The sequence below is a fragment of the Melospiza melodia genome, chromosome 1 (assembly GCF_035770615.1).
Source record: "Melospiza melodia melodia isolate bMelMel2 chromosome 1, bMelMel2.pri, whole genome shotgun sequence".
Classification (NCBI taxonomy): Eukaryota; Metazoa; Chordata; class Aves; order Passeriformes; family Passerellidae; genus Melospiza; species Melospiza melodia.
This window is the reverse complement of record NC_086194.1, coordinates 122,695,914-123,271,809: the sequence shown is the minus strand read 5'-3', so window position 1 is coordinate 123,271,809 and position 575,896 is coordinate 122,695,914. Positions and strand designations below refer to the sequence as shown.

At 38.3% G+C, this 575,896-nt stretch overlaps 2 protein-coding genes and 1 long non-coding RNA gene across 11 annotated transcripts; 2 read left to right on the top strand and 1 right to left on the bottom strand.

Annotated features, from left to right (window-relative positions):
- Positions 1-10,172: 10,172 nt before the first annotated feature.
- LRRC30 (leucine rich repeat containing 30) lies at positions 10,173-12,445 on the top strand. The gene has a single exon (XM_063166425.1). It carries the CDS (start codon positions 10,275-10,277, stop codon positions 11,301-11,303), a length of 1,029 nt encoding a protein of 342 aa, XP_063022495.1. The 5' UTR covers positions 10,173-10,274; the 3' UTR covers positions 11,304-12,445.
- A 51,260-nt stretch (positions 12,446-63,705) lies between these two features.
- On the bottom strand, positions 63,706-66,300 carry LOC134430172 (uncharacterized). The gene is made up of 2 exons (XR_010030758.1): positions 66,197-66,300; positions 63,706-64,311 (listed from the first exon to the last, which is right to left on the bottom strand). It is a non-coding gene; the product is annotated as an uncharacterized LOC134430172 (long non-coding RNA).
- Positions 66,301-111,744: 45,444 nt separating this feature from the next.
- Positions 111,745-553,033, top strand: PTPRM (protein tyrosine phosphatase receptor type M). 9 transcript variants are annotated; one of them, XM_063166369.1, is made up of 34 exons: positions 111,745-112,064; positions 211,658-211,780; positions 246,453-246,718; positions 258,472-258,550; positions 261,526-261,641; positions 276,796-276,970; positions 284,945-285,238; positions 340,129-340,437; positions 343,530-343,639; positions 345,923-346,124; positions 349,433-349,535; positions 375,883-376,156; positions 377,297-377,333; positions 382,497-382,571; positions 400,078-400,210; positions 407,101-407,130; positions 459,218-459,369; positions 461,920-461,994; positions 462,221-462,247; positions 466,722-466,909; positions 491,930-492,017; positions 497,926-498,002; positions 500,765-500,801; positions 518,862-518,959; positions 531,234-531,350; positions 535,674-535,828; positions 536,148-536,283; positions 536,868-537,017; positions 537,487-537,660; positions 540,417-540,548; positions 543,593-543,718; positions 545,509-545,672; positions 547,740-547,875; positions 552,138-553,033. In XM_063166369.1, exons 1-34 carry the CDS (start codon positions 111,992-111,994, stop codon positions 552,189-552,191), a joined length of 4,485 nt encoding a protein of 1,494 aa, XP_063022439.1. In that variant the 5' UTR covers positions 111,745-111,991; the 3' UTR covers positions 552,192-553,033. The 9 variants fall into 9 exon arrangements, with proteins under 9 accessions (XP_063022439.1, XP_063022461.1, XP_063022448.1 ...); XM_063166391.1 differs by lacking the exon at positions 382,497-382,571; XM_063166378.1 differs by lacking the exon at positions 407,101-407,130.
- Positions 553,034-575,896: the final 22,863 nt, after the last annotated feature.

Genomic DNA, 575,896 nt, shown 5'->3' with positions numbered 1-575,896 from the left:
AAGAGACTGTTGGTCTACCACGGCTGATGTTCTCACAAATCAGTGGTGCAGAACTGTGCTTACTACACAGAATCTCTTACAAAATCAGCTAACATTTTTGCAGCAGATGTTATACACTGCACATGTCATCTCAAGATGACAGTCTCCTTAAATGCTTTTCAGTGATTGCCTGGATAGTTCAATAAGTTATCTGGATACCACTTCTGCAAGGATGTTATGGCTGTATACTGCTGCTAATGGAGAATTCACTGTAATTTATGACTTCTACCTTTGCAGCATCTTTTTTTCTTTCGAAGCACTTATTTGAAAACTAATAAAGCATGTAAGCATTATAGTAATAGCTAAGATTTGTTCATGAGATTTACAGGGTACAGTTTGAGTTGACACAAATAACATCTCTAACTAGTTAATTACTGTACTTCCCAGGAGACTGATCCAGCAGCAATTATCAACACCAATGCAAAACACTATGTCCAGTGCTTTCCATTTTACCCAATGTGTTCATATTTGTACACATTGTTTTGCTAATTAGAAACAAAACAATGTTCCCTTGGCATGTGAGTCTTTCTGTATGAGGCCTGGCTGGTGCACCCTCCTTTCAGCCCCGTCTTCAGCAACAAGTGCCTCCAAGGAAGGCAAATGTACATCCAATTGGCAGCTCCTTAGGTTGTCCTCCAACCTACAGTTTCCTAATCCTCAGCACCCACAGCCTGGCTCAGTCCCTGGGGCCTGAGATGTATTCTTGAAGCTTTGATACAAGCCAACAGGTGAAATCTTCCCCCCAAAAGACCAACATAATTCTCAAGTCTATATATTGCTCTATCCAAATCTATGCCCCTTTTATTTGCCACTCCTTCCTGTGCGCTTCTTTCTTCCTGCGCTTCTCTCAGGGTTAGCAATTTACAACACCTTTGAGCAGCAAACCCCATCTCTCCCTGTTTAAATGCTGATTCAGAGTAATTATTGCTCTTGTGTGAGTGTAATTTAAGGGATAATCCTGCAGCTTGCTGCTGCTTGCATTCACCTTTTCCTTCTTGTTTAGGAAGCAGCCTTGTTCAGCACAAACATTCATACAGCTCATATAGGAGAGGGCATATCCTTGACTTATCATCATCTGCGATTCTTTTCACTTGACAGGTTGAAAAATGCGTACACCTATTTTCTCTGATGGTTCCCTTATCACTGTGGGCCTTCCCGAGGCTAAATCTGCTCAACCATTCAATTTTGATTCTGGAAGCAATGTTAAGGCCATTAGCTGTGTCCACATAAGGATGCTGTTATAAAACTTGACACGCTTATTAATCATAAATTCAGTAGACATTCTGCTTCAATCTTTCTGGGGTCTGCTTATGCTTCATTTATGATGTAAAGTGAGGGTTTAGGGGGAAGATGGTGTATTTTTAGATCAGTATTTATGTCAGGTAGCAGACAGCGTGCAGTATTTCCATATTGCTTTCCACCCAAGGAAATGCACTTAGCTCTTTCCCACTTGGATTGCACATAGTTTGCTCCAGAGTGAGACTGAAAAAGTGCAGTTAGTGAAGTTCAAGAACAGGTGGCTGCAGACAAATGTTCACTCTGCCCTATCAGTGGGGGACTAGCACCATCCCTTTGACACCATATATTACCATTTATTACTTCTGGATCATGATACCATCATTTGAGGGGGAGGTAAAAACATCATATTAGAGTCACTTTCCTTGCTGCTGAATTCCACTAGTGGCTTTTAAAGTGAAGCTGCCAAAACCTGCATTCCTAAAATGGTACTCGTCTAAACCCATAGAACGCTGTTGGTTTCCAAACTGCTAGTTAAATACATCTCACAGCAATAATTTTTGGATTGCCAAACTGACTCAATTAAGACATTTTTAACACATTGTATATTCAGCCTGGACTCATGAAATGGCTTAGCAAAAACCATTAGCCTTGGAAAACAAGAATGTATTTCCATGGAAGAGGGAAGGAAATAGACTGTAACCTCCTGTTAGCATCTGCCAGCACATTGCTCTGAGCCCACCAGCCCAGGTTATATCTGCACTCGGCTCTGACTACAGATAAGACTTCTTGTCACTTGGAAAACATCTGTCTGCAACTCTGTTATAATTGCATTTTCCTCTAATTGCCTGCATTTGTTCAAATCCGATAAACTAAAAGTGAAATGCAGCGAGGCAGAAAATGTAGAGATCAGCACCAAAGATAATATGAATGCAGTGGCCTGTGAACCAAGGCTCCTGAATTTTGCTCATATAGGAGAGTTGAAGACAGCAGAAGAGGTCAGATTTAAGACCACAATATGGGAAGAGACAATATGGGTCACCCTGCTTAGTCTCCAATTTCACAGGCAACCATATAGTGGAATTACTTTAATCAGTTTATTGAGTTCTGCGTGTAGAAAATTTTAATGACCAACGCACAGGCTGACTGCTGTTTCAAATCCTCTGCAAATATTTCTTGTCATCTTCCCTGGTCCAGGAAGATATGATTAAAAATAAAATACTCCAACTTCTTGCCCTGCTCACCCCAATCCAACCTCCTATTTTAATTTCATTTTTAAATAACATTTGCATTCCTTTCGAGCCACACATCATTTTCCACCTTTTTGAAGATCCTTGCCTTGTTGTTAGCTGACCTGGCCACACATCAGAGCATCAGTGCTCCCCTTCCACTTACCTCCATGGCTGCCAAATGTGCTGTCGTTTCACCTCAGGTGGAATCATTAACTACAATCCCCTGTCTTCTCACAGCCCAATAAGTGCTGAAACCCTGTGGTCGTACACCACAATTAATCTCTTCTGATGTTCAGGTACAGAAGAGATTCATGTTTGATTCTCTCTATTGGGAAGTTGCTCATTAGAGGTAGTAAAATAAGAGAGATGACTATTATGGGTGGGCTTTTCTTTTCCTTTTTCCTGCACTTGGGCTTGAAGATCATATTTTTCTCTTTGATTTGCTCTGTTTTATTACTTTTAAGGTAGTTTTTGTATGCAAGTTGCTTTTCATGTGCTTTTTTCACCTACCAGGCTATATCTTCTGCCTCCAGGCTGTGCTCTGTGTGATGTCCTCAGCCCCCCTTACCTGCAACCTGGCTCAGATCTCACCAGCTTTTGTTTGACCACAGAGTGACCTGTATTATTTCACAGAATTTCAAGTATCACTGTCATACTAATAATACCTAGATGCATTGCTTTACTGATTGCTTGAGAAATTTTATTTGTTCACTAAAGCCCCTTGAGCTAAGCATTCAATATGTTTCCTTAAGTTAGAGCTTGGAAATTTAAAAGTCAAGCTATTAATTGTCAGCATTGAGTCTTCAAATGTCTAGAGGGATGTCTGCCCTTTCCTTTGATATTGTCCCTGAAAAATCCCAAACTGAGACACTGGTATGTGTTTTAGGGAGTTCTAATTAGATTCTGTTTTATCATGTATCAGGCATATGAAGGTAAATGCAGAATTTCTTCTTATATCAGTAAAATTTTTACAAGAGTCATGGATCTGAGATTAAGGCTCCACTACAGCTTTCATTGAATTATTTCCTAAGTTCTTTTTTGTAATCATTATTGTAATGGATTCTGGATGGAAATACCTAAACCCCTTCACACTGGGTCCCACTGATTTACAGTACTGATTTACCAAATTTCATGAGGACCAAGATAAAAAGGGCTTGTGCTTTCAACTGGAGAATATATAGTGTATATACTTAGTATATACACTAAATCAGGCACAAAGATCTGGATCACTTAGTGTTTTATTGTATTTCTGAAATAAATTTTCAACTGTTCTCTGGGTTTTTCCAGCATTTTCAAATACACCTAAATTATTAGAATAAAAATGAGGGTATTGGTACAGTAGCAATGAACTTTACAATAGCTAACATTGAGTCACCTGGTCTTTACTGTGCCATGCAAAATCTCATGGAGCCAGAACAGAGGCACATTGACATTTGTCAGTGAAAGAATTGCAGATTCTAAAAATTCTGTTAAAATCATCATGTTGGCAGATTGAGCAGGGAAAATCTTAAAGACTCTTACTAGATAATGATGAACTAATAGTCTTGCTTAAGTCCCAGCTGTCTCTGAACTACAGGCACCACAAGTAGGACCCCATGGAAATGCCTCTCTTCTCATGGGACCCTCAGAATTATCTCTGCCTTCTGTTTCCAGAACAGAAGTTGGATTTTCATATTCCTGAAAACTAGGCAACTGCAACGACCCATTAACTGTGGAATACTAAAACAGTCTTTGGAGGAGGGACTGGGAGTTTTGCCAGCAGCCCATAGAGTCATGCTTATTTTTGGACTCTCAACACACATGGATGTTTAAGAAAACCCTGCTAATCTTGAGTGACAGCTTCATAAGAGGTGGGGATAGTCCCCTCATTTCAGAGTGACACATAAGCCCTGGGTACAAGATGCTTCAGAAATCTGGAGGTTGTGCACCAGAGGCAGCTGGACTGAGTCTGCTCCAGGCACTGAAATAAATCTGGATGAGGGAGGGAGGGAGGGAGGGAGGGACGGAGGAAGGAAGGAAGGAAGGAAGGAAGGAAGGAAGGAAGGAAGGAAGGAAGGAAGGAAGGAAGGAAGGAAGGAAGGAAGGAAGGAAGGAAGGAAGGAAGGAAGGAAGGAAGGAAGGAAGGAAGGAAGGAAGGAAGGAAGGAAGGAAGGAAGGAAGGAAGGAAGGAAGGAAGGAAGGAAGGAAGGAAGGAAGGAAGGAAGGAAGGAAGGAAGGAAGGAAGGAAGGAAGGAAGGAAGGCCAACCATGTAGGCATGTGATGTTTTCTTATCATGCATCCAAAATATAGAGCAATTATCTTTAAGAGCTCTGTCAAAAAGAGTACCTGTGGCAGAGATCATGTGGCAGCAGTTACAATAAAAGTACTTCATCCAGTTTGAACAATCTGTTCCAACTTTTTTTTCCAAATTTATTCAGAAAGCCATGGACTTTGGGTAGCATTTAGCAAACATCCATATTGCTACCAGACAGGCACAGGCTATTTTACAGAAATTTATGAATGTAGATGTGACTGCTCATAAATGTAGTGATGAAAAATAGAGCAGTGTGTGCTTCTATATTGCAATGGTATCCTCTGTGTAATGACTTCAGATAGATTTGTAACTGGTGTCAAAATCTGTCATCACTCTAGCCGTAAGGGAAGGAGAAGGCTGAGTCATGGAGGCTGTGTGCAGATGGCTAAATAAAGCAGGACAGAGCCCTCTGTGCACTCCTGCAGGGTGGTGGTGTTCCCTAGGGCATATTTATGTGCTACACACCCCTTTTCCTCCAGAGGAGTGGGCAAGGACCTAGAGAAAGCAAGTTTTGGTGGTGCCAGGGAGAACTGCAGGGGGCAGGAGATGAAACAGTGCCCCAGAGAACATGGATGATGGCACAGTGCAGGATCATGGCCTGCCTCTGTTTAATATGGAAGACAGACCAGCTGGTTGGCTTTTGTACACACAGGGAAATTGTGGCAGAGGTAGAAGGTGCCAAAAGAGTTATTCATGTACTTGCTGGAATTTCAAAATACTATGGCAAGTTTGCAAAAAAAGGAATAAAACTTCCTCTAATTCCATGTCATATAACAATTGCTGCTGTCCCTGACTACCAGGAGGAAGAGCCTGTCATTTCTAGGCTACATACAAACACAGCCTAAAATCTCTCTATTTTTATTTCATACTAGGTTTAGTTCAAGCTTGTCTTCTGTCAAGAGGTCTGCAGAAAAATGAGCCCCTGCACAGGCAGCCATTCACCTCCAGGTCCCATTCTTCGTGGGTCAGGCAATCCAGCAGCTCCACATGGGACCTTAATGAAACATTCCAAGAAAGCTCCAGGGACAGATAGTCATTAAAAGCTGTTAACAGCACCATAATTAAAAACAAATTAACAGGAAATCTGAAATTGCCTGAAGAATTGTTTATGTCTTGTGTCACATCTCATAAATCTCAAATTACCATTAAAATTTGACTTAGTATTTCAGAATAGCTGCAAGATCAACAAGCTACTACAAAGTAGTTAAAAACCTACAAAATTTTCTTTCTTAGCAGTAAGACCAGGGGATTTCTCAGACAGTCTGAATGGCATTGATGCTTTTAAAATCCTTTATTTACTGTATTTTAGAGAAAGAAATAGCAAAAGAGAAGATGGTTCAGTAGCTGCAGCTGTATTTGTAATGAATATTTCTCCAGCATTGCTTGTTTTCTGCTGAACTTGAAATGAGTTAACCCTTTTTAGCCAAATCATCCTTCCTGTTACAGGAAGTATTAGGTAGTTTCTTCATCCTCATTTAACAGGTGTTTATTAAGACCTAGATAATGAATTAAATGAAATTTTTTTACAAAAGAGTGTGGGTTGAATTTCCCAGCATTTTATAAATGGTTATAGTTAAACATTTAAAGAATTTCTTCTTATATTAATACTTTGTAAAAATACTGAGATAGAGGAACTATATAAGGTTTTGACTCCATAGAGAACATAAAACTTGTTTCAAAATAAATTATGAACCTAAACATATGTGATAATGAAACTATAGGTATCTATTGTAAGCTCAACAATTTAAAAGACAATGACAGGATCAGTTTTGAGCAAAACAAAATTTAAGCTCAGTGTGTCAAAATAGCTATAGTTTTGTTAAAAGCATGATTCTCTCAGATATTTCATTAAAAGCTCAAATCCTATGGAAAAATAATTCTGTGATGATCTCAACTTTTACTTAAAACCAATGCAATTGACTTTATGGCAAGTCCTGCCTGGATGCAGAAAAAAAGCTAGAAAATGTATCCCAAATGCATTCTACAGACTCAAAACCTGAAGGCAAATAAAAGATTCTATAGATAATAGACTTTAAAATTCCAAGTCTTTTGTGAACCCATCTTTAGATTTTTTTAGGGCTGACAATCCTGATTCCTTAAGAAAAAAAAATCGAATAATTTGCATTGTCAAAGAATGTCAGAAAATATAGCTTGTCATTTTTGTCAGCTTACCAGTTTTTTATAATTGTTAATAATGCAGTTTCTTTTATTATACTAGTTAGACTACAAAGTTCTTCAGCAAGCTTTGGGTTATTTTTTTCCCTTGAACACTAACTTTTTTGTTTAATCTACTAAGTGATTATCAAGTACACTGAGTCATGTAATGCCCACCAATCTGGGCTTCCAAACTTGCATGCATGAAATTCATTTCTGCTTTCTGCCAGGCTCTGTTGGCACAGGTCAGTGCTGCCTAACAGCATTCCAAACTAAGGGATCCATCCTCACAGTGCAGCACAGCAAGGGCCAGGGCAGGGCAGCAGGCAATACAGAGTAAAGGGAAAAGAAAAGTGTTTTAACAAAGCCACTCCAGGACACCAAGAGACAAGGGACTATTTTTGTACAGAATTTTAGTTCCTGAAATGTCCAGATGAGGCCACTGTGGTTTTATTATCTCGATTTAAAAAAAAATTTAATTTGTTTAACTCAGAGTTTCCAGTCTTCACAATGGCAAGCATACTTAGTAGCCTGTTTTTCTGTTGGAAAACAAAGAATAGGAAATGGTTTGTCTTTTTTTTTTTTTTTTTTTTTTTTTTTTTTTTTTTTGTTTCATACAGTGGTTATGATGCTCACAGAGGCAGGAAGGGAACTGGACAATGAGAGCTGCAGATGTGGAATTTCTTTTTTAAATCCCCTTTGCTGTCTGGCAGACAGTGGAGATACAGCAGGAGATGCTGTGAGACTGAAGCAGAACAAGCATTTTTCTTTGATAGAGATCCCCTGGTGAAGCTTTCCAGAAACAGCCCAGCCCAGGCTCTGCTGGGCTCTGTCACAGGCCTGGTTTCAAATGGACAGTGTGATGCAAAGCCAGGGAAGGGTACAGAGCACTTTGGCTGAGTCACACTGTTAGGAAATGAGGATTTCTGTGGTGAGAAGCCACAGCTGGCACTTCCAAGTCTCCAGGCAGTAAACTACAGTGTGTTTTGGAGATGGGGACAATGTTCTCATCCAAAAATATCTGGCCAGCCATGGGGGGAGGCAGTGGCTACAGGGATGCTGTGCTTTCTTTTGTTTTGTTTTCATTTGTTACTAAAAGTGAGCAGCAGAAGAAAGAGCTCTGAAGTGACCATGGGGCCATGGTCACAGGTGAGAGCCCAGCCACAGGGAGCAAAGCCAGTCTCTGCAGATTCTGGCAGATTCTCTGCAGCAGATTCCTCATTTCAGAACTGAGACAAAAAGAAGGGAAATGACTAATCCTACCAATGCTCTCTAAAAAGCCTTTTTCTTCCTACTGCAGAAGCAAAATGCTATGTTCAAATCCATAGAAGCTCTCTGATAATAAGTGCATTTTTAACAGCAGCTGGGCAGACACCCCAAAGGCAGAGATCATGAGGGGCTCATGCTTTCACCTCTCCACTCATGTGGGATGAAGTGCCACATTTTAGGGCCCCACTCAGTCTTGCCCAAGCCACTGGGTTTCCCCTTCCCCCTGAGCATCTCCTCTGCCTGCAGCATCAGAGTTGTCTCTGGCACTCTGGGCAGCATGTGGGATGCTGGTTAACAAGAACACTGAGTCAGTACGGCTGCGACGGCAATTAGTAAAACATTTGTATGTAAACTGACAAATACTGGCAAAAAGTGCTTGTGAGTGCTGTGACTCACAGGCTGCCAGCTCACTCTAACCAGATACAACTGGCCTCAGCCTTTTTCAGGCTCACCCAGGCACTCCAGAGAATGCAATATTTCAGCCCCAGCACCAGCTGGTTTTATGCCCCTCAGCCCTGTTCAAACACAGGTTTTAATTGCGTGGCTCACTCAGCTCCCCCCGTCTCACACTGCCCGCTGTGGCCCTGACTGGTGCAGGACCCACTCATCAGAAGCACCTGCAGGAATGCCCCCTCTCCTCCCTCTCTTCCCTCTCTTCCCAAGCAGATGCAGTTCTGTGAGGGACCCAAAGCTCAAAGGAGACTGTGTGGTGCTTAGCAGTAAGAAAAGGCTGTGGGGATTGACTCAAAGTGGTTTCTGGAGTGCCTCAACTTCCAGCTACAGTTTTCTGCATAATCCTTTAGCATCAGTGCTAACACAAGGTTTTAAGGTGAGGATTCTCTGAAATGGGATGGAAAGGAGGGTACATTCATCACCAAATCTCTCAGAAGGCAGCAACACATCTTCATCACCATGGATTCAGTGGAGAGGAAAAGCCCTGAAAGCCTTGCACGATTTGTTGCAATTTTCACCTAGTTTGGATGATACTTGAAGTTTTTGCAGATCCTTTTTGTGGTCCCTTTGAGTTTAAACTTAGTACATAGGTATTCCTCTAGCAATACAATTTCCTTTCACCAGCAGAGCTCACTTCAGCTGTTGTTGGGTATTATTAAACCTCACTGCTCCTTTCCTCTTCCACCATCCCCTCTGTATTGGATCTAAATGTCATTTATAGTTCAAGCTATTTGACTGCTAGTCCCCCTGTACCCCAGAATAGCCCAGGAAGACCTGGAAGCTCACAAGGAGAGGGACATCAAGAGGCTTCATTTTATAGAGTACAAAAGAATCAGACCCCAAAAATCTGATTGATAGATGTGAAAGTAGCACAGGACACTTAGGACAGAGTAATTTGGTTAGAACTGTGTGGTATGACTGCTCACACTTGGTGCTGTGGGTAGCAAGAAATGATCCAAGTGGGCACAGATACTACTGGGCAAAATGTCACTGCTGCAGTGAATTTGGCAACCTTTCTGGAAAGAAAGAGGCCAATCCTCACTGCAAAGGACATATCAAAGCTAAAACTTTTTGTGAACATTATTTTTGTTTAACTTAGCAGAAAACAAGGACTGACATAAAAAGGCTTTATCAGTGTTTTTGCAGCATGCAAAATGTTCTGGTAGACCGGTAACTACTTCAGAGAAATCAGGAACCAAAATAAAAGTGATTCTGAAAAACATCCTTTAAATCTGAGCTGAAGTGATGGCTTCTTTGCTTGTTCCCTTCTTTAGCTTGCTTGTTTGGTTTTTTTTGGAAATCTCTCTTGCTAATTGTCCTGCAGTCATGGTATGTACCAGATAGCCAAGAAAGCTGACATGGTGAAGTTATATACAGCATCCTTGTGACCTTTTTGCAGTGAAGATACATGTCTGTCCAATAAAGCCCAGGCCAAATGACAGTGACAGCTGTCTTGTGGCATTCAGTTTGAATTAAACAGGTTTGCTCACAAGTCAGGAGCAAGTGTTTCATTACAGACTGTGCACCAAGATCAACATAAGCCCCCAAAAGTGAAACTTTCCCTCAGCAGCTATGGAAACTGTTCCGCTGGACTGAGATGCACTTCACAGGCTCCTCCCTGTCTCCTTGCTTTGACTTTCCCACCTCCTGCAGGCTGTCATCCTCTGTTGGCATTTGCATATTGCAAGGGAATAAAACCTCAGTTCTCTCAGGAGTGAACCAGAGTGTTATGGGAAGTGAGCACTCGAAGAACGAGGAGCGAAGGAACATGGTTTTCCTCAGGAAAGGCCCGAAGATGCCTGCATGGGAAGACGCCCTTCTGGCAGGGAGAGAGCCCAAGTCACTGCTGAAGCGGGGATTGCGTTATGTCAGCTTGAGCCTCATCATGAAAGGGATGACCACCACGCCTGACTTCTTGTGGGGACTGCATGAGGTGCAGAAGCTGAACCTCTCACACAACCAGCTGGTGGTGATTCCTCCTTCCCTGGGGAAGCTGGACAGGCTGGTAGTGCTGAACTTGGGTGGCAACTGCCTCAAGTGCCTGCCTAAGGAGATCGGGCTGCTGAGGAACCTGAAGGTCTTGTTTGTCAATATGAATTGCCTGAAAGAAGTGCCAGCAGAGCTCAGCTTGTGCAGGAAGCTGGAGGTTCTGAGCCTCTCACACAACTGCATCTCACAATTGCCTTTGAGCTTCACCGACCTGACAAATTTGAGGAAACTGAACCTCAGTAACAACCGCTTTGTGCAAATTCCCCTCTGCATTTTCGCCCTGAGAAGCTTGGACTTCTTGCACCTCGGGTCCAACAAGCTGGAAAACATCGCAGAGAGCATCCAGTATCTGGTCAACCTGCAGATCTTTATCGTGGAAAACAACAACATACGCAGCCTGCCGCGTTCCCTGTGCTACATCAGCACCCTGGAGCTGCTGAACGCCGACTACAACGCCATCCAGACGCTGCCGGATGACCTGTACCTGCTGCGCCGGCTGCGCCGCATCGCCTGGAACCCCATGGACAAAGGGCTCCACATCGCCCACAACCCCCTGGCCCGGCCCCTGCCCGAGGTCGTCGAGGGAGGCCTGGATGTCCTCTTCAACTACCTTAGGGACAAAAAGGAGCACAACTGAGCTTCCGCCCAGCTCGGGATTAAGCCTGTCATCGAGACGCAATCGCATCGGAGAGCTTTCCTGCACAGGCATTTCCACTTCATAATGCTTGGATTTTGAAGGCTGTGGATGGCTTTAGTAACAGTTGGAGGAAAGCAAGTAAAGTATGATGGTCTTGATTAAGTGTGGGAAGAGCAAACTTTCTAAAAATAGCCACCTCTGTAACCTTCGCTGTTGCGGTACTTGGGGGTTTTTATAGAAAAAAAAATACAACATGGTTGTGATAAAATATTTGCTCTTCATTTGACAGAAACAAATTAAAGCAGACTGCAAATATGCAGAAATGTGTATTTGACAGCTATTAGGCTGAAGAAATATTAACATAAGTCAGACTTTCTCTCTGTGATTGCAATTGCATTTGTACTCCTGGCTCACTTCTTCATACACAGGTAAACCACAACGTAAACAAACACTGCTGTCCAAGTGAATCTCAAGAAAAATGTTTGCTGTTGGCAGTGAATATATCCTGAGCTATATTAGCTCACAGACAATATATTGCTGGTCAGTTCAATACCACTTGTTGTTTACCCCACAGCTGTTCTCTGGCCTGTATAAATTCCAGGTAGAGATTGCCAGTGATGAGGCAATTTGCCAGCTCTTTGGAAGGAGATCCCAAACTTCCCCAAAGCTCCTACTTCCCCCGGTAAGACAAGCAGCCCTTCACATGGAGCCTCCTAGGATGCTGATAGCAGTGCTTCTCATCAGCTGGGAGCAGCATCTGCACAAAGCCCAGAAAGGACTGTGGCTTCTTCCCTCACACAAAGGATGGAGTTGCTCATTGCTAAATGTACAACTGCTCTCCTTTCCTGTATCCCTGCAATCCAAGCTATGGAGCAACTTTACTCAGGAGGCAGAACATCTCCTCAAGGTGAAATATTTCTTTCAGGAGAAGCAGCATCAACCCAGTCATCACCTTAAGTAAGAGCTTCAGAAACAAATAGTTTTTGTTTGAAACAATATTTCTGGGATTTTCAGTATCAGCCGGTAGCATAGAAGTCAGGTCTTATGTGGTTTCTCATATTGATCTTCTGTGAATGTCCTTCATCAAAGTTTTATCTGGTAATAAAGAGGCAGTATGAAAGAGCTGTTAACAATTTATGCAACTTGGGGTTTTTTGTTCCTTCACACCAGAATAAAACAGAAGCAGCTCTGTTGAAATCTGTTGAGATAAATGCTTGTAATGGCAGTGTAAGAGAGGAATGAGACTGTAATTCTTGAGCTAATTATGAGTATTCAAAGCCATTTTCAAAGTGATTCCTATGTCAAATCTCGGGAATCAATTGTTTTCTAAAACATAATTTGTTCAAAATTATGAAAGGCTGTGAAAACTGATCCTGCTTCTAGTGAAGTTAATGGACAATGCCTGGCTGAGGGAAAAACTCCTCAGCAGATGTAGAAGCAGCTTGATAATAGCACACATTTATGTAATTCATAGGTACATGTGAGTAAAGGCAGCACCTTTGGTTACACTGACATTATTGGTGTGATATTGAATGCCAGCAATGAGGAATCAGTGCTCACAGAATATGCCTGCCCTGATATTTTATGGTGGTGGATTGTTTTGTGTATGATTTGTTATCTTAATTGAGAATTTCAGTGTTAGGCCCAGAAATCACAGTCTCCAAGTGTGCAGTCAAGGACAAATCTTATGTTTCCAGCAAACATGAAACAATTTTGAAGGGTATTTTTGCTCAAGCATTAAGAAAACAAAGCAAGAAAACAAATATTTTGTGAATTTTTAAAACTTATCACTTGTTTCAAATGCAAAGGAATTTTATGTGTAGCTTTACATATATTTATTTCACCCATGCAAAATTCCAAGTATTTAATGAACAATGCAAGTAATAATATGTGAATCCATTAGCGACAAGGAATAATGCTGCAATTATTTTTAGAAATACCAACAGATAATTCTTGGAGGGGATTAGGGCCAGATTATTAACTTTCCTAAATGCCCATTTCATATCCCTAAGTCTGGCATTCACATAAACACTGCAATATTGCTTTGCAGGAAAATTAGATGCCTATGGCATTAATCACCTGAAAAGATTTTCCACATGTCAGTCCCGAGGATTATATGACACCGGATAGCCTCTGATATGATGTGACTAGAAGAGGTATGCACAGTAATTTACATGGAAGATATGAGGCTGGACTCTGTGTGTTCATTAGGATACCACTGCGAGGGTGAGAAACACCGAATGATTCAAGAAAATGATCTCCAGACAGAAGATTAAAAGGCAAATTTGACATAATCAAATGCATCTGCAAAAGCAGTTATAATATGAAGTTCAATACCAATAATTTAAAATTAAATTATTCAATTGAATAATAATGACCTTTTACTCAAGCTAATAAACCTTTGCAAGCATATGAAACACATAAAAGTGACTGCCTTTTTAAACAGAATAATAAAATTGATTGAACAAATGGTGCTTTAATGTATAATTCAGATTTTGCCATTAAGAAAATAATTTCTACTGATCTGCTTTAGTTTTTTTTTTTTTCATTCCTCAGTCAAGGCACCTGCAAATACCTTTCCTGAGATACAGAAAATTATCTCTCATGACTGAGGGCAGTGTTCTTCCTGTAAAAAGAGAAGACTGTATACCACTGTTACTGTATTAGAAGCATGCATGAAAGGCAAATAATGACATATATATTTGCATCTGAGTGGGAGCAAGACAGAACAAGCAAGCAAGGGCACAGGAGGGAGATAGAATCTGTGATGTCACATGCTGGTTCTAGTTTTGAGCAGGGCATTAGAAAAGAATTGGTGGATCTCAGTGTTGTCATCTGATATTAGCTGTGCAGATGACAGGGGAAAAGGAACTGAAAGGCTGCAGGGTCTGTAGTCATATCTCATCATCTATGACAACAGTACCACTTCTGCGTGTATCAAATGATACAAGTTTAATTTCATAACCTTTCAGAGGACTGAATGTGGAATATTGCTCTTGTTTCTGGTAAGCACTGAAGTTTTCTCGTCCTAAGCCTCACAGCAGCATAACTTTGGGTGCATCTATTATTTTTAGTGGTGGTAGTGTTCTTCCTAGGGAATGGAAAATGTGGGATCCACTCATGGAAAGAATTCTTTTCTGACACAGTGGCTTTTCTATGGCTGGCACTCAGAGAAGCTCTCAGGTGCTTAGAGAAACTCTTGAGGTGGACAAAAGAAAGAGAAAAAAACAAGAAGAAAGTAGAAAGAATATAGTCAGGGGTCAAGTTGGTTGGGATAAATGTAATATACAATAGGGTTATAGAATTTGCTTCTCAGCTGTCATCAATCACGCTGGCTGTACATTTGGTCAGATCTGGTGAAAAGGCTCCACCTATTCTTATTTGAAATTGAAAAGAAAGCTGCATTCTGTGTAAAATTTAAAGTCTAGTCAACAAGCAAAGCCTTTGAAAAGTGGAAGGCTTCAGGCTTTTGGCCTAACCAAAGTTAGTGATTCAGCCTTTGACTGAAAGAAAAAAAATTCTTCTGAAGTGTTGCAGTAACTCCTGACTGGAAGCTAATGCTGAAATGTCCTGTACCTACTGCTCTGAGGCTACTCCCAGCTCTGGGCCAAATTCTTAAGGCCACTTGTGACTGGTAAATTCCCAAATGCATTCCCTTGTCCCAGCAGCCACTTGGGGCATGTCATCTGGCCAGGAACAGCACTCCACTGCATGAGCAAAGCAGCAAGAGCAACCTACAAACACCAATTTCCAAGATGTGGAAAGTTTCCAAGATGTGGCATTTCAAAACAGTTTTCAGAGCCCAATTGAAACATCTTGAAATTCAGATTTAAAAGTTTGTGATTATTAATCTGGATGAAAAATATGTGAAATTTTTATTTCGGCCAAATTTCCAACATTTTTTCCATAATTTTTTTTAAAATTTTCATCAAAATCCTCCTTTTTTGTCAAAATAAAGAACAGTTTCTAGTCATTTTACTATAAAAATATGCATTTTGCAGTTTAAACTTTTTGGGACATCAATGAAATAATTTCTTATTATGCTACAGGTAGCTTCAGCAAACCAGATCTTTCAGTTAATAATTTAAAATCAGTGAAGGAGGAGAAATCTAAAAAATATTAAATCGACTCTGGAGAGATAAGGACTTGTTATTTACTTCTCTAGGCAAGCACATTACTTGAAAAAACATAACACAGTACATAAGTTCTTCAGGTAGAAAAACCATTGATACTTCAGCTTATTTCTTTAAACAATGAAAAAGCCTCAAAGGTCTTTGTCACATGAGAGATGGAAAGAAAGGAGGAGGGAGGGAGGAAGGAAGGAGGGAAGGGGAAGGAGGAGAAAATTATTTGATTTCACCAAATTTCAAGGGTAAATTTGCTGCACAGCTTTCAGACAGCAGTTCCTGTGTAATTCAAGGACTGTTTTGAACTACCTGGCAGAGTTTTAATTAGTAAGCAGGAAAATAATTACGTAAAAATAAAAATATATAATAATTCAGAAAAAAATTAGGAAAACATGTATATTATTATGTCACAGGTTCTTCTGCCATTCTTTTATGTGGGAGCTGAAATCTTGAAGTAGTTACAGATGAAGCAAAATTCTGGCTCTAGAAGGGCTTGTATTTATATGAGAATATATACTCTTCCCATTTTATATGCAGCAAACCCCAGATTTAAGAACTCAGTAAATGTTCAAATGGGAATAAGGCTTTAGATATATTGGTACAGAGATAGACTTTAATACACACATATGGAGTAAGTCTGAAAATCCTTTTATAAAATTGCATGATCATTCCTCTGTACAAGTAAGAGGCAGAAAAATAATTATAAAAGATGACCCTCCCTCACTGATTCCATACATTTATCTGTGGTGCACCAAGAGCCAACCAGCCTTCCAAACCCACCCCTCAGCACTGCCCAGCAGAACTGCACCATCCTGCACCAGTACAGCTGCCTGCAGCACAGGATTATTTTGCAGGCTTTAATGACAAAGCCTGAAATTTATACCTCAATGTATGTGGAGTCACATCATGCATGGCTAAAGAGGTGGTTTCCAGCAAAGCAGGAAGTGTATCAACAGCTTCAGAAAAGGTCACTGCAAATTATGCTGCCTCATAAAGTGAGCTTACCCAGGCAGAGTGAAAAGAAGACCAAAGGGCAGAGCTATATGTTTTCCTAGGGCTCAGAAGAGTTTCAGATACCATAAATTCACTGATGAAAAGCTTGCTTTTAATTTATACTTCCCAGACATTGAAAAATAAAAATTAATCCTTCGATACAACTCTCTGAGGGAAATATGCATTGCTTCATTTTCTTTCTGCTCTCCAGCCTTTGCATCATTGACATGTTCCCAGAAGCAATGAATTGCTTTTCTCCTCCTGCAAAGGTAGCATTGTCAGGTGTGGTCATCAAAATCTATGGAGGGCTTTACCTCTTACCTTCCATACAAGGGGTGCAGAACAGAGGAGCCTGACAGGCTTCACTCCGTCCTGGTGACAGGATGAGTAACATACCCCAAACTGGTGTCCCGCTCACGACACCAGCTTCATGCACTTCCCTTCGAGGGATCAGGCAAGGCAGTGGTTATTCTCCAGACTCTGTTTCCATGGCTGATAGAGAGAGATGGATACAGAGAGCTCCAGGTCATCTGCAGACTAATCTAAGCATGTGAAGCAGGGTCAGTGAAGCTGTAGGGTACCAAATGCCTCCCTTTGCCTGGCCTTCCTTGCCTCTGCAGCATGTGTGCAGAGGGCAGAAAGCACCATTTCTCAGCATAGTACAACATTCAGATTTGCTGAGATGTGTCAGAGAAACAGCAACACACCTACATTGCCCTGTGACAAATGCTTTTGATGTCAGAAATTCCTTTCTCCCCAGCTATCAAAATGTTCCGCCTCAAAACAGGTGTAAGCAGGACTTGTTTAAAAGAATTCCTGTGGTTTTTTAGAAACAGCATTCCAAAATCAGCTAAAAGAAACTACCAAGTGAGTAACAGCAAAACTGTAACAGTAAAAAATTGCTTCCACCTAGAAAACATGGTTAATATCATTATACTTTCCTTGCTTGTTCTCTGTCCTTTTTTTTTTAACAGAATGAAAGTCTCTGTATGTATATATAGGTTTCTGTACTGGCCCATGCATGTATACATACTTTCACTGCAGGGAACAACACAGGCTATTATTGGCTCCTAAATTGTTTGTGTAAACAGAGAAGTCTCTCTGGTGTAGAGTAATGTAGTGCCCTGTGAATGGCACTGATAGGAGAGCTGAAGAATACAGAAGAACAGAACCTTCACTTTGGGAAATTCATTCAGCCAGGTGTGACTTGGTTAAGATAAAGCCTTTCTACAGCTATTGCTATGCACAAGGGTCCTCTATATCTTTCACCACACTAATGTTCTCTTTCCAGTTTGAAAACAACACTGTGAAGAATGGCATTTGTGTGCTCTGTCTACCTACAAATGAAGCCATAAAAACACCAACTTTGAGTTCAATTCATTAAATTAAATCTCTCTGAGCACGTGTGTGTGTGACTTTGTGTACGTGTATGTTTGGAGGAATTTGGGAGGTCGTTACCATGCTTTACAATGCAGTATATGAAGAATATGTATGAGCCATATGAGAATATGTATGAGAAGCAGCATATTCTGCAGCAAATAAAATGCTGATAATTTAGCATCTAAACAGGACTTAAAACATATGACAGTTAATTATGTTGCTTTTGAGTTAGTTATACATTGGTTTTCCTCTGTGGTTTTTACCATTAGATATGACAAAGTTCTGTGGCATTTTTATCAATCTATATGGAGGCTTAAAATATTGAAGAATTCACATTAGGTCTTTTTTTTAATTGATCAATAATCACACAAGAAGACATATTCATTTTTTGTCACTAAAATTTTGGTGGCTCTCACAGTAAACAATTTGAAATTAGCTCTTTATCCCATAAAAGAAGAAGTTAAATTTTACACAGCCTGCTTGTCTAAGCAAAATGTATATATCTGGATGCTTCTGGACTCCACTTTGGCTTGGATGTTTGTAGAAGGCTCAAGTGGAATCTTCACAATAAATTGTCTGGGCTGCTCCTAGAAACAGTTGATTCAAAATTTTATTTAACTTCAGAAGAACTTTTGTAGGTGATTGTTGGAAAAAAGCTGATGTATGTCTTTTAACCCCTGCCAGTCAATATCCATATTTTATTTGGATAAGCAGTCTTTACTATGAATCTACATAGCCTCTTCTTATACAGTGTAAAATCATAAAGCCAGTATCTCACAGATTTCAGGTACTACATTTTCTAGTCCCGCTTGGAGGAACAGAGATTGCCCTGGTCTAAATGATGTCCCAGAGACTGGAACAGAAGGGAAATGAATGTTTAGAAGCATTCTTAGAAGTGGTGAATTTTTGGTATCACAAAGCTCATGTCAGACATAGATTTAATTTGTTTATCATTTGGCTCAAAGGTATGAAATTACAGCAGTTAAGATGTTTCATCTTTCTTAGACTAGCATGCAGATATTGAAATGTATGGGTGAGAAAATTCATCCAGTGTGTCCAAATTGTCATAGTGGCCAACCTTAGGGGAGAATGTGGAAATTCACTCAGAATTCTTCCTGATATATCAGATGTCCATTAGAGAGGCTATTTAATGTTCTTTAGCAAGGCTAATACATTGCAAAGCAGTGACATTTCAGGACTTCTCCATAAAGCTAATAGCCTTTCTCAGTAAGTAATTTTCACATTTACATCAATTTAGCACACTCTAGATTTGGATAAAGACAAGCAATGCTTTTCTCTTGCCAGTGTTGCCAGGGGGATGATCACCAAAGTGTCCCAACAGTCCTTCCTCCCCTGTACTCCCCAAACCAGCACCTGGCTATTCTGGGGAGGGACTTAGGCTTGGGTGCATATTCAACAGCAAATGCACAGCAGAAAAGCCCCACAGTCGCCTTGCCACAGTTGATATAAGCAACGAAATGTTTTAAAATATCAGATAATTAATAAATACAAGGAGAACAAAGGGAAAAGGATTACAACTTTAGTGGATGTTGCCAGGCATTTCATCACTGTAGTAAGAAGCCAGGAGAATTGATGTACAGTTTCTCCTGTACTAGCTATCTGCATTTTCCCATTAATTTTGTTGCTTTTTCCTTTCATTTGTCCATTCTTTCTGATTATGTTAATTAAAGTTGACTGCTTGACTGATGCCAACTCAACTCTTCTTTTCTGGATTTGGCATCCAGATCAAGTTAATCATTAGTAGAGGCCTCTCTTCATTAACTGCACAGAGGGATAACAAAAAAAAAAAAAAAAAAAAAAAAAAAAAAAAAAAAAAAAAAAAAAGACAAACAAAAATAATAAATGAAAAATGGAGAACGAACTTCAGGGAGCAGCAACCAATCTGAAGAGCAGAGTATACTTTGCACTTAGTGGCATTTTTCTCCCTGTACCTCCTCAGTTTCCATTATGATTCTAGATGGACATTATTCTTAACCAACTCCTGAAGGGCTATTGCAATGCTAAAGGCATAGGAAAGAGTCAATGCACCACCATGAAGAAAGAAGAAGTCCTGTCCTCTCTTGACATTCTCCAGAGATCCCCTTCTGTTTCCCATGAAGCCCCCTGTAAATTCACTGTCCCTGTTACTTTGGAAATGAGGAATTTTGGACCCCTGTTGTCATGTTGCTACAGAATGATTTAGAAACACATAAAACAAGAACAGATTCTGTTGTCTAGCCCCAGATTTTACCATGTGCTGTAGACAGTGAAATTTATGTCTAGTTCTCCCTCTCTGCTGTAAAAACATGCCTGCCTCCGTCCCTTTTGTGTCAGTCCTGTAAAAGGGAAGCTGCACTCTGAAGCAGCAATGCATAGCCACAATTACAGACACCAGTAACAATTATCCTGTTCACAGAGAGGTACTCACCTAAAATTCAGGGCAGGAGGAAAAAAAAGTAGAATAAAGAAAGGAAAGACAACAGGATCCAGTAAGAAGGCACCAATTTGCTTGGATGGTGTGGACTGACCTCTGTGCAAGTGTGGTGTGAAGCTCAGAACTCTCCTGCCACGACTGTCAGGTGATTTTAATTTTTTTTGGGAGGGGGTCTCCTTGCAGAGACTATGAGGTATTGACCCCAGCAAAGCAGGAGCAAGGGAAAAGCTCCTGTCAGCTTCACCTCTGCTGAGAACAGTGGGGACTGTAGGTGTACAGCAGTGGAGAGGGATGGACCAGGGTACACAGTCTGTTGTGGCACAAGGTGCAGTAACAGCATAATAGTAAAATCTATTCACTGGAAGTTCTGGAAGGAATCAGTCAGGGTGGAAAATAGAGTTGTTTGTTACTGCTGGGTGCCTGAAGGTGCATCTGGCTCCATGGAAGGTGGTGCTGCACCAGTTTTACATTTGAAGGAAGGACACAAAAACTCTTCTGCCTCTGAGGAGAACCTCCTGTTTCAAGATCCATAGAAACTTGGGGGTAGATCTGCCCTGACTGTGACAATTATTTTTAAAATATCTTCTCAGCCTGACACTACAAAATATAAATCAAACCACTGTACAGTATCATTGAACAAATGCAGTTAGAGTTCTATTACATAAAAGCATGGAAATAATATGACTAGAAGGACATTAATACATTATATTCATTACATGGTAGTTTGATGTCAAATATATTAAATATTAAGCAAAATATAATAATCCCTCTAGTAATGTAAAAATGTTCACATTTTTAATCTAGAGATCTCACTGATGAGGCATGATTGTTCAACATCCTAGAAGGCAGCTTTCTAAATTATGCTATTCCCTGTGGCAAGTGCAGGACAGATCACAGACTTAATGGAAGGAGCATTTTCATTTTCTCTGTTGCACAATGGGATTTACATTTCAGCCCTCCAGCAAGCAGAGTTACTCATGATACCTTCTAAATTAGTACCACCTTATAAGTTGCACTCAGGGTACCTCCTAAATTAACAAGTAATACATTTAGGAATCCCTGAAAGGCTCATTATCTCCTGTCTAATATATTATTATCACTGTATATAATTTCTGACACAGTGTGCCCACGCCTTCTTTTAGTGAAAGATTCCCATAGGTTAAGTAGGGCATTGTAGAGGCCCATTTCTGGCTCCCCATTATTCCTCTACATCTACAGAGGAAATAAGGACAACTGCAAAAGAATAATTCCTCTGGCCTTTCAGTTTATGTGCTTCTGTACTTGCAGAATAACAGCAAAAGTGCTGGTCCATTATGTTATCTTTTCTATTTGATGGTACAAAAATAAATGCTGTATTCATAACCCCATCTTCAGATGAAAGAGAGCTGTCATTCATCCCAAGGCTGGGATATCCGCTTCCATATCCCAAGCCCTCCTGGCTGTTTTAGGTACCTGCATTGCTGAAGTCACCTTTGAGCTGCTCATGCACCTCTGTGTTACTGCCCACGACAGCAGCAGGAAACAGCAAGGGGAGAAGAAATGCTGATATTACAGTTCCTGTTGGGAAGAAGCTGCTCATTAATATGCTCTCAGCTGTCACACTTTGAGATGTTGGTCAAAGGTGTTTGCAAAGCTGAAAAATCAAGGAATGTTCACCTCTTCAGCCTTGTCTGCGCTAAGAATTTAACTCATTGCTGACAGAGCACAGCAGCAGCTGGAGCAGCACTCACAGAGGTTTAGCCAGGGCATGGAGGCATTGCTAACAGCTTAATACACCATTCCCAAACCTTGCCTGAGTTACCCCTCCCCACCTGCTTTTACCCCAGAACATGCCTGTGGCACTGGGATTCAGTTGCTTCCAAAGGCTTTGTTCACTTAACATGAGTGTCAGATGTCTTCATCCCAAAGAGAGGGCTGCTGGCAGCAGAAAGCTGTTCCTGGGCAAACTGGATCCCTGACGGCATCTGCTGTGACAAAGGCACCTGATCATCCATGGCTTCCAGGGGTACAGCCATTCCTCACTTCTCACACACAGCTGCCACAGCCATCCCTCACTGAAGTCCTGTTCTTCTTTCCTCCACCAGGTGTTAGGCAATGAAAATGCTGAAATGTCTGACTTCAGATGGAATAACCACAATTTTATTTATTTAGGGTTTATTGTGCTACCTGGAATAAATTGCATCTGCGAGCTTTTAATAATGTTTTTAACTGCAGTTAATAAGCATTGGCACAAAGGTGTCCATCACCTTCTTGGAAAAGGGCAGCCAAGGGTTTACACAATAGGAGGGTAGAGTTTCTTTCAGGCTCACAAGAAGTCATATATTGTATTTCTTCATGGAGATACCTTTCAGCTGCTCAGTGAGGTAACAAAGAAACAAATCCATCTACAGACTCCCTGTTACTTCTTTTGTGAACAGCCACCATTTGCATTATAAACAATTTAACAAAGACACATTGAGCTAATTTTAACCCTACGACTTTGATGAGTTTAGTCCATTGACTTTGTGGAGGCAAATACAGAGCTGAGTCTTGTTTTTGATTAAGCTCATGAGTACAGAAAACTCTCTCAAAAATTGCCACTGTTGGACCTCAGCCAGCAGAGGCCTATAACCAAATAATGAGAACTTGTTATTACACTTTGATTATAACTGTCTGTTGGCTAATTATGCACAAAATGAGTGTCTCTTCTTTTTAATAGATAATCTTACATCTATTTTTAAAGGACAAAGTCTCTGCTCTCCATTTTTGAAGGTCCTGCTAATCAGTTTAAATAGGGTAGATTGGATTCCGGTATGACTAAATTTGATTTGCAACAAGAAACAGATTAACAGATTTTTCTTATCTCAATTTAAATGTTCCCCATCCATGTGAATTAGGAGTCTCAGTAAACTCTGAGTTGACTCTCACAAATTCCTAGAATTCAATTTCCTGAGCAGGAGACAGTATAGATTAGTTTGATTTCTAATAAATTTCAACCCTCCCAAGGTAGCTACTGCCAGCAGTGTCTCCTTTTTCAGAGCTGTAATTCTTAAAATATAGGAGTTGGATACTGAGGTTAATAATTAATGTGAAGCCTCCAGATCTTATGGCTATTCCAATCTAAAGTAATCATATAAACTTCCAAGAAGCCAAAAAAAGAGTCCAAATCAGAAGAAATGCATCCTTGATGCAGCCTGTGTGTGCTAAGGCAGAGATTCAGGTACTTTAGTGATGGAACGTGTTCATTCATTACCAGTAGAGACTGGGATTCATATTTTCAATCAATGCAGGAGCTGATTTCTATCCCTAGAATTTATGTCTCATCATACCAAACACTCCATCACAAGCTTTTCTCTCTCTGAAATTCAGATTTGGACCCTTAATTATGAAGATCAGGTCTGCAATATGAAGGATCTCTGAGTTACCACAGAGCATCTGTTGCCCCAGTATCCCACACTGACTAATTCCAGGAGTCTTGCCTCTGTGCATCGCTGATGAGTCGAGGAACAGCAGCAGAGAACACGGAGGACAGCTTGAAAGCAAATCAGCAGAAAACCAAAATCAGCAGAAAACCAAAGTTGAACACCCCCAGCAGATCCCCTGCCTAGACCTGGTAACACAGGTAGAAAAAGAGCAGGCACCTGAGGAGTGGCCTAATGAGGAGAATTGGTAGATGCTGGAATATGCCAAGAACAGCCTTTTGCCTACAAACACTTTTGAAGCCAAGTATCCTAATATGGGGGATTTTTTTAATAGGGCCTATTAAATCAGCACCTCCCAGGCTAATGATGTTAGACTATCCCTCCTGCAAAACATCCTTAAAAAATAGGTTAAATATCCAGAAGGAGGTCATATGTAAGGGAATCATTTAATCAAAAAACCATTTCTGATTTGTCCTGGATATGTTTTTGGGGAAGTCTTTAAAAAAGTAAGAGTGTTGAATAAAGACTAAAATTATTAGATACATAAAATTAATATGTGGATTATAGAATTAAATCCACCACAATTGTACATCGAGTGGTTACACCTGTATTTTATGAGTTCTATCAGGTTCAATATTTAGAAATGGGTTTTGAGAGCTATGATGGAAGGCATTATAAAAAATTCATAATATTGATTAGACTTTCCTGTTATAATTGCTTCTGATAATATAATGTATAAAGGCATTCAGAGATGTAATGAACACTGTGAAAAGGACTGTGTATAAAAGCATGGATTGAAACTGACACCAGATTTGAACAAGTAGCAGAAAGCCCTTTTACAAGGTGACATAAATCCATCATAGGAAAGAGATTGGCCAGCAGTTGTTTGGTTGCTTACACATGCACAGTGCCTGACACAAGCTCACTGACAGACAGCTTTAGAGTGGACTGATCTTTCAAAAGTGCCTGAGCACAGGGTCCTGCCACTCTGAGAGAGAGACAGCCTTTTGTTTGTTTATTTTTTAACAGGGAATGTCTCTAGCAACAGTAGTCCAGAAATGTTTTTCAGGAGGCCTGTAGACACAGTTAGGTGCTGGGCCAGAGGGAAGGCTGGATTTCATCTTGCCCTCCTCAGCTCAGGGCTACATGGGGGCTCTCAGATTTGCTGCCGTCCCTGCAGCAGAGCAGGAGGAGGCTGAAATCATTTGGCTTTCAGAGGGTACTACGCAGCAGATGGCACTGTTGCTTTAGCAGTCCTGCATCAGTTTCTTTTCCCCTTTGTAGGAAGTCTCGGGTACAATTTTCCTTCCAACTCTCTCTTTCTGGGGGAATTTTACCCTGTCTTTTTGTAACCAATTCCATCCACACTCAAGTATGATGCTTCTGTGCCAGGATCCCTCAGTGTGAGCAGCCCTGCTTTCACCCCACTTGTTGTTTGCCACCACAACAACTCCTAGCATTTGCTTTGTGTAGGGAAAACTTTGCTTTTGCATAATAATTTTATTCCCATTGGTTCCCATGCATGCCCAATTTAATTAGTTTGTTACATTTCAGTAGTGTTTTTTCTCAGACATTAATAGCATCTTGGGGAAGCTGAGCACGTTTCAGCCATGTCTTTACACTTGGAGCACACATGGACTTTTATCTCTTTCCATAACTTTATCTCAGTGATTTTTTTTTTGTTTGGTTTTTCATGCAAGGCGCCTTGAGGTTTATCTCCATTCATTTTAAAATTTTTATGTCAAGCAATTTTTTAAAAGGCTAATACTTCTGTGTTTTCCTTACCTCCTTATAACATGTCATTTAGATGTTAAATTAGTTTAGACTTTCCTAGCTGTGTTTTAATTAGAGAGATACTTGTTTATTTACCACTAACTGCATATGCATGAGCTGGCTTTTTAATGCTGTCCTATTCTGAAAGATGCTGAAAGTGTCCACTAAAATCAACCAGCATCAAGGCAACTGGAATGTTATTGAAGAAAAAGTCTTAAAAGGAAAAAAAAAAGGAGGAATTGCAACTGCTTTATGCCTGTCCTGGCAAATTCTTAACTCCGCCCCTTTAAAAACAATAGGCTCGGTGTCAAAATGTGTAATCTTGAGGTGCCTGGTCACCTGCATGGAAACTGAAATGCACTATTTGGTACCACTTAAAAAAATAGTGTGGTGTTTCAGATTAGGAGGGTAAGAGTCCATAAGGGGAATGGGAGCTGCCTAGGATGGGTATTAGGAAGCCCTGGGCACAGAGAGGTGTCTGAACCATTCCCCACAGTTCAGATCCTGTGTTCTGAACCAAAGCTGCAAGCAAGAGCTGCTGTGCCCCTGAATCCAACAGGTAGATCTCTTGTCTGAGGTAGTGACCCACACAGCTTCTGCCCTGGAGCTGGGCACAGAGCACTGTTTTACTCTGGAACACGGGAGGAATGTGGGAGGTGTGGGTACTGGCACAGAGTTTATATTTGTCTGAGTAGTAGGAAACCTTCCCATCAAGCTGAGATTTCCCATGCCATATTTTTTGTCTCTTGCTGTGAAGTGTGGGAGCAGTAAAGAAATAAAAGTGACCTTCATGGAAGATACAATGTCAAAGCAAGCCTGGCTTGAGATCCTGGATGTCAGCATCCCCTCAGGTGGTTGAGGCATTGCTCTTCTTTGCACATCAGCTTCCCAGTACTTTATGTCAAAAAGAAGGTGGCAAAATGCCACCAGGATTGAGTGACTGCTGAGTGCCAAGGTCACATCATAAGTTTGAAATTAGACACTAAATCCTGTTTTGATAACCAAAGTTATATCTACGCAGTGGAAACAGGAGCTCTTCCCACCTCCTATTGAGGTAAACCGTAATCATGCTCTGCTGTCATTGTGAGACAAATATCCATCATCTTGCTGAGGGGTTCCTTTGTGCCCTGAGTTTCTTGCAGGGTGAAATTCAGCATATCCCAGCCTAGGTCTGGTGGGCACAAGGATTACTGAAAGTATTACATTCCTCATCACCTTTGCTTCTAGCTTTGAGCTAGAAGCATAAGTGAGCCCCTGCAGTGCAAGACACATTTTGTATCTGTCAGAAGCCCACACATCTTCCAGAACTGTAATTCTCAATGAGCTGCAAGGCATGATAAAACTTGGGGATGCACATGGGAGCAGTGGACTGGCTGAAATAGGAGCACCCATGACTGCAGGTGCAGGAGCCTCCTGGCTGCTAGGACCATGCAAAGTATAGGAACTACTAATTTGGAAACTATATATAGGAACTACTAATGAAATTCTATAGGAACTATAGGAACTACTAATGAACTTCTAAAAGTCTGTGCTGCCCTTTTGACAATCTGTAAATATTTGGTCCTCTTGTTAGTTTATAGGAGTTAATTGACATTAAGGGATTTAGAGAGTGAAGACCTATAGTTAGTTCCTCCCTTCTAAATCCAGGAATTTTCCTCACAGCACAGAAATATTCATCCTCTTAGGCAAGAAGTGTCACCCTTTCAGTTTGTGTCTGGCTGCATTTAGCATAAAAATTAATCTTACTATGAAAGCAATCTCAAAAAAAAAAACAAACTATGTGTGTTTTGTAAGAGAATGTACACAGAAGAAAAATCAGGCAAAACAAAACAAAAAAAAAGCAAAATCTTTAGATTTAATTATGTAATCCTCACTCACATTAACTGCACATTAACTAGAACTATTCTCATGAGTAGATGTTGAAAAAGCAAATCAGTATCTCATAGGCTTGCTTTTGTTTGAAGACAGCTGGAAAACAATGTATTCTTTAATGACATATGCATGTTAATACAAATTGTATACTCTCCACTAATCTAATACTCATGAAATGAGCACATCCATCATGGAAATTAAACAATAACTTCTTACTTGAACACATTCTGCAATGAATATGTTACAAAAATAATTAAGAGATAACGTCAATTGGCTAGCACTTTATCATGACAGAATGGTCTCTATTTGTAAAATTTAAAAAGTCCAAGACAAATCATGGGCAGTTATAAAATGAAATCTCATTAATAGTTTTTCAAACTATGAAGCATATTCTTTTACAGTGTTTTATTATATTGATATTGTTTCTATTAAATCCCTTGATTGAGGATTGCTTTAGACAGTTGAGTGATAATAGTCCTCTGTAAAATTTTGGAAAATCTGGGTCCTGACAAGCTTCAAGAATATTTTTTTCTTCTACTGAATAGTCAGTTCTATCTATAAAATAATTTCTTATTAATGTCCTACATATATTTGAAGAAGGCTATTTGATTTCTTTTTATAGTTAACTAGATGTAACAAGACATGTTTTGACTACATCACCACCCACTCATTTCTTCAGCAATGTCCATAAGAACGGAATAAAAGAGGTATTTTCAAGCATCAAAAAACCTCTTGCTAATATTTGGTTTCAAATACATGGAGAAGTAGGTTTGGTTCTTACTTAAACTCAAACTTTTCCTTGGGGCAGAAAACACTGACATTTTCATTCCTCTTAGGTATAATGGATTTTGCCATATTTTCTTCATATTGGCTGCCTCTTCTCCTGCACTGCAAAGACAAGCAATGTTTTGCAAAAAATACAAAATGCCTAACAGCCTCTGGGATTCTGCTCAGAGCTGGAAGCCAGCATTTAACTCTGAATTCTGCCAAGGTTTGTGTATGTTTCCAAGTATTTCCCAGGCTTTGTTTTAGACTTACAGCTGTCATTCTAGGAAGCAAAAAGATTTGAGAAGTAATTTAGGTGCAAAGTTGCACAGGTTTACCTCATGTAGAGGTGGAGCCTCTATTTGAATACAGAAACCTGTATTCAAATTGTCAAGAGCCCTGATGTGATTAGAAAGTCTAACACCGTGTAGAAGTCAGAGTACCAGCTATGAGAAACACAACTTCATTTCTCTGCCATAGCCAGTGAAAATCAATATTCTAATTTTTCATGTCACAGAGAATCCTGCTACATACTCAATTTAAGCTGATTGCCTGGAATAGCTAAAGAGAAGCAAAGCTGGAAAGCCTTAGCACTTGTTGGTAAAGACATTTCTTCTTGAACAAGAGTTTCACATATCTGTGAGAGTCATTAGAAAAAACTTTCTTCACCTGATTTATAGTTGAACATTTAGGTCTTCTGCATATACAGGTAGGATCTTTTGTGCTCGCTTTTCACCTCTTCATTTTTTTGTGTGTATGATAGAATTGCTTTAACAGCAATTGGAGAGGGACCTGCCACCCCTGACTAGTTTATTAGCCAGTTTATGAGCTAGGCCAGTCATTCCTTTATCAGAGTCACAACAGAGGAGAGCATTGATCCTCAGTTTCTAGTCTTCAAGGTGAGAGCTTTCAGCCTGAAGTATACCACAGAATCATAAATATCCTGACTTGGAAGACTCCCAAGGGATCGTTGAAATCCACCTCTCTGCTCTGTACAGGCCAGGCCCAAGAATCACACCATGTGCCCAAGTGCATCATCTAAACCCTTCTTGAGCACTGTCAAGCTTGGTGCTGTGACCACTTCCCTGGGGAGCCTGTTCCAACACAGAACCGCCCTCTTGGTGAAGAACCTTTTCCCAATATTCAAAGTGAATCTCCTCTGTCTCAGCTTTGTGCCATTCTTTCTGGTCCTGACACTGAGAAGAGATCAGTGCCTGCCCCTCCTCTTCCCCTCACGAGGAAGTTGCAGACCACAAAGAGGTCTGTCCTCAGCCTCCTCTTCTCCAGGCTGAACAGACCAAATGACCTCAGCCACTCCTCATACAACTTCCCCTCAAGGCCTTCACTGTTGTCATTGCCTTCCTTTGGGTGCTTTCTAAGAATTTTATTTTGTACTTTCTCGTATTGTGGCTCCCAAAACTGCACCCAGCACTCGAGGCCACCACAGTGCAGAGCAGAGCAGAGCGGGACAATCCCCTCCCTTGCCTGGCTGGCAATGCTGTCCCTGATGCCCCCCAGGACAGGGTTGGCCCTCCTGGCTGCCAGGGCATGGCTGACTCATGTTCAACCTGCCATCAGCCAGGACCCCCATACCATATACATATATATATGTGTATGTGTGTTTCTGTTTATATGTGTGTGTGTGTGTGTGTGTGTGTGTGTGTAAATTGAGAAGAATTACCTCTTTCAATGAGAACTAATGAGTACTTCAGGTTGTGCAGACAGCCAGCTCCAGCTAATGGCAGCTGGTGCTTTCAGAGACCATCTAGTGGCTGCATCAAGCTCCTCACGTGTGGGGAGTTGATAGTCATCCCAGCACCTTGCAGAGTTTTGATGTCTCTGAGGACCTGATGAATGTGAGCCACTGATAATTACTACTTGGACTTAAATCCAAAATTAAGTTTAGAACCAAGCTGAAGCAATTATTACCTTCTCCAGATGTTATAAATGTTCTGATTGATGATATAAATGCCATTAACAATAAGAGGTTTGGTTTGAATGGGTTTTTTTTAGATAGCAGTGGCAGTTGTACACAATGAATTATTTGACTCATTATTTTTACTTTGACATTGTCATTAACTGTAGCTATAAAAAATGCATTTTACCTCTTTTAGACCTAATCTTGCTTTCATTTAAGTTAATGGCTAAATTGCTATTGACTGTGGTAGAAAGAGCTCTATGCCTCTATATATTAAACTGCTGTAATGTAATTGCTTTACTGTATGGATCAGTGTTTGTAATGCAGGATTTAAGTTAATAATCCTTTTTATATTGCTATATATGTGAAAGGCAAACTTATAATACAGAAATAATATGGTCAGTGTTGTCAATATGAAAGATTAAGTCATACAACTTGCATTTTCCATAACAAACGTGCAGATTCTAATTAGAACTAAAGTGAGCACTGCCTATGGATTTATCTTAACTCATAAGGATTATCTTCTGCTTTATAATATGAATGCAGGCTTTATAAATTGAAAAGAAATAATGAACTTCCAGGTTGATTGAAGTTGTCAGAGTAACTGGGGCAAGTTACAGCTTGAAGCCCATTGGCGAAGCGAGTTTTAAAAATATATCCTCGCTTATCTTAACTCACATTCTGCCTCATTTGATAGGCTCAGGGCTTCACCTCTGTGAAAGAAAAGATGTGGTACATCATGTTTTGAAGAACATAAGCAGATTTGATAGAAGTCTGGAAGTAAGGACCTACTTTCATGTAAATGGAAATTTAAGACTGCATGGATTTCACTCCTGTCTCTCAAGCAATCATCACAGACCATGTTTCTTGGAAAAAAAGACACTCATTTCAGGTAAGTTCATTGTTAACACTTTAGATTCTGACTTTTCATCAATTTGTAAATACTTCTGAATTTGTAACAAGCCTGCAATATATTTGGCGATGTTGCACAAGGCCTTTGCAAAGGGGCAAATCAGTATTATTTATGTAGTCATCCCAAGTAGATATTTGTTACCACAAACCTGAAATGATTTATTATTGAGGTCATAGGGCATTAATAGATCAAATGTCTGGTAACAGGGACAATATTTCTCTGTTTAGTTTGCTACATAAGTAAGTATGCTGTCTAGCAGATAAAGTGGAAAGAGACTATAATGTAGTCAACATAAAAAACCTAAAACACACTGGAGGTAGGTGTGTAGAGACTTCCACAGATAAAACTAACATTTCCTGAGAAGAGCTAGTTCTGGTTTGTGCTGCCACTGCCAAAATAGAAGACAGCCACAGAACACTAGACTACTCATTAATATTATTACCACAGGCAAAGGTTTACCAGCAAAAACTCTAGCACTTCTTTAGTAGGGAACTACTCAGTAACTATCACTCTCACACCTCTTCTGTAGCATAGTCACCACTTACATGTTCAATCAATCCTTCAGTTCAATCCCTGCACTGAAGAAACAACCACGAAGAAAAAGTTTGCAGTACTTGTGAAATTAATGACCTCCTCCTCCTGCCCCTCATGGCCCGCAGTGGCCATGGGATCATGCAAGGATGAGGTTGCTGGGTCTGCATAATGCTCCCTGTATACTTGAGCTTGGGGCTGCTGGTTTCTGTGAACATCCTTCTTACAAGTGAAACACACCTCTAATGCTCCCTGGCTTGCATATGTCTTTGAGTAAGTAGTTACTCAGTCAAAAAAATGTACGGTAGGGCCAAAGAGCCAGCCTTTATCAGAGCTGTGTGAGTGTAATTGCAAAACATAAGCCTCTGAGAAGTGACCAACCCTCTTCCCTTTAAAATAAAAATAAAAAATTGTATTCAGTTGAAGAACTCTTGCAGCAGAGCTGGGAAAAGCTGCAGGCTGACGATCAGCAAATGTCCTAAGACATTAGACACTCTTCAGGCTTAGGGGTGGGATAGGGTGAATAGATTTTGAGCAAACGTTTGCTTCCACGAAGAGCTCGCTAACTGGTACTAATGTATAAAGAGACAATAAGTGTCCTCTGCCTTGCCCAGCTCTTTCTGCAAAAAAAAATCCTGTCCATACCCACTTTCAGCTGGTGTTAGACTGTTTCTCTCATGTGAGGAGAGAAATACAAGGGCTCTTCATCCCTTTCTCCTGTCTCAAGAACAGCAGACCTAAGGCGGAGCTCTGCTTGGAAAACTCTGCTCTGTCTCTTGACGTAGGCGAGTCTCTTCTCATATCCCAGATCCACATGCTTATTCCACTGAAAGCCTACAGGCTCACTGTATTTCAAAGTGGAATTTGGGCTCAAATTTTTCATGCCCCAAGCCAAACTGTCGGGATGCAAACCTGCACTCAGAAACTGCGTTTAATCAACCTCCAGAAAGGGACAGGGCAGAAAACATAAATGTGTCCTGCCTCCCGGTGCTTGGGCTAACCCGCACCATACCATTACATTAAACTTCCTTCCTGTGAGTGAATCATAATCTACTAGTCTTTGGAGTTCTTGCATTGGCTAAACTAGCTATATGGATATGAATCAGCAGTTTAGAACAGGCTTATAAAAACTGTATTGTAATTCTAATTAGTTCTGCTCAGTTTTATAGGATTTGTAAATTTTTGTTTTTCTTTCTTTCTGGTCAGTTAAATTACCCATGTGAATATATTATTTCAAAGAAGAATAGTATCATAGGAGGTTCTTTCAGAAGATATTTTTGGAGGTCAACCACTCCAAGTTCTTGTCACAAAGCAGAAGTGATTTCAAAGTCCGATTAGGGTTGCTCAGGGCCTTTACCTGTCAAACTTTAAAATCCCCAGTGATGGGGTTTCCACAAACTTTCTTGGCTTCAAGACTTAAGCCATTTTTCTGCACAGAAAAACATTTCTAATATCCAGTCCAGATTTCCCTGGGTGCAACCTTGTTATTCTATTTCTCCTTGTGCCTCTGAGACGGGTTTGGTTTGGTTTCCCTTCTTCACCTTAGGCAGTGGAAGGTAGACACCACTCCACTTGGCTTCCTCTCCTTCGACCCCCAGCTCCCTTTCCATACATGTCATGTCCCCCAGCTGCCAAGAAACTTGATGGTCCTCCAGGTCCAGCTTGTCCATGTCTCTCTCGAGCTGGGTGTCCCTGCAATGAGTGCAGCACTTCCTGTGAAGCCCCTCCAGTTCTGTGGGAATAATTACTTTTCCCAGCTCACAGTCTACACCTGAGCTAAAGCAGCCCAACAAGAGGTTCACCTGCCCTGCTGCAAGGGTGCATTGCTGCTGCACTCCTGTGCAATGTGCCATCTCCAAAGGCCTCACATCATTTTCTGCAGAGCTGCCTTTTTGCCAGTCCCAAGCCTGTGTTACAGCGCAGGATTACTGCATCTTAGGGAAGGATTTTGCATCTGCTGTTAAACATTAGAATTCTCCTGGCAAACCCTTTCTCCTGCTTGTGGAGCCTTGCATGAGAGTGTCGGCCATGACCTTCAGGGCATTGATGCCTCACCCTAATTTAGGTCTAGGTATGAGCTTCCTCGTGGTGTTAAGCAGTCAGGATGGTGATGAATATCATTCAGTGCATGTTAAATGTTGTCAACCCCCAGCATCACCAGTTCATTTCAGCTAGACTTCCTCACATCAACAAAATATGAAATATTAATTTCTTTGGGCCCTTTTTTCTTTGATTTGATGGTGATGGTTGTTGCTTTATTGCTACTCTTCTAGCAGGAAATCCATGGAAGTGTTTCCACCATCTTTATGATTTATAAAGTCTTCATGATTTATAAGCAAACTTACTTCCACATTGCATTTGGCCAGAATACCTGTTTATCAGATACATAGTGGGAACAGTAACAGTGCTAATGCTACTAAATTATGGATATGCCTTAAGCCAAGAAATGCCTATGTGCATTTTGGTATTTTCCAAGAAAATAAGCCTGAAAGTTCCCTCCTGACTGAAATGGAAGATGAGGTATTTGTGGGAAAAAAAGGAACTCAGTAGAGGCAGCTAAAATCTGACAACTCCTGTCCAACTCCCTCATCTATTGAGATTGCAGCAGTAAGGTCAGTTGTATATTGCATTTTTTGTGTATTCCTAATTAATTCTGCAAGCACACACACACACATATACCCATACATGCATGTGCATGTGTGCTCACACTTCTCTCATTCTTTCTCCCCTTATTTTCTGTTACTTGTAATTATCCAAATATGCTGAATTGCAAAAATTATTCTTCTATTCTTTAGTGCAAAACTACTTTTTATTTTTTCTTACTAGTCTATTCAAAGCTTTCAGCTTTGGATACCAAGGGATTTTAAATTTAGTCAATTTTTTTCAGTTCTTTGTTGGTTAGAAGGGGAAAAAAGTTTCTTAGAAGCTATCATTTTCAGCTTTTAACTGTATAATAATAATAATAAGGTTTACTTTCTAAAAATCAAATGCCTAAAGCTTTCTTCTGATTTTGCATAAAATAAGCTTTCTCCTTCCTTCTTCCTCACAAAGTATAATTGAAGAACTCCAAAGGTAAGCTCAGCTGATATTGTTCCTGTTTTCAGCCTCCCTCATTCAAAACCATTTGTATCTACAGACTTTTTACAGCATCTTTATCACCCACATTTCAGAAACTTTTACTGCTGTCTCTAGAGGTTGTCCCCAGTCTTACTAAGTTAAAAGGTATTAGAAACCAAATACCATTAGCAGCAATGCTGCTTTGCCAAACACCCTGGATAGCTGAGGAGGAGGATGATTCTGCTCTCAGCCATTTCTGCAGATCCCAAAAGAACAGAATTGCTCAGTGTAGGCTGCTTGATTTCTGCACTAATCGTACTGAGTGTACCAGGTCAGTATGTAAGGCTTTATTTCCCCCTTTTTTCCACTCTGTGCACATAAGCGAGTTAAGGGGTTTTATGTTTGCTTCTGTCCAGAACCAGGTTCAAGATCTTTGCTAAACTGTTAAAGTCACCAAGATTTCTAGGCAAGTATTTCTAATAACTGCTCTGGAGTGTTGTTTGCTGACTATAACCATCTTGAAGCTGCTCAGCAGCTGCCTCTCCCCAGTGGACATGGATTCCTGCCCATTCCTAGTGCAGGAACGTGGGTTTTGCAACACTGAGAGAACAAACTTCCCCCTCTCCCTTCATTTAGGTGAACATCACAATGTGGTATTTGAAAGCTGAGTGACACTCACTTAACTCCAGTGAACTGATTTTTGCAATGGTTTTATCTTCCTGATCACTTTTGCAATGGAAAAGATTGATGCTATTTTAGACTGAAAGATGAGACTTTCCAGTGTGCCTTCAAACTGGGTGTGGGCAGTGCAGACAGAGGGTTTAGGGGCATCAGGAATGCTAGCAGTAAAAGGATGGCATGCAGCAACAAGTTTTTTTTAACCTCCAAAATCCCACCTTCTCTTCTATTTGCTCTCAGTTTACTAAGAATGGGAAAACATCCCTGCTGTTCCAGGAACACATTTCAGCCAAACCATGAGGACATCAACAGGTCAAAATACTCCCAATTAAAGGTTAAATAAATCATGCCACTTATCCTGAAGTCACAGCAAAGGCTGCACATTAAAAACCACACCCAAACGACCAAAGAACCTCCCTCCCCCTCCAACAAACCAGCGGCGTCCAAGCAAGTTTGCTGCTACAGATGCTGTAGATACATGTGTTACTGCTCCATTTGACTTACACGTGGGACTGCGGCAAATTGAAAGGAAAATCGCATCAGGTTATGCCAAGTCAACCAGAGAAATGTATTGTGTCTCCTTAAATGCATCCTTTCTTCTGGTTTGAGCTGAATAGTGGCGCAGCTGTGCTTGTGCTGCTGGCAGTGCTGTGTGTGTGCCAGGGTGGGACTTGTCAGAAGTGAGCTGCCTTGGGAGAGCTGCCCCTGGAAATGCTGACCTGCTGCCAGATCAGCCCCTCCAGGGCACTTGTAAGTGATTGCCCTCAAGGTGGGAGACCCCAGCTTCAATAAATTCTTCTGGAAATTCAGGGCAAGTGCAGCACAGTCAAACAAGAGAGATTTAGCCAATTTAAAAGCATGAACTTGCCATATGTTTTGTGAGAGTGTAAAATAGCGTTATTAGCACTAATAAAACTGTCACGGTTGCAACATATGTGATTATTTGCGATATGTGATATTCATTTATGTACATTCTGGAGAGGTGTGGGAGTGTTTACAAAAGGATTCACATATTACCAGCAGTGACAGCTACACTGAAAATTGTCTATTATCAGATACAGGTTTCCATTTGCTTTTAACTTTTTGATCTTTTCATGGTTTTTTTATGCCTGAAGCTTGATTTTGGGAGTGGGAAGGAGCAAATATTTCTGTTACTGAACCCAGCTACTGAAAAGAGACATTTCTTTGCCCTAATAAAAATATATTTCTGAAGAAGTTAACTTATTCAGAAAATAATAATTCTATGGTGTGTTCAAGATTCAGACCAATCAAACAACACATACAACTATCAAATAGGGGGTTGGGTAAGCAACATGCACTGAGTAATTATCCACCGTGTGGCCTTCCTTCAATTGTGTTCACTGAGATACAGAACCCGAAGGGAATGTGTTTGCTAACAATCTGTAGCAGGACAGAGGAGAGTTTTGCTAAGCAGCAGTTTGCTCAGAGACTGTCAGGTAACAGAGAAGGTGAGCATTGCACCCATAAACCATGAATATTCAGTAGCCAACCATCAACATTGCAACATCAATCAATAAGAGGCATAAAAAGGAGTTGGGTGTTAATACAAAGTTAAATTCTCCAGTGTTTTCAGACACACATGGATCAGAATCCCGAGTCCTTGAAATAGCTTGGTCGAGGACACGCCAAACAATCACTGCTTCTTTTGACTCCTCAGCTTTTAGAGGAGGGAACTGAAAACTGTATGTTCTCTAAAATGTGTTCTTTGCTATTGGTCTCTTGCACTTTTCTTTGTGTTCCTTCCAGTGTGTTGCTTGCCTAACAACACTTCAAATTTCAGAACTCAGTTGAAATAAGACGAGCCCAATGTCAGCATTTCTGTAATGACCTAAATCTTGTGTGTCCTTTTGTTGCTTTCTGATTGCAAAAGGTTAAGTGTAACCAAATAACTATGCCTTCACAACATCTCCAGGCAGTTCCTTTTGTTTCCTCGGAGCTTGCATTGCAGTCTGAAGAATCTACTCAAATCTTTTCTTAGCCCCATTAACTGGTGAGTGATAAAGAGCTATGCTCTGAAATATAATTTCTTACTTCATGAATGCTAAGCTCTTTCAGAAACAGATGGAGGTTAGCTCTCTGGGAGGAAAAAAAAAAAACACAGCGATTTTGTGATGCTCAGTATAACAATTCTTGAAGGAAGCCTCCTTTCATATTTAAAATAATTTGCTATTTAAACAAGCTGGTACATTTAGCACCACCCAGGCAATGAGGAACCACTTCTCTGGAGGTTCTGACTGCTTCTCAGACTGCCTGCTCCCTAAGCACATGTATCAGAGTCCTTGGGAAAAATCTGTTAATATAATTTTACCTCATTGCCAGAAAAAATGCTAATCCAGTCCTAGGAGCTCTATTTAACTTTTGCTTCAGCTATAAGATTGTCAATTTGAAAGGTACTGGATTTTGGATCTCATAAGAAATCACACTGGATGGAGCATGAAATCTGGAAATCCAAGGTTTTAAAGAAATCGGTTATATAAAATTCACTTTGTTGGGTTTTTTTCCTACAGGATGTTAGCATCCTGATCAGCTGACATGAGCAAAAAAGCAGCCCAGTAATACTGTGAAAGGTAAAACTGAGTTCAAGTGGTAATGCTGCATTTTCTACACTTGGCACCCATTAATGTCCATAATACATATGTTTGCAATGTTTTCTGATTTCATTTACCCTGATGTAAACTCCAGAGTAAATCTGTTATGAACATGATTATTTTGGTTTTGTCCCAGTAGAAGTCAACAAAGGGTTTATCCTTCTGTCTTTTTCCCTCCTGTAACAACAAGGATTATTATCACAAAATGATGGAGTGCAATGTTTCTGATTATGCTAATAACAAACCAAAAGAAATCCTTCAATCTTACATGGCCATAAGCAGCAGAACAAATTTTCTTGCATGCACGTTAAACAGCAGTTTATTCCCTTTCTTTTCCAGGCATGTTTAGAAGGTAAGCTGATACAAGAAAATGACGGCTGAATCTGTAAACTCTCTCTCTCCATTATCCATGTCTGCCAAGGTACCCACCTAGTGTAGCAGTAGGTACTTAGGAGGTGCTGCTATGTCCTTAATATTGTTGGTTTTCATTACTTTTCATTACTTATCCAGTATCAAAAACATGCTTAATACTCTGATAAACCCAAATTGGGACATGATTCCAGCCCAAATGTAAATAATTTATAACTACGTACTATAGATGAGCAAAATTCTTCTTTCATGTTCACAGAGGAGCTGTTCTTGCACAAGCAGCAGTGAATGTGCTGTAGGTTGGTCTTCTCAAACACTTTAACTAGCAACAGTTTATTTTATATTTATTTTAGCACTGCTTACAACTGCTGGGACACAGCATTCTCCATCAAATTCTTTGCATAAACAATTACAAACATGTCAGAAAATTCTCTGATGATACCTTTTGCAGGAAGAACTAGTTATCCTTATACATTTCCTGTGTGCAAATATGATAAAAAAAAAATTAAATTCAATCCTGCAGTTAAATCTTAATGCAGTTTGGTTTATTCCTTTTTTTTTTCTGTAGGAAAGATGCCTCAGGCAAGGCAAGTATATTTCAGTAAGGAAGAGATTAACATTTTCTAAAATTTCCAGTGTTTTTATCCACTACCTTTTCCTAAATTGCTAATGCTTCTTCAAGTATTAAACTGCAATGGATTCTATCAATCCACTTTCTGATTATGTGAGTTAAGCTATGCATTTGGGACCAAAAAAGGGAAAAAAAAAAAAAGCTGAGTGAATTATGTCACAAATTGCCTTTAGTCGTTCAAATTCAGACTATCAAATACAGAGGCACATCGTTCAGGATTGTTCCAGCATTAAAATAAATAGCAACATAAGGCCCTTAGAGCTGTAAATGAATTACAATCCTTTTGCCAGGGAGATTGGTTTGTGAGTGGGAGTAGAATCTTTTATTAGACCAACCCCTATGGTCAGAAAAAGTACATAGGAAGGGGTTGCACACCAGAAAGACTTTCTCCTTTTTCCCATTGCGTTAGTTTTACCAGTAGAGACCTGCAAATTTTAGCTCACCCATGTCCTCTGACCATCACAGTTATAACCATAGTAACATAAGGCTTTTTAAAAGCAACCTGAAAACTAAAAATAAAGAGAATGAAAAAATAAGAGGATGTCTTCAGCCTGCAGTGTTTTCAAACTTTCTCAACTTTTGGCAGGTACACTGAGGTTACAGTAGGACTGTTCAGAATGAGTCTTCATAAATTAGGTCTGTGTACTGCACTGCTGAGAACAAAAAAAGCCACTTTTCCCCAGGTTTTCTTCTAGTTCTAGCAACACCAGAGGACAGGAGGGGAGAAAACTGGCCTCTGTAGAACGGGCTTTTGTGAGGCTGCTTGCATAATTTTGCCCTGGATGGATGGATCTTTTAGGAAAGGCTATATTGGCAGACATTTCTATACCCTTCATGCTTCTGTATAGGATTTAGAAAGTATTCATTGTTCATATATGTCATGCACGGTATTTGGCAATAACATTTTTCCTTTACAATTTAAGAAGCTGCACTGTGTCCTTCATTTCTGTTCTTTTTAAATTCTGTTTCTTCTCTTTTTCTAGTCTCTGTCTCCATGTTTTTGCAATTTTGTCTGCTTTCCCATGAGCAAAGTTGCTACTGTATTGGATAATACATATTTTAAAAAACATTAAAAGTGCCAGGAATTTTTGTCTCCAGGACCATCTTCTCATTTCTCCTGAATATATTTTGCTTCCGGTCCCAGAAGCACAGTAAGTAAAACAAAATTCAAGTGTTGTGGCATAATTAGGCCACAATTTTATTAATAAATGCCTTCTGGGAAAAAGTGTTAATAACTTGTGCAGGATAGGTCACAGTCTCTTCCCTAATTGTTTTCACCTGCTGGAAGGCTCTTTCCTCCTTCCCTGCCACCCCACTCTGTGCCAGCTCCCTGCCCTGCAGAGTTCTCCTCCCTCAACCTTTTCCATCACTACTCCCCAGCCTGATGTCTGATTATGCAGAGACTAAAGGCCTAGAAAAAGCAGATTTTTCCCTTCTACTGATCTAGTAGGAGCTCTGCTTTCTGCTGTGCTCTGATCTGATTTGACTTTATCAAGCAAGGTATGAGATTGTCGTCAGATAAGTGTCTAAAGTGGCTTTCTGTCGCCTGCTGAAATGGGCCAGTCTGAACTTACCGTTTCTAGTGACCCAGCCAGGTTCCTTGAAAAGGCAGAAAAATTCAACCTGTCTCAATCAATCCAGTGATAGATGAAAATTACCTGAGGTCTCAAAATGTTGTAATGACTGCAGCAGGCTAAAAACCTATCTGGCTACAAATCCCAGTGCAATCTGAGCGTGAGGAAGACTTTATGTCTTTGCTGTTTTCTACCATCCTTGTAATTCTTCTACCAAATTCATGTCTGAATTATGTCTAAGCCACTTTAGCAGTGTTTTTTGAAGTCAGGTGAAGGAGCCTCCTCTTGGCTGTGGTGAAGAATGTCCAGGGCTATCTTGAGGAGAAAAAAGTGCCAGTTGCTGCTGTCAGCTATTCTCAGCTACTTGCACAGGGGCTGGGAGCATCCCTGTCCACATGCCTCTTTCTGCACCCACAGCAGGCTCAAAACCCAGAAAATTCCTTTTACCCAAAACAAAAAAATATATGGTTTCAGCAGCTGATGTTCATCCTTAAAAAAATCCCAGCAAACCCCACGACAACTCAGGACTGGTAAAGTTAATGAGAGAGGAAGCCTGCCTGGTTTTGTAAATGTGCCCTTTGTTGGATGGAATTGCACTGTGCCACCGTCTGTGCAAACTCAAACAGAAAGCTTGTAATTGAAGAAGTGAGAACAGGGAAGGAAAACATGAGAAAGAAAGCAGTTTGACCAAAGTCCTGTAGGCAGCCAGTGGCAGAGCAAGAACAAATATCCTCTGATTCCCAATTCCCGGTACTTTTCTCCTGTCATCTGAAAATGATTTATTTCAGACACTCGCTATTTGCTGGTCTCAGTGGGTTAAATTGGACCAGAACATTTCAATGAAAAACAATCATTTTTATGTTCCAAGAATCACACTGAACAATCTTGCAGCTGATGTTTCTTAGGTAATACATAGCTGTTATATGGAATGAAAGTTTGCTCTAAGTGCTTGCTGCTGAAATGTAAGAGTGAAAGATGACTTTGGAGAGCCTCAGGAGCAGCTCAGGCAATGTGTGTCCTCCCACAGATAGAACAAGGAAATTACATAGTCAGGGACAAGGCAAAAATCATAACTGTTTTTTATTAGGCTCTGTCCTCTATTTGTTAGGATTATTGCCTTCACTGTCGTCAAACCATAAATCTGCTTCTTCTCCTTTACACTGTAATTACAATCTTGTTTGGGGGAAGTCATATTGTAGGGGCTGAAAAAATACCCCCAAACCCTCCCAGTACCACCAGCTTAAAGGGAAAAGATACATTCTTAAAATAACCTTAATAATATATTTTGCTCCGAATAATATAACACGGCAGAACTATGTAAAATATATGGCTGCAGTGCTTTTGAAATGAAAACAAGAAATTTAATTGAACAAGTATCCTGGAGCTTTCTGTCATTCTCTGATAGAACATCACATGTAAAAATATCAGGATGCTATTTCAAGATGATGTTTTATTCAGGCTGTGGGGTTTTCTCTGTACCATACGTATTCCAATTGTGCAAATGCAATTGTACAGTTGTAAAACTACCATCACGATGAACGGATTGTGTTAATTGGTATTAAAGAACATTCATGCTGGATTGACTAAGTGAAAAACTATAATTGGCCAGAGACACTTGGGTGATGATACCCAGGGAGTCCTATTAGCACTGAATTGATGTAGGAGCTTATCCTTGCGGTTGATGGCAATCACCGTAGGAAAGGAAGCTGCAGTGCAAAACTCCCACCTTAGATTTATGATCCTGAGAGATACAAACCACACTCAATTCTGCATGGTCTGAATTACAGATCTCTATTTAAGGGGACAACACAGACCTGCTGTTACAATTGTATCTGTGATTACAGCGCTCTAGAGTGTGCATTGCATTGTAATGCAGTTATTTACGTCGTGCCTTTTTGCTTAAGGCAATAATACATCAGTACATACATGAAAGTCCAAGGAAATTATTGTCTCTCATTACTTGAGAGAATTTTCCTTAAGAGATGCAAGAGAAACTCTGAGAAATTTAAGTTTCTTCCTGCAATCATTCAGTGGTAAGTTGCACACCAACATTCAAAGAAGTTTTTCTTTCAGCAAAATATGTTATTCCTGCACTAGGTACTTTTGTGATGCTTCTGGAAACTTTAACCCTGTTCAGATGCACATAGCTCTGAACTGCAGCAGAGCAAATTGCATCTCTCTCACAGAGACAAGGCAGTGTAGCCACCTGCAACACTGCTTCTTTTGTTGGCACTCCTCTAATCCGTATTTCTGCAGATCTGGTTTATAAATACAATCTCACGTATCCTGAAACACTACACACTCCATTAAGAGCCCTTAGCCTCTGTCCTTCCCTCAGATCTCCAGCAGCAAAGAGCATTGGTGCTATGGAGGGGCTGTGGAATGGTAGAATTCCCAATACATTTCTGGTGCCTTTCCAGGGGAGACTTTTCAAAAGCAGAGAATGTGTTTTCTGAAAAGAAATTAGTAAGTGGCATCTGAGTCCTTTGGGTACCTTAGAAAAATTATCAGAAAAGTCCTTTTACCCTTTCACAGCCCTGTGAAAGGGTAAGTGGGCTTTAGCTTCCCTTAAGGGTGACCTCAACCATAACGAGCCGGGTGACACTGAAAGCTGCAGGGCTCTCAGGACAGACACTCTGTCACATTTGCTGTTTCCCATAACACCTCAGCAGCTGAAAGCTGTTGATTTGATGTGACCATTGGCAAGAATTATTTGTTCAGCTTCAGTGGCACTGGCTTGACTTTGGCTGGATATCAGTACAGACATCTTGGGAATACTACACCAATCTGCACCCTTGACAGTGATGTAAAAGTGTGGAAAAATCATTAGGCTGCACCAAGCTAGGCTGGATGGACATTTACATACCATGAGGTAACCCTATCTGTGACGCCTTAAATGAGAAAGCAAACCAAACACTATACAGGCTTGCCAAATTTCTCTGAAAGGTCATTCCATCACTACTGAAAAAATAGTTTGGCAATATTTTGCTAAAATATGCTATGGAAGTGTTGATTTAAAGTCGTTTTATTCACTGCTAATGTCTCATTAACTCTGGTCAAAAGCAGAGTTCCTTGTTTCCTTAGTATTACTTATATTTGACAGAAGGCAGCTGTAGAATACCTCCTCAAATCCACTCATGCTTATCATCACTGCTAGGACTATTAATTCACTACAGTATACTTTAATGTACTATAACATTTAGAAATGGCATTTGGGTGTGCAGTAATACTATTTTGCACAATTAACCTCTGCTTCCCTTCCATATAAGCCTGTTCAAAAGAAATATCAGTTATGCTGTGTTATTTTCAAATTACATTGAGTTTTGTGCCTTTTTTATAATAGGTTGCCCTTTCCTCAGAGAGTAGTAACACATTGAATTGTAATAACACTTTATTTTCCTTGCAACAAAGCAGTATAAATCACAGAGATAAAAGGAGATGAACCCGTTCCCCAGCTCTAGATCAGACAACTCCTGACCACAGTTTTTAAAATCAGATTCTAGATCCACATGTTAGTTTTGCAAACAACAAAATGAGTCAATATAAAGAAGGGAATCTTTCTCCTTGAATAAGAAGATTTTAAAAATTCCAAGTAATCTTGCATTCAAATCTGTGCCAAAGAGCAATTCATCCAATTCAGGATCATTGCAAAACAGAATTTGATGCTTCATTTTGTTGCCTAAGAACTGTGAACCAGAATGTTCTGTTAGAGTGTAGGGCAGACAACAAGTATGGAAGATGGCTTGCCTTCTAAATTTCATCTTGAGTATTCAATTATTTTTCTGGAAATGATATTTTTCTAGAGACTTAGAGAACTAGAAAAGTATGGAATGGTCATAGACAGGTTTTTCTACATATCATGAGAATATAGATGTGCCTCTAGAACAACAAGCTCCAGCTCCATTAGATAGAGACTTTTATTTGTAAGGAATTTTCAGAGGAACAACATATCATTTTTGTTTATTCAGAATATGGTGGGTGAAAATTTTAGTCATTCATTAACCCTACTAGAGAGGAGTAACTACAGAGTCACACACGAATCTAGCTGACCTCACAGATTCAACCTTCTGCTGGAGTGAATAAGCAAAAGTAGATTTTGAAATCTATTTGATGCCTTAATGCTTTGCAGTTCCACTCTGTCAAAGTGCACAGAACTCTTGGCATATCTAGGAACCTCATTTTTTGAATAAAGGTGCTAAAGTTTTCTTTAAAGACTCAGCATCTCATAATGAAGGAGAATGTTTCCATTAGACTCTACAACAAACATCTCTAATTCTGCTCTTTTTTGCTAGCATATTTTAAAATTACAGTAACATAGCTGGTTGCGTTGTTATCTCAATTACAAAAAGTGCATCCAAGATCAGAATTTAGCCCAATGTATTTTCCCAATGTTTTATATTGCTAAAAAGAATGGATTTGGCTCACTCAAATTATGTTTTCTGTTGTTTCATGCATATGTTCAGCTGAAGACTATCAGAGTTGTATTTGTGCATCTCATTGCAGAATTTGGCCCAAGGGTTTAGAGCTCCTAATATTTACAAAACACATTGTATTCAATTTGCTGACACAAATATATAACCTTAATACTGTGATGCTTTAAAAATTTATATTCATGCCTAGATGCAGGATAAGAGTGGAAGTGAAATGAGTAAAACCTTCTTTTTACATTGCTTATTTTGTGGTAGAGTGATAGAATTCTGCAAACTCATCTGGTTACCTCGTTGCCTTGACTTTCATCTGAAGTTATCAAGGTTTTCCCAAGAGCATGCTCTTAATCCCCCCTAGCTCCTTGTTAGATTTTCTAATCTTGGCCTATTATGTTCAATCACATGTGAACACATTTCTCTGGCATTTGAGCTGCACAAATTCTTTTGTGTGTGGTTTCAAACAAGCTTTAATGCTCCGCCAAGTTGTTCAGTTTATTCAGTCCTTTCAAATGGGGAAAAATAAGTTCACAAAGCAGCTTAGAACTGTTCCAAGGGCATTGTTAATAGCAAAAGAAAGAGGTTGAATAATGTTATCAACAAAGTTTTCCCCTCAGGTATGCCTGGGAGAACATCTGGATTTGCCTCAAGTAACCAGAAGAAGAATTTGGGCTTATGCATTCAATCAAGATTTAGAAAACCGTCTAAGGTTTTGATTTTGCAGAGCACAGATGTGAACTGCTGCACAAAGGCAAGGTTTCTTTTAACCACGACCAAAAGAAACATTGACCATGCATAGAATGGTCAGTGTGGGAGCAAGCAGTCCAGCAGGAGAGGATGCATGCTGGGTTGCTGCCAAGCCTCCTCTGCCTGGCAGGAAAACTGGGAGCAGCTCAAACACCTTGTTACACCGGCCAGCAGACTGGAGCTCACATGACATGGTAAATGCTCATTGCTTGCCCATTTGTATGTTTCCAGCCCTCAGTGCTCCTGAATAAAAGCAACGGGGGCTGGAAAGACCGACTTTGCATGTGGGACATTTCCCAGCAGGTCACTCTGGTGCTGCAGACATTCTGCACCCATGAAGACGTGGCAACCTGGGGTACCCGCATGGGTGTTCCTCAGGTCCAGTCACAGAAAAGGTTCTTGAGAGACTGGATGAGGATGCTTGAGAGAGTGCACCATGGGTGTGCTGGATGTCCTTGGGCAGGATATGGAGGGCTCTTTGTGCAGTTATCTTCTCCATCACAAGGCAGACATTGCCTGCTGCTGAAGCCCATAGGCAGAGTTTCACACTGATGTAGATGAGCAGATGCAGTGCAAGATGGCAGCAAGGGGAAACTCCCACTGCTTTGAGGTTTCAGTATCTGTTCTCGACAATGGCATCATAAATTCACACAGACATAGGAAACAACATCCCAACAGCTGGATATTGTGGATTCCACAGTAATATCAGCCGTTCAAAATAGATGCTTCTGAACTCATCCATATGGAAAAAAAAAAAAAAGAAAATAAAAAGTCTGGCTGGCATCTCTTCATTCTCTAATACTCTCTTTGAATTAAATCTTTTTTATAAGGTTCATTAGAGCTATTACTCTTTCCCTCCCCCCAACTATTCCTTTTATCACCCACTTTACCCACCCATCCTGCTTTTCACATTCCTCTTCCATTTTCATGCATCCTCTCTTCCCATGGCTTTGGCTATCACTTCTGAAGAGCTTGGAGTGTGTCCCTGGGGCTGACTTCTGAGCAGTGAGCTTCAGGAAGGTGACCTGTCAGTAGTTTTAGGCTTGACTGAAAAATCAGCAGATAACATGAACATGATGAGATTTTTGCTTTGCACCCTTATGCACACACTTTGGGACTCGAATCCTCAGTGATAATGCAGCACAGAGGTTGTGCATGTGCAGAAGCAAAGAGAGAATTTATCTTCAGATACATTAACCCACACAGAAGAAATAAACACAACTTTTGCACTGTTTGCTGAAAAGAAAATTGGCTGAGAAGAAAATCAACACAAAAGAGATGAGTTAGGCATAGGGAACAATCTGTGGTCTCTGTTGCAACCATGGAGCTGGGCTCAGTTGGAAAGAGAGAAGGAGGAAAAAAATAGAACATGTTCTGGTAGAGAAAAGTCTCTCGTGCTGCCAATCAGTTCAGTGGCCAAATTTGCTATTGTGATCTGATGGTTTAGCTCTGCCAACTCATGTAATTATCTCTATTCCCATTCTCCATTAGTGGACTTTTCAAAGGATGTGAGTTTCCACAGTGTCAGACTATGCCATGCAGTGAATACCACACCACCAGTGCGTTGCAAACACAATACAGCATAAATGATTTACAAATATAGCCACTTGCAACAGGAGGTGGAACACAGCAGTTTTGTGTTCCTGGGCCTTGGGGTTCTGGTTTCCTAATGGGAGACCTTTCCTCCCTTCATATTCTTTTCCTTGCTGATTACGGTGTGGCAGCCCCATGCCGTCTCATTAGCTGTGTGAAAATCAAAGCATGTGAAAAGATGAGGAGGCATTCAGATATCTAGAGCTGACAGGTGGCACAAAAGTGCTGGAAGAGCCAGAGGACTCTGGCCAACCATTCACTCTGCTGACTGCTCCCCCAAACACCATCTCACAAGGTGCAGAGAAGGGCACCACAGCAGCCCACAAGCACAACACAGTGCTTGGTACAGGTCTCACAAGTGCTGCCACACAGGAGCAGTGTTTTCAGATGTAAACAAAACTTACAGAAGCTGCATGACAGGGCTGTTGAAAGAGCTGCTGTGGCTGAGGGTGAGCAGGTGGTATAATGATTGAAGGCAAAATGGAATGTCTGCTTTGACTGAAGGAGCATGTGCTGTTTCCCAGGAACTAAAATGTGGCTCAGAGACCCTTTAAGTGCACGCAGACATGCCAAGAACAGTATCTAAGAAATGCAACGTCACATACAATATGTAAGTAATTAATCATAATATTTGAGAAAATAAGATACTTCACACTAAAAATTCAAAGCGCTTCTTTGTTAAAAATAAGAAACACGAGACTGAACGACCAGATGATTCCCAAGAGAATCTGATGATTAACTGGCTAAATCAGGACATCTGCAGGATGTAAGAATAATAGAAGGAAGCGGGAGTTTTGGCTACCACTTTTATAATTAGCAATTGTAATGATCTTAGCAGTGTCCTCCTGAAAGAACTTGAATATTCATGTTGAGGCACAGCATTCTGTTTCAGCGCTTTTTTTTAACTGTAGCCACTTGCACAGAGTCAAGCACACACTCAAATCAGGAAGTCAAAATGAGTGCTCCAAATACTTTCTGTCAAAAATTGTGAGGAAAGCTGTTATTTGCATGCAGTAAGATGGGGAAAAGAAACATAGCGTCCAAGAGCTCCCTTGGCATTTTCAATTTCCTAAATAATTGTCCTGCTTCTGCTTTTTTTTTTTTTTTCTCCTCTGCAGGTTAAATTCAGACTTGACCCAAGGAAATGCAAAATACATCTGAATCTGTAAAGTTAGATTTCATAACATCAGGCCAGACAGTAGCCAAAGGGACTCAAAGTAGCAGTTTCTATCTATAGAAAGCCAGGCATCCATCCACTCTTCCTGACTGGGTGCTAAAATTTCATAATGACCTAAGATGAGCCTGTAGGTCATACAGGATTGCTTGTGGTCATGCTCAGTTAGTAGTTCAGTGGATACTCTGACTGCTTCTCAGTTTTTTCACCTTCACAAATACATCAGCTATATGCCTGACCAAGTTCCTCTGTGTTTGTACCACAAAGAACTAAAGACTGATGAAATTCATCATCTTTGATGGATGAGGGAACCACTTAGGTCAGTCACTCCTCTAAGAGGTGGCAGAAAGAGGGACCCCCATCTGCCTGCTGGTTGATCTGGGACCCTCAAAAATTGCATATGTCCATTGCATATGTGAGGAGAAATCACTTCCTTAGCTCCCTTTAGCCACTGGCAGATGACAGCTCAAACAGGTTCTTGTCCCTGTGAGTGTGTGCACGTGTGCGCTTTGGCTGTGGGCACCAGGCAAAGCGTGCAGACCCCAGTTAATGACTAACACACGCTAACGAGATCGTTATGGTCGTGAATTGCTCTTGGGCAAATGAACGGCTTGCCTCTACCCAGGACAAGAAGGAATTAATTAGTGAAGAGCCAGAAGGCAATGATCCAGGTGCACCCCATGTCCAGAGGAGTGGGCTAGCAGCTGCAGTGTGGTATCTGGGGCAGGACCAGGTGGTAGGTTGATGCCTGGAGAAAACTGCAGGCTGGTCAGGCTTCCTATCAGTCAGATCAAACTGATTTAATTTCCTGTGCTCAGCCACTGCAGTGGCTACCCACAGAAAGACTCTTATTATCATCAAAATGCTATATTGAAAATCAATACATACTTTTTCTTTTCCCCTGCTTCATACAAAACTACGTGGGCATGCAGCTCCTCCTCAGACTCTATTTTCCAGTTTATCTATGGTTTTGTGTTTGTTCCTTGCACGTGAACTTGCTTCAGATAGAACACATGCTTCAGGTAGCACCGCGTCCCGTGAGGAGGCAGGTCAGCTTTCAGGCACAGAGAGTATTTCAGTGGATGCAGGTTTCTGGCCCGAGCATCCATCTGCCAGAACGGGAGCGGCGCTGCTGGTGGCTTGCCTTCCCAGCAATCCGAGCTGTGACGCAGTTGGCTCCAGCAACGCTCTGTGCTTTGCATAGCTGCTGCATTAATTTAACTGCTCCTCTCCACTTCAGCTCTCAGTCTAGCGTTCATTTCCATCACTGTCAAGATGCTCCTCAAGTTCCATCAGCGTGAAGTTCAAGCTCCTAGAGGTCCCACTCCTACCCTGGGCTGGCCTCCAAATCTTCCAGGTGCTGAAATGTTTTTGATGCTAGTGCACAACATGTCTTTTCTCAATTCCTCTCTCCAGACCATGGGAGTGCTTTAGCAGCACAACAAATACCACTGCTGATCTTCCTCTGTCATTTTTGCAGCCAGCATATTTTACTGTGTTCATTTAGCAGAGCATTTAACCTAATTGGCAAAATACTCCCAAACTAAAGAAAGCTTAGCATGTGTTAAAAAAAGTAATATATATATATGGCAGAGGTACACTCAGAGAGTTCAAAAAATTAAAACTTTATTGATGATCTTCATCTTGCTGCAGACCAATCTTCACAGCAGTATCACAAGTGCCCTTTTGGGCATGGGTGTGTGTACCTATATGTATGAAGTTGAGCTAAGGTGTCTTGCCTGTCAGGAAGGAAGAATCTTTGCTTTAGTTGCTTAATTTTGGGCATCAACTTTGAATTTTGGACAAAATTTTTATGGATAATGACTCAGGTGAGCTGCAACTTAAGATCCAGCTTCAAAAATGTACTTTTTAAAGTCCAGAAACATGTGTGAAGAGGAAATATATGCAAAATAGGGGAATGTCAGAGAGACAAACTGCATTAAAATATCTTTTTCCAGCATATTAAACACAGTTGTTTATCTTTGCTCAAATTTGGAGATCCATATTTTTCTCTCTCTTTTTTTTTTTTTTTTTTTTTAAGACTTACTTTTAATTACACAGTAAATAGAATTTAATGTTTAAGTCTAAATTGTACATTTTGGACTGCATTCATCTACACATTCATCTACTCAGATTTGCAAACAGCAGCAGTTGGACTCCTGAATACTGATGTGCTGATACTGGAAGAACTAGCTCAGGGGCCACATGGCCTGCTCCTGTATACATGTAATAAGTAAACAAATAAGAAAGGGATTTGGGTTTTTTTTTTGTGTGGCTTGTTGTTGTTGTTTTAAACTGCAATAATATTTGTGCAGAGGAGGAAGTAATCCGGAATTTTCATGGTGACAAAAGACCTGTGAAATATCCTACTTTCCCTTAGATGGACCGATCACGGCCTTTAAAGGCCATGTGAGCAGCAACCACAGTACTGCCGGGAGGCCCCTCGTGCCCAGACAGCTGCTGACTTGGAGGTCAGTGGAAGGAAAAGGAGGAGCATCCTGTCTGCACACATTTCCCCAGAGGAGGAGCTCTGCTGGCAAAGCCAGGAAAGATGCTTTTCAGTGATAACTCCAGTGTTTATTGTTTTGTACAATGTGGCCAGGCTTTCAGAAAGCAATACCTAGGTAGAAAGGTATTGTCTTATAGAAATGGATAATGGATGGATCTGAGCTGATAAAAGGCTTTGCCTTTGTGCAGGAAGATTAATAATTCCCAGAATATGCTGCTCAATAACACCTCTATGCATTGAATACTCCCAAGGGGAATGTGTTATAAAGCTGCAGCAAAGTGCCACCAGTCTCTTGGATTATCTAATTTGGGAATGCTGAGGGTGTTCACAATTCTACACATGTAAAGATGCAGCAAGCAAAGACGGCTGTTTGAAAGGTCTCTCTCCAAATAATGGGGTGCTATGAGTTTTTAGTGCAGGATTTCATTGCAGGATTTTTTGTATTGCTATTTGTCTGCTCTCCTCTTAGATCAAATATTACGAGATAAAAAAAGCAAGAGAAGTGACAGCAAAGACAGATTTTTGTAAGTGTTATGACACTGATTCATGAACAAGCCTGATATCACACAGCTCATGAGGAGACATAAAGGCTAGAGAGACATGAGCCCTGAATCTGAATTTCAACAAGGATTACTATTACCTGTAACATATGGTTAATGTAAAAAAGTAAAAAAAGCCAAGGAATATGATAGGATTCCTATAATTATGCACTGAAAAGGATATGGGGTAACCCAAAGAATAACAGGATTCCTTAATCAATTCACAGCTCATGGTGTAAAAAACATGAGAAGTCTGATCAAGTCCATTATTTTAACAAGTGCTCTCACACCTCAAGGCATATAAAATGAGCCCACCTCACACAGCAGGAGGGCTCATCACCTGAGCCACCCATAATCCTGGGGACCTCAACCTCTACCCACAGGCTGCCTTCAGGATTGGGGGGAGGACCCAAGGAGGCACAGAGGCTACAGCTCCAGGAACACTGGCACTGTAGAAGTCAACCAGATAGCACAGCTTTGCACCAACATTGTTTTCTCCACACCTCTCTCATCTGGGCCACATGAGGTGCTGTGGACTTTGATGTCAGCCCTGAGTCAGCACTAGGATTAGGGTGAGGTGTTCCATAATCTTTGGAATTATTATTGCTGTTGTACAACAGGGGATTTTTACTTGGTTGTCTTCTTTTTTAAAAAAAACCAACATGATCTGAATAGGTCTTTAAACCCCTTGCTGCTTGAAGGATGTTTTTCCCCTCACTCTGAGCATTTCTCTGTGCATGTAGTATTGCCCCCCAGGAGTCACCTCTCTTATTGCCATGCCTGCTGGCATTTTGACCTCTTGCAGATGCAGCTTTCCTGATCCCATCAGTAGGATTCCCATCCTTTCCACCTGCCCTCTCAGTCAGCACTGCCAAGCAGGGGAAGCAACTGACTTGCCTGATTGCCCAGAGCAGCCAGGCATCGCTTCCCTTGCTCACAAACAGGTGTGCAGGGCTGCTCCCCAGCTTTCTTTTCTCCAGGAGGACTTTTCTAGATTGTGTTTGCCTTGAGGTGACCAAGTATAATCTGGCTGCAGTCCAACCCTCCCTTTGCAGCTGACGGATGGAGGGGCACTCCCCAGGACCTCCAGCAGTACAACCCCTTCAATTTTTGCATCTTCTCATGAGCCTACTTCATTAAAGAATGTCTGTAAGTGTATATTAATGATCCAAACTACATGAGCAAGATGATGAACAACCTGCAAGGCTTTTTCTATCTTTTATCTGAAGAAACTAGCCAGACAAACCCCAGGAGTGCCACGTTGTGTTGGACCTTTCTTGTGCCCCCCCTTATACTGGACTTTCCCCATCTCTCCCCGGAGAGGAATAAAGCAGTACTGGCTCATCTGGGGATTGTCTTTTTTTCCCCACTCACTGGCAGCATTTTGTAAAATCTTCTATAGGAAAGCACTGTTTTTTTCTTGCTGGTGACCACTCTAATGCATACTGCTGCTTTCTTGTAATGTCTTGATAAAGGGTATTTTAGCCCTGGGAATGCTCATTTACTGGAGCAGAAATACCAATAAGGCATCACCTTAGCTAATGGTCATAGCAATGTAGGTCAGTGGGTGAAGAAGGAGTGCTCGTGGATAATTTAACTCCCTACACGGGCACACTTTGGCCACAGAGTGAAAGAGTATTTTAAATGAGGATAGTCCATTGACTCTGAGGTAGTTTTCTGCACAGATAAGAAGAAGATTGACATGTCAGGGTCAAAGCAGAGTCTTTTGTTCCTCAAACTGGCATAATTTAAGAGCAAGGGAATGCAAAGGGAAAGCACCATGCTGGATTGCCTGACAGTAACTTATCTAAGAGCTCAGCTGGGAGAATATTTCAGGGTGAATACGTTTTCAATGCATTTGCCTCTTTTCCATTTGGAGATTGTATATAAACATGTTTTTGCAAGACTGTTTGTCATTCAGAATGATTTACATTGAGTGAAACTCAAGTTCAGGCCCATTCACAAGAAGCTTATTGCAGATTTTCAAAGGAGAAATTCAGTCTGATCCAATTTAACACAGAGATCACAAGGCGTGCCTTCTTGCCTCAATTGGATAATTCTTTGATTTCGTTTTTTGATGTGAATATCAATTATTCATTTGAATTTTAACATTCTAGTAGTATTTGATGCTATTATAATGGTATATGCTGTTTTGGCAAATATTTCTGTGCAGATATTACTTGTGAGAAAATTTACGGCGTGAAAATTAAAACCAAGGAAATGCAGAGTTCCTTTCAAAATACAGATGAATATTCATAAAAGCATTACAGTATTTGCCTCCCTCTGATGTTTAGTGTTGTTCATTCATCCAGAGTTGGAAGGATATAAGCTGAGACATGATACTTCAAGAGAGCAGTGAAATGAGGAACTGGGGAGATTAAGTTATGAGATGATTGTAAAACTCCTGGACATTTTGGGGCTGCAAAGCCTTTTTGAAAGATAAGAGAAAATACCACTGGGTGTAATGTACAAAACTAGCTCAGAAAACAGGACGTTCAGATGCAAATTATATCAAGAGCCATGGTCCAACTGTACCTTGCAAAAAGGAATATATGGAGCATACTGAAATAACAGAAATTTCAGTAAGTTTAATTTTTCATCAAATGTGAGGGCCTACTTTTAACATGATAACATGCAGAAGTCTACATTAGAACCTGCTACAACAATGCATGGGTGAAATACTTTTTAGAAAAAAAAATCATTGAGGAAATTATGTCTCCAAATCTATCAGGAGACTGCTTTCACAAGAGGTGATTTAGTTGACAAACCAACTCTAATAGCAAAGCCACTCAATAATGTATTGAATGTATTGTTTTGAAGTACTTGGTGTTTTTCTGGTCTCTGATTTTTATTTTGTTCTTCTTTATTTTCTTCTGCCTAGGATAAAATGTTTGGGGCAGTCTCTCAAATGCAAAGGAGTTATGCACATCACACAGAGGTTTGCATCAAGAGGTCTGACAAAGTCAAATGCAATAAGACTTTACCAGGGTTGCACTCTGGAATTGTCAGCGTTTTGAGCCCAAAGTGGTAAAAGTGAAATAACTGTGTAATGAAACACTTAGTTAAACTGCTCAGAAACCAGCAGCTGAGGAATGTCTAATCATAATTAACTGTTTTAAAACAGTTGCAAGAAAACAAGTGAGTGGCTCTGATTTCTCTCACATATGGGGGAGTTGCTACCACAGCAGTTTCACCTCCATCCCAAAGATGGAGCACAGGCACCCAGGAGGAGCAGAACTGCCTCACCTCTTCTTATTCTGCTGGAAATACTATGTACCTGCAGGAGAAACTGCTACAAGAAAAGAGATGCTGAAAAAAGGGAAGAAGCAAAGAACAGACTAACAAAGAATACATATTATAGGTACAGAAGGACGGGCAGAACGACTTCAGAGAAAAAGCCTGGAGAGTTTTTGGGTTGGGTGTTAGTTCAAAAAGATTCTTTGCTCATTGCTCAGTGCTTTTTGTTGTTGTTGTTTGATTCCTGCCACAGTCAGGTCAAGTAGATTAGAATGTATAACAACTATCTAGATTCAGCACAAATTTCCCTGTCTACCACACAGCACTTCAGTTGTGTTTGTATGAGCACACAAGTTAACCTCCCTGGAAACTGAAGGAAATGCAGCTACTGTCCTCCACAGAAGAGAGTCACAAGAAGCCATTAATTTCCTTTATGTAACCATGATATGGTGATATGAAAATTACCAGCTGGTGTGTTTGAACTTCATTCTGCCCTGAATTTAGGATGAAGGTGCCCTAGGTCCCTGCTTCACCAGTGTTTCATCAGCTGGCATTTTGAAAGCTGCTTTTTCATGACACCGAGTTAAATTTGCAATAAACCAGTCATTCTTTAGGAGATCAAACACATTAAAAATAAAAAAAAGTATCTTCTGAGATCCAAAGATGTCAGCACTATTTTGATCCTATGAATTTGTACTTGTACCTCTTCTACGTCCTTTTCCTAAGGTTTCTATTTCTCACCCCTCTATTTAAGTCTGAGGGATGCAGGAAAAGCTACCCCTTCACCTTCTCTCTTCACACAATAAACACTGAATGAAGTTCATGCTGCAAGCATTGGCAGTAGAATCTCTTGCTCCCCAGCAAAAAAGATTAAAAGTGTCTCTTGGCACATCTCATCGGGGGACTTCTTTTATCCTTTGAATCAACAGAAGCTTTGGATCAACAAAAAGAACGGAAGCAGGTGTGTTTTTGCCTCACGCCAATCTATCCTGCTCTCCATCTTCAGAAAATTGTTCTTTAGCTCTCCAAAGGATACTAAGCACTTGGGTAACCATTTGTTTCTGCTTTATCTTGACAGTACAAACCATAACAACAATAACCCTGGATGCAGAAGGACTTAAAATCATCTATGCTTTTATTATTATTATTTCATATACATGATATATTGGATTAAAAACCTGCACAAGCTGTCACGTTATCAGATATGAAGCAGTACTCTTCTTCAAGGTTATGTTTAGCATTTCTCAGTTGTAGCTTTTAATCAGAAATTTCTGGCTGTCCAGAAAAAAGTATCTCTTTGGTGGATATTCTCTTATCTTTATGAAAGGTCCTTCTTGAACCACAGTTTCACACACACTCTAAGACTTTGAAAGAGTGGTTTAACCTTCTGTTCCTTCCCAGAGTCTCTCATTTACACATTACGCTTTCAAGCCTATGTTGGCAGGGCTTCTTTGCACTGAACTAGATAGGGAAACATGGAGCACATGACAGGAAGCTGCTTTTTTCACTGGCAGCGCTAACCACTCAAATTGTACATGGGATTATGGCTACAGTCCATTTTCTTGAGCTAACATAAAGACAAACTTGCAGCTTGCTCTTGCTCTGCTCTAGTCTTATCTGACATGAATAAGGACAACTCCAAAGCCATCCTGCGTTTCCACATGAATGTTATTCTGCTGAAAGACAGGATATAGGATCTGTCCTACAGCAGAGTGGGAGCAGTTCTTCTGGGTTTTATTTTTTGGCTTTCTTTGGGCTCTGATTTTTTTTTTTAATTTTGTGGAGCAAAGCAGCAATTTCCTGCCCTACTCTCCCAAAAGAAATGCTTTTGAATCAGCAAAGAGCCAGCTGTCCTCCCAGATTTGTGTTCTCTTTTTTTGTGTTTCTCTTTCAGTTATGTATTCTTGTTCCCTAACCTGCCATAACCTATTTCCATACTTCTGTAATTGCTTGAGAAAAAGCAATCTCCCCCCACCACTCCTTCCCACTGCCTGCCTCCCCAACCTGTTTCTGGAATATCAAATCCTCAAGCATTAAAAGAGGAGAGGCTTTTTTCTCAGCTAAATTAACACCAATCTGCTCTTGTTAGCTTGTAGATCTCCCAAGAGCAGCCATACAACCTCTTCATTTCATTTCCCCTTCTCTCGCTGCTTAAGAAGTAGCACATCCTCACACCAGAGACACTTGTGTGAATCAATTTGCAGTGACCAGCTTAAACGTCTCCTGGGCCACTCAAGATTCTTTCATTTGGATTTGTAGAGTGAAGAAATAGCTACCTAGTGATGGCTGTAAAAGAAACCTGACAAGGGACAGAGGTGGAGTGCTTGGGTTGGCACACCGTGCTTGCCCCTCAAGTCAGCTTCCACAGCCTCAGTGGGAGCGTCATCAGGCCTGCTAAGCCTGTCTAAAACATTAATCTTTGTTATGATCCTTCCAGTTTTCTTCATACACATTGGACATTTGGGCATTTGTGTAGAAAAGCAGTCTGATTTCTTCCCTCAGGACCAGTCTCATGCCAGTAATCCTTGCCGAGCTTGACACAGGCAAGGGTGAAATCCTGGTCCAGCTAAAGTCAATAGCAAAGCTCCCATGGGAGTGAAAGTCCAGATCATACTGTCAGCTTTTTGCACAGGAACCAACCTTCCCATGCCTGCTTGTCTGTAGGGATGTCTGTCGAAAGAGATATTCCTTCCTCACGGAGGAGGAAGAGCTGGAAGACAAGTAAAACAAGGCCAGTATGGAGAGGATCTTAAAAGTGATGTTAGAGCCTTTAAGGATGATCTTTCTTTCTCTTTGAAAGGTGTGTTATAAACGTTGCTGACAGGTAAGATCCCCCAGGCATCCTCATCACCCACAGAATGACATAAGAAGTTGTAAGAAGCAATTAGGGCATTTTCTCCCTCTGCCTTTTCTCCAGTGAGTATTTCCTGAAGAGGAAATATACCTTAAACAAGCATAGAATCTCTGTCTCTTCTGAAAGTCACACCTACAGGGGAGGAGCTATCTAACTTCCTGGCTGATTATTCTTTAAAAAAATACCAAAAAAGCACCATGCCTTTCTTTTTTCTTTTTTTTTTTTTTTTTTTTTTTTTTTTTTTTTTTTTTTTAACCATAGAAAAACCTCAGTATAATCACATAACCATAAACAAGTTCCTTACTGGCCTCACTTGTCAAGCTGCTGTGCTAGCAGCTATCCAATTACTCACTAAATGTCTGTGAATTGTTTGGTCTGTTAGAGATGATTTGCAGTAGGTTGCAGACTCCAAGTTACTACGTCTTGCAGGAGAAATAAAAGTCTTCGTTGCCATAGTTTTGATGATTCTTTTTCAACATTGCATTGTGTCATTTCACTACACCTCAAAGATGAAAGTAAAATACAAAATAACATCTTCTAAGATTTTAGTGTCTTCTTGGCTCTAAAATATCCCGAGGGCAGGGAAAGGGGAACCTCAATATGATCACAACAGCATTTTCAGGATAGAAACTATGAAGGTTGTAAAAATAATAAAAAAGGTCGATGCTGCTGGTAACATTGATCTCCTTTAGCTGCAGTTTTGGGTGAGCTGAAGACACTGTTCTATGACTGGAGAATCCTCTACGTTCCCAGAGAAGTTAATAGAGAGCATAAGATTTTCATGCCCGATCCTTACTCTCTGGTAGGAATAAACAGCAGTAGCTATTTACTTGCTCTTTGTCTAGGCTATGCAATCACATTCAAAAAGCTCACATGCTCTTCACCTTCAGTAATTTAAACTTTTGGGGCTGCTGGTTTTGTTTGAAGCCACATATTCCCACTAAATGTAATCAGAAATATACCCACTATCAAAGGCAGAATATTCCCCTCTCTGTCCAGCAGATTGGTTTACTGCAAGAAAACTATCTGCACAAGCAAATATCGCAGAGATGTCAGACTTCTAACAGAGCTATGAATTTTGGTAACAGTCAGAGGTACAACATTAATAACCAGAACCATAAAACAAATCTAAAAACTGCAGAATGATAATAAAAAAATATATTTATAGAGGCAGCATGGAAGATGCAATAGTAAAAGAGCCTCCCTCTGGATCATCAATTCATGAGTTCTGTGATCCTGAATAACGGGCATGCTTCCAAACGATAAAATAAAACACATCAACTATTCAAAATCACTAACTTTCCTCTTGCATTCCTCAAAGGTGAATTGCAGCAAATGTATAAATTTTAGTGTGCAGTAACTTGCATGCGTTTTACTACTATAGGAAGTGAATTTCACAGTATTTATTGGAAATCATTATCTTCCTCTGCTTTTTAAAATTAAATTTAAAATTTGCCACTGCAGCAGTAAAGCTGACACAGCCTAATACTGGTGATGGGGTGATACTTTCTGAAAGGACTCCATGGGAAGATCTGCCACAATCTGCCATTAACAGCATCTGTAATGATATTTTCCTATCAAAAATCTTCAAAAATAAAATAATTAAATGTTTGGGTCTAAGAAGGACTTATGGACAGGGATCAGAAGACCTTTAACTGATCTAAGCAGCAAGATTAAAAAAAAACCCCAAACCTCCATGGAAGAAAAACACTCTGCCCTATTTTCAGTCTTATTGGTTAATTAATTCTTTAATTCTTTATAATAATTTCATGTGGGACTCTGAGAGCAGATGTAACCACTTGCTCAATTATGAAGTGTTTCACACCTGCTCTACCCAGACAGAAGAGGCAAGCAAGTGAAAAGCAAGCTTCTGCCTATTCTAATCAAGGCATTTTTTGGCAGAAAGAGCATTTTTTTGTTATTCCAAAACAGTGCTGCTTGTAAAAATCCCCCACCACGTTGACTAAAACACATGTTAGTTCTTAATGTGGGAAAATCAGGCCTTCGCTATAAGAATGGTGTCAAACACCTAGAGTCATAAATATGAAAGCTGTATTGTATATACAGCTCAGGATATGCTTGATAAAACTGACAATCAAGGAGAGATGTAGTCAAATGCACATGAAATAAAAATCCAAATTTTTGGGTATGCACACATGCATTTGTCTCTTTCACTGTAGGTGGACAGGCAAATATGAAGTGTTCTTATCTCACCATTATTAACCAACTCACTTTCAGTAGGTGTTGGGGTAGAAATGCTTATTGTTTAGTTGAAAACTGTTTTCATTTCGGTCTGAGGAGTGGTGAGGTTTTTCTATTCTGACCTCTTTCACATGATCCCATGCTGATTTGAGTAAATGGAATTTCACCATGAGTTTCATGAACTCCCTAATCTCTTTCCAGGGGCCTTCTGACAAGACATAATTTGTGATTGCTTCTTTCAATATTATCAGATGTCTCCTGCAATCCACATCTGTTTATGGAATAAGTTCACCTGGTAATTGGTTATTATTTCACACAGGCTTATTGAGAAGGACTGGATTCAGACACTATTGTAATGGCAGGGCCTTCAGATCAGGCCTTAGGATTGTGGACCTCTGGCCTAGCTGCAAATAATGTTAAGGAAAAGCCAAAAAAGTAATGCTATTAAAGGCAGGGAAACTTCAAAAACAACAACATATGGCACATATGTAACTACTAAGTACCTACCAAGAAATCCTTGGTCTAACACCATAAATCCTTAATCCAGAGATACCCCCAAAAGAGAGCCCCCAAATAACCTTGTAATAAGAATTCCATACTAAAGAATGGGCTCTAACATTCTCTAATCCATCTGTAGCCTTCTTCAGTACTTGCTTCTGCCTAGCAGGAGAGTCAGACAGAATACCAAAATGTATATGTAACTGTTTAGTCACTCGAAATCTGTAAACACTAATGGCATCACAATCAAATGGTGGCATTCTGCCTCAGATCCAGACAGGCAAGGCTGAATGGGAGCAAATGTAGACAGCTAAATTGTATGTTCATATCAAATGTGTAGGGATCCCTACCTATGATTTTCCACAAGAATGTGTAAAAGGCAAGCTCTGTCAGCTGCGTTGTTGTAGCTCGTGTTTAAAGGAGGTAGACATGGGTTAGGCAGCTAACAGAGGAAATGAAAGATTATTTATCATTTGATGTTTCATAAACTATCCTATAACAACCTGTAGAAATGTCAAACAGAAAACCCTTCATTTGGCATTTCCTTGCTGTGTTCTTGTGAGGAATCCAACTTAGCAGGGATTTAAGCCTAACACCTTCAGATCTCCCAAGTTTCGGTTCCCTCTACTACCACAGGAAACGAAATAAAAGGAGCACAGCCAGCTAATGGTGCTAGAAAGCATTGTCATTTTTTCAAACATCAGGCCTTGAGGAAGAGCAGATCATAACAACCTCTCCCAGCTCCTAACTAGAACAGCAAAAGAGGCAAACCCCTTTCTGTGTTTTCTACAGTTTATTTCTTCAGGGCTCCAGCAGCTGTTTCCTTCCTTTGGTTTATTTTAATTTAACACCACAATTTTGTGAGGAAGTGCTCAGGTGTAAAATAGAATGGTAGCACAGTCCTTGTTTTTGATACTGAAAGCAGTGAAAAACAGTAATAAGACTGGCAGATTCCCTAACAAGTATCAAATATATTTCTTTACAAAAAGATATTGGCTTTCCTTTAGTTGCTGGTGATGACAGAGCCTACACGTTGGTGTCCCAAAAAATTCACTAAAAACTTAAAATGCCTAAAGCTCTCCATAGACTTGTGTTGGGTTGGGATTTTCTTTATTGTGGGAAGGTTACAGAAGTATTACACAAAGGTATTTTGCAGATGATGTCAAAGTAGCAAACTGATTTCACTGCTGCAATGTTCCTTTCAGTGTACGTTCCTTAATTGTACCTCAGCTTTCTTTTAAGAGAAATAACTTGTTTATTTCAGGCACAAAAAAAAAACCAACAAAACACCTTCTTCAAGCAAGATAAAAGATAAAAACATTCATTTATTACAACTATGCTTTCATTTCTATAAATGATATAGTCTGAAAGCAGCTGTCTGTTGCTTTGCTTTATGTAAAGGTGCTGTCCCATCCTTTATTGATGTAAACAGGCTTCTGGTCAGACTTCCACAGAGAGGAGCACAGAGACACTTTCAGCAGCAAGGGTGGCCACAGGACAAGGGGTTATGGTGAATGGGGTGACATTAGGCTGGTGACTGGTCACTAGGGGGGTTCCACAGGGCTCCATGCTTGGCCCAGTTCTCCTCAACATCTTCAACTTGGACACAAGACTCTAAGGTTGTACAAAATAAGAGTAGTTGTTGACACCTTTGAAGGTAGAGAGGCCTTGCAGAGGGACCTCAATAAAACAGAGGGCTGGGCAATTACCAACCCTATGAAGTTTAAAAAAGACTAGTGTTGGATTCTGCAGCTGGGATGGGCAAAGCCTGGAGGTACACATGGACTGGGAATGAGAGGCTGGCGAGCAGTGCCATGGAAAGGGACTCTCCTTCCATGTATCCTAGCTGATGGCAAGCTGAACATGAGCCAGCAGTGCCCTGGCAGCCAGGAGGGCCAGCCCTGTCCTGGGGGGCATCACCAGCCAGGCAGGGGAGGGGATTGTCCTGCTCTGCACTGGGGCAGCCTCACCTCGAGTCCTGGAGACAGATTTGGGTGCCACAATTTAAAAAAAGATATAAAACTATTACAAAGAGACCAAAGAAGAGTTATGAATAACGTGAAGGGCCTTGAGTGGAAGCTGTATGAGGAGCTGCTGAGGTCACTTGGTCTGTGCAGCCTGGAAATGGGGAGTCTGAGACTCACTGCAGTTACATCTTCCTCGTGAGGCGCAGAGGAGGGGCAGATGCTGATCTCTTCTCTGTGGTGACAGGAACTAAGAGAATGGCATGGAGTTGTGTCAGTGGAGGTTTAGATTGGATATTAGAGAAAGGTTCTTTATTTAGAGGGTGGTTGAGCAGTGGAACAGGCTCTCCAGGGAAGCAATCATAGCACCAAGCCTGAAAGAGTTCAAGAAGTGTTTGGAAAAATATTCTCAGCACACGGTGTGACAGCCCATGGTTCGATTCTTGGGTTGTCCTGTACAAGGCCAGGCATTGGACTTCAATGATCCCTGTGGTCCCTTCCAACTCAGAATAATCTATGATTCTGTGATTTTCAAACCTGACAAATTAGGTGAGAAATTATATTTCCACTATGTCTGCCAGTTTTGTCTCATTCAGTTCCTGTCAGGAAACCCAAAAAGTGGCATGGCTGATCCCCAGGGATTATGAAAATGCAGATAGTTTCGTTGTGAGTCACCTGAGTTGATGGCTCAGGCACTCCCAGCTGCTCAGCTGCTTACTATGCCATTAGGCAGCTTGCTAACCCAGCAGGCCCACCTGAAGAGCCTGCCCACAGGCTTTTCTTCAGGCTGCTCCAAACATCTCCTGTCAAATTGGATGGGATACTGATGCATCACTTTTCCAGCCCCTGCGGAGATCACTGCCTTTTAAGTGTGGCAGGGCAGGGGGTAGACTTGGAAAGAAAGTCACATTGAGGGAAATGGAGGGGAAGAAAAAAAATAGTTGTTGTCTTGCTATAATAAGAGAACCTTGAAATTCTGCAAGTTCTAGCCTAAAAGTGCTGCTGTTGAGTCCACTGTATCTGTTGGCTAATGAAACAAGAGATGCCAAACCAGCTCTCTACCAAGGCTTACTTTGAAAATTTCCCAGAGGATGGGTGTGGTAACATTGTGCTAACATTGCATCATGTTATCATCTTAGAGCATTGCATCATGTTTATTTTGGGCTGTAGAAAGAAATGCACTTGGAATTTGTCATTTGGATCTAAGGATTGGCCAAAGGCTCAAAAAGGAGAATCAGACCTCTGATATAGTGCTGAAAAACTCAAAACCCCACAACATCAGGTACTAACTAGAACCTGAACGGCAAAAAGAATGGAGTAATAAAAGTTACCAAATCCTATTTTGTTTTGTCCTCTTTCCTCAAAAAATATGAAGAATAATTTTCAAAGGTTATATGACATGGAAATTAGAAGGCAATCCTCTGAGGTCTGATGCAGTGGGTGGATGCTGGCTAGGTGCCAGACACTCACCAAAGCTGCTCATTCACTTCCCTCTGCAGCTGGAAAGGGGAGAGAAAATAGAATGAAGGGTTCATGAGTTAACCTGTGGGAGAGATCATTCACTAAATACCATCCCAAGCAAGACAGGCTTGAATTAGAAATACCAATTAGATTTATTGCTAACAAAATCAGAGCAGGATAATGAGAAGAAAAATAAAACCTTAAAAACACCTTCCCCCTTCCCCTCCCTCCTTCCCAATTCAACCTCCTACCCTGGAGGTGCAGGGAGACAGGGAATCTGGGTTATGGTCAGTTGTTTAACTCTAACCCTGTTGTTTATCCCACAGCTCAGGGAGAGGGGTCATTCCCCTGTGCCACTCTGAGGTCACTCCTGTGGGAGACAGTTCTCCATGAACTTCTCCAGCATGAGTCCATCCCATGGGCAACAGCCCTCCCAAAATTGCTGCAGTGTGGGTCACTCTTCCATGGAGTGCAGTCCTCCAAGGACAGGCTGCTCCAACCTGGGGGCAGGGCCCTTCTCTCCACAGGTCTGCCACAGGGTCACAGCCTCCATTTTCTCCAGCATGGGGCTCCTCTGTGGGCTGCAGGTGGATCTCTGCTTCTCCATGGATCTCCTCCACAGGCTGCAGAGACACAGTTGTCTCACCCTGGTCTGCACCACAGGCTGCAGGGCAATCTGAGCTCCAGCACGTGGAACATCTCTTTCTCCTCTTTCTCCTTTCTGCAGTGCCCTTGGTGACTGCAGAGTTGTTCCTCTCACACACTCTCGCTCTGCTCTTCTCTGGCCAAAATTAAAATTGTGCAATATTTTTTAAAAATTCTTCTTAAAACACATTATTGCAGAGGCAACACCCCCATTTCTAATTGTCCTAGTCTCAGCCAGTGGCACATCCAGCTTTGGAGCTGCCAGGGACTGGCCCTGACATGTAGGAAGCTTCTAGAAGTTTGTAACAGAAGCCACCCCTGTAGCTCCCCCGTACCAAAGCTTGGTCATGTCCCAAACCAGGACAAAACCCAGTACAGGTGGCTTGGGAGGCTGCCTGGAATATGGTGATCATTGATTTTCTGTATTTGAAGCTCCCTAGAGTAAGACTACAATGACATGCAGCAACTAACTTTTTTCAGTGTTTGGCTGTTGAATATATAATTTTCTCCATGCTTCTCAACATTTTGATTCAGTTCTGTCTTAGGTGATAATCCCTTCAATGTATACATAAATACTGCTGTTGAGCAAATGTATACATAAATACTGCTGTTGAGCAATGACTCTAAAGAATTTTGCTGAATTATGCATTGCTTTTAACCAAGTTATCAAATTTCTTCACAGAAGTTTGTGTGGTGTTAACCTCTCCTTTTGATGGTTATTTTTTTAATTAAAGCTGAGCCATAAAGTAATTTTTACAACAGACATCTGTAAGTACTGTGCCAGATTTTTTTTGGTGAACCTGCCTAAATATCCCAGAAATAAAACCAAAAGGTGTTGCAGGTATTGTAATACTGTTTAACTAATTTGCAGTCTTGCATCTAATTTAATAACACGAAGTGGGTATCCCAATAAATAAGTTTATTTCCATGTTTTGCTAGGAAAGGCCTAAAAAATGAATACAGATTTATAGAGAATACAGATATATGCAGGACTGATTTCTGTAGAAACTCTTCTTGTAAAGACAGTTACAGAACCTGGTTGAGTAGCCCTGTATAAAATGAGGAATTTGATGCTACTTGTCCTTCAAAGCACTGGATAAACGCATTAAACTGGACCTCATCATCTCCCTTAATAGTATTCCTGTTGCTAGGAAACGGTTATCTGGACCCCATCCATAAGCCTTGTCTTTGGGACTGCTTTCATGCTTAAAGCCCTAGCTCCGACATCCTTGAAATTGTGCTTTCATTTTTCATTGTCTATCCTGCTACTTTTTGCCATTTGTTTTTGCTTACAAAATCCAGTTTCGCAAATGAGCAGATAAATATCACGTAACTAACCAGCTGAGTAAAACAGAGATCTCCTTCAAATTGTATCCTCCAAAAGTATTCCTGGAGTTGCTTTTTGCCCTCACCATTTGTCCTGGGATTAGTGTTAGTGTGGATGGGACTACTCATGGAAGAGCATCATTTTCCAAGTATTTACTGAAATGTCTGTATTTATGTGTAAAATACAGGGTTTTCTTTCCCTTCACTGCTGAGGTATTTCTTGCATGCACTTATAGCAAGATTATGCTTAATTAGAAGCCTCAGTTTTTTGTTTGATGCTCTTTTAGTTGATTTCACTCTGCATATGAGACTTGCCACGGATTTAGCAAAGGGAAAGGACACTAGGTCCTCTTTGCTTATCAAGCTTATAAATAGATTGCACAATTTATCTTTCAAAAATCCTAGCAAAGCCAAAATGATAATAATAGATGTATAATTATTAAAATGTGTTCCTAGCTGAGCTTGTTATCGCCTCTCAAGAATCAATGAAGGAATAGATGCTGTGGATTTAATGATAGGGTTGTTTTAGTGGTTCTTATTTTACAAAGCAGAAGCAAGGAGATGATAAAAAGGTCAAAGAAGGTGGCAAAAAGGGTGAATTCAGCATTCTGCTATAGAAGGTGCTCTTTAGTATCTCCAAGGGTGTTTCTAAAAAGCTAGTCAGAGATATAAAAAAGCCCAAAATCTAGACTTACCCCATTTAACCTTTTACATATCCCTGATTCAACACAATCTTCAGATATGCAATGCCAGGACACTTTTCCCTCAGCATATCAAACTTCTGACCTTGCAGCTGCTGTAAGTCACTCACAGCAACACGTCCTGCTGTACCATGTTATAAATAAAGGTAACTTGCTCATCAAATGCCAAAGACTGGCCAGGGTTATACAGACTGATCCTGCAGTTCTCACACAGGCAAGACCACCACTGACCTAAGACTTTGTTCATTCCACTGATGGCTTCAGCTCCCTTTTAATCACAGAGGTATAAATCAAGATCCACCCAGACAAAATCATGGGTTTAGACAGAAAATCCAGTGTGAGTGGAATGTCAAAGGGCAAATTCCTGTATTTAGTAATCCTTCAGGCTTCAGTGCAATCCCTGAAACCTTGCTCCATGGAGAGCTTGTCCCCCCCAGCTACCTGAAACCACTGGGAACCTTGCCTCTGTGCAAAGTTTTACATCAATGCTACTGAAAACAATTTCTGAGTCATTTTCAATGCTCATTTCTTATGCTGCCCTCTTAGGGAGTTGGGTTGCTTTAGCCAGGCAAGTAAGGTCTTCCTTCTGCTTCTTGCATATGGCAGTGTGCTACAAAGGCTCTCACTTAGCCCTGGAATTCTGCATTTCCAAATTGAAATTCAGCTTTAAAACGGAGAAGAAAAAATTTGGAGTTGGTGAAAAGATGCTGCAAGAATCATCTTTTTATCCTGAAATTGGGATCCTGATGTTTCCTTTTCTGGCTATGAGCCTCAGATTTGCCATTAATGGAATGCTGGAATGCTTGATTTGTATCACTAATAAGTGATATAAAATTTGTTTTGCTGCCAATGCAGGCTGTTCAGAATGCAGGATATGAACTGATAAATGTGTACTGCAGATCACAGTGAGCCCAGAAAAGAGACAACATTGTAAAACATCCTACATAGCACAGTCTTGCCATGCAAATCCCAGCATTAGTGATAACTACCCTTCAGTGAATTCAGAAATTACCCTGTGAATCTGTAGCATCAAAAGGACATAGACATTGTCCTTGGATTTTACATCAAAATCCCAGCACTCACTGCAAGCCCTGATTTCAGAAAAACAAATTGTTCCAAACAAATTGCCTTTGGGTGAGATTGTTAACAGGACAATATATTTACAGACCAAACCAAATGCATGTTTAGCCAAATTCTTGTTTTGCTGAGGAAGACCTGATCGCAACTTCATGACTTGAATTTGCCTGGCTGTCATTCTTTTAAGTACCAGATATTTCACTCTGGGCCCAGTGACAAGGGTAAACAGTGCCACAGCAAAGGAATATAAGATATGCTCCAGCTGTCCCCTACAACTCTTCTGTCCTAAATATATCTCTGCAGTGGTTTAACTGGCTTAGTTTCCAGGAAGACTGGCAGAGGTTTAGCTTTGTATGTGGCTCCCAAACTGAATGAACAATAAATAAAACAGGGGGTTTATGGAAAGTTTTGTTCTCAGCACACAACAGAGTACAGGACTTAAGAAGTAGCTTTGCTGTCCCTGTGTTTTGTTTTGGAAAGAATTTTTGAAAAAGAATGATATCCAGGATATAGTTCATCTCTTATTTGTATTATCCTCTTCCAAAATCTCAGTAAAACTCTCCCTTTTCTTATGTCTTTGCCAACATACCTTGGCAAAAAACTTGGCAAGAGTCAGGTTTTGCTCTGCTGAGAACAGCGTCTATCAGGCTGGTGGGGAAGTTCTTACTGCTTCCTTACACTCCCCTTCTCCATCTGCTGCTTAATATGCAGCATTTATAGCTCCTGTGCTGGGAGCTGTCTCGCGGCTGTGGGCTTGTGAAGGAGGTACCGGTCCAAGGACAAAACTCTTCGTTCTAAATTCTAGAAATAATACTACTTATCAAGCTTTCTGAGCTGTGTTGGTAAAGGGTATTTATGGCAGTGACAGACACCTTCATACAAAGGGTCAAGGCACGAGTTCCCCAGTCCTTGCTTTTCTCTTTGTGATTGTTTTGTGCATGGGCTTGACCCAATTGAGAGGAGAGGAGAGGAGAGGAGAGGAGAGGAGAGGAGAGGAGAGGAGAGGAGAGGAGAGGAGAGGAGAGGAGAGGAGAGGAGAGGAGAGGAGAGGAGAGGAGAGGAGAGGAGAGGAGAGGAGAGGAGAGGAGAGGAGAGGAGAGGAGAGGAGAGGAGAGGAGAGGAGAGGAGAGGAGAGGAGAGGAGAGGAGAGGAGAGGAGAGGAGAGGAGAGGAGAGGAGAGGAGAGGAGAGGAGAGGAGAGGAGAGGAGAGGAGAGGAGAGGAGAGGAGAGGAGAGGAGAGGAATATTCTTTGGAAAGTCAAACTGTACCTTTATCTGCCTCAGAAGCATGTGAGTGAGCCACTGAGAAAGAAAGCAAGGTGGTCAAAAGGATGTGCTCAGATACATGAGAGAGATGCAATTGATTTGATTCTCTAGTGTATGTCAGGAATTATAAGACAAGTTTCAGATCTCTGTCTTCATGGTAATGAAAGTCTTTGGGCTGATGGCACATAGGCCTCAGGCTTTGAAGACCCCTCCAGGGAGGAGAATTCAGAGAACACCTTTCAGAGGAGACATACACCTAAGCCATTTTCAGAATTACTGTGAACTGGAACTGGGGAGCTTAGCATGAGTTGTGTGCATTGCAATTCTGCCTCTCGCTAAGATTTACTACTGTGAAGTTCCCCACTCCCCAGATTTTCTTCTCACTTTGCAGAGGGACTGAAGCAGGGCTGAGTCTTCTCCTCAACCAAGCCTGAAGGGTTTTGTGTGTTGCTAGCAGTATGGCAGGGCAAAGGGAGCCTTGCCTGTGGATTTGCACCTCCCATCACTTTTGCATGCTGTTTTTCTGGCCCCAGTGTCCTCAGAAGCACAGTGTCTGCTGGGCACTCTGCCACAAACCCTCTCTCAAGAAAATACAGGTGGAAAGCAGCAATTAATTCTGCTCAGTGGAACACTCATTTAGACAGCATAGCTCTTGGAATGATCACTGAAGAGGAGGGGACCTTTTTGTGCTGTCCCTCAAGGCAGAAAAAGCCTCAACTCATAAGTGATAGTCCTGAAGGAGGTATGTTGGAATAGCTGGTTGAGAAAGATTTTTTTTTCCTGATGCCTTTTCCCTACTGAGCATTCAAGTTAACAAGTGAGAGCTCATCAATTGAGCAGAGGCGGCCTCTGGACTCCTGTGAGCTTATTCTGCCCAAATGAACTCGTTTAGTGAGGCAGCTTCCCAAGCCTGAAACTCATTCCTTTGAACTTTCACACTTTGTAGACCAGTAATTAAAGATATCAGAAGAAGAGGTTGAGGGAGGGCACAATTTTTTCATTTTGTTCTCTTGTTTGTTTGCTTGGAGTTCAGCCACTGGAAATGTGCTACCTCCAGCATTTAAAAGAAATAAGAATATAAAATATCCTGTTGCTTTTCTCCCTTGGCTTTCTCAGTTGCAGACCAGATAACTCAACAGGAGAAAAGGAAGCCATGGCTTTTATCTTGGCATCTAGCTCTTGGCACTTACGCTTATGTAATCAGCCTTCAGGAGACTCTATTGCATTTTAACCATTTTCACAAAGGGATTCCAGTTCTGTTTCCACCATAGATTCAAAGCTGATTGCATCTTTGCAATTCTCACAAACTCCATCTCTGAACCTAGTGTTTTCCTGCTGGAGATGGTCTTGTTGTTTTTTTGGTTTTTTTTTTTTTTTTTCTTGGAGGCCCTTTGTCTGTGGTTATTACTTTGGCTGCCTTAATAAGTAAGAGCCATCTGGAGACACGGTTGACCGAGTTTGCACCTGCGTCTACATCTGCACTGTCTGGCCATGTCAGGTGGATGTTCACCTAAAAGATCTATCTCAGTGTGATAAAAAGAAAAAGAAAAGGGAGGGAGGGTGTAAAACTGTTATTCCTGCCTCCCTGCAACAGCAGGTGCACCAGATGGCTCACAAGGTAATTAGGGTGAAGAAACAGTGTCAAGACTTCATGCGGTGTGGTCTGTAAATGATCATCAAATCAAATTCTTTATCAAAGATGGAGTTTTCTCTCTCCCCACTGGCAAATCGATACACATTTGAAACAGCACATGTAATCTGCTTCCTTACGTGCAGGCACCTGGAATGCAGATAGAGAAACCTGGTCAAGAGACCATTCTTGTTAAGCAGCCATCTGTCCTAACAGACTGTCCCTAAGCATTCCCAGCCTGTTGAGTGGTTATGTTTTGCTTTCTTTGAAGGCAATTTTTCCTTAAAAAATATTTTTTTTGTCTCCTTAACTGGTCACCTAGAGGAAACTTTGCCATGCAGCATGTAAGATAAACAACACAAGACTTCCTGGTAGAGCTGTGCTTTGGCAGCAGAACAAGGACCTTGCACTGGTTTAATCTGCAGATCTACTTCTAAAGCTTCTTGTATTTCCCTCTTTTTCTTAGCTTTTGACTGTGTTAGCTCCCTTGGATGCAGAGAGACTCCTGTCCAGGCCTGCTGGGCAGACCTGCCTGAGCTCTCCTTGGTGTGTTGGGTATTTGTTATTGTAGGATAACGTACTGTCACCATGTCACAGCCCCGGGCGCCTCAGCTGAGAACCACTGCAGCCCTACCATATTGCAAAGAGGTTGCTTCTGCAAATCTGTGTGCTGCCCTTCTCTTCATCCAGCCCCTCTCTGCACTCACCTGAGCTACTGACTCCAACTACCAGGGTGTTCTCTCCTATTTCCTATGCCTTTGTCCCCCATTTCAAATCCCTCTTCGTGCCCATGGAACTCTGCACCACCCTGGCACCCATGGGAGCAACATGGGTGGAGATCACATCCACTGGTGAGCAGTTGAAGAGCAGGCCTGTGGCTTTAAATACTTGTATAAGGGTATTTCTGTTTAGGTTCTGAAACACCTCTTTTTGTCACACACAGCATTTCATTAAATAACCACAGTAAAGCAATACCCCATGAGAAAGGAGAAAACTAAAAATGAGCTTTCAGCTGGCTTCTCAGATCATCACAGAGCTGTGAGGGAGCAGCTGCGCAAGGTTTAGATACTCCAGGATAAATTCTGTAGAAAAGCTTACACATAGAAAGAAGTTTTAACAATGTGCATCATGCTAGCCTAGAATGTGAGTCTAAGAAAGGCAGTCTTTGTCTTGCTGCTATTTACAAACTGAATTATTTTGATTTGACCGACAGCGTGTCTGGGTTTTTTTTCCAAATTATATTCTGTTAAGGTGAGTTTACATATTAAAATTGATAGATTTACCTTTCCAAATCCATGATTTTTAAAAATTTTTCAATTTTAGTTTTTTGAGAGCCTGTCTATAGCTGAACATTCTCTGTTAAAGGAAGTTATTACAGAGTTAAAGGGATAGAGGGTCTTTGTGGCAAACATCAGCCACATGCAAGAGAGGAAACTTCACCTGGTTGCAGCACCTGGAGAGGGCTGGTGTAGAGCCTTGTAATCTGACAATACAGGGTAAAATATGTGATGCTGAACCCAGAAAATTTCTCCAGACCTGCATTTTCAATGTTTGTGTAAATAAATCTAGAACTAAAACTTTTACGTTTTTAAACCTACTTGACAGCTGGCCAGCAGCATCTTAACTTGCTGGGCTTTTCTGGCCAGGAAGTTTGGCTCAGTTCTTAGTAATTTTAACTGACATCCAAACACCAATCAGAGGGCAGTCTAATTCCTCTAAAAGACGAGTACATCTCTGGGACCGGACTGTGCCACACAAAAATACACAGTGTTCCTCCTTTCTTTTAAAAGCTGCTCTCCACCTTCCCTGCTCCCCCTCTTCTCTCCCTTTCCTCTACCCCCAGGCTTGGCAAGCCTCTGAACCTAATTCTTGGGCAGATGCTATTGCAGGAAAGGTGCATGGTAGGAACATCTTGTGATTTCTCAGGAAGAAGACTCAGCTCCTCACCTCAGCTCTCAGGCTCTGGGTTCCACTACATGGAGGGACCTCTGTTCCCTTGGATGGTTTGGCATACAGCCTGAAGAATATTCTTCCTTTCTAACTAGCTGAAAATCAGGTACCTGTTCAGGATTCTCTGGACCAGCTGGATTTTAGTTTCTGTTCAGTGAACTAGGTGTTTTCTGTTTTGGGCAGATCTGCACCTAATTTTTTGCCTTATAAATCCTTTACTGCTTCTAGATCTCAGTTTAATATAGCCAGCAATTAAACTCTTTCAATATCCACACTCTGTCCAAACCTAGATAGCTGCCTATCCTGTAATTACAGTGGTGAGCAGCATGTCAGTACCTTAAATGTGCATTCCTGGTTATTCATAACTATACTCTTCTCCTCCATTCTAGTGAAAAGGAGCTAAATTTCCCCATTGGTATTGCTAAAACCATCTTTTAATATCAAACCTAACCAAATAAAGCAGCTCTTGTGCATGCTCTCTGACCTTAACTGTTTCCACAACAGATAAACTATTCAATCTCTTTCTGCCATACATCTGGAGTTTTCTCCATCAAATATGTCTTCACGGAAAAGATAAAAAAAAAAACCTGTTTGTAAAATGCCTAGATCTTTATTTTCCTGCAAGAGGCAGTCTAGGAGTTTTCCCCTGTTATAATTTGCATTTTTGCTTTTGTTTTTGTATATCTTCATATGTACCAGAAAATACATTTAATTTCCTTACTGCTTTTGATTACTCCTGGTTGGCAAACAATGAAGACTAATTGTTTTCTGATGTAGCAGAAACAAACATGATTCTTATTCACAAATAACCTTGGCAGTGTCAAAAGGGGCATACACAGGCCTGGGAACAATTTTCTTCGCTAGCTGTACTTACAGAGCCACAAAGAAAAGTCATTTTGTTGCTGTTTCTAAGATAAAACTATGGCAGAGAACTAAGATGCAATCCAAGTCTCATACTCAAATTAATATATAATTAAGCTGAAATGCATTTTTAAATTGCAGGAACATGAAAACAGTGATGCAACTGTTCTTGGGGTAGGTTTGCATGGAAAAGAAGTACAGGAAGCTGCCCAGCCCCAGACCAGATATGAGAGGGGAAGCTTTACTGGTGCAGGTACAGCGCTGTGTACGGGTACTTGTTTTGCTTCCACTTTATGTTAGCAGGGCTGTGTATAACAATATGTGGATATATAAGCTGGGATGAAACCTTCCTCAGGGATCCTGCTGTATCCCTGTGCCAAACACAAACATGCCCTTAGTGATGGATGGAAGAGGGGGCAGGTAAATTTTAAGGTAGATGTCTTTTTTTCACAGATATGTATAAACAGGGCAATTTAATTGCTTATAAAATAAAGAAAATGGATATATTTTCACTGGTAGATGATGGAACAAAAAATGTTATCATTCTACAAATGGTATCTTATATGTGTTTCCAAAGAGAGAAAGAAAACAAATAGCAAAATGAATCTGTTCATTTTGCTCTGTGGTAATGTTTTTTCAAATTAAATTATTCCATAATGACCTATTCAGTGCTTTGCATTATCTTTGAAACAAATAGTCTATTATTTTGGTACTTCTCTGGCCTTTAAAAATGTGTCTCGGTTCTTCAAAAAGTGATGTAAGAAAGTAATATTTTCTTCTGATTCACAAATAGGAAACAGGTACTGGAATTCTAAAAATTGTACTTCCTAGTGGGTGTGATCTCACTGAATTTCTGTGCATAAGTTTTGCAGTGGCAGAACCTAACAGGGGACTGAGATCAAACAAGAATGAGGACAGGACTGTGACTGAAGCTCACCTCACACTGAGCACACTGAGATCACCTCACACTGTACTCAGATCATCTCACACTGAACTCAAACTACCCTTCCTTAGTTGCAGGAGTTTTGCTGAAGCAAGAACTAGAAAATCAGTTATCTCTGCACATGAACAAAGTTAAAATATTTTTTACTTGTAAGTGTAAAAGTCAAAATTCCAGTGTTTAATAGTGCAGCGTACTTGTGGTCAACTTGGGTTCAAACAGCCTTTCAGTTAGCTAATTCTTCATTGTGAGGATGTCATGCCAAAATATTGATCTTGTTCTGAGCAAAAAGCCAACTGTGCTCAGTGCCAGTCTGTGCTAAAATCATTGTAGGACTAAGACCTATGTGGCAGCTATAACATTTGAATTAAGAGACACAGTGGAATATTTTTCAGCTTTTCTAATTAAAATAATAATTATGTGGTGTCTATCAGCATGGAATTCCAAATGTAAGCCTCAGGGTCAAATGGCTTAGAAAACTGAAACTCAGCTCCCTTCCTGGGGAAAAAAAGGAGATGAAGCCATTCTATGCAGCTTCATTTACATAAATTGCAAATACTGTTTACAAATAATACCAGTTACTGTGTTCTGCTCTTCATAAACGACGCAATATTCTTACTCATGCACCACAGTAGCATGAACCCCAGAACTGGTAGGTCATTCTCATCAACAGGCAGTGATTTTATGTTTGATACTGCAGTAAAGAGAGCTCATTTGGAGGGTGCATGATATTCTTATGAGCACAGTTTTTGCGTAGTTCTGGTGCCCTTGAGTGTGGCAGGTAAAGCTCATTTAACCTGGTTACCTTTGGGACTGAAGAGAACACATGGTCAAGATAGTTAGGATGCCTTTTTGGAAAGTCAGCACCAAACCTGCAGAAGAAGATTTGAAATCACAGAACTGAGCCCAATTAGCTGCACATCAGAGTAGATGCTGCAGAAGTGATTTTCCTTGAACTGAAGCTGTGTGGTGGAGGATCAATCAATCAATTTATGAACACCTCGAGGGTAATAATAGTCTAGTGAATGTGAATTTGTCAAGGACAAATTGTATCAAACCAATCTAATTTCTTTCTTTGACAGGATAAGTGAATAAGGGGGAAGCAGTAGATGTGATCTATCTTGGCTTCAGTGAGGCTCTTGAGTCTCCTACAGAGCATTCTCATAAGCAAATTATGGTGTATGATTAAATCACCACAGAGAAGGCTCACAGCTGGTTGAGAAAACAAAATCAAAGAGAAACTATCACTGTTTTTTTGTCAAACTGGGAGGACATCTAAAATTGTGTATTTCTGAGTCCATTTTTATTCAATCCTTTGCTGATCAATGATCTGGATGATGAAATCATGAGGATGCTTTCAAATTTTGAAAGAGTTCCAGAAAATAGGAAATTGTTCCAAAATCAGCTGATGGAAATTCAATAGAGGCACATGCAATTGCAATAGAAGTGCTTTGTGTGTATGAAAATGGGGAGAAAACACTTAGGAAGCAGTATAAGGCAGAGAAGGAGTTAAAAATTAGGAGGACAAGACAGTGGCAATAGTGCGACACTGCTATGTAAAAAAAAGATTCTTCTTTTTCTTGGACAAATTAATTTTCATTTCTGAAGGGTAAGAGGCTCTAGGTGGCTCTAGATGACCTTGCTTGAGCAGAGAGGTTGTTAAGATGACCTCCAGAGGTCCTTTGCAGCCTCAACCCTTCTGTGTTTCAGTATCAATCTTGCTATTGAGACCAGTGATACCTCATTCAGAGTGAAGTTTCAGGCTTCAGACTATGGGAAAGATGTAAACAAACACTCAAAGGGCAAAAGGAAGAAAAGAGAAATGATAGAGGCTTGAAAAACTTGACATCTGAAATAGCCTGAAAGTGAAGTAGGCCACCTCTGAATCATTTGTTGCACTGGGCAGCAAATGTCCTTCAATTTCTTAGGATCATTAAAGCACATAACTAACATTGGAAAACTTGGGCTTCAACAAACTTCTGTTGTATGTTTGATTTTGTGCCATTTTGTTGTGTATTTAAAAGCTTAGATGTTCTTTATTTCTTTCTCTCCAATTGAAGTTCATCATGTTTACCATGTTTTCTTGTTTGCCTTTTTGCTGCCTTTTTTTGTGTACTGAAACATCCCTAGACAGAAGAAACTCTGCTGTTGATGTTGGCAACTAAGATTTACAGAAAAAATATAATTTCAGCTCTGTGTACTTAGGGCTTTGTAAATTTTGTAGCATTATACCACTCTCTTTCTGTTGTACTGATTGGAGCAACACAGGTGAAGAAAATGAGTAATGTTAGTCAAGAAAATACTGTGGCTTTATAGAGTAACTATTCATGAAGAAAAAAGCCTTGAAACATTTCCAGAACTGGAGGCAGAGAATTTATTGTTCCTGCTGGATCCCAGAATAACTACTGCTTTGTGTCATCATTTTATAATGCTTGTCTGTCAATAAACATAACTGTAGCTAGCAATAAAAATGATACAGGCTCAGTCAGGCAACGCTACCCTGGTAAAACAAATTTATGAGCCAGTTAATATTTTTAATCCTGTTACAGAGATGACCTCAAAACTCAGACCATTTATTTAAGCCTCTATCCCCTAAAGGAGCATATGTGGTTGTCAGATAAATGAAACCTGCTTTTGAATCATGTTGATCTTGGGCTTTGGTTGGGCAACAAGAGGGAGAAAGGGTGGAACTGTGGACATCTGTCTGCAAAAACAAACCAGCCCCATTAGTGTCTGTCTCCTGTCCTGTACAGAGTTGGTGAAACACTCTTGCAGGCTCAAATTAAGCCATTCATTTGCTAACACAAAATTCAGTATGCTGTATTTTTCCCTTCCCCACATCAGTTACATGCCAGCGATTATTCCAGTTCTACCATTGATCCAAGATGACTTTTCACAACGGGGAGCCATTCTGTTTACGCTGCTTCAGAAATCTCTGAGATGTTATTTGATCTACAGCATCCATTAGATGCCCAGAATACATTTCCTTCTCTATTGTTTCATCTTATTAGGAAGATATGGCAATGACACTGTCTGCTAATTGCTATCCAACTAGTGCTTTGTGTCTTGTTAATTTTGACTAAGACTCTTTTCCTACATAGCACACTGTAGATATTGCTAATAGGGGAAAGACAGGTAGTTAATTGGTGTCTTGAGTGTTAGACAGACAAATGAAAATTCACTGATAATCAGTTTTTCTTTGATGGAAGGGTCAGCTCTTGTCACTAGTTGCTGCACTGTCCTTTCTCTCTATGCTGCAAAGTACCGTGTTTTATACTTGTAATGGCTACCAGAAGAATATGTGCTGCTGCCCACAACTCATAATGAATTATTATGATGAATGGTCACTTTTTAAACCTTGGCCAGGTATTCTTCTGAAAGTGAAAGCCAGGGAGGGTCCTAGGTCTGAGTGTATTTTTGCACTGATTGTCTGAGTCTCCTGGAAAGTCTGCAACATACCAAGGCAAGACACATGGTCTTAACAACACAGTTACAGGTTATAGGCACCGAGTATAAAGTCAGAGTGGCTACAAAGATATGTTCCTATTTGGGGAAGCCAGATGAGTCAGTCTGGCAATAGAAGATCTAGTTCTCATCTGTCATATAAGAGAGATATTTTTGATGGCTCCAGACAGCGATCCTTTGAGTCCTGAAAGAAAATAACTGAAAGTGCAAGGAAAAAAGTTTTCTTTCACCCAAGCTACTTACAAAATCTCTTTGTTCTTGGACTTAGACCCCAATCCACATCTTCTGCACTGCCTCATCAAAAATACAGGTTGATGTTTCACTTCTTATGTCTTGTATACCAATCCTCTACTGCACCCACAGAAATGCATCTCAGGCAAAAAAAAAAAAAAAAAGATGATCCTTATAGAGTGAGAGATAATTGTTGAGTTAGATGGACAGAAACAGCAATCAAATCTCCTAAAACAGAAGCTTTCTGGTCATGAGCAAATGTATTTACATATCTGGTCTCATAGAAAAGATAGATTGACTGTAAGTTATCTTCCTGAAAGTTGGTGGTTTGTAGAGAATTGGTGTTCTGCAGCCCCCACAAATAGCAGAACTGAGTATGCAGAATATCTGTAGTAATGCCAAGACTTTAAGATTTATATGCCTGCATTAAAGACAAATTTGGTAACCATGTGGAATGCTATACATCATGTTCAGTGTCTCTCTGTTCACTACAAAGGTTTTCTTGTGAAAAAATGTTCTGGTTTCACTGTTAATTTTTTTCAAATTTCTGTATGTGAAGAACAGCCTTCAGAAAATAATCATTTAAGTATAGCAGCTGAAAACAAACGCTAGGAAGACTATAGCATCAATTAATTTCTTAGACATTAGAATGGCTCTCTGGATAACAATCAGAAGTTGCCAGACAAGAAAAATCGAGCAGTAAGGTAAATGAAACAAAAAGTCCCACTAAATTCAGTACAGTCTGGTGACAGCCAGATTCTAGATACAGCTTCCTGCTGAACTGCAAGAAGGCTACGTGTGAGCTTAATCATGTGTAATGATATGGATGAGCACAGCTCCGAGCAGCACCCTTGCACTCTTCGTTCTGCCTAAAGTGCCAGTGCTCCTGCACACAGAAGCTGATGAGTGCCAACTTCTCAACCACTGTCTGAACTTACAGATATTATAAATTCAAAAGTAACACCTCCACCAGAAAATATTTTACCTACATTGTCATAATAACACCTATGATTAGAGAGGGGGGAAAAAAAACCCATGAGCTTTTAATATCTTCTCTCCTGGTTTGGATTTTTGTGCATTTGAAAGCAAGCTGTACATTGTCTGATTCAATGTTTGCTCAGTCTAGTCACTGTTATTCTTGGGGGTAAGGGAGGGGCTAGGGAAGGAGAGAGACAAAAGAATCACATAGCAAAAAAAGGAAAATAATAATATGATTTTAAAATCTGGAGAAAGGTATTAACACAGGTTTTTGTGGATTAATCCAGAGAAGGACAGGCAAAATGTATTAACTGACTGAATTTTGAGCTTGGAGAAAGGAAGGGTTGTGTCAGTATTCTCCCTGCAGGGAAGGCAGAGAGAGCAGGGGAGGAAAGCAGGTGAGAATCCTCCTCCCTCCTGCGGCTGCCATTCTGAGCCTGTGTTGAGCTGTGCATGTGCTACACACAGCCTCGGCAAAATGCTGATGTTCTTCTCTCACAAGTCTGTCTGTGAAAGAGCAAACACTCTCCCTATCAGTTCCCTTCCTCTTCGTGTCTTAGTGTAATTGTCAAATTTGAAAATTACAGACATTGCATGTGCTTAAGGAATTGCTAACTCACCCTTCTGATTTCCTCCTTCCCTTCTTTTCGCCAGGTGGGCAGTTTTCATTTTTCACATTCACTCCTTGTTTTCGCCTTTCAAATGTAGCAGTGACGCAGGAATAAAAAATAAAGACGTCAATAGTATAAAGAATATCTCATTAGTTTTGATTTATTATTTTTTCCCTTCCCTTGCACAGAAAACTGTAGATTTAATTTGAGGAGAACCTAACTGGTAAACTGCAACTGAGCAGGAATTCAGCTGGAGAAAAAATGCAACTCAACATGAGCAGTTTTGATAAGCTTACTTAAATCCCTTATACACAAGATCTTTCTTTTTCTCTCTTACACAATGCGTGTCACATTGGGTCTTGTAATTCTGACTACCCTAAAAGGCCACCTTGAAATTCATTTCACAAAATATCATTTCCAAAACATGTTTTCAAAACTTTATTTATTATTAGAGAGGGGAGCTGAAAATTTAACCTTTGATCTAGACTAAATAACTTTTTGCCGGTTCACCCTGAACTGTCATTTCCGTTGAATGGACTAAAAGAGGCAGAACATCTGAGAAGCAAAAACCTGTTTTCTGAAAATGCTATGGTTCTGCCAGTGTCTCACAGACAAGTTGGAACTAGTCTTTATCAAGCTGCTTTAAAAAATAATATTTTTATTATTGCAATATTTCTTCTTTGAAAATAGGTAATTTTAATGATGGATTTATAAGTGATGGAGGCAGCCATTGCCCCAACCCCTTTGCCACAATGTGTGGGAACCTTTACCCATTGCTATATCCAGGCAGGGATGATTCCAGATATCTGTTTAGTGCTTGAAATGGCTGAATGGGTTTTCTACTCCCCATGCAACCAGAGGGAACTGAACTCACAGTCTGCTGTTAATTCCCATTTCTTTTGCAAAGGTTTTGGTTGTCTTCAGAATTCAGATGCTGAGGCAAATTTTTGTTTCCTCAAACTAAATACTTGTTCTGACTTTCCAAGTGACTAGATAGGTAACACAGCCCAGGGAAACAGGAATGTGAGGAAAGGAGGAACAAGGAGGAATGGCTGCTGTGTTGAAAATTGACACCGACACATCAGATTTTTGGGATTGGGGCCTGGATTGCCCTACATCTCTGCAGAGTGCTTAGCACATATTGGGCTCTGTGAGCTGTTGCATTAATAATGACCTTGGCTCACACATAACAAACAGCCTTAAGCTCAGGCCAGTCAATATTTAACCTGGGCTGTGAGGGAAAAGAAGGTGGCACTCCAAGCACCATCCATCTGAGCTCCCAAGCTGTGAGATAAAGCTCTTAGCCTTTGGCAGATGCTCACATTATATTCATGGCTGCTGCTGCCTATTGTTCCATCAGCACAGGAATGGTTAACAGTTAGAATTACCTAAAATACTGTCTTTGGCTCCTGATCTTTTCTTCAGCGTTCTCTGACGACCCAGGTGAACGTAAAATTCTTGTTTATGACAAGAGCATGGCATAAATGTGGCAAAAGGGGAAGGCACCACTTTGTACCGGGGCAACTCAAGATGAGTTGGGCCACTGTTCATCTGACATGCACTTCAGTTAATGGAAGAAGCTATTCAGGAAAAATAATATTTAGGAAATATTCAGGAAAAAGAATAAATTTAAGTCCAAAATAGTAACCCATGTTCCCGGCTTTTACAGTGCTAATGTAAAGCCATAGAAAAGGATATGATGCTATACAGAATTTATGAGGAACTGGAAACAATCTGATATGTTGCAATAATGTTAGCAATAATAATTTGTGTCTTTGCAGTGTTCAGTGCAAAAATAGCATAGAAAAATAATGCTACACAGTTTAACCATCAATGATCTTTAGAATGTAGTACTACTGAATGAGTTTTTGCTGAGAGGATTCTATCTAATATGGCAGAGTAGAAGGGAAAGGCAAATTCTCTGTATTAGTTTTAGCTTTGCAAAGCAGTTTCCATTTTTCAAGGAAAATGCTGCTGGAGAAAAAAAAAGTAACTTTCATTCACCATTTTGTAACTATTAAATACAGATGCACCAGAATACAAATGTTTTTATTTCCAATTAAAAAATGTATGAGTGTTATAAATATGTTAAGCTCTTTTGTTGCTATGGGCCAGCACAGACTAAAAAAATGTATTGTTAAACAAGCTGTAGTCAATATTGATTTTTGCACTTGCAAAATCTTTAGCAAATGATTACATATTTGTGAATATGCATTTTCAAATTTACTTCTGTTAGCAAATACTGTTTCCTCAAATAAAGATTATTTAGTCCTCTTTAGGGAGAAAATCCAGATAAGCAGAGCCATGTAAAGAAGGTTTGGGAGCATTTGTTGGGGGGAGTTAGTATGGGAGGAGGAAGGGGAGTGTAAAGCAGTTCTGAGTACCAATAAAAAGCAAAATGTCTCTAGAGAGACTTCATTTGTGTTTTTTCTCCTGTAGTGAGAAAGCTTTTTAATGAAGGAAACGTCCTTTAAATTCAATGCTAAGTGATGTTAAACTGAAGTGAGCATTACGGCACCAATCTAAAAGACTAACAGGTGTTCAATTTCTGTTGAATGATAAACTACAAGTTTTTTTTTTTTTGAGACTATTTGTGCTAGGGGCTGCTTGTTTACAGCTGGGATCCTTAAGGAAAGAAAACTTTAACCTTGACAGAACAATAGAAACTGGAAAAGAAGCGACTGGCTGAACAACTCCATTTCCTTTCAAGAGCCCAGTGCAGCAGTGCAAGGCATCATCCCGTGTGACACACAGAGCCTTTAACAATAGCACATGTGGAAAACACTTCAAAAATTTTTCAAAATAGTGATGAAATTCTAGAACAATGAATGTCCAGACCTTACTTCCTCCAGCCTTCTCACTCCCTGCTCCCAATCATCCCGGTATATTTATATAAGATCCTTTTATCATACCTGAAGATTCAGCATTTATAAAATGAATCAGTAATATGATGCATTAAGTGTCAATAGGAACCTGAAGAACTGGAGGGAAGGTTAGACATTTTGTTTAATTTTAAATAACTTTGTTTAATGGTACAAACTAGCTGAATAGACGAAATTAAACCTCTAGTGTGTGCCCTTTCCTGGCAATCAAGTTGTGCAGAACAAAGAGAACTGAAACAGCTGCAGAAGAGAGTCACTCTCATCACCGCCTCCCTATACAAAGCTAATTTTGTATGTGGTTATAGTTTAGTGACAGAAATTCCACCTATATTCTTGTTGTTGGCTGGGTTGTTTTTTTTCCCAGTAGCTTAGTATGACTCTGCAATACTGCAGTAAAAGCTAAAGTTACTGATAATTTCTTTGGGCCATATCCATTGCATGGTGGTTTTAGGACCACAGAAGCCAGCTAAGGGCTCAGTTCTGTTTTTCATGATTATACAAACTGCTGCTGAGAACAATATTTAGTGAGGAAAGCAAGACTGTGCCCCAGGGCATGAGGAGGATATCCTGCTTCCACTGACCATTCCTGGATGACAAAGAAAACAGGATTTGACTGAAATGGCACAGCTAGGAACAGCAGCAATACAAATACCCGTAACAGCAGTATAATTACATGGTAAAGCCATGTTTTGGTATCATTATAAGTCAAGGGACTGGTTTCCTGCAATGACTGTACTTCCTTAAGATTGCGTAGTGAAGCTAAAGAGGTTCCTTTGCAATTTGTGACCTCTGTGACTTTTCCAAACAAGGGCATGGGATGCTTCAGAGACAGCAAGTTTGGAGTTGCTGTATGCTAACTTACTCATTTCACAAAAACAATGACCTCTACTAACATCTCCCTTACATGGTCCTCTTCCTATTGAATTCTTCCTTTACCCTGACTGGTTACTTTGTCCAGTGGATGTCAGTCTCCTTCCTCCCTAATTACTTCTTCAATTCCCATTTGGTGCTGAGCATGGACTAGATTTCTGTACAACTCTTTAGTCTGCTCTCTCCAGTTTTTCCATGTCCTCCTGTTTGTTCTGGGTCATCTTTTGCTTTCTGTGCCTCTGCAGCTTCTGTTCTATTTAGAAATATCACCAGAGTGACAGTGGTTAATGCGAACACACAGAAATTCTTGATGCCAGAATTATGAGAATCTCCTCTTGATTGTATTTTTCCATCATTCACTACACAAAGTGCTGAACCAATACTTCAAGGAATGTTAGTTTCTTTATTTTTCCTTGCATCATCCCCAGTTTCAGCTGATCATTGATTTCTTCTGAGCCAGGATTCAAATATATTGAACTCTGTTCTTTATGGCTCCTGGAGATTTTTTGACTGCCATCTGACCAGGGCCCCCACAGCTTTCATCTGTTTTCACTCCAAATCCTTCTTCTAAAATATAAAATTATGTCCTCTAGCCAGCATGTTGCCTTTTACTTTTCCTGTGGTCCAGACCTCAGTTAAACATTTAACAAAAGCAAAAAAGCTCTGTTTCAAGCCAAATAAAGGAATAAAATCTAAAAGTTTTTCCAGATGAGAATGTTGGACATTTCACAGGCAGCTCATATGCTCTTTGGCAACTGAAATCCAGCACAAGCTTTGCTCATGTAACACGAAATATGAGGTTTTTTAATATAAACTATTTCTGGAGCTTCCAATTGTTGCCTTTTTTTAAAAATACCTCTTATTTTATAAAATCTGCATGAAAAGATGAAAGTATGTGAAAGTTTGCATCTGTGGAGGCAGACTTCCTGGGTTGTCATCTCCAGTTCTGTGCCAGGAGTGCTGGGTGGCACCAGCTGCTTGTACTTTGGTGAACATTGCTCTGTGCAGCTCCCTCTTGCATCCAGGTAATCAGTCCCTCAGGGGCACACAGCACTGTCCTGAGTTTTCCCATCCCTGTGGAAGATCCCCTCCTTGCAAGGGCTGACAAGTCCAGTGGAATGTCTCAGTCTTGTAGGTGATATATATACCTGAAGAACTGTGGTTTCCTTTGAACTGCAACAGCAGAGCTCCCATTTCAGTAAAGCACTCTGATCTGCTGTGCCCAAGGGAACCTGCTATTTAAAATCCAGTGGAAGAGGGGACATTGAAAGCTGATTATACTCATGCTTGCGGCACTGTGAGCTTTTGCTTGCTATTGAAATGACTTTACAAAGAGAAACTCAAATGAGGGATGGATTGGGGGAGAGGATAAACTCTTTGCCTCCCACTTTCCAAACGACAGGCCTGCTGCAATGTAGTTATATACCACATTATGCTAAGCTTTCTCACAATACAAAGTACTATTCAAACACAATGTGTGATTACTACAATTTCCCCTCTTTGGTTCACATATATTATATCTGTAAGCATCTCTTAATTTGCTGTTTGTGATACTCAGTGCTGGATGGGATTTTCCTATGCCATTCACGTTGCCTGCAGAATTTCCTGTTGCTGTACAGTTCTCACCAGTGCAGCGTGTGCACATGTGTATGCAGGGGCAACCCAAACCCAGACTGGGCTGCTCTCAGCTTGCTGGGGAAGATAGTTCTGGATGTACTACTGGAAGAGATGATTCAGAAGGATTCATGACACTAAAGCACTACTGTCCAAATATATGAAACACATTTGGAATGTGTGACACTTAGAACTGATCCAGCTGGAAAATTATTTTAAACAGAAGATGGTGAATCTTTTGTTTCTCAGATGTTTTTTTGAGAGAGAATAGATGTGTTCTCCTCCCAAACCAGATTTTTTTTCCTTCCTCCTTAATTCTGAGAATATCTTACTTGGCATAGGCTTTTGTGAGCCACTGGTGCAAAACTAAGTTTAGCTCATGAAAACAAAATTACAAAATTACAACAATTACTTGCTATTCTTTAAAACCTAGTTTCACATAGCAAAGCATATGCAAAAGTTGTTGTTTTTTTTTCTTGTTCCATGCATTTTACCTTTAAGTAGTTATAATCCATGAAAAAATATTATTTCTGTGGCATGTTGTTTTGCATGGATTCTGGCACCTGCTTTGGGATTCTTAGCATCAGCAGTATTAATGCACTGAATCATATCAAAAATTTCTCTCACTTTTCCAAGTGCAGCTAGAGTACTGAGGTCCCAAATACAGATATTTCCTGTGAAGATTAAGGGTGACCTTTAATTAAGCTGAGGAAAAGGCTGCCAGCTGCTAATATCACAATGGCAGGCAAGGAAGAAAGTGGATGTGCAGGTAGCTTTTGAAAGTGGTGCTGAGACAGAAGGGTGAGGAGGTGGGGGATGTGGAGATGAGCTGAAGGGGGCAGGAATATAGAGGCACTAGTGTGAAATCTAAGAGACCAAAGGATTAAGAGGGACAAGGAACACAGAAAAAAAGAGATGAAATCACTCAGTGAAAGATCTCTTCTTATGAAGAAAGCACAGAAGTTGTGGCAGGCACAGTCTAGCCAAGTTTTGGACCTTGTTGCTGTCTGTTCTTTTATTGTAAGAATAGATACCAAAGAGAGAAAAAAAAAGGATCCTTAAACTAAAGGACTGAACTTGCCTGAGAGGAAGAAACTTAACCATGGGTAAAATCAGCATGCAAACTGGATTTCTATTTCTAAGAAAAGGAGCTTTCCTAAAAATTGGGCTCTGTAGGATCTCTTAGTGAAAGCCGCCACCTTTGTTGAAGGTGGTACTGGATAACTCCATGAAAGCAATCACATGACATGAATCTTCCCAGGCCTCTATTTCTACAATATATCAAATTTACACACATATAGATGTAGAACTAGATGAAACATGAAATGAGCAATATGAAAGTTTACATGACCTTCAATTATGTTATTGTGGAAAGTGTGATAGTACCACCACAGGAGCAAATGCTCATTTCATTTGTGTTGGGGGAATTTGTTTCTTGAAAACATTTATTGTCATGGTGTATTTCACCTAAGACATTTTCAATAAGAAACAAAATGTTCTAGAAGCAGAATGGCTTTAATATAGCATTGCCCCTTGAAACTGAAATACCTTAGGAAAGATTGTTTCTATAGTAATGAGTTGCACAAGAAAAAATGACCTAAGAATGTTGGCAGAGGTGGAAGCAGGAGGCAGGAGCTGCTGTTGGCTTTCCTAGTCAAATTCAATGAACTACTGAGGGGTGTTGACATGGAAATTAATGGAGTGAATATTGTTCTTTAGAAGATATATTCATAAATATGATAAACGTACTGCAAGTGGAAGTCTCTGGTCTCTACGTGTGCCAGCGATTGGCTCTTCTATGTTCCAGTGCACAAATTAGAGATGCTTCCCAGGCTTTTGGAAGCAATTCCAGATTTTTGGCAACTTCATCATTAGAACAGCGCAGCATGTTGGAACAAACAAAAATTAATTCAAATCATTAAGATTTCATTTGTACTATGGTCACCTCACCTTCTTGCTCTTTATTTTTGTACTCTTTGTTCTTGGATTAATTCTTCCAACAATACTTATTTTATTCATAAGATACTAATTTTCATTGTCTTGGAGACAAGCAGATGCTGTCTCACTTTCAACTCCAGCTCTGCCTTCTTGCTCTTGTACAGCTTACAAAAAACTGATGCCATTTGGGTTTTGCCTTTTTTTCTATGTTCTCTGTGTTCTTCACATACATATTTGTAACTCTGTACCCCTGGGGGGTGGGCTTTTGTGGGCATCTTTCCATAACTGCCTCTGGAGGCCTTCAAATAAAGATCTCCTTTTATATTACCTCCTTACTAAGGTTATCTTGAGTTTCATTTCCAGGTTGGGCAAAAGGCAACAAAACTGGCTGCACTAAATAAGAGTCCTTAACTTACCCAGCAGAGCAGGGGAAGAAGCAAATACTGTATTAAAAGACCTTAACAACAACAACCACAGTGATAAAAATCTTGCACTGATTTCACATACATTGCTAACCTTTCCCTAACTTGGACAGCATATGAAATACAGGTAAAAGAATTTTTGGCAAGTAGAATAAATTTTTAAAAAATCAACTAAGAATCGGCAGGTCTTTTTTTAAAAAAGAAGACAGGTTAGGACAGTCATGCTAAAATAAATGTAGTTTTAAAAACAAGTACATTTTGAACTCATCAAGGGAGATGGTAAAATAAATACTCTTCAGATTGTTTAATCAGTTTCTTACAGTTAGTATTCCCAGTGCTCTAAAGTTTTTCTCTCTTCTCCATACATAGGTAGAAAAGTATCTCTAATGCCTTGTCTTTGTGAACAGAAAATAATATGTCTTAGATAGCTAGAGCTTTCAAATATCATGAATAAGCACTTAAAAATGTCTCACCAGCTGAGAAGAAAGAAAAGTAACTTAGATCATTAATGGATCAGTTTCAGAAATTGTAGTGATTAACACCATAGTAAATCTTAAGAAAAACATCCTTGAGAAAGATTCTGCCACCTTTATGCAGGCTTAATAATAACTTACTTTGAAAAAGAAATCCCCACTGGAATTTAGTGAAGGAAGATACTTAGCAGTCAGTTTAAGTATGTCAAAGCCTGATCCAATGGTAGCAAAACTTTTGAGATGCTATTTTTGGCTATTTTAAATATTGCCTCAGTTTGGAAGAGAACAATTTAATAAGCATGAGTCATCATGGATTTGTGAAAGGTAAATCATCTCAGACAAATCATAGTATTTAATGAAATAACTGTTGGTACAGACAGAGCCAGCAGATTTAACATATTTGGATTTTCACAAACCTGTAGTTAACTTTAGACATGATGGATTATTGTGTCATGATCTTTCAAATACAGGACAGGTAATAAAGTAACAAAATAAAATAGCTAAGAAACATCAGGGAGGTGGAAAGCAAATGGCTGAGATTACAAAGGCTTTAGCATTTTCACAAAAGCAGGGACCCAGAGGCATCTCTACTGAGATCGATGCCTTTTAATACCAGCTTACATAATATTTAAAAACTGATGGCCTCTCAGGAAGGTTCATTAGATTTTTAGCAATGGCTTTAGGTTGTGTTCTGATCTCATAATCAATTTATAGAGCATATGAAATTACATCTTATCTGTTCCAGGAGGCTCTTGCAGGCATGGCCAAACCAGAAACACAACAGAATGAGATGAAAAGAAATTTAATATGCAAAATTATACCTTTAAAAAGAAATGAGGCATTTGAAGTAATATTCTCATCATTCAAAGGACATTTGATTTGCTAATATGATTGAGACAAAGGATTCATGTTCAATAGAAGAGCAAGTATTTCCAGGCATACATGTACACAAGAGCAGCTGCAACAGCCAAGAGGATTTGCTTTAGTCATCCATATGTGTCCTGTCACTTTTCAGTGCTGTTACCTGTGCTTGAGGGTGCAAAGGCAATTCCTTTCTGAACTGTGAACCGAATGCTGGTGATAAAAAAGGCCCTTTGGAAGAAAAGTAATTCACAACCTAAGTCTGATTATTTCTAAGACCTCCAGCAAGAGATTAACACTGTATATTTTTAGCTGCAGGTGACCTGAATCACTATCTGGTGATATCTCTAGTATAGGAAGGCTTGACTGCTCTACTCAACATGCCCTACACTACATGAAATAGATGGTAGGAATGCCTCTTTAGACCATTCAGTGCTGATTAGTAGGACAATTAAGATTCTTAAACTGATATGAAAAGTGTAGCATATATACAACAAATAAAATTAAAATTGATTTTAGAGATTTTTGGACAGATGAAGACTTGAGACAGTTTCTGTAAATTCAGAAGAAAGAAATGTATAAAAGCCTTCTATGATATTATAGTGTTTTAGTAGTGCTGATGTATTGAAATCAGGAAATTTTAGCATGCATTGAAAGACATGTGGTTATTAAATTTAGTATATTAAAAGTGTACTGATCAATTGGCCATCTTGCAAATTTAATCATTGACTTATTTTGCTTTGACTGATTTGAATGGAGAAGTAATAAAATTATCTGCATTCAAAAATCAACTACTTTGATCTTTTTTCCTCGGGGTAGTCACCACTCAGCCTATTTTTAACAGTGAGGGTGGTAATACACTGGAACAGGTTGTCCAGAGAGATGGTAGATGTCCCATCCCTGAAAACATTCAAGGTCAGGTTGGATGGGGTTCTGAGCAATCTGATCGGGGTGAAGATGCCCCTCTCCATGGCAGGGAGCTGGACTAGATGACCTTTAAAGACTCCTTCCAACTCATACTGTTCAAGGATTCTACAATTTTTTTTTTTGGTTGGTAGAAATTTGCCCTCTCTTGAAAAGTCACTCATCTTGTAAAATGTGGTGATGATGTATCATACACATAAGGTTTATAGTATCACCTTGCATTGCAAACATTTACATTTGTTTAGGTACCACTGGTATTGCATTAGCAAATGTTTTGCACATTTTTTTTTTAAGATTAAACACTGCTCTGCACAGTTCCATACAGACTCATTCCACACAGCTCCCATGAACTGTCTGCACACGAAGCTGAATACCAGTCAATATGGCAGGATTTTGGATGGCAAATTGGGACTACAACCCCAAAAATACATTTAATGGATATAACTCTGCTTACCAGGATAGAAAAACAAACAAAACACTGCATTTTTAAGTGTGGTATTTCACTTTACTTCAAGATCTATAAAAATGTGTCTATCAAACACAGTTTGTGTGATATTTCACAGCAAACATCAATAAACATCAACTCACAGGAATTTTCCTCAAAACCTTGCCTCCAGGAATCCCACAGTAAGTGCAGGGTAAAGTCAGGCTTTGTGGACAAGATGACGGGATGCCTGAAGGTCAGCAAACTAACCCTTGGATCAATTAATAGCAGGGTCATCAACTACAAACACTCTCTCCTCTGCTGCAGACTCTGGTGGGAACAGCCCCCAGCATCAGGAGCAGGGATCTGAGCTGCAGGTTCAGGCCTCTGGGAGAGGCAGCATTTCCCCCCCAGCTCTGCTGTGGGCACTGAAGCTGCAGGGAGCAGCGAGCTCTTGGAGCTGCACAGCAAACAGCCAGGACTGCCAGCTGCCGGCTCCCTCTGCCATCCATGGGCAGCAGTGGGGATGCCTGCTAGCTATCTGCAGGATTGATTAGTTATCTGCAGGATTGATCAGTTATCTGCAGGGTTTATTAGCTATCTGTAGGGCTTGCTAGCTATCTGTACGGTTTAAATATATATATATATATATGTCGCAGACATTTTTCCACAGAAATCCTTTCTTTCAGATTTCTGTGTCTTCAGGAGGCCAGAGGCCTCCAAAGAAAAGGTAAACAATTATTATCAGCTGCTGTGGAATGCAACAGGGACACCTTGATTGGTTCATTTTCTATGTTTATAATTAAGGGCCAATCACCAGTGCAAGCTAGGGGACTGAGTCCCTGGACACAACTTTGTTTGGGATTCTTTTCTATCTATTCTTAGCTTAGCTAGCAGCTCTGAAAACCTCTCTCTATATTCTATTTAGTATAGTCATAATGTATTATATATCATATCTTAATAAATAAGCCTTCTGATCAAGATACAAGATTCACCGTCTCTCTATCACCAGCTGCGACCCACACAGGCGCAGTAATATATATATATTTTTTTTTTTCAGACAGGACACAAACAAGCTCTGTTCACACCCCAAGGGCTGGGTCCTACTTCAAATCACACTTCATGCAACTGTGCCCGATGCTATTCTGAGCCTGCCCACAATGCCTGCTGATTTTCAGTCTCTAAAGAATGAATAATTGGGAATGAGAGAACTTAAATCTATAAATGCCAGAAGGGTATAAATTGCTCTGCTTATGTAAGTAGAGGAAGTAGCTATAAAAGTAAGCAATAAACAACAGAGGTAAGCAATACTGAATATGAATTTTCTACTAATTTCTGTCAGTGTTTTAAAATTGGACAATAAGTCATTCAAGAAGCCTTCTACTACCATGCTACCTTCTTTTGCCTTCTGCATTAATTTTTTCAAACTTACATTAGGAAACAGCTAATCATAATTTCTCAGTGGTGTTTTTTCTCTAAGGAAAACCTTCACTGTTCACAGCAGTTAGCATTGAATTCTTCTAGTCCTCCAGAGATTTGCACTCATTTTCCCAGTAAAACCTTATGCTGTCAATATTGCCCCTTGGTTCTTTACAAAACTGTGCCTAGAATGTTCCTATTTGTTTATAGTGGAGATTTGATTATCTTGTAATTTCCTAACATAGCCTTCTCTTAGGAATAAATCTAGGTTATATTGGCTCTATTTCTTATGATTCTGTGGATAATGTCTCCCCTACAGTCTTGGAAAACAAAGCAAAACACAATTCATCTTTTTCTTGCAATTCTGTGAAATACTTTAGCTACTTTAATCTAATTTCTTACATATTTTTAATTTTTTACCTGTATTTTAATGATTTCTTTTCTGAAATTAGTATCTGCAGTATGTAAATTGTGATAAAGAAAAGACAGATATTGGACTTAATTATATTTGAGCCCAGCTAGTGATTTTTTTTTTTAACTCATTATAGCTGCATAATCCTATATTTGCCATAGAATTTGTTGGTGAAAATAGATGAGGAAATTTGGAACAACCACTTCAGATAAATCCTCAAGCTATTTAAGGAAAGGTATAGTATGAGATAAAAACAAATGAAAAGAAAATTAATTCATCTATCTGTAGATACTAAAACATATCGCTGCTTCAATTCTAATATATTCCTTGGCACATCCACTGCCTTTTCCCATATTTATACATAAAAGATATTGCTAAGATGGTTTTTCTTAAAAAAATAACAAAACTACTCCTTTATTTTTAGAAATATCTACATTCAGAGAAAAATCCACTAATCTAACTTCAGTGCTGATTAAAATGCAGCCCTGCTCCCTCTGCTTTGAACATGAAGCACACTCATTATGGTGTAACCAGTTTTCAAATAGCTTTATCTTATAATACACTTTGAATGAAATGCACTAGTTTTTATTCAGAAAAACATTTCACTATCTGATTATAGATCTTGCTGCTTCAGGGGACAAATTAAGCGGTGCACTTCCCCTCTACAGCTCCACCACAGAGACTAGGCAGCCTTTTGTGTCTTCTTATTCCATGGGCCAGCCACTCAAATGAGGGCCACATTGCCAACCTCTAGGTTAAAAAGAAGTTTTCTTTCTAATCCTCTTAAATGATGAAAATAATGGGATCTTGTCAGTTGTGAAAATTTGCCCTTGTGAAAATTTGTACTCACATTTAGACTGCTAAGAAGGTACAAAACACCTGATCAGGTGTACACCTACATCTACAGGCAGCTGGTGAGCCCAGGTCTGTGTGTAACAGCTCACAGGTGACCTTTTGCAGCCCCAAAGAGAACACCAGTTTAATTCCACAAGTTAGATCAGACATTTAGATCAGTGAACAAGGGGTCAGTGGGAGCAGGGCAAGGGCAAGAGGGCACAAGCATTTTCAGGTGTCTCTTGGTGATGCAGTTCTTGTTGTGTGGCCATGTGCTGGTGTGTAGTAGCTGAGGTCAATCACTGTCTTTCTGAGTACTGGTACTGTCACACTTGCAACACAGCAGGACTCAAGTAGCCCAGGCAGAAACAGACATGTTGTCTGTTCCACTTCTCACCTACATGAGGAGACAGCCAGCATGTTCCCCAGATGCCACAGATCCTGTCTAAATCTGTCCTGGGGACTGCATCCTCCATAAGCCACGTGTAGTGCTCAGACCACTGCAGTCTCCAGTTTTCAGTATTATCTATTTGTTAGAGCTGACAAAGTGAGCTAAACACATCCACAGCAAAAATGGTCAGGATCACTCCTGCTCATTTTCTGCTCCATGACTCCAGAGGATGATGTGACTTTAAGAGAATAAACTGCAAGCAAAGGAGCACATCTTTTATTTTTGTGCAATCAGGACTGATTTGTAACACCATTTGAAATGATGTATTTAAAACTTCCTTCCTCATACACACCAAAAGCTAGAAGACATTTGCTTACACAAATCCATTACGTCAGAGGAATTGTATCTGTTTGATGGGTGCAGAATATTATCTTTTGTTATTCAGTATCTCAGTGAAATAAACTAGATGAAAATGCATGGGTTCTTTCCTCTCTCTTTTTTCTTTAAAGCCAAACCATTTTAAAATTGGAATAAATTCTTGGTAACTTGGATCTTACAGACAGTCAAGTCTTAGTAAACTGTTATGACCTTGAAAAAAGTTCAGTGAAACCACAAGGAGTCAGACTATTCATTCTGTTCCAGGTCTCAGAAAAACACCATCCAAATACCTCTGCACTAAATAAATTAAAGAAATAAATACTGAAAAGAAGGCAAAACTTAAATAGCCAAAAGTTAGCATAGAGCTTACCCCATGCAAATAAGTACCAAAAAGTACCATTGTTTATTGAACCTGAATCAAATAAGGACTCATTTTGTATGTCTCATGCCAAGAATAAAATAGGATTCTCTCTGCCACAGGGTCCCATAGGCAAAGTCCCACTGAAATGCTTTTGTTCACAAAAAAAGGGACAGTCTGGTTCAAACGCTGAATACATGATGAAAAGGAGCTCTCAATAAAAAAAAAAAAAAGTCCAGAGAACAGACATTAAGCTTAACTTCTCTTAAACAAGCACTAGAATGAAATGCTAGTAATTAAGGATGGAGACCAGTGGTTACATGTGATAAATTATTTGGCAGTTGTATTTGCTTTAAAACATATTCCCTTAAGGGGGTATTTATTTTTCCTGAAAACTTATCTGGGAACAAGGGGAGACTTGAGTAAGAAGCTGGATGCAGCAAATGAAACAACATGCTAAATGATTTACTACATAAAATTTGTGTACAATTTTAAATATGTACAGTTACATCAATTTTGCAAAGCAATTTCTCTCTGCAATTATTTTTTTTTTGCTTTTATTTTTCACTCATGACTAAGTAACTTTTAAATTCACCATTTCCATTTTTAAAAGCAGACTGCCACTAAATAGAGAGGATGAATTTTTCATAATTATGAGAAGAATTTAAAAAAACAGATTAATTTCTTGGGTACATGTCAATGAAATTTGGTATGCTTCAGAACTGAGTCAGCAAAGACACATGAAGCCGTCCAGTTAACTCACATTCACCTATTGAGCACTGAGCTGCCATTCATAACTCACCAGAAGCAGTTATGTTTATGTAACTACAATAGTTTTCTACTGAAAAGGCGTATCAAAGCTTGCCATTTTAATTGATATTGCAAAGAACATTTGCAGAACTTGGGAATGCAAAACATCTAAAGTTCTGAGTAACTTCTTAGCAGACATATTGCTATATTTTTCTCCTTCCTTGTAACAATCCCATAATTTTTGAGAAAATATGTCACGGTGAGTGCTAAATCAGTCTTAACAATTCAAAGGGAAATGATTTACTTGCTATTGCTTAAAAGACACAGAGGCTCAAACTAACCATTTCACTGCCTTCTTGACTGACAGCAGCCCTACTTGCACCCCTTCCACGATGGCTGGAGCAGAAGCCAGCTAAGCCAGTAGCTGGCTGAAGCAGCCACAGTAATCTAAGATTTTATGAGGAGAACAAAGAAGGATGCAACTCCATCCTCTGTACTAAAAACAGTTAGATAAAAAAAAATACTTCTCCAGTGTTGCACTCTATTCAAGACATAGCATGGTTTTAATAGCAGAATAAAACCCAAATGGCTTTAAAATTATTTTACCATATCTGGGAATGCAGATGCTGCCTTAGTTCTCCTCTGAAACACATTAGTGACATCAACTTCCAAGCAAGCTCTCACAGGCTCATAACAGCCTATGATTTCCTTCCTCATGTTTGCTTACCACAGGCTGGTGGTAGCAAAGCTTCTGTGTATGTTTCAAAATTTGATTAAGTGCTGGCTGTAGATTTTGGAAGAGAAGACAGCCTACATCTTGTTTCCACAAAATACATTCACTCCTTTACTGAATAACATTTTTACCATATTCTTTCACTTTATATATGATTTAATAACACATCTGAACTCACATATTTTAGGTCTATTAAGGCTTGTTTTCTACTTGTTACAAAACAAACATAAACCCCTAGAAATCTGACTTTGAAATGTGTGAGTCATTTTGAACATTATCTTATTGACTGAAGTAAAAAGAATAATTTTCTATTCTCCTTGAAGAAGAACAATAAGTGTTTATGATCTTTAAAATACAATCGTGTAGCCATGCTGGTTTTACAAATAAGGGAGCTAGTGGGAAAAATCACTCACCAAAACAGCTTTTACTTAAAATAGTCAATTCATAGAAGAGAATTTGTTTTTCGAGGAAAATTAATGAATTGTTGAAAAGTCTACTTCCAGGTTTTTTAGAAGAAAAGATAAATCTCTAAATCCCCATGGTAAAATCGTTTGTGAAAAAGAGAAAGAAAAAAATAAAAGGATCATTTGACATGCAACTGGTTGGTACCTTTTAAACCTGCAGAGAATTTGGGTTCCAGTTCTTTCTCCACAAAATGTCTAGAGATTAAATACTGATAAAAACAGAAACCGCAGATGCGAGGATTCCCTTTTTTCCTGACTCAATTCAGTTGTTTCTCTAGATGACTGTGTAAAGCTTTCTTTGAAGTCCCTGAGAGGTTGTGCTTAAATCCAAAAATTAGACTTGGCTCTGAGGGCAAGTTAACATTCTGCATCCCCTTTGCTTGTCTTCTATTCATGTTATTTCTTTAAAAAGTGAAAGAGCAAACCAATAGGCTTCATAGCCATAAGGTCCATAAAAGTGCTTTGGCTGCAAGTTTCTTAAATGCAGATATCTAAATGCCATATTGTACTTCATATGAGCATTCTTTTATTGGTTTTCCTCTCAGTAGCAGAAAAAGGACAGTTGCTAATTATTTTACCAATAGACAAAATAACTCAACCTGTCTCTTTGTTGTTTAAATTGGATTCTCTCCCACTCTCACTGATATATTCATTTTTCCCAAATATACATGAAAAGGGGTGCAGGTCAAGTCAGATGTTATGACTATACATGTATGTAAGATTATACCAAGTATACAGACTTACATAAAGGATGGCACCTCGACAAAAGTGTAGAAAACCACCAGCATTTTAGACCTCTCCATGGTCAGGATAATAGGTCCTGAGTAGGCTTCTGTCTTTTCTCTGTGGTTTTCCCTTAGTTCCAAAGCAGGACCATCTTGCCATGAAATGGGTAGTAACATACACAATGTATTCTAACAGAATGTGACTATCTCGCCAGCCTTAGGTGACCTTTTAAACTCCTTCCTTGCACGTGTGTTCAGAAGGGGTCCAGAGAAGATGAATCTCAAGGAGCCTTAAAAACGTCAGCAGTGGCCTCCTTGCACTCGGGTTCTAAGCCAAATGGACTTGAACTCATTTAGGAAAGAGTGGGATGCTATTAGAAACCTTTTCTTAAAGAAGAGAGAATCAGGGCTACAAGAAGTGAAGAGAGGAAAAAAATGAGATGACATGTTAATGGGGAAAGAAAGCTAATGAAGAAGCAAAGCTGAAAATACCTTAAATCTTACAGCCTTAAAGAAAGTTAATAGAGCCTTACATAAAGCAGCCTTTTGGACAAAAAGAAGGAAATTGGCATTTCAGGTTATGTGTAAACTGCTGGGCTTGTGAGGACATGCACCATCCTGTCCTGTTATGTGAGTCCCACCAGGTGCTGTTCACTTTTCTAACCAACATAAAGAAAGTTTGTACAGACAGAAAGTGTGGCAGCAGCTCTCTGGCTACAGAGGCATCTTTCTGGGAAAGGTTGTGAGAAGATCAAAGAATGAGAAACAATACTTATCTTAAGTTGCTGCACCTAGTAAGTAATGTGAACATGTGGAATGTGTTATGGAGATTTGTTTACCAAAGAGTGATTACTTAATTAGCCAATGGTGATGGTGTTTGGATTGGAGGACCAATTAGGTCCACCTGTAGCAAAGTAGGGTATAAAAGTATGGGTTTCTTAATAAAGATTGATCAGCCTTCTGTAATACTTGGAGTCTATGCTAATTATTACCTGGCTGGGGACCCACTAGCTTTGATAAGAAAGGGCATTATAGTGCACCATGGTTTGCTGCTGAGGGACCAAGAAACCAGAGCATGCTATAACCTCACTGTTTAGTAAGTTTTAGCCTATTATAAATGATACACACTTGGAGAGATTAAATTTATTGCACATTTCCACATATCATTTACATGGTGGCAATAGACAGCAAGATAAACTCCCACCCCCACTATCAAAAAGTAATGCACTGCAACAGTACCAGAGATATTAAAAGAAAAATAGATCCAAAGACTGTTGATGTTGATTGAACTGGAAAACAGGCCTCAAAATGTAAAATCTTATTATACTTATCATGAAGACCAGCTCAATGCTGTGAGTCATCATGACTCTAGAGCAATTCTTTTAACATTTCTGACAATGGTGTTTCCTCTCTAAAAGAGCAGAACAGGAGAAAATAACCATTTTTAGTTTCTGACCTGAGAACATTTGGGACAAAGAGAAGGTGCATCTCATAGAGGCTGTTCTCTGGTTGGTTCCCAGAAAGGCCTCAGCTGGAGGGGTCAGTCTTAGCGTGGCAGTGGCTCCCACCCTGACCAGCTATTCCTACAGGAATGTGTGAAGCTCCTTTCAAGTGCTAGCACACTGCTTCAAGGGGATAAAGACAGATCCCTTTATCTAAGGATGGAGCTGAAAGTTTCATCTGTGATCTTCAGGACTTCCCTAACATAACTTTTGATAAACTTAGCCATTAGAAAACCCTTTGTGTGCTGATAGTTTAAATAAAACACCAAGATTCCAATCCTAAAAATGCTAAACTCAAAAAAGACTGAGCCTAACTCTTACCCTGCTCCTAACAAAAAACAGCTAGCTCTGGTCAGAGAATGATTCCTTGGTTCCCCTCTTAATGCCTAATTTTGAGGGAGGGGAAGGGACCATGTTGCCAAAATCACACCAGAAAGCCAATGGGGGCACTTAGAGGCAGAGACATGGATGCAAGAGCTGCAACAAAGACAGCTTGGCAGAGTGCTACAGTCAAACAGGTACACAAAACTCTTAAGAAACACTCAAATAGTCCAAGTACTTTGGCCCTGTGGGTCCTGACAAACAAAACAGTCAAAAACACATCTCCACCCTCGGGAAAGAGTAAAGGAGCCCTCAGTTCCACAAGTGCCACTTTCCCACTCTCAGAGGAATGCAAGTGAGATCCTGCCAGCCTGGCCCTGGGGGTGAGCGTTGCTACTTGAGTTCCTGCTCCTTTAGCAGTCTGATCCCAACATTGCATCCTGCCTCTGTAAAAACAGTGAGCCCCTTTCAGTGTACCACTGCTGCTAAATATTTAAGCTGTGATGCACAACGAGCTTGTTCCACCAATCGAACTGAAACAGACACTTGGCCCACAGAGCTAGAGGCTAGATGGCCATTTAAAGAAAAGTATGCATAATTAAATTCTGTCTCATTTTATGCCTTATCCTCCTTCTCCCCTTTTATCTCCAGCTACCATTAACAGGCTCCTTTTCATTCTCCCCTTCTTATCCTTTTTCCTTCTTTCCCTTTCATCCTTGTTTATGTCTTTTTCATTTTCCCCTACTTTAATTTTTTTTTCCAAATCCTTTTGATCATCTGCCTCCTCAGCTCCCCAGTTCTTTACCCAGCTGTGTTCATGGGCTTTTCCATTTTATATCAGCTTCTCCCTCTCTTCCTTCTTACTACATTCCTATCTATTCAAATGAATTAAACCTTATTCCAGCAAGCCCAGGACCTGATTTCGGCATTGTCTGGAACAAATGTTAGTCACTCTTCCCTAATAAGTAGATTTGGATGGAAACAAAGCATATGGCTAGAAGGAACAGTGTGAAAATAGGGTGATAAAATCAGTGGTATGAAAATGAATTTAATTACATTATTCTTATCATTGTATCATCCAAATGCTCATTTGCTGTGACAATGATTTCTGTTCAGCATGTGTGACATTTTAGCCATATAGTTAATGTGTACCATTGTCTCTCATCTGTTATTAAAAGGCAGTGAAAGGTTTGTCTAAATGAAATCAGATCTTCATTTGAACAGCAGGAATATAATCTTCAGAGCAAATGATCTTGCCAAGTGTCTGTGCAGGTCATGTATACAAATATCTGGTTTAATTATTCCCATATAAATATGCTTGCTTTCTGTAGCTGTACATAAACACATGTACCTAGCAAGGTAGACAGAAATTTGGGGTAACTTATCCAGTTACAAATTAACCTCATTATCTGTTAAACTGGTGCAAATAGGGTAATCTGCTCACTTTCACTTGCTTTCAGGCAAAGTGCCTTTGCTTTGAGTCCTCTTATAGTTTCTCAAGCTCCTAGTTTGAAACTAACACTGTTGAGGCTAAAGATTTTTTTGTCTAGCAGTCTAGCATTCTTTTTTTCTAATTAAGAAAAGTGATAGTCTTCCAGTCTTCTTTACTGTAGCATCTGCACATTCCCAAGCCCTCCAGTCATGCACTGTGAGAGTGATTTGCAGATCAAATTTATACCCTTCAAATTCCATGTGTCAGAAATATCTGGAATTCAAGTTCAGAAAATAAATGCCTTTGAGTTTACCTTATGAGATTTCTGAAACCTACAGGTGCTTTGGCACAACTTCCTTCTGATCTGAACTGATCTCTCCTCTAAATCAGGGGATTTGTTATTTGTAATTGAGACTGGTAAGTCCCTTCTTTCCTTCCTGAGCTCTCCTTATGCAACAATGTCCTACTCTCTTCTGCACAATATCACATTCACCTCTCTCTGTTCAGTGATGATGAAAACATCACCACTCACACCAATCTATCATTCTTTCACTTAAATCTGTCCAGAACTGGTCCTTGAGGATGAACCATAAGTCCTGTGTCAAGTAAAATTATTGGCCAGAACTAGTGGTTCTTAATACTCTTATTTTTGCCTAGAGAAGCATTAAATGTCTTTTTCAAACAAATCAGCTACTGAGGATGACATAACACAAACTCAAAGAATACCCTCAGTATGCAGTACAAAGTAGATCTCTGAAATTGATAAAGTTACTACTCACTTCAATGTAACATCTGAAAAAAAACATTTTCCTGCAATTTGAAGCATTTGAATGCATTCTAATGCTCTATTCATTAAAACTTCTCTTTTAATATGGAACAGTCTTCTGCAAACTCCTTTATTTATGTACGAGTAATATCCATAACAATAATTACTTAAAGTTTTTTAAATAGTTTGCATTTTATGGACTGTAATTCATTATAAAACAAATATTACACATGAAAGCACTGATGTTTCTTTTCACTCTGAACAGAATGAAAATAATGCCACTGATATATTTTCTGATTTCTCCCACCTAAAGAAATCAGCGAATTAAAAGAGATGTCATCAATTGAGATCAGCAATCACATAACATACACATACATAATGAGAGCTTTCTGCACCTTCCATTGTGTCTTGTAGACTGCTCTCCTCCACTAATATTTCTCAAATGGGCTGGACAGAAAGGACCATGAGGTATAAGCAGACCGTTCTTATTCCAAATGTCTTTTTTTGTATTAGCTACTGGTAAGTTCCACCATTCTGTGTCAGTCACAATTGTTTTATCTCTTTCTGAGTCCCTTTAATCTGGGTCTCGAATTCCTCCACCCCTTCGTGGCATCCCACTTCATTAGTGCTTCTCTTACATGCTGGGTTTTTTCTTAACTGCACCTTTCCTTTCTTTCTTTGCTATCCTTCCACTCCTTTCCTTCCCCTGACTTTTGTTTCTCCTAGAGCCTCTGCTTTGAAAATTAATCTTAGAGGAAAATTAAGAAAAAATGAGAAAAAACTGTTCTCAAAGGCATCAGGAGCAGCCCAGAAATGTTTGCTTCTCAGTAAAACCTAAAATGTTCAGTGACTAGGAGAGACATTTTCACTTTCATTTATCTAAGACAGATGCAGCTAATACAGCTGGTGTTCTGCTATTAGTGAAGAAAGCCTTGTGGCCAAGTGAGCTGCAACAGATTAAAGAAGCTGCAGCACATTTATGTCAAAATGGTATTTATAAAGGTCAACATATAACTGAAGACTTAAGCACCAGTTTTGGAGAAAGTAACCATTAGTGGGTAAAAATACTTCTAAGTAATGAGAGGAGGAATTATATGTAATTCTTGGTTCTTTCTTTTTTGTGATGTGCAGAGTGACAGCTTTCTCACTTAATTGTGCCAGGCACTATGAGTGTTACAAATATGTGACTTGTTTACATTACCTTCTTGTACAATCACTATTTTTAATATTAGCAGAAATATTGACATGCCATGGAAGTTGGACTTATTTAGTAAGTCATTCATCTTTACGATTCTGTTGTCTCCTAACTCCTGTCAGATTTCATTTCTAATTCAAGTTCATTATTTTACCAGTGCATTTAGTTGCTGTTAGCAGAGCCAAACACAAAAAGTTTAAAACTGGACCTAGAAAAAGGCGTGAACAAAATAGGCTATTTCCTTTTGGTGTCTCTAACATCTACCTCAGTGCTATCTTGTAAGAGCATCTTCAGACACAGCCTTAAGGCCAAATGCACTATAAAGACCACCCATGCTGAATAACTTCACAACAATTTTCAGACCGTTATTCCCCAAACTGATGATGGAATAATGCAAAAAGTTTCCAGATCACCCCAGCTAACATAGAACATAATCCATAGCAGGAATACTGCCCACTCTGCATGGATCCAAGTCTCCCCAGACATCCTCCTTGGTTCCAGGTTTACACAAGCTGTCTTTGTATCCTTACACAAAGCCACCAGCTGTGTCAGTCCTACCAGGAAGATGACCTTCTCTTTGTCAAACTGGATGTCCATGGTTTGGGGAATGGCCTTAGGACAGAGCCAGGCCTTACAGTGTGCACAACAAACAGTCAATTGCTCCATATGCACATCTTGACCTTGTACAAGCCCTGCACACTGGTTACCTACTTCAGGCAGCTCCACAGTCACCAAAATGTGGCAGTTCCCGTGAGCCACGATGGTGAACTCACGGGGCTCAGGAGCTTTGTGTGTTCTCCATTTGAAGAGAACAACCAGGCCTCACTCTGCCATTTCAGCATCATTGCCTCATTCTGCACAGCTGCATATCAAAATCAACATGGACAAAGGGGAGCTGTCCCAAGGATAGGATGGTGCTCAGCATCCTGGAATGCAGCCTAAGTGCTGAGGGAGCTGCACTGCTGCTACTGCCTTCACTGGGAGCAGGACTGCTGTTCAAACAGGAACAGCACTGCTGGTGGAAACATTAAAGCAGGCAAATCAGGCACAGGCTTGTCCTTCTACTAGTGTGATCATGAAAATAAAAAAATATTTTTATTTCTCTTTTTGGGTTTTTCCACAGTTACTCTGTTCCATAAGTTGTACATCCCTGGTTTTGAGGCATTTCAGAGATGTTAAGCTGGTATTTCCAGTAACAGAAGCAGTTACTTCCCATAATAATATGGATTGATGCAAAGCATTTGATGCTCAGAAAGAAGGAATTCTAATCTAGGAAACTTTTATGTTGTATCAATGTTTCTGACCACAAAGGTTATACTTAATTCATTAAATTATATTCTGAAGAGCTTTGTAAATTCACTCTTTTCACCTGAACCTTTGAATTTGGCAGAACTATAGCTCTGATGTTACAGAATTGTTTCAATCTCTGTGTTTTACAACTTCGTGGTGCCTGAGCATTAGTAGTATTCTTTTAATATTGTTTTTGTTTGTGCTGTAAGCAAAATAAGGATTTTTGATAAAAAGTTGCCCCTGACTTAGAATCTGTCTGATTGGTCCCGCAACATGAAAAAATTTTCCTCAGCAATGCTCAGAGGGAGAAAAAACATTTTCTTATTTGACAGAGATTCACCTTTTTGAGAGCTGTAAGTCCTTCAAATGTGACTTTTCATATGGGTAGTGATTTTGCCCCAAACCACACCTGCAATTCCCATTAGTAGAAGTGTGAGGGTAAAAAACCCCCAGATTTTCCACAATGCAGCTTTCCTGTGCATATAATCCCCGTTAACGTTAATCTAAGTTCTGCACAATAAGCAACAGCAGGATCAGCACTCATTTAGAAAAACAAAGTAATATGTAATGATTCACCACATCTGCAAAGCCTTCCTGAGTTTTATTTATCATGCTTTTATTTTGGCAATCACTCTTCTCATCAGAATGATTATTTAAACTTGCAAGAGGAATCCATTTCATCATTATGTTTTAGCACATACATTTATATCCATCATAATTCTTAATCTAGACTTAATAAAATAATTTACCAGTATAATGTAAAATATTAAGTAATTGATTTTTAGCACAATAGTGCACGAAGCAGGAGAATCAATAACATCCATGGCCACAACAAATTTCAAATTATCATTCCCAATGCTTTAGACAAATCAATGGGTAGTTGATTTGCTACTAATTTTATTATGTGTAAAATGTTAAAGAAATTCACTGCATGTAAATAAAGTCATTCTTTGTCTGACTACATTTCTGCTCATATTGTCTCCTGTGTTTGTTCCCCTCTTTGTCTCCTCAGAGCTACACTATTTAAATAAGCTTCCATTATTTTCAGTGGAATGACTTGCTAAAGGGAAATATTTGTGTCCCTTCAGTGGACATCTGCTGTTGGTATGAAAGCAATCAAGAGGAAAAAATGATGGTATGAAGCACATTTAACTTTCACGCCTCTTCATCATTCTGCACAAGCAAACACCAACAAGAATTCAATCATAAGTACTTCAAAATATATTCCTCCTCTTTCTAAAAAAGCAGATATTAAAAAAGGAAAATAAAGAATAAGAAATAATTACTAAATAACAATAGATTTTACATGTGAACCTTGCAACTTTTTAGTACCTCTCCTGACACACCATCACCATTAAAAAAATCATTCAAATGCTTTCAAATACTTACAAATATGAACTAAATTCTACAAATTACTAAGACAAACTGTGTAATTCAGAGAAGCCATCATTATAACATATAATTTACTTCTCAACAACTTTTTAACATATTAGGGTAAAAACCTACATTCAGCACAGGTGGTGGTGTGAGAGGTTGTACTTACATCTGTGCTCACATCCTGCCTCTCTGATGGATTCTGCATCACTGACTACTGGGCCTGCCTGCTTAGAATTGCCTCTGATGAGATGGTATTGCACTGTTTTGCAGGAGTATAAATTGTTGTTAAAGTAGACTTCACAAGAATTTTTTTTTTTTTTGGAGAGACAAGATATAAACTTCATGTCCTTCCACTCAACTACAACTGTAGGAATAAAAAGAATCTTAACTTCTTGTTCCAATAGGATCCAATTTAATAATGTCTCATGCATCTCATATGGCAATTGCATCAAAGTAAGAGCAGGAAGTTGTGTGGAGGTGCTGCTGACAGCATGAATGTTACATTGCTAAATCAGAGTTAGTAATAAAGAGGCTGAAGGAATGATAATTCCATCCATCAATCACTGTTTTTAAGACGCACAAAAAGAACCAAAGAGGCTGCCTATTTCACTTCTTCTGTTTCACAAACTCCTAATTAGCTGTAAATGAACTTTTGGGAAAACTTAATCTTATGCCAAGGCACAGATCCTATTATCTGATGCTAATTTAGAGCTATGGAAGAAAAATGAGAAAAACACATATCAGTGAATAAACTCAAGAGAAGTTCACAGGCAGAAAGGACACTAACCTTTTACTGAATGTGGCTTTTCAGTTGGCTTTTGCTTCTGTGCATTTTTGGTGGAATGAACCCAAGATGTCAGAAATATGTTTTCCCAACTGGAAAAACCATCGGAAGGGCCCTTGCAGATATGATCAGTCAATATTAGCACTGATGGCATCAGACATTACTATTTCAGTTGTCTGCTTCAGTTCTTTGCCTTTTATGAGGATATCTGAAACCCAAACTCTTGTCAAGCATTTCTAGGGATTACTCCTAAAGGGAATGTTCCATCTGACAGAAGCCTGCAGAGAAACCCCCTCTAGAAAATGGTCTATCAATGGAGAGGAATGGACTATAAAATGCTATAAAAATAAAATGCTATAGCTCTGCTGGTAAAACTCAGTGTGTGTTCCTTCTATTATGTAATAAGCATTAATTTATTTAGGAACAATTACTCTGTCTTGGAAGACTGAGAAGTTAGCTTACTTCACAGCGCTCATCTAAATTTCGATTCTTCTGGTTTCACTCCTTGACATGGTTGATTATAGAAGCACTGAATAGAAAGAATAGCAACTTGAAGTTCAAATGAGCAGGGAGAGGTGGAACAGTACGGAACTTTGAAGACAATGAAATTAAGCCTAAATTTGTAATAGAAAAGGATGTTAGCCCAGATGAATGACAAGATCAAAGCAACGAGTGACAAAGATGATATTACAGTCGGTATTTGTACAGACTTTGAAGACTGAATATATGAATATTTGCAAGTATTTGCATTTAATCAATTGTGTTTCTGCTTCTTTCCTGACCAATCCTATTCAACCTCACACAAATCTGAAGGCTGTACACTCTTGCTAGGTGTTTGTTTAACAGAGTTTCATACTTGGACTACTTTGCCCTCACCTCCTGGATGTATCTTCTCACAATGAGGACAGAGACACAGCTAAGGACATGCAAATTTTGGGAGAAGCTAAGAACAAGCAGTCAAAGAAAAACAGTGGAGATACTTTTCTTTATAAGGTATCAGAAGCTAGAACAATTATTAAAAGCGATGTAATACATTTGAATATGCAAAGGTGAAAAGTGAGATGATTTTGAGGGCAGTAATGACTCTATCAGCCTCACTTGGAATACCCCTCCACACCCTCTGCCCATCTTGTCCCAGAAATATCACTTCAGCTCCCTCTGGGGCCTTCAGCTTCTGCTGGAGCTATGGTGTAGGAGCAGTGGTCTCAATAGGGCTGCTCATGGACTCTGACGACTCAGGTCCCAGTGTGTGTGCTGGGCTTTATCTTGAATCTGTCTTATCACCTGGCTGCCCATCCCTTAGGGAGAAGCTGACCCTTCCTGCTCCCTTTTTTTTTCCTGCTCAAATTTGAGGAGGCCTGCTTCTCATATATACTATACAGACTGGTATATTTCTAAGAGCAGAGTGAAAAGCCACAACGGTTTTAAGTTTTCGTAGATAGTTAAACACAACAGTTTTGTAATAAAATGATGACATTCAGAAGGTGAGACACAATGTGGCTTGCAGACATAAAAATACATCAAACACAATGTGGTATGAGGAGCATGTTCTTCCTTGTCTGTACAAATCACATGAGTGGTAGAAGGAGACTATGTGAATCATGGCCTTAAAATGTTATGAGTTTACAAACTTCTACCTGCCTAGGCTACACTCCCTTGTATCTATCTTATTATAACAATCATGAAATAGATATTCTTCTACAATTAATTTAATTACTTTTGGGCTTGAACTAGCAGTAACCATCTCTGTACAGTGTGTTCTGTTGCTCTTTGCCTCCTTCCTGACATTCAGATCCTAAAGTTCCCCCACTGTTTTACTTGGACACTTCAGACCTTTTTCTCACTTCTATTTCAACAATTTCTGATTAAAGATTGCTACTCTCTAATGTTTTAAATACTTCTCAAAGATATGGATGTGTTTTCTTTCTCAAGCTGTAACTATGGTTTAATATCAAAGCCAGTAGTGGCCATGTAGAATTTCCTCAGCTATTGTAAAACATGTTGGGTTTTAGCAGCTGGAATCAAAGAAGACTTCGGTTTTTATTACCACCAAATTTCAGAGTGATCAAGTGAACAAAGCAAGATGTTCTTGGGACAAAATGGATGATTATTGTTGCTTGCACAAATAATTAGCAATTAAAAAAAAAGGGAAAAGGATGCAGTCATATTACACATGGCAATATCTGATAGGGAGCAGTCACAGTTGTGACAAGCGTATCTCAGTGACAAATGAATGATCAGGGATCAGTCTAATGCCAGCACACCCCAGCAGCAATAAGTAGGAAAGATAATAAGGCTCTACTGAAGATGGAACATTTTGTATGCAGCAACTTTTGCAGCTGCTTAGATTGGTTTAGATTTACCTTAGATGCCAAGCAGTTCTTTGTGGCTCCTTGGAGGAAGGGAAAGGCAAGGTATGGAGTGGATGTGATCTTTTAAGGATACTATTGGAACCCCAACCTACCCCTCAAAAAAAGGCACAGGGAGGCTTTTTTAAATAAACACTGGAGGAGTTACAGTTAAACTGAAACAGTTCTTCAGTAACAAATGAAACCATTATAGCATCTACAGATACAGATATGTTAAATATTATGAAACAGAATATAATTGAGTATAATGCAATCAATACATCCTGGCATAGAGATAAGCACACATACTTTTCTTTTTGTAGCTTTTGACAAAAATCAGCAGTGAAAAGGTAAAGAGCATCAGTAAAACTCTGAGTGAGAAGATAAAGTTACCTAAAGATAAGTGAATATTAGCTGCTCTGTATTTAAGAAAAAGCCCCAAATGGAAAAAGAAATTTTTGGCACATTTTTCCCTGACCTACAGAGATGATGTTATTTTTTAGTAGTTCTTCTGACCAAGGATTGCCTCTGGAATTTTCCTGAGCAGAAAAGTAGCTTTGATAAAACCAGAGAATTGGAATCATTGCCTGTCTTTTTTTAACAAAGCAAATCATACTTTCACTCACTAGCTGTACTTAGCTAAGAAAATGTGCCCCTGTCCCAGGAAGAAAATGACTTTTTCATTATATTTAAACAGCAGTGTTATTGAAAGATTTGTGAAGCTTGTCTGTCTGAGCTTTAAAACAAGATGGAGAGAGCCAGTGAAAATCGCTCTTGTCTAACTACTTGATAGAGCAAAAAATAGCTTTGAGCTGTGAGAGTGATGTTATCTGCTACTGAACCAAAAGATCAGGTGACAGCTGTGTAGCCCACATTCTTGGCCACTTAATCAGCATTGTCACGGGTCAAAAAACGGCAGGGTGTTTGGGCCTTCCTCCAATATCTGAATATGAGTCTTTGCTTTTCTATTTCTGCTGTAACATGAGCAAGAGAGTGTTCCTGCTTTGTATCATTATAGGGAAGGTGACTTCATGCTACAGATTATGCAGGGTGGCCTTGATGCCTTAGAGAATTTGAGATATGTTTACTTGTTCTTGCACCAGTAATACAGAATGAAAAGCACTGCGAATATCACCGGCATCTTAAAGGTAGCAGCTAAATAGATAAACACAATCTATATTGTTAAGTGTAGATGTATGCCTATCCAAAGGATCCTTCCTGACATAGGTCAAGCAGACCTCTTTCCATATTACGATAAGTATTTGGACATCAGACTTCTCTAGTCAGTAATACAGTTCTTGTTCAGTTTGAAATTTTCAAAAATCAGTTGCCAAAAGTAGTTGAGAGATCTGGAATATGGGAAAAGGTTCTGCAAGAGAATGATTAGCAAAGAGAGGGCAGCTCTGCCAGTGAAGTTTCTGTAATAAACAGTGTAATTATTCATAATTTATCATCAGGTTGTTATATTTTCCCTCGGTGGGATGTATACAAATTTCATATTTAAAAATAAAACAAAATCTTTGCAATGAAGACTGGTTATGTGCATTTTGTATTGATGTACATTAAAACCCAGAAATTAGTTACAACCATTTCCAGATTTTCTTCTTATTCTACATGTCTTACTGTCTCGTTCTTTGACTCCTTTCAGCAGGAATAATTTTATTTGTGATAACAGGGAACTCCTGTGTTCTTCAGCTGAAGTATGCCTATATAGGTAACTGTAAACAGGTATTTCTTTGAGGAGATCCAGTTCAGGAACAGATGAGAGGTATCTAAAGTATCTGTTTGTCAGTGAAAAACAATCAGCAAAGTACTTTATTTTTTTTTTCCCATGCAGATGCTTCCAATCCCCTCTGCAGCCACAGCTTAGCCTTTAATGAACTTTCTTGAATGCATTATGGGAACCAAACCACCAGTGAACCTGTGGGTTTTGTCTAGTCTTTTCCTGATGCTCCAGTTCTTTTAGTATGGCTTCTGGAAAGTTTTTATGCACGCTCCAGTACTGAACACAGTGCAACACAGCTCACCATTCCCAATCAGCCACGCATGACCTGTGTTTTCTATTGTTCTTGCGGGTTTAGCAATTCCCTGGAGCTCAGCTGTTTCTTAGATTTGCTGTAATTAAAGCAGACTGGTTGTGTCTTTGAAGGTCAAGCACTTTAGCCTCACTTCCAGTGTGACTGTGACCAAACACTCTTATAATGCTCTTCTGTAATCCTCAGAACTCGGCAACTCTCTATCTCATCTTCTCTAAACTAGCATCAGATAGCTGTGGATACAGGCATGGATTTTTCCAATTCCCCATAACAACGACAGGGTGGAGAGCTGCTGTTATATGTCTGAACACCATACTTTGCCACACTGCATGGCTGATCAGAGATATGCTTTCATGTGCCTCCGGAAATTCAGAACCGAGAGAGGTCATCCTTAGCATAAACACTGGTGTAACTGCTCGTTTCTAGTGAATTTTTAGTGGCAGATATGCCAGCAGACAAATTTTAAAGTTTATTTCGCTGCAAGTTAAATTACTTATGACACTTCTTGAGATTTAAGTTTTGTGTTACAAAGGTAACACCTTCTAGATCAGCTATACTTTCTAATTTTTGGAAGCCATAACTGCAGCTTTTAAAGAAAACAGAAATTACCTCAATTATGTAGGCATGAAAATTTTTTTTTTTAAAAAAATTGAATTTTCATTGTAAAACATCCATAGATTACCAAGACTTCGGGGAATTAAGGCAACGTCTTTTTTGGGGGAGGGCGGGAGAAGACTGAAGTTCTGGGCAAACAATGAACTCAGGGAATAGTTGCTATTGCAAAGAAGAGTCTGACGTCAGGAAACACAACAACTAATGCTATTCTGCCCCCTTGCGTTACCTCCGGAGCAGCTGCCGTCGCCCCGCACACCCCGAAGTTCGCGTCCCCTCGCGAAGCGACACGCACCGGGTCGCAGACGCACCACCCAAAACATTGTTATGACAAACAGAGCAGCGCTCCGAAAACAGCACGGTCGGGCGATCACTGCAAACGATACAGCTGTGTGCCCAAGCTCGGACTTCATGTGTTGTGTGTAGAAACAGTTCAGAATACGCACAAATCCCTAAATATGCCGGAGCTCGCACGGCCGTGCGGGGGATGGGTGCAGTTTGGAGTTCCATGGAAAGCGGCAGCGAAGCCGGCTAACCACATGGAAAAGCACGATGGAAAACAGAGGAGCTGTGCTGGAGAAAAATCAGAACCTAGAACCTGAGCTCAAGCTCTTAAAACCAGCATTATCCAAATTCTTGCTTTTATCGTTTTAGTAACCCACACGGAATAAACAAGGCTTTATATTTGGCCACAGTTGCACTTGAAAGGAAAACCTTTCTTTGAAAGCGAGAACCAACAAAAATATTTCCACCTCTAGAACTCCGCTTTAGTTTTAAAACTGTTTTAAAACCAGCAAACACATCCTTGCAGTGCCATGGACACCGGGAGCCGGAGCCCCAGCGGGAGGACGGCTGTCGTGCAGCTGTATTTCATACGTGACGCGGAGATAAATGCCAGAAGTCACACGCTGCAAATGAGGAGAGATAATTGCCATTTTAATGTGATTTTTATTTCCATCACTCCCTCTCTAACCCTGCTAATTCCTGACGTTATCCTTCACCCGCAGGACTAAGAGCTGCGCCCGTGTCTTGAACCGGGGGCCGGGCTGGGCGCTCTCCAGAGATCCCTTCCCGAAGCGCTCCGGAGGGGCGAAGGGTGGCTCTTACCGAGGGCTAGGCGAGGAGATTAAGTTTTATGAGCAGCACGCCAATGCGAAGCAATTAATGTACACGACAGTGCCGCTCCTCGCCAGCCCGGAGAACCCATTTACATCTCAATTTCCTCTCGGTATCAGCCGCTCGCCGTGCGGGCAGGGCTCTCACGCTTGCGGTTCCCGTGGAAGGCTGAGCGGTGGCCTCCAACTAGTTCTTCCGACAGGCTCCAGACCGCCTATACAAACAAACCGAAGCGCTTATGGAAAGCCGGCGCTCTGCCCCTCTCCTGCGCTTCCCCTTCCCTGTCCCGGTGCTCGGAGCAGCGCCAGAGCGGCGGGGCGGGGGCGAGACCGCTCCCCTGGGGCCGCACCGCTCGCTCCGGCGGGGCCCCATCGCGGCGGGGCAGGGACCAGCGCCGGCCACAACTTCAGCGCCTGCGGCTCTGGCAGGGGCCGGCCCGCGGCAAAGTTACCGAGACGCCTAGCTTAGATTTTTTTTTTTTTTTCTTTTGCCTCCTTCTTCTTTTCCCCCCGCGCTGTCCGCGAACTTTCGACATCGTCCTGTCTGGCACGGAGCCACGACCTCCTCAGCCGAGTCGCGCTCGGGGCAGTGGGGCGGGAAGAAGACCCGAGCTCTTCGCCGCCGCAGGCGGCAGCCGCCCCCGAGCTGCTGTCGGCGGAGGGGCCCGGCCGCCTCGCCCTCTAGCGGGGGAGAGCGGCGGCGCCGGCGGCTGGGCGTGACTTTCCCCGCTCCCTTCAGCCCGCCCGCCCGCCGGGGGGGACCGCGAGTCAGTCAGGGAGCCGAGCTGAGCCGGGACTAGCGGCGGCGCCGGCCGAGGAGGCTCCGCGATTAAGGGTGCCCCCCCGGGCACCGGGGGAGGCGAGCGGCGCCCGCACGGCCCCCGGGACAGCGGCGCGGCCGGAGGAAGGCAGACGGGTGGGCGGCCGCCGGCCACTTCGCACCCTCTTCCCTGCCCGTAAGAGCGGAGAGAGGGCGAGGAGGGAAGAACAGCCCGCGGGGCACCAAGTGCGGGAGTCCGGCTGCCCCCTCCTCGCCTGCCCCACTGGACTGGAGGGGGGCGAGAGGGGCGCCTCCTACTTTGGCAAACACTTTGGCACTTTGCTGGATTCGGAGCAGGAAGGGCTGGAAATATGGGGAAAGTTGGAACTTGCCTGGTTACTTTGGCCGGACTTTTGCTGGCGGCGGGAGCGCAGACGTTCACAGGTAAGGAGTCGGCTCGCCAGCCCGGGGCCGGGCAGCCTCCCCGGGAGCCAGGCGGCGGAGGGGCAGGGGGGAGCGCGGGCACTTCGGAGGTGGTGGGGGTTTGGTTTAGGTTTTTTGCTTTTTCTGTATACTTTTTTTTTTTTTTTTCCCCATCCCCTTGACGGGTCTGACACTTCTGAACCGCTGCGTCGATGGGGTGAAAAAGTGTCCCGAAGAGCAGCGGTGCCGGGATGCCGCTCCGCTGGCGCCCCTGAGCCCCTGACACGAAGGTCAAGAGGCTGGTGGGGCTCGGACAGCCCTAGGGCAGGGCTGGAGGGACGGGAGGGACTCGGGCTCGCTCCGGCGTTTTTCCGCCGCTGACTTCCCGAAAGTTTCCCGCTGCCCCGGCACGGGAGGCGGCGGGGCGAGGTGAGCCGGTGCCCGGCGCTCCGCCCGCCGCCGCGGCTGGCCACGGGGGAAGGAGGAGGCCTTGGGGGCTGCCCGCGGGCCCCGCGGCTCTGCCCGCCCGCCGGTGCCTGGGCACGGGCCCCCGCCGCTCCCCGCCCTGGCGCTGCCCGGAGGTGCGGCTGTGAGACACCGGGGGAAAGCCCCGGCCCCGGGCTCTGTGCAGCCCCCAGAGCGGCACCCGAGAGGGCAGGGCAGGAACTGCCCGCGTCCGATGGGTGCCGGCACCCACAGCCAGGAGCAGCCCCCGAAGTGCCCCATCAGCGGCGGCGTGCCTCTGTTCCCCGCAGCCCCAGACCTGCAGATGGTTATTTCGGTCTCGAGTCCCCTGCCTGCTCCCCTGTCTTATTTATATGTTGGAGAAACCCGTAATTTTAGACAGAATTTTGGATTGTGAAATAGTTCTTCCTGCAAAGAGTAACTTCAGAATTCTTTTTTGGTGTGTTTTGTTCCTAACATGAAGTTAGTGCAACTGAAAGCACGTTAAATTGAAGACATCTGGTCCTCAGTTCGTGCGAAGTGTGCTTTGATCTGGTGGGAAGCAATCCTTCTGACTCCTTGTTGCTCAGGCTGCAGAATAGTTTATATTTTGCACATTACGTGTTGCATCTATGGAGCACTGTAGCTAAACCAAGTTTTATGGCTGGGAGTTGGTGGTCTAGTATAGAACTTATTAAAAAAAATTAAATTTCTGGTTTTATGTTTGATTCCGCATACCTCTTGTATATGTAGCTGCATTTCCCCTAGCTTCTTGGGAGCATTTTTACTGTAGATGAGACAGAAGATCTCCAAGTAGAAAAACGTTGTGTTCCAAGGTGATATGGAACAGTGATGAAATATTTTCCAAATTCCCGTTAGAAAGGAGGGTATGCTCTGCAGCGAATTACGAAACTGGACTCAGTTATATTCGCTCTACAGCTCATTAATGTTGGCAGTCTAGTGTTCAGACTTCAATGGGAGCACTTGGTTTATTAAGATAAATCTGTAACTCACTGCTGACCTGTGTGAACTGTCTAACTTTTTGTTTAAAGTTAAGCTGGGGCTATCTCTTCTTCTGGATATTTAAGTGGCTTGTGCATGCAATGTGCTGATACTGTACTGGGATCAGCACTGAAGTGCTATTCGTGTTGCTGAAGAACAATCCCACATTACTGTTTGATTTGTATCTGTTGTATTCATTTACCTGACATGCTGTGGAGAGAGCAGTGCTATAAACCGTGAACAATTCACCAGTGACTTGTGTGTACAGTTATTCCAAGGGTGCAGTTCCACACCATCTGAAGTACTCAGAGACTTCTATTTACAGTGAGATGGCAAGGGATGCAGAATCTGCCCAGTTTTCTCCCCATGTGTTTTTATGTATGTGTATGTTAAGTACTGAAGGTAAAGATTATTTGTGAAGATGCATGTGCAGAATTTTTTCTTTCTAGTGTTGGTTCTCGGCACTTGGAACAAAATTGATGAAATTTCCATTTTTGTGCTTTACCACATGAAGCCTGTGTCTGGGTATAATTTTTGCTTGGGGGAAAAATAATGCTGTTTCTTTTGTTAAAACCTTGATGGATCAGCGTCATAGAAATTAAATGACAGAAAAATCCATCCTTGAGTTGGGTAGTTATCTTTTGTAATAGTTGTCCCCTATTGCAGAACGGAGTTACATGACTAACCTATGAAAAGTTTAAAAACAAACAAAGAGAAAAGAAACAAAACCAACTCCACACATGCTCTAAGCATAGAATAGCAGTGTGTGAATTGAGTGCCTGTGGCATTTATAGTTCTATTTTTATTTTGTAACCTTTTCTAAACTGACTGATTTGTTTCACAAAGATTGGTTCTAGTGTTGTCTTCAGCAATTGTCTTATTTGAATTTCTTATTTAGAAAATAATCTTACTGAAAGATCAGATCTTGGCTTTTTAAGGCCTGGGAGCTTTCAAGTAATCTTTTGAAAGCAGCTTAACAGTTAATAACAATGAGATTTTCTCTGAGTCCTTAACTAAAGATTTTAAAATTCTGGATTCATCAGTTCAAGAAGTAAATGATCTCAAGAATTTGAGTTTAAGAGATGCTACTCAAAACATTGTCTTAAATGGACAGTACTACTTATCCAAAGTTTTTAAAAGTAGCTGGACTCTGCAAGATTAGTTTTGGGTTATTTAACTATTTTTTAGTTTCTTTCTGAGAAACGATAGCACACCCAATTTAGCTGGTTTTGTTTATAATTTTAGCAAAATGTTATTATGTCAGTCTCCCGTGAAGACTGAATGTTAATATAACTAAAGTTCCTGAAAAGTGGTGTTCAGTCATAGAAAATGCCACTTGATTCCATCTTCCTTCGTCCACCTGCTTGGTAGATTATTCAGGCTAGAGACAGCAATTCACTCCTGTAAGGGATTTAGGTCAAACGTAGAGATGGGGAAAGTTAAAAGAGACATTGTAAACATAAATATTTGGTCTCCATAAAATTAAGAGTCTGGATGGGATGAGTTCTGTCAAATACAAAAGTGGGGAGCTGAAATTGAAAGCGAGGAAATGTGTAATAGAACTTGGAAACTGTGTTTTTATGAAGGCATTCTTATTCAGGTAGATGTAAATGTGCACACAGCCTGGATTCTGAAATTGGTGTTTCTTGGTTACAGCCTGACTCGTACAGAGGGAGGGCTATTATTAGTCTGTTACATTCACTTTTGCTGTGAAAAGCACCAAGGTTGTATATCAACGCTCTTTTTGTGGCACTGGTTTAAAAAGTTTTAGTTTTTCTCTGAGTACGAATGAGTCTTGTTGCAGTGAGAGGGATGGACAGGCTGATTAAAAATACTTGTGGGAGTCCCTTTGTTATGAACCAGGACTAGTGGCAATTATGAAGAGAAGAAAAGGAGGAAAAGTGCTGTACAAAATTTGAAAATTATTTTTCCTAGTGAGTAGTAAAGGCTTTACGTAAAGAATAGTAATTCTCAAGCTGTTTAATGGATTAAGAATACAAAACCTTGCATTCTGAATAGATGTTGTGCCTTAGACTCATCTGTTCATTTTTGGGTGTAGGCACTTTAAAAAGAAGGATCACATTTTCCAGAAAAGTGATGTAAGGAAGAAGTTTGACATGCTGAATTTGAAACTTCCTGTGATCACGTTGATGTTTGGTGACTGCAGAGAAAAGAAAGAATATAGGTTAAGTCTTCATAGGCCCTATCCTAGCTGAAATGAAGCTCCTGGCAATGCCTAGAAAATAAGTTTCTGATATAATTAGCTGTGTTTAAAGAGATTTCTCAGAGTATTCAGGATCTCTGTTTGAAAGTCTGTGTTAGCTATTCTGATCACTTTAGCAACAAAGACCTCCAAGTGTAGTTATATCTCACTTTAGCAAATTCTGCTTCTGTTTGCGTTGTTTATTCCACCTGCTTTTCTTTCTCTCCACACATCCATCAAGTCTGTACTCCTGCATCTTCTAAGGGAAGTAAATGCCAGTGGAGATGCAGCTTTATTAGTGGCTGATGCAGTTTGTCAGCTCAGCTACAAAACTATTCCAGCCACAGGTCACAGCATGGACTTGGCCTCACTAAACAGTGAGAGCTGTGGTGGAAGGTTCTCAAACCAAACTTCCCACTGTTCAGAGATTTTTGCTGCTGCTATTACAGCTGTTAGGTGAATAGGTGAATGAATTGATTTCTGTTTTACGTCTAAGATTATTCTTATTTAAAATACTCCAGCAAATGAATGGAAGCATTTTGAAAAATCTGCTTCTAAGTGTGGTGTTGTTTTTAGTTTTTGGGGTTTTTTAAAAAACTTTTTGCAGTTATAACAAATGAAGTAAAGTTTGTCTTCCCATGTCAACTGAGATGTGCTTTAGAATGCTTCAGGTAGAAATGAGTCAGGGCTTTGGAAGTGGCACAGTTCATCAAAAAAGAAACTGTGGTGTGTATGTTTTTTTAAAATTTATTTTATTTAGCTGTTCTGGTTTCAAAAGATAGTAATGAAAGATCATCAGAAATTAAAAATGAATCTTAAAAATTACTGCAGGGATGTAGTAACACTGGGTGAAAAAAATGCTATGGTGTTCATTTGGTCTCATGAGTTAGCAGTTGTCAGAATTCATGAGGAAAACAACTCAGTGTTCTGAAACAATACAAGCGCATATAATATATGAAATAATAATATCTTCAGTGCTCACATAAGTTGCTAGATTGGCAGCTAGAGAGACCTAATCCCCATGCAAATCACAGAACACGTTAGGGTAGAGTGGGCAAGCTTCTGGACTCCACCGCGCTAATGTCACTTGAGTCTGACCTGGCGATGTGGGGATGGTTTATTTCTCATAAACGCTCACCCACACCCTGCCACGGTCAGTGAAAATGGCAACCAGGCGAGTTCCTGGTGGCCAGGCCAGTTCTGCACCTTCCTGCTGAGGCAACCCCTTGTGTGTGCATCACTGGATTCAGCTGGGGGGAAGATAATAAGTGTAGACTTGATGGAACTAAGTCCAGTGATGTTGTGGGGTCAGGATCTGTGAACTGATCCTGCGTTTCACGTGTTGCAACTTTATGCTACAGGAAAGGCTTTTTGAGAGGGATATCTCTAGTGTTTAAAGCTTGTTAGTATCACTGTCAAACTCTTATTTCTGTGCTATGTTACTAAATTCTGAAGATGTTTTCCCAGGAAGTGACATGCAATTACAAACCTTTCAGCTACAATTATGACTCTCGTGGAAGGAGGTATTAGTTTTGAAAATTTTCCCAGGAACAAACTGTTAATGTGTGAATGCAGCTGAATTAGCTGCTCATTTTCTTTAAGAAAAATTGAGAGTCTTCTCCTTATTTAATTTAATTTCATTTTATTTTGTTGATAACTTCCAATTCTCTTATTACTGATGTGTAATGTTATATGTTAAAACATGATTTTGAGATACTGAAACCAATTTGGAACATATGGTCATGTATTTAGAAACAAAAAAAAAGTAGCAATAAATTTTCCTATGTCAGTCTGTTCACCTCAATGTATTCAGATACTTCTCTCTGAATCATTTTGTCATGTCTTCCAGAGTTCTGCCTGCTGTGATCTACTGCTGATCACTAGGTGTAGCTGCATCTCTAAATCCATTTTTCTAAGCATAGGAAGAGAAAGGGCTGTAAGCTAGGCATTGTGAGAATGTAGGTGTGTTTGGAGGTGGGGAGGTGTGAAAACAGATGATGGATTTTTGTGACCTAGAGAATTTTAATCCATTGGTGACTTGTTTACATCAGTTTGATTACAATACAAATTAACTTTTAATTGCATGTAAAAAGACCGATTTCAGTATCAGTGTTAGTATTCAACAGAAAGATGTATGAATGCTCTAATATGACAAAAATACATAATAAAATGCATGAAACTACAGAGAAATTGTCAGTACTTTCCTAGTGTTTTAAATGCAAGAACTATTGCTGCAGAGATCTCATAATCTTTAAGAATCAATCAAGATGGTTAAGATAAACCTTTAAGTTTTGAGGGAGTACATGTCTCCCCACAACCTATTAAGAACTTTTCTAATCCATTCAGAATAATTATCTATGGAGATGATGTTGCTGTCTGTGGAATTCTATTTCCTTTTGGCATAAGGAAGTGTTGTGTTGGTTTTCAAGCCATGTGGCTTCCATTAATGCTGTGAGGAGATACAGAGGGTAAGGTGCCACATATGCTTTAAAAATGAAAGAAAGACATATTTGTGCCCAGATTTTTGAGAGTAATAACAGTAAAAATTAAGGTGCATTTATGCCTCTGATGCATACCCATGCTCAATACCTGCAGAGAATAGGAAAGAAGTGTCTCAACCAGAAGTGTCTGACTCAACCAACAGTGACCCTTTGCCACGTAAGGAGCAATGGTAGGAGAAAAAAAAAATAAAGACAGTTGTTCAGACAAAACCATGGCAATATTAGCAGAAAGGAGTTCTGAAAACAGGTTAGACTTTATATGTCCTGAGGGGGAATGTTGGGAAAGAAGGAGTAGCATTTGCTGGAAGCATGGAAGAGATGAATGTTACTAGAAGAGATGATGTAAAAAAAATACTCTGAAGTCTAAATGGTGACTGAATTACTTGTTGAAAACAGGAGTGAATTTATAATTATTCATGTTTTCTTATTTTTATTATCTTAGTTTTCAACACATTTGTTTTTAATAATGTGTATTCAAGGCTCAGATATGCCTTCTGACAGCTTTACATAGCAATAGTTGATTATCTTTACACATATGATTAAATGTAATGATGTTAATGAATCTTTAATTTTTTTCTGCAAAATGGTGTAAACCCAACATTTCACTTATGCCTGTTTGTTTTTCTCCTCCCCACCCCCAATGTGTAATCCACCCTAATTTAGAAAAATAATTTTTGTTTAGAGTGAGATTTTTGTGGGGTGGATTAGCTTTTTTATTACTCCCCCCTGTTTTTTTGTCTTTCTAATCTTCTTCACTGTTAAGCCATTATAAATATCTCTTACAGCATTTTTTGTTAATCACTAGAAATGTGTTTTTGCTCTGGAATAACTAACAGCTAATTACCTCTTTTATCACTTCAGCTCTTCATTTTCTAGGAGAATGAAATAGAGCATCACACGCCTGTTTTAGAGCAGATTTTTTTTCCATCACACATATTTTTGGGGGATTTTTTGCTTGTTTGTTGTTTTGTTGCTTGGGTTTTTTTGTTTAAGGCATGGTTATTTTAGGGAAGTTTTCAGAAAGCTCATGCTTTATTATCTTGAATCCTGTCACATCTTTTATCCCAAACTAAAATAAAATCTGGTTTAGACTATTTATAAATAATGTAGTGAATAGAATACTTTTGTCAGTGGACCTTTGTTTTAATTCTGTAGCGCATAAATTTAGGCTCATTAGGTGAAAGAACAGTTTATTTGTGCTGGTAAGATTCTAACATAAGATAGAGGAGCATATTACAGGAGTTTCTGTGTACTTTCAGGTGGATAAAGAGTGGATCAGTAACCTAATACTTAAGATTTGCTTGTGGATTGTTACAGGTAAATTGAGTGGCTGTTCAAGTGTTGTTTTTTTTTCCTGGTGAATATACATTAGCCTGAGTAAATAACTTCCACCCCTGATATGTGGAGTTACATACTTGTGTGGATGTCTGTAATCTGTGTGCTAGTTTGTATGCCCCTGTCTCAAAGTTGGTGAGTTACTACCCATTAGCAGACCTTTGCATTTTTCATGGTGTACTTGACGCAGAGGTGGTGGCAGGGAGGGGTTGTGTTTTTCTTTCCCTCTATGGCCGAATCCTTATTTTGGCAGCTGGTGCTTAGTCATGCTGCTATGACTGATGCAGTAGTTTGTGACCAAAAAGTGGTCAGCTATATGCACATCTTAAAGTATTGGTTACCAAGTCTACATAGATTTTGAGGGTAGAATTTCTGAGCATAGTTTCTCATAGTTTCTGACAAAAAGAGTGTTTCCAGGTTGTATCTCAAGGAGAGGTGAAGGTTTCCTAAAGGGATTCACATTGTTCTCTACCTACATGGAAACTTCTGTTTGTCTCACTTCAGATTTTTTTTTACCTTCATGCCTTTTTACTGTTCTAGCAAACAGTTTGGTGAGCAGTTGAAAACAAACATGAAAGTCAATTGTCACAGCAGACCTTACTGTTTCCTCTGTAGCTGCTTACTTTAGTACAATTGCTCATTCTTCTTACATGATTTAGATATGTTTTGTTAGAAAAATTTTATTGTTACTTCTTCCATCTTCCACCCTTCTCATTCACTGTGAGAAGTCCAGCATTTCCTAACAAATGTGCAGCCTGCTCATAGTGTGCTCAAAGGTGTGGCAGAAACTTGAAAGAAAATATTTTTGTTTCAAGGTGTTTCACACTGTTTGCACACCTGTTGGGCCTATAAAGCATATTATAATTGCTGTTATGTTTCTGTCAATCAGTGTAATTCAGGAACAGGAGTGTTCTGATGATTAATTTAGAAGTTCATAGTTTTTCTATAGTTTTTCTTTTTCCTCAACTATTTTAAGATATGTCATAAAATCTTAACCAAGGAACTCTTTTCCCTCTTTGGAGCTTTCTGACCCTGGAGACTTTCCTGGTTCTGTGTTGGGATGGCATTGCCTCACATGAACCACACCCCTGGAGGACAGCATGAAGAAGACATATGTGTGTGTGTATATCTATATTTATACAAGTTTTTTTTAAGTTCCTGTTGTAATAGTTGCTTAGTGATCAGAGCTCCCACATAGATGTGGGAGATCCAGGTTCAGCTCTGTGCTCTGGCGTTTGACTGTGACATGGATGAGGATCTTCATAGCCAGACTAGTTGCAATTTCTTTTTTCTTTTTTTTCCCACATGGTTCAGAAATCTGCTGAATTTCCATTTACAAAACATTAAAAGAAAGGAAAGTGATAACTAAGAACCCCAAAACAATTTAGAGAAAATCTATAGCAGCCGCCTGTCACCAACTCTAGCTTCAGTTTTCCCTGGAAACTCAAAAACATGGTTAAATACTGTCCTGTGTTTAGGAGATAGAGGCAGTTATGGACATTTCCAGGAACCATAATTCTCAGTGGGGTAGTTCTTGTGTTAATGACTGAAAATAGCTATAGCCTTTTTCCTTTAATGTTACCTTTTCTAAATTCTGCAGAGTAGATGAAGATTATTTTACAAAGCTCTGCATTCAACACTTTAATATAAGCATTTTACATAACACATCACTTAAGCTTTTTCTTTTTAACTTCTGCAGAGACAGCTTGATACTGAAGTAATTTCTCCGTTATGTCAGATAAATTGTTGTCCCAGTAATAATTTTGAGGCACTGTGCAGCTGATGCCCTTTTTACCGTGTCTGAGAGATGTCATCTTGACTCTGTCCTAGCTCCTAGATCAGGGGAAAACCTTTGCAAGCAACTTTCTAAAAGGGAGAGAAGGCTTTTGGGGTTAGGTCTGTGAGCATCACAGACCTTGTGTTGGCAAATGAACAAAATCAAAAGACAGCTAAAGTTAACATCTATTTAAAACCTTAAAGGGTGAAAATGTGAAATGGAAGCTTGTATGTTCCCATTACATTAGTACCTGCTGTTTACGGCAACAGAAAAGCACATGGATTGAAGACCACATTTAAAGTTCATGAGGTGTGTTTTATTTATTTTTACATCAAGAATTGTTGTTAGAATTGCCTCCATAAATCTAGGCTAGTAAGGGATTTTATATGAATTGGCATACTGCTTTCATTTGTGGAATTGGAAAATGCCGGGGTTTGTTTTATTTATTTAGGAGTGTTTGAGACAAGCACACGCCCTTTAGAGCAAATATGCATTGAAATTGCATTGGGCCCAGGAGCCCAAGACAAGTTGAAATACACTCTTGACACATAAGACCCCTGACTTCTGCAGCAGCCATGCACCACCAGCAGATATGGACAGGGGTTTTTAAATGAGTCTTGCAAGGTTTCAGAGATGGATCCTTACATGTACAGTTGCTCTTTGGGAAGTTTGTCCATGAGAATCTGGTGCTTCTTTGCAATCCTGAATTTTGGGCACTTAAATGTTACCCTTGTTAAAAACTTGCCATGGCCACAGAAAGGTGTAAACATAAAAGGCCTTAAAATGTTCTTGAAATTTCAGCCCAGTATATAGTATAAGATTATCCATGTAAGGAAATAGCCCCTTAAAAATAATTTTCCTCAGCTACTTCTGTTTTCAGTCATAGACAAATATACTGCAGTGCCTGTGGGTTGACTCAGTGGCAGATCATAGCGGACTGTGAACTTGAGCCTTATTCACCTGTATCTTCCTCTGTCATGCAATGAATTGGAGTGTGGAAGAGCAGATACTAATTCTGTCTTGGAGTAGGGGTGAAGCATATGTTCAGGCTGAGAATTTCAGATAAAGACTGTCTGGGCTTTATCTAGCTGAATGGCCAAGGTCAACTCAAGGGGAATTAGGGAATGTAAACGGTGCATGCATTTTCTGCTGCATTTGAAATTTTTTCTCTGATTCCTTGAGAGAAACAGATACTGCCTTTGGAGGTCTAAATTTTTATTTTGGAACGTGTCTGTAATGACTTGATGAATGGAAGTGGAAAGCAGCAGCTGTGGAGTCATTCTGGCATAAGTCAGAAACTACTTCAGAGGTTTTGGTTATATGGATTGGGTTGCAGTTTACACTGCAACATGGAAACTTGCATTTTTAAAGTTACTGCTTGCCTGTTGTTTCTGTGGGCCCATGGCAAAAAATGGAACCAGTTTCTGATGTGTAGCCCCGACCCCAAGACAGCAATGCATGCTGTCCATATTTTTGAATTACATTTAATTTCAAAATGAACATAAACTTGTGGTTTCATGTACTGGCCCACAGTAAATCTCCTTCAGTCAGGCACTGTCTGATGTGCCTGTTTGCTTCAAATCAGTGCACATAGTGCGTGGATCACAGCTTTTCAAACAACTGTTTGGGAACCACTCACTGGCTGTGAGTGAGAAATCTCACGTTTGCAGAACTCAGTCTGTTGAAGTCTTCACAAACTGCACTATGTCACCCTAGATTTGTAGCAGTGAAAAATTAATTCCTGCTTGTATGCCAGGATTAAAAAATGTGTATTTCTAGACCTCTGGGAGGAGGACTTCAAAAAAAGGGATCTGTATGCTTGAAACTGACTTTGAGCAAATATGTGACATTAACAAGCCTCCCAATTCCCATGATTTCAGTGCTTTGACTCTGCCCAGTAGTCTAGCAATAAAAGAAAGAATTGGCCAATTATAGTAATCTTCCAGAGCTGTGTACTGTGGAATTTTGTGCAGAGGAAGAGGGAGGGTTCTTACCTGCTCTCAGTTCTAAAATTGTGCTTTAACACAATGTATTTCACAGCAAATACAATACATATTTAACAAAGCTGTTAACCACCAGGCCGCCTTTAAGAATACATTGCTTACCTGTCACCTCCTGAGCTCTCTCCACTGCCTTTTCTTTGTTCGTGTCAGCTCCTCATCACTGTGTTCCACAAATAGAATCATAGAATGGCTTGGGTTGGACGGGGCCATGAGGATCATGTAGTTCCAAAACTCTTTTCATGGGCAGGGACATGTCCCACTGGACAAGGTTGCTCAAACCATGTCCAGTCTGGCCTTCAACACTGCCAGGTTGGGGCATCTGCAGCTTCTCTGAGCAACCTGTTCCAGTGCCTCACCAGCCACACAGTAAAGAATTTTTAACTAATATATCATCTAAATCTACTCTCAGTTGGAAGCCATTTCCCCTTGTCCTATCACTACACTTCCTGAAGAAGTGTTCCTCTCTGGCATCCTTGTAGGCCCTATTCATATGCTGGAAAGCTGCTGGGAGGTCTCTGTGTGGCTTCTCCTCAAATGACTTGTGCCATGCTCTGGGCAGCAGTGACTGGGCTGGGGAGAGAGCTCAGCCCTAGGATGTGCAGCTCTGATGTGGATTTCCTGTTGTGTTGCTGTGGGGCACTTCTGCCCTTCCAGTCTGGAGAAGTGTGTGCATGTTTTCAGAGGGCTGTAGAGCCTCTGGGTGGCTGTGGTGGAGGCTTGGGGATACAATTCCTGACTGCCTGGGTATCATTCATCACAAGTTAGGGGGTTTGCCTTTTTTATTTCTCCTTGAGGCAGATAAGACCAAAAGGGTCCCATGCATGTGGTAGCACACATGACAGCAAAGCATGTGCTTATGAGTAAGTGCTGTGAACAAGTGAGGTTTAAGCCTTGCTTTGCAGTGAGTGTGTTCACACAGTACGCTTGATAGCAGCAGCAGGCAGTGCTGGTGGGGGAATGAGATACAGCGGCCAAATCTAGATTTCAGACCAGATGGACGTTGTTCATAATATTATTTGGGTGTGAATCGTTTTTACTAGAGTGTGAAGTAAACTGATGAACTGATTTTTTTTGTTTGTTTGTTTTCAAGCTATAAAGAATTAGTAATACTGGCCCTAATTATACAAACACAAGCTTAAAACCTGAAGATGAATACAGTCAGTTTTGGGCATACTGTCAAAGTAGTTAGAAAAAGCTCCTGTTATTGTAAGTAATTCAGATTTTAACACAAGTCAGCAAGAGCACAGCAATATTGGCATTTTGTAGAAATGTAGTTACATGTATAGTTTTCTGGAAATTGGAACGGCACTTTTCAAACACGGCAGTTGAAATTTTAGTTTCTTATGATAAGGAGAGTGGTTTTTTATGATAAGGAGAGTGCTTCCATTCTTAATAGATACAGAATAAAGATTTGGAAGACAGTTGCTTCTTTATTCAATTACTGTAGTTAGATACTGTACAATATAATTTCCATACCTTGGGTTGACCTAGGTTTGTCCATGTTGAATTACCGAATTTTGGGCCTTGTTTCTATGTGCACTTCTAGTGCGTATGCAGTGTATTTCATGCTACTGGTACATATTTTTACTAGTTATAATTATGCTTTAAGATGAGCTCAAAAGTTACCACTCTGTACTTACTGTGTAAATTATTATTGTGGTTCCTGCTGATGAAATTTCAATATATGAGCAGGCTGCTGGCCATGCTCACATCATCCTGTACAATGCAATATATGTTCCCATTAGCAGAAGTAGACGTGGTCTATTAAAGCATTCAAGTTCTTACTCCCATATTGAGAGCAGCAGATTCCTTCTTAATCCTCATATAGCTGATGTCTCTGCTGGAGTGTTAATAGATAGTCTAATTTGTGAGCTAAATTACTAATTGTATTGTGAGCCTAAACCTTATTAAGCCTTTTGTGTAGAATTAGATCACAGAGCTTTGGGAAGCTGAATGCTGGTTGGATTCTGTTTCCTCTCTTTAATGATGGGAGCAAGTTTTACTGGAGTCTTCAGCACTACGTAGCTCTGAGACTGCAGCTGATTTCTTTTGCTGGTTTCTACAGTATCACCAGAATCAGAAATTTGAAAAGCAGGGTGACTTTTAAGACTAGCTGAAGGTTTGCAAACAGCGTCTCAGGTATCTGAAAGCAGTAAGATTAGCTGAGGTGAGGTCATGATTGGGACTAGAAAAGGATTACTCTGATCTTGTGTACACGCCCTGGGTGCTGGTCCATATATGTGAGAATAGTTTAAATCATTCAAAAACTGTGTAATGGCTGCAGTTGTATAATGGGATAATGGATTTAATAGAGGTGTGTTCCTGTAATAGTTCAGGTAGATGAACTCTTAAGTCACTTGAGTTATTTTTGTTTCTGAAGGTACTCACTACCCACCTAGAGATGGAAAATATATGCCTTATCAGACAGCTATGCCATAGATTTTATGAGCACTCCTCATCTGTTTCTGTTCAAATCCATCTTATTTTCAGAGCTGGTTTGTGCTCCCCACTCTGACTTTGCCTTGGAGTCAGCCTGTTAATGCAGCCCAGTTGGGGATGGAGCTAATTGCCTCCAGCAATGAATCAGTAATAAACAAACAGAGTGGGACCTAGTGGATTTTGACATCACTTGCGATAAATTTTTATGTTGATGTGGAAGGTGACTGTGAACTAATGTGCCTTTGAAATAGGAATATTGCACTCAGGGAAATTAATTTTCTTTAAGAGAAAGTTTACAGCTACTCCTTACATTTTCCTGTGCATACACAAGATAGAGTTGCAGTGGTATGGAGTTTTACTCTCTGCACTTTATGCACAACAGAACTCTAAGCTCTTGTGAGAAACTGGTCTGTTTCACACCTGAAATTCTCAGAGCTCTGTATGTACTTAATGCCTTTGATCTCTGCTATTGTAAATTACTACCATTTGACATGCACGGGTGATAAATGAAAATAATAGGCTGTATAGCTTGCATCACATCATCCTATATTTTTAAAGAGCTTTTTCTGCTTCTGTTCTTGCATTACATTTAGTGTTTCTGCATCAAATTTAGTAATATACTTTCTAGAGTACAGTAATAAAAAAATTGATGTCTGTCCTAAGAGAGAGAAAATCAGAGGCTTCAGAATTGGATTGTTCCATGTACATTGATTCTCTCAAATTAGGTATTGTGTTTTTTATTTTGGTATGGTGAGTAGAGCAGCCAAAAGTCATTGCCAAAAGCTAATTGTCTTCAGGTGTGTTCTACAGAAGTCTGAATTTGTTTGGAGTTTCTGTGTAGCTCCCAAGTTTATTTCTTTTTTGAAGTATTTTGCTAGGTGAATAGTTTTTGAGGGAATTTTTGTATGTCAAAAAAAATCTAGTATTCACTTGATCTTAAATTCACTTAAATACAATCTGTCTGGAGATGAAAACTCAAGGGCCCTACATTCTAAATTTCTGCTGAAGAGGGATAATCATGCTGAAACTCAAAATTGACCTTCTCTACCTTTTGGTAGCAAATGCAACTCTCACTGGCTTAGATTTGCAGATGAAGTAGTTTTGAGATCCAGGAATAAGAGAACTTCAGAGGTTTTTACATGCTTAGTCAGAGGCATGGCTAGGAATGCAGTGACTTCCAAATCAGGCTGCTGCCTCTGTAAAAGAGTCAGGTCACTGAGGCACACACTTCATTAGAAAGGCTGAACTAATGTTACAAACCCTAAAGGCCTAACCTGATGTCCTGGGACGGACTAAGTGATAATGCTGTGCATGTATTCAGAAAAGCATGTTAATTCCTCCCCCTCTAGACTCTGTGCTTAAAAAGTACTTTTATAAAGAGTGCCTTTCTACTCTGATTTTGTTAAATAGTCTTGGTGAGTTTTATAGTCTGGTTCTGATTGATTTATTTGTGGGATGTGTTTGGTTTTGGTTTTGGTTTTCTCCCTTAGGATGACAAGTGGTACTGAACATCAGTAGCATTTTTGCGGTGATTTTCTTCATGCTCTTTTTGTACAAAAGACCAGGAGTTTGTTGATAAAAACATCAAAGTTGTATATATATGCATTTTCGTTCAATCTAGTACACCATTTTCTCTCTTTCTCTTTTTTTTCTCCTTTTTTTTTTTTTTAGGGATTCTTGAGCACCTGTAATTAGTGGTTTTGAGAGTGGGTTGCTGTACACCCGTGGCTGGCAGCTGCACTGCACCCATCCTTCCAAACAGCATCCAGCCCTGTTAGAGGCAGAGAAAACCAATTTCAGTCATACTTACACACCTCCTATGTAGGAGACGAATGCTAGAAGCAAAAGCTTAATCTTAGAAAGTAACTTTTTAAAAAATACAAATAAATAGAATAAAAAAATACAAATAAAAAGAATCAGATGTTCTTCACCAGTTTTGTGGGGTTCTTTTTTCTTAGGTTTTTTTTTTTCCCCTGTAAATAAACTTCCGTGCTTATGAGAGAGGGGATGGAAGGATAGTTGTGAGATAACTACCTGCTTTACAGTGCTAATTATGGTATATATTACATATTAATGGGGAATTTTCTGTTGCCACAGGCAGAATCTCCCGGTGGGAGGTACAGGAGGAAGCTGTCTCAGAAGCAGGGAGGGATGGAGAAGCCTGGCTCTGCTCTTGTGCGTGGTGGCAGCTCAGGAGTTTGCGTTGCTCGCTGAGGCTGGGGGGGCTGCTCTGACAAACCTTGCAGCGCTGCATCCTTGCCGTGGAAGAAGCTGGTGCTGTACTGGCTCAGAGGGAACTAAGCTCTGAGCGAGGGAATTTGTTCCACAGGTTTTCCAGGGATTACGAGCACTGTCACTGCGTGAAATGTAGGGACAGTCTGTGCATGGACACGAAGCTTTATAGAAGCGTTGCAAACTAAGAGACTTTCAAGGTACATTTAGTTGCAGTGCTTTTCTGCTTAGATTGCTTATGGTCTCCTATATTGAATTTATGCCATGGGAGTTTGAGAGCTGTGGCCTTGGTGTTTATTCCTAAAGGAGGGAACACTAGTATATTAAAAAAACAGGGAAGAAAAAAGCATAACTGCGTGGTTGTTATGTTAAATGAATTTTAAAGCCGGTGAGAAGAGGCATTCAGAGTTAAAAATGCTCGGGGGGAGAAATGAAAGCACATTGAAGCTCTTCCCCTTGAGGGCTTTAGGCAGGATTGAGAAGAAGTGGTGCATACTGAAGCCTTGTTTATAGTCTTTCACTTACTGTTAATAAAACAGGGATGTTCTAAAAGGTTTCCATAATTAAAATGCAGTCCTTGAGTATAGTGCATTTTCAGAGTGGTCTAAAGCCCTGCTGCCTCTCAGACTGCTTAAATCACTATTTATAAAAAATTCTACAGTGGACTTAGTGTTTTGAAGTTGTTTTCGATCAGAATGATGTTAGAAATGTTGGGTATTGAATAAATGAAAATAGACTTTATGGGGAAGCTGATAGGCGTACAAATTGACTGGTTAGTAACTAATTACCAGTAAAGAGATTGTTTTTGCCGTCTTTCTTTTTTTTCCATAATTGGCTGAATATTAACAAATTAGGTTTATTTCTGGAAAACAGCAAGTTTTAATGGTCTGGCAGAACTTAATAAGAAAAAAGCTAAAGAATTAGCATAATAAATAATTATTGCTTCCAGGGTTTTTATTGTTAAGATAATAAAATGTTAAAAAGCAAACCACTTGAGTAGCAAGTAATTGCACTGACAAGCACCACATAGCTAGCATTCACAATAAAGTAAACCTTCTCTCAATGTCAACCTGATTTGCTATCCACATAAATGCTTCCTCACATTATGGAAATGTGCTTTTTCTATCAACAGAAAAGAATAAAACTCCTGGCATCTAATTAATCTTCTCTGACATTTGATTTCATACTCAGGTTAAAACATGAGGCAGGTGGGTCTGTTTTTGCCTCCCCCCTCTGTTCATGACCACAGGCAAATCTCTCCATTAATGTCAGGCTGCATCAATGTGTCAGTGCCTCTGCCACATGTCAGTCATTAATGCATTAGCATCGCTTGCATTTGGCTCACATGCACCAGTTTCCTTGTCTGGAGGGCTTGGTAAATGGGGAACTGCGGGGCTTCAGCTCTGCATCGCAAGCGTTTCACCTTGACCCTCCCTGCAAAGGAATAGGGATTCTGCTGCATAGGAGGAGGATTAGAAGTGGTAATTTGTAGCATTGGGAGTTTCTGAGTTGGTATGATCAAGGAGAAGAAAGTAGCAAAACCGATTCGGCTTTGACATTTTTATTGATTAGGAATGCTCTTGTTAAAGACTCAGAACTCTTAATAATGCCTGAATGTATTACCTGCCATAGTTTAGACTTGTTGATGGCAGGGTTGTTTCTCTTAAGTGCACCAAAAACTAGATGCATTATGGGTATTTTATTTTCTGAAGTTCCAGTTAATGGTTTCTGCCAGAGGCAGTGTGCAGCTCTTGAAAATGTGGTGGGTTTGACCTTGTATGCTAAAACCTGGGTAACTCCATTGTATTTTTTACTTACTTAGGTAGTATAAACATTTAAAAGGACAGTTAAGAACTTAGGTAATGGTAGGAAAATCTCTTAGAAATAAAAGTGTGAATTCTAAGCCATTTCATAATTAAAATAACATTAGGAAACGGAGAAGTAGCTTCACTTACAGAGTTTATGTATTAAAATATTTTCCTATAGTGTTTGCATGCAAAACCCCCATAGTACTAGGAAATAAATATGTGCTTATGAAGTCATAAAATATTAGGAAGAATTAATTTTGTTTTGCTGACTAAATGCAAATTATGAAAAATTTTCACTTCTGTTTTTTTAATATTTTTTAAAAGTTAAATTTTAAGCCTTTGTTTCTAGTCCCTGCCTCCTACATAGTCAATGTGTAAATTTGAGGTTTCTGTCTCTGTCTGCAGAGCTGGATGCTGTTTGGAAAGATGGGTGTAATGCGTCTCCCAGCCATGGCTCTTTATAGCAGCCCATTCTGTAAATTACTCATTAAAGGTGCTGAAGAATCCTCACCAAAGGAAAAAAAAAAAAAAAAAGGCAATGTACGAGATGAAACAGAAATGCATACATTACAACTTTGATGTTTATGCCAAATTGGTTTATATGGATAGTGTGCTACCAGAAGTTAATAGGCAAAAATTGTAAATGAGCCATATTCTCATTATGATGAGCACTGCAGTGAGTAGATAGCTACTTCATACATCACCTGCTTCTGAGCAGTGACAGGTAGAATCTGGCACTAGAGCAATTAGCATTTAGACCTAAAAAGAGAGAAATTTACTCATGACTGACTTTTGGCAACAGTGGCTTTCAGTCTTTGTTATGTTTTGACTGTCTTTTGTAATCTTGAAAGGCAGCCTCACCAGATGGGGGTAGAAGATGGAGCCAGAAGATGCCAGTCTCTGCCAAATGAGGCTCAACTAGGGGGTTCTTGCTGTCAGGTTTTCCTGGATATTTCTTGACAGACTTTGCCTCCAAAAAGCAGATCTAGAAACCAAGAGGAGGAGCAGTAACACAGCTCTGGTTCGCACTCTACTGATTTTTTTCCACCTCAAAGAATGAGAATTGCTGGTCTAACATCTTTTCAGAGACTGTGAAATGTAGATGTGGAGTTGGAGAAGTGCCATCCCACTCACTATCCCGTGTTGGTAGAAGCAGCAGATATTTTTTTAAGAGATCAGTAGTAATGGTTTGCATTTATGTGCTGCAGTGTCTTTTCAGTTGTTTTTGGGACGGTTTAGAGTCATGGAATGATTAAAGTAGGAAGAGTCCTGAGGGTTTTCCATCCCATCCTCTGCTCAGTGCTGAGAGAGTTCATTTCAAAGCCAGGTGGTGTTACTCAGGTTGTCCAGTTGAGTTTTGAGTTCTTTAAGGATGGAGGAATGTTCTGGAGCCCCTTTACATTAAATGAACTTGCAAAATGTGACCTCTAAAAATTTTTTTCTAAATTAGACTAGTATTTTTGCACAAGAATAAATATTCCAATGCATATTAAAATATAAAAGGTAAAAGTTAGAGTTTTTCTTTTAGGTTTGAATGCAATGTGTTTGAAATGCATCTGTTAGTAACCTCTTTCTTAATAGCTTTCTATAGTGTTGAGCAAGACTTTTTAAGGGTGTCAGTAATATAAACTCCTGTTGCTGTCTGTCCTAGTTTTGTTCAGTGTGACTGTGGTTGTCTAGTGACTGCTTCTGATTGTCTTATTTTTTCAAATAATAAAATGATGATCTATATCAAGGAAGAGTGTTGCTCCAGAAAGCAGTTTAATTTGGTTTTCAGATTAATGTAGCTTAAAGGCATAGCCTTAACTACTTTAATAGCAGAAGTTTTCATTCTATGGTACCAGCATTCTTGTTTAATAACAGAGAATACTAGCTCCACTGCCAAAGGTGCTTTTTTCAGTTAAAAAGTTCAGCAAAAAGAAAAGACAGAACAATTATGAAAAAAAACAAAACAAAAAACCACCACCAAATTGCAGAATTAATAAAATTAGTAAAATGTAGTAAATCTTCTCTCAGTGGAGAGAAGTTTGGAGGTGAAGATAAGAATTACAGAGTTGTAACTGGGTTTTGTCCCAGATAACACTGGCAGGGAAAGAAAGGTCATTTTTCTCCTCTCTAACTGTGATACTGTGGGGAGTTTTGAGGCAGTGGAAGGAAGAATGAGTGATGCCTCTAGAGCAGTTTTTGGAAAGGAAAACAGGCACAAACATGCTTTCCTGATGCAGAAGAGCTAGAGTTTATTATACCACGTCTGAAGGTTTTCTCCTATACTTTTTTTGTTTCCTAATTCATTTAGCTATTGTTGGCAGCCATTTCAGTAGAGTTCCATGAATTCCAAGTGCTGTGGAAACCTGAACCTTTCTCTTTGTTTGGAGAACAAATAAAAAAAGACTCAGAGAGATGGGCCTGGCTAGACATGCTTAGATCCCCTTAGATCCCAGGCATGCTGCTATTCACAGGGGTATCAGTTCATTTGAGACATATGTAATTTAAGTCTCCATTGCTGTTCTCTTTCCTTATTTATCCTTTTGGCAATAAATTTTCTTCTTGCCAGAAATGTGCTAAGTAATGAGATGACACATGATGGTCATTTCCAGGGCATTAAAGTTCACGTTTTCAGAGAATTCTGGAGTTCATAATCGCAGTAAAAACATCTTGCTAGTAATCACTGAACAGTGATAAGGTTATAGGCTGTTCTGTGTTTAAATTAATTACTGTGTCAGACTCCTAATTAAGAGTTGGTGTATGATAGCTGAGGTTTCACAAATTAATAAAATAAATGTCTGTCTTCTCTCTTTTCTTCTTTCTGTGTTGTGCGAATCTCCACAGGCTCAACAACATGTGGAATCAACGCCATAAAGTAAAGATTCCAGATGCAATTCTTGCACTTAAAATGCAAGATGTTTAAAATGTTTTGGGATGTTTTAAAAGTTCTTTAAAATATTGCAAAGGGTTTTTTAAATTCAGTTACTGCTAGTTTAGGTAACAGCATGCTGATTTTATCTTGTGAGGGGATGGAATGCAGAAGACTAAGTAGTGTGCTTTTCAAGCAGCTACTTAGTCACATAGCTGCTATTTGTGTCTCTGTGTCCATCCATATGGACACATAAATGCCAATTTTAAGAACTGTCAGTTCAAAGCAAGAGAAAATGAAGGAGTTAGAAAACACCACCACTTTACACTTGCACATCAATAGAATTATGAATATTGGAGTTGGTGTGCATAAAAGATATCTGAACATTTCCCCAGATCTAACATTTCACTCAGGCCAGCAGGAAAATTAAAACAGTGAAACACCCAACCCTCTTAGATTTAGAATTTTTTTTTTCTGTTTGCAGTCTCATTATTTGACACTCTCTGGACTCAACACACTACTTTCATTTACCCTTTATTTTTTCTGCATTAATATCCCATCCTTCTTGCTCTAGTAGTACTTGTGGCTGTTGGTGGAGGGAAGAGAGTGTTTTGAACAGAGGCTTCAAGTTCTGGCTGATTTTACAGTGGCTTTTTTGCAGCACATACTGTTGCTTGTTTATCCCTGAAATTTATCCCTGAAATTTATCCCTGCGTGAACGGTGGACTGCATTTCCATTTTACTGCTCCTTTGGTTCCTTGTCAGTAGCTGATGACTAGAATGCCTTCACAGAAATGTTGGTGCAGTGGTTTGTGCATGTGATCATGGCCTTTAGGCTATGGGGAGCTTGGCTGCTGATAAAAGCTGTTACCAACAGAGATGCATGAGTCTCCAAGCAGTGTCAAAAACAGTTCTGCATATTTTTGGCTGTAATTATATTGTTTAGAATATTTAATTTTTTTCTGATATGCTGTTGGTACATCAGAGGTATTTGAAATGTGGAGAAGAAAGAAGAGGGGTATAAACAGAACTGGGAGAAGAAAGGGAATAGAAAACACAGGGTGGAAAACTGCAAAGCAGAAGAGAAAGAAAAAAATAAATGTATGAGGAATGTGTAACATAAAGAAGTATTTATCTCATTTGTTATGTATAGGAAAGGGAAAAATGAAATTAACAGGCAGTAACAAACCCAAAGTATTTAGTTTATTCATGAAAACTAGTTATAGTATGTTGTAGCTAGACAGATTACATGCTGTCTGAAGAGCTTTTTGGTTTTTGTGCATGATTACACATGCATTTAGGTAGATTTGGTTCTGTAACATATGTCAGGTTCATTTTCCAGGTTCTTGTATGCATATTGACTGTAAGTTGTACTGTCTTGTATCTTTCTTTGCAATGATGGTTTGCACTTAAAAAATCTTTAAAATAAGGAAACTTCTTTAAAAAAAAAATCCACACTTTTGTCAGTCTGGGCAACCCACTGTGTTTTTAATTGAGCATGAAATGAAAATAGATTTGTTTATGCAGTTAGTTGGTGTTATCTGACCTGTCAATACTGGCAAAACTGCACTGGGGAGAAGTTTGAGGCTAATGTGTTGCTCTTCTTTTCTTTTTGACATCCTTCAGAAGCCATAGTGTTTATAACTTAAAAACAAACCCCACATGGTGAATTTAAAAAAATACAACCATGATGCTTTATCCTTTTCCGAAACTGGCTGATTGCCCAAAGCAAACAACTGAGCTTTCAAAATAGTCCAGTAGATCTGTGTATGGGATGATTTGGATTGTCATTGTCATGACATAAGTAATTTTATAGATATATTTATTTATATATATATATATATGAATTACATACTACTGTACTTAAGCTATTATATTCTTACACCTATTTTAATGAATTTCAGTGTGCATGTTCATTACTAAAACTGAGTTTTTGCAGCTGTGAAAAGTCTATATATATATATATATATATGTTAGAGTTCTTCAGGCAGGTGTGGGAAAATGCTTCAGACTTGCACAGTCTCTTCATCAGTGAAAATATTTCTATGGTGTATGTAAGTTCAGTGATTGAAACATGATTTTGGATCTTATACCGATGATTGTACAATTTACTTATTTGGTGTTTCTTGGGTTTTTTTTGCATTGGGCAAAAAAGAGCACCATCATGGGACAGGTGCTCTTGCATTAGTTTTGCATATAGCCTCTTATGGGTACATTTATATGGAATGAATTATTTAAAATTCTGTCTTTTGCAGAAAATGCCCTATATATTATGATTAAATTATCTTTTGACTTTAAATATTTATTAAGTATGTAGAGGAATTCCAGTGGTTAATTGGTTTTGCTGCAAATGTGTAACATAATGTAGTTTAAGGCTAGGTGAAACTATTAGCTTGTGATCTCCTCTGATCTCTGGGGCACAGATCAAGAATTATTGCTGGATGATGAACAAGTAAAGCTGCACCTATAAGCATCAGGAGAGGAGTGCTCAGGAGTTGCAGTGTGTGAAATCAGATGGCACTAATTCCCTTTTGAATAGACTGGAAATGTGGCTAGCTATTTGAAAAACACAGTATTATCTTGCTTTTAGGATTTGTGTCTGAATAAATTGATGTGATCCGGGTTAAGGTGTGAATGTGCATTGTACTGGCAGTGCTGTACCAGCTGTGCAGAGGGGGTTCTGGAAAGGCTGTGTGTGTGAAATGGCAGCATGAGCCACCAGTGCTGGCAAGGCAGAGCAGGCAGCCCAGCTGGGAGGTGTTCCAACTGCACTGGGAAAGGTGTCTGCGCAGTCTTTAGGGTGCCTTATGCTGTAAATTCCTTCTCCTGGGATTTTTTTTTTCTCTGTCTGCTTATCTTATGTCATATTTTAAATGGAATTCAGGTTCTGACTTCATTATGCTGTGTGTTTATTACACTCCATTTCACTTATATTGTCTACTGCAGGAGATTTAAGAAAATCTTCTGAGTTGGTCAAAAGATGATGATTATTTTAAAAGATTTCCTGTTCCTCCTCAGCATCTGTTACAGAGTGGCTTGCAGTAGCTGTTCCTGATGCTGGCATCTTGCGAACTTGAAGAAACAGCAATAAAAACCCAAGAGACAGTGTAGAAGACATACACACAGAGACAAGAATTTGTTGCTGTTGGTGCAGATTACATTGCCACAGCTGTTCCAAGTTAGATAAGCATGCATAAATGTGACAGCTATTGTGACTGTTAATTTTTTTTCTACTTTTTTAATGTTTAACCTTCAGTGATTCTTTTCTCCTCTTTGTGGCATGACACAGTCCAGTTCTCATCTCTTGAATTCAAGTGCTGTTGCTCAGGGCTGTAATAGGCACTCTTGTGCTGATCTATTCTCATTCTTCATTTCAGAAGAATGAATTAGTGAGTAAAACAGAAGCAAGGCAGTGTTCTTTATTTACTTTTTCAGAATATCTCAAAACAAGCATATTAACCACACCACATTATCTAGCTCCCTTTGAAGCTTGTGACTCAGTTGTTAATAGAGCCCAGACTTTTTGCCCCTGTAATGTTTGTAGTGTAATACAGAATCACAGAATGTGCTGAGTTGGAAGGGGCCCACAAACATCATCAGGTCCAATTCATACTGTTATGAGTGTGTATTTTTAATAGAGTCAATAACACTCAGCTCCCTTTTTATTTTGAGTTTTCAGACCCATTGAAAATTTCTGTTAATTAGATCTCCCATCATTTCCTCTCATGCAGTTGCTGCTTCATGGACATAGTGCTTGTTGTGTGTGTCACTCCTGGTGAAGAAAGCTTCTAAAATTGGAATATTTATTCATTTTTTTCTTTTAAAGTTATGATGGATGCAGTAGGAAAACCAAATGCTCTCTCAGGGTGATGTGGGTGAAATAGAATCCCTTTATGGAGTACTGTAAATGCTGGTTTCTAATGTAACAGCTTTTAATTATATTGATTTAGCTAATATTTGCAACTGAACTTCTACTTCCTGAGCATTTCTTAAATGTTGACAATAATCTAAGAAGAGAAGGCTGTTGTCTTGGTGCTTTTCCAATTTTCAGTTTTGGTCATATTGTTACAGTTCAGTCAAAATTCTATATACATGAGCAAAATGCTTATGACTTAATAGTAAAATCTTTGAATAAGCAAAACTTCATTGCTACTTGCCAGTGTGTTCATTGTGAGCTCTTAATTCCTTCCAATAATAAGATTATCAGGGTTAATTTGTAAATATTTCCACTTTTTAATAAATATATCAATAAATGTTCTTATTTAAAGCTAGAGATATTTCAATATTTTTTAATATTGTTGCAAGGGTACATATATAAAAATACATATTAGGTAAAAAGTGTAGATGTGGCACATGATTTAAGGTTAAAAAATTCTTAGCATGTGTGCCAAGCTGAAAAGACCTATGCTTATTCTCTCCACACTCATCATCTGTAGCTATCTTTCAGCAGATCCCAGAGCACATGACAAAGGAAGATAAGCTTCCTGATTTTATGGAGGAAATGTGGATCATCTGCCTTATTGATTAATGCAGCACTTTTTGGGTTTTGTGTTTTTAATATGTCATAACAACTGTGAATGCCTCAAAAGCTCTTGAAGGCTGTCAGTCAGGGTGAAACGCTATTTTATTGTCTTCTGCAAGCATTCTGGTAAAATGCCTCCTTTTGTGATTGAATATGGCCCTTCTATAGAATTTTTCTTCTCCTTAACCACTGCAGAGATTACATGAGCTGAAGGAAAGAGAAGTTCAGTTATTTGAGTTGAATGAATCTCCAAGTTGGATGTAAAACTTGGTTTCTAAATGAATTTAAGGCAACATAAATGTGAATATGCACATACTTCTGTCTCTCTCAAAAATTAAACCCAGGTGTTTACAGTAGTTTTATCTTTTTCACTTGTGTCCATTCATCAAGCATATTCTGTTTAGGGGCAGCTTTTGCAATGCAAACTTCCTGAAAGCAAATTTTATTTGAAATTTGTAGAAGTTTTAAAAATCCACTCAAATACTGCACAGTATAGATTAGAATGCTTATCTGGTATGTGTAGATTGGACTGATCTAGAGAGAGAGAGCAGAAAAAATTAGCTTGATTTTTTGTTTTAATTAAACAAGACTGATAGCAGTTATGAAGATTCTTGTGCAGATAATCTTCTGCTTAAGTATATTTTTACCAGTCTCATTTAAACGATCATGTTTCAATATCACTGTCTTGTAATGCAACTACTGTGACGTGCTAATTTGCCACTAATTTTTTATTAACATAATTACAGGAAATTCTAATAAAATCACTTAAGCTGATATTAATTTGCTATGGCTTTGGTATTCTGTGTTGGAGTATGGAATGTTGTGCTGTCTTTCTGATACACAGTCTTGCTGAGAGTTTGTTTTCTGTTTTTCAAAAACTGTACAGACAAACCCAGCCACTTCTTTAGAAAAAAGTTCTGGAAAAGTTTGTGAAACTTCTCGCAGCTGGTCTTAATTATAATTGGGTAATATGTGGAGACTTCTGTGCTAGACTTGTAGATTGTTTTTGCAAAGTTTTATTCCTGATTTGCTTCAGAATAAAATCTGTTATTTTTACTGTTTGTCAGTTTCAGCCAGGAAAAAGCAGTAACAAACCTCTGCTTTCTCTGTTCATTTATTTTTCTGCGAGAAAGTCTTGTAAATTCTCCCCGTTAGGAGTACTTCCATTGAGTTAAAGACGGACAGACATAGGAGTTTCCTAAACCTACCCCAAGTTGGGAGTACCTGCAATGCAGCTAACCTAGATAAAGCATGATGGTGTGCAGTGAAAATGGTTATGAAACAGTTTTGACGCAAGTGGTGTGGGGTTTGTTTTTCTTTCCTGAACACTGGGCACACAGCCCATGGGTCATTGCTGCACTTTAAAGACAATGTCATAAATGTTCTAAAAGCTAGAAAATATATGGAAATATATGGCCTTTTTGCTGTATGGACTTTTACTTTATTTTATGTGAAGTTTTCATAACAAAAGAAGATTTCCAATTTTTTTTTTTTTTAATCTGCGGCAGCCTTAATGGAGAAGCAGCTTAATTATTGATAATTTACCAGGGTGGTACACTGGCTAGATTTCACCCATGTAAATCTGCTGCTGCCTTAGCAACAACTACAGTGTATCATTTAGTGCTTAGGCTGTTTGTGGACTGTACAATATTATAATTATAGAAAGAAACGTACAGATGTTGAATATGAGTTGTTTGTTGAATTTTTTAGGAGGGATGTACAAGATGGGTGTATGCGCATCTAGAGCCCAAATTTCTTTTCCCCCAGTGGTGTCTGTAGGGTAAAGGAGTAATTGATGATTGTTTAGGGATACTGTACTGCAACACAGAAGGAAGAAGCGCAGGAGAAGATAGAAAGCAAGGAAGTTGTTACCATTGATTGTGAGAAGCGGGACGGTACCTCACAATCAAAGGAGCATCATGGCCAGTCCTCTGTAAGCAGAGCAGTAGATGCATTGGGCCCAGGAGAAGCAGATAAGGGATGAGGTTGACAATGCAGAGAACAAACAGATCAGAACAGCATCACTAGAACAATTTGTAAAAAAAGTGCATTAAGATCCGATTCTGATTAGCTTCACCACTATTTATTTATAATGTAGCAGACACCTCTGTTAGGCAGTAGCTGTAAAATTTCAAGTATGTCAAGAAGGATGATATTAAATGACTGATTCTTTATATTGGTTTACAAAGACATGTTTTGCTTTTGTGCTCTGTACTTGATTACTGTGTGTGAAATCTTCTATTACACCATGCAGTGTTTTTAATGATGCTGAATACTTACGGTACAGTATGGAACAAATGTACAGAACTTTGTGATGCCACCTGAGGAGGATCATTGAAGGTTATTCACTCCCCAGCACTACCTTTCTTTTCCATCTCCATCTGAATGAAGGAGTTTGCTGTTAAAATTGATTGTACTTATTGTGCAGTTACTTTGCCACTTTTTTCCCAAAAGAATAGAATTTTGCTAACAAGCAAACTCCTCAGCAGATCGGCATTTCTGGGGAAGAGTAACAAGAAACCTGAAATATACTGAATGTATTGAAGAAGTCTCAAAATACTTACTTATGTGTCAATTCACCTAAGTCCTCGTTTGAGCTTCTTTTGGGGAGTAAAATGACATATTATTAGTTGTGTTTTTTTCCCTTCAAAAGATAGTAATTTAGTGCACTATTGTACTGAAATGTACATTGTATAGGGAAACATGGGTTAGAACAGAGCCATGAGCTAGAAAGATAAAAGAATGACGTTTTTAATGCCAAATTGTTTTTAGATGTTTCTAAAGAGTTGATGTAACAGAAAAGCAGCAACTATTAAGGTACTCCTTTTAATGTGCTGCTGCAGCCATAATGCGCTCAGCCGTGCTTCAGGACTGCGTTGAGCACGACCAAGACATCTGTAGAGACTTGACATGGCAGAAAAGCATACAAGTAATATAAAGGCTGTACTGTGCCCATTTCCTTAAGCAGTACAGAGCAGAAAAGGGAATTTATTATTTAAATGTTTACGAAAAGAACAAGAAGTTTTAATGTGTGAATGTGCAGAAAAAAGAAGAAAGCCTAATTGAATGGTGCAGAAAGCTGCAGCTTTCAAAGCTAGTGGTGGCTTTTTCTTGCTGCTTAAATTAGGCTAGGAAGAAGGCTTTCTTTTCCATTAAATAGCATCATTAGCCTTACAGTAACTGTCTGAGTGGCTTCAAGTCTCCTGTTTGTTTTCATGACCTCCTTGTTTACTTGCAGGAAGTATTAATAAAGTTAATAAGGAGCTTTGCTCATGAAGATGTGTGTGGGAGACCCACTAGAAAGTGGGGTATGATAAGTGATGCATGGTATGAGAAATAGTTTGGGAATTTTGTTTTTGGCTTTTAGTGTAAGCATGAAGTGAAGTTTAAGTTTCTGATTTTTGGGTTTAGCTTTTCCTGTGATTAGTTGTCCCATGTTAATTAGATGTATGATTCACCCTCCTCTTGCCTTATCATAAAACTCATCTGACAGGGTACAACTGTTACTAACTGTATAGATTATTTTGGATGTATCTGTTGTACTGTATGTAAATGATACATCTGCTGTTCTGTGTATTAAATCTGAATCCATGAAATTTAATGAGAGACCTGGATTTAGCCTTTGGTCTCTAATGCCTGATGAATTGCTCACAGCCTTCCTTTTAAATTTATGAATTCCTTTGTCTGTTTAAATATACTCCTCAGTTTAATATTAGCCCTCGTTTTGTCTCCAAACAAGAATGCAGTACAAATAAACTCCTGTGAAAGGTTGTCTGCTTATTTGGGATAATTTTTTACCCCCAATTTAAAAAAAAAAATTAATTGGGTTAGTACACTTTCTCCTCATGGAACGTGTGTGTTTGTTTTCATTCAGTCATTATTTTCTATATGTACTGGTTGATCTTTGTTCATAAAGAGGAAGGATTAGACAGTGACTGCGTGGGTGAGAACACTGTACAGCACTAAGTAACAGTGTTGGTCTCTTTGAAAAATTTTGAAGTACTTTGATTCCTGAATTAAACCTGACCAAAGGCTTGAAATTTTCATTTTGATTCATTCCAGAGTGTATCTAAGAAGCTTTCTTCGATAGTCTAGTGTTTGATTAACATGCATATTACTAACCCCAAAGAAAGCTTATGTAAATCTGTGTATGTTCTAAAACTAGAGTAGTTGTACTCTGTAACAGATCAATTTTGTTTCTTTTAATTGTAGAGAAAAGCAGTGATTGGCAGACTGAATGGACTAACAAGTACTCTGGTTTACCTGAAAATTCTAACTTGAAAAAAAATTCTCAAACTCATTGCATTATTAAAGCTACCTCTGCAAAATCTCTAGTGTGTGTTATAGAAAATAGAGTTGTTTGCCATCCAGCTCTACAGCCCTTATTAAGCTTTTTCCATTCTGTTAAGGCAATAGCTCTGAAATACAGAAGAGATTGCATTAAATCCTCGGCTGGCAATTTTGTGTGGGATTGAGTATTGAAATGCAGCAAAGCAAATAATGAAGGCATATGTTTACCTATAATTCTTTTTACCTTGGGAGAAGGATTAAATAGGAACAGTTTGGTTGTTGTCAAATTCTTAACAGTTGCTTTCAAGCATGAAACAGTCCCCCGGCTCTCGGAGGATTTACTTAGCAGTTTGAATAGAGAGGTCTTTACTGCTAATGGAACTGAGATGGCAGGCTTAAGCAATGGGGTGCTTTATAGCCTCTCCTGCCACTTGAGAAGATGTAACATCAAATAGCTGAAATCGTCTTGGTCTCCATTGGTGTTTGGCAAGTTGCACGAAGGCTGATGAATAAATAATTCAGAGTTGTATGAACGTCTTGATGGCAGAGCGTTGCAAGTATCTAAAAGCTTGATTCACAGAAGGTTTGGTACCAGGAGACGTTCTGTAGCTTCTGTGTGAGCTTTGCCCCAGGGAACACTTACTGAAGTTTCAAAAAAAAAAAAAAAAAGAGAGAAAATAAAGAAACAAAATCTACTGGGATTGTTTGAGGTTTGTAGAGAAGTATTTCAGATTCTAAAATATTCTTCATAAAAAGGGATATGTTGTATTTGATAGGATGGCTTGCAATTATTGGAACTGTTTTGTAGTTGAGGTTTCTTATCAGTTGAAATATTTGCCGTTAAATCCGTTTGCTGTGTGATGATTTTTTGGTTAAAGAAAATCTGTGATTCTGAATATACCCCTATCCCACCTATAAATCAGATTTTCAGTTTTATTTTCAGTTTTGTTTTGACTTCAGGGTGGTTTGTTGTTTTTGGTGAGGTTTTTTTTGGTGATTGTGGTTTTTTTTTTCTTGTTTTGTTTGTAGATCCTTTTTTGTTTTTGCAAGGCGAAGGCAGCAAAAAGGTTATTAGCATGGGAAGAATATTGGACTTACATATCCTAGGATTTCTTTTCCTTTCCTCCGAGTGAAACAACATTATTTAGGATTCCAATTTTAAAAAGTACAAAAGCTTTCCCTCCAATATTCCCAACTCCTCTCTAAATTTCTTATTAAACCTGCTAATGAGATATCTAGTATTTAGAAGCTTTACTACAGGGATCAAAATGTAATGAGAGAAACTATTCTGGTTGAATTCGCACAAACTTGGGATAATTTTCTGTGCTTTAAAAAGGTTCTTGCCTGTTCAGTTCATCTAATTTCTTCACATGCTAATTGCTGTGTTGGTACAGAACTCTTAAATTTCAGCTTCTCTAATTTTTCCTCTGAAAGCTATAAAGTCTGTGCTATGACTCATCTGTAAGAAAGTCCAATAACAATTCAATTAATTTATAGATTTGTAAATTTTAATACTCTTTTTTGCCTACACAGGCTTTCCCATTACATTTTACACTATTTTTTGGATCTGTATGTGAAAAGGTATTTTCTGATGGCTGGAGAATACAAATCCTGGGGTATGGATTTTAGTGTTAAATTACTGTCACTTAGATAATTTAAATGAAAACCCATTTCTAATTTGAGTTTGTTTACACTTTGAAGTTCTGCTCTCTTGTATTTCATTATGCCTGTTTTTTTGCTAGATGAAGAAATTACCTATTATCGGAAGTCTTATTGTTTAAATTCTTTAGAAAGTGAGTAAATTTCCTCTGAAACCTTCTGAAATAATTAGCTATTTGGACTTCATAGTTCTTGTATAAAATGACAGGTTTCCCAGAGCTTCATGAATGCTTGTGTTCCTTCTAAATTTTTTTTGGTTTATTCTGCCAGAATTGTCTGTTGTACACTGAAGTCTGCTAAGTTATCTAGCAAAACCTAAAAGTGATACTGTATTCTAATGATGAGTATTTTGACTGTAGTATCAGCATTAGAAGGTTTTTGACCTTGGCTTCATGTTTTTAATCCTTTAGGTTATCATTTCCCTCCCCCTCATCCCTTAAAAGTTAGCATCCCAAGACTTCAGAAAGCTGGAGTTTGTCTGACAGAAAGGCTCAACTATCATGAATATGGGTGATTAAATCCTGAAAGTCTGTATTTGTACCTGTATTTGCCACTGATCCCCTCAGATAATTGATAAATAGTCTCTCAACTAATATATTGCTTTTAGTCTCCAGTGGAGCCAGGACCCCTCTGATGAGATTCCCTTGCAGTAAAAGGAGCAGCCACTCTTATCTGGTTTTGCCTTGCTGTTTTCTGCAAAAATTAGTCTGTAGAATTTAATAACAAATGGGAAGTATCATGAAGTCTGCTGCCAGGATAACAAGATACTGCTGTGCTGAGCAGAACTTCCTTCCAAGCAGGCTGAAACCAAAGCGGAATGTAGCAGTTGAAAACATTTTGCTTATTTCTAAGAATGAACCATATTAACCGGGAGCACCCCGAAGAAAAGTGTAAATCTTCCTCAAAAGGCTTTCAGGTAGTGTCTGACATGTCCATCTGGACATGTGCTGTCTGCTGTAAGAGTTCTGTCAAAATGGTAGGTGAATTCACAGTTCCCATGGGAGAATGGGAAAATGATGTCCATCTCCAGCTGCCTTTGAAAGCTGTGTGGTGTCTTTTAGTCACTCACCTGATTTTTATTTTTTTGTCAGGGCTTCCTTTGGTGGACAATCCATTTAGTGACCTCTTGCTGTGGAAGTAAGGGCACTTTTGTTCAAGTCAGCAGATCTTGGCCTGAGATGTTGTTACATTTACTTGCCTTTTAAAAATGAGCATCTCTCCAGGGACTTTGTTAGCTAAACTCTTAAATGTTCTTGGGAACCTAAAGACTGATCACCTCCTGTTATCCAGGAAGTCGTGTACTTACAATTCTGCTCATGTGTTCAGGGCATAGCCAGCTTTTAGAAGCTTCTCTTCCCATTTAAAGGAAAGTCATTGCTATTTTCCAGGTCAAGCACTCTTTCCTCAGCTGTGAAGTGAGGCACAAGACTTCTGAAGTCAGGAATATGAAATGGGACAGGTTCATTCTCCTTGAATCTTTTGGGAACCCATGCAGTAAGGCATTTTGTAGCTATTTGCTAGTATCACTGTGAAGTGTTTGGGATCAATTCCTTGTGGATTAGAGGTTGGGTGAATCGTAAAGTCAACCAGAAAGTAGAGAGTATTTGCTCAGGTGGCTGATCGTGACCTGTGAGCTCATAGGCAAGGTACAATTCAACAGTTCAGTTGCACAGACTTGCAGAGGGATGAACAATCAAGTATTATTGGCACTGATGAAATCACTGGATTAACATAGAGAAGATGTTGGCAAAAAGATATTTTAGCTGCCGTGAGAGTGCATGCATGGCAGAGGATTTATTTTCTTTAAAGAAATGCAAACTTGTGAAATCAAATTCTTACAAGAACAGTGCTCTGTCCACTTATTAGATTGGACAATTTAGGGAACTGATCAATGCAAGCCCCTGATGTTCAGTATTTCCCTCTCCACAGTGTAGTTGTAAAAGAAGAATGGGAAATCTGAAATCCTGTGGTGACATTCCAGCTGTATGTACAGATGTCATTGGGGTGTGGGTTGGTCTTACACAAACACACATCATATCAAATGACAGTGTTGAAAGGAACTCAGTTAATTCAAATATAATAGCTATTTTGATAAATTAGATAGGTGCATATACAGTGTTAAATAATTTACAAAAGAGTATTAATTAAAACAACTTAATTGTTCTTTATTCTGGAAATGTAAAATGTTAGTATTGCAGGTTAGTGTGCATGCTCTGGCAAATACTGGGCTCCATGAGACTCTGTGTCTCTAAAATACAATTACAGAATTCCAATATCTACCAGTATTAACCAATTTGTATGAAAGCTTTGTTGAGGTGGTTTTAAGGCAGACTGAGTCAGTGTGGTGGATGTTTTTTCATAAAAAATCTGCACTTAATGGCTCTCTCACACAGAAGTCTTCCAGAAGTCCTAAGCATTATGATTGTGTAACAGGAAATTTTGAGCTCAGGGTCAATCCGTGCTAAGAGGGAACCCAGCTTGATGAGTTCATAGCTCTCCTTTTGTTGCTGTTGTCAGTTTACAGTCTTATTAGTGCTGGATTTGAGGAATAAATGTTCACTTTTGAGAGAACCCAGCCTTCCTTGTGTTGCGCTATTGTTTCTGCTAATATTTTGCATGCATTTATCAGTGACTTTGTTTAAAGACTTTGAGAGAAGAACATTTCAAGTATGTCTTTTATTTGTGATTTCTGCACATTGGTGTTAGTTGGCTTTCTGGCTGTCTGTGCCCAGCATTTTAAAATTACTGTAATAAATTTTTATCTTAAAATTAGGATCATATTCCCACACCCCCAAGTATTATTATGAAATAAAAGGTCCACTGTGGTACTACTGAAGAAATGTAATGGATAATAACAGGTTTTAGAAACTTGGAAGTGGGTGCTGCTTTCTCATACCCCTAATCAAATAGCTATTACTACAAAATTTTTGCTGTAAGACCAGTGAATTTTTATTCCTCTTTGCCTTTGAAACTGCTGGTGATTTGATAAAAATGTATATTACTCTGTTTTAGTAAAGCAGAAATTTGTGTATCTATCATAACACATACTTAGTGGTGGGTTTCTTTACAGCACAGTGGCTTGTGCAATGTTGGGAGCTGCTAGAGTTCATAAAAAATTCCAGAGGTTACTAATTATAGTTCTGGCAGCTGAATATTTTTAACCTCAAGGGTTTCTCCTTCTTACAGTTTTTAGTTTTTCTGTGTTTTGTTGTGTAATAGTATCCACAAATCTCCTTTCTGAATCCTGATTTGGGGCTTTACTGAAATTTTAGTAGTCTTTCACGGAGAGCTTGTAGAAATTGTTTTTTTTATTAAGAAAATCAGCACAGTTTGCTGTTGCGAAAAGTTTATTTTACTAGGCAAGAACTTTCCCTGTGTTCCAGACCTAAGAATAATTTGAAAAGTATTGTTGGACAAAACCAGAAAGGGTAAAAGATTATTAATTGCCTGTTAAAAGGCCAGTTTCCTTCTTTTGTTTCCCTTTCCTTTTAAAGGAAGCTGATCTGGTTTGGGGGTTATGGAAATTTCTACGCGATGTGTAGATTATAGTACCAGAAAGGGATTGGGGTGGGAGTTTGTGGGTTGGTTGGTCTGTCTGCTCTCATAATTTAGGCTGCAGCAAGTTCCACAGTGAAGTCATCCTTTACCCCAGCATTCAATGTCCAGCCTGTGCATGTTTGTTTCTTTTGCCCCGTGGTTCTATAAAGAACCTACAGTTGTTTAAATGTCTGGGTTTTGTTTGGGTTAGTGTGTTTGTGTGCAAACACTTCTGTGGTTGATATTTTCTGTCCTTCCTTCCTGGCATAGAGGTCCTTCTTCTCCATACTCATTCTTTCCTTCTAAATGCAAGTTTGTCTATGTGTTTGTCAGAGTAATTACATACTAGGGTTTGTCTTAATGAGTGTTGCTGAGTAATGCTCTTTATTATTTAGTTTCTTCCTTAGTCCTTCTATCATCTTCAAACTCAGGTTGGGGATGGTGCAGCTTTCTGAATGGTTGTTCACAGTGTCCTATTGAGTATTTTTGTTAAGACCTCCCACTGCACACTTAGTGTTCTGTGGGTTTTTTTCAAGGTAGTTACTGTATGTCTTTGAATAGATCTTAGTTATAGTAACAAATTTAATTTTTAAAGGAATTATTCTGATTTTTCTGTTACATTATTGTAAAGTCTTCCTGAAAAAAATGTCAAAACTTACAATTTGATAAATTTGCTTTCAAGCACATGCTTCAGTTTTTTAAGGTAATATCCATAAACTGGTGTTAATTTATGGCAGTTTGATATAACTGAACTTTGTAGCAGCTGTTTTCTCACTAGAGATGATTGTTTCAGGATCCAGGGTGAGTTCAATAGGTTTCTTGTTCTTGTCTCTCTTTTTTTTTTTTTTTTTTTTTTTTTTTTTTTTTTTTTTTTTTTTGGTGTCATTCCAGCTTTATCTACTGATTACAGCTTTATTTCCTGAAATTTGTTGGTATTTCAGGACTTCAGTTCTTGCGTGGTTATTTCCTGAATACTACGCAGGAACTTCAGAAATTGCTGAAGACATCTGTCTTGGAAAATCTAAACTATGTGATCTTAGTAGACCTGCTTGTGACATGTTTATCATTGTCTAACATCCTCATTTAATGAGAAAATATTTTTTTTAATTGTATGAGAAGAATATCACCTCTGTCTTTTGACACAGGTAACATCCTGCAGCCTTGGATGCTTTCCTTAGCATTTTGAATTAATGGAGGCTAAAGCAAGTAAAGCTGCAGCTTTCTTTAGAGAAGTGTGTAACTTGACAGGATTTTCTGGGTTTGAGTTTCTCAGCCCTAGTAAATGATCCAGAGCAGACAGTAACTTCACCAGGTTCGTCAGGTCGTGCTTGTTCCTAAGTATTACAGCTGGGCAGTTTTAGCCAACTGCCTCTGGAATTTGACCAGGGAAGTGCATTGGAAGCAAATGAAGGTGCATGGGATTGTACACTGTGTGATTAATAGTGATATAACTGCAGTGGAAACTGGCTGGTAATCTTCCACCCTGCTGTCAGAAAGTGTGCTATCTGAACACAAAAGTCAGGAAATCCCAAGCACAATCAAGAATGGATTATTTTGGCTGTACACACTTTTTATCTGAGCCTTGGGTCAGAAACAAAAGCTTTACCTTTGCCAGATCTGCTGCATGTTGTCCCCAGTGCTGCAGATTATGTGACTGCTCTCTGCTTGTTGCTCTGTCAGCCCCTCCTTGCAGCACTGGAACCTCCTTCTCCCCATTTAACAGCTGTTAAAAAACTCAGAGGAGGAGGTAATTAGTTCCTGCTAGTTGTGTGAGGATTTGTGACGGAGTAAAGGAGCGGGGTTTGAGTTGGTGTGTGCCCGGGGAGCAGTTGCTGCCGTGCTTGGCTGTGTCTGGCTGGCTGCTTGTTACTGGGCTTGCAAGGGTTCCTCAGGGGTGAAGAGATAGACGAGAATCTTGACTCCATGATCAGAAGGCTGGATTTATTATTTTATGATCTATATGTTACATTAAGACTATACTAAAAGGAATAGAGAGAAAAGTCTCAGAAGCTGCTATGCTAGGAATAGAAAAGGAATGAATCAACAAAGGAACTCTCTCTGATACTGTCCCAGAGAAAGCTTAGTCTTTGATTGGCCCTTAATTGTAAATATGGAACATGGGCCAATCGCAGGTGCACCTGTTGCATTCCACAGCAGCAGACAACCATTGTCTACATTCCTCTTCTGGGGCGTCAGCTTCCCAGAAGAGGGAAAAATCCTAAAGAAAGGATTTTTCACAAAAGATGTCTGTGACAGCTGCTTGCCCACCTGGAACCATCCCTGCAGGGTTCTGTGTCACACCTGGTGGGAGGCAGGGGGGAGCAGCAGCGGTAATGAGGGGAACACGAGGACCCTCCTTGTGGAATTTGTGATGAGATATCACAATTTGCGGCAGGAAATCCTGAGCTATTTCTTAGACCTCGTATGCTTTCCATTGTGAAAGAAGCCAAGGTGCTGATTTTTCTTCCTTTAACGTTGATGAAACTTAAATATACAGGTTAAAATTCACTTTCAAGTGGTGTGCAGTGCAGAGGGCTTGTGAGAAAGATATTTTGTCTCTTCATTGCTGTATTTTCTTTCAAGGCTGTTTCTTAGTGTATTTAACATTCTGCTGTGTCCTCAGGACAGTTCTTAAGCTTCTGAATGTTAACATTACTGAATTAATTATTACTTTTATTTGGATTTGATGAAGATTATGTTTTGCAGCATTTAAGGTCATTTGCCTGAGGTTGTAAGTTGGAGAATATGATTAGCTGGTTGGTCTGCCACTGCTTTTGCGGTCTTGGCTTAAAAACACATAGGAAATCTGCATGACAAAGCATGGATTATGTATTTCCATGGTAGTTAAAAAACCTACTGAAATAGACTGGTAGAGGATAAAAGAAGAATAATTATGAAGGCTGGTTGCGTTCCTGTCAAATTGCATTTCTTTCTAAGAGTGCTACTTTTAGTGAGGTTGCTTCTCTTTCACCCTGAATGATGAGAAAGCTGAAAACTCTGAGGTCTGTACTTTTTTGTTATAAGCAGAATTAATTTATTATTAGATAGGAGTGGCAAGGGTCAGCTAGACTTATTTCCAGAATGCTGTTGTTCAGAATTTAAGATAGGCAAGATAAGACAGATGAAATAAAATACCATGCCAGAATATCTACTTACCTAGCAGCTGAAGTATACTATTAAACTAGTGTACAAAGCAAAGATATTATATTGGCAGCAGTTTCAGGCAAGCTACAGGTCTTCCTGATCTGCTTGTTCCTTACTAGCCGTCCTTGCCTTGAAATACTGTGAGAGAACCGGAACATTTTGCGTCCTTTTGTGAAGGTCAGCGTTGTGTAGTTTTGCAGAATCAACCAATTTCAGAGTTAGGCATCCCCTGCTGAAAAGCCCTGCCAGATTATAATGCAACAAGAAAAGTGTTTTCCTAAGTAGCTGACTCAAAATTAATTTCGGCGCTGCTAATCCCTACACCTCCATCCCTCTCCCCGTCGCAAATAACTCAGTGAGCCCTTGGCAATCAGCTGCCACAGAGGGAAAACCAGAGGCGATCTGAGTCAACAGATGTGTCTGTCACTCTGTGGTCTGTGTAACTCTGTGGATTTTACAATGCAGTGCAGTGCAGCATGGAGAGGAGGCGTGAGAATAGGGCGTGTGAGTGAGGATCTGGCTGTGAGAGCATCACTCTCAAAGGTGACAAGGAACAAGGGAACGAGGTCAGTGCATTTTGGATGTAATGACCTCGATAAGAATGCCAGTTGTGCAAGTGTCGTGTAACGTGTGCTGCTGTTATAAATACACTTTTGTTATTGTTACAGAAGCAATGCACTATCTTTAAGAAAAGCTCAAGAAGAAGGTAAAAAGTAATTGAAGGCTGCCTTCCAAAGGCAGCTAGAAAAGGAAGGAAAAATCCAGCAAGGAACCGATAATTAAAGGCACTTATTGGGGGCACTAAGCCCATTCATTAATAAACCTACATCAACAAAGTAATCAGCAGATTAAAGTCGGTATAATGAAAACATTAGGATTGCAATGCTAATATAAAGAACTAAATTAAGCGGAGGAGACACTACTGTTGTCTCTGAAGATTCGCTCTGTGTATATGTTCTCAAAATTAAATTGAAATTTTAAATAATTAAATAGGTTTTAGTGGCCTAGAGGGATAAAAAAACCCAAAATGGTTTCATCTACATATCTTGTGGTTCAGTTTTGCTGAATAATACTGAGTTGGTTGTATTCTAGTCACAAACTTTTAAATCAAAATGTAACCATTATAGTCAGGAGTAGATATAATACCACAAGTAATTAGTCTGAATATTAGTAGGTGATGTGTTTGCTCTGACAGGGCTATAGTAAAAGAAGAAGAAATAATGTCTTTTTGGTAGTTCACAGATGGATTTCAAGTACTACAGGTTTCCCAGTAGAAAAAGTATCTCTGTCATGGTGTGATCTGAAAGAGAATTATAGCAAATAAGGGACATTTTTTTGTCTTGGAAAAAACCCCTTGAATATCTGATTTTTGCAAAATGACAAATTTGCTATTTTTCAGATGATAATTTGAGTTAAAATTACTATTACTGCTTTATTTGATGGAAAGATTAGCCAAAATCCAGTGAGATATTAGGAGTGTTGTACTAATTTATATGTTGAATGAAAAAAAAAAAAGATCGGATGAGTTTTTAAAGCAGTAAAATATATCACCTTATTTAAATATGACTAGATTTCTGATTTAAGGTCTTTTTTATGCTTCAAATGATGTTGCACAGCATCCCTTTTCTAGGTTTTTTCCTTCTCTTTTTTTCCCTTGAAGATTTTTATAGGACTGTAAGCTTTACTGCCATCTATCAGCTTCTGCCTACTTAGTCATTCACTGTTGTAATTGTTTATGCCACTATTCCCACAGCAAGAGGCATACAAAATAATTGCTGCTAAAATTAGTTGAAATGTAGTGTGGGAAAGAAATTCCAGTTCATTGTAAGAATTTATTTAGGTGATTTGTAACAGTTGGACATAGGCTAGAAAGTGAATTAGAATATTGCTGAAATTTCTGCATTTTTTTTAAATTGCAGAAACTTACATGGGATGAAGTTATCTGTTGATATCTTTAATATACCTAAAATATCTTCAATAAGTTTTCTCAAGGCTGTTTTCTAGATACTCTTTTAACACCAGAGCACCGGGGAAATAATTTCAGATGATTAAAATAAAGGGGAAAGATATCTTTAAAATTCAGACCCATTTTTCTGTGTAAATCCAACGTACTGGTTCATTGTTGTCAAGTCTTACCTTCAATGATCTTCCATTTTCCAATAGTTCTTTTTCACTTCTTAACTTGGTTGTGCTTGAAAGTGACAGCCAGAAGTTGTGGGACTCAGTTGTTATTCACTTCTGGCAAAAGACTCCATACTATAATATTGCTGAGAATCTTGGTATTTGGAGGTTGCTTCTACTGCATTTGCCACCTCTAAGTGTTAAACTTTTCATGAATATCATTATAAGCATAGCAGTGTAACTTCAGGATTCTTTTTCATCCTGTTGTAGTGTGTATTCAGAAATGTAGAGTAGCAAGTCTTTGGGCTCTTTATTTAGAGAAAAGCATCTCAATATGTTTTTTAATCTTCAGATATAGTCAGATACTGCAATAGATAATTTTAATGGTATTTCATACTGATTTCTAAGATGGATGGAGTTTCATATTTAGCAAACAGTAAAAAAATATGGGAAAGTAATGTGTAAGAGTATGTGAATGGTATTTCAGTAGAGATGTGTATGGTAAGAGAAATCAGGATTCCAACACAATTCTTTTGTGTGTTGCGTTATTCACCTTCCTGATTTTAAACTGTTGAGGATTAAGTTGAAAAATACTTTTTATGTTTCACTTAGAACTATGTTCTTCAGAACACTGACAAGAAGCTCCATTACCTATTTAATATCAGTAAAAGGGGGCAGATCTCCATAATATCACTTTTTCTGGAATTTTAACACTCAAGTTAGATGCTTTTTGAGATAAGATGGAAATGCTCTCTCAGGATTTCTGCTGCTGAATTAAATTTCTTAGGTTCATAGGAATGAGTTCTATGGGCAGTAATCTACTAGTGTGGAATAATTTCCACCACTTCTGGTCAGTGTAGCAAACCACAGTAAAGGCACTGATAATGGTTGTGGGATATCCAGGCATTAAATGGTGTAGTGTTTGTGGTTATTTCACTTTGGATGTGTGAAAGCAGTCTTGCAGTGAAGTTAAAATCCAGGTCAGCTCAGTGCCCGGGCTGTGGGAGGCTGGGATAGTGCAGCCCAGGCTGCTCATGCCCTTGCTTTCTTTGGAAATGCTGCCTCTTGCTGATGCTGCACCATTTGACCTGCAGATGCTGGCAGTTCAAGAGGTTTCTGACTTTTGGAAGTCCTGAACTGCATGGGGTGCTGGAAACTTAGTGTTACATTAGCTTTTCATTAGTTGAAATCTAGGAGGGCATGTCTGTATGTTGAGGTCATTGCATAAAATCATGAGGAATTAGTTGATATGTTTCTTTCATTAATTACTGGTTGTCTTAGAAGCAAGACACATAAATGTTACATTTTCTTGTTTTTTCTGGTCAAATCTTTTCATTTCATCTGTGTTGGCTTGTCCTCCCAAGATCCTCTCTTCTTGTTGTGCAGGCAAAAGAAGGGAAGTTTTTTAAGCATGTTTTCCCACTGTTGTTGAATAGTAATTTAGTTTAGTGCTTTGCCTTTGTCCAAGGGAGGCAGGCCATCTTTTATGATCACCATGTTGTAGGGGTTTTTTCACTTGTTTCTGTGTTTCTGTCGTTTGTGATATTGCAGGTGGACATGCCTATCAGTGTTTGGTGGCTCACAAAAAATGTCTGGTGTTTTGTCATTTAGCACAAAGAAAATCTATTTTCCACTGCCCTGTAATCTGCGTGTTTCCCATATTTCCATCACATTTTGTTTATTTTGATAACTTGGTGAGAGCTCAGTGTGCTGATCATCAGCAGTTCAGGTGTCTGTGTATTTTGGGACTTAAGAAAGCACATCCACTTCTTTCATAGGTATTCACAATGAAACCACACTGTTCAGCAGAAAAGCTGTGGTTTCTGCTGAGTGAAATTGTTTTTTAATACTAATCTTATATTTTTATGGCCATAAAAGTAAGGCTAGTCAGTGCACTCTTGCAAATGGTCCAGCACTTTTTGCTCTGATCAGGCATATAGTTTTATAAAAGTTAAGAGTTTTCTAATTTTCCTTAGCCTTTTCCTGCATTAGGCACAGTTTTGCAAAAAATCAGTGTAAAAATATCTCCTTATCTTACTTTTGTGTCAGTGTTTAGTATATTTGATTGTTGGTTGTACAGCAGCTAAACCAAAGAACACTTAATAAGGAAAAGACTTTGTTGGCACCAAGTGGTAAAGCACGGGAGCAGTGACTTTTTTTTGCAACATTCTGTGACTGATTAATGTATTGCAAAGGAAAGCTAGGAAGCCTTTCTCTTTTCGTTTTGGTTTTTTTTTTTTTTTTTTTTTTTTTTTTTTTTTTTTTTTTTTTTTTTTTTTTAATTGTTATTTTTATTCATGTGGTTGCCTCAGTGCCCTAAATACTCCTGTGTCAGCAATTAGCAGGAGCAGTGTTTCATTAATCCATCAGATCTCTGATGCAGCACATTTTAAGGCCAAGAGATAATAGGGAATCATTTGTTTAAACCTCAGGATTAGCTTCTGATGGATCAGGCTGCAGTGTCATTAACAGCCATGGTGGTAGAACTGTAAACCAAAGCAGTTACACGGGGTGTGGTTGATACTCTTAAAATCAAGCAAAAGCTCTGTTGTCTTGCACTTAGAAGCTGATAAACATATCATAACTCGCATAAATTCAAGGAATAGCTGTGTTATTTTCAATAGTGTGTATAGTTTTCTGTTGTATAAAACACTTAATGTGTAGCCATAACACATCTGATATCAAATTCTTACTGAAAGAAACTTGGTTTTGTTTTTCATAATACTAATCTAGATGCACTTTACTATTATTATTAATGCAAAAATCCATTGAAACTGTCTGATCTTTATAAAGTACAGTAGTTCTGTTAAACCAGAAGAGTTTTTATATTCCTTGTAAGCTTTTAGAATGAGGTCTTTCATTTCTGTGCTGAAGCACAAGCCTTTAAAAATGAGAACTCTTCAGAATGCTAACAGTTGATTTAATTTGTAATTTACACAGTATATTGAACTTGCAGATTATTGTGCTCTTATATTATAGAGATAAAAGAGGATTTATAGGTGCTTTCTCCTTTTGATTGAGTAGTTCTTTCAGAGGAACACTTTAAGTGCAGTAGTGGCTGAAATTACAAACTTTGCAATCCTGTTTGGCTCCCATGTGGAGACAGGAAGGGCAGAGACATCATGTAGGACGGAATGGCAGATAGCAGCTTGTGTACAGTATAATCCCAATCAGGCATTGATGAGTTCCAGTTCCCCTGTGTTGACACTATTAGTTCCATTTTCAAGAAACACCGTGCTGCACAGAGCTGGGAGAGGTTGTCCGCTGTGATCAGATAGTTTCTGCCTGCTTTTTCTAATGCTCAGACTATGTCTGGCTGCTTCTTGTTGCAGGTTGGCCACTGCTTTTGCTTTCAGGTTCACTGGCCTCTTCAGAATATTTTGATTTTTAGGTCAGTTGATTGGCATTCAAACCTCACAGAAAATGAGGAGCTGAGGGCTTCCTCCTTATTCTACTGCCAAAACAACATAGCCTCCAGGTCATTCGTGGCCTATATATATAAATCCACTTGCAAAATGTACTCTTGCCTTAACTTCCAATACTGTGGAAGGGTTGTGGAGATCTAATTGCACACTATCCTGGTCCTTGTTAGGGCCAAACAGATCCCTGCCTGGATGAGGTACAGAGGTGGGTGGGAGAGAAGCAAGCATAGTTGCTTTCCTTTCTTATTTTGAAATGTATCACCTGATGTGAAGTCAAAACTGCCCTGCAAAGCCAAGGCCAAGTGGAATTTTTTGGTGTCTATTTCAGTTGTTGCTGTTCTTAATTGGAAAATAGCAGCAACTGCTTGAACATTTTACTCGTGGACTGCATTGCCTGTTGAGTTCATTGACTCACACAGTGATCCTCTGCACTTCTGAATAGTTGGACTGGGTATGATTGCACTACTTCTGCAGAAGTTGTTATTGACAGGCATGTTGCTTTTTATAGATAGACCTAAAGATATTTCAAATCAGAACCCTACTGGAATAAACATGGTAATTAAAAACTTGAACATCATATAAAACACCTAAAACACTTCAAGGTAAATGAATAAAGGTGATTGACTGTCTCAGATGAGTGAGCTCTGTTCAGCAAAGATATATTTATTAATTTTTAATTGTATGCTCATGGTGTAAAAATTGACCATTTATCTGCACTTCTTGCCAGTGGTAACAGATGCCCAAAAACTAATTTCATGATGAAAATCTTATTCTTCTGCGGTTTGGGCTAATGGCAACTTTACAATATGGCTAGAAAATTAGAAATACCATATTAATTGTTCATCTGTTGTATACCTGGAGCTCCAGCTGTAGCATCACATGTATTGTACCTGCAGTATTGTGACTTCAATATCTTTTGAAGAAAAGAGAACTTGCAGATAAAGGTCAGTCTACTCTGGGATTGTGTTAGTGCCATAGGTAGCCAGTGAAGCTGCATTTTCTGGTCTATGGGCTGTGGAGTTCTGCACAGAGTAAAGTGTGCAGACTTCTTATTGTGCTTTCAGGATCAGCTGTCTAACGTGGAGGAGAGGCAGATACGGATGGTTATTTTGGTGTTCACAATATAAGAAAAAAATGAGTATTGTTATTTGGCCATGATGATGTGAAGCACAAAGCAGACTTGGAGATATTCCTATGTTGCCTTTCTAACTTTGGTCAGAAATGTTTTTTACCTTAACGCTTTCTTTTTGTTGTGTGTGGATTTTTTTCTTGCCCTTAGTGGGAGGTCATAGGAAGAAATAGTGAGTGTAAACTGGAGTGGATTAGACATGTGCCAGCTATGATGTCCAGCTTCATGGATTCCATATTTTTGAATAACCACCTCCTGTTACTGTTATTATATATAAAGATGAAAGTATAGTAGTTAAGTTTCTTTCATTCTGCAAAAAGTAGTGATTTTAATCTTTGAACTTGCTGACTTTACCTTCAAATTCATTTTTGCTTGTTGTAATCTCCTTCTGTAATTTCTTCAGAGGGTAATTACAGTCTTCTTCGTGTGCAGTGTTTCCATAGAGCACTCTAGTATTTTTATTCCGTGAGACTTTTCAGTCTGGAGGTGATTAGTTTATTGTGCTGAGCTAGTTGTCTTCCAAGTTACTCTTTCTGAATGATTCTGGTCTAATTGTGTTTTTTTCAGCCCTTTTCTTCTCCAGCTCTCCATCCCATCTGTTTTGACTTGGTGCAGCCCTAGATGGTTAGTGTGCACTACAAAGGGGTGGAAGGAAAAGAAAGCAGTGTTCATTCTGCAGATTTTGCGTGAGGGCACTGGGAGCAGACTGTCATAGTCCTCAGTAGCTCTGTCTGTCTGCATGAGTCTGTGCAGTGAATTCATCTTCGCTGTCACCTTGGGGACCGAGAGGGTTTGGTTTCTCACAGATGCCTGCCCCAACCCAAAAGCTGTTCTCTTCCATTCTGTGTTATGGCATTTGCAGAGCAACTCGCAAGAGCCCTGGGGATTTCTCTGACATTAAAAAATAAGGGGAAAAAATGCTACAGAGTGACCTTTTATTAACTAGGACCTTGAGCAACTTATCAGAGCTGCTGGGGTAAAAGCAACACCATGGTGAATTCAAATTTAAAATTGGTGTGGGTGCATTTTCAGTTTGGTGTCTATGAATGTGTCCCCTTATGCACTGGCTGGCTGCAGTTTTCCTAGTACGAGCCCTTAGCTGCAGCTTTGGAGAGATGATCCAGGCTTGGAGACTGGTTGATTGATAATCAGTTATTAAAAAAAAAAAAAAAAAAAAAAAAAAAAAGTAAACATCCCAGCAGAAAATTTTATAATCAGAATCTGCATATACTGGAAAAACCATCAGGATTGTTTTTCACTGAGATGAATAAACAGGCTGCATTTCCTCATTTGGCTATTTAAAAGCCTTTCTTGGCTTTGTTGATTGGCATTCTGGGGCCAGGGGTGAGTCCCTTTTTCATTTAGAAAACCAGGGCTGTCTTGAGAGTGAGTAGCTCTTTCTATGATTATTGGAGTTAAAAGGAAAGACTGAGCAGTTTGTCTTTCACATGTATCTTATGGGACTTTCTCTTCCCTTCAAATTAAATAATTTTTATCATAGGATCATTGCAAATTCACCTGACCTGAGGCAGTCTGACCTGTGGTCAATGATGATCATACTGTTAAGACAGATATATAGTTATAGTGGGATGAGGGTGAGGGTGAATTACTTTTAAATTTGGGATGTTATTTCTGCACCTGGGAATAAGCCACTAAATAAGAAGCAATCTTATTGCATGTATCCAGCAGAACTCTATCTTCACAGCTATTTGGTTTAAAAATATAAAAAAAAAATTAAATTTGTCTCTGATGGATGGTGAATCAATAATCCCCTGCTGTAGATGAAGTGTTCCACAAGGAAGCTCCATCCTGGTAGAGTAAATGGAGATTAGTTCTGCTAGGAGAGAAATTTTGTGTCATAAGTCACTGAGGCTGCTTACTTCTTCTCCCTTTAGGGCCTCTGTCCTGTTTCTCTCCCTTCTTTCCCACAGAGAATATTGTGCTGGTGGAGATAGCATGGCAAACCTCACTGTGTTAAACACATTTGCTCTTGTTTTGTGAAAGTGAATATTGAGACACTCTTGGAGGATTCCTTAAAAATTACTTTTTCCTTAGAAGCCACTTCCCACTGCCTCTTCCCCTAAATGTTATCAGTGACTCTTACAGGCCGTATTTTGCCATGTGTGCTTGTGCAAAAGCAGAGTCCTGGGAGGAGACAGAGGCAGTGAGGAGTAGAGGGGCTGCTGAAAGGCCAAACACTGCAGCCTATGAACTGTCAGAGACTGGGCAGTTTAGAAGGTGGGTAATTATCTTTAATTTTTTTAACCTTTTTTGTGGGGGAGGGAGAAAGTGTTCAATTCTTGTATGGGACTTTCACTTACGAGTTTGATTGAAGAGTCTGTGGGTTCCTCCCAACTCTCTGTGATATATGAGGGTGTTACCTGGTATCACACCAAATTATTGAGTGGTGAGGATGAAGATGGATAGAGATACACACACACACTGCATTTATCTTACAGGTTGTAAGTGGCAAAAGCTACAATTCTAGATACTGGGAAAATTTGCATTTAAAAACATAAAACTCCAACCAAACAAAAAATTAAGAGAATTTGAAGGCTCCATCTTCCTCTGCTATTTCCTGATGGGATCAAATAATAGGAGTAACAGTGCAAAAAAAATGGAAATCAGCATGTAAATAGCCCGGTCTTTGAATTACTTTCCATTTAAGCAGTTTCTACATCTTTCAATACCTATAAATAAGTTGAAAATTCTTGCAGTAATACATATGTTGACAAACTGGGCTGTATGTTTTTTTTCAGGCTTGTACTAAACAGCAGCATTAGAGGAATCCAGAACAGATATTCATGCTGTGTGACAGTCTTCCACCAACTGTTTTATTTCCTGTTTATATTTGGATATTAGGTTGGGAGCTGTGCTCATCATGTAGGGGAGAAGGTGAAAACATGGCCTGGCTTGGCACAGAACCCTGTCAGAATTACACAGACAGCTTTTGAGCTCTGTATCAGCTTCAAAGCCTGACCCTTTGCCAAGGTATAACCTGTGCCAACAACCGCTTGAGCTTCTGGAGGCTATTAAAAAAAAAATCTTGTTGATTCTGATGCAGTTGCCCTTAAAACAGCAAAGACTGTTCTAGTACAGGTTGTTTTGATTCCTCCTTAAAGCACCTGGCAAATTGGGCATGAATTGCCAGAGCTGAAGTGTTTTCAGCATCCCTCTCACCTGCACTGTCTGTTCATAAATTACCAGCATATGCGTGCCTGGGCTCTGGTGATTTGTTATGAGGACACTAGAGCTCCTGGAGTAGCATTAGGCTCTGCTGTAGCACAGTATCTAGTTCTCAATATGTTGCATGTAACACCCAGAAGATTACAACACTCATCCTTGCTATGTGGATGTAGACTTCCGGTCTCAGATGCTTTAAACTATCATCTTACTGTGCTGACATTTAATTGGATCATAGCCTGGATGTGGGGTTCTGTAAAATAAGTAGTAGATCTGGGGTGCTTCTGAATATAAAATTAACAAATTTTTGTTTTAGTGATTTTTTTTCTGAGTGTACAAGTTATATAACATTATTTTTCAAGGTGTAAACTGGCTATGAGTGAAAGTCTTCACTGGAGATCTTAAATAAAGTGCAGTTGGTTTAATTAATTAACTGCGTACTTAATGAGGACTCTCTATAATAAATGCTTTCAGTGCAAGACACTAGTGTGGCTTAGACTGCAATAAATGGTTGTGAATTTTAGGGTCTCTTAATAAAATACTGTCAGATCTGGGCTTTGGCTTTGTGTCTGTGGGTGACCAAGGGATGACATCCATGGTTTCTGTTACTATTGTAAACATTCTGCCGAATTTAATATTAATAAAGTGTCTTCATTTGTAAATTATTCTTAGAAAATGTAAAAATACTCTTTAAAATCCTCACTTATAAGAAAGATTTAACAAAATAAACTCTAAATCAGTATTCTTTGATGAAGTAGGATATAATCCTCTTAGTATGCTTTCATGATGTAAAACAGAAACAGCCATTCTGAATTTAACACTCATATAGACCTCTTCTGTTTGTAATATGCTCAGACACTCAGTGTCACACATAAGAAGAAGAATACTTTAAAAATAAAAAGGCAGACAAGAACTAGGATAAACTGCTTTTCAATTTGTGCTCATGATGCTGCTGTTTTTAGAGGTAGGTGGCCTCTGGTCTTTCAGTCAGACTTGTCCATCAAGAACAAGTGAGTGTGCTGCCTGTTAGCTTGCCCCCTATTTGTCACCTCATTGCTTATTTTGAAGCAGGAGAGATGAAATGACTTGTAGAAACTTAAGCATGTTTCTGTGTCATTTCTCATTTTTAACTATATTTATCAACTTTTGTTATTCCAGTCCTTTCTTAATGACAGTAATGGCAGTGCTGCTTCTCTCTTTTTCCATTAGGGCTTCCTTTCAAATTTTAGCCTGTATTTCTCTTTCATGGTCAGATGGTCATTTGGGCCAGCTGTTTCCAGTCAGTCTCTTATCTCTCAGCTGAATCTGCATGAAAAATGGGATAAGTAGGTGTGCTTGAGTATGTGTTGCCTCCCCATGATGTGGTCCTCCCTGAAAATGCCTGTAATCATTGTTCTGTCTTTTTTGGGGGGGAGGAGGGAAGGTATATTCTTTATTTTTGAAGGCTACAAGCCACGCTGAATTTCAATTTCTGAATTTTACATTGACAGGAGGCAGATTGCACCGAAGACCATAAACTGACAGTTTAGGGCAAGCATGCTGTTGCCTGAGGCAGTCAGGGATGTAGCCCACTCCATCCTTCTGACTTAGGACATTCATTCCTCCTGAGGTTCCTTGTCCTTTCTGATGATAGATTGAGAAAGACAAGCAGCACATGGGTAGACAAACACCTCACCCAGGCACTTGGTGCCATTTAACAGTTTCTTCCTGCTTTTGACATTTTCATTTCCCTTCTTCACCTCACTCATCACTAACTGTTTGGGTCTTGTTTTCTGTACACAACACTAATAGAGAATGACAGAATACAAATACAAGCTCCGCTACTCATTTTATATGCTGTATCTTCTACCAAAATTATATAGGAGGCTCAACAGCTGGAACATGAAAGGAAAGCTTAAGATTTAATTGACGTTGACCTTATGCAACTATCATTCAGGATAAAGTGCTGGGGGTTTGGTTGGTTTTGTTTGCTTTGTTTTGTTTTTGTTTGGGTGGTTGCAGTTTTTTCCTTGTTTTTTAATGAAGCATAAATACCCAAGAATGTGCAGATGTTTAATTTATTGCTCTGTGATTATTTTCTGCGTTTATTACGATCATAGTATCCCTATCAAAAATCCTGAACCCATCAGAAATCTTTATAATTAGTCAAGTAGTCTATCGCATGCTTTGAGTAGGGGTGTCATTGAAGTCATAATTGGAAAAGGGGAAGAAAGTAGTCCCTTAGAATAGGAAATAATTTTTATGTACTCAAACGCACTGAAGCTACAAATGGCAGTCATAAGGGTGAATTAAAAGGAAAATGAGACTTCTCATGTTGTGCTGCTTCTCCCTGCAGGTGCTTCAGTGTAGAACAGTGTATGGAGCTGTGGTGATGCACTTTTTTGATGCAGTTCAGAGAAACTTACATCAAGTTTTTGAGGTTTATTTCAGCAGAGGGGGTCTGTCTGCAAGCTGAAGACCAGACAAACTGTAGCTTGCTCAGTCATAAAGTGAATGTGTGAGCTTTTGTATTGTTTTGTGTTGTTGAGAATAATGGGAAGCAAAAGAAACTTATCCACTGTGGACTTTGATTGCTGAAGAAATTGGCAATCCAGGCTCATTTACTCAAGCATCATGAAGAGCTCTGTTTGCTTTACAGGACAGAAATGTGTGCCTTCTTGCCTTCTACTGTATCCCTCCTCACTCTAAAAGACGTGTGTCTTAAGAAATAATTTGAGAAAAAACGGAAGCACCTTGGTTTTGGGTTTTTGGGGGTTTTTGGTCATATTTTTTTGTTTGGTTGGGGTTTTCTTTTCCTTTCTTTTTCCGCCTGCAAGGTATAGTTCTTTTTTTTGTGTACAGCACAATAAGGTTAAAACTTTTTTTTGTGTTTTGTGGGGAAGTTATGTGCCAAAATATATCAGTCTGGCTAGATCTTCCTTCTCAGGTGTCTGTATATTTATGCTGTTTAATCCTCTTGCACATTGAGCTGCCATGGGGAAAATTGTGAAGACACAGAAAGGTTTGGACTTGAATAGATATTGCAGGCTTTCATTTAGATATTACATCTTTAATTTACCTATAATCTCTGTTCTGGAAAATATGAAAATTCTCATAAAGTCTGTTATTACATTGAGAAGCATATTACACTGAATTATGGAGCTCTCCTGGCCACTGTGACAGATTTGGTTTTCCAAATTTATTTTATGGATAGAGACTACATGTAAAATCATATATGTTCCCAAAAGGATAATGCTACTGCATGTTTAGTATTAATGTAGAAAAGCTGTTAATTGTAAAGTATAAAAAGGAATATCATGAGCATTTGCAGATGTTTTGCTGAGAGTTAAAAAAGAACTGTATGCCAGATTCTTTCAAGAAAAAAAGGAAAGGTTAATTTTTTATAATCATCTATAATGTTACTCATAAATTTTCCAATTTCTCTGCTGCTTAGCTACAATACATTATTTAGACCATAAAAGGTATTAATTTAAAAGACTGATCTCTAGATAAGCCAGCCTTCCTTTTTAATAGACCATTTAAAATACAGGGTGCCTTGCAAGAGTTTTGCAGATAATATTTCTTATTTCATTAAAATAATTACTTATTTCAGATTGTATTGTTCCAGACATTTGTACTCTGAGAAGGAGTACATGACAGGATTTAGACTTCATATGTGATGATACAGCACCAGGTTCCCATGTGGAAAATCTGGATTTCTTTTGGTAAATTATTTGCTTTAGTTCTGAGTATTTACGTAGTAAAATACTGCATGCCATAAATGTGTCAAACTTTTTTTGTGTTGACTTTTTTTTGGTTTAAAATATATCCTCCCTTAAGCATTTCTTCTTTGCTTCCTTACAAACATGAATTAAAAATGTTTTCTTGTCTACTAGCTGTATTTTCCTCTGCTTTAAGGCATGTTTATCGTTAAATGTGGAAACGAGGGCAGGATATTATATTTGCTTAATCATAGATGCTTCAGTCAGATGAGCATGATTCTCCTGGCACTTGTGCATTTGTGTTTAACTTCAAGAATACAGAGATTCAAAAAATTGCCCTCTTTAATGAATAATACCTGAACAAGAAAGCAAAGCTAGTCTCTTTCAAAATCATAATTCTGAATTATTAAGGAGGTAGCAAAAATTGGTGTTGGTTTATGCTCCCAAAAAAGTCTGAAGTACAGTATTTTTCTGTAGGCACATGAATCTCAGTACCCCATGCAAATAAAACAACTGTGAAGTCTTCAGCTACCAAAAGCTTACCCTGTGACTGCCTTCTTAAACAGTTCCCTATTTGGAAGACAAAGGTTACAGGCAAATACTAAAGCAGCCTTCATCTTGTTTTTGTTCGGTATTACCATGCTTCAAATCCAAAACCTTTCTGCCTGTTTGTGGCTCATTTCAGGAGCTGACTTGTTCTGAGTGTGCTCAACCAATGACTGGTGCTGAACTGGATCTTCAAGACCCGGAGGACCTCTCTACTTTCTGATATTGCCCTGCTTGCTTCATAGGTAGTTGGAGACTGGACAATACTTTTTTCAGGGGGAAAATATAATAAGCAACGATGATCCGGTTTACTGGAGTTTTTCATGTGAAATAGCCATGTAGGCTTAAGATTGACAGATTTCTTGAAGGTCTCCTTATCCAGTAAAAATGAAAAATTAGTATTTTAGTAAGAACCTGGACACTGTTTGGGGCTATCAGTGTCCTATAAAATAGAAAATGCTTGGCATCAAATGTTACTTTTATAATTTCAACTGCAAGTACAAGGTGATAGAAGAGGATGCTGTATTGTGTTTCTTTGTTTTTTTTTTTTGTTGGTTTTTTTTTTTTTGGTTTTTTTTTTTTTGTTTTTTTACTGCTACATAACACAGCAGGTATTCACCTGAAGTTAAGCCAGATTTCCCTGAATCATCTACATTTAATGCTCTTTATATAGTGGCATTTACTAGGATATGGTTGAGCATGGTGTCTTTTTTGTCTTACCATTTCTCCTCCTGTCATGCCCTTTCTGCTAGAAGGGTGTGAAATCAGCTAAGGTATACTGTCATGAGAATCATTGCATGGAACAGTGTTGCTCTCTCTCCTTCTCATACATTTGAAGTGATGTGCAGGGATGTCTGGCCCACAGAAATTTCTTCTAGCTATTAGAGGTGTATACTGATAGTGAGTGAGGAGGTTTTCTTCTGGTGTGGCATTGGCAATAGATACCAGTGAAGGGTGGGTTAATCTGATTGCCTCCATAGCTGATTCAAAACTAAAGCATGTTAAATTTCAAAATTAACTTTTTTTTCCCTCATTTATATCACAAGTAAGTGCTGTGTAGCTCTGTTGTTTCTCCCCTTCACTTCTTTGAATGGGTCTCTATATTAAGAATCTTGAATGTTTGTTTCACTTATGATGAAGGGGATACTAGAGCTTTGATTATGGAACTAATAGTGTGCTTCAACATTACAAGTAAGTTAAGCATATGCTTGGATATGATGTAACATATGTTATGGAAGGAAAATTTTACGTGTAATCACTCTTACAGCAAAATGGAAAACAATAAAGTCAAGAAAGGACATCTGGAATTATGTTCTCTGGCCAGTGACCTTTACTTTTTCAGAAAGGAAGTTGATGTACTTCTCAAATATATCAACAGCTTCCAAGTAGGGTAGGTATTGCTCAGTGCCCTTTCCAGGCAGTGCTAAGGGTTACTAAGTTTTGTTACTGATGTATTGCCAACTCTGTTTATGAAAACCACAGGTTTTGGTATGTACTCAGTAATTTAAACTGCTTTGAGATTGAAAGTGGCTCTGGTTGGAGGTAGACAAGATGCTCAGTGTTACTGGAAGATCTTGAAAAGAGAAGGTATGAGAGATGCAGAAGTCCAAGCTCGAAAGGTCATGTTTTTGTTGGAAAGAAGCAAAAGTATGCGGTAGCAGGAGATGGAGGATGTTAAATCCAAGGGAAGTTATTTTAAGAGGAGACTACTGAGTCTTTTTATCTGTGGTATTTTGGACTGGCATTTTTTCTTCTCACATCCTTGATGCCAGATTTGTGTCCAAGCCACCCTTTTCCTTCACAGAAGGAATACACATGGATAGTTCTTGGCATACAATGGCTGCAGAGCAGGTTTGAAGCGCATGTCATCTTTACATACAGTTGAAGTGAGTTTTGGTAGCTGCTACAAAATTTAGCATCTCTTGATTCTCCTCCCTCATGGGGTTCCCTTGGTTTATGTTATCTTTCCCCTAACTCCTTTGCCTGGCATACTGACAGAGTCATCTGCTTTCTTCTCTGTCTTGAGAGAGCTGAGATGTTGAGATCTAATTAGCAAAATATAGTGGGTGGAAGAGGGAGCTCTGTCAGTGCTTTGGATGCTTGTCAGGAACATGTTTCTTTCTTGCTTTCTTTATTTTTTTCTATTTTTTTTTAATTTCTAAGGAACATTGTAGTGTACTTTGAAGATAGGTTGGGATGTACAAGTGGAATATGGATAAAACAACAAATTCCAATTTTCTGAATTTAAAGGGTACTGGAACACAATAGACATATTTTCGAGATACAAAGTTTAAGCGGAGAAGAATTCATAATTAAACTTAGAGGCTTTGAAATACTCAGTTTCTGTTGTTGGGTTTTATTATTTCCACTGCATCTTGAAGAGGAAAAAGTAAAATGTCCTATAAAAAAACAGTAAATGTGTTGGAAACAAAGAAAGCTATAAAAATTTTACTCTAAAGGCCAAAATTTGTTACAAGGCGCCAGTATTGTGAATGGCTAATTTATGCATAAAGACTGAATTGTGTTTTGCAGAATGTCTTTTGTTCTAGTTTATCTCTTCATACAGTAGTCCTCTAATCATTAAATGTAGCTTACTTATGCTGGAAGACAAAGTACTGTGTGTTTACAAATCTGCACAATGATCTTGAGAGGAAAGAATGTGTAGTCCTATTGTATTCATGCAAGTGCCTTTTTCATCTTTGGTCAAGACTAAAATACACTGCAGCCAAAAAAAGAAGGCTTTTTGCATATTCTTGGGGTTTTTTTTTTAGTATGTCTGCAATGAACTATTTCTTGGCCAATAGGATTTTCAGTAGGATGGTATATAATTGTTTTAAATAGTCCCCATATATTCTACTGTGTCAGAAAATGTTATGCTGGAAATATGAGTTGGGTTTTTGTTCTTGAAACAATATTGTACTTCCTAAACTAGAGCAGGGTGCTCAGAATGTTTTGGGCTTGGGCTGCACAACATAATTTTTGTGCTTCTGGGAAAAAGAAGATCTTGCCCTTACCAGAATTTAGTCTCAAGTGCCTTAAAAATTTAATCACTGTAAAGATCAATATATAAAGTAGTTAGTCAATATTTCGCAAAGCTTAAGGGAAGTTTGGAGTTACAAGATTTTAATGAATTATTGAATGCCACTTGCGGGAGAGAGATTTAAACAAACTAAGAATACTTTTCCTTTTTATTTTTTTTCTTTTTGGAGTGTATTGCTCTGCTAAGAGAAGCCTAAAGTATCCTAAGGCTGAAAGACTGTTTGTGCAGAAGTCACTTACCAAGCATGGCTTGCCCCAGAATTATTTGGAATGATCATATTATAAATGCATAGACTTTCAGGGCTACATGTAAACTGAATGCCATCTCATAAATTATTCATAATAGCCCACAGGTATAATTATCCAGAGAAGTGAAAATGAAGGAAATTACTTCCTATTAATGTTTGCTTATTCAGATAATTATTTTGCTTATTTTTATTCAGATTTTAATCCTAAATTATCTGAGTCCAGCTCACACAATCTATGTGTACTTTGCAAGCATTGTCTTGTGATATAAATCCATGAAAGATGCATGAGTCTTACGTGTTCCTGTTTCTTCACCAAATGAAACATTTCATTTCACTCCTCTCAGTTGTGTTTTCAAACAACAACTTCCTCCTTTATTTCGAGCACAGAATATTGCCATATTCTGACACAAGCTTCTGTGCATTACAGGATTTAAGAAGGGTGCCAAGGTTGATGAAAGTGGCGCTCTCCAAGCTGCCATGTATAAAATATGAGGGTCTTATATGGAAAATAAAAGGCCTCCGCATGAAAGAGTGTCAAGGAGGACAAAATTGCTTTAGGTCTTACTCTGCATATATACAAATGTTTTCTGCTAATGCGAGTAGTCCCATTGAATCAAATTAATCATGCTTGGTGTTTAAGATAAGGACTCAATCCTCTAACCTCTCTGGAACAAGTGCAAAATTTATTACAGTTTTCTCTGCTTTGCAGTAACTGGAGTAATGTTCATGTTGCCTCTCAGCCTTTGTAAAATGGACTACTGAAAAAGAGAAAAAATACTTATATATATTCCTTATTTTAAAATTAATTTTGGCCACTCTGTTTTGTTATTTTTATAGTGTTTCTGTGAATGACAGCAGTCTTGAGTTGTCAGTTTTTTCAAGCATGACAAAGAGCTAAAGCTAATTTTTAAATCAATTTCATTGTCTGCTCTTTGCTTCTTTTGAAGCATTGTCTTCTATTTGTAGTTAGAGCAGATCATGGAAAGTAAGTTCTTCAGTTAACCTAAAATCAAGCACCCTAACTCAGTCAAAAGAACAAGGGGATTGAATTATTTCTTTTGACTTTATGTGTTGAGATCAGACAACTTGTCTAATTTTAGTTGTTTTAGCTTTTCCAGTTGATAGTGGCAAGAGACTTCTTGTAAGGTCACACATCTTATTTTTCTTGGCTGCCTTCCTTAGTATGGGATGAATTAGCTTACATAGTTACTGTTGATTCTTTATTATAGAGAGGTTGTAAAATAGTAACTTAAATAATGGCTTTTAGAGAGCTGAGAGACAGTGAGTGGTTTCATTGGTATTTTGAAGTTGGGTCTGTTGGGAATCATCTTCAGAAACACTGCTGTAGCTGCATGGTGCCAGCACCACTTTCATTACTGGGTTCCTATAAAACAGAAATAAATGGGTGGTCTTTGCTTTTTCTTGATTGTTCCCTGGTCCCTCCGTAGCTTGGATTAAAATGCATGTAATTCTCTATTTTGATGAAAAAACTTTTCTTTGCATGTTAATATCTACATAGACTAGTAAATAATGCAGCTACTCTGGAGGGTCTGGAATAACAGAGATATCAAATTAATGATGTATAATGTAATGTAATGATATATAATTGTCTTGGAAAATAGGGCAAGGGATAATGGCTTTAAATTGAAAGAGTGTAGTATCAGATTGGATATAAGAAAGAAATTAGAAAAATTCTTTACTACAAAGGTGATGAGGCACTGGAACATGCTGCCAAGAAAAATTGTAGATGCTCCATACCTCAAGGTGAGGTTTAATGGATCCCTGAGCAATCTGGTCTAATGAAGGGTGTCCCTGCTTATGGCAAGGAGGTTGGAATGAGCTGATCTTTAAGGTCCCTTACAATTCAAACCATTCTATGATAATTCAGTTTGATAATTGCAGTTGATATGTTGGTCTATGAAGATGCTTACCTGTGAATTTTAAGTTCTGAAACTATTCACTTTAGTAATTATAAAGTTAATCAAAAGCTTCAAATAAAAAAAAAAAGATTGATACTCAGAATTGGTCATCTTGCTTTAGTCTTTGTTTCTTTGTGAACTCCAAAAGTCCTGGTTTAGCAAGGTTGAATTGCATGTCCTTTCTTGGGGTGTAGGGTTTGCAGCAGGAGGCTCCAGATGCATTTGGCCACGATGGGTATTAGGTGGGGTAGCACTGCATCATTGACACCAGCAACTCCCGCAGACTTTGACAGAAAAGAACATAAATGAGGATGAAAAAAGACCGTGTGATAGAAATCCATCTGGCTCTTACATCTTTACCTCATCAATTATGAACTCCTCGTGTTTGTGTTCAGGGACTTTTACAGCCCCTCACAATGCATCTCCACCCTGCGCTGTCTTCTCTCATTCACACAGATGAGCTGGTGCCAGCTTCCATCATCACATGAGTAAAACTGTGGATGTCAGTTTGTGTGACAGTTTATCCATCTACGTTCACTCCATAAACCTCATTGTCAGTAGATGGCTGTCATCAAACTTGGGTATGAAAATGTGGATGTAAATAAATCAAACAGTCAAAGAATTTCCTGCTGGCAGTGAGATTCAGAGACTTTTTGTAGAAATACCTTCAGACTCCTGGATCCCTGAGCCAGTTGACACAGATCCATTAAATTTTGCAGACATGAGCCTCACAGTGTATTCTATAGTCTGGAATACCAGTGAACACTTTCCACAGCATCTTTACATTTCACTTGTCTATGAACAGCGTCATGCTTGCACTGTGTGTTGTTACCAGACTAGCACACAGAGGAAGGATGACGCCAGGGCTCATTCTGGAGAATGTCTGATTCTCATCTCCTCTATCCCTGAACAGTCTTTGTCAAATGGTACAGAAGTCTGCCTTCTCATCTTATTTCATCACCTTCAGTTGACTTTTTTCCCCCCATTTTTCCCCACACTCTATTTCCTGCACCATCTCTTTCTTCCCCTCTCTGCTTTATCATTTTCTCTATTTATATATTTTGTGGAAGGTTTGATCTTAGCAGAGTTTGGTTAACAGTGTCTACATTTGAACTGTGTTGAGTTTCAGCATTTGAGGGCTGTTCACATTTCTTCTGGAAGTATAGATGCAAGAAGGATAGAGTCAGCCTGTCATAGCTGGATATGTGATATATCTATTTTTGTTGCCAAATGTTGGAGGCTTTTTTTGTCATCAGGATTTGTCAAATTGTCCCTTTTGGTAGGTGTTTTGAAGAATTCCTAGTATTGAAGAGACTTAGTCTGCTACTGAGGATGGTGGCTCTTGAGCAGGGACTCCATGACTGCTCCTTCTCTTTTGCTTAAGCTGTGAATGGTATTAGTAAACTGATTTTTCATGAATGAATGATATGTTCCTTTTTTGGTACTGTTTCCTGAAGTCCATTTAAATAAAATGTCTTACTTCTGTTAGATTTTTCCTGAATTTCTCAGCAGCATTTTACAAACTCCTCTGTGAAACCTTGGAAATGTAAAATGTACAACTATGTTAGGATATAAAGAGCAACTTGTATGTGCAGCTTAAAAAAAAAAAAAAGAAAGAAATCAAGAACCTTGATTGGAACATATTTCTAATTTTAAGAAAATAAGGAAAATAGTTACTAATTTATTTTCCTTAAATGAAAACCTTTTGGGGAAAGTAAAAGATTTTTTTAAAATGCAAGGCATGAGAACAGTTTTTTAGATTTTTCTAAACTTTAATGAAATGTGAAAGTTCATCCTTGGGCATTAAAATCTTATTGTACCGTGGTCCAGTATCTCTCATTTGTCCACTTCTTTTGCTTTCCTCTTCACTTTAACAAATGATCACGTGCACCAGCTAAATGTCTGATAAATCTCCAGGCAAAGCTGGGTTGACTTGTGTGGAACTGACTTTAAAGATACTTGATGGAACATTGCTTCAGTCTCTGAATACTTGTCAGCTTAGATTTATTACAGCTGCTCCCACTACAGAGATGTGCACTTTGGTCCTTAGGGACCTTTCCCTCTCTTTTGCTGTGTAGTCGCAGCTATTGCGGTGTCACAGTCGATCAATTATTCACTTTGACACTTCTGAGTCCAGCAGAACAGGGGTACAGTAACATCACCATAACTTCTGGGTTACTTTTCTCTCCTGTGTGGGAGTGTGTTGGGGTTTTTGAGTGAAAGTGCTTTTTTGATTGCTGGGTTTTTTCGTTTGCTTGTTTGTTGGCGTTTTTTAAGTGCATGGGTGGATGCTACATTATTCATTCAGGGAAAAAAATATTCCAGTGTCTTCTGAAGGTTCGCATACTGCATACCTGTGAAATAAGTGCGTTGGGTATCAACAACTTTCCCTAATAGATTTATTTTCTGCTTTTGCGTTTTATGTAGTTATAGCTCAAGATTTTGTGGGCAGAGGTGGATAGCTGTATATGGTTGATGTGGGAATGGAGATAAGAGATTACTTTGGAAGATCATTAGTAAATACCTCAAACTTAGAAAACTATTTTCTTAGGGATAATCTGTCCTTTGTTTTCAGCACTACTAACAAGAAATTTAGAGTTCATATAAAATTACAGCTGGCATCACATATTTCTATAATTTGTAAATTAGATATACTTGAAGAGACCTTCTGACCCTCTGAAAATACCTGTGATTTAGTGCACTCTGATATCAGCAGGAAAAAATAATTTGACTCAAATGAATGAAGCACATCCTTTCAGTGTTATAAGAAAAGGTGGCTCAGTTACACGTCTACTGTTGATTATAACACTATGAATAAATTGTTGTTTAAGAAGCCCACATGAATAAAAAAGCAACAAAACCCCACCACAGAACAAACCTCACCAAACTTTTTGTAAAAAAAATCAATGCTACCAACATACAGAGTGGAGTCAATTGGAACTGATAATAAATCAACAGCAATTTTAATTAAATTGGAAATCTTTGAGCAGTCTGACCAGGAAAAAAATTTATAGCCTGTGTATTACCATATTTGTGTCTCAGGCGGTTTGAGAAAAACTTCAGTAGTCAAGGTTAAACATGCCGTAAGTATATTTATTGCTCTCAGTAACATAAAAAAGCATATTCTCTAAGGTCTTAAGTGGAAGTATCATTTAAGATTTCAGTCAGCATCTCTCGTCTGCCTTCAGGATAAAATCCTTCCTTGTCCCTTTTCCTGCATCTGTACAGGAAAAGTATGGGTCAGAACTAAAGAACCTTTTAGTGTTAGTGGTCAGCTGTGCTATTTACAGTTCTTCTAAGTGGAGCCCCGTAGAGCTGGTCATTTATCACTTCAGAGTGGACTGAGTTAGCACTGTGAGGTCAGTTAAATGTTCCTTCAAGAATTTTCTTCTGAGCCTTGGGGTAAAAGTATACAAGTTGACTTGTTACCGGCCTTTGTCAGAGAAACTGCAGTTGACAAACTTGAAACTGGTTATGATCCTGACACACAGCACTAAGCCATCCTCTGCTTCATGAAGATTTAGGTTGACCCACTTTTCCTTTATCTAACAAATTCCAGGTTTGCTTCTGTTCAAACATAACTAACTGAAAATTCAGTTTCCAGGAAAACTAGGTGAGTTTGTTCCTGAGGCAAATTATTTTTATTGAAATATGTTTTTGTATTTTTTCCTCAGGGTATTTACTTCATGCTCTAGACTCTTCTCCTCTTAATAAAAGAAGGAATACACAAAAATGGATAGTAAAATACTTTTTTCCTTGGATTTGTGAATTAATGTCTTCAGCAAATACCATAAATTAAAGGATTTCTGCCCACAAGAGTAAGGCGAGGTGAGGTGAGAAGAAATCAGATGTTGCACACAATCTGTAAAGCTGCAAGCAGAAAACTTGAATGGAAATGGAGAAGTACCAGTATTAACAGTCTTGTACAGTAAATTTTGTCATGTGGCAAAATTTATGGCTTCTCAGTTCTCTGAGGAGAGGGCAGTTGTTACCAGAACGTATCTGTTACCTCAGAGGAACTGGGTGAGAATGAATGGTCTGTAAGATAATTGGATTATTTGAATGTTTTTATAAAACATAATACATGTTTTTATAAAACATAATAATAATCTCAGCTGGAAAGGTAATGGCTACCTGACAGTTTGAATGTTTGAATGTGAAGCTCTGGTTGTTTAAGGAAGTGCAGCATCCTGTGCAAAGTCCATTTCCACTGCTGGCTCAGAGAGCTGAGCATGCTCTGGGCTGGAGCTGTTTCTTGGTCAGAGTGTCCAGCACAAGCCTAGAGGTGCTGATGTACTCCCTGGAAATGGTTCAGTGGGGCTTTTAGGGCTAGCATGTTCTCTGTGGTGACCATTAAGATAATTGCCACCCTACTTTTACCTGCCTCCTTCAGCTGCTGTTTTAGATAGGTATTGAATCAAGCCCGTTGTACTGGCTCTGAGAATAAGGCATGGGATTTAGTCTGTTCCCAGTCTTTATTGCTTCTGTGCTGTGTGAGGTGGTTCATTGTCCTTGGGTTAAAGGTCCCTTAGGTTTTCTGCTGTATGAAATACACTTCTCTTGGGCATTTCCTACCAGGCTTAGCTATCAGTGCTGTGTCATGTTTACATTTTACTGCTGTCTCATTTTTTTCCACTAAGATTTTGATTGAAACTTCAATGCTCACAATATTATTTTAATCTGTTCAATATTTTAGTAGACTTTTAATTTTGAGAATGTAAATTTGTGCTTGAAAGTTGACTCATTTTATTCTCTTGTCCGAGTTGAGGTTGGTGTTGAGGAACGGGCTCTCAACCAGTGGATAGCCTTTCCAGGGTATAGGACACTTCCTGTGGTGTTCTGTTTTCATATTACTAGGCTGAAAGCTTTTAACTGGGTTCTGTTATTTTCTTCCTTTTAAAGAAATCCAGCTGGCAATGTTATGTTCCTCAGTGTTGTCTGAAGGTTTTTTTTGGCTGTTGGTTTTTAATTCTCTCAAAACCACCTTGGAGAGCCAAGTGTCAGGCTTAGCTTCAACCACAAACAGTTTGTGACCCAGGTGTGGTGTAGAGGGATGAAAGAAAATATTCTTGTCTAAATTACTTATTCATAAGGAAAAGATTTTTTTTTTAAGTTTTGAAGAGTGCAATATAGATTTGCTAGTGTCTAAAAACTTAGGGAAGTGTTTAAAGTTTGAAGTTCTTCAGAATACATACAGTTTTTTTAGGATCTGGGACTATGAAATTATTTTAAAATTACTATTTCAAGTCATTGAAGGATTTACATATGTAGTATTATTAACTATGATCATCTTACTTCTGTTGTTCAGAGGAAGTTAATAGTCAGCCAAGAGGAATGATGACAGAAATCTTTGAAGTATAATATTTGTCAGTAGGTAATCAGCATTATAAAGGCAGAAATTTGGTGTGAGCTGTTGGTGCTCAGGGCTTCTTTGGATATATTTTTGAGGCAAGCTTAATTAAATAATAATTCATCTGCTCTTTGTGTAGCACATAGAGTGTCCTCTGGACCCCTGTGCTGCTGTTTTCTATAGAGACTTTGTTTACTGTTCATGGTTACATCTGTACTGTAAGTTTCAAGTGCTTCATGCCTATTTTAAAATCATGATTAGGTAAGCAGTTTTGTATTTCACACACAGGCTGAGCTATACAGTTCATACTGTATAGTTCAGAGACAAGTACTGTGTGAATGCTGCTTGGTTAATCACAGTGACTGAGTACCTCGTTGTTAGCTTTCACTTTGAACCTCATACCTAATCTGCCCTTTTCAATTAACACTCGGCACACCCCCACAATAAATAACACTATATGTGAGGTCTTGACTAAACAATTTTGTTTAAAAAGAAAGCCATTTATTTCCCATTCCATTTATTTCCCATTCCTATCAGCTGGAGGCCTGCCCTTAAGCTTTCAGCAGGCTGCCTGTTGAAGAGCAGATGCTGAAGTGTCAAAGCCCTCTCTCCTAGATGTTGAAGGCCTTTGTCCATGTGTTCGTTCTATTTATGACATTTAACAGTAGAATCCTTTTCATTTTTGTCTTTGCCCCATCTTCCAGGGGCTACTTCCCCTGTTGTCTGCCCTCGTGAGGCTGCACCTGGAGTCCTGTCTCCAGTTTTGGGCCTCTCTGTTCAGGAATGACGTTGAGAAGCTGGGGCACATCTAGAGAAGGGCAGCATAGCTGGGGAAGGGTCTGAAGGGTGAGTCCTTCGAGGGATGGCTGAGGGATCTGGGGGTGTTTAGCTTGGAGAAGAGGAGGGAAGGACCTTAGCACTCCCTGCAACTACTTGAAAGGAAGGTGTAGCCAGGTGGAGGTTGGCCTCTTCTTCCAGGCAACAAGAGAGAGGGCAAGAGGGCACTCAAACTGAGAGAGAAGGCCTCAAGCTGTGCCAGGGAGGCTCAGGTTGCGCATGAGGAGGAGTATTTTCACCGAAAGGCTGATGAGATATTGAAATGGGATGCCTGGGGAGGTGGTGGACACACCATCCCTGGAGGTGTTTAGAGAAAGACTGGACATGGCACTGAGTGCTGTGATCAGGGTGGTGTCCAGTCGTGGGTTGAACTCAACAATCTCAGAGATCTTTTCCAACATGATTGAATTCGTAATGTTTGTGTGATTCTGTAGTAATTGCTGAGTATTGCTGGGGTGTGTTACTTTGCTAGCTTTTTTAGGTTATGGGGCAATATGCTCTTAATTTAGTTCCATGCCTTGGTTGTTTCTGCCATTCATTGTGAGCCACACTGATTGTATGTTGTCTATCACCTCTTGAATACACAAAACAAAGATTGGTCTAATACACAAGTCAGCGGAGAGACAGGTATGGGTTTTTTGTAGCTTGTATTTTAAATAAATGCTCAGAATTAATTGTCTGAAGTATTAAAGGAAAACAAGGAATGTAAAAATGATGGACTGCTTGCCATCTTCCCTTTGGCTTATGAGAGTGAAATAGGTGGGAAGTACTCTGCCAAATAAAAATCTCTTGTGGATGGGCAGAACAGCAGTTTTGTGATTGCATATTCAGCGTGTTTAAAAATGGAAGTTGAGCTGTAGAGCTGTTTGGAAGATTGCTGCATGGTCAGTGGTGGATACTTAGGGAAAGGAGAGAGATTCTGAATAAACAGGATCAGTACAAAAGAACTCTGGCTATTAGGACATCTACTCTTCATTCTGTCTCATGATTTGGCATCTCTCATAATCTTTAATGTGTCAGTCTACTTGAACTCTTTCAAGGGAAGTGTTTCTACTGCTAGATTGTGTTTTTTTTAATCTGAAACCAAGGTTAAAGGACTAAACTCAAAATGTTTTCAAGGGTAATTGTATCATCTGGAAAAGTAAGTTATGGGCATTTGGATATTTCCAAGTAATCTATGGGTGGTAAATTAGGATATTTCAACGTATGAAGAACTGTATACATTATGTAGGTTGCTAATTCTGCAGTGTATGTACAGTTGCACTGGAACAAAAATGCTTTTGCTGACAGTTAATTTCTCTTGCTGAGCACATATATAACTATATGTCAGGGTTTTTGCATTCACAGCTAGCCCAGGAAAGCTTTCATCTCTGATTTTCCTGGCGAGCTTGTGGGAAGAATACTGCAGTGTGCTGTTCTGAGCTGCAGGTTCCCTAGGGCCCAGTTGCACCCATTTGTGTGTTTATCCTCTGTACTCTTTGGAAATTCAGGAACAGGTGAGAAATTATGTTTATTATAATGAAATAAAGATGTGCTTTATCCCTGAAAGAGAGTTGCAGAAGCTGGATTATATGTTTAGTCAGCTAAGGATTCTTTGTGTGCTTAAGTTCTTGCACATCTTTCACCTCTCTCCAAGACCCCAATTTAAATCCAGTACTCGGGGATATCCTGCGGATTTGTACACTTGCTGGTGGATTGTGGTTCCATAAAACAATGAAAAGATTATGTTTATCCATGTTTATTCCATCTGCAACAGATGTAATATTAATAATATATTTTTTTTTTACTTAAGTCTCTCAGCTGTAATCCAGTGCAAATTAACTGAAGTTAGAAATAAAATCTTTATTTTAGTATTTCAGAGCACTTGAGGAAAGAGAACATGTCTGAGTGATTACTGCTTGCAGAAGTACTGAGATAGGTACTTTCTTTTTTGCATATAATGTGATTTCAGTGAAACAAAATCATGGTGCAACATGTTCTAAGTGTGGTTAGCATCTCACAGGTACTTCAGTTTTCTAAGGTTTTTACAGGTGTTCGCAGTTGGAAAGCCTGAGGTACTGTGAAGTCAGCTAGATTAGTACCAGTCACGTGAAACTGCTCCATTAAAAAAAAAATTAAGTATGTCTGTATTTTTATCATGTTAGAGTTAGTTGTTTCTGTTTTGAAGAATGTGTGAAACGAAATGTTGACAAATGCACAGAATTTTTCCTATGTTACTGCATTCAGTGGTTAGACAGATCTTAGACATTAGCACAGACACACTCTATTATGGTTAACATAAACCATTTAATTACTGTCCTGAATTTCCAAATAGGTCTGTGGATAAATGTTCCACTTCATCAGCTGAAGTGAGATGAAATGTAATGTCTGGTACCACAGCAACACAGGTTTGTAATCCTGCAACAGTAGAATATTTTTCTAGACTTGTTGTTGTCTTAAGAGAATTGCCTTTAAAAGTAAAAATTTAGGTACAATTTTGAATATGTCTCAAAACAATAATGGTACACTGGATTTGAACAGCAGACAGCATTCCCAGTGTCTGTGTGCTGTGCTGACAATGTGGGTATGTTACTGCCTGCTTCTTTTAATAGGATTGTGTATATGTTTAGCGAGTACTTTAAAATAATCCTTTTTTATTATTTTACAATATGATAATATTTCTTTTTAAATGAACAGCGTGTATGTTTAACGTGCATTTTCCAAGAATTTATAATTTATGTGAAAGCTATCATGGTGTAATAGCATTGTATGAAAAGCTCCTTTTCTTCATAAACCCTTATATTTAATCCCTCAAAGCAACAAGCAACATGCTGGCCAGAGAATTAACTTCAGATTGAAGATAAAGAAGAGGCCAAAGTTAATGACAGCTACAGAAAGCTGAAAGATGTAATTCAAGTAGGAGGGTAACAGCTTGCAAAACAGGTTGTGATATTTGCTTTATGGTGAATAACTACTGCAAAAGAAAGTGTATTTCCTCTGTCTACAGAAAACTGCATTTCCTGATAAATAGATTGTTAAACTTAATATTCCTGTAAACCTGCAGTAAGTTAGTTAGAAGGGTTATGTTTAGCATAGTACTGGCTAGCTATTTGATTTTAGAATATAAATGGTAATGCTGTGTAATATTAAATTAATTATCATGGTCAGACTTAAAGTTTCTGTATCATGTTATGAAATATTGAAACAGAAAGGAAATCTATTCAAAGGAAAAGTAATAAATCTAACTTGCAGTAAATTTTAAAACTTAGAATAAAATATACCATATTATTAAAAGTCAACAAAATTAAGATTTTCATTACTCTGAAGGTGCTTACACATAAACATACAGTAAATATTCTGAAAGGTAAAGGTATTCCCCAGCTATTTTCATTCATATTCTGTAAGATGCTTCAGTTCTGTATGAAGTGAATTTGTAAAAATTGATGTAAATGTAGCAGGAGTTAGAGAAGCTAAGGGATTTACAGCTATCTTGAAAATAAGAATTTCTTCATATGATCATTTAATGTCATCTGCTTGAAGTAATGTAAAATACTGTATGCACCTCTTAGCAGTCAAAATGTAAACAAGATTTTTAGATTTATAATGGACATTTTAAAATAGGTTTTACTGTCATGTGGGTGTAACAGGCAGATCCTCGCTCAGACATTCTTTTTGGCCTATATTCCGCCTCAGCATAATTCACAAAATTTCATATGTCTGAAGTTGGAAGGGGCCTCTGGACATGATCTCATCCAACCCCTCTGGTCAAGCAGGGACACCCTCAGCAGGATGCCCAGGGTCATGTCCAAATGGCTTTTAGATATCTCCGAGGGGACACTCCCCATCCTCCCTGGGCAAGCTGTGCCAGTGCTTGGTCGCCCTCACAGGAGAAAAGTGTTTCCTTGTGTTCAAAATCTGATGTTATGAGACCTCTCCTCTGCCCCAGCTCAACTCTTTACTTCTGTCACTGAATTCCAGCCTGAGACGATTCAGGAGCTTTTTCAGTTTTTCTTGGCTGGATCTTTGTATTCACCTTTGACTTGTGCTGTCATTCAGTGCTGCAGGAGACTTCTTTGTTACAGAAGATCTGCACCTTTGTCCGTACTTAAGGTGTAGATTTCCTGGTGTGGAGCTGCCATGTTCCCATTCCTCTGGGTTGGATCATGTTCTGCACGCTCACTGTGGGGGAAAACGTTGTGAGGCTCCCTGCAGTAAACAAGAGTTGTTCCTTAAAGCATAGTACAAGTACATCATAACAGTGTTCAGCTGGCATGGATACAGCACTGCCAGGGTTCAAATAAATTAAGAATTTTATTTGGAGAATATACTTAAAACCTGCTGGAAACATATAATAATGTAAATACATAACAACATTCAAGCAGTGCAGCTGTCAAGATGTTTTCGTGTGCAGAAAGACATTGCTAGTAATTCTTTGCATCACATTGCATTGAGAGTACAGAAAGTTGGTTCAAAGTACTATTTATTCTATTGAGAACAGAAACAGGGGATTTATATCTTCATGTTTTGCATAGGGTGTCTGTGTAATTTGCTAGAAAATACAATAAATTAACGTTTTCTTTAAAAATAACAGTTAGAAGTAGTATAAAAATTACATGTTTTAATTGAAACCTCTTGGAGAATGAAGCCAATACAGTCTTGGGAGTTAAGTAGGGCAGTTTGTTAAAACAAATGGAAGTGATCAATTCCAAGCTTTCCCAGTCTCAGCCTGTATACCCGAGCAGGAATAAACACTGCCTTAGAGAACACTTTAATGACAGAATCCTCTTATCTCAGATACCAAGTAATAAAAATAGTTATTATTGTCTGGATGCAGCTAGCTTAGCCTTGGCATTAAGTACCACCTGCCTTTTTAAAGAAAGGCTGGCTGGTTAAGAAGGGCCACATGGGCCAGGGGGGAGCAGGCTGTGCCTTTGTTTTGTGCATGCTCTCCTCATGGTTCAGAAGGTAGAAGACAGTGATAATGCTTTTGAAGGATTAATATTTCTTCCATAAACTTCTGACACTAACTTGTCCTTGAACCACTTGCAAAGATTATAGCCTGTAATGGAAAATTGGTATGGTCTGTGTTTTTTAGAAAAATCGGGAGATCTTTTTCTAAAGGTTTGTTGTGTACTGCATGAGAGCAGATAAAATTAGTCTGTCTCTGAATTTGTAATGTTTTGATACTGAAAAACAATCCCTTGTTTGAGAAATACATCCAGGCATGGCATAAGCTACCTCTTTGTGAGGAGTTTTGGAGTGGTGAGTGTTGGCTTCTCACTAAAGGTCTATCTTGAACTGCAATGTTTAAGTTCTAGTCTTAGACCTATTTGAAAGGAATCACAGATCAAAAGGTTTTTAACAGAAACTTCTGGCAGTAGAAATTGGTGTCTTATCATAGCACTCAGTCACTTCACTCCTGGTGAATACAATGGAGTTAATGCTTTTTCTCTCATTACTTCAGCCTTTAGATCTCAATTAAGCAAAGTAGTCTAGCACAAGCATATTGTTATGTAGGCAGTCCTGTCAAAATAATGATGCTCTTTAGATCCTAAGCACACTTTCATCTACAGTGTTAGTACTGTGGAAAGCTTTACTTGAAGAACAGAGATCAGGAGGTGGTTCTTCAGCTGGAGATGGTTCTCCTCTCAGAGAAGTCACAGAAAATAACACTATTTAAAATTATTTTTTCTACTACATAGAAAATATTCTAACACATAGTTTATTTTTTCCACAAAGAAAACTCACCACAGTTTTATCTTCCTGTGGCTCGTCTTTCATTATGATTTAGTCAGGGTACAGTATTTGACATTTTCATTTTGCATGGTGTGAATGTTTCAAAACACAGATCAATGGCCTCAGCTATAGGAAGACAAAGTTCTGTGCCTCTGATGTGCCACTTTGCACTGCTGCATCTAAGAGATTCAGTTTGTCCCTTTCCATTGTGTACCTTGAAGATGGGTCATGAGTATGGATGGACAGAGGGAAAGATTGCCTTTGAATTTCATTTACCAACATGTCAGCTTTGTCCTATGTTATTAAATCATTCATCTGAGTCTTAGAAAAGCCTGTACCAATGCCCTGTTGGGATTGCTGTCCTGCCTGTAAGGAGCTGACTTTTCTTGTAAGTTCAAATGTACTCGTGCAGAGGGTAATCCCAGTGTCAGCTCTTTCCTATTGATTGGTTCTAGGCTTCAGACAGACTTTTCTAGAAGAAAATGCAGGGAGTTTATTGAATCTGCACAATTAGAATATCAATTTAAAAAAAAAAATTATTTGTGAGCTTGATGATTCTGTGTTTATAGTAAAAAAAAAAAAAAAGGCAGTAAGGTCTTAAAATCTAAAGTGTCTGTAACACCTTCCTACTTGAACTTTCTGAATCATCTGAAGTATTTGGTATATTTCTCCTTATGTCTCCCCAAAATGGGTTGAAGTCACTCCCTTCCAAGTCTGCTGAGCTTTTCTTAGTCCTTTTCTTTCACCCTGCTAGAAAAAGAAAATGACCTGCCAAGTAATTAGCACTGTCTAGGTTAAATAAAATCACCGTATCTTCAGGACATTTCATATATACCTTGTTATGAATGGCAGCACTGGCATCAGCTCACTTCTTCCACTTAAATGCTGTAGTTCTGGTAACAGGGTTCATGTGATGGGCACATGGAGATGTTCAGAATTGCAGATAATGGTCCTTTGACTCCTTTTGACCTTTCTTCTCTCATTGGATGGGGCAAGCCCTAATTCATTCTTCTGAGATGTTAAAATGTTGGGGTTTTTTTGTAACACATAAATTCCTTTGAAAAATATACTTCCTTATTTCTTACAAAACATAATTATTGCTTCACTAGCAAGCTAAAGAAGTGGTATTTTGTCATGGGTGGCCAGTTAAAACTGGTTTCTTGTTTGATCATTAACTAAATGTTATAGTTAAACAAACAATTTGCTGATTTAAATGCCTCAAAATACTTGGAGAAGTCCAAACCCATTAACTGTTTTGGATGACCTTGAGTTCATAGAAGAACATCCAGTGTACTGCCTGTGCTTTCCTAAGTGTCTCTGGGTCTTTTGCTGTGGGGATGGGCAGCTGTATATGCATCCACATATTTCTGTTCAAAACATTTGCTTGTGCTTATGTAAACAAAATGTTCAGTGATGGGACATCATTATTGTAATTGTGTGTTGTTATGAATGATTTTCAGTTATAGTATGAAATGGCACAATAACAATATGAGCAGTCACAATACTATTTGGGAAACAGCCCATTTCTCATACTTCACGTAGCCTGTGGGGAAGTTCTTTCACTGCTTCATGTGCTGAACTTTTTGGTTTATGTGATGAAAATGGTGGAATTGCATATTACAGCAAATATGAATAGCTTCCTGAGTTTCATTAAGTAAACTTCAAATTATAAGTCACTTATGTTTTTTCTGATTTAAGAGACTTGGGCTTAATTTCTGTCCTGCTGAAGTCAATAGTTGAAGTGATTTTTACATTATTCTTATTTTAAAAAATTAGAGCTGATTTCTGCTAATGGATAGATTACAAAAGTTGCTACTTAGTGATGGGATTTAAGGTTGCTGGGCAGTCATAGTAATTTAGTATGTGTAATGTGCCAGGTTTTATTGTCTGTAAATATTGGAAAGCTATTATCACATATAAGGTGTCAACACTATTTCATAATTTATCTTAAAGAAAATAATGTTGGCAGAAATACTGACATGACAACTGCAAAAGCTTAGGACTGTAAGAAGTGTTTATTTTCAATTTATATTAATAAAAATCAGTTTCTGCTTTAATTTTCTTCTGTGTGTCCCATATGACATTGACAGTACCAGAGACTTTGGGCAGAGGCAGTAGTTGTGTACTGAGTGGATTATTTATTGTTAGTGATGACATTTAATGTGATAATTTAAAAAGCTTGTGAGAACTGTATGAGCCTATGATGACTTCTTGAGCATTTATAATATACCTTCTAAAATCTTCATTCTCTAAGACCATATCTGCAAAATTCAAGCTATTTGGATGCAAATTGTTAAACTACATTTTTCCCTAAGGACCTTAAATGTTCAGTTTAGTTGATGTGATAGTATGTTAGGTAAAATAAGTATTGAAATAAGTACTTCTCAGCTTAGAAATTTCGCTGTGCATCTTTCTTGTCGTATCTTGTTGGCAGCAGATCTATTGTGTAAAGTTGGGTTTTGATTCTTTGAAGCAAGAAAAGTGTTATTTTCCAAAATGTTTATATGATATTGATAACAGTGGTAATTTTGTCTTTTGTGTGGTCATACATATGTATATATAATACTTTAAAGTGCACTTTATTAGGCAGAAAAGTGACATGTACTGTATAACTGATAGTTTTTTTATAGAATACTGTATTTCCATATTTATCCTGTTTATGCTAATCAAGCGATGGCTGTGTATTCATTTTAGCAGATTTTCATTCCATGCTCGTTGGTGTGGCTGTTTTAACTCTGTAGTTTTTATGTCTGAAGATGGGCCATAGAAATACAAACAAGGAATTGTATCAGCAGTATTTCATTACCAAAGCTGAGAGATGTCAGACATAATTACTGAGACTAACATCTGGAGTGGTTTATTGAAGGAAAACCTGCCAGTATTGTTAGCACATACAAAGGAACATTATCCATATGTATGAAGCTTTATAACTGGAGCAAGTTGGGCAAGTGCTGCAAGTGAAAGGTATAAAACACAACAAAGATAATTTATGAATTGTGCCTGCTACAGTGATGTGTTTCAGTAAACTATTCAAAAGAAGCTGCGTCAAGGTAGTGAGTACTGCCCATCCGTAGGAAAATTTAGCAAGATCCTTGGGATACTGATTTGAGCTTGTACTGAAGAATGAGGTTAAATGAAAGGTGGGACTCTAGCACAGAAAAGCTCCCAAGGACACATGTGGCTCTGGGACGACCAGCTCAGTTTTGTGCCCTTTTATCAGGCCACTGTTAAGCTCTCCTCATGGTTACTGTTTGGAAAAACCATCCTTTTGAATTGCCTGTACTCTGCAGCCTGTCTTCTTATCGTCTCTCCCTACCAGCAGAAGGGGTGACAGTGACCTGTGAATATCTGGTAATTTCAATGGGCATAAATATTTTGATCAATGTAAGGTATACAGGAATTGCTGAGATGGAAATCACGAAATCTAGTTCTCAGTTGCTTGGAATTTTTCTATCAACTTTTTATCATTTTCTGCATGAAGGTTCCTGTCACAGATAGGATTTTGTGCAACTGCTGTGCAGCACAAAGATTTAGTAGTGGATTAGTGTATTATAAATGGAGACAAAACTATATACATATTGCATTTGTGTTTTGAGTTTTTTATTACTGTAAGGTTTTTTCTGGTAATGATTTACTATAGTAGCACCCAGTAACATTAATAAAATTATTCCTGTAAATCTTCTGTACCCTCTATGGTTATTTATCAATATCTCTCCAGCAGATGTATTAGAATAATAGATTAAAAGTTAATACTATTGGAGAGATAAAATTGATAATTTAAATAGTGCTCCCATGACTATGCTCAGTATTAATTGTAAAACTTCTGTTTTATCCAGGTTACTCATACATCTCATTATTCTCATGCATATTCACTTTCTGGCCTTTTTTCCCTCTTGTTGTCTGTAAGATAGCTTAGTGATTGTCAAAAAGACTTAAAATGTTGCTGTCAAATGCCTTGTGACTGGGACATCAAAGACAGGTTACCTGTGTTTTTGGTTTCTGGATCGTCTCAATTTTTACATAATTTTTGAATATATTTTACATTAATTATTTTAAAATAAGTTCACAAAAAAACCTGGTCACAAAGTCTTCAGCTACTTCTTCTGCCACTTTTGGTACTATGTACCTGTACCACTACAGGAACTATGATGTATACTCGGAAATGTAGAAGAAATACATTACTGTAAAATGAGTTTTTGTGTGAACTTGCAAAATAACCTGCATTTGGAAAGTGATGATCTCAGTTGATTGTTTTTAATTGACCTGCATAATAAAGAACAAGATTTGTTACATGTAAAATGAAATGCATTTACTGATTGCAGACCAAATATTTGAGCTTCAGTCCATATGTTACCCTAAAAGTTACCTTGTCCACAGAGGTGGTAGATGTCCCATCCTAGGAAAAACTGAATATCAGGTTGGATGAGGCTCTGAGCAACCTGATCTGGTTCCAGATGTCCCTGGTCATTGTGGGGAGGTTGGACTAGATGGCCTTCAAGGATCCCTTCCCACCCAAACTGTTCCGTGGTTCTAAGTGGCTGTTAATTGCTGGCTGCAGAGCAGATGGACTGCCCTGTTTTCTTAGCTACGGTAAATACTTGTTTACAGATTTGCCCTCAGCAAGGGTTTCAATTTATGCTTAATTACTAAGAACAAATGAGTCCCCAAGGAGATGTCAAGTATTTCATTATATCTGCAAAGAGCTAAAGTGCTGTTTCAATTACTGCAGTCATTTTTTTCTATACCAGCTATACCCGGTACACTGGGAACATCAGTATTGTTTAGAACTAAATAATGTTTGACTTAAATTTTTTCATTTTTTCTTTTTTTTTTTTTTTTACAGTTTTTAACTAATTAGACAATTCTCAAGGAAGCTTTAATTGTAAAATCTACAGCTTCATTAGAAGAAAGTAATAGCCCATTATTCTAATATCTTACATGTCTGAGACTAGCGTTTTATATTTAGTGAAGTCAGTTCAACTACACCAAAAGTCAATAAAACTAGAGAGTAGAGTGGACCCAGTGTCTTGTAAATAATTTTAGTAATTCTAAACCATATTGAAGATTTCCCACTTTGGAGGCAGTTATAAGGAATTTTCTTTTGGGGATGAGCTGAAACAGTGAGTTGAGATGTATGAGAAATCTCCATGTTCTTTATAAAAGATGTTTGCTCATATGATGAGTTGCATTTACTTTCAATATTAAGAGTTTAAGAGGCCACAGTGAATTTAATCTTGGTCAGCTGTAAACTTTGTGAAACTCATGCATAATGTATATGGATAATGTGAGTAAATTAACAGTAGTCTAGTATTTATTTTAGAAGTAATAAAGGGTGTTATTTATTACACTGACATGTCAATTTTTCATTTAGATCTGGTTTTGCATAGGAAGAAATACTGAAAATATGGTGCTTGACAGTCTTATGGATAAAAATGCAATATATAATGTGCCAGTTCGGAGCTGAAACCTCTATTTAATGAAGCTATGCCAATGCAACAGATTTATGTTGCAAACAAATCTTCTGTATCTGAAGACCAAGTTCAGCACTTGTTTCTCTACGTATTACTGGTTTGCTTTTGCTCAAAAGACAGTAAGTAGAGCATTTTTTACTAAAGCAAAACACAACCTAAACCCAAACTTATCATGTTTCCGAACAGAATGATGATCATTATTTAAAAGAGCGTGCATCCTGCTCCCTCCCTTCCAAACCCCTTTAATAACCTTCATGTAATCCTTTAATCCTGTAAGCTTTTATCTGGGGCTTTGTATATATTACCAGAGCAACTTACTTTCATTACAGCATCATCAAAGAATGGATTTCTGATGTTCTGTAGTGCACAGGGAGAATTAAGAATTTTTTAAAACCAATTCCTTTTTGTTAGTGCTTTTCTTTTTGGATGTATTTCCCCCCTGTTTCTCATAATATATTTGAAAGGCAAAACATTTACAGCTTGGAAGTGTAGTTGAAAAATCTTGCAATTTAATATTTTTCTGCAAAACTTCTTAGTGTGGGGGGGGAATAACTTCAGGTTCATGAGGAATGTCATGTAACACACTTTAATAATTTATTGTCTAAGAGTTTTCTCCATAGCATATAACAAGCTGACCTTTTGCAAATTGCCAAGACAGGAGGAATAAATGATTGTTACATTGAAAAATATGTATAAAGTGAGTGTTGCATTTTTAGTTTTGAAGGATAAAGGTATGATCACGTTCAAACTTTATTAGTGGTTGACACAAAATTAATGTTTAACTAATTTCTTAAAGCTTGATTGCTATGGAAAAGGTTCCATTTAAATTAACTGTTATGTCACTGCTTTGATCTTTATTCTGGGCAGATCTATAAATTCTTCAATCAGTTGTAGGTTCTTTAAATATAATGTAATTTTAAAAATTACATTTAATTACCATTTTTTACATTTCATTTAATTTTTATTGATTGGATTGAAATTAGCGGTAATGTCCAGTTGTTGTCACTAAATAACCTGCAAAGTCATGTGTTTGTTTTATGCTTCAAAAATGGGATTGTAGGCTTTGTGTAAGTGTTCTCAGAGGAGTCATGGTGTGGGTAAAATCCAGCATTTTATTAAAAAAACCATTAATTATATGGAAACTTATGCATTTCATAGTTCTCTGGGGTAACTAAAATTACTGGAGAGATGTGTCTGTGTTGAGGGACTGGAATTGCCTCTCGTTGGATTGTTTTTGCTGTGATCCATTGGCAGCAGGAACATGGCTGCTTCTTACCTTGTGGATGTCATATTTGGAAAGACTGTTCTGACTTTTTTTCACAGCCTCTCTCAGGAGTGTGTGTAAAAGTTTGACATCTGTCTACATATGAGGCGTTTCTACGTGGTTTTGTGGGGGAAAAAGCAGCTAAACTAAGAGGAGATATAGCTTTCCAGGCTAAATTTGAGGGTTATTTTATGACCATGATTCATGTGAACAATAACCGTCAGTATTTGGGGAGCAAGTTGGTGTCCAGTTTTGTTATTATATATTAATACCATATAGTATATATTATAATATTTTACTTAATATTACTAAAATAATAATATTACAAATAAATAATATTTCTATATCACTAAATAAATATATATTACTAAATATTACTATATTAAATTTACCTGTTTAGAAGGACTGAAAATTATAATCAGGTGTCTTTTGAAGAATCTGGTGAGGATTACATTTTTAAGGGAGCGATATATTTGCTGAAAACATTTTGTTATTTACTTGCTGTGTTCGTTTCATAATTTTACTGAAAAGTTTGGGCCTAATGTTTGTCACTGCAAGTGTCCAGCCTATGTATTGTTGCATAGAAATGTAATAAGTATTGAAAGAGGCCTAGATTATTCACAGTGGGATGAAAATAATTCCTAAGTCTCCAGCTTTTGTGAGGAAGGAAAAATGTCACATTGACTGTACATAAAAAGGAGGAAGGATTTTTTACTAAGTCTTTATAGAATGCACATAATACACTTTGTTGATGGAATGTTAATTTTATTTTTAATTCATGGGTAAAACAGTGAACTGGTTAGTTGATGTTGGAGTGCTTCAGTGATTGCTCCTTGCAGATGGAAAAGGTACTGGCTGGTTTTGTTCCATCCATATCCTCTTCTCTCGAGCTTTGTTACAAAGCTGCATAGAATAAACTTATCTAGAGCTATGTAAATGGAAGTTAGAAAGGAATAAAAATTTAATAAAAAAGTTGCAGTCACTGTTAATAATTATTATTTTCTCTGTCTTCATTCTGTAGGTTTCACAAATTTCTCTGTTTTCTTTAATTTCTTTCAACTATTGCTTTAAGATATGCTGAATAATTATTTTTGATCACGTCTCTTTTGATGTCTCTTTGCATTCTTAATTTTCCTTCTGTAAAGAAAGGATATGAGGACGCTCACTTCTATTTTTAAAGATGGGGGTGTTTTTTAATCAGTCTTGAAATAAAACTTGCTTATTCAGATCACTGGCTCTCACTTTCAGTGTGCCAAGAAGACCTTCCATTTATTTATTTATTTATTTATTTACGACATCTTTCTGTTTCACTCTCTCTCGTTCTTCAAAACAAACACTTAATTCATTGACCTTTAGGGACCTCAGCCACAGAAATCAAAGATATTTGCTGTCTGTGTTAGTTAGGGAAAAGGAGGAAATAGTGTACCCTCCCAAGATGATAGATAAATAAATCTAACAGGATTTACTATTTTTTTATCAATGAAAATTCAGCACATTCACTTGCTATGTGCGTTCCAGGGACCTATTTCAGGATCTACAATAAAATGTGGAAGTTGAATAACAAAATCTATGTTTTCATGATCTTGCACATGTTGTATGATAAATTGCTGTTGTCTGTTGGGTTAAGTACAGTGGAGGTGTGCTGGGAAGGAAAGTGTGGTGGGTCATTTTTCTGTCCCTCTGTTCTTCAGTCAACCTTGACAACTGAAAAAAGGCAGTCTTGGTAAGGAAAGAGTTGCAGCACATTCTGGGAAGAATTTTCATATGACTAAATCTGCATCCTTTGCATATTGACTGGTAATTATTGAAGATGACTGCTAGTGGGGGAAAAAAAGCCATCCCTTATATAAGATGACAACTTCTTGCACTGTGGGACTTTGTAAATGAATGAACACCTGAGAAAGCCCAGAAGAAGAAGGGATGACGGTGAGAAATTGTTGAATATTAAGAAGAGATGACGGAGAAAGAAAAGGAGAAAACTTTCTGTCTGTATTCCATTTTGTAGGCTACAGCAAGGAGGGGCAAACAAACGCTGTTTAGTGTGCCAAAAATGTCCTGGGACCAGGCAGAGCAAGCAGTGAACGTGGTTTGTCAATGAGCCATAATCTACCAGATTTTCAGGGCCTGAAGTGAGAAGTGTTGGGTGCAAATCCAGTAAGAATACTGGAACAGCTTAGCTGTGGTGCTTTTTGGGGGTGCAGTGAAATGGGGAATTGCCGTTGGGTCTTCCTGATACATGCAGGTAGTCAAAAGCAGACATTTAGTGCAGCCTGGTTGGGGTCCTCAGCCGCAGCTTTAAGGAATGCAGAGTGAAGTTCTGTCACCATTGAGTTTATGTAATCTAGGATTGTGGGACAACAAATAAAAACTAAGTTCACGTTAAAATCTTCTCCAAATTGTACTAGACCTAATTCAGGAGCCTTTTCACCATTTCATGGTGTCTGCACTGCTGTTGTAACCTGCTTTCAACTACATGCACAGCTTCTGTCATCCAAATAAGACCTAGTGGGGCAAGAATGAATGATTTTACTTAATTGTTGTTCTGTCATGTTTATATCTAGAAATTTCTTCACACATTTCATGAATGTGTGGACATTCATGCCTCTAAGGAACAGGGGCTTGCTTACTCAGTAAAAGTTGGAATCATGGAAAGGCCTGTGTGCTTCTGTCTGCCCCTGTCAGGTCTGCCTTAGAGGAAGGTACTGAGAAAGTTTCAAGAAACTGAAAACAGCATTTTAGGTTGCAATGGCATTTCAACTTTAGGTATATAGCATCACTGAGGCTGCACGTTGTAATTACATTGTCAATTGAGAATTGCTTAACACTTTTGATGCTTTAAACTATGACAGAATAATTCTGAGAAATGTTATTTTAGTTCTGTGGCACTTGCAATGGTGCACAGTGTCTTGAAATTTCTGAATGTACACTGCTTTCTGCTTGAAATGGGAGACAAAAAGGAACCTCTGAAATGAACTGTCAGGTTTCCTTTAAGGGAGATGATTCAGATCTAACCTTCCACGGTAGGTGGTATCGTTGCAGATGAATGAAGAATTCTGCAAGATGTGATGCCATTTTGCCAGCAGGAAAACACTTCACATTTAAGATAAAAATGGTTTTTGAAAGCTCCTGGCAGATGCAAAGTGACAAGGTAGTTCCTAGGCATTAGGTCTATATCTGAATAGAAGACATCAGAAGTACAACCCTGGGACAATATATTCAAGGAAAGCTAGGATGAAATGAAGGTAATACAGATTATATTTGTCCCTGAGGTTTTTTGCTCAGAAATCTTGTAAATGTCACATTTTAGTTTTTGCAAACTTTATTTAAAATAAGATTCCGTGTGCTGCAGTGTGTGTAACTGTCAGGATGTGTTTGTGAAGCTGTGTACCTGTCAGTCAGACCAGATCGCTGAGGTTTGACAGAGCTACTGCCTCATGTCTGTACTTTCATAAACTTTTCATGAGTCCTTTCATCAAAGATGGAGAAACTTACTAGTGAAGTTATTAGTCTAGTTGTTAAGGTTTTTTATTTTCTTTTTTCCTGTCCCCTTAATCTTTAAAATAGTTGTTCTGAGTCCTTTCATGTATTTTTGACAAAAACCTACCATGGAAGGTACCACATTCTTGTAGTGTGAACCATATACAAAATGCTGTTCTTCAAGTTGTCTTCAATTATACCTCACCAGCAGTTAAAGTAAATTCCCTGCAGTCTTTGAAATGTGTGCCACGTGTAGTCAAATCAAATATTTTTTGTTTTCTTGGTCTTGTTTCTCCTTTTATAAGTCTTAAGAGGCACATTTAAATCTTGACTAGATTCTCTTGCAGACTTGTCTTCCCTTGATGTACCTCCATAGGTTTCTTTGATTTCCTCCTTGTGCTCATCAGGACATCCACAATCAGAAGGGATTCCATTAACTTGGTAATGCATCTGTCTGACATTTTGAGTTGTGGTAGTTTATGAATATATACATTTATTTGTGGAGACTGTATCAGTCATTTTCAGTTTATAGTCTTCTCTCAGGAACTTCAGATGCTCTACACCTGTGAGTAGATGAAGACCAATCCAGTTGAAAGAATAATTCCAAATAAAGGTTCTGCTGGAGTGCTGTACTGTTTAGGCATGGAAACCAGAATAGCTGTAAGTCAGATGCAGTGACATGCAAAAATGATGGCAGGATAAAAAACCCTTTGAAAAAGTAGATGCTATGGATTTTTTTTTTGAAGCTTAGTGCTCTGAGATTTCATTAAAATGACAGGCTGTACATCCTAGAATTCTCTGTGAGGTTGTTGTCAAAACCAGATAATTACCTAACAGTTGCTTAATTAGCTAATGGCTGCTCAAGTGAAGTTATTCTTAGAAAATATTCTCATATATTTAGCAATGTATTTTTTACTTTTTTTTTTGAAAGAATTGTTTTTTACATAATTTTCAATATGTGATTTTAATTCCGTGTTAGCTAATTGCTGTAACAAAAATCCCATATCTGTGTCTTTTGAGAGGCTTGATTCATTACAGTCTTACCTACCCCAAAGTTGTCATGAAGTGATAATAACAAGCATTTTTACCAGATACAGGTTGAGTTCCTTTATTTAAAAAATAGATAGTGGAGAGAGTTAGTTACCTTACATGCATACCTTTATTGCTGCTCTTAAAGTCAAGGGACTTGTTCTGAAGCATTTTTGGCCTTAAGCTTCTTTATCATAATACAAGAACATTGTACAGTTCTGATGGAGATGGATTTAGACTATTTATTGACTGGATGTTTTTCTTGAAGCAGGCGTGGTGAACAGAAAGAATTCATTGAAATTCACTAATGTGCATAATTCATCTATCATAATTTAACAAATGGAAAAGACTAAGACATGCTGCCATCCATCACAATTATTTAACTACACTCCAGGGTGTGATAAATCGTATTAAACAACTTTTGACTTAGCAGATTCAGAGAATTGTACTGAGCAAGTTGCATCTTCTCTGTCAGCTTTCTGCTACTGTTCAGTGACTTGCAGTTTTGACATGTGTTACAAAACATTTAATTTAAACTAGAGATTTTTCAAAGCTGTTTTAAAAACAAACTTGCATAGAGACATAAATAGCAGCAACCAACCCTAAATAGGAAGCCATGCTATGATTGTCCTTTAGAAGTACAAGTACTGCTTGTTCACTGGATTATATGGTGGGGGGCCAGGGCTGTCAGGGAGCTGATTTTCTTACCAGGAGAGCTGTGTCCACAGTAAAGGGCAGGTACATCCTAGTGCAGTCCTGAGTCTCTTTAGCCCTTAGGTGCAGCAGGTCCCTCAGTTTTTTCTTCCCTTGTTAAGATTAATATACTACTGTGTGTAGCCTGTATGATAGTTCAAGAAACAAGTTAAATAAAGAGGAAAATATTTGGGGTTTTTTGATTTTTTTATGTTTGTTTTTGTTGGTTTGTGGTTTTGGTGGTTTTTTTCGTTTTTGTTTGCTTGTTTGTTTGTTTGTTTGTTTTTGTCCTGTGTAATGGTACTCTGTAAAAGACTTCCATGGAAAACAAATTTTGGTGCACTAACTCTGATTTCCAGGCCTTGACATGTGATGATTTAGAGTGAGCATTTGCTTCTGGACCACGTCTCTGTTTTTGAAGGAGCCTACCAGAGATGGGTGGAATTATTGAGGGGATACAGGAACAGCAGTGCCTGTAGTGACTCCCCAGGGTGGGATGAGCTCGATGTTGGATTTAGCCCAAGTCTGGAGCTCTGTGGATTGATGTGTTGCTGCACTGTTGCCAACTGCAGAGTAAAGTCTTCATCCTCTGTTTACTATAGCAAGCTCTGAAATACAATTTAAGGGCTGTCAGACTTTCTTTAAACTATTGGAATGTGGCTTCCACTGGACCTATAGCATCAACTTGGAGAGTCTGGCTGTACTCTTTGTCACTCTGGTCAGTTTAAGACGATGGGTGTGAGGTCTGCACTTTGCAGAAGAGTCTTTAATGGATTCCTTTCCTAATCCTCTCATTTTCCTCTTCCCTGCATTATCTCCTTTACTCTTTAGTGCATATCATTATGCTGAGGTGTTGCATCAGTGTTCATTGAGTTGGGTGACAGGGAACTTTTGTGTGGTTCTCTGCAGTGTTGTTTTTGCTCTTTCCATGCTCCTTGGTTAATCTTATTGCTTTTTTTAGGGAACGTCTCTGATGCTTTCTTTTCTGTTATCTGTGTTTACCATCTCCTGATTTGTTCAATATATTCCTTAAATCAGACATATTATTTTCTTTCCTTTGCAAAGAAACACTTCTGTATGCTTTCCTCCCCTCCTCCATTAGTTACTGCAGAATTTGGTGGTATTCCTCTGTATAACTCATTGAAAATCCAAAGTCACATTCCCTGCTATCGTGCTAGAATGAATGTTCAGATTGCAGTCTTTCCTTTCTCCAGTAAAAGCCTCTTGCTGTTGGCCTTTGTGGATTATCATGTTGGCTGTGTCCTCCTCCTTCCTTCCCTTAAGCCAAGCTCAGTAGTTTTGCCTACCTGCTACTCAGGGTCATCTTGAAGCTGAACACAGGCTATCTTCCATGCCCCCCAGTTAAGGGACTTCTTCCATATGCTTATCTTCATTCAAAAAACATCTTCTAACCTGACACTGAGATTATGTGCCAGTAATTAGTCAAATGATTAGGCTGAGGAGCAGGGAAAGGCAGCCTAAGATGATACTAATTAGGGGCTTTTGGCAATGTAGTGAAAGATGAACAAAGATGATTACGTGAGAGTTGGGCCTTAAAGGCACGGATTTACAGTTTTTAGTAAAGGATTTACAGTACAGAAGCTGTTGTTGATCTGCCATCTGTGAGAACTGCTGCAGCAGTGTTAATTTGAGATGTTATCTTGAAACTCTCTTCATGCATAACTCAACATGATAGTGGTCCTTTTTTAAAGTAGTCAAGCCATCTTTATGGCTTTATTTTTTGTTTGTCTGTTGGGTGTGGAGCTTCACAGTGATCATGTCTTGCTTTACCAAAAAAGATTTCAAGATTTGTTTCTTGTCACGTTTCATAAGCGATAGTTGCACCACATAAAGCTGCGGATATTGTAACACAGGGAGTAGTTCCCTACAAATAAAATGCCAGAGTTTGGACATTGCAGATATGCAAGTCGTAAGATCAACAGCAAGCAGGCACAGAATGAGACTCTGGTGCCTTCTCTTGGCAAGGAAGGATGTGATCAGAGGGCAGCTGAGTCAATGTGCTACATCCCCATCACCCCCATGTCTACCTGGCTCTGCAGTATGGTTGGTTAAAAGGATGGACTGTGAACAGGCCATTTCTTCAGTATGCTTGTTTTTGGAAGACAAATCATTACAAACAAAACAACTTCTACTCGCAAAACCAGAAAAAGGTGCAGGAGTTGAAGTATGGACGAATACCACTAGTCTTTTGGCATTGAAGAACAGATCTATTGCTGCAAATCAGTGAAGAAGGAAAATTACTATAGTATTAGTATAGTATTTACCTTAAACAAGTCTACAGTATTCATGAATTTGAAGCTAGACTAAAATACTTCCTTAAAAATTGTTAGGTAAATGTGCCAGAAAGAGTAAGAGAAATAAGAAATACAAATTTTGTCTCATTCTGGTTGCTTAAATTAATTATTGGTTGCTCTCAGGCTTATCTGAGGCTACAGGGAGAAAAGAAAAAATAAAAACTGCCAGAGAACATGGGAAAATATGTCTGAATGTAATGTATGCATAAAATGCAGGACACTTGTCTTGAAAATGAGGCAGTTTTCTGTAGGAAGGAGATCCATTATTTTGTAGTACTTTCACAACTGTGGAGAAGCAGAGGTGCATTTTATCAACCATGGTTTAAATTTTACATCAATAAAATAACCTTCTAGGGTATAGAAACTATTAAAAACAGTGAAACTGGCCATTCATCTTGCAAGTACTCATCTAAATTTTAAAGAACAAAAACTTAATATAAATTTTTCTCCAGAAAGTTCTCATGCACAGAATTCCCTGTCTCCACAAACATTTGTTTAGTCATTTATTTAGTTTGGTTTAGCTCTTTTTCTTTAGCCTTATTGTTTGCAAATCAGTGCCTTTCTAAATAAAATACCAGGTTTCCCAGAACACTGCTAATCAATTCATGCCACAGGTGACTTATGTCACAATTTTTTTTACCATTGTGAATAAAACAAATTGTGTGAAAATGTGTGTGTGTGTGTGTTCGTGAAAGTCTCAATCCATCTTAGTGGAGCTATTTAAACAGAGCAGTGACTTCACTGATTGTGAGGATATTTTCTGCAATAGGTGGTTGTTTTCCATCACTGCTCTGAGTGTATGGCTGTATATGATAATTTCATGGGATGTTCTGGAGTGGTAGGTGCTATATTAAAAAATCCGGCTTTCTGTTTTTATGTTTAAGTCTTGGGGTTTTCTGGTTGGTTTGCTTGTTTACTTTTAAAAGAAAGGATAGGTCTGTGAAAGAATTTCCTTGCTTCACAATTGAGAGCTCTTTTATAGATTAGGAATTGCCTGGTATTGTCTCTACTGCTGTTGTTGGCAGTTTACATACCAGCATCATGAAACTGTGAAGCTATGTTGGTGTGCTTGTTTATTGTGAGGATTAGACATTTCTTTCTCACAATTCATTGGCAATTACTTCTGGAAACAGAACTAACATGGATTTGGAAGAAGTAGAAGAAAATATATGCAGAATATTACTAATTGCATCAATAGAATTGTTTGGTGTATGCTTTGCTTGTTAAGACAGAAGGAACAGTAAAATAGGTTACAAAAATGGAGAGGAAGTGGAGAAAAGAGATATAGATGTGTGTTAAAAAGTAAGTTAGAAATTGTTAAAAATTCGTAACACAAAGCATTAAAAGGGTGAATAGGGATAACCAAGTCTGCCAAACAGACATTAATTTGGTGCAGAGTAGCTTGGCTGCCTGGGAATAAACTCTGTTACATATCTGTAATTCTTCATTGGGTAATTTCATTCAATATAAAGTTCTGAGAGATGAATCTTTCCTCAGGAGAACGTGATGTTTTGAGTGAGCAAGTTTAACTTTACAGAGATATGTGACATTTAATATTTGTAAAATGTTTGATTTGGTGTCATGTGGCATGTTAATGTAGAAATTGGAACGCTACAGAATCATCAGCATACATCAAATGTGTTTTAGAAAAATGGTTAATAGGTAATCAGTGTGGAGTATGGGGAGGTCCTCTGAGGATTAGTTTTAAATCTGATGGTGTTTAACCTTTTTATTAGTGATGAGGAAGAAATATAGAGTCATTACTGATAAAAGCATGCAGATGGCAGCAGGTTTAGTGCCATGGTAAGTAGTGATCAGAGGGGAGATAAGTCATCTAGTAAGGTGGAACTGTATGTTCTGACACAGAAGTGGAGACGTGCCTCCAGCCTCAAGAAACATGATCAAGGAGACAGTGATTGAGAAAGACATGGAAACCATGCTTTGAGATGTTTAATCAGAAGTATCTGAAACAGGAGGAACACTTGGCATTATTACTGTGTCATTGGAATAGTTCATCTAGCTGATGCAACATCTCAACTCACAAACGATCACAAACTCAGGAAAGTGCAGAAGAATAACTATTCTGAACCGTTAAGTCTTTGGAAGCACACCTTTGAAATTCCTTAAATCTAGAATCTATTCAGCAAGTTGTATTTACAAGATTTGATCTAGGTTTGGAGACATGCTGTAGAGAACTGCTGTTTAATAACTGATGCAGGCCTCTACTAAAAAGAAGCCTGAAGGACTAAAATTCAGGCTGAGAATAAAGTGAATTAATTTTTGGAAAAGTGGGAGAGTTAAATGGATGTTCCTTTGGTACCTGTGGACCTAATGAGATTCATGAGAGAGCTGGTGTTGTTATTCACCAGCTGATATGAAGGCCATTCTTCATAACCTTTCAAAGACCGTGGCAACTGGGTGAGGTGCCTGAGAGCTGGAGGAAAACACTTGTCAAATTGAGCAATTAAAAGAATCCAGGAAACAACAGGCAGATCAGCCTACCTCAGAAGGTGATGGAGCAACTAATTCTGGAAACTGTTTTCAGACATATAAAGGCAAGAAGATCAGGAGGAGTTAGCATGAACTCACCAAGGGGAAGTGACCAACATGATGACCTTCTTGACCAACTTAATAACCAGCTATGATGAAATGGCTGATAGATGAGAAGAGACCACCAGATATTGTTCACCTTGACTGCAGCAACTCACAGAGAAGCTGAATGAGCAGACAGTGGAGAGGCAGAAAACTGTGTGAGCAGCCAGGCCCAAAGGGTGCTGGTCAGTGGCACGTAGTCTTCACTGGAGGCTGGTGACTAGTGATAGACTTGAGGGGTCCTCTCCTGTCCTGTTCAGCACCTTCATTAATGATCTGGATGAGGGGGCAGAGCACACCTTCAGCAAGTTTGCAGATGACAAAAAACTGGAAGGGATGGCTGATACACTGAAGAACTGCTCAGCAAAATGCCAAGTCTTGCACCTGGGGAGGAATTGTCACTCACATCAGTACAGGCTGACATCTGAGCAGCTGGAGAGCAGCCTTAAAAAAAAGGCCCTGTGGATCGAGGTGTGCACTGGGCTGACCATGAGCCAACAACAGGCCCTTGCAGCCAAGGCCACTGGTATCCTGGGTTGCATTAGGAGGAACATTCCCAGCAAGGCTGGGCTGGTGATCCTTCCTCTCTGCTCAGCACTGGTGATGCCAAACCTGGAGTGTTGAGCCCAGTTCTAGGCTCCCCAGTACAAGAGAGACATGGATATACAGAAGAACATCCAATGAAGGCCACAAAGATGGTGGATTGGAATACGTCTCTATAATAAAAGGCTGAGAGTGCTGGAACTGCGCAGCCTGGGGAAGAGAGGGCTTAGGGGGAGCTTATCATTGTCTATAAATATCTGAGGAGATGGTGCAAAGAGGACAGAGCCAGGCTTTCTCTATCAGTGGTGCCCAGTGACAGGAGCAGAGGCAATGGGCTCAGCCTGGAACGAAGGAGATTCCCTCTGAACTTCAGGAAACTGAAAGATGTGACACAAGTCTGCCACAGATTGCCCGTGATGGTTGTGGAGTCTCCTGCCATACAGATACTCAGGAACTATTGAGTTGTTGTCACTTGACACACAATTCTTACCATCTGTTTAAAGCTTCAAACCTATTTTCTACTTAAGATACAGAGACCAAGTACAACTTTTATAAAGACTTTTAAATGTTTAAGTAAGGTGCATTGGAAAAAAAAGAAAATTTCCATAAAAGCTCAAGTGTTTTAATGGCTAGTAAATAATGAAAGGTAAATCAAGAGGGATACTTGAAAATGTGCATAAAAATATATGTATATATGTATACATAAATATATATGGTATATATGTATATATACCATATATAGCAAGTAATAGTAATATTATATCAATACTTTCAAGTAATTGAGCCTAAAACTTCTGAGCTGGCCTCATTTGTCATAAATCAATGACACTATCCTGATCTATACTGTTTGGAGACATGAGCATACATTTAGCTATTTTTATTTTTATCCCTATCCTGAAGGAAACTTTGGCAACTGAGCAACATGACCTTCCCAGTGTAACATAGTGGTGTCCCAGGAATATCAGATGTTTTTCACAAAGGATCAGAGGTGCTTGTTTCAGTATTACAACCTGGAAAAAACATCCCTTTCATCAGGTGTGGAATGCAAATTAGTGAAAAGCAAAAAAGAATTTTTTTCAACCTGACAGTTTTTTGGGGTTGCTCATACTCAAGTGATTACAGTCACTCACACACAGACCTGAAATGGTTTCAGCAAGGTTGGAAATTAGATTGAAGATTTGTGTGGACCCAATTTTTCTTTTTGTTATAGTACAACTTTTAAGTGAGTTTACTACTGACTTAATCCTCTTACAGGCAAGAATTGAAAGTAATTATTTTATCTGGGTAGTGTAGTGAGAGTGCCCTATTCTGCTGTGTGGGAGGTTCAAGAGTTCGCTCCTCAGGTCATCTAAGCTTGGGCTTGTCAGTGTTGCAGCAGAAATGTTTTCAGCAGTGTCAAATGTGGGTCTCTGTTGTAGCTGACGAGACCTTATGAAAATACCAGAGGTTTCTAAAATTAATGAATTCTTTTCCTTCTGAAAGAAGGTTATAGATGTGATGAATGAAATAAAGTATCATTTACTGCAAGAGATAATGACTAAAACCAAGGGGAAAAAAGCAGTAGCTAACTACATTTAAAAATAGAAAGTTATTTATACGTGTAGCACAGTTAAAGCCTGTTGTGCTATCTGAATTTAGCAAGCAGACCTGGGATTGAGCCTTAGCACTGCTAATGACTGGAGGCATTATTGATGTAGAGAACTAATTACCCGTGTGATGAAGTTGCCGGCTGGAGGTTTTTGACTGCTTCATCACTGTGTCACCTCCTACAGGTTAATTCACAGGGCAGCACAGGTAAAAACCTCCAGGTGGAGGTCCTGCTCTCCTTCATCCAGTCACAGAGTCGTAATGACAGCAGTAACTAATAGCAAGATGAATATTTTCCTGAATTATTGATCGAGTAGAGCTGTATCAATGATTGTAGAAGTAATGATTGTATCATTTTAGAACAGAACTAAAGTCTGCAGCACTTCACAGTCACTGCATGGAAAATGCATCCATGGAGATTTTAAGCAGAAAACCAAAAAGAGTAACAGCTCTTCTCACCTGAAGGATAACCCACAGATATTAATAGAAAGAAAGGAAAAAAGAGAGTGGCTGGATTCTTGGGTTAGCAGCCAGGGCAGGGACTGCAGGGGCTTCAATGTCTGATTTAAAGTTTGATCTACATAAAATTCTTTCATGGCATTTGTTCTCAGATGTCTCAGTGCACAGATTAGAAGTCAGAACATAAACAGCTTGTTTAATTAGATGATAAACTATTACACTCAAAATTTATAGGGAAAAATACCATTAGGAAAGCAGTTTAATAAGGAAAAGAATGAGTACCAATGTGTTCTATTTTTTATTTTGTTCTACCATCGATGACGTAGAATATAAATTTCTGATATATGGGGCAGAAGATTTATAAAATTCATCTGAACGTTATTAGTATATAGAAATGTTTTAGGGTTTTTTTTTTCTGTTTTTAATTGTGGCATAGCTGGAAAACCTCTTGAGACTAGCAAAGCTAACACTGCCTTTGTTCTTTACTTAAAGCTAGAGCTGTGTTGTAAATAGTCTGTATTTTTCATCCGAGCTTAATATGCTGTAGTATAATAGGATGCATTAAGTGTTCTCTAACAACTGCAGAACTCATCAAGCAAATGGAAAGATTAGCCCTGAAATCAAGCTTCAAACTTTTATTTTCTCACAATCAATAGACAAGTAATGCATGCTGGATTTATAATGATATGAGATTGACTGCTTAAATCCTTTTTAAAGTTCAAAGCTGGAAACAGATTGTGTCTACAAGCAATCCACAGCAGAGTTTCTAAGTAGAGGCTTGTGATAAATAAGTGAAATTGGGTTTGACTGAAATGGCCCATCAGTCCCATATGGGTTTAGCAGGAAGATTTCAGGCTCAAAAAGACAGAGGTTTGGAGAAGCATCAAGCATTGGTTTCACAGCACCTGAGATTGCTTTGTGGAGTCTGCTGGGAGACGTAAAGACAAGAGGCTCATTAAAAATGAGTATAGCACCAGGGAGAATGATTGAGCTTCAAGTACACTTGTGTTTTTTAGTTTGAAGAGTTTAAAGGTGAAGATACATTTTAAAAGCTCAACTGGCAGATGAGAAGAATGCTGTCAGGTTTCTCAAAGAAATCCCTTTATATAGAGATAAATAGCATGTTATAGTAGTTTTTTGACAAGATCAAGGGAGAAAAAAAAAGCAAACCCAAAAAATTACTCAGCTCAGAATGTCCTGATAGTAGGATGAAATAATAGTTAATCTCTCAGCTATCAAAATTGGATTTTGATAAAACAGGTTGTCTTCAGTCCTGCTATCTGATAGCTTCAGAGGCAGTATTTACTGTCTGTAAAAGCTGTGAAATCTGGGGGAGAAATTAGTTTTGGGGCTACCCTTGAGGATATTCTATCTGTATAGCAGTTCAGCTATGATATCTTAAATTGTATGGTGGGCCCACTGCCTTTGAGATGGCTTTTACCTAATCAAGACTTTGAACTGTTCTACACTGTTGTATTTATTTACTTCGGAAAAACATTAGGCTGTGCTTTAAAACCAGAAAGTAGCTTCTTACTTGCTTTTTATTCAGATATAATCTGTGCTGTTAACAGATACAGTTGTTACACAGTAATTAAAGTACTATAAAATATCACAGGTTTTGATTAGTCTGCACGAACATAAGGATTGTTTGTCAATGTGTGTCCATTTACCTAATGCTGGAAGACGAGGAATAAACAAAGCCACATTGACCTGGGAAGTAACACTTTGGTTTGGTTTGTTCAGTCAGAACAAGTGTCCTTTGGCTCAATCTGAATCATAAATTTATGTGATAAATGTGTTGAAGCAACATAGTCCTTTTTTTCATAGTCTCATAGCATGAAATGCAGCTGATCACTGTTTGGTGGAAACTTGTGTGGCTCTTGGCACAGCCACAGACAAAAGAACAGTGGCTGCTCAGTGTGTTACTTATGTTTGCCTTCATTCATATCCATTCATTCCTGCCTATCCATTATAACATGGGGAAAACCTTTGTGGGGGGAATTGAATAGCACAATTTCTAACTAAGAATGAAGGTGCTGGATTTTAGTAATTTTAAGAAAGAGATCTTGTTTTTTGAAGTTATTAAGAAGTGCCTTAGTGAAAAACAGGTTCCGCTGGGATCAGGAATTTAATGGCTTTGTGAGTGGAATGGCTGGCAGGCTGCTTGTGGAAAAGGTGTTTTGACTGTCTTTTATTAGGCTGTATTTCCCCAGAGCTCTAGGATGGATGTAGCATGAAAAGGTTTGTCTTCACGACAATCTGAAAATCTAATACGGTGTTTCCTGAGCAGATGTTAGAGAGAAATGGTCTGGTGTGGTATTATAATCACAGTCTTGATGATTGTATGTTTCTCAGGTTATACTGTGGTTTAAATAGAGTGTTGGGATGAGCAGACCCTGTGTTATGATAAATTTTGGCTGCAAGGCTCTTCCTCCCAGCTGGGATGGAAAAAGAGAGTAGATCTCCCCACCCTGTTTTTTCCTTCTGAATTGCATTTTATTTTGCTTCAGACATTCCATTATATATGATTTTTTTTTGAATATCACCCGTGCAGTTCTGTATTGTTTTCCACTTGTACAGTTTTGTGGTGCTTTCCAAATGCCTCCTCTTCTCTCCCCTTCCCTGGATGAATCTTTCTGAGACAGCTCTTCTGTGCTGTTTTAGTGAGTTATAAAGATGCTGGGATGCTTGGGTAAGGTGAAATAAAAAGGACTGAACAGTTTTGAGGATAATCAGTTAAAAAAAGTGGAATTAATATGAAACTACTGAAAGTAGACAGCTGTCTTATTTTGTTGGAATTTGCTTATCTTCAACAGATCAGCACAACTGTTTACATCCCTCATAAATACCATATTTAGAGATTACTGGTGAGTGGTTCTTGAGTTTACCCTTTGTTAGGGTAGCACTTCACCTCGGGAAACAACGTCGGATTTTGCCTTTAGGCCTTGGTAGCTCTGTAGGAGCAAATGAGACCAGGAAAGAGTGCAATAAAATTAGTAATGTCTTACTGTGTTTAGATATTTCTCTTTCATTGCATCTGCACATGTTTGGGCATATTTTGGTGATAGACCTCTCCTCAGTATACTGAAAGGAGAAGTGAAGATAAAATTGCAATAAAATCTAAATGAGAAAAGGTTATAGGCATTCTACATAATAATTAAATTAATAGGGGCAGCATCTGTTGCCAGTCTAAGAAGTCACAAAAGATGCTGAGTGGAAGAGAGATCCCTGTGGTACGTGCTTTGTCCCTCAGCTGACAGGAGGGTGAAGTGCTGCAGAGTGCTGCTGCTTCAGAGTCGCAGCTGGGAGGGGCAGTGTGGTCCAGGGGCTGCACTGAAAATTGCCCCTCTTCCTTTTCTTCCCTAGAAAAGAGTACAGAGACATCGTTGCGGGTTTTACTGACGATTTCCAAAACAGAGGTGTCGTTTCAAATCCTTTAAGAAGTGCTGCATGGTGTCAAATGAAAGTATGCCTAATTATTACCTTCTGTATATGTGAATTCACTTTGTGCATCCCACCCTCCTGATCGTGTTCCTTGCTAGTCTTCATTTTAAGTAAATGGGAAAAAAATTTCTCCCATATCTCTGTTCTATAGCATCTGCTTTCTTTGCCAGCCAGGATTGTCTGAATGCTTTTACATGTTTAATAGAGGGGTTCTGTGCACTCCTGGGTGGTAGATATAAAAATAAATTAAATAAATCCTATAGTATAAACTATATGAAATAGGTGTGCAGTCGCATTTTTGTTTTTCTCAGTAGGCTTATTCCACTGCCAGAATATAGCTTGAATTTTTAATTCTGTTTTAAGTATGTGAAAGAGTTTCCTTTTGTTAGTTATTTGTAGGTCAAAGCTTTTTGCTGGAGTGTTTCAGGCTGTTTATACAAGAGATTTTTTGCATTTTGAAACACATATTTGTCGTGTATTTGTGATAAACAAAATACAAAACATATGGGAAATCCGCCTTTTATTTATTAATTTTTATAGTGGTTTTGACCAGAGTCCAGAGTTTCATCACATTTACTCAGCTCCAATAAAAATGTAAATCACCTGTCTCCCTTTTGCAACTGGTATGCCCAGTATGATCTTTTTAATAACATGTGTACATCTGTAGGTTTAAAAGATGTTAAAAATTGGACTTTTAGTTGTTCTTGGAAAGTCTTTCCAAAGGACTTCTCACATGGAGCTTTTTTTGGTAAGGCTTTTTTAAGAAAGTTATCATTGCATGCATTTTTAAAGTCAATTCCCTAATCTAGATTTTGATTTAAGCAATAAAATAGTAATTTAAAAGGACAACAATACAAATAGCAATAAAAAAAGAAAACAAAAAAATCCCACCAACCCCCTCCCCCCAACAGCCACACAAATTTATCCATAGCAGTTATTCACACAAGAAGTGTCTCTTACTATTAACTCATGTCAAACTGAAAGAATAGCTGTTAGTTTTAACACCCAGCATGATATCCTCCCTTTAACTAAAGCATAAAATCTGATGACTTCTGCAAATATGCTTGTTTTAATAGTACTTCTCAAAACAGGGGCTCCATAATACATTTCTACATAATCTTGCTCTCTCTTTATGGGATTGAACACTCAAATATTTCTCTTGGTAGATGTCCTAACTAATGACAACTGCAGCAGGGCTATAATTTGTGTATGTGAGCATGTATGTGCACTTGCCCCTATAATTGATGCCATACATTAAGAAAAGCTATCACCAATATTCGAACACCCTGCCATTAAATAATGCCAGAAATAAGTTTGCTCATAGAATATTAATGTGCACCCATTTTCCCATGGGCCTCATAAATATTCACTGATATAAAAATGACACAAATACATGGAATGTGTTTGCTTACACAAGATGGATGATTTTTATTTTAAGAGTCTTTATTAATTGTGTTGCTTTGGTGAGTGGTTTCTTTTTCTGTTTTGGCAGCTTAAAGGAGTTTAAATGCACATTGTGAGAGGAAGCTTTTTTCAGGGCTTTTCAGTAAAGTCCAGGAACCCATATTTTGAATTATTCTCAGTATCTATTAGGAAAATGTAATTGTTGAAAACCATTTTATTTGCCTAAGCATGGGCAGCTTTCTGGGGAAAATTAGAACTGACAAAAACGCTTTCCATAAAATTCAACTTTGCTACATTATCCTGTGTCACCAAAACTGAAACATTTTGGCAACATTGTGTTGACTCAGTTTCTGTCAGGTAAGTGGAGAGAGAACAGAGAAAACAACTTAAAACGTTTTGTGAACCTGTGACAAGATTCTTAAGAGTCTTAAATAACAGCTTTAAGTGTTTATCTGAATTTTGTTTTTTTGGATGCTTTCATATCGTCACCTGTGATACTGCTGGAATTGTGTCCATAAATTTGGAATTATCTAGCATTCTTGTACACCTTCTCCACAAGTCTTAGCAGAGTTTTATATAATTTTTGTCTGTTTTTCTCCCTTAGGGATAGAATTAATATCAGACTTTCTTAGTTCCTAAATACATACTTTTACCTCATGATCCTTGCTCTGGCTCATGAGATTTTTCCAGACAATTCTTATATTGTCTCTGCCTTTTTCAAACCCCATTCTGAGCACAGCCACAATCAGAAAAGGTTTCTAATTGTAAAGTCTGTTTCCTTTTGCTCTTCTCTCTCACTCCTATGCATATGTAGACTTGACAGAAGGTAGATACTGCTTTAAATGAGATCAGCTTTATGCAGCACATGGATTTTCAGGCTCCCTGACCAGTAATATAGATTACAGAATTATTTTAGAGCTCTGAACATTGCCTTTGGTAGGAAAAAAAATAAACCTTGGCATATTTTGAGAGAAAATAAATGTTCGGTTTTAAAACAGACTACCCACTGTTGCAAGCTCACTTGTAAAGCCTGGATAAGAATTTTTGGTGCATGTATGTCACTGCAGCTACATGGCATCTCTGTGTGTCCTTTGGAGGCACACAGAGAAGAGTTTATTTTACTGGCTATCTCTGAGCTAGCATGTCTGGAAAGCCCTTTCAACATGTAATACTGTAACATCTTTGAAAGGGCAGGTAGAGCTTTTTTTTTGCTGAGAATCTACACACAAAGTAGAATCCAGCAGACCACTATGCTCAGTTTCTAATAAGTTCTTTAAACCATCCATTTACCTAGCTGAAGTTAGTTTACATGAACCTTCATTGGCTCAACTATTTATTGATTTCAGAAAAGCAAATGGTTTTGAACTAGGTAATTTCTGACATTACCCCATCTATAGTAAAAATTATACAGCAGACCAGACCTGTGGTACAGGTTTACAGGTAGAAGTTCAGGTTTTTTTATGTTAAAAATTGTACATTTATTCCCACTGTTGCTTTCTCTGTTAGTGAGTTTATAATTGAGAATGGCTTATTTTCCTCTTTATGACTCCTTGTCTTATCCCAGAGGAGAAATTGGTTATTCTTGGATGGGATGGTTTGTCAGCTTAGAGGCACAGGACCCCATTTTGCTAATGCTGTGTTTCTCAGATCACTTTCTATTGTCATGAGAGTGTCTAGATAGGATGATTGTCCTGAGCAGTAACCCTTGAGGATAACTGACTCATTCACAACCTTAACAACTGTAGTTTGTCGTGATTTTTCAGTTATTTCAGTTTTCATTTGCCTTTTTATGTTGCCCTGGTGATGCGCTTGGTCCATTGCTCTTGGGTGCAGGCATGTTCATGAGGACAGGAGGGAATGCAGTTGGCTGAGGAGTGCTGTGTGCTGGTTTGGGCAGGGGCTTCTTCTTGTAGACAGAAAGGGAAGATAAATGACCTAATAATAGGTTAATCTTTCCCTGCAATATCCAAAGCTCCTGATAGGAAATGTGATCTAGGCATCCCAGCTTTCAGATCAGATATCAGCATTTTAATTTTGATTTCAAAGTATAGCCACGTTGCACTTAGAGTTAATCAACATAACCCCATTTCCAGTATGAAACAAAAAATAACAGAGACAACAGAATTCAAAATACTTTTTAAATGAGATAAAGGAGAATACTAGGAAAAGGGGGCATTCAGTAAACTTATCTTCTGGGTGCACATATGCTGCAACAGAATTCATGGTACTATGGCAGATCAGAAGCCACAGGGCTTTGCTGCAAAGAAAAAATTGATTTTACCCCAAAGCAGTGCCATTGCATCAGTTCTGGTATGCACTTATGTTCTCTTCTTGTGCTAGCACTGACACTCATAAGAATTATACTAATTTTAGCACTTGTACACTTGGCAGCAAATTTTTGATGGAAAGTACATATTGATCTGAAATTTCTGAAGTATATCAAATCAACAGAAATAAAGCAGTGCCCAGCTGGCTTAATTTGAGATTTTTTCCTATGTTACTTTTTGTCACTTAAAGGATTTGCAGTATCCTACTGTTTGCTGAGGTATTCTTTGAGAATGCTTCCTAACAGATGTCAAGAGTCTGTAAAACACAAAATATTTGAATAAAGATTTATTCAGACTTAGGAAAAATATAGTGCATTCTTTATCCCTTTTACTTTAATTGGTTGCTTTCGTCTTAAATTATATTCCTTGTTTAAGCTCATAAAATTTTCAAGATCCGAAGTAATTTAGCCAGCTAAAATTGAACCATTCAAAAAGGACTACATTCAGACAATGGCATAGTTATATTGAACTGGGTTCATGATGCTTAAATGGATAATTGCAGTTGAAAGAACCATAGGCTGTAATAGACTGTGTTGGATCTTGTGCATTTGTCAATTCAGTTCCTCTTGGGAATCCAAAAATATCTGTAAAATGCAGCACAAGCCAAAGAATCTTAATGGGATATGTATCTTCTGTTTTACTTATAAATATTTTAGTCATCATAGAGTTCATCCTTTAAAATATAGTTTGGCCATCCAAACTGTGATGTCAGTATAACAGGCAGGGAAATTGCTTTGCTTGATTAAACTGTGTAACAGCCAATATGTATTTTGATTATTATTATCAATTCTAGTAGCAAAAACTGAGCAGATTTCTCAAGTGAGCTAGTGAATTATAAACTGTGGCCTGTCTTGGCAGTGATTCGTGTTTCAAAACAGCTCAATGATGAGAGACATTAAAGACCTGATAATTGCTCAGATTTTACCAGTCCTTGTTGATACCATGGGTCCATTTCAAGAGCTGGAAACCTTGTACAGTAAGAGAAGCAGGACTAGAAAACAGACAAAGCAGTGCAGTTGCAGCCAGGAGGACTTCAGCAGAGGCTAATGTAGGTGTTTCTCAAAAGTTAATGACCCATTTCTAAAGAACTTGTAGTATCAAATGTCAGTTGTCAAATGTAAGAGGCAGAGCTTCCAGGAGTTGGTTGTAAGTCACTAGGATCTTTGATGGCTCTTAATTTACAGTAATTGTTTTTTTGGCTGATTTGGCTTAGCTGGTTTTTTGTTGTTTTTCTTCCACTAAGATGTTCTGTGTTACAAGCTTGCCTTTACTTCTAGCACCTATCTATGCCATGTATGCTATTTTAATCTGCAAAAGACTTCACAAAAACTCATGGCTGTGCAAAGCCTTTTTTAGTATTCATCTTTATCCTCACAGTGTCTCACTGTGGAAAGAAACATGGCTTGACATCTGTGCTATTAAAGGTCTAATGCATGCTGGTCAGTTCTCTGGGTAGGTGACTGTACAGCTTGATTACACCTAATGATACTTGTGAACTTCCTTTATTAGGTGGGGGTGGAAGGCACTTAGGAATCGAAGAAGTTCACAAGTTTCTTTAAAACTCTTCCTGTAGCAGGCATGAAGACTTGATAAAGTTATAGTAATTGCAATACAACAAAGGATGTAAATGGCAAAGATGGAAAAAGAAATACTGAGAGTGTGATTTAGCAATTGACTTGCAAGAGAAATGAAGAACAAGCAGTGAGAAAGGATCCTGTGTTGAGAGGCAAATGGTCTAGACAAATAGAAATGTCATTCTATTTATCCACATTTCTGACATCTTCCTAATTCATGAGAATGGTAGAAAGCTTTATTAACCATCTGTAATCACAAATCTTGCCTTTTCCCCAGTATTGGATATTTTGCAGTGCTTGGCTGGGCTTCTGGCTTTCCTGGATTTGAGGAAAAAACCACTTTATACTATTTTGTCCTCTTATCACTAGAGATATGTTTGATGTAATAAAGTGTGGGAGCTATTGCATATATTCGTTGGTCCTGGTTTGAATTGTAAACCTTGATTCATGCCAACTTCCATTTGGGTATATATTTTTTGCCAAAATTGACTACAGACTGCACAACTTGGTGTTTAAGTTTATGTCTTATTATCATTAGCAGTACTTTGGCAAGGAAACTACTTTTCTTTTTTATTTTCATGAAAATAAACAAATATATCTGTTAAAGTTGATGCTCAACTTGTATGTCTGAAACTTAGTTTGTGGTATATTATGAAGTTTGAAGTAATATTTATGCAAGTAATTCAAGTACTAGAAAAAATGTGTAAATGACTGCCTAAATTTCTAAGCCTTCCCTCTGGAAATGTTGCAGATGTTATTTAATATACTCTATAAAAAAATCTCATGTATTTCTGAATTTTTTTGACTTCAGGAGAGAGAGAGAGAGAGAGTTTTTATCTCTTGTTAACATTGAGGCAAAATGTTGGAATGTGGAGTTGTGAGTTTTTTAATGGGTTTTCTGTTCCCATTGGATTATCTAATTTAATCTTTTGCACTTAAATTTGTACAGAAAAAAGCAGTTTCCAGATGCACCAATTTCCCTCATACACTTAGATGTGTTGGAGACTTTCTATAGAAAGATATTTTAGAACAGAGTCTAGTTCTAGTACAGGATGACCTGTATTCGAGGGCAGGGCAAACATGGTATGTCGGTAATGGCCAATGTAATATTCTCATGATAAAGAGAAGAAAAAAATTCAATTTCTCAGTGATTGCATATAAAAAATTCCTGCTGAAGATTATATGCTTGCAAAGTTCTTGCTATGAATCTCAAATATACACTTGGACTAATTATTAAGAAGGCTGGGCTTTAGTTGGGTGGTATATGTCAGGTGTAATGGAATTTTGTCTTCTACTTTTTAATAAGTGTTGTGGTTTTAAGCCCTGGGAAGAGATTAATTCCATCCTAGTGAAAATGGGACAATATGGTATTCTGTAATGCCATTAATAGTGCTCTAGGAAAAATTCAGATTTTAAAAGTAATTTTTAAGCTAGATTTTGTCTGTTTCCTGTTTCAATACGACTTGGCAAGGCTAGGCCTACTGTGCCTTTGGACAGATAGCAAAGATGATGAATAGCCCTAAAGTTTAGTTTTGTTTGAACAGCTGGAGAATTTCCTTTAATACGGACAGAAATATCTCTGACTAGAGTGATATTTATTTTCCAAAATAGGAAAGATGTCATTCTTCACTGGAGTGAAACATCAAATAAAACAGAATTTTGTAACCCTGTGTTAGTCTCCTGTTAGATGATAACTGTATAAAAAACCTGAAGTTTCCTCTGTACCACAGGAAAAAAAGTAAAGCTTTTCCATTTTCTTGTGGATAATGTTAAACTCCATTCTTCTATATTTGGGACATAAATTTTTTCCCTACCTCACCTTGAGGGAGTGTGATCTTTTATACCCTGTTACTGATTTCTAATTTACTTAGAAGAGAGTGAGAAAAAAAGAGGAAATAATACTGTTTTCTTTGAGAGATTGTGAGACTGAGCATAGATTGACATTTTGAGGTAGATGTGCTGTGTTGTGCCAGAGGCACCGATCCCACAAAAAGCCATGCTGGTACCTGTTCACAGTGCAGCACACATGGGAGCTCCTGGGTTTTCCCTTACTTGGAAACCAAGATACAGGAATGAAAGCTGGTGTTCCCACCCTTAGAGTTTTCTTCTAAAGTGTAGGGCCTTGGGCATGGAGTATTTTTTTTTCCCTGAAGAATGTTAATACTGCAGTCTTTTAATATTCTGATTTTTACTGCTATTACTTTGCTATTTTGCTTTTGATACCTGGTGATTGGATCATAAGAGAAAATTTGTCTGCATTTCTAAATTTGCTCTTTTTTACCGTTAGGATTTTGTTTTCATGAGAAGAAATTTTATGCCCTCTCAGAAAGTGAAGATTAATAAATAGAAATAATTTGTATTAAAAGATCTTTAAAAATGACACAGCCTGCATTGAGTGAAGTTGCAGTTGTTAATTGGAGATTCATAATCTGTTACCTGCCTGCCTTAATTTTTACCTTTGTGTTTCTTTAACAGGGTGCTGCACTTTTGATGAGCCTCTGAGTTCCTGTGGCTACAGCCAGTCGGATGATGATGATCTCAACTGGGATCAGGTGAATGCGCCGGTGAAGCCGTCCTCGGGTCAAGGGATGCCATCGGGTTCGTCTCTATTTTGCTTTTTTTCTCTTCAGTTATGTGTTTGTCCAGTGTTTATTAGCAGTACTGTTCTTAAAATGCTGCTTAGTCTGAGTCTGGTTAAGTGGAATACTCAGATTTTCCAGGTGATTTCTGTGAGGGATATTTTGCAAGTCAAAGGTTTGTCTTTGTTGTGTGGGGAGTATAAAGGTTTGAAAGAAGAAATAGAAACTTGGTGTTGTTGGGGAAGGCCAAAAGAAAACAGAAGGGTGACATGAAAATGAATCTCAAGTAGTACTAGAAACATGCAGACAGGACTTAGTAAGAGAGAAAAGGAAGACCGACTTAGGTATTTTTATTGAAAGATATAATAATCAAAACATCTTATAAAAAGATCGAGAGAGAAGAAGAGGTGAGTGAAAAAGCAAAGGTATCCCAAAACAAAGATCTCAATATTATGCTCACTGATTTTAAAAGATAGTTGTGATACTCTTATTTAATGTATTTTTTGCACTGCATGGAGTTGGACCTTGTTCTGTAGCAGCCACCTGTGCATTCTGCTGAACTACAAACTCACTCTAGTAATAAGAGTCATTGCCTTAGTACTTCACCCACAGAAATATATAAAACTTGCCCACTGGTTTTAAACTGTTCACTAGCCTAAAATAAACCAGGTGTTCTTTTCTGTAGTTTTTAGCTAGGCATGTTAAGACTTCCCCCCATATACTGATCTCCATTTCATGGGATATGATTGCCTGCAGCCCAGCTCAGCATCTGCTTTGGCTTTTGTAGACTGAGCCTCAAGTGGCTATTTTCACCTTTTTGCAAAACCAAAAGACCACTAGATAAAATCACTGGTTGTAGCATTGTGGAATTTCTTCTGAATTTGTCTCATAACTCTGTATAAATATATCCATAACACTTAAAAGCATTGCAGAATGAATGTCCCAGTATTTCACATCCTTTTCAATGAGGTCTTTAAGGGACCCATAATGTAATTATTTTATATAAATGTGTTTATATAAAATCTTTTCCAAAGTAGTTGTTCTCAAGAAAGTGTTCCTCCCTCATTTTTGAGTAAGGGAGTTAGGAAATAGACAAGTGAATCTTTAGAAGTGACAGTATAAACAAAACCTGAACATAGGCACTCATCCTTAGTGTAGCAATAAATGTGCTGATGTATGATATGCACAATCAGCCTTAGATATCATTCACTTGTAAAAAAAAGGCTTTCAGTGTTCTTCACTCTAGATTTTCCAGTGTCACCCTGAGTTGTGGATGACATCTTATCTAAGGTTCATGGCTGAAGTACCTTTTACACTTTGTATCCTCCGGCAAATGCAGGACTCGCAAATTCAAGATAGATGTTCAGTTTATCTAAGTTCTGGCATTTGGATCATCATGCTAGATTGAGTTCATCAACCTAGATAAAGGATGTTCTTTCAAATTCCTTTTTAAACTGGCTTTCACCCAGTGGTCTTGGCATATACTGCTAAACATTTTCTGAACTATTTCATTAGTGCTTGATACTGTTGCTCAAGTTGGAGACAACAGACATAGTTTATCAGCCATCTTGGCTCGTGGTACAAGATATGCATTCTTTTTTTCAGTCACACCACTGGAATTCTCTTCCTATTCCAAATTTCATTCATTACTCTCCTCACTTGGATTTGTGAAAGCAATTGCTGGCATGTGATGTTCAGTCTTCTTGGAAGATAGAAGAGATTTGAATCTGTGTTCTATTCTCTGATGACCACAGGCTTGAAGATTTTTTTGTTTTTTTGTTTTTCTCAGTAGCAGGATTCTAGACTAGGGACTGGCATGTTTATAGAAGGAAAATGATACTTGTCATTTTATTTATCAGATGTCATACAACTTGTTTCTTATTTGTCTTCCTGCTTTTTTATCAGAGTATGAAATAATGTTCTGATTATCTAATAAAAATCTATTTAATTTGGTAACAAATTCTGTTTACAGTTTAGGGACTTTTATTTCTGCCCATAAAGGAAGAGAAATATTCTTTTGGAGCATTGGGTCAGAGGATGAACAAGTTAGTCTGAGGAGGGTTGAGGATATTGATGCCTTAAAAGGTCAAAAACCCCTTTGAGAGGGAAAGAAATGCTCATTTTTTGCAAATGAAAAGCACTGTGTCTAACGGCACGATTTAGTCAAGTGGTATCTAATTTTTCCTCATAATTTCATCTAGACAGTTTCTTCTTGTTCTTGTTCAAATCATCATCTTAATGATTTTAATTAGTTTTCAGGTAGCCTTAGCCAGAGGGTTATGTGATACACTTAAAAAATGATTTCAAGTAGTTTGTCAGCAGTTTCTGTGCTACATATTTAGGAAGAAATAACTTCAGATGATAATGAATAGAACATCTTAAATTAATGGTTTGTGGGGAATTCTTGGCTTGAAAGCAAAATGCTTTATGCAACAATGTTGTAATACTAGACTGAAACAAGAACTCTCAGTTCTGTACTCCCTTGTCAGAAGAAAAAATTAATGCACATAACATTCCTAATTTCAGGCAGCATACTCCAGTGAGTGAGCTGATGTCGATATATAATTTTTTTATAATTTCGTGGCAGTCAGGGGGAAGCACACAAGTTACGGGGTTTGATTTCTTTTAATCCACATGAGAGTGCTGAGAGCATAGCTGCACTTCAGATAGATAAATACTTTGGCTTGATATGTTATTTCAGTGGGACAGAGAAATGTCGTCTAATATTTATGCATATGTGTGCACACTTTAATGTACACACAGTTTACATGTTTTTGAATATTTGAGATCTTGTTTTAGATGAAAACTACTAAACTGTATCAAAGGTAATAATGAAAGAATCCCAAGAGTGTTTCTTACAGTGGGCTTCAACCTCTCCTGGATTGTTGCAGTAGCACAGAAAAGAAGATACTGCTACAGTTAGTAGGGTGCTAGTGTTCTCATTTCTTTGATAAATATGAGCGTGGCTTTTAATGAGTCAGTATTAATCTGAAATTGTGTTTAAAAGACCAAAAAAGTAAGGAGGTGTATGAATTTCTGTATATATTTGAATGAATTAAATGCATGTTGTTAATCCACTGCTCTTTTGTTTTAAGTGTCCTGTGAATCAGACAGAGTAAATGCTGTTTGGAAGAGCAGCTCTTCCCATTTCTCAGTCTGTCTTCTCCTTGTCTTTCTGTTCCAAGAATGTGTGCTTAAAATAGTGTTCACAGCTGTAATTACAGAAACACTTAGTCATTATTAATGCCATCTCCCATTATCCTATGGAACAGTTACAGCAGTTTGATATTAATGTGTTTATGTAATACAGATTTACAATTACAGCTAACTGTGAGCCCTCTAGTTGTAGCCCAATAAAAATGTCTTCAGAAGAATATGCCCAAACAGTAGATTACTCTCTTGGCAAGTTGTGAGCTGCAGGAGTGGCCTCTGTGAGAAGAGGTCAGGGAAATGCCCCATGTTGGACACATGTGGGCACAGCTACTGGACCTACCCCTGGGTACAGCTGAGCTCCTGGTGCACCTCTGGGATAGAATGCTTAGGAAAGGGTGGAAGCCACTGGGCAGCAGCTGTCAGAGGGAGAAGTGAGAGTATGTGAGAGAAACAGCCCTGCAGATACCCTGATCAGTGCCGAAGGAGGGGGTGCTCCAGGCAGTGGAGCTGAGATTCCCCTGCAGCCCATGTGAGGCAGCTGTGCCCCTGCAGCCCACGGGGGTCTGTAGTGGAGCAGAGATGCACCTGCAGCCTGTGCGTGACCCACACCAAGAAAAGGTGGGGATTTCCTGAATGAAGCTGCAGCCCATGCAGAGGAGCCCACACAGGGGCAAATTTTATCGCAGGACCTGTGGGGTCCCTGGAGCAGAATGTTCCTGAAGGACTGTGTCCCATGGAAAGAGGTGGTTTGGGGGTTTTTTTGCGATGCTTGAGTACGTTGTTAGTTCAGATACTGCTACAGTAAGTCATCACTGACAGTGATGCTATTAGAATTTTACTCTGAGGAATAGAAATACTGTCAGGAGTCTTCTGTGATTTGTCATTTACTGGATATAGTTTCTGTTTTGTGTCCATGTATTTTTTTATGAAGCATTGTGTTCAGTTGTGTAGAATCTTTCTATGGTGTGTCCCAGTTCCAGCTGATTTCTAAAGGACAGTAGTATCATTTTTATTTGATGCAGTGGTTGGTTTGATATCTCTGAGGGGATGTCACTGCATTTGCAACAAGTCACTGGCATCAGCCTTTCATTCATTTTAAAACAGTTCAAACCCAAATATAAATCAAATCTTCACAGGCTGCCATTCACTGTGTTGAAAAGATGCTTCCTGTAATGAAGCTTTCTGTGTTGAATACAGTGCTGGTCAAAGCCAGGATGAGAATTCTGCTTGTGCTATTTGAGGTGATAACATATGATTTTCATGACTATATGTGATATTTTGAATGGCCTACTATGCTTATTTGTATTCTGAATATGTACTGTTGCTTTATGCCTATGCAGTGTCTGCAGAAAATGCTTATAATGCTTATATTATTGTTTAAAATGGCCTTTTGATACCTAGTAACCAGACATGCAGAGCTAGCAGATATTCTATAAACAAGGCAGTGATTCAGAGGAGTATTTATTATTATGGAATGTGAAGTAGTTGTGTGAAAAATGTACATTATTGTTTAATTGTGCATAGAAGAGTTGTGATCCATTTTAAAAGACAGATAAAGTGATCAGTCTGCAAGCGTGAGTTCAAGCCAACTGCAATGTTTTATCATGTAAAATTATCGTTCTTTGATATTGTACTTTATCATTAAGCACATTTTAGCACTGCATTGCATTCTTGTTGTATATTAGCAGGGATACTTCTGTTTGCATTCACATTGAAAAAAATGAAATACATTTCTTACTCAGTCCCATTTCCTCCATATTACTTTAAATAACTGCATTTTTAATTCATTTGAATGCTATCTAGGCATAATATAAAGTATTATCAAGGTGTGGGAGTTGCAGCTTGCTCACTGTGTTAAATTTTTTCATAGAATTTTCTAGACCTGGAACAGCAGCATGTTATTTCATTGCACACCCAGGTAATGGCTGCATCCATTAAGGACATGCCTTTTGGCAAGCAGCTCCAGCTTCCAATTAACTGTGCAAGTTAACACCAGTTGCTGCTAATACAGAGCAACGTGGAGGTCACACAGAGCAAACCACCTGAGCAGGGAGCCAGGGCAGCTCTGTGCTGCCATGGCTACCGTGCCAGCACTGGAGGGGTTGGCTTCTTTAAAAACTCACCTAAAGACTAAAGAGTGGTGTGCTTGACAGGTCTGCTCAACAACAGGAAAGATGGCGCCAGCCATGTCTGAGGTATTGCTTTTTGTATGGATCATTTTTGTAACTTCTGACCTGACTTACAGATTTCAGCACCTGGCACAAATTCTGGGTTTCAAATATTGAGCATCTATCATTCTTGCAAGAGGAAGTATATTAATCAGCATCAAAATCCCTCTTTCTGAATCACTGATGGACAATGTTCCTAGGTTGCTTAGTAGGTGAAGTAGACAAATTATTAAAGTGTATTTTGCCTGCATGCCTAAGCTTTCATAAAATCAGTGCTAGTGTTCTACTTCACCCTGTGTTGTATATATTTTCATATATGACTTTTAGTTTGCACATTTTAAAGCAAATGATTTTGAATATGAACAGTGTGATTTATGAAGTAATAATGCCTAACGTAGATGACTGATTTGCACATTTTCATTTGAAGTAACATGCTTTCTGTAGTGTTCATATCTGTAACTTCAGGACAGCACTTTTCTTGTTTTGTTATGCATTCTGTCAGCCATCTCATATTTGAGTGCAAAATTGCAGGACATACTCCACGTCACGGAATTAAGTGGGAGACACTATATTAAAAGCTATTAAAAGCACCAGTAGCTGATAAAGATTTGTTCAAGATGTTTGACTGAAATAGGATGATATAATAAATTATAGCATTTTTAATGTTTGAGGAACTCTTCTCTTCTGTAGAAGACAGAAACTACATGAAAGATCTGGGAAGTCACTTCTTGTTAAACCAGAGTATTCTCAAAGCAACCTGGAAGATAAAGTTGACTGCTGAGGGTAATTCTGAGTAGCACCGTGTAGTGCCACAGAGTGCTAAGCAAGCCCTCTAACCTAATTCATTTACCTTGCTGTGATTACATGTTTCCTGCTGAGGTTATATCTAACATCTGCCATCATATATGCTGAGAAGCAGCTAACATAATAAGATACACACTGGAGCTGGGTTTGAAATAGATTTCTTGACAGTAAAAACTTTTGAGATAAGAAAGTTCTGTTTTGTTACACATCAGAAACCCAGTCTCCCTCCCTGTCTTCCACCCATAGTGCCAGACACTATCCTGCTGGTTAAGTGCATCAGAATCTAGTTTTAGATTTCCCTGCTAAATTTGAAATAGAAGTACTCTGAATAACTGGGGTTTTGTTTGTGCGTTTGTTTTTCCTTCCTGGACTCCTCATTATGAGTTCATTCAGATGAAGTAGGAGTATTCCAGCAGGAGAGAGGAAGTTAAAGTAAGAGAATCCCAACAGGAGAGAGACTAAGTGCTCATGTTGTAAAGCCTGTGAAAACATACTTTTTTAGAGTACCTTGGGGTGGGGTGAGCTGGCATTTTTGAAGTGGAATATTGTCTGGAAAAGAAGAATGAGGTTACTTCTGGTAAGGGTTCTTGGTTCAGAAAAGAACCATGGAGAATTCTCTTTCCTGGGGATATGCCCAAGACATGCAGCTGAACCTCAGGACACTTTAGTCTCGGTAGTTTGAGGCTGTGCTAATATAAACCAAATAGCACATGCTTCAGTCTAGGGTTCCCTAGGGACTCTGTGCTGAGGGCATGTTACTGCACTCTGCCATGGTGTCTTGCTGAAACCACTGCAGTTTCTGCTCCAGTTTTAGCAGACTTGGATAAAGTACCAGTACAATTTTTGTGCTTGTTTGCCTGGCTGTTTTCTTCTGTTGAGGAATGAAGATACTTTACCAGTTCGAGCAAAGCTGTGGTCAGTAAAAAGCCCATGAATAAACAACAAGTCTGAAGATGCTCCTGTAGGAGCTGTACTCACTGCATTGCAAGATCAAGAGAAAGCAGAATAATCAGAATAGTCCTAAATAAGCTTTTTCTTGTTTAGTAATTAATCTACTGGAAAAAAAGCCTCTTAATTTCTTGCAGTCTTCAGGGCTTTTCTTTCAGTCTCATGCTTATCCCATTAGATTTCTTCTCATCCATCCTGCCCTTTAGAAACTAATAAAGAGTGGATCAAAACCTTTCTTTGCATCTGCAGGCTTTAAAGTGTGGAACGTGACTGCCTCCATTTCAGGGCCTAAGTCAGTTGTTATCCGAGTTAGTAGTTTATCTTTTAAAACAGTTCTTCTATATGACAAGATCATAGTCATAGGCATAGTGAAAATGCCAGTGAGCTGGAGACTCCATGATTCCTCTTTAGGACAGTAAATTACAGTTACAAATTTTTAGGGAATATTTTTTTAAGGTTTTTTTTTCAGAAATGTAAGAGGAATTTCGTGTTTCAATTAGATTTATGGGAGATTTTTCGTACCCTTTGGCAGCACTTAATTTGTTGGCAAGCCTTGAGACTGGTAGTGTGTTGTTATCAGGTCTGGTTGTGACTAATAGGATGGGCCAAAAGGTCACTGATTGAGGCAGAGGTTGTTAAATGCTGCATGTGGCTTCAAGTGCTCCCAGATGTCTACACTTCTGCTCCCAAGTTGAGGAAATTCATGTGGGTGTTTGTCATGTGGGAAATGTGGCAGCAGAGATTGGTTAGTGCAGAATGTATGGATTGGTTTTTATTTTATATGTAAGTCTTCTGCTATCTGAAGCTATTTGATTTCCTAGAATTTCAGACAAAGTCCTAATCCTTTATAGTCATTTGCAGAACGCAAGAGCCAGGGAAGAAGCAATTACATGAACTTCATGAACTGAATTAAAGAGCTCAGTACTTTTTTTCTCAGTGTTAAAGCAATATACTTATTTCCCTCACCAGCTGACATAATGTTTTTTCTATCTTGAAGTCACATTTCCAATCAACTGCTTTTCAGTAGCAAAAAGAAAAAAAAAAAAGCTGTCTGGACCTCATTGAAAATGTAATGATGTACACAGTCATTTAATGAGAAAGCAGGTGCAGGTAATTATCCAAGTCATAATGTTGCAGCAGCTAATAACATCAAATATTTGTGATAATTGCAAGCAATTGATCACAGTTCTGTGCTTCTCATGTGTAACAGATTTTAAAAACTCTTCTCAATACACATGTATTCATGTTAGAACATGGAAGCCACAGATGTACTTTTCTCACCAGTAGATTTATGTACTGAGATTTTGCATTAAGTTCAAATATGTCTGTTTAAATTTTTACCATTTTGCTTTTCCCCATGACTTAGAGGGGAGGAACATCCTTCTGCCAAATTTGATTTCCCGATTCCCCCGTACTCTTACAGGCTTTTCCTGTTCTAGATGTCACAGTCAACTCTTGTGTCATTCTGGTTTCTGCTGGAGCACCGTGTGAGTCCCAGTGTCCTGCAGGGGGGCTCTCCCAGTGCCTGATGCATGTGCAGCTCAGGTGTTGTTCTTCCCAGCATGGCTCTCTCCTGCAGTTACACAAGAAATAGATCAAAGACACAGTAACAATGGCATGATCCTTAATGTATTCCCTTACTTATATGTTGAGAGCTACAAAAGAAAGGAAGGGAATGGAAATTTGCTAGGGGCAAATTTCTTTTATGCCAGGCCTGTGTGATAAGACCACTGCTCAAAGGAGTTCAGAGATGCTTCTTTCTGAAGCTTTTTTACATTCATAGCTTAAAGGTTCAAGGAAATGATGAGAACCTAAGTTGGTCAATAGCCCTCTTTCTGCATGTGGGCTGTTGTAGAAATGAATCTGTAGAAGAGAAATTTACCTTTGTCAGGCATTTCAGAAGGCTCTGGGAGGAAAATAGAAAATGAAGAGCGGCAGGTCCCTGGTCCAGTCTTTTATGTGTAAAGTATTTTAGCAGTTTTTAGTTAGTAGGAATCAGAGGCAATTACTGTTTGAGTGGCAGCACATACACAGTGGTTCTCACACCTTAGGAAAGGGCTGATTAAAAGGGTGGTGTCATGATTTCTTACAGGTGGTGTCCCAAGAAGAAACTAAAAGAGAGGACAGGCTTTCAGAGGAGGATTCTGGGCTTGTCTGTATCCCAGATAAGGAAGGGTGCTTCTGTAGGAGCTAGTAGGGGACCTGAGGAATGGGATATAAAACTTGATGCTTTTCTTGGCATTTCCTTATGAGGTTTCCTTATTAAGCAGCTGCACATTAAATGAAACACCTTTGGAAGATACAAGATGATAATTGACGAGGGTCCTGTTCTGGGGAGATCAGCCGGATATTGTGTACCTGCTCTTGAGCTAGTACACAATAGTTCCTCTGGGAACTGATTAGTCTAAAAAGCATCAGGCAGGACAAGGTGAAGATGTTACCCATGTTTTGGAAGCTCATTGTGTAGCAGCTATAGAAATGATTATGTGTCAGAAACAAAGAAGTTGTCATACTCTGGATTAGACTTGATCAGCAACAGCATCAGGTTCCCTTCATGAGAGTACAATGTGCTATGCAAAATTTAAGGCAGCCCATGGCTTCTAGTTTTACAGTGGAATAAATGGATATACCATGTATAAAAAGATGTGTTACATCTTTCAGCAATCACATTTAGGTGTTACGTGTGCTATGGTGGTCTTGCCATGTTTAATTTTAGTGTGAGGCACATTTGTGAAGGCAGAAAGTTGTTTGGAGCAATTTCAATTCAGGCATTTTACCTACTTGGCTGGCAAAATGGAAGCAGCTTCATGTGTGCATGGCAGATTTTTTTCACTGCTTTTTAGTATAGCAGTAATAACAATTGTATAATGAGTAAGAATTTAATTATTATTTTAGGTACAGCAACGAAAAGCTATATTTTGCCAGGATATATTGTAGTGCCTCTTGAATTTAAATTATCTATGTTTTAGTGTGTCTACATCTAGTTATATGTTTAAGTTAAAATAAAGCATTTAAACAGGTAATTTTAACTTCTGTGCTAGTCTGTAAAGAAGCAAAGTTAAATAAAAAAAAGAAAAAAACAAAAGCCATTAGAATGTGCACCTTGGATAGATAAAGTCAATTAACAGTATTTCTACATGTAAAAACCAGATTTATATTAGGTGTAGTCTTCACCACTACACAGGACCAGCAGGATATCAATATTTCTCTAAAGGTACACATCTATGTTAATTAACTTGGTCCAGTCTCCCCCGCAGTTTCATCATTCTTATCTCCTCTTCAAGCCTGAATGTATTGAAAATGTCTCCAACTCTGAGCTGACATTCTCTATAGTATTATGGCTCAGACTAAATGCATCCCTTTCTACCAAGTTATTCTCCCTTAGAGATATGGTGGAGGTCAGCTTTGCTAAACTGCAGTGATGTTCTAACTCAATAGCAAATGGGTCATAAAGAAATTGCCATAAAAATGTTTTACTCCTGGAATCTGAAATCTACAATTGTTATGAGATACTGAAAGATATTTAGCAAAGCACATGTGAAATTATCCTGACAGAAATAAAAAGTTTTGTGGGTTTGTTTCCAATTAATGAATTTGCCTTTAAAGTTCCTTAGAAGAGCTCCTCTGAGATCTCTATTAAAGCTACTAACACTGCTTTGTCACCTGTAATATGGAAATAAAAATGTGTAATGCGGTGATGCTGCTATTTATCTTTTGTATTTGTCAAATAAAGCCTAGGCTATGTGATATAGCATAAAGAATATAGAAAATCCTTTGGTATAATCTCACTTTGCCTAATTTCTTTCACTGGTGAATCTTCTTCATGTTGAAAAGAAAAGCATCTGAAAACATGTAACCTGAGGCCACTATTTTGTGTCTTAATAGGTAGTCTGCTTTATTGATGGTGTGAAAAGCAAATTTATTTTGCCTTTTAAGAATCTTCCAATATTGTTCCAAGGCTGAAGCCTAACAGAAGCTCTAATTTTTGTACTAGGGTTGTCAAGTGAGGGATCTTTGTAATAGAAGCAAACTTTAATTGCCAAAACACTTACTCAGTTTTATTACTTTGAGATTCTGGAGTTTTGTTACTTCAAGATTCTTTCCTTGTTCTGTTCTGTACAGTTCATGTGCCATTTTCCCTTCCTGGAAGAATATATTTATTTACAAGAACTTTATTCTCTCATCCTTCTGTTTTAATCTCAGTGTGTGCATGAGATTTCTGTGTTCAGAAAGTCTTCAGAGCGCCTCTCTAAATTGTGCTGAATCCTCTAGCCACACACAGACTTTACATTTTGCATCAGCTGTCATGTTTGTTTATTGTGTGCCAAATTTCTCTCTTTGCCACCTCTAACTCGCGGTGCTTTTTCTAAGCATAGTTATTTTTCACGGATTCATTTCCTAGCAAAAGCTTTGTTGGTGTACTGCATTTAAACATATCAGTGATGCAGAGTCTAGGGAAGCACAGACTGCTAAATTCCCTAAAGGATTCTGGGATATCTTTTTACCTAATAGTTCCCTGAGCTTTGCTTTGCTTTGCCTATTAAAATGTGCTCCTTTATGTTCTTCCTCATTTGAAGAAAATTTGATGGAACACTTGAAGATAGATCTAGAAAAGCACACGCATTAATATTTATGGCTGTGTGTGTTTCGACTCCAGAAGGGCTGACTAGCAACTGGATATAACCATGTTGATTTTCAATACATCTGCTGAGCCACAGGATATTCTGAGCAAGGTGCTTGCCTTTACTTTGAAACTAACACATGAAGAGATTCGGTTTCACTTGGCTTCTGCATGCACAGGTGCATTACTTATATTCAAGATAAGTGGAATTAGCCTGCTTTTTTCCAAGGCATTCCTCAATACTTCAGTACCTAATGTGAAACTTCATACCACCTGTCCCTTCCATGTAAAGATGAAACTGTGAAAAAGCATGTCTTTAGAAACTGATAAAAGTTTTCTGCCATTTTTTGGTTGCTAATTAAGTGCAAATAGCAGATAGCACCAAGTTTTGCCCTCATTTGATATTCTTTGTCTGCAGTTCTATAGTTGGTAGTACATGACACGTTAATTATAGCATGGTAATTAAAAATTTAGTTACTCTTTTCCTTTGTTCAGTACATTCTTTGTTATGGTGTCAAAAAGTATTTTGCCTCGAATATTCTTATAGTCTTTTACAAGAGATGTATGTCATCACTGGAAATGGAATTTCTAAGTCAATTTTATTTCTTTTTAATAGAAATGTTTTATTGTAATAAGACCACGCTTTCTTATGGAAGCCATGAGGACAGTGTCCTTAAAATCTAGACAAGATATTGTTAGTAACGACTAAAGAAACCAACATTGTGTCCAATGTGGCCTTAAGCAGAATTCCAGTTAATCATGTCCATTAGTGCCACAGACTTCACCTGAATCTTATTTTCTTATGCTAGGCTAGATATATCCAAATGCTCGCAACTAAATTATGCTGCACTGTACTTTGGGAGTATAAGTTCTTAATTCTAAATAATGATGAACTTTTACGCAGAGTACATGATAAAATAATTTTTCTGTCTCATTCTTTCCTCTCCTGCTCTCTTACTGCTCATTACTCTGTCTTCGCATCCTTTTTCAGGAACAACAAATGTGAAGGAATAGAATGTAGGAGAATAGAGATAGTGCAGAAGGCAATCTCACCCCTGAGGAGTTGCAGCTGTGCTAATCACCAAAGATGAGCAACAGACCTGCTCTTAACAGGCCACAGCTGTGTCCAATAAGCATGAGTGCTATAAAAGAGTGGGTTAGGTAGGTGAGAAGGGAGCTGGAGTTTGTTAGCTATGCTGTAAGGAAGAAGGAATCAGTGCTGTGAGGTGTTACCCAGGAGAAATCACCAAGGAGGTATGGAACTTTTGGGGTAAGATGCCAGCAAACAAAGGTAGAGTAGCTTCTGCTGTGTAGTTTTGTTACCTTAATTTGGGGGGTTGTAGTTAAAACTCTTTTATGTTACAGAAATATAGTTTTACTTTGCAATTCCACGTAGTTTGTATTTTTACTTTGAGTCTCAAATGAGAATATGTTTCTTATTTTATTTAAGTTCTTTTGGGGGAATGATTTTTTTGTTCATTTGTTTTTTGTTTCTTTATAATGAAAGACACTGCGTATCTAAATATTCTGTGTTTTCAAACAGAAGCACTTTTCAAACATATGTATTACTTCTGCTCAGTGAGAGTGGAATACTAAGCTTCTTTAAGAAAAACCCAACCCAACCAAAAACCCACCTCCTTGGTCTCAAACTCCTGTAAACCAAACCCGGCCTTTGAAACAATAAACTAACTACTTTCATGCTAACAATTGCATAATGATACTGGTGTACTAACTATAGGACGGTTATTAAATGGTACCACACATACAGCTAAAGGGAAAAATTCAAGGTAGTAAAGTTGTATGGTCCATATGGCTGGGAGTGTTAGTTTTTCTGCCTCTATAAAACTTTTTTTTTTTTTTTGACTTCTGGAGGACAGGAGAAGACTAACATGGCTTCTAGATTGTGTCAGAACACCCTGCTTTAGGGTTAGTAACCACTATCTCCCCAAGGGTTTTTTTGTTTTGGGCCCAGGCAAGATGCCAGCTGCTGGAATAGGCTGACATCAGATCCAGCCTGGTATTGCTGCAGTTGGGATTCCTGCAGTTCCCCTCTGTATTTTCCACTATTTCTCAATAGTCAAGAGAGGAACTGAAGTGTTGCTCAGTCTTAGTGCCGGAAGGTACGTTTTTCTTGGAGTTCTAGTCTTTTTTTCATTAGCTACATCATAGTGTAAAGCACCACTTTGTTGTTTAAGGATGCAGGAAACTGAAAAAACTGTTCTTAAATGTAGGAAATTAGTCAGAAGGAAGTCAAGGGAGTACACATATTGGGTAAAATCATCTGGGGAGAAAGAGCAGATACAATACACATCTAGAGAAGGATGCTTAGAAAATACAGAAATACATATGTATTTTTCTGTTCTTGTGGTAGATACTGTCTGTCAGCAGTCATCCTTGAAGTCTAGTTCAAGACACCATCCAGTTAAATGTTGTCTAGTCTTGTGATGGGAATCAGAAGAATCTGTACTGGAGGCAGACAAAGATCATGTTGTGGTCTGAGTGGGCAAGTCTGTAAATCGTGCTGTGTGGTCAGCAAAACTGGTGGCTGCTGGAACAGAATTTAGAAGGCAGGGGATATTTCAAACATAAAATATCCAATAAGATGTTGGAAGAGTGTGTATGTTAACATTCATTCAAGTCTAATGCAGACTGAAACTCTGAGAAGTTCTTTTGGGTGTTTTCTGGTATTTTCTTTTTATACTAAAGGAATATAAAGTTGAAATGAGGCTTTCTGGTTTATGTCAAATGAATCTACCTTTCTTCATTTTGAAATGGAGCGGAATAGCTCCTGCTTTTAGAAGCCTTTCACGATTATGCTAAGCGTTCACCTCCTATTTTCATGTACTTTAAGATCATCCTTTGAAAGAAATGTGATAGGTAGGTCATACTGCTTTTACTTTGTGTGGGTGGTAGACCCTATCAGTTCATCCCTGTCAGGTTTCTTGGTCTGTCATTAGCATAAGATCTGTGAGCGCTGTAATTTTTTTCCCCCTAACTTAGATAAAGGATCAGCATTATGAGCGTAGGGATAGATTTCTTGCATAAGTTTACCCACTGAAATTAATGAAATGCTTCTATCCATGACACTGCAAACATTAAAATGTGATAGAAATGTTTAGCTTTGCTCTAAGTGCTTTTGCAGAAGACCTGAAGCAATAGCTCTTTGTTTCAGTAAGTGCTATCTCACATAACAGACAGGGTTTGTTAAATATCAGTGTTGCTTAGGATTTCAGTTTTTTACTAAGGTTTGTACAACTGGAGAGGAAATACAGGCATTATAATTATTTCCTGTGGATTAGCTAAGATGAAGCCTAGTTTTCAGGCAGTAGTTCCCCACATACAACCTTAAACAACATCTTCCTATGTCTGTTAGGGAGCAGCACGGGCTGGCCCTGGCTGTGCCCTCACTGATGGGGCACAGTTCCACAGCATCTAAGTGCAACCAGCAGGAGCAGGAATAATGCTGTGCTAGTGGAATCCAAGGGGAAGTCCCAGGTCCAACCAGAGGGCTGGGCCAGGAGCCAAAGGCCAGAGAGCCTCAGGCAGGCACACCTGCAGCACTGTGGGGTAGGGAATGATGCTGAAACAAGGATAAGGGGTGGTAGGGAACAGGAGCACCTGCGAGTGCCTTTGGGGATCCAACACCACCATATCACACATCTCCAGCGGTAAAAAAAAAACCAACCCAGTTGTCCTGGGTTGGCTCTATGATGCTTTTATCCTCAATTGTCTGTTCTGTTTATGCTGGATAATAAGTTTTGCACCTTTAAGACTTGTTCCAGAGAGTGAAGGGGGGAAGAAGAAGTGTGCAGTTTGTTTTCAGACACTGCACTCGCTCCTCCGCATTCGTGCTCCTGACTGTGTTGTCTACAGATGGACAGACAGCAGGACAGAGCTGTCCTTTGGCTTAGTCAGTTTTAGCTAGCTGAGGCAGAGAAGTTCCCTGGACTGTGGTTTTTTTCCTTTTCCTTGGACCTGTTTAAACCTGCTCTGGACTGAGCAGCAGCAGCTCGCACCTGTGGCCCACAGGGCTGGGCCTGGGCCGCGGTGTTTCCAGCACCAGAGGGACAGATAAGAGACTGAGTGAGCTGAACTGCAACCTGGGGAGGGGACTCTCTGAGTTTGTCATCTCTTTTTGGAGCAGTAAGAGGTTTTATTGTTTAATATTGTTTTGGTTTTATTGTGTAATAGGCATTTTTTTCTTTTTTTCCACTTTTCTCCAAGGAGGTATTTTTTCCTGAACTGGTTGGGGGGCAGGGCCAATTGAATCTGCTTTTCTAGAGGAACTCCTTTGGGGGTTCTCTCCCAAATTTGCCCTGAGCCAGGACACCAGCAACAGAGAAAGCATCATTTGTGTCCTTAATTTGTTTTTTTTTGTTTTTTTTTTTTTTTTTTTTTTTTGCAACCTCATAGGACAGAAACAGGAAGGCACAGTATAAATGTGTGAATCACTTTCAGGATGGCTCTGTAGGGCTTAAAGAGCAATTTTGGCTACAGAGGTAGGCCTTGAAATGCTTCATGGTAGCTTCTCCATGTCTGGCTGATGTGGAAGAGATTGGGTATCCATAATAGTTCAGATGTTTTTTTGCCCATTTAGAAAAACAGTTGCCTTTGACTTCAATAAATTTTTTTTACCTGGAGAAGCGAAAGGTTATTGAAGGTTATGCATTTAAGAGATGTCTCCTGAGAAAAGACCTTTTCTTCTGTCAGCGAGATCTTTTTTTTTTTGTTTGTTTGTTTAGCAAACCTGAAAAATAGTTTATTCCTGTTTCCATTAAAACAAGGGGGGAAAAAAGCCCATAAGAAGGTGTTAGTAACAGGCTGTTTCCTACAAGTCAACCAATCAAAAATGTATGCCCTTAGTGAAAGTTGATGACCTTGTTATCTTTTATGGCTGCTAATGCCAAATATTGCTTATTACTTTGTAGTAAACTGTCTTTCTGTGCTGCTTCTGGTAGTAATAATTAAATACTAAAACACATAGAACACCTTCAATGAGCTTTCAACATATCTGTCAAATAAATAATAGTACATTGTCAGCCACGTATTTGGACTCAGTACTACTTAGGGAGTTCGTTTCTGCTTTTCAGGAAGCAAGAAAATTAACGAAGGACTTGGGAACCAACTAAAAAACTGCTGTTTGTTTTACTTCTCAGAACAAAATGAACTCTGTATGTCACATTTGTGGATGCAGTGTCCACATTTCTGTTGCAGTTCTGAGTGAACTGACAGGTGCTGTCCTTGTTTCTTGCCTGTCTTCTTGCGTAGTGATGTAGAAGCTTGTAAATAGGAAAAACAGGGCAAGGATTGAGAAAAGTGACATTGATGACTATTTGGGAGAAACATTTATCATGCAAGATAACCGCAAACAGCGCATAGCATGGCCCTCATAAGCTAATTTCTCATTAGCTGGCAGTAATAAAATTTACACTGTTATTTATCCAAAAATGTCAAATGTTTATTTCCAGAAACGAGTAACACCTCATAACAACCAGGAGGCTGTGTGGTGTCCTGCATAATTTACAGACAATCTAATTGACCTATGCAGGTTAAGTGACTCACTTGAGATAATTAAAGAGTGGCAGAATGTGAAATGAAAATGGGAAGCACTTTAGACAGTTTATGATTCCTAACAAGATGCCTATATTGCTTTCCATTCCAGAATACCAATACTGACCTAAATCTGCTCATTGAAATATAAAAAAACCTTACTGAGGGAGGCTCTGGTAAAGTACAAACTTTTTATAATGGATGTTTGCACTCAGCACTGAGTGATTACAAGAAAATGCACCAGATGCAGTAAATGTATTCCTGCATAAGATGACAGATGTTGATGTTGCTTAGAATGTGTTGTTGTCTTTCACTCCAGTAAACTTCCAGGTAGAGTTTCCCTCAATATTAGTGCAAGGCTGGTAAAAGTCCTTTCTATTCTTCAGGAAATTTTGTTTCAGAAAGCCTCAGCTACTCCTCTTCAGCCTCTGCTCAGAGGCAGAACACTTTATGAATGGTCAAGTGTGAAAGTTTCTCTCCTGATTAATTTTACTGTGCAGTAATTTATAACCAATAATATTCTGATATTACTTTCCAAAAGTACAAAGTATTTTTTTTTAAATTCTTAAGTATTATGAGGCAATGCAGATTTGTTTTGAAGGTTGCTTTTGAAGAGAGAGAGATTTTTTTGGCATTTCCAAGGCTTTCATTTTGGGAACCAAGTCACCATGAAGATGTACGTGGGCACTAGTCATGCTTTTCACCATCTTTGGGGATGATTGGTGTGATTTGGGAATCCTTTCTTACCTAGGATCAGTTTAACAGTTTTGAGAACTAAAATCTGTAGCGTGTTTATGTGAAACTCTGTGGAAAAACAAAGCAGAAGGATAAGGAAAATTATGTAAGTACAGAGCTTTTGGTAGACTGTTTAAAATTATTTCCAATGAATTTTCTGTTAAAATGCTGAGTATTTTAAAAATAGTGAATGTTTGTTGCTCTATTATTATATTAGCTGAGCTTTCATGGCACATCCAACCCAACAATGCTCCTTACCTGTGCTACTAAAGTATCAGTCATTGTTAAGTAATTACAGTGCTAAGTATCCAATTCTTCTTATTCCCAAACTAAAATGAAAATCTACACTTGCTGTTCTAGCTTAGACAGATAAAAAAAATCATAAAAATTAGAATGACTTTGTTTTATGCTGCAAATTTGTAAGCAAAGGCAAGCTACAGGGAAATAAGAGTTTAAGTCTCCCCATGGTTATAAGCTAGATATTAGAGAATTTTAGTTATTTCTGGATGTAAGGTCTCTCTTGAAGTATAAACAATGTTTCTAAGTATTTAGGCATGTGTTATGTTCTTACAGGGAATAAAATACTTTCTACTTTCCTCCTCATTCTTGATTACAAAGTCATTTCCTAGCAATGATTTATATGAAAACCCTTAAGCAACATTTTTTTCTCTGAAACTCTTCAGTGTTTTCAGTTGGTTGCGTTTTTTTTTTTTTTTTTAATGGACTGAACTACTGTTTCACTCTTTAAAAAAAAAAAAGATCTTTTTAGATGCCACAAAATGAAAAGAATGCTGTAGAGAATAACCAAAATGCTGGTATTTTGGCTCAGTCACTGTTTTTCCATGTGTAAGAAAATCTTTTGAGATTTTAAAGGTATGAAATGACATTTTGGTTGTTTAATGCAGAATTAAAAACAGTACATCTAAAGAATGCTTTTCACACAATAATTTAGGACATCTAATGGGTAGATAGCTAACTGAGGGATGTAAGAATGTGAATGCCTCCTGTGCTTTTAAGACCTTGATTGTGTGTTTAGATCAGGAATATGCTGCTGTTCGTAGAATTTTACTTCTTATGAGATTCAAAGGCTTCATCTACCATGTAGCAATGCCCCTGGCACCTGGGATAAACCAGACAGTACAAATGCTTATGTACATGATGCGCCTGTATTTTTAGAAATTAGAATAGCTGTATCCCCCATTAATAGAAATTAAAGTATCAGGATGCAAGGCAGAGGAAACAGCAAGGTTCAACAACTGGCTTCTTTAGTCTGTTAATGTATTGAATGCCCCTGCAAACTGATGTTGCTGAATAATGAAAGGAGGTTGGGTTGTTGAATGTTTGTTGAAAAGGAGGGTATGCAGGGAGATGATCAGGAGGAAACCAGAGGGATTGATGGAGAAAAGAAGCCATGTAGAATGCGACAGGACAAGAAACTTCAGAAATTTAAAGAAGGAATTAGGCAGATAAACAGGCAGAATATTAGATTATTTTTGTAGGTGTGAAATAAATGCCAGCAGTTGTTGAAATAATAACACAAGGAATTAGTTACAATAAATAAAAACCAAACCCAAACCAACTTACCCTCTCATAGGAATCTTGTCTTTTATTAAAAACATTTTTTCAGCAACTCTAGTTTTCAACTCTAGGTTTTTTTGTAGAATTTTATTTTCCTAGTGCTTTGTTTCCTCCTCTGCACTTTATTCTGAAGGATTGGATAACAGTAGTTATTATGGACTATTGTTGATGAAAAGTTTACTCAGAGGATATCAAGGCAGAATTTTTTTAACCAAGTGAAAAGATTTCAAAATCAGTGAAACAGGCTTATAAATTATAATAATTTAAATTAATCTTGTTTGAAAATGTTCAGCTGGGGAAAAAATAGCATTCTAGAAAAAAGGAAAGTTCAAGATTATATCTGTGTACTTTCTTGAGCTAGACTTGGTAAGCTGTAGGTCACTTCTGAAGTATCCATTGACAGGATATACTACAGAAATTTTGCCCCTGACTTCTGACAAAACCAGGGCACTCTTTACACAGTCTTATTTCCTAAAGGAGGTTGAACATTAAATTATATTATGTTAGCAATATTGCCAGACCATACAACTCTAGAAAGTTCTGGATGAAGTTTTTATTTTAAGAAGGCAGTCAGAGCTTATCTACCATTGACCCTTTTCAGTCACTGCTTTTTCACTTTCTTGGTGTGACCTCTCTGAATTTTATTACTGAAACACATGAAAAGGTGTCAGACTTATAAAAAGATGAGAGGAAGCAGTATATTTGTAAGACTGGGCTGATTAATTCTCACTGACCTCCATTACAATAATGATATCAACCAATCCACCCACTGAAGTGATAATGAAGTAGAAGTAATTAGGGTTTAATAAAAAATCTCCCTTAAATTATTCTTTCAGGAAATTAACTTACATTCTGTTAAAGCTTAGTGAGTCTTGCCTGCTGTCTCATGACAGGCCTTATCAAATATGATGAGCAAAGAGTAGGAATAGCCTAGATGCATTTATCTAGTAATGGTTCATCATACTGCAATATCTGTTGAGTTACAATCTCGACAAAAAAAATCAAGTTTGAGTGTTAGGAAATGGGAAATACTGCTGCCTAACTGTAATTTTTTTTTCTTTTTAAAATAAGTACATTTCAAATGGTGAAAAAAATCCCTTTGTATCTCAAGAGGATTATGTAAGTGAGTAAAAAGAGGATTAATTTTCAACAGACTTCTTTAGTTAAAAAAAGTTAATGTAAACTTGAAACACAATGCATACAGTGGCGCTCAGCTTCCTGGGCATTCCAGGTAATTCACTGTGTGCATAAACAGCATTCAGTACATATCTGTTTGTTGTGCTCCCTGTAGCAACTTCTGTGTGTCAGCAGGCATTTCAGAATGTGTTCAAAATATCTCCAGACTTCAAGGAATGTCTTTACAAGAATCTTTATTCATATGCTTTAAGTGTTTTTAAACATCAGTCTCTTGAGTTTACAGGTTCCTGATTGTGCAACCTGTGCAATAGATGCTGACATCTGCCAGCTAAGTGTGCATTCACTTTCCAGTAGACCATTCTCCACTTTCCTCCTGTGTGGATAAGAAGGAATAGAAGAATATGACAAGGGGAGTAAAGACAGAGTGAGCAAGTGGGCGATCTCAGTATTCAGCTTAACACAGCAGACTTAGCAAACAATCCATCTTGCCTCAAGATCTGGGCTTTTCAGTGTGCTTCAGAGTGGGTGTTTTCAAAGGGGTGGTTTTGTTTATAGTTTATTTTCCACCTTTTCTGAAGGAGGAACTTAGGACTCTTACGGAAGCTGGAAGTGTAGGCTTTGGTTTCAAAACAAGTCAACTTATAAGTAAAGGAACTTTAAATGTATTTACAGTACCATATCTGCCATAAATTTTTAAATTTATTATTTTTTAATTCTTATTTTGTTCTGATTTTTTTTCAATTTGATCTCCATTTTGGTTTAAATATATAGCTTGGAGTCTCTATGCTTCTGTATACAAAGTACTGTCTAACACACACAGATGACACTGAAAAATGGAGGCTGTATTATTTTTGTCTTGACTGAGTATTAGAGTTGGAGGTATTGCTTGTAATCATAGCTGATTTAAAAAATACCTGTTTAGAAGTAAAGGTTTTAGTTTGAATATATTCACTTCTGCCACTGATATGGCAAATCCTTGGCAAATTATTTCTGGGCTGATTGCCCATAAGTCTTTAACATTTGGTACATTTAGTTAAAACTTCACCAATAAAACACTTGAAAATGTTGACACAATTAAGGTAGCCAGGCTTCTAAGGATCACAGCAAAAACTCCAGGAGAATGAACTGTCAGTTTAGTTCAGTACATCAAACCAAAATAACGTTAGATTGAATAGTTATAGGCAAAATAAAAACAGAACAAGGAAGGTGAGAGAAAATAAATGCTACAGTGTCTCAAGTAAAGCTGAGTTACTTGCCTAAACATGAAATTATGTCACTAAGTTTTGCATTTCTATTTTTGACACAAAGTTTTAGTTTGAATGAAACAAAGTATTCCTTTTACTGTAAAGGATAATTGAGTCTAGCGGTTATTCGCTGTAAAATTTTCATTTTCCTTTAATATTTTAATGTCATCTGTTCCATTATGGTTATGTTTTATAATAGAATTTTTGTCCCATAAAATGCTGTTGAAGTATAGCTTATTTGGTTATACTAAACAGGCATTGAACATAATGATAATAAAAGGTCTGTAGTACTTCAGAAAATAATTTCTAAGGGTTCATGTTTGCAGACAAGGACTGGAAGTTTAATGGAATGGAGATTTTAACTACGGTCAGACACAGTAAATATGTCAGTTTGGAAGCTGATTTTTTTCATTAAATATTTTAAATGCAGAAACATCACTTGGTGAGGGGTTTGCAATGCACCTGAACTATTGCCTACGCTGCTTGTTTTCATGGTTACCTTGATACAAGGCTCAGCTTAGGGATTCCTGCTTGTACACAGCAACTTGCTCTTCATGCTGGGGGCCCGAAATAAGAAGTTGTTGATGTAGAACAGGCGAATAATGGGTGACAGGCAGGGGCATTGAGATGTTCATGTGGTAGCACCTACCTGGCTGTGCCATGGTCAGCCTTCATCTCCCTGCTGCAGGAGTGGCACAGTGGGATGGGTTCCTCTGGCGCTGGGCTGCTCTGCGCTCCTCATACTGGGAAGAAACCAGCTGAAATGGGGCTTGTCTCCCAGCAGCCAGGCACAGCTTGGCAGGGCAGCCACCACAGGGAGGGGATGGAGCAGTGGCTGCAAACTGCACCCTGAGCCTTTCTGGGAGACAACCCTGAAAGCTTCAGTGGGGAGTGACATGGCTCCATGGGCAGCACAGAGAAGCAGAATGGTCATGAGGATGCCAGGCCAAAAGGACTGCAGAAAAGAGTAGGGTGATAGAAAAACATTAAGTTCAGTTTCCTATATTTTGACTGATGTCCATTTAAATCCAGAGGATTCTTACTGTCCTGTAAGTTTTGGCCTGGAATCTTTTAAATGTAAGACAAAGTCAACAGACAAGAAAAGTGCAGAGCATTTTTTTTTCTTATAGGTTGGCTTCTGTTTGATTCTGTTCCTTATTCTGCAGATTATTTAAAGTACCTTAAACACAAATTCCCCTTTCACAGTAGTGAAAACACCTATTTATCCCTCTTTTCCCTTTAAAATCATTCATGTGCCTGAATATTATCTTCTGGGTTAAATTCTGGGCTAAAAAAAAATAGTCAGGAGTTTAAGTCAATGTTGTCCAAACTTTTTTTTTGCTTGTGCGCTGCTACAAAGCCTTTAATTTTCTTGAAGCCCACCAGCCACCTTCAGTATAAAATTTAATTCTTGAAAATACTGTGCTTTAATACAAATGACATTTCAATTAGCAAATTTTAATAAAGCTCTGAAATGTCAGGTTCCTGCAATAGCAGGATCTCAGAACTCCAGAAGGCATCCTGCAGAAATATTATGCATGTAACTTCTGAATTTTTAATCCTATTGAAGACAAATTAAGTATCTAAGTGCTTTCCTGAATGGTGCTTAAGCACATCGTTAAGCCCTTGTGTTAATTAGAGTCTTATGCTTTCCCTTTTTGAAAAAAACCCACCTTGATTCTGTTGTTCTCTTGAATGACAATCTCAGTTCCTGGGATTGTGAGTCATGGAAACTGGAAGGCTTTTTTTTGGTGATGAATCAGGTCCAAATTAATATCTTTAATGCATCTCTAGCAGACTGGAACTTGAAAATAAGTACATTAAACAGTATCCTCCATGGGACTGCACAGGCAAAAAGCCCAACATGAAGTTCATTTGGTAAATATGTAAACTATTATATACACCAGTTAAATTATTTAGAGATGTTTTCTTCTATATTTAAGGTGGATAAAAGTAAAGACTAACTAGGACATAGAAAATACCCATACTAATACAACACTTGAAACCAATTCCATCTGGGGCTTGGAAAAAGTCTCTTTAAAAGAATGAGAAGTGAAATTCCCATTTTATCAGTGTGCACACGGCTTTGGGAAGTCTGCCGGTTGCCACAGTGAAGGAAATGATTGTGTGAATAAACACAGATAAATTGGCAACCTGCACAGTATTCATTCTTTGTGATGTAGTTTGTGACGTAACCTCTCCTAGATAAGAGCCTTTAAAGATAGACTGTACTGTAGTGGTTAGCATGTCAAGAATAAAATAGCTGACAATGGATTTTTTTTCCTTCCTGCCAAGAAGGTGTTTTTTGCAAAAATTATTTTATTTTAGAACTGATGTTATGTTTAATGAATAGTTTAATGTATTCTTTAAGGAAGGCAATCTTTATGCTTTAAATATTTTTTTTAATTTGTCATGTAGTGAAACTCTTTCACATAACTTATACCTTGGAAAACAAATACCTTTGTATTTTTTGTTTGCTTTAGACTTTGAAAATCAGGAAGGACAAGAAAATCTGAATTCCTAAGATATGTCATTCTTCTCTTTGTCATTGTTAAGTGTAACAAGATCCCTAAGAGGAGAAAACCTAAGTGAAATATAGCTTTGTATACCAATTTGTAGAAAATGCTGTCAGCTGCTTTTGTGGCAAAGGTATAAGTGCATTTAAAAATAAAAACCAAAAGAAACCGGGAAATGGAGGTATAATGGGTCTCTAATTCCTGTACAAAGTCAACTAAGGCAATATTCCAAGCTGATAAATGCACACACAGACAGGCATAAATCTTGGTGTAAACTAGTGTTAAATTTCATTTTAAAAGCAGACTGAATTCATGAGATGGGGGGGGGATTGTTTGGTTTGTGATTTATTTAAGGTGGAATTAATAGCCCTAGCTGGATATGCTATTCCATCAGCTTTAAAGCTTTCATATTGATACAGTATAGGTTGACTAAAGTGCGTAACTTTCCCTGCAGGAAGTGCAGTACCTGATCCATTATGGCTTAAACTGTCCTGTAGTTGCCGTGTGGTGCCTGTGTGCTGGTATAACAATGATTTCCTCTGGGACATGAGCTCAAAGTAAAGGTCCTGAGCCGTCCTGTTGCTCATCAGTGAAACACAGGCCCTGATGTGCTTAAAATTTTACTGAGCAAGTCTTGTCTAAGGTCTCTGAAGTGTTTCTGTGGAAGAAAAATGCCGTGAATACTAATCTGAAGTAATTTGTAGTTTAACTGGGGAAGAAAACCCACTGCTTGTAGTTTGGAGTCTCAATGAGTGATTCAATTTAGAAAAACAGAGCATAAAAGTATGTTTTAGGGAAGCTAGTCTGATTGTAATTATACTGGCGAGCTTCTAATTTCTGAGCAAGGTTTTTTATGTGGAAATAAAAGAACTGAGGCAACACATGGCCCATGCTAAGGGAGATGAGTGTATTGAACAGATGAGAAAAGATGGATGCTTTGATTCAAAAGAGGAGGGTAGAATAAAAACAAAACTCCACAGATCTACTGTAGATGACAATGCAATGCTAACCTACTCTTTTGAATAGATAAGGAATATTTCTTGTGAGTTATCTATATTCACAGTCATGAAACCAGGAGTAAATTACTTCAGAAACAGAAAAGCCCTTGAGGCTAATATGCTTCTGAAATTACTGATCTGTCCAGCAGGATTGCAGAAGGCTCCCTGTTACAGTGGGATTTAGTGCCATAGGCAATACGGTAGTATGTTTTCTGTCTTACAGATCTGTGAAAAACTGTCAGAAATTTGAGAGAAATTCAGAAGATGCAGGTCTAGATTTCTATGTAGTATATTACTGCAAATACTAATCGTTGCAACAACTTACTAGCAGTTTACACACCTGATAGTATTATGGTGACAATTTGCTTTTATCAGTAGTTAAGAAATTAGTAATCAGGTTTCCAGAAAACACTTTGTGAGGAAAATACAATGACAGTTAGCAATAAGTTACTTCTCATTTGAAAGCTTCGATGGTACAGAATTGGAAGAGTATACCATAAGTGTGATAGTTGGCCAAACATTAACCTAGCAACCTAAAGCTGACAGAAAACTGTATCTCTGTAAAAGTTGTAAAGCTCATTGTCTTCAGGCCTTCAGAAGCTTTTTACATTAACCTCTGTGTTTAACAAACCTTTCAGCCTGTCGCTGGGCAGGGAAAAGAGTACCAGTAGCACTTAACCCTGTTCTTGAAGATGGTCCTTTTCAGATAAGAGTTACATGGATCAAGCTATGATCCCCTCTCCCCCAGCCTTTCTATGTTTAATTCTTCAAAGCTTTTATCTGAAAAATAACTGGTTTACCCCAGGAGCTCCCCTGAAACATGTTAAAGCTGATTCCTGCTTATCTCCTGAGTATTGTTTCTTAAATGCTGAATTGCATGGTTGAATGGTTTACAAAAATAATGACTAATGTTATTGGTGGTGCAGCAAAGAGAATGTGCTTAGAAAAGAAAGGAGACTTTCTGGGCGGCAGCAGTAATTGTTAGCATGTGCTGGTTAGTTTTACAGATACTTATCTTCTGTGACAACTGGCCCATGCTTTGAATGCCAAGTTATAATGAAATGCAAGTTGATAGGGTAGGTGGCTCTTTGGAAAACACAGCTTGCCATTTTGCGTGCTGCTCTCACTGCATGTGCAGCTGTTAATGTGGGGACCCAAGGCAGGAGTCAGGTTAGATTGGGAAGGAGCAAGCATGAGAGAAATAGAAGGATAAAAGGATAAGTGAGTCTCATCTTGTGTACCTATCTGACAGCTCAGTATGCTGCTGAGACTGCCTGGTGCTTGATTACTGCAATCTGTCCTGTGTTCTTACTAAACCCAGTTTCTACCCTCTTGTCTGTGGATGCACTCAGGTCTTCAGTGTGTGTGTGAGTGCTCATAAACTTCAAACCAAGCTAACCAGTGAGTGGGAGGTGAGACTTGGGTGCTGGGAGCTGCTGTGGACCCATGGAAGTCAGGGGCCTTTGGGTGTGGGGGCCAGAGCCTGGGGAGGAGCAGGGTATGGGTTCCTCTAGCAGAGTGAGATTCCCCTGGGCTGGAGAGGAGGAATAGGGCAGGGCTGTCAGTGCTTTGTGTGAGTGCTCAGTGTGTTCACAGGGATGCTGCTAAAGGCACTGTTTTTCTGTCTGTATTTGGTCTGTCCGGCCGTCTCCCTCTCCTCTCTTGCTGTATGTCTGCCTGCCTGTGTTGGGAGCGCCAACAGCTGGATCTGGGGCCATGGAACTGTAGCAGCCCTGTGTCTGTCAGGCAGGGAGATGAAAATGCACCCTGGTTCCTGAGAGTAGCCTAGATTTGGCTATTCTGAGCCTTTGTGTTTTTGTTTTGTTTTGTTTTTTTTTGTTGTTTGTTTTTTGTTTGTTTGTTTTGTGGGTTTTTTTGTTTTTTTTTTTTTTTTTGTTTTTTTTTTTGCTGGTGTTTGTATAATTTCATTTTTTTCCAGAAACAGGTTTACATCTGGTCTTATATTCTTGCTAAGGAAGTTAAACAGCGCCTAGTTTAACAGTGATGCAAAAAATCCAGCTAGAAGAACCTCATCCTTGTTTACTAGGCCTTCTTCATTAACACCTGCTTTGGTATTCAGCTTTTAATACATGTGATGTATTCTCTTATGCTGCTCTAATGAATTAACTTACTATTTTAAGCACGTTATAGAAGTTTTAGCTCTTCAGCTTCTGTGGTTTCAGCAATAGTTGCAGTCTCCTTCAACTGTATGCCTAAAGGTTCGCTTTTTTTTTCTAAAGCAAGGCCCATTTGTCTGTTACAATGTGGATTGTTACTATTTCTGTCCTTACCCTTTAATCCTTTATGTACTGCATCCTGTATTTTGACTTCCCTTACTTTTGTTCAGGGTAGATCTAGCAGATGTGCCTAGCAGACCTCTTCCAGTCTCAATGCAGGTACACAGGCTAAACAATCAAGCAGTGGAGCTGTGCCCTGTTAGGAACAAACAAGGCAAGGAAACATCTGTGAATGTAGCCTCTGAGGCAGGGACAGAGCTTTTGTGCTGAACAAGTTCTGTTCTGTTTGTGACGTTCAAAGCTTCGTCTCATTTCCTTTAAAACAGAAGGGCCATGGCAAAAAATTCTTCATGCACGTACTGTCATTCTGTGAGTGACAATGAGTGGTTCAAGGTGTCCTTTAAAATAATTTTTTGTATGCTGTGGTAAAGTCCAGAGTTGGTAATGGCATGCTTTTTGGTTAAGTTCCCAGAAGGGGAGAAAAATATTTCTTCTTTGAGAACATGTGGCCATGGGAGAAGCTTTTCCAGGGAACAATAGGATAGGCAGTAATAGATGTGCTAACTGGAGACCTTGCACTGGGGAAGTTTTCTTAGAGTAATGGGGAGGAAACACAAAACTTGTCCAGACGTGATGAGAAGATTTTTCTGTTAGCCCAGAGGAGAACAAGTAGAGTTTGTTGAATCCATAAGGGCTATTGAAGATGGCTTGTGTGCCAAGCAGGTCTGGAGGAAAAGGGCCCTTGTTGCAAAGATGTAGTTGGGCAGAAAATGTATTTTTCAAATGGCTATATTTTACTTCTCTCTCAAAAGAATCTGGGTTTTCAGAAAGAAGACAGTTTTTCAAGTTCATGTTCTAATAAAACATAATTTCTTTCAAGCCCTTTTGGTATTTTTTGGTGTGTTCACTTTAAAGAAAAGGTGCAGACAGATCTGTCTCAAAGCTCTAGCATGTTTGAAATCCAGTCGTAGCATAAAAGTTGAAAAATGTTATAGCTGGTGAAATACATTAGGTCACCTTTAAAGAAATCCAGCTGACTGCATCATGAAGACTCTTGAGAGAATTTGAAGAAAACTTTGCATACCTTGTTGGCGAAGCTTTTTTTCATGTTTTAGAAATCAGTTCTCAGTCTTCGCAGTTTGTAGCATAATTCCCACTGGCTATAGAAAGGTACCAGTGAAGCTGCAGAACACATGAGGATAGACCAAATGTGGGATGACAGAAATGAAAAAAGAACATTGCCCTGACTTACCTCTTTGAAACCCAGAAGGAGCACAGTTCCTTTAAAAGTGAAAAACTCTCCCAGGTAGTTGCACACTTGGGCTGATGTGGGTTTTCTGAGTGACTGGGGCTGGGAAGGAAACCTTCCCCCTGTGGTGGTTCTGCTCCATTGCCTCAGGCCTGGGCTGCATCCAAGGTGGCTCTCCAGGGACAAGAGAGTAGCACAATTCCTTGGAGATTTCATAGTCCATGCCACACTTGACTTTCTTTATCAAACAGAGGGAAAATTACCTTGTAGATGCATTTCCTTTTATTCAGGCAAGTCAGGTTTCCTGTTATAAACAAATAAACTAACCAAACAGAAAACTTTCCAGTTGTGTTCATGAGTGGAATTGCAGTTCAAACGTGATCCCTTTTCCCTGCCCTTCAGAAGGTTTTATACAAACCAAGCATTAACTTTGTTCCATTTCAAGAGTAGTCTACTCTTTTTCCAACCTAAATGATTTCATGATGCTAGGACTCTGGGAAGATCCAGATTGTCCTCTAATTTTCATTACTTTCAATTAATTTTAGGTAAGTGTTTCAAATATATACCTACTCCCTGCTTTAGAATGCTGAAAAAGAATTTTCCTGTTCCAGACCTGGGGAGATGCTGCTTTGTGCTTTAAAACTCTCCTTGGGTCTGCCTGTCCTCAAGTCTTATCTTACTTTGATTTCTGTTTTTCTTAAAATGCAATGATTGCTTCAGAAATTGAATTTGAAACTTGAGACAACTCTATCAGAATTTATGCATACACAGTTGTTTTCACTAATAGCTTGTGAACTTTATATGTCCCTACTATACATTGCATGCTTTTTTGCAAAGAGATAATATTAGTTATGTAAGAAGTAGCCTTCAGAATGTCAGTGCGGCGTTTGAAAATGCAGAGTACTTGAGAAGAAAACAGATAAACAGATTACTGGATGAGTAGTCAAAATCAATAAATATTGAAAAGGATTGATTAAACAAACAGCATTCAGAAAGCAGGGTTTGTTTTTTATATACTGGCTATTGGAAAAGGGGCTGCAAAAAATACAGGATCAGAAATACATAATTTTATGTCCAAACTTGATCAAAGCAATTTCTAACAGAGTTATGGGAGATGTGTCTGTGCATCTGAGATGAGGAAGAGTTTTAAGAATTGAATTTAGTGAAAGAATTATAAGGCTTATTAGTCTTACTAATTGCTTGGCTAAAACAAAGCGGGCATTATGGGTAGAAGTGAATTGATCTTTTTAAAAAATACACAGGACTTATGGTGGATTTTTAATGGATTTTTTCCAAGAGTTTGAACAGTTGCAAATTTGGAAGATAAACAGCTTGAAAGTTGAGATTAATGATGTTTTTAGGATGGATAATAACTAATGATTGAAATTACCCTGTTAAATTTGAGTAAATATTGCTCAAAAGAAGACTTAAAATTCACTTGGCGACAGTAATGGTTTGTAAGTTAATGAGCAGAACTGATGGGTGTTAGCTGAGGCTCTGAAGGGAAGTCTCTCAGCTGCTGTGTTTTGGGGCACCTCATTGTGTCAGTTCAGGGGTGCCAGCGTCTCTGATGTTTGTGTGCACGTACCTACTGGGTGATGTCTGGAGGTGGTGCATTTGAATTAAAGTTCCAGCTTCTTTAGGTGGTGCTAGTCATGCGTTCAGAGTTACAGCCGCCCTGTAATTTTCAAATGTTACCAGAAAATGTGTTTTCCTTTTTCCATAATATTAGTAAATAGTAAGAAAAAGTATGCAAGAGAGAACCTATTTTGTTTGCAAGCTTTGGGAGTTAAAGTGTAAGGTGGACTGTTCCTAAATTCAGGTCCTTTGCTTTCTGCAATACTTCCAAGGTGGACTGTATACATTTTTGTTTATGGAATACAGTAAACAAAAGAACACTTTTGAGTTTCCCTTGTCTGAAAGTGGTACTCATTATGCTTGAGCCTCACAATTCATCTGCTCATGCACTGCAGTTCCAGTGTCTTGAACAGTTCCACACTTAGTCTTGGGCAGTCAGAGAGCTGCAATCTCTTGTGAGTGATGGCTGTAGGGTTTGCTGGCATTTAGGGAATGCTGTTCTGCTAAAAAAGTGACCTTTTGTATGTATCTTCCAAGCCTTTCATTGATTCTATGAACTGCCCAGTCACAGCATTTATGAGACCTGTCTGCACCTCACGGGTGTTTTGTTAATAAAGTGATACATAGATTATCTGTTTTTAAAATCAGGCTTTTTGCTCTCTATCATTTAGCACATTTTTCAAATATTGGAGAGTCAAAATCAACCAATAGCAATGTCTAAATAAATTACTCTAAATAAAATACTCTTATTATTAGGAAGATAATTTGTCCTCAACCATGTATAAGACTGGTGAAAAATCAACAAAGTAACTTTCTTTCCTCACTAGTCCCATTTTCTTTATGCATGAAAAATGGTACTGCATTCAATTTTGTTGTGTTTGACATTCCCAGTATAAAAAGGATCTCTTAACAAGGTGAGATGTTATGATGAAAACTTGCAGAAGTGACTGGAAAATCTCTTATGCCATTCCTATAATTTTTTGTAGGACAATATGTTGCTTTTCCAGTTGTCAGATTTTATTTTTTAAACTTTTTGGTTTTTTTTTTTTAGTTCTTCCACTCTATCTTTTGACCATCTTTTTGTGTCCAGTATTTCACAGAAAATGTTGATTTATGCTAATGAAATGACCAGTATATTTAATTGCCTGTTTACTCTGGAGCAAATCGGTATTTTTTTTCATGTATTGCATCTTTTTAGAATGAATATTTACATAAACCAAATACCTGCTGAATTTTACTGCTGAACCAATTTTCAATGAGGAATTGTAAACAGCAGCAGTGACTTCAGGATAACCACTGCTTTGTGGATTTAAATGCCTTAGCTATAATGATGAAATACATGTGATTCAGCAGGGTTTTGGACTTCAGAATCCTGAATTTAATGAATGATGAGCGCCATTAGGTTTTACTACATTGCATGTAGTGCCTTTACATAGCCCTATGTAAAGGGCTGAGGAAATTATCATCCATGTGTTTAAACATGGAAGTACACTTAGAGAAACTAAATAAGTGTGATAAAATGAGTGTATTTATAGTAAGACATGCACTTGCTATTTCTTCTTAGGAAGGAGTACTCAGTTGATTGTAATTTTACATGATTTCTTGTGGAATCCTTCAATTCTGGCAGATAACTGTTTCCTTGTATACGCCAGTGTATCCTTTCAGTTATTTTTAATATGTGTTTATGTGCCCCAGTATATATGAGAAGCTATTCTGGAGAGCTGATCCACTGTCAGAAAGTATGCTGTGGGGCTTATGTTGTTTGTTTGTTGGATTGATAAGTTTCCATGTAAAAAATCCTGCCAGTTAATTTTTAGTGAATTCATAAATGCTTTAAGTATTGCTCTTATAACTTAGCAAATTATACCTATTTAAGCAGTTTATATTTTAAATGTAAATAAATTAATTGAATGGCAGAGCACGTACTAGTTGATGGAAGGAATATTAGCTTCTTTCCTGCCTGTTTTAAGAGAAAAAAGCATATGCAGTGACTTCTGTTTATGTTACTAATGAATAAAGGTTTTCCCAATATATTATAGTAACAGACCGTGAGTTAAATACAGAGTAACACCTTTTAGCAAGTAAAATATTTATAGTCCTTTGTATTAAAAGAAAGTTCAATTTTTGTCAATTTTATGAACTTGTCTAGAAAGGAAATTTATACTTGATAAATAATTTAAATTCAATAGCAAAACTACTATTACTGAAAAGTTAAACCTATTTAACATAGAGATACACTCTGGACAAAGGTTCTCCAACATTCCATTTCAAGAAATGACTTGCATCTCATTAGAAGGTATCATCACCCATCAAAGTAAGAAAAAGAAAAAAAATTAAAACTTGGTTTCTAATAACTATGTGGCAAGTGTGTGTGTACTTACATTTTTCTAAGTACACTTAGCTATGCATTTGTAGCAGGGATCTATAACATATCCATTTCTGGACTTATGAAAAATGCAGGGTTTAAATTCTCATGCATTTTATTGAAGTGTTTTCTTTGCAGAGTAGATACTGAATTTTATTTCCTTCTATGATGTCATAGGTTATCTGTTAATAGAATTCTTTCCTTTTCATTTTTTCAACCCAGAAATATGAATGCCTCAGAAGTCATGTTGCATTTTTCTAACATCTGTATGGTCTTTCAAATTCCTTAGTCCTGCAGCATGAATATTTTGAAGGTACACTTCAATGGAACACATGAATAGGCACTAAAAAATAGAGTATAAATTGACTGGCTGCTCGTGTGAGAGTTGGTTGAATGTGACTTTATTTGAATAATTTTACATTTTTTGTTATTTGCTGTTTTAAGTTGTGATCATAATATAAAATTCAACCCCAGCTTTATATATTTTTTTTTTACATGTAAAGCTTACTGGTTTACTTGAATTTACATTTGTTCATTTGTTTTTCACCTTTTGAAGACAGGAGACAATTGTCACACTTAGTCCAGTAGGTAACTTGTGCTTACCTAGAGGAAGGTTAAGGGATTGAGAACATTTTAGACACTCTCTGCATCACATACTGCAGAGTATGTGATCATCTGAACACATCTGAACCATCTGAACACATGAAATTCTCTTAAATTTCATTGCAACTCTTGTGGTGTATTGACCCTGACTGGACACCAAGTGTGCTCTCCTTCATCCTGGTCTCAACTTCACTCTGGAATTTTCTCTCTCTCCTCCCTTCCAGCAGTGCAGAGAGACAGGAAATGGGTCAGTTCATCACATGTTGTCTCTGCCACTCCTTCCTCATCAAGAGTAGGACTCCTCACAGTCTTCTCCTGCTCTGGGGTCTCTTCCCACAGGATGCAGTCCTGCAGGCACAGATTGCTCCAGCATGGGTCCCACACCAGGTCATGAGTTCTGCCACTAAACCGACTCCAGTGCGGGCTTCCCACAAAGTCACAGCCTCCCTTGACCATCTGGTTGAGCTGGTGTGGGGCCCTCCCCAGGCTGCTGCAGGGGCCAGCCTGACTCACTCAGCACCTGGCCTGCTGGGGAATCTCGGCTCCAGCGCCTGGAGCACCTTCTCCTCCTCCTTCTGCACTGACCTTGGTGTCTGCAGGGCTATGTCTCATGTATTCTCAGTCCTCTCTTCAGCTACAATTTTGAAGTTTTCTTTTTTTCCCCGCCTTTCTAGGTACATTACCCCAAAGGCTCTGCCACCGTCCCTGATGGGCTCGGCAGTGGGGCGGGCTGGCTTGGAGCTGACTGGCACTGGCTCCGTGGGACATGTGGGGAAGCTTCTCACAAGAAGCCACTCCTGCAGCTCCCCCACTACCACAACCTTGCCAGGCAAAGCCAGCAGGGACTCTGCGTGTACAAGCACTCAGATAGCTGAGACCTCCAGCTGATTCTGTACCACCATCTGTAGGTTTATTGCAGTGCATAAAACATTGCACTTGGGGGCTTTTTGTCTCTTTCAGCATTTGGGGCTTTTTGTCTCTTTCCTTCCCCACCTGTAGAATAAAGATATTAGCCAGCTTTACAAAAGATTTTTGAGATTCTGCAAAAGAGATTTGAGATCAAATGCATATTACTCTTATGTTAGTAGAAGCAAAGAAAAATGGTTGAATTATTATTATTATTAAATTATGCTTTAGTTACAGATATTAGCATATTAAGAAGAGAAAAAATGAGGAAGAAATTGAATCGATCACTTTGTTTTTGCAGGTTCTTTCATGTTGGTGAATACATCTGGAAGATTTTCAGGACAGAAAGCTCACCTCCTGATGCCCCATCTGAAAGAAAACGATACACATTGTATTGATTTTCACTATTACGTTTCAAGCAAGAGTGGAGCTAGCCCTGGCACTCTGAATGTATATGTGAAGGTTAATGATGGTCCTATTGGTAACCCAGTCTGGAACACGTCTATCACTGGCACTTGGAGCAGAGCTGAGCTGGCAATTAGTACTTTCTGGCCCAATTTTTATCAGGTATGTCTTACTTTTTATGAAATTTTGTCTCTCCTAATAGTCATCTGGTTCTTAATCCTCATTTTAACTTTGAACCAAAATAAATTTCCATGTTTCTAGTTGATCATTGTCTTAATCACATTTTTGTACATGATGCTAAATATTTGTTTTTACATGCATATGGCTGTGTTTATATGTTTATTTATATTTATAGAAGTGTGTGAAATGCACACATGCTCTAAATCTGGATGAACTAATTAGAGTGAATAAATCCAGAAATTTTGCCACTGATTTCAGTCAATCAGCTGTTTCTCTGTAATAACTTCACTCATTCTTTCAGTTCCGTAGGGATGCTGGAATTGAACTCCAATAGATTTTATTACAGTCCAGTCTTCAAGTTTGATTTATGTCAGCAATACTTGTTGCTTTAGAACCAGCAGAATCCTTTGAATCCTCAGTTCAGGTCTTAGCGCTGAATGCAATATCCATTTGTCCAGTAGTAACGTAAATATAATAGTAGCTGTCACAGGAATGGGATTTTGAGTGCATCCTAAAGATTCAGGGGAATTTCACTTGACAGTCCCTTAGGATGCTGCTTTTCTGTAGGAAGGTTTAGATTATACAGTTACTTACTGCTCTATGGTAGTTCAATGTTTTTCCTCCTCCTTCCTGTGAAAATGCAGTCTATGTCTCCACAAACAAGTAACTTAGTTTAAAATAAGAGCAGACCAGTAGCATAGAGGTGTTACTGAGCCTCCTGCATCTTCACTTGAAGTTTGGAAAGTTTGAATTTTATTTGTTTGCCTGTACTGAATATTGTCACCATACTTGTGGTTTGAAGCTTTCTGAAGAAAAGCCATCCTAAAGATGACAAGTTCCTTGACTGTAGGCATCCCTGGGAGGTACAATCGTGCTCTTCCACCATGCTGTTCCAGAGTGGGACTCCCTGATTCCTACAGCAGTGCCCAAGGTACTAGTGTCACACGTGGCAGAGTCTTGTTGCAGTTCCTGCATTTGCTGTCTCAGGTAACCAGGTATTTGTTGTCCCATCATGTTCTAATGAAGAGTTTGGCAGTGTCCACTGCAGGTATTCTGGGAGGCTGCAGTGGGATCCTTTCTGTGGCTGCAGCATCTGTATTGTAAGGATGTCCCAAGTGAACTGAATCTGTCCTTTCTGAACCCTTTTTCATTTAAGTAAAAAATGCTTAAGAACTTTCTGGAGTCTTTTTTCTGATTGTTTCATCCACAATGAAATAGACTGTCCTACTCCAAAAGATAAGTTTGGAGGGCCAGGAACATTTTACTTTTGGAATGTGGGATGCCTGGCAGTGGATGCAATACTTACAGACCCAAAAGAGCACACTTGCACATTGCTTCTTGCCTCTGATAGTGTGCTCCTAGGTTAGGTCTGCATTTGCATCCAGTGTACTACCCAAGATTCCTAGGAATTGCTGCAACTGCATTGTCAGGACTGCTGGAGAGTATTCAGGGAAAGCTTATGGACATCTCAGCAAACTTCATGATGTGGATCTTTTATATTTATGTGCAGTCTTGGTGAGGTGATTCTCTCGTGCCTTTTTGAGAAGGATGGGCATATTGGCAGAGCTGAGGCTCACTTCAGCTGTGTGGGAGGAGCTGTGTGCTACCTGTCAGCATAAGGCTGTGTCTTGACCGCAAAGTCTGAGCTTTGTTTAGTCATACGCATCTCTCAGGGTGGAAGGGCGGTGTGTATTTTGTTTCCTGTCAGGGTTCAAGGAGGGTTTAGATGATGCTTTCTGTCATTTGGTTTAGTTTCAGGTAGTCCTGTGAGGAGCAGGGAGTTGGTATCCATAATCTTCAAGTGTCTTTTCCAGCTCAGGACTCCCATGATTCTCTGATCTTACATCAAGATCTGATGTTACCAATTTGATGCCAGTGTTGAGAATGCCTTCCTGTGCTGCCGAAGAGCCTTTCTGTCTTCACTGAAATATTGAGAACCAGTCTGTGTTGTTAGCCTCAGTGGATGGTGGGAGAAGAGGATAGAGCATCCCACAGACCATTTTGTGGCTGACACTGGATATAACTCAATGGTTAATAATGTGGAATTTACTGGAAGATTATTTTAACATGGTGTTCAGGAGTATTCAATACTGAGTACTGCCCAAGTCTGAAATATTCCCATTTATATAGTGAATTAGAGGAGCTTTCTGCCTTCTGAAAGGAGTCTGGTTTTTGTGCAGCAGGACTGCTCGGGAATCAGCAGTCAGTAAAGAAGTGTGTTGTGCTTCAAAGTCTCACTCGAGTTCTGAATCAAAAGGCTGATGTGGACAGGGGAATTTTAATAGAAGCCTTGAGTCTGACTATTAATTTTAGGGTAAATTAATGTATTCTTAAAAATAGACAAAGCTTCTGTCAGTTTCAAGTGTTATTACTAATCTTTTTAACAATAATCTGTCAGATTTCTGACAATATGATACATATGGTATTTGGCCATAGAAACAGAAGGATAACCTTTCCCATCTTCTGTTTCCTCAAGACCTGCCTGCTGGACTGTTCACCCTTATTTGTAGGTGAACCCTTACGTGCTTGGATGAGGTACTGCAGTTCAGCTGATGTATAATAGATGCCTAAGCTTGTCTGTAATGGATTCCACGTGCTCTCCTTGCTGTTGGAAATGTTGACATTTTTGCATAATCTTTCTTTCACTGTGGAGTATAGTAGGTAATTTTCTTTGCATTTGCTGCATAAATTCTGAAATAATACCTAGTTAGGTACTGCAATTTAGCTGACGTGCCAAAAGATCTTATGCTATGTTAATATCCATGGCAGTGCAGGGAATCAGTGTTAAATACTGTAGCTTCTCTGGTTTCATTGTAAATAAGCTCATTTATTCTCGAGGAAGTGCTGTCACCATTTTAAGAGCTTACAGTTAATTGTCTTTGTTTTTGGTTGCCTCCATTCTCTCAGAGATCTGTGATGCAATTTCCTCACTTGAGTGCTGACATTTGCTATTTTTCATTGTTTCTGAACTCCTTTCATCAGTTTTCATGCATTTTCTTCTTTATAGAGTTTGTTGTGGGGGAAGACAGGTAGTTAGCTTTAAGCAGCTGGGAGAAGGGGGCAGGAAGAGGAGAGAGGGTGTACGTGAATGTTGTGAGAGCGTGGCTCCAAGTTGGGTGGCAGCTCAGGTGGCTGCAGGAATAGTGGGGAAGGCACAGGACTCATCTGGTAGGTATATAACATAGTACCAAGTCTGTTTCCTGAGCTACTATATATTTGAGTCCAAAACTGCAACCTCCTTTGGCACAAATGCATGTGTTCCACACAAAACCTCCAGAATGTACAAGACTTCCTCCCATTGATTTTCTGAGTTTGTCTGACCTTGCTGAACATAATTCAGAGAAATCTCCTAAGAAGATTTTTAAGGAATGATGGAGCCCTTTTTAACTTTTCTTATATGAATGTTGGTAGCTTCCCAATGAGTAATCTCCAAGAGAACACATGACATTAAGGGACAAAGCAATGTAATTGTCTGATTGTCTTTGTTGTGTTGTAAATCACATGATCTGTGTAGCCATCCACATCTGTGAATGTTTTCTAATTCCATTCCCTTAGCAAAACACCTGCAAGATGTCTAGATGGAAATGAAACCAACATGTACTACAGAAATGTGAAAACAAATTATATATGATAACATTTCAGAGTTATAATATTTATACAATTCAATATTTTTTCAAACACAGTGTGTTGTGTCTGTTTTGCTGTTGAAAAATGTAGGCAAAATGGCTCCCACTAAATGGTAGCTGACTACAAATCAGATTATGTAGCATGGAGTGAATTTTTATCCAACTTCTGAAGATTTATTAGTTTAAACCATGTATTGCAAACGCATACCAGGAAAGTGCTCGAAAGATTTAATAATTAACAGTAGTTTATTATTGGACCACCAGCTGTCCCAGCTTCTAAATATTTTTTGGGTTGGATTTCTATTTAGAATCGACTCATTAGAAAAAGTCTTTGAACTAAATAATGAATTCCTTTTAATGCACCCGTTTCTTTTTGCCAGGTAGTTAGTTGTGGGTGTTGCACACCATAGGTAAGCTGTACTGCATATATATCACATATCACCATTGTAACCTGCCTGTAACAACATTAATTGTTGATTACTTGCTGGTTATTTAAATTGTCAAGCATTCCGACAATTAAGGATATATTTAATTCTGTAATTAGCGATCTTCTAAGTACTACTGCCTAACATTTGCCATTGATTTTAGCATATGTCTGCACTGCTGTCCAGTTAGTGATAACAGTGTGCTTGCAGTAACATGGGTTCAAGCTGCCAAACACCTTCTGAGTCCAAGATAATCAGCACAGCTTGTTCTTTTCTGCTGTGCCTGCTGGCCTCTGAGCTATTTGTTTCAAAGTAGCTGGTGTATTTCTGCAGGTACCAGTCTTATTTCTGTTTTATAAAATCGCTTTAGGAGTGCTCCCCTGAGGAAGCATTGCCTTCCTCTTTTTAACACTGTGCCCAGGAGAAATTGTTTGCTTTACTGAGCTATTGTCTACTTGGCACATCTTAAGCAAGAGCATCGAGGAGTTTATCGTGCCTTGGGAGACAGCCTGCAAACAAAACAAAGCTTACATGATTCCTAAGACCTTCACCCTCCTCCTAACTTGAGTAGAATTAGAATGTACATGGAAAAAAGAGAATTGAACTTTACATCTTTACATAGATTTTGCTGGTAAGTGGCAAGATTGTTTTTAGATTCTTGGGGAGCAGTCTCAGTAGGTTGAGAGGCTCTAAAATTGATGCTTTGAGATACAAGTCATGAAAAGGCTTCTCTTTTAGTTGAGGAGAGGGTGGCAGGGTTTTTTGGCATGTGCTTTTATTTTCTTTAATGTTTTCCTGTATTTTCTCATTTGGATTTTTTAGCAGGAGTAGAATGGTAGTTTCAGGGTTGTTTTTCCTAGATTAGTTAATAATTCTCAGACCAATTAGTAGTATTTAAAATAAATTTTATATTTTAGAAGTGTTGATATTTTGGAATATCACAATATGCAAAAGCTACTACTGAGTTGAGTCTGGTGAGGGGATTGTGTTCCTTGCTTCTAACCCTTCAAGCAAGTAATTTAGCACAGCACCACTGCAAGTCACACACCATCTCCCTATCAGTTTTTATATTTTGAATTATTTGCTTTGTACTTTGCTGGAAGTCAGTCATGGCAGCAGTGAACTGAAACAAATCTTGATTAAATAAAACAACAAACACTACAGATTTAAAATCCAGAAATGGAATTGAAAGGATTAAAAATAGCTTCCAGTATAGTAACATAACTGTCTGTGCCACTGCACCATCTTTAAATGTAAAATCCTGTGAAGCTGAAGTGAAAAAATGGGGTAAGAGCCTGGCAGTAATTCCTGATCCTTTTTAGTAAGGACACAAAGGAGTTACATTGGTATCACTTCACAGAGATGAGATTTACCCTTCACCATTCTGACACATTCCCCTGTAAATTGGGAGTTTAGGGAATAAGAAACAGCAGATCAAACCTAACTTTTAAAATCTGGACTTAAGCATAAATTTGTTTCATAACCTGCTTTGTACATGTTTGGCTTGGAGTTTGGCTCATGTAGGGTATTTAAATCCTCATCTAGGACAGAGCATTAAGCTTCTTGTGCAGTAAAAGTCAGGCTCACATTCTCATGTGTTGTGTGTGTTGCATTCAGCTGCACACATACAGTTCCTGAGCTGTGCTTTGAACTCCAAAGAAACTTTGAAATGCATATTGCATTTGGAAAAACAACCTGTGTCAGGCATCTTAAATAGCTCTTCTTCATTGACTTACGTGCTTTGGGAATAACTATTTTGAGAAAGATGCACCAGGGCAAACCACATACCTAAATTTAAAAACCTCCAGCAATCTAAAAATGGTCACAAGTATGGAGGCATGCATTTTTTGTCACAGACACGAGGCTCTGTTGTTTGCTCCTGTCCCTTGTTCCTAAACCAGAAAAGCATTTGGGCCTTCTGTAGAGAAATACAAGACAGCAACTGGTTTAAAAACAGAAAGAGAATTATAAGATTTAACAAGCCTTAATGTCAGGAGTTCAGTTTTCATGCTGGCTTGCTTGTTTCTTTGTGGTCTCAGATTGGCAGCAGCCACCAAAATGTTGTTTCATGTGCTTGAGTGCAGGTGTGAGGGCCACATGGTAGACATGTAGGAGTGGGAGGTGGGGAGGGAAGTGGCATGGAGCAAATTCCCAGCCAGGGAGGCCTGAACACAATTCAGGTAGCCCACATCAATAAGCTGTGATGGACCTCTGTGGGGCCTGGGAAAGGACCAGGTCAAGAACCTCCCTCCACATGGCTTTGATGAGAAAGCAGTTGCTGCTGTTGTGATAAGGCAGGTAGTCCTAAAATGAATGAGAAAGGGGGGAAGAATTGAACCCACAGGGTACAAGCCAGTTTTCTGGATAGAATGGTTCCCAGTGCCAGTACAGTCAGAGCAAGGTGCTCTGTGCTGTAAAGCAGAGCAGGCAGAGAGGAGAGCGCAGTGTGTGATGCAGCACTGCCTGCTCACTGGGGAGGCAGGGGGGCAGGATTGCAGCCTGAGTTTAAGCAGCTTGCTTGGTACTCCTTTCTCTTTCTTGTTTTTACAAAGTGTTATTTTTAAATCGTGTGAAGGATGGTGTTTATATTTGGTACAATCCACTTTTTGACTGAAAGTGTTGTAATTTTGCAGCAACAAAGGCAGGAATTTACAGAGTGAGGTTGTGTGGCAACAAAACCTGTTTATTTCTATTGTTCTTTGGAACAAACGAGTTATCTTGAGTCGCACATTTTCAGCAGTAAGCATTTATGTTGGTGAGCAGACCCCCTTTCTTTGTTCGTATGTAGCAAGGGGAAGTGGCAGGAATGAAAAGCTAATTTTGCTCTTCAGTGAAGCAGGGAGGATCAGGGACAGTGCAGTGCTAAGCTGCTTCCCTGGTTCCTGTTTGGCAGGCGTGCTGCGGGGAGAATGGTGTAAAACAGCTCTCAGGGCAGTGTTCAGCAGTTTTTCCTGAGCAAATGAATTCTGTGTTTTAACCAGTTGTTTCCGGACTGATAAGGTGGTGGAATAATAGGCAAAAAATCCAAGGGCTGCCCAGTCTGACGTTACCGGCGTGTTTTCTCTGTTTTGACTGGAGTCTTTTGTATTGCCTGCAGGTGTTGCATCAGCCATGAGAAAAGGCTAAGTTTGGAGGTGGTGGTAAAAAAGTTTATGTTTACAGGCCAAGCTACTTTTCAAATGGAAAATTATGGAGAAAATTAGATGTGAAATAAGTTTCTAGGTTTCACTCCTGGTGAATTTACTAAGGAAACTGATCCAGATTTGTGAAGAATCTTGACATCCCTATTGTAAGGTTTTCAAGGCTACCAGAAGTGTTTCTCAGGTCTCTCTCTCACAGTGTGTAGCACTCTTACTAGGACTTTAAGAAACCTGAAACCTTGACCCTACGTAGGATCAAATTACTTTTTTAATTTAAAAAGGGAAAATGCTTAGTTAGCACCTATTTGAGCCCATAATCTTCAGTCATCAACTCAAATAAAATACTGAATTTGTATACAGCAATTGATAGTATTTCACAGCCTGTGAACCAAAGAGGGTTATTTTGCTATACTTGGAATAAACTGTCATGCTCATACAATCATAGAGTGATTTAAGTTGGAAGGGACCTTAAATCATCTAGCTGCAAATTCCTGCTATGGCTGGGGCACCTTCCATAAAACTAGGTTTCTCAAAGCTCCGTCCAACCTTTATTTGAACACTTCCAAGGGTGTGGGGCTCAGTTTCTCTGGTAAACCTATGCCAGTGTTTCACCACCCTCAAAGTAAAGGTTTTCTTACTTATATCTAATCTAAATCTCTTCTCTTTCAGTTCAAAGCCATTGCCCTTTGTCATATCACTATGTGCCCGTGTGAAAAGTCCCTTTTTTGCTTTCCTGTAGGTCCCTTTTAGGTACTGAAAGGCCCTAGAAAGATCTTCAGTATGTGTATGTGGTTATAGATGCACCTGTAATGTGGTATCACATAATGAGACAAAGTTGAATGGAGCTCTGAACAATCTGGTCTAGTGAAAGGTGTCCCTGCCTGTGACAAAGGGATTGGAACCAGATGACCTTTAAGGTCCCTTCCAGCCCAAGCGATTCTGTGATCCTGTGATCCCTGGAGCCTTCTCTTCTTGAGGCTGAATGACCCCAGATGTCTAAGCCTCTTCACAGGGGAGGTGCTCCACCCCTCTGACCTTCTTTGTGGCCCTTCTCTGAACTTCCTTCAACAGGGTTTCTGCCCTCCTTGGGGGCCCCAGAGCTGGATGCAGTACTCCAGGTGAGGTCTCACTGAAATGGAGTAGAGGGAGAAAATCATTTGCCTCGACCTTTTGGCCATGCCTGTTTTCATCCAGCCCAGGATGCAATTGGCTTTCTGGGCTGCAAGTGCATGTGGCTGGGTCATTTTGACCTTCTCATCCAGCAGCACTCTCAAGTCCTTCTCCTCAGGTCTGCTGTCATTCCATTCTGACCGGTCTGTATTTGTGCATATTTTTTCTTCTGTATATGAATCAGTGTCTTTTTTTGACAGTGGTATGTCACTACTGGCTTTACTGCCTCTTTCTGTTTACTAAAAATGGCATATTCCTTGTCAGAAGGGAGTAAAAGTTACAGTCATTAAAGTTGGTAACAGTTTGGCTATTGCTTTTAATGGAAGCATGATTTAACTGACAGTATTTCAATTTGTTATACTTTTCTTTGGAACATACTGTCTTTAATGTCAATAATTGTAATTCAGTTGTATGTCCAACTGGCATTTTCTTGATACGCTGCCTGGCTTTTTTTTGTGGAATGACACTTTTGGTATTTTGTCTAGAGATACAGCAGGGTATTTTAAGATCAGTTGATGAGTTTTTCTCTGCTCTTGTCATTGGCAGTTCTGATTCAGTTGTTTCAAGGTTGTAGTCTCTGCCTATGAACCAAAGGAATAGGAATCTACAAGCTTTTTTGGCTATGAGTAGATTGCAGTACTGAGGCCCTTAAAGCCTCTCAGTGAACCTGTAGCTAAACTCCCCGTTATGAATTACAGAAATTTTGTGATCTACTGAGATATTGCATGTTTTCTAAAGCTCAGGTTATTGGTCTTGCTGGAAGCGAGGTAGTTCTTTAGAAAAGACACTCCTATGCAGCATTTTAAAAAATAGTTAAGTCCCTGTTATATGGCAGTAACATTTCTAGCAGAAAACTTCTGACTGGTTTGGCTGGCTGCTCCACAGGTGTGCATGTGCCAGTTCCTCAGGATATTTTTTAGAATTTACCATATCTGAAAGTTGAGAACCTGAAAAAAAATACTTTACTCTGCAGTGATGGGATCATGGATCCAGGTACACCTTTCAGATGGCTTTGTGCAGTTGCTCTTATGCTGAGTGTTCCATAAGAAAGGGTTGGTTTTTAGGGGTTCTTTAGGTTCTATTTCAATAAAACCCATATAGTTAGTTGTTAATGTGTTTTTCTTCTTAACAGAGAATGCTCAAAGCCACTAGGGAATACAGGAAACAAATCAGTAACTATCCCGAGCCCTCTGTGTTTTTAGAGGCAGGTGTTTGCATCCACACCTACATTCATTTATCTCAGGAACTTACTTTGTGGCAACATATTTCCCTGGGAAACTTTCCCATAATTTCTGAGATCTGGTTGTCTGCTCTCTGTTCTCCACTACCATGTTGGAATGTCAGTGCCTCTACTGCAGGTTTCTGAGGCTGTGCTATGGTTCTCATGGTCTTTCAGATTTTCTCACTTTCAGATAGCTCAGTAGCTCTTCAGGAGATGGAGCAGTCTCTGCCTTTTTTTCAAGGGCCTCAACAGAATTGGTTTTTTTTTCAGAGCTTGTAACACAGATGAGGAATGTGTGATTTCTTGTGTCATATTTCTTAATAGAGTGAAATTATTGTTCTTTTTTCAAAGTTCAGTGGCTGTAAACAGGAGCTGCATTCTTGGGTCTTGCACTGCTGTTAAAACTTAGAGTTACTTAGTGTACATCATCTATTTCCTTTTCAAGGCTATTAAGATGAGGGTAATAATCATGGTTAGCAAAGTTATTTCAGGTCTCTGAATGCAGGTCATTCTTTGAGTCTTTGCTTCTTTATTCTTTAAGAACTTCTTCCCAGGATAGTGAAGACCAATTCTATCAGGAGATTTTCTTCTTTTTAGGAAAGAGATCCTTTGAAATTTTGAATGGTGTTGCTCTGGATGTTCTACTAAATGCTGGGAGCTAAATCCATACCCTGTTCAGCCTGTTGCTGTGGATCAATAATACCAACTTCAAGAGTCAGTAGAGTGTCATCTGGCATTTAGAAAGCCAGCTGAGCAACCCTTTTTTTGCAGAATTTGTTTCTGAAAAATTTCTTTGGCTGCATTTGGACTTTGCTTATCGACATCTTGTGTGTTATTTTTTTTTCTTGCTGCATGATTCATGTAGTGGCAACACTGGCACTTTAGGTTGAAATTTTATGTAGACAGGAGGCAGAATGAATCAAGTATTTTTTTCCTTTTCAGCCATGTGGACTTAAGGCCATATTTACAGCAATTTTATTCCAGTGAGACTGGGAGGGAGAGATGGACAGAGGTTAGGAAGAAGAAATCTGGGAGAGAACAACAGGTCGGTGTCCATATGTAGAGCAATGAAAAACAAGGGAGGAGGCAGAGGCAGAAGGGCATGAAGATTTTTCTCGCTGCAAGATTGGTTTTAAAATCAGAATTAGTGTTCTGAGATTGTTTATTCAACATCAGTAAATTGTGATCTATTATGGAGCTGTATGTTATCCTCATAACATCTTTGCATTCTGTATCATTCAGTAAAGGGGTATGGTATATAGTGTGATCATCTGTTCCAAGGTTGAGTACAGCATATGTGTGAAAAATGGTTTCTAAACTTTGTCTTCCTCAGGGTGATTCCTGAGATCAGTTACACAAGGCAATTAGTTAACTTCCCAAGCAAAAGTGAAGTATTAAAAAAAAATAAAAGTCACAACCTGGATTTTAGCATGAACTTCTTGAGCATTGGTCTGGAAATGTACCTGCTAGCATTACTGGCATATTTTCTTTTATTCCATATAAACATTCTTGGGATGTTCAAAGCTAAGGCTGCCAAACTTTGGAGAGGTTTACTTTAGAGTGTACTCAGCTCAAATGATGAGAACGGTCCATTTATTTTGTGACCTATTTATAGCCGTTAAACAAACCGTGGCAAATGGATCTGCTTTGCTTAATTCACTGCAATTGGTGGATGATTAAGAAGCATGCAAAATACATTCCTAGAAATAGGTATGTTTGTGTCTGATACTCTGAAATTTCTGTATACTACAAAATTGTAATGTTTAAAATAAAAGCTGTTCATTTTGCAAGACAAAGACTTTAAAGTACAGTACTGCTCTTAATACTTAAGGCATTTATTAGATAACTCCTTTGGCAGGCCAAAGGAGTTATTTAATAAATGACCAATTGGAGAGATTGGTTATTTCTACTGTGAGCTATATGTGATCCTGCTTGCAAATCTCCAAAAATGATGTAAATGTGAAAAAAATGTAATTTAAGTTCTGATTAATTTTAATGATAAGAGCAACACATTTTGAGGGTTTTATGATGGTGTTTTCTTTTCCAGATATTCATAACACATTGAATTAGTTTGCGCTTTTCCAATTACGAACTATTTTTATATTCCCTGTGTTCCAAAGATGCTAACTGAAATTCTCTTTCTGCTTCTCAGGTTGTTTTTGAAGTGGTTACTTCAGGTCTCTCTGGATATGTGGCTATTGATGAAGTGAAAGTTCTAGGGCATCCATGTAGTAAGTACCTATCTTGTGTTGTAAAGCCAGATCCCCTAAAATAAATGTGCTACTATGCTTTGATAAATGTGGAGCAAAAGATAAGGAAAACATCAGAAAAAAATGTCACTGCCAAAAGTACAGGCTGAGTATATATATGGAGTGTTGCTAAACATGACATCATTGCACCTTATTGTCTTTAAAGACATCTCTGTGCGCTCCTTGTGTGCAGCACTTAGCATGAGTCCCAAACCGGCTCACGTGGCAGCTTCTTTAGAAAAAAATCACCAAATCATCATGATTCTGTGATTCTAAGATTTGCTGATGATTTCTCTGTCTGCATCAAAAATTCAGTGCAGCCACAAGCTGAGACATTAGTGAGAACAGATGAACAACACAAAAGTTGGCTATATGTAATTATTTTTTCCAAGGCTTAGAAGGAAGAAGCCTCAGCTGGCTGAGGACTGAGGCTTTGCTAAGCAAGGTTACTCAGGGTACTTCTCAAGGTTCATGGCTCAGTTTCTGCGCTGTTTTACTTCTTCATGCTTCAGATATATTTCTTTATCTCATTGTTAAGGATATGTTATAGTTAACAGTTATTTATCCTCAAATGTCAATTCAAACCTTGTAAATTAAGCTTTAATATGGTAATCCAGATATTATTAAATATTAAATACTTAAATAAAACATTACTTCACATGTATGCTGTTTGTTAGATAAGGTATATTAAGATCATACATGAAATGGGAGGTTTTGAGCTTACTGACCAAATGACTGAGTGGGAAAGAAGACACTGACTTCTGTGTGATTGTTCCTCTTATATTGTGCTTGCATGCATTTGTTGCAGCTTTTAAGTAAGAGCTGTGATTCCAAATAAAAAGTGCTCTATCAGTTAGTATCAAAGCACCTCATAAAAATGGTTTTAGTGTTAATGGCAGGAAGACACACGCATTTCTTCAAATAGAGAGACAGTTATGCAGAATCAGCAGCTGTTATTTCTGAGTCACTTATTTCTAATAAACACTGCAGGCTCTCATGTTGTTAGAAAGTATAGGTGCTTCTGCACTTTGAATTTATATCCTTGGTTCAGGTAGGATAAGTCTGAAGCAGCATTTTAGCAGCTTAATAATTTTTTTTTTATACAGATCTTGAGAGGTTTGATGCTTGCGTTTGTACCAATCAATTCCCAAAACCTGCAAATAATTCTTGTTAATGTGGAGACTGAGTTATAGCCCATAGCATGTAGAGTTCTGACGTGACAGTATTGAAATGCAAAAGTTTTAATGAAAAGTTCTTTGATGAAGTAATTAAAATGTTAGAAATTAAGACATCAAACCAGTTAAATTGTCTAAAGAAAATTGAAAAAGTGTGAAAATTGAAGTAAAACTACTCTGTCTAAAAAATTGTAAAGCTCATGATGATTTCTGTATATTCCCAGAAAAATAGTTCTGGAATTATTAACTCTTTAAACAAAATTGAAATTGGAGAAATATTTGATAGACAGTTGCCTGGGTAGTACAAACAAAGACCAAGCAGAAAGCAGATTGTAGGCACATGAAACTAAAGGCATGGGCTGTGATAGATGGGCAAGTTTTTGTGTGTGTGTGTTTGTTTTTAAAACCCAATGATCTTCTCCACTTAGGCCATACTTTGTAATTCAGAAAACTTAGTTTTTTAGAGTTAAGAAGACCAAGGAAACAGTAAAATAAAAGGGGTAAAAGCAGATTTAAAAAAAAAAAGTGACAGGTGAGAAATGGGGAACATACTGAAGAATTTGACTAGATATTCTCACATTATAGTTTCATAGGCAAGGAAGTGGATAATTTTGGCCTAAACTCTGTCTGCCCTAATTGGAGAATGTTTAAAGAAAAAAAAAGGCTGTATTTGTATTAAATTTGCTATAAGGATAGTTACAGAAATATTTAATCCCATATTTAGGTATTAATTGGAGCTATTTTATTCCATCTCCTCCTCCTTCTGCTCTCTTGCACTGGATGTTTGGCAACTTTTCATGAAGCGATCTATTTATAAATTCCTTAAAAATACAATTTCTCCCGGTAATAAGGGTTTTTAAGAAAATATCATCAACTCTTTAAGTGGTTGTAATGCTCTGCTAGAAAATAGGTGTTTAGTTTGCCAGTCTACTGCTAGTACTAAGGTTTTGATGTTGAAAAGCAATGTTCAAAGCCTGGTTTATCTGTTAGTGTAGACAGTGCAAGAAGTCTGCTTGTCTGCAGTAGGCTTTGAGTAGGTTGGGGAATATTGTGCTTTAAATGATAGGTTTCTGGATCAAATATCTATTTTTTTATTACATGCTTGATTCTTTTTAGTAAAACAAAAATAGACTTACTTTTTTACTTCAGTGCAAATAATTGTTCAAATATCAATTTCAGCTTGCTTGTAGGTATATTGCTTTAGTTTTTACTGATTTTTTTTTTCTCTTTCTAAATGACAAATAATCATTGGTATAGAAAATGTGTTGTGTTTTGGGTTTTTTTCTTCAGTGCTGTTGAGAAGCATTGTGCTTAGAGAATGCAGCTGTAGTTGGTGAGGAGTGTTATGTTAGTATTGCACCTGTTTGGTGGGCTGCATTTCTAGAGAATGTCTTCTATAGACAGTGTACTTTGTTAAGAAGAAAAACCTGTTCCCCTGATAACATCATTTCTTACTGGCTTGTCTAGTTGGTAGTGCAAGCATCTAATAGGTTTATCTTCAAAACATTTTTAGTTTCCAATATGATCTTTTCTAATAGATTGTTATTACAAGAGGGATGCTGAGCTGAGGTAATTTACACAGCAGGAACAATTACACAGCACCCTTCTATTCTGCTTTTTGCAAGCCACGGGAGTAGACCAACCTAGAATCTAATGTGTAGATTTGATTGTTCAGTGATTTGAACCTTTTAAAGCAGAGCTGTTTCATTTGCTTGGTGAATTTTTTTTTATAGCCAGTACTTTGTTCCTGCATAACTTTAAGACTTGCATCTTGTCCAACAGCAAAAACTCCCCATTTCTTGCGCCTTCAGAGTGTGGAAGTCAATGCAGGACAGTTCGCTACTTTTCAATGCACTGCCAATGGTGGAACAGACTCAAGCGACAGACTTTGGTTACAGGTAATTTATCTTTTTCCTAATGCACTAATATCTGGAGAGAGGAGAGAGTCTGAAAGGAATGTAAACTTGAAAAATTATGGGCTGTCAATTTCATCAATATTAGATTTTATATTGCCTTTGAACTGCTCTCTGGTTGGTGTTCTTTTGTAGAAAGTGCTACTGGGAGGTTTTCTTGCTTTGTTTCAGTGGAATTCCTTACTAAAAATAAAGATACTGTTTTCCTTACGTATGGCAATCATAAGTAAAGGCTAAATCCCCAAGGAAGAACAGGTTATTTTCTAACGATGTCTGTGCTGGCTAACTGCAGTATTATGCATAATGATTTTCTTGGCTTACCTCTATCTGTTGTGTATTTTCAGCTAAAATTGCATTTTTACGGTTAGGTGTAGAGAAGACCATGTATAACAGTCAAATTTGACCTTCTGTATTACTGAGCTAAAGGATATTACTTACATTCCTTGAGTCCATTGTTTTTTACTTAATAATGTAGCTTCTAGGTGGGTGTCAGATCTCGATTTAAAGTAGGTCTCCAAATAATTTTCTTTCGCTCAAGATAGCATTCCTGTATTCATAGGTATCCAAAACAATAGCCTGGTATCAAAACCATGCTTTTTTTGCTTCATCTCTTTTAATAATGGGGGTGGAAGTTTAACGGCTTGCTGATACAAGGCTGATATTTTTGTAGTGCTCCAGCACCTTAACGACTGTATTACTGTTGAATTGGTAGAATTAGACTACTCTCTCTCTGAAGCCGTCATGATTTTTTGAAAGAATTATTTTTCTAGTTATGAAAGGGTTTAGCATGTATGGGAAAATAACAGGTTGCTATTTCATTAGTTATATCCTTTCTAGTACCTTTGAACTTTGATGTAATGCTCTACTTTGCTACTAAAACTGAAGGTGGAATTCAGTATAAGGAAATCCTCATTCCATTCAGTTTATCAAAATGCTTCGGGACAGTACCATTTCCCTTTAGTTTTTTTAACAGAATTTAGGACACCCATAAATTCTTTAGCAGAATGTAATTTATTGTAGAAATACCCTTCTAGACCTTATGTAATACAAAACTACTTTATTAACAGCATGGTAATTCCAAAATATCTGAGCTTAGTTGAGTTGATTCCTTGTTTATACATGATTAGGAGATTTTTTTTTTCTATATGAAGGATAAGAAAGTGGTAACAGACTTCTAAAGGAATTCTGTCTTCCTACAGGGCCACTGTTTATTTATTCTGCCTGTACAACTATAGGTCCCCCTGGTAATCAGCCTAAGGTTGTGCAAATTCCAGGTGTGACTTTGCATAAGAATGTTTTAGAAGTTGACAGGATCTCCTGGATAGCTTGGATTTATTTTTGCACTTGTTTGCCAGTTTCCACAGATGTCTGCTTCAACTTACAGTGAGACTGATCAAACAGCTCCATGTGTGGGTGCTGCAAAGTGAGGCTATGAGAGGACAGTTCCCTACAGGGTCAGCTGTATCTTAGCACATTAGGCGATCATTAATGGGCAACAGATCCCAGCCCTTGCAGCTCTCCATTCATACCTGACTCTCTGGTTTTGTGGTGTGGTGTTGAGGAATTTTGTATATGCCTGTGTGTGACATCCCCTGACACTGCAGCAGGACTGTGAGTGCAGCCCAGCTATCAGTAACAGCTGTCAGAAAACATGGAAACATCTTCTGCATCATATGACTCGTTAAATGGATGTTGAAGATCCATGTGTTCACAGTAGCACTAAACCCAATATTCAACTATAAAACATCTTAATAAAAGACATTCTTATATAAACTAGAGGCTGAATAATATGCACACTGTTCCCTGGGATCACTTATGCTGGCACTTGGGTAAGAGGGATTCAGGTTTTAGTGGCACTGCAAACAAATCATGCCATCTCTGTGATACTCTTAGTTTGTTCACTAGTAAGACTAAGCCTTTTCTACTATCCTTCTGGTGGTCTGTTCCATTACACCAATAAAACCTCAAGGGTACATAATAGTAAATAAATAAATAAATACAGTTGAGTGAGTGATATTATCAGGGGCTTTTCAGCATTTCTGCCATGTAAGTCATATCAGGAGACCTAATCTGTTTGGGTTTGACAATTTCAGAATACCATGAAATAATTTGCTCCCAAATGATTTCCAGTACCTGTCATTTTTTTTCAGATTCACGTTGTTAGTCTGAAGTGCAGGTAAATTGCCAGGATGAAATCACAAACCCACTGAATTCAGTGACATTTCTGCAGTTTCCAATAGTGGCAAGATTTCACTACTGTACTTCTGACTCTTATTTAGTACCTCTCTGCTTCTATGCAGCAGAGTTCAAGTTTAGAGGTACACATTTATGTGATCAACAAATTCTTTACTTTTTACAGTCTGCTAGACTGTGAGAGCTATATGTTCTTTAAAACAAGTAAATAGTTGTGAGCTGGTTTGTTACTTCAGTCTCCATGTCTTTCCTAAGTTCTTGTTGGAACCAGCATACATGTTCTAAGTCTAGTAATGCCCAGGCCTTGGAGCTGTCCTCAGTGAAATCCATAAATTGTACTTCACTTCCCTCGGTTGTTTTTTTTTTTCTTCCTCTTTTTAAGTCTTTTCCTCTCTTATTCCCTTTGGAACATGAAGTCTGTTAATTTATGGAGTATTGTAGAACTTTCTACAATTGAAAGGGCCTGCAGGGAATCACGATTCATATGTTAGCTGCCCAAATTAGACCACTGAGGCATGAAATTTGTTTCATGATGCTGTGATCAGTATTTACTCTTTTGGGAAAGGGAAGATAGAAAGCTGTTTACCTACTGCATAGTGCAGAAGAACATTTTTCCTCATTCCACTAGGCAGCCATACTCCCTAGTTCTTGAGCTATGATTGTAAGCTTGTCAGATAATCTGACAGCAAATTGTGAGTATTTTCACTGATACAATTTCAGGTTAAATTCAAATGAAAGGACTCAAGAAAACCATGTAGTAAAACCATCATACAAGTTTGTTTTTGTCATTTTAATGAGTGTCTGGTTAATAAGGTTATTGGTTAAATTGTATGTTTATGAATTCACATCTCCACTAGATTATATTCTTAATGTAAACATACCTTAAAAAAACATCTGAATTTCTACAATTAAAAGATGTGTCTAATCTGCTTACATTTTCTTTTTTCACATCTGTAAACAGCACAGGGTATTGCTAGTATGTGATGATTCTTTCTCTCCTATTGAATGGTTGAGCAAAAATGTCATTCCTGTGCTCCCAGTGTAGGAAAGAAATGAACAGGTGCAACACTGAACTGTTACTGGTCAAATGAAAGCAGCTGAGACAGTCTTCTGAAAAGCCTCTTAGAGTCCAGTAACTTGGCATAGGAAGCACAACTCTGAATTATAGGAGAGAGGGTGTAGAATTCGTTTTTGGAAGTACACTGCACCAAAATCATGTTGTTGGCTTGCAAGGAATTTGCTTGGTTTTCCATAGCTTCCAAGGCCTGTCTCCTTCTCTTCATTTTCCCATCCTTATCTGCTGCTCCTTGTTATTTGCAGTGGGTTGGTTCAGTTGCCTCTGTGTGCTGCTTGTTCTTAGAATGAGCTACAGTATGATTTACAGGAAATTGCTGTCAAGTCATACCCAGATATAATGAAATTCCATTTTAATATCAAACACAATCTTTTGGTATTGCAATTGCATTTTTCAGACATGTGCTTTGACTCGATGTGAGTAGCCTTTCTTGAGACAGCTTCCTCAAAGAGTGGAACGCTGTAGCTGATGAAAAAGAGAGGTCGTCACTTCACTGCAGTAATTTATTTTTCCTGACTTTATTCTAAAACACGGTTGAAATGTAAATAGTTACTTTAAAATGTTATTCTCAGACACGTAAATTGTATTGCAGAAATAGAGAACTAAAAGTAGAAATTTGTGAGGGTGAGCAGATAACAATAGGATCTCAGGATATGTCTGACAGCTGTAGTAAGCAGCATCATCAGATTTACCAGTAGCAAGAGACTAATGGATATTTTTTTGATAAAAGGGTAGAGGGTAAAATCTTTCATACCTCGGTTTATGCATGCAGGATGTGTTCTACTTCGTTTGCAGCCAAGAAACTAAGAACAGTATTCAGTGTATTTTTTTTTTTTTTTATCCTCAGTAATCTTTGGCTGAAGGTGTGAAGACTATGAGAGATTTTATTCATCTGTATACAAAACTACCTGTATGCATTATTTATTACTTTTTCAAAGGAAGAAATATAGTCCTGTGTCAGAGGGAGTTCTGGAAAGCAAATTGTTTTCCTCAGGAATACAAACGTACCCAAATGACAGATATCAAAAACATCCTTGTAAGAATGTAGAACAAGTGAAATTACTCTTTGCAGATGATGAAAATCAAATAGATTTATAAGATACACAAAATTGTCTGTGTGTGCATGTGCTCGTTTATGTAAATTGCATACAGTAGCCCAGAAGGTGAATGAAGCTCTGGACTTCCATAAGAAGTTTTTGTTGTGCTGTATGCTCTTAGACTTTCCCATAATTATAATTTTCATAGCCAAGTTTTGAAGCACTTGAGAAAAAAAAATGCTTTGGCCATTTTGATAGTGAAGCATCAATTCAACTGTTAAATCATACGTCTGTCTTATAATTTGGTAACACAAACAGGTGGAACTTTTGATGTAAACTGTACAATAAGATAGGCCTAAAGATGTTCATTTGAATATTAAAATATTTGTTGTTTTATGAGTAGGTGCACTTGTGTACTACAGGAGTGCACAAGACCATTTTTCCTCCTGCTCATCAATAGTTCAGTCTTCCAAGACTGGTCAAACCACCCTGTGCAATGCAAATTGTCTGGAGTCCATTGTCTTGAGAAGAGCTTTAATGGCATCAGGCAGCTGAAGATTTTGCCAAGATTGCATGCATCCTGTGGCATGCGTTAGCCTTGTTAGCATGTGCCTCCTGATGTGTTTTTAGTAGATAACCTGAGATTATTTTATTGTTAGAAGAACAATTAATTTCCTGTAGGAAGGGACACTATACATTACTGTATAGGTGAAAGTTAAATCTGTATTTTTTTTAAATTCTGATGATTATTTAATATTATTTCCAGGTTTTGGAATGTTAATTTCTTTGTGTCCCCTTCACCATTCATGTATATATTTAGTGTTTTTTTCCCAGTATATATTCAGTATTTTCTATTAATTGTCATTAATTAGTTTTAGGTTTTTTTCAGTAATTGTGCAGTAACCTTACCATATGGCAGAAAAACATCTGTGAACAACAGAGTGTGATATATATTGTGTTTGTGTATTGTGTTAGTGTGTTTGTGTTAGGCAGTGTCTAAGGAGCTGTGTCTTTGGTAAAGCCCTCATTATCTGCCTTACATGTGAATTATCTGATGCATATAATACACTTTTTTACATGGGCTTACTGGTTTAATTCTTGTCTGAATATAGGTTTGACTAATGCTTCTCTGATGCTAAGATTTCTCTTATAGTATCTTTAATTATTAGTAATACCAGAAACTAGGAGAAATTAATTAATTGTGGACTGTTAATGATAAATCCCGGTGAACATATGCAAAAAGCAAAATGTTATCTTGAAATTGATCTATCTGTGAAGTGTTTTGACTTCGGTGAGGTTTGGAGGTGGCAGAAACCTTTGAGTCTAGTGATTTTATTAGTAATCTGTGTGCAGCTGAACGTGTTGGGAGTGTGGTGGGCATGTCCATTAAAGGTGGCTTTCCCCCTTGGACACCAAGTTTTCTGTTATAGTTTAGCTTCAGCAGCACTAAGTGGTAATGCAGGCACTGCATGCTCTTCCCTTGTATGATGAGCAGTGAAAGGCACAGCTGGAAAAAGTCAAATGCCTGATGATGGAGCAGCTATTCTGAATTTACAGCTTTCCATGACTTGTATGACATGTAACAGTGGAGCCAGAAATAAGCCTTATATTCTCTCCTGGAGAAACACTGGAGAAGCCTGGCCAGCAAAGCTGCTCTACAGGCTGTGCCTCCCAATCCACCCAGACTGGAATGCATGGCACAAAAAACCATATGTTGGTAACCATGAGGAAATGTCAGTGAATTTGTTATTGATACTAAAATAATTTGGATAGGGTAGGTGGAAGAATAAATGTCACTTCTGTCATCTTGTACCAGCCCCATCATTCCTGAATGGTCTGGAAGTGTTACCCAAAATAGTTGAATTCTGGTGAAAATACTTAACAGTTGTGAATATTACTCAAAACAGTTATGATATCACTCAAAACCCCTAAATCAGGAACTCTTCAGGTCAATAAGCACAAGAGACCATGTTGGTAGTGATGCCAAAAAAGAAACTTAGGGAATGTAAGCAAATCTGATTATTTTATTAAAAACCCTAAAACCCTAAGCAAGCCTTGATGCAGTAGGAAAAATGTAGCGTAGATAGAGGGCAGATGTGCTTTCCTTTGCAGTGGTGCTGGTCATCCATCAGGTTGGAAGGAGTGATAATGGGTGATGTTCTCCAAAGGCCTTCCTTTGTCACCTGTCTAGCAGAGGTGGAGTTTGCTTTGCCAAGAGTGCGCTTGTGACACTGAAATATGCACTTGGTATCCAACTAGTATAGCCAAGTGTTCCTGCTTATGAAGGTAATGTGGGGTCTGAATTTTTTAATAGAGGCATTAAAGTTTGAAAAAGCATTTTTCTCACAAAAATAGTGTCCCTTATCTGCTGTCTTTTTGGTAATCTTCAGTATCCAAAAGAGATTTGAGAGAAGAAGGAAACCTGAAGCATTCATGAACTGTAGAAGTTTTGCTTTTAGAGGTACACTGTAAACTCTCTTAAATGCACTGGGACCTTCATTATGGACAACAGTGCAAAACCTGAAGAGACCTGGGGAAAGCTTGGCCAAGTTTGTTTGCAAGTAGCCTGAACAATGATTGGATTTTCATCTTCTGCATTTGCATATTATATCTATAGTGTCAGAAGTACCATGCAAGAGAGTTGTTACTGTTTTTGTATTACAAGGATGATACAAAACATGAACTCTATATAAAATACTTGTGGTAACAGGTAATAATAGTTCTTGTTTCTTCTTCCTTTTCTCCCTGTTTTTGATATGTATCTCAGGTATACAGAAGCTACCAAATATTAATGAATTGACTACATACATTGATTTGCAGAAAATTTGCTTATATGCAGACAAGTACATACATAGGTCAGAGGGGATACATGTAAACCTTTCCTTTCTTCCATCCCCATGTATATACATTCTCATCTGATGAAGTAACCTGTAAGAAAAGTTATTCTGGGATTATGTTTATCAGTCAAACCTTTTGGAAATTCTTGTCTGATTTTAAAAATGAAGCAACCCAAGGGTTCATTTTTCAAGAAACTCATTGTGATGTGTTAGTCTTCCAGTTACTGTGGAGTGTTAAATAATGAAATGGTGATTAACAGATGTAAGATAGTGAAACAGTTGACCTGTGCCACAGAGGGCTGGTTAAATTCAGCTTTCCTTTCAAGAGTGCAGGATGTTGGCCTGTTTCTGGGTCCTGAAGACTGCCTTGATATGGAGCACTGTTCAGCAGCAGAAGAATCACTTAAGGATGTGCAAGAGTTAGGGAACAGATAAAATAAATTCAGTAAGTTTTCTGTGCTATGCTGGACCTTTGGGAGGAAGAAACAATGGCCTTTACCATGAATGCTGTAGGTAAAATGTGCAGACTTAGTGCTGGGAGGAAGGTATCTTGTTCAAATTGGAGTTCAGGAGAGGCTTTTTTTAAAAAAAATAAAGAATAAAGGCTTTTGAAGCTGTTTTGAGGCACGGAAAACCAAAGTCAAGTTTAAATCCAAGGAGAACATGATGGGAAGGAAACAGACCACTGGGGAAGGTGAGTGTTGGGGGTGGGAGCTGTTAAACTGTGACTTGATTAGTGTGATTGTCTCAGTAATTAAGACTGAAATGCCTCCAGCCAAAGCCCTCTATATCAGCTTCTTGTTACATGAACCAACTTGTGCCTTAATTTCTACTGATTATTGCTGCTATGGTTGTTTTTATTCAAATTGCACTGACAAGATTGAGAGGTTTATTACAGCTTTCTTTACTCTGTTTTCACCATTCATTCCTCCCATTTGGAAGAATCTATCCAGGAGCCAGTAGCTGAGCCCATAATGATTTGTCATCCTCAAAACTCTGTGTGTGTCTCCTTATTGGCTGCTTCTTCCTTACCTGTTTGGTAGGACTCAATGTTGCTTTGGCTTTGCCTGCTGTTCTGCTTGTTTTAAACTTAGCAGTGGACTTCAGGCTGGCCCCACAACTTGCATGTTGGAGTTTTTTCTTCCCATGCTGCCTTTCTTCCCCACATTAACACTTTTGAAGTGATGGAAATGTGGGCCATGGGTGCCCTGGTTTTTAAATCTCCTGTTATGTAGTTGCCTAGAAAAAGCAGACAAAGACCTGCATTACTAGGCCTTGTGTAGTGTGTACCAATGAAAATTAAGCTAATGAGCTCTGCTTCCTCAATTTCTCCTCATCACTTTGCTCCTTTCTGGCCCCTCCATAAGCCTGACATGTGCAGAATGCCAAGCCTCAGAGTATTTAAATTCCTATATATGTTCACTTCAGTTTTTAGCAAGGTGTTCATCCTAGGTCTTGGAATTTTAAACACAAACAGGAGGATGATAAGTACTAAGTGTTGTGTACTTCAAAGAATTAATATATATTATTTGAGTAAATGACTTTATAAGTAGGACTGTGAGTTCAACAAAATGCATGGTAGATACATGGATCATTGCCATAATTTTTATTCAAGTATTAAACTCCCTGTTAGATAGATATTTTCTGGTACTTTGTTTTCTCCAGATGTTTCTGAGGCTGTAGTTTTCTGCAACTCGTTTTATATTCTATTGTGTGATATTAAAAATGAATGGAAAGAAGATTTGTGATTTTACATATTTTGTGAGCACTGGCGAATTGTTAGAGGAGATAAACTCTTCTTAGCTGCTCTGGAATTTAAAGTAAAAATAAGAAATAGACTGAACAGGAGTTGAGTTTTTGGATTTATTTTCCTTACTTCTAAAATGTCTATGTAATAACAGATTTTCTCCTGTCAGAATGATACAACATAATTTCAGTATATGAGTAGGGAGTAACTGCTTTGGTTAAATTACAAAGAGTTTAATGACTCCAGAAAATACATTGTCTTTGTTTACTTTCTGTGTTTGTGACTGTGTCTTCAAATAGATGTCAGTGCTTCATTTTTGATGTGACTACTCAATGTGTAACTTAAATAGTATTTTATGATACAACCTGACAACTCCAGCCAGTATTTAGGTTTAGTCATAATAAACAGGGACTTCTGGAGGCCTGTGTGATTTGAAGAAAAGACTCAGTTATCAAACATTAAATTAGTGAAAGCAGAAGCCTTTCTTGAAAGATAAAATAATAATAATAGCTTGCTTGAATGCCCGTTAGTTACACCTGCAGAGAGCAATTCCATCTCATAGCAGAATAATTCTGAATAGGACAATAATCATCTTTTTCCATCTTGCCCTTATTACTTGAATGAATAGAGCTGTTAACTTAGATGGAATAAATACTGGATAATCACAGGATGTGTGATGGCTCTAATCTAGACTGACAAAAGTTGTCTTGGTTATGAACATGAATCTAGAAATTCAGAGGTAGCCATCTTAGTTACTGGAATTACCTGAACTCTGCAAAGTAATATTCCTGAGGTATTAATTACTATTTGATTTAGATTTTATACACATTTTAAACAAAAATTGCTTCTGGCCTTGCTGGTTTTATTTGAGATCCCGCTGGTGTAACTCTAATCACAATTTTATAAATGTGCATATTTGGAAGTGGGATAATACAAACCCTTTCTTCTGTTAAAAGTATAAAAAGCTGCCTAATCTACCCATATGGACAGAGGCTGACTGATGTTTCCTTTTAACTCTCTCACAAAATTGTTGATACTTGCCTTGAGAGTGATTATCACTGGTAGTGCTGGATGTAACATCCCAGAAGTTCAATGCCTTTGAATTGCTGCTACGTTTTTGTTAAAAGTATTTCTGAAAGGTTTAATATATAGATTGTTGCTGCTAAATTGCTGTTCATTTAAAAGACTTAGAGTTAGTTCATTGCCTAGCCTAGAAGTGCCAGTAAATGTAATTTAAATAACTATAACCTATTTTTTTTCAGTCAAACTTGCCTAAAATGGAAAAATAACATGCATTTTAACAATGCTTTTAGCTGTCTGTATATGCATTTAATATGTTGGTACTAGGAATATGGGTTTTTCAAGCTGTGTAAATCCTGAAGTTAAATTAAGCTTATTTTTATATCCCCATATATTAAATAACTTGTTTTTAATAGAAAATTTATTCTTACAAATGACTTACTAGTTAAATATTTTTATTAGTTGGCTTAAATGGCATTTCTTTACATATGTATTTGGTATTTTTTGAAAGATTTCTCTGAGCATTTGAAAATGCACAGGTTCCTCGGCAGCCAGTGGAATCTTTCATTTTTGGATCTCAGTATTTATTCTGTGACCATGGTTCTTGTGTTCTAAGGAGGTGAGATAGCTCTGCCCTGGGGACGTGGCCTTTGTAGACCAAGCAGGTCTAACATTAAATGATTATGGCAGCTTCCTCTTTGTAAAGAATGAAGTATCCTGTTCACACAGTTCTCAAAGTCCCAGGGGCAGGAAGAGCTAACAGCCCTAATCAGTAGTAAAGCCTCAGACTTTTGTGTGGCAAATCAGGGCTGAAGTAAAGAAAGTTAAAAGATCCGTATTTATTTTTGAATCATATTTTAAAAAACCAAACAAAACAAAAGCCCCACCCAGAAAACAGGATGCTGCAAATTTGCTTGAACAACCTGTGCTAGTAGGTCTTAATACCAGTACCATAGTGCTATATTGCTAATCATTAATTTTATCCTCTTTTCTGGAATGGCATCAGTCAATTACAGACTTGTCATTTTTTTGTTTATTTTTCAATAAAATGTCATGTATTTGGGAAGACTCAGGCTTTCATGTAAAAAGTGAGAATTTGCAAGACCTACTGGTAAATTGAAGAATCTCAAAAAACCTGAGAGTAAAGTTTTAATGACTATAGTTAGTAAAACTAGCTATAGTTAGTTAGTAAACTGTTTTATATAGTTAGTATAAAATATCATACAGTTAGTAAATAAAATATCATTATAGTTAGTAAAAAATATCATAATCGAACTCTATTTGTGTGTGTTTAGATTGTTGCATTAGGGAGTGATGAAAACTTACTTTTCTGAAGGCTACTAAAAATAGTTCTTTGTGAAGAAATGGTAACGGGATGTGCTAGAATGTTTAATAAACAAGTTTTCATTTGATATGTTATTTTTAGCCATTCTAAATGAAATAGCTGTTAGCAGTCAGCACTGAGAGCTGGTAATTTATCACACAGTGAGCTGAAATGGGCCTGTTAAACACTGGAAAAAAAGATACCAAACCTGGGTAACTTTCTGAAATCATTGCAGTAAGTCAGGGGAAACAAAATGTGAATCACAAATAAAGGAGTGAAGCTGGATGTGTGGGTACTGCTACAACAGAAACAATTCTGTATTTATATATCGAATTGTTAATAGCATTTTTTCAGACTAAAAATAGTCTTCTCCCATTTTTCTACTGCTGAAATAAGAGTTTGGGAGAAGTTGTAGGTGTGGGATTATTTTTTAAATTTTTTTTCTGCACAGGCTTTGTAACAGTCTTCCAGTTGCCTAGAGGATTGAACAATACCTATAGATTGAACTTTCCTTACACTTGAATTCATTACCTTCATTACTGTTCCTTTATGCTTAGGCTTAAATCAATTAGGCAGCTCTCCTACTCATTTGCTGTCATCCCAGAAGGGAGGGAAAACTTGCTCTCTTGGGCTGTATTTTTTCTTGTGGAACGTAAAGCAATTATGTTTCTTTGTCTGTTACAGACACTATATTTTCCTTCAATATATTTCTCCCTAAAGAGACTAAAGAAGAAAATTGGGCTTTTTTTTCTTCTTCTTTGAGTTCCAGTAAAAAATGTCATGCTAGTGGTTCTGTGGGACTATTTGAGTTCTAACATATAATTAGACACACTACACTTTGCCTCCATGAGTTTGCAATGTTCAAGAGAATTCAGTCAAGATAATCTTTATTGATAATAATCTCCCATATATTTTACAGCTTTGTTTTAGTATTAATAATAAAGGCTTTTTATTCCAGAGCTCTTTCATGAATTTTGAAGCCACCATTAATAACCTTTTCTCACCTGGATTTTGGTGGAGGGAAAATTTGCTCAAATCCTCTGTGGAACCAAGCTGAGTTAAGTTTAAGGCTTCTCTAGCTTTCTCATTTGAGCAAGTGATCTATGCTTCCTGGTCTGATTTGGCTTCTCTTTTTTTCAGTTAAAATTATTGGTATGTGAATCAATGACGTGTTACGAAGCCATGTAAGTCAATTATTTGATCAAACTAAGATTTCCTGTTCTAGAACAGCAGTTAAAACATTCAAAATCAGGTGAGATTAGTATATTTGAGAATCAGCAGAAGGTGAAAAAGATTATGGGACGCAGGTGAAATAGTAATTTATTGTAACTGCTACAGTGCGTTGATTAGTTCCGATTTCCGTTCTAAATATGCATGAAAAAGATGGGAAATGTGTCCTATAGGGATAGTTGTTGGAGCAGTTGCCTTCAAGGACTGCTGGCAGTGTCTGTGAACACCCAGACTGTGAAGTTCAGGGTTTTTACCAGCCCCTTGGAGGTCTGAGGGAATGGTGTGGTAGGAGACAGTTCTCTGTGTAGGGCCAGCAGGGGCTGTGTATGCATCATATCTTGCCTTGATTGCCCCCTCTTCATGAACTGCAAATTAAGGCAGAAATTACAGTGGCATTGCTTCATCCTTTCCCTTCACATCTCTTTCTCTGGGGGAACAGCAAGAAATTATTTTAAAATATTTACAGTTCTTCAGTTGTATGGTGACTCATAAGTGTCCTGGTAAGTTGTGGATACAGGTGTCCCATGTGGAAGGGGGGGTTTTCTGTGCAGGCTGGAGAGCAAAGTAGTTTGTTCCCACTCTAAATGAGCTAAGCTAGTTTAGGCGCTAGAATTAATCATTGTGTGGCACTATGTTTTTCCCTGGGGAATAACTTATCCTATTTCTTGGCAGGATAAAATAGCCTGCATGCATGTTGCATGCCTTCCTGATGTTGCAGCTAGAAAAATGGGAATGGTGATATGGATGGGTGTAATGTAACCAGGAGATTTAGGATCCTTCAAGAGCCTGAAAGCTGTAGTAACATACTTTAAAACTGGCTTATGGCTTGTGACTGATTGATCAGCAGTTCTGATTATCAGGATTAATTAAGTTATTGTATTAGGTAAGAAATAATGTGGCTTTTAAGAAATACTCATTCTCCAAACTTCTAATTAACCCACTGCTTATCTGCTGTTATCAGCAGCCATTCTCGCTAGAAGGATATTACAGTGGCAAAAAATAGTAGTTTTGAAATAGTAGTTTGAAATGTTTCTTTCCAAGTTTAGGTTTTTGTGACTGCAATGCCACATCACAGAAGCTGCTTTATCAGCAGCTCAGACTTTGAGGAACCTTAAGGAGCTGTCAACTATCTGAAGGAATTCTCAATAATTTACGACTGAATAATTTTTAAGACGTGATAGCACATTCTTCTTTGGACATATTACAACTTTTTTTCCCCTTTCACATTAGCTATACATCACCCACGTTTTCTTTTGAAGAGGAAATAACTTTACTGTGCATTAGAATCAGTATTTATTGTTAATTATGTTGCTTCTTTGGTATAACAGCATGATTAACTTTGACTTGGTTTTGTGATTTATGGATGAGTTTAATTTTGTGTGATTGTTGTTTAGAATTCTTCTGTTGTAACTTGTATTTCAAGGATACTTCCAATTTAGTGGCAAATAAGAGCATAGTAAAATGAGATCAGTATTTTCTATATGTCTTAAATTGAGCTGGAGAAATTACAGACTCCGGGACAGAAAAACAGACGTCACCAGTGTTGTTGGTTTATAGAAGCTTGATAGTGCAGGACCCTTGATCTGCTTGAAGCTCCTCCAGTCAGAGAAACACTAAACATACCTGGTGTCAATATTTAGCATCAGACAGTGTGTTGCCTTCCTGGAGAGAGTGATTTTTGTGAAGTGCTGGTTGGCATTTTCCAGTTTGTCTTCATGTTTCGATATTGGTTGTAGCCTTCGGTGTGTTGGAATACATACCATTGTATAAAAAGTACATCTTTCTTGTTTGCTTGTTTGGGTTAATGTTGTCACTACATTTTGGTTGTTGGTTTGATTTTATTTTTTTCCATCCAGCTTTCATAATTCAATCATTGCACGTTTTCTGTGGGGTTGTGAATGTTTGTAGTGCACATATCCTATTTCATGGTCAGGTGGAGCATGAGTTCTGATGAGGATTTGAGAGCCAAGTCTCTCTGCCATTATCTCTGTGTCAAAGGATGTGGCAAGTTGTCATCTATGCCTTATTCTGTCTTCCACCCTCTGTTTTTTGCTCCTTGTGCTCCTCAGCTGTTACAGGGCTCATTTTCTTGTGCCGTACATGTAATGTGTTGAATTGACAGCAAGACACTGTGCTGAAAAAGAAACTACCCAGTTTCCAGTGCTATGCTGAGAAAGTGAGAGATGGAGACAGCTTCAGGTCATTTTCCTGATTAATCTCTGCCTAGTCTCTTCCACCAGAGTCACTGATAACCCCTTGGGTGGGTGCTGCTATGAGAACCATCCACTAATGTTTCCCTGAAAAATGCATATCCCAAGCAGCAGATGCAGGAAGTCAAGAGAAAGCACGGGCTGACTATGCTGGGCTACATTTTCTAAAAAACAAAAATAATTAAGTGTTTGTGTAAAACAAGCAAGCAAATGTTACGTTGTTCTCATATGTTTCTACTATAAAGAGTTGAAAGCAACTGTTACAGATTAACAGTTGCCCACTCATGATGAATGGTTTAACTCGCACGGGAAGGCAGAAAAGTCTCGCTGTCACACCTGTAAAAGTAACATACAGACTTCTGTTTTTATCTCTCCTTCTGGGGAACTTGGGAGAAGTAAAATGGATCATCAGTATATATTTTTTAATATGACTAACCACAATATTTATTTTATTTTCTTTGCGTAGGGTATTTATGTACGGGATGCACCTCTGAAGGACATAAAAGTGTTCAATGCCCGGCGATTTGTAGCTCTTTTCAGTGTGGTGAATGCCACCAAGCGGGACGCCGGCAACTATCGCTGCATGATCCGGACGGAAGGAGGAGTTGGTGTATCCAACTATGCAGAACTGATAGTCAAAGGTACTTCACCATACAAATCAGTATTGGCATGCTCCCTGTGTGCAATCAGGGCTTGCAGTTGCTAATGCAGTAAGAATGTCACCCATAGCCTGTTAAACTTGATAAGAGGTTCAGTAAATAGATTTTGCTTATGTAAATCCTAAGAGTCTATCCAGCTGTAACAAGGGAGTGATAGAAGAAGCCAGGGCTAATTAACTAGGTACTTGCTGATTGCCGTTTTCTGTATTTCCCTAAAACGCACTGTTCAGACCTGTATGTCTTTACAACGTTATTTGAAGTATGAACATGATAGTGGCTACTTGCCTGCTTTGTGGGGATGGTATTCTAAAAATATACTTACTACAAAGTATGCAAGATTTACATTTAAGTGGACACATAAAATACACATATTTCAGTATATGGAAGGGTTTTTTAAAGTACTTTGGGGAACACTTGGAATGGGGAATAATCTGTCACCAGTAGAAGAGGATGCAAGAAAGCCATAATTGAGAATAAACCATTTTCCAAAAGCAAGAATAGGGTTTTAGTAAATGTGTTGTAGAGAAAATGCAGAGAAACAGGACAAGAGAAGGATGTTGGAAATAACCAGGGTATGAAGGTAACAAGACAAGAAAAATTGTAGCATGAAAACATAAAAGAGCTATTTAAATGGACAGATGAAAAGAGAAACAAATAGAGTGGGTGAGATGAGAATGTAATTATAAGGCATGGTGGAAAAAATGAGGTTATTTCAGTCCAAGCATGAAAAGAAAATAAAGTGGATGGCCAAAAATAGATATGTATGAAAGTCAGCAAAAAAAGGAAGCGTGCACTATAACCCCAGTAGGAATGATGAAGCATCTTTCAGACCTAACACAAGTGAAAACAAAGAGGAATGAGCAGTGCCTATAGGAGGCAGAGGGAGGAGTTACTGCATCAGTGAGAAGAGGCGCAGGAAGCCAGAGTTCATTTCTTCTCAGTCTCTTTGATTCAGGGTATTTTAATTTATTAGTGCTTCTTTTGAGGTGCAATAGATGAAATTATGAAGCGTATCATTAAAGCATTTGTGCTTACCCAGATTCTTTCAGAAAATCTGCACTGGGCACTGTGAGCAAGTGGATAGCCTTAGGGTGTAATCCCATTAACTGCTTGTAGAGTGGCAGAGTAATTATGGTAATCCCCATTGCCTGTGTTGGAGCTTTTATGAGACCACCTGCAGGTCATTCCTTCTGACCTAAAAAGACCCATTTTAAGCATTGTGCTGTAAAACATTAGATGACTGTACTGAACAGCAGCATTAGGGGCTAATGAATAAATATGCTTTCTTATTGATGGCATGTAATTAAGAAATGGTATTTCCTAATTTTTAGCAGGTTTTCTGCAATATCAGTTAGCAGACTTCAAAGATAACAGGTTGAGTTCAGTGCAGCTATATATTTTTTAATCCATTACTATCCATAAATCATGAAGAATGTATATATGCCCACACTACATGTTTAGTATAATTGTGAATTGCTGATGGCTTAATAATAGTATGTGTAAAAACATTGGTGTGATTACTCCCCCCTCTTTGTTACAAGCAATGAATTTAATTCTCTTTTCGTTTACACTTGTGTAACTAAACTGCCTTACGAGGAATTTCTTTAGAATTATGTTGTTGAAATGACAGGAGAGTCAAATGGCACATTCGTAAGTTGAAGAGGATCTGTTCTTCACATTTATCATGCTGTATTTCATTTTGGTTACTGAACCTGTAACTCAAGTTGCAAAAAGTTTTACTCTGGCATAGGGCTTTTTTCAAAACATACTTGCTTTTAAGTCGAGATGTTTGCGCAGTAGAGTGGGTTAGAACTCTTGTACAGCATTCATTCCACTTCACTGTAGACAAAGTTTCACTAAACAGGAACTTACTCTAAGTAGATTCCAATTATGTTTGGAAAGATCTTTCAGCTTTGTAGTGCTGTTGTGGCCTGATGGTGTGTGGCACTGGAGACAAGGTACCAAAACTCTTGAAAAGAACAGAAGGGCTGCTATTTTAAGGTGCTGCAAATCAAACCTACAATCACAAAGGAATAGGAATGAGATCTTGAAAATGAAAGACATGTAAGAAACTGCCAGGTGTTCTTACTCTGTTCTTTTTTTTTGTCTTCTTTTTTCACCTGAGTGAGCATGTTTCAGCAGTATGGAGGGGGAAAATTGCAATTAAAGAGCTGTCTGTTCTATTATTAAATAAGAGTAAACATGAATATTGTCTAGTTAATGAGAAAAAGCTTGTCAGTGAACAATTAGTCTGGCCTTAAAGTGGAGGGGGGAGAGAAAGAGTTTTAGTTGAAAACTTGTTTGTGGTAACTTAGATGCCTTTTAGAGGATGGTGTAATAAAGTATTGATTGTTCTATTTAAATAAATCCTGAAGGGGAGGTTTTCAATTTACCTGAGTGTTTGTTCTGATAAGAAAGGCTGAAAAGACAAATGCCTTGTCATTGTCTGTGCTCAAACGGCACGATATCCTCATCTAAGTTTGTCAGAGAATTGGATTGAAATGTCACTTTATCTAATGGGAGGCATGAAATTGGCCTTGTCAGATAACCCACTTACTGTAAAAAACATCAGCTCGTATCTAATAGATGACATAAAAGTAATCAAACATTGAGCAAAAGGAAAATAGTTGGGTGGAATTGATTAAATGCATTTGGTTGAGTAAATTAGAGTTCTACATACATTCCCTAAGTTGAAGTTTCTAATAGCGGGCAGATCCAACACAGATTAGATTTAGGAGAACAGAATGAGCCTGTCTAGCAGACATCAGATTATTATAGAGTTCAGACTGCTTATTGAGTTCAAACAAGGTAAACCTAGGTGTCAAATTGGTTAAAAGGAGTTTGGCTAGGTTTTTAAGCAAGGGCATAGAAAGGTAGCCATCTGTAATGCTGGCAGCTTAAATGTCTGCATTTTCCAAATGGAAAAATTTTTTAACACTGGGAAAAGACCCAAACCTCTTCAGGACCTCAAGAGCAAAGAATTTATTCTGGAGGACAAAGCCATTTTGACATCAAGACATAGTAAGAAAATATCAACAATTACTTATCTGTGGTATCAATTGTTCTCATACATTAAATATACACAGATACTTGGCATCTGATTTTGCTCTCCAACTAACCTTTCATGCTGGATCCATCACTGTCTGTACCCTTTTTTTACCAGCAGTGCTGACATTAGAACTTATTTTTATTGTTCCCTAAAAATTCCTATAATGAAGTCCAGTTTCATATGCTCATTTTGTGGCAGCCTGACTGGAGACTTGTATTTTTCAGTGTAGGTGTGTGCCTCAGCCTGAAGGTGTTGAGAAAACCTCCAACTAGAAGACCTGATAGAGTTCATCCATCTTAGTGAACTTGCCATAGGAAAGTGCTGAAGGCTCTGGACTTTGAAGCAGTAATATTTTTTCAAGAGGGTAGTAGTTATGTAAAAAATGCGATTTTTCTTTTCCCGTGAAAATCTGTTCTCAAACACGGTTAACAAACTACTAAATAAAACCCAGCAAGACCCTGGGACTTATTTGAGATCATCTTTCAAATTCCCCTGAAATTCTAAATACAGTGTATGGAATTTAATTGCAAGCAGGGATCTCAGCTGCTCTGGGGCAGGGTGGATCCAGGTGCAGGGATCAGGAACCATGAGCTTACCATTTGTGTGCTTTTAGTGTACAGTCCTCCATCTTGCTGAATCCTTGTACTTTGAGAGTAAAATGGTGATGGATTAACAATGAGGATAGTGAGGAGGGCAAGAACAAGAACCTGCATGAGAACCCCGATGAGGTTGTTCGTGCTGGGACTGAAAGGAAAGGCAAACTGGAGGTGTTCTGAAATGAGAGGGAAGGTAGGTGAAAATGGGGACCACACAAGTACTAAAAGCTGGGGAGAAGGACATGGGGATGCTGGTTTTGGCAGCTGGTTGAACCTGAGCGGGCACATGGTGACCAAGAACCCGAGCTGGCACATGGTGACCAAGAACTTGAGCTGGCATGTGGTGACCAAGAAGGCTGGTGGTGCCCTGGCCTCTATGTGGCCAGCAGGACCAGGGCAGTGATTGTCTCCCCGTACTTGGCACTGGTGAGGCCTCACCTTGAGCACTGTGTCCCCTTCTGCTCCCCTCACTACAGGAGAGACACTAAGGTGCTGGAGTGAGAATGGCAAGGACCTGGTGAAGAGTCTGAGAGTGGGTCAGGAGCAGCTGAGGGCAATGGAGGTGTTTAGCCTAGAGAAAAGGAGGTTTAGAGGGGACCTCATTGCTCTCTACAGCTGCCTGACAGGAGGTCGTAGCCAGGTGGGAGTCAGCCTCTTCTCCCAGGCAACAGGAGACAAGACAAGAGCTCAGACTCCAGCTTTGCCAGGGAGATTTGGATTGGACATAACTAAGGAAAAATATTCTTCGTGAAGCATTGGAAAGGGCTACCCAGGGAGGTAGCGGGGCCCCCGTCCCTGAAAATATTCACTTAGTGCCGTGGTTTGGTTGGCATCTTGGTGTTTGGTCAAAGGTCGCATTTCATTATCTTGGAGGTATTTTCCAACATGATTCTATGATTTTGTAGAGGGGAAGAAAGAGAGGAAGGTAAACATACCCACATTGATGCATTTGCAGAAAGTGAGGAAGTAGATTTTGTCATTTTTCAAGGTAGTGCTTCTGAGGCACAGAGAAGAATTGTCTGTTTTTATCTTTAACTCACTTAAATCTTAGAGATTTATATTATCTACAGTGATGCCTTTCCCCTCCCAATTAAAATTTGAAAATAACTGCAGAGTAAAAGATGTTAAGATGTTGTAGAAAATGTTTGGAAAATCTGTGTAATTTAAGAACAAAGCAGTTTAAATGAAGGAGTTGCAGTTTCAAGTGTGTTTTCAATTTATAAAAAGTGCATAAGAATAAATAGTTTACATTCATGTATGGCTACATTTGTTTTTTATTATCTGTGTAAGAGAAGGGCTTCTCCTTATCATAAAGTCTGTCTTTTCCTCATATTCAAGTGATCCATTTATGTAGAGTCACATGAAAACACCTGCTTAAAGCTTTCTATCACCTGCAGACCTTTGGCTTTGTAAGGTAGCCATGATATCCTTTCTCCAAGGGATTGCTCCCATTGTCATTTGTCAGAGAATTCAAGAGGAGGTTTGAAGTCTAAAAGGCATAAAATTTGAAGTCTGGATCCACTTACCTTTTTTTCTTCAGTTAATATTCTATGTTCAAAATATTCACAGTACTGAATAAATTTGGCCATGTGCTTCAGGAGGAGATATGCAGGGAAGAGCTCCTCTTCAAGATAAGTCATTGTACCATATAGCTACTGCTACAAATTTGTTTCTGCTGTCAGTTGAAAGTCCTTCCTTGAACATACACAGCCCTGAAATATCAAGTCTATTGTACTGTTTCATGAAGGTATTAATTTGCATGCTATTTAATTGAGACTACTCCAGTGGCTGCCAGTAAAACTGCTTTTAGTGAAGGACAGTAGCGCTGCACTGTGGTACCTACCTAAGTGATTCAAACTCTTCGGCATTTTAAAAATATTAAATCATTCTGTCAAAAGAAAAAATAAATAAGACACAAGAATACATTTCAGACTTCAGTCTTAAAATCAGTTAATTATGTTTGGATATATAGTGTTTGTATTAGAAGATCTACTTAATTGACTCTTGTGTTTTTAACCAGTCACTTAATATGAGCATCATATGTGTAATGAAGGCTTGATTTTAGGTAGTCTCAATCTCTGGTAAGAAAGTAACTTTCGGTCTTAAACCATGTTAATAGTATGAAATTGCAGTATATGCAGGCTTTGCTGAAATAGTGTGACTTGAATTAACCTTTTCATTGTGGTCCCAGAGAATTGAAAAGCATGCCCTGAGGTATAAAAGGACAATAAAATACTATCTGTTTCAAGTACTTGTAATATTTGGAATGAATTGGTGTAACTACTAACCTTAGTGACCTAACTCCTGAGTTTGCATTTTGAATGGCACTTCAACAGCCTTTAGTAGCATTTGAAACTTGAAAGTAATTAACTGTTCTTTCAGCATGGCTAAGTAAATGCCTTAGGATGCTTTATAAAAGTTACATTTCACGTTTTGGTTCACAAAACAGCCTAATGATTTAAATTGATGCTAAATCATTTTGAGTTAAGTCAGAACTGTTTCCAGACATACTATCACTGCATGAAGCCATAGTTTACATACTTTAGGAAGAATAGTTTCAATCAAACAACAGTATATTTCTAACTCAGCAATGACATCTGTTTGCCATATATTGCTATTGACATTAAACAATGCTTTCACTGCTGATTTGAAAATCTAAACAATATTCTTTACATCCTGGAATCTGCCACAATATTTTAATAGCTATTTTTATGTCAATTCCAATTAGTAATGCTTAATAGATATCTTTGGAGATGTTCTGGTTTGTTGCCCTTTGTATTGTGTTCTTCAGGATAGTAACACTTAGGGTTTTTTAAGATGAAAACACACAGTGATGATGCCTGTGTTTGCTGGTTTGTGGTGTTTTATTTCATCAATTGCTAACAGATTGCACAGATCGAAGCTTGCATGCAAGTGTACCTTGCTAATTAGAAACACCATCTATCTGAGACACAGCTAATCTTCAGTGTACTGAGTGTTCTGAGTTACTCTTTCTATAAATGAAAAAGGTAGTATACTGTAAAATTACATGTTTGTTAAAATAGCAAGTCTGCTATTTCTCAAGAAATGCTTCCCAGAGATCCTTTCTCCCTTTTGCTTCATTCTTTTATTTTCTTTGCTTTAACTGTGACTTTGAAGAGCATGACAAAACTATGAAATAGATAAATTCAGCTTCTTGTCTGTTTGACTACCTGTATCTCAACACAGAGTGAAATGGTTAGCAGAAGAGGCTAAGTCTGAATGTAAAGCTTAGGGAAGACAGATGTCCTTTGTTCATTGCATATTCTGTGTAGCCTTAAGAAGGTGGCAGTGTTTGCTGATTGATATGTTAAGAATAGAAAAGAATATTGGATCAAATAGTGCCTTATTACAGTGGCTTGATTTCATTCTACTTGAGTATGTTTAACCAACAGGAAGGTGAATTTTTTGCAGAAATGATGCATGAAATAGCAGAGTAATTTAACCAATAGGGTAAAAAAAATGTTATTTACCTTTAAAAAAGATGATGTCTGCAAATTATTTCTGCAGTCTAATTTAAAATAAGATGTCCATCAAATATTAAAGTGGATTTAAAACTTTGGTTGGGTTTGAAATATTCAGAATGCAAACTATCGGGATATCACACGCATGCTTGCTCTGTGATTCAGAATACCATTTCCGTGTGGCAGTTAGTGAAAATAGCCATTACATGAAGTAGAAACAGACCTCTAGTAAAAACTCAAATCGTCCAGCTTTCATTTAGAAGATTCTTGATAATAACCAAAGTATAAAATTGAAAAATTACTGTACTTACTCTGCTTACACAGAAGTGAAAATATGAAGGCTGACTAGTTAAGTATATGGAAAATAATTAATAAAAAATATATTTTGTTTTTGTGCAGAAATTCCTATTCTCATTATGTGTAAGGATAGGCTACAACATGAATGGTATCTTGAAAATATTAGTTTTGAGTAGGGTTAATATTAATATCAAGAACAAACTGTATTTGTATGAGAAAACCTGAGATTATCTTCCTTTTTAAATTGGGAGTTGCCATGGAATGTTGAGTGAATAGAATTCCATTTGCACCTGATTTGGAGTTACGAGGTTTAAACCAAAAGCTACAGGTTAGAATCTCCAACTGCATAAGCAAAAGAATCTGAATATTGCAGTGTAATGGAAATAAGTCTGTGGTGGTGATTTCTTCATATCCATGTTTTTATGCAGTCTTCAATTCTAATGTAGTACAAAACCTGTTTCTTATTTGAATGCTTTAGAAGTAGAAAAAATTGAAGTGTAATCATGGCTAATCATACCATACTGTTTTTCAGAGCCACCAGTTCCCATCGCTCCACCTCAGCTGTCCTCAGTTGGTGCAACTTACCTCTGGATACAGCTGAATGCCAATTCCATCAATGGGGATGGACCCATTATCCAAAGAGAAGTTGAGTATCGAACTTCAAGTGGAAGCTGGTATGACATACAACCCGTGGACTCCACAAGCTATAAGATTGGGCACCTGGATCCTGATACAGAATATGAAATCAGTGTGTTGCTTACAAGACCAGGTGAAGGAGGAACAGGATCTCCTGGCCCAGCTCTCAAAACAAGAACAAAGTGTGCTGGTGAGTACCTCAAGGTGACAGGAAAGTTGTAAGCATGTTTCTAGGGCTGAAGACAGAAGTTAATTCACTGGCAGTTTTTACTGTCTGTCTTAAACCAGCAGGTTGCAGGAATTAAGACTGAATGGTTTTAAGTATAACATATTAGCATTTTCCAGCTACAGTGACCTTGAAAGCAACCTTCTGTGCCACTGTAGACTGCAGATGAAATAATGACTGTGCATGCCTTTTTTTTCAATGTCAGTTGTATCAAACTTGTAGATAAAGTGAAAAGAGATCCTGAGTAACAGCAAAAGCATTCACTGTTGAGTCTCAATTAGCAGATGAGGTTTAGCAAAGGACTGCTTTCTTGAGTGACTGACAGCATGTCTCTTTACTAAATGAGAGAGTGCAATTTCTGGTGTGTTGTAGCAATCTTGGCTCCTGTTTTGAATGTTATAATTAATAGAGCTGACCTCTGATTGTAATAACATACAAAGTTCACCTATTATATAGAAGCAATTGTAGAATAATTTTCAGTAGGACTGGCAGTGATATTAGTTTGGGATTTAGCTGCTCAGAAAATAATAGAGGGTACTGTGACCTGGATTTTCTTTGGTCATGACTATTTTCCCCCAATATTTTGAATCATCTCTTGGCTGCTGTAAAGCTGGTGGAAGATAGGCAGGAGTGTAGCTAGAGAAAATTGGAGTAAAAAGTGGTATTTGCTCATTGTTCCTAGTCTTTTAAGGAATTCCCTAGTCTTACTTGCCTTTTTAACACAAAAATTGTGTACTTCAACAGAAATAATATGTTTTCATTGCATATGCTTTTTTAAAGTTACCTGGCCACCTGTCAGTGAGTACATGTCATTTCAGTTGAATTGAACTGGTGTGATGTCAAACACAAAATGAAATATGGTTGTTGTCAGAATCCCACATTTATGCAAACTGAAGATGCAAACTTATGCAAGTACTAATTAATTTATGTTATTTTTGGTATTTTTTCTTCCTCTCATAACTGGAAAGAAGGAGTTAATGAAAAGTACCAGAAAGCAGTGCAGCTAAATTATAGTAATAGTTTAGAATTTTGTATTTCTAAGATTTTCTCTACTAAGCTAACTTCAGCTTAGTCAAAAGTGGAGCATACAAATGAAGTCTAGCTCCCTTCAGGAGGGTTTCTGGGTCACTGTGCCCTTCATAATAACGTAAATGTCTGTCTGGACAAGGTAAGTACATATTTAATACACAATAATTTCAGTTATTTTAACATTAAACAGTTTTTCTAAAAGTTTTTTCATCTGCTTGTATGATCACGTAATGCAGTACTTGGTGCTGTGTGAGTCTGTCCTGTAGGATTGTGCTGTGTTACCATCCTTGGATTAGTCACAGATCCAATGTGCAGTGCCAAACAGGCTGCTGTTAAGGAAATTTAACTCCACCTCAGCCAGACTTAGTAGAGAGTGATATCCATTATTTTAGTTATATTTAAGAATATCATATGCTTTCTGTTTTCTCAGTGTTCTCAGTTACATACTGTTGAGTATTAAAACAGGTATTCAGTTTCATAAACCAGTGTGTACTGGAAGTGTTTTATTACCTGGTAGTGTCTTGTAATACATCAGAATTATTTGTGTTTTCATTAAGCTAAACAGTAACCTTCTTAAATTAGAAGCAGGAAGTTAAATGAGTGAAAAATGTAAATTGAATGATGATATTAAATCTGTCTCTACAAATTGGCTTTTTTTTATAGCAGAAGACCCTGCTTTGAAGGTGTAGTGGTTATTGGTTAACTGTTAGCAAGTGACATGCTAATAACTGGCCCAAGGGTTTAAAAAGAGATGCTGATAAACTAATGACGGTATAATTAAGCTGGGTAGGAGTAAAATAATGCCAGTCTCCAAAGCATACCATAGAATTAATAAAACAGGAGTCTTTAAGAGAAGAATCATTGCACCTTTTTAATTACTGTGATAATTGCATGCTGCTTGCCTGTTCCCTAGGGGAGGATAGTGAACCACTTGGAGACTTGAAGCAGTATGCTAGGCATTCAATAATCTTAATAGTTCTCCAAAGCATTTGAAATATGTTTTCATTTTAGCAAAATGAGATTTCAGAGGCTTGTAATAGACAAGTCTTATCTGTAACTTTATGAAATAAAAGCATCTATAATTAGAATGCAAAGAAAAAAAATCTCTCCAGACTTGGTTGCATCACACTTACTGGAGCAGTTGCCACTTCAGAAATTGCTTTGTTTCCTTTTGATGAAATATAATGTAAGTGCTCTTCAGTGTAATTCTCAGAAAGCCAGAGAATTACATTGAGGTCTGGATTAGATTTAACCTAGAATGTGAACAGGTTTGAAGGAGTTTAATGGATTTTGGCCATGGTAAACCACATTTGAGTCAGACTCAGAAAGAAGGGGTTTTCTCATTTAAAGGTATGAAGTGGAGGCCTTCCCAGATTGTCTGGAATTTAAACCACCTGTTCCTATGCTGAAATCTCCCCACATCCATCTCATGTGGTGTTGTGAACCTAGAGTACAGAATGCCAGGGATGGGGCATCCACAACTTCTCTGCGCAACCTGTTCTGACTGCCTCACCACCCTCACAGTGAAGAATTTCTTCCTAATATCTGATCTAAACCTACTCCCAGTTTGAAGCTCTTCCCATGTCCTATCACTATTGTTCCTGATGAGACCCAGTCTGACCCAAAACCAGTGGAACTGTCCACAGTAAAACTAAAGTAGATATGTTGAAGGATTAGTAAAGATAGACTGTGTTTTGTAGTTTCTTCTTATCCATATCAGTATTTCTGTGGGTAGATTTATTTATTTCGGGGCTTTCCAGCATTCTTTGTATTTGACGTTCATTGCATGATACAAATCTTGTTCTGGTCTGTGTCTGTGCATTCTGATGGTGAAACAGTGCCCCAGTTAAAACACACCTGAATAATGCAGAACTGCTAAATGAGCTCCTGCAAATTTATTTTTTTTCTTTGCTATGGCCCCTCTATTAGGAGCCTTTATTTCTAATTTATGTTGTTCCTTGAATCTGCTGGTGAACAGATACATCTTAAAGACAGCTACCTTAGGAAGAAAGTTAAAATAAAATCCTCCCTCCTGCTAAAGAAGGGGATTGTTAAGGCCCCCTAGGGAAAGTTGTTTTCTTTTTCTCATATTTTTTTTTCACTGTGACATTTGGCATAATTTCTGAAAACTAGCATATTTTCCCTTACTGAACCAGAAAACTCTATTGTAATTTAGGAAAATTGAAAAAAAAAAAACTCATAAGAAGATTCTTTTATATCTCCAAACTGTGGAGTTTTTTTAACAGTCAGATCTCTACTTCTTTGTGCTAAGACACAATTACTGCCCTGGAGTATTTGCAAAAACAATCCCTGTCAATTTAACCAATAATTTTCATACAATGAAGTAACAGGAATGTTTTAATTAACATAGTTGATTTTGCTGTCTCTTCTATCCCTGTCACCTGAGCCTGTCAGGAGGAAAGATGTTACTCCCAGTACAACTGAGCTCTTGAAACACTGCTGCAGGTTTGTTGTAAAATGTCTGGTACTCCTAGAAGGCTTGTTACAATCTGGAATAACAGAGCAGAGGAACTCTTTAAATCCTCTCTCTTGAAAAAGAATAATCTTTGTTTTTCTCAGTTTGCTCATTCCTTTGCATTCAGCTGGTTATTCTTCCAAGGTGTCAAAATTATTTCGCCTGTTCTGTGCTGCCTGCTGACATCCACTGGCGTTGTGAAAAAAAATCTGTGTGTCAGAATAAACTGGTGGAAGTCTATCTTACCAGTCGTTCAACATGAGTATCCTCTTCCCTCTGATCAATTCAGACCTGCATCAAGTTGCACAAGGCAGAGGTATCTCTGGGCAGATGGCACAGGCCCGGAACTGTCTTGAACCCTGAATTTAAATTTAGTGTGCTCAGGTATGCTGGACAGTACTCAGTGCCACCACTTTTGTTCTGCCCTATGACATGGAGCACTGTCCAGGTCTTCAGCATGGACAAGTCTGTATCTTCTTGTGTACAACATTCTGAATAATAAGTCAGTTTTGCAGTTGGTTTTCCCTGTTTTCCACCCTTCCACCTTCTTTCATTATTAATTCTCTTGTTAGTCTCTCCCTTTGTCAGTGTCCATGCCCTAGTCTTTCTTGAAACTCAGTGGTGCTTACTGCTGATTTCCATGCCCTTCCCCATTCTGTATCACTATTAGGAAAGATGACTTCCTTCCTAAGAACTTCTCTAGGTTGAAATGGCAGCTGCCTTTCTCTGTCCTTCAAGACTGCAATCTCTTGACCTTTTTGTCTCAAGAAAAGAGGAAGGATCTTAGTGTCACTGAGTATTAAGTTATTCCTCCTCGTTGCTATACCATGGGAAGCTGCCTGTGAAGAGATTCAGGGTTTTTCAGGCATATAACAAAGTCTTAACAGTGCTTAGTTTTGTGATCATAGGAAAATGTCGACTTGAAGCCATACTGCAGGTTTTTTTTCCACGTCTCTTAGCAATTTTCTTCAGAAGTTTTAACCAAGGTTTTTGCAGCTGTGTTGTATTAGAGCTGGACCTCAGGTCAGAGACATCTGAACCCTGAGGAGTAGGGTGCAGATATTGCACCATTTTATTTTCCATGGAAAAGTTCCATGATATTTCTAAAGTCTCTATTCCTAACCTGAAACTGTAAAAACTTTAGTAGAAAGTTGCATTGATTTATCAGAACTTGAAGTCCACAGAGAACTTACATTTTATTTATGGTTTTATTATGAAAGTGAGATCCTACTGTATTGTCCTTTTTTCTAAAGCCTTTCTTCTACAAGCTGTCTCATATGAGGTCTCTTTCTCCTCCTAAGGGTAAAAGGTAGTTTTGGATTTTCTGCACTGTAGGAGGTGAATTGTAGCTATCAGATGTGCAGGAGGTAAACTGAAACATTTCAGTAGACTTTCAAGAAAATACTGTGTAGTGAGATCTATGTCCATATGTCTGTATCACTGGTCACTTACTTCTGATAGGGAAACAAAACAGAAATGCATCTTCTTGGAAGGGGCCCTTCAGAAAACACAAATGGTTTTCAGCACTGACTAATGTATTAAAGCTCTTCTTTGACAGCCACTTGTCTGGAATCAAGGTGCCCAAGGTGCTACTTCTGAGATGACTTCTCTGATGCTGTGCTACAGAACAGCTTCCCCTTGTGTTATCAAGAATCTTGGGTTGGGAAGAACCCAGATAATCCATATTCCTCCCATACAAAAATCTCTTTAAATCTAGTTCTCTTCCTCCTTATCTTATAGTCTAGAATTTCCTCTAGGAGTCCTTTAAGTTCCTGGGGGGGGGAGGGAAAAACACCAAACAAAAAACTACAGTCTGGATAGTCTCACCATAAACCCTGGGAAGATGGTGGAACATCTTGGAACCATACCTGGAAACCATTTTTAGGAACACAAGAGACAAAAACATGATCAAGAGTAGTCATAGATTCACAGAGGGGAAGTCATACTTGATAAACCCGAACTCCTTCTGTGGTGAAATGATTTTGTAAATGAGTAAAGAGCACTGGCGATACGCAAAGGTTACCTGGACAAGATGCTGTAGTTGACACTGGTGGAGCAAGGGTGGTGTACAGTGAGGGTTGGACCAGATGGACCAGACCCTTCCTACCTCAGCTACTCTGTGATTCCAAGTTTCTGTCAAAATCCTGGAAGAGAAGCTGTCACCATGGTGTTTGTTACATTCCCCTAGACTCTGCTTTAGTAAACAGACCATGATCTTTCCCTGTATTCCCCTACATTCCCATGTATTCCTGTCCTAGTCTGAAGCTGTATAAAGATTGAGATGCAGTGTGATGGAAAGACTTCATCACAGACAAAAGTTGAAGTTATACTGCATTGTTCTGGATGCCTCTCTACATTTGCTGTTGCCAGTGATGGCAAAACCAGTGATGGCAAAGCCAGTGATGGCAAAATTTTCTTTTAGGAAATAAACACCATCAGAGTATCTGCCCCTCATCTCAAATGTGTCTTTCCTTTGCAAGAGAAATCACAGGTTGGTTCTCCAGTCAGTGAATTTTCAGCTCATGAACACAAAAATTCTAATATTGGCAACCAAGAGAACTGGCGTTATTTAGAAATTACTAATACCTCCACTTTTGTGTCTACGTTGGTTTCTAAATAAATAGGTTTTGTTTAGATAAAGCATCCAGAGATGTCACTTGAGAAACAGAACATTTTCACTCCCATGATTTTCATCATTTTCACATCAATTTCACATGGAGGAGAGGGGGAAAAAAGAGGACAGGAAAACTGCTGCAAGTATGTAGGTCTGTTGGCTCTTTCTGACAGGTGTGCTGAAGGTATGAAATTAATATAGACAGAGTCTAGTGTTGGTCAGGACACAGAGCATGATACCTGACTCTCAGATCAGTTTGTTTTGAGAAGTTTTGCATTAGACTAAGGAAAAACATTTGGGATTCTTTCCTGACAGTTACAGCTAGGTTAATATACAGCTGGAAACAGAGGGTATGTGAAAATAACTGCCATGTCTTGGTTGTGTGAGAAGCAATCATATAAATGGTGACTTATTTTTTCACTTTAACAGATTCCCATTTCAAAACATTTGCAGAGGAAGAAATTAACCTGCTCTTTGAGACAAATGAACCTTCACTTACTTAGAGCAAACCTGAGGGGCAAAATTATTAATTTCACATCTGCCAGGTGGAGGCAATGTGAATGAAACACAATGACCCTTAAGGAAAAGTAGATAATATGATTTCTCCTGTGACATATCTTCATCTCCAGTCTTTGTTGCAGTCTCTTATTAGTTACAAGGATAGGCTCAAAACCACTGAAATAATTATTGTACCCAACTTCAATTCAGGAAGAAGTGCTTGTTATGGAGTGAGAAAAACCCAGCAAGCTGGGATTGTACTGGTTATAAATAAAAGACTGCCATGTGGGCATCTTTAATGAAAGTGGTAAATAATAAATACTTGTAAATAGTTGTAAAAAATACTGTGTTTACAGGGTGTTCCTTAGTATTACTCTGTTCTGAACAAATGAAATACAAGCTGTTTCATAGATGCTTTGAATCTCGCTTCTCAGAAGTATATTATTACTGCAGATTTAAATTAATGCATTGGTACTTGGTTATTAAAAATAATTAAACATAACAGGAAAGGACCTTCTCTGTATTTCCAGTGAAATTTCATGGATGCCTTGACATTTATCCTTACCAACTTTATGCCAAGCACTTTCTCCCCTCTTTTGAGGCCCATTTTTACATTCAGCTTTTCCAGTTCTCACATACAGTTACGCCATACTGTCTTCCACTCATAGGCAAATTTAATTTTTAATGATGTTAATTGTTTGGCAAATGAAACAGGAAAGTATGGCTTTTCCTCTGACTTGGTCTTATCCAAAACCAAAGCAAAATCTTTTATAGATTTGAAGTGACCAGTGTGTATTTACTGCAGTTTGTTTCTAAAAGAATAACTGACTGTATGGGCCAAAGAGTGTGTATGTATATATACAGACACACACATATATCCCCATCTCTCTTTTCTTCATATATACATGTGAATGTATCAACCCTATGGCCAAAGAGAATTTAGGCCCTAAAGGGCAGGTTTCTTGCTTAAAAGAAATATACAGTTGTGTGAACTTCTAAGCCAAGTCTAAAAACTCCTTTTGTTTTAGGAGTCAGGAAAATAGGATGTACCATAGACATCTATGATGCTAAATATCACCACCTTGTGAGGGTAATCCCATTTTCCCTTATGACAGACCTGCATGGCAGGAGGGAGCACCCAATTAACAACAACTCTCTTGTCAAATGGAGTATTTGATGTTAGAGTTCTGGTTGTTTGCCCTGAGCCTCCTGAACGGCGGCACTAGTTTGGCTCTCTCATCTTCTGGAATTAAATTCTGGCAGTACTGTGTCAAATCAGTTTAAATTTTAAGCAAGTTATTTGGATGAAATTTACCAGTGGTTTTAAAGGGTGTTAAAACATGGAAATGGGTGAACAGACAGGCATGCTCCTTAGTTTTAATATTTTAAGGCTTATTGTTTTGTTTGAGACTTAGACCATGTGCTGTCTTGCCCAGCAGCTTTGGCAAGCTTGAAAAGCACATAACTGCACAATTCTATTGAAGTATGTATGAAACATCCAGGAATTATTTAGAAACACAGAGATGCTTTAGTTTTTAAACCTTTTAGTAGTTTGAGGTTTTTTTTTCAAATTAAAAAAACATAATTATCAAAGGTTTTTAGAAAGAATGGTGTATTAATTTTACTTCAAAGGAAAATGAACAACTACACTACTCAGGTGCTTCTAGGTTTTTTCAGTGCTTGGGAAGCACTTTGTCTTCGCAAACCTGTTTGTTTTGCAAATGTAGTCTTTTTCAGAATTCATTCCAATCTCCTAAAGGTTCCCAGGAAGAAAAGCTGGTGCTGAGTTCTGGCTTTTCTGGTAATACCTTTTTCTATAAAGTTCAATTGGTCTCGAGACTGTAGGCTATGTGTCAAGTTTGAGACCTGAAATCTCACGGATCCTGATGAAAAGATATCCTGATTTTGGAGGAACAAAATGCTCTGTCTTCAGAGTACTAGACTGTTGCAAATAGGTCTACAGAATTACCTAAATAGGTAATTCTGTCCTACAATCCAAGGATCTCTCATGGTGAGCATTTGTGCATGACATTTCTGTTTACAACAAAAACAAAGTTGAGATAGCTCACAAAGCACTAGACCTCAGCTTCTATAGCTGTAATAAAAGAGGGGTTTTTTTGATGATCCATCTAATTGTTGTTGAGTGTTGTGTTCAGGAGGAGAGGGGCATCCCCATGGAGCTGGGATTCTTCCAGACTCTTGAGAGGCCAGAAAAATGTAAGTGAGGAAAGATACTCTGTATTCTTTTTTTTCCTACTGTGTGTCTATATGGCTAAGTGAATTCTGGCCCAGGAAAAGAACCATTTTACTGGGAAGCATTCAGCAAGGAAATGCCAACCTAAATCTCTAAGAAAAAGAAAGAAATAAAATTGGGAAAGGCCTTGCTTAGCATTTTCATGAGGTGCTGAGTTAAAGGACAAATAGTGGAGATTAAAATCAAATTGCCAGTAAAGATAATGATTTACGGCTCTTGCATTTCAGTATGCCCAGCTATCTCAAATACTTTCAACAACTTTGTTTTCAAATTTATACTTTTGATGTCTGCATTTAGGTGTCTTATAATTTATACCATTATTTGAGCACACTTGTTGTTATTTAAAATATATTAACAACTATCTTTGGATCTAGTTCATGCTTACTCATTCCATTAAATTTGATCCACTTCCTGGAAGGAGAAAGAAGGGCTTTCTTTTGGGAAAGGGAGAGTTCAGTTTCATTTGTTAGTTCATTAGTTGGTACTTTCGAAAAACTCTCTGAAGGTATTTTGGTGCCAAAGTTTTGCAGTAGAAAATCATGTTTATAGTGGACTGTTATCTTTTAGAATTATCATATGGAAAATGCATGTGAAGCAAAAAGGTAATAAGTGTTTACTCTTGACGTGCAGAAGTGCCTTTTCATTTCTAAAAATTTATGTTCTTTGGGAACAAAAATCAGATTGTCTGTCAGTTGCTATTTGTTTTGACTATTTCTGCAGATGTTTTGTTGGCAATTAGCTTAAAAAAATTTGAAAAAATTTTCTTAATTACTGTTGCATAGTGTTGAATTTGAGAGAATGAACCAATGTGTAACTGGCATGTTTGTCCAAGTAAATGAAAAAAATAACTTTTAATGACCTGAGCATAATTATGGGTGACTTTGGAATGACGACTGGCAAAAGTTGTACTATAATTAAATTTCCATTATAAACGTTTCAGTTTTTTTGTCTGACATGCAGGGCTAGATTGTCAAGAGTATTCATTTATAAGAGGAAAAATTAGAGAGCTATAATTTATAATTCAGGGTAATCAATGAAAGCATTTCTTTTGTCAAAAAACCTTTCACTGAAAAACAGCATTGTATTGTTAGTTGTTTTAAAAAGAAACTAAAAATCCTTTTGTTACTTTTTTCACATACTGTAAAAGGAGATGAAAAATTCTGGTGGTTGAATCGTGCTGTAATTCACAGTAATATTGTGCAGATAGGGCTTCTCAGACTGTTTCTCTTTATTAACCTTTACTTTGTGTATGTCTGTATCTAAGATTGTTTATGAAGAAATATGATCTTTTAAAGGCCATCTTAGCAAGATCCTGTTTAGTCTTGAGCAGAGTTTTTTCTGATAGAAGTGACAGTGTATTCTCATTTTCAAACTGTCCAGTTATTGATTGAGATGGACCCTTTACTTTTCAGTACTGGAGTCTCAAAGAAAATGAATAAATACATGAGAAGGCTACTCCATTCATTCCTACATAATCTTTCAAAGGGAGCACCAGCAAAGATTAGTATTTAAAAAGTTAGGGTACCAAACTTGATACATCTAGATTTTTGCAGGCAAGAGCAGATCTCAGAATCACTCTCATTTAACAATTAGATATGTCATTCTTCTTCCATACACTCATTTGGTCTCTGCATTTACAGTAGCCTTTTATGTGCTTCAGTCATCATTGTTAATTAGGTACAGATCTAATTGCACTCTGATTCTTCTTAATATACTATCTGTTTGTTCTTTAAGTGAAATGTATATGCCATTCATCTCAAAATATGGTTGGACTCTTGACTGAGTCAAAATTACTTTCATCTTACCTATGAGACTGTTAAAACAATGAACTATTATTGCTCTGATAACATCACAGAACAGTTTGCCATGAATCTTCCAAAACTAATTTATTTCATTCTGGGTTACAGTGACACAATCTCTGCTAAGCAGTTAGTGTACAATATGGTACTGAGTTCCTAAAACAAGTGCCTTGAAAATAGTTTATTTTCAAACCGATAATTTTCAGAGACTGTCTACTAAAATTCAGCGTGATTGTTTACTGCTGTGTGTACTACCACTTTACTGTAAATCTCTCCAGTTACAGATCATTGCTTATGAAAGCAGTCAGTGTTAAAATCTTAAAAATCTGTCATGAAAGTGCTTTTCCGCATTTATTTTTATGCTCTGCAGTAGTTGCTTCCAGGTTGTTATTGCAAGCTGCTGAGACCAGTTTGTATGTCTTCTTTCTTTTCATGCAAACAACGGGTTTTAATCTTCACAACTAATTTATGCACCCCTTGTTCAAACTATACAATTTGCAATTAGATAACATCCTAGAGCTTTAGTCTGCATTTGGAGCTTTACAGATGCACAATGTTGCAGTGGATCAGATAAGAGGTTTTTTCTTTAAAATGGTTTGAGCTGTCTTCTGTTACTGAGAAGTTTTAAGTGGCATGGCCCTAGATGTCTTCTGTAACAACTGTAATCTAATTGCAGTTGATTTGACAAGTTGAATTGCTGAAGTGGCAGGACAAGTGTTCTGCCTTTTCCATGTCTTAATGATGCACAAAGAAGAAAAAAGTAACATTCAGAGAATTCTATAAATACAAGTAAATTCTAGACCCATCTAAACATTTAATTATTTCTTTATGGCAGCTAGCTTATTACTTTGATTAAAAATGGTTGCATCATTTCTGAGCAACTGATGGGAGCAAATCTTTATGAAGTTCTTAGATTGTATATAAATAATGACTTATTTTTTAGATTTACAACACATGCATCTAGGTTTATTTTTGTAAGCACAAGTAACCAATTCCTTTTTTTTTTTTTTTTCTCCACAAGATTATTTCTTGCCCTGAAGGGATGATGGTACACATAACAATGGATAAGTTAATTTTAAATTCATTTTAGCAAAGGCTGAACTATGTTTGCTAAAAGTTTCCATCATGATAAAAGAGGAAGAGTAGCCATTTCAGAATAAGCTTCTAGTAATTGGCAATGTTGCACAAACAGTTGGTAAGGGACTGGTGATAAAATGTTTGTGACAGCTGTGTGCACTGGTGTCTCTAGGCATATACTTGCTTGTGCTATTTCTCATGCAAAACATTAAATACGAGGTTAGCAAATGAATTCAGAAGTTACTTAGTTGCTTTTACATGCCTGGCTAAAAGGAAATGCATTGAGTTAAGTTTAAAGTAGTAGTAGTGACTATCTGATTTTTTTTCAGTATGAAATATTAAAGAATATATCCTATTCCGATACTGTTTTGAAAGAAACTGACAGTGATTTCATTTGTCTTCACTGATACAAAATTGTCCAGGTATTCAAATCACCATTTTGCATTGCTATAATAGAGGAACAGGGCACATGATGTAGAAAACAACAAAAAAAAATTGCCTGTTTTCAACGTTTCCACAATTACAAAAATTACTGGTTTTGTGTTTGGGATGGGGAAAAAAAAGGCTTCAGCGGTGTTGCAGTGATATTAGATATTAATATTACAAATGGAATCGCTTTTTCCAGTAAAAAACAGAAGTTGAGATGTGCAGCAACTCAAGAATGCACTAGAATGAAACAACATGTAGGAACATACAGAAGGTGTCATGGGTCAATAAGCCTTTACCTGTTCACAGATCAAAACTTGTAGAAACCTGGCATGCATTACAGATATTACAGATCCTAGCTCTTCATCCAGATAAAAGGCAAAAAGAGTGGCTTTCTGGGCTGGGTAGGGGAGCAGAAGTGAATGTGAAATCTGTCTATTTTTGAGGAAGGGAGAGGAGTAAGCTTATTTCAGATAGAAGCATTCTAGATGAGGTTCAGGAGACCTTGAGTCCTTTCCTTTTGCAAAAGTTTTTTGTTTGGTTGAAGCTCATTAATCCAGTCCAACCTGGTGCTGCATTTTTTGCTGATTTCCAGCATTTTAATTTGCTTATATCAGTCCTCATTCTCATTACATTCCTGTTTTATTCGTTATGTTTAGCACCAGTTTTTGGGTAGCATTTTATGTGTAAGCCACGTAACAAAATAGGTTATGTAAGCATAATCCTGAAAAGCACAGTTGATAAAGCAGTAATTGAAATAACACTAAATTTTGGTTCTCGCTACTAATGATCTATTGCTCAAAAAAAAATTCTGAGGCAAGTCTATGCTGTTTATCAGGGGTAATCATGGAAACAAAGAAACGTTTGTTTTTAAGGTACTAATAAGCAATCTTATTATGCTGTATAATTGTATTGCCATCATGCTGTTATTTCAGGTAATTTTATTTTGGCAGAATTAAATATCAGCCAGTAAAACTTGACTTAATTTTTTTTTCTCTGATCAAATTGGAAAAGGTTTTGTCAATATTTTCATAATAAACTTTCTGTTGATTTTGCCCTGCAGTTGCTATGAGTAATCTAAGGAAATGCTGTGGTTCCTTGCACAGCTTAGTGCCTATGGAAACAGTAAATACTACTCCTATAAATTTATTTTCTAATATTCAGCAGAAGTATAAGTTTCCAACTAAGAGCTGCCTCCAGCTTTTGCATAGGCTGTCAGGAATGGTGGTTGTGCTACTGAGTTTGTATCTTTGGTAACTTGTAGTCAGCATGGAAGGAGAGACGCTGTAAAAGGTTGATTGAAAGCAGGAGCCAAAGTGGTTTTGCTTATCTTTTAAAGGACTCCTTTATTTATTTCCTTTAAAGGACTCCTTTATTTATTTATTTTAAATTTGTCTTTTAAATTTTGATCTGTTTCTACTGATGGTAAAATGCTTCTAGAGAGACTAACCTACTGCATCTTTGCTAGTACCCACAAGTCTCTTTAGGGATAAAGATAAAGCATTTTAGGATGAAGGTAAGATCAGTTGCTCCTATCAAATATGTAAAAAGACCTGCCTGGGCTGTTGAACAGTTGTAGTCCTAATACCTATTGATGAAGGACAAAAATCAGTTGCTTTCCTAAAATAAGATCTAGTTTAAACACTCTCTTTCAGGACATTGTTGATTAAGTTCTGCGATATAATGCAGATGCTGCTTCGACTTTTTGAATCTGAGCAGAATGTGTTCTTATTCTAAATGGAGAAGACAAGTGTCTCCTTAATCTTCCAAACTGTATCCATTAATTTTAGATGGGCCATAGCCAAGGTCAAAGTATAACACACTGACTCGGCTCAATTTCAATAGCTTTTTCAAGGATGATACTATTTGTTCCGTCAACGGAGACAGAAGTTGCCCAAACGTCTAATATAAACAAGAGAATTTCCATACCAGATAAAAAGACCAAATTCTGAAGTCAATTGCCATGGATTTTATGCAGCTGATTTGAAATACTGTGAGAGGTGCCTAGGAATTGTGCTGCTTAATAATAAGCTCACAACAGTACAGTGTTACCAGCAGAGTTTCATGTTCTAGAGGAAAGTAAAAATAATTCTTTCATTTTGTCGGAAGGATTGGATTTGTTTGCATTCTATTTTTATTAATTCCTAATGGAAGAAGAGAGGTTTTCTGGAGGGTCTTTTTTCATCAGATTTCAGTTAGTAACAGAATCATAGAGGTTGAAAAAGAATGTCTTGTTAATTCCTCAGCCTAGCACTACATAGTCGCCCCTCAAGTGCCACAGCCACATGCTTCTCAAATGCTTCCAGAAATGGTGGTTCCACCACCTCCCTGAGCAACATATTCCAATGCCTCTTTCAGAGGCAGAAATATTTTTTTTTCTAGTATCTAGTCTAAACAATTCAGGGCCATTACCTCTCATCTTTTCACTTGAGACATGGCAGAAGAGAAGAATCTCCACCTCACTACACCCTCCATGCCGACAGTTGTACAGAGCAATAAGCTCACCCCTGAGCCTCCTTCTTATCCACACTAAACTCCTACAGCTCCTTCAGCTCTCTTGCCAGCCCAGTTGCTCTTATGTGGGCGTGCTCCAGCACCTCAATACCTTTCTTGCAGGGAGGGATCCAAAACTGAACGCAGGATTCCAGGTGTGGCCTCACCAGTGCTGAGTACAGGGAGACAATCACTGCCCTGGTCCTGCTGGCTTCACTGTTCCTGAGATGGTGTCAAATGCTTTATGGAAATCTAGGTAGACAGCACTCATAAGCATGTCACTTCTGCCATAAAAGCAAACAGGTTGGTGAAGCAAGACCTGCCTTTTCTAACCCCATGCTGGCTGGGCCCAGTTCTGTACTTGTCCTGTGGTGGCACTCTGGATGATCTGATCTGCCAAGGTCAGGCTGGGAGGCCTGTGCTCTGACCCTGCTTGTAGATGGGCATTTTCTGATTTCCAGTTAGCAGTGTGAAAAAGACTAAATTGTAATCCCAAAAATATATGTAATATGTTGCTGTAGGTGAATCAGTATAGAGTGTATAGATTATCTATATATCCCCTTTCGGGTTTTTTTTCTTATTTGTTTTTTTTTTCATGAACTATAGCATAGTTTTCGTGTATAAGACATTTGTTCAAAAGACAGATTATTCTTATCTGTGCTGTCTGCTTTTTCAGTTTATTTCACTTAGTTTCTTCTTGTGACAGCTTCTTTTGCCTAGACTCTACCTTTTACTTTTCTTCCTCTGCTACATATTTTGCTTCTGGTTTACAAAACTCCTTCATTAAAAGTGTAGCATTTAGAACCAAATTACACTTCAATCCCACTGAAATAAATATGCATACCTGTAAAAATGTGGTAAATTTTATGCTATTCCATTTTACTCTGTTTGGTGTGATAAGACTGGATGGAGTGAAAATATGAAAATTATCTTGTTTGAAGATACAGGCTGTAGGTTTGCTTTACTGTTAGTATCCAGTGCACCAGAAATGGAAATAAAAGAAATAAAAGAACTAAGAGATTATGATCTAATGGACAGTGGTTTTTTTCCCCTCCAACTTTATATAGGCTTAAAAAAGAAATAAAATTGCTGATACATATGAGATTTAAAATTTTTCAAAATATTAGAAATCATTAAAAGAATCCTTTAAAAATACGTGCCATTGATGCATTATTTAAGATCAGACATTTTAGTGCTTTGTTTGTAAAATGATTAAACTTTGTTTTCTTTTGCAATGCTTTCAGAAAGAGATGTGAATTGTCGCAGGATAGAAGAGGTTTGGCCATAGTAATGACCACAAAAATGCTCTCAGCCTTGGACACCTGACAGTTGAGCTAGGATTTTATGACTCTGTTCTGATCTTTTCCATTTCTTCTTAGTTCTGCTTTTGGGGCTAGAAACTTCCCTGAAACTTTGGCTAAGTGTCTCTTTCTGTTGTGACCTATTGTCTTTGGCCAGCCAAGGTCTGCTGCAGTCTCCAAAGGGATTGTCAATAAGAGAGAAGAAACTCTTTTCTGTCCTGCGGAGGAATTATATTTGGCATAGGCACTCTTCAGGTGCTTCAAGCAGAACTGCCCTGTGAAACAGATCAGAGAAATCCCAAAGGGAATAATGTCAAAAGAATCAAAGAAATGTGAATGTCCTGCATCATCTGGTTAATCTTCCTTGTAAAATAAAGAACTGCTTCAGAGCTGAATTTGATCCAAGAAACTCTTGACAGTTTCTTTGATGCTTTTTCAAACCAGAAGGGATATTTTTTTAACTTAAAGTTTTAGCATTGAAAGGACATCTATCGTTGATACATATGTGCTGTTTGGTTTCTCTATGATCCTAGGAATTAGTAAAGCATTTTTGAAGCTTGTGGTGATGAACCTTTTTCTTTAGTTGGATTGCACTTTTATCAAGTCATCAGTCTCATCTTCACTGGAGCACTGACTCCTCCAGGGATTCAGATAAACACCAAAAGAGACAGAGCTGCTCTTTCAGAAATTAGATTTAGAAAAATGAAAGCTGCATTTCTGCACAGTTTTCTAGAGATACATCATGTTTTGGATTATTCAGAGTTAATGATTTTTTCCCCACAGAGATAGTGAACCTGCTCAAAAAGTGCTAACTTCAGCACGAAGCCATTTCTGGATGCAAAGGAGTAGCTGGGATCCAGTTAGTAATATTCTAGTTGACACAAACCTTTGTGACCCTGTGTACAAAGAGGGGCCACTGGCAGACAGCATCATTCTGGACTTCAGAGCACACTTACAAAAGGAGTAAGCTTATGAATTTGGACATCTGTCAAAAGATGGCCCAACTTTAATATCAGAATAGGAGAGTGTTAAATTGTTGAGGAAAGTCCCTAGAAATGAGAAGATTTAGGAAATAGTTCTTGGACTTGTTTCAGTAAGTATTTTTGCAAAAAAACATAAGGAGGAGTATTGGCTTCTCAAAGGGTTGGATTCCAGCCCCAGCACATATGCTTTTCCGTATTTTTTTTTCCAGTTTCATGGTTTCCCTAGAAATGTAGAGCTGAAAATTATCAGGCAAATTACCAAACATCCAAGTACATTTAGCCATAGATTTTTTTTCCAATTAGAGAGACAAAAGCCAAGGTATTTGTTTGGAGGCTGCCTGCTTTTTCACAGACCAGTTTCATTCAGTCTCACTGCTTTTGAAAGTCAAATTTTGAGAGAACTGAGAGGTATTCAGAGAAAGCTATTTTTGGTGCCTAGTCTTTTAAGAAAGAATCATGAAATCAGTATTTTAAAAGGGGATGAAAAGAGATTTACAGTCTCTATAAATCCTATTACCATGCAGATATATAGTGAATTTTTTTATGTAATGGATTGAAAGATCTTTAGGAAATACAGAAGTGATACCTTATTCTTTCTTGGAAAAAGCCAATTTATTCAGCCACTTTCTATACAACCAGAGTGTGCTATAATAAGTAGCAGGATCATCAACAGGTAGGAACAGCACTTGCAGATCTTAAATGTCATGGATTATACCTTAAATGTTGACTTGTGTAGAGATCTGCTGTCAAGATATAGTTAAACAGAATATAGCTATTGCTTGAAAAATGTTATTAGCAAAGGGAAAGAAAAAGGAGGAAATATGTAATGATCCTTTCAACAATCTGCAAGACATAGTATTTCATGTTGCAAAATCAGCTTTCTTTACCGTGCCTGCAAACGGCAAATAAAAAATGGGCAGAGCAAAGCCAATGGAAGAAGTGTTTTCATTTTCTTTATGAACTGACTTAAATCTCAGGGAAGGTTGGCATATGAAAATGGCAGTTTCAACTACAAAATTCCCTGAAATATTTCATCTAAGTGTATTCTAACCACAAGAGTATTTTCCACATCTTGGACTGATACTACTGTACTGGTACTAAACTTCTCTGAAGTCTGTTTGTTAAGACGGAGGGAACATATGATTAAATTCAGATGTTAGTATGTTTTCCCTGATGGCTAGTCTGTGGTTTGTAGAGCTGCAAATGTTTCTCTCCTCATAAAAGAAGCAATTCCTTAACTTTAATGATACCTGTAGTTAAGTGTGGTTCCAAAACACATAGCAGAAATGATGTAGAAACTAATTACACCACCTGATTTTCACTGTAATAACTCATGTAAAAGAAATCTTTGATGGGGTTATGGGTCTTAGTCATCTAGTATTTTTCATGCTTTTATTCTGATTTATTTTGATTTTGCTTCATTGTGCTTGATTCATTTATCTGTGTAGTGTTTTCATTTTAACCATGAGGTTAAGGAAAAAAAAAAAAGAAAAAACAGCAATAGAAAAATCTGTACTATGTGGTCCTCTCCTGGCTTTTTCATGGTTTAATGGCATAGTGCTGAGCTGACTGCTAGACTGAAGACAGAATTCCGGATCTTGGAGCCTTGTCTTCTCTGCAGCAGCTTTGCTCTTGCCAGAGTAATTATCATCTCTGTTACTGTGAGAAGTCTCAGGCTCTGATCTTTAGAGGGTTTCAAAACTGCCTGGTCCTGAATGCAGATAGTGTTAACAAACATCTCTTGTGGAAAATTGCAGGCAGAGGGGTCATTTCACTAGTGCTTACCTTTTAGTGGCTATTTCCTCCAGAAATGGCTTGAAACCTCATGCAGTCTTTCATTTAAAAATCACTCTTGGAGACAGAGTGGAAGCTAGAGCTCCTTGTTTGTACTTTCATTGTGTTGATAAATAAGATATCTTTAAATGTGGGTAAAACACTGTTAAGTGAGTACTTTTTTTTTTTCCTTGTACTTCATTTGTAGACCTCCATAAAAATTTTAACAGCTGTGCCATTGCTGCATACAGCACCCTAGATAATGCATATGAGGCTGTTGACTAGAGGTCTGTTCAGTTACCTGCTGAGGATCACAGAGAAATAATTGATGGAACCCCAGAAGTTTCCACTGAGAAATGCTGATCCTGGTGATTTTTAGAAGGGTTTATGCTAAAACTGTGTCATCTGGACTGACTTGGGTAGTGATGCTTTGGGACTTAAAAATATTGTAAATCCACATGGTTTTTTACTCAGTTACTTTGGATATATTTTGTAGCAGATGGTTCAGACCTGTGCTAAATTCTGCATGAAAAGGAAGCCGTCCTCATGCATCTCCACATTTGCAGCTTTTTTGTACAATGCAAGACTCCTCTGACTGTTTAGTCTGTGAAATCTCAGTTCAGAACAATGGGGGTTAAGGGCATTTGCTGACTCAAGACTAATGGGAGAGAGAGTAAATGTAATTTTCTAGGAGTAGAGGGGATAGATGAGATTTCTGTTAAGCTGAATTAGGTCTGCTAAGTGTTGCTAAGAGAAGAATGCCTCTGGGTGTGAGCAGGGCTAAAACTCCTCTTTGCCTTGTTACTATGTCTGCAGGTAAAAAAATGCTGTGGGTTTTGGAAGAGCCACATCACAGTCCTGTATTGCACTCTCACCATAACACCTCAGGAGAAGTGTAGGAGGTCTCAGACCTCAGATGGGACTCCTGACAACTCTTTCCCAGCTATGGGAATTCCAACAGTGCCCACAGGAACATGAAGCAGTAGACCAGGGCTTTTCATCAGATGGCCTTGGTTTTGAGACACTGTGATCTGAATAGACATTTGCTGTAAAGGTGATAAAAATGTTGAGCAGTATTTACCCTATTTACTCTAAAACGTTTGTAGTAGTAAATATATTCTACATAAAATAGTTCAACATAAAAAAAATTCTTCAGGTTGTAAGAGTTTCCTAAATTTCACATAAACATTCCATGCCATAACCGCTGCTCATAATTGATACTGATTGTTCCCCACACAAACAAAAAATGTGCCATATGGTAAAGTTTGATTTATAAGCAAGAAACATCTAGATACAACATTGAAGATTTTGGTTCTCCATGCAATTTTTGGTCCATACAATAACCAGAGGTTATGTTGGGTATAGAGTAAGGTAGTGCCATTTTTGCTGACGTGCTTTATTTATTTAAGGTTTCAAACAAGTTTTGTTTTAGTGACAGTAAAAAGACTAACAGTAAGAAGAATTTTCAAAGATCAAGTATAATCTATGTCTTGCTCCTAGGTATTAGTAAGGAATGTCAGATAACTGTGAATGATTTTAAGAAAGGAAGAAATAAATCATAAAGAATTCACTCAAGGAAAAAGATGCTGAAAAACAGGTGAGAATTTTGAATATGTACTTCTGTGTTGATTTTGCTTTGTAGAGTTTACCTGATGAGTTAAGTTTCTGTGTGAGAAAGAATCAATCCTCAAAGTGCTCAATCCTTGCACAATGCCCTTAGGCAATAAACAATTACTTTTGAAGGTTCAAGTTCTTGTAATACAGTCATCCTGCAAACTTCTATATCCAGCTGTTTCTAAAATACATATTTTCCTGAGTAATGGGCACAGGTAAAGCTTTTTTTATGCCAGTGTGCACCAGTGTCTTACCATGTTAATTTCTTTTTTCTAGACAGAATTTACAGTTTAAAAAAATTCTTCTAATTAGGGACACAGTATTCCATTCCACTCCAGTTTTTCACCAAACATCAAGCCTTGCTGAAAGGGTTCAGATTGTTTTATAAGCAGAACCCTCTTGAGGTTGTACACAACTTCAGAAATTCAGGTAGAAAAAATTGTATATGATTATTTCTTTACCTACCTTTATTTGTTTGGGATTTTTTTCCCTCTCTGCCCTTCAAAAACAAAATCCCATACATATCAGAGTTACTAAGAACTCAGTGCAAAGGCTGAGGAAGAAAACAAGTTTCTAAAAAAGTAGTGTTATCCCTAAGCAGTAATTACATGGGTTATAAAAGTAGTAGCTAAATATTACCTAATATTATACTTTTAGCTATATGACATAAAATGAGTAGCTATTTTATATACATTGAAGGAAGTAGGCAATGTTATGTAACATGCAGACTAGGAAGAAATTCCAGGTGAAACCCACAATACTAAATACTTAATTTTGCATTTACTGGCATGGGTTGTTTATTTCTTAGCTACTGTTTTTCCAGCAACAGCAATTATAATTATGAAGACATGCCATCATAAAGTCCATTGTTAGGAAGCTGAACCCCACTGTTCATTGGACCCCTCAGGATGAGTTGGCATTTCCTTCTGAGCCTTCTCCACAGACTGTCTTTTCTCTGTTACATCCATATTGCACCTTCCATTTCAACTTTGCAGTGGCTTAATTTGTACAAATATTTTATATTACCTAGAAAGCTTTTTTCTCTCAGCTGGCTTATCACTACTCTGATAGTTCATTGAATCATTTTAGTTGTTCACAGCCATGGTAACTTGACTGGCCCTATATCATATTATATACCCATAATACTGTACTGGTTTAATTGGAGTTCTGGCCTCAGACTGTTTTTTTTGAGGAATAAGGTATAAGTTGACCAAATACTAAGACAAAATCAGACAAATTCTTGATCCTGTGCAATTTCCTTGACCTGGTGCAATATTTAACCTAAGTGTCTTAAGAGATCCTCTTGGTCCAGCCTTGTATATGAGACAGATACAGTCTGAGTGAAATCTGTGTTCACTCCCTAAATTTTCAGATGATGTAGAGCAAATTTTGCAAAAGGCTATAAAGTGTTTTATCTGAACTAGTTAAGACTTGAGTCTTACCAGTTCTCTATTTATCATGAGGACTTTTTGTTCTTGATGGTCACAAGTATAACTGTTCCAGTCTTTTTCAGTTACTCCTGGGTGTACTTCTTGCTATTTCAGACAGCTGTGGTGAGATCATCCAACCCAGAGTAGTTTCCACAACCCTAGTCTGAGGTGGTTTGGTGGAATGGTATGTCTGTGCTCACTTGAATATGGCCCATCTAACCCAAATTATAGTTATGTTAAACCTGGTAGAAAGTAGTGGAACAAAATTTAGGGGTTTATGTGGTTTCATGTGAGCTGTGAAATCCTACTCATGAGGCCTGCAAAGAATGAACAAGTCTCCAGGGATATTTAAAGCTTTAAAAGCTTATTGTCCTAAGGAAGAGCCATGTTCACAAATTTTCTGTTCTCAGAAATGGCTTTGGTTGAAAAAGAGCTTTGGCAAATGTTGCACCTCCTGAGAAGTCGGCTCTAAATGGTATTTTGGGATTACTGCTTCTTCTCTGGAGGTCTGAGGAGAGACTTTAGGATTGCCATACTTGGTGCTGAAACTTAAAACCAGATGTCTGCTATTTAACTGTGTGTCTGTTCAGTACATCTTTCATTGCATAATCAGATTTGCCTCCTGTCTGAAGGTATTTGGTTAAGAAATCAAGAAACGTAGGAAATAAAATAGAACTCAGTTCTCTAGTCATTATGACCTGCACACAAACTACAGTAGCTATTTTGAGGAGCAAAGTCAGATAATGCCCAAAAATATTTTCATTTTTATGGCTTCTGAAGTAATAGGAACATGCTGTGACTCTGGGGCATATTAACAAACTAAAATCCTTATTTGGATGAACCTCTTTAATACTAACTCAAGTATGATGCAAATTTTATAAGAAAATAAAGCATTTTAATTTTTAATGCTGTCAAATATCTTGATAATGTTTGGAAAAGACAGAATTTCAGCTCTGTTCTGGAATATTTTTGCAAAATTACCTACCATCCATGCCTGGTTATGCAGATTACAAAGTTTTTAGACGGCATATGCCCTGACAGGGCCCCCTCAGAGGATCATCAAGTATTTTAGTATGGAGATGAGCTATAAAATGTACAGTTTTCAGACTGTTATTTCCTGGTTGGAATGTGTGGTGAATTAGCAGAGGAACACTACATAAGAAGCCTTTGCCAATTTAGCAAGGTGCTAGTATTGCTGCCTTGTTAACTACCAATATCAGATCGTCCTCCTACATAGCATGGAAATTGCAGACTATCAGATGTGTGCAGTAGGAGGTCGACAGTGAGCTCCTGTACAATGCAGAATAGATGTTAAAAAAGTCAGTAAACAGCTGATGACACACTAATGAAAAGTTAATGGGTGAGGAAGAAAGGTGGTGGCCTGTTCCGTTATTTAGCTTAAAATAAATTTTTTTAGGAAAACCACCATGTCCTCTTTTCATATTTAGTTTTTAGAACAGATCTTACAGGAAAAAAATCTTCATACAGAACTATGAATGTGTTAGGAAACAAATATTTTTGAACTATCCTTTTACAAAATACTTAACAAAGCACATTATTTTCTTTTTCAAGGCAGAAGACTGTCTTTTCCATGGAGTAATAGTAACAGAAATAGTTTCTAGCTCTTTTCATAGCTTCATTCCTGTCTTTGGAAATGGGTGTTTCCCATAAGACAGGGAAGGGAAACCTTCTTTGATTGGTCAGCTCTCCAAGACTGCTAATGCACCTATCCATGGCTTTCTGTTGCACAAAGGCTTGAAAAACTTGGACATTTGTTTTACCTCCATGAAGATCCGTGGCTCTGAAAGCAAGTGATGCTTTCAGATGCAGTTTACAGAGCGTGACTCTGCTGGTGTTACCCAGGCACGTGGGCTCAAGGGAGGAGCAGCTCTGAGTCCAGCAAGTTCAACTAAAGCAGCATTTCTAAGCCCCAGCAGGGGAAGTTGAGAATAGACTTTTGCCCTGTGGCCTTGTGTTATGCCAACATCAGCATCCAGAAAGCATAATTAAAAGGTGATTGGTTCTTTTTAACTGTTGCTGGAAATGGCTGAAGGGATGGTGAAGAAAAAAATCCCACAGCTACAGCAGCAAAGCATGTTTTGTTAATCATTTTTTAAGCACTACTTTCCAAGCAGGTAAGCACATTAATAACTTGAAAACAGTAACATGTGTGTTCCCTAAAGCATTTCTTCCAGTAGTGTGGAACTCACATTGTGATTGGAAAAAAAAATTCTTTGCTTGTGAAGCTTAATATTGATCTTAGTAGGGTAAAATTGCACAGAAGAATGAGAAAGAGCTGCATAATCATGTACTTCTAGGACTTTCACTTGTCTTAATTCACTGCCACTTTTGAAACACAAAGCTGACTTTTAGTCTGTGTCTCTGTTCATGTGAATTCATTTCACACCTTGAAATTTTTTCTAGTTACAGACATATAATATTCCACTTTGCTGAAATAGATCTAGCACTTAACAGATTTCTTTTCCATCATTGTGTAGTTAGTTCTGTTAGTTTACATTTGTCATGAATGGAAAAAAGAGATACAGTGGTAGTGGATATGGGAAGAAGCCATAAACCAAGGAATAAACATGGCTTCTCCTGTTGCATCATCTGAGTTGCTTCCCTGATTGTCTTCCTTTATTTATTTTTTACTCTTTTCAGTTCCACTGAGTCATGATAGACCACAGATGTGGTAGCGTAAGTAAGGCTAATATTACTACTGTGTTAGACTGGGTGTGCACTTGGTATCTTGGTATAATAATTTCCTTTTTCTTTTCTTTTTTCCCATTATACACTTAATATTACAGAAGAAAAGACAATATATTGGTTTGTAAGAGAAATAGCAGTCAAAAATAAAATAATCTTTGTCTTTTTCCTTGCTTCTTTTTATGCTCAGTTGTGACAGTCTGGGCTCTCTCTATGACTAAACTTCATTTAAAAGGTACTAACTAATCATGTTAAGTTTGCTTCCCTTGAAGTGGTAAGGCTCCTTTCAGGTCTCAAAACACAAGCAACTCGTGAGTATTTTTGGAGATTCCTTGTAGTGTCCCTCCTGGTCTCTCTGCCAGTCCAGAAGGACAGACAATCTCCTAAGAGCCCATTTTGTCTGAAATCTGTCTACAGATCAGATATGCTAGAACATTTCAGGTAGCAGGCAACTAAACTGTGCTCAGAAGCATTTTATTGAGTCATACTCAAGTAAACAGTATGGATAAATTTGTTGTTCGTGCATTTATGTCTTCAGATTTTGCATGTGTGGGTGAAATCTTGATAAGTTAGTGCGGTAGCTTTTCCATCCTCATATTGCTTCTGCAGAAGGCAAGCATTTGTATTCTATTACTCTTAAAGTGCAGAAATATTACGTAGCAATTAGCACTGTGAGGATAATTGCCTCTTATGGGTACATTATGTCTCAGTTGTTTACTGCTAAGTGAAATGTGGAACGTTGGTATCAAATTAGGCAATAATGAAGGCGAGAGCTTGACATAAGGGAACCTGTTCCTTGCTTGTGGGTTCTCAGTGAGGAATTCTCTTTATGTATGAGGAGTGTGAGTCTGGTAAGTCTGTAGATCTTGTCAAAAAAACCTTCTACTGCGGGAAATATGCACCATTTCCTGTGACTGCTCAGCATTTATGTTGCATCCCAGTAATATGTTGCTATAAATCCAGAGAAAAATTGTCAATTACCAATATCCACTTGCATGCTCTGGTAACCAGCGTGAGCCTTGAAGAAAAAGACTTTGCTCCTCTCTGTCCTTCACATTTCATTTCTAAAACTGTTGTGCAGTTTCATCTGCAAAACTCATTCTGATAAGCTCACTGAACTGCTGAAATTGTCTCCTTTCAATAAATCTGCAATTACCATGTTATTTAGAGCATCCACTGCGGACTAAATCACAGTATGAAAGGGCATAAACTATGTGTGTAATCACGAGTACAATGTGTACGGTTCTTTCTACACTGACCCTAATCACTGCTTTGCAAGTATGCCCTATACAACATTCACTGCATGTAATGGGCAAAACAACATGGGGTTATTCACAAATTCTGCTACCATTTTCCTTACTTCATTCTTGACGGTAAAGAGAAAGTCAACCAATTTCTTAAAGCTTCTTCTGAAGCATCCTAAAATAAGACCTCACCTTTTCCACCCTGCTCTCCAAAGAAACTTCTGGAGTATGAATTTCTGTGAAATGTAAAAACATGCAGTGGAGCAGTGAAAGACAAATTTTGTTTCTGTGTCTTTGACTTTTGGGGAAAAGTGGGACAAATGCACTTAGATTTTTTTTTTAACTTTTGAATGTTGAAGTGTTTAAATGTTTTAAATGTGAAAAGGGAAGTAGCCTACACAAAGACTGTGGAGAACAGGTTTTAGTGTGAAGTGTTATCCCTTTCAGGTCTGTGCTATTTGTCCTATTCCCTTGTATTTGTCTGACATTACTCTTTGTGCAAGAGTCCTGCATAAATAATGAAGAGAATTTTTTTAAAAATCAAAATCCCACCCCCCACACTAAGGGTATTTTATTCCAAAAACATTAATATGGAAGAAGTATTTTTTAAACTGTATTCTGTATACTGCTAAATATTTTAATGGACTATCCATAATGAAAGGCTAGAGATTTACCAGATATGTGTAGAGATTTGATTAATTATATAATTAGAACCCTTTGGTAATATATGGTAATTATAATTTGTGCTAGATTAGACCCTACTGGTAGAATATTGTCTGCTTTGTTGATAATTTAGTGTTACAACATTATTATTTTTAACATATTAAAAGTGTTCTGTGGGTTTTTTAATAGACTGCTCTTGGAAACTACATTAATATAGGATCTAAAGCATCTTTTCCCTTTCAAAAGATTATTTTTCCTCCCTTAAAGACTTCTATCTCTTGGGCTGCCTTGTTGGTTTTCTGAAAAAATTTTGTTTATACACTAGTCCATTATCTTCTCTGGGAAACCAGCGTTGCATTTTAAACCAGTCAAGTGAGCCGACTGGATTTGGCAGCGCACACGTGTGGAGAGCTTGAAAGGAATGATACCATTGATTCTTTGTGTTTAACTCCATTATCATCCACTTTTTGGTAGATGGCTATTCAGGAGATGAGTAGTGGGTCAAGACTTTAATAAAATCAAGAGCTAACTATTAAGTGTATGACAGGTCACTGTGGTGATTTTTAATACCCAGTCTTGAATGAGACAATATTACTGTTATTCTAATGAAATGTAAGTAGGGATGTCCAAGTTAAATAATTCAGCAAAGCCACATTTTTAAAGTAGGCAGTATTGAAAAAACGTTGCTTGGTTTTTTATTTCTTTTTATTTGTCACACACCATTAAATGTGCTTTCCTCCAGGCTAAATGAGACATCTGCTACTTTGGCCTACTTATCAAAAGAAATGAAACTTCTATTGGCATGACATCATTACATTTAAGCTTCATTAGGAGAGGAAGAAGATATAACTGGATGAAGCTAGGATGCCATTTACTATCTAGGTGAACTACTACTGTTAGCAGAGAGAAGTATTAATTTGTAAATGAACACTCAAGTTCAAGCATTTCTGTGTGCAGTCCCCCCCAGAGAGGGGGCTTATATCCCACATCTTAACATCAGAGTGGCCACCAGCTGCTGCCTTGGGAAGAGGAGAGATTAGCCAGTTAACAAGAAGTTAAAAATGTTGCTGTGTACACAGGTTTTAGAATTCAGGATTTCTTGACATCAGAGTTGGATTTTAAGTTTCCTGAAGCTATTGTTTTAAATTACTGGCAGATTAAAAAACAATGCGTAGTACACAGGCTATTGTCATCACTGTGATTGCAATCAAATGCAAGATGGTTTAGGGGATTTTTTGTGAGGTCTTTTTAATGCCAAAATTAAATCTTGATTTCTGGATAGAATTCCGAAGCTACAGTCGCAAAATATAGAAGAGATTGCTGCATTCCACCTGTTAGCCTGGAGCTCTCAGTTTTCTCTATTCATCACATACTGCTGTCTCAAAGGAATCAGAAACATTTTCTTTCTAATGCTGATGTCAGGTATTGCCAGTGGGGAAGCTAAATTTTCCTGTGTCTAGGTTTCTGGAAATTTTAGATATTTAGTCCATATGTAGCACTGGATTTCAAAAGGCAAGCATGGGAGGGAACAGTTAGTGGCAAACTTCTGCCTGAAAAGAAAGGAGCTCTCTCTGTTCTCTTTTTTAATGTCTTGTGTTCTTTACTAAGAAATTTTATTCAAGCAAACAGTGTCAAATTGAGTTTCCTAGAGGCTTGCCCAAAGCAACCCACATTAGTAATTGAGAACTATGTTTCTGAATAATGGTGCAGTAATATTTGAATATTTCTTAGTAAAATCTGTGACCGAAACAAAAGCCAAACCAAACCCTAAATAAATAGTTTAGTATAATTTTCCATTTCTCTGTGTCCCCATGGTTTGCTTTTCATAGGGTCCTAGAATGGGAAGATTTTAAAGAGGCCTTTTCTTCCTTCCGTGTCTGAAAATGTATTCTAAGGCATGTCAGCTGTATTTCTGTTCTTTGTGACATCTTTTTGAACACCTTTCTGAAAGTTCCTGAGGAAATTATATTTTGTAATTTCTTCATCCCACCCATTGCAGCAGTTCATGCAGTTACAAGTTTTTCTAATCCCTAAGCTCTGTCTTCTGTGCTGCAATGCAAATCTAATTTTTCAGCTATAGACACAAAGAAAAGATTATCTGCTACCTGAATATGGCATTCTAGTTGAGTCCTATGTAGTCCCAACAGTATTACCTTTTTCACATATGATACTGCTAAATAAAAATGATTTTAAAAAGTGCAATTCTTTGTTCTTGCCTCATGGCAGCATCTCACATTTTTAATTAAGGAATAGTGTCAGGATGGTTGGTGGTAGAGTGGGATTATTCCTCCCTTTTTTCCCCAGAATTTTTGGCCAAGGTCTTCTCAGCTTTGCTGTTGCACACACCACTAGTGATAATCTTAAATAGCTACAGATCCCAGACAGATGCCTTTCAGCTACACTTTGGCAGGGTACCAGATCACTACATTTTCATGCAGTTTTCCAATGGGATTTTTCTTTGAGTCCACAATGTAACATCTTGATTTAGGCTTACCTTACTTAGCTTCTTTGAGTTAAAGAAAACTTAAAGTTGTGTTAGGGGCCTTAATAAAGACAAAACATATGTGTCCACTACTCTGCTTCCAAACTTGAACCCTGTTGCCTTGTCAAAGAAATAAAATGTGTTTAATTTACTGTGTGATGTGTTTTTAGCAAGTCTTTTTTTGTCTCCTGCTAATTTGGCAGGGGTGAGGAGGAGTTCTGTTTCTTGCACGTGGTATAGTTAGTTGTTCTAGAGGCCTTTAATTCTTCATGTGTCTTCCTTTAGGGTGTTAGAAATAGCCTTGGGAAAAAAGCATACAGCCTTTTTTTGCTTTTTTAAAGATCTTGTATGCAAGTTTTCCACATAGTCAGTTTTCAAGTAAACAGGGTGACCAAAAGGCCTAGGTGTGAAAATACCCAGCTTAGATCCAACTACCCTTCAGTGTGCCTGTTCCTGCCCTACCTCAGGCTGAGATCTGGACTCCTCACATGGGCATTTCTGACAAACAGTAGGTCCTAAGTTCATTCCTGTAGTGGATACTTGTACGAAAGGAGCATTGCATACTGAGTTGTCTTGATGTCCATTCTGGATGCTTTTCCTGTTTTGTTCCATACCAAACCTCTTTTCTCTTTGGTATTCTGTTTACCATAGTTTGTATGGCAGTTGCACAGTTCTGCTGCACTCTACTGCTTTCTGTCTTTGCAGGCATCTGTACTTAATGATTTGACCAACTTTGTCATATGTTTCCTTCTCATCTCCAGGGGCTGAATGTACAGAGGATGGTTCTCTAAACTTGGATAACTCTTTAACCATTATCATCTTTGCTCTATAGAAGATAACATCTGCTTTCCAAGGTTTAACAGCCTACGAGAATTTTGTAGGTTATAAACAAAAAGCCTTCCAGTCTCTGTACAGAGAAACTTACAGCAGATTGCACCTTGTTACATATGTATCTGTATTAATCTGTGGTCTCTTGGGACTTAGTATGCACAATCAAAGTAGAAGTTTTTCTATGAGTGCCCCTCATCATCCTTTCCCATGCATCCTTTCTGTGTTAGGCTATTGATTCTCTGCATTATTCAAAAGTAAAATGTCACTCTGACCAACCAGAGTGTTACCAGAAGAGCAGAATAAACCCGAGCATAATGTTTTTACAGTTTGCAAAATTTTTATTATGCACTGTAAATTGAAGGAGTAGTGACCTGCCTCTCTGGTTTTAGACACAACTCTGTCAGTCAGAATGAACACTGTACATTTTTCTCTCCCTGAAATGTGTCAGCATCAGCAGTGTAAATGACTTGCATATGATTTGAAAAATGTATATAAATTTTTTCCCCTAGAAATCTATGTAGTTCCTGATTTTTTTGTTTTTTTTTTTTTTTTTTTGGTTTTTTTTAGGTTTTTTTTTTTGTTTGGTTGGTTGGTTGGTTGGTTTTTTTGTTTTGGTTTGGTTTTTTTTGTTTGCTGTTTCAGCATGTAAATCTCGTCTATCACCTCTTGATTTCCAGGAATTTTTCAGTCTGTATAAAGGTGCTTCCAGGTATTGTAGAGCTGGACATACATGAATAGAACGGATTTAGATTTTTTTCTTAAAGTCATTTTGTCTCTCTTGCATTTGTCACTCATAGTATGTGGTTAATGAATGAAGAGTGAGTTATTTTATTTACAACATGAGCTGTGTAGTGTCACTGTACAGGATTTCCATTCCTAGCTGTGTCTTTATCAGTACAGCTAAAAACAACACAAGTTTGTGAAATAAATCCCACGGGTTTACTTTAGGTTGAAATTTTCATTGTAAAAGTAGTTCTTTTGAGTTAGTAAGGAGGAAGAGAGGAGACAGAGAGTGAGGCTCCTGGGGTCATACCAATTCATAGAATCACTAAGGTTGGAAAAGACCTTTAAGATCTTTGAGTCCATTAATGCAGCAGTGCCAAATCCACCACTAAACCATATCCCCAGGTGTCACATCTTCATGTCTTCTAAATACCTCCAGGAATGGTAACACCATCCCTTTCCTGAGCAGCCTTTTCCAGTGCTTGATGACATTTTCCATGAAGAATTTTTTTCCTAATATCTGGTCTTAACCTCTCTTAGAGCAACTTGAAACTATTTCCTCCTGTCCAATCACTTTTTACCTTTGAGAAGAGGACAACATCCACCCAGCTCCAGCCTCCTTTCAAGAAGTTGTAGAGAGCAATTAGACCCCCCCCCAAGCCTTCTTTTGTCCAGGCTAAAGAACCCCAGCTCCCTTAGCTTCTCCTCATAAGCCTAATGCTTCAGACCCTTCCAGAGCTCCCTTGCCTTTCTCTGGACATCTTCCAGCTAGTCAGGGGCCAAGACTTAGCACAGCGCTCAAAGTGCGGCCTCACCAGTGCCAAGTACAGGGGGACAATCACTGCCCTGGTCCTGCTGGCCACACTATTTCTGATAGAGGCCAGAGTGCCATTGGCCTTCTTGGCCCCTGGGCACATGCTGGCTCATGTTCAGCTGCTGTCAGCCAGCACAGGTCCTTTTCCACAGAAACACTTTCCACCCACTCTTCCTTCAGTCTGTAGCTCAGCCTGTAGTGCTGTCTGGGATGCCCAGATCCTTAATTTGGTTTCTTAAATGCATTTTGAATCAATAAAGTCAGAGCTGTATGATTTCTAGAAACGCAAATTACTTTTTGTTCACTGTGAAAATGCATCATTTGTTTTTTTTCTATGTACAGGTGGTGATGATTCATAAGTAAAGGAGAAAAATGTTATTTTTAAGGGCTAGTAAGAAGAAAAGGTACCCTTGATCTCCCATCAGTCTTGCTCATCTCAGCGGTGCACTGTCTGTTGAAAAGTGTCCTTATGTGTTTCTAATGCTCAGAAGAGCTCTTATTCATAGACTGCTTTGACAAATTGCTCTGCATTTTTAAAAGCTGCTTCCAACCCTCTTCTTCAATGGTCGTAAGGTTATAGGTCCAAGTTTCAACTTGCCTATGTGAAATAAGGCGCCTGCTGAAATGAAAGCACAATGCTTGTTGCAGACCCTTTTACAGGAGAGTGCTGTGAGTTGTTTCCACAATAGCTAACTAACGTCATGGCTCTGAAGAACAACAGGAAAAAGTGTTGAAGGGCAGAATATGAAAATGGTCACAAAAAAGGCAGTGGAGGAAAAACATGGATTCACAGAGAGAACAGTGAAAGGCCAAGGGTGAGCAATGGAGACAAAGAAAATAATTAGTGCAAGCTTAATGAACGAGGAGGGAATTGGAAGGATCTTGAGTCTGGAAATATGTAGAGAAAATTTGTATCTCCCAATGAGGAGGAGGGTAAAAATAATAAAACAATGCATGACAAACTGAAAAAAGCATATATCAGATTAAAGCATAAATGGCAGAAGGTTATTCTGCTGTTTGATATGCAATATGAGAAATGTGGATGCCAGAGATGGTGTCATTAATCTAGGATAACCGGCTTCAGAAACCAAGAGACTGAAGTCATGTTTTGATAGTACAATGGAGACAGAGAGAACTGACTTTGATAATAGGCTGAGTGTACAGGGGCTTAGAGGGTAGGTGTTTTTGGAGTGCTTTAACCTCTTTCTTCTCTGCAACTAGAAGAAATGTGCTTTTTCTTTGTGGACTTCTGCCTATGTTATTAATTAACTGTAAGGTCTGTGGCTTAAAATAATGAGTTTCTGTTGTCTGGCCTTAAACAGGTGCTTATTCGTTTTTGGGGGGTATTTTTTCCTCTTCTATTATGTAGAAGTAATTATTTATTCATTGTTTTCATTAAACTTTAATAAATACATGAGAAACTAGCTCACATTTTGGTTGAGACATGTTAGTAACTCCTTTACATCTTCATCTGCCTGAAGATAACAGATGAAATGCAGGCTACTACTGGAAATTAAGGCTATAAATTTACAGGTAGGGATTTCAGTCAAATCAATATTTTGCTGATAATGATAACAATTTAATCTTATGAAATACGTTGGCTTTAAGATGGAAAATCAATGTTTGGACATGAAAAACAGGTGTCAAGTTTGACAGTGGCATTGCTGTCAGTATCTGGAGGAGAGTGGATTAAGTCAGAAAGGAGAGCAGTGATTCTGTCAAATACAGTATGTGAGAAACTAATGAAAAAGTTAGAAACAGTGGTTCTTGCTTATGAGCTTTTTTCCTTCAATAATATGTTCATCTGTTTTTGGTTTTATCTTATATCCCTTATCCCTCTCTTTTCTTTCAAGTTGCAATTAAGAATACAAAATGCATTCTCTCTACTTCAGTCAGTCTCTTCTGTATTGTTCTCTGAGAGCTGAATTTGTTTAATTATGGCATAAGGAAAGCACTGCATTGTGTTTCAGTGCTCCTAACAGTTACTACTTGAAAGAGAACCAGAGCTATGTGGTCATGCAAACAAATACTCCAAGATTAAAAAAATGTTCGGAGGCAGAAAAGGAGAACACAGGTAGGATAAATCCAAACACATTTCTTCATCAAATCCACAAGCACTAACAGGAAAAAGAGTGCTAAACATGTAATTTGCAATCAAAGATAAGAACAAGTGTTGTATTAAATTAAGTAGGAGGCTTTCCTCTAGTGTATAAGAAAGCTCTGATTCTGCAGTTTGTTTTCCTGTACTACTTCAATTTTACCTGTCTACCAGGGAGCATTTTACAGAGAGGAAGAGGCCGAATAAAACATCTTTGCTGCTAGTTTCACCTCCTAAGCCTTGGAAGCAGTTCAGATAACGTGCTGAAAGCACACTGGCTGACGAAAAAAACATTGTTCATAATCATGCTAATACAGAAATAATGGCATCATTTTGGAAAAGGGTCTCCAAATTCTGTAGGTCTTTGCAGCTCTGGTAATGTGGAGAGTTCAGATCTGGCAGCAAGTAACGACAGTGGTCACTGTAGGTCTGGTGCTCACATTACACTGGGAGCTGCTCACCTTAGGAGCTGTCTTTCTGTCACTTGCCAAGTCTCACTCTTGTGACAACAGGAGCCATTCCATCACCACCAGCTCCCAGTCTTGCCAGATGCATCAGCAGCTGCTGCAGCTCTCATCTGCAAATTGTGGGGTTTAGCAACACCGTGCTGTTTCTCTGTGAACAGCTAGAAGATGTCAGTCATGCTCCCAGCTGACAACCAGCATGTCTGTGCACTTGCAGTGCCTTGAAGCAGGCACACTTGACCTTTAATTCTAATTATACCCTTTTAGTGACTAAACCACAGGGTCAGGATATTTTAGCAGAATTCTTCTTGCAAAAGCAATGCAAGATGTAATATACATGCAGAGCTGCTCTCTGCCTGAGACTCTACATGTTGCCTGATGAAAAATACTGGCCTGGGACCAGGGGTTACAGTATCCCTGTCTTTTAAATGAACCTGAAACTACTGCTTGCTTAACTAATCTAAAATGCAAATAAAGGAGAATCTTTTGCCATAGCTTTTGCTGTGTCTTCTTACAGACCTTTAGTTAGGCCCCTGATTCACCTTATTTCATAATGATATTATTTCATAATAGTACCTTCATTGAAAATAAAGCCATGAGGCTTTTTAGCAATTTTCACCCTGTATTTCTAAGTATCATTAGCTAGGCAGTGGACTGCTGGGGGAAGCTCTACAATGGACTAAAAAGAGAGAATATGCTCCTATTTCCATGCCTTCTAGAAAGAAATCAGTGTATTCCAGGAATTGTCTCTCCCTGATAAATGCATGCAAAGCAAAGATTGTGCATAGGGAATGAATACTGCATTCAATTATTGTAGCTTTATGGCATTAGCTGCAAGCAGTGATAATGTCCTTTCGATACTCCACTTAGGATCTTAGACTCCCTGGAGAACCTGGACATCCATCATTAAATCTTAGGCTTCAGCATTCTTTTTCCATTGCTGTTTCATTTTCCAGTAGGGTGATCTGTAGAGTTAATGTCCTGTTTTTTATCACATGTGGAAGCCATATGATTCATGTAGATTAAATCTTTTGCCCAGTGGATACATATGGATCTGATAGTTCATCTTAGGGTGAATATTAAGAGCTGAACAAATGGTCTCCACTTTTCCAGCCTTCTACCTTGCAGGAAAATGACCAAGGAAAACTGTCTTGTTCACAGAAATTGAATTACTCCAGGAAAATGTCATGGCAGATTGTAAGACTAAATTTGTCTTCAGTCTGGTAGGACAGACTCATTGCTTGACAATCGCAAGCCTAGTTGCCAGATGGATTTTTGAGGCCCGTGCTGCACGCATTCCAAATCCTTGGGTTGCGGTTGGTTTCTTGACAGAGTTACCAAAACATGACATTGGAGCATTTGCAAGGCAGAAATATCATTATCTACAGATCTAGTATGAATCCATTTGCTAGGAGTCACAAACTTGTCAAAGAAGGCAAATCAGCAAAGCTTGTGAGGATTGGAGAAAATTTTTTCCCAGGTAGAGATGTCTCCCAATTGTGTTTACAGACTAAATCACCTGCCAACATTATTTCTTCAGCAAGGGGAAGGTAGGTCTGTGCAGGCTTCTCGTCATTCCTGAAGATGGGCACTGTAGTAAATACATTCATTAGATAGGAAATGCTTTCATAGTTCTATTGAAAGAAGAAACCAATGATGCATAATAAATAGCATAGCCAAATTGTATTACTCCTGGAAACATTGAAATTAATGACTAAACCAGAACTGTGTGCTCAAGCCTTAGGTCACCACATATCAAAGCTCATGCATTATTTTGAATGAAAGCGTTGCTCAGATATAATGCTGTTCTGTATCACAGGCTATCCCTGCCCAGGTTTTAAGGCATAAACCCTTCTTTGTGTAATTTTAGGGTTTTTCAAAACATCCAAAACGTACCACAAAAATCATAGAAACTCTTCATTTTGTGAGATCTATGTAGTTGTCAAATAATTAATGACAGTGGATCTGATTGTTTTTAATCACACACGATATTGGTATGAAAGGTTTAAGAACCCTCATGTGGAGTGAAGAGAAAACATAGAAAACATTAGGTGAAAATGTGTGCTTAACAAAAAAAATGAAATTTATTGAAAAATCTTTAAAATGTATTGCTTTTTTTAAAGATTTGATTGCCTCAGGTCTGCTGTATCAGTGTAGGACAAGAACCTCCAGGCCTCCATCTTCTTACTTTACAGCTAGTAAGTGAACAGTCTGCAAGCACCTTGCAGATACCCTGGGCAATATGCTTGGGTTGGCTTTGTAACATTGTAATTTGTCTTTTGTTGAAAGGATAGATTTATTTCGTTTGCACTCAGGTGGCCAGTTCTGCCCCCGGATGTGTACATTGGGTATCAGGCTGCCCGACCAAAAATGACAGAGTGTGTTTTACTGTGGGCAATGTTTTACTATAATACAAGATTGGAATGTTAGCCTGTGGTTACAAGGGGAGCCATTTGCCATCTAATGAAGTTGTTTTTGTTTTGGATGCAAGTGAAGCAGGTACTTTTTAGAAAGTAGAGTCAGTTTGCAAAAGGAAAGGAAAGCTTAAAAATTACCGGCTCCAGTTTGCCCTGTGCCTCAAGCCATGAATGTTTGATTTATACAAAGGACTTTGGCTCTTCTTCCACCTCAGATATTGCATTATGTGAGTTACATTTTCCATTTCCACAACATTATTGTAAAAATACTTTATCTAGAAAAACAAGCTCAAAGTGAAATGCAGTGACCATTCACATCATAATGAGTGTACAGATTGTGCTATCCATATACTTCTCTGATTGGAATAATTGCTAAGTAAAGGTGGTAATTACGTTCTTTTTTCTTTCCTTTATATTTTAATTTTTCATGGTTCTGTTGTATACAAAACTTATTTCTCCTCCAGAATGTTGCCGGCAGCTTCCATTCCTTAAACTTCAGCCTTGTCTTTGCTGCTGTTTAAGTTCTGCTCAACAGCAAGGATGCTCTCTCCTGTGAGTGCTGAAAGCAGTGTAAGGAGCTGCCCCTCCCTCCCCAGCACTTGGGAATCTCTCCTCCTGCCATTGCAGCTTTGCTGGCCAGGTGTGCCTGCCCTGCCAAGGACAGGCTGTGATCTGCAGTCTGCAGTGACTTAGGACAGGTCTCTAGACCAGCTGTCATGCAAGAGCTCTATTTTTTTCACCAGACATGCTTATTAATAAACATCTCATATGAGATCACAGCCATAAATTAAATGGGAGTCAAGAACAGGAATCCTCTATTTTGTGAAATCATGCTTTTGCTAAAAAGAACGTTTTGCTGTTCTGATCTAAGTCCTGATAATACTCCCTCCTTGCTCCAGTTTGCATCTTCATGCAGTGTGTGATTTTTCTCTACTTTCTTTCCGTAAGTTTTGTAATGACCCACTGCTCTTTAAACTAAAAAACCATTTATGAACTATTTTGTCCATTTTCAAGAAAGCCAATGATACTAAATACACCTTTTTTATATTACTTAATAATTGGGTTCAGGATAAAAATTAATGTACTGACATGGCTTTACCTGAAATTTGGATATGTGGATGCATTTTAAAGTGAAACAGCAATCATTAGTGTTATCATATGGACTGCCATACTTAAGTGCATATAAAAATATATTTACACAGGAGTGATATCTGCAGATAGCTGCTAAATTTCCCTCCTGACGGACAAGCAGCAACATCAAAAACTAAACGTAATATCTAAGGCATACACAAGAGAACCACTAGAGAGCTGAAATAGATACCAGCATTGCTTGTTTAATTCTGCTGCTTTATTGAGAAAGAATAAAATTCTTTCATTCTTGCAATTAAATAAAGGAATTCGGCATTTTTAGTGTAGTCTGTGATACTGTCAGGCATTTTTGTCCCTGTTACATTTTCATGATGGCTTCTGTGTGTACAATGATCTTTATAATGATTACTGAGTGTTACATGGGGAGCTCCCTATTAGTCAGTGGTTTTGGTAGAGTGCCCTCAGAATGCTTCAGATGCTCTTCTTCATTCTTCCTTAAAATAAATGGAGAAAGTTTAAACCAACTATTAGGAATTTATTTCAGAATATTCCAGACAGTACCTTAGGCAAAAATAAAATACTTTGTGTGTATATAGAACAGCTGTCCTGCACATATTTCTTTTGTCTCCATAGTATTGCTATATTCATTTTGTTGTCCATATGTTTCTCTCTTGACTTAAGAGATAGTTTTCCTGATTATTATATAGAACTATTTCTGTTTTTAAAAATGGAAATAAGTTGCAAATTCTTTTGAATCTAATGGGTTTATTTGTTTGAATTTTAAATAGCTTTTCAGTTGCACTGAGGGCAAAATTGTTTCAACAACATGCAGTCATATGACTGTCATATGACTTGATGAACATATGGTAAAAAACAATATGGCTATAGTTACAAGCATTAGACTTTACCTTTATAAAGAGATTCTAGCAACATCATAAACAACAGGATTGAATCTTGAGCATTTGTTCATGCCTTTGAAAACTATAGATGGAATTATTGCCTTATTTTATGTGAATTCATGGGGATAAGTTTGTATGGACTGTGATTAATGCCTGCAAAGCTGCCAGAGGTCTCCTAGGGTTTGTACTGATGGTTGTACCTAACTTCTCCAATGTGTTTTTAATCTTCTTACTGCAAATTTATCTAAAAAAAATTTGGATAAGTGATTTGGCATAAACTTGTAAAAATACGTGCTTTAAGCTTCCCTGTGCTAGAAAGGAAAATCACCATAAGAATAAGTTCAGATTTTAAGCTTTCTGTTTGTGATTTTAAAGCCCTCTTAAAATGTATAAGGTGGCATTGCACAGCATGTATAAACGCTACCTGTTTTTGTCTTTCACCTACAGCATTGATATATAGTGCTTTCCTCCAGTGACACATTCTGAGCCAAAGCCTGATTCAAATAATCAATTTTTATCTTTATTCAGCTGCTTTTTCATTTGCCCTGGATCTGCTAAGGTAAACAGTCAACTAGTACCAAGAGGAGACTTTCTGATGAGACATTTGGCGCTTCTGCTTCTTATCAGGGAGTCTGGTTAACTTGAAAATTTCCCTGAACATCTCTGCATGCTGTAGGAATCACCAAAGGTTTCCAGCATTCTTGAGGTCCCTCATTATCCAATTATATGTCTGTCTGCTGTGGGTCCCCCACACTTCCTGTAGGCAGCTGAGAATAGCTGAAGCCTCTCTTCAGTCTCCACTTCCTGCTGCATTTTGCCAAGGGCACTGGGGAGAAATGAAGAAAACCAAAAGTCTATTTTCCTGTTTGTGTCAGCCAGCAGCTTTTACCACACCTGTCACTCAGAAAGCAAGACAGCAAGGATGGAAGTTCTTGGAATGCCTCTAAAGCATAGGACATGTCACAATATTGGGTGTATGCACAGGGATGCATGATAATGCTATGGTGAACATCTCTCCCAGGGCATTTGCATGCTCAAACACATTTCCTAAATGGGAAGGATGATAAGATATCATCCTGAATATTGATAGGAGTTTAAACTTAAAATGCTCCAATCTCTTGGTGTTAGTGGAAGTGTGGTATTTTGTCTGGGTCACAATTTGGTATTTGATGGGAAACTTGAGACTTGTCTGTGTTAACTGCTTTCACCTACCAGGAGTATGTCATCCACACTCCTGTCCAGCTAAGGCAAAACTTAAGGCCTTTGCCACCTTGCTTTCACTAATGGGCCTCAGGTGTGTCTGGGAGATTTTCAGGTCTCCTTGCTGTAGATGGGATCCCCCATCCAGGGGTCCTGTGCACCATACGATCCTGTGGGGAGTTGCTGTTCTGCAGCATGCTGGAAAGGGCAGAGCATACATATCTTCTGAACTTGCAGATCTTTCTTCAGTGCATTGAGAAGTTTTGCTATGATAGCCACATGTCCTGGCTGTTCAGCGGCTGAATTCACTCGTGAATTCAGAGAGAAAACTACACTTGGGCTTGCAGAAACACTTTTCTTCTCTTATTTTAGCTCATAATTGAGAGCAGATTTTCTCCAGGGATAGTCTTGCCATATTGAACAACTGTTACACTTCCAAGAATTTATCTTTTTTGTTATTGGCAGAAGCCAGTGTTGGAAGTTTCAGATCAGCAAGTTAAATCAAGAATGCTTTTATATCATGCTAAACATTATTATAAAAATTAGCACTGAAGTGGTTCCTTGCTGTTGCCTGCTGAGTTTTTTCTTCTGTCATAAGCAAGGACTGCAGTATGAGGGACCAGTCCCTCCAACCCCTGTTCACTTGTATTCTTTATGGTAGTATTAGATGTTTAGTTTAGTGAAAGCGCTGAAGTGAATTTACATACTTCTGAGCTGTCATGTGAGCACCCTTTGCTTTAGCTAGTAAAAGAATGAATTTTTTATTGTTTTGGTGGTGTGGAATTTTCCCAGTTAGGAACAGTCTTGTATTAGAATACTTGTAAATATGAATTGAGGTAGTGAAATCTTCATTTAAACAAAGGGAAGGAAAAATTCTAGTCAAAATATTCTTAGACATCTAACAGTAATTTGCTTTAAGGCTTCTTGAAAGTTCCGTCCACGGAAACTCCTGTTTAATTTAATTCTTAATTAAAATCATTACTCTGTGGCATATCTAACTAATTGTTTAGCAAGAGTAAAAAATGTCTGTGTCTTAATAATTTTCCAGACTTAACAAGCTGTAGTTATCGGAAGAAAGATGTTCTTTCTTGGGTACTTCCTTTTCATATGTCTTGAGTAGTCTTTTGTAATTTTAAAAAATAATATTGTTTTAATTACTGTGGTTACATGCTGCTAGTGCTGATAGAATTTAAAATGATTGCTTTCTGCTCCAATACTTAATGCAGTGTGAATTCATCAAAAATTAAACACACAAAAAAATTTTGTAGTGCAAAATTTCTTGTCTATTCTAGGCTGCTATCTGTGGAGGCCTTGATACTGTGTTCTTCACTCAGGGAACACTCACTATACCTGAATGCAACTGAAAATTCAATTCAAAATACAAACTAATATGTGGTAGGCTGACCTTGGCTGGCTCTGGCTGCCTGATGTGTTGCTATCCCCATGTTCTTCCTCAGCAGAATGAGGGACAAAATAAGATGGGAAAGGTCATGCATCTAGGTAAAGAGAAGTAGATCTCTTGGCAATCACCATCAAATGCAAAACACACTCAACTTGGAAAGAATGAATATGATTTTTTGTGATTTGAAATAGACTTGAGTAGTGAGAAACAGAGACAAATGGAAACAGTGAGGTTACCCATCCTCAGCGCTGTGTCCTGCAGTGTGTTGGCTACCGCCAGCTGGAGCCTGGCATCTCCTCCCAGAGGCTGCCCTAGAGACCCTCTGCCAGCACCTGGGCAGCTGCACCCAGGACACCATCCTAACTCACCTGTTCCATGGTTTAGGAAAGGTTCTCCCCAGTTTAGTGCCCCCACCCAAGACTTTCCAAAACCAGACTCACCTTCTCCTCCACCTTCCTACTCCAGGGATTTGAGAATTGGAGGCACAAAAGGTGAAAATCACGCAGTTGTATGGGCTGGTAATTGCCTTCAGCATTTGAATATCTGGAGATACCCTGATCTTCATGTTGCTTTTCTTTCAGCTTTCAGAGAATACTGGAAAAGTAATAATATCTCCTTCCAGTGTAACACCAGTGAGGCTGGTGAACAGTCTAGAGCACCTATCTTAGGAGGAGCTGCTGAGGAAACTGAGATCATTTAGCCTGGAGAAGAAGAGGCTCACTGGGGATGTTATCCCTCTTTACACTTACCTGAAACAAGGTTTTAGGGAGAGGGGATTTCAGTCCCTTCTTTCAGGTAACAAGTCAGTGGACAAGGGGTAATGGCCTCACATTGCTCCAGGGGAGGTTTATACTGGTTATCAGGAAAAAAAAAAAAAAGAGAAAGGATTATCAAGCCCTGGAAGAAGCTGCTCAGAGAAGTGATGAAGTTACCATCCCCAGAGGTATTTAGAAGACATGTAGATGTGGCATTTGGGGATGATGTTTAGTGGTGGGCTTGGCAGTGTTCTAATTAATGGTTGGACTCAGTGATCCTAAAGGTATTTTCCAAAGTTAACATTTCTATGATTCTGTTTTATGATTCTATAAATATCAAAGTACTTTGCAAACAGAGGATTTAGTTATTTAGATTGGAGTTATTGAATGGGATTTCTTTGATCTTACAGTGATAAGTACCTAAGTCAGAAATTGAGCTGAGGTTTCAAATTCTCCAGTACAGGGATCTTTCCACTAAAACGTACCTCTGTGGATAATACTGATCCACACAGACTTTAGCTGATGGATTGGGTCTGGCTAACTTTTGAGGACTTTGAGTCTCTGTCATTTTATCTTTCTGTGACTTTTTTTCCATTTTCTTTGTGGTTTACCTTTGAGATCCAGTCAGAAGAACCTCATGGGAGTGTTTCCATCTACTCTGCGCTGATGCTGTGTGACCTCAAGTTCTGTGTGCAGTTTTGGGCACCACAGTGCAGGACAGATACTGGGCTATTAGAGAGTGTCCAAAGGAGGACACTGAAAGGGAAGCCATAAGGGGAACACCGGGGGTCTCTCCTCCACATGGAGGAGACTGAGGGGAGACCTCATTGCAGTTACAATTTCCTTGTGAGGAGAAGAGGAGCGGCAGGCACTGATCTCTCCTCTGTGCTGACCAGTGACAGGACCCAAGGAAATGGTCTGAAGTTGTGCCAGGGGAGGTTTAGGTTGGATATCAGGAAAAAGTTCTTCACCGAATCAATAGTTGGGCGCTGGAACAGGGAAGTGGTCACAGCACCAAGCCAGACAGAGTTCAAGAAACATTTGGCCAGTGCTCTCAGGCACAAAGGTGTGACTCTTGGGGTGTTGTTTGCAGGGCCAGGACTTGCACTAGATTATCCTTGTGGGTCCCTTCCAACTCTATGATGATGTGATTTAGTACAGCAACATCAAATAATATTTATAATTCCTTATTAATGGCTACTTTCTGTTTTTACCTATTGGAAATTACTTATTCGAAATGGAGTTCTGAATATCACAATCCTCATTACAAGTCAATAAAGTTATTTGTTCCTACAGAACTAGTTCAAAATGCAGTTGTCCTACTGGCAGGCTTAAAGAAACATAAACCAGATGCTCAGTTATCAAGAAATTTCTAGTTTAAGTTGGTTATACATTATACGAATAATTCTAGATTTTATGTGCATATATATACCAAATCCAGCAAACCATTTTTATTTGCATGTAGATTACTGTCAAAAAAAAAAAAAGCATAATCATAATTCAAGATTATAGTAGACGACCCCTGGACTATTCTGCAAATTCAAAAGCAGCAGCTCTTCTATTGTCGTCTACTCATTTGGTTCAATTATGAGTTACAATAAGAGCTTAAATTTTCTATCATGCAAATGCAAATTCTGATACTTAAAATGTATGGTTTATATCTTTCTGAATATTTCCTATTTTGTTAAACTGCTTTAAAACTTTATTTTCATTTTTAAATAAGGACACCTCTGTGGCTATTCATTGACCCTAAAACTCCAGAAACTGCTGGTTTTGAGATACTGTGAGTGCTCGTTGCTTTCTATAGGTTTGGATTTTATGGTTTTTTGCTTCCTCATTACTTACTTCCCAGTTTTATTAGGAAAAACATGCTGAAAGATTAAAACTTTGCAAACTCTGAGCACTTCACAAACTTTGTGTAACTTATTATCCTGAATTTTTCAGTTTCATAATTGGGATAAAGACAGGGCAAAGCTGGCAATGAGAAATTTCTGTGCTTGGAAGAAATCTGAATGATTTATAACACATGTCATCAATTTATAAATTCAAATTAGAGTAGCCTACGAATAGTGACTGTACAGTATTTGTTTTTTATTACTTGGTGTATGACCTTTTTCAGCATAGGAATTATTTTCCATTAGTTCAGTTCAATTGGAAAAAAACAGTGCTTAATGGACTTTGAATCGCAAGTCATTGGTGATGGAATTAGATAGTTTTCAGATTTATTTAATTGCTGTCATATGCAGTTCTGCAATTTGTCACACCATCTTATATCTGGTGCACTTTTACTCTGTTTTCCTTGAGTTGTGTGGTAAAATCGTGATCCAGGGCTCCTGAGCGATCTGCAGAGCGATCTGGTTCTGTCTCAACAGAGTCCTGACCCCTCTCCTTTCCTTGTGTTCACAGGTACTTTAGCAACCTCCCATCACCTCTGCTTCCCTGAATATTTGATGGTTGCTTTGTGCTCTTCCATGTCAGTTATGGTTCTGGCAGAAATGCACAGGTTATTTAATCCATTTGACAGGACCAAGTTTAGAGGAGGGGAAGGAAGCAAAAGGACGTAGCCAAATGCAAAGTGACGTGTAGAGTTTAAAGCAAGGGATGCTGCAGGCAACAGAGGGAAATGTAGTCCTGATAAATGTTTAATCTTTAGGACTAGAGAAAGAAAATAAACAAAACAGGCTCAAGATCATGTATGGAAATAAAGCATGGTTTAAAGGAAATAAACAACACAGGCTTGACTAATATGTGATACACATTACACAAAAGCATATATATTTCCTTATTTTCTTCTTTATCCCATGCTTGTTCTTGTTTATCCCTATTTTTTATCATTCATTTCTGTAATGAGGCAGATATCAAATTCCCAGACATATACATTTTTGTGGGAATCTTAGGACTCTGTTAAATCTTAAAAATAATTAACTTCAAAGCAGTTCACCATCCAGTACACCCCCTTTTCCCAGATGTTCTCCTTTCTCCTCCACTGGCAGTTTATTTTCTTACTAAAATGTGTCATTAACAATGATGGGCTGATTTCTTCTGTGTTTCATGCTTCAGTATAACAATATAAATTCCCTTCATCAGCATGCATAGTTTCTTATGTTTGCTTTTTATGAGCAAACATGTGGGGAGTGGCATAGCAAAGAAGACTGGTGATAAATAACTTGTTGATCTGTCAAAGGAAAATTCAAAGGCATCTACCAAAGAGGGAGCAATGTGTGGCATTTCTTGAAGTATCTCCTAGATACAGCAGGGGAAAAAGGCTCAATATATTCAACCAATAAATCAAGAGTGTATCCTCTTAATGTAGGGACTTTTCAAAAACTTTAATTTATAAACACTATGTATAGTTGAATGTTGCAACTGATACTGAAATCAAATGTTTTAGTTAGTGATGGCATCAAAGACTTGAGATTGTGGGTGAAAAAACATCCTAAATTACTCAGTAGCTAGTAACTGCTCGGGTTTGGATGAAGCTTCTATAAAAGTCCTGAGGATGGACCTAACATGAGGATATCTATCCAGACTGAGTTGCAAATACGAAGGAGATTCTTTTGGGAAGTGAGTCTTGTCACAAATTAAACAGATGATCTTATCAACTTTACAGTTCTTACATGTTTATAGTAGTTAGCACATCATAGTGTAATAGGGAGACAGAATATTCTGTTCCCTTTGACATGTATATAAGCTCAAAGTTTCTTTTACCAGCTGTTACAGAGAATCTGATTCATTTATCAGGTTTATGCATTTGAGAGTTATTTGTCAGAACTGATCTCACAGTACATCATTTGGTTAAGGTTCATTGCACATGTCAGATTAGAAAGGATGGTAAATACTCTTTTTAGATGAGTAACGTTGATTGGTGGCATTTTCTCTTCTACATAGATTTATATGACCATGTTGTCCTGTTATCAAGGCTCAATCTGGGTTCTGTTTTCAATCCCCAATTTAGCTACCACGCTGTACGTAACAGCTCTGAAGTGATGTGATTTGTCAGTGGTGATAGGCCACAGTGATAACCAGAACACACTGCTACATCTTGTTCTGACTGATCTGTGAAACAGCATTGCCCATTTATTCTTTTGTGCAACATAATAAACAGTCTCTGAGCTTCTACTTTCAGGGCAGGTATTGAACAGCTAAAACCTTCACTAATTTACACAATGGTTTATCTTTTCTCTGGTTGGCTCTAGGGGTAACTCAGGCAGCTGTACTGAAAATCTAAGGAGTTTGAGCATGCTAATCTGTCACACAGCAGAGCAGCAGTGTATGGCTTTGCCATTAATACTGTTCACACTCAGAAGGTGATTGGGGCACTGTAAAAAATACATGTACCTTATTAGCAGATAGAGAGAATGGTTTAGCATCTTACAATGCCCTAGATGTATTCCAGCCATTTCTGGGAAAATGGTTTAGAAAAATTCTCCTGAATTCCTCCCTCACAAAGAATGTTTATAATGTTTATAATGTTCTCCTGGGTTCCCATTTTTTGAGCAGTGAGTAGAAGAGTGTGTGTTACATTAATGTAATTTCCCCTATTTACATTGTGTGGTCAAATTGTGTCTGTTGTTCCCATGAATATGCTTAATTATGCACCATTCTATAATATATGTGAAAGTTTATGTATTGACCCATGAAACCAGATGGTTTTGCATTCACTGAACACAGTTCTGTGTTGTGATAAATGTGTGGAGGTGGCCACAAAAGCAATTCCTCAGGCCTTCTGCTTCCTTTGTGTTGCCTGCATCTTCTCCAATATGAAAAGCATCTGACCTGCATTCTGTATAAATTGGTGTGTAAGTCTGTGCCAGCTTCTGAAAGGTGCCACAGGTGTGGAGGTGCATGTCTGCCTAAATATGTCTGTGTTGGATCAGCAGATGATGATGTGCTGTGTTCAAAACAATAGAGAAGCAATAGGAAAGGACAATAATGACACTGTAAAGCAGTCATGTGACAACTCAGTCAAAGGGTTAAGTTTAAATGCCTGTGATAGATTCAGTTGAGAGGGGCAGTGTACACATCACAGCTCATTTGACCTCAATTTTCCTCAAAAATCATTCTGATCCAGCACCTATCAAAGGTAGATCTACCAAAGGTACCTTCTACCAGAAATAGGCACTTTTTTTGCCATCTTACCGTGGTAATTCTTCTGAGAGTTATTTGTCACCACCTTTTAATTCTTGATTTACATATTCATGGCAGTTCCTGAGGTGAAGTTGGGATAAATTGTTACTGCCATGTGTGTGAAATGGAAAGTATATGTCTGCACTCTTTATTTTTCATTCCTCAGTTAGATGTGTGCTTTCTTCATGCAAAAGAAAGAATATCTTAAGAGCACATGCTTGTCTGTCTTTCAAACTCTGTAGAATTAGCTTGTCATGAAATATAAAACTAATGTGTAGTTGTAAAAACCACTGCCAGCATTTTCCTCACTAGTGGCTGATGGCTAAGAAGATTTAGAAATGAAAGGGGTTATTATAAAGTGATTACTGAATAGCTAGGTATGTCATTTTAAACAAGCAACTAAAATCTGTGTTGCAGATTTGGAATGTAATCTTGTTTGTATCATTCATACTTAAAATCTGATTTTGATTGTGGAGGAGTAATCATGTAATGTAGGTAATTTGACAAAAATATATCAAATTATGGTTTTTTTCATACCTTATTTAAATGTATTAGAATTTAAATTATTTACCATTCAGAGTATACCTATAAAATGACAACATAAAGAAATATTAGATTCAATTTACATGGGTTCAGATTTAAATTTTACTATAAAGTGAACTGATCATATCAGCCCTCTCTAGAAAGAAAACGCTGTATAGAAACCAACATTTCAAAATGTTATTACCTTAAAAAGTGTGTAATAGATGTTTAAAAGGGTGTTATTGGTGATTAGACCAATATATTTTGCTACTGTGAATGTCAGCCTGACGACATAGGCCTCCTGGAATATGTGTAGCCATGAACTGGAGAAGAAATAAAAAGTTAAGAAAATTTCTTATGCATGATTTTATCACTCATTGATGTTTCTGTGTCCAGTGCTTGTAATAATATATTACTAAAAGCTTAAATCAAATTCCTGATCTGGTTTCAAGCAACAGCTACACTTACTTTTTGTAAGCAGTGAGCTGATGCCTTAGATGCTTGCTAGAATTTATTCTCCATTAATCTTCTATAGTTGGCTAAATATTATGGTTCCCTCCCAACAATTCCTGGGTTTTAACTTGTGTCTCATCTAGAGATAGCACAGAAAAAAAATCTTAGTGTTATATGATGCTAGTATTTAGGATCCTTCCTGGTAAAAGTAGATTTCTACTGTATCTCACATTTGAATTTATGAAGTGAGTGAGGATTCAAGCTGGCTTACTATAAGAACATGGCCTGTTCATTTTGTTGCTGTGAGCTGTGACTATTTTATTGTCTTCTGAGCTCACACATTTTGGAACTAACATCTTTTGGCCACAAAGTACAGGGAAAAAAAAGCATGTATAGTGTTGTGTTCTAATGGGTTAGAAATAAGACTGAGAACTAGGATTGCATGGCTTTTACTGATAACTGCAACCTTCAGCAGGCAATTCAATTTCTTCTGAGTTTCTTTGGCTATAAACTGGGAGAACATGCTTTAGTCATGCCTGATACAGATACATAAGGTTTACCTACACATTACTTAAAGTATATAATAAAATCAGTGGAAGCATCTGGTTCCATGCAGAAGAAGAATGGTATTAGCTGTAATATTCTGGCAGCACAGCAGTTTGGGGGATGCTTTGGGAGATGTTGGCTTTTCTCTTTCAGCTGGTGGACTGTTGGCATCTTGACCAGGAAATAGAGGCTGAGTATGGGCACATGCTCCAAGTATGAATCTTCCAGTTCTCAGATGATGGGAAGTATTTTAGTCCAGAGAAAGAAAACTATCTGTGGTAGCAAGTGCACTGAATTTTATTTTTTTTTTTATGTCAGTCTAGTCCTATTGATACCTTCTCTCTGACCATTGTGGCACTGTGGATGCTAATCCTGGAAGTAAAGGTGCTGAGGGAAATGTGTGCAGGAGAGTTCCTGCTTCTCAGTGCTCTTAAGTCTGCAATAACGAGGGTGCAGAAGGATCCCCACAGGCTACTGCTCAAAGCTAGTACACTGACTTTAGAGTATGTACATCCTTCTGTTCATCTTCTTTCACTGGCATTGTGACTGTGGAAGACAAAAGAATATCATTGAAAGAATATAATCAAGAAAAAGAAAATCTTTCTGTAAATAATACAATGAAAAAGAAGCCATTTTGCCCAGAATTGGCAGAAACATTCCTAGTCTAGCTTTCAGCATATATTTTATATATATAAGAAAACCTGATTATTCCTTCCTCTGTGGCATTGCAGGTGACTACCATTTCAGTTTTGCTGTCTCATTATTCTTTCTTTCATTAGTGCTGAAACTCTGCAGGTCTTGCATCCCAACATTTTTAAAAGTGTCAGGGACTGATAGAAGTGCTGCTTTTCTGCAGGAGGCATCTGGTTTTGCAGAAGTAGAAACATATTCTCTTGTAAATGTTATCAGTTAGTATTATGAAATATTGGTAAGAATTTTAAATACCATGACTTGGAATCTTTCCAGGAGATGCTGGGTATCTTCTTTGGTCTTCTGTGTTTACCTGAATAACCTTAGTGATAGCCTGTTGCTATCAACGTTGGTGGCTGCTCCACGACAGGAAGTAGAGATATTTCATGTGACACCAGTGTTTCACAAATTTGCAATTATTCTGTTCTGGTTTTTAACATTTTTGGCTGTTTCCTGAACATGCTGTGCTCTTAGATGAGTAAAATGACCAACCTCTAATGTGCCGCTCTTAACTCAAAGGTTGTTTCTGGATCTTCAACAGATTTGTGCGCACCGGCAGCTTAGCCTTTGTTTTCATTTTAAAATAGTGGAACTAGGCAGTACAATCACACCACCATCATCATATTAGGATTTTGATTCTGTTTGTGAGTCACTTGTCCCTTTGTTCTTTGTTTGCCCTCTCTTTGTTTGAATATTTTCTTTTATAACTCAAATAATGGACAGTATGAAAAATCATGTGGTTAAAGTGTTCCTTTTCTTTCTCTAATCCTAACTACAAAGCAGTTCTTTGTATTAACAAATCTGACTGAAATAAAAATGTGCTAAAAAACTGTGAAATTGCACCACCCAAAATCTTGCTCATTGTTTCTTTCGTCAACTGCATTCTGCAGTTTTTGGCAAACTGGAATTCGAAAAACCCTGATCTGTTATCAGGTCAGATAAATCATGTGGCATTTGGAGCAAAGAGCTCTTTTTGAACTTCAGTCTGTTGTTGAAGAACTCAGATGAAGAATAATAACAATGTAAAAATCACACCATTGCAGATGAATGTAATCTTTTACAGCACTGTCTTACCAAGTTTGCAAACAACCTCAAATTGTTAGTAATGTGTAGATTAGATTTCAAATCAAATGAGAACAAGCCAAACAAGTAAATTATTTTACCTATATTCTTGTTTGGCATTGGCTGTAGATGTAGACAAACATGAAGATTTGTTTTCAAGGAACAAACCAAATGTTGCTACTTGGATAGCAGCTGGCTCACAGGCCATGTTTTCTGTTCCCCTGTAGGTGGTCTCCACCACTGTAACCTGCACGTTCCTTGCAGGCATTCATGAAATTCTCTGTGACACCACCAGATACTGATGCTAGACTACTGTGGCTCCCACTTTACTCAGAGGGAATTGATGTGAAAAGATGTTAAGTGATTTGAACAAGACCGCTTAGGCAGTCTGTGAAGCCATTACTTTTAATTATCATTAATTAACTATTATGTTTTAAAAAGCTGTTTTGTGGATAATATCTTAAATATTCAGTTCTCATCCTATATTTGTTTATTTTCCTGTTCTATCTATCCCATATTTCATGTGGAAGGACAATAGAGTCTGATCTGAAATTTCAGTCCAGAGAGCTGTTGCATAGCTAAACTCCACTAATAGTTTGCCTCAACAAGAAATAAATTCCTAATTCCTATTGTTAGGTGCCTTTCAAATAGTATCTAACACAGACCAGATGTCTGCAGCTACTGGAGTACCATGGAGTGGCAGAAAATCACCATTCCTTTCTTGTTCTTATCTCACTAGGTCTGTGCAGGCTGTGATGAAAAGACAAAACTTCCAGTCTTGAGTTTTCATCTTAAACACAAGTTTTGATGATCAATGACAGGATGCTAAGAATACACCTTAATGTCTCTGGGATTCTGAAATTGAGTTTCTGAAAAAGCATTGTACTTGTGGTAAAAGGTAAAGAGTGAAGTTCCAGAGAAATGAGCTGTGAATTGCAGCTGCAGTGGAAATTGATCCTGTCTGTCAGCCTGTGCTCCATATTCTCAGGAAAACAGAGTGGAGCAGAGAAGGAGCCAAGATCACCGATTAAATGGGATGCTAAAGTGCCAGGGGCTAGAACCAGGCTTGCTGGTCCCTCAGGTCAGAGCTGCAGCTGTCAGAATTCACTGCCTGATTCCCTGCTGAACCTGGCAGAAGGAGAGCAGTATGAAAAATGCTGCAGGCACCAGCAGGGGAATGGGGAAAGAAGTAGCTGGCTAAGCTTCAGGCTTGACAGGCAGTGTGCTCCTTTGGGAAGAAAACCTCTTCCCTTACGAATCAGGCGGCCTAATTTTCCCCATTTGCCTCATGATTTGTACCAGTAAGGCATAAGAAAATAGCTGGAGTACCGAGGAGCAGCAGAGGCTCGGTTCACTTAGAAAACTGCAGTGGGTGGAGAGATCTGGCTGTGTAACCTCTGCAGGTGGGCATTTGCCAAGTAAGGAGGAGGCAAAGGCTCAGCAAATAGCACTCATGCTATGAAGTACATATGTTGTATATAATACAGTTGGTGTGGTTGTTGAATTCCTTATTCTTCTGCTCTGAAATGTGTGATTTCAGCTGTGATCAGCAGCACTGTGAAAGGACGCTGTAAAGCTATCACTTACATACCTGGTGCAAGGTAACAACAACAGACCATTGCTGGGATGACAGCCTTCCACTTCACAGGGATAGTTAGTGCAAGTCTCATGAGCACAATGGCAGCATCCCTGAAGTATGCCAACTTCTTCACTTACAGCTGGGAACTCACCAACTTCACCAAAATTGGGAAAGTGATAAATCCTTCAGAAAATAAAATAAAATAAATGAAGTCATCATGCCCTAGTAATTAATTCAGCTTTCCCTTTTAAATCACAGTCATTAGCTGTCATTCTTTTAGTGCTGCTTAGCAGTTCCCTTTCCCCACGTATTCTGTGTCCTTCCTGATGAAGAGCATATACCTTCCAGTACATTAGAAGTGATGTGCTGTGCTCTCAGACCCATATTATATTAAAGGTAGGTAGGTAGGTAGGTAGGTAGGTAGGTAGATAGATAGATAGATAGATAGATAGATAGATAGATAGATAGATAGATAGATAGATAGATAGATAGATAGATAGATATTCAGATTTTTTTTTCACAGTTAGTGTGGTCAGACATCAGAATAGGTTGCCGAGGGAGGTGTTGGGAGTGACAATCCTTAGAAGTGCTTAAGAGGAATCTGGATCTAGCATTGGGTGAAGTAGTTTAGTGGTTTAGTATTATCCCATTATTACATCATTACAGTGACAGTGCTGTATTGACAGGTGGACTTCATGATGTTAAAGATCTCTTCCAACCTTGATGATTCTGTGATTCTATTCTGTGAAATATTTCCTTTGTCATATACAGTGGTACCACCAGAGAAATTCAATTTAGTTGCTAAATTAATGAAATGGAAACTTAGTTTTCTAGCTTTTGTTGCACTAACTGCTATTTTTCAGAGCTCTTTTGAGCCACATGGCTTTTTTAATCCTAAAATTCCATTGTTACCTTAGCCTTTTTTTTTTCTCCTAGTTAAAAGTAGGGCTGTTAAAGCACGTATTAATGACAGGGTTCATTAGGGCCCTGTTAGTTGCATAATCTCTGAAAGAATGGTAGGAAAAATATATATGAGCTGTGTACTTGTCTGATGCTATGGGTTATCAAGTCAGGAGCCAAAATAATCAGGGTATTGGCCTTGTCTGATGAGCTTTGTCCTTCAAATATCAAGGGAAGCTGTATTGTCTCTATCTTTTACAATCTGAACTCTTCTTTCCCTTGTCTCTTTTGTTGGAGGTGAAAATGTATCTGTCATTCTCATAGATTTAACTAGAGGGCTAACTTGTACTTTTTATTAAGGTAACATGACATAAGAATACCTTCCTCCTGGGCAGAAATCTTGGATAGGTTTTGATCCAGGTATTTTGTACAGCCACTCAGTTTCTCTTCTGCAATGCTATGAGTTAGGTTTATGTCTCTAATAAAATGATTTCTCAGCTCCCCTGTGAATTTTCTGATGTGCCCACTGTGGAACTAAGTAGGTTGTTCCATATTCTTGCAGCTAGAGCTTTGTTCAGTTGTTTAATGTTGTATGTCAGGGTCACCTCAATTTTTTTTTTGTTTTTAATTCTATTTAGCCCATTCAGATAAAATTACAGTTACTCAATACTTCTCAAATGTCCTTTGTTCTTCATCATCTCACCTAAAACAAGAAATTCTTAGAAGCTGGAATGAATTTAAAAAACAAAACAGGAAAACTCATTTTCCATTAAGTTTATGTCTTAATTACACAGAAGTAAATATTTAGGAAGTTACTGAGTCCAGTAACTTCCAGTCCTTGAGGTTTGCTTCATATTAATTTTAATGGTTGTAGCAATAGAAATGTGTCAAAGCCCCCAGATGCCAGAATTCTTAGCTGGGATGCCTGAGCATGGAAGCATATAAATGGCTCAATAGCAATTTATCCTTAGTGGGGACATTTTTACCTCTCAGTCAAGTCACTAGAAAGGAGACTAGAATTAGAATTTGGTTTGTTTTTCCATTTTTTCACCAATTGCCAAATATTCTATACTGATTATCAACATTGTTTGACAGTGAAAATTAATTAAAAAAATTAAAAAGCAGCTGGATGATTTAAAAGGGGGGAAAAATAACCTGCTTTGTAGATGTTAGAACAAGCAATTTCTTAACACCTTTTCTTCAAGGAGTTAAGATGAATAACATCTTTGAACAAATATTTCAAGCATGCAGGGATTATGTTAAAAAGTAAAAAGATGAAATCCTGTGTAAATTGTTTAGAACATTCCTAGTGAAGACATGTTGATTAATAAACATAAAAGGAGGAAGATGCATATTAATTTGTTTACGTATAAGAGTCTTCTAACTCATTAAAAGTCTTCTAAGTGTTTAACTAGTGAAGCAGTGGATAAAACCTGACATTGTCTTTAATCTTTTTGAGGACTCAAATATGAAAAAACCCAGATTATTGCTAAGTATGTATAATAGCTCTGTTAATGACAATGTTTTGAAAATATGGGGGGGGGGGTATCAGCTCAGTGGCTCTGCTGTAATATGGTGGAAATTTTAATTCACTTTTCCATCTCAGTTGCTGTGACCAGTAGGATTGAAGAAAATTTAAGTTTATCAACCACAATCTTTGGTGCTTGTTTATATATTTTCGTAGTTTTGATTGATGGCTCATTTTCAACTGGGAGATCTCTAGAAAAAGATGCAGGAGAATATCTTGTTTATTTTGTATCTTTGCTAAACCACTATAACAAATTGAGGTATTTTCACTATTAACAGGTAATGTTTCTGTGGAAAAAACCCTATGGTCTAGTTTAAAGAAATTGGAATATTAACTTACTGTCCTGGACAAATAGAGATTGAGTAATTGCATTCAGCCTAATTTAAAAACAAATGAATAAGAAATATCTTAAAGAAGAGCCATCTAGCCTTTGTATAATCAATCCTGCAAGAAAATCAACATATATTTGCAAGTTTACTCTGAAATTACATTTTCGTTTTAGATACTTGTTTTTTGCAGGTTTTTGCTCTAAAAGTGTTAATACAAATAATTTGTGCAAAAGAAATTGGACATGCTTACTTTTTGCAAGCAACAAATAGTTAAAAAAGTGTCATTCCAGCTGTATCATGCAACTTGAGTTGAATCATAAGAACTTTTTAGTGTTTTGTTTGCTCTTCATTTTTTCAGCAGACGCTTCTCGCTCATTTCTCCATTTTCCCCTGCTTTTTCAGAGGGGAGTAATGTAACACTTCTATTATACTGTGATTCTATACAGCAATGGATTTCTGTTTCCACTTGTCTGGCATACTTGTAGAGCTGTACAACTTATTTCTCACGTCACTATTCTAATATGAACAAGTGATCACAGCAGAATTGTGTTGGTAATTTTGCAGATCCCATGCGTGGGCCCCGAAGACTGGAGGTTGTGGAGATCAAATCGAGGCAGATCACCATCTGCTGGGAGCCCTTTGGATATAATGTCACACGTTGCCATCGCTACAACCTCACCGTCCATTACCGCTACCAGGCTGGAGGACAGGAGCAAGTGAGAGAGGAGGTCAGCTGGGATACAGAAAGTTCCCATCCCCAGCACACAATTACCAACCTGTCACCATACACAAATGTCAGCATCAAATTAGTGCTGATGAATCCCGAAGGACGGAAAGACAGCCAAGAACTTGTAGTACAAACTGATGAAGATGGTGAGTTTTTGTATTTGTATATACATGGTCCGTGACCTGATAGTATAAATTTTCTGTATAAGTGCATATTCTGCTTTCACTAAAATTTGTAACAGACTTTCCACCAGTCTCACCAATTTTAGTAAAGTTCCATTATTAGAGTCATCTTATACATAACCTGTAATATCCCACGATAGTTTAATAATTTCATCCTTAGATTTGCAGCTTCTGCTTGAACTATCTTCTGACTCTCTGAAGTTGTGGTATGGGTTTGAAGAAATGCCAGGCAATTGTTAACAGTATCCTCATGGAAGTTCCTCTACTGAGTGATGTGCTCTGCACCAAATATTTGTTCTTGACTTGCAGTTTCAATTTCTCTGTCTTTGGCTTTCTAACCACTAGGCATGGCTAGTTGCTAATTCAGACACTGTATTCCATATACAGACATTGAAATATACATATATTCCCTTTCTTTTTAATAATTTGAAAATCCCATGGGGTTTTCAGATCTCTTTAAAAAAAAAAATCTTTTGATTTTTAATAAAAATAATAAATAATAAGAAGTAATTAGCTAATGTCTTTTTAGACAGAGACAGCAGAACTGGGTAATGTATCTCTGCAATGCTCTAATAATGTTGCATGAAAAGCTTATACCTTCCTCCCAAGTCTTCTGTGATATTGTTTTGATTACACTGGCAGAGAGTTAACTGCAGCTCGGTTAGCTACAATACCAAAATGCGACTTCCTTGTTGAATTGGTCATGCACCAGGAATCAGTTTCACCTTTCCAGAATACTCTGTGCTGATATATAGGTCCTTACAAACATACCTTAGTTTTTTTGACCTTAGTTTTGGTTCTTTTAAATGCATACAGTTCAAAGGAACCCTGTCAAATGACTTGGCATTGCTTTTTATCACAGATCTGTCTGCCTTCCTTTTTTATTGTCTGATATCTGAACAGGAATGGATTTGTATTTTCTTCCCGATCAATGATAGATTTCCTTAAAACATGATGGAAGTATTTCTAGTAAAAACTTCAGCAGTGATGAGCTCCTTTTATAATAAATACTTGAAGTCTGTCATTTAAGCCTATTAAATTATTTAATACATGCTGTATTGGTTTTATGTAGTACTAATTTCTAATCAAAATATATGAGGGAATAAATTAAACAATTTAGGAATATATAGTTACTAATGCAACATTTTCAGCAAAGCATAGCTAACAAAAAGAAATGTTTAGTTAGAATTAATGGTGCTGTCATGCTCTAAATTTAATTCGGTTCAATTGTAGGATGGCTACACTAAAGAGCTTAATGTTGTCTGGGATGTTTGTGTTTTATCTGAAATTTCTTATTCCTGTCCCTCTGGAACTTCATGTTATTTCAGGACCTATTAAAAACAGCATCACTGTCTGAGAGAATACCTTGAAAAAAATTACAACTTTTTGGTGTACTGTACACATTCAGTGAGGTATATAAGTTTGAAAGTTAAACAACATACTGACCCAAATAATCATCCTAATTTTTCAAATCACACAATCTTGTTGGTTGCAAGAGACTTCCAGAGCTCATTTAGTCCAACCTTCTGCTCACAGAAGATGAGGTGATAGCAGATGTCTCAAGGCCTTGTACAGTTGAGTTTGAGTGCATCTGTAGGTGACCTCTGGCAGTGTTTGAATCTGCCCTGTATGGCACAGCTGCTCAGGGTTCATGACCTTCAGGTAATGCTAGAGGTTATCACAGTGCTTTGCTCTACTTCTAGCTTATTTGCACTATATTTGATTCCTCATCCTTTACACATAAATAATTAATCTCATTATTCCAAATGACTTTTGCCAGTTCTCCTACTTGAAAATCAGGTTTAGTGCCCAGAATTAAGGTTGCCCTAAAGGTGTCATGGTACTGGTGCGCACAGGACTGGTAAGCCAGTTCAGAACCTGTGTCCTTGGAGCTTCCACTTCGTAGAGCAGGGAGCTCTCTGGAGAGCTATGGAGAGGTGATCAAAAAGCCTTAAACCTTGTAAACTCCCACAGCAACAGCACGGAACAGTAGGAAGTTCTGTAGCAGAAATACAGAGGAGGTTCTGTACCAGAAGTGCCACCAGGAAGGAGTCACCAAATGTCTTGCTTGCAGATTTTTCTGTTCCTTAACCATTTGAGTAAATCTTAGGAAGGGTCTGAGAAGTTATCTCACTGCAGCAAGTGGCTTCCACCTTCTTTCTGTGGCAAGTAGAAAATGTTATGCGAATCTTTCTCTTGAATTTTCACATGGAGTTTGTGTTGAAGTGCTAACTCCATAATGCCTGTTGCTTCACAACAGTCCTGTGTGCATTTTTCAGGACTTTTTTGCATTACTTTACCAGTGTTGTTAACAAATAAAATCACAGATACACGTCTAATTGCTGTTTACACATCTCCTCTAAAAATTGCATTGTCTTGTGGTTAAGGCAATGACTTCAGAACAAATGGGAAACACTGGTAGATACCTGAGATCAGTTTGGACACTTTTCATCAGAACCTTCTGACATCCCTGACTCTTCACAGGTCTTTCCTCCCACATTAAGAGACTTCAACAAAAATTAATAATGTCAGATTTTTACTTAGACTATTTCATACTTTTCTTGTGTCCATCCTCTTGTAGGTTTTCAGGCCTACTGTCAGTGAGCATTGCTGTTCAATTCAATGTGTCTCATCTTTCCTGTATAACTTTTCTCTGAAACTATACCTTTTATTCAATGCTTGTCCATTTTCATATATAAATGTTTGTTTTCTACTTCGAGAAGTAGAACTTGATAAGTAGATTTTACTTGTTTACTTGTGTTTGCGTGTGTATATTTTACCTTATAAAAAGTTGATTTGTCCTATTTTTTAATTATCAGTAGGGTTTTACAGGAAATGTGTGATGCTCAATAATTTTTTCTTACACTGAAGGTGACACATAATGGCACTGTCTTGTTAAATAAATCATTCTTCTCCTGAGCTACCCTGGCCTTTGCTTCAGTCTTTGGGGAAATTATGGTGGGATGGTTTTAACGCTTCAGCAGTACAAATATTTAAACAGAGCATGTCCTTCTGAGATTTTTCTTAAAACCACTTCTTTTTTGTTAATCTGTCAGTCCCGAGTGCTGTGCCGCTTGAATCCATTCAAGGGAGTACCTTTGAAGAGAAGATTTTTCTTCAGTGGAGGGAGCCAGCGCAAACATATGGTGTGATTACTTTGTATGAGGTATCTAGAAATTTGCCACATTTCATGTATAGTTTTGATTTTCCAAAATGCTTAATCATAAAAAAATCAATGTGTTTTTACAGTTTGTGTAAAAGTAACTTAATTTTAAAAACATTAGCCATTGAAAACGAAATACAATGTAGGAGTGAATTACACAGGACCCAGCATGTCCTCTAGTTACCAGCTTTAAGAACCTGCTGTATCTAGAACCATGATATAGCATTCTATCTAGTCTAGATCAAATATTTAAAAGATTGAAAGATAGATCTTAGCAAATTCCTTAAAAAATTAGAGACATAAGACAATGGTTACAGTCAATGTCACATTTAGATAAGCCTCATTATAGGAAGCCTATTTTAATAGAAACAAGCAGGCATAATTTTTAAAAATCTAGCTTTTTTAACATGCAAATTCAACAAAATTGTATGTTGTTAGATGTCTAAAAATTACTTCTTTTTCTCAGGTGAAAGCTCTGCCTGAATACCTCTTAGAAAAATTGACAAAAGACTGCACAGATTAAGCTGTCAGACAATAATCACTGTTAAGCTTCTTACCTGACCTTACTACAAAATTGGTATTGAAATGCTTTGTTTAAAAAAACCCACCTAAATACAGTGTAAAAGAAAAGTTAAATTGAATGGTAACCTATTGATACTGTTTTGAAAACTACATTATTGTAAGAGGATAAAATGTTATGAAAAAGTATGAATTGATTTTTTGTAAAGCTAACAACTTTGTAGCTACCACGACAGTTGCCTGTGTTCAGGGATCAGAATGTTTTAATTAAGTGTTAATGTCGTTACTGTTGCTAGATTTATGTGCATAGAAACACACAATGGTGGATCTGCTTTCTACTTTGGAGCATGCCTGCATGCCTGATTCCTCTGCTGAAGAGTACACCCACTGTATGCAGGCAGTTCATCCCGAAGTGTGCACACACGCATAACTCCATCAGCTGTATTGAGATAGGGAAATTCATGTGGGCAATATGTTAACCTTAATTTCTTTACTGATAAAAGTTCAGACAGTTGGTGGTTTAATCTTCTGTCATCTGATAGAATTACAAAGGTTAGTTGGGTGCTTATTAAGGTACTTTGAGTTCAGTTTATGGTTGAGGAGTTGTAGAGGATATGCCTGTATCTACTGTAATAAGGTCGGGGTTTATCTGAATACTGTGAAAGTTTTTATAACTAATTTTCAGCACTTCATTGATGTTACATTAGATGGCTCATATAAAAATCAATTTTCATTAGGTCAGAGGTTTTAGGAAATCTCAAGTGTTTAAGGTGTGTAACATTGACACTTGGATGTGTCTATGTACTGTATTATGGGTCCTCTTAATTAAAATTATATTGAATAAGTTTAGCAAAAAGAATGTTAATTATCACTTTTATATAATAAGGATTTTGGAATTACTCGCAGGAAAATGAAACTTTAAAAGCAAAAAGGAGGGGTGAATAATTTTTACTTTTCTATTTTTTAATAGCTTTCATATTTTTAAATGGCTTTCATATTTTTAAATTCTCATTACAGTGCATAGAAATCAGTAATTAATAGAAGAAGTCTGGATCAAGTTTTACTGTGAACTTACATTAACATTTCTAATGAAAACTAAAAATACTGTTTGAATCAAAGAAGGAACTGAGGATACAGTATACATTGCATATATTACTTAACACTTATCTTTTTTTCCCTCCAAATGAGTATCTGACCTAGGTACAATATAATAACCTGAAAAAATCCAAATTAGCAATTGTAATAGCTAAGCTTCAGACTGAAATAGAAGCTTTACCCAATTTCTGAAAAATTTGCCTTAAGCTGCCCTTATCATCTTTCACAGATAACCTCATTCAGGGCAAAGCGTTATTATAGTAAAGTCAGATGGGAAAGGGGGGCTGCACTCCCTCTTGGTCACTTCTCAGTTTTTACCTGTTTGTATTGGTTTTGTTACTGGTGCTGATCAAAACCAACATTAAGATGAATTCAAAATGTGACACTGTTCAAGGCAGCATCTTGAAGGAATTAACGTAAGCCTGAACCCATCCTTTAGAGTTGTAATCTAGCTGCCTCTAAGTCTCTGTATCTCTAAAAGTAATAACTCATACAAGTTACAGCTCAGTTCCTGTACCCCTTCCTGGGATTTGGGATTTGAAGAGTATAAGAGAGTAAGATAGCTTATCATAAAATGTCTGACAGCGCATACATCAGAAGGGTTTACTGGATAAAGATGCAATCTCTGTCCATCTGCTCAAGGCAGTTTATAACTTTCTTTTTCTTTTGCAGATCACCTACAAGGCAGTCAGTTCCTTTGACCCAGAAATAGATTTATCCAATCAAAGTGGACGAGTCTCAAAGCTAGGAAACGAAACGCACTACCTGTTTTTCGGACTGTATCCTGGCACTACCTACTCTTTCACCATCAGAGCCAGCACAGCTAAAGGCTTTGGACCTCCAATAACAAATCAGTTCACGACTAAAATATCAGGTACTTGATCAAAGAAAATTATTTCCTTATGATAATGAGTTGGGTGATTCTTTTGTTGTTTAGTTCTTTAGAATTTAACAAGCAGCAAATTGAAAAAGGGAAGAACACGTTCATCCCTGAAGATGTCAAAGTGACATGTATTACCATGCCTGAAGAATTTCCAAGTGCTTAAATATTAGCTACTATTTTGAAATTCCTGTCCTCAACTGTAACATATCACTCAAGAAACCCCTGTGAATTATGTGTTTGCAGCCAGTGCCAGCTGCAGTTGCAACATTTAGCATAGGGTTTTTTTGGGCCTGAAGATGAGGGTTTCATTCAGAGCTTAGTCAGCCTTGACATGATTCTAAATTAGAACAGTAACAGTGCTGGAAAATCTCCTTAATGAGCCATGAACAGTTGAGAGTAGGGCAGAGATGCTGTACATCCAGAGCTCACTTAGGAACTGTGGTTAGCTGCCAGGCTGCCTGTGTTCTAACAGGCATGGGGACTGAAGTGGATACGAAACTGTATTAGACAAGACTGGTGGTTTTCAGATAACAGCAGCAAGACTCTGTCACTTCTGCAGATCCTTGACCAATATTTCAAGCCCTCCCTTGAGTCAGAGGAACACTTCGTTGAGGACATGGAATATTATTGCAGCCTCCAAAATGCTTATGTAATTCATGACAAAATGTTTTGCAAAGTTGCGGTTGAAATCCCTTTATTCTTCACTTCTCTACGGTCTGCTTCAGAATTAAACTGGCAGTTCAATAATAAACTGGTCCCTTGATAATATTTATAGAAAATTGCCCTACCTATTTGTGGTCAACTGGGCTTTCCAAAAAGCATTTGGGTACAAAATCTTCTTTTACTCTCATTCTGTGTACTTCTCCTTCATCCCTCATTTTCTGTCCTCACTGGAATGAAAAAACTGACAAGTTTTAATCAGAAATAGAATGATTTCTCCTATCTTAGTATAGGAGAGGACAGTTAATTCTAGGTGGAAGTTATTGCCAATGCAACTGTTTGTAGAGAAACAAAAATGTTGTTAATTTTCAAGTTACACACATTAACTCTGTATGGAACATGAAAGCAACACTGATCAGTAAAGATGGAGTTTGTTTTCCATCCCCTTTCCTATACCAAGCAGAAATTTTCTCTGTCAAAAATCAATTTCTGACACAGCAGAAATGAGTTTTTTATGAGTTTGGATGATGAGAACATCCCTTATTAGAATGAGAATGGAGACTACTGAGTATGGATGAGAATCTGGACATTTGGGAAGAGTACTAGATCTTAAATTGTTGTTTTCTAAAATTGCATGTCATCAAAAGAAATTCAGTAGTGGGAGCAGGCATTGCAGGAGTGCTTGAGGGTGAGGCAAACCTCCAAATCTCGATGTGGTGAGGTTCTGCAAACTGTCTTGTCTGCACCCCACTCTCTCATTGCTTCCTCAGTTCCTGTACTAACAGGAAGTGTTTATGTCTTGCTGATAAGTAATTAAAACCAATCTCTGAATTTAAAATAGAAACAAAATGTGTGTATTTTTTAATAAAATTTAAAAGTCCTGACTAGCATTATAGCTGTTGAATATGGAACCCTCTTTGCAGTGCTATTGGCTGTGATCTCATTGTCTCACTGGAAAGCTTTGAGGCTCTTTAATGTGGCCAGTGATCTCCATTTTGGACAGATGTGAAACAGAACTTCTGAAATAGTTACTGTGTTTTATTTTACTGTTACATAAATATTTGAATATTTCCTGTTTTCTCTGTTTATTAATGAGTTCCTTCTTTACATGTAGGCAGTGTGGAGGAAGAGGAGTCCTAAAGTAGACAGGGAAAAATGGAGAAGAGAAAAAGTAGCCAGGACTAAAAGGTTATGACTGGGAGAACCACAACTCATTCTGGGACAGGAAGACAGTCTTGCTCTTTATAGGGACACTAAAATTAGTAAAGAGAGCAAGTAGGGACTTAGGACTCATAAATTAGGAAAATCGAAAGACTTACTACGATGTGGGCAGTAGAACAAGGACACGAAGTAGTCAAAAAATGTTCAGAGATTATACAGCTTTTGGGGATACAGTTCCTTTCAATTTTTGTTTTCAGGATGGTCAGGTTGGGAATGGGACATTATATGAACAAGTTCTGCATATTCAAAATTGCAGAGTGTGCCTGAACCTTCAAAGTAGTGTTTGATAGTGTGACTTAAGTGGTACCCAAATTATTTAAAATGATTAGTCTTAATGTTTGTGCCTTATATTGAGGATTGTAAACAGAATAAAATCATCTCAGCATACAAGGAGGTTTTTGAAGATTAATTTTTTTTATTTGTGAAACATTTCAAAACTGGTGAATAGGAATGCAAAGCAATGAAGATTTTAATGTTTTCACAGCAGTCTGAGGAATTGTGGAGTACAGAGCAATTCTTAACACAGTCCTTACTTGGATATGTAGAGCCCTGTGGATAAAGAGAGAGAAATTCATTTACCTTTCAAGTAGATGCAGATAGTACTGGAAAAATGAAAATAATTGGAAAATACACTGGAAAATAATAAGAGACCATTGGAATGACCACTTTTTGCTTCTCTAGCCTTTAGATCTGTTAATGGTGCATCACCATTAACAAGTGAACAATAAAGATATGGCAGCCTGTCAAATAACCAATTAACTGAGTAGCCTTCCCTCCAATGTAATGATACAAATGTGAGTAGATGATAGCAGTGGAGAAAGAAGCAACAGTAAAAAGCAGTAACTGAGGCATCATTTGTTTTAATCACAACTGTAAATCTTTGATGAAGGCAGTTTGCAGAAGTGCTGAGTGGGGCTTCAGACTAAGATAAACTTTTGTCTTGGTGGACAATAGACCCAAGACAGTTATAGCACTACTTAAAATTCCAGGAAAAACAAATTATGAGAGTACATCCTGATACAGCTGTCATACTGAGAAAGCTGGGCTCAGTTTCAAAAGCAATAGTCACTTCAGCATGCACATTTGCAGATGCTGTTCTTAAGATAACTTTTCATTTCCAAGTCATGGATTCTCAATAGTTTCTGCAAACTTACTCCCACTAGTATCTGTTTCCTGTCTTGAAACTGGGAGTGAGCTGGTATTTCTTTATTTGGGATTTGTTGGGGTTTATTTTCCTGAAGCTATTTAACAGTTGTCTCACACTTGCATTGTAACAGAAAGCATCTTAGACTTGTATAAGTATAGTCTTAGTATTTGAAGAAGCCTTTAAAATTGCATATTCAAATAAAGATAAAGCTCTTGAAAGAAGAAATACAGGAATAATGATTTTATTTGCCTCTTTTCTTTTCTTATTCTAGCACCCTCTATGCCACCGTATGAACTTGAAACACCTTTGAATCAAACTGACAGCACTGTGACAGTCTTGCTGAAACCTGCACAGAGCAGAGGCGCTCCTGTCAGGTACTGGGGGAGAAATTCTTTATGAAATTAAAAGCGAAATTGATTGATTTCTTGAACATATTTTCTGAGGATTTTCTACACAGCAATCAGTGTCTAAATTCATGTCTGTATTAGCTCTAATTAAATTAAATAACTGAAGAAAATGAAAGTGCTTTGATGTTGAGTGTTCATGTATTGTTTAAAGGATTTGATCCAGATGCAAGTGGCTTGTTCTTTGAAGATAAGGAACAAAGCCATAGTTCTGTTGTGTGGGTGGCTTCTTTAAGGTAATTGCTTACTGCAGTGTTATAAGTTCAAGGGCATATCACATTTTTTATGCTGAGCTACTGTCTTTAATATTCAGTCTTTTTGTTTACTTCACAGATTTAAGGTAGTGAACTCTTAGTAAGTTAGCCAATCTAAAGTGTGTACCAGTATGTACTGTAGCATTCATAAAGTATTTACATTATTTGACCATGATAGCAGAAATAATTTAAACAAGCAACCTTTAAAACCAGTATCTTGGATTCTTCAGTGTTTTATAGTATCCATTAATGAATTTCCAATTTTCAGAGCTTTATCTCCCTGCCAGATACACGGTACTGTGTAAGTTCTTTATGATTAGAATAAAGGATGCCTGATTTTCAGTGAGGAAGACAGAGAAATTGTTAGATTATTTTAAATGAGAACCAGTAATGAGCTCAATACTCTGAATAAGCAAAAACAAAGATGAGAAAGAGATTTTTTCACAACTATAGAATGTTTTTACTTTTGGCTAATTGTGTATATTCCTTAATTCTTTCATTACTGTAGGAAGTGTTTCCATCTATACTGAGTGACTATCATGTATTTTCATCCTGATGCTGAAGTTTTTGATAATTTCTGTTCATCTGGGAAATACAGATATGGTATGCTCGTATATGCATGAATGAAAACAGATGGTCTTTGGGTTTCTTCAGAATATTTATACAATTCATATAATTAGGAATTTTTACTATTAGTTATATGTATTATATGCACATAGGTCTGCATTTTGGAAATGCTATCTAGTTTTTCATTCAGACACCTTTTTAAAAATGAAGTGTAGAGAAGTCTGAACCACCTGAGAGAAAAAGCAGCAAATATTAGAGCATGTTTAATGAAACTGATTTAGCAGGTTAGATTAGAAACAGAATTATTTGATATTTGTCCGACTTTGTCTCACAAAACTCAAGTGTAGTCCTTCTGATTTCAAGCGTCTGGATGAAAATGATACAAGTTGGGAGTCATTGTTTAAACATGAATATACTAGGCTATTAATAAAAAAATTGTTTCGTTCTTTTTATCTACATCATGAACGAAAGATGCTTGGCTCCTATAGCAGCAGTGACATAACAGAAACTTCACTGACAATAGAAAGGAGCTCATTAGGAGATGAAAGTGTGCTAAATATGTGGATGAGTGGTTAGGGAAATAGGAGGAGAGATTTAAAGTGACATGAAGCTATAGAACTGACAGATGCACACACAGCAGCAAATTTACTGAGGTCCTTTGCAACAGGTCTTAAAATAAAATGAAGGCTGACTGCAGACTTAGTGTGTAAATGCTGAGTGAAGCAGAGTGAAAATGAAAGTTAGAATTTCTTAATACTTCTAACATTTTATAGTACATTCCACTCCCAAGCGCACTGCTTGCAAAACACATTCTGCATATGGATTTTATCATCTTAATCTGTATTCATTGGGTGTTGAAAGTTTAGTCATACTTCATTTATCCACACCACTAGGCAAGATGCCTTGTGTATTGATTCTGCTACAGCTACCAGCTTGGTTAATGCAGATATCTGAAACTGCTCTAAACTTTCAGTGTAAAAGACTGTTGTAACTTTATTGATCAACACATCAACCGTGACACATAAAATTCTTCAATTCCTGAGATGGAAAAGGAGAGCACAAATTTCTGCCATTCATGTCAACAAAGCTGATACCTGAGGTCATTCTGAAGTCCAGCTTTTTTTCTGTGATTAAATTTTTTTTTTGTCTTCTTAAATAAGAAAAATCCTGATATTTTATGTCACTTAGAAGCTGCACACAACCAGCACAACATCAAAGGAGAGAAGCAATGCTGATTGCTTACGTGTTGATTCACAAAAACAGACTTTATAGAAATGCTCAGAAAGCTCTGTTTATAATGATTAAGTACACAATAATCATGAAGGCCAAATTGCATTGCAGGTTGTTTTAGAATAGGACTGGACATGATTGAAATGTATTTTGTCAGATTTTTAATACAGCAAATACTGCTTGCTTTGTCTCCAGTTTCAGGTCCAGCATGTTTTATGGTTGTTGCTGTCTTTGTTTCAAGGAGATTATTTTGGAATTATATATGTTTAAAGCAGTAATACGTTCAGTAATGATGAATGCATGTACTTCTTTAACAGCTGGCTAAGGTATTTTGACTTTTGGAATGATTTTAATTTGCAAGGCTTAAATGAAACAAAAAATGTTTAATTTAAGATGATCCCTTTGTGGAAATTGTGTAATATACGTCTTATTGCAGATACTCTCTTTTTTCAGATATTTGAATTTAGGAGTCCGTAAAGTTTTGAAGAATTTGCATAAAAAGCATACAAATGCAAATATATTTTCTATGAGGGGTCTTCAACATCTGTTGAGGGGGAACTCACTCTTCCAAGGCAATACCATTTGTATATTTTACTTCTCCAGGGCAAGTTAGCCTAAAGTTTAGAAGACTCTGGGGTCAAATTTTCTGCAAATGTATAAATTGGTCAATGCCATATACTCAACCAAGGAATGCTAATTTATTGCAAATATCTGGCTCATACACAGGAATGATAACTGTAATGCTCAGTTACTGTGTGCATTTAGTGCAATTTATACGTTCATCTGTGTTAGAAAGCACTTCAGATTGTTTGTCACATTACATTATGGAAGGTTCTTGTGACCTCCTGTGAAAAAAGTTGTCTTGCAAGGTTTTAGCTTCAGCAGGAGAATGAAGTTTTCTTTGTTGCACCTATTTCCATTCAGTCTTGCCATGATAAAGGTCAAGTGTTTCCACTCCTTTTATCTGTTTACATAAGCAGCAAAATGTTGTCCCCATACCACCCTCTTCCTCCTATTCTGTGCCACATCCTCAAAAAGCTTTAATAGTAAACATCCCAAAGATTTTGGCTCAGATAACACTGGAACTACCTGGTGATAGCAAGTCTTTATGAGGAGCAGACTCGGGAAGGAGCAAAATAGATAAAAAAGGCAAGACCATCCAGGCCCTACTTTGCCTCATGATCTGTTTTTCATACTACATTATTACAGAGTTTGGCTCAGCTGGATTTGCCCCATTAAATTCTTCAGGCCAGTTAATGGCCCATTCAGCCAACCTTTCTACTCTTACGGAGACCACAGACATTTGGTACTTTTCTATTCGAATCTGAAATGAAATGTGTCATCTAGCAGATGCCTGTGGATGCAATACTTGGCATTTGGGATGCCAAAGTACTTCCTGCTCTGTGTGCTCGGAGTACGTGGGGTCAGTCCAGCAGCATCTGGGGCTGCAAAGCCCAGACAGGATGAGAGGGAGAGAATTGCAGCAATTGTCAGGTAGTATAATTTAAAAGTATCTTAAAGAAAACCTGCAGAAGGAAGCAAATAAACTTTGAATTATGTGAGTTGAAAGCTAAGCGTTCTAGAGTGAATGCCATCTGTGTACTCTCCATGCATGCCCTTTATCACCTGTGTGCCCAGCTTCTTCCAAGTGCATAAATAAGAACTCTACTGGGAAAATAAAGCAAACATCTCTACTTGAAGTGCTTAATTTTGAAAAATACTTTTAATCTCTCTACCTTGAAAAAGTAGCATTTATTACACTTCAAAAGGCCATAATAAGATAATAAGTATTTTTCAGTACAACTGGAAACTACCGTAGAAATTTCAAACTAGATGTTATCTAAAGTGATAAACACTCCTTCCTACTACCCCTACAAAGGGACACATGCGATTGCCTAAATTTCACAAAAATGTACATTTCTCATTATTTTTCCAGACCTTTAAAGGCATCATGTAAATACTTGGTTCATTGTCACAGCTGGAATGAAGGTGATCTGCACATGGTCCCTGGCATAGGAACAGCATGGTTCACAGGAAATTGAAATTGTGTAAAGAAACCTTTGTCAGCCCAAGTTCAAGGAGTACCTAATTCTGTATGTGGCTTAGCCAGTTCAACAGCACTCAGAGTGTAATAATTTTTAAATGAATGACAGAGGACAACCAGCTCCTACCCACTGACAGTAGAAGGATGGAGTGATTTAATCTGAGGGGGTCACTTTATACACAAAGACTGGTAGGTAAAGCAGCACTTCCCCACGGAAGCGCCTTGTGCTACACGTGTAGCAGAGGTCACAGTTGCCTTCCCATGCCTGCCACACACATTACAGGGTAGGAGGATTTGTCTTAGGGCCTCATCTCTTTCCTTCAGCATGACTGGTGCTGTGAGGATCAGCATTCCATGAAGTCTCTGCTCTGTCATTTTGTCCACTCCCTTCCTCGTAGGCTGGCAGCAGGCATTGGCACTCTTGTGCCACATAACTTAGGTCATGCAGCACTGTCCATCCACTTCCATATGAAGAAATGGGGTCATTTGAATCCTGAGAGAGCTTTTTCAGGATTCTACAATCTGAGAGCCTTCCAGAAAAGCCACTGCCTACCTTTATTCTTGAAATGTAGTAGCTTTACAAAAGTCACTCAGTCAGGAGATCAGCAGATTTGGTTGTTTCACTGGCAATCAAGAAATAAAAAAACCCCAAAACCTAGGAAATTAGACAGGCTGTTTGGAAATACATGCAGATATCATTGAAACTCAGAAAGCAGCAATGTTTCAAACACTCTGAATACCAAAGTTTCAGGATATTTTCCATTACTGTGAAAAGTCCATGAGACACTTGCATTGCTCTTGTGAGTATGTCGTAGCCACAGGCCTGGGCCTCAAATCCACTTCTCAAAGTTCCTGTCTGAGTTTCTGTGTTGCATAGTAAGAGTGCAGCATTAGTTACTGTGCATGAATTATGAAGGCAGACATCATGAGTATAATTATAAATGCAGGGTATGTGATCAAATGAGTTTTGAAATGGGAGAATGCTGATTGGCACAATAAGAGATGTTAGTGTTCTGTGCAGGCAAAAAGCATGGCAACAGCACATGCCAATAAAGACATTGCAATATCTGCATTGTTAGCTATGTCCTCTCACAATTCCTGCCTTGCACATTATGTAATGCTAGCATGTTTTTATAATTTCCTTCTATTCCCAGTAGCATTATGTGGTAGCACAGTAACGAGAAAAAAAGAAAATCCCATGTAGACACAGCTGAGGAGAGAAGTATCAGAACTGTACATTAATCAGCAGAATTTGGAAAGCTTCTCAATAAAATGAAACGTGAACTCTGCCCTTTCAAGAGCTCACAGATAAAACAGTCTGGATATTAGGGGTATTTATGATAAAGAAATGGGCGTGTTGAAATAATGTAGCTATATGTGTTTAAGTAGCATTACTAATTCACTAATATTCTGGAATGCCATGTTCACAAGACAGCCTTTCAAATTACTTGAGACTACAGGATCTAAAGAGCATGAAGGAACTCTTTAATTTGCTTGCTACAAGCAGCCTTTCTATTGCTTATGGGTCTGTAAACATAAAGGCCTGAATTGTGTGCTGTAGGGTCAGCTCTTTCCAAATCATAGTTTTACAACCTGTAAGGCAGCCAGTAAAATTGTTTGAGGATGTCTGTGGTAGAGAAGGGATTGGGTTTTATTAATGCCCATAATTGTCACTTCTTTATAGCAACAAGTATAATTATTTACAGCAGAAGGGTCAATTTCTGTTTCATTGAGGGAACAGTGCAGTAATTGCTTATGCCATAAAGATGCTGTAATTCTTTTTTCTTATGCAGTAGAACTTGTCCTTGGATTTTTTTACTGTGACTTGAACTAGAATTTATGGTACCTGTTGCCTGGACATGCGTGGTGCAGCTTCACATGTCCTGTTAGCTTGTTCAGAAATTTCCATGGTCCTTTTACTGTGACTTCTCACATAGTCCCTGGGAAAAAGGAGTATTGATCCTTGATTTCTTCAAGTACTAATTTGTCTCACTGAGAGCTCAGCATGTAATGACGCCTGTCATTTAGCAATTAATAGAAAATAATCCATAATAAGTAAAGCAAGCTAGAGCAATTCAAGAGTAAAAGAAAAAAAAGATTATTCCATATCTATGAAGAGATTAATTTCAGTTTCATAACTCACTAATACTTTCTCACAGATTTTGGTTATAATATACAACTTAAAAATTTGCTGCGCTATTAGGAGGCTCTGCTATTTTTTTTCACATGCTTTCTACGTGCTATCCTTAAGTAGGTTGCAGTGGAGACCATGTCTTTGCAAAATCCCTTATGATAGTCTTCTCTATATTGCTTACCTCTCATTCTGACAGCATGATAGTCCAGTTCATCTCTACCAGTTCTTTGTTAAGATCCTTTGAAGCACTGGGTTTTTTCTCATCACGCTCATGAAGGCTGAAGTCCATCAACAATTCAACCAGTGAATCATTAACTCATGGAACTCACACCTGTTTTGCTGGCTCTGGATTGCCAGCTTAAGTCAGAATTGATAAAACATGTTTTTCTTAAATCTACTTACTAAAAAGAACAGCTCAATCTCTGAGTATTCAAGGAACAGAACGGGGTCATTTTTGCATGATCCCTTTGAGAGGGCTGGCTACTCAGTGCTCAGATTAATGTACTTGAGCTCAGACTTCAGGTGTGCATATTTAGCCGTGAAATTTGTATGTCCAGTACCATTCTCTTTTGCTGAGGCCAACTGGCTGAAACCAGTCCATATTCATACTGCAGAGCTCCCAGGCACTAGGACTCCTTAAAAGATTGCCATTTGGGAATGGGCCCTGATCATGTCTGGGGATTTTGGGGAGAGTGGTAGCTGCCTGGTGCTGCAGCCCTGCTGGGGACCTTTCCAGCAATTTAACAGGGAGGACAGTGTTGCATAAATAGCTTAGATGGATTTTAAGCAGCTCAGTGTTAGCAAGTCTGAGCCACCAACTTGTTTTCAAGTATCATACGTTTCCAATAGAGCAACAAAAACCTCTAGCTAGAAGTACAAAGTTCCTGAAGCTCCCCTCAGGCAAACATGAGACCTGAAGTCCATGTCCTTTTGTTACGGAACTTTTGATGTGTTACAATTTGGATGATACTTAAATAAAAAGAAAAATAATGAACAGAAGAAAGAGAGTCTTCATTTGATTAGACAGAATTCATCATGTGCACTCTCCTAGCTCTCTGATTTTTCTTGTATTTGTGTTTTCATGCTAGGCCAGCCTCACCAGGAGACCACAGTAATGCTGTAATCACAGTAATACAGGTGGTTGGGGTGTGGGAGCAGTGTGGTGAAAGCCTCTCAGTTTGAAAACAGTAAACTCAGCCTCTGATTTCTGCAAACCCGCTGGAGTTGTTAGGTTATTGTGGAAAAAGCTGGTATGAATGTCACATCTCTCCTGTCTCAGACACTTGTATCTTAAGCAGATGTAGACCTGTACAGTAAAAATCCCAAATAAAGTGTATTTTAGGTCTTTAAATGTAAGCATCTACTTATGTCTGAGTTCAGGAAGTTCCTTGATTAGGAACATTGATCATCCCATAGAGACAGTGTGAGAGGTGCAATCCTACCTTCCTGTCAGAGTGGCCCTCTGGAGTTGCAGAGGCATGTTTCTCCTACTGAGTGTGTAGGTGGCTCAAGTGTCCTTCTGGGTGCTTGCCTTGAGAGAAGGAGGTATTTAATGTAGGGACCACAGTGAAGGAATTATGAATGTCAGTGGAAATTACTGCATTGCCTGATTTTTGAAGGAATACTCAGTTTAAATATACACAAGTTCAAATGCAGAGCAACCAGAGCAGTCCTTGAAAATATAAGAAAGAGGTGCTGCTACTCTGTGCTTACTGAAGTGTGCCAGGGATTTGTTTTCATTTTGCTGTGTGCTGTGGAAGGATTGAAGGCATGGTATGTGGGCCAGCTACGTTTCCCCTGGTGGTTGTAGAACAGGATTATGTGGGGATGTATTTTGTGGAGATGTTTCAAAGTAATTTTCTGACAGCATCACATGTATATTAGTTGTAGCCATGGTGCTGAATGTCCCATTCTAAATTCCTGTAAAGCTGTGGTTAGGGAATGTCAGGCATGCATAACCCATTGCTCTCTCTGGGATCCTTCTCAGTTGACCTAAATGTGTATTATGTATGTGCACTTCCCATATCCTTGTCTGTGTGAAATTACTGTAGCTTTTCATGTTACCTCAGTTCTTTTGTTTTTGTGAAGGTTTGAATCCCATCAGAATTTTTCCTCTCAAATTCTAGATGCCAAAGGGAGATGTCCCAAGTGAAAAGTATGTGGTGTTACCTTTGGTCTTTGTTCACCTGTTTGACTCAATGAGCACTCAGGTCAGGCTTGCAGGTTGTACTGGAAGCCTTGGCTGCTTGGCCCCTGCTAGTCCTGAAGCCTAGGCAGTGTTGAACATCAGTATTTCTGTGCTCTAGCTATGCCATGTACTTTCTATTTTTTGTGATTCTCAAGATTCAGTTCCTTTTCTTTCATAAGTATCTGAATTAAATTTGTATTTCTAAGTGGTTCATAAGAGCTCGGAAACAGAGACTGTGATATAAGTACATGCTCAATGTACTGTATAGTGATACACTGAATATCAACTGAGAAGTGAACCAGTGCCTGTTTTGTTTATAGATCTAAAATATAACACATTTTGATCCATTTGACAGTAATCCTGTCTGCAGCATTGGATTGGAGTGTTGCACAGAAAATACTGAATAGTCTTCAGGATGAGATCCAAAGTTTGCCTTTTATAAGCTAATAAGAAGGATGTATGTTGTAAGATAGAGGCTCATTTTTTGGAAATAACAGAGGAGAAGAAAGTGTGTGTGGATGGCTCACAGTATGACTGTGAATCTTCAAAACACAGCATGGGTGTGAAATAGGCAAACAGACTGTACTCAGCAGGTGGGGTTTCCAGCAAAGGTGACAAACTATCAGCATCATTGTACAAGACACTGGCAGGACCTCATGTGAGCTCCTGTGCCTTGTACTGGCACTACAACACTGGAGTGTTTTGGCATAAATGATCATGGAAAACCTGTGTCACGTAGGGAGGAACCAAGAGAGCTTGACTTGTCTTTTAACTAGCCAGTTAAGGCCAAGAGAAGAAATGGTTATTTTCTAAAAATGTATGAGAGGAATAAACTTTAGAGGGGAAGGAGAGGAATTTTAGTTCAGAGACCATATATATAACTCTAGAAGTGGTGAATTGAAACAGGTATATGTACCTGTCAGGAAGGTGGTGCTAGTTCAAGTCACACAGCACTATGGCACCAAAAGCACATTTTTCAGTGTTCTGTACAACCCCCAAAAGAGCACAAACTTTTGTCAAGATTCTCACATGGATCAGAGTTGTCTGAGTGACAAGGAACAAAAAGTCAATGGGATTTTTCTAATCTAGGTTGCAACACAGTAGTAATCAGTACCGTGTTAATTGGCTTTTCTACAGATTCTTTCACAACGGTACATTTCCATACTGCCATTGACCTTAGGAATTTTTCTTCAGTATTGTGCATTTTGAGCAACTTTGTACGAGCCCTTTATTCACTAGCAAAAACTAAATGGCTACAGTAAAAAGAATTCCGTTGCTAATACTTAAATGTACAGTAGGAGGACTGTGGTTTCTGGAAGAAAGTAATTTGGGGCAATTCATAGCTCTCAGTATAAATTTTTGATTGAACCATTGAACCATTTGTACTAAAGCATTTTGATCATGCATTGCGAGCAATCAAATAAATGCTTTTTATTTGATACTAAGTAATGTTAAAGGAAAGTAAAGGATAAAGAGAAGTGCTGCATGTAAAGAGGAAGAAAAGCTATAGATGCACTCCAAGTGAAACACTGTCATTCCCCACACTTGATGCTGAAGGAGTATTCATTTTGCTGAATATTAACATGTAAACTTTCTGTTACACTGTTCATTTGAGGAAAGGAAATCACTGGCATTTACAACAAGCATCATGACTCTAAAGCATTGCTAAGTAAAAGCTAATCTGCTCAACTGGATTACATTAAATGACACAAAGAAACATTAGAGTCACTTACTGGGCCCTACAACTGAGAGCAGCAGCTCTTTAGTCAGAAGTGTAAAAGCCTCAGCCTAAAACAGCATCATAGAGTGGTAGGATAGATGTGTAAGGCATTATAAAAATGTTGAATTTAGGGAGAAAGTTCCGTGGGGAAATCAGATGAGGACAGATGAATTAACTGCATTCTCCCATCTGGAGTTGTTTTCAAGATTAACCTCGTAGGGTAGTAGAAGCACAAGGCCAAAATCTCATCTGTATTTAACAGTTGTGCTAATCCTGAACTGTGCAGAATCTTTTATCTACAGCCAGATTTCCTGTGGGAAGAGCTGTACAATGTCATGCTGCCAAGGTTTCTGTGCCACCTAATCCTACCAGAGTCATTCCCAGTGCAGGGAGGAGGAAGAGTTATACCTTCACTGATAGAATAGAAGGTCAGCCTTGTATTTATCCACAGAAGTCCTGAAAACTGGGGACGATGCCACAAAAACTGACTTGTGTTCTGTGTCTGCCTGCATCATTTTGCACTGCTGATTGAAGTGCCCTGCAGAGCTTTTTTGTAGGGAAGAAAGAATGAAAATGAACACAGTAATCTCCGTTTCCAAATTGCTGGACCGGAACCCACTGCATTTAAGTCGTGGAAAGAGACGATAGCATTGAGAGGCGAGAATTCTGTTGTGGTTATTTTTGTTGTGGGCTTGCTCTCCTACAGCAGAGCCAGCAGGAGAAAATGTGCCTGTGCCTTGGGTGCTTATGTGATAATGCTGGCCTCTGCAGTTGCAACTGAAGCACAGGCATGTGCTGCTTCCCACCAGTTTTCCCATGAAAACGAAGCATCTGGCCAGGAGAAAATGGACATATGAGACATCATCTTCAATGACTGTAGTGGATCTGTTTGAGCTAGTTTCTCCATGCTCTACTTTGAATCCTCTCACTGAATAGATGAAAAACTTCATATCCTCTCTGAGTGCTTTAATGAGCACTAAACACTTTTCTAGCTTTGAATCAAAAAACCTGTTGAAATTGGCTTGTGTATTCAGTCAGCTGCCTCAGCAAATACTTTTCTTCCTGTGCTGTACACAAACCAGCAGATTGCAAAGCATCCTTGAATAAAGGGAGAAAACAAGCATTCTTCCTCTACTTATAAACTGCTCATTTTAATGCATCTATTTTCTTAATTCCCCAGCTCAATTCAGTAGCGAATTTCCAGTGCACAGCTTTGTAGAAGATGTAGGATATATTTAGTGTTAACAGTGTTATTAATCCATTAGCACATCTCCTGCTCTAAATTGTACTTCTTAATTTCTGTGTAATATGATCAATTTGCATGTGCATGTTAATTCACATTTTTAAATAAAAACTGTGCAACTGGCCATAGTCATGCCCATGAACATGGGTGCATTTGCAGACTGTCCACACCTCATGGACACTCTCCAGAGCATAGTTACAGCATTGCAGTAATCTGTTGTTTACTAGAAAACATTGAACTAGAATATCACTTACTTGTAATCTTTATAGTCAGTTTCTCTTAATAAAATTACTTTTTTAATTTATAAACCCCTGACCATCTTTCAGTGTAGTGCAGAGCTAATTGTTGTGATTTGAAATCCCTAAGCTGTTTGTTTTTCTAACCTTCTGCAAACTGCATTTTCTACAAGTTTGGGAGAACAGAATGAAAACCACTGCTCTAGGAGGCAGCATCACATAAATTGGACATTGAATACAAGAGGCTGAGCAATAGTGTATCTTTTATCATTTATGCATGGATTTAGATCTGAGGGAATGTTCCCATTCCTTAAGGACATCACATCATTTCTCAAGGTATTTTTTCATTGTTCTTCTAATTTAACGTTGTGTAGCTATTGATCTTCATGGCTCTTGAGGAAGAAATCTTGTTTGAAAGTGGCCCTAGCTTTCTTTGAAAGTAGATATTACTTGGGCATGTAGATATTACAGGTTTGTATGAAGACTGCTGCTTTTTTGTGTTACTCCATGTCTTCTAATTCCAGTACAGTATTTTACTGTATCATATCCAGCTACCCTGAAGACTGTAGAATGAAAACAATATATTATAGTATTTATTTAAAAACAGATGATTGAATCTCAGAACTGTTAAGTGGACATGACATAACACATTCATCCCATTTAGACTTAAAGAAATACAGTTGCCTCTGTTAGGTGGGAATTGGCCTTCCTCTTTTCTTGAGAATCCAAGTAAACTGGTCATTCAGACCTTGCTAGATCTATTTTCTACATAATTTGTGAAGAAAGGATAAGAACATTCTGTCATATTCTATAGTAAGAAAAACACTTAGTCTGTTTCTTCATTGCTCCCTGCTTCACATAGCAGGATGGAACCAGGTGGAATCTGATGGTTTGGGTGCCATCAACAGCTTTGCTGGAGCTGAAGGTGTGTTGTAGTGAATCTCTGCATTCCAGTCATAAGCAATTTTCAAGCAGCAGTGAGCTGTCTTTGAGTATCAGAAAGTTAGGGCATACACTTGCAGAAGTGATTCTTCTGATTCTGATAAGATGGGCTGTGTGATCTTGCAGATTGTTGCATGTTGGTTTGCATGTGTTCAGACTCCTGGAATTTTCTTTTGTATCTTCCTCATTGATCTGTACTGGAGTACCATTGTGCATCAGCATTTTCTTTCTCTGTGACAGATTGAAAAGAAAGGAACAGTCAGCCATGACATGGCTTTCCATTTTGAATATTTCCTTCAGATCTCCTCTAACTTTGTTGTTTTTTAGACTAAATTATTTTAGACAGTTTTGTTTTTTTTTAATTTATTGTAAACTGTGACGAGACTTTACTCCTTTTTCCATGCTTTCCTGTTGTTCTGTAAATTGGCTTTGGCAACCTGAAAACTGGGGAGTTAAATGGTGCAATATTGGCTTATAAAAGCACTTTGCTTTCTGTACCAAGATACTTTTATCTTATACTTATGAACTTATCGTTTTTCTGTGTTCTTTTTAAAAAGAAATTAAGCAAAGAACATAAAGCTGATTAAGAAGCTTTGAAATGGTCTTTGGATTGTTCCAAGTGTCATAAATGTAAATTCATTGGAAGTCTGTTTTCTGGCTTGGTACCAAAATACATTGCCATAGTTTCAGCAAAATTTGTTGAAATAGAAAACAATGTTTATAGAGAACACAGTTCATCAGACAATGAGAATCTTATTTTATGATCTAATAGCACATTTTAGCCTGCAGTAATAGATAAGATTTCTTAGTTCTTATGATTTGCTACTAAGCATAGGATTTCAAGGTCGTATTATTTGATTTGGACTAACTTTGGATCACAGTTTTGCTTGTTTGCAATCTGGTCACATTTTGTTAAGTCTTTGGTAATGCCTCTGACTTCACACTTGGGTAAATCAAACCGATGAACAAAAATGTATGTATTAAGAAGTCTTAGAATAACTTATATTCCGCTGCTGGTCTTTTTTGAAAAACAAACAAACCAAAAAAGAGGATTTCTAAGATGGTATAACCACATCTGCTTACACTTCTGAGAAACTAGCAATCTGACTAAAATTAAGACTTCTAGAATAAACTGCTAATTCTTGACACAATATAAGGTGATCATTTTGCATACTAGATATGATATCTAAACTTTCATTACAATTGCTGTGTCCTTGTGCTTGTTACAAATTTCTAATTACTAAATTTTAGTGACATCAAAGAAAAAATACTCAGATAAAGCTTTAAATTAGTTAAGTAAAAAAATCAGCAGGCAAAGTCTTTCATCTTGACCTAATTTACTTGAAATTCTATGCCTGATGTGAAGATTAATAACAGGTGGCCTTTTAGGGAGCACTCAGTTTGAGTCTAATGTTCTAGTTGTTCTTTTATTATCCCAAACATCTATAACTAAAGGATTTTTTTCACCGTGCCCTTTGTTCACAATGTGGGACTGTAATTGAGTTCATATTTCTCACCCAACCTTTCAGCTGTAATTAATATTTTATTATATCAGATTTTATCACCAAATAGCCTAGCAGCAGGGCATTGAGCCACACGCACGCTCCCACACACGCGTACACACACAAAAGCCACAGTGACTTATTGATGCCAGGCAAGTGCCATGTAATGAGTTATGGTTGGGAGAATACAAAATAAATTCGTGGCACCCAGCTAATATTCCAAAGCAATTTAGAACTGATCTTATCTTGATCAAGCCAGGACAAAGAGAAATTAAAGTTACAAGACCGAAATATTCAGTGTTATGTGGTTGTATCAGACGTGTCATCTAACAAAAATGGTCTTTGCAAGACCAGGTATTAGCTGTTTTCATTATTATATTTTATGAGCAAGACCAGTGTAGGTCATATGCTCTTTGTGCTAAGAGTTACACACTGTCCTCTGAGCTCAGCTAAGCACAAACACCTCCACAGCATGACAAATGTAAAAATCTGAACATCTAAGTTGATATGCTATTTGTCCTTTAAAATGGAATAAAACAAAGTGATTTCTTTGTGCTTCTCTGCATACTAAAGGGATTGTGGGTGTTAGTCTAAGCTATTCTGATGGAAATAAGTTTTTTTTAATACAAATTTTGAAAGATTGAGAAAGTCTTATAATATAAATATCTGTAAACAAGGTTGGAGAGAAATATTTCATAAACCTAGGTAACTCTGATGATGGGTGTTTTCATTATAAAAACTTCCCACATAACTTGTGACTAACTGGCATTCTTCTTCTCAGCAGAATTTTACACGGAAGTCTCCCACCCCCTCTGCCTCTCCCTCTCTGTCTCTCCCTTTTTTCCTCTGCATCCTTCCTTCTCCCCATCTCCCTCTCACCCTCTTCCTTCTCCCCTCACTGCTTTGATTTGAATAGGTGATTACTGAAAGTACTCAAATTAAGAGCACATCAGTAGCAGGATAGTACAGATTTTTAGTAACAATTCATAGTAACAATAGTTAACAATTGTTCATTGTTAATAGCAGAAATAACCTCTTGAAATCTATACCTGCAACTTTCTTTTTAAATTATTTTTAGTTGTTTGTACACAGCAGTGTTGCTTAGAGAATGAGTAGCCCTTCTTCCCCAAGGGAGAAGGTCAGGAGAGGAACTGCAGTGTGTTTCTGGCCACAGGAAAGTGGAGCCTTGCTGAGGTGGGAAGGATGGCCTAGGAAGTCAAGCCTTGGGAATCAATGCTGATGAGAGCACAGTTTTATTTCTGCTGGGGGTAGGGACAATCTGTTTAGCTTTCAGTAAGTCAGTATATCATGCTTTCTCCATTCCTGTATCTCAAGTTAAAATAACTGGAAATACTCTAAAGGAAAAGAGGAAAAGATCCCTATATATGATTGTAAACAACTTGGCAATGGTGAGGAGTAGTGTAATAAGCAGCTGAATGTATAGCTCACTCTCTGATTTTATTTTTTTTTTATTCAGAAGATTATTTTTTAATTATTATTCAGAATATCTCAGAATAGGCTCAGTGGCATTGTGGACTATTTGTGGAATTAGTAACTTCACAATCTCTCTGTGGTTTGCATTCATTTTAAAGGCAAGTTGTGAGAAGAGCATAAAGAAAGTAGGAGGCGTCCCTGTTTTTACTGCTTGGTAATGAAGTTGGTCTCAAAGCCCTGCAGGATCTAAAGCTTCAGGTTAGTTCAGTTTAGACCAGCATCATTGAAGTTAGTGATATTGCTGCTTGGCTTTAAATTAAGAGCATAAAGCCATGTGGAGTGAGATCAATAGTATCTGGTTCCTAGAGGGACTAAGTCATTACTCAGTAGGAATAAAGCTTTTCACTGGTAAAATGAAGAAAGGGAGTACTCCTTGTCTTCTGTGTGCTATATTGCATGTCCAAGATTAGAATTAAACTTTCTGACTCATAAATAAGTTAAAGCTCACACCGACTTTTTTCCTGGTTTCCTAAGAAAACAAGGCTTAAGTATCATCCTGTTCATCTGCCTGTATGTTCCTTCCTGCCCTCATTCATAGAGGACTTCTTGGAAATTTTCAAGCAATAATTTGAATGTTGCATAAATAGTGAGTTTCTCACATACTTTGGCATCTCTGTGAAAGACCCAGATTGGCATCTGGAGGGTTAGTCTGTGTTAGAGTATGAGTTAATTCATTTCATGTGGGCCATCAGCAGAGAGCTACAGTTCTCATACCAGCAGGCCAGGAAGGAGCCCAGAAGCTGCCACAGCATGTGTCTCCTCTTTTCCAGCCAGTGTTTGGGAGATACTAAAAGGAGCTGAGCATATTGAAGGTGGGAGCTGGGTATCACAGATGACATGTGGAATAGAGATGGGATTACAACATTCTGGATTTCTTGCAGTAAAACTTGTAGTGTCTTAGTCTATTTATGAGGCTTTGATGCATCTTCTGTTTCAAATGGCCTTTAAAAAACCCAGTACCTGATCAATGTAATGGAATATTTTTGTCCCTTAAACATGAAAGAGCTATCAGCAGAGATGTTTTATTGCTGCCAAAAAGATAATGGTGACATACCTACCAGAAAGATTATAAGGTTACATTTACCAGAGTTATTTATGGTAGAAATCAAATGTCAGTTGGTAGAGCAATTTAAAAAAATGCTCAGTAGATCACAGTGAGTGTAAAGAGATCTTGTAGGCAGTCATTCTTGGATAACAATCCCCCCCCAGTCTTAAGTATATAATAAGATGTTTCAGCTCTAATAGGAAATAAATTAATTTGTTTGTAAAAGGTATTTGATTTTGTAATATAGCTATGAAATCAAAAATCTTTTGTAAACACTGTGTGTAATTTATAAAAAAGTAGCTGGGTGTAAGTTGTTAAAAGTGCTTTGTTTAAAGTGTATCTGTATTAGAGAGACTTCATTTTTATTTTTTCTTTCCTACTACTGCTTTTTATTTTCACTTCTTAGTTACCAGACAGGATGATACATGTCAGGCTGTTTTCAGTACATTATCTGTTATTTTTTCTTTTCTTCTCTACATTTCTGCCTTGTGTAAACTTTTGTATTCTTGAATATTTCAATCTTTTCCTAGTTTTGTTTTGTCTCTCTCTTTTCATATGCACAATTACTTGTCTGCAATATTTCTTTTTTTTCTGTGAAAAAAAAAAAAAAACAAACCAAACAAAAAAACCCCAACAAAACACAAACAACAAACCAAATAACCCCCAGACAAACAAAAATCCCCTAAAACACCCAAGAGGAAAAAAACACCGCCACCAAAATACATTGCCAGCATTCTGGTGCCCCTCTTAGTTTGTCACTTGCAGCCTGTTTTTAGCTGATTGATCTCATTGATACCGTATGGGGCACTTTAGGGGAGCTCTGTAGTCAAAGATGTCCTTTTCTTGTCCAGCATTTAATAGCTGAAATAAATTATGAATATAGAGCGAAATTCTCTCTTGTGCCATATTACTTACACCTGTAGAAAACTGCTTTGAACTCCTTGTGAAACAGTACTCTTTTAAGCAGGCTTAATTTTATTTACATTTTGTGTTCACTTTATATTGTGCAGGTCTACAGACTGTGTACAAAATTTATATATTTTGTTGACATTTTTGAGTTGGAAGAAAAAGCAGCCAAATACATAAATCTATGTGAAATATGGAGAGTACAAGCCACAGTGAAGTTTTAAGGGTTTCAGAAAAAGTATGTTTCTGATCATAGGGGTTTTTGTGGCCTGCAATATTCTAGAACATTTAATATTTTCAGCAGACGAAACAATAATTAAAAACTTCCCCCACAAGTTAACAAAGAGGTGTCTTGTAGAGGAAGAAGAAAGGTAGAATTAGGTGTTTATTTCTAAGTATGCAGAATTGCTGAGACATTGTGTCTCATCAGATGGATCATATCAGTATAGGGCAGTATTCAGCTCCTGGGAGAGTAGGAGTGGGGAAACTGATGATGAAGGAATTTCAGGTGTAGCAATGTACATTACAGTTGTGAAAACAAAGTTGCATCCTGTCATTTTTGTCGCCCTGTTTGTGGTAATTATGGCAGTCTTGCAGGCCAGTGCAGTAATAACACTGCCAAGTCTTAGTTGGGCACCAATATTTAAACAATTACAAATAATTAACCATGCAGTGGTATAACCAGGGAGAAAAAAAAAGTACCATTTCATCAATATTTATCAAGGATTAGGGGGGTTGGGAGGGTTGAGAGAGCAGTTTTGATTCCCTTGCCAGTTCACAATACCAACAGAGCAGTCTCTTGTGCCACAATTATGTCTAACCACCACTTATATACTTGTTGGGCAAATGGGTCTTATAAATTTTAATGTGCTGTTTCAATAGTAAACTAATACTTCTTTTGAACAAGTGTAGGTTAGCATATGTATTGAATTTATTGATTTTTTGCAAAGGATGGATGGGACAAAGTTAAAACTGCAGTCCATCAGCAGGCTATATGTTGTAAAACCAAGTACAGATTATCTACTGCCAGAGTCTTTATTGTCCTCCTAAATAGCAAAGTATTACAAACTGAAATTCTTGTAAGATTTTTCCCTCTCTCTCTCCCCTTCTCTACTAACAAAACAAAACTGCATTTTGGATTGTCATTTGTGATGTCTGAATCTAAAGGCAGAAACATTTCAGAAAGGTTTCATGAAAGGTGTTATGGTTGCCTGCAATTACAAGGCTGAAGATGGGCACTCTTTGCTGGACACTCTCTGCCCCTGACAAATGTGCTTAGATTCTCTAAACCAATGAATCTCTGCACTAGGAAATAAGACGAAAACCTAAACACCCAGTGTCATCAGGACTAGGTGGCACCATCTGGCCCCTGGAAAGTGGAAGGAGCTTACATCGCTGTCTCCTTTTCCCTGCAGATTTTCTTCATGCAATTTTCTGAGCCAAAGCTCTCATGGGTCCCCTTAAATCCTAGGGAGTCCAGATTTGCAAAAGAGAAATGTATTCTTTCTTCTGCATCTGGAGAAAAGAATTTGTAAGTGTTATGAACTTATGGTGGCCATTAAATTACTGTTTTCAGAGCCTGTCTGTCTCTTCTGCAGTTGAGATACTATGTAGCAAATGTTTCCCTTCTCAAGGGAATTGAACCTGTTGTATCCTTCCCTGGTGACTGTCCTTAGAAGAAAGAACAAGCAAAATATCTTTAACTTCCAGTGACATAATGCTTTCCATTTGAAAAATTGTCAGGATTTCCTGTATAAAACCATAGGAATGCTAAGGAGAGGTTTGCTTGGATGTATTTTCCCCAGAAAATCTCCTTTGTAAATGCTGACTTTTAAGTCTTTGAGACCATCCATACAAAAGAGTTGGTCAGTCGCAAAGCAGCTTAGGAGTTTTACATTAAAAACCAGATGCTGTTCCCCAGTGGACTTGGGTCTGTGAAGATAAAGCTTATTACGACACCTGAGAGTTTACATTTGGCACTATCTCCAGGGACTGAACCTAAGCTGTCTTATCTCCTCCTTTACAGCCGTTTAGGTATTTCTGCTGTGATTGATCTGAGAAATAGGGCTCCTTGCATGACAATGGAGGTGTTGTATAATATTAGTCTCTCTTGTGTTCATGCCAGGTCTGATTCCAAAAGATTCCTTGAATTTTATTTTTTCCCCCATGAGCTGAAAATTTCAGGTGCCAGTAATAGTATTTCCTGAGAATTTAGAAAGGCCTTGCCTTGGAGAATCTAACCAGACTTATCTCTTGACCTGCAAAAGCTAGTAAATAAAGGCAGGTGTGAAAGTAGAATCATTCCATTCAAGTTTGAACAAGCTGGTAGCACAAAGTATTTTATTTACTTAGCATCTTTTCTACATTTCTGAGGCAACAATCATTCCTCAGAGTTAGAAACCTGCCAAAGAATGGTGAAGCTTTTGTTTACATGGAACCTCCTAGCTTCAAGTAAAGACGCAAACAAAAAGTTAAAAGGATATAAGATTCCCTTCACTCCAAAAAGCTATAAGGATTTAAGATTCCCTTTACTCACCCAAAGAAACAGGAAATACGCCTCTAAACTAGTATGTCAAGTGCTTAAATGGGAACCATTGGAAGAATTTTGATGATTATGTTTTGCATGTATGTTACTTGCGTCATTGCCTAAATCACTTCCCCCCCATATAAATTACATATTAATGTATGATTTTAAAAATGCTTGTTGGCATGGTTGTGGGTACAGCAATATCAGTTTAGAGGTTTTGCTTAGTCTGCTTGTTTTTCTTCCCCCTAAGTTCTATATTTTCATATCTGAACAATATGTTCCTACAAGGGATTTTTTTAAAGCTTCTTCAGCTTTTTTTAGAAGCAATAGCAAGCAATGCTGTATTTTGCATAAAAACCCAAAAAATCTCTGATCCCCCGAATAAAATGTCTCTGAAATAGAGGTGTCTGCCTTAAACAGCCTTCTCCATCATTAGTAGGTACACTCATTTGTACTGCTGCTAATCAAAAACTCCCTGGTCTTACTTTTAGTCCACAGTTGAGCCATGTGTGCTTCCCCTTTGATAAAATATGCAAGGTGACTACAGGGACAGTGGTCAGCAGGACAGGACTGCTATTCAGCTGGTTCTCTGGCATGGAATCCGTTCTGGAAATTACTGCATACAGAGTATATTTTATTCAGTGTATATTAGGTGTTGCTAGAACTCCTCACCCACTGGCAAAGCCTGTGTTGCTGTGATGGTGAGACACCTGATAAATAAGGGGTTGTTCATCACCTTTGTTTAATCCACTTATAATAAATAAGGCTCTTGCACAGTAGAAGGAGAGTTAGTGGCAATTTCTTGTAGCCTTTTTCTATTTGCCTGCTAACCATAAATTATTAATTCCTGTCCTTTAAAGAGTAATTTCCCTCTTCCATTTCAAGGTGCATTACATATGTGTAATTACATATAATTTCTAGAACTGTAAAATTTGAAGTTACAGGATGAATTACAAGAATCTAGTGCATTATAAGGGCATGGAGAAAAAGATATGTATCTCCAGTGTTAATCCATATAAATATGATATGACCATGTCAGAGACAGCTGATGACAGAGATGAAGTTATGTTGCATATTATACAGAAAAAAAAACTGTCCAAAGGCTGCATTCTTTTCAAGAAGCAATATTAGGCAATAAAATTGCATAACACATGGCAAGCAAAGATATATGAAGTTTTAGATAAAAAGCATGAACAAAACAACTGATTCATTTTAAAAGTCTTAATGGCAGTACCATAGAAGAATTTTCAGGGTCTACAGAAGATTTCCCCCCTACAAACTGTGGAGACTCTTATGTTTGAGCAGTCAGGTTCGTCATGGACTTAAGAGCTGTGATAATGGGGTGGGGTTTGGGTTTCTCAATTTTGCCCTCTATTGGAACTGGTGTTTTAGTAGAAAAATGCAGTAAAGTGATTCTAGCATGCAGATAAATAGGGGTGTGGGAATAACTGGTCAATATGTAGATTAAGGGTTATTCTATTGTTTGACTCCGTAAGCATTAAAACAAAGTAAGCATGCAAGCCAAAATACAGAAATAATCTATAAAAGTACCAGTTTTCTATATTTCTAATAAAGCATGAACTTACAGCAGTGAGCAGAAAACTTCAAATTAGGCTCAAGAGTGTTACCATGACAGTCAGCAAAGGTAGCCCAATAGTTTACACAGCTTATTTGAGCATTCCTAGTGGACCTTAAGAGCTTTGCAGGCTTTGTAGATTTCTTGGGGGGAGTGGGGTGGGGGAGTGGGGAATCAAGGATAATAAGAATTCGAAGAGATTTTAAGCAATTGAAGCAGGAATAAGAAAGTTTCTTATTCTTATTTTACAACTGGATTTCTGAGGCTCATAATAGTTGACTGACTTGCCTAGGATCGCACACAGCAGCTGTATTGAGACTAGTAAATAAATTCAGATAGTCTTTGTCTAGATTGTTTCTTAGGCCATCTCCCTTCTGTGAAATTAATTTTAAGAATTTCTTTAATGCTTCCATTATATAAAGCATCAAGAGTGTTTTAGAGAGACAAAATAGAGCTGACAGTTCAATAATGAAGTAATCAAGCTTGTTTTCCCTTTGTTTGCAATTTGGAATTACTTTGGAATTAGATGTAATTATAGATTAAGAAGTTTCAATAAATGCCTAGATTGTACATTTTAAGTATGTACATGTACCTACTCCTGTATAAAGACTTCTGAAGTCTATGTTTGCATCCAATACGTCCCTCTTGGAAAGTTATTCTGTAACTTTTAATGAGACTTTGATTCATTAAAATTTGATTTACAGCATTCCAGTAATGTGGAGTAATGTCCTGATTCAGGAGGTTGCCAAAACCCATCATGTCATGTAGTTAAGACTAGATATATACTTAAATCTTCTTTGAAATTGTCATTTGTCTGAGTACTCTGAGCGTCTTTTATTACCATGCTAATATGGTTTTCCTTCTGCTTTCATGTCTCTTTTTCAGCTCTGAAAAAAAATTAGTGTATTTATCATTGACACACCATTGCAATTTAAGCAATCCAAATTCAATAAATATCTGAGAGACGTGCTATGTTTAATTTCTTACAATAATTAAAGTACAGTGTTCAGATCTGTATCTTTGCATAATCATTTAAATTTGGAACTGGTTTGGAATTGTTAGAATAAAAAGCAGTGTAAAAATAATATTTTTTTTTTTCTTTTCCCATGCACCTTTTTAATCCCCAAATTTGACGCATTTGAATCTCAGGTTAAAAATAACTGCCACGTGTTCCTTTCCCAATGCAGCAACTAACTATTAATTTATAAAAATTAATTTTGAATTTAATTTCCAAGGCATTGAAATTCTATAGTAGAACTGTGTAACATGAATTATACTTAAATTACATTTCTTTGCTTCTGGAAAATCAGTCTAAATGCTGCCGATAACCGATATGCTTTTAGCACATTTCAGTGTAGTGTGGAACTTGTTTTCTGGATTACAGGTAAGAAGACTTTGTTCTCTGAAATGTAGATGTGTGGAAAAGGAATAATTCAACTTTGAACAAGCCAGAAATCTGACTGATATGTAAGAGGAATAGTAGAGTTGTGGCACAGTGCTAGCTCAATTCACTGAGCTTGAACCCTTTTCAGAGTAGGCAGTCCATGTTACATATTAAAGTAATATTAATTGTAAGACCTAGAGAAAGCTTTTGGATTATATTTGTAATTGGGGTAATTTTTTAAAATTCATCAGCAAGATGATCTCATTTGTACAAATGTAAAAAGTATCACTGGTAAAATTCTGTCAGGTTTCCATTGACCCAGGTGCTCATAATGTGTTAATTTACATCAGAGAAACAGCAGTGTGTGGAAATTGGCCAGCAGATAGGATTTAGTTATTTTTCATTAGCACTTGGACTTTGATGAAGGGGAACAGAAAAGAATTGTTTGACCTTTCAGTGCTTAAATTATTAAAGAGCAAATAGATTTGAGGTCTAGATGCTTGCAAATCTAATTTGTCTTGTGGTGTAAGGATTAAAAGACATTTTGAGTTTGAAATTGCACCAGTCAACTTACTTCTTTCTTTAAAGTATCTGAAAATGAGTAGATGGCAGGTATCTAAAAGGTATACAAGGAGTAGTGCATGTAGTATAAATAAATACGGATTTACTACAGGAAAAGGAGCATTTTAATGCCAGATTTGTTTCTAAAATGTCTGCTGTCATTAGCCTTATTCACTGAGTGAAAAATTAAGAGAATCCTCATTTCGGTACTGAAACAAGTCATACTATCTCACCTGGTCTGAAGTCCCTCTTATATTCAGGCCTGCTGCAAGGAGAAAGTAACTGAGTTTACTATGCATCATGCTTAGTGAAACTGCTGGATTCTTATATTTGCTGCAGTATTAGGCAAGCATATCCAGCTCCACTCTCTTGCAAGAATGAATGTTTACATCACCTTCTGCATTTTTTCCCAATATTCCATTTAAGTTTGCAAATGGTATTTATTATAGATTAATATTGCAAATTAATAGTTAGAGGAGGCAACATGCTGTCTTCAAAGTAGCTTGGAGTCCCAGTTCTAAGCAACTCTCTTCTGTTCTAGAAAATGAATTGTGAAAATCATGTAAAAAATTTATTTGTAAGAAATAAAACAAGATTTTAGTGTAGATATTCTCTGGCTAGGTTTTTTATAAATCTGTTCCCACAGGATCAAAGAAACATTGCTGTGGATTGACCTTCATTTACTACTCAGCATGGAATTAATCAACTAATGAAAATGTTTCTGCTTGATATGAAGCAGAATATCTCTTGTTGCACAGAGCTGCAAAATGTACAAGCAGAGGCCTTCAAGTGAACCCTCAAGACATTCCTGTGTCCCTGGCTGTACTAAATTTATGCATGGTTAGATTTCTGTGTGAAGTTCAGCATCCAATTAAAACATTTAAATTTGAGTGTCCACTTTTACATGTCTACATGTGAGCTGAGTGTTTAGTTATTATAATCAATGGAGTCTGAGAAGCAATTAGGTTGACCTATAAGTGGACACTCTTTCTGCTCAGGTCTCTTGGAACTGTAGGTGCATAGACATCTTCGTGAAGGCAGATAGGTTTAAATATGTTAACACTGAGCTAAAGCTGCACTATATTGAAAGTCTAAATCAGGCAGAAGGAAAGGTGCATTCTCAGTGTTAACTTTGTGGGCATTTTTTGTGAGCATAGAAGTACAGCATCTCCTACTGGAGATGCTAGATCTTAAAAATTCAGTCAACAAGGTCTGTGGCACACGATCAGTAAGTCTGGTAAAAAACCAGTGTGATGGTCAACGATCAAGAAAATTGGCATTTTCTGCCCGTTGGTGATATTTGACTATAAAGACTCTGCGCACCTTAAATGGTGGTGTCCTAGAATCATGGAATGGTTTGGGTTGGAAGGGACCTTAAAATCGTCTAGTCTGACCTCCTAATCTGGTCAAGGAATGCCTTCCCCTCCAGGTTGCTTAAAGCACCATCCCTCCTGTCATTGGACAGTTCATCCCTTTATTTCTAAACCAGGTTTGCCTCTAGAAGGGAAGTAGCCACAGCTGTGCAGGGATATGACCAAGCCAGTAAACCCTGTTGGGTCCAGACTGAGATAGTCCTGCAGAAGCTCAGACCTGTACTTTGGGCAGAATCTTCTGTAAATATAATTCTCTACCTACAGATGACAGGAACAGTAACACGTCAGAAGACTCTGTGGATATTTCATCTTTAAGAAGCTTCCTATGCAGAGATTGCTATTTTTTATGAACTGTCAACTTGAAAGATCATAAAGTGTTACTGGATGTAGATGATGCACAAAAATGTGGACACATTGCCACTTTGACATCAATTATCTAGTCTGACTTGTTTACTGGGATTCAAGATTCCAGGAGACAAATACTGATTAAGAATCACTGGTCCCCAGTGAAGCAATAAACTTGTAAGCCAGACCTCTTTAGAGACATGGACTTCCCACATCACAAATTTAAAAGCACTGACTCAGTCTTTTACAGCAACTGCAAGGGTATAATGATTACACTGTTTGCATATACAGCAGAAATTGCAATTTCTTTGTTCCTGTTTGAATGTCCATAGCACCTTTACAGTGGAGAGGGATGGACTGTTCTCTGTAGGTCCCAGTACAGCAGAGACTGCAAGTGCAAACTGACTTGCTTTGCAGAATGCAGAGACTCAAAAATACGGTTATCTATGAGATGTGTGAAAGTGCTTTGCTGAGTGATAATAGTGTTATCAAAAAGTGTTTTATACTTGCTCAGCAGTAGTCAATATGCCACTGAAATTTTGCTTTGTGTTTTTATAAATACTTATAATGTCAACAGTTAAGCAAATACTGGTTCCTGTCTCTCTGTAATTTATGTCTTCATTTTTATCATAGTACTAATTTAATTTCACTTACGTAAGATAACAGGTTAAAGAAGGGACTCTATAGCTTTATGCTTGCTTTGGTGAACAAAATAATACTTAATTTCACATTTTAGCACTGATTAAACACAATTTTTCTGTACCCGAGTTTGAACAGTAAAATGTGCATTCACTTGTGTGAAAAGCTGTGATGTGTATGGCTATTTTTGTCTTTCCAGAACAAAATTAACTTGAAAGCATGAATCTATTCCACAAACTTATACACCTGAATATTAAAATGTCATTTTTTTTCCTGTGTTCTTTTCTTTTAACAGTTGTTTTTTTCCAGTAAATACTGGTACACTGTTATAGTTTTAGGATGGTTTGACTGCCCAAGTTTTAAAATAACTACTGTTTCTTTTCCTTCTTTCTTTTCTACTCTCTTAGTGTCTATCAAATTGTTGTTGAGGAGGAGCGCCCACGGAGGACCAAAAAGACAACTGAAATCCTGAAGTGCTACCCAGTGCCCATTCATTTCCAGAATGCCTCACTCTTGAATTCCCAGTACTACTTTGCTGCAGAGATTCCAGCCAATGGTTTACTAGTTGCTCAGCCTTTTACTATTGGTGATAACAAAACCTACAGTGGTTTCTGGAATACTCCTCTTCTTCCTCATAAGAGCTACAGCATCTATTTCCAAGCTGCTAGCAGAGCCAACGGGGTAGGTCTTGCAACAGGCGTGATTTTATACAGTGTTTGTGTGTAAATAAATGATTGGCATCAACTAGCAGGATGCCCAATTTAGTTGCTAATGAGAAAATGAAGTAACCGTGAAATTTAACATGCTGAGTTTAAAAAATAGCAGTTTTCCTAACACAATATTGCTTAATGATTAAAGGTTACAGGAAAGAGGAGGGGAAAACCACACGTTTTGTCAGTAGTGAGCAGGCAAAGTAGTATGTTACCATTCTGTCTTATTAGCTAAAAGCTGTCCAGTGACTGTGTTTGACTGGCTTTTTTTTTCTTCCTTTTTGGTTTTTTTCCTTGCTTTGAACAAGAAAATGTTGTGATTTCTTTCATCACATTTAAGCCAAACACAATTGTGGATTTTAGCACATCTGTCTTGGCGTGTCCAGTCCTGTTACCTTAGTTTGAAACATCTTGATCTCCTTTTTTCTCATTTGGTTGTCCTGATTGAATTAGAAATCACTTTTTTTTTTTTTTTTTTTTTGTCCCTTTCTGCAAACAAAGTAAAAGGAAAACGAAATAGATGGAACTAAAATGAAAATTGTGTAAAAGGATCCTCACAGATCATGTTTCATCAGACTAATTCTTCCTGGAATTGTTTTTCATTTCCTGGACAGACCTACCCAGAGCCCTTCAATTCTTGATAAGCTTTGGCTGTTTGTGCTGACAGCCTGGAAATGTTTTCTGCCAGAAACCATAATGCTCCCTCATTCACAATGCACTGACAGTGCACAAATGTGAAACACCATTGATTATTTTTTCTTCCTAAAGTTGTCTAACATGATGCCTCAAACTATACTTTCTGTAAGAAAAAAATATCTCCCAAGGTCATTATGTTGCCAGTTAAAAAGCTGAACACTTGCCTGTGCTCCTGTGAATATCTTTCACATTTTCTTCTTTTAGAGGAATTTTAAGTGAAATGTTTACATACCATACCCAAGTAGTGCTTGTCCATATTAAGAAAGCGCTGTGGAGTTAGCTAATAAGCAGTTAAATATGGAATGAGGCACATTCTGCTTTGACATTTTATCAGTACTTTTAAGAACAGGATAATGGATGACTTTCTCTGTCTAGAAACACAAGATGTGACCTTTTTCCTCTTTGTTTGACACAGGAAACTAAAATCGACTGCGTCAGGGTAGCCACAAAAGGTATGTTTGGATTATGTCATGTATTCTGTACTTCAGATTGTTGACCTTCCCCTCACATGGTGTTTGGAAACTTCCAGAAGTGTTTATAGTGCTAAAACAGATCACTAAACATATTACAGAATTTTCATAGAATCATTTGCATCCTTAGCTGAGATTTAGGAAATTTGCTTGTTTGTTTGTTTGTAACCATAAATTTATTAATTACTTCTGGTTGTCTGCTTGAACACAGGGCTTTTAAAATATATTCTCTGGGTTTTTATATGATCTCACTTACATACATATATCTGTATTTGTATAGTAGAGTTGTAAAATTGCCAATTGCAGAGTACATATTGGCTGCTTATACATGGGTAGTGAAAAATTGCCCCTTACTTGTAAGCAATTACCTTAACTTAATTGCTGTATAAAAGAGAAGTGGAGATACCATGTTCTTCATTTTAATGAGACAGATCAGCTATATTTACTCATCTGTCAGCAGATGATACTACCATTTATGAGACAAATATGCATAATTGAGACACTACTGCCTATAGGTTTTGTCTCCAAACAGGGAAACATAAACACATTGCTGATCTATTTATCTTTGGGGACTAGATCTATCTGTGATTTTCTTTGTAGTCTCACCTTTTTAGTACCTTTAGCTGGTGGCAACTTAAAAGCCTGAAAAAGAAGTGATGGAATAGTACAATTGACTTGGAGATGGTAGTAGAGGAACAGGAAAGAACATGCAGCACTGAGGAGGAGCAGGTAATACCACCTGGCAGTTTGGGCACCTGGCAAGAGCATGAAACAAGAAATGCTTCATCCCTATACCACCGCGCCTTGCAGGAGATCATGCTTGTTTCTAGTGATTCTCCCTAATGGAAGAGATTCCACCATGATTTCCTTTATATGGAGAATTCACAATTTCATCAGCACCTCTAAGTCTAAATGGGATGAGAATGTCATTACTTAAAAGTGACAGAAATGTTAGCCTAAACTTACCCCCGTTGAAAGTTTGTATATTCCCTAATTTGAAAAATAGATTTTCATGCCTGTTTTGAACTGATTCCCAGCTTCTTCTCTTTTCCAAACCAAAGGAAGTAGTTTTAATTTCAGTATACTGACTGCTTACTAAACCACAGAAATCTTTTAAATATCTGAACTCAACCCAAATATAATACAGACGAGAATTTAATTCCAGATGCAAGTGAAATCCGGTATTGTTTTCAAGTAGCTTCAGAGATATCAGGGGTGAACTAGGGTACATCAAAAATCATAATAGATGATTAGAGGAATGGATTTTAAATTTTTTGAAGATTTGTATTCCTGATAGCTAATGGATGTTCAACTATTTAAATTACTTGGCTGACTGAAAATTTTTACTCTCTCATTTGAGAAGCAAGGGTAACTTTGTGGATTGGAATAGCTCCCATAGCAACAAGCTACTTTGAGCTAACCCATTTGGCAATGGAGATGTGAGAAATGCAGCTTTTATTTTAATAAAATCTCCCTACGTTCCTGTTTTGAAAGCATATTTCAGATTTTTTCATAATAAAATAATGTTAGAGGTTGTTGTGAGGACCTTTTTTTTTTTAAAACCAGAGGTAGCCTTGATGGTATTTTTAGTCCCTGGTGCAAAATTTTCTTGGGGGGCTACAGTAAAGCACTGATTTCTATGATTTAAAACTGAATTCTTGAATTGTATTTTTAATCTGTATTAATTTAAAAAGATTAAATGGAGACCATGACATATTTTTTATATAGTATTAAAAGTAGCTGTCTGCACAGATGTTTTCCCGTTGGATCTAACTGAGATACTTAAGGGAAAAGCAGAATTTTGTGCCCTCTCCGGACCTCCCACATTTGCATTAGAAGAAAACAGCAAAAATTCCCTATGTGTGTAGGTCAGAAATCACTATACCTGCATTGGACAAGACGTAAAATTGTCCTCTCCCAATCTCCTTTCCTTCTGTTTAATCCCCACAAACAGCTCAGTACATTCACATTGCTTGTGCCCCAGTAAGCAAGGGCTGCTCTGACCACTCTGCCAGATTTCTTAGACTTCCACCATTTTCCACTGAGCTTTGAGACTACAGTGTAACTACTAGACAGTGAGCTACTTAAGCTCTATGTGCTTGTTATGTCCATCTATTTATATGCTGGAGTGCTCCTGACAAATAAGATTGGGAATGCTCTCCAGTACCACGTCTAGTTTTCACATACTAGTAACATTCCTGAAATATTTGTCATCTGGGCTTCTCTTATCTTCAGAAACTCAAGTTCAGTGTTTTTAGAGCTAGAGGAAGTGCTTCAGGACATTCATGTATAAAACTGGTAAAATCTTCTTTTGAATTATGGTTTGATCCTGAAAACACCTACGGCCTTGTGTAGGCCATTGGAATCAGTAGACAGACTGTGGATTTTACTATGTCTGTGAGAAGCCGTATGGTTTCACAGAATCACAGAATATTCTGAATTGCAAGGGATCATTGAATCCAGCTCATAAGTGGGTGGCCTATATGGCAATTGAAGCCACAGCCTTGGTGTTCCTAGCACCATGCTCTGACCAGCTAGGCCCTAATCGAGTCAATCATGTACCTGCTTTTGCACACAGAGCATAATCTCATTGACTACTTCACAACTGTTCCATCTTAAAGTAGAGATGTAAGTAGTTTACTGCATAAAGGCCTGTGCCATTCCTAGGATCAAGAGCCCTTCCTAGAATCAAGGTCACTCAAGGCAACTTTCAAGTTGTTCCGCTGACCCAGCTGAGATTGGCCAAGCCACTTCATTGTGGTTAGCCTGTTTGAAGTCTGCCCTGAGGGCCAGTATGGGCATTCAGAACATGTCAGGAGCAGAGCTATGTAACCTGCTAGTTACATTCCCTTTAATTATCTCACCTCTAGATAGTAAAGTTGTTGGTGTCCTTAAGACCTTCTTATGGTCAATGAGAGTTGGTTTTATCCATGTCCTGCAGTGTTCATTCCATGGGCTACCATACACTTTTAAATTTTTTATAAAAATAAAAATACGTAATTGTAATATAAACATAATGTTCATGTCCCAGATCCAGCAGAACAGTTCTGTACCTTGAGTACCCTCTTCCCTCCCGTTGATGTCAGCAGGAATGATGCATGTGCTCTGCTGCCAAGCATGTACTCAACTGGCAGGCATTAAACCTTGTTGCTGTATCAGAGACCAAGTGCAGCAGATAGCTTATTATCATATTGACAGGTTTCCTGTTAGAGGAGTACAGCCTATCTCCAGAAAAGTGCAGCCTAATTCTGCTGGGTCAAATGCATGTCTGGGGTCAGTAGCTAGATAATACTTTCTCATTCCATCAAGTGTATTTTAAACGAGCTCAGTTTGTACCCTTTTAAAAAATTATCTTGTTTTATGACCATTGCATTTTTACAAATGAAACCCTGTTAAATGTGTTCTTTAAGAGATCATATAAAAATCCTGATTGCAGTGATTACAAGTATAAATTAGGATGAGAATGTTTGATTTTGTAGAGCTGAAAGTTCTGCTTCTGATGAAGTCAAAGGAAGCCTTTGCCAGTGACTTTGTTAGTAGAAGGATCTTACAGCCCATTATTGTGATGTGGAGTCTCCTGATCTCAGTTTTCTGTAGAGAAAGGCTTCTGGGACCTCTGTGACTATTTGGTGTATATACAAATGGGGAGACTGCAGGGTTTCCACTCCCATTATTTTTGACAAGATAATTAAACAAACAAACAAACAAAAATTCAGAATAGCTTTTTGTACCAGTGGTAATAAAGGTTGTCATATATTGCTTGAAATATGGCTTTCATATTCCTACTCTTTCTTCAAGCTAAATGACTGTAAAATCTCAACAGACTAAGTTGAAAACATTCCAAAACTCCTCCAAGTTTATTACTATCAACTTTGTGGTGGTTTGTGATTTATATTAAGACTATATTTCCTGATATGACTTACAACACTGTCTGGATAGAAACATCTTGATTATCTCCTAGGAATGCAGTTCTCAAGAGGGAGGCACCATTGTTCTAATTTTGCAATATTGGAAGGCTTTCATTAATTATGAGAGAGAAAAGGATATTATAATATTTTAAATCCAATAGCAACAGTACTCTAGAAGCTACTATCAACACTGCGTTTCAGTGTTGCAGAGGGATATTTCCAAATATTATGCAGCAGCAGTTTTGAGTTTAATTGTCTGCAGATGGTAGATGATCTATTTTCCTCTCTCGCTGCCACATTTCTAATAGCACCCAGGCTGTTCTATGTAAATGAGTGATCTTTCATATAATTTTGTCCTTAATTTTCCAATATTTTTTCTTTGCATCATTCTCCAGCTGCATCGTGTTGGATCTGACCTTTTAATTTTTTTAATGTTCCTTAATATATATGTATCACAGCGTGCTTAACCGTTTAGAGGCAATCATAGAATTCTGGAAAACAAAGAAATAACAAATTTTGTTAATGTGAGCCACACTAGCAGTTGTCTGCAGCAGGGAGTGCTTGTTACAACACTGTCAGACAAATCTGGATATTTCAGGGTGCAAACAAGTCAGGGTTTTCAGCTTTTTTTTGTGAACTTGAAACTCAGATCTGGGGCAGTTACACACATACTTAATAAAATGTGTGCCACCTCTCAGCGGTCATTCTCTGTATGCTGAACATTAAGTATATGGGTGGTGGATGCATTTTTAGAACAGTAAGCCAAGTGGGTACAAGAAAAGTTAATCTTAACTAGCTCAAAAATGCTTCACATAAAAATTGTCTTTAAAAAACTGTAGGAAAAATGTAGTATTATGAAACAGGAAAATCAAAATGAAACTAGCTCAAATTACTTGGAGAAGTTGATGTTAGAATACTCTGAATAATCAGCTTGTTTTCACTTAGAAAGTTTAGTGCTGTGACTGGCAGGGCCAAAGAGTCTCCAGTTTCCTCAAATGCAGTAAATAATGTGCTTTGAGTCCTTTTCCTGAATGAAATTCACATGCCACAGCTTATTAATTTGCAGAATAACCACACTAACAACTAAACATGAAAAGGAACTTGTGGGAGTTTTTTGGTTTTCATTTGTGAAGTTCAGACAATAAACGACTGACCAAGATTCTTCTTGCTGGCGTAGCTTCAGTCTGGCTTTTTTTTCCCTCATGCATGCTGACCTGGACCTGTTCCTTTGCCTTAGCTGCGATAATCGTGACTCAGCTTACAACACCATACATTCGCATCGCCCCTGCTGCAGGCGACGACCAGCTAACAGGTCAGATGTTCAAGTACAGACCAGTCACCATGCCCATTCTGTCTCTTCTTCTTTGGCTCATTTTCCCTGACAGTTTCTTCCTTCTCTGCTCATGAACAGTTTCCTGTGTTAAAAGTTCCTTTCTGTTTATTTATTTTTTTCCTCAGCTTCATTAAACTCAGTGGTGTGCTTGGCACCAAAACTCACACACATGTCCCTGTATGTACAACTCCACTGCATGTGCCCATTGTGTGTGTGATCTGTGGAGTGTTCCTTCAAGCCTCTTGTTGTAAAGAGATCTCGTCTCCATCCATAAATTAAATGAAAGTTTGCATATAGATATATATCTGTGTACCTGTTTATTTTTTTTTTCTCTGTTATTAAATCAAGACACTAGAATTTCTAAATAATTAAGGCTCAAAAGTTGCATGTGCAAGTTAGGACAAAGATCTAGTATTAGTGGACTCAAGGTTTTTTCCTGTGTAATGGTAGGAAGATCATGTCTTCTGGCAAAATTTCAATATGAAAGAAATTAAAATAAAGAAATAAAAAAGATTCCCTTTTATTATGTCATGCATGAGTTCTAGGATTAAAATAAAACAACCTAGCTTGTGACATATGAGAATGAACAAGACTTAAGGATTTAAAATCTAATTGTCAAGGTAAACTCAGTATTCAAGTGGAACCATTATTAGGGTTTATATGGCTTGAAGGATGGCTCAGAATATGCTAGAAAACATTGTGAACCCGGGGAAATGATTGATTTTGTTTAGAAAAGAAACCTGTGCCTAAAACCTTTCAGGGATTTGCAAACATTTTTATTTTCAAAGACAATCAAAGAGCATTAAAAACTTTAGAACCAGAAGTGATGAAATATCTAATGGAGGAAGTAAACCTAGTCCATCAGCTTTTAGTGTATGATAAATCTTTGCCTTTTTGAAGAATACTGGCATAGTTCCTTGGGAAAGCACATTGTTACCTAAGAGACGAGTTCAGATGTCTGGTATCTGGATACTGCTACAGTAAATAAGAGGCACTTAAATGATTCAGCTTAAGATAAGAGGATTAGTGACATGTCTGCTCTAGCTTTTAATTCTGGGGTATGTGTTATAATAATAAAGCTGAATGATCCATAATGCCCAAGTTACCTTGTCAATCAAGATGAAATTGCTGCATGGTATACTTTTATTTTCTAATAATGTATGAACTAACCAGAATAACATACTTACAGTGCCATTAAGTAGCTTGTTCTTGTTACTGCTGCTTGGCAGAAGCTGTGTCTGCATACATATTTATACCTCAGTTAATTTTTACTTGACAATTCAAATAAATCATTGAAGAGACAGGATCTCTTCCATATCCTTGAACTTCAAGCTTTGATTTCTTTATCACAGGATTCAAATAAGCTTCTATATTTTTCCATGTGGAGATTGAAATATTTTCTCCTGTTTTGGGTTTTTTATTTGTTTCAATGCAAAACTGGGTAGCTACTGGTAACACTGGAGACATGCCTGTTTCACAAGAGGATGGCCATAGCACTTAATCGTGAGAGAAAAGAGATATGGCTAGCTGGCTATAAAGAGATATGGATAGCTGGCTGACATAGGATTTGTTTCATTGCTTTGTCACTGGTGGCATTGGCAGTCTGTGGTTGTCTGTCAGATCTGTGAAATTTGTTTCCTTTTTCTTGAAAAGAAAATAAAAATGTTCTACCAGAATCTAATTTTGTAGTGAAAAGGAGCATATCAGATTATACCTGCCAACAGCATTTCTAGCTGTTTGTGAAATGTATTGGAAAGCCTTTGAAATACCCTCATCTTCCCAACCCCACCTCATGTTTGAAGACTCTGTGCTCAAAAGGAAAGAAACATCTTCCTCCTCGTTTGCCACAGCTGCAGTAGCAAGCAAAGAAACCTCACCCAGCCCACATGGTTGTCCCATGACAGCAGCAAGAATTCCTGTTTTTCTAGGGAAACATCCTGTCTAGCAGTCCTTAGGACAGGCTTTTCAAGCCAGGGCAGTACAGCAGTAGTGGGATCTGCAGTACCCATGAGAAGCACAAACGGTTTCTTAAAGGAGGTTTACAGAAACTGGACCACACATGATGGACCTGAGAGTCATACACATTGTCCCCACATTTTTGTCCTATAAATTTCAAGACTGTGGAAATGGTTTCCATGTAAAAGGATTTGTTTATATGAAAGTACAGGGCTGTTTCTAACTGTAGTTACCACAAGCCCTACAGCTGTAACTGTTAAATGTCAGTTAGCATTTTCTGTTCAGTGCTTTTTTCTCACTTCTTTGCTCAGAACCAAAGTAATTATATTTGAGATCAAGAAATTACTTTCGTCTTTTAGCATTTGAGGAGATACATAAGCGGCAGTGGGAAGGTCAAGGATGGCATTTTCGGGTTTCTTTACATTGGAAGCTGATGCTTCTTGCGTAATGAAAATTTAAAATCTTGGCTGCACTCCTGAATATCGTTACCAAATTTGAAAGGTCTTCCTCTTCACAAATATCATGACAATACAGCTCAGCTTTCAAGCCAATTCTGCTTGCACTCATTTCCTCCATCCTCGTCATCGTTGTCTTGCCTCTTACTGGTGCAGTTGATAAACAATGTATTATTAATTTCTCTTTGTCCTTCCTTTCTCCTTCCTTTTTCATATAAAAATAACAGATCTACCTGTTAAGGATTACAGGCTAGTTGCCCTAAATATCTTGACAGCCACTCCAGGTTGCCTTTGAAGCCTGTAGCAAAGAGAACTTTTCCTTGCACTTAACTAATAAAGTGTAGTTGTCCTTGAGTTATGGAATAAGATAACACAGTGTAAATGCAACTGTGTGATTTTGGCTCTTAGAAGCCAAAACAGGGAAATCAGTGTTCACTCAATACATATTTTTCAGTGATCCAATAATGTAGTAGCTAAGGAATTCAAATTTGGGGGATAGCGTTTAGCTTTCTGTGCTTACAAAAAGTAACTAACTTGAAATCTACTCAATTGAACCTGTCCTTCAACAGATAGAGCATATCTAATATCTTACTCCTGTGTGTGAAGAAAAAAGATTATGTATACATGAAGCACAGTAGTACTCGTGATACTGTCTCCCAGGTTTTCATAACAAATACGGTTTAACATTCAATTGAAATCATGTAGAATGCTATCAGAAAACTTACAATATAAAAATGTGATTTTATGGTCTTAACTTCAGAGCTGCATAAAAAATCCATCTTTTTGAGAAATACTGAAATAATTTGAAGTTTGTTTCAGTATTTTGTAAGAGACACTTCATCTAATAGGTTTAAATTGGCCATATTTGGTATTCACTTGGCTCTCATATATTTTGTTCTCTGCATTCTGATAAAATAGCATGCTTGGAATCATGATTAGGGTGTTCATTCTGTCAGGCATTTACTTAATTGTTGAAATATGTCTGAGCTACTTGTATTTGAATTAAAGTATTTCCATTTGTGATTTAGTGGAGCAGCCACTACTTTGCTGGATATTAGTAAGACTGATTTCCATAGAACGCCCTTTTTACGACCCATTGTAATTACACATCCAGCTGCAAGAGAGAGCTCTGTATTGTACATTCTTCATACATTAAATTCTTGGTACAAATCAAATGCAGCAAGATCTGTCAGAAGTTTTGTAAGGTAACTGATACTTAATGATTGGGAAGAATTTTTTTTTGTAAAAGATGGGGCAAAAGCTTAAAACATAAATTAGTTTTATCCTGCACACCTTAAGGTCTAGATGATCTCCATATTTTATAAACAAGTTAAAAGCAGTCATAAAATAATCCTAGTAAGTTTCTTCTCCCTTATGAAGTTAGCACTATAATAAAATATACCCATTTCTTAGGATGTGCATTCAGTACATAACAAGATTTATTGCAGTGTTCTGGGTCACATTCTATTCTCAGCCATTCCACTGTAAAAGTGAAAAAAATAAACTGAAATCTTTGATTGATTAAATCACAACTTCATGGAATATTTTATGTCAAGAGATTTACTCCAGTTTTGTACTGCATTTCTGAAAATACGGTTTGTTTATTAACACAAAAACCAACAGCATAAATTTGAGAGTGTTTTGCTATTTACCTCGATTTTTGCTTTACAGTGCATCTGAGGTATAGCAACATGTACTGGACAGATTTTCACATTCATTTTTTCTCCCTCCTGGACCATGTAACATTGATTTGGATGTACTCTGACAGCTAAAACTTGAAGTGCTATTTTGGGCAATGTAGAACCCACTATTTCCTAGTGGAGACTATTTCCTAGTTGAGTCTCTACTAACAAACCTATGTGCAGACATGTCTGTCTGCAGGTTCAATACACTATTTTAGAAGTTTATTCTTGTTTTAGTACTTCTGGGCAACATTTGCATTAGTTGGAGTTGTGGATAGTTATCCAGGGGAGAATAAGCACCTGTGTGCTGTAAAGTCAAAGCCATATTGCAGTGCTGTTGCAAGATAAGTGACAAGGAAAGCAGAATGAGAATGGATCTGACTTTCCAAAGTGAAACTCCAAGCCTGTTTTTATGTGATGGCCCCAGTGATTGTTGTATCAGTTGTTCAAGGATTCTGGTCCTTTTCTCAGCTGGGCAGAATGCAAAACAAGGAAATGTTCCCACTTCCTGCAGCACTGGCTGAATGCATTTCAATGGGCTGAAGTGTCACTTGTGATTTATTGCCCATTTTTGTTCTTTTATGTGTTATATTTGTCATTTTTGCAGTGACAGTTTCATCTATAAAACAGCATAGTTACAAGAAAATGTTAAGAGGATACAGGAGTGCCATGGGAGTTGCTGTTTCCTTTTCTTCGTTTTATTTCCCCTAGTATGTTACAGAGTCAAATGTCAGGTTTTCTGTAAGACAGTGCAGCCAAAGCATCTGTGCTTTTAAGCATAAGTACATTTTCCACAGAGCAACTGAAGAAGAGCTGAAGTTAAACAATAAGACAAAGAAGGCCTAAAAATAATGCTAATAACATTTCCCAAATGGTGAAATAACCCATAATACAAATACAACCCATTGCCATCTACACAATAAAGAGCCCAACTTGATTAGAAGCCAGTTATCAGTGTGATTATATTTATGTTAAATACTCCACTTCTTGTTTTAAAATAACAGTTCCTTTAATGTTCTCTGGAAATGAGACCTTTGCAACTCCCATGCATAAGTAGAAGAATAGGGAGGATAAAATGTAGAGTCATAGCAGCAGTTTTTCTCTGGCCATTGATGCTTCTGGTTGGCCAAGGGGGTATGGGTTCTTCAGCTGTCCTGGTGCTGCATCACCAGAGCCACTGTGTTACAGACCTGGGACAGGAGCAGCTGGAGAAGATCCCATGAACTAGAAGAAAGTATCAACCTTTCCCTACCTTTAGGAAGGACAAGTAGCCTCATTAGGTATGTTTACCACTGTAGAAACAGGTTGTCTTTTATTCAGGGCAGTTAAAAAGTTGGTTGTCACAGAAGTAAGAGTCAGTCATTGCAGTTACAATGCTGTGTTACATCCCCCAAGCACAAAACCAGTCTGGAAGTTTGAGTATTCCAGTTCGTACCTGAGAGAAAAATATGATTTCAAGTGTCAGATATATCCTTCATGACGAGAGTCATCCAAATTTAATGTAAGCCACTAAAGATGGGTCTGTTTGGTTCATCCTAGCTTGAAAAATAATCCGTTCTCTTAGTAATGTGTAATCTTCATGTCAGGATATCTGTGAGGCTGTTTAAGGTTGGGCTGGGAGGAGAGGGAGCTTTTCTTAATCACATTACAGAGAATGGAAGCATAAAATCCAGTCATGAAAGTAATTGTATGAATGAAATGACCAGGATAAATTCTTAACAAACTGAAGGAATCTCTGTCATCTGTTTAGTACTGGTTCTGGTCAGTATCACACCTACTTCAAAATGTTTCAACATCAGCAATGTACAGAGAACAGAAAAAAATGCAAAATAACAGTAGGTAATTTTTAAAGCCTAACTGTCATATAGTGTGTGTTGCTTCATTTCTGTATTAAAAAAATATGCCTCTGATTTTTACATTTGAAACAGAGTTTTGTATGTATCACAATGAAAAATTAAGGAGAGACAAGGGAAGACAAGGAAATTCAGAGATATAAGTAGTAACTAAAAAAAGCCCTGTGAACTTCAGTGTTTCCCATCTGTAGTTTTTGACTGTATTCATAAAATGCTAAGCAGTTTGAATTTTAACTTGAAATAAAATGTGGGAAAAATAATCTGTAGTTCTTGGAGTCTGCAAATCTGGTGTTTGTACCACTGGAGAGTTTGACAAATGTTTAAGGCAATATTATGTGAATTGCCTCTGTTTTATGTACAGGTGAGCATTCAGATGTGTTACAGTTAAACAGAGTAGTGCAGCAAAGAGGAGAGTAATACTGTCAACTTTAAGCTAAAGTTACAGAACATACTGTCTTGGGCAAAATAATATTTGAGCAATTCATTCAGTCTAGTTTCAGTGAAATAGCTCCAATCTGAATAAATATCTAAGCCACATTTGTCTGCTTGTAGTAAGAGTTCAGCACTGTGCAAGCCATAACTGCAGTTATTGACAAGTTTTTAACACTTTTTTCAGACAATACATTGAAAATGTCCTTTTCTGCAGTAATGGGAGTTTGACTGCAAGAACCAGTGATTTTAGAGCTCTGAGAAAGACACTCAGGTGTACCTGTGCATTTTCAAGTTTTCCTTTTTCAAAAATTTTGAATTTTCATTTCCTTCCCTTAATCTGATTTTCTATCACTGCTGAGCACTAAAAGATTTTTGTGTATATAGAAAATTCCTGTGCAAATGAAAGTTCAGTCACAGTTTTCCATAAAAGTGAACAGAAGCTGGGGTCTTGCATGGTTTTTAGCTGTGAAGAGGGGAAATAAGTACTCTCAGGTCCTGTTTAAACTTTTGAGTTCGCATTGGAAGCGCAAAATAAAAAATAGAAGAAAAGTAGTAAATTCTAATTGGTCTAAAGCAAACAAAGTATTCTATAAACCTTTTTGAAGTAAAATAGTTGCACTTTTCAGTATGCTGTCATTGAATTACACTGCTTCTGGTTATGAGTCAATGTGTCAATAATTAAAAGTGAAAAGAGCTGATTATAAAAATGACTGTTCAAGGCATTCTTAATCAAGTAGGACAAGTGGAGATTTTCCTTTAACCCCTAAAACCTCCAGGAAATAAATGAAAACCCAAATGTAAATCAGTGATAACTATTCAGAGGAGGCCTAGTCTATTCTTGTCTCTGTACTAGAATATTGGTGCATTCAACATTATTTCAGTCTGAATAGGTTTTTTTATTGGCAATATTATAAAAATTTCTGAAATGTGAACAAAAGAACTGCTACACTGTATTGGCGCAAAGACAGATGTAGAATTCTGTGGAATTATATTTCCTTTGTTGTGCTGATTCTGCTTTCCAGTTCCTCTAGCTGACCTTCCTGTCTCAAAACAGTGTTGACTCTGAAATGCTTTAAAAGAAGTTTTGAGACCTTTTCCTACTTTTTATAAATTTATCACAGACATATTTTTCTATTTTCTATTTCTTCATGCATCATTACATGTATAATTCCATTTATTTTTTAGTAGAATGAATTATGTTCATTCTATGTTCTTAACTATGTTATGTTTCCTTCCAGGAAAATGTGTGGGTAGTGAAAAATAAGAAGTAAATTCCAAGTGTGATTGTTTTTGAAGGATTTCTGAAGAATCCTTCATAAGGATTGCAGTTTGATGGGAGGTTGGTGGTGAAAGTCACCAGGAATGTCAGCTTCATATGTGAGCCAGTGGCAGCACAGGTCAAAACATCCCTGAGTGTTCAGATCTCCCACAGGGATACCTATACTGCATTACCCTCTGCCCCTCTCCTAATGGCAAAGTAACCAAGCCATCACTGAGTTTCCATTTGGAACTGTTCATTTATGTTCCTCTGTTTAAGTCCTTGGCTGACAGTGAGATCAGAAGATGATATCTTACTTTGCTACTTCTTATCCATAGCTTCAGGTTGCTTTGTTCCCATGCTGGATGTGATCCCTTGCATTCAGGCATGGAAAATAAAACAGCTGTATTTGTCCAGGCCAAAAGCATCTAGTTTCGTACATGAGTTTTACCCTGAGTAGGTCAGATCCAGAAACATTACTGTGATCTAATTTCATGTCTTCCCTGCTTGGTAGAAGCCAGTTGAGAACTAGAAAACCACATTTTATCTTCCTTGAAGAGGGCAGAGTCCTCTTCAGTATTCAAATCCACACCTTTCTGTTTCTAGAAAACAGCTGAAATAAATTCTCAGTGATGTTGGATATTGCTTGTCATGTCTCAGTACACTTTGAGGAGTAGATCTGGTGTTGAAAGCATGGGAGTCAACAAGAGGTTTCCTTCAGCAATAGATGAAACTCACAAACATTTGGTGGGGCTGACGGTAAATTGTCCACTTCTGTAGGGATGGCCTGAAAGTGGTGCTGACTTGCTTAGAAAATGTGTTAGGTATGGTCAGGATCAATTCAGACTGTCTGCTTTAATTTCCTTAGAGCTAATTTGAGAGAGTTCTTCTACCATGAGTACTGTTGGTTTGAGGTTGTGTGGAGAACCATAAAAGCAAATGTTTCAGCTCTAAAGGCTACCCTTGTTATACATTATGTACCTTTATGACTTCTTGTTCACGGAAGTCAGGGCTGTGAGATGCAACTGCACTTCCAATGGCTGCAAGTGATGCTCTTGCACAGAGCATCAGCTGGGAACAAGCCCTACATTCAAAACCTGCCATTTCAGCCCTTGTTGGTGCTTTTGTTCTCAGACCTCCTCATCCTTATTCAGTATGATACCTTCATGCATACAGCTAATATGATGCAAGTATATTCTCATTACTCCTCAGTCAACCTTGATTAGAAATGTGTGTCTCATCATGTTGGTAATTGTTGTGTTTGTGTAGTCAGAGAGGAGTTGGTAAAGAAGCCCAGTTTTATCTTTCCACAGAAGTCAGGAGGATTTCAACTTTTATTTCAGTGGTGGGAGCTGTTTTTAGATATGCTGCCATGGCTTTTCCATTTGTTGGCATAGAGGTCTGTGATGTGTTCCATTGTGGCTGCTTCTTTGGCCACACATAGTGAATACTTATAAATATGTAACCATCCTCTTTTTCTTCATAAAATGGACTAAAGTGTGTGAAAGTACTCTTTAGGGTCATTTGAAAGCTTAAGGTTCCAAAGACTTTATACTTTTTTTCCTAGTAAATTATTTATTTCCTAGAAGGAAATACACTATGTCTGTATATTTGAGACTTGTTAATAATTTCTGGTTATGGTACAGCTATTGAGTGTGCTTTAAACATCCCTTAATGATCTCAATGCTGTTAAAGTGTGAGTGCTTATGCTTTTTTCTCAAATGAATGAGGGCTTCCAGCTCCTTGGGTGCCCACAAGAGAGGAAAATTTTTATGAATTTAAATTATTTAAGTTTCTTTTCTTAAAAGAAAAAGGCAAAGAGGAGCTAGTAGAAAGGATGGTGGCTTTGTTTCAAAGGAGAAATGAGCTGATTATCAACACTTGCTTGTTTAAGTTTGTTTTTTTTTAAAACCACAATCTCCAGAAAAAATCCAGACTAAATTGTCTGGATTAAAATTCTGTTAAAAATAAATTGTGATGAGACCAAAAGTCAAACTGGGAACTTCATTTGTTTTAGGCATGTTTTGTAAAGAATGTTGTTATTCCTGACAACCAGAGATGCAGATGTTTAACCAAAATAGTCTTTCTGCTCACATACACCAACATGAATCATCCACCAGTGAGAGACACAGTTCATGTGAATAGTTAAATGAGTTGTATTCATCAGTGAAATAGCTCTTTGCCTGTCTTTTCATGCAGTTCTTTGTCACTTATATTTACATTTTCCTAAAGAATATCACAAACAAAATTAATTATTCATAACTATTGTTACACAGCAGAGCCTTATTTTGATACTCCCTTCTTACCACAGACCTTCTAACAAGTCTGTATTTTCCTGTATTTAAAAAACACCAAATAAAAAACATACCAAATCAACATAGTGGTCCTCAGGAAATACAGAAACCTTTTTCTGGGCAAAGAGGATCTGTACACAGCAATATGTATTGTGATGATGATAATAAATTGCAAAGAAAATACTCTCCTGCTAAAATGTAAGTGCTGTTTGCCCTCCTTCCCAGACTTCAAAACGATAGAGTGGTGAGCGCATCATAGGAGAGAAAGTTAGACTATGTTGATTTCAACACTTAAATTACTCCTATGTTTAGCAAAATAGAAGGAAAACATTGTCTCTGCCATGTAGAAAAAGCAATTTATACATGAGGAGCATTTCCAAGAGAAACCAGGAACAGAAAGGAAGAATATTTTAAAAAGAGAAGTAAACAGACCTTACTCTTGCCACATTTCCAAAACTAATATATTCAAGACATGGGCTAGAGAGAAAACTGAAAAAATGCTGATCAAAACCACCTTCTGGCACAAAGTGTACCCTGCCCAACAACACCTCATAACTTCTACCATATGGACAAAACCTGCAATTTTGAAGGGAGCGAGGAGTGCTGATTGGAAAACTAACAATGAGGATGGCAAGGGAGAACTCACTCTCCTAGCTGGAGTTCTACCAGGAGTAATAAAACAAAGACTTTGTTAGCAGAATACATGCTGGCTAGCAGATGAGGACTGAATGCCAGTCACTCACAGTATGAACAGAAGAGCCAGGGTGGTAATTGATTTCATCTACAGATCTGTATGTGTTTTGGGTCTTCTCCAAGGCCGACTCAAACCCTGGCATCTGGGATGAACTTGAAAGTGTGTCAGACTGGCCTGTCCCTCACAGCATCAGTAATGCTGCTGCTACAGATTTATAAATAAGGGTACCAATTTCTGCAGTCATGGGTGAGATGAAGGGAGAAATGGTGTTTCTGGAGGAAACAGGACATCTTGCACTGCTGCCCTGTTGCAGTGTGCTTTGTGATAAAGGGTTGGGTTTCCTGTTGGTCATTTGATATTTATAAGGACCTACCTTTGTGAAGCACCTGTTTTCATACCAAGACAGACATATCAGCTTTTTTTCTTACTTTGTCATACTGCCTTTTATCTCAGCCCTTTACTTTCAGACACTCTGCTTTTCCTACCTTTCTGTTAATTGACCTTCATGTTGCTTCCTTCCTTGAAACACCCCAACCAACATCATCAATTAAAACATTTGTAATTCCCTCAAATCCTTCCTGAAGATCTATTTCTGCTGTGGTACTAACTGGAAATGCTGAGTGATACCAGCTAGTTAAAAGAGCAGGAAGGCAGGAAGGGTAGAACTATTTGGGTATTGAAAATGCATCTTTTTAAGGGGTTTTGCCTCCCCCTTCCCCTGTGGTTGCTACACCTGCCTCCTACAGCCTAGTTCAGCTAGGTTGTGTGCTTTTAGTGGCCAAGATTACTTAGCTGTGTGCCTGCCCTGTTCTTAGCACAGTGGGGCTCCCTGTCTGATTTACAGCTTCTAGCTCCTACTATCATACAAATAATAGGAAGTAATGATGATAGTAGCCTCTGTAATTCATGTTGTCTTTGGAGAGTGTGGAGAGAGTCTTTAAAGCCAAGTTTTCAGTCTTCTCACTTTGTGGCAGGGACAGTAGGAGCCTAGTGATGGGTGTTCCAAGGAAGCATCATACCTCTCTGCCTTTCTTCTGCCTTGTACCATTTTGCATGATTTCTGCCACCTCATCACAGTGCAGCTGTCACACAAGGGTATAATGTTTCATTTTCCTGACTCACTCTGTAGAATAACTCAAAAGTAGATGTTCAGATGTGATAGTTGAATCTCACTGCCTGCATAAAAAAATCACAGGGTAGTTACTAACTGAAGTTGGTTTCAAATTTGGTTGGAAAATTGGATGATCTGAACTAACTGTATTACTACCTTAAGGCCTTGTAAGGTTAGCCATTACATCAGTTACTGGAGCACCTGTGGATGAAATGAAGTTGGAAAGGCTTGCAAGCCTCTTACTTTGAGAGTGTTAAAGCTGCAGAAAGGAAGCACAAAAGGCAGGAACTATGGTCAGCCTTGAGTGGGAGAAATTAAATTAAACTGGTCTAGGTGATTAATAGAAGAGATTATTTTTTGACTCAAATAAAAAACCTGAATTTATTAAAGTCTGCTTTAGACAAAACAACCTTTAGCTAGTTTTTACTAGTAACAGCTTAAATCTTACCTCTCCATTTTTAAGTATAACCAGCAGTGCCTAGACTTTTGAGCCAGGATTATTTTATTGGTTATTCTGTTCTGTAAAATGGTCAGTCATTCCTAAGTACATTTTTCGGAGAAAAGAAATACTGAAAAGCAAGTCCAAACTTTGTTCATTTACAAAGAGAAGGAGAAAGAGAGTTTATTCAGTTTGGTAGAGGTCCATTTCTTTTACTGGAAAATATTTTCATTTTTCTTGAAAAATAAGATAGTGCTTGCCTCAGAATTAAAGGAATTATTATTTTTCTCACAGAATTCATTCACCTTAGCTTTCATTATGGTGAAAAGTAGTTCTGCTACAACCTTTTCTATCCATAAGCTACCTGCAAGAAATTATTCTTTATGAAGTTTTGAGGTTGATGATAACACGATACTTGTGCCTTCTGAGTGAGAAGGGAAAGGCAAATTTTCCACCAAAGGAAGTGGCAGAACTCGAAATACTTCAAAGAGAGAGTCAGAATTTTTTTTACTCAGTGTTTTAACTTGTTGTGTGGAAATAGAAATTTAGCTGCACAAAGTCATTTAAGAATTCAAACTCTGGCAGACACTAATGCAGCAACTAGAATGTAATTCAGTTCTCATTCTGAAGAGGGACTAAAAGATGCCATGAACTGGCAAAGTAATGACTAAACTTCAGAGGAGATTCCAGTATTAAGAAAAAGTTAATGGAATAGGTCTGAGAGTAAAAACTAAGTGAAATACTGTCTTTGGATGTTTCATGGGTACTACTTAAAAATATTATCACTGAGGCTTGCAAAGTATAGAACAAAATGGTATCCATGAGGATAAGTCAGTCCGGCTGAATGTCATTCTTTCTAAGCGAAGGAAAAGAAACATATTTCACATTTTAAATGCTACTGTTGGGTGAGCCACAAAGAATGGGAAATCAGTCAGTAAAAGGGAAATTGTAGTTGCTGACATTAAGTAGAAAAGTAAATATCTAAGGGTATGGAACCAAGCAGTGTGATTGTCTTCTACTGTATTCAGCAGAGGAAGCCTGGGGAAATACTTTGCTAGGTTTTGCAGCACCTAAGGGTTTATTTTTAAACGTATCTCTGTTTTTCACTTCTGGCAGGAAGCACTCTAGCTTGTTTTCATCAAGTAAAGACTTTCCAAAGTCAGCACCTTAATCTTTTTTAAACTGGCAGGAAACATCTCCTTGTCCTTTCATTTTCTAAGCAGCTCCCTTGAGCTATCCTCCACTCACTGCTCTTTAGTGACCTATTGTCTTTCTGGAGGTGCACCGCAGTGTATATGTCACTTTAGCCTTGATTCTTGCAGCTCCTCTAGCAGGAGCTGGTGTTTTCACACTGTGTTCAGCTTCTGTTTTCTGAGATTGCCCAGACAATCTCAGAGAACAGAAGTGAGGGTTTTTTATGCAAGGCTTGAAGTCAGTTTTCGTATGCAAGGGTAGAATCAAAATCTTTAAAACAAAAAAATCCAAGTAAGTAATTAGGTCCACTGTTGTGAAGAAAATGCAGTGGGCATAGCTCAGTTGCTGGCATCAACTTAATGACCTGTTTTCATTAAATACAGATGTTTTTACTGGAGGCCCAGAATTAGTCTCGTAGCTATATATTCTTAAAGGTTCCAGGGTGACCAAGGACATTAAAAATTACTGTGTCAGACAAAAAGATTGGAAGAATGGTAATAAAATAAAGAAATAAACCACCAAGACTAGATCATCATGATAAAATAGTGTATTAGTAGCACTGTTTCTGTAATGAAAGATTACATTTCACTCAATATTTTTAGCATCTGTCAGTTCAGCAGAGTAGAAGAGAAATCAACGCACCTTTTTTTTTTTTAAGGCTTGCAATGGTGCTTTTCCACATCTCTCTTGAAAACATGCAAACAAAACCAAATGCGCAAATGGACGTTACCGTTTATGAGGCGGCAGAATGAATTTCAGAACTACTGCCCTGAATTGCCTCACTCCCCTTAGGGACAGGTCACCCTTCTCTCCATGGTGCCAGTGCAATTCCCTGGGTGAATATGGGGCCAAAAGTCAGTTAAGAAGTAATTATGAGGTGAGAGCAAATATCATTCAATCAACCTCTGCCTATCAGACAGAAACATAGGAGAAGTAAAGTGGCACTGCTTTTCATAGTTAATGCATAGTTAACTTTAGTATTTAATATTAAATCCTGTATTGTATGTTTATTAAATGCCAGGAAGAGTCAGTGTCAGGGCAGCAGCTCTTGATTACAATGCTAGATGGTACAAGTTAGCAGAATTCACGTGGGACTATGAAGAATTATAGTGGGATAAAAGCAAACTGAATGAAGAGGTAATACCAACTGAAATTTCAGTCTTGATAAATGCTAAAATGTAAATTTGAATGGCTTTTGACTTGTAAAGGGTTCAAAGCTGAGCACCGCACTGAAGAAAGGGCTGCATGTTTCACTGTAAACATTACACAGTAAAACACTTCCAGTGTCCATCTGATATTGAAATAAAACCAAGCAGAATGCTAAGGAGTATAAAGAGTGGATTGGAAGACAGCAATTTCCTAAAATCCAGTTGTAGAGCAACTGAGATATGTTAGATTAATAAGCAGCATTAAATAAAATGTAGAAAGGTAATCCCAAATTTCCAATGCTAAAAGACTCAAGGAATGTTCAAGAAGGATGAAAGTTCTTTTCACTTACCCAAATAGATTTTGGAAACCACTAAGAACAATAGTGGAGCAACATTTTGTCAGCAAATAAATAATCTGCTGAATGGAAATGAAGGAGAATTGAGATAATTCCAATATTTTGTTATAATAATTAATGATAAGGGTTTTTAAAAGGCTCGTTAAACATCATGCTTCCAAGTTTAAGGCAGCCTCTATTGTGAGTAAGGCTGCGTCCATCACTGTGAGAAGCTGTATCCTATTTTTAACTCTGCATTAAAATTCTTTTCATAGACAATTAAGATGATTCCTCAATCAGATAATCAATAAATGATGCAATATGGGAGTTTGAGTGTCCTGATGCTAGGCTCTGTGCTGCTTCCTGTGTAGGCTTTCTGTAGAGATTTTGCAATTTTGTGGGTTCACCAGCTTGTTCAATACTGGTGTCAGGACAATGCTTTGTGTGATGGAAGGCATTTCATAAAAGTTGTGCTCCATCATATGCAGAAAATGTGTGTGCTTTGAATACGATTTTATCTCCTCTGTGTAGTGTAAGTGTAGCTGCTTCCACTGAACTGAGAACCATGAGCTGCTAAAGAGAGACATGGCACTGAGATAGGACACATTGGAGAGTACTGTCAATGTTTGCCTTTACTTAATTTCACTGTTTAGCACTCATATTCCCAAAACTAATGCTGGATGCCTTAGCATAAGGAATGAAACCATAAGGCACAAACTGTTTTTAGCAAGTAATTTATGATGAGTATTCCAATTGGCTGGGGTAACCCGAAGAAGATAATGAAGGATAGGCTTTGGAAGGAACTAGTCTTAGAAGCTACATCTGAAAAGATACTACATGCTATTGACTTTAGCTTCTTTCTTTCTTGGGTTTTAGATTTAAAAGAGAGCTTTGGAGTCCTTCATATGCCTTACCATTTGCATCATAGTTGACTCACTGCTTCCTGTTGGCCAAGTGCAGCTGAACAGCTGCTTTTTTCATTAAATGCTCTAGATATATTCTGAGTATCTACTGCAATACTGAGTGCTGTGAAGAGTACAACAATACAGAATTTAAAAAAAATATATATAGGATAGAGGAAAATAAAAATAGAACTGTTTATTCATACAAAGTATGAATCATCCTTTATTCATACAAAGTAAGGATTTTACCAATTCAGAAAAGTGTGTGTGTATTTCTATCAAATTAATATTCTTGTGGGACTGGGCACAGGAACAGCAAGCACATCATCTTCTGGGATTTAGCACTCATGTGAAGTACCTTGGCCAGAATTTTCCAAAGAACCTGGTTCGTGCAGTTAGCTCTAGATATGATTTGATTAATAGTTATCACCTTTTCTGGCAGGTTTTTCTGGCATTCCTCTTGGCAAGGAGTTTTGAAGATGTAGGCCAAAAGTGCAGCTGTGGGCATTTAGAAATACTCTTCATCTTGGAATATCAGGGTTAAAATTGAGAAGAAACATTGGAAATGGTTTCATTTTTTAGAAAATAGCTCTTCATGTAAATTGGCCATTAATTTCCTTCCTTTCCAGAAGGAGAAAGTGAAGAAACAAGTAAAATATAGTTGATGCTGTCAGAATCCTCTCTGAAACCCAGTTAGTGGTACAAGAATGTGGTTTTAAAAGATTACACTTTACTTGGGCTTCACTCTTCCTTCTCCCTTCCCAAAAAAGCTATACCAGGAAAGCAATCCATAAATCCCTGTGTCCATTTTATGGCATGGTGCCTCAAATGATGAATGCTGACACGTTTTGATTAAAAAAAAAATGCAAGTCCATAAAAATATAAAATCAGCTTAGTAAATTGAATGTTGCTTCCTAAACATTTTTTCATCCTGAACTCATTTGGTAGGGGAAATGGATATTTCATCAGACATGGATTTGACGTTCCATCACATTATACAGTAAACAGTACAAATGATGTTATTTTTTTTAAATGGAGAAGCTGGAGGAGCTAAGACAGTAGCTGCTGTAAGGCACTGGTTATCTCATTTAAACAGATATTAAATGTAGGTGCCAATGGTGTGATCATCAGCTGCTTCCCACTTTGTGAATAAATTGCTTAGAAGGAGTCTTTTTTCCTACCAGATGTGACCTAGATTTAGATTTCCAAAGGCAAAAAAAAAAATAGTCTATTGTGTAAAAAAACAATTGTGGGTAAAATGCATGGTAAATGAGCTTATCTCACTTTTCCAGGTGTTTAAGCTAATATGTTACGGAATTACAGCTTCATTTATGAAAAATAATTGAGGAAAATGTTCCAGCAAATCAAATTTGGATAAAGGCTTAGTATAGTTATTGTGTTGTTAGCAAGTTTCTAAATGGAAGAAAGAAAAGGGAGCCAACACAGATAATAAAAATATAGAAATTTGTGAATCTGTGAAGAGGCTCCTGTGAAGGGTCAGGGCTGGCAGTGGTATCCCACCTATATTGTGGTCCTACAGAATGTCTTGGAACATTATAAAGAGTTTTATAACAATGCATATGAAAGCAGAATTTTTCTTAAAAGACCAAGCTTTGATATCTGTTGGCCCTGGATAAGATTAATGACATTAGTAGGTTAAGTGTATAAACATCAGAAGAATAACACCTTTATTCTTTTCCTCATTCCTATTTTTCTTTTGTCAATTCCATAGGGGCTGCCACTCGAAAACCAGACCCGGAGCCTGAGAAGCAGACAGACCATACCGTTAAAATTGCTGGAGTCATTGCAGGCATCTTGCTGTTTGTCATTATATTTTTGGGAGTCGTGCTGGTAATGAAGAAAAGGTGAGCAATTAGTGGATGTTTTCTATGTCCGTGCTCATATTGCATCTCCTACAGCAGTACTCAGTTTGATATTGGTAAAAATATCCAGCCACCTTTGTACCCACAGAGATTTAATGTTTGTGTCTTTGTTTTATATATAACAACTCAAGGGTAATGATTCTAGCTCTCCTTACTTCGGTACTGCATGATATACTCTAATAATCAGAGACTATCTGGTCCTGAGTCTCCACCCTATTTGACAGATCAGCTGGAAGCTAGATATACTTTCATTTTTGCATGTAAAAGAAATCCTTAGTCAAACAGCAGCTAGAACTAAGGTAATTTTTGCTAAGAATGATGTCTGTATTGTTCTGCGTAAACTTCATTTCCTGAAACAATGGAAGATGTTACAATGGTGCTGAATGTTTCCAAATGCTGATTCAACACACTCACACATTGAGATTGTTTTGCCTTGAATATCATTTGAAAACTGTTACACTATTAGAAGTGTAAGGCTGTTTAAAACTGTTTGTCTTTCTCAACACTGTACGAGATAAAATAGTAACAGGAGCAATATAGCTAGGGAGGTGGCACAGATATGAAAAAACTCCATCTGATCTTAGAAGCTTAGTCTAGATTGGGAAGAATTATTTAGCAAATAGAATTAAGGTTTTAGGTTCTGTAATGAGAAATGTGAGATTTTCAACTGTTAGAGGCGGGGTTGGGAATGTGCAAGTGCTGTGTAAAGGGACTGAGTGACAAATGCTCCTTTCACCTCTGCCACAGTCTCCTCACTGTGTCCCATAACCCCTCACCTCCTTGCTATTCCCCTTGAATTATCCCCTTTTTTTTTTCCTCTGAGAGCCTGATTTGGCTCATCCCAACCCTGTGTGATTTAATTGTATGTTAACTAGTTTGGCAGGTCTGAGATGTCCAAACCCCTGAGCTGCCTGAATTTCTTCCAGAATTTGAGCGGTGGAGGTGCACAGCAAAGGAGGCAGCTGTCTGACAGTGCCTCAGGGCAGGCAACAGAAGTAGCTGCTTTTTACTCTCCTTGAAGACAGAGGCAGGGCCATGAGTTAGAAGGGCTCTATGGAGAGAAAGGCAAGCTGTGGCCAGGGCTGGGGGCCAGGTCATGACAAGGGGTATGTAAAGAAGAGACTGAGACTTAAGCCCCAGGGTGAATCTGACTGGGGCAATGGAATTGACCCAGTAACCAAGTCTATTTAACAAAGTATAGTGTAGCAGAGTTGAAGTCTGTTCTGACTTAGCAGTACTTTTTTCTTCCCACTTCCGATTTCTTGCATCATTCATACCTTCAATTTTAACAGTTGAACTCTCAAACACCTCCCTAGGGCCAGACAGAGCACTTGGCATGCAGGGAGGAAGGCTTCTTGTATTTTCTGGCCAATCCTTCTTCACACAATTCCTGACCAGCATTCATCATACACTCTGTTCAGTTCTGAGCCTTTCCTTAAGTGTTTCTGCCAAAGGTAGAATGTATTCACCCAAGGGAGACAAGTTATTCTTCATCTTGAAGGGAGAGCATTGCAAAATGATCCAAATAGTTTCAGAGTGAATAAGGTGTCTGGGTCTCTGGCTAAATGGATGCTATGCCTGCTCCTGCTTAATTCTCTAGAGAAAAACTCTTTGATAATCTAATTATCAGAGGCAGGAGGGCTCAGATCCTAAGTGTTTGCGTTAATGCAAAAGGATACTTGATTCCTTCTGTCTACCACAGCTGAGTAATTATTATTCATAGGAATTCTGTTGTTAAAGAAAAAGTGTATTTTGTGAGCTTCCTTGGTTTTTGGAATGAATTTACTTGTGACAGAGATGGAACTATTGAAAATACAAGTCCAGGAACTCTGTTGCCAAATACACACAATTTCATTGTGTAGTACAGAAAGAATGATACCAATAACTTAAAACATGTCCCAGAATGATGCTGCAGCCTTGAACAAAACAAACTGAAATGAGTTGAAGCGAATATTAAAAAGTAAGGATGGTTCATTTGTGTAGCAGGATGTGACTAGGCTTTAATGAGAGTTTTGGGAGGTGGGTATATTGTGTCCCAAGCCTCTTAAAGCATCTGCTGTAGCATAAAAGATCTTGAATACAATTACACTCATGACTTAAGCAGAAGATGAACCGATTATTCAATAGATTGTTATTGGTGCATTAATTCACTAGGCTGCTGAGGGCCCCTATGCTTTCACCTTGGTTCAGTTACTGTGTATACATTATGCATTTGGAGAAAAAGTATAAATCATGCCACAAGCTTAGTGTGACTGGAGCGATTTTGCAGTTCTGCGGTATTTTAGGTGCTACTTTGGGAAACAGTCTTATCAAGCTAGTGAGCCGTTTGACTTCTGCGCTTGATCATTTTATTTCATTTACTTTATCAGGAGCTTTACTGGTGTAAAGATCTGAGTGAAAAATAAAATAGCGCCTTGTAATTCAGTGGCACCTTTCCCCTGAGAGCAACTTTGTTCTCTGCACTATTATATTTTCTGCAGACACTCTGGGCTACAGTGGTGGGTTTCACTGCGCTGAGTCTACGTGCTTTGAAACTTGTCTTGTTTGGAGTTGGCTTCAGCAAAATCCCGTTCACATTCTGCTATCCCAAGGCATATCCCAAAGCAAATGTGTTGTTCATTCTTCCACAGAGTCTTGTGTGTTTGATCTTCGGTTCGTACCGGTAGATGAAACCGACTCTGTCTCTGGGGCTTCACAGTACTTAAATAACTTAATATCAAACTATTTATTTCCATTGTCAAGAGATTTGGAAAGCAGTTTCACTTGTGTTACAACCATGACTTTGTCCAGCACATTCCTTAAGTAGCCACCTCATTTCACTCAGCAACCGTTCTTTGCTTGGTTGGTGCCAGGCACCACAGATTTTCACAGATCAGTCTCTTGAACTTCTAATTCAGTAGCCAAGTAGAGAAGACCAACATTCAAGGAGATTTTCAGTGCGGCACAGACGTGCTTTGGATATGCTGATTATCAACGCAGTGAGTAAAGAAGTTCTGCAAATATTAATAGTCATTAAGCAGCATTATTAATTTCACTATGTAATTGTCTTCTGAAGCAGTTGTATAATGAACCAGAGAGATTAGGCGGCCTAGCAATTCAGTGCATGGTTTGGAGTCACTAGTGAAGGTAGAAATGTCCTGGATGCTGAAGCATTTTCTGTAGGGACACTCAGCTTTTGACTGAAGTAAAACAAATTTGTAAACCTGGCACATGGTGCAGGAGAGGACTGTTAGTGCTTTCCTTTTTATCTCTCCGCTTGGTTGTTCATAGTTCTTTATCCATTCTTTTCTGTCTTTTCTTTATCCATTAGCATTCCTGCATAAAGGTGTTGTGTAATGTAGTCTAGGAGCCTGCAAGCTGTTCCTAACGCCAGTATGGTCAAATCAATGAGATGATTCCTCTCTGTGAAGTTACAATGGTATCAATAGGCTTTTCTCTCCTCAGATATGCTTTTTATCTCTCACATAAGAATTAACACAAAGTTAGATGAAAATACATGAGTTTCCCCAAAACTGATCCACAATAAAGTGGATTTTGAATCTGATCCTGAATGGTAAATCCTGGGCAAGACCCAGTCTTTGAGGTACTTGCACAAGATTTTATAAGACAATTAAAAATAAAGAATACCAAGTAATTAAATTCACCGAATAACTTCATCTTTTGGTCAACTTAAAGTGCAGCAGTGAAAATGAGAGTACTGTTGCTACAACATTTGAAAAAGCAATAGCAATTAAATCAGGACTTGCATAAATAAGACAGTTACTGCTTTATTTTCTCCTTTCCTGTTTTTTTTTTTTTTCCTTTATATAGGTTAAATTTTAAAATTTGCCTAAGCTGGTAAGTTAGTGGTCCAACATTTGCTTAAAAGCCCTTTATATGTCTTTGGGGCAGCTGTTTTCATTGGGGCTGCCGTGTTGCTGCATGTTGCTGCAGTGGGAGTGCAGTAAGGAAGCAGTTATTAAAATTTTATTCCTTTGGCTTCTGATTCAGTTGTAGAATGGAGATTTTCTGATCATAAAAGGCTGTTTTGTTTTGCCTGGGTTTAGTTTCTGTTTTCAGCTATCTCTGTGCCTGAGCCTTCCATGAGTTTATAATGTATGTAATTGTAGCATCTGTTTGAGTCAGAGACCTTGCTTCTTGGCAGTGGATAAGGAAGGGTTTTGCACTCAGTGGAGCTGGGCTGGGAATGCATTGTTCCCATTCCCTGATAGCAAATCAGGCTGTTCAGTTATACATACACATTTGCCAACACTTTCAAACACGTAGGATAGAAACTGAAGATAATAAAGCTGAAGGAAAATTCCAGCCTCCTCTCCCTGAACCATGTTTTTCCCTGAAGGCCAACTATAAATGAGAGATGATGGAAGAAAACACTGAGGTAATGACACAGTTCCAAAAGTTTCCATTCTGTTGGGTCAATCCTTCTGTAGCCAGCCTCCTGTGCTGGTTTTGGTAAATTTTATAGTGGGGCCTTATTCTTTAAGTGGCATTCATGAAATTAATTTATGTATTCAGTCCTAAAGGAGTTAAAAGTGTATAATATTGTCACTATATGCAGAAACAGTTTATTGACATAAAGTAACCTCACTACCAGGAAGTGACTGATGAGCTATGCTCATAAGAAAATTTGGCCTAAGTTGGCCAAAATCTTTGCATCAATCTTTTTTAACAGAAAAAGGCTTTTCATACATAGACAGAAACTTTAGTTTGTATTCATTATGTAGGAGGAAAAATGGAGCTTGTCCATATTTCTTAAAAAAGCTAAATCCATTCAGTTATGGATGGTGCTTTAGCATGTGGCATGAAATGCTTGTATAAAACTTGCAAGTATAAAACTTTCTGTGGGATTTTAGCATATTCTTTTTACCTGTTTCAGTGCATGGTATTGTTGAGAGTCAAAACCTTGGTGCTCTTTTTCAAGGACTTCTATATGGAAAATCTGACAACTGTAGCAATATAAAAATAGTTGGAGCTTGAGACTTCCAATTTTTCTCATGTTACACAAATGGTTGATGGGACATTTGCACACAATAAAGTTCCTGGATTTTCAGCATTTTTTTCATAAGGAATAATTTATCTTTATAACATATTTGGCAGAATTCTGCATATAAGTGCCAGCAGTGCTTCACTGATTAATAGTATTTATTGTTGTTTTTCAAATTATTATACATCTTTTAGAAGTATGAGAACATTTGTACTAATTACATTAAATCTCTCATGTGGCAACATATGGCAAGGAACAGGGTTGACAGTGTCATGAGACTCTAAATCAAAGTGAGAGAATGAGTAATTCTGAAAAGAAAGGTAGGGGGAAATATAATTATGACTGAACTAGAAAACAACCATTGCTTATAGTGCAGGTAAGTGCTTTGATGGGACCTGATCCCATGCTCCCTATGGAATGCAGAGAGGCTTACAAGTATTTTGCAGCTTGCCCTTTACTCTATTCTTAGTTATCTTCTAAAACTCAACTTTAGCAGGTATACATTTTCTAGATGCCATGTGATTAAATATGCAGTGTGTAGTGTCTTGTGTTTGAACAATACTGTTTGCATCAGAAAAATGGGAATAAAAACTGGGAAATATTTCCAACGGCATCTTCACACAAAGAAGATGAGAGAGAAAATCTGATGAAAGCCTAGTTTTCAAAGGGATGCCTGAAGCATGTAGCCAGAGGCAAGTTAACATTAGTTATAGTCCTTTGCAAGGCCTGTTTACATGTTTCCTCTGTAGTCAAAGGGCTGTGTGCATGTGCTGTAAAAATTACAAATGCCTACATGGCTCCTTTCAGGCTTTTATCTTGCCAACATGTGAATGCTAGTTGACATTATGCTCAGAGATGTTTTAAGATCTCCAGCCTTTTTTTAATTGCAGTCAATATATGGAATTCATTTGGGTTGAAACTTGCCCTTTCTGGAGGCTTGCAGTCCTGCATGTAGTGGGCTCATAACTGAGGAAGAGAAGGAAGGATATAAAACAGAAGAGCATAGCTGGAGGGCTTCTATACTTTGTGCTCACACAAAGCATGTCTAGGTGGAGTATCTGGCTGTCCAAGAGGTTATGCAAGGCTGACAGAGCCCATATTTGTTAAGGTGATGGTGCTAGGTCTCCCAAGTTGCTCTTTGTGGCATTCACGTGGGCAGGAATAACATGGATACAGGATCGGTTCTTATTTTTATCTCTGCCACTTGGGGAAATACCACCAATACAATTTTAGCCCACAGGGATAGATTTTTTTATTTGCATGACAGTAAGTATCTTTTCCTTCTGAATTTAAAAGGTTATTTAAAAGCTGAAATATTAAAAGAGCTGTGGCAATGGATTTTCTCCAGTCTGGAAATAAGTCCTTTCAAAAGCAGAACTGACTGCCTTAAGTAAAAAAAGGGATAGGCTAAGATTCTACAGTGCTATGACAGAAGAGGAGCTACTTAAAGTGTGTTCTGAAATTTTTTATTCCTAAGCTTCTAACACCATGCTAGAATTTCTATATCCTTATTCCTGATGCAGCTGAGGTGTAATCAGAAGTGATTTAGCTCTTTAATTGGGAATATTTGTGTGTGTAGTATATGCAGATATGAACAGACATTAAATATGTAACATTACTTAGTAGATGTACCTTAAGGTGGTTTGATTTAACAGTTGGAGATGCATTATATATTGTACTGCTCAAAGTGTTATGGAGATTGGATATGTCACCTGTCTGTTCCAGAAACATTGCATGTATGCTCAGATGTACATTCTTGCTACCTTTCATTTGTGTCACCAGTTCAGGTCTCAGTTTCATCTTGATTTTTCATACATTAATATTTGACTTTTCTTTCCTTCCATTTCATCTTTTCCACCACTGCCTAATCCTTCCACCATCATGGCAGAAGAAGCTATCACTCCTACACTTACTACCTGTAAGTAACTTCTTTGTCATCAGAGACACTATCTGCCATGTTGTTCCATGCCTGAGTAGTGAATGCTAATACTGAAAATTCCTTTGTAAAAGTTTCACCAAGATGAAAACAACATGGTCAATAATGTAATGAAATACTTAGCTTTTTAAGAGTTTCTTATGTCTCATACTGTGCATTAGAGTCCTTTGAATAACATTATGTAAAGAATTTAATTGAGAAGTAGTGGGTGTAAATATCACTGCAATGTCAATGAAAAATTTTCATGCCTAAATAACTATTTTTAGAATTTATTTAGTAGTTTCTTTCTCTTTTGTACTGCTGGAATTACAGCATTGGTTAGACATGTGCAAGCATTTCCATTTGTTGCTGTGTACATATTACTACTTTTTATGAATAATTGATCATGCAAAAACATCATAAGTTACCATTTCTGAAGAGAATTTCAAAGGGGAAAGCACTAAAAAATGAGGGCAGAATGAAGCATAACTTTCAATAACTAACAATTTTTTTGTTTTGCTACAGTTCTTAGTAATACCATTATATGCTTCTTTATTTACCCAAAGTCTTGCTTCATTCCCTGTTGTCAGCAGGTGATGAATGAGAAAGGTTCTTCTGTGAATTTAGAAAATCCCTTTCTGAGGCTATTCACTTTTTCTTGCTTTCCAGGTACAAGGAGTACATAATAGATTAGCAAAATACTAGGACTCTTGCTTAGTTGCAAGATGAGATGCGTTTAATCTTGTGTAATCGTGTTGGCCAGCAGCAAAAATCAGCTGTCCAGCAGTTATCTGTTTTATTAAACCTCAGATTTAAAAGCCACAGGAACCTGTGAGATATTTTTACATAGTTACAGAAGTTGGGGTGTTACTTGCATTAGATAAATTTTAGTACCAGTTTTTAAGTACATATAGTGGTAGCATACTCTTGAAAGGAACACATTTCAGTAATGTTTTTAATTTAAATGCAATATAAAGTTTATCGTGTTCCTTCTAGTTGCTCTAAAAACTTTTTAAATACATATTTTTTCAGTTCATATTTTGAAAAAGCTTCAAACATTCATTTATAGAATTTATGGAAAAAATATTAAATGTTTTCTGTCTTGAACGCTTGGTCTTCAAGAAACCAAACAGAACCAATCTTCAAATTAATTAAAGCAACTAAAATTTAAACCTCATCACTGAAATTCCCTAAGAATTTGCAATATATGGGAACTGCTCATGTGGTTGGTAATTCAGATTTCATATTACCTTATTTGACACTATGTATAGTGCAATTTTTTAAAACTGGTGTTTAAAGCATTGTATTAATGTGAAGGTCTGAAAAAAATTCGCTCTTCCACAGATACAGTATTCCAAAATTTATTTCTGTTCCTGAGATGAAAAGATATATTTTCCATTAAATATACCTTAAAAAAAATAAATTCAGTGTGGGACCATTTAAATGTATTTCTTCAAAATGTCAAAAGACTATAATACAGTAAGCCATGTAGCATGGTCTTGTCTTAATAAGTAAATATATTTAAATTTATATTTTAATATGATTCATGTCTCAAGGCTAAATCAAAAACAAAATTGAAACAAATGAAACGGTAAATGAAACACACTTTCATTATTTAGATAAATTGGATTTTTTTTTCTCTTTTTGCACAGACAAAGGAAAATGCTTGAATTGAAATGATTTCTTTAGGTTTTACAAACAGGTTTTGTCCCTAGTTTTTCAATCACAGACTGTTAATAGTGAATGGAATAGGGCATCTCAGGATTATTTGAAGTACTCTCCTAGTGACTTCAAGAAAAGTTCTTTTTGTTAGTGTGATACAGATTCAGTAACTTTTTAGGTTGGGTTGATTAACTCTTCCACAAGAAATTTTGGGATTTTGACCTCGTAGTGTTTTGTTCCCCACCTGGCAAAAGAAGGGAAGCAAGAGCCCTGAAAAGTGCAGTCAAGATTGGCTGTCAGTAGGAGGAAATATTTTGGACCAAATTCCCCACCTGTTTACGCATCACACAATTTGACTGAAATTGGTGGAAATCTTAGATGAATGCAGGATTCATTACAGTTTTATTTTTAGCTGAGGAAGTTAGTATGGATTATAAAATGTTCTATATTTTGAGAAACATAATTTCAAGTACTCTGCCATTGCTAATTTACCACTTCTATACTGAGTATCATATTCAAATTTACTGATTAGTCATTGTAAATGCAAGCTGTAACATCCAAGCGAGCATCTATGCACTGAAATAGTTACTATTGTCTTGTGTGCTGCTTTCCTTGTGTGCTGTGGGCTCCTTTTCCCTAGCAGACTGCAATCTCTGCCACTTCTAGATCCATCCTAAATTAAAATTTAAAAAGAAAAAATTGGCAGATGCCTAGAGCTGCTGATGAATCATCAGAGGTGGACCTACAGCTGTGCATATTTGGCAGGGAATTATTTCTATTTTATCTTGTGTTTACTAGTTAGCCAGTCAATTGATATTACAGAAAAAAGAGTTGAGTACTGCTATTGAGAATTCTTTTTAATGGGCCTAAGTACCTCTGCCAGTCTTTCCTCCCACTCTTGCATTCCTGACATCTGGTGCATTTTTTACCTTTCGCCTCAATCAGCCAGCAGATTTTAAATTTTTTTTTGTCTGGACATAGTTAGTCCTCTATAACTTCTTCTGTTCTTAAGATTAGAGCAAATTTCATAGTGCTTATTAACTCTGCAGCAGGTCTTTTGGCTTGGCAGTTGATGCTAGGTGGGAAAAAAGAACAATGGAGATGATGTCATTTGTTACACTGGCAGTGGGTGATATTCTCAGCATGGCAGGTGGCACTAGCACAACTGCCTGCTCCTGACACATTTTCTGATGGGCAAAACCCCTGTGCCATGGGCTGAAGGAGGAAAAGTGCATTAGTATTTTGTTGTGTAATTATGGTTAGGCAAGCCTGTAGCTGAGGTGAGAACAAGTGCCACTGTGCTGACCATTGGCTCTTTGTATTTGACATTTTAATTTTTATAAAGATTCTGCCTTTGGAGATCATTAATCATTTGTCAAGAGCTAACAACTACATTTCATGAAAATTAAAGCATCAGAAAAACAAACTGAGTGCTTGGACCCTCGGAATTTACTCCAGACTGTTTCCTGATAGTTTGGCCAGTTCAATTTAACCTATATTCTTGGGCAGATAGTTACAGAATGTACCTTTTTTAAGTTCCTTTCTATAAAAGATTTCATTATATTGCTATGAGTAGGATGTACAACAATTAAAATGCAAAGTTGTGAAGGCAGCTTTGTGATGCTGTTCCTCAGTTTGAGCTTGATATAAAAATGATATGTTATGATTATGGTTGAAATTAAGTACTTATGCAACAACAGTGGTGCACAGCAGTTACGTGTATAATGTTATTATATTTTTGTGCCTTTTCACTTGTCATTTCAGCTTGTGAAAGGTGAAGTAGGCAAATAGGAGACAATTATTACCCAATATTCTTATACAGTGCTAATCATGTTAAGATCTTAATAGTGTGGAATCTGCTATTGTGTGTCCCAGCACTAATAATCTAGTTAGGTGCCCTGGAACAGAAGTGCATCACAGGTGCGTCGTCTGTATGGAAATCTCAATCCCAAAGCCTAATACTATATTAAAATATTAATACAATAGACTGTATAGGACTAGAGGCTCCATTGCCTGGCACTTGATGTATGACATAGGGGACAAAATTCCTCCTGCAAGAAAGCTAATTCCACAAACATTGAGCTTTTTTATATAAATATGTATGAAAACATATCCTACTTTTCATGAGAATTTGATAGGTTGGGGCCCAGTTGGAGTATGCTTTTCTTGTGTTTCTAGCTTGAGCTCAGGAGCCTGGCAGTCTGTTCTCAGTTTAGTTCTCCTGTTTCACTAGCAGATACTCAGTGTTGGCTTCTGTATCTCTGTATAGAGACTTAATTTCTAGCTTGTTTGCTCAGTCCCACTGACCTAGTACTTAGAGCAGAAAGCGCAAGGTTAGATTTGCAAAATGATCCTAATAATTAAAGTAATAACGTTTCCAAAAAATCAGTAGTGTCAAAACTCTTAATGATGATTACTGGATAATTCCAGAGATATGCAGTCTTCATGTTTAAAATTTATGTAGTAACTCAAAAGTAGTGAAAGAGGTTGGAAACAGTCCTGTCTTCTCAACTGTAGTTGCTCCTGGAACCAGAAACTAGATCATGTTTGCATCTTGTAGGTGGAGGAGAGATGGAACAGAAAAACACAGATGTATTTGAAGTGTTTGATCTCTTAGACTGCATCTGTGATCTCTTCTGCATCTTTAAATACAGGCTTGTATCATAGAATCCTGTAACCAAAAATAACTGTGGATTTCTGTAATTGTCTTGTAAGCTGGACTTAAATTATATGGGGATGTCCCAGGAGTTTTGTTGCATGTTGCAAAGTCTACAGTGCTGACATACTGAAATCTTTGGATAACATTCAGTGTCTAAAATAAGGCAAGGAGGGTGTTCTACTAAGTTACCATTACTAAAAAACACATTTTTGTGCTCTGTGCTGTATGCTTTGTGTACAGGTATGCGATATCTAGTTTGTATGCACAGATAGCAAGCAGGGTCAGAATTGGGGTTTTATTTTTCATTAAAATTCATGACATAAATTTTTTAAATCTATCTAAAATTATTTTGTACACTGATTGCTTATATCTTCTGATTCTTTTTGATCTGATTGTATTGCTTTATAGCCAAGGCTTATATTCCCATTTTGATGTAGAAAAAATTGTAAATAATCCTTAACACATTGTAAGTAATTTTTTTTTTAATTTTATTATCTATTTCTGAAGTGTGTGAGGGGGCAGCTGGTGTTTTCAGGGACACGTCTCTGTTGCCTCTTTCTTGTACCCTCTGTCATTAATATTGTTGCTCTTACTGGTTTTTTCCTTATCTCATTGCTGTTTCCAGTAAATTGTTCTTATCTCAACCTTTACCTTTTGTGCCTCCAGTTCTGCTCTCCTGCCCACCACAGGGGGAGAGAGGGAGCTGGCAATGAAGTGTCTCTTTGATTTGGAGTGGTTTCAGTGGGAACACTAAATTGGAGAATGCCCTTCCTAAACCACAACACAAATTATTGTTTGTGCTCCATTAGTGTCAAGCAATAAATTTGCAGATGAGCTGAAGTTTGGAGATTTTTCTGTCCTTAGAGGGGACATTACTTATTTGGTGAAGGTGCCCGACATTTAGTGAGGGAAACAATATAACTGTAGCAAAAAATAAATACTTATGCAGCCTAGAGACATCTTTGCTCTTTCCATGCTATTAAAAGCTTTGTGTTTTTTCTAAACTAATATATGGGGTTTGAACTGAATACTGAGATTGCATTTAGAAATTGTGGAATCCATATACTCCTGTAGGACAAGCCTGGAAGCCTGTCTTTCTTATGTATGACACTGAGACACGATCCCTGTACTTGGGAGAGGAAGAGATGACACTGACAGCTGTGTGTGTGTGTAAGAAGTTACCATTGTATTTGAGTGGTTGTGTTGCCATCCCATGTGACTCTCATTGAGGTACTGTTACCAGGGCAGTCTGTCTTCTCTATAAAACTATGTATTGAACAAATTTCTAATTAGCTTGTTAACACTGGGTTTTAGTTTTCTTAAAAATTTGATTCCCAAATCAGTCATGCTTGCTGTCAACAGCAGTCATTCTAGGCACTGAAATTTTGCCATTATCAACCATCATTGTTGAATTACACTTTCAAAGACAGTGTAAGGTGAATCATTTCATTCACCTTGTTTCAAACTGTTCCCTCAGGAAAAAAAGGTGTTGTTTATGTGGCTTTTACTGTGAAATTGTCTTTCTGTATATACATATAGCTCAAACATGAATTTAAATACTTCTATTTTAAATACACAAATAGAAAGATGAGTTTCATATTTTAGTATTAGTATTTATTTTACAAGAGAGTAATGGTGTTGGAATCTTAGTTTCTCTAAAAGCCAAACCTGCCATTTTACTTTATGTGATTGTAAATGTGTTAACAGAAAGTAGAGAATTTATGCTGCATTTTAAGACCAAAACTCACTTCATAATTTATGTTGGCCTGTATGTTTTCTAAAAGACTGAAGTGTTAGTTTTCAAAATGGCATTATAAAGTATTGAACTGATTGACAGAATATGTCTGCAAAAGATGGGACTACAGGGAATAAGGTGAAGGATGCATTCTATTTCTCCTGGTCTCAAGGAGGACAAGCAGAAGAAAAATGCTTAAAGAAAAATGTGTAGAGGAAATCATACAGTGAATCTAACCCTAAGACTTCGTATGTCCAGTAAGCCCCAGGCTTAGTCACTTCTGTGGTGCAGATAAGAACAGCTGTAACAAGATGTTGATGTCTGCTGAGTGATGCCAGCACAAGACACTGAGGTGGTGTAGTCATTAGTACTGTGATAGCTTCTACTGAGGGGTATTTTTTTTTTGTTGAGCTTGTTATCTGAAATCTGTTCTCTGTGGCTGAATCCCCTGGGAGATGCTTCACCTGAAATATATTTATTGAGCCTGTCTGCAGGGGTTATGGCCAGGTTAATGATGATCCACCTCAAGGCAGCATCTATCACTCTTGAGTGTTAATTTCACAAGGAAAACATTCTAGTCTTGGCTTCTTTTCCTACTTCTCCTTTACATTTCCTTTCTTACCTAAAGCACACCTTGAACTCCCTTGAAGAGTAGACTGACAGGTTCCCAAAGGGAGGAGCAGAGGCTGTTTGCTTTCTATGATGTCTAGATCACCAAAATCATTATTCATTTCCAAATTTTCTTTCTGTCCTTTTTCTTGGTCATTGATTTCCTGCACTAATTACCTATTTCTGGCATGAGAGGATAAGGAACCATATCTTAGGTGCTTTCTTCTGCTACTCCTAATGACTCTTCTGTTTCCACTTGAGAGTCTATGCAAGGATTCTGTCTGACCACAGTCCTTCCTAATTTCAGGGCAGTATTGCACTTGCAAAGTGCAGCTGGAAAGGTTGCATCAACTTTGAAACTGAACATCACAAAAGCTAATCAAGCAAGGAACCAGAGGAAAGGACTGTGCTGTGTGCTTGCATATCTAGCAAAGCCTGCCTGGCATTTCTTCAGCCCCAGACACCCTGTTGCAAAAGAATATATCTTTTATGAGACTTAGCATAATATGCTAGAATCATGACTCTATTTCATTTACAAATGTGCAAGAAAGGATTTGTTATTACTGCCATTATTATTAGACTGTAACATTTAGTGTCTGATACAGAGAGAAATCTATAGGACTGTCAAGAAAGTCTTGCATAATTCTGTCAGTTCCTGTGCCAGCCAGACACAATGATCTAAATAAAAAGAAGCAGTAGTTCTAGCAGAGCTGTATGTTGTAGGGCTTGTGCTGTGAAATTTCTGCTCCTCTTAGTACTGAGCTGGTGAACATAAAGATGCACATTTGTTTTTCTTTTTAGTGGCAGAAGCTTAGGGCTGTTTAAACTGAGATCTCTCAGTGAGATACTGAACCAAATGTCTGGGGGTGTCTTGATTATACTCAATTCACCTGCAGAGGGAGGTAGCTTCTCTCCTTCGTTCCCATTCCCTGATTCCTCTGATCATGAAAACAGAAATTGGAGCTACCAGAGACATGTGTCTTGTCTGAAGGAAAGGCAAAGGAAAACACTTGCCAACCTATGCATTTCACAGTTGAACAGGAATGAGAGAATCAGCTGTTTCAGAGCAGTTATGCCACTCTGCACCTCCTATTTCACAGTGATAGTGTTCTTTCCTCCTGTGTTGACATCAGTAGCCCAAAATAAAATCTTCAGGTATGGATTTCATCAACACATTCTTATTGAGTATAATAATGCAATTTATAATTTCTGCTGCAGCTACATAGTTTTTGCTTACATTTTAGTATAAAGGCTTGTATTTTGCCATTTCCTATTTGGAAATTGTCAGTGGAAAGGTCACTTCACGTCAACTAAGTTCATGGCTTACAGTATATTTTCAAAAGCAGGTGAAATACCGAATGCTTTGTATTTACTGACTGTTTCAGGTCAGATTGTCATGTTTATGATACATGGTAGATTACAGCTCTGCTCCTTGGCTCTAATATCCACGTTACTGGCAGAGGGACTTTACTTTCTGCTTACCCACATGGGGAGGAGCCATGTCTGCACTTTAATATGATTAAGATTATATAAGAAAATTTAAACTAACAAAAGAAGAGAATGTTAATAAACCAAAAGGATTACCTCTGTGCTCTAAAAAAACAAATTAGAGAACAGAGTTCATTGGTTGCATATTGAGTCCTAATACATGCTCCCAGCAAGAACAGAGAGCTTTTTTTTTTTTTAAGGTAAATGCAGTTTTCAAATTTTGATGGAATCCAAAGCACCATAAACCTATGGTGGTAGTACTGAATATTCATGGAAGTGTCTTGTCCAGACCTCTGTCCAAAAAGTATTATACCTAACTTACTACGTAAACCCTACCATTGTTTTTTCCTTCCAACTTCTTTTTCAACACTGATGCCCAGCTCTTAAGCCTGCCTCCTTGTTCTCCTGGACATTTACTTTTTCATCTGTTTCTCTTCTTACTCTGCTTCTCCTTTCACTTACTACTCCTATTCTTTATCCCCTTCTCCTTTACCCTTGCCCCAGATACTATAATGTCTGTCATGCCCTGAAAAATATTTAATTAGGATTGCCTTATTTCATTCTCTGTGGTCTGCGTTTTCTCCGGGGATTTTTGCATTGGGGATTGTTTCTTCAGTTTCCTGGGAAAACCGTACTCTGGTTTTATTTGTTTATTTTTTTCTTATCTAAAAACTGATGTAGGCTTTTTAAATATTCACCTCCAGTTTGAAACATAGAATGCAGTATTTTATATTCAGAATTTTTTTTAATTATCTCAAGCAATTTAAAAGTATTTCACTATGAAAGCTGAAATATAACACTGATTTTAGAAATGTATATAAATACTACATATTTGCTTATGTTAGAACAAGGTAATGCTTACCGTAACAAGCACAGCTTTTCATTTTATGCTCCCTTGTTCTTCTTTGAATCTTAACCTTCACTCGTTTCTTTAATTTAGGAGAAAAAGCCATTAAACATAGATACTTCCTGAAACTGTGTGCTGCATGAAAGCTTTAATTAAATCTACAAGTAAAGCTTTAAAAGAACAAGAATCAAATTAATTGCAACAAGGACCATGCATTTATTTCTGTGACAGGCCCTTGCACATTAGAGAAAAGGCAATCTGTGTACCCTTATCTGAATTAGCAAACTCAATATCGCTTTTCATTAGCATGGTAGGTCATTGCCATGCGTCTTCAGTGTGACACTGTTTACATGTTAATGACCTCACAAATAGAGTCTGTTCCAAATGGTTTGTGGTAGCACAAAGTTGTAAATCCATGAAGTGGAATAAACTGTCCTCTGCTTTCTGCATCATTGCTTCTTGCGAGTTCCCCTCTAGACTGAGCTTCATAATTAGGCAACAGTATAATTAAGGCAAATTCAGCAAATGCAAATAGGGCAAAAGGATTTATGGCTGATTATAGTTCTTGCAGCATACCTGAAATAAATTAATTTCTAAGCATTGCTGTTAGTTGACTTTTTAGTGACATGGAGTCTAGAAGTAGGAAGTATTATTCACAGAAAACACTCAGAGCTTGAGTTAACATGAGTCCATGATGATTTATTCAGTTTTATATGCTGACATACAAATGAAAAACACACTGAAAGGTTCAGTAAAGCATACTGCTTTAGTTGTTTGGGGTGTGATTGCTTTGTATTAGATGAGATTTTTAAGATTACAAATATGTATTTTCCCCCACTGTATAATGTAATGAAACCAGCATGCTCCCTAAAATCATATCCTTAAAGAAAACATAGTATATTATATCTGGTAATTTGACTAGACAGTGGAAAGCTTCACTGCATTTAAATCCTAGAATGATAAAGCCAACATCAAATGAGTAGAACAAACTCAGTGTAGCCACTTAAATTTTATTGCCTAAAATAGCTAAAACATGACCCTTTCTGATAGCCTGCTGTGTGAATTCCTTTAAGTGCTGAATACCCTCAGTTCCCATTGACTTCAGCACTGTGCAGAATCTGGTCGTGTGTTTGGATGTATTGGGATGTCTCAGCCCTGCCAGAAGACAAAGCCTGTTTTTCAGTGGTCACGTGCAGCCTGTACCTGCCTGGTGTTGCAAAGCTCTGTGGTTCTGCTGCAGCAGCCTTGGGAGGTGCTTTGCACACAGAGAGTGATGGCTTCTACTTTGGGAGCTCACTTAATCTGCAAAGCAAGTTTAATTATATGCTGTCCAACCCTCTCTGCTACTTATTTTTCCACTTGCTGGTTCTGAGTGAAATACATATTTTCTACGTGCAGAGGTTGCCAGTAAGGGTACAGCGCCCCTGGAAGCATTTATGGCTAATCTTGCCCTCGGCGTGCGTGATGTAGCTAAGTGCTAATTGAAGGTTAAAGAATAGGGATCCATCTTCTCTGTGCCTGATGATTAGAGGGTTGTGTTCTGCATGGAATCAGGTGCGACATTCAGCTGGACAGAATTGCTAGGGTGTTGCAAAACCTAGCTCTGTGAGACTAAAATTCAAGAAAGTCCAGATTTTTTTGCAGCGTGACAAAGGACCAATAAATCACTGTCTTGTGTTTGGTAATAAATTAGCTGGTTTACTGTGTTTCATATAAATATGTGATGCTGCAAGGCATACATGGGTAGAATGTAGATTTTATTTCATAAGGGGCATTTCTTTTGTCCTACATACTGACTTCTGAAAATTATGCATGGCCCAATTGTACATTTTTTCTATTAAATACAAAGAGAGATACAGTTCTGGTAAGGCAATAAAGTCACCATGAATATTACTGCTGTTACTATATGTAATAGCTGATTAAAGCAAGTTTTGATGATTTCTAAATACTGCCATAACTGCTAGAATTCAATATAAGAGAAATAAACTGAGGAGCAAGGGAGCTGTGGTGGCAGATAAAAAACTTGGCTATTCAGTGAAAGTCTGTCTTTGCCCTGCAATTTTCCCCTAATTTCCAGAGGTTTTGTAATTTTAGTACTTCTACAGGGCTTTTCAGACCAGTATTTAGTCTGTAGCTTTGCAATTGTTTGATATTATCCTTTCAGAAATCCTGTTGTTCACTTCTTTCCAGAAGGCTTCTTCCTGACATAAAAATCTAATAGCAATTGATTTTAAGAAAAGCTTCCTAATAGGTTATGGAAGGAGCATGGGAATCAAGAAGTCTGGATTCTGCTACCAGTGCTGATGAAAGTTCTTTGGGTGCCATATTCTCCACATTAATTACATTTTGATTACTATTACCTGCTGCAAAGCAGTGGTATCAGAGCTGTCAGAGGTCTGATAGAGGCAAAGTGCTTCATGCTTCCTTTACCATCATTTGGATTTGAGAAGATTTGATCTTTATGTTTCTACACAGGGAGCCAGCACTCCCAGAATATATGTTGCTGGAATAGTAGTACCTGAAAATCAGTGATGGAGACATCACCAGCTAAGTCAGGGTTACCAGCACACACTTGCAGAAACACATGTTCTCTTAGGATTAGCCCTTGCAAAAGCACCAGGGGAAGTGTAAAGTGTTTTCTCTGACACTGGCTGCTTTGACACTCCAGTGGCTGCAGAGCTGCCTTTCCCACAGAAGGAATAATCAGCATCCAAGCTTTACTGCTTGAACTCTTCACCACTTGGATTACTCTTTTGACAAAGGAAATGATCTCATTATGGAAAGCCCAGATACTGCAACAGTAGGTTCCTTTTGATAAAGGTATGGAAACAGTAAAACAGCATAATGCACTAATTAGGATCTCATAATTTTCAGAAATGTATGAATAAATTAGCTAAGCATACTGTGCCACTTACAGTCCAGTAATTTGCTCTCTGGTTAGAAGAAGTCATATAGCCATGGGGTGAAAATAAGATTTAAAAGGTCATATGATTAAATTAGCTCCATTCAGGCAGGCATTACTTATGGGTTTTTTTCCTGTGATTATAGAATATCAACATTAACTCAAGCAAATATGATTAAGTTAGTGACCCTCAGAAATGGAAGTTAACCTCAATGATAAATGAAAGGTTACTGTCCACTATGAGCACTCCACAATATGCTACTCTTGATTAATCATATCTTTCACTTTCAGCTACAAAATCTGCATTTAACTGCCATTCTGATCATTTACAAAGGAATGCACATCCTTAATGCAGGGTGCAAACATTAAAACTTATTTTCCTTTTATTTTTGACTCACGCTGTTTTTTAGTAACACAAGAAATACCTACTCTGGTCCTAGTGCTCATTCCACTTACTCTTCTATCAGGTTTGTCACTATTTCCTTCTTCTTTTGAAAATGGCTTCATCTGAGAAGTGCAGTTTTCCATGTAATTTAATCTCTTCTGTTTCCTATCACTACATTATTGCCTGGTGGGTTAAAAATATTGACAGCAGGTTAAAATTTTGGTCATATGTTTCTCCCTTTTTAATGTTGGGTTTATTTTCATTTTGTAGACTTTCTTGGGATAATAGGTTTTTCTTCTGCTGTGTCCTGCCAGAGTCTAGTGAAAATCCAGGTTTAATTTTTAGGGTATGATTTTCACACTTTATCTCTTGTGTTTGTTTCTTCATGGTGAATCTAGACTGTTATACTCAAATCAGATCTATTTTTCAAAGTTTTTTAAGATGGGTGAGAATATGCAGTAGTCCAAGATGTTGTAATACACTGTGAAGAGCCACTTGATGTATTTTTGGTACTTGTGAATTTCCTTTGGAGGAAATACTTTTCTGTCTTGCATCATCTGAGAGCCAAGAAAAGTGCATATATTGAAGTAGCTAACCAGGAACAAAACTCAGCAGGAAAGGTCACTGTCCTGTTCCGTGATTGCTGATGAGTCACCAAAAGTTCAGATCTAAGTTGGCCTGTCTTCATCTTGCCCATATCTCACTGCCCTCCAGACTACCTGTGATTGAGGATTCTGCCATTGGACTTGATGATCTTAGAGGTCTTCCCCAGCCCTCACAATTCTGTGTTTCTCTGTAAATATTCATGCAGATCATGTTTGTGACAGAGGCCATCTCCATGCATATTTTAGCTATTTGTTGTAATTTTACGAAGTTCTGTGTGCTTGGTTTTTCTGTGGTGTTGAGAAATGTCCACATTGCAGAGTTTACAGTGAACTCTGAAGGAGTTCAGAAGAAAAGACAGTGAAGGACTGTGGTTTTTTGGTTGCTTGTTTTGCTGTTGGATGCTTATCAGAATTTAAATCAAAACAGCTGTTTTAGAAATCAGGCTAAACAGACTGGTTTGCATATTTAAGACAGCAGCAAGAAAGCATATTTAAGGCAGTAGTTAGCAAGGAAACAATAAGTACTTAAATGGTTAGTTCAAGTTTTTGCATTTTGAAGTGATATCATCCCCTCAATTTTGAGTAATCCTTGAGAAACTGAATTGAGATACTAACTAAACCTGTCACATCCTACTTCTTTAGTATCGACTAACGAAATACTAATGTCACAGTTTCTCCTGCTCTCTGCAGGCGCTTGTTTTATTGGATTATGTCCTACAATGATACTGTCATCTTTACAGAAAAAGGTCTTTGCTTCCCTTATCTGTCCAAGGACAGTAAGAAGGAGAATGCTAGTTTGTGTCATGTGCATGCAAGTCAGGAATGAAATGTTAAAGAGAGGTTGAATAGACCAGCAGATGTCCTAGAAGTTCAGATGCAGTTAGTTTGCCCTTGCTTTAGTTAGTGAAAGTGATTCGACAGCTGTACTTTGTAGTTTCTTCCTTCTGGAGCATGTGATCATGCTTTGATAGCAGCCCTTAATCTATTATTAATGTAGTTGTATGTAGATCAAAACTGAAGAACCTTGGTCATGTCAGAAAGTAATGCAAGTCTATTTTTAAATCATTTGAGAGTGTGAAGGAAGTGAAGTGCCCGAGTACTGGCATCGGGTATTGCATAGCTCTGTCCCTCTATTCCAGCTGTAATCTGAAGCTCTGTAAGTGCACATGTACATGTGCTCTGCACTATGAACTTCCTCAGGTTTTTGTCCCAATAGCTAGTAAGTAAGTGCCTCCTTGGAGTCTTTTCTGTTTGTTGAGTTTGAGCTGTGGCTTTTTATCAAGCTTTGAAGAAGAGACTTTGAGACTTCTTTTGGATGAAGCCTTGCTAACATCTGCTTGCCCACATTTTGATAATCCATGTATAACAGCTTTCAAAATTAAGGGCGCTGATGTAGTCCTGTGTTTTTCTCTAATAACATCATTATTACTGACTATTATAGAAGTAATGCAGTACAAGTGATGTTCACTCTGTCATCCTGAAGCTGGCTTTTTATGGGTTTAAGATGATGTAACATCTTCGCATGACCTCATCTTCAAACAAGCTTTCGCCCTCCTTTTGCATTAGTCAGTATCTCTGCATGGATGATCTTTAAAAAGTGAGGAGTTCAGCTCTTCACATGGCTGTTTTGTAACTCAGAAAAACTTCTTGAGAAGAAAAGTTGGAAGCTGGTGCTAGAGCGCCTCAGGGTGTTTCATTGTGCTTGTAACAAGTTTCAGGAGGTGAGGCGATTACAGCTCCACATCTCTAGTACAGGAGACAGCTGAAGCAGCACATGGACTCCAGAAATTAGACTTGAGACAAATGACTGAACTGGTAACAGCCAGTGGGCTCTATCATCCGCCTCACGTTCTGCTGCTTTCCTGCAACACCAGCACATCCTTGGCCACCAGGTCCTTCTTGCAGGAACTCCACTGCAAGACAGATGGACACCAAATGCTCCAGTTCTTTGAAAATGCTGGTTAATTTGGATCCCAAACCCTCTGGACTTTGGGATGATCACTCTCAGTTTCACCTGAGAGCCAGGATGAAGTCAGGGTATGCACCAGGCTACTGGGACTAATGAGCAATCCTGGTTTCTTCAGTTTAGCCGTAACTGGGACATAGCTGTATGCTTCATCAAGGAACAAATGTGCCCTCAAAAGAAATAACTTAGGAAATGTCCCAGGAGGCAAACCAGTGAAGGAAAATATCTGTGAGACAGAGGTAGCACTTCCAGTAGACATAAAAGCATTCATCTGACATCCTCATCTGACAGTGCCTCAGCTGCTGACAAATTTCTCTTACAGCCTAACATCCACATGAAGCCATTCAACCAGAAAAATAATTAGCTGGTACCACATGGGCTGTAATTTCTGGTGATACAGCAGCACAGGTACTCTGTAAGAGGAGCAGTAGCTGTGATCTTTCCCTTCTTTGGACACAATACCCACACATCTTGTCACATTGTTCCAGACAGTCACCCTTCTATATTGCTAAAGTGGAGATGCCTACAGCAGGAACTCGAGACCTGTCACCTGTTGTGACAATGTAACTCACTCTTTTCCCATAAATGGCTTAAAAATCTTTGAAGAAGGAGGTGGCAGAGGTCCACAGAAGCTTCAGGATGGCCCAGATTTGAAGTTGCAGCTCTTGATGGTTAACTCTGTAACATAATGCAACAAGACATTCTGTTATTAAATTCTGTCTTCGCAAATCTAATGGAACAGGACTGTGTTATGTTTCCTTCACCATCTATCAGCTCCACTACAAGACAGTGTCATATCTTTTATTACTAGTACTGGAAAATTCCTACAGTAGCTAATTTACCAGTGACATATAGACATTTAAACATGTCAGCTGCATTTTTTTTCTTCTTATATGCTGCTTGGAGTTTATATACAGATGGCATTTTTATGCTTATATCTAATAGCTATTAAATTTTCCTATGCCTTATTTCTTTTGAATGTCTCTTTACCAAGCCAGTCAGCTTTTCATCTCTGAAGCTAAAAATAAATGTTTATACAGAAATCAGAAGAGATTGAAATTACGGGTTGATTCACAAACAGAAAAAAGAAATTACACAGCTTTCATTAATTATTCCATGGATACTTTTGTTTGTGGGAGTGGTGCATTGAGCATCTGTTTTTTTCAGTCCTGAAGAAAGTTAAGTAGCTGAAAACATGAGATTAGACAGAAACAAGCCAAAGTTGCACATTGCATTTAGTCATAGGAAATATCACTTCTTGTATTACACTGAAAGAGGAATTGCATATCCACAGCTGGAATTTTTGCTACCCTTTATTGTAGCAGCAGCAGCTGCCATTTTTCTATTCCATAGCATTAAACCAACCCATAATTTTGCAGCAAATTCTGCCAGAAATGTGCATGTGAATACTGATACTCTATACTGAACCAGACCTCAAAATCTTTTTTCATTCTTGGCAACAATGTTAAAGGAAATGGCATTTTCAGGTTGACATGGAAAAATAATGGTAAAAAACCGTAATCTTGTGGCATTTTCAGGTGTTAAATGAGTTTATAAGGAGCAAGAACGATGAGTAGTTCCCAAGAAAATGACACTTTAACCATAAGAAAAGGAAAGAGCACTATACTTTGAGGCTTTCAGTGGTCCTGGAGTTGAAAATAATGATAATTTTCAGAAAATGCATTTTTCTTACCTTTACTTGGTTATATGTGATAAGAAGTTTACAAGTGTGATAGATGAATGAGCTTCCAGAGGTAGAGTTGATGCAGCAGTATAGAAAGCTGCATTTCAGGAAGAAATTCCATGGAAGAATTTTGAAAGAATGATGTTTCACAAAGAATATTAGACGCTGAACTAGAAGCAGAATTCTATACCTTAGTCTATTTTTCACATTAAAAAAAAACTTGAGCTGAATGTGTCCCTCAGCCATCAGGTGTTCTTTTTTTCATATTTATGTGGCTTGCACATAATGCAGTTTATTTATTCAATGCTCAACCTTCATCCAAATATAAGAGCATTGACTCCAAGGACAGAGAATTCTTGACTATCAGTACTGTACCTCGCTTTCTTATGAAGGTTCTTTCCTTTTGCTCCAGTCTGATAGATGCAGCACTATTTCAGGCACCTAATGATTACTCTCACATATGCAGTTATGCCAAACAGATCTACGATAAATCAGAACTGCAGACAAACATCACATTCAGGCAACTATTTGGTAGGTAACTTTTAGCAAAGAAACAGGCCATCTTTCTGAAGAGACCTGGTAAATTGTAGAAAAGCTAAATCCAGCCAGCACAACTTGTTAAGAAAAGCAGCCCACCATGTCAGTTCTGTGGGACCCGTTAATTTTGACACTACTGTTTTTTCTCTCTATAACTGTCAGCGAGTTCATGTTCACCTGATATTTACTCATTATACAGCTGGCAGTTAATAGGCCATTTCTAAAGTCAGGTGGCTGTATCTCATCTTTCAGCTAGACTAAGTCCTCAGTCTTTGTCCTTTTTGTTTGCTAAACCCCTCGCTTTGGAGATACTCACAACACTTGGTGATACGGCAAAGCTGCAGTGTGTTTTCACAAAGATTATTTTTTTCTGTTGCTTGGAAAACAGTTAATTATTTGAAGATCAGTTGTGTAAATGGTATTTTCACATCAAATATGTTCATATTTTTTATGCCAGCCAAGTAGAAACTGTATTTTTAATAATGGAGTTGAATGTCAGCAGATGTACAGCAAAAAGAAGAGAAATCCAAAACAAACCTATTAATGATGTTTCATAAAATTACATAGTGCCATAGTTAAGACCTGTCCTGTTAGGAAGTAAGAAAGCAAAAAGTAGAATGCTTTTTGTCTGTTCTGTTATGAACTACAAGGACACAATATGATGGAAACAATATACACCAACTGCTTTGTGAAGAGGAATACCTTGACTTCTCTAAAGTAGCAGTGGTTATTTATTAGGCCTTGCTTCTTTGCTGTGATGGCAACAGAGGAATTGTTAGTTGTCTACTCAGTCTGAAAATGGCATAGGCATTTGTTTGTAGTTAACAGAAAGATGATGTGGAATATTTTGTCTGAGTTTTTTTTCTCCCCCATGCCTGAAGTACCACCATGTACAAATTCCTACCATATATTCAGACCTCTAGAAAGGAGCAGTGAAACTCATGATAAGCCTTTTCATAATTCCTGGTTTACTTGTAGCCATTTCTTTGATAATTTTGGGCTACTCTGGACATTAGAAGTATCAGTAGGTAAGCAGATACAGGCCTACGGAATAATTTAAGTTGGAAGGAACCTTGTGAGGACAGCTGGTCTGATGACACCTATCCCCACATCACAACATCATATGGAAATCACTGGGTCCGTTCTAAGCAAAATGTCCTGTTATTGTCAGAAATGCATTTGATAAGAGCAATCACAGGTGTTTGGAATCTGGCGCAGTAAATCATTCTGACAAAAAGTAGGAGCAGCTGTGATAAGTATTTTGTAAGCAGAACACCCTAAGATATTTAGAAATAAAGTAGGAAACAACCTCAGCTTGCAAATGACCTTTCAAAAAAAATTTTTAAGCTTATCCCTCACAAACAGTACCTTTACTTCCTCTCTTTTTTTAAATTGGACAATGAGGCTGTGTCATCAGTTTACAGCTGAGTTACATGGAGCTTTTTCACTAAATGAAGTGGGAAAAATCTTATCAGTTGTGTTGGAAGTTACTCAGCAAGTCCTGTGTATGTATTCAAGGAAGCTCTTGTGAAAGAGTGCTGGAAAGAACATCTTTTCATCCCCATGGCTCTGAACTGGATGTATCCTGAGTCTGAAGTCTCCTCCAGAACGACCCATGCTGTCAATATGTAAGCTGATTTGAAGGAGCATATACTATGGGGCTCCAGACCCAGATCTTTCTGTGTTCCCTTTCCATGAAACCTAGTTTCACAAAGAGTAAAAGGAGTTATATTGATACAATTCAGAATAGCTTCAAGATCTGCACAAGAAGCCAGGACCCTAAAATTGTTTCCAAGTCTCCTGTTTTACCTGTAGTTGTTATCAGTTCTAGATGAAAAAGCATCATAGATACTCTGTGGTCATCTAGTGCTAAACTGGAGTAAGGACAAGACAGAATTTCTGTGCTCTAAATTGTGTCAGACTCTCTGATACTGGCAAATCTGTCTCACAGCTCCTTGGACTGCCTGAAGGTTTCTATAAACACTGAGTATGGTTGTTGCCCTTGCAGTAAGTCCATTGCATCATAGCTGAGATGTGCATACAGAGCAGGTGGTGTGTTCATCATGTTCATTGTCAGATGAATATTGTTGGGCAGATCTTGGGGCCTTTTGTGGCTGTGGACCTGGAAACTGGTCAGATGGGTCTGTGTTCAAAGGCAGGCTGAACATCTGCTTTTCAATGACCCACTCCCAAAGCAGGTATGTTGTGCACAGAGGCTCCTTGATTCAAAAAATAGTGGAACAAATGAGTGATAATCACTTTAGGGCAAGAAACAGTTGCTGTGTCTTTGCACTGAGGTATATTGAGTGTATTATATCAAGATTATACTGAGCATGATCTAAGATCCCAGACTCATACACTGTGCTCCTTCTCAGCCTTGATTTGATAGCTACCCATCTGTTCAATATTTCACTAATCAACAGTAAAGTTGAAAAGTAATATTAGGCAGTACCAATCTTACAGGCAATGATAGAAATCACAGGACTCAGCCATGGAATTCAGGATGTCATTATTGTTTGTTAATTTGGAACATAATAACCATTTAAATAGCATATGTATATGTGGGATTGCTTTCCTTCAGTGATCAACAACACACCATCATGTGTACATGGTAAATGTTAAATTCCAAATAAATTCTTGAATAATTCCTTGTAGATAGATTCTCTTTTTCAATAGCTGTAATCATAGGCTTAATTTCAAACTGGAGATAGAATTTTGAAGCAGCTATTCGTGGCAACTGGAAGTAATATGATCACATTATTTCTTGTTGAGTCTGAAGGTGCTACTGGCCATTGCTCTGCAACCTTTGTTTTTATTTGAAGAAGAAAATTACACTCAGAGGTCCTCCAGGGCATACTTTACTCAGCATTGGATGTTGAAATGCTCATAAATGTGTAATCTACATTGTGATCTAGTAATATGTTAATGCCGAGTTCACAAGATTAATTGGACCACACGCTGTCTTGTGGTTCTGCTAATATGGTTTTGAGTAGCATCAGCATTTTCATGCTTTTAATTTGCAAATGACCCTTGCATGGCAATACATTATGTAAGCAGACATTTCACAAGATTTTCAGGGTCTGTCATCCAGACTGTGCTGCAGATTTCCTGCATCTTGACCTGCCTCTGCAATTTGCCCCCAGTTGCTATAAACCTATTAAAGACCAGCATTCACTGACCTTTAAAAACTGCCCTATTTAAAATAAAATACATAACTCAAGCAAATTTTAAAATAAATCCTCTATTAAGGGATATTTTTGACCATCTCTTAATTATACATATGAGAAACCATTTTCCATTTTATATCTGAATCCCCAGACTTTATAATCCAGCACTTGATAATTTCTTCAACATGAAATTGCAGCATCTTGAAAAAATAGCTACCTTCTCCTGCAGTTGGTATGAAGAGATGGGGAAAAGAAATTTAAAAACTAAGATACCTTGTGTACATGTTAACTGTATAAAATATGAACTTCGTAATTTTATTGGGGGGAAAAAGGCTTCATAGGAGAAAATGAATTTTATTTGTTAATTGGATTTTTTTTTAAATCACAAAATCCAATTCAACATAATAAATTTATCCCAAAATACTTTAAGACAGACTTGATGTTAAAAACCAATATACTTTAGACATAGGAGAACCTCATTAGAATGTTGCTATCAAAGACAAAATACAACTGCAAATGCCAGATTCCCTAGTACACTCCAACTGCTTTGTGATGCTTTGGAGATTCAAACTAGCCATTAACTGGACTTAACTACCCAGTTAAGTCAATTTTATGTTAGTTTTCCACTGTGAATGCAGAAAAACGCATTCAAAATGTATTGATCCAACTGTTTTAAATGAGGTATCTCAGAAGTAAAGTCTTTACAACCAGCCTTAGCTGAGATTACCTTTGTCCACTGCAAAGGCAATGGAAACACATTTATGTTCTGTTTCTAATATCCTCTTATTCTGCTTCTGAGGAGTAAGAAGGGAACTTTCTCCTTGATTCCTGTGGAAAAGTAGCCAGCTTAGTCGTGGAAGGCCTAAATAACATCTTTGTATGCATCCCAAATCCACTTTAGCCCTTTAATACAGGCACAAAACTCTGGAAGTAAGACCAAACGCCAGAGCTTCAGCTTAGGAAGCACATTCTGTTCACTTACAACTGGATCCAGTGTTGGGTTTCCTTTTTACAGTATCACTAAATCAGCAAACTCCCTTCCCACTCTATCTCAGGCAGCAGTGTGGGTAACTCTCAGTAATAAGTCAGTGATGATTGTAAATATGCAATTCTCAGCCTAATATGGACTTAATGGGGGGGAAGGGTTTTTTAAAATTAATAATACATGGATCATATTCTAGTATGATACAGTATGGTCCATTCTAAAAGTAGAGATTGTTTTCTTTATTGACCTTTCAGGCAAGGCATTTGTGAGATGCAGGGGTTCATAACATGTCCCTTGAGGTACCACATTAAATAACATCCTTATGCAGCAAATGGAACTGAATTTGGGCCTTAGGTGGATTAACACTGCCTAACTCATACCTTGTTTATATCTGCTACTGTCTTTGGCACTCAGATCTGTCTGAAGATCAGACATGTTTCTGCTGAAATCTGTCACACAGGGTTGTACTCACTAACTTCTTACTACAAGTCTTCTGTTTGGAATAAATCAGGCAAGGCAAGTATAGGGTGAGTAGGTAGCATCTGCCCTTGCTTTGTAAAGCTCCTCCACCTAACCAGGATGGGCAGCATTTAACCCAAACACTCTTCCTTTAGGTTCTTTTACTTTCAGTTTAATTTGATTGCAAAAATTGTTGACGATGAGTGAAAGCTAAGTCGCAAGCTAAAGGTTTAGCATGCTATCTATGTTCAGCCTTCTTTCTACTTGTATTGACTGCCTTTTTATTAGTTATGTACTATCAGGTTTTGGCCTGTCTCGGGTGACTTTTTCTTGATTTATCAAGAAAATAACTTGTAATAATGTAAAAGCTTAATTAGAATGCACCAAATTTGCATGGTTATATAATACCCAAATACTGGTTCCCACTGAAATTCCAACAGAAAAATATACCATTTATCCTGCCGCAAAAAAATTTGTGTACAGAAATATTGCACTTTTCATCTTGATATGGGATGACTTACTTTGCCAAGTTGTATAAATCAGGAAAAATCCATGTGCACGATGTCATGCATGAAAATTTTGCTCTTGCTATTCTGATTATCACAGCACATAAACTTCTAAGAATGTAGGATCTTCAGACTAGAAGGCTCATCAAATCTAATCACTTTCTCAGTAATAATGTCATAAAATTGCTTACATAATTTTATATGTACTGGGAAACTTCCTCTGCTCTGAAGTTTGGTGCATACCATAGATCACTTTGGTCCATATTTGACTACTTCCAGCACATACACTTCATAAGAAATTCTTTTCTTTATAACAGGATTTATGTGGTTCTCTTTATCTCCACATTACTGACAAAGACATAAAGTTCTTCCTAGGTATAGGTGGTCTTCGTGTGTCTGTACTGTGTCATGTCTGTACATGTCCTAGGTGGAACTCATATTCAAGCTCACATGAGCTTTCTGAAAATTCTCCTCTGTTACATCATGTCTCTGCTCTGGATAACCCAGAACCCCTTTTTTGTATCTAATCCAGTTCAAGAGAGTTTTGAGAGTATTTTTTCAATCTGAAAAAGTCCAGATAAGCTATTGCCAGTGCCTTGTACACTGACAATTCAGACATTAATACTTCTCTGTGTCTAGAATTGTCTGTCCTGTTACAGGCAGGGATTGAATTTCTTTCTTTAAGGCTGCATCATATTGATGGATTATAATAATCTGATGATAAATAATATGCCAAGGTCTTTTATTTCTTTGTTAAATGTGCTTTCAGCTATTACAAGAATTCTTGATGCTAGAAGTAAGTATGTAACTTTGTGTTAAATGACAGGACTTAGAATAGTAAGGAAGACTTACTTTCAAATTGTATCCCAAGGCTGTGTTAAAATTTCTGCCTTTGTTGAAACCTTTCCTGCATGTCCTGGGACAAGTCAGACTTTCTGTGTTTCTCTGGAACAGAGCTGTCTGATATTTTACATCAGAGCACCAGCACTGATGTAAAATCAGTAAAAACTCAGGCACAGGGATGATTGAAACCACAAAATAAGCACAATTAGTATTCTTCAAAAATAATTTCTTCTAACTGTGAATTAAGGTTATTACCATAAGGTTCAATTATTACATAACTCACCAAGCAAATCATCAAAGATGTGAGTATAATCATTTGAGCCATACAGCACAATATCTGTTCTGCATGCATGATTTATATTTCTTATGCTGTTTCTTCCTGGTCTCCATGCTGAAAAAAGTTCCTTGAACAAAGGCTACATTTATGTCTTATGATCATGGTTAGCATAGGGATAATTGCCTGTAAGAAGAATGACAGCCATGAATAAAGGTATGGAAATTGACATAAAAATAAAATAAAGTAAAAAAAAAAAATTAAAATGGAAATTACCCCTCCATGGTGGAAGCAAAACTCAGAGTCCCAAGCTGAAGGAAGCAAATGATGCACTTCCTCAAATTCCAAAAGAAGTATCAGATGGAATGACACATCCACTAGCAAAAGCTTTTAATAGAGTTATTGAATCAGAATAGTAGTGTGTGACTGGAAAATACTGAATGTAGCCGTGTCTTCAAGAAGAAAAAAACCCATGGGCAACTGTTGTCTTAGATAATCCTACTTTTATTCAAGACTTTAGAGCATTTTTTCAATAAAATAAATTGGAAAAGAGATTAGGTAAATCATATGAAAGTAGATTTTCCCAGGTTGGTCATGCTATATTAATAGGATATTTTTGTGTAATAAATGACCTTATACACAGCAAGAATGTAATTGGTCATCTCTCTGGTATTCAGTAAGACAACAGGTGCAGTACCACTTGGATGTGTATTGCCTAAACTGGGCAGGATGGCACTTATTACAGAAATGGAAGCACACAAAGTGATCAACGGAGAGATGACAATGCTTACTTATATTAGTGGCAAACCCCTTTTTTTTACATAGAAGCTTCCTAAGTATTGCTCTAAAGACTGATCTGCCATTATTCAGTGTCACAGAAAAACCCAGAAGTGTGCTTATGAAGTTTACTGATGGTAGCAAGCATTGTAAGTATCCTGGAGAACAGGGAAATGACAATGAAGTGAGGACAGAAGTACTTGGGAGGAGATTGTGGAGTTTAATAGTAGAAAGATGCAACCTCAGAGAATGCCTTTTAGCATGCACAGTATGCATAGTAATAGCTGTCTAGGAGACCAAGAGGTGGCATGGCATGCTGGTTGGCAGTGTTGTTTTTTGATATGAGGGTTCTTAGAGGTTATAATCACCGTTCCTGCAGTCCTGGGTCTTTACTCAGACATGAAGGTTTCACAGTGATGAGGAGAAGGCATAACTGGTTTGTTGAAGCAAGTTGCACTGATTCCATCTCTGTTTATTTAGCTGACAAGCAGTCTTCCTCCAGATGGTTTCTTCTGTTTCTCCTGGCTGTGCATACAGTCTTGTGCTAGTCTAAAGCTAAGTTAAAGGTAGATAGTTTGACAGCTAAAAATAATTGTAGATCTCTGCTTTGCAGTATTTAGATTACTCCTTTGAACTGCTTGGAATCATTACAGCACAATGCAAACAAGATTAGAATAAATCACTGTTTGGTACAGTATATGTGTACTGAAAACATGTGTGATCAAAATATCTTTGCATTAAAACAGCAGAGGTTTTTTGCTAGCATTTTTTTATGTGACAAATAAGCAACTAATTAAATATTGCAAGTTATATAGAGCATACCTTTAATAGCTGAGAGGCATTTCTCCAATGTAGCTCCTTGCAGACTGTTCAAAATTATATAAATAGGAGTGATTTATTGTTTCTTGGCTTATGTCTGTGAATTCATTCTTAGTAAACATACTGTCATGAAAATGGCAGAAAAAAGACAGGGAGGAATTCTAGTGGCTGGTATTGAAGCTGAAAGTGTCCTCCTTAGGTTATTTTGCAATCATCTCCTTCTAGTAGAGGCACTCTTCAAATATAGAAGAAAAAAAAGGGGAAAAAAACTTGAAAAATCTTCAAACAGTCTCTCTACTTACTTAAACTGCCATTGCTATTTTTGTAGGAACAGAAAACAGACAAACGCTATCACTGTACTGTGGATGCTCACAGAGACAATAGTGAACTCATTTCCCTTGCTGCAGTGTCAATTCATATTTATTGTAGATACACAGATTTCAGTCTTAATTTTCACTTCTTTTCCTGCCCCTCAGGGGTGTGTATGTGTATAATTGTTGTCATTAGTACCCACTTCTTCCTGTTCTTCCCCCAGGTTTATCAATAGCTCTCTACCTAAATGTGACATTTTTTGATTGGTAGTTACGACACTTTAGGATATATTTTATCCCTTCTTTGTGTCTGCTGAATAGCATGGTAGGGTGAATTGAATCTTGACATTTTGAAGTGAAATAGGCTTGTTTTCTTTTTCAAATCCCTGAAGTTGTTTAGTGAAGTGCTGCAGTCTAGGCTTTCTTTTATTGATATATAAATAGAAAGAAGATTAGTTTTGAAAGCACAATGGCTGCTTACAGACTACAAAACAGTGCAAAAAGGGGACAAACATACCTTGATTCAGTAACAGTTTTCTGGGATGGGGGTTGTGTACAGGAGGGGAGAAAGGGGGGAGGGAAAGATTCAGAGATGAAAGGAGATGACTCTCAGCCTGATAACTGCATCAGTGAAGTGTACTGAATGGAAGGTGTGGTAAGAAAGGTCAGTCCTTGCAGTTCATTTAAAACTTACCTGAGTTGTATTTGCATCTGATTCAGAAGAGTGATTGGATTGGAAGTTCCATATCTATACATCATCTTCAGCCTATTATTCCATGTATGCTGATTTATTCTTTTCAACTTTCTTTCATCCTAAGTTACTTTTATTCCTTTGAATTCCTTTAGTTCTTTGTGATCTGTGATGCTGAGGTCTAGTAATGGAGATAGCTACAGTATTCAAAAAGACTGTATGAAAACTTCAAAAGATACCTAATTTCTGAGGTTGCTTGTATCTCTACTGCTTGTAACTTTACTGCTGCTTTTATAGAGTGGGTTCTCTGCTGTTATTGACCCAAATACTGCCAAGTAAAATACTTCAGAGTTTATTGAATTTACTTGTCACTTAGATAAGTATTCTAGCCAAAAAAAGCAAAATTATATAATCGTAAAATGGTTTGGGTTGCAAGGGACCTTAAAATCATCTTATTCTAATGCTCCTGCTGTGGGTACGGACACCTTCCACTAGACCCCAGAGCCCCATTCAGCCTGACCTTGAACACTGCCATGGATGGGGCATCCACAGCTTCTTCAGGCAACATATTTCAGTGCTTCACCACCCTTAGGTGGCAAATGTCTTCCTAACATCTAATCTATGTATTTTTTCTTTCATTTTTAAGCCATTACCTCTTTTCCTATCACTACATGCCCCAGCTGTCTGTACCTGCCCTAGGTACTGGAAGGCTGCAATGAGGTCTCCCTAGAGCCTTCTCTTCTCAGAACAGCCCCAGCTCTCTCAGTCTGTCTTTATAGGAGAGATGCTCCAGCCTTCTCATCATCTTTGTGGCCTGCTGGATTCACTTTACAGGTCCTTCTTATGCTGGGGATCCCAGAGCTGGGGACCCCAGAATGGTGGACGTGGTGTTTAAAGTTTGAAATTGGGTGGAAATATTAATTTTTTGTAGTGGTTTTGGTTTGTTAATTTGAGATTTTTTTTTTAATTTTCAGATTTTTTAATTAGTGTGTTGATGAATGTGGTGGGTTTTAGTGTTGGTTAATTATTTATGGGAAGTTTTGTGTCATTTTTTAAAATGTTTCTCATACAAGACTATGACAGTGGATTATGGGATTCAAGTCTCATGACTTGCCCAGTGGAATGTAATGATTATTTTCAAATGCTGAGTGTTGCTGCATTCTCAGAACTCAGCTACAGCATCCCTTAAAGACTGGAATCTGGCAGTAGCCTTGTACACCAAACCATCACAGTTGTACTCATTTGTCAAGGAAATACATTTTGGTGCTATCTGAAACAGGAAAAAATATTTTTTTTTCAGCACCACAGTTCTATACTGTTCAATTAGCTTTATCTGCCTAACGATTCATCCATCACAGACAAACAAAACATTCCCACAGTGTATAAACACAGCATGCATGAGTAGGACTTTACTGGCAAGAGCCTTTTGCAAATTTTCCAGCTTTCAACTAGCTGCCAAGCATCTTAGAAAACTACAGACTCCCAGGGACTTTAGAAACACCTAGAGATAAAAGAGAAATGTGCTTACACTAGAAGAGGCCTCTGATGAGAAACTTTATCTATGTCGCTCTCTACCACAGATCTGTGGACAATCCAATCAGCACAGCTTCAATTCACACCCTTCTTGGAACAAAGCAGTGAACTGACAGACAGTACAAGTCCACCTTCACAGCAAATCAAAAAGATTTTTTGTTTATATTTGTACTGACACAAATCACCTCTGAAAGTCTTAAAATAATACTGTGGCTCTGATTGTGCCATTCTTTGAGGATACAACCCGTTAAATCATGACGATTCCAAAATCTCTGAACAATAAGTAAGTGCTTCTGACTTACCTACTGCAGTGATAGATACCTAAATTACCCTTTCTGGAATATAAAATACTTCCTTCAGAGCTTTCTGTGCACTTCTCACCAAGACTTTGGGTTTGTAAATCAGATGTTCTAAAGGAATATGAGAGAGTGTGTGAAAATTTTTGTTCGATTCCTAAATGCTCTTAAAAGAATTGGTAAGTGGGATGAGTGAATATTTAGTATTGTAAGAGAAGTTCAAGAACATACAATACCAAACTTTCTCATAAAGGATTTGAGGTGCAGACTCCTGAAACGTGGCAAGCACTCATATAGTTAGTTACCAATGCAAGATTTTCACTCATTATCCTCAAATGTCAATGACAGAGCAGATTTAAATATTTTTAATAGACTTCTGTGAAGGAAAAAAACAATTTACAATTCAGCAATGTGCTAGAGCACATTGAAGTTTATGGAATTAATTAGTTCAGTGGGAAAGGTTTTAAAAAGAAGCCATATGCATCATCAATTTAAACATACAATGGTAAAGTCAGTTAACTGTCTATTTGCATATAATGTGTGTTTATAGTTAGAAAAGGTTGTTTAAGAAGTTATATAACAGAAATACAGAAAGCCTTGTTATAATTTATTGCCCTGTACCATTAGTCTGATAACGCAGAAAGATACATGTACACTGATCTATATTATACATACGTATGAAAATAACTTGACAGATCAGAAAAAAAAGACATTTTTAGCTGTGATCTAGACTGCCAAAAATACCTCTATTTATTCAGTTAGCTTCCATATTTAATTGCCTACCTAGTCATCTGTGGACATAATGTTGGCAGACTCTGTACAACATGATAGAGTCTCATTTTAGGTGTATAATGAACTTCAGTTTCATAAGTGGTGCTTATATTAGGTGACATTTTCCATGTTGAGAAAATTGCATTTCTTTGAGAAGAAGCTTTAAGGCAAAAGATTAGAAATCTAAGTTAGTTCTATCAGTTTTAGCAAAACATTTGCAATGGCTCACGGTTAGACAGTAAGCAGAATGTTTCAATGGTAGATTCCCCCATACTAGGCTGAAAAGACGTTATCAGTAAGTATTCTATAATTTCCTGAACTCCCATGAATTCTGTCGATTATACCTCAAAAGACTGGCACAGGTAGAGTCAAGAGCTTCTTGAATGACTCAGGAAATAAGATGTGCTTTTTTTGTGCTGTTTAAATTAGGCAAGAAGCAAATCCCAGAAATCTTTGTTAATTAGAATCCACTAGACTGTTGTTCATAAATTTCATCTCAACATTAGAGTGCAAATGTTGAAATAAATTTTAGGCATCATTCAGAGATAGGAACATTTCAAGCAGAAGCTTCAAACTCGATATTTTATTCACAGTTGTCTTTGTCCCTTCTGAAGACCATTCTCACAGAAGTTAAAGGTTTCTTGATTAGAGCGTATCACTTAGAAGAGCATGAAAATGCCAGGGATTTAATTATTGCTGATCTGTTGCCACAGCAATTGTTGTATATTTATTTCTCTTTTAAAAGTAGGGCAAGGAGGAAAAAAACAAGTGCATGCAAAGTGCCAAATATTTTTCTCCTTCTACAGAAGGAGAAGCTACAGAAAAGTCCTGTCTGAGTAAGACAACTTGTATTGGTTTCTCCAGCTTGTTGTAGCATGATCAGAGCAAGGAAGTTTATGGAGAGGGAGGGCCATACAAAGCCCAGGTAAAATAGTTGCAGGGATTTTTGTGATGAACAGAGCAAACCTTGCCATGCAATCCCAAAGATTCTGGTGAGAACACTGGCAGTTTTCATATTTGAAGTCTGCTAGGCTGACCCTAGGGGCCAATTCAAAAGGCAAACAAAAGTAGCTCTGAATAGTTTACAGAAAACCTTGTTATCTCTACTTCCACCACAGATACAAACCAGATTTTACAATACCCTGACACTTAGAGACTTCACTTTTGACACAAGTAAGAAGGCTGAGAGCATTCCCTATATGTTTATTAGCTTTTGAAATGAAGGTCAGGCTTTCCCTTTTTTCCCCTGTCTATGGAAGATTTGATGCCCTGAGGATGGAATTGATTTTATGTCATTCTAGACAATCCCAAGAGAAGAAGCCCCTTCCTCTTCTTGCTATGGTAATGCTGAAACAATAGAACAAACTAATTACATGTGAAAGCTACCAGCATGTGCTTGTGCCTCTTTGTTTTTCTTTGAAAGCCAAGTCATCTTGTCTTTCCATTTACCTGGAAGAGGAGAAGTTAACAGTGTCAAGTGTTGCTACTTAGAATTTGGAAAGAAATAAATTCTCATGTCATGCAAGTTTCTGTCTTAATTTGCTCTTGTAAAATCCATCCACTGTTGTTACACCAGTTCAGAAACACAAAAGGCTTTCAGGTGGCTTCTCAAGATTGTGTTGCAATCAATGTCATAACAAAGTGGAGGAATTCAATTTAGAATAAAATAGTGGAAGAATTTCACTAGAAGGGCCAAGTGAGCATCTCAGTTGTACACCTCTAAACTGCTCATAATTTGATCAGTCTTCATCCAAAAGAGAATAATGAAATGGGAGAGACATTTTGGAGTCAGGCACAGAATAAGGTACATGAGCAGGGACTGAAACACTGGGCATTGACCATTAAAGGAAAAACTTAAAAATAGGTACAGTGAAAGTAAACAAATAAATTAATTGTAATTGTACCAGTAATTTCTATTCTCCATAAGTCAGCTAATATGAGCATAAAGGGAACAGTTTTTGAATTAAGTTGCATTTAAAAGAGAAGGGAAAGCATAACAATACTATGAAATTGATTATACCATGAAACAGGTGCTGCTTGAGCTAAGATTATAGTAAGATTCAAAGGTGCACTGGACATCTTTGTGGACTTGTAGAATATTCAGGGGTAAACCTGTTAAAATTCAGGCGTAAATAGTGTTAAAAGAAGCATTTTGGAAGGCATGTAAACCTTGGTGTTTCAAAATCTAGAACAATCTCTTGCTGATAGGGGATTGGAAATAGTTTTTTTCCACATTTTCATTTCATGGCATCTCTTACACTTACCCTAAAACATCCAGAAGTTTATGGAAGCAGGATATAAGAACAGTTGGGCTGAGGTCTAATCCAACATGGCAGTTCTTCATTATGATTAATGAAGTTCCCTTTATCAGCAGCTGTGATTCTGACCTTTGTGGCTCTGCTGCTTATCTCCTGATTTATATGTCTTCATAACCTGCATCTCATTTAGAATTAAATAAAAATCTAAATAACTTCCATGCAATTACTATAGCCTTTTCAAATATTTGTTCATTCAAATAATTTATTCACAGAATCTCAGACAGTACATCAGCAGCACTCTTCTGAAGTATAATACCACTATTAAGATTGGTTTTTTACATGCAGGCATTCATATGGTATGTAGGAGAGAAATAATATGCTGACACCAACCTCTCTGTATCTAAAACTTGGAGACCCAGTGTTAGAAATGTGCATCTCTTTTATTTAATATTGTGACATAATCAGATATATTCAGAGATTTCTTTCCTGGTTTGTAATGTTAGTGTGATTCGGGACATGTTAGCTTGATGTGTTATAAAATGAGCCAGTTTATCTTTAGTTTAGCCTGTGATCAGTGGGGAGAGTGCTTTTCCTTTGGGAGCTGAATGCAAAATAACTGAAGCAGATTGAAGTTGGCACTGACTAATGAAGTCTTGTGAAGGAGTCAGGAGTCAGTGGGTTACTACATAGGATGGATTGAGAAGACAGTAACAGCAGCCTCTTTGTTGAGTTTATGCTGTCTTTTTTCTTTTTTTTTTTTTTTTGGCATAATCAGTGCTTCTGTGAAGAAAATCTCCTCAAAAAAAATTAAAATTCCTGATATATGTCTCTGAGACACAGACATCCGCATGCACATTTGTTACAGTGGAGATAATTCCAGGCTTCCATGTTTAATGAGCCATCATGGTTGCCTAAAGGTGTTCTACATGTTAATAATTTTAATCAGTCACACAGAATTTGTGGAGCTAGAATTTCAATTGAAATTAGCACGAGCTAAAACCTCAGTCATTTATTTCTCTGAGAGCTCCCCCTACTTTGCCAGTCTGATAATGTGCCCTGTTGTCACAGAGTCTGGCACAATAAATCAGCCTGAGCACTGAGCAGCCTGGCATGGGACTTGCACTCAGAGCATGACTACTGGGAGCAGGAGGCACTGCAGTTGGGTTTGCATTTGCTATACGTGCAAAATCCCGGGGCACAGAGCAAAAGCTGAAGGAGTATAAGGAGGAGTGTGCCAGCCTGGCCAAGAAGGTACTGGGAAAGGGGCAGGGAAAATGCCAGGCAAGCCCCTGCCCCCAGCCTGGCGGCTGACCCAGGTCAGGAATCGCTGCAAACTGATTTCTAAGCCTATGATCAAATGACTTGAATGACTGCCTAACCTCAGCTGTGTGCAAAGCAGGGGGAAGGAGATCAGGCAGCAGGGAGGGAAGCACACCCACCCTGCGCAGTCTTTGGAGAATTTAGCTGGGCTTTGTGCTACAGGTAGCACTGATGCAAAGTTGCAGCCCTTACCACAGTTCTTGGAAATTTTTCAGCAATGCTACACGAAACTGCTGTGGTGTTATGCTATTTTTCTTCCTAAGATACTTGTTGAAACCTTTTGTTAAACAAAGTCTTTAAGACTTGTCATTTTTTAAGCTTTTTCTTTTTTAGGCTCACAATACTTTGGGGATTTTGACTGAAATGTTGTGAGGCAAACTGATTCAAGCTCTCTGCAGTCTAACTGTCCCAGCCTGTGTGCACAGAGTGCAACAAGATTTGTGTTTTCCACCTCATTAAACTGACAGCAGAAATTAGTTTGTGGTATTAAAGACTAAAAAGTTAAATTACAGCTACACATGTCCTTTATGCAATGGTGTGTGTGAAAGATGTTTGATTTTAATGTTTGCTATAATGGAGAATTTAAATTGCAATGTTTGTCAAATCTCTAATCTTTGTTTCAGAGTGGAATATTAATTATGCTTTTAACTACGAGAGGTAAATAAAATGAGCATCCACTGCCTGCCTAAGGGTAAATTGCAGATTACTGACAACGTGACGTGGCGTACTAAATGTCAGTTTTGTCAAACAAATTTAGAGGAACAGTTAAACTATTAGCTTCCTGTTGTTACAGGGGTGTTTTTTTGCAATGAATGACTGTTCCTAGCAGCAGGGGCACTGTACCATATGGAACACTAACAGAGCTAAATCGAATAAGCAAGATGAATGAGGAGATAGCACTACAGACGCACTCAATTAGTTTATAACTGTCTATTAACTTCTGTTGGTGGTTTTGAATAAACAATAGATTAACCATTACACCCCTTCTCTTTCTTTATGAAACCAGTAGAAAGACAGTTCAGTGAGGGCACAGAGTGAGGAAGAAACTGAGCAGTTTCTATCTTTTTATTTTTACCTCCTGCTTCTTTATAACTTGTGTGGTATTGGCAGTACCTGCAAGTAACAAATGCATTAGATCCAAGAAGCAAATCAAAATATTTCACGTGTGGTTATGTATGCAAAATAGTTCTTCAAATTATCAGGAGTTGCTCTGCCTGATTTTTTTAGGACCTGGTTTATTAGCAGGGAAGCACTAGTATGGCATGTGAACCTAAGCCAGTCATTGCAATTTATTTGGCAGTTAAAATATTGTGATAGGGCAGAAATAAAATATTATGAATGTGTCTGCCAATGTGTCTGTACCCCAAACTACTTTTAGACCTGAACTACTTGGAGCAGGTAAGAGGTGATGCATTAATGTGCCCCTCACTGCTAGAGTCATTGGAGTCAGGTTATTTCCTTCTACTTTGAATCCTAAATAAATAAAGATAATATTTTACTATCCACAGGTTCCACTGTAAAATATGGGAGAGAGATGGAAACCTCCAGAGGGTACTGAGCTTACGTCTTACATACTGTGATATTTTTGCCTCTTATTTAATTTAAAATTGTTAGCAAAAAATACCTAAAGACCATTCAAGCTATTTCATGTCACACTTTCACATTAGGTGTTCAAACACCTAATTAGTGAAGATCTTACCTCTGCTGAACCTGAAATCCAAAATATCAGGCGGAAAAGGTGGGCAGGGTAAGTTAAGAGAGGGGAACTAGATGGAGGGGATAAAATAATAAGTACAGCAAGACATGATTAGCTCCCACTCTGTCAGTGAGAGTGATCAATGACTGCCATAAGCATTGTCATCATGTGATTGCTTAAAGCTCAATGCTTTCAGACATAATCCTGAATAGAGCTCAAGTTACAAACTTCTCTTTAAATTCTTAGCTAAGTTGAAAATCCATAAGTTTATTCTGAATCATTGTCCCAGTGCAGCACTGAGGGACACTCTGCCCATCTGTTGGATCATCTTAATTGAGGAATTTACAGATACTTGGAGACACATTTAAATTTCATCCAATTTTCAGCCATCTTGCTGTTTAGCAATTAGTGCTACTTAGTTCATTATACCAATAGGAGAGGTAGCTGGGAGATGTTGGGGAGGTGCAGGTGCTGTGGACCCAGAGGAGATCTGGTAACATGGTACTTGGGGAACACAGGACATTAATTAATAGAAAACTTGAATCCATTAGGAGTACTGCACAGAAATAGAGTTGTTTCAAAATGCAAAGCTTCCATTTCCTGGACCAACCCTCCACTTAGGTGATAACATTCATCCTGCTGAAATCCTTTCAGCTGTCAGCTGAATGCAGCACTTCTCCATCTTCTGTGGAAAGAATAACACTGCTGTCAGCCTACTGCTAACTTCTTTCCAAGATCCATTTTACTGATCAGTGAAGTGGTTTTTGTCTGTCCCCTTACCATACATATTTCACACGGAGTGATGTAAGTTTTAATTAGCAAAACGCCATTAAATATTTAAAACTCCTCAGGTGAAAGGAGTGATGTTAGCAAAGTGGAAAAATAGCATGAGATTCTTTTATTGTATAGGAACATGAACTTCATAGATCCTAGTGGAAAAAAATAAAGAATTGGCAGAGACAAATTCAGGCTGGAACTGCAGAGGGCCGGTAAGTTGTCCATGTCAGATTCAAGCCACAATATTAATACATTCCTATCTGTAGGTCTTTTGACATGCAAAAGATAATTTACCAAGTTATGCAGACATTTCTGTCTGCTTCTGGCAGAGTAAGGTTTTTTTTCAGTTTTCCCTGCACATGGCAATAATTCATAAACTTTACCTCATTTCTGAAATGAGCTGTCATAGTAGAGAAAATACTGGTTTACTGCCATTTTAAATTCTGCCCAGTCTTATGTCCAATCTGATCTAGATGTCTGTGTATCTTATGAGTATGGATTTTGGGAAAGCTCTTGTTTATCTAGCTTCTTGCTACCAAAACTTCTTATCTAAATTCAGCTAGAGTGTCCTCACCTGTAACTCACCTATGCCAAAATACTACTGCAATGCCACTGCCCACTCTCACTGTTATTTTTAGTGTTACAGTGTTTTAAAGGAGGGCACTGTTTAAATGGTGAGCATGTGTCCCTAATGAATTGCACAGATGTCCACTTATCTGTTTTCAAGTTGCTTATTTCCTTGCTGTTGAAGAAACTATCACAGTACTATTTTTTATCCAGTGTTTGTAAGCTTAAAGATGACTAATGGCTGTTAAAAATTACCCCCTGATGGAAGGTAATGTCATTCCATGCAGTGACTTGCATGAAACCACATTACCCTCTGTCGGGGGGTAATTTTTAATTACTATAATGCTCTTGCAAGTACCCATGGTGCAGCACTGAGGTCATCTTTTCACTGAGAGGATTCCATTACTTAGTTTACTGAGTGACTGAGTTTAATGGATGTACAAGAGATCCTGCTTTTACATTTGGTCTCAAACAAGTAAAAGTTAGCAAGTAGAAGCCTGGTAGCCTCTTGGAAGAGCACACCTTCCTTCAAGGGCAGGAGTGGAATGTGCTGTTCTGAATTCCTTCTTCACATAATTGTCTACAGAAGTTGGCTTTAAGGGGTCTTGTAATTTCCCTCCTTTTTAACAAGTTGTCTAGATAGGCTAGGAAATGTCAATCTATTCAAAACATTTGTTTGACATCTGATCCTAAGGTACTTATAATTTGAATCACACAGTATGTTAAAGAGAAATTGCTGTGATCTAGTTCATGAATGTGGGAAACTTGCCATTGTGTATTTATATTTCTTTAGATCTGGAAAATAGTCACAACACTACAGATATTTTCAGGTACTTTTGTATTATTACATAGCCATATATTCTATTATGGCTTACTTACCCTGCTTTGTTAGAAAATATACCAGCACTTGTGCCAAAACATGGAAAGACCCTGTTCCACAGTAAATGCTATACTATTTTAGAAGCATTCCTGCTCACTGCTTTTTGTTTTCAGTCCAAAGAAAGATTTGGCTAGTGCTCCAGGAGGATAAAATATCCACATATTCCCAAATGTTATTGGCTGGTAGTATTGCCTTGCAGTTTAATCTCCTGCTAACCTCTCTCTCCCTCTAGTTTCTGCTAATGGGGCTCCTACCCAGACCTGTCTCTTGACCTAACCTGCAGTTTATTACAGGCACTAAGCTACTCCCTCTCAAGTACCCTCTCCCAAACCATGAAGAGCTTTGTCACAGAGAATTCTTTTCTATATTATTCAGTAAAATCCCAGAAAGGATATTATTAACCATTACATTCTTCAGTGGTGCAGAATCATTTTGATTGAGGTTTTGCTAAGGAGGTATGCTTTGTTTGTTAACAAATTATGATGAGTTATTTTTTGTTGGGTTTTTTTTTTTAATAAAGAACAAGCAGTTTGCTTTGCAACTGTCACAGTTTGTATCCTTTCTCTGTAAATGATGAGTTGGAGAGTTAATTTTAGTACTGACACATTATAGCTTGGAAACGTCACGACTGTCTGTTATTGTAAAGGAATAGTTTGTTATTTTCAACACAAATGCCTGTTAGTTCTGTTTCTGGCCTCAGGGCCACCTCCCTTCAGCCAGATCTCTGTATCTATAAATCTCAGTGTACTTACTGTATTACATCACTACTATAAACTGCAATACTTCAGTATATTTGGAATACTGGACGGTGTATTGTAAAAACAGCAGCTATCATTACTCTTAAAATTGCAAATTCTAACTGACTGATATTTTTAATGATATAGTAGGTTTTTTAGTTGTTTGAGGTTGATGCCTTTTGAAGAACAGCACAGTACCTAGCAGCTCTCTTTTTTTACACATATTACTTTTTGTGATGGATGATTTCATCAGGGGAAGGGCTATGACTATTTGCTGCTTTGACTCTGCTCAAAGGAGCTTTACCATGCCAGCTCTGTTTAGAAGTTTCAGGTTTTTCCAAGGATAAAAGATGTCGTTCTCTCTTTGAAACTGTATTTTCATAGAATTAAGAATTAGATTTGAGTACAAGGCATTCATTTTTCTTTTGTGTTTCTTTGACAGAGTTATAGAGTTAAAGGTAGTGCCGTTCCATGCAAAATTTGATGCTTCAGTCTTTGGGGATTATCATTCTGCTTGTGGGTGGCAAAGCTCTGAGAGAAAATCCTGTATTATATGCAATCATTAATTAAAATTCTTTTCAAATGTTAAAGTTATTGTGGCTGGAAAACCGATAGTATTTTTCAGATGAAATTGTATTAGAAAGATTTAAAGAAGCTTTCCTGGACACCTTTCTTACATCTTTTAATTAAGAAAGCCTTTGGTGTTAATAGGTTCACGTTTGCCAGAATTAAAAATGAAGGTATCTAAATATTTGAAATGTTCTTACCTAAAACCACTGTGGTATGCAGCTGTATCAGCTGCCCTTTCCAGCATGCTGTAAAGAGCCCCTAAAGTGGATTAATCAGCCTTCCTTGCCATACAGGCCTCACCTTAAAATCTTCCTTATGAGCCATTGAATATTGCACAAAAGGCCCCAGCACACATACCTGCTAAAAGGGAAGTAGGAGCTGGACAACTTCATTAGCATTTTATACAGGGGACAGATGACAGTTTCTCCCAGAAGTCACATTCTGCAGCGTGGGATAAAATTGGATTGAGCGTGCAGCTGCATCTTGGGCTGACCAAACAGTATCAGCCACACAAGGTCTCAGCTGGAATGCTTCCTCCTCTGGTTGTGCCTTTGGATTAGCAGCAGTCCATCTGCCACCACGCTCCCACTGCCAATTAAATGGTATTCCCATGGCTTGGGAGAGCATTGAATGGTTTACAAGCTACATGCTGCTAAAGATCCTCTCTTTAGTGCCTTCCTTCCCACACTGAGCACGGAGCACTGCTGCATTAGAGCACTTCCAGAAATGCTCCAGGTGTATCCTCATGCATACCAGTAGTTATTCTACCTGCCCTAAGAGGATGGCCCAATTTCAGCAGCCCCTTAGGAGAAATTACTTTCTTTCTTACATGACTGAATATTGCCTATTCTGAGCTTTTAGTCAGCGACTTTTGTTCAGACAGATTACTTCTTGTGGAAGCAAAGGAAGATAAGACTCCTAAAAGACTGATTAAAACTGTGCATTGCATGTTTTGAACTGCTGAGGTATAGTGAATATTACAGAAGTCTCGAAGGAGGGAATTTCTTGAAAAAGTGAAAGGCACATGATAGAGTGTAGGTAGTGCAGAAAAAGTTACGTGCAAGTTTGTGAATGCTCAGTTCCAGCACTAGCAAATATATGCTACAGGCTGCTGCTTGTAATAGGATTCAAAGAGGAAAAAATTATCTATTCAAGTGAAGGCTGTGGATCAAAAGTCAGCAAGGAACTCTGTCTTTCACAGAGGTCATTATATTCAGGAACTGAAGAAGTACCTGCCACTGCAGGACTCACACAGGAGCTAGGTCAGGATGCTCATCTGTTTACCACAACAGCTGGACTAACACAACAGAATTTGTCATCAGCAGAAAGCCTTTTGTTCTTTTGTATCCCACTACTGGGGATCAGCAAAGCAGTGAATGAATTGTATTAGGTTAAGCTTGTGAAAACCTTTCCTTTTGATTCTGCAGTACACCACTACATATATTTAATTATATGTTTACATATCAACATGCATTTTTATAATACATATAATATATACAATACATTTACGTATACCTAAATAGAAAATATGCTAAACATCCCTTTAAAATATGCTAAAAATCGCTTTTAAGGGATTTTCAGAGAACTTTAAATTATTTATTTTGATGACATTTTATTTCCTTATACTGGTAAAGCCAAATGATAGAATGGTTTGAGTTGGAAGGGATGTTAAAAATCTATAGGTCAAAACGCCATGCCATGGTCAGGGATACCTTCCACTAGATCAGGTTGCTCAAAGCCCAATCCAGCCTGGCCTCATAGGACCATGCCTTTCACAAGCTTCCTTCTTTTGATGGATATCCAGCAGACAATTTGCCCTCATATACCTGAGTTTCTGGCCAGTGAGAGAGGGATCTACATAAAGGCCTAAATACCTTAAAGGAAAAACATCCTCTGTATTTAAAACTGTCACATATGCTATTGCTTTCTATTAACTTGAGCCTATGTAACCATAGAACTAACTTGTTAGATGCTGTAGAGATCCAGGGATATGCTTCCTCTGGGACTTGCTAGACAAATTTTCTAAGCCCATAGTGCAAGTAACAAGATATTTCACACAGCAGACACCTGTTCATACCCAGATCAGCCTCAGGTAGAGATGCACTGAGGGGCTGGGGATTTTCTCTTTGTGTGAGGAAATGTTTATGTGGCAGATAGACTTCTAAAGAAAGACATTTGTCTGGCCATGCTTAAGGACTTTGAGAATATCATAGCAAACCTCATGGACAGAGCTAATGTATCTTAAGAGACACATCTGCCGTACATCTCTGTAATTCCTCATATTCCTTATGCTTACAACACCTCAGAAAATATGGTAAAATTTTGGTGTGGGCAAAACTATTCCAAAATAAATTTGTATTAGTTTAACACTGCCTCTTGTTTTGGATTGTAAAAGTGAGGGATTCTGGGCACCCACAGTGCATACTATGCCTGGGAGTTTGAGGTTCTACTTAAACCTGACAGCTATGGGATAAGAAGGTGTTTTCTTTCATCATTAGCCAGCCTTTTCTAAAATGGTAATTAGTTTCAGGAAGAGAATTTCAAAATCTGTCATGGATGTGTTCCTGTGAAAAGCTTTCATGTTCATGTTGTCTGGCACTGCACATCACACAACTACCTCCTCCTGAGTAGGTCCCAGTGTCATCTGTTTCGTTTTTTAATTCAGATCAGGGGATGATATGATGGGGACAAAAAGGAAAAAGAAAAGCTGTTGAGACAAAGGGGAATTGCAATGTCAAATGCAAAATATATGTTTTACAAAATGTTATAAATAGGGTATTCTTCCACCTTGTGCAGTATCTTTAATATGCATCTACACTACTATGGAGAAAAGTCTGAGCCCAATATGATATACACATCTTTCATTCATCTACATAGGTTCCTTTAACATTTTAGATTTTGAAACAAGATCAGGTATGTATATTAATTTGCATACAAAAGAACCCAGGTAGTCCTGTTTAAATGTAGCTCTGGGGTGGCTTAGCCTGGAGAAAAGGAGGCTCAGGGGAGACCTTGTCATTCTCTACAACTCCCTGCAGTGGGGGGAGGTGGGGTTCAGCCTCTGCTCCCAGGCAGCAGCACAAGAGGACACAGCCTCAAGCTGTGCCAGGGGAGGTTCAGGTTCATCAGGAAGAATTTCTTCACTGAAGGGGTGGTGGAGCATTGAAATGGCTGCTCAGGAAAGGGGTGGAGTCACCATCTCTGGAAGTGTTCAAGAAACAACAGGATGTGGCGCTTAGTGCTGTGTTTTAATTGACAGGGTGGTGGTCAGTCAAAGCTTGGACTTAATGGTCTTGGAGGTCTTTTCTGACCTTAATGATCCTGTGAGTCTAAGTAAAATGGCATATATGGAAAAAAAAGATAAAGCGTGAGTTCTGTGTAAATTTTCATTTCATGTTCTTCAAACAGGATTAGCTGAGAGAATGAAGTTTCTTTTTAGGAGAAAGTATTCTCAGGAAAAAGGAAAGGTCAGGTGTGTAATTTTCCTGTGACCATACATTTCCAGTAAAGGATTTCTTCAAAGACTTCAAATACATTATTTTAGTAAGCTTGAAATACTGTCATAGAAGCCTGTAAAGTAGTGTAATGCCGTTTTACATTTATGTACAATTAATGTAGCAGAAATTAATACAAATAAAACATAATAGAAAATTGAAAATTTCATTTTCATTTAAATAAGAACACATTCTTAATACCATTTTAGAGAATGGTAAAACATAATTTGTCTTTTTTCATGGAAAAATTTTACATTCTCATTATGCAGTTCAATGTGAATATAACTAGCTCTCTAATGAAAAAGCTTTATTGGTAAAAATATTTGCACAAGCTTCAGTCCTTATGTTAGAAAGGTGGATAAGTGCAAGTGGCAGAAAATGATGCTGAAAGAATGAAATAATTAACTAAAAGGAATTTATATCTATCATCATAATTAATTATTTGACTTTGTAATTTAGCTAGTATTATTCTGTATTGGTTCTGACTGCATCTTACATGTAGGACTATTCAAAGAAAAGGCTCAATTGAGGATTGTTTTCAAATCTGTAATGCTTTAAATCCCCATGTCTTCCTTTTTATGAAAAAGCCCTATTACTAGAACACTTAACGGGAATTCTGGAAAAATTTGGATCCAAAGGGAACCATGGAGGTCATCTTTTCTAACATCCCGTTCAAAGCAGGCTTAGAACAAATCAAGTTGCTCAGGACATTGTCCAGCAGGGTATGAGTATTTCCAAAGATTGAGATCCCATCTTTCTGAGCACCTGCTCCACTGTTTCACTATTGCAATGATGACAAAAACTTTATTAAGCTCTAACGGGAATTTCCTAAATTGCAACTTATGTCCAGTGTGTCTTGTCCTTTCACCTTGTTCCTGGAGTCTAGTTCTGTCCCCTCCATATGCTCCCATTAGGTTGTTAAAATAACACTAAAATCCTCTGTGAGCTTTTTATTCTCCAGGCTGAGCTAGCACAGCTCTCTCAGTCTCTCCTTGTCCAGGATTTGTCTACTGAGAGAAATCCAGGCTGAATTCCTTGCTCAGTCACGTTACATTTAAAACTCCATTTCCTTTTCTGTCAAAAAGGCCTTCAAGTGTTGCAGCTGCGCTGCTGGGTTCTTCCCCCTGCTCATAAAGGATTTGCCATACTTTGAACTCCTCCATCCTAAGTGGCACCCTGATCCTCAACCTGCAAATAATTCTACATGGCTGCTCTAAACACTTAAGTCAATAAGTCTTTCGTGAAATGAACAGATTCATAAGCATTTGCCTTGTAATTAATTTGTGGAAAAAAAACAAGTTTTAATATTCTGTGTATTTTTCCTATACACTCCTATAATTCAGGAGGACCTGTAGGTCAGTTAAACATTGTATTCACTATTTTCTTTTTTAATTTGAGGATCATAAGAATCAAACCACAAATAAAAATTCATATTGCAAAATTGATAAATCTTGTAACAAATTGAGAGAATTTGTGACTTCTCATTTTTCTTTCCTTTGTTTAGCTGAGAAGAAAGGGACAATTTATTGCCCAGTTCATTACTTACAGTTTTCAAGATTGTGGTCAAGATTAGATAATAGTAAATTATGGGAAATATTGCTGTTTACATCTCATTACTGTTTTATTCTCTTGGGGAGGCAGAAGGTTGTTGGATTTTCTTTTTAATTGTGTGGGTGCATTTTTTGAAGACCAAAGCCAGTGACTAACTTGAGCCAAAAATAGTGCAGCCAGCAGCTTTGCAGACAAAGAGTTCAGCCAGAGCTTCTCCAATTGTCTTTTACTGCCATAGCCTAGAGCCTTCCCTGAAGAACCTATCAATCACACTAGAATGCTTTGAGGTCCTCTTGGGTGGACATGCAAGAACTAAACTGTAACCACAAATTTAACTTTCTCTGAGAGCTAAGACAAGAGTCAGCCCATTTTAAATAAATGTTGTTACATTAATCTGGTGCACCAAGGCATAGCTCCATTTTTTGCAGTCAGTCAGTCTCCAGTGTTCCTCCTCTGCATCAACAGATTGTCAGTGCTGTGCCTCCTTTGACCTGAGGTGTTCCTGGGTTTGATGCTATAACCCTCACTTGCAGAAACTCAGATAATCTGATGGTGGAGTTCATACAAAGCAGAAACTGAGAAAGAAATAAGCAGAGTTTTTTATGATGTCACTGTAAGCAAATCTCAAAGCATATGCTGGATACACGAATTCAAGAAAGAACGCTTAGGAGCAAAAGTAGATGAGGTGTGTGTTTCTGACTGCAGCTGTACCTTACTTTCCCATCATCTTTTCCTTCTCATTTGCCATTCTCTCCATATTCTCAGACACTGTTTCTCAAGTTATGCCATACTTTCCCCGTGAGCTACAAGTGATACTGGGATCTTTACAAATAACTCTTCTTCTTGGCTCTGATCTCTTATGGGGCCAATGAACCAATCTGCTGGTAACAAAAAAGTGCAAAAAGACCACCGAAGTTCTTACATGCAGTGAGTAAAAAGCCAAGTTAAGAAAGAACCACAGAAATCAAAACTTGATTCTGTTGATTCTAATAAAAATCAAAACCGTTTTTGTTAACCTCCACCTTACTGTAAAATATTTGCACTCTTTCTGCACCCAGTTCCCTTAGCTCTGTAAGTCAAAGGAATCCTTCTCCCCACCCCTTTACTTGTATTCTTTTCTCCTTCTCTCTTCAGTCAGTCTTGGTAGTGTTGGAATGTCTTCTTGGTCTGAAAGTTCTTCCAGTGTCTCTGTGGCGAAAAAATGAAAGCAACAGTGAATGAAAGGGATGAAAATTAAATTCTGTGGTATCAAGAACATTGTTTCCAGAATCTGAGCATCATCACAGCATTTTCTTAAAGTCTGTTCTGTTTTCTTTATCAGCGAATGCAAGAGCATGATGAAAATGAATTGAATAATGTTAGCATTTGCTTTGAAGCAAGAAGCTGATAATTAGAACAAAGAGAAGGCACCTAAAAGAAATTAAAATAAACCACCTCTTTGTATGTGAGGTAAAAAGGCTTATGCACCCTTGGCTATATTAAAATATTCTTGTAATCTCAAAATCAATCTTCCTATGTCAATGCAAAATAGATGTTAAACTTCTTAGGACAAAGAATAATTTATCATCTAATACAGAATTGCATACTAAGAGATCATAAGCAAGGAACTACACAATTCAGTGTTATCCTCTCACCTTTTGCTTTTTTATAATTCTCCTAATAATTATTTTTCCTGAGGTTCTTCTCTGGAAATGCTAGTCCTTGAAGTGGGGACAGCTTGTAAAGTATTTCATTAAGTGTTCCCTCGTTCTTGCTGCAAAGTGTAGTGCTTTTAAAAATATTTGTCCAAACCTTATTTCTTGTCTGATAGAATATTGACAGAACACAGTTTAATGTCACTGTGAAATTGCAGTCTTGAGCACATTGCATTTAAAAATATAAGACATATAAATGTTAAATTGATTAACAGAAGCTCAGGTGACTTTACTATCACTAATGCCATACTGTTTCTATTTCATTTCCTTATTTCATTTCAATTGCTTCATATTTGTGGCTCAGTCCATTTGGGGGAGCTAGAAAGGGTTCTGTGCAGTTTTGCTGTATTGATAAGAGGTGTTGTCATGGTTTGGGCCTGGCACAGAGCCAGTGTCCCCATGAGTATACCCTCTCCCTGGTGTCTGCTGTGACATGTGACCAGGAATAAGCAAAGCAGGCTCCAGCTTAGAAATAAAGAAAACTTTATTACCTAAACTACAAGAAAAGAAGGAAAAAAACTATAAGGGAAGAAATTGAAAACCTTACAAAAAGCACTTTCCTCCTCCCCACCACCAAAATTTCCCAATCGGATAGATTCCCCCAAATCACCAACTGCCCAGTCTGGCACCACCCTTTAGGATATTCAAACTTCAGTCCATGAAGAGGAGAGGAGTCCTTCTTGCACCATAGGCTTCCCCTGAAAACACGCTGAAACCTCGTGTGCTTCCATGTCGCTCAGCACCGCCCGGAAAGTCCTTTTGCCATTTGTGACATCTTCCTTCCATGCCCAGTGCTCTCACCACTGTGCATGGACCAGAGCTGCTTCTAGGGTTGTCCTTTAAGGATACCTTGTCTCACTCCAAAAAAGGCACAGTCTCTGCTTTGGGACATCTGTCCCCCCCCATTTTTTCCCACCCCCTGGGGCCGAGGGGTCCCCACAATGAACCCTCCTGGTTCTGAGCCATTGCCTCCCCCTAAATGCAGTCTCTGTGTCACAGGAATAAAACTGGTTCAGTCTATGGCCAACAAGAAAAGTCCAGCCAAAAGGCCGCTCCAATCATCTCTCTCCCCACTCAGCCAGTTTTCTCCACTTCCCTTGGGCCAGGTCCTTATAATCTCATCTCTTATCTCTCTTCTTACTCAGCTCCGAGGAGGATCAGCATTTCTGCGAGGTCCCAATCATGAAAGAAAGGGGTTAAAAATTTCAGTCTCTGTCTGTCCCAGAGCTCCGGCACTCCCACACTCGCTGCTGCTCCGGCTGGACACCTCCTCCTCGCCGCATTCCCCCCATTCTCCTCCTTGGCCAGCTGCTATCACATTCCGTCATCGCCGGCTCTCTCCTGGGAGGGGAGGGGGGAATGGCTGCCCAATGTCTCTTGATGCTCCTCCACCCTTCCATCCTCAAGGGCCTCCTCACCCCCATCTCTGTCCAGCCCCAGGCCTACCACATGGCTGCCCCTCCCCCGCCCAGCAGCAGCGGCTGGATGAGGGAGGGCGATCCAACCTCTTTCCCTCAGAGTCCCAAGAGGAACTCCCAGGGCCGAAGCTCTGGTTTTTAACCCCTGTGTGTTCTCAGAGGTGTGTCCAAACTCCACTGGCCACACCAGGTGCCAATATCAAAATCCAAGCACCCATTGGTTTGACCACAGCATCCCAGAATTCCCACTTCTTCCTGGTCAAACCACCACAGGTGTAAAATAGACTAAAATACTAATTACTTGTAGTTACAGTTATTTAATAACACCTAAGGAAAGTTAACCTTTTAGTTGAATTGGATTTGCTATTGAGGTTCTGAAAATTTGTTTTCTGTAAGGACTTTTTAACAATAAAAAGCAACATAAAGAGTACAAATGAGGCATTGGGGATTCTAAGCATCCCCAAATAAAGAAAAAAAAATCTAAAAATACAAAGTAATATTTTGAATTTTCTAATGCAGAGTAGAATAATACCCAGTGTTACCAAATGTGTACCAGCTCACACACATGTAATTCTCACAATGATATGTGATGTGTGGGTTTGTCTCTGCCTTAGAGAACCCATTGCTGAAGACAGGAAAGCAATCACAGTTATTGAGAAGAATTATTTTGTTATTCAAAAAAAATAATTTCAGCATAAGTTGGAAAAATGTATAAAAAAACTCAAGAAACAAGGAACAAGTCTGTTATCTTTGCACTTTTTTACCCCCTTCCTGTGGAGAACTTTTATCACATTGCATCTTCATGCTGAATGTTGCTGAATCAGTTATGCTTATTAAATTATTTCAGCTTGAAGCAGATTTCCCAAAATTAGCTATGAGTTTTCTTTTAGCATATCCTAGGCAGCCAAAATAGAGGGCAAAGTAATTAATTTAATTTATATACAAAAACTACTACTACTAGTAATAATAATAATAATAATAAAAAAGTTGATTAACACAGCTGGTATTGTAAGTAGACTAAAAAACTCAAAAAAAGTGAGTAACTCTGAGTATTAGAAAAACAAATAATATATTCACATCCTGTTTCATGCATTATCTGTTGAAGAGATTGTTAATAAAAAAATTGTGGAATCAAATTTTGGAAAAAAGTCCACACTGTGTCTGTGATAGTGGCCAGTGACAGACCTTCAGCTGAATACAGAAACAGAGTGAAAGAAAGGTAATGCATTCACTGTCTCCACTCAGGCCTTAATCAGATTTTCTTGTACTGATTGTAACTTTCGATATCTCATGAGTCCTAGTGCTGATGTGTTACAATATTTTCAAAGAATATCCTGAATTGAAAGGGACCCACAAGGATCATTGAGTCCAACTCCTGGCCCTGCATGGGACACCGCGAGACACACATGTACCTGAGAGCATTGTTCAAACACTTCCTGAACTCTGCCAGGCTGGTGCTGTGATCACTTCCCTAGGGAACCTCTTCCAGTGCCCATGCACCCACTGGAAGAAGGTTTTCCTGATGTCCTACCCAAACATCCCGTGGCACAGATTCAGGCCATTCCCTTGGGTGCTGTCACTGGTCAGCGCAGAGCAGAGATCAGGGCCTGCCCCTTCCCTTCCCCTCATGAGAAAGTTGCAGAACACAATGAGGTCTGTCCTCCATCTCTCCTTCTCCAGGCTGAACAGACCAGGTGACCTCAGGCATTTCTCACACAGCTTCCCCTCAAGGCCCTTCATCATCTTTGTTGTCCTCCTTTGGATACTTTCTAATAGCTTAATGTCTTTTTTAGATTATGGTGCCCAAAAATGCAAACAGGACTTAAGGCAAGGCAGAGCAGAGCATTTTCTGGGTTTTGTGAAAATACATACTTTTATATTGTAAAAAATCTATATACTCTCTGCTTCTGATTTTTTCATTGTTGAGAAATAGAAATTCTTTATTAATCTCTTAGTTTTCTTCATGTTTATTATATACTTCTAACATATTCTCAGTTCAACTGCCTCCTTTTTAAACTAGGGACTTCTTATCTATAGAAGGATTACTGCTCTTCTGGTAGGATCTGCCCCTTTGATCTTCCTATCACCTCTCTGTGTATGTTCTCTACTTTGTGAAAATCTGTTTTAGTTAGGCATGTGTCAGAACTGCATGCAGTGTTCAAAATGTGGAAACTTCATAGATCTATACAATTGTTTAATCACATTTTCCAATTTGTTCTCTATCCCTTACATAGTCATTTCTGACTTCTTTTTGCCTTTTTGACTATACATAGTGCTAAACTTCTTGTCTTCAAAGAATGAGTGGCTATCAGATTTCTTTCTTCTGTATTTTATGAAGTCATTTAGATGCAATATTTTGTGTGTATAATTAGGATTATTTTTCCCATATGCATGCCTTTGTATCTTTCAACACTGAATTTCACCTAAAGTGAATATCCAATCACTCTGCCCCATGAGATAAATTTGTAGTTTTTTAACCCTATTTCTAATTATTACTACAATTTAAAAATTGTGTTTTGTTGAAAAATATTCTGGGCATTTTCTAGGTCAGTGTGTATATAGTAAATAGTGCAAATAACATCATGCACTTATATAGGTTAGCCACTAGTAATGTGAAAAAATGACCACTTAACCCTACCCCTTGGTATCACATCTTTCCAACCAGCTGCTAAAGCATTTTACTAAAAGAGCGTTCTTACCATTGTTTCCTTTAGAGGTTTGGTAAGCAAACTGTTAAAAGGCTTTTTATAACTGTAAGTACACTGCACTATTGGGTTACATGAAAGCCCCAATCCTTTCTTCATCTGAACCATTTCTATGATTTGTCCACAAGCAGAGAAGTAAAATTTAAAACAAAGAGTATGTAAGAAGCAACTATTTTATCTTGAGTTACAGTAAATGCAATAGGTCAGTGCATTGATTAAAATTAAAAATTCAGCCCAATTACTTAAGCAGCACAATTAAAAATTTCATCTCTGTTTGTTAATATCTTGGTGACGGTGGTGTGTTGCTGGAGCTGTGGAAAGTGGCAGCATCTTGTTTCTCCTTTTTTTGCCTGGTGAGCAGGGAGGCATGCTGAGACAGAAAGGAGAGGACCACTCAGTGTGGAATGGGGAAGTAGGAGGTTTTTGATAGATTCAAATGAATATGCTTTTCTCATTGTTCCTAAGTTAAAATGGAAAGCACGTTTTTGGCAGGGCCTGAGTTCATTTCAACCCCAGTCACCTTTTTTTTTTTTTTTTTTTAATTTTTTTATTTTTACATTGTTACATTCCTCTAACTATGGCAGTGTCCCATTGTGCCTCATTCTTTGTGCCCAGTGCTTTTTAAACAGGAAGAGAAAAGGAAAGCTAGGAGGAAAATGACAGAAGCTGACAATGTAGTAGCAACTTAGCAGTTGTTGGAGTTGGTTTCTGGGAGGGTTTGAGGGAGGAGTCACTGGGAAGGAGGATCTTGAGAGAGATACTGAGTTAGGCTAGCACAGGTTTTACAGAGTGGCCTTTCAACAAGGAGGCACTGTACAGGAGAAGATGCATCATTGGAAAGTTTCATCATGGTGGATAAAATGGGGACAGATTTTGATGAGCTGTTTAGCTTATTACTTTCCTGGACTGTCTTTACTAATATTTGTAACAGAACAGAGTAAATGATACACAAAATCCTGCACAGTTTTGCAGGAGAAGTCTGTATTTTGTCTGCTTTGCATTTTAACCATTAACCATTGCACCAGTTCACTTATTTCTGTTTCTTGTGCCTTGAAATTCCAACAGTTTTTAGCTAGCCTTGAGATTTTTCTGAATATCAAGCTCCTCTTTCCTGGGGCTGATACAGTACATTCTCTTTCCTCATAAAGTAATAGTAACAGTATTTGTGCGATAAGCTGATCTTTTTGCTTTCCCTACAAAAATAATTTCATCCTAGGTAATCATCCTGGGAGCTTCCATCTGTTTTATGTTTTCCCTTTGATTGTAGATATCTTTTCCTTTAAGAAGGATGAAACATCAGATAGTAGCTATGAAGTGTCTTTTCCATGAGTGAGGATGATCAAATATTTAAACCTTTTTTTTCCCCCAAAATTTACTTCAAATATAGGAGTATGAGTGGTCGTGGAGATGTGAGGTGCCACGGTTTTACGAGTTTCTTAAATCTTGTATAGCTAGACCCTCTTGGGGATTGAGAGATCCAAGGAATGGATGAGATGCAGAGACTGCAGCACTGCAACACTTTCAGCAAAATCTGAAAACTGCAGATGCTAGAAATGTTATATTCAGCTAAAGTTTACTTGACTGAGTCCAGTGGGTGTTTTTGTTCACAGTACAGAAGTCTGGCTGGTATTGCTCTCTTCCTGAAAGTTGTTTCAGATTTGGACTTTTCCCACAAGACCTATTTCTGGAATTAGATTCAGATTGTGAAGTACTGTACAGTTGTTACTGTCTTAAAAAATAAATCTGCTTTAGCTTGATCATGGGACCCAAGGATTGGAAGGGGAGTCATGCATGACTGCCATCTAAATATACTGCCTTCTAAGGGTGAAAGAGGAAAAAGAATATCCATTTCATGTTACCCTTTTGACAAGCCTCTCCTTACAAAGGACTTCCATTAAGTTATTCATGTATTAAGTCTCAGATTCTACTTTGAATAATATACTGCTTATTCATTACAATTAGATATGAAGGAAGGGGGAGATTGAAGGATGCAAAGATCTAAGAGTTTTGTTTTACTTATGGTACTCAAATGAAATTTAACTGTCTCTGATATGAAAGACTTCAGACCATGCTCCCTTGTGCATTTAAGCACTGTGGAGTAATAAAGAACTGGTTTTATTATAAAGTCTACAGACTAAGCAAAGACTGAGGCAAACAGAGGAGTCTCCTGAGCTGGGATGGGCAAAGGCGTAACACTGCTCATGGCTGCAAGTGCTGCAGCAGGTGTTTAAGGCAGTGTACTTCATTCCCTTCCAGTCATGGGGACATGCCCTTGGGAATGGGCTGGCACTCTGTCAGCTTAGTCAGGGCCAAGTGCGACCCTTAACACTTTTCTGTCCAGTGACTCAATACTATGCCTGCACTTACTATTCCTGCTTTTATTGTTAGCAAGCCTTTAATTTCAAAGACCTCTTGAGCTGTATTCATTGATTAAGATACTGCTGAGCTTGGTACTACACTGGTACAGAACACATCCCCAGCTCCTGCCCAAATGGCTTCTCATCTAGGTGAAAGGTAGGGGATAGCAGGTGCATGGATGGGTAGCATGAGGAGGCTGAGGCAGTACTGATTTGAAGTGAAAGAGTGAGCTATCAGTCAGGAGAGTTACAGAAAGCCCCTCCTGTGTAGCATGAGAGGAGACAAATGTTTGAGAATCTAGGGAGGCTGGTGTAAAATTTTGTCTGTGGTGGGAACTATCTTTTCATACTGAATAAGAGTTAACAAACAGAAAGGCTTTGAAAGTTAGCATAAGTTGCTCGTGCTTGATATATTCAACCTCTAGAAGTAGAAGGAGCCTAGGTGAGATAATAAGCTCCTGTAACTTCTAGTTGAAGATATGTAAAAGATCTTTCTGGCAGATGAATATGAACTGGCTCATTGTGTTTTCCACAGAGGAAAAGTCATTAAATTAACAGACAGGACAAGTAAAGTCTGTGGAGCAGTTGTGGTTTTTTTAAACCCATACCTTGAAGATACTCTACAGAAGGAATCTGGAAAATTTAAATTAAGGGTGAAGACAAGAACTTGGAGAAAGGCTTGGTCTCAGACAGAGTCATGGGCCAGGGAAACAAGCCAAATAATCATGGGATCTGCTATCATCAGGATCACAAATGCCTCACAGAGGCTGAAGGAAAAATCAAGAGTTTTGGACATGTTGTTTTGTGAAATAGCTAAGCATAACTCAGGAAGAGACAGTGAGGCTTTAGACTGGAGCAGACAGATCTTGAAAAAAAAAAGAGGTATAGGCATCCAAGGCAATTCTATAGTGTAATGAATCACTATTGCAGTATCAGATTTAAGATCTTGTCTCTGACACACCACTCCTGCTGAGAAGCAACTAACTCATGACTAATTCTCCTGAAATCAGGAGTGACAGAAAATAATCTTTAGGAATACAAGTCAATTTGAAATGTCTCTTGAGTGTGCAGTATGTATTCAGAGCTCCAACACAGACTTAACAGCATTATATAAACTAGATTCTTGTTTTACACAGGGTCTCAATAAAACCTCTCCAGACTCTTCTATGCACGTGAACATTGGTACTGATTTGTCATTTCCAGTGAAATCTGTCTTTTCATTTTTATTTATGTGTTTAATCAGATGTAGCCTCCGATACTGGGTGTGGTTCACATCACCTTCATATCCAAGTAGTCCCCTTTAATTCAGTGGTGGTCCCCAAGGATTAAGGTGCTGTTGACCATGTGTCAGTGGACTGGCAACTATCCCTTGATTGTCAGACTGAAATGAGATGAGAGCAAAATAAATTGAAGGTTCCAGAAATGCAGAAACAAATGTAAATGTTAATTAATAACATAGTCACAAACTACAGTACTGATGTGAACAGCATGAAAACTATGTCTGCTTACTGAGAGTTGTTTTTCTCCTTTTTTTTCTCATCATTCATTTCTTAAGAAAATTGGCTAAGAAGCGGAAAGAGACATTGAGTAGTACTCGGCAGGAAATGACAGTGATGGTGAATTCAATGGATAAAAGCTACACTGAGCAAGGCACCAACTGTGATGAAGCTTTCTCTTTCATGGACACGCACAATCTAAATGGGAGATGTAAGTTTTTTCTTTTCTTTCCTTTTCTTTTTCTTTTTTTTTTTTTTTTTTGAAGGTGAAAGAAAGGTGCAAATGGTTTTTAAAATATTCCTCATTACTCAGTCATGGAAAATCCATGGGACCAAGAGTTTCCCACTGTGCAGCACATTGCAGTGTCTATTCAAATGAGCAAGACAGTCAGACATCAAGTATAGACTTCTTTAAAAATAATAAGGATAATTGAGCTTTTTTCTGTCCATCCTTTTCTTCTGCAGAAGAGCAGTGACATTACTGAAACAGTAGTTTTACCTTTCTCCAGTCTCCATTATGTTGAAAATTTTATATCTTTCATGCTGTCCCAAGTCCTTCAAATGCTTCCCTTGTTCACATTTTTTTGACAGTACAAATTTATTTTTGAATGTAATAACTTAATAACAATAATCTGATTGTCTTATTATTTGCAATTCTAGATTATGCTCTTTCTGTTGCTTGTGCAAAGCAAGAATCAGTTGATTTATCAGTTCTGCAGTTTCAGAAGAGATTCTCTAATATCCTGGACCTTCTTGGATCTACCCTGAAAATAAATAAGATTTGGGTTATAACATTTCTTGTATTAGAATTTTAGTCAAGGTCTCACTCCTGTCAGAGGGTTGGCACTAAGAAGAAACCATGAAAAAATAATGCTTTTTTCTAATTGTTTAAAAGAATTACTAGGTTCAAAAAGTTGGGTTTTTTTATTTTGGTTCTTCAAGAACCTCAGGGTTTTTGTATGCCAGTGGTTTTTTTAGCATCTTCCTAATTTCTCAAAGATTAATTTTTTTCTCAAGTACTAACATTATGCAAGACCCAGCTCCCACTCTTTAATAGTATGCTTAAGAATTTATCTTTGATGAGCTCAATTGTACAAACACTCTGTGAGGTTTATACAGTGAGACTTTTCTCAGCAGCATTAGGCTCAAAATTTGCAATGATAATTTGCATTTGAGTTACTTTTGAAATTGGTTTGAAATAGATCTTTCAAATCAGACCTGTCTTTCTGGTGAGAATATACCCCTGCTGTTAATGAGATTGCTTATTTTTGTGAAGAGATCAAGAGGTTTTACTTCATCTTCCATCATCATGGTACAGTTTTCCAGTGGTGGTACTGAATGGTCATAACTGCAAATGAAACTGAATTAGTTCCTAGGACTAAATCCTCCTTATGTTTAACCACCTCAAACCTCTTTGAAATTATTGCCATAACAAGTTTTTTATACTGCTCGAGGGCTAGAACCTCTAATTGGACTTTCCATAAGAAACATGGTCACCAGAAGGTGCGCCCTGACAGTCTTCAGAATAATCTTTGTGTAAGACCTTGTACACAACAGGTTTAGAGCATTCCTACTTCCTATGAAACTTCATTACCCTGCCTGCATTCTCTACCTAGCAAGTTTTATTACTACCTGCAGCAGCCCTGACTTCCACTGATCTCTGTATCCATACCCAGAAGAATCACACTGTTCTGACTGTCAAGGAAATGTAATCTCCTCATTCTGGAGGAATCAAAGGGACATGGTCTCAGATATAATAATTTATATGATAAAGGATAAATATCAACATTATTTAAACCAGTTTTGAGATATTCCCTTATTAACATGGGCTAGTAACTGTTTGCCCTGGAAGATCAACTGGAAAAAAGATGGATGAAAGCCAGCAGGAGTAATCTCACTCCTCACCCAGCAGATCCTGTCTTCCTCAACTCTGTTTTGTTTCACACATTCGTGTTAGTCTGTTTACAGGTATCCAGAATATGCTTACATTCCCTGGTCAGTCTGAATTTGAGATGAGTAGACAAGCAACCTAGGTGGAATTTGCAAGGAGCTTTGCTTAAAAGCCTCTAATGACTCCTTAGCTGAACATCCTGCAAAATGTTGTGATTAACTCCTGTTAAATCTATCTGTGTTTACAATGGTAATTTGCATGATATTTGTGTACTAGGGGCAGACTGAACTTAATTTGTCCCCATTGGTCTTTCCCATTGGTTTTACAAATGGTTAAATTATTAAATTCCAATGTGAGCATTGGTCCGTGTATCACTCCCTGAAAACATTTAAACAAAGAGTAATATTCAGGGTCTATTAGAATCTCTATGCACACTATCCACCTGTCTAAACAAATCAAATAAAAAAAGGAGAGGAAAAAATAAACTACAGTAGAATATTTGCATACGGTATTTACAGTGTTATAAGGAAAACTTATTAACGATCAAAGCTTCTGTCAAAAACACCTCTTGTCGTTGTGATGTTTTGTTTCAAGCATCAGTATTCAGTCTAATTTTGTGATTTAAGGAGTGTATTTCCCATCAGCAACCAAAATGCTTTCTCCAATGACACTTCTTTTTAGAGAATTGATCAAATTCAGTGAGCTATTTCATTCACTAGACTTGCCTGGTTTTCCCTAGGTCCTGATTCCAGTGCAAGAAACACAGCAGGATGAACTCTTAAGTCAAGTCAATGCCATCTGCTGTGTCACTCAGCTTAAGTAGCTGCATATCATATCTCTGTCTCTAACCAGCTTTGTTTCTCTTTGCAGCTGTATCTTCACCATCTTCATTTACAATGAAAACTAACACACTGAGCACAACAGTGCCTAATTCTTATTACCCAGGTAACCAGTTTTTTTCTTGTTTCCACCTTTTATAGACCTTTCCATAATAAAAGCATTCATATTTATGTAATTATACCTCTTGCCATCAACATTTAATGTATATATAAGAAACATATCATTTGCTAACAGCAGCTTTCTGAAAGAAAACTCAGGAACATGTATCAATCATTTACTGTTCTCTCTCTTTTTACCTTTCCTGCATTGACCTGCTTATGATGTATGACAGATCCATTTGTGCCAACTGCAATTTTAGGTGAGAACATTTCCCTTTATCAACATTTATTGCTGAAGTAATTTCAGAAGTTGCAGTTCTTGGGGAGCAGACAACAGTATGCAAAATGCTGGAGCTTTCTGCTAAAGGGAGGGGTGGTAAACTTGGCTACACTGAGGTGCTAAGGGCAGTTATCAGGTTTGATTACTACTGTCATAGTGCAAGTCAGGGGAGAAAAGACACAAATAATTTTAACAAGTGGATTTGCAAGGAAATGTTTATGCATGTATTTGGAGTGACACAAAAGAATTTGATTATCACAGCAATTGAAATAGTTTTCCTCATTTTTTTCTGTTTTATCTCAGAAGTGAAGAGTCACTTCTTAAAAATAACTTTTTTTCCTAGTTAAACTGCTCAGGATACAGAAAATCAGACAAAATACAGTTCAGGCCATCTACCAGCTGTCATGTCTTCTGACAATTCTGCAGACTTTCTGATGTGCTTGTCCAAAAGTGAAGTTTCAGAGAGGAGATGTTGTTTTGAACAGCAAAATCATAACATGACACTTAGAGTATATAGTTTATTATGCATCAGGTGTCACAGGGGTGAAATAAAACAGTAAAACTGTAGGTTAAAAACATACAGTTAGAGTGTAAAGCATTTCCACTTGTAATTTAGGAAAATCTGTTATTGTCCAATGTCAAAAAGAGAGAGTTTTCTGCACAGTGATAAGTAGTAAGCATGAGGTGCTATTGCATTTCCAGTGCTTAACTCTAACCCCTTTGTGGCTTGTTTTCATTTACACCTCCTTCCCATGCTAACTTTAAACTAAGCAGGGGCAGCTTTTTAATAGTAATTCAAAACATAACAGTGCACTGTAGCAGGAAATCAAACTACTTAAGTGTTAAGCCTATTCATTTACTTGTTTTCCAGTCCATATTTTCACAACAAATACTTTCTTTTCTCCTCTTTTTTCTTCCAATCACTGTAGAAAAGTTAAGACCCCTTATCTGATTCCTGCCCTTGAACTTTAAATTAAATAGGCTTACATAGACATAGAGTGAAGCATATAAGAAGTAAAAGTTTAGAAAGTGATCTTTAAATTTTGTTATTGTGAAAGAATATTTAGTGCAGTGCACTTCAATGTGATAACTTTGAAAAGGAACTTTGCTGGTTTTATACATTATGTAAATCTGGAAGAAGGTAATGGTAGTGAATGTAACAGTGTAATAATCTGCATGCAAATGAAATTTGCAGTGCCTTTTAACTGCCTGAGATGTTAGATTTTTTTGTGTGCTTTAGCATTCATTCAGCACTTCATGCAGTAGATGTTCTTTCTGACCTTGTGGGTGGGCAAGGAGAAAAGTACTATTATCAGGAGAAAAACTTTGAGATTTCCTATCTGTATTACTTAGTTAATGCTTTCTTCAGTTATTTTTGTGATCCTTTTCTGTATAATAACAATGGTAAAATTATTTGTTAGCTTTTTTTCCCCCAAGAAATAATCTTTAAGTAAGTAGTTCAGCTATCAGGCAAACACACACTGGGAAAAATAAATTACCTGATTTTACTAAGTCTGTAAAATCTTTTAATTAGTTAGGTATGTATTTTATGACCTACTACAGCAAACCTGTGCTTACTCATCTCAGAAAATATTTCAGTTATTTCACTGCATGAAATAAATATTTTTTAACCTTACACGTTAAAAATTTAGTACCATTTTATGAACGGTGTTCCATTCAGATTAGATCTCTCTCCCAATATGTGTTTATGACTCTCTGTACAGAAATAGTGTTGTATCTGAGGTAAATCAAATTAACTGCGCTTGAGCTGGTAGGGGAATACAGCTGTTAACAAAGTATGCAGGTTTTTAATTTCAAGTTATACCTGCTCTTGCTGTCTTCTACTGTCCAAAGAAGTTGTGTTAAACTACAGGATCAAGCCTGTAGCTAGAACTAAATGATCTTCTCAGTGTGACCTCCTGGGAAAGGTGCAAGTCGGGTGAATGGTTGAGTTCAGCTTTCAAAATCTGATAGAAAAGCCACAACACACATACTGTTTCCAGATATATTATTTAATAAATGTTGTATAGCTCTGCAGGAATGGGTAAGTGTGCAGTAAGACAACTGCAGCTGTAGGAGTATTTAAGCCAGGCAGACTGCCCCTTGCCCATGGACACTGCATCTGGAGCATCTCACCCTTTGAAAAACTCACAGCCCAAAAAGCTCATGCTGCAGTGTTCAGAGGCAAAATAAAAATCTGTAGTATGTGGCTCCTAATGTACTATATAAACCAAGGATTAAAACCATTTTATTTTAAAAAGCTGAAATGATATTCTGTATTAAGGCAGCTATAAGAGATAAAGAAATAGAGAGGGGAAAATTAGTCTAAAACTAGGGAGCTTGCAGGGAAGAGATTCATAATTATTAAACTGATGCTTGCATAGTGCAAGAAAAAGCTATCTTTGCCTTCATCTTAGGCACTAACAGTCTGTGTTGCAAAGAATTTTGCAGTTTGCAGAAAAAAAAATCCTCACGTTTTCTAACCTGTTTCTAAAATTGAAATAAGCAACCTAAAAAATCATTATCAACTTTCTACACTTTTTTTTGTCTTTTGTGTCTTAGCCACCTTGTAGTTTCCAGGTGCCATTTCAGCAGCAACATACTGTACCTACACTTGTATACCACGCTTCATGCCATGCATCCCAAGGTGCTTTGCAGTACAATTTTATACCACATCAGACAAAAGCTGTAAAATTTTATGACTTAAAGATGAATCCCTTTCCTCTGCATTAGACCAGATTAGCAGACTGTCAGGAAAAGGAGTGAAATGGCCATACTCATAACCATACATTTTTCTCTGCTCTTTTGGTTTAGGTGTCAATGCTCAGTTCATGTTGACTGTATGCTTAGTGAGGACCAGATTTCATTTGTCTTAGTGGGAATTGAGAGGGCCTCAAACCATCTTTTGTTGAGCTTTTTGGCTTTAATGTCAATTTTCAGTATTACAACTAAGACCAGAATCTCACCTTTAACAAGGTGTGTTAGTATTTTTGGTGTGTACATGAGAATCTGGGACCTTTTCATACATTGTGGAACTTTCTGCTATAATATATCTAATTAATGAATGTGGAAATATTATTTTAAGGCTTCCCTTTCATATGGCTTATTTTTAAAAGTAATTTTTTTGTAAATACCTTATTTTATAAATATGATACAGATTTAGGTTTAGTTTTTTTCCAATATTCACTCAGGGAGGAATAGCTTGAATAAATCAAAGCACCCTATTAACTATATTGGTTAAAATTAAAAAACTCTAAGATACTTAAAATTATTATTTGAGTAAACAGATAAAATATTTGTGATGATTCTTGGACCTTAGAATTTCGGGTGGGTTTTTTCGCTTGTCAAGTCTGAATAAATTTTTAGAATTCCAGCTATACAGGAAGCAAGTCATATTGCTTCGTTACGTAGAGTGCACTTCCACGTCTATTTACGTCTAAGTAGAGGTTTTGATCTCAGTTCCATCTGTGTGAATTGACTCACAGTATGATATCTTGGTTTTAGTAAATATAATTTCTACTGTGAAACTGAGATCATAATCTGACTCATTTAGGAAATCATTCTGTAAAGAATAAATTAAAAACATAAAATTACCTGTAATTATTAATGTAGTACTGTTGCTTATGCCCTGTTTCCTTTTTCTCCTCCTCTTTTTTTCTCCTGATATGTATCTTCTTAAAAGTGCCAATCAATGGTAAGTTGCCCATTTGCCCCATGGAAGAGATGTGGAGGGTTGGGAGAAGTTTGTGTCTCATAAAAATTTTAACCAGCCCACGGGGGTCTCCTGTTTGTTGGCTTGCATGTCAGTTGACATATAACATTCCATGCCTAATGTGGTGGCTCATGATACACCATGGTCCTAAAGCATGTTCAGCAGTCAGTCAAGACCTTTTTCCTTACCAGATGATCCTTTGCATTTGTCCTCTTGTAGTTTGTCTCCAAGTGTCATTTTCAGATCTACATTTCCATTGCAGTCCTAGCTTGATGAACCCATAAGCCATTTTGTGCATCTTTTTATTTTGCTCACTCCAAACATTTGCTCTAAATTTGCAACGTAAAATACAGCACTTCAGTAGTTTATGAAAAATGCAAGTCCAGTTTCATTCCATGGGACTTGTTGAAGTTTCAGAATGAAACTTCCATGCAGTTTAAAATGAAATGCCTGTTTTAAAATTTGTTTGCAATCAGCTAGCAACATTTAAAACAATATTAGAGTTTGGACTGCTCTGCAATGCTTCCATTGTAGAACTATGGACTTTGCCTCATTCCAATCAGTCTTGCAATTTCCGTGTGTAAACTGCTCATGGATTTACTGTTCTTCTGGTGTAGCCTTCACAGACAGAACCAATGCTGATGGTGTCAGATTTCTGCCATTCCTCTAGAAATCTTTGTAGTTTCTATTTCTTCTAATAAGTGAAAATGAGCCAGTTCATGATGAGATACTCTTTTTCTAGATGAAACCCACACGATGGGCAGTGACACGAGCAGCCTGGTCCAGTCCCATACCTATAAGAAGCGAGATCCAGTGGATGTGCCCTACCAGACGGGACAGCTCCATCCAGCCATCCGTGTAGCTGACTTGCTGCAGCACATCACCCAGATGAAGTGTGCAGAAGGCTACGGGTTTAAAGAGGAGTATGAAGTAAGTGTCAGGTCTAAGGATCTGATCATTATGTCCTCTGGACCATTGGTTGTATGTGTCTGATGCTGAGATTTTCCCAGTGTGCACACTGCTTGCATTTTACAAAGGATGGTGTTTTTTTAGAACTTCACGCGTTGTCATGCCAACTTCGCATTATAAAAATTGCTTAAGTATATAATTGTTTAAACTGGTGTTTCTATTATTAGATTTCCAAAACCCATGCTTCAGGCCACTTCCAAAGTCACTGATGACATTTTTTCCCCTGGAACATAGAAAACAATTCATTCCCAGGAGGACCTAATCACTTGTCAACTTTCATTTGTGTGGCTGACTTAAAGAAGTTTGTTCCTGTGAGGTTTTTTTATGCCACTGTTATTTAAAAGTGATGGAATTGAAAATTATTGTGTTTGGAAGAGATTTGCTCATCAGCCAAAACCTTTTATACCAGCATTAAGCCTAGAGGAAAACTACAATTAATGTATTTAAAAAAAAAATAAAAGCAAGACCATAAAATGGAATTTATAGTGCAACCAATGACATGGCTTTTTAACTACAGTGGATCAAATGATTCTGCTGAGAAACAATTTCCAGGAAAATCACTTAATTTTCAGCCTACCAAGCTGATGAATGGCATCCCATTACAGACAGTAGGTGTAGTCATGACTAATGCCAGTAGATGCAATTCATCAGAGTGTAGTTTGTTAATAGTGGCAGGGAAGGAGGACTTAAAATAGTGAAGCTGGAACTGAAAAGCTCCTCTTTATATATGGAAATTGTTATAATCACAATGAACTGTAACTAGCCATATATTTGAGGGTTTTTTCCATTGAGCTACTGCAGTAATATTGTTTTTCTTCCATATGCCGTGAATGACTGCCCAATATATTCTAGCACTGCAAAGGTTGCAAATCTCCTTGTTTACATTTCTGTCAGACTGATATGGTCCTCTTTATAAATTTGAACTAGATAACAAAAGAATTTCTTCCTTATGTATTACCAGAAGGATAAATGTCCAAATGAAAAGGAAGGAATAGTTTGACAGGGGATTTATTTTGAATGAAGTCTCATAGATGGGTTTTGTTCTAACAAGACAGCAGGATTATATAGTCTCACCAGGGAAAGAGTTTGATTCAGGAGAAATTCACTCAGGATTCACTACGAAAATAAATCTGTGGAACAGAACAGAAAGTAAAGTAGCACATTGCCCATTAGGAGCACTTCAGAGAAGTGCAAGGATACAGAGCACTTGTTGTCATGCATAGTTTTAAGTGCTTTAAAATAAAACTTAATAATTAGGGCCACTACTCTCAATAATTTGGGCTACCAAAAGTTCACCATCTAAGCACATATATATAGTTTTAACTCCTGTTGGTGTCATGAAGAAGTTCTTGGTGTAGCATAATTGATGCAAAGAATGAATGTTAAAAAATCATATTTGTGCAGTTGCAGGCTGGTACTTCCCTGCTCACTGTTCAGCTCTGCATTAGGAATTACCCACTTGGGATACTGAGTGTCATAGCTCCCAAAACTCGTGGGCTTGGAGGAACACCCTGTTTTGCAGGATTTTACCCGTTTGTTCTCCTGGGACAAGGCTCCTGTTCCCACAAGAGGGATCAGGCCCTTGCTGTTTGCTGGAGAGATCGATACTGTGCCTGTCTGTAGAACCAGAGCACACGAGGGCACATCCTTAGGGCCACACCAGTGGCAACTTCACTGCTGCTTTCCCGTCTGTTTCTTGGGTGTGGAAAGAACAGGAGTGCATTTCTGAGAGCTGTGGATGTAAATGCAGCCCTTCATTTGCGGCCTAGTGGAGTGCAAATGATCGGGATAGCGCAGAAATCCTGAAACCTCAGGTAAATTTCCACATAGCTTGTCTGCAGTGGATCTTTGAAATCTTTCTATCCCCTGCCAGACCCTTAAGAAAGGAGAGATTTTTGCTTGGTTCCAGTGGTTTAAGATGTTAGACTGACAAGATATCATTGGCCTGATTTCCCAAGTACCCCTGCACTGATTGTGTATTATTTAATCTGTTCCCGAGTACTGCAGCATGGGAGAGCCTTTACTGGTCATGAAGGAGTCTCCTTGCTCATCTTCTTTCTGCATTAAAGAAACAAAGTAACTAGAAAAGGGAAAAGGTGGTTTCCTCAGTTCATCACGTCTTCCTCCTTACATATGTCACCTCTTGGTTTTAGACTCAGTTCTTTCACAGGGATTTCATTATATCCTTTCTCAAAAATGTCCATTGTCAAAGGGCCATAAATCCAAGTAACGAGTTTATCTGCTTCCTAAACAGATCAATTAGGCTACTGGAGGTTAGCATGGTTTGGCATACCTAGGGCAGAAACAGATAAATTCATTAAAGTCTTACAATTTCAGATAAGTTTTATTTTTAATGCTGTTTTTGGATCAACTTAAATTGGTGACTCTTCAGTGTAAAGTGGTTCTTTGCCAAATTAAGGCGAGTTGACATAAGACAGTTCCAAATCAATTTCAGAGTGTCTGCGCAGGATCTTGGACTGGTTTAACAAAATTGATTTGAAAACACACCTTTAATTAAACCAGTGCAACTTTGTGTAGATAAAGCCTTGAAAAATCAATTTCGTATTATGTTCCATGACAGGGAGTTCTGAGCTTCCATTATCTCAAAACCAGAGGTTCCTTTGAAAAGCCAAGATTTGCAAAGGGTGTCCTGCTCAGATTAGCCTCACTTACTGTCACTAACAGGACTGTGTCAATAGCAGAATTTTAAAAAAGGTTCCTCTATGTAGCTTTATCTTTAAGGCTTTCCTCCCTATCGTCTGTCTCATCTTCCCTCTCCTCCCCTTCTGTTGAACACATCCTTTCTCAAGGTTTTCTGGCAGTTAACTGTTTCAATCCAAAAATTATTTTATATCATTGAAGCAATACTATTTAAAATACAGTAATGTTATATATTGTCAAGATAAACTGCACTGAATATGTTCCCTCTGTGCTGCATGGCCTTCATTTTGATATGTTGCACCAATGTAACTGTACTAATGTCTAAATTACCATAGTTAAATAAATGAATACAGGCTCAGGGTGCCTGTCAAGGTCAGGAACATTAAATATATTATCTAATGTGTGTTAAACAATTCATTTCAGTTTAGCACTTCAGTTTAGCACCTTTTAGAGATTGATAAGAGTATTTAAAAATAGTATTTAAAAATATCATAAAAAGATGGATAATTTAAAGAGAAGTCAAAGATGGGTGTTGAAAATAATTGGAGATATGAAAGAAATTCTGTCTTAATAGCAGTCTCTTCATTTAAATGGAATTCAGAAGATTTGCTAATGTAGATATGCTAAGGTAGATGTGGTAATCATCAGTAAAACCTAACTCACTGAAAAAAATTCATTGGCCAGTGGAATATCTGGGATAAATATAAAATTATTTTAAGAAACAAAATACTCTCTAAAACCAGTAAAAGCAGAAAGTATTACAGACAAGCAGGAATTTTTTCATGGAGGATGTTTGCCCCATAGGTGCCTACTTTGAATTTTTTTTTTCTCCAAACCACTCTTAAAATAATGTCTGACTTTGAAAGAAGTCTGATATAATTTCCATTTTCTGCTGTCATGCAAAGCCATAACAGACTAGAATCCTGTCACTCAAACCCAGTCTCCAGTTGCAGCTTTTCTTTCTCTTTGGTTCCAGCTGGAAGACAAATTGGCTACCACATTTCACTTTTAAGACTTGTGCTTCTGGGGCAAAGTTGTGAAATCTTGAAAACAGTAGGAAAATTGAGTATTTTTTTAATGTTACGTTATTACAGCCACTGGTAGGACCCAACTGGCCCTATTTCTTCCTGCATGTTCCTTGTGACTCCAACTAATTTTTCTCACCTCCAACCTGTACATTTATATCACTGATATAAATCACTTTTTCTCTGATTTTATTTGATATTCTGCAACACCAGCTGAGACAGTCAGCACCATAATCAGTGCAAATTACTTTCTATCCCACAAGACACAAATTACACAGAAAACAGAAAGACTCTCGAACACTGGGTGAGGATGGGGACATTAATCCACAGTGTAAATACAGGAAGGACAGCATCTGTGTCTTCAAGAACCAGGAACAGGTAACTGTTTCTCTCCTCCTGTTTTTGTAATACAAAGGAGAACTCATTAGGCATTGTAAACGTGACAGAGATGGAGATAGAAATGAAATAGTGGGAACCGGTCCAGTGAAAATGGCGTGGAAAATTGTCAGAAATACTCATCCTTAGAGATCACTGAAATAATTTTTTCCAAGTTTCATCTGTTCAGATGGAGCTCAGAACAATTGCAGAATGCCCAGTTTAATTTTTAATCTTTCGTACTGGAAAGTTGCAGTGGTTTGGTTAAGCCATATGTTACTATGTAAGTGTTCTGTCATACACAGCAAGGGATAACCCCAACAAGTGGGGCTATAGAGGTCCTTTACACAAGGCAGGCACTTTTCCTTATCAAAGAACTTTGTTCAGACATAACCATTTTCTTCACACTGCTCTGGACTTTGCAAAAGCCTTCCAACAATACCAGGTAACTTGTTTCTGGTTGGGATTATCCCAGACACTGGAGCATTGAAAAACCTGGCCCTGTGGAGATCATGTAGGGAGGCTGAAGGAAGTAGTAAAAACAAGCAACTGCCTTATCCACAAAGAATGCTTTGGTTTGTAATTCCAGATCAATAGCAAATTGATCAATACCAAATTGTTGAAATAAAGAAATTCCAAACCTGAAACGACATTCACTGGCCTATGTTAGTAGTGACAGCTTCCCAGTGCATGCAATATCCATTTAAGTCTTGTAGAATAATGGGTGCCTTCCAGTCGTTGATCAGCCAGCATCAGTTGTCAACAACTTTTTAACAGTTTGGGATTTTTTCCATGCAGAGGAAGACACTTATTTTCCTAAATGTCAGTTGTTGTCAGCGAGTTTTTTGCTATTCTAAACCTATCCTGTATTACCCTGAATTTCTCTTCTTAACAGATTTCACATGGATGAGAAGTGCTGTCATAGTCCTTAATATCATTCACATGACACTGCCTTATGTCACAGTGTGGTTAACTGCCCAGTGATCAAGATGTCCCACAACTTTCTAAATCACACTGTTTTCCTCTCATGCTCTTCCTAAGTGCATTTTCCTCCAATTTAAATAGAAGTGCATGTATATGCAGAAACAGCTCTCTAATTTGTTTTGTTTAAGCAGGTTTAATTAGAATTTATTCTTATCACAGAAAATAGATTTAGGCAGGTCATGGCTTCATTAGAAAGGCTTTGTGCTTTTATCTGTTTGAATAATAAAATTACAGAGGTGTATAGAGTAGAGCACTTCCAGTATCCTTAGGATTACTCTCGGTGGGGTGTAGGCAGCTGTTTGCTTATGCTGTGATTCAGCTATTTTTGGTACTGATCAGTCTGTGATTTACTTGGGTATGGACCTCTTGTTTTCTTCTCAGCTGCATAAAGAGTCTGAACTGTGTGTGATCTCAAGCAGCAAGGACACTTAACAAGAGCAAGGATACCTAATTCTGCCAATTTTTTTTCTTCATGAATGTCTGCCAGACTTAGTCTTGTATGTAAAGTTTAGACCGTGTTTTTAGGAAAGCCTGGTAGCTTTAAAGTGCGTCTTTGATGACCATTGTGTCTTTCTAAGCAGTTAAAACAGAGACTGGTGGTATTGATCCATTCAGAAAAATGTTGGTCCACTCAAAAGTCGTGAGATATAGATTCTTAAGCTGATCAATGGGATGGATAAACAAGTGCAGGTTGTTCTTGTGTAGAAACTCTGGCAGTTATTTCAATCATTCACTGCTTCTACTGAGGCTGGGAGTCCTGGTTCATGCTGAGGCAAACATATGAATGAATACAAAATATGTCAGCAAGAAAAAATGTGCTGTAACATGTCATTTTTCTTGGTGCTGAAGATGCCCTGGGAGTCTTTTCCGTGATCAGATATTTAGCAGACATTTGTTTTGCTTCTCAGCATAGCTGGACTGAAAATCTAAAGCGAATTTAAAGCATGATAAGCACCTCTGATGTTATTCCTGGTCCTTAATGAGTGAGTCTGCAAAGCCATTTAAAATGGGTAATTTTAACTGTTGCATGCAGTTTTGTGGATGTGCCTCTGGCACTTCATTATCCCATGGTAATAAAGTTTCAATTTGCTGTAGGAGGTTGTGGTTTTTTTTCCCATCTTGAGCCCAGCCATCACAGCAGTCTTTCACAACTGGTTTTAATCTTCCTCCCCTTTTTACTGACCTATGACTCCATCATTATGATCTTTTCTTCTCTGAGGTCATTGCAAAATCTTTCTCAGTTTAGTCTGGAAAGATCTATGGGTGTGTGCAATGTAAAATTGGAGCAATAAAAGAAATAGTTTCAAAGTTTCAGTGATTTTTGTCAACTTAGTACCGAGCAGATCTTTGAAAATCCTGTATCCACATGTGATAAGTCCAAGTAATTAACAGAGGGGTTATATAATATTAATGGAAAGAATTAACCTTTTCCATCATACTGCTTTCTTCCTAGAGAAGCAATACACAGAGCTATATTCTTATTAAAAACAAACACTCACACATCATTCCACTATTTCAGCATGTGAAATTTGTTGAACGTTATTCTTCTGCCTGTCTTGTCTTCATCTCCTTTGGCAGCCACAAGGCTGAGAAACAGTTGAACTTGTACTAAGCAGACTCCTCAGTATATTTTACTCTGGTTGTCCACTAGTGAAGTCATTTTTGCCGACTGATCTTGCTACTGTGCTTTACCTGGTATGAAATTTATGCTCTCTCTGTACCTATTGAAATCAGGGTTTAATTTCAGATTTAGCCAATCTGTGTATTGTTATGGGCTATTGAACACAACAGTAGGAAACTAAATGAGGCCACTGAACGTCATTTCAGTCATAGTGTGAATTTCCAGAGGGAAATCTGCAAGAATGTCTTTAATGCTCACAGCTGTTAGGTGATAGGTTAAACATTCTAAATGCTAGTGACAAGTATGATTTGCAACAAAGAAAAGTTCTTGAAATGTTGCAGGCCATTTGCTGCATATTTGCACCAGCCTGACTTATTAATTATTCAAATAAGATATTGAATATTTGATCAGAATCTGTAATCTCTTCTTCAGTTAACATATTATTTACTTTGGAAAAGTGCTGATGTACCATACTTTCCCCATTGCACCTGCAAAAATGAATTGGTCCTATTTATGTGCACAGAATAATATATTGTGCTTTAATGTTCAAGATATTATTCATTACTTCCTACCCATATAAGCCTTCTTAGCTTCTTCATATTTTATTAGTGCCCTTTAAAAAGACATAAAAAAATCAGTCATGTAGTTATTCCATTTTGAATTATGCAGATGATGTTAAATGCAATTATAATCTATTAATTATATATACACTATGTGTTTTCTACAGATTGCATTTATTCACTACAAATAATTAGGCATTTTAATCCATTGCTGGTCTCATGACCAGAGCATTATTACTGACTGTTTGGAAAGTGAGAGGAACACTTTTCAAATCAAATTAGCATAATTTAGCAGTTGGGGTTTTCATTTAGCATCAGTTTATCCAGAGCATATGTAAAATATGCAATATTTTCTATAATGCAGTAGTTTTAAATAAGTAGCCATTACAAATTTTTCAGGAAATGAAAATATGTATTTTTATGTAGCCTGTGGCTCAGAGTATCTTTTAAGATGTTTTCTGACTACAATACAAGACTTCTTCTTGCATGTTTCCTGTAGTGCTTTAGTGATTGTCCTGTCAATGGAACAGATGCTCATAATTTTCTAGCAGGAATTTTTTCTTTCTTTTGGTTGCAGCATACTGAATTGACGGGCCCAAAAGAGTCTGCGGGAAGTGTTAAGTCCACTGAAAATCTGCCAGGTCATAATTGAGCAGAAAAGGGGGCTGGCAAGCTTCTATGCTCTCTTGCTGGTTTCCTGCCATTGCCTCTGTCTCTGTGTGATAGCTGCTCCCCTGGTTTACCCATCACGCCGGGTCTCCGTGATGCCCCTGCCTGCACTGTCATGGGGCTGTGCTGTTTGCTGAGCTGCTTGGCTCTGCATCTGTCTTAGTAATTAGCAGTGAGGTCACCTGGGTGCACAGCAAGTCATTTCAGAGGTGCAGGGGACATGGCCTGCTAAACAGCTGTGAGAAGATGCAGGTACCTTGGTCAGGCAAAGATTAGCAGGGTAACAATGGGCAGAAAATCCAGGGCAAAACTGATGTCCAGAGTACCCATGGAAACAAAGCTGCCCAGGAGGAGAGCAGAAGGAAAAGCAGGCTGGCTTTGGGGACTAGTGAAATACTGTCAGTGAGAGTCACTATTTCAGAAATGACATTATGGCAGTGTCAACCATGTAAAATTATTGGAGGTACTGAGTTTGCAGCTCAGTTCAAGACTGATGAAAATTCATAATATTAACACTTCTTCACAGGACAGAAACAGCAGGTCGCACATAAATCCATAAATCCACACACAAAAGCTGAAAGGTTTAGGTCTACAACATGATTTGGAATCCAAGATAGGGAAGACCTTAAGCATGTGTTGAAGTTCAGTTGGTTTTAAAGGGATTTAAGGGACTGTTTCGAAGTTGCTTTGAATATACCTTCTTTCCTGTTTTACATTTTACATAAATGGAAGCCACACAAGGGACATCATAGACCTGGTCATATAACGGTGAAGAAGCTTGAATATCCATCCACATAAATGGTGCAGTTCCTTCCCCTTAAGGTCTTCAAAAGATTCATGACTGACAGTGCTCTGCTTTGGCCTGTGTTAAAAATAAATGGATCATGTTTCTGTAAAAATCAGCTGAGCTCAGTTATTACTCATGTAGCTTTAAGGTGTTTGCCTATGCTATAATAACTGTTCTTAATATATTACAGAAAAGAAATTCTTGTATCTACAAGAGAGAGGTCTGGGTCTCCAAGAGACAGACCATCTCTGTTCTTAAATCACACACCAAAGGGAATAAAAAGAAGTGAGGAACTTCCTTGATGCATGGGCTGGGGCTGTTCAGAGGCAGACATAGCTATGGCTGCCTTCAGCTAACAAAGGGAGGCTCCAGTAAAGGGGGCATAAGCTCTTTTGGTGAAATTGTAGCTTTTTGTCCCTGTCCTGTACATAAAGGGTTCCTTTCTGAATTGAATGCCTCCTACTGCTGGCTTTAGGACGGTGGAAGCTTCCACACAGTGCAGTATTGGTTCCTAAAGTAAGCATAGTTTGTGATTAGTCTGGGAGATGACAGCAGGAACAATTTGCTTTTGATGCTTAAATACCTGGTTGTATCACAGAGCTTAGAGTTTTGAAATGAGATAATATTACCATTCCCATTGATTACACTGAATATCTACATGAGCCATCTCTGTGCTTTTCCTTCCCAAAAATGATGGTCAAACAACAGACTTCCAGTATGACATGACAAATGTTAGAAAGGTAGGTCAGATCCTGCATCCTCTACTCAGGAAATAGCAGTAAAAGCAGCCACCTCCTACCCCACATGAATAGTTAGAAAAGGAGAGAGGGGACTTAGATGGGGAAAAGCTTGTAGTGTGAAGCTCTTTTTAGATTTTTCATGTCCTTCCAAAGTCCTCTGAATCTAAGCATGACTGTCAAGACACATGCTTTTTAATCTTGAGAAAGTCTGCATGCAACAGTTTGTCAGTCTTTTATGATCCCAGTATTGCTCTTCCATGTGCTGTCAACCATTAGTCATTGCCAGAAAATTTAAGTGTATTATTTGGTTGAAAAGTATTTCAGTAACAGTGTCCTCTGTATGAGGCTGTGATATCTGCTGAGCTTTTGTTCACTTAGCCTTGATTTTTTTTATCTGCAATTGTTTCTGTTTTTCATTGGTGTTGCTTGTCAAGCTGGACAAAGGAAACTAAAGTAAAACTCTGCATTTTGGGTTTGTAGTTTTGCTCATTCACCCACTCATACTTAACTCCAGCTTTCATGCTCTGTGTAATGCTGTTGTACACAGCTTCCCTAAGGCTGGCATAATAAACTAGGCAAAGATTATATGAGTAAGGAAATCCTTACAAGTGACAGAGAACCACTTTATCAGGTCCAGTACCAAGTCTCTACTTTCCTTCTAGGACAGTGAAATATCACTCATTCCTGGTTGCTGTAATACCCCCTTAGGGTATTCTGAGCTGTGCCAGAGATCAGTGTTACTTCTGCAATGGTAACAGCAATTACTCATTATTTCTTATAGTACAGGAAATCAGGAGCACCCAACAAAGCTATTAAGCAGCAGGTTTAAAATGAACAAAAGGAAATATTTTTCACACAGCACATAATTACATCGTGGAGCTCATTGCCTCAAGATGCTGTGAAGCCAAAATTATAAATGGGTTAAAAAATGAGCTAGAAAAATTCATTATTAAACACAATGGCTGTGTGCAGTCTCTGACTGAGGAAGAGATTGCTCAGGAAAGCCATTGATTGCTAGAAGCTAAAAGGGTATGCTGGGGAAAGATTCACTCTCTGTTTGCTCTATTCTTCATACTTTTTTGTAAACATCTGCTACTAGTTCTGTTGCAGAAAAACTAATCGGTTGTATGGACCTCTGGTTTGACCCAGTGTGGCTGTTAACTCACATCAAAAGGAAAAAAAATAAATCAATGCTCATGTATATACACAGCAAACAGTGTGATGTGAAATAGTAATTCTTTTTCTTTTTTTTTGCCATACTGGTAGTCAATTTTATAGAACTAACATCACTTCAATTTATAAAGAACACAAACTGCTTCTTAAATCAAATAGCATCTTCAGTGTTTTCTAGTTATTTTCTTTTACCAGCAGTTTTCCTGGTCCACTGCCTTACTGGTGGACTGCAGGACTGCTGTGGACTGGGCTGCAGCTTGATGATGCTGTAAAGGGAAAGAGGGAAAATAAAAGAAATTCAGTTGTAAAATACTTTCATATAAATGCATTTAGTTGCTGTGCTAAAGCCTAATCCTTGAGCCTTTATTCTGAGCAGTTCTTTATTCTGCAAAGTGTCTCATTTCCATTAATTAGAACCTTTCAAGAGAGATGTATTGATCAGAATACATTGAGGTAGTGAAACTCCTAGTGTGGGCAGTAAACCACTTCTCATGTTTTGGAGAGCAAAAGGGGCACCATTATCTGAATTTTGAAGTTAAACAGGTTGAGCTTCCAAACCGCACCAAAGCATTTGCTTTGGTTTTGCACTGGGAAACACATTTAAATGTAAGAAAATTTGGTGTCTTGCTGCTTTCCTAGTAGTTTTCTACACATTTTAGTTCTGCCACTGACTTTTTAATTGTCTCTTCTTTTACAACATCAGCAGCTTGAATTTTGAGTTTTGATGGTTACATTGTGAATCAAGTCTATAGAAGCGACAGTAGCTGGAACATGCAAAACTGTTTGAATGCAAGGAAAATCACATAAATTGCTCATGCTTTTTATATGTTTAATTGTAGATCTGGTTTGAGATTGACATATTTTCCCTCCATTTGTCAGTTTTTTTCACAGCATTTGTGTTTATTTTACTGGTATTTACTAAGCACATGTATCTCTGGCACACAAAGAAAGCTATAAAAGCTGTGCTATTGCAGGATTTATGGCTTCTTTGAAGATTAACTGTTTTGTGGATTGCTTTTTATTTCTTGCTATTGAGACTATGTGTTTCTTATTTTTGGCAACATTTTTTATAAGGACTTTTTTCCTGCCATTAATTGATATTTGAACATTGCTTATGTAGAAGGACAGCCTAGTTGGGAAGCATGTCTTTCATTTTGACATAACTAGGAGTGTGTTTTCTTTTAGCTGAAGTATGCTACAGTGGAATTGCTTTAAATACCTTGTAGGGGGATGAGGTTGCTTATTTTAAAAATAGTCCTTTTCCAGGGGCCAAGAAACTAATGAAGTTACTAAATTTTGGTCTAACTGCACACTGACACAGAGGGCTGCTTGTGCTTCATCAGTATGAAGCACATACCTGCACATGCCTGAGCATACCTGAAGCTCACTCCCTGCCAGAGTCCCTGGAAACCTGGCTGACAAATCTGGAAGTGTAATAGTAAGATGATTTTTTTTGGTGTCATGAAATATTTGGATAGTGCTACCCATATGACTGTTTTAATGTGGAACAGCAGTGTTTTGGAGTGCTCAAGCTTAATAGTGCAGTAATACTGAAAAAAATCCTAAAAAGTTTGTTTTCCTCTCTATTTTCATGAAGTAAAAGGAAAAAAAGTACTCTGTAGAAAGTACTATATTGATTGTCACTAATACACACTGCATTTAAGCTGAAATTCATGTCCATAAAGCAGTGAAATACTTCATTCACCATACAGTTTCTGCCCACACCTGGAAAGGTTTCAGCATGTTCTAATGTAAAATAGAAAAATTATCTTGATTTACACCAGAATTCAAGTTTGATCTGTTATCATATTGTGTTTGTATTTTAGGTGATATGAAAAGTTTAATTGCCAGCTATTGTTACTACAGTGAAGTTATAGAGAATGAAAGCTTCCACATTCAAGTACCTAATATAAAAAAAAAACACAAACCATAATCTTTTGAGGTATTGTCTCAGATATACTTTTAAATGTATTCTTATAGAACTAAGATTCAGGGTGACATAGAGCAAGGTAGGGCCAGAGTGGGACATGTAAGACCTTACCTCTCTCTTCAGCTGCAATGAGGTTGTAACCAGGTGGGGATGGATCTCTTGTCCCACGTAGCAAGCAACAAGACAAAAGTAAACAGCATCAAGTTGGTGTCAGGGGAGGTTTAGATTGGATATTGATTATTCCACCTAATGTCAGGATTGGAACATTTCAGTGCCAGGTCACTCTTGTCCGTTTATCTCACTCTTCATCATTTTGTTGTGGTCCATTTGCAGAATTTGGCTCATGGAGTTCATTAATAAATCTAATAAATATGGACTTTGCTGGGTTGCTATTTTAAACAACTAGTAATTGGCTTAATGAGAAACAGATGCCTGGAATCTTTGTATTGTCTTCTAAGGGAAATATTTATATAGAGACTCAAATTTTTTGAAGTTTTGTTTTATAGAGGGATGCAGAAAATAAAGGCATCTGCTGCTATTCAACAGAGCAGTTATAATGTTGGCTTGCCTCAATGAATCTAGCTTGAGTGCAGTGTTCTAATGAAAGGAAATGTAGAATAAAAATTTAGACCTGCAATGTATATAAATCTTGAAATGTCCACAGATAGCTGATAAATTGCTGTGTTTTGTTCAGTTTATGCAAAAGATAAAATCAAGAAGCAGATTGCAGAAGCCAAAATTACACATCAAGTCATTAAACCTCAATCTTCATTACTGAAGAATTGTTTTGATACTCAGCAAGAGCAGAATCTGAACAAAAGAGTAGCTAGGTGACATGTTCAGAAGAGTCCTGCACACCAGGAGAAAATCCGCAGAATAATGTCATAGGTATGATCTAAGTGCAGAACTATGATTGCTCCTTTTCTGTTCTTAAGGCTCTGAATATAAACAATATTTTGCACTGATTTTCTCTTTGTGACTAACCCTTTATTTCTTTGTTAAGTTTCATGTCTCATAATCCGTTTGTGTTAACATAGACTTGGTAACTTTTCAGGTAGCTCTCTTTACTTCATGTCCTCACCATATTGTCCTTTAGAAAAAAGACTGTTCTGTCAAGCAATGATACTTTTCTTCCTTTTTTTTTCTTTTTTTTTACTTTTTTTCTTTTTTTTTTCTTTTTTTGCTGGAATCCGTTTGCTGTGAGTATTACGTTTGGGTTGTTAATTTACTAAACTGTGTTACTTGTACATAGTAATTTTAAAACGCCACCAAACTAGAGGAGATGAGACATTCTTGTTGAATATCTGCCCAGTGAGTAACTCATGACACTCAAATTCCCCTCTCCATCATTATTAACGGAGATAGATTTTTTTCTGTTAGTTAGTTCAGTACTTATTTCACTTGCAGAGTGTATTCTCTCGATGTAGCTGTGTCACTGATAAATAAGAAGGAAGAGATATTTTCACTGGGACATTCAGAGATCCCCATTGTATTGTGCAAGTTCGGAAGACTTTTCAAAGCTCTTTGAAAATTTCTCTCTTGGAATATAATAGGTGGTTACATAGAAAGAGAACTGGACAATCGAAATGTCCATCAATAAGCTCCTGTAATCACATGCTATAGTGGAATTGTCACATATGCATTTTATTTTTCTACTGAGAAAATATTAGTATTGCATATCAGATGGTAAATGAATGATGCAGAACTGCTCTTCAAATAAGAGCATTTAGGGACAAGCCCTTTTTGTCCCTCCCTCATTGTTAACTTCCACAGAGTACTTCCACTACACATTATCCATTAGCTGAGCCTGGGTCATTTGAGTAGCCTCGATTCAGTGCATTATATATTTGAATGAACTGTCTGGTTTTAAGCCTGGTTGATGAATTTATGCAGGGTTCCCTCTCTTAGAATGAGGAAGTGCTGTCTATACATTTCAAGCATCAAAATAAGGCAATTCAGGTTGGTGAGCTGCAGCTCTTCATTAGTGTGCCTAAGCAGACACTGTTTGTTCTAATGAGTAGTCTTGGGGCTGTATTGAAGGTCTGCTGTCTGTCAGTGTACAGTGAGCAAACTAAAAATAATTAGGTTAACAATTGACAGCAACACTTGTCATCATTGTCAATCCCATTACTACCTCTACTATTTCTATTCTGATTATCTTTATGTGCTCTTAAACACTCTGTATTATTCTTTGAGTAGTTTTTCAGACAGATGGGAAATCATCTAGGACCAACACCATTTTTTTGAAGGTTTTATCCACCTTTCCAGTAAGTGTGCAGTCGTCCAAAGGGGAGATGATTGACAGGAAGCAATTACAGAGTGAGAGCCTGCAGAGGGATGTCTTGGAAAAGGGAACATAACTTTAAAACCCAGAGCCAGGATTTTTGAGCAGTGAAGTAGCAGGAGCTCCCGTTGCTGTGGAAGTTCTCAGTGGCTCTACTGTGACCCATTACTGCTCTCCCCAAAGCAGAAAGTGTACCAAATGATCAGCTCAGGGACTGGTTGCCAGCCAGCAAAAGTGGTAAATAGACATGTAGTTTTTAGATAGGACATCTTTTTCTTTAGAACAAGGAAACTGCTGGCCTAAAAGTCAAGCCCAGAGGAGTAACTAATTGACTTTATATGTGCTAGCAAACAGTGTGTTTGCAAACAAGCAAAGCAGACATTGAGGCACCCAAGTTTCCTGTGAAGATCAAAAAAATGTAATGAGCCAGCACAATGGAGGGCTATCCTTTTTCTGAAAGGGCACTGCAAGTAGACCTTTATTTGTTTTAGCATACCCTACTACTCTTACTTCCCTTGAAAAGTTCTATCTTATCTATGGGAAAAAAAACAGTGCAAAATATTTGTGTTCCATCTGTGCACACCAGTGTTTTCTGGCTTTTATCTTGTAGTTAAATGTGATGTCAGTGTTGCCTTGTAGCAGAATTAAAATCTTCTTATGTGAGCTTTGTTTTTCTCTTATCTTCTATTCAAACTATATTAACTAGAGCAGCCGAGATACACTCATGGAAACCCTTGAGGCCCACTTAGTGAGCCAAATCTGAGGGGTGCTTTATCACTTCTGAAAGGTTAGATCAGCTGTGTGTACATTACAACTTGGATGAAGATAGGGGAGGGGTTTATTCACTTTTCAAATTCAACATTAGTTTGCTTTTGTTTTCTTTTTCCACATGCCGTTCTCTATTCCTTCAGGGAATTTTATTACATTGAAGGTTTTTCCAAATTGCGTGGTTCTAAATCACAAACAGCTTGTTTTTACAGGGGATTTGAAGATCTTATCAGGTTTTCTCTGCCTGAGTTAGCTGATAATTTAAAGTCAGGCAGTTCTTGTGAATTCTGAGCTCAGAGCGCTGTCTCGATTACAATGATCTATGCTGATAAAATCAGACAAAAATATTACTGGATTACCTAGAAGTGTGTCAGAAGTCACCTTTCCTATCAGTGCATGTGTCCACAAGTTCAATGTTGATCACCTTTCATAGGAAATAATCTTGAGTGAGCAGAAGGGCACAGGTATTAAATAGTCTTTCTTCAAATAATGTAATTACTCGAAGAACAGTGTCACAGGCTTACAGTGTCAGTCAAGTCATGGAAAAATATTTTCCCATGGAAAGTATTTCCCACTTCAGAAAAGTTTTTTGGAATTCTTAAGCCTTGTTTTGGTTATTACATAGCATATCTAAGGAATAAATGAAATAGCTCTCATCAATCACTATGTAAAACATGAGTGAACAGAAAATTTTAAAGATTGAAACACAAAACTTAGTTCACCACTTCAGCCAAATGTAGACCTTTTCTTCTGGTGCCTGCATTTTTTTTTTGTATTTTCTTCTCCTCTCCTTCTCTCTGTCTCACTCTGAATTTTTCATTTCAATTTCTTTTTTCTTTTCTTCCATTTGTTTTCTCTTTTTTGTTATATTTTAAACCAATTGCAAACCCTTCTCTGTAGTGTAGGAAGTAAAAATCTGCAGTCCTTGCCTTCTTTTTTCACAGCACATGTATCTTTATGCTCTACTTTAATAATATTTCATTAGCTCTTTGAAACCATTCCCTGGGGCAAGTTCTATTATTTCTAAAGTAAATCAAATATCAAAGTGCTAATCTTTAGAAGGAAAAATGGGCTAGACTCAGAAAAAATATTTACATCTTTTATTAGCTTTTTGAATTAAAATTTAAAGTGCACAAAAAGATTCCAGATAATTTTCTCAAAGTTCTCAGGTACATAAAACCAGTTTTTAGAAACCATCTGCCTGCTAACATTCTGAGTACATTAAAAAAATCTAGGAGTGATGTACCTCTGAGTTCTGAGTAGCATTGTGGAAGGAAAGTTTGCTTGGCAGAAGGGGACTTGAAAAATAGTTTCCTGAATAAATTGGAAATTAAAAACAAGAGGTGAAAAATCTGGTTGTAATGGTACCTTGGAGACCTACATTAGCTCAAATTTAATGCCTCTGCTTTCAAACAACATTTTAAGAGGCCTCTGTTTTGGCCTCATTCAAACCATGTCATAGTAACCGCAATATTTTCTTTCTTTCCAAGTCCTTTGAGGTATTTACATGTTATCCTGCCAAAGATAGTGTAAAGAAGTCAATTTAGAATTTAGCTTACCTACACATCCAGTGGACTGTAGGTGACCTGGAGTCCTGCCCCTTTTGTTTAAATCACAGAATCCCAGAATGGTTTATGTTGGAAGGAACATAAAAGATCATCTCATTCCTCCCTTCCTGCCATGGACAGGGACATCTCTCCCTCGTTCCTCAGAGCCCCATCCAGCCTGGCCGTGAACTCTTCAAGGGATGGGGCATCCACAACTTCTCTGTTCCGGTGCCTCACCATGTTGTAGTGAAGAAATAGCTGTGTCCTGGTGGGTGGGATTTCTCGTTAAGAAATAAATTACTCTGCACCATTTTTTGCTCATGTGTGTACAACAAACATGTAATTTCATCCTTTGGAACAGCATAGGGAGGAAGCAAGGAGATGACACAGTTCATAAATAATGATGCAGATAGTTTTGTTCACAAGAGGGTAGATTGTGCCTTTGTGGTGGTCCAAGTCTTTCTCTGGTTTCCTGTCAAAGCATAGAGCTAGCTGGTATACAGAGTAGCCTGTGTTCATTTACTTTATGTTTACTGACATTACAGTCATGAGTCTTGCTCAGGTTCACACTCCTAATTACATACTGTGTAAAGAAAAAGAAAAGGTGGGGAGGAATGGGAAGATAAGAAAATCCCACATGCTGTACATGAAAAGTACTCATTAAATCCTCCAAAAGTAGGAAATACATTTTCATACGAGGAAATAAGGGCTGCTTGAGACCAACTTTATTTTCCTTTACACACAAGTAAAAAATAATATATCCTGCACTTTAGTTACAGTACAAGTGTACATATTGTACCCAGAGGGTCCTTTCTATAAAAAAAGGATCATGAAATCCTATCAACATACTGTAATTTTTCTGCTGGAGATAAATCAGGGAGATTAATGAGGTTAAGTTATTGCTGTCTAGTATGCCAGGGAATAAGTTTCTAAATTAGAATTTTAATTGTATGCTTTATTGCAGTCCTCTTACTAATTCACCATATTTCTAAAATCTTTCCTTATACAGTAGTCTTAAAGAATTTTAAAGGAATAAAAGTAATGGAGTTTTTAAAATTTAAGTAGGTAAAATGGAAATGGTTCTGAAAGCCGATCAAAACTAGGTAATCTGTCAAATCTTCAGACTGCTCTGCAGAGTCTATAAAGTTTCTCTTCCTGCTGTTGAATATTACAGGTGAGTTTCAGGTATTATCTTCAATGTTAGATAGCAAGAAAATAAATTACATTAACAGATCTCATAAATAAGTTGGGTTACAAATATATGGAAAGTAATTCTTCATTAGTTATTACAGAAGTACTCTGTGACACTCTGTTTTTGCAGCTTAGTCATGATTTAAGACCAAATGACAATTGGTTACTGGGGACTGAATGTACTAAGCTACCAAAATATTTCAGTCACCAATATGTACAGTTTTACAAATCACACAGCTTCCATTCCACAGGTGAGAGCACATTCCAGGGGAGAATTCATGTGGGTCTGTGCCGTGGTTCCAGCCTTGCCACCTGTTCTCCTACAGTCTCTCAGGTCACCTCATCCCTTGGGTTCTTTGCCCAAGCAAAGACACTATCTAGACACTGTCAAATACAGGACTAGGTAGGAAAAAAAATCTTATTCTTGATTATCTTCAAATGCTCTTAGCACCTAAAAACCAGCCTTCAGCATGGCTGGTACTCACAACCTGCTATTCCTGTAGGTGTGCAATGCCTTCACAGTTTTCACAGTGACTGACAAGTCACTTTGACTTAAGTTACTTCTCTGTTCTAGTGAGCTAGTGAGCTGCTCTCTTGTCCTATTGTCTTAACTAAATTACATGTATATTTCCCAATGCTATTGTCAACTAGAGCTAACTCATGATATTTGGTGCAAGTATCTATGTCCTTCATAGTACAATACTGAAGCAGATTGATCATTTTAGTATGTTTTCTTTGTGCTGCTATAGGTTGACTAGACTGCCCAGTTGTCCAGGGAGTAGCAAAGCCTGTGCCTTTAAAAGTACAAACGTATTAGGAAATACACTGACTGAAAGCACTGCCTCTCAAAAGTGAGCACACCAATGCAATCACAAAGTTAGTACCAGATTTTGTCTTAGGTGTGTGGTTTTAGTCCTTGTTTTGAAATCCAAGTGTTAAGGCATGCTGCAGTAGGTCAGTGGAGGAGGTAATAGTTCCCCTTCCATTTCAACATTTAATGTAGGCAGTGAGTATGATGTTTAGTGTCTCAAAAGACTGGAAGGACTTTGGCTTTCCTACTCTTCTCATGTGTAATGCAGACTAACCTAAATTCACCTGAGAAAGAAAAGACTTTTTCCTACCTCTGGCTATGCAAACCCTTGAGTGGGTGTTTCTGGGCTTTTGTACATCAGTTGAAGGAGGAACAACCACATAAAGAAGCATTGGGAACAATATCAGAGAAGTGCTGTATGTCAGACTATTAACTCTGTATCTGCTTTAAAAGTGATCTGCATTTTACCTCTCACTCATAGAAAACCTTATCTAAACTATCAGCCTAATTTTACCAGAAGAATCTGAGCACAGCAGGAAGTTTTAACAATAACCTCAATATATTCTATTTGCTACAGTCTTTATTGGGCTTTGGGTTTTTTTTTCTTCTGTGTTCAGACTTAGGCTACAGTAACACACCAGTCAGTGCTTTATAGCTTCTAAAGGCAGTTTACATTGATGAGATAGATTTTCACATTGGCTCTTGCAACAGACACTTTTCAAGGACAGGCACAGTAAAATGTTTTTTTTTAAATTCCATTATTTGAAAACTGGACATAATTCTCAGTGATTGAAGCTGACAGAGAAGGAAAGGTGATGGTGAATATATTCTCTAGTGGCAGGCTGTCATCCACAGATGCTCTCAGTGACCAAAGCAATGACTGAAGTAAGAGCTGCTTGCAAACTGGGGGTTGCCGTTACTGAAATCATTTGCCACTGCTCCCAAACACTTGGGGAGATCTATTACCTACAGGTGATGCATTTTCAATTATGAAAGCTTCCCTCAAAGTGACTAGCAGATTTTTTTTTAACATAACTTTCAGGGATCTTTTTAAATTCCTTAATAGTCTAAATACTGATTTATCAACAAATGGAACTTGATTATTTCAATTTTCTGTTTAAAAAAACCAAAACAGTTAATGTTGTTAAGTCACAAGAACATCCTAATTTTCCAGATATTTAGCAGATTCTGAATACTGAAAATCCAGTGAACTGACAGATTTACTGCACTCACAAATCTTGCAGTGTTCATTAAATGAGCCTGAAGATCCTTGTCCTCCAAACATTTATGGACTTGCTTAAATGTGAATGTAGTAGGGTTTGTAAATACAAAGAGTCTCATGTGACCCTAAGATTTTTACTCAGACTTTAATGGATGCATTTTTTCCCATCTGTAATCTCCACATATAAAATGGACACAGCATTAGTGTTAAACTAGTAATGAATCTTCACTATCAAATTCAGGGCATTTTAGGCATCTAATTTAGGTGCAACTCAAAGGGCTATTGTAGAAATACAAGTTTCTTCTCTAGCTAATTGAGTTTAGACAAGGACCTCCATTAGGATCACTTTAGTTGTCTGGTCTGGCTTAAAGTACACAGTGTGCATAACTCTCTGCATGTAACTTAAAAACAAATCCAGAGGTATTTATAACTGGATACATGAAATCAATGTTGTTAAAATGCATCATAATCTGGTTATTTAGAAATGGCAATGGGAAATGAAAGTTACCAGTGAAGAAACTCGAGTCAGTAGAGAGAATCAGATACCATAAAGACTGATACATTTAAAAACAAATTCACAGGTCAAACTTAGGATTGTTACACAGTGCAGTAGCATGTCTTTGTACCTAAAAATAATATTCTTGTTTATTAAGTAGGCAGAGAGAGCTTCATGATATCCTTAACTTCTCATTTCTTTACATAAGAGTTTGTATTTTGTAAATAACATTGTAAGAGACTACACTGTTGTCACCTAGCAACTACAAAGTGTTTTTTGGAAAAGTTGCTGCTTGGTCTTTTGACTAATAATAAAAATAGTAATTCCACACTTTACATTTGCAGACCTTAAAGCACTTAGAAATAGATATTTTTTTAAAGTATCTTTATCTGGAAACATGAAATGTGGGATAGAAAGTGCGTTGGCAAAGATGACAATCAAGAGAGATACAGATTTTATTCTGAAGATCTCACCCTGTTCTCCATATTCCAACCTCTTCAAACAGTGCTTTTATATAGTCCTTTCCAATTTTTTTTTTTTGCCTTATGAATTTTAAATTAGGAAAGGGAATAATCTAAAAAATCTGTATTTGCAATGATTATCTCCTCTTCTCATTTGAGATATTGCAGTTATTTTCTAGTCTGAGGGTCACAGTGAATTAGCCCTTGGCAAATATTTAATTTTTAATGGTAACCACTGCAATATTGAGTGAAAGCACGCGAAAGTATTACATTCATCCTAAGATGATCCTGCTCCTGCATCACTGACCAGTTTTCATGTTGCATATAAAGCAGTTCTCTGTAATTAATTTTTCTTCAGAAAGTGCTTTTATCCTAATTATTGTAATATTTTCTACTAACAGAATGGCAGCTGACATGCATACTGAAATGTCTGCTGTAACAACAGCTGGCTTGAAGCGCATTTCATTTTTCAAGAAGATCACGGAGGCTGGGTAGCCAGCTTCTGTGTGATTTCAAGCTGAAGAAATACTTATTTTAAATTATTTGAGAAATGTCCTATACTCATTTTCAGTTCTCCATTGCCCTTGCCAAGCATTTGGTGGAGTGAAGCTGTTTGGGGGCCATATTTCTTCCTAACAGTCCACAGTTTTAAGAAACTTGTAAGTTTGAATTAGAATGAATAGCCACAAAGATGATGTGTGGGCTGCTGTGCAGCAGCATCCCTGGAGAGTGATATGTCAGAAAAGAGATTTAAAAAATTTCTGTAATGAAACGTGTATTTCTCAAAAGTAAGGAAAGATCTTGACAGATCATCTGTTATGAAATATCTGCTCTGTTCTTTACTTTTGGGACAAATGAGATTTCTCCTTACAGTACATTGTGGATTATCGTTCTGTTGCAGTTTGTGTAATGGCAGCACACGGGGAATTTAGGAAATGACACTCCAGCTGTCTTTTACAATAACTGGATTTTTTATGCTTTTGTGCTGTAATACCTCTTCCTTCAATTATCTTTGCTGTACTCTTCTCACTGTAACACCAGTATGTATCCCAAAATGAATTAAAAAGAAAAATGGATATACATAAATTATGTCTTATTTTCCCCATGTGATATGTTTTATTTCATTCACTAATTTATTGATAAAAACTCAAAAATAAATATCTGAAGTTCCTTTTCTGTAATACATTTTTAATAAAGAAAGTGAAATCAGTAAGCAGTAGCTGGAAATGTAAATCTGTTTCCTGGTATTTGCTGTTGTGTGAGGTTTGATATACATATGTTCTAAGGAACAGAATTATCTTTGTTGTGGATAAAGTTTTAGAAGATGGTTTATCTGTAAGGCTCATTAAAGTTATCATTGTTTTCAGAAGTTCCAAACACTTGGGAGAAGTAGAACTCGTACATTGCATCTGAGACGCAAATGAGTTTCCAAAACCAGTACATTGCCCATTGTATTTCTTCCCTGAATTCAGCACCATCTAAATCTTTCCCAGTTGCCTCCAGAGGTTTACTTTATTCAATTGGTTTGAAGCAATTTTTTAAAAGTTCATTAGTGGGACAGAGAGAAGCAAGATGTCTCTTGGAGAATATTTGGGTCGTCTGTATTTCAAGGTGTGGGCCCAGAAGCTGTGTCAGCAGGACTCTTTCTTTGTGACAGCACATGTGATGCCTACTGAATTAAACTCAAAACCACTTGCTGGGTAGTGTCTTATGGATCAATTCTGTGCATTAGTCTCTATGAGAAGGACTGTAAAAAAACTAGAATTTTTAAATTTTAGGTCAGATGAATTGTTGGTTTATTGTGTCTTTAGAGCTTTGCTGCTGACCATTTCCATTTCTACTTTGCCTTTAACCATGTTTAATTGTTCATCACCCAGCTTTGTCTGAGAGTCTGAACTTTACAAGAAATTGAGGCATAGATCTTTGCCCACAGAGAGTCATTCCTTATGCAGTTTGGCTGAATTACTAGAAAAGTAATTTCCATCCAGCCTGAGTTGAGAGTGCTCTAGAGTGGGAGGGCCTGCTTGCTTTAGATGCCATTGGCAAATCTATAATCAGATAACGATTGACGCCTTTTTGGCAAAGAGCCCCAAAGCTGTAAATCATCTCAGGATTCACACGGTTACACTTCTCTATCCTGGTAGCAATCAATGTTTCTCAGAGCTGTACCCAATGATAGTATGTTATGAGTAAGGAGAAATTTATTTGTATTAGTGGGTTTTAGTCATTTCAGTTTCCAAACTGTTTAAAATTTTCAAAGGAAGTGTGAAAAGATGAAGGGAAAAACAAATTGAAGCCACTGACAAGGCTTACGGTTTCCTTGAGTTATTATTTATAAACATTTTAGAAGTAGTCCATGTATTCCCAGGAATTTCTATATCATAAATTGGAAACCAGCACACTAGGAAACTTGTGAAAAGAATAGCCATTTTAGACTCTGAATGCCCTCGTGTTCTATTGACTTCAGCAAGAGATCAAGGGTTTGGTTTGACTTTTATGCTCTTTGTTATTGGAAATCATTGGGATTCTAAAAACACCTTTTTTTTAAATTTGAGGGTAAAAGACACTGATTGTAGATGGTTTTATGGGCATTATCTGTTTTAAACCACTCAGAATGTCTTGAGATCTTGCAAGAGATACAAACTTCGCAGTGTTTTCTCTATTTAGTCTTTAGTGTAGTACAAAAGATTTAATCTACTGGTCATTCCAGTAAAGAGATGAAGACAGATTTAGGGCTGGTCACAATAATTATATAATTCCAGTACTTTGCTTGGCAACAAAGTATTTTTTAACACAAGATTAATATTTCAATACAAAATTTTAAAATGTATCTGCATCATATGACTCATGGATACAGTGCATAAATTAGGAGATTGTGCAACCGCTCTTTTACACCCCAGAAAGCACAGGACATATATAGGGCATAACTACTTGCTTGATGCCCTTTTGGCAGCTTCTGTGTTTTATTAATGTAAAATTAAACTGTTAGCACCTTCAACTTTCTTGTTTACATGAGATTTATTTGCTAAATGACAGCAGTTTGGTGGATATGAGATATATCTTTCACAAAATCACATTGATTTTATTCTCTGAGAAAATAATCATTGTCGTGATGTTGTAAATTGTGTTTAAGAGAAAAAAAAAAAAAAAAGACATGTGCTAGTTGAATCCATGGTTTTTTAAATGCCTGTGTATGTTTTGATCCATGAGGTCATCTGCCAGCAAGTAAATGAAGCTTGGGATATGTCAAAAATAAAACATATCAGTACAGTCTGTAATTTCTACACTCAAATACTGGAGCAGCTCCAACACTGATGATGAAGCTCCTTCAGCTTCCCATGTGTGTATGAGAACTGTACAGGGAATCTGGATAGCTCAAGTGAAGGACTCTCAGTGTTGCAAGAAAGCAGATTTGGAAAGGTTTAATAGCACTTCACTTGCAAATAATTCTTGTTGCTATTACACAGATAATCTCATGTCAAATTTTAAGTAACATCTGGAGCTATGCATAAATACCATTTAAACAGGAAACTCGTATTTTTGCTCAATAATGAATCATTTAAATGACACTTTAACACCAGTACCCACAAGTACTGTTTGCCTTTGTCTTTCGTTTAGCCGTAAGGTAACTGTTGCTGCATGCTTTTCTTAATGTCACTTTTTTTCCTTTTTTTAGAGTTTCTTTGAAGGACAGTCTGCACCATGGGATTCAGCTAAGAAAGATGAGAACAGAATGAAAAATAGATATGGGAATATCATTGCATGTGAGTGTTGGCAGCATAATTGTGCGCTTTGTTAACTTCGCTTCAGATCTGGATAAGAATGACCACCAGCCTTGTGCTTGCATCGGGCTTATATTCCTTTTTCCTAATTAAGAAAATAAAAATGAGGGAAAATGTTTCTTTTTTTATTTCTAGAGAAAACTGTCAGGTTTAGTGGATTTTCTCCACTGCCTTTCTGTCTACCTTCCATCCTGTGATCAGAATTTGGCTAGTGGAGAACAGCACCTTGAACCACTACTCAGCTCTAACAGGTCCCAAACTGCTCCTGCCAGCTTAGCACAAGACTTACCCACAACAATACCTTGGTATTAGCTTCTGGGTATTTTAGGAGCTGACAGTACTGGTGCTTAAGGGTTCCACAGTAACAGAGACAGCTATCCTGACTTATGCTAGACAGACTCCAAGGAAAAAAGGTACCTTTATGTTTTACTTTAAAATTCCAGTCTTAAAAAGGATTAGACACACTAATAATCAAATAACTTGAGGAGATAATAACATGCTTTGGTGAGTGATCCCTCACAAGATTTATGATCCCATAAATCTTGCAGTATGAGAGTTCCAAAGCACTGTGACTAGAGATGTTGCACATGAACATGGAGGCAGGAAATATATCAAGTTCAGTAAAATTATATTACTTATACACTGCTCTTGTTGCACTTAAAGGTAGATTCTCAGTGTGTATGTAGGAGATGATCCTTTCCCTGTTTTTTCACTTTAAAATCTAAATTTAAGATGTGGAGTGTATGTGTTTTTAGCAGCCAGCCAGATGACCATGAGCAGGTATAAGCAGAGAAATAAGCAGCTGTCACCTTGTTTTGTAAGCATGAAGATGAAGAGTGGTGTTTAGGGAGGGATCTTTCAATGGTACTGCTGAGTTCAGAAATCATACATAGCCCAGCAGAGGATAAGCTATGCTGATTGTCTCAACATTTGGAGGACCTGTGGAAGGAGCATGTCATGCATATTTGCACTAACTTCAGCACCTATCTCAGGTGTTTGTCCAGGCACATACCTGCCTGTGTTTCCGCATCAGTGAACCACATGGTCTTGACAGAGAGAAGGACTGGTCCTCTAGAGAGAGGGTTCTGAAATAGAGCCCGTTTGTGTGCTTCTGAATCTCCACCTCAGGAGGTCTCTCTGCAGTGCATGTGTAACAAGTCTGGAGAGAACAGCTCCCAGCTTAGTGACCTACAGTAAGTGATGTGAATAGGGCCCAGCTGGGCTGAGACTGTCTGCAGAGAGAAAACAGCTCTGTAGCTTGCTGCAGAATGAGACCCCACAGGAAATGCAGATGGAGGCAGAGGCAAATTAAGCAAGAGATGGTCTGCCACATGGTTTTGAGTGGATGTGATAGTATTGCTGTGTATTTTGGATGTACATTGTGCTGTATACTGAAAAAGGAAATTAAATCTTCTAGAGAAATGTGATTCTCATGATGGGCTGGTGCATATGCAAAAGCAGATAAATTAGATACGGTTTTGCTTGTTTCCCTCTCAGCAATATTTAATGTATAAAAAACTTGTTATTTTGTGAGGATGTAGCAATACATTATATGAATAACAGCCAATCAGTTGAGTAAAAGTACCAAAGTCAAAAATAGGAAATACAAAGTAGTTTAATGCTTATCCTTGCTTTATTAATTTTTTTCCAGTACAAGCCTATTACAATGGATCTTCTCTTGTAGTCAGGTTTAGTGTGTCACTCCCCTCTTTTAATGTCATGTTAGACATTGTCTTAAACTTTGACACCCTTTGGTGGAAGAAAGTTGGAAAACTGCTAGAGCTTTATGTCTGAGGTAATCAAGTGATGAATAGCCAAGGGACAACACATAAAAGATATCAGATACACAAATCAATGACAATTACAAGTGATACTGAATGCTTTCTACAAGGCGAAATATAACTTGGGACATTTAGATCTCAATTTACTTGAAATGTCCTCAGTATTTAGCAGAGGGAGACAGTTGGATGGAGTTTTTATCAATAACATTTTCTGTTTATGTGGCTGTGAAAACAAAGACAACTCAAGTTAAAATTAAGATCTAGTAGAATTTAAGGCAGTATCTTTAAAGAAAAGCTGAACCTGCCCACAGTTTGTCGTTCAATTTGTCATTTGTTGTTGTTAAATACGTGCATGCAAATGGAGTAGTTAACTTTTTAATTACTTCATGTGTTTTTCTCCTGGATAAATAATTGCATTTCTCAGTCTGAGGGTACAATTTGAGTGGTCTACTTTTGAAAATTTGGCCCAGATAATTGTATAAAATACATGCTTCAGCTTAAAAGCATTTTAATAAATTGCTCTTTTATGCTATGTTCAAACACTTAAAAATGCGGTGGTTTAGATGCCACTAACTATGGGTACATGATTATAATAAAATGTATATTTTTTTCTGCATAGCATATTTTTTTCTATCCATTTACCCTCTTTGTTTTAATTTTCCCCAAGATACTACTGTTATATTATTGCTTGTAGTCATTATTGTTCTCAGAGGGAGCTAAAACAATAGCAACAAGCATCCAGCGTTGCAGGAGATTGTCAAAATTTTAATATGCTTTATGTTACCCACGTGATGTGCATTTAGTTGGCTACAAGTGTGCCCTGCCCACTTTATGACAGTGGCTGCAAAAAGTTGAATCATGATCACAGTCATGTCACCCACAGAAAACATATTCTTTCTTTGCTTAACAAAGAAACCTTCATGTTTTCTCATTACAAACTATACCCAGCATGAACCTGCTAAATGAATCTTTCATCACCCAAGAAAAATTATGTTTCTGCCATGACTGTGTGGGGTTCGGCATGGATTTTGGTAAAATTTATTTGTTTTTTCCTCAGGAGAGATCTTGAGGGGATGGGAGGGGTTCTGTATTTGTTTTCACCTAACTCAGTATTGACTAAAGGAGAAGAGAGTATTGATCACAGCTTTTAAAAGCAGCTAAAGATTTTAGGTAAGACATTTATAAAAGGTTTGATTTGCAGAGAATTGGGAGTGCACGTCCAAGAAAGGGTCATTGGCTGGGCATGCTAATCAAGCAGGTGCTCAAGGGGCTTGTTAGAGATCACAGTCTGCAGGCTGGCATATCCATGTTGTAGGTAACATGAGGCAAGAGAGAATAAAATGCTTATATTTGTTATCTATTACCATATTCCACAAAGACAAATTTATCCTAAGATACATAATTTTAAAAGCTTAAGTGATCAGTGGAAAGTTAAATTAGGTCTCCTAATGGAAGGGTATCAAAATAACAGTGAGATGGAAAAGAGAGTATTTAAAAGCTGCATAATCTGTCAAGAGCAGCTGAAGTATAAAGGAAAAAATACCTTAAAAATATAGACAGTTAATCTAGAGACTATTTAAGAACCAACACACGTATTGAACAATATGGCTTGTTGTACCTCTTAGTTTTAAATCTGCTTGACAGAAGCACAGCCCAGACACAGTAACATTTCTTTGTGTTGACATAAGGATTTTTTTCAATTTAACAAGTGTTGCCATGCAGTAAGGAGTTAACTTGAGTTCTCAAAGCAATAAAAAAAAGGGAGTCACTCCAGTTCCACTGGAAATAAATGGGTATTGGACAGTCCATTACCTCTAGAATTCCCAGAAACCTAGCTAAGAATGCAGTACTAAAAAAATTCATATGAGAAGGAAAATGGGGAAGAGATGATATGAAGACATAGGTATAAAATAACTTTTTTTTTGCTTAATCAAAGCAAGAGTTATTGCAAGAAAAGTAACAAAATAATGGAAATGTAAAGAAAAGAAACTGCATATTATACAATTGTATAAATCAGTCAAATGACATAAATTTACATTTTAAAGATGTTTCTTGGAGGAAAATCTAAGCTTGTTTTGTCCAATAGGGTGCTCATTTCTAGGCAGGTGATCAGATGGGGGTTTCAGTTACCTAAGTATAGACATGTGATGCCATTTCACATGGCCTGGGAAGATGCAAGACCAACGAATGCAGCACAGTAAATATGAGAGACGCGTTATTCCAGAGTGGCAGCTGAAAGCTAGGCAGTGTATCCTGGTGCCCGTATAAAGTGCCATGAGATGTTTTGTGCTTAGACAGCTGAACCTTGCCCTCTGCAATTCAAGAAATGCAAAAGTGTAGATTTTTACTAGCCTGAGCTGTCCTGGTGAGAATGCCTGTAAAGCAACATAATCATGAAAATATAGATGAAGATACACTATGAGTCCAAGCAAGCTTGACTTCTGAGTCTGCTAAATTTAGCAGAGGTTGGATCAAGTCCCAAAACTGTAAAAGCAGCAGGCATGGCTGGAGCTTAGAAAGTTTCTTAGTATCTTTCTTAAGTAAGATGGATTTTTAGGATTAAGATCCTGTGAGCCAAACCGCTGTTCTGAAGAAACTGATAAATAGCTTAATTAAGCATAGAATAGCAAAGCACTTGGATAAGCATAGCTTGGTAGAGTCAGACAAGCAGGGGTTATGTGATGGAAAGTCACAGCTCCATAAGTTTTTATTCTTGGAAAAGTGAATAAAAAGGCTGAAAATGCTGACCTGATTAACATAACTGATTCACATATTCCAGCATGTTTGAAAACCTCATTCTTGAAGATTGTTGAATGAAATAATTCCAAGAAAATAGCAGTGTGTGGAACCTGGAGATGGAATTTTAATTCATTCTGATTTATGGTGTTTGGGGTTGTAGCACGCCCTTTCTCTCTCCCAAGGGAGTCCCAGGGAAATAAATGAGGCTCTGAGATCTCTATTTCCTAAGACTTGGAGCATAGGAGGAAGGGGGGAGGAACTCACCTCGACCAGTTTCTGTCTTGACTTGCAATTTTAAAACAATGCTATTTTAAGAAGCACTTGCCCTGGTCTTCCTCCACCATAATGTGGGCTGAAATTATGCTACTTATAATGAAGTTGGGTTTTTAAGCCACTTAGGTTATTTCATTTATTTGCTACCTTTTAGGAATTTTAAAGCTTCAGAACTAGCTGTTCAGAACACAGGTGGCAGGTTTGGGTGTTTTAATGATTATTTACATTTACAGCAAAATAACGACCCTCATGAAGGGTTAACATCAGCTGCAAGTAATATTAGCTCAGCAGGCAGGCAGCAAAACAATAATACACAGGTATCTAATTAGCAAGAGTACCTCATAAACAAGGCAGCAATAAAGTGGCTGCTTACCATCTCTCTATCCTTGAGATCCTACCCTCAAATTGTGTTTTAAGAGGAGCTTACAAAGTCTCCGAGAAGAAGGAGCCCTGCCAGCCTACAGATATTCTTGTGCAGAGTGGAAACTAGCCTCTAGCAATTCCTATATCATAGAGAAGAAGAGGCAGCTGTTGTAAGATGAATTCATGATGTTTTGGATTGGAATTTATAAAATGAAGTTGGAAGTGTTTTCACAGTCCTGGATAGCTACAGATGACCACAATGGAGCAAAATTCAGTGACAAAGCCATTGTCTTACTGCTTGGGTTTTGCCATTACTGTGTTTTGCTTTCTCTCTTACTGAAAAGATAACAAGTTCAAAAACTCTGAGGTGGCATTATGTCTTGAATGACTTCAGCTCCTCCTCAGTACTGGCAGAAGCATTTCCAAATGAATAAACCTTTGACAACTTAATGTTATTTTGTTGACAAAAGCAGGGGGTCAAGGCAAAAGTGATAATTGTAGTGGGTTTCACATTATAAGATTTAAGAAACTCATACTGAAAACTCATACTGGAAAGCCTGTGAATGACTGAAATGAGAATTAAATGTAGATACAGTTTTCATGTTCAACAAAATAAGCATGAACTTGCAATTTCTAAGGTTTTAGTTTGACTATAAAGGAATATTTTGATTAGGCCTGTGTTACTGGATATGTCTTTAATTACTTTTTTTTCCTGTCCATTGTTCCCTTTTCAGATGATCATTCTCGAGTGAGATTGCAGCCTATCGAAGGAGAAACAAGTTCCGATTACATCAATGGGAATTATATCGATGTGCGTATCCTGATGTAGTCAACAAGCCTAATGTTGTGTTCAGTCAAAGAGGGAACTCTTATTATTCTCACATTATTCACAATTTGTAACGGATACCACAGCTAGTAACAGCTGGTAACATTGTTTAGCACTGGAGGGTGCTACCTTTGGAAGCTAGGTGTGCACTAAAGGAAGAGAAAAGCCTCAAAGGTTTGTCAATCAGTGAATGAAATGAGTCATTTCCTCCAACTGCCACTAGACTGAAACCTTGCCAGGAACACTGTATGGCTACTTTGCCTGCTGGTGCTTATATGGGCTAGCAAAATGTTATTTTCACTTTCTGGCAACAGCTTGGCATCATTCCACATTTAAAGGAAAGCTGTTTGCATATTAATGTGACAAAACTCCGTAATGCCTAATGCAGAGATTTGCAGTCTCTTGTCATCTCTGCACTTTTAAGTCGCCTTCAAAGTATATTCTGCAGCTGTTAACCAGTATTTCTAATGCGAGCAAGACATTTCATTAAATATGTAGGCTGTTTAATTATTGAAAGTGGCTTCTTTGTTCATTCTGCATCATGTTAACTTAATGTTTTACATTAAAATAAATTCTTTAAGAGACAAGGTGTTTCTGGTTGAAAGAATGAGCTCAAAAGTAGAATTGAAAATCATTTAAAGGCCAATATTATTTATCTAAAGCCACAAGTCTATGGATAGAAAAGTTAGTATTTTTACTGTTTACACAGAGTGCTGGATGTTAGGCTAAGTAAAACAATTGCTGCTTCTTAGGAAATTGTGCCTGCTAAAGATTTCTTGTTCAGCAGGCTTGGTTTGTTTTTTTTTTTAATAGTGTCAGATTTTGCAGTTCAGATTTAATTACTAGTATGAAACAGGAATGTAACAGGTATTTTTTCTCAGAATGTGGAGGAACTAGAGCTATGCAAGAAAATTAGGTACTTCAGTTGTAACAATATGAAGTCTGAGGGAACTTTCTGAAGATATCTCTTGTTACTGATGTTTATAAGCACATTCAAGAATCATTAGACTAAGCTCAGATTTCTGCTCAGTCCCTTGCTGTTTGAAAGAATTGCACAGTCACCATGTAGTGAATGCACATGTGGAAATATATTTAGTTAGACACCACACTAATCTCTGAAGGGAGTAATCTGTCATGAAAGGAAGGAGAGAGTTCACATTGGGAACTTAGATCTGAATTCACTTTCACATTTTCTCCACCATTCAGGATTGTTCTCATTTTAGGCTGGTAGTATGTTCCTGTGTCAGATTTGGATCTTACTCTAAAATGTTATGAGATATGAGAAATAAAGATTTGGATTATACAGTTTCATACAAAATGCCGAGAGAGATCTGCATAGGAACTTTTTTTTTGTTGTTTATGGAGTACAAAAGGATGGAGAGAATGTGACCCTTTCTAGCCTCAGCAGATGGCTTCATTTGCAAAGCTTGGAGGACTGCAGGCATCCTCCAAAGACTATTCTGCCAGAAAACACAGCATGTTTGTTTATAATTTGCTAGTCAGGTTTCTGCTAGAAACACTGTTTTTTCTAGTACAGAGGCAGCTTTAATTTTGCTCTTGCATGCAGTTATTACTGCAGTTGTCGTGCTGTCAGTATAACATGTTAATAGTGAATGGCACCATCACAGACACAATGGTTCTGATGTATTTCTTCCCATGCTTTTTTTCACTGGGATATGGAAGTGTTTGATCCCAGGCACTGAGGGTTAGGTAACACTTTGCAGGAAAAAAACCCATTCTGTAGCTCTATGAACACTTCCAGTTCACAGACTTCCAAATTTTGCTTCAGTGTCATGTAAAGAAATCAATTCTGTAAGTGATGTTGTTCTTTCTGTAATATGTTAAGTATCTTCAGTTGTTTTGATTCCTTCCCACTTAGTATGACTGCATTTCCCCTTGCTCTTTCACAAAGAAATTGCAATGGCATGTGTACTACAGCCTTCAGTTGTTCCTGCTGATAACTAACAATGCATCATAACTATTATTCAAATGTTAACACTCCTACAACTGGATTGATCAGCATACTGGTGCATGATCTAAACATTTGGTGACACTCCCATCACATCAGAAATTCAAATACTATAAAAATGCTATAATTAAATTTTGGCAACATTTTCCATGTTGCAAAGAATGCAGAGAGTATTGGACTTTATTGCTTGGCCAACTTGTGATTAAGCTGCTCTTGTCATCAGAGTTGTATTATGTTCTTCTTGGAAAAGTATGTTCATACCAAACAATTTAATCAAAGAACTTATAGTCCTTTATCCTGTTGAGAAATAAAACATAAACAAACCACCATGGTTAGAGTGAACACCATGCCCTCCTGCCTCCCCCAGGCTGAATGCAAATCTGACATTTTTTTTACTGTTTAAAAAGGGATAGGCTTTGCAGCCAACAGCAATAGGTGAAGGAATATCTCAGATTCTGTGAGCACCTGATGCCGTTAACTGCAAGGGCTAGAGAGGATTTCATGCTGCTCATTCTCTGCAGAGCCAACAAGGGGCCTAAAGAACATGTTACTTCTGGCCCCTAATGTACAAGGCTGCAACTTAAGTATTTTGTAGAAAATACATTTGCTTTTGTTTCCCTTCTCACTTGCCCTTCCCCAGCTGAAAAGATCTTTTGGATCTAATTTTGTTTGTATTGTTGTAACATTTACTGAATACTGTCCTAAATGAAGTTTCACTCATAGGAACATAGCGAAGGTGCAAATTGCTGATTTTTTCTTTCCTTTCAATTTATTCTAGGGTTATCATAGACCAAATCACTACATTGCTACACAAGGTAAGTTTATCACCCTTTCTTTCCAGTTATGTGAGGCTAAGAGGTTTTGGTACTTGGATTGCAGTTCATTCTCTATAACATGAATTCTTGCCACAGTCAATATCCAGGGTAGAGTTGGCTCAATCACTTAGGTAGAAGCAAGGAAACTGAATTGTTACAGAATTTTCAAGTGAGCAGTCCTTTACCTTTGTGTTAAAACAGGTTTTGAGTAAAAAAGCTAAATGCATCCTTTTTCAAAGAAGTTACTCAGCATTTTATTAATCATGAAAAAATAAATGAGTCATGGTAGAAATATTTTGTACCTCTTCAGGGAGACAACAGTGTCATGAAAATGTATGTTCTCTTAACTGTTCAATGATAACTAGGCTCCAGGTCCTTAAAAAACAAAACTCTTCAGCTAGCAGCTTTTGGTAGAGGAGCGAAAGACATCCAAACACTGGCAGGAGGATTCATCACAGGGTTCTACAGAGACAGTTTTACAGGCTGTCATTTAAATGCTTGCTCTAGGAAAAGAGCCTCTTCTTTTATCAACAAGCAAATTAATTTTCAATTTCTGCTTGTCTTCAAAGACATAATTTTTGCATTCTGATGCAGTCCTTATTTATATTTTTGGTCAAGTTCAGAGCTGGAACAAATGGGAAGAATGAGTCTTCTGTGACTGCTTAGTCATAATATTGAACAATATGCCAATCTCCTGCCTATGCTTCGATAGCGTGTGTGAAAATTTGATTGCTCCTCCACTGATTGGAGGGAATATTTTTTGTAATAGTAGTCTGTGACAGAGCTTCCTTATCTGCTCATGGATCTGAGAAAGCTGAGGTCCACCCAGAGATGTTATTTCTACCTTTTAAGGGACCCAGCTGGAGTACTGAGTATAATATGCTCCAAATAATCTTAACATGTGTTGGATTCAGAGCTCACATACTTTTTTAATGTTTTTTTTATCAAAGCAAATAAAATGTTGACCATGTCAAATAAGGCATCTTGCTGTGATTTAAGTTGTTTCTTAAGTTTCCCAGAGGCTGCTGCCTCCAGTCCCCACTTAAACCAGTGGGAGGTTTTGTATCTAAACCTTGCTGTACCTCAGCTCTCCACAGTCTGAAATGTGATGCTGCTTCATGTCAGATGACAGTGGGGCAGGGCACAGATGTTATTTCCAGAACCACTTCACTAGTGTCAACATTACACTTCTAGACCAGAGTTTTATACTTTCAGAATTTGTGATCTTACAATATGAGCCATGTAAATGTGCTTCATCTTCCCCTTCTGCTGCCCACCCACCATGTTCCTTAGCCCACAGTCTCTACAGACAAGCCACTGTCATGGTTTCTGCCAGATAGGAAGACAGGAACAAAAACGCAGCATTTGATTTATTCATTTGGGACTTTTACACCCTCCTCTTCAAAAAATAAATAGTTTGTTCTATTTAACATTTACGTAATGGTGGTGTTGTTTTGCACTTTTAAAATAAAAAAACCTAAAAAAAAAAATATAAACAGTTGGCTTTTACCTTGTCGTTTGCAATAAGTTTTCATCAGGAAGTTAACCAGAAGATCTTTCTCATAGGTCCCCACCTAAAGTACTGTTTTATCACAATGTTTATTGTAATTTCTCATCATTTTTATCACAAGCATCATAATACTTGAATAGCAAATACCAAGCTTGAAGTTTTGTACTTTCAGGTCTTAAAACCAAGTATGTAATTATATATGAATAATGTGCTGAAGGTCTGTTTACCAGATCCACCAGCAAGTCCCAACAGTTTCTTTGCCATGTTTTTTCCTCATATGGTGCAAGAAGTACCTAGTCAAGAAAGAGAATAAGAGGAGTAGAAACTACTACTCTTATTACTGTTCTTCCAAGGTGCAAAGGATATATGAAGTTGCAGCTGCCAATTTTGGGGGTGGGTAGCATCAATGTCTTCTGTGTAGGTGCAGCTAAGTGCACATGAGAATGCCTAACCCCTTCCTCCCATGGTGTAATGAGTAAAAAACAGATTCTCTGAAGAATGTAAAATTAATTTAAAAATCAGCATGCAATTTACAGCAAGCTCAAAATTATCTGGCTGTGATGTTTTTTGTGGTTTACATCTTTAACATGTTACTTTTAAGGTCAGTTGGAAAGTGGGTTTGTACCTCTAGTTCGTAGGAGTGAAGAACACTGATCTCATAAGTTTGTATGTTCTGTCGGGTTCTGTCTGTGGCCTGATGAAGAATCATGAGAAAGTTTATTTTCCCTCCTCTATCTGAGCTTTTTTATCATCACAACAGGGTTCAAAATACTCTTCTGCTTTTCATGATTCTCTGCCACATCCTGATAGATGCAATTGTTTAAAGAGTAGTTAGTGTTAGTCTCCAGTATCCAGGCTTCCTGACAAAGTACACTTCCAGTAAGATGCAGTCACTGTGTTTTGCAAAGGTGATAAAGTAACTGGGAATAATCTCCAGAACTCCTTTAGGACTCAGCATTAACTATGAAAGAAACACATTTGTTTCACATGTCAGTCTATGCTTCCGTGTGTTCCAGGGAAATGGTCACAGCACCAAGCTTGTCAGAGTTCAGGGTGCATTTGGGCAACACTCTCAGGCACACAGTGGGATTCTTGGGCTGATGTATGCAGGGCCAGGAGTTGGACTTGATGATCCTTGTAGGTCCCAGGATACTTTATGATTCTATTCTAGGTCAGCCTTAGTCACAAGCATGTCATGTGCCACAGCTTGCACTGTAGCCAGCCATGTTCATGCTCTGTTTTACAACACACTTTCATCAGGTATGCACACATCAGTGCAGCACAAGAGTTAAGCTGCATGCTTAATTCCCTTGATAGCTACTTTTCATCAATCTTTAAATAACTTTTCTCATCTTCCCTTTTCTCCTCCACAGCAGCTTTCGCAGGTGCACATGCCTATTGTTCTTTGAAGGAAAATATCATTATGTGAGTCAGTTTTAAATCTCTGAGGAGTTAGAATGATTGATATTTAATTTTCCTATGTTCTTAAGCTGCATTCAACATATCAAGTGTTAATGAGCAAATATAATTGTTTGAAGTGAAGAAGTGGCAAATTTAATCAGTTTGTAATAGACTACCAATCTGCTTTTAACAGAGCTGGGAGTTGCCTAATCACCTGTTTATTGAAGTGTTACTGTCTTCCATACTAACCAGAGTCTGACGTGCAGACTGGTAGCTTTCCACCTTGGCATTCACAGCATCCTGCTGCTAGCTTGAATTAGGGATGGAAATGTTTTTTAAAATAATTTCTTAATGTAGGCTTTCTCAACTAAATATCAAAAATTATTTTACTTCAGCTTTTAAGAGTAATACATTCAGAGTGTGCAATTTCAATTACTAAATTAATATCAATTTTCCTTTATGTGGTAAGTATAATGTGAGTGGTTGACTAAATTTACAGCTAATAAAGACTTTTGGTGATCTGCTGTAATTGGCATCAACAGATGGGATCTGCACCTGAGTCACCATGATTAAAAAGAATCCCTCGTTAAAAGCCAGCATATTGGGTCAGGCAGAACCAGCAGACTGGTGCAATTTAAAACTCATTATTTTGCTTTATATATCCCTTGTTCCCATAGATATAATTCTTCTTTGTGTAGGAGAATATTGAGCCCTTGTATGATCTGCTCAATTTACTGGCAGCTAAAAGTTACTTTTTTACAGAAGTTAGGTAATCAATTAATTTTAACTTGGTCCTTCAGTGAGAGCATTAGGGTGAATATCTGTACAGTGCTTATTCTTACACACAGTGCTGGATATTCTGACTATTGTATGACTTCTGATCCAGCATCTCACCTTGATTACTGAGCAGGAAAAAAATAATTGGCTTTGTACTTATTTGTTCCGTGTCTCCTGAAGCTCACGTAGTTTTCTGAGCTATGTTGTAGCTTCTTTTAGTGAGTCTCTGTCAAGGGTTTTGGATGCTTCCTCCTCCACAGCACCAGCAGCTGTAAATGATGAGTGACAAATGAATGTTAGCACAGTTCTACAGCATTACTCATGGCCATTTCCACCAAGGTAGGTTTTCAAGCAGGTCACTCGTGTGAAACAGCAGATATCTCACATGCAGGCTGCATGTCTTTATATATAAAGTATGTTCTTTTGTGCATCTCAGACTTTGGAATGCTCCCCACAGTTCATGTTGTCTCTGCTTTCTGCAGCACGCAGAGCAGCTGGATCTGAGATGTTTTGTGGAAATACTTCAGAGCATATCTTAATGACTGTAAAAAGTTTCTCTTGAAAATAAAACAATTTTAGATACAATGTTGCAGTGTAGCCTTTCAGCCTCTTTTTTTTCCTCTGTATCCAGTTGTAAAGCAGATGCAAAATTGCTTTCTGTATTGCTTATTATGGAGACAGACATCAAGCCAAGTTTCAGTCAGGAGGATGTTTTAGGTATAAGTTAGAAACTTTTGAAAATAAATATTTACAAGGAAAATGTTTACAGTCTTCACTACCAACAGCATAACGTTGCCTCTCTAATAACCCCTTTTATATTCTTTCTCTTTTCTGCAAAATACTTGTCTTTCTTCCACACAACTCTGTGTGCTGTGTGAACATTTTAATAAGGGTTTTCAGAAACAAAAACACATTTTCTTTCAAACCGAAACTTCCCTTTTAGGCATCTGAAGCAGAAATAGTGCATTAAATAACAATACTCTTAAATTCCTTGGCATGTTTTTTGTTTTTATGTCGCAAAAAGTTGTCACAACTACAGCAGTGTGGAAGCTCCACACTTCCCTTTACAAAGAAACTTTTTCTTCTACTTTTTTAGCCTTCAGATGAATAATAACATGTGAAATTACTTCAGGGAGAATTAAATAACAGCAAGGCAAAATAGTTGTCCACAATTTTTCAGTTTCATAGATGCTGTCATTTTTTTTCAGGATGTGAGACTGCAAACAGCCAGGCTGTTTTGCTGATATATATACTAAATGAGTGAATTATATGTACCTATATTAATCTTGAAGATTCAACTGGTTTTGCTGCTGTTCTTTACTTCTTAATCCTCAAAACATTAGAAAGGTGGTTGAAGCCATCTGTCTTCAGTCACAGTTATAAGCCCATTCTCAGCCCCCCTTTAGAAAGGTGAGGCTTTATAGAACCAAGTTCAGCTGTTTTGCAATAGTGGTGACAAATGAAAAAGTTACTTTTTGCCCCTACCTAAACACGTACAGAGGTAATAGACCCTTTATATGTGAAAGTGACGTCTACAGGTGATACTGTGAAGCCATGTGGTAAATTCACCTTAGCTCACTTGCTACCATTACCCATCAAAGACTCATGATTACTATTATGTCTGAGTATCTGTTAGAAATTTGTACTTTTACTGGTGTTGAGGACAAAAAGAAACAGTGTGTACTAAAAACTAGTAACCATCAAAGTCAATGCTTTTTGCAAGTTACTACTTTGTGGTGCATGAGAATATCAGAGTTTCTCTCTGACTCTTCATTTGTAATAGCAGGGTTTTGTGATAACTGTCAGAGGAGCTGTCTTTCACCATTTTCATGATTTCTGTATTTTTGTGTCTTTGTTGTAATCAGCTGTGGGGTAGTTTTGTTTGTGCAGGGAATGAGACACCTCATTCAGGTGGAAGGCATGCAGAGCTAGCATGGTTTTCTGATGCAAAGTTGGCTTAGGCTTTGTTGCAGTGTTTCCTTTCCCTGGATCTTTGTGTACAGACCAAGTGAAATAGGAACACTGTTAGAAAACTGCTGATAGGTTCATTGCTAGGTGAAGGCACTTGAATTTTTCACGTGTCTACATTTTGCATGTAATACATGCCCACCTTTCATAAAGCTTTGGAAGTTCTCTGAAAGTACAAACAAGCTCTAGATGTTATATAAATAATTACTTAGTATTTATTTGCCAGTATAAATTCTGAAATCCCATGCAGGCTTTCAATGGCTTGTCAATGTGGCTTGTGAAATAAGTTAGAGAAAATGATGATTTTTCTGTAGTCCATGGTCAAAGCCACAGAGGAAGAAAAAGCAATTCTGCCTATCCTCTTCCCCCCACAGACTGAGGTGCAGTAAATCAGACATAAAGGACTTCAGAGCATACATAGATCTCTGTCTCAAAGACAGGATCTTGGTTTGAATTCTGTGTTGTGAAAATCGGGCTAGAAAATTTAAAACAGATTTTTTCATATCAGAATAAAGAAGTAAGAGAAATTAGAGTCTTCAGTAAATAATTAGGGGCAAATAAGGCATGTAGGGGGATAGAACATAAGTAAATAAAGGTCGTATAGGAAGTAATCTTACCCTGTAAAGAGTTGCATCTGAGCCAATTATTAAGGATTAAGAGCAGGAAGAGTCAGTGCCTAGAGGAGCTGTCTACGAGAAACATCAAGAGGGTACGAAACTCTTGTAATAAGGAACCCTTGCAATGCAATGACAATAGAACTCTTGCACTATATATGGCAACAAGGCAAAAGAAAATGTTTCTTGGTTGTGATGTAGAAAATAGAAGATTGTGTGAAAAGTAGTATATTTTTCTTCTTCAAAAATATGTAACTTAAACTATATTCTGCAAACAGGGAAATTGTCATCTTTCTGAAACTCAAGAGCTGAGCACACTGTCCTTGTGAACCAAACACTTTCAGAAAAGAACATTATAAAGGTGATCATCTATTAGTGTTGCTCTGACTACTAATTGCCTATAGTATTCACTAGAATCCATTTTTTTGTTCAAGGAAGGTGTATACAGCATCAGCTGTACAAATTCACCTGCATGTCTGTATTTCAGAGGAAGGCAAATTATGAAAAGCTGATGTGTCATGAGAAGTTTTCCATCTGTGACAAAAAATCAGTCATAAATTGGGCTTGGTGGGGGGAGTACCTAGCAGCCAAAGGTGCTAGACAGAGTCCTGTTAACTCACCTGGTAATCAGTGAAGCCTAGTGCTAAAGCAGAAAAAAGGCCAAGAAATGCAGTTTGTCAGAAAAATCACGTAGTTAGGGCATCTTTTTTTCTGTGAAGTTTATTCACCAGATGGTCTTCAGCAGTCTGGAGGAAGAAGGCTTTTGGTCTTCTCATTTCCTAGATTAAAAAAAAAGTCGTGTAGCAAATTTACAAAACAAACTGTATTTCAGAAACAAATGTATCAAGAAGCAAATAAACTGGGGTGGGGTTTTTTTTTGTTTTTTTGGTGGTTTTGGATGGTTTCGGTTTTTTTGGAGAGTTGGGGTTTTTTGTGTTTGTGTGGTTTTTGGTTGATTGTTTTTGTTTTTATTTGGTTTTTTGTCTTGTAACCATATCCAAATCTTTGAAATCTGTCGGTTTTTTCTCTCTTTTATATCCTTTGGATATAAAACTGAAATCCCTTGTGGTGTTGATGTGGCCACCTATGCACATGACTGCCCAGGTGATTTCGCAGCACTGCCTTTGAAAACAAAAAAAGATACAGGCTTATTAGATTAATTTCTTTCCCTGTCCATCTGTGTTCTTCCATGCAGTTGCATATTCAGATGTAGACTGGAGATTCCCTCTGCTGTTTCTAAATCTCATTCTGTTGCAAGCACGTTCATGTATTGTGTCTGTACTGAGCAAAAATACACTTGACATGTTAGAATGGTATTCCTTGTTCACAGTGTACATCAAATACTGCAGTCTCCCATAAAATAAAATGAAAAAATAGAATTAAAACATTAACATTGCCCTTTCCTACTCAAAGTGGTAAAAATAACGAGGTGGTCCCCAAAAATAACAACAAATAATAGTGCTGAGTTTTTGGTTACATAGATTTGATTTTTAATCATAATTATCTTGACATTGAAAATATAAATATTGCTTTAAAATATCAAATTACATCTGTTTTTAATAGCTTTTGTACATATCTTGATCTGACCAATAGTTGTTAGATACTGACTATTTCTGTGAGGAAGAAATAAAAGTACCAATGTTCTCTACCCTTAAATATAAAAATACATTGTGAGTGATACATCTCACTCATGAGATACGTATCAGGACGATAAACTGTGACAGAAGTTTTTTCCAAGCATTTTTACTTATGCTTTAATGTAGACTAAATTATCTTGTTTGTTCATCTAGGTAAAGTCTTCATGTTAATGCACTTAAACTCCCAGCACAAGATTAAAAAATACCGCATCTGAATATCTTACTCACAGGCATGAGCAACATTCCTTCACAATAAGGTCCTTGGGGAAAAATAAAAGAAACAAGTAGCCAAAATGAACTCATATTTTTGAGCTAGAGAATAGTGATGATTTTATTACAATCTGATGCTTATGATTGACTCAACATGGAATAGAAAGTAGAAATGCAAAAGACTAATTAGGTTCTTTTGTCCATTCCCTAAGGAACCTTCTACTGAAGGGGATAAAATGATCTTAAACTTCTCATCCATCATCAAAATTGATTCTGCATTACAAGTTGATATGAAGAGCCCAGTCCAACAAGTCAATTACTTAAGATTTTTGTTTTGAAAATGCTAGATGCAGCATGTTTTTTACCAAAAAAAAATCTGTATGTGTTAGTCTTTCCAAGCTCAGATGAGCTATTTAGAATGAGTGATTAATAGGTATTCATATTTCCATGATGCAAATCATGCTTATTAAGAAGAATGTACAAATTAGAAACATAAACAGCTTTCTTGGTGGAAAACACTGATTCAGCAACTGAAACTTTCTGTTGGACTGCTCTCACAAAGACAGCTCAGGTTTGAACCATGGTCTCAAGCCACCTGGAGTAACCCTTCAGCCAGAGCTGTGACCTCGGGCAGAGAGCCAGTGCCTCTCCCTGCTATCCCATCTGATGTATTCATACCTGTATCTCTGGTTCCCAGATGAGTCACCATCATTCTTCTCACATGCTTGACTATAAGCAATTAAAATATCTGTAGTACATAGAGTGAAAGAAGGTCCATGTATGAGTGAGACTTACTTCTCTGTAGCTAGTACACTCTGTTGGAGAATACATCAAGGCCTCTAGGTACAATTACATTATTCAAAGCTTTCCTGTTTCATAGCAGAAAAACCTGAAGCACACTCTCTGCAAGCCACTGTCTAGCAGTGCTGTCTTAAAAGCTGCAAGGTAAAGATTCAAGGCTCTGGCATGACTCAGGTATCCCACATAGCCTTCACTAGGGAATTCCTCACCCCCAGGAGTGCTACATGTAATTCAGAATTTGGAAGATGCTGGATTTACACAGGCTGAGAAAATGTTAATGAGAGGAACAGACCATTTAACATCTCTGCTGTGGGGCAAGCAAACGATATGAAAGAAAGAGTTCTTCAGTTAGACTGGATGAACAACATTCACCTACAACTACACTGTTTTGTTGTTGGTGGGGTTTTTTTTTTGGTTTTTTGTGGGTTTTTTGGGGTTTTGGGGTTTTTTTGGGGGGGGGGTTTTGTTTGCCTTTTTTTTTGGTTTTTTTTGGTTTTGTTTTTGTTTTTGTTTTTGGGTTTTTTTTTTAGTTTCCTGCAGTTAAGATCAGAAAAAGCAGCTCTCTTGAGTGGCATAAGGGTGCATAGATGGACAGTAGTACTATGTACACTGCTTTTATTACATTCAGCTTTGTCTCATCTCAGGCTAACTGTTAAAATCTGGACAATTTCTGCTGCTGCCAGTTCCTCTGTTACTGCTGCAGTACTTCTGTGAGTAGTCAAAAGGTGTTGTGGAAATGTGCTATTTATTCTTTGGAGAACCATATGACATTTTCATTTTATTTTGTTCAAATAGAACAAACTGAGCTAGTATTGGAAATCCAACCATGGAGAAATGTCAATCAATAAGTGTGTAACACTTTATTAGATGGAAACTTAGCTGGCAGCATTAGCTGTAGTGGTATAAAAGTGTCTTAAATAGCACCTGTCAAGAGTGCACAAATAAAGTGTGGTTGCAGCCTTTAAAATAAGTTCAGCAATGATTTGTTTGTGAAAATGATGGAAATACTAACATGGAGCAGGAACAAGTGAGATGATTCAAGAATGGTAGAAGCTGTCATGTTGTGGTTGCCGTGTATTGTACCAAGACTGTTCAGGTCTTTCAAAGCCTGCCTTTCTTCTCTTGTCTTTCAAGGTGTGTTTGGCTTCTTATGAGTGGGAGGGGCATGAACACCTTTGTGCATTCATGGGCATTTTGTATGTAAGGCACTTCTGCTCAATGGAGCTCCAGTCCCAGACTGGCATTTCTAGATAGTACCATAATGCAGACAAAATAATGCATTGAGATGGGCACTGTTCCAGCCCTGTTAGATCTGTATCAATAAAGAAAATGCCATGTGATATTCCAGAGAATGAATACCACATTCCTCCATCTGACTAGCCACAGAATCATTGCAGAATAGGAGCAGAGGCAATGCCAACAAGAGAAATGATCCAGCTCTAGCCAAAGGCTGATATGTATGTGAATATACATACATTTAGACAATATGCATTTTCAAACCAATTATCTAGTTTTATGAAATGAGCAATTTTAAAGGAAGAAATCTCTGGAGTAATCAGTTTTATTATTGCTCAAAGGATAATATTTTTAAGTATTTCTATATTAAACTGGGAATTCAGAATGGAGGGGTTTTTTTATTTTAGCTATTTGTGAAACACTAGAATAATTTCATAAAATAGTGGGACTCTGGCTCCCCACTACTGTACATTGTAAATAAGAATGTTTTTGTTTTCTTTTTATTTTTAGAAAGAGATGGAGAATTTACAGGTCAATCTTCTCTTATTCTTCTTACTGTAAGAGGTCTAGTGCTGACTCCTTAAATGTAGGAGTAGGTGGTATAGAAAGCCAGCCAAAGCACTGGTCAGTCTCATGGGAGCTATACATAAAATTTCCACATGCTCCACACTCACTTAGTAATCTAAGCCTTGTTGAAAGCTAATGGGACTTGAAAGCACTTTGAACATTTCATTTTCTGAAAGCAAATTTTCACATATAGCAGTGTGCAGGCAGCAGGGCTGGCTGACTGGCTAGCTCAAAGCAGGTAGGATTCAGTTTGTGCTTGAAAATCAGCCAATTACTATTCACTGTGCTGTCCTTTGGCTGGTAATGAGAGAAAGCTGTGTTTTTCCAGAGCAAAGGATACAGTAGAAAGCCTCTATGTTGCCAGTAGCTGCACTAGGCAGGATTTGTCCCAATAAAGCATTTCAGCTTGCTGTATAAGCAGCATTTTCCAGAAATGTCAAGCTAACAGGATTCAGTCAGATCTGTTTCTTATTGACAATCCATCTAAGTAAGGAAATAATGAAAAGCACATTTTAAATTTATATCTCAGTCCTGATTAACCAATTTGAGTATATCTGAGGTGACTTACTGTTGAGCAGTGTTGCTGCATACTGTTTTTTTGGGGGCAAGCATTATAAGGTGGTATTGTTGCAAAAGGCCAAAAGAAAAATTGGCAGACTGGCTGCAACTCAGATATATCTGATATGCATGGTGTGTTCTGAAGCCTGAGTTCAAACTAGTGTTAGGAGAAAACAAACAATTCTATTTGTTTGTGAATTAAGTTCTAGTAGAATTTTTCACCTACAAATTGGTATCTTTTCTCAGCTGAGTATGAGGCCATTACTGCCTCTGCAAGCAGTTGGCTTCTCTCTGTGCAATCTCTGAGTCTACTACAATGAAAGAATTGTTAAAATAAGGTCTAAGTCTGAGGCAGAAGATTTTTCGATGAGAGTAACCATAGCCTCAGGCTTCCTTGCTAGTCTAACATACCTATAGGGAACCAGCCTCAGTGGTAAGCCATCCACAACTTTGTTTATTTATATTTTGTCCAAGGAAAGAGACATTTGTAATGAAGATTTTCTCAGGAAATCCAGCATAGCTGTATAATTACAATATAGCCCTGTTGAATATTATGTAATTATTAATACTTGTAAGGCTAAAGTTAGAAAGTGCTTTTCAAATATCATCACACTCAACATTGGAATTAAATAGGAATTCAAATTAAATAAAGGAGGGAAAAAGCAAAAACATGGGGTTTTTTTCTGCTCATTACAGGGGTTTTATTTATTTCATTGAGCTTATTTAGTGCGTAAAATGTGTATGACAACTAGAAACTAGCAATTAATAAATAACACTGAAGCCTTAGCAGCCAGGTTTTGCCAGTACAAATGTCAGTTGCTTTTTAGTGTGCTAATTCTTACAGTGACAGGCCTGTAGGAGACTTCAGGAAAAGTGCACAGGTGGATGGTACTGGGGTACCTTTTACCCTCAAAGCTCTTTTAGTTTCCGGAACAGACTTTGGAGGACTTCATTAAAGCTTTTAGAAGCCTTACAGGTTAAGTGACCTGATTCTCTTTCATCATCATTTCCTTGAGACCTAGAAACGCAAGAGACTGATCTATATGCATTTTGATAGCTAGTGATGAGCAGTGGGCCCATGGTGTAGTGATATCTTGACTTCAGCTTTATCTCAGATATCAAAATTGTTAATATAATAGGAACACACATATTGTGCCTATTAAAATGCTCTTGTGTAAACCTTTAAAGTTAAGTGTGTATGTTAAAATAGAAAACAAATATCTGCACTTATTTTGAGAGAGAAAAGATGCATAATCTTTGCCTGAGTTTTTGAAGTTTTAGCAGAGTTTTGTTCTGAACTTCACAGAGGCATTAAATCCTTAAGAGCTCCAGGAAGCATGAGTGAAAGTTCAATGCATGCCATACCATAAGTATTCAACAAGCACATGGTGAAGACTACCCCTGACAAATCAGATTATCAGCAATTGAGCAGATCTTCACATCACCTTTCATTCCAGAAACCAGCTCATTTGGGAAGGTGAAGATGATTCAACAACAGCTGTACTGCTGTGTGGTCATGGAATTATAAAAAATACTGAACCAGCAGTTTATCTTGCAGGTTGGCTAAGTCAGCACAACTGGGATCTGTACCTTTTCTCTATAGTAAGCTGACTAAGATAGAAAGATGAAGACACAATACTTTCTGAAAAAGTAGGATTCAATCTTAAGACTCCGTAGCCTACACCTGGTCACCTAAGGAGGTGTCCAGATTTGCAGAGCTGCTGACCAGTGCTGAGCTTCCCAGGAGGTATTTGGGAGACTAGCAGAACTGAACAATCATGAAAACTTGGTCACATAATGATGCACCTGCAAGCTCCTTTTGGCAAAATCTTGGACAAATTGTCTTACTGAATAGGAAAAAAATATATTCTGTTCACAGGAGATGTTCCCTTGCCTGCAGTCAGTGACATTTGTAGTGTAAAGTAACAATTAGCTGCAGTTTATTACATACTTTTTTCTGAAGGCATATTTATATCCAAATTCTAGCATGGTTAAAAGAGCAAATAACACATTCTTGTGGATTACCAGATCTCTGGACTGGCAGTGCAAATTTAAAATTTTTTTCCTCCTGTGAAATAAATTATCCTACTAACAGCTACATCTGTCCCAAAAGGTTGGTTAGGAAAACAAGAGTTGTTGAAAATTTTAATCTGCCGCCTTGTAGTCTCCTCTCCCAGTATTCTACTCCCCTCTGGTTTTATGCTTTTGAGTGTATTTTAGACAATTTCTGCTACATAATGGGTTTGGGAGTTTTTGACATTGTAGTTGCAAAGGGAATCATTGCTTTTGTTGTTATTGTTGTTGCCGTGCAGCCATATCTCTTAATAGGAAAACACTCGTTGTGTCTCAAGTTCATTTTGAAGGGAGCATACATAGTAAAAGAATGAGGGCTAAAATGCAGCTCCCCCTAAGTAGGTATATTAGCTAAGTGTCTTTCAGTAGTCCAGCTGTAGGCAGTCACAGCAGCAAGCAGCAGGTTTTGCTTCAGTAAAAAGTGGAGGCAGTTATCATTGAAAATTATCATTGCTACCAGAAACCACAGTAACCAGTAGGTGAAGGGACTATTTTATAGTCACCTCCTCATGCAGTGTGGTTGTGGCTGCTCACTGTAAGGGGTATTTCTGCTCTCTTTTCAAGATGGAATTTAGGTGCTGCAGGTATAAGTCTTTCATCTTGTCAGTCCCCTGCCTCTATTAGCACATATTTATGGCTCCCACTGCCCATGTGCTGTCTCTGGGGAGCCTTTGGAGCTTAAGGGTATCTGTTAATTTTCTGCGCATTTTTAACTTTAATATCTGTCACTGAACTCAGTCTCAGGTGGACCAAATGTTAGCTGGTGGATTTGACATTCTCTGTTAGAAAAATATTTTGGAAGCTATTTGTTCCTTGTCTAAGCTGCTTGCTTTTCTAGAAATTGAAAAATGACCCAGAGATTTAAAAGTCCTGTGTGAGTAAATGCTGTGTAGGCTTCAGGATTCAGGCTTTATTGTTTCTTCATGTGCTTGCTTTATTCCCTCCCTACACCTGAACACTTCTTCCTATATTCTGGGCTAGTTCATCATATTCAAATTGATCTCATACCCCCGTAGCAATACCAGTTTTCAGAAGCGGGTTTCACAATAGGAAGCAGAAATAGAGGAACTAGGAAACTGGTTACAAAAGCAGCTTTAAAAAGTCTAAACCGTTCATAAAAGCTGTGTGATGTTCCATTTCCTAATATGTTTTTGTTCCCAGAGCAGCAACTAACTGCTGCTGGTAATAGAACCAATGGTTGTAAAATACACAACCAATCGTTTCTGTGAGTTTTTTCAATAATGCATTTAATTAGCTAGGGGTTTGGAGGGTTGATTTCTTTTTCTTATCTTCCTTTGCTTTTCATCTTCTGGTTGCAGTACATTGGTGATCTCTTTTTTTTTCACAGCAAAGATCTTTGATACCAAGTACTGTACTGTGGAGCTAATGGGGTGTGCTGCAGGCTTTCTGTCGAGTAGCACAGTACCTTCTCTTCAGACCTTCTCCTCCTGCAAGGGGGCAACTGCTGAGAATAACCTTTCTGCCTATTGTGCACACTTCTGTTAAAATGATGCTTAGAACAATTAAAGCCTCTTTTCTCCTCCTACCACAAGTCTCTGAAATCAAATTTTTTAGTTCTTCAGGATAATAAATCCCACAACCCTGCTTAGCCTCTAATGCTTTTCAGTTCTTGCTGGAGACAAGTAATAATTTATTAACATGTCAGAAAATATTTTTAAAATGTCAAGAAGAAAATAAAAATGGGATATAGAAGAATTGCTAACTGAGACTTTAAGGTAGGTTTTGGGTTTTTTTTTTTTTTTTTTTGGTGTCTTGAACGTCAAAGAAGTTTGGAGGCTACATGTAAGAATTGGACCCAAAAAGCAAGAAAACATGTGAGAATATGAAGGGAGAGCAGGAAATCCTGTCAAGCACTTTTAATTATGGTTGTCTTATTTGGCTAGTAAGATTGACAAGAGCATAATCTGCACTGCAGAATAGGACATTTCTTCTAGAAGTACACTTAAAATCAAGGTTGAAAACCTTGTTATAGCTCAGCTCTTTCTCTGGCCTGCAAAAAACCATTACTTTTCCTAAAGAATTCTTTTTCATGTAATTTATTGTCTTTTTTTCTTTATGGAGAATGACAAGTTCAAAATCTACAGGAATAAATTAGTGTTTAGAATCTCTTCCCAGATGTAATTTGTGGTTTCTGGATTTAAAATGTAGGAATCTTTAAATCACAGCACAAATTTCACAGCCTGTAGAGAAAAAAAGAAATCAGGATTAAATTGTTGCAGGTTATTCCAGAGCTGTCAAAAAGAAATGACTGTTACAATGTAGGGCCCAACTGTCGTGTATCTCAAGTGAATCTGTGGGAAAGAAAACTGAATTAATATATAAAGAAACTTGCTACATTGCCTCACAGTTTCTCAAAGATTCTGGCTTCTTGTGAGGGGACGAGACCTGTGTAGATGTGTAGACCATGTATCTTTTCTGCAGCATTACCAAGAATATGCTCAGATTAAATTTATTGAAACATCATACAGAAAATGTTTGCTAGGAAGACAGAATGCAGGGGAGCCGTCTAGATTTTCTCCATTAAACCAGGGAACTTGAAGCAACAATGTTGTGGGTTTTTTGTCCTTGGTCAAGCATAGTGTTAATAATGTGTCATGAACTTGCAGGCTTTTTCCAGGACACTGCTCTGTGGAAAACCACCTTTCCCTAATCCCACTGTTAGCTATGCTCCTTGAAAGAAAATAGCAGCAGTAATTGAGCCGAATATTTGCTTCAGATTTGAGAGGAAGGAGGGAGCTCTACAGCGACAGTATTTTCCTAGAGTGAGTGGAATACTCTTGATTCCTCATAATCAGTAGGAGAGGCTGGCACAAAACCTTTCCAGTGCTGTCGTGACTTTATTGCAAAAGAAAGCTACATTGAATCCTAGAATATTAAAACACAAACAAGCTAAACTTCCACTAGAATATGTACTAATTATATTGCTGTGACATTCAAAATTGCACTTGGACCATGGCTGTATTACATATCCAGGACACTTAGATAGAAATAAAATGCTTGCTGTAAATTTCTATATGATGCAGAGCAATTAAAGTATTGTTGAAATTCAGAATAAAATCTCACAAAAGTATCACCTGTTCTGTGCTGTTAACTTAAAAAAGGAAGGTGTTGTTTTGCACCTATAATGTCAGCTTGAATTTAGTAATTTCAGAAACTGTAGCTTGAGTTTCTGCTGTTAATTCTACTCTTAAGACCTTCTGACAATTCTTGTGTTCTAACAGTCATCGTTTCCTGTTGTTTTAAATGGCTTTTTCTCCTGTCCCATGACTATAAGGAAATCTATGAAACTCATAATATATGCATCATTTTTAAAGACAGATAAAATAAGGGGGAGAATACATAGCTTCTTTAAATGATCTGTGCAAATTATGGGTGGAAAAATTATAATTTGGAATTTCTGTAAATAAATACAAATTTTTAAAAATTCAAGAGTTTTAGTCTATTACCTTTTACTTAAATTTCCAATCTAAGTTATGTCATAACTGTGATGTTATTTTCCTAGTGAGTTTGTTTTGGTTTGCCTATAATATCAGAATCACAAAGTCACAGAGTGGTTTGGGATGGAAGGGATCTTTAAATACCATCTGTTCCAAGCCCTCTGCTGTGACAATATAGTAATATATTACTATACTTTCCACTAAATGTTTGATTTCAGAGTGAATATTTTATTTTCGAAGGGAGATCAAAATACACAACATGGATGCCAAACTGCCCTAATCTGTCAATATATGGTTTGGTAATGCTTGAAGAGTGTTGGCTTCTTTTACTAAAGGAACATTAGGGCGATACATTATCCATTTGTACTCCAATTAGCTTAGATTTAAGTCATTCCTCTAAATAAGCCTCTAATTGTTTACTGCAATGTGACAGTTCAGTAATGGATTCAGTATGGATGTTAAGCTTATAGTTTATATTGTTTACTCTTACTGGCTCAGTGATTTTAAAGCACTGGTTTCAAATTGGAGTGGCACACCATGCACGATGGGTAAGATATGTAGGCTACAAACAGACAGGACCAGGTGCACACAAAGAGATGTGGTTTTTTTCTCAACATTTTTGCATTTCTGTAGTGTTTCCTGTGAGCTGGTACCCAGCTTCAGCATGATACTGAAGGATGCCCTGTATGTTCATGAACAGAAGCACACAGGGGAAGAACTGCAGAGGACCTGCTGCCATGGCACATCAGGTTTCTTTGCTGCTTTCCCCACTGTTTTCCAAAGTGATACACTGCAGCAAAAAAACCTATAACTTCTGCCTCACTTCAGGAACTACAATTTAGGAGTTGGACTAATTTGATGAATAGTGTACACTAAGAAAAATATTAGAAACCAGGAAAGGCCACATACTCCATTGAGGCTCATTTCATTCCAAATACACCTTCCCTAGGTTATCATCCAATTGCTAAAAGAAAGAGTGATGTTATCCATTTTTTATAATTCCACTTCTGGGTATTATGGAGATAAATACCTAAGTGCTGGAGAACTTTCTTTCAGAACACTATTTCAGGAGAAAAATACTTAAATGCAGATAGGTAGGATGACAGAAAAGAAATTGACCGACCCTAAATGAAAAATATGATGATAGTGATACGAATATATGTGTACAGTCACGGTTTCACAAAGTTCCCCAGAGACAAGGTTCCAATCATGAGACTTTCAGTAACCTTTCATTTGATTTGTTGTTTCAGGACCAATGCAGGAGACAATATATGACTTCTGGAGGATGGTATGGCATGAAAACACAGCAAGCATAATCATGGTTACTAATCTCGTAGAAGTGGGAAGGGTAAGTGGATTTTGTACTTAAAAATATGAAAGACATCTAAGGTGTTTGCTTTTCAAAATTAAATAACAGACCAACAAGGTTCTTACATACTAAGTATAGCACATAAAATATGTATGACTGCCTGTGCTGAGAGGTTCATTATCAATTATTTTTAAACATGCCTTGGATGCTTGGCTTTGTTATCATTAGCACAATGAAAAAGTAACTGATAAAGCTGCATTCTGTACAGCAGAGTCTGCAAAGACTGACAAAGAGGGGATATGTTTGTACATATGTGTCATATGTTTGTACATATCTGAGATATACCAATTCTCTTAAGAAAGTCAGTATATTTGTTGGAGAACAAGGTATGGAATCATCTCTTTTTAATTTTTTTAAGGAAGGCTAAGGAGGCATCATTCTGAAACTGATGTCTGAGTAGTTAAAGAATGAAGTTGTTTCTTGGTATATTTGTCTAATTGGTCTGGCTTGTTTGGGTTTTCCTTCCTGAAAGCCTTCTGGACTAAAACAGAAAAAATTAGTTTTACACATTTGTGCATTGTTTGTTGGTTGGGAGGTCATGTTGGGGAGCTGGGTAGTAAAGGGAGGCTTGAGTTACCTGACTAATATTGTGTAACTCTCTTTCTTTGCTTGGTAACTGCTAAAGTAGGCCTCCTACTCTAGTCTTTATGCCTAATTTTGTTTTCAACAAGTATTGAATGGAACCTTTTTCTGTGTTTCACACAAATGTCAGTAAGTGAGTCTTTTCATTTACTGCTTTGTCTGTGCTCTGCTGTCTTAGTTCTCATCTGGGATGTTTTTTTAAAGAAAATTTGCTTAGGAGTTTGGCATATAGCTTTCATTTGATATGAAAAGAAATCCCACTGCTTTTATGGGAACTACAACAATTATTGTAAATCAAAGTGCTGAAATAAGAAGTCAAGTGCACACATCTTGGTTTGAGCAGCATGGTTTTAAGAGATGTTTTTAATTTCACACTGGTGCAGTGTCTGATACTGCCTCTGCCCTGTGGCATTTGCATTAGGAGAGAGCACTGTTTATGTGGTATGAGTTAAAGTCCTTTTGAGCAAGTCCAGTTTTACAGTCTCAATTTATTCTTCCATATGTCCTTTGTGAACTGATAATATAAATCCTAACAGTCAGGTATCTGTGTGCTCAAGCCTGCTTACAGATCAGGTGCCAGTATTATTTTTAGATGTAAAAAGATGGGAATTGTGACTGCAATTAACACCTGCTGCAGGAGCACATGTACGACTAATTGCAGAGACAAAGAGGGATCATGGAGGCCACTTTAAAAATGCAGTCCCTTAAGTGAGGAAAGGTAGAAATAGCTGGATGGTCACGTATCAATTCAAAACAGATGGATTTGTAAGAATAGGAAGCTCTCCAGCAAACCTCTTTGTTAAAGCTTTATACACATTCATAAGTGCCCAAGCGAACAACTTTAAAAGGGATGTTTTCTGGGTATGAATAAACAAGCCTGAGAGCAAAAACAGCATTCTGCATGAAACCACATGCTGTTTTCCCAAAGTCAGTGTTTGGAAGTGCCAATTAGAGTGAACTGTCAGATGTCAGCAAGGGATACACCAGTCTTGGTGCCAGTGCTGGCAGCCTCTGCTCTCAGCATTTAGGTGCACAGCACATTCCCACAGCAGCAAGGAATGCTTTGTGCCACCATGGAGATTTCTTCAGGGTGCAAGAGTCCTAGTAGGATACAGATCTGCAGCTTTGTTGTTTCTGGCAGTGGTAGAAATGACTTTGTTCTCACTTTCTCTGGAGGCCAGCATAGGTGAAATCAGAGAGCAGAAATTGAAATGAGCTTTTAATGGAAATAAAATTGTATGAGCCACAGAGCAATGCACTCACTCCTCCATTGGTGTTTTTGTGCCACTCCCAGAGCTGGAATCATCAACAACAAGGAGGCAAATTGCAAACACACCATCTGTCCCGCAACCCCTAACACAAGCAGTGTGCCACCTTGATTAGCAATGATTTTAATGGACTTTTGGTAGCATTCCTGTAGGGCAAACCTTTATAACCTTCCCAAACTTGAGGTTTTCTATTTCTATTGCTATCACTGCTAGAAGATTTATAGGGGTTTCTTAGTTTTACTCTTTAACCACGTTGACCCATGGTAAGCCAAGGAGGAAAATTCTTTTGCATTTTTAGGAAACAGGAATTTTCAAAATTTTACATGTTTGCCACACGGTGTACGGCCGTCATGAATTAATCATTGAGGGGGCGTATTTGTATTTGTTTTCCAGTACTGGCTGGATAGTCATTAAATCAGTGCTAGGAACTTGCTTCTTGCCCTGGAGCATTATGCATCAGGACTGTTTTAATTGCTGCTGGAGGAATCACCATGAGGCTGTCCCTAATACAGGCACCTGCTGCAAATGACTCAGTCCCCCATTACCCTCCAGCAGGGTCCAGGTACATCTGCCAATATCTGTCATTATCTGAGGCACACTTGTCAGAACTGCACATCCCTTTAAGCTCTTGTGTGTTCCAGTGAGGGACCCTTGTCAGTGTTTCTGGCACCTGCAGACTGCTGTGCACCTGGTATTTAAATGGCACCGAAATGTGTTTTGATTGTTTTCTCTCTTTAATGAACCCGCCTGAGGGACATTTAGCTCTTCATCTAGTAGCCTGTTACCCAGTCACTCACATTTACACTGCTTGTGTGGAAATTCAGAACTAGCTTGAGCTGTTACACTAATACATCTGCCAGAAGTCTTACCACAAAATCTGCAGGGCTCCCTAAGGAGAGTTTTGTACTGATAATTTAAGCTAATGATTTCTAAACATATTTAGTCAGTTTTATGAAGACCTCATTAGAATGTGACTGTTTATTAAAAATCAAAATGAGGTCTCACAGTCATTTAGAAAAAGCATTGCTGAGTTGCATGAATAGTTCTTTGATAAAGGATGATGAAGTGGTGCTTGTTAAGGTTGGCCTAGGTTGACAACAACTTTTACCAAAAAAACCTAAACAAATAAGCAGCCCTTGAAGCAACCTTGAAAAAAGGTCTCTGTCTTCTTCCTGCTGGGATCAACAATTTTCCACTCACAATGAAGTTCACAAAAAGAAAATGGCAAGTAATTAATGGTAATGATCCAAGAACCAGAATTTTCCAAGCCACACACTAATGGATAAAAAGCATAAACAACAATCAAGACTCATACAATTACATCAGTGTGACAACAAGCTGTTTCAAAGTAATGTATTCTGGACTATATTGATGCAAGAGGCCTATGTACCCATGTCTGTAAGTGGTAGAGGAACTGAATTGAGTAATTTCAGGGAGCATCTTTACCTGAGAGATTTAGCATAATCTGGTGGATTATTCTGTAAGAAGCAAACATTTTTATCCAGCAGTGTAATGATGTTACGATCACCCAGCATGATCATAAAGTAGACACAGAAGAACGTCTTGCTTACTCCAAGAGACCACTCTGGAGGGCAAACTCCCAAAGACCCAGAAAATCACTGGGAACGTGATCAAAGTGTTTATGTACCAGCCAAAATCTCCGATGGTTCTTGATTTTGTTTTAGTGTTTACACACACTGAAACATTTCTGTTTTCCTTGAAGAGGCATGGTGGGAAGATTTAGAATATATTCAATTGTGCCATCTAGCTGTCACACCTCCATCTTTGCTCTTGTTGGGTTGGTACTAGTACTTAGTTGGCATAATCAATCTTGGCATGTCACATTATTTGCCATTTATCAATAGTCGCTTTCTCTCCCACTTGCTTTAGGCAGAAAAAGTTTAGTAATAACTGATTAATAAATGCTGAAAAATTCAAAATGCTGCAAAATTCAGTGGAGGTGGTTATAAATAAATGCACTGCAAGGACTTATGATTGTCTATTATGCTTTTAATGGAACAAAGTATTCACAAACAAAATCACTATAAATAATTATAAAAAATAAAACCTCACCCCAGGAGCGTAGTAATTACAGTAATTAGAGTTTCTCAATTATTAGTCGGAATTAGAAAACAGCCAGTGCTAATAGTGTTAATAAGCACACAAAAGACCCTTTTTGTGAAAGGAAGCAAGGTTGACTACAACAGAATGGATGTGACACAAAGGGGAATGAAGGTCAGCCACGACCTGGTAAACAGCCCCTGTGCCTGCACCCACACCTTTGTGCTACCCAAACTGCCTCTCCCTGCCATCTTACCCCTCAGGTGTACTTCCCTGATAGTCATTTCACACTCTTCCCAGGTGACATTTCCTTCCCAGGAGCCAGAAAGGCTATATTTGCATAGGGGAAAGGGAAGAATACAGTGGTGGTTTAACTTTTCCTTGGCTTGTTCTCCTGGACCTGTGCTTGACATGTTATGTATGTGGCACTTCTCTGCAAAATTTGGGATAATTCTGACTTTTCATGATTAAAGAGTTCCACATGACAGCGAGGAGATCCATACAAGAGTCTTCTGACAGAGGGAATACCTCCTTGATGCTGACTTGCTATAAAAAGAATTACTTGTAAGATAAATGGTGTCAGAAAAGGACACCTAGGAAAGCCTGTTCTTCCTAGGAAAGCTTGTATGGTCACAGCCCTAAGCAATTGTATGTTTCTGTCTTTGGGTTCTCAGGATGTGCAGCACTGGTCAGCATTCAAGAGACATTTCTTAAACAGATTCAAATATGTTTCTTTAACAAATGAAACCCAAAAGTCTTTATGACAAACCAGATCTTCTTCAGATCTACTTGATAATTTGTGTTATTGACAGAGATTATGCATCCAAGAAAGACTGCTAAATAAAACCCTGTCCAAGACTTCTTACTGGAAACAGTAGGGGGAAAAAAAAAAAAACACCAAAATCTTCATTGGAAATTTCAGCAACAAAAAACTGTGAAACTTCCAATGGACTTAACACCTATGCTTAGAATGAAAATGGACTTTTTTATCACAAAGCTATTGCAAAGTTTGTACTTATACATTTTACAAGTTTTTGAGAATCTTCCATGAAGATGCTTCTAATAAACAAAGGTAAACTCAAATTGTATTTTAGATTCAGATCACCCAATATTGTGATCTTGCAGAGGTGAAACACAGTGACTCTTGAGCATGTCTCACAAACAGCACGTTTGTATTCAGTATAAATGGAAGAACACTCTGTCTAATTGAAACTCCCTCTAAATGTAATAAGCCAAATTGCCTACACTGGAATTAATTCAGGATGCTGGTGTTAATGCTCCTTAGGAGGTGTGCCAAAGAGTTTGTATGCACACTGGTGACTAAGGTTTCATTTCAGCTTTTCTAATGAAAGAAAGAAACCACATTTTATAAATAAGAGGGGAAAGGTTTTTATATTAATCTATTTGCTTCCTCAAGATAATTCTAGTCCCAACTTCTTAAATATATAAATAGTGTCCTTCCCTCTCCATTGAATATTTTTTTTCCTATTCTTGTTTACCCTCCAAAAATGGGACTGGTACTTATGGTACATCAGCACGAGGTGTTATATTCTGTTGTTATACTTTTGGTTTCATTGTAATTCCAGATCTCTGATTGAGTAGAGGACAGTTTATACTTGCACAGAATATCAATGAGAAAAACAGAAAACCAATCAAAATTTAAAACTATTGTTAATCTTTCAAGTCAGTGAACCCTTCTAGACATCAAAACAGATTTCATATTTCTAGATTTTTAACCAGAAATAGTAGGTTTACATTACTGCATTATACATAGTAGGGGAGGAGCCCTTAGGGAAAATTTAATTTGTTGTCCTCCAGGAAAGAGAAGGAAGGACTCTTTGCATTTGTCTAAAAAAGATGTGCCCAGGTTAGCAGTGTTAGCATCATGAAACAGAACATCAGGCTAGAGGCATTCAGCACTGTCCCATGTCATGCACAGCAGTCATGGGTTCAGCTCTCAGTGTTTTGTTCTATTCTCGTCTCCAGTAAAAGCTATGTTTCAAAGAATGTTAATCAACACAGATTAATATCTCAATGCTTACTAATCCAATTGAGATAATTCACTTAGAGAAATAAACAAAAGAGGTTTAAGGATACACAAATGCACTGACCCCTTTGTTGGACTAACTGAAGTGCCACCAAGGTGTAGGATGCAACTTTAGGTGAGGTTTGCCAGGAGGGAGGGCTTCAGGTTCTTACTTGAAATGTCAGAGCTAGCAAAATGGCTTCATAACTGCAAATCTCCTCACCTCAGCAGTCTCTTGAAATTATCTCTCAATCTCTCTGTGAAAGAGAAGTATCCTGGAGGCACTGACACAGTTTTACTTTACCCAGTAGAGTACTATGTAGAGCTGTCTAAGCTAACATCAGATGATCAGGTTTTAGAGCCAGAAGGCAATCCACTAAGTAGGTGGTGCTCTGTACCCAGCTAATGGCATCATTTTGATCTTGGAATGGAAGCATGGTTCAGAGCACAGGTTCAATGCAGACACATCAGGTTCTTGGAAATACAGGATCTGAGAAACAGACCCATGATTTCACAGTTGTGTCAGGAATTAACACAGGCTTTGAGGAGCTCTAGCTAACCATCCTTCATCTTGGCACAGGACCACTCTTCTCATGTGTTCTGTGCTCAGCTTTTCTTCTCCAGGGCTGTACTGAGATGCACAGAATTGCCTAAACATAAGCTATGAAACAGAGACAATCCATATTTCTCTGTTGGTATTAACAGTGGAGGAAGGAACACTGGAACAGCTTTACCTTGGGTTGCTTTACCCTAAAGCTGCTCTTCTAGACCAAATCTTCTTTATGGTCAAAAGAAGGCCACACCATGGGTTGGCCTGTCACCTTAATTTCATCTAACCCACTCTGCCAGGTTGATGGCATGCTAACACAATACTGAGTCTGAAGAACAAAGGGTCACACTCATTTTGTCAGGTGGAAAGCATTTGTTTATGGCTGCTGCTGGGCATCTCCAGAAAGCCAGCTCTTCTGGGCAGAAGCTGAATGAGAGTGCACCCACCAGGCAACTTAGGGCTGCACTCTTGGGGCAGCCCAGGGCAGCAGAAGGTGGAGAACTATGTCAGCTCTGAATCATCCCAAGAAGAAGTTAGACTGAGCTGGTAAAATTCATGGAGACATCTCTTCCCACCCTGGCAGCTGTGAACAGCATAAAGACTTCACAGAGACCCATTCTGATGGTGCCAAACAGTATCTCAAATATCGTATTTCTCAATAGTCTTCCACACCTTTTGTAGAAAACTGTAGAATGAGGTATAAAACTAATAACAGACTTGCTCAAAAGCAAACAAAAGAAAATGAAAAAAAAAGGAAGACTGGGTTTTATCTCCTGTCAAAGGTTGTTTTATAACACATAAGATGTTCTTATATTGTAATACATTTTTTGTTTGAAAAGTATTTAAATAAAAATACTTCCAATTATTGGATGTACTTTTAGTTCAAGTCAGCCAAATAAAAGTACCTGTTATCCGAGCTACATCTGTAAAATCTGTTTAAAATTTTACCAGTGAGCATGGTTGGCTGTTTCATTTTATAGCCAAGAGGTTTTACTTCAAAATTTATGTCTGACTTATCGTCATTACTTAGTTCAGGATTAATTTTAGATTAGAATGTATAATAGTGCTCTTCACTAATGACAATCCATGCAGGGCATAGTCAGTTATATATATCACCCCTTTGCTAAGAATATTTCAGAATCAAAGGCAATTGGAAACTTTGAATAATCAGTGTTATTTAAACTGTTCTGTATGGACTGCAAAGTGTATTTCACAGCCAGCTCACATATTAAGTCTGTAATATTGCTCCTATTCCAACATTCTAGGTAAATGAATTACTGTCCTGACTTTCCTACTGCCTTTAGCTACATGTGTCACATTGCCAAATGGTTAAATATACAGCTTTGGAAGTCACAATTTGTGTTCATTAGCCATCCACAGCCTACAATATTTGTTATATTTAGAACTAGCAACAACAACTTTCTACTTTCATTTTTAATTCTGAGTTTCACACGTGAGACTATTTTACAGGGGGATGGAACTAGACAGTGGAAGTAGGTAATTCTCTTCTCCAAATTTCTTAAACTATTAGCAAAATAAACATGTTTGAAACAATTGGACAGTGTACCTTGGGATGAATAGATTAAACCAGAGCATTTTCATTATGTGTCTGGCAATCATCCTTTTATCTCATCTTGTGATGAACATCTGTATTTTTTGGCATGTTGGTGGGATATAAATGTGGGGTGTATGTGAACAAACTCTCAATTATAATTCTGCTCAGATGAGATTTCAAAATTATGTTTCCTGTTTTGTGGACGATACTTACAGTTATGGTAGCAACGGTGTGGGAAAAAAAAAGATCTAGTGCATTTAATATTCAGTTCTGGAATCATGTATCAATTATTTAGTTAAACCTTCTGTTAGCAAGGCTTTTTTGTAAAACACGTACCAAATGTTTATAAAATGGAAAATAGATCCGTCAAGTTATGGTAGCTAAAGCTGTGCTAAAAAGAAAAATTGAACATATGCTACCAGCAGTGTTTCTCATATTTAATGAGTAAAACCATATTCTATTTTGTTGCAATTGTCTTTTCTTGTACAAATAAAGGCCCTGATCCAATAAGCATTTATAAATGTGATTTTGATTTACACTAGTTCATCTACTTTTCTCTTTAAGACACCTTTGCATTTATTTGAGTGGTCCTAGAGGAGATGGGAGATGGATATTTAAGCCTTTTCTTGACTTTTGGTTCACCCGGAGTCCATGGAGTTCTCAGGTCCAGAGCTCAGCACGTGCAGAGCATTGCAGAACAAGAGCCAAAAGTAGGAGAAAAGCCTGAATTAAAATAAAGTTGGGCTTAGGTCTTTTTTCCTCTGTTAGAGAGTGAATCATCAGTTGGTCTGTGGCTCTGACTTAATTCTGGCACAGTTCCCATGGCTTTCACAGCCCCTATTCCACTTGGGAGAGTTTTCAGGAAATTGTGTTGTCATGGATCCTTCTGCTCAGCTCCAGTCTGCTCCATGCCCAAAATCCCCTTTGCAGCAGACTAAGAAATCCCTGGTGGGCCCAAGCTGCATGAGGCACAAAAGGCTATAACTTCTGTGCAACATCTCCCAGTGCTTCCCTAATTATTCCACTGTATCATCTTAAATAAGGTTTAAAAAAGAGTGGAACCAAATCCAGCAGCTGAGGCATAAGAACACAGGGACTGTGCTCTTCTAAATTGGTCTTTCTCAATTGTCCCTAGTTCTTAGCCATAATCCAGACAGTCTGGACTTAGCAAGTTAGAAATAGATCTGTTTTCCTTCAAGGAAAGAGCAATTTAATTCAGCCAAGGTTGCTTCCCCTCCTTGCAATTGTTTATTTTGCTAAACTAGAGCTGTTTCAAGGATGGCAGGCACCCATCAGAAAGAAAGGAGGCTAAAGTTAGCAGCAAAGAGAGAGGTGCTGATGGGCAGTGCTGTGCCTGGGATCACGGCTCCAGCTGCTCCCTCCCTGCCTGCAGGCGCCCCTCCGTGTGGTTCAGGTTCCACCTATGTAAGGGATTTGTGAACAGGCAGGAAAAGGGAATCAGCTCCAGAGAAGGGGTTGTCAGTGTGTTGCTCCAGCCCAGAGGCAGTGTGAATTGTCTAACTCTTCATGAAGAGTCAAAAGGTCATCTTAGCCATAGGTGGGAAAACCCTGTTTCAGAGAGTTTCTGGCAATGGCTATAAAAGGGTCAGTTTGCTGGCCTAAGGGATTTGAACAATGTGAATTTTCTGGATTATTTTAAGAACACAGACAAAACAATGAGCATTCAATGTCTTTCACTTAGCTTCTATGAGAGGATCTTTGGTAATACATCTGAACAAAATAAGATCTGGATAAATATCAAGTAGATGCAATAATAGCAGCAGTAACTACTATACTGCTTGCAGCAATGTATAATGCTTTTGAAATGTTTGCTCTCATTGCTGACAGTGATAGATAAGTTGTAGAGATGAACACACATTTGTCAGAGATCCTGTTGTTAGGGATCCTGGAAATGGCCCTCTGCTTGGTCCTTGGCTGGTGGAATCCTTCTGCTCTCTGGCACCCTGTCAGCTTCCTGGCTCTGGAGCATGGTGGGGGAAGCAGTCTTGCCATCCCTGCCCTGTTACAGGAGTGCCAAGCACTGTCCAGAGTCCCAGCTCCAGGCCTCTAACCATAGAAGGGAACTCTGGTGTTGCCAGTCGCCTTGAAACCACCCTTAATACCAGATGAAAGGTGAAGACTATAAAGAATATTTTTAGCCAATGCTATTGTGGTTACTAGGTGTGAAAGCAAGCACAGAAAAATAAATAAAAACCTGCTTATAAAGCTACCTGAACTTCAGCTCTGCTCTAGGAGCTTTCCATTAGTTGCATAAGCAGGAACAAGCTGTTAGGATGCTTGTATAATTTTGTGGCTGGGAGCCAGGGCTTCTGACCAGGCTACTCTTTTTCTGTGAAGAGGATCCTGATGTGGGGCTGTATTTTGCCAGCCCTTCAACTCAATTCTATTCAGATTTAAATTTTATCCTGCTAATGAGCCAGAAGAAGGGCCAGAACTACTGACCCTGCCTGGACAAACCTTTTACTTTATCAGCCAGTGTCACTCCTGTGATGTGGCAAGATTTCCCATCTATCCAGACAGTAAAGAAATATCGCACACAATTATCAGTGACATTCTGGAAACAAATGCTTAAGAAAATATATTTTCTTCTTCTTGACAGGATGGGGTTTGACTTTCTGCATAATGCTTTCTATACTGAACCTGGAGTTTGTATAAATAAATCATTTGAATCCTGCATTACAGTTTTCTGTGTTTGCTTATACACATGTTCATCTGTGTATAAGCAGTTTTACCTTTTGCTCAGGATTAAACATGGTAGTAATCCAAATATTTTTCCTTGAAAATAGGTCTGAGAAATTCTCTTATCAGTTGTGAAGTTTAATTTTTTTTTTCTATCAGTTTTCCATTGAATATTTAGAGCACTCAGGTTTTTTACTTGACTCATTGAAGTGCATATTTAGGTAAACTAGATTTATATGTATTAAAAGATAATTTTAAATTTTCCCTTTGGTGGGAGAAGGAGAGAGACAGTTCCATGCAGCAGATGTATAACAGGTGCCACTCCTAGCATGTACTGCACTCCTGGATGATGGCCAGATGCAGTGGTGATAGCAGAGCTATTACCATGATAACGCAGAGTAAAAGAGAGATGTAAGTAATGTGTTAGCTTCCCAGCCCACCACTTTGTCCACACAAATAGGAAGGAGGAGAAAATTCGTAAGTCAGTCAGCTATCTACATCATCAAATACAGTCCTCAAACCACCCACTTTTAAAAATAACAGTTTAGGTTGAGCTAAGTGAGATGAATCCCACCCATAATGTTTGGAGTTACCTGTAAATTAGTAGTTAAGCTGTGTAGAGTTATAATAGTTAAAGCCTGGACACAAATCTTAGCTCTTGACTTCAAGCACTGAGTTTTGCTATTCAACCTCTCATCAGTTCCTTTGGAAAGTTAATCTGAGAAAACAGGTGCCTTTCTAAAAATAATCATACAAGACATAGCTTGATTTAGAAGGAATCCACAAGAATCATCAAAGTCCAGCTCCTGGCCCTGCACAGCACCATCCCCAAGAGTCACACCCTGTGCCTGAAAGCATTGTCCAAGTGCTTCTTGAACTCTGTCAGGCTTGTGCTGTGACTTTTCTGGGGAGCCTGTTCCAGTGCCCAGCCACCCTCTGGGGGGAGAACCTTCTCCTGATACCCAACCCACACCTCCCGTGACATAGATTCAGGCCATTCCCTTGGTCCTTCACTGGTCAGCACAGAAAAGAGATCAGTGCTGCCCCTCCTCTTCCCCTCGTGAGGAAGCTCTGAACTGCCATGAGGTCTCCTTCCTGTCTGCAAAACACTTTTATTTTAGAAGATAGAAAGGTATTTTTGAGACAAATCAACAAGTAGAGGTTGGGGGAAAGACTTCTGGTGATATTTGTCCCTCTGGGCACACTCTGCTCTGGAAAGCACAGGAAATGAACAGTTACCATAGTTGAACTGTGCAGGGCATAAATATTCTTTGTGCTCCAAACAAATTTGCCTTACTTCACTAAGTGCAACACAAAGCTCATGAGAAACTCTGAAAGCTGTCTTAAAAAGAGAAGAGGCAATGTCCCTCAAACATTTACAGGTGCAGAAAATGTGACTGTTCTGTGCATGATTGCACTTTAAATCAGAAATCATTGCACAGAATGCAAAATGGATTCCCTATGAACTTTCTAAAATAAATGAACCTTAATTTCTTTTGTATCTTTTAAAGGTCAAATGCTGCAAATACTGGCCAGATGACACAGAGATATATAAAGACATTAAAGTTACCCCAATAGATACAGAGCTGCTGGCTGAATACGTGATTCGAACATTTGCTGTAGAAAAGGTAAGTTTCCAAATTCAGTTTTCTTAAATACATTGGTATCTGCCAAAGTAACTTACATGCAGATTCAACAAGGGAAAGTTAAATCTTTTGACTGACATCCTGGGTTTATAGGTTTTTTGGGTAAACTACTACCGCCCTCTTATGGTAATCTGTGTTTTTCTTCTTCAAATGCAGCAACTGTTCTGTGCTTTTCATCACTGTTGGCCCCTGCCTGAGTTAGAAAAAGTGATGTTCCTTGCCTAGGAGAAATCGAAGCCTTCCTCCCAGCAATCAATTGAAAAACACATTTGTGCTGCTTTCCCATCTTACATTCCCCACATTCATTTTCTGTCTGTACCAGAGGCTGCATGCAGCATTATTCAGAAGTCTGTGGTGGAGAATTCGGTTTTCTGTTGGGCCAGGGTGTGCCTGGTCTGCAGAGACAGAGCTGTAACAAATTACTGTTCTTCTCAAGGCAATTTCCCTTTTCACAGGAATCCATCCTTACATGGAGAGTTCCAGCCTGTGTGTTGTATTACTGTTTGTTAGAGTAATACCACACATTTGTTTGATGTTTTGTAGCCCGTAGAACTTGCAGCTCCCCAGCTGCAATGTATGGAAAACATAGAAATAACAAATAAGGCACTCACTGAAAGTGAGAATAGGCAGGGTCAGTCAGTGGTGAAGTGTACCATGCATTTTGTGTCAACTCAGCAGTTTCATTCAGAATTCATTAAAGAACAGAAAGGTTTTAATTGTATGTATCAGGACCCATTTGAGTTGCAGAACACCAAGGAAAGAGCCTCCTTGGTAAAACTAGATATTCCTAATAGCATACACCAAAGTAGTGCTCCATCACAACAGTAGATTTTCAACTAATTAGCTTAGAAAGCTTCTTTTGATTTAGTTGCAGTACCCATGATTTATTGGCTCTCTCTAATAATGAAATAGTATTCATTTATGGGTTTGAAGAACATAATATTTAGCATCAAAGAATCCTGCACCCAGGTACCTGAAACTGCCAAAATGACTACCCCACAGGGTCTCTGTACACACATCCAGAGTAACAAAGGAATTAGGGTTTTTTCCTGTTTTATTCTTCAATCTAATACTTAAATATGCATCAATACAGCAACCTGAGGGTAATGATAATAGAATTACGTGGTTTGAATGAATTGAAATATTGTATCATGTTTACCACTATACATATTGTAGACTGAATTGACTCAAGCCTGTTGTTTCCTTGCATTTAGGTATTTTTAATAAACAGATGAGAAACGTTGGCTACACTTTGAAGTAGATGAAGCACTGGTTGATTTCTATTCTGCAAATTTTAAGCTCATGCTTTGATGTTAGCTTTTCGCTTCTTAACTGGGACTGAAGAAAAGACCTAGAGGATTTTACAGTTGAACATAACCAAACTGTCTTGAATAAGTGCATTAGAACAGATAGAGATAAAAGGCACTAAACATTTTATTTCTTTTTAAAAATCTCCATCTGAAAAGATTTCATTTAGACACTGCGTTTTTTAATAGTTGGTAGTTTTTCAGTAAGCCTCTAAAAGCAGTGTCACTGTACTTTGAGTAAAGTACATTTGTTTTTACTCTATTTTCCATATTTTTTAACTCCTCCAATGTTACTGGAACATCAAGTCTGTACATTTCTTTCACCATCATTCTCTCAAGTTTATATTTTTGATGTACTGAGATTGGTACTTTTCACCTTCCCTAAGTCAAGGTGCATGATGAGACAGAGAGCGCCCTGACCAAACATGCAGATAATGCTAATTGAAAGGCGGTTTGTAACGCTTACCACTGGAGCCTCCATTCCAAAGTACTTGCAGATTTCACTAACAGGAGCTTCAGTAATTCAACAGGAAAAAAATTCCAGAGTTCTGTGCCTTAGGTGGCCTAACCCCCTGTGTCAGGCTGACTTCTGGGGACAACATCTGAAATCCAGAATGATTAAAGATTTAACACATAGGAACTGCAAGGGTGGAGTTAAGAGAACTGGCCTTGTCCATTGTGGCAGATGAGGAGGAGGGATAAGGAAGATGTAATTGCAGCCTCAGGTTCTTCGTAGATGTGCAGAAAATCAGAGGAATCAAATTCTCCAAGACCTTTAGTTCCTTCTGACTGTCCTTTCTGTTTGTTGATGAACATCTCATACCTGCTCATAAAGTACAATTTAGAAGTTGATTTGCTTGAAGATAAAGTGATCACTTACTTCAGTTTTGTTGGGTTTTTTTAATGGACATTGAGTAGTCAGAGTATAATGCTGAGAAAATTGAAGCCAAAAGTGCAGCCTGATTTTGAAGACTGTTTCCTAGGTATGCTTTACATTGTGTGAATAAGCAGTTCCTTTGGAGCAGTTTCTTTACAGCACAACAGTTAACTCAGATGAATAAGTCATACATGAATAGTAAAATACAGCAGCAGCATAAGTTTTTGTATAATTTTTTAACATCCTAGGGTTTAGCAGTGTACAGCATTTTCTGTTTGTTTCATCTGTATAGTCTTTCCCAGATGAGCATATGCTTTTATGATTCATGCAGTTGTGTGCTATTTTGGGTTTAGAAACCAGCAGGAAAGCTAGATATAAAAGTCATTCCTTTGTAGATATAATAAGAAAACTCATTATAAAAGTATCCTATATGCAAAACCTTTCCTAAGTGTCTGTTAACAATGGCAGACAAAAATTCAGTCAGCCTGACAGACAGCCTGTTCACAACTAAGGCAGAGTATGTACAGGACATAACCTGATCTGTGTAGCAGCCAGGCACATTGCTTTGGAGGGGCAGTTTGTTTTTTGTAAATTGTTTGAAAATCTCAGCTGTACACTGCAAGAAGAATTTGTATGGGTTACTCACTTCAGTCCTCAGCTTGTATAGTCATGGCATTGTTTTTTTTCTATGGGATCTTTGTTTCTTTGGGGGTCATGGGCAGTTGTTACAAGCAGTATAAAAGTGTTTGAGGCACTACCTTCACCTAAGCAGAGCTATTTGCAGAGTTGAAGGCCTTGCTTACAGTAGCAGAGATGCATTAACTACCACACTCTAAAATCCCCAGAGAGCAGGGACTAAATTGTATTCAAATGTGTGTGGTAGACTGTCTTAAAATGCAAATTGTTTTGTCTATTCCTGGATTTCATTATGTTTTAAAATTGGTTTTTAGGATAGAAGGTCATTTCTGTTTAAAGGGTGTGATATCCTCAGTCCACACCACTGCCTCATATGCTCTTAATCCTCTCCCTTGCCTGCCTTTTTTGTGTCTATTTTCAGGGGAGATGAGATATTCCTCTGAGCAGATGCCCTGTCTCCACAGACCCCCAGCCTGAGCTGTCAGAGCATCAGAGGCTCCAACATACACTAAGGCCTCTCTAGTCCTGACATGTCCAAAATTTCTCCACCACTGAAAATCCCAGACTAATGCATAATAGCAGTAAATTAGGAAGCTTATATTACTTATTATTCAAAGAGAATAAAACCTTTTATATTCCATCTAGCTCAAGACAGGAAATCCATCTCTAAAAAGAAAAGCTGTAAAGTACCAGTTACTAGTATTGTTGACATTTAGTCCAGCCTAGACATGATATGCCATAATTTTGCTATTTGTTTATGAGCTATGTATGATGGCCTCCAGTTTGTGGATTTCTAATGAGAATGAAATACTGGCAGCTGCATTTTGAGATGGGGAAGGGAAAATACAACCAGTAAGAAAATAAAACTTATACTCTTCTGATATCCAGACTGTTCCCCAAAGTCACATGGGAAATTACTTACACAATCAGCTTCTCATTCACACTTGTCTCACTATATCCATGTCCTTGTAGACTGTGGCAAATCACCTGAACAGTGAGCATGTGGAGGGCTACAAACACAGCCCCTATGATTGAAGGTGCAAAAAGATTTGCTATTATTCAGCTTTTTCTTTCAGACCAATGAAGGGGACAAATGAAAATTATGCTGAAGCTGTAGTGCTCTGAAGTCAGCAGCAAAACCCCTGTGGAGGGCAGTGGGGGAAAAAAAAGGTCATCAGTGCTCTGTGTTCAGCCTCACTGCTGACCTGTTCTGTGATCATGGCATGCATCTTAAGGCCACAGTTTGCAAAGCAGCCTAGTACTTAAATACAGAGATGAGCATTTCTCTTGTTGCTAAAAGTTTCAATCTAATGTTTACTTACCTAATTTTGTTGGAAGGCTTTGAAACCAGTTAATACCCAACCTTTGAGCTTGCTCTCCTGCTGTGAGGAAGCTCTCCAGCAGTCTGTACGGATTGTGTTGGTAGGGGGTGCTTTTCAGCAAGGCTCAGGCTTTTGAAAATTTCAACCCTTGTCTTTTCACCAGAGAGGTGCTCATGAGATTCGGGAGATACGTCAGTTCCACTTCACGGGCTGGCCAGACCATGGTGTCCCATACCATGCCACGGGCCTGCTGGGATTTGTACGGCAGGTCAAAGCCAAGAGTCCACCCAATGCTGGGCCTCTGGTGGTTCACTGCAGGTAGGTAAAACAGAAATCTCTCTGCTGTGGTTTGTGTTAAACTCAAGACCTGCTTTTGCTTCTCCTTTACTGTGTATTCTCATACAGGCTGCCAAAGCCACTGTAGGTCTGCTCAAAAAATACTGTAAACCAGAATACATATATATTATACATATTTGGATATATAAATAAGAGTAAGAAAGCTGAGTCTGAAGTTCTGCAAGTGCCTGGCTCAATTTCAGTAATCATCCAAATGATCAAGCACCAGTGAGATGAACCCTACACCCTTTACATTTCCAATACCCTGCTGCATATTAACTGTGCTCTTCTTCTGCTTCAGTGCTGGCGCTGGCAGAACTGGATGTTTCATTGTCATTGACATCATGCTAGATATGGCAGAACGAGAAGGCGTCGTGGACATCTACAACTGTGTGAGAGAGCTTCGATCCCGCAGAGTTAACATGGTGCAGACCGAGGTATTGCTCATCTACTGGAAGACTGCTTTGCAAGAAGAAATGCCCTTCTAGCCCATAAAGATAGAGCTTTGTAGTTGGTTGGCACCCTCCAGAAAGTAGTTTCCTCGGTCATATGCACAAAATAGTCTCTGCACAAACCTGAAGACCCCTTTCCCAAATAAGTGCACAGTTATGCCTCACTGAAGGTTCATAATGTTTCTTAAAAAATGGGGGAAATCAGGAATGTTTTCTCTCTGGGAATGATTCATTCTGGAGTACATCTTGTTGAGGTTTAGTTTCATGATAGCACCTACAGAACCGCCCAGAGGAATGAGAAAACCAGAAACATTCTGAGTTTTGTGTTATGGAATGTTACTGCACTTCTCTAACTACTTGTAGTTTGTTTAAGACAATCTTTATATATTAATTTCCAAATGAGTGGGATAAAGTTTTTTAAACTGTGGTCGTTACTTCTGGTCTTGCTTCAGTGCTGGTAAACTGAAGAGTGAAGTAGCAACCATATTAGTTGCTATGTTTTATTTACCAAAATACTAATGGTCTATGCATTCCATGTCAGTAACTATCTGCTTTAATTGCTTAACCAGGAACAGTATGTATTCATCCATGATGCTATCCTGGAAGCCTGTCTTTGTGGGGACACAACTATTCCAGCTTCTCAAGTCAGGTCTGCTTACTATGAAATGAATAAACTAGATCCTCAAACAAACTCAAGCCAGATCAAAGAGGAATTTAGGGTAAGTAGTGGCTTACATTGCCTAGAAGCTGTAGAGTTTAGCTATAGTAAAGACTTCTGCTTAAGTTTTTATAGACATATGAATTTTGTAACAGGTCTACGAGTGAAAGATGTCAAAAAAAGGGAAAAATAACATGTCACTCATCTCTACTGAGTAATGCTGAATCATAAAATAATGCAGTGGGGTAGTAGTAAAATATTCATTTTACTCGAGGGTAGTATGTTGATCCTTCTGTTGTCCTTTCTCCAGAAAGCAGGCTACTCCACAGCTGTCTGTGAGGTTGTTTTTCATAATCCTATGCTCCCAGGATTTCTCTGCTTCCAAAGCCTGCTGACTGTGATGTGTTTTCATTTCTCGGCATATTGATTCCCGCTGAAGCTGAATGCTGAGCTGATCTATTCTTAAATATTTTGGGTTGCTTTCAGTGCAGTGCTAATTTTTCTGTTGCATTGTTTACTCTCCTTGAAAGACTTTAAATATGGTGACTCCGACGCTGCGCGTTGAGGATTGCAGCATCGCGCTCTTGCCGCGAAACCACGAGAAGAATCGCTGCATGGATGTGCTGCCTCCAGACAGATGCCTGCCTTTCCTCATCACGATAGATGGGGAGAGCAGTAACTACATCAATGCTGCACTGATGGATGTAAGTCTGCACCACAGCATTAATAATAAAAAGGCAATAAGCAGCCCTCCAAACTGAGCCGTGCTAGAAAATGGAGTCAGCGTAAGAAGGAAAACCTTCTGGCTTGTTTTGTTTCCCAGAAGCATGGCACAAAATCTTTACACTCCCAAGTACATTTAGGATCACACATATGTTATGTCACAGCCAAGGTTCCAAAGCCATGCTCAGAGAGCAATTCAGGGAGTTTTGATAAATTGAATGTGTCTGGATTTCTCCCTAGTGCTTGAATTTTTAACCATCTGGCCTAGGAAAACAAGAGTTACCTATTAAGAGATACAGGCAGTTAAATAGAATAATAAGGTTTGCAGCAATATTTCAGTTCCCTTTGTTTATAATTTAAACAGTAATTAACAAAAAAAATAATTGTCTGTCAACACAAGATAGTACACAAGCCATTACTTCAGCCTTCCTGTTTATTTCTGCTTGAATGAATGGTTCCTCTTCATGTGTGTGTGGAGTTTTTTCCCAAATGCATCTATGGCAATTCTAATCCTTGTAATAGAGTAACAGTAAAAAGACACTTAAACTGCCTTTACGGTCTGTAGATATTTATAGCCTATTTTTGACAATTTACAGCTATAGTCATTACTGTTGTCAAACACATAAACAACAAGAAAAAAGAGGTTAGTAAGGAAGGAACACATTGTAAATGGCCTTTTTAAAAAGTGAAGCTAGGGTAATAACAGTTTATTGCAGTTTTTTTCGTTTCTTTCCTTCCAAGTTCTCAAAGCCTTTTCCTAAAATGAGCTGAAGTTCAAAACACTCCTGTGAATATGTATCTTTTAGTTTATCTATGTAGAGAAACTGAGAACAGAAGTGTAATTGACTTGTCTAGCCTCTCACAGTAGGTCAATGACATTTAATATTAGAACAGAGCTCCTTAATTTGTGGTCTGTGATTGTGCCATTACATTGTCTTCTTTCCTGGAGACTTCAGTACTGTTTTGTTCTGTGAATTAAGTAATGCTCAGAAAGAGCAGGGCCTTAATACTTGCTTTGAAGATGCTTCCTTTCTTCACTATTGAAACAATGGGCTACATGCAGATCTGTGTCTAGGCGAAAGGTTCCAGGCAGGAGGTGATTTGGGTTGCTTTCCACCTTGAAGCATGCTTCTGCAGCATCCCTGCACTGATAGACAAGGGCAGACATTTGTTCATCTCTCTAAACACTCAATCTCCAGCAAGCAAGATTAAGTGTGTCCCCCTCTCCACTTGAATCCATTGAGGTGTTGTTGAATCACCTCATCTAAGCCTTTCAGAGCTCATTTCAAGCAAAAGAGGCAGCAAGCATAGTTTTCCTTATTCAGTATCAGAATGAGTTTGAGAATAGTGTTCCCAAAAGAACTTCTGAGAACCCTAATTGAATGAATAACGGAGACCCGTTTGGACCTCTCATCTGCATGAAAATTCCAGCAAGGCAGGACCAGTAGGACAGAAAGCAAATGCTTAATGTATGAGGAGCATCATTACCTGCTGGTTGCCATGTGCTGAAACAAAGAACCAAAGTTTTGCATGTCTGCATCTGTACCCAAAACAGTGGAATCATTTTCTGTGGTCTCCTCAGTGATTATCTGTGAAAGAACAATCATAGAATATCCTGAGTTGGAAGGGACCCATAAGGATCACCAAATCCCATAATTGCTAGGGTTGGAAGAGACCTCTGGAGATCATGTGGTCTGACCCCTCCTGCCAAGGAGGGTCACCCTGAGCAGGTGACATGGGAACGTGTCCAGGTGGGTGTTGAATGTCTCCAGAGAGGGAGACTCCATGACCTCCCTAGGCAGCCTGTTCCAGTGCTCTGACAGCTCAGTGTAAATAAATTCTTCCTCACCTTCAGGCTGGAACTTCCTGTGTTTTAGCTTATGGCCATTGCTTCCTGTCCTTTCACTGGGCACCACCAAAAGGAGTCTGGCACTGTCCTCTTGGCACCTGCCAAAGTCAAAGCCACCAAAGTCCAAATCCTGGCCCTGCACAGGACAGCCCCAGGAATCCAACCACTTGCCTACGGTAGCTGATGTGATTGGATCTCTGTTGTGGTGCAGATGGTTCAGTTCAAGGCATGTAGAGACTTCCCCACCCTCCTTAATGAAGGCAGTGGCACCCCCTCCCAAAAATTGCCTCAGTATGGCCAGAGTACCTTTCAACACTCAGAAGGATATAAGTGAAAATGTTGGTTTGAGATCCACAGGGGAAAAGTTCCAGCAAACAGCTCAGTCAATGACATACTCTGGTACTAAAAGAAACAAAGAGCACTGAAATTTATCCCCTGGGTATCTTCACTGCTGTCAGATAGACCAGAATTTCAACAATATTTCTGAAGAATAACTAGATATTTCCTTTCACAGGCATCCTTCAAATTTAGAGCTAAATGCAAACAGCCAAGATTAATCTGTCCATTAACAGCTCAAAACAAACCCGTTGCTCAAAATCTTGTAGGAGTTACATTGGAAGCAAAAGCCTCTGATGATTTTACTCTATGCCTGTGGCATGAAATACATTTTAGAAATATAACATTTGTAGAAGTTATATCCTTCCCAAATGCAGTTTATTAACTTTGAAGCATATAAGTTCTCAGAAAAGAGATGAAAACAATATATTAATTATACAGAAAATAGAAATAATGCTTTCAGTCCTGAAGTTTTGGGGCTATGACTGACATTCTGCTAAATGGATTTTTCTCTGTTGCCATTCTTCTCATCATCTTGTTACTTCTTTGCAGAGCTACAAGCAACCATCAGCTTTTATAGTTACGCAGCATCCCTTACCAAATACTGTCAAAGATTTCTGGAGACTGGTCCTAGATTATCACTGCACTTCAGTAGTTATGTTGAATGATGTGGATCCTGCACAAGTAAGTCCAGAAAAATGCTTCATTTAAAAGAGGAGTGCTAGTGCCTCAGCATTACAGAACAGCTTTAGGATGTAATTAGTTTTTTTAAAACAACATTAAATACTTACACTCTAAAACATTGATTTGTAGCTTGCAGATACTCATAGGGGAAGAGGAATAAATCAGACCATCAGCAGCTTCTCCTCCAAAATGTTAGTGCACACAGACATAAATGCATGCACCTGTTATTTATTCTAAGAGAACATGTTTTGGGAAGGGCTGCTAAAACCCAAAAATTAAGGTTGTAGAATTCTGACTCAAGTCTGAAACATGCTGTAGTGGCCAAAATCATGAACAGAAGCCAACATTCATTCATTAGCCTGCCTGAAACAGATCAGTGACCTTGGTCTCCTTACCAGGGAATAGGTGTTCCCAGAGTGAAAATCTGTGTTGTGTATTGCACAAAATGATGTGATGAGCAAGGAGATAGGAACTAAACTAGGAGAGAGGAGCTAAAGATTGGAGACTAAGCATCCTTTGGAAGAGAAAAGAGGGCAATGAAACGTGTAGGGGAATGTAATTACCTTACAAAAGAGTTGCACATGCTGAACATGTTGTTCAGAAAATTGGAAAACTGAACCTACTGGTTGGCAATTTAATCACTAGAATTAATCACTTAGTGTCCCAGAGCCTGGGTTACAACTGCACAATTCCAAGTTCTTACAAAGATATAATTTCCTTAGTTCCAACAAACTGCACCAGCCCTCTGCTGGAATAATGTGGTGGTAATCTGGATTCTGAATATGTAAATATTTGTTAATTATTGGTTAAGAGCAATTGTGATTTTTTAGAACAGACTGCAGGTCATTTAATGATCAAGAATCTTTTTAGCTTTGTTTGGCATTGCATATACTTAAAAAATATTTCCTCTTATTTTTAATATGTAGAATTTGTTTTTAAAAGATACTGATCTTCCTTTTGGTCTTTCAAAGGAACATGTAGGAATTCCACACACTGTTTTAAAGACTAAATTTCTGATTCTAAGCTCTGCACTGTCTCTACAGGGAGGAAAAACAGAAATGAAAGACAAAACTTTCATTCATGAATCTAAGATTATTTTCTGAGTGAATAAGGAAAGACTCAAGGGAGACAGAGTGTTTTTTAATTTGTTGGCTGTGTTTTGAATTTACAACAGGGCATGGCTATTCCAAGCATGTATTAGCCTCACAGGATTTAAAAGCTATTGGGATATGCAGTTAATGCACCTGCTTCTGCAGTATGTTAAACCTTTTACCTCTTAATGGAGTAACAATCTTTTCATTAGGAATAAATCTCAAAACCCTCAGAGCAAACAGAAGTGGAGAGAGGGCAAAGCTTATTAAAAACACACATTACATTCAGATTTATTAATAATTACTGTTATGATTATTATTTATGTATATGTGAAGTGTTTACAGTTCTGTTTAGATATTACCATTTATGTGGATTGTTGTGCTCTATTGGGAAATGAAATTCAACCCTTCACTGTGGCTCTGACTTGAAGAGAGTCGCTAGCATCACTTGCATGCAAAATGTGCCAACTTAAATGCTTTTGGTTTCTTTCGAACTTGAAAATCATAGCTTCCTAAAACAGCCCCAGCAAACAGCTCTGCTTATTATCATTTAAGCATTTTTCAGAGATCTGTTAGAACTGTATTCCTATGTATTTGAAGGATGAGTACTAAACTGTGCACATGTTAAATGATCTGAGCACTGGCATTTGCAACAGTTGTATGCATTGCATTTTGCTATCCTGTACACCAGCATATTTCATAATAACAATTTGTGTCACATCTAGACAATATTTGGAAAGCAGTTGTCTCAGCAGACCATATCATTGGGAGGGTTAAAAAATGAAAACATATTTTCCTACTCAAAATTTTGGAGTTTAACTTGTTAACGTGATATCCTGCAAATCAGAGCCTGTTTTCTTTTTTAATTGGTGTAGTAAATGGTTATGTTTTCGTAAAATGTAGTCATCTCTAAACAACTTTGTTGAGGACTATGTATTGTAAGAAATGCAAAACAACATCTGGAGTAAATGTGATTTGTCAGCTCAGCTCTGGATCACCAACAGCAATGCAGCAGAATGAAGACCACAGCTGTTTTACTGATTGAAATAAAAAGTTCCAAATATGACATCAATGCTTCTGCAAGCAAACAAAATTTCATGAGTTCATATTTAATTTTGGTGAATGCTTACAAAAGCTGCATGCTGAAACTGCTCTAAATATCCCTGGCAAAAAAAAATCATTAGGATTTTTATGAAAAAATAGGCAGATTCTAGCTACGAAAACCTTCTTGCAAAGTGTTGATTCAATCTTTAAAGTATTAACACAGACGGTAATTGGTTCATGGATTAAGCCATTGTTATATTATTAGACACTAAAACCATGCAAGATAATAGTAATTTTAATTTGTGATCTTTAGATACCTAGCATTAATTTTTTCTGAGAACTGAAGAAATCATAATTAATATTTTGAGGTCTCACTAATAAGATGAAATTAAGCAATTATTGAAAGTTTAAAGCAATGCTAATATTAGCCAGTATTATCGGTCACAGGTGAAAAACATGAAAGTTAAGTCCTGAGTTTTGAGAATTTATGTACCTTTCCTAGCATAAATCACATGCAGTTTGAATTATTAGCAGCTATTCAGGGCAGTTGTAGGTCCCAGGCCTTTGGTCTTTAGCCTCCGCTGTCTCCAAGATATGGCAATATTTGTCAGCCTCTCCCTGTCTAGTCATAATATATTGTAGAAGTAATGCTGAGTGTCAGAAGTGTTTTACTCCAGGCACCAGACACTGAAAGTACAGCAGCAGGAACCAGCATGTTAGGTACATGGAAAGATGTTATGAAAGCAGAGAGCTCGAAACCGAACTTGGTGCATCGTGTGCTGTATAAAGATACTGTGCAAGAATTCCAGTAGTACATGTATGACAAATTCAAATACAGGTGAGTATATTGAGGCAGCATGAAATCCAAGGTGATTAACTGTGTTCTTTTTTGTCCATGGTCTCCTGTAGCTCTGTCCTCAGTACTGGCCAGAAAATGGAGTGCACCGGCACGGTCCCATTCAGGTGGAGTTTGTATCGGCTGACTTGGAAGAAGACATCATCAGCCGGATATTCCGAATTTATAATGCAGCCAGGGTAAGGATCTTATTTCCAAAACAGTTTTGTCTCAGTAGATGAGCTGAGTCTACTCAAATCATAAAAATGAAAGCTAAACTCACATAGAACCATTTTCATTTTTCAGCATATTTATTTGAAAGCAATGGCGCAATACTGAGTCACAGCACAATTAGAGGATAAAAAAGACTTCTATGTATAATAAAAGTAAAAGAAAAAATTTAATACATATCTCAAGTGTGTTAAATGCAAATGAAATAAATGCAGCATTCAGATTGTATGATAGCCAAAAAATGCTGAAATCAGTGCTGTTTTCAATAGTTTGAAATTAGCCATCTTGTATATTTGTATCCTGTGTTATGTGAAGAAAGCTGTGCACCAGTTTATGTTAGTTATGTTTTTCAATAGCAATCCAAGCCTCTTAGTGAAGATCCTCTCCCAATAACCACACTTCATAACATATGTAACCACTTCAGAAGGGCAAGCAGGTTGTTCTTGTATCCAGCTTTTATGCTCCCATAAAGTTGACAGAAGACTAAACAAGGCATTTCTTCCAAGCTGAGTGGAAAAAAGATTCCACCACAGACCAGATATCTGGTCCCATCCAGGGAGCCTTTGCAATGGGACTCGTATCAGCCACCAAAAAGCTGTAGTTAGGAGTAAGCAGGACTCCGTTCAGAAAAATAATCAAGAACTTCCCTGGGACCTGTTAGCTCGATGGACAGGGAAAGACACCAAAAACATGTTAATATCCAAATGGGGAAGCAGATTGTAAAGCTTCAAATACTTCCTTAATACTGTGAAGGCCTGGCATTTGCAGTAAATGTGGCAATATAAAAAACACAGCCTCCAGCAGGCTGTGACCTTCAGCAAGCACTGGGTCTGGCTGCTTTGGGAAGAGGAGCCATCAGCTGAAAGAAACTGGACAGGAAATCAGTAGATTCCAGACTCTGACATAAAGCACACAAAACCAATTGGAGAGCACATCTAGTGCCACATCCAGTTTTGTTTATTCCCATATCGTGTTAATCTTACGTCCTCTCTATTAACTCTTACTCTACAGAATAAAATTTAATGTCAGCATTTCTGTGTGTTGTTCATTTTAGGAGTGGCACTAAAATGCCCTCACTTTGCACAGAAGTGGCAAACTCTAGACTACAAAACCAGTTTTCATGTGCATGTTCATTATGCCCTTTTCAAAGGACTGTAGTTTTCTGCCACTATCACTTGTTCTGTGCTCCTTTTTTATTTTAAATCACCATAAAGCAACTGTTCAGTAATGTTTCACCAGAGGGGTTCTGACTGCTGCAGTACAGCACAATAAAATAAAATGTAGTTAGATATTTTTTTATAAGCTAGAAACATCTGAGGGTTCAATTTGGTTTTCTTAATGTTTCCTGCTTCAAAATATCTTGAGAGGGTTTGACCTTTCTTGTAAAAAAAGGACAGAAACACATAAATGTTCTTAAAAACACTGAAGCTTATATATGAAAACAGTATATAATTGAAGTTATGTTACAGCTCTGTCTTTCCTACCAAACTCCACCTATCTTATTAATTAATTATTTGCTTGATTGTGCAGATGTACTATTGCTATATTTTAGCCTATTGTATAACAGTCTGTTTAAAAACTCTTGTTCTGACAACTCCATTGAAAATTAAAAGTCATCAATCCTCAAGGGCAGTTGAAGTTACATTAGCAGTTTGTCAGCAATCATCTGCTTGAACAAGTTCCCTTCCTGATGCAAATACCTGAATTTCGTGCCAAACAAATAGTGTTACTTTTCCTGCTTTTGTCCGGATCCCTGCAGCCCCAGGATGGCTATCGGATGGTGCAGCAGTTCCAGTTCCTGGGATGGCCCATGTACAGGGACACTCCGGTTTCTAAGCGCTCCTTCTTGAAGCTCATCCGTCAGGTGGACAAGTGGCAGGAGGAGTACAATGAGGGAGAGGGACGCACGGTTGTGCATTGCTTGTAAGTATGGAAGCAGAAGAGAGGGATAAGGGAATTCTGTCACAGAATTTGTGTCAGATTTGTAACGAGGTGAAGAGGCATCTATCTAATCTGGGGCTGAATAAATATTACAGCTGCTCATTTAAAAGCTTCGAATGCAAGAGGAATTGTGTCATTTTAATGCAGATTCATGAGTTTCCCTATCTGTCCTTTGTTAAAGCCCTATGGAAAGATGACGGGTTTGAGTTAACTCTGTTTTATATAAAAAGTCCAGTGACTCTTGCAAATGGGAAAGTGGCGTACTTATTCGCAGTAAATCAAAAATGTGCCTTCAGAACAATGTACCTTTTATTTCTGCAGATAAGGATGATAGAAATAAGTAGTTTTGGAGGGGTGATTCATTTTCCAGGCATAAAGCACAGGAGTAAAAGTGGTGTGATAGACCAGTTACGATGATCCTGTAATTGCCTTATCATTCTCTAATAATGGTATATTTTTTTGTCCTCCTCTGACTTTGTGCTCCACTCATGCAGACTCTCATCCACTCTGCCACCATCCTTCTTTTGGTACAGTTTAATACCTGTACGTGCTTCTGCCCTCAGAAGTAGCTGATCTTTTGGGACTGAGTCTTCAGCGGTTGAAGTTGTATTCATCTTCCTCTAAACATCTGTTTAAAGATGTTGCCATGATAGAGAAGGGACCTGCAAACAGGAAAACCATGTTCAGAAGTTGGGACCCTGTGTCAGAATGATGGAGGAAAATCTAAGAGTATATTAATGATTCCCACTATCACTGACCTTGAACAAGTCACTGCTCTTCAGTTTCCCCATCTGTAGTATGGGGATAATAATACTTTCATCAAAGGAGCATTGTGCAGTGTGATTAATTAATGTTTTGAGATCTTTAGCTGAAAAGACCCTTTTGAAGTGCAAATTACTGTTATCTCTGAGGTGGCTGATGATATTAAATAGTTGTACAACATCACACATGCGTCACTTCCAGGCAGTAAAGAAAGAAAAAGCTCTAATATAATCCTTTTAAATTACTTTATTTTAATTAAAATTCTCAAACAGTCCCACAATATCAGGCACTGTTTTGGCAGCAGAGAGCATTCTTTTCATAGTGCCTGGATGTGACAGATGTGCGACGTTGTATCTTCCTTTGAAAATCAACCATTTGCAAAGCTTGTTTGAAAGACCTGCTACCTAACTAGTCTGCACTCTGGTAATTATTAAGGTTTATTATTTTCAGTGAAGCACAGCCTAAAGATTCTGATTAGAATAAGTGTGGAAATAATGGGGCTTCCAGAAAGAAAGAGATTCTTTTGAAGATTAAAAATAACCAGGGATAAAGTATTATTAAATACTGTATTTGATCATGTATATGAACATTTGTGCCTGGCTTCTTTGTTAGCGATTCGCTTCGGGTTCTCATCCTCTGATAACTGTGGGTGGAGGGGGAATACATCTGCCTTTAGAAGCAGCCCTTGCCAGGCAGCCAGCCCCTCTTCCTGCTGCCAGGAGCTGAGATAACCAGCCAGGGGGACATGGCACCACCACCCAGTGCCATACCAAGTGCAGCCACCAGGACTCCCCCAAATGAGACTTCTGGTGCTTTTGCAGTTCCTCTGAAATGCCTTTGTGTCCAGGAGGAAAGCACCAGAATCTGGAATTAAAGAGCTCAAAGATTTGCTTTCTCTGTGGCATTTCCAGGCCTGATGCTCACTGCAGCCATGTGTGTTTACAATGCAAAGCAGTGTTGAACTGAAACTAAAAGTACTTTATCCTTATTTTAGCATCCTCTTTGTGCTGTCTCCAGTGTTCACTGAAGGGTGGTGCAAAACTCAGCCATTCAATTGCCTCCAGGCTGTCAGCCTGCTGACTTCTGAATCATAGCTTTGAGATCTTTCAGCATGCCAATTCCAATTAAAAATCATGTTTTGCCTGGAGTTGGGCAGCCTTTGGGGCCAGGAATGTTCTGTGGTTTCTCCCTGCTGGAACTCATGCCTTCTGGAGCCATCCCTGTTGCTGTACAGACTTGTGCCACAGAGTCCATTGTAACTGAGCCGTTTTATCACTTTCGCTGCAGGAATGGAGGTGGCCGCAGTGGGACGTTTTGTGCAATCAGCATTGTTTGTGAAATGCTTCGACATCAGAGGGCTGTTGACGTGTTCCATGCTGTGAAGACACTGAGGAATAATAAGCCTAACATGGTGGACCTTCTGGTAGGAGCTTTTTAACTGCACCATTAAATAGAAAATGTTCTTTTTCTCCGAAGAGTCAGTAAGATTTCCAGGATTTGCAGTGGGAGTTGTTCACAAAGCAAGCGAGTCATTTTCAAAGGGGATAATGAAGTCACTTCACTTGTAAGAGTATTTTTACACTGCTTTCTTCCCAAGGAGACTTTGTCTCTGTTCGTTTGAATTTTTTAAGAGTTTTAAACTTTCAGATGAACATCCTTATTAATTTTCTTTTCTAGCAGGCTGAACCAAGTGGCGAGCAGCACTTGCATGATAGAAATAATAGTTATGTAAAATTAAATGCCAGATTTTCAAATTATATATTTTATAAATAGCTTAATCGCCTAATATTTATCAAAGCCATGAATTTCAGTTTGACATCCAGAATATTGCATTTAATTATGGTTGCTCTATCTCATAGAAAGATTAAAGAAGTTCAGAAACAAGGGGCCATGTGCAATTATTTTCCTAGAGAGTGTTTTATGAGCTTTTTCCTAAATGGAGAACTGCTGAAGTGCCAGCTGCTGTGCCAGAAGAGCTGCAGAACAGCTTAAACCAGCAGGTTCTTACACTCCAGTGTGTAGTTTTGTACTTGGAGATGGGTGTAGCTCGATGCCCTGTTCTGAAGCCTGGGCTATAAAAGACACTTTTACAACATCCTGCTGCAGAGGTGGCTGCTTAAGAGGCAGCTGCATTTGATTTAGCATCACAGGCAGGAGGAAGCAGCATCTGGGCATTTTCAGGGATGTTAACCCAATCTGAGCCAGTTTTGCAAGCTCTGGTTAGACAAATTGGGGTCATTTCAGCAACTTTTCTGTAGCATGCCCAGGGTGAGGCAGGTGACATCTCACCGAGTTGGTCCAACCTCTTGTACTTTTAGGAGAGGACCCCCTCAGCTGAGCTGAGTGTGGCACACACTGGAGAATGGGCAGAGAGAGCAGGACTTTGAGACACAGGTGAAAGCAGGCAGGGAGGGATATCCACCTCCCCACCACGTGGATGGCTGTGCCTCCCCTCTCCTGTGGGAGGCTGGCTCCCACCATATTCCCCCATCACAGTGCTCTCTCCTGGCCTGTCTCTGAAGTCCCAAACCCTCCCCTAGGCCCAGCTCTGGCCAGGCAGATGGAAAAGGGCCAGATGTTGTCGGCTGTGCAAAGCAAGGAGGGAGTTCATGAGCAGCACCAATAGTGTGGAGCTGTGAGTCTTGTGTCAGTCAGAAACTATCAGACTTCCACAGTGATGGGAGGGAGCAGCTTGACTGGCTTCTTTTCCTCTCATTTATATCCTCAGGAGGAGAATCATCGTGATGAGAACCATACATTTTTATTTCCTAGATATTAAGAAAAATGTCCTTCTACTTCATTCATGTAGTATAGTTTATACAGGGATTTGGCAGGCTGGTGTTCTCCATCCTCCTAGAGCTTAAGCCCACAGAACTCTCTGATCTCTTATTCATTTATTTTATAGAAATAAAATGAAAATTACCAGTGTATAAGTACAGTTAAAGAAAATGCTCTCTATAAATTCCCATTTGTGAGAGTTCTCCAGGTATAGATTTGTCAGGCAATTGTCTCCATTTTTCAGAAGAGAATTTTTTTAATCAAAAAAGCTAAATGTGTTATTTTAAATAAAAATATATCTTTTAGTAAACTGAGAGTGGTATTGGGAATGTCTGGAAGGCATAGAAAGGCCTTGTAGGGCCTTCTTTTATTAGGAAATTTCAAAGCACTTGTGAAAGAGATCAGTATTGTTTTCCTTATTTTTACAGACAGAGGACAACCAGGATTTTTCCCATTATCAGATAATGCACTGACTGAGCAGAGTTAAAATGACATCTCTTCAGTTGTGGTCTGCCACCTTGCAGGAACAAATATTTGAATTAGCCGGGTTTCAATTTCTGTGTAAATGGCTTCATGGTAAAGGGAATTGGGAGACTTGAGTTCTTTTCCTGATTTTGTTACTGACTTTATCCTTTATGACTCTTGTTATATTAATGTGTCTTTGCCTCAGTTTCTCTACTGCAAAAAGAAGAACAGTAATATTCATCTACCTTGTAAAATTTTATGGTAAAAGATGAAATGCTCAAAATCATTACAATGTTTCACAAAAAACAGGTTTAAGACTGCTTTATCAATACATGTCATGCACTTTCTGGCTAGATAAAAGGCAGTCTTTACCATCCATACTTAGAGATTCATCTCAATTTCACTGAAACCTTTGGTTTTCCTCCAAGTGTAAAACTCTGAATGCCACATCTGGAAATCTAATAATTTTTTTCAGCTGTCATACAAAGGTAACACATGATATTGCAAAATATCTATTATGGGATGCCCGAAGCATTTGGTGATAAATGTTATTGGGCCTACCCACAGGTGTTCTAGAAAATAAATTTAAATATACCTCTCTGAAGCTAGCTAGCCTAAAGAGACTTTTAATATCCACCATCAAGTGAATAATAAAAATGTACAAAGGACACTAGTGAGTGAACACAGTGGGTAATAAGGTATGTCTGCTCTTTAAGACAGATATTCAGCTTACTGAAAATGACAGTTATTCTGCTAGATCAGTAAATCAGCATAAAATGAGCATGGAAGAGTGGAAATGGATGAGTGGCTGATCTCTTGTTTTGATCTGTTATGTAGTTATAGAACAATTTCCAGTTATTTAGAAACATATATGCAATAAAAGCAGAAAAGGAATTTACATAATACTCTGTTCTTTCCCTTCTTCTTTTTTTTTATTCTTTTCTCATTCTGAAGAAGACACAAGCAGTTTATGGAACCTTGCAGGACTTTAAACACATACAGCTCACTCATCACTTAGGTTATTGTGCACATTAGACTTGTCTTCTTATGACGTGGCATTTCTCAATCAAAGAACTTCTAAATGATCCATGCTTCTTAATAGCTTTTTGATTTTATTAATAGTATATGGTCTTTTTCATGTAAAGTGGACTCTCTTCTCAGCTAAAATGTGACCCAAAATCACAAGTACAGGCCAAAAGATTTAATCCTATAAAATGTTTGCTTCAGGGAAAAGAGAAGATCTTACTACTGAAGATCTTACTACTTGTGATGTTGGGCAAGGCTGAGTGCTGTCAGCTCATTAAATCTGTTGTTGTTCCTAAATGTCAATATGTGCTTAGTTATCCTTTATTAATCAAATAAAGTGCATAAGCAAAAGAGGCATTTCAGTAACAGAAATAGTTATAAAACTGGCAAGTGTTTCCAAATGGAATTTTCAGAAGCCTGAGCCCTTAGATTCAGGGAACATGCACTTACTATTTCCTTCAGCTTTTTCTTCATTTAAATATTTGTAGTATTTTTGAGTATTGTGAGTAGCAAAAATGGAAACAGGAGAGGGGTATGTATGCACATAAAACTGGGAAGTTATCAGTGACTGCACCATTTAAAAGTTTCAGAGTGGACAATGGTCAGTCAAATCTGTCCTCTCCATTGCACTGAAGACAGGAAAGGGGCCAAGACATGACCTTTTGTCCCCAAAGATGCAGAGTGGGTTTGCATCCCTCAGAAAGGGGATTTATTTCCCTGGGACTTGCTCTGTTTCCAAGCAGCTACAAATAAAACCAGCAGGTCTGTGTTTGAAGCACAGGGCTGGCACCTGAAAACTTAGGCTCTTTACAGTTCCTCTGTTACCCAGGCTAACTTGACCATCCCTGGCAGTTGCTAAAAATTAATTGGAATTAATCCAATTCATTTAGCTCAGGCCCCATCTCACAAGGTTATTACACAGTCCTGTGGGTTGGGTCTGGGCTGCAGATAGAGGACCAACAGTGAGTACTCTTGCCCTGAAATGCAGCAAGTGTCTGAATGACATTAAAATAAAAGTTGTAATCTGGGAAGTACTGAACGCTGGGTCTATTTTAAGATAAATGTTTCCAGGGAGGAATTTCAACAACTCCAATTCTCAAAAAGTGCTACATGAGCATTTTCACAGATGACAGAAGGGTTGCAAGTCAATTTGCTTATGTGCAGTCAGTTTTTCTCATACAAGCATATTACAGCAGCTAAATACTCATCTAACATGAGCAGCACCATAAGTTACTATGTATAGTGTCTATTGTCTGGTTAATATAAAGATTTTCTTATCTGAACATAAATTGGATTTGCAAACTGGTTCCCACTGACAACAGCTGATAGTAAATAATTTTAACAAGAGAGAAACATTGACCCCTTTAATTAAGTTTCTTCAATAACTGACTTTGTGGTTTCCTTTTGATTTTTCAGGATCAATACAAATTCTGCTATGAAGTGGCTTTAGAATACTTGAATTCTGGCTGATTGTCTAAACAGCACAGACAGAGCTCCTCCTTTCACTACCACAAACAAAGCAAGTCACTTCATGATGCCTGTGTAAACGAGATGAAGACCTCTCAGTGTTATGCTTCTACTGCTTTGTATAATTGGCTCTTTTTAAGAGCCCCAAGAGATGTTTATAAAAGCGCTTGCACTGCCCGATTCCCACTGCGAAGCTGCTGCTTGGCACCCCTGTGAGCCTACACCGAACCACGTGGCAGTCCTTGAACACCTTATCCATGCTCAGCCATTGATGTGGTGAAGCATAGTCCTCTGGTAAATAAGAGAGCACAATTATATTCTTATGAAGGAATTTGTACTTTTTCTGTTTCATTTTGTTGCCTGTGATTCTCAGTTATTGTCACAGCCTAGTGTACATTTCTGTTCTGTGGAGAATGCTGTCTGGCATTTTGATAATATATGATTTTAGTTATATTTGTATTCTAACACGTGCATAATTAACAAATCATATGTAGCTTATCTGAACTAACAGAAAGACATGTACCAAATCATGATAACTTTGTTGAGTTGTAATTTCTATCCACTTTGTACCATTTCATAGAGAGAATCTTGATAGAAATGCAGTTAAAAATGCAAAAGACAGGTTGCTCAGATTAATATATCCAAAGCTTTTTCATTTGTTTATATTGTAAATATTTTTTGATTTCATCAAATTATTTATTCATTAAAATGATTTTTTTTGGTGAAGCACAGTGAGTGACAATCATTTTTATTAAGCCCTGGAAATGCTTACTGTATGATAGTGTAAACATTTGTTTACCTTGTATGGATTCTCGGCTCAATAAATAATTACATACATGATACAATTTTGTTTAATTTAATATCTCTTGGCATCTGAGTGCCTTCAACTAAGCCTCTTTTCTAGATTAAATCTAGTAAATAATGAGCTACCTCCAGTGAGTGTTTATTGTATTATCCAGTGTATAGTCCAGCCAATAGTGAGGTCACAGAATCACAGAATCATAGAATGGAAGGGGCCTTCAAGATCATCTAGTTCCAACCCCCCTGCCATAGGCTGGGACACCTTTCACTTGACCGGGTTGCTCAAAGCCCCATCCAGACTGGCCTTGAACACTTTCAGGGGTGGGACTTCTCTGGGCAACGTGTTCCACTGCCTCACCACTCTGAAAGTGAAAATTTTTTCCTAATATCTATTCTAAATCAGCTCTTTCTCAGTTCTAATCCATTCCCTCTTGTCCTGTCACTACAGCCTCTTGTAAAAAGTCCATCTCCATCTTTCTTGTAGGCTCCCTTCAGGTACTGAAGGGTTGCATTTAGGTCACTCTGAAGCCTTCTGTTCTCCAGGCTGAGCAAACCAAATTCCCATAGCATTTGCTGGGATCCCTGGAGCTGGATGCAGCTCACCAGAGTGGAGTTAAATATGCTGTGCCAGTATATGAAAGAGGTGAATTGTATGCTTAAAAATGCACAAATGCAGAACCTGAGAGATGCCCTGTTCTGAAGAAGAGATGGTGTTGTGCTTGGTCTTGTCACAGAACCCTCTGCAGCCCTGGGCATTCCCTGCCATTCCCTCTGTGCCTGCTGCTGCTGTGGGAAGTGCTCTTGTTCTTGAGACTTATGATTGCTGTGAGGGGAATGTAATTCCTTCTGTTAAAGACACCAATACTAGAATGGCTGGTGGAGATGTTACTCAAAAAATCGTGAAACTGATCCATTACTAGAGCTATTGTCAGTGGCCAGGTTTACATCATTAAAGAGATTCCTGAGAATGGCTGTACTGATCTTCCATGGTGTTTGGATGGTTCCCCTTTCTACAAAGCACTGACCAATGTCTGAATGTGCTGGGAATTGCCTTTGTTGCAGCAACAAAGCAGCAAAAAGGGAGAATGAGTCAGCAATGGCTTGCTGAGCCATCTGCTGGAACCACAGAACATTTTTTCATCCAGAAGTTTCAAGGAGACATTGCAGGCAGAGCAACTGCTCAATACTTCCAAAGCTTTATGGGAAACCCAATTCAAGGATGTGGCCGACTGCACATATTTCAGCTCTTAAATAATCCTGCTAAGCTGTCTGGAATGGGGGCAGCATCTATATAAATGTATCAGTCAACCTTGGGGAAGCTCTAAATCTAACAGATCCAGCTTGGACAGAATGACTCCCAGCTTGTCAACTCCCAGTTCAAAACCACTCTAAAATTTAGATCTGAAGACACAAAGACAGGTTTGCTCTGCATCTGCAAAGCATCTCTTTTAAAGCGCAGCTGGCAGGTACAGGCCATTGCTATAAATTGAACAGCAGTACTGAAAAACTTGGGAAATACAATCCCAGTCCTGAGAAGAATGATGGTCCTTGGATAAACCTTGTAGCATTTCAGCCTGTTGCAGAATGTGCTCTTAGTCATTTTAAAACCCTAGTGTTTGGAAACAAAATCCAAACCTCCAACATCATATTCCTCACAACCAGCTTGACAGGCCAGGTTTGCCAGCCAAGCACGCTTCTTTGTAATAATTATGGGGACCATAAAAAGATGTGTTCTGTGATCTGTCCATTGAAATATGCATGGACACATCCAGTGTTTGAAAAAGCATAAGTAAGATATGTGTGCCAAAGGAGCCCTTGGACAGAAGGTGATGCTGGCAGTGTGATCCCAAATGTGAAATGCAGCAAGAATCATGGATTTCTCTCCCAAGTGTCAACCAGATATTATTTCAGCTGCTGCACTCGTGCAGACACACTTTGCACAGGTCAGCCTTGGGGGGCTGGGGCAAGGGGTCAAAGAAGATGAGGAGGAAAGAGTTCTGCAGTGTTTCTTATTGTTTTACTGATACTAGTCTTTTTTTTTCCTAGTTCTGACATAGAGTTTATGTTGCAGAGTCTGTCTGATGTTGTTCCAAAAGGCATTCTGCAAACTTCAGTGCTGTAAAACTGGAGCCAGCCAAAGAAAGCACAGCAAGCAGCTTTGTGTCCTCACTCTCATACTACAGCTATCAATCCATACAAATTAAACAAAAATCCAGGCTAAGGCAAAACAGTATTTGGCCAAGAAGAAAAAACAGATTAAGCTGATCACATGGTTGGAGCACATCTCTGATAAGAAAAGGCTGAGAGAGCTGGCGTTGTTCTCTGGAGAAGAGAAGGCTCCATGGAGACCTCATTGCAGCCTTTCAGTACTCAGGGCAGTCTGCAGGAAAGATGGTGACAGACTTTGTGGCAGGGCATGTTGCAATAGCATGGAGGGTGATGATTTTAAACTAAAAGAGGAACTATTTAGATTAGATGGAAGAAATTTTTTTCCAGTGAGGATGGGAAAATGCTGGAACAGGTTGTCCGAAGAGGTGGTAGATGCCCATTCCTGGAAACATTCGAGGATGTGTTGGATGAGGTTCTTTGCAACGTGTATCTAGTGGAAGGTGTTCCTGCCCATGGCAGCAGGGTTGGACTAGTACGTTCCAACCCACACCATTCATTCAGGAGTTAGGAATGGAGAAAATAAAAGGAGTCAGAAAGAGTGAGAAAGAAGATATTGAGATATGAGAAAGAAGGGGCTGATATTCCAGAGCTCTGAAAGTTATCTGGAGGGTGGTATTTTAGAGGAGACAAAGAAAATAGCAGTGATAGCCATTGCAAGTGCTCATAATCCAACCTCCATTTTCAGAAGAAAGTTAAATAAACATGGGCTCAGTAGAGCTGCAGAACTTTGGGAGACTTCAGTCCCAGTGTGGAACAGAGGAAGGGATGCTTTCTTCAATGCCCGGTATACCCAGTGTATAAATGAATAAAGAGATACTTTGAATGGTGTGCCATTTGTTGTATCACCCAACTCATCATCTCTGCAGGACTTGAGGTAGGTGATTTTTTTTTTAAGCTATTCCAAAAGAGCAGCAGTGGGGATGGTGAGAGAGGTGATGGCATACAGGCAATCTGTATCTTTATAACAGCAATACTCCTGACAGCTTCCTGGGCTTCTTTGTCAGCAAAATTAGTCTGTCCCTGGCAGGATACCTTCATGGAGTACTAACAGCTTAAGGCCTATAGCTAGTAAGATGAAAAATAAAATAGAAAAAACTTACCCAGCTCTACATAGTGTGTTTCCAAAAGGTATCTGTGCCACAAAGACTTGATCTGAAGCTGTAATGCATCATCAAGATCATCTTCATTTAGGGTATCTCCTTTATTTGGTTCTGGCTCATCTTTAATATCTCTGAAATGTTTTCTCTTTACTTCATTGTATGTGGGTCTGTCCCCAGATCCAACTGCTTACTGTACGAGCCCCTTCACAGTTCTTTAATCACATATAGGGAAAGACACAAACAGACTTTTGTTCTTTCAGGTGTGGCAATGGAGATAATTTGACACTTCCAGCAACAGCTATTCCAGGCCTCTTCCTTTGGGAAGGCCTGGGGAAGCTGTAATGGCAGTAGCAAACATAAAACTTCTGGCAATACTCCAAAACTGAGCAAGATCATCTGCTGGGTCTCCTTTTGTGGTTGTTTTGAGTCTTGTCTCTTCTCCCCCTTCCCCCTCCCCCATATCAAGACTGACTCATGGAAAGTTAGTAAATCTAAAGTTTACTTGATGTTTTACAGCCTCATTCTGATTCAAAAGTCATTGGTTGATCTGCCTCCTGAAGTAACTTTTTCGAGGATTTGTGCATTACCCTTCAGAGGAAGCAAGTTATACACGCAGATCACTGTAACAGAATGATTCATCTGATCATTTTGGATTTATTGTTGGCTTTACACTCATTTATCAACTTGGAGCCTCGCCCTACAAAATCTCATGCTTCCTATATCTCATGCCAGACACAGGGCTTTATTAAAAGAAAAAATAAATTAGGAATAATTTTAAAAAATTACTTAGCTTAGGTCTGTTGTGTGATGTTTGTTAGGGAAGACAATGACCACTACCAATTTTGGGGCACACTACCAGTAAAACCCAACAGACCATGTGAAAAATAATGCCGTTTCTAATTTGAGCCCATTTGTTTGGTTGGTTTTTGTAGCTTAGACCTTGTCTATATGGTGAAATTATAAACTGATGGGTGCACTTGCATTGCCTCAGCCATTCCCATACTCTGCCTGTGGGAGTTTTCCATACACCACTGGCATGAGGGAGATTGTTCTGCACATCCCTGCTCAGCAGCCAGCATCCCCCTTCAGCAGCTTAGCCCACTTTAATGGAAAAACCTTTCTAAGGCCTTATCAGCCCTTTGCGAACTGCAACAAACAGCAGCAGCAAAAAGCCTTCTTCACTCCTGCTGCTATTTCCAAGCAGACATCTCTGTGGAGGGCAGAGAAAAGGCAGCTCCTGCCCTGGCTATTTCTCCAGACTTACCTGATCTGCTTCAAGCGTGAAGCCACTTCCTGCTGCCCACACTTCCTCCAGTCTGTCCCTCCAGGTTTTTGCCTACTCTGGGGCAAGGCTGTCACATCTCCACCTCCAGGAGCCCTCCTGGAAGATGCAGTGCCCTCTGGTGCTCCTACTTCCCTTCCAGTCCTTCACCACAGCATGTGCTCTTCTTCCTCAGTAATATGACTGAGAGAGGTGGAAGGAAGATTTGAGGCTGAAGGGTGGGGGTGCTGGAGTTTACAAACACTCTGCCATGATTTTTGTTTTTTTTTAATATTGCTGGTAGGATTCAGTGTACAAAGAAAAAGAAAAGGGGGGCCTTGAATATGAAGAGTGAGAATGATGCTTGCTGTAGCTTGTCTGGGGGAACATGGCAGGGAGATTAATATCTCACGTTCACTGACAGTCTTTCCAAACAGTGGTATTTTTACTTCTGAAACCCTTGTATTGATGTGTTTTTAGTAGCAGCTAGAAGATTTTTAATTGCATCCCTACAGTTGTGATATTTCTAGCAATTGAGGGTTTTGATGATGATGTGCTTGGGGGTCACAATTAAAGCCTAAGTATCTTTCATGCTAGACATGCATTAATACTGCTGCCAGGCCTGAGCAAATGCAATCAGAACTCCCAGTCCTACAAACATTTACATTAATATTCTCTTGTCTAGTCCAACATACACAAAAAAATCAATCTGATACTCACACATATTATGCATATATGAATTCATCAGTCCTTGTGCATGACCTGTCATGATGCTATATTGAGTCTGTTTGGGATTAAGTTAATTTTCTTCATAGCAGCCCATATGGTGTTGTGTTTTGTACTTGTGATAAAGCAGTGTTGATAGCACACCAATATTTTAGCTATTGCTGATCAGTGTTTGCACAACATCAAGACCTTCTCTGGTTCTCACTCTGCCTCTACTCCAGCAAGTGACTTGGGGGTGATCAAGAGGAGTCAGAGTGAGAGGGAACACAGCTGGGCCAGATGAGCTCCACTGACCAAAGACAGGATGTCCCATACAACACATCATCACACTCAGCCGAAAAAGAGGGATGGAGGAAGGGGAAGCAATTCCTAGGAGACTGGCTGGGCATTCATTCGTCTGTCTGTGGAGGTGCTGAGTGAATGCTTTTGCATTAATTGTGTGGAGGCCTTTTTTCCCCTTTCTTCTTTCACTTCACTTCTTGAACTCTTTTTATCTCGACCCACATATTTACCATGCTTTTGTTCTTGCTGTTCTCTGGAAGGACTGTGCAAGTGTCTCTGTGGAGACTTAACTGCTGGCTGATGTCAGTCCACCACAGCACATACAGGTTCATAGGACTAAGGTCTTCAGACTTCAGCCAACAATATGCTTCCACAAAAAACTTTACATAGGAGCTTACTTATCATAAAATTGGGCTGCTTAGGTGCCCAAGGACATGATGTATGTCATTAAGAGCACATTTTAAAAATGAACTTAAATAGATGGAGCAGATTGGCCCCCTCATTCAAAGTGATAAAAACATGAAACTTAGTTGTATGTGGCAGAAAATTTGGGGCAGGCATTTGGCCCTCTCTACTTGTACAATATTCAGTCCATTTTAAGCAATGTGCATAACCAGCACTTACTATGACAAAAACCTCTCTGCCAGTGCTTTTGCTATGCCATGAATGAATGTTACAAGTGGGCAGAGCCCTTCCTGAGAGCTTCCAGGATGCACAACTGTAGACACTGTACATGCAGGTGGCATTTGACCCTGATGAGTTGCTCCTGCAGAAACTATTACCTTCAGATACCTCAGAAGGGTGAGCACCATGCTGGATCACATACTTCACACTCCTTTCACACATGGGGTTAACAATGACAGCCTCTGAAGAGACACTGGTACGTATGCAATCTCGTTATACTCTGTAACCCTTAAAAGTTGAGCTGAATGCATAGAAAACTAACCTGGTGTTGTGTCCTCTTGAAATTCTGATTTATACGGTATATAACAATCAGCCTACAGTATAAACCTTTGGGGATGAAAAGTCTTGTGAGTGAAATATAGTTACTGCCTTGCCACATGAGAAGTGGGATGACATTTTATGTTGGTCCTTGAAGATTTCATTATCTCAGTGTTCTCCAGTCTGCACAGTTAGGTGGGAATGCCTGGGAAACCCAGTCATAAGGGACATGACCTTTGTTGGACATGGTCAGGAATTTAATCAGTATTACACACCACATAAACCAAAATGTAGCTTTGCTGTTACAGGGATCAGTGCAGATTCAGCCACACTGAATTGCAGCCATGGATTGCAGCCCTGTGTTTTTGGAATTATTACAGTCTACATCTAAAAACCAGATTTTGAGCAAATCTATAGAGACAGCACTGTTAAAAAACCATCTGCCAATGGCTTGCAATGCTTTTGCTTCATTTTATTCAGGTTGGGTTTTTTCCTTGGTAGGATATGAGCAAAATACAAGCAAATACAATACAATACAGTACCAGTCTAGGTACTTTTCACATCCTGGTTCTTCAACTGTACCTGTCTCTAGCAAGAGACCTAGAGCAAGAAAATAGCACATGCACAAATCTGTATCTCTTCCAATGACAATCAAATGGAATGCAACATCAGTCTGTCTTCTGCCTTCTTTAGACAGCCTTGCATGGAGCCACAGCTCGGCCTGACAGCCAAAAGGGCCCAGCAATGAGTGCTGCTGTAATTGATTTGAATAAAAGCCTTTGATTTAGTAAATTAAAGCTTTTGATATATTAAAATGCACTGTCTTTCTATCAGATAACAAACCCTGCTGGTCCAATAGAGCTTCTCTCTCCTTCTGTTGGCACTCCTCTCTTCCTTCCTCCCTTCCCATTGCCAACCTTCCCTCTTGCCAAACCATTCTGACCCCCATTCTGGGTATCTGACAGCACTTAAGGATCAGTCTGTCGTCATCCTGTGGCTGGCTTGACAGGCAGCTTTGCCAAACCCACGTCCTCCAGGGAAGGCTCTCATCCCTGCTGGCAGCATTGCTCCCCTGTTTGCCATCCCACCATCTGTCAGCAGTTCAGCTGGGGACAGGGCAACATCTGAGGAAGGTGGGAAGAGTTGTAATTCTTTGGGTGGTGTTTACCTTCCATAATTTTTTAAATAGAGGATTCTCTCCCCTCCCAGGACCTCTGCTGAGAGTGCTCTCTTGCAATAGATGTACTTATTGCATGGGATTTCCATTTAGCTGAGACTCTTAGGAAGACTTGGATACCCTTGCATAGCTGGCGCTGCTAAAACAATTACAAATTCATATGTTACATTTCTTCTGGACAATGGAAATATGATTTATCCAACCTTGAACATAAGACTACTAAATACTTCTTGTTAGCAAGCAGTCAGAACAACATTGCAGTGTCATTTTCCACAATCAGCTGTGTCAAACGTACCAAGGTTATGGTGGTTTTACTTTCTAGAGATGGTTGGGCAAGAGCAGTGTCTTCCCTTTACAACTGATAAATGGCTACATGATTTGGCACCAGATTATTCAAGCAGACAAATTAACTTCAAATATTAATACATTCAGCAGCCAGTCAGACAAATTGCTTGTTCTACAAGTGCCAGAGTGGTCATGGGGGGGTTTTCTTTCTGCTTTCAGGAAACCTAACCTTCAGAGCAGTGCTCAGCCAGGCCAGCAAGACCATCAATCAGCTAGCAAAGTTGGCAGCAGCAGTTGAACACATCTTCAGTTCTCTCTGGAAAGGAGGTAGGAAAGAAAAAAGCTTGGCCAACTTGGCCAATGTCTACCAGGATTGTCAAAAATCTGTATTTCAAATAAAACACATGTGCCAAGGCTCTGACTCATCACGGCCATCTGAGGACCCTGCTAGGAGCCTGCCTGTCCCAAAGGTGTTTTTCCATGGCTGTGGGGTGAGTCATATTGGAGAGGTCTGCTTCCACAAACTGACAATGATGGTGTCCCTGTAAGATGGGCTACCATCACCTCTCTTCTCCTCTTGCATATTTTACACCTAAATTATTTCAGAAAGAATAAACCTGTTTAAAGTATATGATAATATAAACAATTGAGGAAATTGAGTTTAAATACATATATATATATATGTATGTGTGTGTGTGTGTGTGTGTATATATATTCTAGCAGGAGAGCTCAAAATTTAAATGCTCTCATGAAAAATTCCTAGACCACTTTAACTCTTTCCAGTCTTCAAGAATTTGCATTTATATATTTTCTGAAGCACAATATTCTTTTAAAACTGATCCTAACTGAACTGGATATGGACTCAGAAGGCAGTCTGTCGGTGTAACTTACCTCTAGATAAGAAAAACGGAAAGGAAGAAAGGCATTACCACACAGGACATGATTCTAGCTGTGTGGAGTAATTACTGTGCTCTTTGTACTCACTTAATTGTCTGGTTGTAGAGCTTCAGAAAACATTTCTAGTACAGGAATATTTGAAGAAAGCCTTAAGGGGTGAAAACAAAAGCCAAGCTGTCTGTAGCAACACAACTCAGATAAGATTACAAATATAAATTCCGTGTTCAACAGGCAGAAAACGTGTTTATAATTTGATCATTTTGCTCAAGGTTTCCTTTAAACTTATATCTTCATTGAGTATATACATATTTCCTCTATAACATATGGCACTGAATTGAACCAATCAGGAGATGCTCTTTGTGGTCGGAGCGCTAAAGCAATTCCATAAATTATGCAATGTATTTTGTGAGTAAATGCATAGATGGGAAAGTGATTAACATAACAAATCACACCCTGTTGATGTATATGTTAGCATATTTTTTATTATAACTCACAGGTGTGAAGTTCCAAATACACTTCACATGGTGATGAGGTATCCAGCTGATTTGGCTTCCAGGAGACATTTAACACTACTGACCTGTGGGATTGGGCTGTTCCTGCTGGGCTTGGAGTTAGTGGCATTGCTGCTCCAGGCCCAGCTGGAGCAGGACACAGTGTCTTACCCTTGAGCTGCATTCCCATTGCTGACTGAGAATTGCCCAGTGGTGCCAGCACATCCAAGCCATGGATATGCTTATTACAGACCCTGAGCCTCCCACATCTGTCCCTACACTGAATAAATATGGCTAAATCCTCTGGGGAGAGATGTGTGTAACCACTCCAGACTCGGTCTCCACGCTTTAATTTAGATGTGAACAGCAACAATGTAGTCTTCATTTAAACACAGAATTTTTATGTCCCTTAACAGCAGGGATAGAGTGTAGAAGATTCTTTATCAGTATTGCATGGGCAATGTGCACATTTAACGTCCATGGATTGTCCTGATTGCATGACAGCAGAGCAGTTTTGGTGTCTCATGTAAGCAGGTAGATTTCTGAGCCTTCACAGCTCCTTTGCTCTTCCCTTGGCAAGCCAGGATCTCACTGGGACAAGGCTGTCCAGAAGAAATTCCCCTCTGCCCTCTGGCCCCAGGCTGTGCTGCTGGGCCCAGCAAAGCCAATGGCAGAGAGGGAAAGCTGAGCTGTGCTGTATGCAGTTGGTGAACTTTGTTTTCCCTTTAGGGAGATCATGCCATTGACTGCTGTCCTTCTTGGCTCCTTCCCAACTTGTTTTCCAGCAGCAATGTGTATGTTGTACAGAAAGAAGGGATAGCATCTAAATCCAGCTCTCTCTCTCTCTCTCTCTGCAAGGTACCACAAATCACCCTCATCTTCTAGCATCTGTTTGTGATGCTAGAACATCTAGACTATGTGTGCTACTATTTTTGGGTTAAGTTCTTTAAATGCAGTTATTTTTCCCTAAGCACATCCACATATATCTGTATCTATTTTGATACAGATTTTTCACTTATGAAAAAGGTTAAATGCTTGTGAGCAGTTTAACTCATTTGTATTGCTTGCTGCCAAGATAACTCTTCATAGATTTGTTCAAAAAACCAATTTGTTGTTACTTCAAATATTTCTTCAAAAGGAAATTATTTTTTCACTTTAGTGTTTTCCCTCCACATTCCCTGACCTCAAACTGTTCTAGTCCATGAATAAGTCTATTTCTTGTTGAGAAGGAGAACCTACCACAATTCTCCAAACAATCAGAAGGAATCAGCTTTGGGGAAAAGGCTATTGAAAAATTTCACATGAAAAGACAGTTCAGTCACCCCATTTTTTTCTGCAATTTCCAGACTTGGGAGTAACTCACATTTCTGATTTCTCCTCCAGGAAACTTGTGCTAAGCAGCAGCACCACTTTGTGCTTTTATGTAAAACCTAGTCTCATCAATACTTTTCCAAAGATACTCACTGCATTAAATAATTTTCAAGAGATAACAATCTCCAAAGCCAGCTTCCATCAGTGAAATGCATTTACAGAAGAATCATCTTCACTGATTCCCTCTCTCATGTGTTAAACAGCTTTGGGCCTTGAGTCCAAAGAGCCTTGAGGGCTGGGTAAAAGGGAGGCCAAAAAAACCCCAGCTTCATAAGGCCACTTTCCCTTCCTGCATAGCAGAATGTTTGAAGTTGCTGCCAGCCTGCTCAGCTGGAACAGCAGCACTAATGTGAGCATCATGCTCCCGTTTGTAAGGACCTCTCAGAGTCCCTGAGAGCTGCAAAGCTCTTGGCTCCTCAGCGCTGCCCTGCTGACCAAGAGTGCCTGAGCCACAGAGGGCTCTGCTCTGCACCACGGGGACCCAAACAGCTGGACCTCTCCAGCTGCTCAGCCTCCAGCACCTGTGGGGGTACGTGGTGCAAAACGCAGCGCTGCCACACGAGTGTCCTGCCTTAATGACTTTGCTAATGATGCATCCTTCTGCAGAGCTCCTGGCGCTGGCACCCCCTGCCCACTGCCACCCCTGCCTCCTCTTGTGCCGCAGGACCAGGGAAAAAGATTCCCCCCTCTCACATGCAGCCATGCAGGAAACACTCCTGCCTCTCTGAAGGATAACTCTGAATGATAAACGGTATAAGCCAGGAATCTTGGCAAATTAAAAAGTTTAATTTATGATGCTGCATAATTCTAGCTGCTTAGCAGGTGTGACATTACTTGCTTATTTGAAAGCCAAAAGAGGTAAATTAGATGAAAATGTGCTTTGTAGGAGGTTGTTAATCAGAAAGGACTGCTGGCTCCTTCAAACCGCAGGTGTTCTCAGCCAGTGGACTGCGCCACCAGCAAAGACCTCTCCACCCCATGGGCTCACAGATGCCCATGAGGGCTGTTTGCCTTGTTGGTTTTGGCAGCAGCTGAGAGGTCTTTAACCAGGCAGCTTTCCCTCAGAAGGGCTCAGTTCCCATTGCCTTTTCCCCCAGCACAAGAGCTGATCACTGATTCTCAGCAGGAACTGGCGCGGCTCCTTGGCTGGTTCAGTATCCTGCAAATAGCTGCTGAGCAAAGCGATTCTGGGGAACAGAGAGAATAACAACAGTCTGGAGCCATTCCCACCCAGTGTCAGAGCAAAGTTCATCTGCCAGGAGACTTCTTTTTTATCCAAAAAGCATGACATTAATCTCTGTAACAGAAGAAAATTAGTCTCTCTGTTTGGCAAAGTTGTAGTATCACTCATGCTTGCTACTTCACTTGTTCAAAAATCTGAAATCTCCTGAGAAAATGAGTCCCAGAAGGTCTGAGGCCTTCAGAATAGAAATTGCTACAATGCATATACAGGAATAAAAGGTGCTTTCTAGATCTTCAAGTGGTTTCATCCAACAACATCTGGAAGTAAATGCTAATAGTACGAGGATGGGTGGGAAGGAGTCAAGTGTTTATAAGCAGGTAGAAAAAACTGATATTGGCACTCAGGGCTTAGGGATCTGTCCTAGGCTATGTCACGGACTCTTGCTGGTCCTTTAGCTTGATTGTGTCACCTTCAATTTTCCAGGTTATTATTGAAGAGGCACAGAAACTGGAGTAAAAATCAGTACAGCAAAGCTGAATTCAAAGCCTAGTTTCATCAGTGTGCAGACAGGATCTTCCTGTGACATGATATGAAACATTCTTGCACATTCCTTAAAATAACCTTTTTCTGTGCTATGTGAGTTAGATTGCCAATTTTTTTCAACTCCCATCTCTGTGTGTCTCTGCTGACTTTTCAGCCTTCCAAGCAGAGCACAGCTGTGAGAGAACCAAAACCCACAGCCCAGAGGGTCACCAGCTGGATGCAGACAGGTGGTCAGGAGGTCTCTCCACTAAGGTCTGTGCTGAACTCACCATGCCACTCCTTCTGGGCACACATTTCAGTCCTGCTGTGTTTCCCTCCCTTTCTCCCATAATAGGTGGGGTTTGATATTTTCTGGGGCGTCTGGAGTGAATGTGTGGAGGTGATGTTGAGTGAATCTGAGGCTGAGGGGAAATTCAAAATTCATCTTTCTACTAATTCTTGCTCATATTTCTAACTCAGTTGAACCTGCTAATTTATTGTCACCTCCACCTTTTGTAACAGCTCCCTAATAAGGCATGAAATACCAGTGAAATGAACACCAGATTTTGGAGAGCCCAGAGCAAATACGTCCTTCTGGTTTGTCATTGCCATTTATTTTTTGAACTTTCTTTCCCTCCCCTTAAGTCCTTGATTCAATCCATGACAGTTTCTTTGCAGCTCAGATGGCTACTCATTTTTCACACCAGATTTTGTGACACACCATATCAAAAGCCTTACTGAAAGCTCAGAACCGCTTAATCGATTTCATTCCCATCATCCATTAATTTAGTAATTCTATCAAAAAATAATCTAGCTTGGGTGGTACAATTTGTTCTTTGTGAACGTGCACAGACTTTTTTTCCTTGAGGTTTTCTATCGCCCAGAGATGTATGGAGTTCTTTTCCACTTAGTGTTTCATTACTGAACAGCAGCCTGACATTAGCCTCACCAGAAGACACGCTCTGACAGCCGTGGCAGGCAGAAGAAGATGCAGAATCCTTCCAGTCATTCCACTGCATACAGTGAGAATCAGTAAGCTAGATTTTAAGAAAGGTGACATCCCAAGGGACCCATAACACATGGGGAGTTGGTGGTTTCAGTCCTACCATTGTAAGATTCCTTTCCTTCCCAATAGCTTTGCATCTAAGTCCTCCAAATGTTTTTGCCATGTCCTGAAATCTCAGGATCCATTTCATGATGCATTACAGAGTCTTTGCTTTTAATCCCATAGGGTAGCACTTAATGTTCCCAAATAGAAAAGGGATTTTCTGGATCTTGATCAAATTATCAGCAGACAGGAGGTTTTTAGAGAAACTTATTTAATATAAATTATTTCTTGTTTCCTTTCACTGAGAAATTGAGTGTACTAGGTCAGGATAAACTTGCAAACAAATGAGATATTCTGACACATCCTGGTCCATTAACTTCTTCAGGTCTATCTTCCAAATGAGAAAAGCACTTTGAAGCCTGATGGGGCAACTGAACAATGAACTGCTCAAAGGCTGTCATTTTCAGTTCATCAGTCAGGAACTTTTTCTGATTCCAAGTTTTTCATTTCTCAGCCAGGGCATTAAGCAGGTGGGATGTTTCACTTTCAAGCTTTAACAGGGGTTCATCTGTTGTGATTGCAGGCTCTGTTCCTCAGGGCTGACCACTGGGCAGCTTAACCTGCAGTGGCTGTTTGCTGAACAATGACAATTTTCTTCTGGGAGCCTACAGAGAAGACAGAGTGGAATCAATAATTTTAAATCCCAGTTTAAAGTGGCTTGAGAGTTTTACTGTCCCTATTTCCCTTCCCCACTACTTTTTCACTCAATGTTCTGATAGCCTAATTGCCATATGGCTTGCATTAGCTATATTTTTGCTTTAAACAAGCTGCGTTAAGTCTCTGTTAATGTGGATAATCAAGATCTGATTGCATGATGTTGTGGGGGACAGAAAAGTTTGGGAACAAATGGTCTGTAACACACACCTTGTTCCCCCTCTTTCTGTTCACTTTTTTCTGGCCCCAGTCCAGAAACTTTTTCCTAATTGTTGTTTGGAAGCAGTCAGCTGCAGGAATACTTCATGCACAGCAGACAGGCCTTAGCAGAGCTTGAGGAGCAGAGAGAAAGGAGAGCTGAAAGAGGGAGGGAAGGGGAGAAGCAAACACATATTTAGTGACTCATAATAACTGAAAGAAGCAGGGCAAAAGGGTAGAGACTTTAACTTTAGAAGCTCTGTTAACTTTGTTTTTTCCAAAGGAAATTTTCCTCTACATCTTACAAGATCAGAGATGGCTCATGTGTGCTGCAGAGGCTGTGGTCACAAAGCATATTCACAATGAAAAGCCATTTTGATTTCTATCTGCTGTCTCCCTGTTATACAGAGACACTATCAACACCTGCATGCAGACCATGGACCTCAGCCCAGCAGGACTCCCAGAGAAGATAAAAAATCTCATTTAACCTCCTCAGTCTCTGCTAGGAAGCTGTGATTCCCAGTGTAAACAGCAAAATGGCCTATACACACTATTCCTGAAATCTGAGGACAGTGAGACCACAGAACTGTCTGATGCCTGGCCTGATACTTGCTATGACTTTCTATAAAATATCCTCATTGGAAATGAGATTGAGGGCCCTCTTCCTGAGAGCAAGCCGTCACACAGAACACAGTCACTTCTTCCTGCCGGACATCTTCTCAAAGCCTGCCTTCTGCAGCTCCTGAACAGCACCACTCTGCTTTCTGCAGCTCCTGAACAGCACCACTCTGCCTTCTGCAGCTCCTGAACATCACCACTCTCCCTTCTGCAGCTCCTGAACAGCACCACTCTGCTTTCTGCAGCTCCTGAACAGCACCACTCTCCCTTCTGCAGCTCCTGAACAGCACCACTCTGCCTTCTGCAGCTCCTGAACAGCACCACTCTGCCTTCTGCAGCTCCTGAACAGCACCACTCTGCTTTCTGCAGCTCCTGAACAGCACCACTCTGCTTTCTGCAGCTCCTGAACAGCACCACTCTGCCTTCTGCAGCTCCTGAACAGCACCACTCTGCTTTCTTGCACAGCCTATCACACACCACGGCAGGAGGGACTGTCTGTCATTTCTCCCCCTGCTTCCTGTGCACCTCTCCAGTTAGGTTAAAGCGTGCCTGAAGGGTCGCAGGAGCATCTTTCTGAGCCTTGGGAGGTCCTCACCAGGACAAAGAACATTTTCAGGCTAGGCTGAAGTTACTTTATTATTTCTTCTGGCCCCTCTTTCCAAGGTTGTGGCCTCCACTGGGCTTTATGCCCAAAGACACTTTTTCTCAGGAAGGTGCAGACAGCAATGCCTGGATTTTCCCTTTTTATGTCAGAGTGGCTCAGGGCTTGAAATGATTAGAGGCGATTAGTCTGACCACCAAGACATTTACCCCCAGCTTGCTAGCTGGATCCCATCTGATTTTTGTCAAGAAAAACAAAGCAAACCACCATTTCAATGACTTAGAATGAGGTGCTGATTTATATTTATTTCAGTAGAAAATTTAAGCCTTTACGAAGAGGATAAAGTTCCACTGAGACTGAGTGACAGATCCTAACATAAGAAGCTTTAGCATTTTATTCATTTATAAAAGTGTATTTGTATCCACTGTAATGCGTGACAATTCCAAATAACCATCTTTTTTTTAAATGTGCTTCCAATGAAATATGTTAACAGAAGCCTGTGTTGAGAAATCCAGTATTTGCAACACATTTTATGCAAATAGCTATCCTTCAAGGTTAATGTCTGTTCTCCAAAGGTGGGGAGAGAGTTCTTACAGTCTTGCTAGAATGAGGCACTGAATCTGCAGCCAGCAGGAAAAAAAAAGAGGTTAAATCCTGATTTCACCTTGGTCCAGCTGTGACAATGCACTGACCTCAGTGCTGACAGCCTAACTCAGGTTTAACCAGATCTGCTGGCTTTAGTGAGTGTTCCCCTCCCAGCTGTACTCACATTATCCATGTGCTCCAGCTCTGCTCTGTGTTTCCTCCTGCTTTTCTGGTAGGTCTGCTGTGGTTTTTGATTGAGTAAATATAAGGGACAAGTGTGAAAGGTTAAAATCTTTCATCTAGCTCTTCAGAGGCAAAGAGGCAATGTGCTAACTAGCATCTCCATGGAGCACAGGCATCTTGAGAAAAATGAAAACAGGAGGAAACTAATATTTTGAAAAATGACCCACAACTTCAAAAGAGCATTAATATCCCTCAGATAAATGTACTGAGGTTAGAGAACACTGGGGGTGTTTATAGATACGGTGTTAGAACTTTTCAAAGCCAAAAATAGGAGTAATTGTCTTTCTGACCTTCATATTTATTGTTATTGTTGTTATTATTATTGAGTATTTGAGTTTCAAAATTTCCTCTACAGTACCTAAAGGGGTTTATGACAGACACTACAGGAAAGCTTAAGATAGGTATTTTAAATATAAGGATGTCAAGAAAATATATATAATCCTGTCGCAGAAAAGCAGCTGCATCATCTTTTTCTCTGTGTGTGTTTGTCTTAGATGCTGAGGTAGATCCCCAAACGAAATGTCTCCAAAACTTGACCGGAGGATGACATTTCTGTTTTGTGGCAGCTCTTCAGGTTGTGACATTTATTGTTGCTGCTGTGCTTTTTTTCTCTGTACAGGGACAAGAACAGCCTGTTTCCGCTGCTGGCACAGAACAGAAGCGCTGGGTTTCGGTCTCCGGCGCCTGCGGCCCCTGGCCATGGCAAGGCTGCCATGGGACACAGGGCTCTGCTCCCTCACTCTTCAAGCCTGCAGAAAAAGCCCTGCTGACACAGACACCTTCCTGTAAAAAAAAATCTGACTGGTGAAGCAGCCTGTTTCCTGTGTGATAAATGAACAGCACGCACAAACCAGCTCTAATGGGCAGGATACGGGTGAGTGGCTCGAAATTGGTATAAGAATAGGAACAAATGGAATGGACTGAGGGATAGGAAAAATGCCCATTTGCAGTGCATTTCTTGTCACAAGAATAGAGATGGATTTCTCTGAGCATGACGATATCCCCTCTTGCCCCAGTGGTAGCATTTTTGAAGAGGGTGCTGCCACTGCAGTTTCTGACTCCATGGGATCAGAATGAAAATTACACCAGGCTTATTTAAAATTCGCATCCCAAATATTTTTTCTTTGCATATTTACACTGTTGATTGGCATTAGCATGCAGTCTGATACCACATGAAAGCACAGACTAAGTTCATCAAAGATAACAAGTAATTCTGGGTAATGACTAAATGGCATTCCTAGATATCTACTCTTAAAAAAGAAAATGAATAGTTCTGGTTGTAATTACCAACACAATTTCCATACACTAAGCTAGCATTTATGAATATCGAACTAGGCTCTAATTGACTATGTTAGCTATGTGTCAGTTTATTTTTCTAATGCAAAAAAAATTTAGTTGTTATCACTAGAACTGTTTGTTAAAGTTGAAAGCAGATAAATCATTAATAGGGATGTCATATATTCATTATGGTTAAAATATATATCTCCACTTGTCATTTGGATGAATCTAGTTTCTTTTCTCATCTCATTTTATTGACATCACAGATGAAAAGAGCTTCTTTACTTCATTCCTGTTATATCTTAAAGCCTTTACAATTGTTTGTTGATGAACTAGTATTTTGAAAATCAAGACTGCTGAGGCTTAAGATTGTAGTGACAATTACATGGTGTTTTGTTGCAAAGCTAACAATTTGCATGGGATTGATGATAGCTTGACATTAAGCAAATAAGGTATTATTATTGTAATTTACTTCAGAATTTTGTAGAAAACACTGCCTTGGTCCAATGCACAGATATCTATGACCGTGCTATGGAATTTCCTTCATGCCAAAATTTAACCACTTCAGCAGCTTTCATCTTGGCATTTGCAACTGCCCAATGCAAATACAGATCTACCGAGCTCCATCTGCACTCAGGCATGGGAGTAACTCCTGCCAGGGGACTGGTTCTGCTGCAGGTTACCTGTCTGCATTGAGGAGTTCAAACACCCAGCTCAGAGGACTAACCCTGGAAGACCAGCTATAAGTGTTCATGGTAGCATACAAGCCTGAGAGATATTGTTGCCAGATGAACAAGATTTTTCATCGTTTTTGTGGATTTTTGTTGCTGCCTGCGCTAATAGCTACATCCTCACTAGAAAACAACTAAATGCATTGCTGGTACTGAACACACCTTGATAGACCACTGATTTTAAAGGGACATCTGTAAAGCTTGGCACAACAACAGAGAACCAGACAATGTGCAATGGGCTCTTCCTGCCATACTCAGTACCAGGTGCAAGAATCTACTTTAGGACATTCAGACACGGCATATGCCTGGCCTTAAATTTACCCATAGGAAAACAATTGTATTCAGCACAAAAAGATACGTTGTGGCAAGCAGGGTAAAGACTGGGAATTGTGAAACTCAACTCTTACACTGACAGCTTTTCACCCATGAAGGGTTTATGGTGCACATTAGAAAAAATGTATTCTTTCGTGGGAAATAAACTTTAGGCTTTGGTGCTACAACCTCAGGGCTCATCTTTATCTCTCCTAGCTGGATGAGTGCAAGAGAAAACCAGGAAGGCACTGCCCACTTCCATGCTGCTCACTTGGGGGCAGCTTGATGCTGATCTGCATCTTGTTGGAACGTGTGCTTTGATGGTTTAAGGATGTGTTGGCAGCCTGACCTTCAGTGTTTCAATTTCTTACTGAAAGTCAACAGTTCTGATGTTGGTGAGGACATACAGGCACCCTCAATTCCAGAGCAGGTCCAGCTGCCCAAGTAACCTGGAAGTTAAATTATCCACTTAGTGTATCTCTTGACCAACATCTTCATCCACATGAGCTTTGAATTACATCTTTTAGTTGAAACTGGGCATGTGCTGGTGCCACACTCAGCTTAATAATGAGAAAATGAAAGTCTCTGGTGTCCTGTCAGCTGTCCAGAAACATAAACTCCCACATGGAGTCAGAGACTGCCAGATCTAGGAAAATATCACACACTTCGATAAATTCATGCACCTACATAACCTAGTATTGCACTGGGGGCATGTATGGATTAATGATACAGATCTCATAAGATGAAATATGGTGGTTGATGCTTTAACACACCAAGAAGATTATTCACTGCTGACTAAGTCAGTAGATGTTTTTTAATGAAGCATTTTTGCAAAAAGATATCTTCCCTTCCCGTCCCCCTATTGTCTCTAAAAGCAATGATGGCATATCCATAATTTTCCTTCCTGTTGTTCCCTACTGAGACTGTACTTGTGGAGTGCATGTTGATGCAATTTCTGTGTTCTGTATGAGCCACTTTTTTTTTTTTGTTTTAGCACTTAAGACTTTCAAGCATTATTACTTGAGTCAGAATGTAAATTTCACAAGACAGCAGCGAAACATTTGAACACCACGGATGAAATTTATTTTGTTTTATTTTCATTTGTACTGAATTTACTCAAATTGCTAACTACTGAGAATGCAGAGAGTATACTGTTACACATCTATTTCCAAAGTGTTGCTACTGTTTTCATTATTAATATTCTATAGTTTATTCTTTCAGAAAAAAAATTAAAATATGTTTTTCCTTCTTTTAAATCTGCAAAGATTTGTCAATTTTAACCTAGAACAAGATAAAGAGATTTCTTCTGTCTGGTATCTTTTCCCAGTTGACTCCATGGTATTCTAACTGTAATGGTAATGTATCCTGTGCATCCCAAAACATTACTTGCCAAAGAGCAATACAATGGATTGCATATTCTGACTGGCCAAATCACTTTGGTCATTTCGAGCTTCAATAACAAATTGTTAAACAGAAATAAATGAAAAAAACATAGCCAATATATTTATTATGTTCTTTATCCTTATCCTACATATATTAAAAACACATTGTTCTTGTAAATATACAGTGAAAGGCAAAAAAGTCCAGTGATGTTAAATGCTCTGGGGCAGAAGCTGCTGACAGCAGTTAGGTGTGAAAGCCAAGCCAAGCCCAGAGGTGCAAGCAAATGAAAGGAGAAGCTGGCAAACTCAGCACAACCTGCCTTGCAAAGGGCGGGTGGAGAATGAAGAATCTTGTTGCTTGTCTCCATGTCTGCTGAAGCATTTTCAGCAGGTACATGGCTATGAGAGGGAAGTGTACGAAGGATGGAAGCAGAAGCAGACATCCCAGGAGAAGAAAAGTCTGACATACACAGGCTGACTTGGAGTTGGGTCTGGCAAGGGATGTGAAGGACTACCAGAAAGGGTTCTCCAAGTTCATAAACATCATGGAAAACAAAACATGGCCCCACTGCTGAATGGATCAAGGGAGCTGGTGACATATGATGTGGACAGGCTGAGGTATTCCATGCCTTTTTTGCCTAAGTCTCTGCAAGGAAAACTATCCTTCAGGAATCTCAGGCACTTAAGACCAGAGGAAAGGTCTGGGCCCAGGAAGACTCACCCTAGCGGAAGAGGAGCAGTTTAGGGAGCACTGGAACCAAGTGGATGTACATAACTGCAGGGGCCTGACAGGCTGCACTCATGATGAGGGAGCTGGCTAATATTGCAAGGACATTCTTGATTGTCTTTGAACAGTCATGGCAACTGGGAGAGATTACTGAAAGAGAGAGAATATCACTCCTATCTTCAAGAAGCCCAGAATATCTATCTAGAGAAATACAGGACAATCAGTTTCAGCTTAGTCTCCATCAAGGTTTAGGAGAAAATCTTCCTGGAAAACATTTCCAAATACAGGAAGGACAAGAAGATTATGGGGAAAAATCAACAAGGATTTGCACAGGGAGGAACATGTTTGACCAACCTGGTAGCCTTCTACACTGATATGACTGCTCTAGTGGACAAGGGGAAAGCAGTGGACACCATTCACCCTAAATAGAGACTTCAAGAACAAGTCCTGTAATATCATCATGGACAAGCTGACAAAATATAGATCAGACACGTGGACAGTGATGTGGATTAGAAGGCAGATGAACGACCAGGTCCAGAGCTTTGTGATCTGTGGCACTAAGTCCAGCTGGAGGCAAATCCCCAGTGGCACAAGTCATGGGGCACAATACTGAGCCAAAACTGTTCAACACCTTCATTAATGATCTCAGTGCTAGGGCAGAATCCACCCTCTAAAAGTTCACAGATAACATAAAAGAGAGGAGTGGTTGATACACCAGATTGTGCCACTGTCGAGGAACTTTGGCAGGAGAACAGGGCAGAGATGAATCTCATGAAGGGAGAGTACAGAATCCCACACTCTGAGAGGAATAATTCCAGGCAGCAGCACACACTGGGGCAAGAGGCTGGAAAGCAGCTTTGCCAAGGAAGACCTGGGATTCCTGGTGGATAACAAGCTGTCCCTGAGCCAGCAGTGCACCCCTGTGGCAATAAAAAGGCCAGCAGTGTCCTGGGCTGCATGAGGAGGAATGTTGCCAGCAGGTAAGTGATTCCTCCTGTGTATGCAGCACACCTGGCATGCTGGGTTCACTTCTGGGCTCATCAGTAGGAGACAGATTTTGACTTTCTGGAGCAAGTCCAGATAAGGGCCACTAAGATGATGAAGGGATGGCAGGATCTCTCATGTAAGGAAAGGCTGAGAAAGATGGGATTGCTCAGACTGGAGAAGCCTCAGGAGTAATTTATCAATTTATATAAATATCTTATGAGAACGAATGAAAAAGACAGGGCCTGGTTCCTGTCAGTGGTGGCCAGTGATGAGAGAAGAGTCAAAGGACACATTAAAGCACATGAGATTCCATCTGAACATGATAAAACATGTTTCTACAATAAAGGAGGCCTAACACTGGATCGGGTTGCCCTAAAGGGCTGTGGATACTCCATCTGTGGAGAAATTCAAGGTCTGACTAGGCATGGGTGAGCAATGGGATTCTGAAGGTCCCAGAATCATGGAGTGCCTTGGGTTTGAAGGGACCTTAAGTATCATCTAGTTCCAACTCCCCTACCATGGGCAGGGGTGTCACTCAGGAGATCAGATTTCTCAGGGTCCCATCCAACCTGGCCTTGAACACTTCCTGGGATGGTACCTTCTAACCTCATCCATTCTGTGATTCTGTAACAATGGATATAATCTGGCTGGTCCATTCCACAGATTTAGGGACGCTTTTTCTATTTCAGTACCACCTACAATGGGTCATTTTAATCAGATAAAATTTTGCAACTTGATTGCAACTGGAGGTTACACTTCCAATAAAGAGACTGATCAGGATAAGGGAAGGAATCAGCCATGACTTCCAGTTTAATCACAGAATCACAGAATCACAGAAATTCTAGGCTGGAAGAGACCTGTAAGATCATCGAGTCCAACACATGTTCTAACACCTCAAACAGATCATGGCACCAAGTGCCACATCCAGTCTTTTTTAAACTTTTCGAGGGATGGTGACTCCACCACCTCCCTGGGTAGATGATTCCAGTATCTTACCACACTTTCTGTAAAATACTTCCTCCTTAATTCTAACTTGCATCTCCCTTGGCGCAGCTTAAGACTGTGTCCTCTTGTTCT

Excerpts from the sequence above, each read along its gene's own strand:
- LRRC30 (XM_063166425.1), top strand. The coding sequence starts at position 10,275 with ATGCACTTCACAGGCTCCTCCCTGTCTCCTTGCTTTGACTTTCCCACC.
- PTPRM (XM_063166369.1), top strand. The coding sequence starts at position 111,992 with ATGGGGAAAGTTGGAACTTGCCTGGTTACTTTGGCCGGACTTTTGCTG. Across the intron at positions 461,995-462,220 it reads GCCTAATTCTTATTACCCAG|ATCCATTTGTGCCAACTGCA; the intron begins GTAACCAGTTTT and ends GATGTATGACAG. Across the intron at positions 545,673-547,739 it reads CGCACGGTTGTGCATTGCTT|GAATGGAGGTGGCCGCAGTG; the intron begins GTAAGTATGGAA and ends CTTTCGCTGCAG.